The sequence below is a fragment of the Arvicanthis niloticus genome, chromosome 22, assembly GCF_011762505.2.
Source record: "Arvicanthis niloticus isolate mArvNil1 chromosome 22, mArvNil1.pat.X, whole genome shotgun sequence".
In the NCBI taxonomy this organism is placed as follows: domain Eukaryota; kingdom Metazoa; phylum Chordata; class Mammalia; order Rodentia; family Muridae; genus Arvicanthis; species Arvicanthis niloticus.
Window position 1 is genome coordinate 17,853,126 of NC_133429.1, and position 412,452 is coordinate 18,265,577.

Sequence of the window (412,452 nt, forward strand, 5' to 3'; positions counted from 1 at the left end):
TTCCGAAATTTGGTAGAATTCTGTGATAAAATCTTTTGACCCTGAGCATTTCTTGGTTGGGAGATTTTAATGACTGCTTCTGTTTCACTAGGGGTTATATATAGGCCTATTTAAATTGTTTACCTGATCTTGATTTAACTTTAAGTTTTCTTTTTTACTTAAAAATTTTTTAAATGTTTATATGTGTGGGTGTTTTGCCTGCATAGATGCCTGTACAGCATATGTATGCAGCGCCCTTGGAGGTAAGAAGAGGGCGGCAGATCCCCTGTGACTGCAGTTATAAAAGTTGGTACTATGTGGGTACTAGCAAATAGATTTGGCTCCTGTGAATAAGTTGCCACTCCTCTTAACCAGTGAGCCACCTTTCCAGCTCTTGTTTTTTATATTTTATCTGACATTTATAGAGAACTTTTATATCTTTTTTTTTTTTTTTTTTTTTTTTTTTTTTTTAAAAAGAGACAGGGTTTCTCTGTGTAGCCCTGGCTGTCCTGGACTCACTCTGTAGACCAGGCTGGCCTCGAACTCAGAAATCCGTCTGCCTCTGCCTCCCAAGTGCTGGGATTAAAGGCATGTGCCACCACCGCCCGGCTGAGAACTTTTATATCTTATTAATGAAAACTCTTTGATCTGTTTGATATCATAGCTACCTTTTAGAATGTAATCAAAGCAATATACTAATCCCCTGGGAAAATATTATTGACTGTTGGAAAGATGGCTCAGTCAGTAAAGTCTTGCAAGCCAGGGCCTGAATATGAATTCTAGAACCCATGTTAAATAAACAAGCAAACAGACATTAGCCATAATGCTGCATGTTTGTAACCAGCTTTGTGGAGACAGAGACCAGCTTCCCTGGGTCTCTCTAGCCAGCCAGCCTAAACGTGAGCTCCAGGCCAGTGAGAGGCTCTTTCTCAACAAAAAGATGAGTGGTGTGATGTGTTAGGAATGAGGTTGTCCTTCAGCCTGCCTGTGCCCTCCCCCATGTGCACATACACACACAGGAGCACACACAGTGAAAGAAAAATACATATGGTTCAGCTACACACCCCACCCAACCCCACAGGCAGCCACTGTTCACCGTCTGCCATCTCCTGCCCTTTCCATGTCCCTGGGTAGCGAGGCACATGCTTCAGCAGAAACTCTGTCATCTACATTTTATTTTGCTATTTTTTTTTCCGACTTAGATGTCTTTGAGGGGTTTTGTTGGTTTTGTTTTGTTTTAGGGCAAATCTTGCCCCAGAGCCCAGACTGCTTAGAACTTACTGCATAGACCAGACTGGCCTCAACTTAAAGTTTGTGATCCTCCTGCCTCGTCCGCTCCAAAGCTGGGATTACTGGTACATCTCACCACACCTGGCAGAGTTTCCCTTTTACTATCATCTCAACTTTTCCTACTAATTTTAATACTTCTAGGATATTCTATAGTGGGCATTATTCTTTTTGCTAGTGATAGAAATTTGGGTTGTCTCTAGTCTCTGTTAGAAGCAGAGCTACAATGGACATCCTTATAACGGACAGTGACTTCTTGTGTATATGTGGTTTTTTTTTTAAATAGAGTAGAAATGGTGCCTGGGATCAGAGATATGTCAGACTTTACAGTTTCTTGGGTTTGGGGGTTAATATTCAGAGTCATTACTAGTAGAATACCGCTGATCTGGAACTCCGACATGTGCTGAGACATTAACCATTGATCCCAAAATGGTTCCAAGTTTAGATTTTTGCATTTGGGTTGTTCACCAATGTTTAAGGTCACAAGCTATAACTCAGTTTTCCAATTTCGGTAGAGTAACAGCCAGATTGCCTCTGGGTTAGCTGTCAGTCACTGTGAGTACTCACTTCCCTGGGTCCTCACCGAGGTCTGTATCATTGCTTCAAAACAGGAAATGTGGTTCTTACATATGTCACGTGTAGTAGTGTCATCTCTCCTTGAGATTTTCAGAATGCTTTCAGAAGTATTTTGATAGAGGTCTCTTATCACTGTGGTCAGACAATATAAATAAAGATACTTAATAACTAAATTAAACTGAATATTACTTTTTCCCACTCATTTATTTGTTTATAATAAGACAAACTAATAGCCTTTAAGTTGCTTGTCTATGAACATATTTTCCCATAGAACAGTTTTTTTTTTTTTACATACTTTTGTATTTAGTAACAAAATTTTAGGATAGAGTGATACTGTGCAGACCTTCTTTTTGAAGAATTGAAGGGATGTCAGTGTTAAGCCTGACTCCCGTATGTTTTGCTTCCTTTGGGCCATAGCTGTGCCCAGTGTTGGGAGCATGCTCTCCTCGGCTGGCATCACTGGGCCTGCTTCCCTCTGGCTACCTGCTGACTCTGTGAGCATAACTGTAGCCTAAGTGAAGGACTCTTCGGCATATAGGATTGCTTCTGACACTGAAATTTATTATGTCCCAGTGGTAGAGAAGGGAGAGGGGAAGAAAAACCACCTATGTACCAAGACAGTGACTTCATAAAGCAAACCAGATTGTTTCATGTTTGGCAGCCATTAGGTGAGAGTGTTTGGATGTCCCTTTGACAGAATTCATGATCTGCTCATCCCTCCTAAACACTACTGTAATAGCCCGTGACCTGAATGATTTCAATATTAAGGTTTTTCAGGTGAAGATATCAGATTCCTATTTGATGTGTTATATTTATATTCAAGTTTTTCAGAGAACTGATCATTTAGAACTTGAAGCCATGAGATAATTTACATAAATCCCTGTTCATGCTAGCTCACCATGCCTTCTCCTATGCCCGAGTACCTGAATGTGCACTACATTGGGGAGTCGGCCTCCAGACTGCTGTTCTTATCGATGCACTGGGCGCTCTCCATCCCTTCTTTCCAGGCACTAGGGTGAGTGTTTTGAAGTCCTTAAATATCAATGTGATTTTTTGTGGCACAGATGTATTGAAACAAGAAGTTTATTTGGGGAGGATTTGTATGCCAGTAGAGAAATGCTCCACCATTCTATTCCTGTGATAGCTAACTACTGTTTTCTCTGTTACTTCTGTTTGGAAGAGTAGCTGCGTTTTATCGTTTGAACAAATTAATAACCTGGGTAAGTGGAGAGGACCAACTGGCCAGTACTGGCAATGGCCATAACTCAGTGATAGGAGTGTCTGGGGGAATGGGGTGGAAAGAGGCTCAGGGGTTAAGAGCAGAAGACCCAGGTTCTATTCCCAGCACCCACCTGGTAGCCCACAGCATTCTTAATTCCAGTTTCAGGGATTCTGATGCCCTCTTTCTGACTCAGCTGCTGGCACCAGGCATGTACATGGTACATAGACATACATGATGGCAAAATACACATGCATACATTTTTTAAAAGAAAGGATGTACAAGTCAGGTATGTCTAGTCTCAGGGCCTTGGATAGTCAAGGATGGCTATAAATGCAACCTACCAGAAAATGATACAGCAGTATAGGATTTTTTGTGATGTATTTAATTTTATTTATTTATTACAATTCAATGATGTGATCTTGGTGTGAACTTTGTAGATGGCAGTAAACCTGTGCAGTGTCAAAGGCAGGGTACTCCTATTGGGTTTCCCCCATCCCCGACCCCCTGAATAACAACAACCTTGTCTTTGTATTGGTCACAGGCATGGCATCAGCAAGCTGTATTAGCCTGCATGGCTTCCTTTAAAATAAGAGGTGATTATTTTCCAATCATCTAGTTTCCTCCCAAAGAAAGAAACAAAACTGTCCAGTGACCATTATACAAATCACTCTGCCTACCACAGACCAGGCCTGTATTCTGTTTTGAAGCCACCAGATGAAATGGAAAGTGGTCTGCTCCAAGAAACCAAACCTTTACAAAAGTTTGCTAGCCCTTTGTTTAAAGTAACCGGCATGCGACAGTGAAAGTGCCAAGCCTATTATACTCAGAAGGTTTTCATTTCCCCACAGGATTCAGTCTGACTTTGTAACCACTCGATTTCTTTCCTACCATCGTCATGTTTTCCCACTTGACATATACACATAACTACCTTCCTATCATCTACAATACTTTGACTATAGCTAAGCAACACATGAGCCCTGATTCCCAAGGACATAACTGACACCATGATTTGGTTCCTAGACAATCAGCGATCTATAATTACACAGAACAAAGGCCTGGTTTTGAGTATGTAACCTTTGAATGAGTCTTCCCCATTGGTCTCAGAAAAATATTTGACTTTTTAAGTTATCTTCCAATATTTTTTTAAGAAAATAAAATATGGTACAAAAACATTAGCATGCTGATAGCTTATGATTTGTTAGGCATTAAATGCCATGGCCCAGCTGGTCACTGACACTTAGGCCAGGAAGGCAACATAGAGCTGCACCCCGCCTTCCTGGATAAACTGCGTGATTTCAGAAAAGAAAAGAATTGGGAGTCTAGTCTGAGCTCTTTCAATTAGTCACACCACCGTTGTTTTTAAGTACTTCTGTTGAATGTGCTTATCCCGTGGAAACAGCCAGGATGTTCAAGAAACCAAGAGTAAAGCTCGAGGTTTCTGCTTATAGAATAATTAATTTTCCAGTGGCAGCCACTCGTCTCTGTATTGGAAATCAGTTTTTATGCAGCAGCCACAGGACTCTTAATTAGGATAGCTGTGGAGCTAACAATCCAGCGGTTAGCTGCGACATAAACTCTCCCTTCCTATCTCTGCCTAGATAATCTTTAAATCCTTTTTATGAGTTGACTTAATCAGATAAGAGCTAGATGCTAATGGTGGGGAACTCTGTTGTGTGGAGATAAAAACTTTAAATCTGCCTGACGTCTGGCCTGGCTTTTTCTGACTGGATACAGAGGTCATCCACAGAGAGACTCAGCCAACATGTTTGCTCTGATGACCTAGCGAGCAGGGGATTGGTTAGGGTCCTCATTTGTATTTTGAAAGGCCTCTATATTTAGTAGGAGTGTTGGTTTTCTGTTTAGGATCTGTAGTTTTCATATGTAGGAAATTCATTCTGCATGATTGAGGTAAATGACTTCACAGATCCTCAGACGAAGAAGCTGGGGAAGAAGCTGGGGTTGGCTGGTGTAATTTTCCTAGTGTAGGCAACAGCAGGCCTGTCTACTCTGAGGATTTATTTTATTTTATTTTTTACATTTATTTGTGTGTGTGTGTGTGTGTGTGTGTGTGTGTGTGTGTATGCATCTCTCTCTTTCTCTCTCTCTCTCTCTCTGTGTGTGTGTGTGTGTGTCTGTGTGTGTGTGTGTCTGGCACTTGTATTACAAGGCACACTTGTGGAGATCAGAGGACAACTTGGGGGAAATCAATTCTCTCCTAGTTTGGGGGACTGAGTCACGATGTCAGCTCAGCAGTGAGCGCTTTTACCTGGCGAGTCATCTCACAGCCTCTTCTGCCCTGAGCTTTTTTCCAACAGGATCTAACCCAGGCTAACCTCAAACTCCTGTTAGTCCTCCTGTCCTCAGGCTCCCCGGTGCTGGGATTTCAGGCTTGTGCTACTTTGCCTGACTCTGCCTAGATTCTTAGAATCAAAAGTTCCAGGCCACCACCCTTTGCCACAGTAGACTTTGTCGAGTACATGAGCTTTCCTTTCATTGACACTATACCTGAAGTTAAAGCAGGTCTGCTTCTATTAACAATGCCACGTCTTCTGTAGCCTGGGGGTTTGGAGCCTGTCATTTTGTGGATTTATTGCATGCTCTTGATTCTTCTCTAAGGACCATGGATTCTGTCCAGGTTGGGTGGCGAATAGACTGGATGTTTTTATGTGGATGCCAAATGTTTGGGTCGGCCTCAGGTCCAGGTGACATGGCCACGGTAGTGCTTTTCTTGTGAATGATTGTGGGGCTTTAGTTAAATGCATCTTCTACCCATCTCTTTTGCTTCTCAGAAGAAAGAGACTTTCAGAACAGGTGCTAATGGTGACAGTGATAGTCACTGATTTCCCAACAGATGTAAATGGTGTATTTGTGTGTTGACTCCTGTGTGTCTAGACCAGGTTACCTGAGTTTCCCTATCTCCAAATTAGGAACAGAAACAACTGCTTAGGAGCAGGGCTGTGACTGAGATGCTGAGGCCATACTGGATGCTGTATCTGCTAGGCATAATGGCGTTTGACTCTGTTCTCCTAGGAACCTTCTTCTTACAGGAGGACTTGTTGCTTTCTTCTAATGTAATGGCCTTTTCCAAATCATTTAAACAACATAGTAGCAGGATTTGAGAGTACTTTTTCGTTGCTGACCATGATGGTAGTTAGCTTTTTAGGTTTGTTTTTCGGGGGGGGGGGGTATTTGTTTGTTTTTGATTCAGGGTCTTGCTATGATTCCAGGATAGCCTCGAACTCACTAGGTGGCTCAATTTGGCCTTGGACTCCCTATGTGGCTCAGGTTAACCTGGAACTCCCTATGTGGCTCAGGTTAGCCTGGAACTCCCTATGTGGCTCAGGTTAGCCTGGAACTCCCTATGTGGCTCAGGTTAGCCTGGAACTCCCTATGTGGCTCAGGTTAGCCTTGAACCCCTATGTGGTTCAGGTTGGCCTTGAATTTCTGCTCCTCTTTTGTGGGATTCCTAAGTGCTGGGATTGCAGTCACACATTCCTTCTCTAGCTGGAATTTTCTTTGGAATAAATAGATGGATATCCTCCTGTAATTGATTTCTACAGTTAACCCCTGACTTTCTCTCTGGCAATAAACTAACCCAGTGGCTTACTCTCAGTTCCCCCTTCTGCTCCTTGTTTCAATGTTTCTCCTCTGCACTGAATCCAGGCTGCTCTCTGGTCTTTCTCCACAAGGTCAGGGTGTTTCCAATACAAGGGGTAGCCCAGGCCAGCTCTGACTTTTTTCTTTCCTAGTTTCCTGTGTTCACCATATATCCTAGTGACTTTTCTATTGCTTTTGGGGGGTTATGTCTTATGTTTTCTGCAGGTTAGAATCCATGAGTCCATGACCATCATGACGGGCAGCACATCACACTGGTCAGGCAGGTGTGGTGCTGCAGCAACATCTGAGCGCTTATTCTTGACCTTCAAGCAAGAGGCACAGAAATACTGGGACTGGCTTGGGTCTTTGGACACTTCAGTGCCCACCCCTGGGACATACTTCCTTCAGCAGGGCCACACCTCTGAACACTTCCCGAACAGTTCTACCAATTGGGGACTTAGTATTTAACCGTATGAGCCTAGGGGGTCTGTTCTCATCCAAACCACTGCTCTACTTAACTACCTGGATTAGCTGTTTTCTTTTTATAATCAGAAGTTAAGATGAAAACTAGTTTGCTTTTGACTTTTCTTCATGCCCAAAGTGACCCTGAAGGATAGAACCATAAAGTGAAACCTCTCCAGAAATAACTAACTCAAGAGTTCAGTGTCCTGCCAGCCCTTTCCAGGCTATGATTATCATACATCCAAACACCAGCACATGTCGGCACATGTTGGTTTTGGTGTCACGTGACACTGTCAAGCTTCCTGCGTCACGTGTCTAATTTCCCACTGTTCCTAATGACTGCCTACTCTATTGGAGTATTTCAGCTTACATACACATCTCCACCATGGACACTGGGCTGTTGTCAGCTTCCTTATTCTGTCCAGGGCCACCAAGCGCATTTTGTCGATGTGTATTAGTATTTCCATAAAACAGGTTCTTCCCAGTGGAATGGCTGTGTTTTTGAAGTTGTGCATGTCTGCTCTGATGTTGTTAGAAGTTGTGTTCCAGGAAGCACTGACTGGAACAACTGATGCCTTTTCCCTTACTGTGCTTGGTTCTGGACATTATCATTTCTGACAACTGAACACAGTGTCTTCTTATTTTCCTTGATTTTAACTGGGATAGATTTCTCTTGATTATTTTCTGTGTAAACGTGTAAGAATACTGGTTGTCTTTGCATCTGAGATTTCCTCTCAAGTTTATTTCACAGGCAGTTTCTTCTGATGGCAGGCTATCCTTCCCAAACACGGAAGTAAAATTCTCACCCAAGTTATTCTCAGGAGGAAAAACTGCTTTGTAAACTCTTGGTTTTTTTTTTTTGTTGTTGTTGTTTTGTTTATTTGTTTGTTGGTTTGTTTGAGATAGCATCTCACATTGTAGTGCAGACTAGCCGGGAACTCACTATGCAGCCCAGGCTAACCACCTACTCAAACAATCCTCCTGCCTCAGCCTCCCACATGCTTTGTGCATACACATGCACCACCACATCTAACTTCTTTGAAAATGCTAGCTTTTGTGGCTTTTAGCATTATCTTTTACGTGCATGTGCCAAGTGCAATTTAGCATGCCATGAGCACAAGGTTGTAAGTTTCTTTTTTTTTTTCATTACATTTTAATTTACGTTATGTTTGGGAAATGGGGGTGAACATGGCAGAGCACACATGTGGAAGTCAGAGGGCAACACACAGTAGTAAGTTCTCTCGTGCTACTGTGTGGGTCCCGGGGACCGGCAGGTGTCCTGCTTGGTGACAGGCTTGTTTACCATTGGACCTGCTTTCCAGTGCCCTGTGGCATTTTCAAGAAGGAGACAACTTATGTACAGTCACCGGGGTGAACATGTTTCTTACCAGCATGTCCTTACTAATGTGAATCACTTTGGAGAAAGGAAAGAAATCTTACCATTTAATTATCTTATAATAAAATATTGGTTTTGTTTGAAGGTTTTTTTTCTTGTAAAAAGACCTGCACTTACAGACAGCTTCTCTGTCCTTTTAAAGTCCTTACTTCTGCCTGTTCTCTATATCCTTACAGATAAAACAAAATAAACATAAGAAAAAAAGCAGATTTTTTTTTCTATATGCTATATACTTAGAGCTGTTCGCTGTGATGCAGAAATGAATAAGAGAACTTTTCACCTTTGGGTAGTGTGGCAAACAGACCCCTAACACAACTAACTAGGAAATCTAGTAACATAAACTCTGACTGGATGGACAGGTAAGCCCCCAAAGGGGCCTGGAAAGGAGAGAGCCATGTCATAAGAGGGCGTTTCTTCAACGAAACAAGCTCTGAAGCCAGATATCATGGTGCACTAGGGAGGCTGAGGCAAGCGGACCGTGTATTCCAGACCATCACGGGGAAACTGTGCCTCAGACAAAAGTCAATCAATAAACACTTAACTGTACGTCCCGGGTCTGGGGATGTGGCTCGTGGCCCTGTGGTCAGTGTTTAATCCTCAGCAGCACAACAAAGAAATCTCCAGTCCAGCCCTCAAAGGAGTGGGTTTGTTAACTGGATAATGTAAGTAGAGAAAGAGCATTCAGAGAAGACAGGGCTGTGTTTAGAAATGCACCCAACACTACTGAACACTGAATACCATGTCCCCATCTCATTTCTCATTGCTCTGACAGAAGCCACCTAAGGAGGGAAGGCTTTCCTTTGGCTGAACAGTTTAAGCAATGATACTGTCCATCATGGTGGCACTGACAACAGACATTCACCGTCACACCACCGTTTCAAGCTTGCCGGCGTTCTCCCTAACTGCCACAGTAAATGTTCTCTAGTCTCTGGATTTTCCAGTAGTGTTTCATGTAGCCTAGGCTCACCTGAAACCACTATAATGTCCTTGAACCCCTGATCCTCCTGCCTCCACCTCTTGACTGCTGGGATTGCAAGCTTAATCCAACACTTTTGTTTTTTAATAGTTATCTCCTGGAACTGGAGAAATGACTAAGGGTTTAAAGGCATCTACTGCTCCTGCAGAGGGCCTGAGTCTAACATCCACAACAGGCTCTCGAGCTTGTATCAGCTCCAGAAGATCCAATGCTCTCTTCTGGCCTCTGAGGACACATGCATGCATGTGCATGCAAGCACGTGTGCACACACACATACACACACATGCAACACAACACACAGCAACATATACAGATAGTCACATACACATGCATGTACATTTTTAAAAGTTACCTCATGTCTCTCTTCAAAGTATTTAGTCTCATTGCCTTAGAGTCCTCTCCCTTGACCCTCCCTTTCACTTACATGTCTTCTTCATAGCAAATGGAATTTTAGTTGTCTGAAGTTAACTGTATGTATAAGATATACAAAGTTACACATTTATGAACCTTTCCCTCTCATAGGCAGACTTTATCCACCATGTCAACTCCCATTTCACCAGTGCCTGCATGTCATGGCCTGTTCATTTAACTTTTCTTTTTTCTTTTTTCTTTTGCAATGTATTCTTATTGGCAATTGATTCATAGAATCTGTGCATGTCTGTGGAGAGCAGTGGGTCATTTCTACATTTACACAATGTGCAATGACCACCTCAGGGTAACTGATAAGTTTGGTACATATCATTGTTTTGTGTTGGGGTAGTTGGCTATACTTGGCTTCCCGTAAGTCTTACTGTAGCTGTTCTTAGGACCTGGCTGAGGGTGAGCTAGCTGGGATTTAACTTTCCAGGATGTCTTCTGTCACCTGTACAAAGCCCAGGATTCTTGAGTGTGTGCCCACGGGTCTTTTAGCATAGTTGTAATTTGGTGATTTTTTAAGTACACTGTTCAGTGTGAAGTTTATATCTAATGTGTGCTTTTGTTTTTGTTTTTACCAGGCAAGAAAACAGCATATCACTGGTCAAAGCGTACTGGAATGAGCTCTTTACCCTCGGTCTTGCCCAGTGCTGGCAAGTGATGAATGTCGCAACTATATTAGCAACGTTTGTCAATTGCCTTCACAGTAGCCTTCAGCAAGGTAAAAGCACACCTTTATCTTTTATGTTTTCAGGGATATGAGGCGGCATGGCCAAAGTTAGATATCATGATGATTGTATTGATGTTTTTGACCTTTTTCTCTGGGTAATCTTAACATTTTGTTAAATGCATTATTCATTCAAAATATTTTTAAATTAGAAAGACAATATTAAGGCTAGTGTATTTAAGTCTGAAAGGCTCAGAAGTCAAGTTTTCATCACTAAATATATGTATAAAATATAATGCCTGAGGCTGGGTTCTCAATCAGTGTCTCCAGGAGAGAATACATTTGAATGTACCAAGGATTGCAAACTTGCTTCTAACGACCTACCTCCCAAGAATGAGTCTAACCTTAAAGGCATGAATCCCCCCCACAAGGCTTGCCTCTCAGAGTGCTGCTTTAGCAACCGGATTCTAACGTGTATGTTGGTGGGGACAAACCATCACATTGTTTATGTACATAAAAGTCCATTTAGATTTGCTTGTAGGTAGAAAATGATCAAATACTTCAGGGTGTGTTCTTCTCTTCCAATTCTTAAGCTATATTTTTTCCTAATGACCCTTAGAGTCACATGATGAGTTGATTTTTGAATCAGTTCCCTAGGACCTATTGTCTCATCTGAATAGAATGGGAACTTGTGGGCACAGTGGTACCAGGAAGAACTGGTCTAGGAAGGTGCAAAGTCAATGCCACCATGGGCTACAGAGCCAAACCTTTATGCAGACATGATCTCACTGTACACACCTGGCTGTCCTGGAGCATCATGGATGCCTCTTACCTCTGCCTCCTCAGCTCTTGCACTTAAGGCATGGTGGTACCTGCCACCGTGCCCCGCGGCAGAAAGCTGCTTTAAAAGAAAAGAGAACTGTAAAGTCTTACTTTTATTTTATTTTATTTTATTTCATTTCATTTCATTTTCTACATGCTTCATCCAAGCAAGTGGAGAATAAAGAGGGAAGAGGGAAGAAGAACTTAAAACTTAAACACTTAAAAACACTTTGAACATGGCTGAGTAATTAAAGTTCTGCTGCCTTCAAGCTCAGGAATAATTTATACATTTTTAGTCCCTGAGCACATTTCTACTTTTCACTGTTTTCATTTGTTTTGTAATTTTGGTTGTTATTAGTTTTTTTTTTTTTAAGACCATGTGTCAGTGTCTTCTTGAGAGTCCCTTGCCTTCAACACCCCACAACCTACCCCACGTGCTGGACAACACGAATGCACTAACTACTCATTACTCCATACCTTATCTTTCCTTTCTCCCTCCCTCCCTCCATTCCTCCCTCCCTCCCTCCCTCTCTCACTCACTCCCTTCCTCTTTCCCTCCCTCTTTCCCTTCTTCCCTCTCCTCCCTTCCTTTCTTCCTCCCTCTTCCCTCCTCCCTTCCTTTTCCCTTGTTCATACAAGGGACAGAATCTCACCTTGTAGTCCCCAGCTCAGTTAGAATTCATTGTGTAGCATAGGTGTATATTAAGCTATGCTCCTGCCTCAGCCTCCCAAAGTGCTGTGATTAGAGGTATGAACCACCATACCTGATGTTTTTTTCTTCATAGTATTTTAAAATCATCTGCTTCTTCATAAAGGGCTGAGATTCCTCATAAATCTCACCTATGAGAAAGCTCCCAGAAAGCAGACGCATGGCCCCTGCTGACCCCAGGTCCTGAGTCATTCTGCCCGATCACGTGTTCCACGCACACTTGGGAAAGCTGAGGGCTACAACACAGTCAGGATGTGTTTTACTCAGATCCCTGATAGAGCAGTTATATTTTTCTCAACTTCTCTTTGGTCTTAGCAATGTGTTTTGCTCCACTTTTGTTTTTATTATACTAGAATTTCTAATTTTTAAAATTGAAACTTATTTTTCCTCATTATTTTTTCAAATGGTATAATAAGCTTAAATAAAGTCCTGTTATAAACATTTGAGTCTTTTGTACTTTGGTTTTTTTGTTCGTTTGTTTGGTTTGGCTTAGTTTTGCTTTTTTGTTGTTATTGTTTGTTGTTGTTCTTTGGTTCTTTTGTGCCAGGGTCTCTTCTGGCCACAGACTCCATAAGTATCTAAGGATGACCTTGAACTGCTGATGGTCTCTCCCTCCCAAGTGTTGGGCTAAAGGTTCACACCGCCACACCAGGTCTTTTGCAGTGCTGGGCGTCAAGTTAGGCCTTCCTAAATGATAATAATCGCTCTACCAGTTGAGGGACATCCTTGGCCTTCTTTGAACTTGGGCTGTGGTTTTTGGTTTGTCCCCCCCCCCCCCCCCCCCCGACAGATGCCTCTGCATCTAAAGGGGCATCTCAGAAGGGAATGCTGGCTTCTGGCTTTCTATTTCCTTTTCCCTGAGGGAGCACTATCAGAAGGTAATCTTAGCTTGGGCCCTCGTTACAGAGATTCTGAATCTGAAGCCGCAGTCTATAAAGAGGTAGATTATATTCCATACTGACTACAAAGCGAGAAGGGAAGCGCGTGAGAAAGGTCAAGCGTTTTAGATGGCAATTGGAAGTGTGCGTTTGTGCTTTACAGATAAAATGTCACCAGAGAGGAGGAAGTCACTGATGGAGCACATCTTCAAGCTGCAGGAGTTCTGCAACAGCATGGTGAAACTGTGCATCGATGGGCACGAGTACGCCTACCTCAAGGCCATCGTCCTCTTCAGCCCGGGTACGGAAACACACCCTCACGTTTCCTTCCTCATCTATTCAGTCACGTTGGCACTTTTGAGATAGGGTCTTGGCCATGTAGCCCAGGCTGGACCTGCACTCTTAGCAGTCCTTCTGCCTCAGATAGCCAATACAGATTACAGAGATAGACCACCATGGCCAGCACTTGTGTGTCTCATTAATGTATTTGATGGTGTGGAAACACCAGAGCTCTCATGAACTGCAGGTAGGAATGTGAAATGGTGTGATTGCCAGGGACAAGAGCCCAGCACCTGCTGAAAACACTAACCATAAGGAGCCTAGGGAAATAGTGCAGTGGGTGAAGGACCTGCCTTGCAAGCATAGCCATGCTAGCACAAGGACTAGAGCTAGAAGAACTCCCAAGAACCAATGTAAAAAGCCAGGCACAGCAGCTTGTACCTGCATCCCAGCACTGGGGAGTAAGAGTAGGCAGATCCCTGAAGTTCATTGGCCATCCAATCTAGCCAATTTGACAAGCTCCATGAGAGACCCTGCCTCAAAATGTAAAGGCAGAGAGGAAAGTCATCTGACAGCCACCTCTGGCCTCCATGCACACATCTGTAATAACAAGGACATATGCCACACACATACCCCAAAAATTAAGCATATATTCAATTCCTATTGGCCTCAAAATACAAAATTATATATGTACATAAAAATCTGGATGTGAGTATTTGTATTGGCACCAGTCATAGCCAAAAAGTGCACACTAGGTAATTGTCCATCACAAAAGTGATTGAAACTGGGCTTGGTGGGAAATGCCTTTAAGTACTTGATATATAAAAGCAAGATGATCAAGATTCAAGGATAACCTTTTCTACATAGCAAATCTGAGGCCAGCTTTGGTTAAATGAAACCATGGCTCAAAACAACACCTAAGAAAATAAGACTGGTGGAATGGCTGAGCCATTCCAGTGAAGGTGCTTGCTGCCAAGCTTGGTAACATGAAGTCAAATCCCTGGGACCCACATGGTAAACGGACCTACTCTTGCAAGACTCTGGCCTCCAGAAATGCACTGTGGTTTGTGTGCCAGCATACACACACACACACACACACACACCACACTCATGCATTCATGCAAATACATAAACGTCATAAAAAGTTTTAAAAGACAGATGGGTGTATATATGTAATACATGCACACAATGGAATCATGTTAGTATAAAATAGGGTCAAGTTTTGATATAAGCTACAGCAGGATGAAAGCATGCTAAGTGAAAGACACTACTCAGACAGGCACACATAATAATCCCATATAGGCAAACGTGAGGAAGAGTGCAAATTAATCATTCGTAGAGTCAGGGAGTGGGGAGCTGGGGACCGATTGCTACTGGTTGGCAGGTTGCTTTAGACTCACAAAAATGTCCCACAGTCACATTGTGATGAGTATAAAACTCTGAAGATGCTAAAATCATCTAATTTTGTGTTTTAAATCTGATGCTAAGGATATCAGACATCTGCACAGAAAATCAGTAGAGCACATAGACCTGTAGTTTCTGAGTTCTTAGGTCCGTCTCGTTAAGCAGTATTAAAGACAGAATGTAAGGCCGTTGTTGCTGTGTCCAGGGCTTGTTACATTCTCAGGATCGTATGGAAGCTGCAAACGTGGGAAGATGGGCCTCTCACTTTCCTTCCAGCATCTGGTTTTCAGATATTAAAGGGGCCTCGAACTCCTGTTTGTGACAGGAGAAGTCCCCAGTCCTTGAGGGTCTGTGCCTCCACTCTATACACATTCTGTTCCTGTGTCCTAATAAAACTGTCCGAGCCAACCTGCTTCTTCCTCTCAGTGGTTCGAGTAAGATAATTAGACCTTGTGCACTGTTGAGTGTTTCACACGAGCCCAGGGCTGGGACTCAGTGACAGTGCAGGCCAAGTACTTCACAGGAGCTAATAATCTGTGTGTCCATTTTCACTCGTTTTGTTTGTTCTGTTTGTGGCACTGGGGATCCAGCATACGACCTTATACAGGACAGGCGATAGCTCTACCAGTGCGACACACTCAACCCACGCGTATCTCCATTTTAGCACTACCAGTTTTCCAGTTTTATTTTTCTTTGGGTAAAACTGAAAAGTTAAGCTATAAATTGATGGTATTACTTTAAATGTTTCTATTTTGCGAAATACGACTATCAAAAATGTTTGTAGATTATGTCATGTTCCTTCATGTGATTTGCCGATAGAGATATAAAAGTGTTTATAATTCATAATTTCATAAGTACTTTTAAAGCTGGTCATATCTGGGTGGCTCCTTGATAAACACAACCTGCAAATATTTCATGGATTATGGGTGCTTTTAAATTTAGCCTTTTTGGTTATTTTATGTTGTTGAAAGCAAAATGGTTTAAAAAAAAACTAAACAAAAACCATTACACTGCTTTTGAGAAGAAAAATATTAGTAGCACTCAGTGGTCTGGTTTTTATTAGATGTTACAATAGTTACTACTGGCTACAACACACTGTTGGTGTATTCAGCAAGTATTTATGGAATAAAGGAACAAAACGTTGTATGTGGGACTTCTCTGTCAAATTTGATCCTCTATTCTCTGTCTCCCTGTCCTATGAATTATTAAAATAGCATTGAGAACTGGAATATCTATATTTCTTTATGTCTTAGATCACCCAGGCCTGGAGAATATGGAGCTAATTGAGAAATTTCAGGAAAAGGCTTATGTGGAATTCCAAGATTATATCACCAGGACATATCCAGATGACACATACAGGTACCCCCAAGCTGTGACATTTAATGCAATTCATTCAGGGGGTTTGTATTTGTTTTGAGGTAGGGTCTCAGGTAGCTTACACTGGCCTTGGACTTCCTTGAGCTCTATTATTTCACATGGTTGCTTTTCTTCCTGCTCTGTCTTTTTTGACTTTGCCTGTCTCCTTGTCCTTTCAGGCTGTCGAGATTACTTCTCAGACTACCGGCCTTGCGGCTGATGAACGCCACCATCACTGAGGAATTGTTCTTCAAAGGTCTCATTGGCAACGTACGAATCGACAGCGTCATCCCGCACATTTTAAAAATGGAGCCCGCAGATTACAACTCTCAAATAATTGGTCACAGCCTTTGAAAGCTGAGGTCACCCTGCTATGAACTAAGTTTACTGTTCCTTCTCGGGACACAAGAAACCAAATGGAACTGTTGCTTCCAGGGCGTCTGCAAATAGTATCTTTAAGAGTAACCAAAACTGAAAGTATTTTTCTTTTGGATTCCTTAAGAAGAATTTAAGTGACCAGGCAGGGGTCAGGAATTATACTACCCTGTCTGTCCTATAGGAATGAATAAAAAATGGTACTGGGCTGTTCTTGGTGAGGATGACACCTAAGACTATCTCCTCCTGACCATCTACACTAAGCTTTCTCTTTCTATTTTATGAAACAAATAAACTAGTCTTTCCCCCCCTGAATTGTGTTCTCTCCCTGTTTAATTCCATTGAGCTAGTACACTGTAATAATGAGATATCTAAGCAGAAACTTCTTACATCTTACTTATCCATAATCATTTTAGTTACCGGGTCAAAAGTTATTTTATGCTCAATTATATAATGACAATATTTGAGCTATAGGAAGTAAGAAATGAATATATATATATATATTTTTGGCTTTTATAAACATCAAGGTGCCCTTTAGCATATAACACTCTCGTTGCTGGCAATGGGACATAAGCCATTTGTAGTTTCTTTTTTAGTGTAGTAGATGATTAGTTATAAGCACTTTTATTCATTTTGGTAGAAAATTAGTCTTGAGAATAAGACGGGGATCCTGTTTTAAAATTTGGGGTTTACTGTGTTTTAAACATAGTACAGGCTGCCCCCAGGATGTGTTAGTATTTTAGACTGGATATTAAAATAGTTGCTTTTTTCATTCCACAAAAAACATCTATCCTCTTCTCAGATGGGGGTTCAGCTTCTCTACCCTGCCCTGGCCTTTAGCCATTTTTATTGGGTCCTTTAAAAAGACTCACCAAGTTTGTTAAGTAATGCAATTATCAAAGCCAATAGGGTCCCAACGTGAGTTAAATAATGCTAATTTGTGAAGGCAAAAGAATCTGCACTGATTCTTTTCACTGCAGAGTCGAGGAGAGCTGCTATAACGACCTCAAGTTTCATTATTTGCTACAACCAAAGCATTTTCGACTCCTCAGTCTTCCACGCCAATATGACAGGCCATCAATAGTTCTTTGTACTGATTTTATAATGGATTCCTTTAGTAAATCTATTCATCTCTTTGTTGATATTCTCCCCCATCTCTCCTCTTCCCTTTCTTCTCTCTCCCTCTCTCCCTCCCTCCTTCTTTTCCACATCTCTGTTTTGTTTTCTTGAGACAGGATCTTGCTACCCAGCCCAGACTGAACTCAAGTTTGCAGTAATCTTCCTGCCTCCAACTCCCCATTGCTGGGCTTATAGACATGCACCACACGCTGCTATTTATTTTTAAAACACAGAGATTTTATTGCAGCTAGAGTACATTCTTTATTATTAATAAAGAGTTTTGCTGAATTTTTCTATGGGGGTGGATTTTACTACTAATTGTAACAAAAAGTTTAAAAGTGTAGTCTTGCAAATGTTACCAACTTACTACGAGGGCTTTATTTCCTGTTTCATTTTGTCAACAGCTCTATTTATAATAAGCTGCTGGGGAATACTATATCGAGCATAAAATGCTCAAACGAAATATTTCAGTAAGGCATGTGTAACCTGCATCCTAACACATCTGTAGATGACGGTGTCATATCACAGTGTCAAAATGTTGGCCCCTTTGATACTTTTTATCATCTCAAGATAATAAGCCAAGGATTCACCAAAAAAAAAAAAAAAAGTGTCCTAATGGTTATTTCTTTGAGATATTTTTCCTGATGAAATTTGTAGTTACATTGGGAAGTCTTTTTGAAACTGTATTAAAATGTGACTTGCATTACAAATTTCTGAATCCTGTCAATGTATTTTATTTCAATGACGTATTTATTTGGCGTTTGGATGTCTTCCGCGTCATAGGGCATCCCAGTGGGAGAGCTTGGGCTTAGCTTGGCATTTACAAGGCCCTAGGTTCAGTCCCCAGCAGCAGAAGGAAGAAAATCATATAAGCATTTTAAATACAAAAGTAATGATAAGATGGCTTAGAGGGTCAGAGCCTTTTCTGTGAAAGCCCAGCTACCTGAGTTCAGTCTCTTTCCTTTGAGCTCCACACATGCACTATGGCACATACATGCCCCCCCTTACACACACACACACACACACACACACACACACACACGGACTTCAAGATTATATAAACAAAGTCGACCTGCATCTATAAGAATAAGTACATAAAGCATGCAGAATTGATCCAGTTTATTGTTACATATGTGTACCAATACTTTTATATGTATACATACATATAAAAACTAGTCATTAAGAAGCAAGAGATTCAAGTCTAGGTAATAGTCGGGGAGGTAGGCAGAAGGTACAAACAGGGAAGGATAGAGAAAGGGCTTCAAAACTATTGACAGTATGTCAAGAATCAATGGTTTTGCAGTTAGCCACCCCAGACCTACCAGTTGGAAGTATGCATTTTCACATGAATGTATAATACAGACAGAGGTTGTCAGAGACAACCTGTCTCCATTCAGTCAGAACAGGGTTCTTGCAGAAATCATGGATTTAAATCTTTGTAGTCACTAAGTGTTAGTGGCTCTTAGCTGGGACTTGCAGTGGGACAGAAGCCAGGGCATGCCCAGAGTCCCTCTGTTCTGCCTCTCACAGCCTACTAGCTGCATTCTAAGGGTAAGAGCTGGAGTTACCTTGGAGTCACTGTCAATTTATCTTCTTTCCTGCTATCAGACGTCTCCTGTGACTCTCCTTTATTCTAGTCATCAAAAAAGATTTGTGCTGTGAGGAATATGTAAAAAAAACACAAGACACTGGAACAAAATACAAATAACTTCATTGTTACAGCATCAATGATGCTTGAATTTATAGTACATAATCATCTTTCTAACACTATGTGGGGGGGGGGGCGGTATTGGACTACTGTGCACTGTTTGTGGGACAAAACCATGGTGCAAACATAGCAAAAAGCAATATGATTATCCTTTAAAACTTAGAATTTCCATATGAACCAGAAGTCCCACTTAAGTATATGTCCAAATGCTTAAGAAACTGGACCTCAATATTTGCACACCCATGTTCTCTGGCACGTTGTTCACAATAGCCAAGAGATGAAAACAATCAAAATTACCATGACAAAAGAGTGAATATAGAACATTTAATACATACACACATGTGATGTAATTTATTAGTCACCCAAAAAAAAAAAAAAAAAAACCAAACCAAAACAACAACAACAACAAAAAACCAATGATCCTAAGGCTGGGGCGACTGGGTAAAGTGCTTCTTGGATTTCCAGAAACCAGACAAGCCACACATGGTGGTGCGAGTGTGTGCTTGGGGCAGAAGGCAGGGATGGAGTTGCAGACAAGGAGATCCTGAGGTCTCACTGTCAGTCAGTCTAGACAAATTTTAGGTTCAGATTCAGTGAAAACTCTTATCTCCAGAAATAAAGTGGTGGAGCTGGGGAGATGGCTCAACAGTTAAGAACACTGTCTGGTTTTAAACACCAACTTGGTTGTTCACAACAGCCTGTAACTCCACCCCAGGGTTCTGCGGTCCTCCTCCGGTCTCTGAAGACACTGCATGCATGTATTGCATGTACATACATTCAGGTACTTACATATAAAAAAAATTAAAAATAAGGTTAAGAATATTGGCCACTCTTGCCAAGGACCTGAGTTTGATCCTAGCCTGACTTGCAAGCCTGAGAAGCTGAGTTACATCTCAGACCCCATGTACCAAATGCAGGTATGGTGGCACCTTTGTAGTCTCAGTGCCAGGGAAGTGGAGGCAGGCGTGAGGTTTGCAGTCTGGCCAGCCTTGTCTACTTGACACGTTCCTATTTTTAATCTTTGGTTTTATTAATCCTAGTTTTTTCTCTCTCTCTCTTTTTTTATGGTTAGGGGTTTGCTAGTTTTGTTTATTATTTTGTAAAGCACTACCTCTGTGATGGAGTCTATAGTGTCTATGCTTACACTTTGAATATTAACCTTGCTACCTACTATACAATAACAAATCCTTGAGGTATTTTACTTAATTGTATTCTTTGTGATTCCTCATTACCCATCTACCAACACACCGACGCTTAACAAATTCAGAATCATATGCACTCTGTATTAAATGTACAATACCGCTTGTGGGGTCAGTAATGCGTTTCTTAGCTTCTAGTGCTATAAGGAATTTTTGGAATGAGCGCCATCGTTGTCTGGAGGAAGAAACTTGTTTCTACAAGAGAAACTCTCATTTGGGGAAGCTTTGCTTGGTGTACTTCCCACCTCAGGGTCGCTTTCTGGGTACAGCCTCTGAAAACATTAAACAATCTCACCTTTAGGAAGATGCCAATCTTTGTGGACAGTAAAACCTAGAAAGACCTCCCTGCGCGAACTCCAGCTCTGCGCGTGCGCAGAGCGACTTCCGCGACCCGCTGGTGAGCAGGAACCTCCAAAAGACGGTTCCTTGCGTCCAGTCTTCCGCCCGGCGGGTTTTACCCGGAGCACGGAAAGGGCGGACCACGCAGCTGAGAATGGAGCTGGTGCAGGTACTGAAGCGCGGCTTGCAGCAGGTCACCGGCCACGGCGGCCTGCGGGGCCTCCTACGGGTTTTCTTCAGGTAGGAGGCCAGAACTAGACGCTGGGTCTCTGGGGACGGACCTCCGCTGGCTGCTTCCCTGGAAAGGGGCCCAGATTAGATCTCCTTGGAGGTCCACTTGTCAAGGACGACAAGTTCAGTCCCAGTGTTGAGTTCCTTGAACTGGCGTCTCTTGAGTCCAGTTCAGCCCCTAGTGACGGAGTTGTGACGCCAGGGGTAAGGTAGCTGGGCTGCTCCGGGCCTGAGTCCTGGGGTGTAATGAGGCTTAGGGTAGCAGCTCCTCTACCCCCGTGGTGACCTTGGGCAAGTTTTCCTTTGCACTGAGTACAGTAAGAAGTTGAAGGAGGCGATCGTGACAGTCCTGATTATCCCCATGCAGCAGCAGCAAATCCGGGGAACCACTTGGAGACTCGTAGTACACTGAATAATCCAGGGAACACGAATAATCATCCAGGGAACACGAAGATGATGGAGTACTTTGACTCCCTGAAGGTTTTACTAACTTAGTGTCTCTGGGTGCCTGGCTAATAGTAGATCCATGGACCGTGGCTTGAAGGTAGTGTTTTAAATGTAATCTAAGCATGTCTGTTGCGTTCGTCCCCCCACCCCACCCCCCTCCCACCTGCTTCTGGAACAACACAGGAGACTCCAGAGCTCTTTGCCGGAAAGTTGGTTCATGAGCATTGAGTGGCAAGAGCCTTCTGCTGAAGGCTAGAGGTGTACAAGCAGCCAGCATCCCCAGTAGCTCCTCGTTCTTGTAGTCGATGCAGCAGTCGGTGGTACTTTCTCTTTATTTCTGGTTTCATCTTGAACAGTGAATCATTCTGAGATGCCTTGTTTTGTTTTTTTTTCCCGTGTATTTAAAGGTCGAATGATATAAGGCTTGGTACATTGGTGGGAGAAGACAAATATGGAAACAAATACTATGAAGACAACAAGCAATTTTTTGGTGAGTGCAATATATATATATATATATATATATATATATATATATATATAATTGGATTGGGGTTGGGATTCTGAGTCTATTTTTGATAGCATGCATTAGCTGACACATAGTTACGTGGAAAGGAAAACTCAATGGGAAATTTAAAAGATGGGCAGTTGAGATGGCTCAGCCAGTTTGAGCGCCTGCCACCATGCACAGTGACCTGAAATACACCCTTGGATGACCCCATACCTCGTCTTTCAGGTGAAGAACCAAGCCCTCTATCTGTCAGTTCAGACTATTCCGTAGAGGTATGTAAGCCATATTTACGTTGGTGCCCCAGAAGGTTCCATTTTATTCTATAACTGTAACATTTTAAACACAAACAGTAGAACTTTTAGGCTTCGGTCAGATTTTAAGAAGTCTGAGCTGGGCATTGTAGCTCCTGTGGTCCCAGCACTCTGAAGGCAAGGGCAAGAGAATTGCCAAAGGTTTAAGGCTAGCCAGGACAGCTTGGGCTGCAGAGAAACTTTATCAAGCAAAAACCAAAAGACAGATTTTCATAGATGAAGCAGCCAAGGCTCAAAGACATGGCTTCTCCAAAGAGACTTGATCATATGACAGAAATGGCAACAGAGCCCCAAGGAGATATTCTTTCTACTCATTGTTTAGTTGTTAGGAATTAAAGTAACTTTCCTTCTCCTTCTTCTTTCTTCTGTTCTCACACTAACATATATTTATCTTTATTTTTGCTAATTATTAAAATGATACATAGAATGGTAAATATTAAAATTTGTCATATAAAGTTAAAAGTGAAAGCTGAGCTGAAAATATTAAGTAGTTCCTTGACTTTCCTTGTGTGCCCGAGGCCCCAGGGATAAAGAAGAAAAAGGTGAAAAGTGACTGTCGTGACTTTATTTCTTTTTTTCTAAAAGTTTTTAACCGCATGCATTTGCTTACGTATTTTTATGCGTGGGTGTTTGAGTGCTGGGGTGCACATGCGTCGGAGGACAACACGTGGAAGTCAGTTTTTTCCTTCTACAGCGTAGGATGCAGTGATTGAACTCAGGCCCTCACACTTAGCCACAAGCCCCTTTACCTGCTACCATCTCACTGGCCCCTGTAATTTTACTTGTATTTAATACTTCAACTTACACATGTTTTAAAGACTTGGATGGGGGCTGGAGAGATAGCTCTGTGATTAAGAGCTCTGGCTGCTCTTGCAGAGGCCTTGGGTTCAGTTCCCAGCACCCACATGGCAGCTCACAGCTCTCTGTAACGCCAGTTCCAGGGGAATCTGATGCTCTCTTCTGGCCTCCAAGGGCACCAGGCACACATGGGGTGCACATACATACATATGTGCAGGCAAAAACATAAAATTTTAAAAAATTAATCTTTAAATAAATACATAAATAGTCTAAAAACAGATTCCTAGAAATGGAGTTGCCAAGTGTGAACATGAACTTTCAACAGAAAACTATTTTATTTTTATAATATTGAAATAATTATTTTATTTTATGGGTATGACTGTTTGCCTGTGTGTATGTCTGTGTGCCACATGCAGGCCTAGTGTCCATGGAGGCATCAGATCTCCTTGAATTGAAATTGCAAATGGCTCGAAGCCATCGTTGGGTGCTAGAAACCGAACATAAATCTTCTGCAAGGGCTCTTAACTGCTGAGCCATTTCTGTAGCCCTGACTTTCAACATTATATAGGTATGTATGTGTATGTATATACACATACAAATCTATTATATATATATATATATATATATATATATATATATATATATGACAGAGAGAGAGAGAAAGAGAGAGAGAGAGAAAGAGAGAGAGAGAGATATTGATTGATTGCTAAGGACCAGCTCTGTCATAGTATAGTATAAATCTGTTGCCAAGCCCTAATCTATGAAACCTTTCCCGTGGTCCCTTCCATCAACCTTGACTGTCCCTTGCCTCGTTGGATTGCAGTTCATGTGTAGTTATCCATGCACCTCTTTTTTGTGATACATGTTTTCTGTGCCGCTCAGTGTGACCTTGAATTCAGCCATCCTGCCAATGGGCCTAATGGAAACTGTGGGCGCTTTGGGGAGTGTGTGTGTATATGTGTGTATATACTATGTTGGGTGTATGTAGTATATGGTGTGTATAGTGTGTGTGTGTGTGTGTGTATGTGTGTGTGTGCTACGTTGGGTGCATGTTTTTGTTTAATATGTGATGTGTATATGTAGTATGTGGTATGTGTAGTATGCACATGTATATACAATATTGAGTGTATGTGTGTAATATGTGATGTGTGTACGTGAGTGTACACAATGTTGAGTGTATATATGTAGTATGTTGGCTGTATGTATGGTGTGGGGGGTGTGTTTGTAGTATGTGGACTCTGTGTGTGTGTAATATGTAGACTGTGTGTGTAGTATGTGGACTGTGTGGATGTGTTTGTGTGTAGTATGTAAACTGTGTGTGTGTGGTATGTGTACTGTGTGGGTGTGTGTAGTATGTAGACTGTGTTTGTGTGTAGTATGTGGACTATGTGTGTCTAAGTGTGTGTATGTAGTATGTGGACTGTGTGGGTGTGTATGTGTGTGTGTATGTATGTGGACTGTGTGTGTATGTATGTGGACTGTGTGTGTATGTATGTGGACTGTGTGTGTATGTATGTGGACTGTGTGTGTATATGTGTGTGTGTATGTATGTGGACTGTGTGTGTGTATATGTGTGTGTGTATGTATGTGGACTGTGTGTGTGTATATGTGTGTGTGTATGTATGTGGACTGTGTGTGTATATGTGTGTGTGTATGTATGTGGACTGTGTGTGCATGTATGTGGACTGTGTGTGTATGTATGTGGACTGTGTGTGTAGTATGTGGACTGTGTGTGTATGTATGTGGACTGTGTGTGTATGTATGTGGACTGTGTGTGTATGTATGTGGACTGTGTGTGTAGTATGTGGACTGTGTGTGTATGTATGTGGACTGTGTGTGTATGTATGTGGACTGTGTGTGTATGTATGTGGACTGTGTGTGTAGTATGTGGACTGTGTGTGTATGTATGTGGACTGTGTGTGCATGTATGTGGACTGTGTGTGTATGTATGTGGACTGTGTGTGTAGTATGTGGACTGTGTGTGTATGTATGTGGACTGTGTGTGTAGTATGTGGACTGTGTGTGTATGTATGTGGACTGTGTGTGCATGTATGTGGACTGTGTGTGTATGTATGTGGACTGTGTGTGTAGTATGTGGACTGTGTGTGTATGTATGTGGACTGTGTGTGTAGTATGTGGACTGTGTGTGTATGTATGTGGACTGTGTGTGTATGTATGTGGACTGTGTGTGCATGTATGTGGACTGTGTGTGTATGTATGTGGACTGTGTGTGTAGTATGTGGACTGTGTGTGTATGTATGTGGACTGTGTGTGTATGTATGTGGACTGTGTGTGTATGTATGTGGACTGTGTGTGCATGTATGTGGACTGTGTGTGTATGTATGTGGACTGTGTGTGTATGTATGTGGACTGTGTGTGCATGTATGTGGACTGTGTGTGTATGTATGTGGACTGTGTGTGTAGTATGTGGACTGTGTGTGCATGTATGTGGACTGTGTGTGTATGTATGTGGACTGTGTGTGTAGTATGTGGACTGTGTGTGTATGTATGTGGACTGTGTGTGTAGTATGTGGACTGTGTGTGTAGTATGTGGACTGTGTGTGTATGTATGTGGACTGTGTGTGTATGTATGTGGACTGTGTGTGTAGTATGTGGACTGTGTGTGTATGTATGTGGACTGTGTGTGTAGTATGTGGACTGTGTGTGTATGTATGTGGACTGTGTGTGTATGTATGTGGACTGTGTGTGTATGTATGTGGACTGTGTGTGTAGTATGTGGACTGTGTGTGTAGTATGTGGACTGTGTGTGTATGTATGTGGACTGTGTGTGTAGTATGTGGACTGTGTGTGTATGTATGTGGACTGTGTGTGTATGTATGTGGACTGTGTGTGTATGTATGTGGACTGTGTGTGCATGTATGTGGACTGTGTGTGTAGTATGTGGACTGTGTGTGTATGTATGTGGACTGTGTGTATGTATGTGGACTGTGTGTGTATGTATGTGGACTGTGTGTGTACGTATGTGGACTGTGTGGGTGTTGTGTGTGTATGTGTGTGTGTAGTATGTGGACTGTGTGTGTATGTATGTGGACTGTGTGTGTATGTATGTGGACTGTGTGTGTATGTATGTGGACTGTGTGTACGTATGTGGACTGTGTGGGTGTTGTGTGTGTATGTGTGTGTGTAGTATGTGGACTGTGTGTGTAGTATGTGGACTGTGTGTGTATGTATGTGGACTGTGTGTGTATGTATGTGGACTGTGTGTATGTATGTGGACTGTGTGTGTATGTATGTGGACTGTGTGTGTATGTATGTGGACTGTGTGTGTATGTATGTGGACTGTGTGTGCATGTATGTGGACTGTGTGTGCATGTATGTGGACTGTGTGTGTATGTATGTGGACTGTGTGTGTATGTATGTGGACTGTGTGTGCATGTATGTGGACTGTGTGTGCATGTATGTGGACTGTGTGTGTAGTATGTGGACTGTGTGTGTATGTATGTGGACTGTGTGTGTATGTATGTGGACTGTGTGTGTATGTATGTGGACTGTGTGTGCATGTATGTGGACTGTGTGTGTATGTATGTGGACTGTGTGTGTAGTATGTGGACTGTGTGTGCATGTATGTGGACTGTGTGTGTATGTATGTGGACTGTGTGTGTAGTATGTGGACTGTGTGTGCATGTATGTGGACTGTGTGTGTATGTATGTGGACTGTGTGTGTAGTATGTGGACTGTGTGTGTATGTATGTGGACTGTGTGTGTAGTATGTGGACTGTGTGTGTAGTATGTGGACTGTGTGTGTATGTATGTGGACTGTGTGTGTATGTATGTGGACTGTGTGTGTATGTATGTGGACTGTGTGTGTATGTATGTGGACTGTGTGTATGTATGTGGACTGTGTGTGTATGTATGTGGACTGTGTGTGTATGTATGTGGACTGTGTGTGTATGTATGTGGACTGTGTGTGTATGTATGTGGACTGTGTGTATGTATGTGGACTGTGTGTGTATGTATGTGGACTGTGTGTGTATGTATGTGGACTGTGTGTGTATGTATGTGGACTGTGTGTGCATGTATGTGGACTGTGTGTGTATGTATGTGGACTGTGTGTGTATGTATGTGGACTGTGTGTATGTATGTGGACTGTGTGTGTATGTATGTGGACTGTGTGTGTATGTATGTGGACTGTGTGTGCATGTATGTGGACTGTGTGTGTATGTATGTGGACTGTGTGTGTATGTATGTGGACTGTGTGTGTATGTATGTGGACTGTGTGTATGTATGTGGACTGTGTGTACGTATGTGGACTGTGTGTGTGTATGTATGTGGACTGTGTGTGTATGTATGTGGACTGTGTGTGTATGTATGTGGACTGTGTGTGTATGTATGTGGACTGTGTGTATGTATGTGGACTGTGTGTGCATGTATGTGGACTGTGTGTGCATGTATGTGGACTGTGTGTGCATGTATGTGGACTGTGTGTGTATGTATGTGGACTGTGTGTGTATGTATGTGGACTGTGTGTATGTATGTGGACTGTGTGTGTATGTATGTGGACTGTGTGTGTATGTATGTGGACTGTGTGTGTATGTATGTGGACTGTGTGTGTATGTATGTGGACTGTGTGTGTATGTATGTGGACTGTGTGTATGTATGTGGACTGTGTGTGTATGTATGTGGACTGTGTGTGTATGTATGTGGACTGTGTGTGTATGTATGTGGACTGTGTGTGTATGTATGTGGACTGTGTGTGTATGTATGTGGACTGTGTGTGTATGTATGTGGACTGTGTGTACGTATGTGTGTCGTGGGGTGTGCATGTATGTGGACTATGTGGGTGTGTAGGCCGGAGGACAATCTTGGGTATAGTTCCTCAGGCCCTGTTCACCTTCACTTTTTTTCCTTCCACTGGCCTGAACTCACCAAGTAGGCCCAGCCAGTTTGCCCTAGGGATCCACCTGCCTCTGACTGAGTTGGTGTTACATGTACCTATATCATGCCCGTTGTTCATTTATTTATGTTCATTTAATGTGAGCTTTGGGAATCAAACTCATGTCCGTGTGCTTACAAGGTAAGCACTTTCTGGACTAGTTTTCTCCCCACCCTGGAAACAGTTTTGGAAACAGTAGCTAGCTCATCTCACAGAGAGCTCATAAATGGTAAGGAAGCCATACTGTTTGGTGCCGGGAACTGCCCTCTTACCTACCCACCACTTATAATCCCCAGCTGTTACATAAGATCCATACATTCCCAAAGGAGCGCAGTGTTCCTTTATGGATTTAATGTGTGCTGTTGTGAGTACATTTTTGCTCTGGTCCCTGGAAAACTTTCTTTTCTGGGATTCCCTGGGCAGACAGGACCAGGTGTGCCTCCCTCTGCTCATTCTGTGTCAGATGTTGGGAAGTAGCGAGGATTCTCCATGGTGAAAGGGCTGAGTACAACCCCCAGCTCCATCCCTGTTCTGGGATGGAGCTGGCTTCACAGTGCAGCGGGAAGTCATCCCTCGGACACGCTGTTATGTTAGAACAAAGTGATGCAGTCTTCCCGGTCTTATGTGCATATGCTTCAATACCTTATCTTCTCACTTCTCCCTCGCAGGCCGTCACCGATGGGTCATGTACACCACCGAAATGAATGGCAAGAACACGTTCTGGGATCTGGATGGAAGCATGGTGCCTCCTGAGTGGTAAGCTAAGTCAACACGGTGTTTGACAGGCAGTAGTCACTACACAATAGAAGAAAGGCATTTACTAGTGAGGAGAGTCTGCTTCTGGACAGTGGTCTTAAGTTACTCCACAGCTTCAGGGGCTTGAGACAGCAACCACTCTTTTTTCATATTCGGTGAGTCAGGGGCTCTAGGCAAAAGAAGACGGCTGTCTCTGCAACTGAGATGTTTGGGGCCTCAGAATTCTAGACTCGTCTGAAGATGCGTTCAGCTACCAGCCGGCAGCTAGTGCTAGACACCAGCTGGGACCACAGCTGAGGCTGTAGTCAGGCCTGCACGCCTGTGGTTCTTCAGGTGAGTGCTTGAGAAAAGACAAGCAGAAGCCATATGGCCCTGAGACCTGATCCTAGAAATCATGATCACTTCCATCTTCTGTGCAGTGAAATGATTAGAAAGTGGTGCCCCTGTTCAGCCTGAAGGCATGTTAAATGATGTGCGCACGCACACACGCGCACACTCATGCAGTATGTCGTGATGAAGTAATGTAGGGGAAGGCAGCGTGCTACCCCACCACCTGTGTGAGTGAAGGGAAGATACACAGAAGTCCGGCCCTGAATACCTCTACAGTTTGAATTCAGGCATGTCCGTCAGCTTCTTTAGGATTGGGTTTCTTCATCTATACGATGATAGCCCTAAAATTCCCTCAAGTCTCTAAACCTCAGGTTTCAAAATATACATGTTTTGAAACCAGAACAAAAGTTTAAATGCTGTCATAAAGTATTTTAGAGCCAAAGTACTAGTACTTCTTTTTTTATTTTATTTATTTATTTATTTATTTATTTGATTCTTGAAATAACAAATCTGAAAATCCTTTCCAGTTGGCCTAGAAATTTTCATTTAAGAAAATTTAAAAAATAAAAACACAGTAGAAATTGCTGGTGTGAGCTTGGAATCTTGCCTACTTAGGAGGTTGTGGCAGGAGAGAGCACCAGCCTGGGCAGGAGACTGGGGGATGGCTCACTGGCTGAGTGCTCACCCCTCGGGAGTGTTGAGAAACAAACCTCAATAAGACTCTAGAAATCAATGCAGAATATCAGTGGCTGTGATACTCGGTTTCAATTGAACCTGGCCACTGGCATAGTTTGTGGGGGGGGGGGGCGGTTCTGTTGAAGAGGAACTGGGGTTACTTCACAGTACACTCTTGAATTCTAAAGACCCCTGGAAACCAGGTTTGTGGTGTTAGTGGGTGAAATGCACGGTGAGACAGGGAGTGCTGGGGTCTACCATAAGCTGGACACACAGACTCCACTAGGAGAGTGGCAGCCCCACTCTGCTTTGCCCTTCGGCGAGAATCCCACCAAGGCTTTCCAGATAGTAGTTTTTCTAAAGGAGTATATTTATTTGTATTTATTGTGAGAGTTCTTGGTTTTCTGACATTAACTTTTTGTAGCAATTTAAGTATACCCAATCAAATGTTCGGCTGTGATGGCAATGATCTAGGTTCCACGGCCTAGTACAGTAGGCACACCTGGCCCCAAGCACTTGACAGTCTGGGTGATACAACTAAGACAATGAGTCTTCTTTTCTTTTTGAACAGGGCTTCATTCTGTAACCTAGGCTGGGCTGGAGCTCATGTAATCCACTCCTGGCTCAGCTTTCTAGGTGCTAAGATCTCAGATATGAGTTAACCTTTTATTCATACATCCAGCCATTTATTTTATCAAAATTAAATAGGCTACTTGATTGGGCATACAGTTTTCAAAAGTGCTGTTGGGAAACAGGCTTCCAACATCTTTTCCTCATAAGTAGTCTTTCCCCTGGGCCAGTACTTGAACTAACTGGGAGCACTAGTACTTTTGCAGGAAGTTCCTGGTTCTTAGTGGTAAGCAGCAATGGCTAGGAGGTGGTGCCTTCTGGCCTACTGGGATGCTTTAAGGGGAATAAGCCTTGGCTCTATTAAGGTCTGAGGAGCTCTGTAGGTCTTGAGCTGCAGGTTCTGGATAAAGCAGTTGGCTGTGTTGAAGGACCCTGAGTCCACAGCCTCAAGGTCAAGCATGGAGATGCTCTTCTATCACCAGACTGCGGTAGAGCTCAGCGGCAGAGCTTGCTTGCCCAGGACAGGCAAGGCCTGTGCTTAGTCCACAGTCACTGACTGAAGGAGTAGACACAAGTCTGTTAAAGCAGCAGAAGAGACTGCATGAGAGTTGTGTTGGAGGGTGACAGTTTCCTTACAAGTCCAGTTGGACCACAAGTTGGTCAGGGTGTCACAGAAGGTGGGCCATGCCTTTCCCATAGTCCTCTGCCATGTGGCCTCCAGTCTGGATTTATCCCCTTATTAATTATAACTTCTGCCAGTTCATTAAGGTATCTACCAGGTTCCTCCTAAAAAAGAAATTACTCATTTTCCCTCTGTAATCAATTAGAATTTTGTGAAGAATATATTGAACTTTGATATTCCATTTATATTTTTAATCTATTTATGTTAGTATCAATTCCTGGGGTGGGTTATAAGCAGTTTCTATAATTTGTTCTTTTATTGCTTAAGTTGGACTTGGTTTCCGTCTTGGGAGCCCATTTGGAATGCCTTTTGGATGCTTTTGAAATGAGCCATCCTTCTTAGTGCTCCCTTGCTTTATGATGCCAAGTGCTCCTTTTTCACCTCGTGGTTTCTGTCTCAGCTTTGCAGACAGTGATCTCTGTCAGGGAGATGGATTAGGGGATGCCGTCAAGCCTGATGCCCTGTCAGGGGCATGAGGTTCAGTCCAGGCAGAAGGAGGCTGAAGAGCCGTGAGATCAGACCTCCTTTTGCTGTAGTAGTTTTGCTAGAAGATAAACCCTGAGTGGGCCATGAAGCTTATGGGACAGTGATTGGAAAGCCATGGAAAGTCAGCCTAAAGGCTGGACATGAGTGTCATGAGGGGGTTGTATTCCTGAGACAGCCAGTTAGCTAACGGTAACCTCAAGGGGAAAGGTCTTGAAGGAAATTGAAAGTGGTACCTAGTAACTGAGAACCTTGGGAAAGCCAACCTGACTTAGGCTGGTACAGACAAAGCTTCAGGGGTCTCAGGATTAGAGCAAATCAGCCTTGGCATTCCTGTAAGACAAAGTGCATGACTCCTCGATCTTCCTGCAAAGGCAGAGAGACATGAGGAAGCCAGAGAGAAAATGCTCGAAGCCAGCAGGGGTCGGTTTCTGAAGTTTAAGGAAAGAAGGCAAGGTATTTCCGTGATGTAACAGTCACTTGTGACACAGCAGGTGTCACAGAGTAGAAGCTGCAGCATATTACCCAGCTGAGATCACTGGTGAAGCTGGCCATGGCAAGAGAGTCTCAGGGTAGATGAGCCAGCCTGATACTGGAAAAAGATTCCTCTACACGGGGGTTTCAGAGCTAGAAGTGAGTTGAGACATCAGTGCCTGTTTTCGGGGTTCAAAGGGGGACTCTCCTTGTCAAGGCTAATGCAGCTGATGGCTTCAGGTTAAAGTCAGTGCTCGGAGGAATTTGCTAAAACCTGTGGTCTGTGCGTGGGATGACAAAGCAGAGGCAGCAGCACGGCTGTGTACAACTGATTTATTTTTGTCTCTGTGGAGGCCAACTGCTCACAAGTAAAGATCCTTCCCAGTATTGCTACTGACTGACAACACTCACTGAATGCTCGGAGGGAGATGGATGAGGAAATTAGTGCTTACAGTCCCACTAACACACATCCCTCGTGTAAACCCTGGATCAAGGAGTAATCTGACTTTCAAGACATTATTTACACAATATATACAGTACTTATAGCTACTGTGTACAAGATTCCCCTGTTGGATGGGAGCAGTTAATTGAAAACCTAGGAAGGAGACTCCATTCAGAAAACTGCTGAGAGCAGTAATGGGTCATGGGAGGGCATAAATGATCAGCGTTGACTCCGGGCCTCGAGGGTTCAGGACCCCAGAGGGAGCGATGACTAAACGTGTGGTCAAAGGAGCAAGAGAGCTAGACCTAGAAGTCGAGCCAGAGACACTGCTGGGACTCTGTTGTAAAGTGTTCCTGCATACAGAGATGCTGATGAGGACAGAAAGAGGGAGGGGGATCTTTTGAGAGAGTGTTTTCGGTGATGATGCTGTGAACATTGCTGAGATAGTAGTGAAAGATTCAGGTTGTTGATAATGCAGTAGCATGGGTTAAGAGGGATGGGTCTTCTGAGGGTAAAATGCCATCAAACTGCCCCAGATGCTATGTGAAAATTCCTTACGGAGGATTCAACTGACGTGGCAAACTTTGGTGTCATTTTTAAATGTTCTTTTAAGAAAATGCCAGGAGCTAGAGAGATGGCCGAATGGCTAAAGTACTTGTGCGAGTCTGAGGAGCCGAGTTTCAATCCCCAGCACACACACAGAAAGAAAGCCCAGTGTGCTGTCTGCACCTGTAGTCCCAGCACTGGGGCAGTCAGGAAAGTGCCAGAGACTTGCTGGTTGGTCAGCGTAGCTCCAGGTTCAGTGAGACCCTGTCTCAAAAATTAAGATAGTGAGTTTAGGATAAAGGCCTTATATCAACTTCTGGTCTCCACATGTATTGCTTCATGGGCACATGTACCAGCGTGTATGTTCATGTGTGTATACACACAGACACAGGATAAGGAAGAGGAATTGCCAGGCTAGAGGTGTAGCTCTGTGGTAGAGTCCCTACAGAAGAGACAAGACTTCAACAGCAAAATGATTCAAGATGGCTAGTAACTTAGCAACAGAGTGTTGTAAATGAGTGTGTATGTAGTTTGGGGGCATAGTGCTGCAGATGGGCTAGACTAGATGCCCGCATCATGTAAGCTTAATCTTTTCATGCGTAAGACTGAAGACCAGAAGGCTTCCTGGGACTCACTGTCACTCTCCTTACTGTGCCATGGAACCCTTGTGGCTTTATGGTCCCCATCTTGTTTCCTGCCTAAAACCACATTTTAGTTACATTCACATCTCCCCAGTCTGTGAACATGAATTTTCTGACTAACCTTGCTGGGCTAGGTGCCAGCTTGGGCCCACCTTTTTTTAATTGTTTTTTTTTTTAAAGTTAACATATAGAACAGTGAATTTCACTTTAATATTCTCATACATATCTATAATAACAGTTTGGTCATATTTTTTCTCTGAGCTTGGCCTCACTTCATGGCTTTTGTATTCTGGTTTCTATGTAGATTCAAGGAAGAGGAAGAGGCATTAGGCTAATGCCTCAAGGAAGCTGCTGTGCACTGGTAGTTGTTTGGCAGGAGGTAATAGTAGACCAGCTTGCTAGTGATACAGGCTGCAATTTAGGGCTGTATTAGTTGTCAGTCACGGGGCACCAGTTATCAAGTAGCCTAACACAGCAAACAGTGGCTTGCACTTTTTGTTAACAATTGGGTGTTTCCCCTGAGTGCCTCTGCTCCAGGCCTTCCCAGAGCTATAGTGGAGGTGCCATCTAGAGCTGTAGTCAGTCTTTACCTGGGAGGCTACACTGCCACAGTGATAGGGGTCCTTTGGCACAGGGATAACTTAAGACTTAGCAGCTAGCTTCCCTGGAGCCAACAGTTTAGAGAGAAAGCAAGTCCTCTCTGGGTAGAAGCCAGACTTTCAGGAGTAAGCCAACTAGTCCCACCCTGTTCTAACAATGGGCATTGCACAAGGGGGCAGATCCAGAGAGGGGAGTCAAGAGGCCTGGGAGTAGGGAGCCAGCTAAACCCTCTTGTTCCTAAGTTGCTTTTTCACTCGCAACAGGAAACAGGACATATGTAAAACTTTTAAATTAAGAGGAAAAAGAAATGTTCCCTAAGGAGCTAGGCCCTAATGAGTTCTGCGTGGTGGTGCACATCTGTAGTTCTAGTGCTTCATAGACTGAGAGACGCATAGAGAGTTTGAGGCCAGCCTATCCCATATAGCAAGACTTTGTCTCAAACAACAAAAGCCTGTTCTGATCATTGGCTCATTTTAAAATTCAGATTACCCGCTTTTGTTGTTGTTGTTGTGTCTTTTATTTCAAGGTCTTTGATCTGGGTTACTGGAAGTAGAGTTACCAAGGTAGGAAAGACAGAAGAAGGCTTGGGTAGTCAGAAGTTCTCTTTTTTTAGGCACAGCTGTATCTGGAGAGTAATGGTTGAGAACACTCATTGGCAGTCAGGATAGAGTTTGTTGCTAGAGACAGGAATTCCCTGGGATTTTCATTCTAGCTAGTGTAATTTAAAAGAAGATGACCTTTGGCGACATGCCTTGCTCCCTGCTCTGGAGACCAGGTGAGAATATAGTCTGTATTGTTAGGAGTTGACCTCCGATTGGTAACCAGCTGCGATTGGTAAGCTGGTTAGGTATACTTGGGCTTGCCTAGTGCTGCTGCGGTTGGGCGTGGTCTGTTCTCTCTGAGGATGGGAGGTCTGGCGCTGCCGCTATGTCTGTAGAGATGTTGGCTGTTGAGGAGCAAGAAGCTTTTAATCAGGGGCCAGCTCCTGCACCTGCTGGATACAATGCTCGCTCGTCTCCCTTGAGGACATGTAGTCTGGAGAGTAAGGAAACACAGCTCCCGGATGGCTGGGTGAGCTGTCGGCTGCATGAATGACTGCAGAGCTGTGAGGAGCTGTGATGCTGCCCGGCTGGCAGGTGCTGGGTCTGCCCTCTGCTCTGCGTCAGCAGGTACCAGTGAGGCCTGTGACAATCTTACAGCTTGCTCAGCAGCTGCATAATGTCACCTGGGGACAGGTTTTCTTCCGAGGCATTGGTGAATTTTGTTAGAATCAGAGATCTTTAGTCATCTTGTCAGTTTCCCTTACTCTTCCCTAATCTTGTAGGAAGGCAAGTTCACCTTACGGAGCCTGTCTTTGCTTTGCTTCTTTTAGTCTGCCAGTAGCCAGTATGACCACTAGGTCCACCCGTGGACATGCAGAAGAGGGGTGTGTGTCTGTGTGTCTGTGTGTCTGTGTGTCTGTGTGTCTGTGTGTCTTTGTGGTGTATGTCTTGGGCACTAGGCTGCATGGCCTTGAAAGTAAAATGCTATTGTATGTAACCCTGCACGGCACTCTGCTCATAGACTCAACTGCTATTCCACCGAGGGCCTCACTGCGCGTCAGACACTGGAGCTGCAGTCCTGGGAGAAGTGACGCATACCCACCCTCCGGGAGTTTCCAGTCTCCTAATGACACATCCTGGCAGAGTCATACTATTCTACAATTCCTTAACTAAGATTAAAATTTCTTAATATTTGTATTAATTTGAATAATCTCAAAGTATTACTTAAGTAAATACTACATACTTTATACCACTTTTATTCTCCTCACCCATCATTCCCTATCTCGATAGTAATACACAAAGGTTTGTTTTTGTTGTGTGTGCTAGTTAGCTTGATAATAGAGTTGCTGACATAAAGACCAAGTAAATAATGAGAAGCTACGTAAAACTTGGCAGGGTCGGAATGTTACTGAGTGTGGAAAAGTGGAATGCTGGGTTATTTCATGCATGTAGAATAAAATCACTGTTTTCTCTTATATCAGTAGAAGTAGATTTACTGTTTGTGATTTGATGTGTTGGAACCCTGACTTGCTTAAAGAATGTAGTTTAATGGCTTGCTTGGATTTTTCTCTGCAGCATGTATGCCATGTCCCCACTTGGTGGCACCTTCTGATCATTTTTAGCCAACATGTCTTTTTCCTCAGTGCAGAGCACTTATATCTCCATGTATACTGAAATAGCTCTCTCCCTCCCTCCCTCCCTCCCTCCCTCCCTCCCTCCCTCCCTCCCTCCCTGCCTCCCTCCCTGCCTCCCTCCCTGCCTCCCTCCGTCTTGTTGGCCTGTGTTCTAGTTTTTTGTTTTTATTGTTTTTAAAGAACAAAGTCATGGAAAGGATTGTGTGGAGGGGGTGGTGTGGGCAGAGAAGAGTCAAGAGTGCCTCACTGGGTCATGGTGCTGAGGGAGCCTGTTCACAGACAGAGAAAGGATGCACTGGGTTGTGGTGGGCCATGCCTGGATGCTCAGGACTAGGAGCTGGGAGAAGAAGAATCAGGAGTTGAAGGCCGGCCTGAACTGCATACCACCAGCCTGGGCTGCATGGTACCTTGTACCAGGGTGACAGGGAGACAGGGATTGTAGAAGAGATAACGATAGTCAGACAGGTGGGGGGGGGGGTGCGTGCTGGGAGAAGGAGGTAGGTAGTGGTGGGTGGGGGTGGCTCAGTGTAGAGCATTTGTGTTCCTTGCACAAGGCCCAGAGTTCAATCTGGAGCTTCGAGAAGACACAAAACAAAACAAAGCCTGATTATGAGGTGTCACTGTTAGGGAAATGTTGACAGCCTAGAGGCACATGGTGCAATCCAAAATACACTCTGAATTCATTGGTTCTGAACCGCGCCCTTAGGATTTTCCTCCTCTGGTCCCTGGATATAGGTCAGCTTTTGTAGGAATGTGTTCTTTTTGAGAGACGGGGAGTCTGGTTGTGTTGCCCTGCTTGGTTCTGAACTGGCAGTCTCGAGATCCTCTTGCCTCAGCCTCCTGGGTAGCTGCTACCTCTGTTCCCTAAGAATCCCAGTGGAGAGACGAGATGGTAGTTTGCTGTCACATCTTCTGTAGAAGAGCGTTTATGATTAGAAATAATGAGATTTGTGTTTGTGACATATACTTGTAATTTGTGGTTTCCTTCCCCCAGTCACAGACATGTCCTGCATCTCAGCAACATTCTGCCTGTCAGTTGAGTGCTCCAGTAGCTGGGGGCTTTTGTACAATGGCAATTTGTATTTAAAATTAACATCCCATTTATTGCAGCTGTAAATCTTAAACTGTAGTTCTTCTTAAGCCTCGAGGCTTAGCTCATAAGCAGAATAACAAGATTAGTAAATTGAATACTTTCTGCATAAAAATAAAGAATAATCATTTTCTTTTGTTCCTTGATGAATGTTTGATAAACTCTAGTGGAAAGGATTAAATTCTTTTAAACAGTTATATCTATTTACAAATTTAGTTTATTACATTATTTTAAGCATTTTAGTTAGGTTACATCTATAAATTTAATATATTTAATTTTCCCCAATCCTTCAAATGCCCAGTGAATAAAGTATCAAGTCAGTGTTGTGATAACATAGGCAATTCTATTACTTAAGCCAGAAACTTAAGGGTCATCTCAATTCATCTTTCTCCAAGATCGGCCAGCTACATTTTCCTGCCTTGCTTCCCTTTAAACTGTTATTAATGTGTCACCCTCAGCATTAACTGTCCTATTTGTGTCACTGATAACATGTCCACCCACCCTTTTGTACCCCCTCCCCTGCTCTCTGTCTAAAATTGTGCTCATTATTATTTGTGTACAGTGGGGTGATGTGAGGTAGGGGATGGGTGTGTGTTACAATGAGTATATGGGGCCAGAGAACAAGTTTGTGAAGTTGGTTCTCTCCTTCCATCTTTGTGTGGATTCTGGGCTCCCACTCAGGTCTCAGGCTTTCTGTGAGGGCTTCACCAGCCAAGCCTGCTCTGCAGCCCCGCTGCTTCTCTCTGAACATGCCACACATCTGCTTGCCGCCAGAGACTCTTACTCAAATCCAAGCCACAGGTACTTCTTACTTGGCTTCTACAACAACAGCCAAAATGGTATGAGTTACCTCACTCAGAATGATTTGTTTTTCTAGTACAAAATTAAAAAAAGAAAGAAAGAAATCATGAATGAAATTCTCAGGTAAATGCTTAGCATTTATTGTATTTTTAATTTCTTGTCTGAGTCTTCAAATACCATCCTAAAAGGCTTCCTAGCACACAGTAGCTTATAGATAAATGTCTGTTGAATGAAGAGAGATATATTTTCTTTGACACAATCACTATTTTTAGATATAATGATCATTTATTTCAAATACTTAATGCAAAAACGACACTTCTTTGTGTGTTTTTTAAATTATTTTTATTTTACTTGTATAACTGACCTGCCTGCAGGTGTATAAGTGTACCTTCTAACTTGGAGGCTAGAAGAGGATGCCTTGTTCCCTGGAGTACTGGGAATGGGATGGGGTCCTCTGCAGCAGCAAGAGGCGCTCTTACCTGCTGAGCCATCTCTCCAGTGCTCCTCGGCCCCTATTCTTTTCTGAGACAGGGTTTCACCATGGAATTCTGGCTGGCCTGGAACTAACTCTACAGACCAGGACTGATAGAGATCACCTGCCACTGTCTCTGCTGCCCTGTCCTGGGATAAACCCATGTACCACTACACCTTGCTTAAAATAGATCCCTCTTAATGTTTGTTTTCAGACTATAATATCATACTAAAAGATTATGTTCTAAGAAACTATAGACTGAATGATTAGATTTTTTTCCTACCATTTTTTTTTAAATAGGTCTATTTTATAGCCGAGGCTGGCCACCCACTCACCATCTTCCTGTCCCAACCCCCCTAAATGCTGGAATGACAGGTGTGTACCACCAGCTCTGTTTTGATTTTGTTTTTGATACAAGGTTTCATGGAGCCCAGGCTGGCCTGAAGCTGGCTATGCAATCCAAAGTTGGCATTCGACTAGTAACCCTTCTGCCTGTAAGTCCCCATGCTGGGGTTACAGGAATCCAAACAGGATTCTTACACTATCAAAAAAAAGTTAATGGAATTTTCTATACTTGGGGTATAGAAAACAAGGAACTGTTCTTATTGCCAATGTCCAGAATTTTTAAAAAATCTTTATTGTATCCATAGGTTATCATGACTGTGACATATTCTGGATATATTACAAGTAGTAAATTATACAAATAGATACTTTCAACATTTCTGAGTGACCATTAGTGAAAGGCATTGCATTGTAGAAATGACCTAGGAAAGCATTCATTAAGGCAGACTGAGAGAAACTATCTTTCTACCACTAAAACATCTGTGTGCTTTGAAGGAAGTGATGCTGTTTCAAATGGCACCGTAAGTGAGATGAAATGAGACTGGAAGTCATTAGAATCTATTTATAATTTCAGAGTAATGACAGAAGACTTGGGGAGGATTTATAAACCATTTCCTGAATTGGCTTGATAAGCGGTATTTCTTTTTAATATACTTGGTTTTTCTTAAGTAATATGTTTGCTTCAGAAAATAACAAAGGAAATAAACAGCCTATTATCCCACCAGATGGAAACAGTAACTATTAACACTTTGCTAACATGTCATTCTGATCTCCTTTTCTATGTGCAGAGGTCCTTTGATTTCATTCTTTAACATATTTAAGTTTTGTTTTGTTTTGTTTTGGTTTGGTTTTTTTTTTTTTTTGGTTTTTTTTTTTTTTTTTGGTTTTTCAAGACAGGGTTTCTCCGTGTAGTCCTGGCTGTCCTGGAACTCACTCTGTAGACCAGGCTGGCCTCAAACTCAGAAATCCACCTGCCTCTGCCTCCCAAGTGCTGGGATTAAAGGCGTGCGCTACCACCGCCCGGCTTAAGTTTTTAATTTTACTCATTTTTATGTGCATTTGTGCATGCATGAGCTTATGTGCTCCAGATGCATGCAGGCACCTGTTGAGGGCAGAAGAGGGCATCAGATCCCCTGGAACTGGTGTTAAACCCACCACATGGGTGCTGGGAACCAAACCTGCTTCCTCTTCAAGAATAATGAGTGCTCTTAACCACTGACCCATAAATCCAGGTCCAAAATGTCATTTTTAGGAGTGTGTGTGGGTATCTGCTTGACAGCCCAATATATGGGTACCTATAGAAGCCAGACTAGAGCGTCAGATCCCCTGTGGTTGGAGTTACAGGTAGATGTGAGCTGCCTGTTGGGGGGAGGGGTGCTAGAGGAACTGAGTTTCCCTGTTTTGATAATCACTGTCTTTGCTCTGCATCCCTGGACAAACCATGTAAAGTCTGTGAACTGGACCTCTCGCTAATTAAAGTGGAGGTGTAATCTCCAATTAATCAATTATCCAGTGAATTAGTGGTTTTTTAAAAAATGTTTAGAACAATGCCCATAATTTGCAAATGCTATCTAAGGATTGTTTTAAAAATTAAACAACCTGCTTTTAAACCTTAAAAATGTGGCAAATGTTTTATCAGGTGATAGTCTGTACTGAAATTTATAGTGAGAGTTTACTCCAGTGGCTTCCTCATGCATACTTTAAGAACTCCCTTTTATTCTTGGCTTTGCTCTTCCCATTTCCTCACTACTATAAGGAAAGCTGTGATGGACACCCTCCTTGGACATAGGCGCTTGGCTCCAGTGTCCTTCTTTCTCTAAGGCAGAGCTCTACACGAAGGAGGACTACATAGAGCTTACATGGCCTATACAGCTTGGAAGAAGCTTTTGTATTTCTGTCAAAGTCCATGTGATTTACATGTCTTATGATTCCAGTGAATATTTTAAATAAACTGTACATTTACTGTTTTAGATGCTTATTATGTCTCTAAAATATTTGTGTTAGAAGATTAGTTACCTCTTGGTATTTCTAAGTACGTTGACTCTAAATGGAATTTTTAAATGTGTAATGGGAAATCTAATTTAATTTCCTTTTGTAAACAATCTCATCTGAGCAGTATGTCCGGACTCTTGCTTTCCCCAGTGATATGACAAGCCAGCCTTTCCTTTGGTTGACTTGCGCCTGCCGGGGCTGAAGCCTTCTGTCTGCTGTGCTCCTCTGCTAGTCTCTGTAATTGCTGTTTGTGACTTAACATTTGATATCTGCTAGTGACAGTCTTCCTGGCGGTTCCCAGCATCCACCGTTGTCTTGGGTAGACGTCCAGCTGATTTTAGAATGACATAATCAAACTCTGACAGAGAACTTACTGGGGATATAATTCAGGAGCATTCAAGAAGTAGTAATACCTAAATTATCAAGCTTGGAGTTGGCCATTTTGCAAAACCATGTTTGAGTTGTTTAAATTTGTATCAGCTTGTGTTGGTTATGGGTGGGGCAAGATTAAAACAATTATTATTTAATATCTTTGTTTCCAATTCTGTTGATACACTTCAGTATATTTGAGTATTGATTTTTCCCTAGTGTTATATCTTTTCATAAAAATTCTCTTTTTGTCTTTGTAACTTTTCTGCTTTCTACCACTGTCCTTATTTGTGATCTTAGGGACTCTGCCAAGACTTTTTAATGTCTAGGTGACACCAGTCTCCAATTTTGTAGACAGGGCTCAGAATGTGGGCATCTTTAAGTCATTCAGTAAGACCCTTAATTAAAATACTTTGCAAATAAAATATTTTGGTGTAGAAATCTAAAAGGTACCATTTCCCCCTTTTAGTTAACAATCATAACAAAAATAGGAGGGTTGCATTATTATCCTGGCAGGCTATAAACATTTTATTTCTTTGTATCTGTTGAAACAATTACTCTGGCTCTGTCTCTCTCTCTATCTCTCTCTCTCTGTCTCTCTCTCTTTCTCTCTCTGTGTGTGTGTGTGTGTGTGTGTGTACGCACGTGTGTGTGCGTACATGTTTTGGGTTTTGGTTTTTATGACAGGGTCACACTCTGTAGACCAGGCTGGCCTCAGAATCATAAAGCTCCATCTGCCTCTGCCTCTCTGCCTCTCTGCCTCTCTCTCTGCCTCTCTGCCTCTCTGCCTCTCTCTGCCTCTGCCTCTGCCTCTGCCTCTGCCTCTGCCCTCTGGCCTCTGGCCTCTGCCTCCTCTGCCTCCTCTGCCTCCTCTGCCTCTGCCTCTCTGCCTCTCTCTGTGTGCCTCTCTCTCTGCCTCTCTCTCTCTGCTTCTCTCTCTCTCTCTGCCTCTCTCGCTCTGCCTCTCTTTCTCTCTGCTTCTCTGCCTCTCTCTCTCTCTGCTTCTCTGCCTCTCTCTGTCTCTGCCTCTCTGCCTCTCTGCCTCTCTGCCTCTCCTCTGCCTCTCTGCCTCTCTGCCTCTCTGCCTCTCTGCCTCTCTGCCTCTCTGCCTCTCTGCCTCTCTGCCTCTCTGCCTCTCTGCCTCTCTGCCTCTCTGCCTCTCTGCCTCTCTGCCTCTCTGCCTCTCTGCCTCTCTCTGCCTCTCTGCCTCTCTGCCTCTCTGTCTCTCTGCCTCTACCTCTCTGCCTCTGCCTCTACTTCCCCAGTGCTGGAACTAAAGGTGTGTACCACACATCCAACTGATTGATGCTTGCCCATATCCTTGTAAGGATTTCAAATTTTATAAATTATAATAAAAATGATCTTTTTCTTGCATTTTCTGTGAACTCTTCAATTTCTCACTTAAGTAACCAAACAGGCATGTGCAAGCTTTAGACTGTGGCTTCTTAAATATCATTTTAACCTTCAGCAGTCTCAAAAGCAATTAATTGAAAAAGGTTTTCTTTATTACTTAGGCTGACTCGGTGAGGTGAAAGTCAACTCTTTCCACCGTGTCTTAAACTCACATAAAGCCCTTTGGGATGTAACAGGCTTGCTTTGACAGCTAATCTCTCTTCTTAGTAACTGTCAGAGCCTGTCTCACAACCGGCAGCCGCAAGGGTTTTCAAGTTTTGTTACTGGTCCTGGGTTGTTGGTCCCAGTCACTAGAGTAATCCTGTTGCCTTTAGTGCCTTGCTTCTCAAACTGAAGGTCGTGACCTCTTTTGGGGTTGGACAACCCTTTTACAGAGGTTTCCTAAGACCATCAGAAAACACAGATATTTATATTAAGATTCACAACAGTAGCAAGATTACAGTTATGAAGTAGCAAACAAAAATATGTTATGGTTGGGGGTCAGCACAACCTGAGGGGCTGTATTAAAGGGTCACAACAACAGGGAGGTTGAGAGCCACTGCTCCAGAGGATGTGTGGTAGATACCAATCCAAACAGGCTTCATATGTACACACATGTACACCTACACCTATATCTATCTCTCTATGTATTTGCTGGTTTTGGCCAGCTGCTCATCTGAGCCTATCAGTCACGGCAGGCAGCTGGTCCTCACTAGCAGTGTGCTCAGCTTTGGGTTTGCTCGTTGAAGTAAAGCCTTTTTCTCTTCTCCTCTTCGCCTCTTCTCCTCTTCTCCTCTTCTCCTCTTCTCCTCTTCTCCTCTTCTCCTCTTCTCCTCTTCTCTTCTCCTCTCCTCTCTTCTCCTCTTCTCCTCTTCTCCTCTTTTTCTCTGGAGCTGCAGTTCTAGTGCTGCAGCTCTTTCTCCTCTAGGGCCTCCAGGTCTTGAGGGAGCTGGTGTGATGGTTTCCCCCCCTTCTTCCCTCCCCATGTACGTTCTTCACTGGCTTGCTGCTGCTTTTCTGTCTTTCCAACTTGGAGTGCTTTCTTATTACTTGGCTCTTCCGTTTCCACTCCACTCCATGTTGAGCCAGGTTTTTAAACTGTGTGTGTGTGTGTGTGTGTGTGTGTGTGTGTGTGTGTATGTGTCTGTGTGTCTGTGTGTCTGTGTGTCTCTGTGTGTGTCTGTGTGTCTGTGTGTCTCTGTGTGTGTCTGTGTGTGTGTGTCTGTGTGTCTGTGTGTGTGTCTCTGTGTGTGTCTGTGTGTGTGTCTGTGTCTGTGTGTGTGTGTCTGTGTGTGTGTGTCTGTGTGTGTGTGTGACTGTGTGTGTGTGTGTGTGTGCTATGCTTGCTGAGGCTGCTCATGCTCTGAGGAGCCAGGCTCTCCTTCACCCTGTGGGTTCCAGGCATTGAACCCTGGCCGTTAGCTGTGGCGGTAAGCACCTTTGCCTGCTGACCTGTGTCTCTGCCCTGCTTGAAATTTAATTAGATATCCTTTGAAGCCAAAATACTTAGGAATTTCAAGCTATGGTTGTATGATCTGTTTGTCTGTTTATTTGAGACAGGGTTTTACTAATGTAGCTCAGACTAGTCTGGAATCTCCTCCTCCTCCTCCTCCTCCTCCTCCTGCCTCACTACTGTAGGGTAACCAACACACCACCATGCCCATGTTTAGCCTCCTGAGGAACTGGGAAGCTTTTTTTGTTGTTGTTGTTTTGTTTTTTTGTTTTGTTTTGTTTTGTTTTACAGTGTTGTTCTAACCCAGGCCTCATCCATGCCTGACTCTCCCTCTATTCCTAAGATATACCCTCTGCTCTGGAAATTGTATTCATATTCCATTAACATGTGAACACTTTCAGAACCCCTCTCATTTTACAATGCATTCTGAGTCTCAGTACCTTCAGTAATGATATACTGTATCTCTTGAGTATTGTCTAAGAAAATAAAGACAATGGTAAAACAATAAGGTGACTATACTCATTTTACTTTTTTAAAGGTAACAACTAGTTCTCGCTATCCAGTATAGCAAGAACTTAACTGGTTTTCCTGTGTGGCAGGACAGTTCATTCTAAGGGGAGAATGTAGAGGATTTTGAGCAACATTGTAACACTTACACAGTCGTGTTGTTATACCTGTGTTTTCATCAGCCTCATTTGAATAGTAAAGGTGTAGTTTGCTTAGGATAAAAGACAGGGTCTCATGTTGCCCAGGCTGGCCAGGACTCCTATGTTGCCCAGGCTATCCTGGACTCCTAAGCTCAAGCAGTCCTTCAACCTGTGGAGCAGCCAGGACTGCAGGTGTGTGACACTTTGCCCAGCTTATCACTGTCATTGTAGCCCACCCTCCCCACACACATATAGGGCTAGAGAACTAGGCACGTGTTCTTGCACCCAGCTAAGTGCCCAGTCCCATGCTTTAGTACTTTTAATATAAGTTGTTTTTTCTGTGGTGTTGAGCCTCCAGCTTGAATTGAAGACATGTGTAGAAGCTGTTTTCTCCACGTGACCTTCATGAATTCCAAACTGAGGCTTTGTGAGCCAGGGTAACCTGAGCATATTAAATATTCAGAGCAAGCCTTAAGTTCTCAAACTAACTTATACTATTCATAATTGGCTCTAGAGTAATGTCTTACATCCAGTCAGGATCGGTGTCACATGCACACTGTGTTGTAATTTGACAGCAGTTTTTTTGTGTATTTGTAATATGTAAAATAATGGTGTAACTGAAAAGCGATGATGCCTTAAGTTGGAGAGACTTAGTAGCGATGATGGCCAGAGCTGGCCCGTGCTGAGCGGCCGTCTGGGCAGGGATTCTAGTACTCTGTTGCAGTCTGACTTTGACCGTAACTCAGATTTCTCCTCTTCAGGCACCGCTGGCTTCACTGCATGACTGATGACCCTCCAACGACAAAACCACCGACTGCTCGTAAATTCATCTGGACAAACCATAAATTCAATGTGACGGCCACTCCAGAGCAATACGTTCCTTATTCCACCACTAGAAAGAAGATTCACGAGTGGGTCCCACCCTCGACACCTTACAAGTGACAGCAGTGAAGACTGTTCCTGCACTTCCAGGCTAGCACAGGACCGTCCTAGCCGCTGACTGTGAACTTGATTAAATTGCTTGACCTAGCACTGTCTTGTGTGTTTAAGCTGTCATTCATCCCTGCAAAGTAGAAGCTCACACGTGAGGAAGGGTGACTGACACAGGCCACTGGGAGGGGCTATCTGGAGTAAAGTTCTCAGTTCTAGGACATAGCCCCAGGGGCTTGTTTGTGTTTCCTGATCTTCCTCAACTTCCATGCCTGGTTGATAAGGGCAGGCTAATTTTAGTCTGAGCCAGAAGTTGGGAAGTTGCATAGAGAGACACAAACACTGAGTAACATCCTGGCTCAGAACTTCTGGTGTGGCTCTGTATGGAGGAGGTTATTGGAGATGTTTTATTTTCTTTCCCACCCTACACACTCTTTGGATTTTTGAGACAGGGTTTCTCTATGTAGCCCTGGATGTCTTGGAACTCACTTTGTAGACCAGGCTAGCCTTGAATTCAAGAGATCTACCTGCCTCTGCCTCCCAAGTGCTGGTATTAAAAGGTGTCCACTACCACCACCTTGCAAGATGTTCTATTTCCTGGGTAATAGTTTGTTTTAATCTGTGTATTCTCCACATTTCAATCTAATCCTTTTTAAAGACATGGACTCATATAGCCCAGGCTAGCCTCAAACTTAGCATTCTTGAGCTGAGGGTAACCTGGAACTCCAGATCTACCTGGGATTAGGGGCATGTATCATCACATCTGGTTTTGGGTTGCCTTTTAAAATCTAGAGATCTTGGCAACCACATGTATGAGATACTGATAGACTTTGACTGCCTTCACTGTGGTTCCATTTGAAGCCAAGGTCATGAACTTCTGAGCCAAAGAGATCAACCCACCAAGAACAGGTCTAAATCTTCCTCAGTTGGTGGAACAAACTGTTGGCTCCAAGCTTGTTCCCTAAGTATCCCTTATTTATCTGGATCAGGCTGGATGTGGAGCCTTTGGGAGGCAACTGTTCCTCAGTCTCTTAAGGCAGCTTTCTGTATGTTACCAACTGGCAGGGCCAAACAATTAAAGGTGGGCTGAGCTGGGCTGAGATTTCGTATGACGTGTTCATCTTCCATTGGCTCCCCCATCAGTAGCATTGGTTTTTCTGCTCCTAGAAGTAGATTGGCAAGAGGCAGTAAGTAATTATTAGTCCCTGGCTCGGGACCATGCTGCAATATTATATATGCATAGAAGGCTTGCCCGAGTCGCCATTTTTTCCAAGTGATGTACACTTGAAAGAACCCCTAATCCCAAGGATCCACGGATATGTGCTCCAAGTTAACTCTAGTTTAAGGGTAATTGACATTATGGCCCACTGGTCAGAATAAAGGATTATGGGGATTTACTGGAGATCCCATTTCATTGTGAGCCCCAGGACACTGACCTGTATATGCACATCCCTATTCCATGGTTTATATCCCCACTTCCTGAGTGTTCCTAGGGTCAGGGAGAATCATTCCAAACCTCTCCTGGTTTATGTGTGTCCCTAAGGGTTCATGTGTTGAGATTTTAATTCCCACTATGAGATACGAAGAGGGAAGAAATTTAATCTGACCATGATGCTTAGAGGTAGGACGTTTGGGGCAGGGGGTGACTGGGATTAGATAGGGACATCAGTGTAGAACTGTGTGATCTAGTCCTGGTGGCTTTATAAGAAGAAAGGAGACCTGAGTGCAGGCACACATGAGCTCCCTTGTCTGTCGCCTTCCTTGCACCATTTTGAAATGACTAGAAAAGTTATCACCAGATCCTGCCCCCTTGACCTTAAATTAGAACTGTGAGCCAAAATATTCATCTGGGAGTAGGGGGAGAGAGGGTCTCACTGTCCCCCTAGTTGACCTGCAACTTACTCTGTATACCAGGCTGGCCTTGAACTCAAGGCCACCCTGGTTCTGCCTCCCAAGTGCTGAGATTAAAGGCAAGCACAAGTATGCCCTGCTAAACATATTTCCTTTATAGGGAAGGTTGTAAGCATCAAGTATTTCATTCTAGTATCAGAATGGACTATTACTGTCTATCAAAATACTAAATAAAAAGGGAATTTATTTTTGGATAATTATAGAGATTAGCTCAACCATCAGAGGCTATAAAGATACAAATGTAATTCCTGATATCTCCTAATGTACAGTGTACTTCCTGTTTATCAATGAGAAAGATTTGCAGGTCTTAGAGCACGTCAGAGTCAGTAGCAAAACTAAATCTTGAAGTGACTAGCATTGCAGCTGTTATTTTGAAAATACCTTCTTTCTTGGAGCAAGTCTGATAAGTAACTTCTAGTCTAGCAACTTCACTTTGATCCATTTTGATTTGCACAGCCTATCAGCAGAGACAGGATTACCTTTATAAGTCTGTCGCAAGATTTATCCATGAAGACATGTAATGTTACACTGAATCATGAGATGGGACATTAGTTCACTACACTTATGCAAAGCAAGAAGCACCATACTTTAGATGCTCTGGTAAGATGCAAGTATGCCAGAGATTGGATTCCAAGTCTCATAGAAGCAAAGGCACTCAATACTGTAATCAATAAATAGTAAATACTGATAAAAACTCGAATAGAAACAATATAGAGACTTAGCAAAAATCACCAGGGTTGCAAGGGTCTAAGTACTGAGGTAGCACCTCTAGTGTGAAGGACAAATTGCTACACCCCATCTCTTCTACAACAAGACAGGCATGGTACTGCTGGCTGTGGTGGTACATTCCTGTAATATATGTAGTAGGAAGGCTGCAGCAGGAGAATTGAATTTGAAGCTAGCCTGGACTATGTAGTTTCAGGTTAGGCCAGCTTGGGTTACACCTAAGGTAAGACCCTGTTTTAAAAAGGAAAGCGGGAAAGAGAAGAAAGAAGAAAGAGAATGGAAAAGAAAGTGAGGAAAAGGGATGGAGGAGAGAACCTTGTGTTGTCCGATTTCTGAGACGGCATATAATAGACAGACTTCTTTATCAGTGGACCTGAGAAGCTGGCCATCCAAAGTCAGCCTCTAGGACAGTGGTTCTCAACCTTCCTGATACTGCAACCCTTTAATACAGTTCATCATGTAGAACATACAGTTCTAGAATTAGTGTGAGCAGTTCCCCTACTCTGTACCTTAAAATACCCTGTTCCTAGACAATGTTCCTACCAGTCTGCCTCTTTGCCATAGTGGAGCATTATTGTTCAATGATCTGACAATGAAAAGATGGTTGGTAGTGCACATCTTCAACCCCAGCACTCGGGAGGCAGAGGCAGGTGAATCTGAGTTTGAGGCCAGCCTGGTCCAGGACAGCCAGGGATACACAGAGAGACTCTGTCTTAAGAAGCCAAATTATAAGGAGAGGACAATGGGGAGGGGGAGGAGGAAGAGGAGGAGGAAGAAGAGAAGGAATACAGGAAAGGAAGGAAGGGAGGAGGGAGGGAAGGAAAGAAGGAAGGAAGGAAGGAAGGAAGGAAGGAAGGAAGGAAGGAAGGAAGGGAGGGAGGAAGGAAGGAAGAGGCCACCCTGGTTTGTAGGTGTTGACTGATATATACCGCCAGTTCCCGGGCACTGTTGTTTATCGTAGTCCCTGCCCAGGGATTTCTGGAAGGACAGAGGAGAGCAGATCTCAGAGTGGTGGGATTGTAAGTAGTGTTCTTTATCAGGTACTTCAGGTACTTAGACATGAAGGATACATGGCCAGAGGTCAAGATCTATAGTCAGTCACTGATAGGATGGTCAGAACTTGAAAAGAGCCATGTTCAAGACTGGTGTGGAAGATTTGGAAGGACTTTGAAAATAAACCTTGAAGGTCAGACCTAAGATGCTTAAAGATACAGAACAAAGCATCCAGGTGCTCCCTGAGGTCCCTTCTCCACCTGATCCTCATCTCATTCTTACGGGCTTAACTGCGAATACAACACAAATACACTGTTAAGCCAGCAGTCTCAGGGCGGTAGATTCATTTCATTTCATTGGACTTTTTCCTTTCTGTTGGAGTAGGTGGTTATCACGCCTTATCTAACACAGGCAATTATTCTGCCTTACCCAACATGCCTTAGCCAACACTAAGGTTTAAGGATGTTCTTCTCTAGATCAGAACAGATAGGATGAATATATATTATAAAATTTTTTATTAGGTTGGCTTACATCATAAAGGCTGAACAGTCCAACACCTAGGAACCGTAAATTGCTGTTGGAAGGAACTGTTGTGCGTGTCTTTCTTCCCGCTGGTCGGGAGCTCGGCGAGTCACAATTCCTGGCAGCTACTCAGTCCATGAGGCCAGATGCATCTGTCGTCTCCTGCTGAAGGCCTGGAAAACTGGAAGCCCCTGGTCTTCAGTCCACAATGGAAGGCTGAAGAAGTCAGTGTTAAGACAAGCAGGACGATGGTGGGAACAAAGGGACAGACACCTCAGCAAGAAGGGAAGGCAGGCAGGCAGGCGGGACACTTTCCGTCTGAGATCTGTGTGTATAGGTCACTGTCAGAGAGTGCCACCCACTCAGGGGGAGGGGCTTCTCTCCATGAATCCTTTCTGTCCTCACTGACCTGCCAAGTGGCTTGCCCCAGACCTAACCAAGTCAACAGTCAAGGTTAGCCATCACAACAAAGGACAGTGCCCTTGGCTAAAAAGTCACAGAAAAGAGGCACCAGACCCAGTCTGTAGAGACCCACACTTAGATTCACAAGGTGCCCCTGGTGACTTTCCAGAGCTCTTTCTTAGTCTTTCTTGTTTCTCCCTGTATTCTTGCTGTGTGTCACTCTTTCTGTTCCTCCAGAAGCCAACCGATTCTTGTCCTGGTCCTTTGCCCTTACTGTTCCTTCTAGAACCTGCAATGGTATATGGATATTGCATCACTTTCTCGTTTTTGTCATCAGTGACCTGCTTTATAAGCACCACCTCCTCAGCACGATATCCTGTGTCCATTTAGTCTAGCTTCCTCTATAACTTCCCATTTTAAAAAGATGCATTTGTGTTCTTATGTTTATGTCATATCACCTATAATTCTTTTTAGGGAGAAGTGTAAGCAAAATCTTAACATACCATCTGTGTCTCGAACACCCACTAAGTTGGGTTTCTATTGCTGTGATAAACGCCATGACCAAAAACAAGTTGGGGAGGAAAGGGTGTGTTCCATCTTACAGATTATATATTGTTCTTCATGAAGGGAAATCAAAGCAGGAATCTGGAGGCAGGAACTGAAGTAGAGGCCGTGGAGGATCCATGTTTACTGACTTGTTCTAATGGCTTGCCCAGCCTGCTTTCTCATAGCACCCAAGACTAACAGCCTAGTGGTGGCATCACCTTCAGTGATCTGGGTCCTTCCCCATCAATCATTAATCACGAAAATGTACCACAGGCTTGCCCACATGCTGATCTGGTGGGGGTGCTTTCTCAACTGGGAGTCCTCCTCCCGGAGAGCTGTAGTTTGTGTCAAGTTGACAAAAACAAAACCAACCAACGGCAAGAACACTCGCTGTCTACCTACTAAGACATGAAGTGTGTGCCCATAAGGAAATGAAGCCACATGGAGCAGATTCTGTCACTGAATGGGATGAGAAAACCACTAAAATAACAGTCATGAATAGCAAATCCTGAAATCTCAGCCAATGAAAGCCCTTCTAAGGAATCTATGAAAGCATGCATATAGTTCTAAGTAGAAAACTACAAAAAGGTTCTTTGAGCAATTTTTTTAGGAGAAAGAAAAGCAATGCCAATTATTATGGCACATTGCATTTCTGAACGGGCCAGTGGTTGCTTCAGGAGTGTGTAATGTCTGGTATGACAAGCTTGCAAAGATCTTCTGACCTTTCCCCTGCACTGCCATGTTCTTAGATACAGAGAAAGCCTGTTTGTGACACTGGCCTCTGGAATGACTTCAGAGCTCAGCTTGTATGAATGAAATTGTCCCTCCCTACATGTGCCTGGTGACAGTCAGCAGCTCTGCCCCAGGGTGGTAATGTCCATGGACACATACAGGATCTGTGGGCATGATGGAATTGCAGAAAACAACATTTGCTCTCTCTCTCTCTCTCTCTCTCTCTCTCACACACACACACACACACACACACAAAGAGAAAGAGAGAAAGGCCTGGGCCACTCTTGGACCTTTCACACACTGTATACTCAAAATGGCCTCCTGAACATGTTGTGGACATGTTAGTTCTGAGTCAACCCACCTACTAGATGTGTCCCATCAGGAATCTAGTTCCCGGATGTGGTTGTCATGCCTACCCTTGTATTAATCTCATCCTAAAACCATGACTTCTCTCTGGGACCACACCTCCCCTACTTTCAGCCCCATAGGTTAATGGATTTGACTACACTCTCTAACTCCACGAGCGTCACACCTCACACCCTACTGGCTTCAATACTGGGTCCAGAGCACCCCAGTGAAACCAAGTCTAGGACTTAAATTGGAAATGCAGAAACCAGATGTGGCACGCATGAGACTTCAACCCAGAGGGGATAGACCTGGTGTGACCAGTAAGTGGCCCGAGGAAAAGGAGAATTCGAAGGGGAAGAAGCTTAAAGAAGGAACAAGGGACATTCCTGAGTTCAGTGGCTGAGGCTATGCTCCCATCAGTGCCTGAAGACGTGTGCTTCAATGAGACTCTACAATATGTGACCCAGTGCATTTCTGCGACTTATATTTCCTTTGAATCGGGATTATTGTAGGTTTCCTGCATTTACAATGGAATGTCCTGGCTGGTATAAAATCCTCACAGCTGTCTCAGTTCTTTAGCAATCAAATCTGGTATTGGCATTTTCTATCCTTACTAGATAATCGCTCTGATTATGCAACTTCAGGTTAAACAACGTATGGTTGCGAATCAGTAGTGTTTTCCAGGCGTGTATTACTTTTTAAAAAAATATATTTATTTATTTTATGTATATGAGTACACTTGTAGCTGTCTTCAGACACAACAGAAGAGGGCGTTGGATTCCACTACAGATGGTTGTGAGCCACCATGTGGTTGCCGGGAATTGAACTCAGGACCTCTGGAAGAGCAATCAGTGCTCTTAACCACTGAGCCACACTGAGCCATGTCTCTAGCCCCAGGCACGTATTACTAAAAAAACAGATAAAGAGCTCTGCCTTGATGGCCGAGCTCACGTTGAAGTAGATGCATGTGTTCTGTGATGCCTCTGCGTGTGCACTTGAAGATACAGTCAGGGCTTCAGCGCCCCTGGGTGTGGTGGCTGTGTTCCGTAGCCACGGCTGCACAGGGTACCAGAGACTGGAAGATTTGCTTGCTTGTACCCCGTGCTTCAAACTTTGAGCTGCGATAAAACCGGAAACAGAGAGAAAGCAAAAAAGATAGACAGCCATTTAGTTGCCACTAAGCCAAGCCCCAACCCCACAGTTTTGGGGTGATTTATGATGCCCTTATCAAATCAATAGAAAGAAAATAGGGAAGGCTGTGTCCGGACTTGAAATTTAAATATTAGGTTACCATGAACAACCATTCTCACTTAGAAAAGCTCTCTTTGCCTAAAGTTAAGATTAATACATCTGTAAAACTAAGAGTTTCGCCGGGCAGTGGTGGCGCACACCTTTAATCCCAGCACTTGGGAGGCAGAGGCAGGTGGATTTCTGAGTTCGAAGCCAGCCTGGTCTACAGAGTGAGTTCCAGGCTACACAGAGAAACCCTGTCTCAAAAAACAAAACAAAACAAACAAACAAACAAGAGTTTCACCAAAGGAAGCCCATATTAGTTCTAGCTTGAGCTAGGCAGGAAAAACAAAAATGGAATAATTACCCAGCCATATAGGCACATCCCACACATATCAGTTAAGAAGGCAAATTCCGCAGAGCCAAGAACATGCCCAGCATAGTACGATTGACCATCAGAATCAGAGAAACTTGAGGGAGGGCTTGGAGAAACAGCTCGGTTGGTAAGATGCCTGCTGTACATCATGAAGACCTGCGGTTGGATCACCAGCACCCAGGTGGAAAGCCAGGTGTTGGAATACATGTCTGTACTCTTGGTACTGAGAAGAAGACCAGAAGACCCTAGGGATTTGCTGGCCCCAGAGACTAGTGAATTGGTGAGCCTCATGTTAGGTGAAAGGCTGTCTCAAAAATACAAGGTAGAAAGAAACTTGAGATCTTGGCCTCCGTATGCATATGCACACGTGTGTGCATACCTGTGCACACACAGAATCTGGGAAATATCTGTGTTACTTTTAAGGAAGGAAGGGCTTATTCTGATTCCTGGTGTAAGTGTAAAGTCTGTAGTGCTGGGGAAGAGGCGGACCCTCCTGGCTGCACCCAGGAACCAAAACCAGATGGGTACTGCTACTTGCTTACTCTTCTCATTAAGCCCAGGACCCCAGTCCTGAATGGCTATACTCCCATTGAGACTGGGCCTTTCCACCTCAGTTAAACCTCGCTGGAAATGCCCAGAGTTTTATCTTCTAGGTTAGTGGTTCTCAACCTGTATGTCACAGCCATCAGGAAGCATGTATTTCCCATAGTCCAAGGAACTGAGACGCCACTCGCTCCGTAGTAAAATTACAGTTACGAAGCAGCAATGAAACTAAATTTATGGTTGGGAGATCCTAAGAGCATCGGAAATATGTGTTTTCCGATGACTGTGGCCCACGGGTTGAGAACTGCTCTTCTAGGTGACTCTAAACTCCATCGAGTCGACAGTCACGATTAACTACCAGAATATTTATAGATAGCAAAATACACTCACATTGCAAGCCTAATTTTGCGTTAGAAAAAGGAAGGAAACAACCCACCCTGTTATCTCTGCAATCAAGCTGCAGAAAAGAAAACTCAGTAAAATTGTGGGTTCTTAGGATACATGAGTTGAAGAAGGACCGAGAGTGGATTGACTGTGAATAGGCAGGTTAGAAGAAAGTGTTCTGCAATTTCTCACGATGGTTGTACAGTATTGAAAACACATCCAAGACTACCGAATCGTGTACTTTAAAGTAAGTTGATGCTATCTGACTCTTATCTCTCTTTTCCAAAAATATAAGAAATTCAGTTTCTAATGGGTTGTCAACAGGAACTTTAGTTCAACGTTAAAGAAAAAATAAAAGACAATTAGACCACAGCAGATCTCCTGAGAACAGCTCTGTTCCGGTGGTTTTTGTATCTCTCTGCTTTGTATAGATCTAAGCCTTTTCCCTACAAATTCCATTGCCTAAAAGTAGGCTTGGTGTGGCTTCTGAGATGCCGAGTGTCAGAGGAGGTGGAAAGAGGAGGATGCTGGGGCCCACGAGTCCTGTATGTTAGAAAACCACTGAAAAGTTGCACAGCAGATAGAGGAGGGCTGGACCCAACCAGGATGTGCTGAGGTTGGACTTGGAGTCTCTTGTTTCCGGAGGTCGTCAGGAAGTCTTGGCTTTAAAGGAGCCCCATCTGGCCTGGTATGGTGGTGGTGACACTTGCCTGTAATCGTAGCACTAGGGAGGCTGAGGCAAGAAGATTATAAGTTCGAGGCTAGCTTGGGCTACATGTTGAGGCTGTCTCAAAACAAAATACAAAAACAGAAAAATGTAACCCTAAAGGTTAAATGTGATCTGGTTTAAATACTTGGCAACGCATGTAATCAAGTCTACGTAAGATTAGTAACTTGGTTTCTAAGTTCAGTAGCTCAAGAGTATTGTTAAGAACCATTCTCTCTGCCAGTCCTTTCTGTCACCCTCACAGACCTAAAACTGTGACTGTTTTTTGGTTTTGTTTTGTTTTGTTTTTATTTTGTTTTGTTTTGTTTTGCAGGCATCACATGTAGGTAACTTCTTCAATCAGAAAAGGGTACTGGGTATTGAGGGACGGAATCCTTGTCTCTCTTCTGAAAACACAGAACCATCTCTAAAAACTTCCATAGGACTTCCTCTTGGGTCTCCTGGACCTGAATTGTATCTCTTGCCTCTGTTTGAAACAATCACTTGGATTGTGAGACAATATGTTTGGCTTATTTATTAAGAGTTATCCCTAGAGGCTAGAGAAGGAATCCTCCTTGTCAAAAGATATAAAGAGTAAGAAAAATTAAGGTTCTGTGAGCAAAAGCTTGAGGGGTCACTCTGGGGAGGCTAGCAATGGATTTCATACAGAATCCTAACCCGGTCAACCGGCTATAGTGTGGCCATGACTAACGTCCTTCATCGGGTGGACGTGGCCTTGTCCGTTGGAAAGATAACTATCATACTGAGGCTTTGTCTGAATATATGAACCTCTTTTAACAAGTTTTTCCCCCCTTATTTCAAGTTACATACTTCACTGTGACTTCAGATGATCTTCACCCAGGTGGGACCTTACCAAAGAATCACTTAAAAAATAAGAGTTCTTTCCTGGGGAGGCAGCTCACTCACCCAGGCTGGCCTGATTTTTTTGTTTTTACTTGAGACTTGAGGTAGTCATTAGTCCTTGTCACACAGCTATGCTTGCCCCAGTTTCTGACTGTCTCTACACCCAGCCTCCACACTCCCTTAAATTAAAACCCGTAATGAATTTCCCACTGCTGACAAGGAGATGTGGCTTTGGGCCCCAGCCCCTGCTATACCTGGAGTTCAGTTGCTCCGTAACTTCTACTGGATAATGGCTGCCTTGGAGAACATTTTAAAATTAAGAAAGTTGGCTTGTGCCAGGCATGGTGGTAGCTCACAACTTTAATCCCTGCACTGAGGAAGGGAGAGGCGAGAGGATCTCTGTGAGTTCAAGGCCAGCCATTGTGAGTTTCAGGATAGCCAGGGATGCATAGTAAGACCCTGTCTCAGAAAAAAACAAAACAAAACAAAACAAAAAGAAGTTGGTTTGTTGTTTGGGCCTAGTGGCATACTCTCGTAATCACCGCACTTAGAAGTCAGGGGCAGGAGGATGACTGCATGTTTTCATCATCGAGAGAACAGAGACGTGGGCGTGGTGCAGGGAGGGAGGGAGGGAGAGCGGATTCCTGTCTTCCTTCCCCACCCTCTGTTTGCTCAGTGCAACCTGGATTTCTTCCTCAGCAGCCAGAGAAGGTGCCTTGGGCATTAGCATTCTGCACTGGCTACTTGGCGAACAATCAGAGCTGTCCAAATTTATGAGGAGAGTAACGGAAGTCATTTTCATTCTTGTGAGGTCTCATTATTAGCATCTCATTGAGCATTGTGTGGCTTTATAGAAGTAAATGTCATTTGTCATTAGATTAGAGGGATTTATTTGAAAGCGGTCCATGACCTTTAGTTCTTTACAGATGAAGTGGTTTTGTCTGGCTCCTGCTCCAGCTCTAAGCCTGGACTTCCAGCGTTTTGATTTAGAGCCTTATTTATGAGGTCGCCTTTGGCCCCTACTCACACTGTTGCTCTCACCGTGTCTCTTCAGCATCTTGACGGCAGGGTCAGCTCACGCTTGCGGGTTTCAACCTGTGGGTTGTTGCCTAGGCCACGGGACTTCTCACTGCATCTCAGTGGCCACTGCGCACGGCTCCCGGAGCTTGTATCCCTTGACGTGGGGTTCTTTTCAGTGGTTGCTAAGATACATCGTCAGAATCCGCTCACCCTTGAGAATCACAGCCAACTTGAGTTCTTCCTGACTTCTCAGTATTGAAAAAGCAGGGGCAATGTGAGCATCCTTTTCAGCTAGCCGAGCATCACTGGGACTGTGGCTAGAGACTGGGGAAGCAGGTGGGGGCTGTACAGCTCAAATGTCTTCTAGAGTCTTCCTGCCTCTTTTGATCTGAATAAAAATAGTTCAAATTGCCTCGCTCCCCTTCACTGGACTTGAAAGTTCAATAAAACATGTATTGTCTGATTAACCTTGATCTTGACATTCCTTTTAACTCTCTCTCCCATTTTCTTTCTCCCTCTCCCTCTTCTCCATTTTGCTTGGAGTAAAACCTACAACCCAAGAGCTACTTCCCCAGCCCCCAGGGCCCCAGTTCTGCCAAATTCCCTCCAACAGACTATGTAGTCATGCTGTGCTGTTTCTGTTCTACAACAGTCCATGCATACCACAGCTCCTTTCGTGATTTTCATATGACAAATTCCTCAGTGTCACAGACCATACCTGTAAGCCCACCGTTTGGAGGCAGAGGCTGGAGGATCAGCAGTTCAAGGTCATCCTCTGTAATATATCCAGTTGAAATCCAGCTTGGGCTACCTAACACCCTAGCTCAAAAAACAAAAAACAAAAAGTCAGCCACAGTAGATATTTGTGTACACGGCACACTTCAAAATGAAAACACGGAGTGACATAGGATCGTACGTATCAAGAAGAAACCACTAAGAACCTCAATATCAGTTGTCAGAACATGGTCCAAGAATGGAGTCATGCGAGGAGAATTCTGAGTGCTTGTGGAAAAACTCTAAGGAAACAAGAGTCTTGTGACCTCAGTTTCTTCAAAACTAGGGAATTTTATTTTTATTTATTTATTTATTTTTTTGGAATGTGCGTTTGTGCCCCTCCTGGGAGTAGCAGAAAGGAGTGAGCTTGCTTCAGATTATTCATTGCAACTGGCTATTATTATTTGTTTGTATACCTCTATGAAAAAACGTTTTTGCTCCGTGTGGCTTGCCCTTGCGATGGTACACTTTACTCATGTGACTCAAAGTCAAGTCTTGAGCATCAGCCAACTTTATTCAGAGCATCAGACAATTTATACTCTGACTCTTGACTTTGAGCATTATTGGCGCCACTCTCCCTTACGACTCCAGAGCAGTGAACAGCTTATTGTTGTGTTGGGGATCAAACCCGAGAAGGAGCTGTGCAAAGCAGCTGCCGGAGCCCTGATATTTATCCTTAAATGTCCTTCTCCATCGTGCGCCGATTGTTCGGGTCGCTCTTCCTTTTCCCCTGTTATTTCCTTCTCTGAGGAGAAGAACAGATAGAGGAAAATGAGTATTTGTTGTTTTAAGTTGCGTGTGTTTGTGGGGGGAGGGGTGGGCACATGAACCACAGTGAACATGGGGTGGTCAGATGACAATGTTGTGGAGTCAGTTCTCAACTTCACCTTTATATCTACTCCATGGACTGAAATTATGATTCTCAGGCTTGCACAGGGAGCCCCTATGTACTGAGCCATCTTGACAGCCTTCCTTGCCTGTTTTCTGAGACAAGGTCTCACTAGCAAGTGCAGGCTGACTGACCTCCAGTTCAAGATTCCCCTCCTTCAGTTTCCCAAGAGCTAGGTTTGCAGATGTGCACCGCCACGCCAGCTAAACCTCATTTTAAAATGCAGACCAACTCAGCTTGCATTGGCCTCTGAGTAAGTACTTCATTCTTGCTTTCTTGGTAAATAAGACCTTTGTCATTTCAATGCATAAGGCCCGGGTTACTAAGAGACGGGGATGTGGCTCATTTTGTCTCACAACATTTTTTTAAAGATTCATTTAAAAATATTTATTATTTAACTTTTATGGATACATGTGTGCTGCATGTATGTATGTGCACTGTGTACGTGCAGGAGCTGGCAGAAGTCAGAGGCAGGCATTGTATCCTCTGCACCTGGAGTTATAGGCAGTTGTGAGTTGCCGTGTAGGTGCTAGGATTTGAACCCCAGTCTTCTGCAAGAGAGAGAGAGAGAAAAAATCACTCTTAACCACTGAGCTGCCTCTCCAGCCCTCACACCAGCATGTGTGAGATCCCCTGTGTTCCAGCCTCTGTACTGAGCGCTTGAATGCACTACTTGATTTCCACACTCACTCCTTGATCAGGTGCTTTATCATCTATTCTGCAAAGCAGGAAATAGAAGCAATGAAAAATAAACAGATGGGACCAAGGACGCCCAGCTGGCTGGTCTAGAATTCAAGTTCAAGAGTGTTGTTCTAGAAACTGAAATTTAGTCAAGTGATTCAAACATGTTGACCTCATGGCCTGCATGAGAATATATATATATATATATATGTGTGTGTGTGTGTGTGTGTGTGTGTGTGATGTATATGTACATGTATATGATGTATATGTGTATATATATATATGAATGAAGTCATATTATTTTTTTCAATCTGTTACTGGCAGCTGAATACAACACTTAACTGGAATCTACCTATATTAGGCTGTGCACTATAGCAGAACCAGGGACTGGGGCAGGAGGTAGGGAGCATGTACCTTTTCTTTAGGGAAAAAGGGGTTGTCTCCATTGGGCTCTTGGCAACAATCCACTAGCGCTTAGAAAGCTTTGGGCAGCTCTTTTGAGTTATTTGAAGATATCCTGGTTTGTTTCGCTTTTTTTTTTTTTTTTTTTTTTTTTCACTTTGTGTCCCTCTGTGGCTGGCTGGAGAACAAAAGAAGAAGGGTTCTCTGGGACTTTGTCCCTGCAAAGGCAGGGTGACAAGGTGTCTTCTTCCCGATCTGGAAAAGAATCCCTGGCTTGGGAGCTTTTGATTCTAGACTCCGAGCCTCAGAGGGAGGGTGTTTTCAGACTAGGCTGGTGCAGCAGCGGCAGCGGGACTGCAGCCACTCCTGAGACCTGGGGAGAGGGGCGGCACTGGGGAGAGGGGCTGAAGTAGTGTGTCCCTCAGTGAGCCTCTGAGGTTAACAGTGAGACAAGCTGGGTGTCTCCTGCGGAGGTTGGAGGGCTCTATAGTGACGCTAGGGATTGGGGGAGGGATATTACCCCTTCTAGGGTCTAAACATCTCAAGATGCCTCTCCTGGGAGCAAAGAAACGCCTTCTAACCCTGAAGCACCAGAACACCCCCATGGCGATGGGGCTGACCACACTGGCCCGGAAAGACGGAAAGACAGAAAGAGGTGACCAAAGCAGTGGGTGATGTCCCAGTGAGAAGAGGGGAACGAGGCTGGCTGCCCTCCCTGAACCCCTTTCCCGCTCTGATTGCTGCTGCGTTATTTGGTCCCTCACTGCCCAGGTGCACAGGAACTGGTTCCCTCCTTCACCCCACAAAAGACATGCACCTGCTAATGGGAACAATTCCAACATTGCCGGAGTTTAATGGAAGTGTAATAAAAAAAAATTACCAGCAGCTCTAGTTTGGAAGTGAAAACTCTTGGCTTAAATTTTTTTTTTTTTTTTTTTTTTTTTTTGCTGCCTAAGCCATAAATGTACATGGTAAAGTTAGAACTTAGAAAATGAAAAGAGAAGGTTAAAGAAGAAGAGTATTTATGACCCTGCGGCCCACAGAACAGCATTGTAAATACCTCTAAATACATCTCTGCTTTTATTTCTAGACAAAACATAAATACTTTATTGTTCTTACAAAAGGGCGACTTTCCGACTCATTTTCTGACTTCTTTTTCTACTTAATAAAAAATACCGTAACTGTCGCACACTTTCCGTTTCCATCAATGAGACCATTAATTGGAAAATTTTAATCACAAAAATATATCATAATTTATTTAAACACTTACTTCACCATTAGACCAGGCTTTCAAACCAACTGTTATATTCTGACCTATGTGGTGGAAAATTCTACTTAAACCCCTGGCATAGATTAAAGACCAATAACCCAGGAGCATTTATTGAACAATTTTCATTGAAAGAATCTTACAGTTCTTTTCCACACAAAAGAACCGCTGCTACCGCCCGTGTTCTGTGTTATATAACTTGTTCCTAGTCAGGCCGCCCCACCATTATTAGTTATGCCTCTTCCTTCACCTGGGAGATTCTCCTGTGAGTGAACCAACGATCCGTCTTCCCAAGGCTCGCTCGAACCGTGGTGACACACTGAACGTTAACTTACCACTGGAGTTCACGAGAAAAGCAGCCAGAAAATAAATAAAGCAAAACCTGTAACAGAACATTAACTCCCTGCTGGTGTGTGTGCACATCCTTCCAAGAAGAGTAGGTAAAGTGTACAAATCAAGATCCATCTTCACAGAACATTTGTGAGTCGGTTCTCACTGTGCCTCATCCACACCTTCTCTTCTCGATACCTCCCCCCTTATTCCCGCCATGAGTCAGCTTCAAGAGAGACTTTTACTGTCTATCTTTTCCTTTGATTTGGTTTAGAGCATGTATTCCACAAATTCCTCCTTTCTCGAACATCTGGCTCATGCTCTTGGCTGTCCAGACTGCATTCGTCTTCCCTCACTACACTGCTGTCCTGTTTTCTTTGGGGGAACCCTCACCCCCTCACCCCCATTTCCAACCATGTAGACCTTGTAAAGGACTCCATCACCATCTCTTGGTTAGAACGTAACAACTCTTCTCCTAGATGCAGTGTTTGGTTGAAAGGTAGGCACAAGGCTTGAGGGAGTCAATTTGGAGATTGGTAGTCCAATAGGAATTCTGGGACGTGGACTCCTTCCTTTTCTCTTTGACACCAGGGTGAATATCTTCCTAACCCCAGGTTGACATCTTTAACAAAAGAAGATCTAGGTTCTGGGTGCAGAAACTAGAGATGAGACGACTCTGTGATCTTTAAGATGCTGGGTGGAGCTTAGCCTAAATCAATAAATATTTGGGGAAAATGTCATATATCCTTAATCCTTAACCAGCGGAGAAATGTAAATCACAACTCCACTGGAACAGTAAGTACTGGCAAGGGTCGGGTGGGAAGAAGAAACATTCAAATCCTACTGGTGGGAATCTAAATTGGAATCACCACTGTGACAGTCAATAAGGAGCCGCTAAAACCAGAGCAGGTAGGATTGAGCTATGCCACTCCTGGTGCATACTTGAAGGAACTTAAGTCAGCATACAACAAGACATCACATACCTGGGTTTATCGAGGACACTGTTCACAACAACAGCCGAGTTAGTCTAGGTGCCCTCAGTGGATGAACAGATGAAGAAATTGTAGCATATATTCACAACGGAGTTTCATTCGGTGTTATTGAAGGAATATCAATGACATTGGAGGTCCTACACAAAATATGCCAGACTCAGAGAGTCAGGATCGCACGCTGTCTGTCACATGTGGAATCCAGATTTAATGGAGACATGGACAAGAGGTAGGGAAAAGTGGGATCGATGCACAGTAGGTACATAAAGATGTCATGATGAAATTCACTACTTTTAGAAGCCTTTTTGGTTTGTTGTTTGTTTGTTTGTTTGTTTGTTTGTTTGTTTTCCGAGACAGGGTTTCTCTGTGGTCCTGGAACTCACTCTGTAGACCAGGCTGGCTGCAAATTCAGAAATCCGCCTGCCTCTGCCTCCCAAGTGCTGGGATTAAAGGTGTGCGTCACCACTGCCCGGCTTAGAAGTCTTTTTATATTCCTTTAGTTTTAATTTATTTTATTATAGTTTATGTGTATGATACATGTATATCTGCCACCTATGTGCAATGTCCAAGGAACCCAGAAGAAGGTATCAGATCCCTTGGAACAGGAATTACAGACAGTTTCAAGCTGCTGTGAGGATGCTGGGAATCGAACCTGGGTCCTCTGGAAGAGAGGCCAGTGCTCTTAACCACGGAGGCATCTCTTCAGCCTCACATTTATTTGTTTTGTGTGTGGATGTGTGCATGCTATGGCACATGTGTAAGTCAGAGAGAGGATAACTTTCCCTTCCATTGTGTGAGTTCTGCCGATTGATCCCAAGCTGTCATGCTTAGTGGTGAGCGCCTTTATCTACTGAGCCATCTTGCTGGGCCCCAAGCTCAGGATTTTATTTTATTAACATTCATTATTCCATTAACATCCACTAATTTATAAAAGAAGCAAATAAATGAAAAAAAAAATTAAACATTCTTTCTAAAGTCAATTGCCCATTTGTCCTTTAAAAATATGGAAATCAGTCATTTTATTTTCTATGTCAGTTTGGAACAAACTCATCTAATGTTTGTACCTGAATGGGACGATCTCATTTATGAGAAACTGTACCTTGGCATTCATGCAAAATTCATTCCAACATAAGTTTGATTCTTTTACTCCCTGGTACAAACCACGGATAGAAAGTAGTTTTTACCTTGGGGGACAACGGTAGGCAACAGGCAATAAGTCTGGTGATCTGTACAGGGAGCGCTCCAGAAACTGACTCCTTTCTCGGCAAAAATGTGTGAAGCGATTGCTTAATAATGTCTGTCGGGGCTGGGCAGTGGTGGCGCACGCCTTTAATCCCAGCACTTGGGAGGCAGAGGCAGGTGGATTTCTGAGTTCGAGGCCAGTCTGATCTACAGAGTGAGTTCCAGGACAGTCAAGGCTATACAGAGAAACCCTGTCTCGAAAAACCAAATAAATAAATAAATAAATAAATAAATAAATAAATAAATAAATAATGTCTGTCGGGCTATAGAGTGTCCAGTGCCTAGGTGTCCCAGGATTTTGTTACCGTCTGTTTAAGAGAAGGTCATCAGGCTTAATAGCAAGTGCCTTTCCCTCTGGGCCATTTCAGTGACCCAGCTGTCCGCCTCTTTCTGGAGGCAGGGTCCCAAGTGGTACAGGCTGGCCTTGAACCCTCTACGTAACCGTAACCTTGAGCTCCCAGGCCTCCAGTCCTCCTGGCCCCACCCACCAGGCATGAGCCTCCACGCTTGGCTCAGCTACCCTCTTCTCTCTCCTTTCGGTCTGTTCATGTGGACTTATTCCTATTTTCTACCTGCTTTATTCCTTTACAGTCATGCTAGTGAGATTTCAGAAGGGAGAAGGGATAAAAGCCCATGCTCAATCTCCTTTACTTAACCATCAGGAATCAAAGAAGCTTTGGTTTTAAAAAAAAAAAAAAAGGCTGCCAACATTGCCCCAGGTAACCTGTCTTTTACAAGCTCCCGAAACACAGCAACTTAAGCAGAAATTAAATCTGCAAATCTCAATAACTATTTTTAAGGAAATGTGAGCACTTAGAAACCCAATACGCTCCAGGGCAGAATGTCTTTGCTCTAAAAGAAACAATAAATTCCACCCTAGGAAAAAAAAAACCCCGATCTTTTCCGTGAGAACAGTCATGGTCCTGCAGTTTCACAGGTGAATCCAACTTGATGTGGGCTCCTACACCCCTCAGACCCGCATCTGCCTTATCTACCGTGAGGATCAAGGATCCTCATTGAACGTCCCACAAAGATCCCCCAGCTCTGTGTCAGAGGGTGCGTTCTGAGGGAATGCTGGATCCACCCAGCCCTAACCCTGGTATCTTTCTCCCTCTAGGCCGAGGTGAGGGAGGCTGTCGGCGTCATTGGCTGCTTTTGCAGTTATGTCTCCTGTTAGCAGCCACCACCATGACTACAACGCAGAAACAAAGAGAAATGAGGATGTAAGTCATTCTCTGAGAACAGCATGCAGGAAATGCCTTTGTGGTCGTCGCTGTCGTCGTCACTGTCGCCGTCATCCTGGACTTGTTTACCTTGATATGATACATCTTGACATCTCTGGGGTCAGGACAAATTGCTCTTTCAGATAATTTTCCTTAAATGTCCCCAGACGTAGGCTCCCAAAACCTTCTGCCATCACCTCCACACACAGCCGGCTCTCAAAGTAATGACGACGGCTGAGGAGGGCACAAGTCCCGTGGAAAGTAAAGCTTAGGAATGGGAGGATGGCAATTGCTTCCACAGGAAAAAGAACACGGAACTGTGGATATGAATCTAGTGTAAAACTTAGTGTTTACTTAAAATGGGAAAAGAACTTACAGCGAATTATAAACATTTCAAATTTGACAAATTCTACAAAAACTAGAAAGAAAAGTATCTCTTTAAAAAACGTTTTTATGTTGGGGATGTGTGTGTGCATGCCTCTGTGTGTGTGCATGTGTGTGTGTTGTGTGTCTGTGTGCGAGCTCGTGCGCACGCACGCACGCACGAATGCACTAATGCTATAGTGCATATGTGAAGGTCAGTGGACAACTTTGGGGGGCTGGTTCTCCCCCTCTACTATGTGGGTCCCAGAAACTAAACACAGTGGTGAGGGTTGGTGGCAAGTCTCTTTACCCACCAAGACAGCTCACCTGCCCACCAAAATATTTTTACTACTGACTTCTTAATGCACCTCTTTAATACGATCACCACTCTTTTAAATCTGCCTCATCAGCACCACCACCCCATCACTCATCCCTCACCCCCAACCCTTCACCCCCACCCTTCACCCCCCACTCCACCCTTCACCCCCACCCCTCACCCCCCCATCCTTTTCTCCCCACCCCCGCCACCACCAAGTGCAGAAGTTATAGGTGTGATGGCAGCTATAAAGTCATTTCCTCCAGAGGGATAGTTCAATCTTTCCTGTAGCCTGGCAGAAGTCTGTACGACTTTCAGCTTAGACTTAGAAAACTGAACATTTTCTAAATTGTCAACTTGAGGACATCTTTATGAAGCTGGCTTTCATAAATGAACTCGAAGATTTCAGACATATTTCAGGTTTACTTGCGTGGGAACTGACGTTAAATTTCTTTAGCTTGAAGGGCTTCACACTTTCTTGTTTGTTACTCATAGCCTCACTATGGTGGTGAATGATAATATCAGTTTTTCATTTTAGATTAAGAGGAAGCAGATAACCAGGAAATGGAAAAGCCTGTTCCCTTTCTCTTAATGAATTACTGCTTTGGGTATAGTTTCTTAAAGAAACACAACTGTTTGGGGAAGGGTTAGAATTTGCTTCCTGAATCTGGAATAGTTGCTATGGAGTTTTACTGCATATGCCCTTTTTTTCAGCAAGCCACAGCCCCCCCCCCCCCGCAACCCTACCCCCCACCACCACCACCTCATTACAAGCATCTCTCACACATCTGCATTCTCTGGGCTGCACCTCAAGCTTTATGCACAGCATGTGACACACAGGCTACCTCCTGAGTTTACAGTGGGCACTCCTAGTGCTCACAGAAGGTTAGGCTCCATGGGAAAGGCCATGGAAGTGGGCTCTAGATCACAGAAACAGGGAATTCTGGGTACTGAAAATATAGGCAAGAGCTGGGAGGTACACATTCTAGATGGTTCTTTTCCTTGGCAGTGTGGACTCCTTGTCCTGATAGGGGTACATCAGAAAGACGTGTTAGAGCTCAATCCTCAGAAATCCCAGGCTCAGTCTGGAGTTCCCACCATTCAAGTCCTAGCTTAGACTAATTTTTCTTTTATTCTAATCTTCAAAGTATTCCATCCAGTGTGAGGTGAGATGTCACGCAAATTGTACTAAAACATGGAGCTGTGTTGAAAACACTAACGGGGTCCTCCCATTGGAAAAGGTTTGAAGTTTAACCATCTTTATTTGTATAGTCAGTCCGCCTTTGTAGGAAGAAACACACCTCTGGAGATTGCAAGATTGAGGTACTACAGTCTAGAGACAGCTCTCAGATCTATTTGTTTTTTTGTTTATTTCTGAGACAGGATCTTACTACACAGGTAAGGACAACTTTAAACTCACTCAAGGTCCTCAGATTCTCTCCCCCCCTGAGTACTAGCATTGCATCAGATTTTAACCTTGTCTTTCCTTAGAGGCCTAGCTTTGAGGTGAGCCCTGTACTATTGTCTTCTGAGCCAGTTTTCCTTTTTCTCCTTTAATCTGTCCACACTGCAGGAATCCACCACCTGCAGGGGGACCTGGAGGCAGGGGAGTAGTGTGAGGGTAGGGCAACTGTTTCCTTTCTCTGCCTAATGCCTCTTCTTGGAGACTCTTTCTTTCTTTGGACAGCTGTGTGTGCTTCCTGGGTCCAGCCTTTCATTAAGGAACCTTGTCAGAGTTCTTGTAGCCACCTGCTTCTCCTTTTGTCCTTGCAGCTCAGCGGTTCTCAGTGAAAGGCATGTCTGCCTGCCCCCCTCTCCCCAACACACACACACACACACACACACACACACACTCAAGGGATCTTTAGCAATTTCTGAAGGCGTCTGCTTGCTACAACTTAGTTGGGCGAGGGCGACACAGTAGGCATCTAATGGATAAAGGTGAAACATATTTCGTCATATAGGACAATGCTGCTCCTCCCCCAGCAAAGAATCACCCCACCCAGAAAACGTTGAGAGTGCTCACTCTAAGAACCCTTGGAAGGCCACAGTGACATCTACAACTGTCAGTCTTCTGTTTGCCTCCTTGAACCGTCCAATACTTAGCTGTGTAACCAGCTACAGGAACTAAAATCCCCTTGTTTAAACACTTAAAAGTGTGTGTCCTGATTTCAGCATGATACAACTCATACATGCATGGAGACATCACATAACACTATAGAACTGTGTTCAATCCTTATAAACCAGTCCATTTTAAAAACAAGCACTTGAAGACTAGGGTTATAGCTCAGTGTTAAGTATTTGCCTAGCATGGTTGAGGACCTAGGCTCAATCCCCAGTACTACAAAATGATAGAACAGGACAGGACAGGACAGGACAGGACACTCAAAGGGGCTTCTGTTTTCCTGGTCAGATTGACACCCTCCCCAAAACACAGCTTCTTCTCCTCCCACCCCACCTCCCACTCTATAAAACTATTTTTCTTTCACCTCCATAAATTCTGGACATTTTTACCATGGCTGCATAACTTGTGTTCTTTTTCCTAGATAAAAATAAGGCTGAGGAGGAGATGGATCAGTGGACAGAGTGCTTGCTGCATAGCATGAGGACTGAGTTCTGCTCCTCAGCATCCATGTAAAAATCTGGGTGTGGCAGGACACGTTCTGTACCCCAGTGCTGTAGAGCCAGAGACAGGCAGATCCCCTGAGCCTCATGGCTACCAGTCTAGCTAAAATGGCAAGCATCAGGCTTAGTGAAGAGATCTTACCTCAAAAGTAAGATGGAGAAGTGATTGAAGAAGAAGACATCCCAATCTTGACTTCTGGCCTTGGCAAAAGCCTACAACATACACATACACATAACCCCTGCAGAGGAATTTTAATCCCTCTGGCAAAAATGCAGACACACCCTTAGTACACATCTTTAAATCCCAAACAATAAAGGTAAAGTTAGTCTGTAGAAGGAAGCAGCCTTGTTTGAAAGTGATGTCTAATTGAGGGGCAGGCAAAGTGATGAACTAGAGAAAGATTTGACAAATCAGAGATAGAATATGCCCAACTTTCAGGGATGTAGCTCAGGAAAGAGACACTATTGAAGAGCAAGCAGGGAGAGAGAGTCAGTGAGTTGAGAGTCAGTATAGTGAGTGCAGTGCAGTGGAATTGAGTTCATTCGTAAATTCATGCAGTTCAGTGTAGGTCAGCAGAGGCAGTTGAAGCCAGAGAATAAAAAGGAGCCAGAAGATTAGATCAAATTTCCAGAGGTAGTATGAGGCCAAGCAGAGCAATTCAGTCAGAAGCTGAGAGAAGTCAGATTGAAACAGTCAGCTTGGAGAGGAATTTGAGCCAGAACATCTGAGTTGAGCCAGCCAGAGATCAAAAAGAACTAGAAAGGGTGAACTTATTCAGCAGTAAGCCTATGAGAGATGATTACATCTGGCAAATAAAAGATACATTTATATCTCCCCACCCAGAAAGAGAGAGAGATGGAGAGAGAGAACATTCAAAGAAATCCAACCACTAAGATTATTCAAAATGCATTATTATAATAAAAACATCTTTTGGTTAGTTTAATACCACTGTACATATAAAATATAGATTAATTTAAATCAGATTAAAGTGAGATCTTTGGAGATTCTTCTGAATTTCTTGTTAGGCTTAATTTTGTAGAGCAACATCAAGTTTTTGTGCATTTTGTCATTCTTTTACATAAAAATAAGATTGAGGAAAAATTCTGGGGTACTAAAAAGAAAAGAAAATGTATTTTGTTGTTTTTTTTTTTTTCATGTTATGGGGCATATCAGCTTCTTGGATTTGCTCAAACAATGGCTGGGTGGATTAAAGAACAATTTATGTTTCCTTCCCAGGGTTTAAAAGTTCAAATCCAGGTGTTGGTAGGACTGTTTTCTCACTGAAGGCACCAGGTAATATGACTCCTATCCCCGGGTTGTAAATGTGTTAGAACAATCTCCTGTCTTGACTAAGTTTCTCTGTATCCAGACATCTTCCCTCTGGCATGTCTGTCTGCCGTCCATATTAGACTAGGAATGCTAACCTTTGGATTTAGGAGGGGAAAAAAAATCCAACTTTTGCACTCTACTCACTCAGTTTCTTTTAAAAAGACAAGTTCTTGGTATGGCCTCAGGCTCATGGCGATCCCTTGCCTCTGCCTTCCAAGTGCTGAGACTGAGGGTACATGCCAGCATGCCCAGCTTGGCCTCACTTTCACTTAATTACTTCAAGGGAATAAGTAAGCAGAAACCGGTGGGTGGGTGTGGGCAAATATGAGCAAAATATAATAATGGGTGTATGGAAACCTCATAGTGAAACCAGTGTTTTGTATGCTAACTAGAAAAGTCAATGAAAAAACAAAAAAGACCCCATTTCCTCCCAAAATCCAGAAGGCTGAAGCAGGGAGATCCCAAGTGTAAGTCCAGCTTAAGCTATGTAGTAAGACCCAGTCTTAATAATAATAATAATAATAATAATAATAATAATAATATTGATTATTATTAATGATGATGATAAACCTAAATACCAAATAAACAACAACATTAAAAAAATCATATTTCTAAATAAGGTCACCGTACAAACAAACAGGAGTTCAAACAAACTTCACTGCTGCTGTACTGGTACAGTTAAACTCACGACAAAGGCTACTAATATTTTGTACCCTTCAAGGTACATTTTTGAATGATGGGGATCTATAAGTACATTCAAAATCAGTAGAGATATTTTAACATTGCTTTTCCTGGTATGATAGTGAACATCCCATTACTGTCCCAAGCTACTTCTATAAGGAGAAGATTAATTTCGGGCTTAGAATTTTAGAGAGTTCCTGATTGGGAGACCTGCTGCTTTTAGGCTTATGGTAAGGGGACAAGCTTAGGTTGGGGGTCAGATTATGAATGGCATGCATGGGTGAGCAAAGCTGGTGAACCTTGAGCCCAACGAACAAAAGAAAATAGTAAAAATGGATAAGGACTTGCAACTTCCTTTGGAGACAAGCCCCCACAATCTAAAGGATTCCACAGCCCCCCACCTTCCAAAGGTTCCCCCACCTCCAGATGTCCCACTGTGGGACGAAGCAGTGGACCTTGGAGGACATTTAAGATACAACTGTAGCAAACAGTTGTGACTTCTGTTTGAAACAGAAGTATCCAGTGAATGTATCCAGTGAGTCCTTATCTAATATCCAGAATAGGCAAGGCATTACTCTGGGACCTAAAGATGAATGGATTCACAGCCTCAGCTGCCAACAGGCTCATCGCGGGTGAAATAAATCTGAGAGCAACGTTAATGAGCTTGAAATGTGTTACTCCAGGGAGGACGTTTGTGAGACCCTAGGAGGTAAAAACATGGAAGGCCTCCCCTAGAGATGTGAGGTCCAGCTCAGTTGCACCAGCCCCTTGAATGCTCCAGGGCATGTGAGGTCAGAACGGGTCTCAGACACAGCGACTGGGATGCAGGGATGAGGCACAGGATTCTAGTCACTGCTCCTGGTGAGCAGACAGCAGAATGAGGGCACTTAGAGGCCAATGGCCAATTGCAGATCAATACAACCCACTAAGGAGCTGGTGATGAGCCGTGGAGGTTTTTGATCAAAGGAACGTTTCCAGATTTGTCTTTTAAAGATCAGTCCGAGAGTATCACTGCCAAGGGTGATTTTTATTGTTTTCTTTGCTTCTACATTCAAAGGTCATTTCCCTGTTCTCTTACAGCTCTCAGCAGCTTTCATCAGAGCAGGCTGCTCCCTTCTTGAAATACTTTCCTCTTCCACCCTCTCCCCCTAGCTCCTGCCCTGGTTTCTTTCCTGATTTACAGCTTCTCTTCCTTTGTTGACCTTCTCACCAGCTCTCAAGACCCACGTAAGAAATCTGTGAGTCTGGGACCTTCCTCTTCCCACCCTGTCCACGAGATCTCATCTAGACCCCAATTTGTTCCCTTTCTTTAGACACTCACTTGAGTCCCAAACTTGCCCTCTTAATCTATTATTCTGCCCTGAGTCCCTAAAACATCTCAGATCCTCAACTTGTTAATTCTGTTTCTTCCTTGCTTTCTAACACTAATAAATGTTCCCATATTCAGCCCGAATCAAAGGTTTAACTTAACTCTTCCCTTTTCCTCCTCTCCCACGTACAACTCCATCTCGGGCTCTTCCTGGTCTCATGACCAACGCAGATCCTCAGGTCATCTGCAGTCCTTCTGACTTGGTCACCAGCACCACCTTAGAAGGCTCCTCAGTTGTCCATTAACTAGACAACTGCAATAGTCTACACACACACACACACACACACACACACACACACACACACACACGGCCTCAAGGAACCCCAGGCTGGCCTTGAATGTACTGTGTATCGGAGGATAACCTTGAACTTTTGACCTGCAGAGTACTGTGATTACAGGTGCATGCCATCCACCCAGTAAGAGTTTTAACCAGTTATATCAGTCACTGTGGAACTCAAACTTCTTCCTATGCTTTGCAAGGTCTTCTATGACCTGTTTCCTACTTATGCATGCGTTTTAGCCACTGATCTACCTCTGTTCCCTGAATATATCGTATCCTCCCCTCTTCTGCCTCCCAGACTTTACTCTTGCCATTCTTCTCACCCCCTACTAATAACATAGCAATGTCTTTCTTATCCTTCCATTCATACTTTCCCGGAGATGCCATCCCGAGCTTTCCTGTATAACGGAGGCCTCCATCTTCTTTACTCTGTGTGGTTGTTTGAATATGCTTGGCCCAGGGTATGGCACTATTAGGAGGTGTGGCCTTGTTGGAGTAGGTGTGGCCTTGCTGGAGTAGGTGTGGCTTTGTTGGAGGAGGTGTGTCACTGTGGGGGTGGGCTTTAAGACCCTCTTCCTAACTGCCTTCAGATGAAGACGTAGAACTCTCAGCTCCTCCCACACCATGCCTGCCTGGATGCAGCCATGTTCCTGCCTTGATGATAATGAACTGAATCTCTGAACCTGTAAGCCAGCTTCAATTAAATGTTGTCCTTGTAAGAGTTGCCTCAGTCATGGTGTCTGTTTCCAGCAATGCAAACCCTAATGGAGACACTGTATCTTACTACTTTATTTCCACCAGAGAATGGATCAGAACAAAGAATGTATGCTTGCTCACTTGTTTATGTTTCTTTCTCTCCGTACACCACTCACTCTTCCCAACTCTCAAGTTAGAAGCCGATGCAGTGATTGCTATAGAGCATGGCTCTTCCGGGAGAGCTCTCGACACACCCATAGCCCATCTGTCTTCAAGCTCTCGGCACTGTATCTCTTCATTCACATTATAACTTTTAATCTTCCTGATAGTCCTCTATGGTGGATTTATTATGGCCATGGTCTCAGTAAGGAAACTGGTTTTGAGGGTAAGATGACCTACCTACTTTCCCAAGACCACATGGACACTGGGAGCCATGGAGGAAGAAAGCTAACCATGATGGTTAATCTTGTTTTTCACTCTGGTGACAAGGCTGAGAAGTGCCTGGGATTAGTGCATACCTCTGGGTGTGTTGGTGGTAGTGTGTCCTGACAGGGTTACCTAAGGGAGAAAGGAGAAGGGAGAAAGCCAGGGGTGTGGCCATCCTCTTTCTCAACACTCTGGCCACCATGATGCTGTTACACTCTGCTTCCTGTCTGCCACCGTCACATTCAGTCTCATGTCAGGTCCGAACTACAGACTACAGATGAGCCCTTAGAAACCATAAGTCCAAGCCAGCCTTCCTCCAATGTATTACTTCAGTCAGGTCTTTGTCACAGTGAGCTCATGAATGGCCTCTCTGCACCATGCTCTAAGTCTGAAGCCTATGGCATGTAGAAGAGCCAGAAGGAACAGAAAAACTTATGGTTTAGTTTCGTCTCTTCTTTCATTTGACGTTCTTTGAAGAACAAGTCTCTGATCTGTGTCAAATAAACATACTGGCCTACCATGCTTTAGCACTGGTTTCACGTTTTATGGGTTTCGTTCCCCCCCCCCCCCCCCCAGTGTTGGGGATCAAGTCCAGGGATCTCTGAATGCTAGGCAAGTTCTATGGTTGAAACTACATACATCACCAGTCTTAGTGCTTTTATTTGGGGAAAACACCCAGACAATCAGATGGCTGCTTCCCCAGTCTGCTTGGTATAGGAAAAGGCATGTGGTCCGAATCAGGCCAGGTACACCATCTTTCCCCATCCCCCCACTTCTCTGTCTCTCTCTATCTCTGCCTGTTTCTCTGTCTCTCTCTCTCTGTCTCTGTCTCTGTCTCTGTCTCTCTCTCTCTCTCTCTCTCTCTCTCTCTCTCTCTCTCTCTGTTTCTCTCTCCTGGAGTATCACTTGAGCTCTGGAGACAAGAATTCCCCTTGGGATTCCCATTCTTTAGCACTGTAGTAGCCAGGAGCTGCAACAGGAGCTGCAAGCGGCCATCTTTAGTCACATAGAATCTTCAGGAAAGAAAAACTGAACAGATGACATCATGGATGGATGGAAAGAGACAGAAATGACCTGATAACACAGTTTCAACCCTAGATCCTAGCCGTTTACTTAGTCTGCTATTTGGTTACCATTTGCCTCCTCACTAAATGTCTGCCTTTGCTCCTCATGGCTTCCGAGGCTTAAGGTAGCGGCTGTCACGGTGCAGGTATAGTCACATGTGTGGGAATGAGGCTCCTGCTTCTGGCAGGACAGCTTCCAGCATAACGCTAATGTGCAAGAGAAATCATGTCTATCTATGGCTTTTGGAAGGAGCTGCCTGGATATTTGGAGATTGATTAAAACAGAAGGAAACTCAATCTTACTAGAGTCTTACTCAACTTGATACTGCATAGTGAGTCCTTAATTTTTTTTTTTTTTTTTTTTTTTTGGTTCCAATGAGTGTGGATTGAAACAAGGCAGGGATAATACATTCTGGTTGTGCTTTTCAAAAAAAAAATGTGGGTCACGTTGTAGGCACTATAATTTAATTTGATTCTAATATGTCTTTGAGTACCCCGTCAGATTATAACTTGATTCGCCACTCACTTGGTGGCTAAAAATAGAGAGAGATACAAGAGGTTCACATCACTTAGCAAGGAGCATTTTTTTCTCAAAGAACTGGACATAAATCAGAGAGAGCATGGCAGGCACTTCCACCCAAAGCCACAGGCTGGGTAAGTGAGGCACTAAGCAACTGTTTCCAAATGGAATGACTATTGACCTCTAATCATCGTCATTGAACAGAGGCAGCCTGAGACGGTCACGTGAGAGCCCTTGATAGTTGGCCCCCTAGTCGGCCTCTGCTAATCAGTCCCAGTTGAAGAGGCATGGGTGTGTGGTTGCCTGATTACTGGCAGTTTTATCTGGTTTCCAGGGGAGCGGTTGCAACCCTGTCATGGACTAAGAGGAAGGAAGGAAATATGAGGTTTCTCCTGAATATTTCTTGGGGGAAAAATATCTCTATCTTACACTGGGTTCCAGCTTCCCTTTGGGATAAAATAAAAGTTGCTTATGTGCTTGCGTCCCACACCTTTAGTGAGCTAAGTCCTCAATGAGCCTCAAAAGAGAGGCAGTAGGGAAATTAAGGCTATTACTTCTGATGGTGCTGCCTCAGAAGTAGAGAAGGCACTGACCTCTGATGCTTCAAATTCAGGAAGAAGGAATGAATGAAACACCGAGATGGTGGCCTACTGTGACCATAGGCAGAACAAGGCTGGGGATATGGATGGGGACAAAAATGAACATGGATGGAACGTGGAAATGTACACTGGGTGTGGCAATGTGGTGCTACCCACAGTGTTGGTCAGAACAGGTTGCTCTGACAGAGCAACGTGGGCCAGGTAACTTCTAAACAACAGACCCCAATTTCTCTCAGATCAGGATTCTGAAGTGTTAGGGTTCAGGGGAAGGCTGTTTGTTGGCTGGGTTTTTGTAACCTTCCAAAAGACATAGTGAGCTTCACAGAAACCTAGAAGCAGCCAGTTTGTCTCCATCATAGTAAAGAAAGCAGGGTGCTCCACACTCCACAAATGCCCAGGGCTCCCTGGCAACCCCATGACCTTAATTCAAGAGCTACAGCTCTGCCAAGGATGGTTTCCTGCAGGAACATGGTAGGACGTGCCAGGGCACACTCTGTCACCCAATACTTGGGCTCTAGCACATGTAACTACCTTTTCTCTTTCTGAATCCTACCCTATATATACACATATATACGTATACATACATATATATATGCATGCACACACACACATATAGAACATATATAATATATATGTGTGTTCTATATATAATATATATAGAACATATATATAATATACATATGTTCTCTATATATAGAACATATATATAGAACACACACATACACACACACACACACACACACACACACACATATATATATGTATATGGACAATTGATTTCCAGGATATCTGGCTCTTATACCCCTATTATTGGTGCAACAAAAAAGTTAGTTACTGTTGTCATCAGATTACGAAGCTCAAGTAGAGAACAGTGAAACAGCCAGTCCACTCAATGACACCACTTGCCAAGAACAGCACTAAATGGTGCATTTCCTTGACTGGATGGAGGGTTTGCTGCAGAATTTGGCCAGGGAATGTGATCTGAAAACGCCACCCCAAACCAGCCACCTGGGTCTGTTGAGGATCATTGAAAAAACACTCCTCCCCACATGTGTGCTGCATGCTACATCTGTCTGCAGGTGTGTGCACCTGTGCATGTGCCTGTGGCGGCCAGAGGAGGATGCTCTGGCCCTGCTCTAACACCTAGCCTTATTCCTTTGCACTAAGCTGGTAGCCAGCAAGCCCCAGCCATCCTCCTGTCTCTGCCAGTGTTACAGATGTCGCCATGCCTAAGTCTTTTATTTGGGAGTGGGACTAGAAGTCAGGTTCTCAAGCGTGTACAGCAAATGCAGTTACTCAGTGAGCCGTAGTTCCAGCCTCTGCTGAGGAAATCTTGTTCTCCATCTGTGGGAGTCTTCTTACCATTTAGAACTCTCTACACAACGCTGGTCTCGATAACTGGAAGTTCTTTTATTCTGTGCGGCGATTCCTAGTGCTCTCTTCTATCGTGCCCCCATATTGACTCCCAGGATTAAACAAGTCACCCTTCTTTGAAGAGAAATCACTCAATGTGGTTTAATGCCGTTTTTTTCCTTCCAGTCTTTTAATATTTTTCCTGACTTAAGGTTTTTATGAGTGGTGTGCATATATGTGCAACTGCCATCACGTGTGTGTGAGTCAGAGAACAACTCTCTGGAGTGGCTCCCTTCCTGTCACCCTTACATGGGTTCTGGGCATCAGTTCAGATGGGGGCAACAGGAGCCTTCACCTGCTGAGCCACAAATCCCCTGCTTCTCTGAGCCAGAGTCTTACCATGTAACTCAGGTTGGCCTTGAACTCAAGCTCCTCCCACCTCAGCCTCCTAGGCACTGAGATGACAAGTCTATGCTATCAAGTAATATGAACTCATCATATTTGTGTTGTTGTGCACAAGCTATGGAAAAATATTACAGATTTCCATTTGAATCCATGAGGAACACAGGTTTAAAGAGGGACAGCTAGTCCTCATGGGTGATTGAGACACCTACTCGATGGTTTGTATGTGCTTGGCCCAGAGAGTGACACTATTAGGAGATGTGGCCTTGTTGGAATAGGTGTGTTACTGTGGGTCTGGGCTTTAAGACCGTCATCCTAGCTGCCTGGAAGTGAGTCTTCCACCAGCAGCCTTCAGATGAAGATGTAGAACTCTCAGCTCCTCCTCCTGCACCATGCCTGCCTGGATGCTGCCCTGCTCCCACCTAGATGATAATGGAATGAACCTCTGAACCTATAAGCAAGCCCCATTAAAATACTGTCCTTTGTAAGAGTTGCCTTGGTCATGGTGCCTGATCACAGCAGTAAAACCTAACCAAGACACCCCCAAAGCCTGTAAAGTGGATTTGTTTTATGTGTTAGGATGTGAGTTGACAGAAACCAAATTTACCTTTTGTCTTCAATCATGTTTCCTAGAAGCCAGACCTGAGGCCTTGATCCAATGACTGACCATGAAGAAACTTCACTCTTTGCTTATGGAGGTGGTAACTGGTGATGCCCTGTCACTGAGGCCTTGGATACTGGGATGCTCGGCCCAGTATAGGAGGGGCCTATTACACAGCTGTGGTTTGTCACTGAAGACAGCTGGCGAAGGCCCAGCTGTCTATTGTCTGGCAGGTGCACCCATCTGCCCGTTGCAGCTGATTCTAAGATTTGCCCTCAGCCACTCGAGATGCCCATCCAAGACCTGCCCTTACCTCCAGCCGTAACCAGCAGCGGATGACTGAGGCAGGTGAGTTCCAGGCCCTCTTTGTGTTCTCAGGCTCTAGCTGAAGCTCCTTGGAGTCAGAGACCCTGCCCTAACTGAGCTGTTTGGGAGTTGTGGGGGCAGGGGAATACCTGCGCTTATCATCTTGGGATTGGTTTCTAGGGAACAGCAGCCCAGACCTCGAGTGGACCTCGTTTCTTAGACCCAACATTCTAACATAACAAGAACATCTATGGACTCTGTAGACAGCGTTAACTCAAGGCTAACATTTGTATTTCAGAGGGGTTAACTTAACAAGTGTGAAAGTGTCGATTGCCAGCCACTTTTGGAGATTTTTACCTTTAAATGTTGAAAGTGCAGTAGTCAGAATTAGAAGAGATAATAACAATAATGTTTAAGGCCAAAATTTGGATCTCATCTTTATAACAACCACCATCAACACCATCATCTGTCTAGGATTATGCGTGTTCTCTAATCCTTTTTTCTCATCTTACTGAGAAGGGAAACAATATGCCGAGCTCTTGAATTTGTTCATGTACCTTTTGCTAAAACGATACCCACCCTCTCCAAGTCTCACCATTAAATACCATCTGGCCTGTTACCGAGTGACTCCTTTAGTCTCAAGGCCGAATCAAATCTTTCCACAGTGACATCAGTGTATCAGCTGGCGCCCAACGCCAGCTGTGAGAGAACACTCCCTTCAGCCCAGGCTACTCTCCCAAGGCACCACTGCGTGGATTCCACTCCTCCTTTCCCTTCCCAAGCCTGGAGCTTTTAGGATCCCATGGGGTCTCTGGTTCAAGTGAAGAAACCCACTTGTATAACATGAAGCAGGTTTCATGGTCGCGGCCCTAAAGCAGCTCAGCCACCCATGGCGTACAGGGCTGTAAGCACGCATGCGTGGGCTCAGCAATTTGCATTCGCTTCATCGATCTGCCCAGCAGTGACCCTTTCCTGGACTCTGAAGTCTGTCACGCTCCATCGGCTTATCATGACTGAGCACAACACACACAAGGCTCTTGTGTTTGGAAATGAACCAGAGCCACCGCTGGGCATCACGTGGGGTTCCTTCCTCTGTTCAGCGCATCCCTGAAAGATGGTTCAATGGTGTCTTACTTGCCTGCTTGATTCAGATTCCTGAGAGCTCAAGAGAACTGTTGGAAAAGTTTAAAGCAGTGCCCTGGAGGGTCGTAAGGTGGGGTGGGAGGCTGATAGAGGGTTGGTTAGGAGGGAGGAAGGCTTTTGATGCTGTTAGGCTTTCTGTTCATTCTCCACCCTTGTGCACAGAAGACCAGGGGAGAGCGGGACACTGGGCTGCCAGGGGAGATATGGCGTTGGACCTATCACACTTCTGTTGATTTGGTAGTTGCTTTCACAATCTTTTATCATTGGGAGACTCTTTCAGGTAGATTCAGATTAGGTAGCCCCCACCCGAAAAGCATAACTTGAAGTACCTTTGCATTTCCCTGGCAACTTGGCTACCAAAGCTTGTAACACCAAACATGGCATATTCAGGTAGTGACTTCAACCGTAAGTCCCTCTCACAGGTGTCTGTCCTGGTGCTGGCCTCTTAAGGGGCAGTGGGTGTTACGGCACCGTTGTGGTCCGTGATGTCTTGTTTTTATAGATGTGCAAACTCACGATTGGGGAAGTAAAATAACCTGCCCAAGATCACACAGCCAAGTAATTCCATAGCTAGGACTCAAACCCACACACAGGACAGGAGATCAGACTTCATAGCAACTAGGAAAGGGGGATTTAAAGGAATGTGAATTGCTATCCTGCTTACCCATCTAAGGCATGCTTATTTAAGTTGTCTAGGTCATTCTCTTAGAGTGAAAGGAATTTATTTTTTCTGAGCAATCTTTTTTTTTTTTCTGAGCAATCTTTTTCCAAAAAATAAAAAATAAATTTATTATCGGCTTCTATACTCCAATAATCCAGCCTGGTTGAAACAGGGATTGTTTTAGCAGAATTACTTGAGAGTTTCATCAGTTTTCCCAAAAGTCTTTCCCAGGCTTTGTTACCCAAATAGCCTCCTTTAGGAGTGTCTGTGCAATCAGTTTAATTGTATTTACATTGTAGACTCACGTGGTTAGCACACATTGGCTCTGGCAAAATGAGCCACACGCTAGCATCTCGAGGAGAGCCGTCACTGATTTGATAATATCAGTGACATTTTCATCTTAAGATGACCTTTGCTTCCCCAAGCAGCCTGGCAACAGCAAGGACTGGGATGATGAAAGTTGAGCTAATGAGGCCCATCTAGCAGTTGACAGACATGAGCCATCTTGTCTCCCTTGGGTGCCACACAGCTTAGCTGACTCAATGAGGCTATTGAATTCATTATAGGGGCAGATAGACTCTAAGATGGCCCCCAACGACTCCTGTGTGCCTCTTGGTATTCATGTCCTTGTGTGACACTCTCTTAGTGTGGCTGGGGACCTGTGACTTGCCTGAGGTCAGCTGCCATGTCAGGTGTGATGCAGTGGAGAGCCCCTGTGGTCGGAGCTGAAGGTGATCTCTAACCGACAAGCAGCAAACTCCAACCCACAGAGCTGAATTCTGCCAAAGTCCTATGCCACAATAACTGGATCCTTCCCTGGTTTTGTCTTGAATTGACACTACGCTCCTGGTCCCGGGCTATCTGTAGCTCTCAGATGCCATCTAGAATAGAGAGCCTATTACTTGTGGCCCACAAAACTGAGATTTAAAAAAAAAAAAAAGTTGTGTGAAGCTACTACATGGGTAGTGATTTGGGACCTAGCACTGGGTAACTAAGACAGTGGTTATATTGTACAAGACAACCACCCCAGTGCTTTTCAGTGGAATCCCAAAGGTGGTGGGATACAATGGTGAACAGGAATGGAAAAAACCCCCACAGATTCAATACAATTCTTAATAAAGTGTCAGCAGTTGAGGAAGTAACAGAAGGGTGGGTTCTGGGACCATCGCTGTAATGGTCCCACTCTGAGTAAGCTCTACCCAGTCCCATTTCCCATGAACTCTCACGTGAGGGACATCCAGAACCACTATAAACTAGAGATGGTAATAATCCAGGAAAATCCCCTCAGAATGGCAGCCAAGGCTGTTCTGTCGGTGATTGTATGCGCCCTTGAGTGTTAGATCCCTGGAGTTGCCTGACACCCCCGATCTTTCACTATTCCGCCTCTTGAGAGAGAAGAGTCATTTTTCCCAGTCAGTTCCCTGAAAGGTCTGGTGGACTGTCAGTTTGGACTGTTCACAATTCATTAATCTTCAGCATCTTTGTCTGCCTCTAATTTTCAGCATCATTAGCCCTGTGCCTGCCCGAGATGGTGAGAGTGCTTTAGGGATGTCACAGAAGCATCCTTACTCGATGACGGTGCTTTGCAGCGAGAAACGAAATCCTTAAGCCTGTCTTTAAGAAGAGAGAGAGAGAGAGAGAGAGAGAGAGAGAGAGAGAGAGAGAGAACTAAAAAGTTTTTCCATGGAGCTATGTGGACTTGCTGACTACATAACTTTATAATTCTCCCTCCCCTCAGTCTCCCAGGCCCTCACTTTCAACCGGTACGTCTCCCATTATGCCTGTAGGTGATAATTTTGCATTTTGCCACTGGCCACCAGAGACTGATGACAGCACATTTTATGCTGAACTGAAAAGTGCAATTTGATTTGCGTGACTACCAACCCTTGAAGCTTCATGTGGGTTCTGCAGAGGACAACCTTCCTCCCTCCATGGATGAAGCAACCAGCAGGTCCCAGGCTTCTTGTTCTCCTCTGCTTGGCTTTGCCTCTACCTGGTGGATGCCATTTTTTTTCTTCACTGCTGGGCAAAAGTAGGGTAGAGAGGAGAGGGAAAGAACATAGGTGAGCTATGGTTTGATCTGCTCTCCTCACACATGATTAAAGCTAGCAACCCCTGGAGTCTGCAGGATGGCACAAGCTAACTCTGTTTCATACCTTTACAATCGAGGTGCCCCACAGGTCCCTGTCTCGTGGTTTCTTTGACTCAAGTGGGTGACACTCAATTCAGTTTGCCCCTTTCAACTCTGTCCTCAGCCCTGAGGGATCCAGCTGTGCATGTCCCACCTTGATCTCAGCTTTCTTTATATTGATCTCCTTTGTCCCATGTCTCAGCAAGTCCCAAGAGTGCTCACTGATCCCAGGACAGCATCCCTGCTGGGCCCTTAATCTCCAAAGCTCAAAGCCAGCTCTTTTTGACTTGGCAGATTTTCTCAGTGGAGTTGACTTTAGCCCACAGATGGCATCTACCATCCTGCTCCCTGGTCAGCACTCTCTCACCCCAGCTCCCAGTGGAGGGGACTCCTCCCACAGCTCTCCAGGGTCTCCACAGGATTAGGCTAAGGAGATGGCATTCCCACCCCTCATCTAGAATAGCAAGAACTAGCATCAGAGAATACACATCTTCAAAACACTCATCAGCCCTCAGCTTCAAATTCTGACCCCTTCATTCCATGGTCTCAAGGAGAGTCCCAGGAGGTGTGGGTCAGGTTCTTTTCCATCAATGTAAGTTAGAATGGGAAGGAAAGGTCTCTTGGAACTGAGGCAGAACGCTGTCTTCCTAGCTTCTATACAACAATTGTTTTACTGACTGACTCATTTGTGACTCACCGTTATATTTTACCTTCATCCATAGCTTAAATCCAAACATAGGGCTAGCTTCCAATTCTTAGCATCTTGGAATCCCTTTAGAAGAATCTACTACATGTAGGTTTTTTTCAGTAGTACTTTATTAGATGATATTAATTTGAATTCCTGGGAAGGAATGGCCAAGGATGCCAAAATTGAGATGTTTCATAGCCCAAAGCCAAACATGCAGGAGAGATGCCCCAGCACATTGATAATGTCTCAGATACCCTAAGGCTGTAGTAGAACAAACCCAGTTGTGGTCGCCTGATGATATTCCATAGCCACAGGCCCAGAAATGGCTGCTAGCCTGACCACACATCAGCTCCTACAGAAAACCAAATGCCTCTCTGTGTCCATTTTTTGCCAGGAGAACTGTGCCTGTAGTCCTCTATGGCTTGCTTAGGTTTAGAGCCTATTGGTAAATAGTCAAATGTCTATATGTTAGCAGCAAAGACTCTTGGGAAATGTACCCTCATTTCTACCTATGGAAGAGATAATGTGCTGTGTAGAAATAAAAAAAAATTGAAGCAGACACACACACACACACACACACACACACACACATGCACACACGTAATTAAACCCAACTGTAACCTCATGTTTTTTAACCTGTTCACTTTGTTCCCTGAAATAATGACTCTGAGACTTCTTATATATGAATAAATGCTAGGCTGATAGTTTTTCATGTTCCCCGACTAGTTCATAACTTAATCATCCTGTTATTCTATTCTAAGTTCTGCCATATGCCTGGCTACTTGAGCCTCAGTTTCGTGCACTGTCTTTCTACAGAGTTTGGGGTGAGTTTCTTTTGTACCTAACTCTATTCCCAGAAACCCTCTCTGTCCTGGAACTTCCACCTCCCTGTTTCCTGCCTAAGTTAATAGGCCAACAGCACTTAATTGACAGGTGATGCTTCCATACAGTTCAAGAGATTCTTTCTATGTTTCCCTCTTTTAGTCTAATAGAAGGCTCTTTCTCTTACAATAATGAACTATATTCAATAATAACCATTATGAAAACTATTAGGTGACATTTCACTTAGAATGTCCAGTCCATGTATATATTTGGCAACTTAAGAGAAATGACTCTATCATCTATTCTATCTAGGTGAGTTTAGAGTTCTGTACGAAAATAGTTTTCTATCATAACTTGTGCTACCAACCTAGAAACATCTTCTTATACCTAAAAACATTTTCTTAAATCTTAGACAACGTAGGCTTTTATTGTGACCAATAACTATCTGGTCTTCAACCCCATCAGAGACTTGAAAAGGAATAAATACTACCTGACCGTGTGGGAAGTGCAGAGCAAGCAGCTTCCACAACTGTTGAAGTGACAGAGAAAGCTGGCTGCTGGACAGTCCCCTCAAATTTCTCTGAGTTGTAGTACCATCATCTTAAGCCCTGTGGCTCAGAATATCTGACAGACTTTTTTGTGTGTGAAGCAGAAGTTATGAAGGACTGCTTACCTTGTCTTGGCAAAGCTCAGCAGTTGACTTCTCTGCATTCCGTTTGTCCATTTTGGACAGCATATTGTCAGCAGTTGAAGCAATGGCAGCTTTTTGCCCAATGGCAGCCTGCCATATTTGAAGCAAACTCCATAAGGATATTCTTCAATAGTCATCATCTTCTTTGAAGTAGAAAGGGGTGCTTCCTGGAGCTAACATGTCTCATAGTAAAAAAAAAAAGCCTTAAAATAATAAAGCATCTTAAAATTCTGGAGGCCTCTGAGGTTTTTGAAGACCATCTATCAATCTAGTGTATCTGAATTGGCAAGCATTTCTTGTTACCAGCTATTTACTATCTGTTCAACCTAGGAAACATATTTTTGTAATTAATGAAGCTAGTATCTAACATGACCATGAGTTTAACTGATTAATTATTAACTTGTATTATTTAATTATCCTAAACCATGTCTCAGCAAGTCCCAAGAGTGCTCACTGATCCCAGGACAGCATCCCTGCTGGGCTCTTCATCTCCAAAGCTCAAAGCCAGCTTTCAAAACTATTAAGTTTGTAATAGCAGCTTTCAAAAGGACTAGAACTTAATGTTGCATTTTTAAAAAATAACATAGGTATAATTCTTTAAAAGGAGTTGATACATAGTATGTTGTAACCAAATATAACCTTAATTTTATATCAATATACAAAGATCTATACCAATGTAAGATTTTTGGCTAGTAGTAGCTCTAATAGTTTAAGAGTAAATCAACCCTTTACTCCTATTATTCCTATATGCCCCCTTTTTTCAGCCCTTCTTCCCCATACTCCCAACACTAAATAGGAGAGAAAGAAGGATAGAGGAAAGAAGAAGAAAGAGAAAAGAAATCCCTGAATCTAACCTCCGCCATTTTGTTTCATCCATGCCCAAGACTACAACAATTTGTAAGCTCCCCTTAAATGATAACAAATATCCATCATCCATTGAATGGCTGGAAAACATCTACCTTACCTCTTGCTTACTGCTGTCTTGAGGCATCATTTTCCCTTTTGGGGCTCCCCCCAAAATTTGGATATTGCTTAGTCTTAAGGACTAACTGTAGCATTTGCTGTCCAGTTTCTGCCTGCAGAGAAAGATCAGGGCTTAACTGAAGTCCTGACTGCAACAGTCTGTGATTGGTCGGGACCAATGGGGCTGAGCAGCCTTTTTTGAAACTATCATAGAAGCAGGTTTTGATGAAAGAGCTATTAAGGCAGTCTGAGGTTGGATCAAGCAGGATGCAGGAATAAAATGTCTCAGTATCTCAGCATCCTGCTCTGCATCCTCAAGGTGAATCTTGTGAGGGCTGCTTTTCTGGTTGTTTTTCTCTGTGAACATATAAACTTTCAAAGGTTATTTCCACATTTCTGACTAAATAAATGTAGTTGTTATACATTTCTGCATTAATGTAAATATGGAATGTGCAGTGTGCACAGTTCTGTTAAAGGGGATTCTCTGCTCTCTGTTCAAGCAGGTAAGGCATCGTCTTTCTTTATAAGTTAGTTTGGATTGTATAACCAAACTGTAGTTTAATTTCCTATCTATGCCATTTGAAAGGATGCTATGATAAGAGTTGAGGACTCTGTAGCCAATAAGATTTATTGGCTGTGCACAGCTGAAGTTCTGTCTAGAGACATTTCCATGTTTCAGCCAGTCTCAGAGCTGTTCCCATGTGTATGGGGGGAATCATCAATACAAGTTACCTGCTTTGTTGGTCTTTATAATACACACACACACACACACACACACACACACACACACACACACACATATATATATATATATATATATATATATATATATATATATATATATAGTTTGTTTGTTTGTTTGTTTGTTTGTTTGTAGCCAAGATCTTCAGTGGGTCTTTTCCTGTGGAATCTGATTTTTATCAATTTGGAAGGAATCCATAGCTTTTCTTTTCCTGTTGAAACAAGAGTATATTCTCTTTCTCTTTCTCTTTCTCTTTCTCTTTCTCTTTCTCTTTCTCTTTCTCTCTCTCTCTCTCTCTTTCTCTTTCTCTAGACATTTCCTGTCTTGCATTCTAAGATCATTATGTATATGTGTGTATATATATGTATGTATATATATGTATGTATACATATATATATATATATATACACATATACATAATGATCTTAGAATGCAATATACATAATGATCTTAGAGTGCATATACATAATGATTATGTATATGTGATATACACATACAAATATACATAATGATATATGAATATATGTATATATATGTATATATATATGCTGATCTAAATCATCAAACTATTGTTGTGAGATTTCATATCCCCCTTCTATTCAATGAGCATTTCCTTTAAAGTATGATCCAATCTCTTCATAAATGTTTGACATGTAGGATTGTAAGATATATCTGTAACATGTTTTGTGCCATGTCTAAAAAAACCTGTTGTATTCTAATGGATACACATGCTGAAGTATTATCAACTTCATAAGGCATCTCTAAGAAAGTTGCCATCTCTAATAAACGTGCAATCTTAGAATCATGCTTCCCCCCCCCCCCCGCCCTGGAATTCTGAATATCTATCAATAGTCTGATGTATCAATACATGTACAAATCTTAATTTTCTAAACTCTATAAAATGAAACACATACTCTACTGTATGACGTTGTTCTAAGGTAACAGCAAACATAGTGTGTGCTCTTAATTCAGTATATTACACTTCTATGGGTTGATATTCTAATTCCTTAAGCCTTTGTGAATATTCTCATCTTGGCTCCCTTTCTTGTTATTGTAGCTTCCAGACCCTCTAGTTTCTGTTCTGTTGCTTGTAACCCAGCATTCTGTCTTACAGTCCTCTCATTATCTAAGTGTTTTATTCTGATCATTCTTGAAGAGGATATATACAACTACAATCACTATTGAACATATAATTACTTGCATGCTGATAATCGGAAAAAAGTGTATAGGGTCCAGGTGCCCTCTGTCATTGTGTTTTTCTTCATTTTTTAATTGTAGAAAATATTTCGTTTTCAACCTTTAGCTCTCTCCTTAAGAACTTCACTTCCTTATTTTCAAACTAAGTATTTCTTCCTGTGATTATTTGCCCAGTTTCTTTTCTTTCTTCAGGATCTAAGCACATTTTTAAAATAGATTTATTTTATATGTGTGAGTACACTGTTGCTGCATCAGATCTCATTATAGATGGTTGTGAGTCCCCATGTGGTTGCTGGCAATTGAACTCAGAACCTCTGGGATGGTTGTGAGTTACTATGTGGTTGCTGGCAATTGAATTGAAAACTCAGGACCTCCAGAACCGCTGAGCCATTTCTGCAGCCCCCCCACCCCCGGGCACATTTTTAAGCATATCGTACCTGTTCAGAGGCTTTTCTCAGTCTGGCCTGGCTTCTGTTGCCTGGCGCCATTCTGTGCTGGGCAGGCCAAGCCTTAACGGCCCAAACCTCCCGCCATGAACACAGGACAGAAAGGGGTGGTCGGCATGCTGTGGGCCTTTTGCCAGTTTCTCACCAGCCCAGGCCACAGTGGCTAGCCCAGGAAACTGTGGTCTCTGCCAGCTCTGAGTGTCTGGACTTGCCAGAGAGATGATGTGCAGCTCTGGCACTGGCCCCCTGAGCTCGCGGCTCATAGTCCCCGTTCAAGTATCTGATGGCCCGCTGGCTGCCAGACTTGCTGTAAAGAGAGGGTCTAAATGGGCTGCATCAGGCCTCTCTGGTTTCCCATCCCTACCCTTCCCTGGCTCCTGTGGCCACCCAGACTTTAGCTGCTCCGCTCACAGAGCAGCCTGCTGGCTACCACAGAGCAGAGTGCTAAACTGTCCTTCCCAGTGGCTTTTCAGGCTCTAAGCCTGGATTCTGTGTCTGACGTTCAGTGCGCCATCTGTAGTAAAACCCATCTGCAACCGCATGTTTTTCCATCCATCCACTTTGTTCCCCGAAACAACGACTCTGAGACTTCTTATATATGAATAACTGTCGGGGCAATAGTCTTCCTTGTTCCCCGACTAGCTCATAACTTAATCATGCCGTTATTTTATTCTAAGTTCGGCCACATCCCTGTTTTCCTCCAGAGTTCAGGGATGAATCCCTTTTGCGTCTGACTCTATTGCCAGAAATCCTGTGTTCTGGAACGTCCGCCTTCCTGTTTCCTACTTGCGCTAATAGGCCAACAGCATTTTATTGACACGTGATGCTTCCACACAGTATAAGAGATTCTCTCTACAATAAATAAATAACCATTCTAGAATGTGAATGAAGATGCGTCTATCTTGATAAACTGTGTTGACTATAAAGTAAAACTCCCTGTTTTGTGTATCTTTTAAATTGTGTACCCTTAACATATGTTAAGAGGAATTTAAGTTTAATTTTTAAAGGCACTTCCTTTCTGCCGTTTTTTCCCCCTTACTTTTATTCTCCCTTCAGTTGCTCAGGTCTCCCAGGATCTTGTGTCATCAGTGTTCTTTAATACCAGAAATCGATTTGACTGAATCCTTGATAGTATCTGGTCACATTTAGTCCTTGTGGAATAAAAGTAAGTTAATAATTCAACCCTTGGGGTAATGATTGGTACATACTGGGCATTCAGTACCCCTCCTGTCAGTTATTGTCTATTTGATCGGTTATTTTCCTTGTTGTGAGAAAGTCACAACTTAAAGAAGAGAGGGTTTACATTGGCTGGGGGTGCGGTGGGGGGCTAAAGAGAGATAGATAAAGTCCATCACAGTAAGAAGGCCGGCGGCAAGAGGGTGAGGTAGCAGGCCATACTGCATCCATCCACAGCCAGAAATCGAGTGGCTGGACTACAGAACATAGGCTTGCCCCCAGTGACCCACTTCCTGTAGGCTCCAGCTCCTAAAGCTTCTACAGCCTTCCAAACTAGCAGTGCCAGCAGGGGACACAAGCCTATGAGGACATTTCACACATAGGACAGCTGTTTGGGTTGTTAAAGACCTCAGTGAGTGATAGTGTCTTTGAGGGGACCATGGTTCCACCTTCTGTCTTGCCACCGGGGTGTGTGAACTCCACTTGGGCAGATGAAACGCAGAAGGCTAGGCTTCATTTACCTTTCTTGCCATCTCCACTGGGCAACGGGCTTTCGAGAAGCACATGGAATGAGAGAATACAGCCTCGGATGGGGGCCTCAGCCCGTGTGAAAAAGGCCAAAGCTGAGGTTCCCTGACTCCTGAACATCCAGACACTGCTGGAAATTGAGAGGAGATGTCAGGAATGGAGAGGGCCTGCAGGCCTGGAAGGACAGCCTGGGGCTGGGGGGGTGGGGGTGGGGAGACACCCTGGCCTAGTATAGCACTTAGAGGTCAACTCTAGGCTCTGTAGAGGAAGGGTTCGCTCCCCATGCTTTGTCTTGCTGAGAGAGAGAGAGAGAGAGAGAGAGAGAGAGAGAGAGAGAGAGAGAGAGAGAGAGAGACCTGGTTTGTCCATACTTTTTATTCACTCTTAATCTTGGAAAATGGGTGTATACCACTTCATCAGGGTAGACCGAAGATTAAATATCTCTGTTGCAGGAAGGAATGTCCAGGAAGGGAAGCTTATTGGCTAAACCCTCAGGGCCCACCCATCTAAGTACCTCATTTGCATGGAGAACTCTGTTTTTTGTTATGTGACCACTAGTCTCGTTCTTTATGTAGGGAGCTGTGGTCACATGTTCCAGGCTAGGAATCTGGTCAGGGATAGAGAAACTCCTACCATCCTCAGGTGGGTGCTGGGATTTCCAATCCTACCGAACCTTACCAAGTTTCCTGGCAGAGTCCACTGCCCCACAGGGGGACTTCCAGTTAGACTTTCCTCCTGGGGGAGGGGATTACATATTTGTGAAGGTCACGTATAAAGGAGGGAGAGTCGATCCTCAAAGAGCCCAAAGATGCATGAACCAGTTGCAGAGAGGAGTCAGTAGGGACTGGGATGCCTATAGTGCCTGGTCATCAGTTGTAGGCTCTCTGGTTATGTTCCCCAAACCCCTGCCCTGCTACTCACTGAGAGACCATACGTCTCCAGGCTCCAGTGTGCAAGTATTACATGATGACATGTGTCACTGTCATCTGATGACTGTATCTAGCTCATAGCCTTGGACTATGTTCCGTATTGCATAGCAAGTTTGGTTTCTGATTTACTTTACTCAAAAGCACTTGTTAGGAAAACACCTTCCCTCAATCCTCTCCCAGCGAATCGGCCATCTCGTATATCGTGTCTCCGGGCTGTCATAAGAATAAACATGGTTAAGATGTTTTAAAGGAAGATGTTGATAACTAGTCAGCCTCATGATCTTATTAGTGATAAGAATGGAAGTGAAGCTTGAGAAGCCTGGAGGTGGGGTAAGTGTCAGGCTGAATTTAGTCCCGTGTTTCCTTTAAAGAGGAAGCATGTCTTTGGCTAAGGCTTGCATCCATTCCATGGGTGTTTGCTTTGTTGTATATTCAGTTGGCTTAATCCTGACCAGGCCGTGGGAAATGTGACATTTCACAATTGGGTCAAGCGATCCGTGTAAAAATGAGCAAGTAAAGTGAGCTTATGGAAATCTCCCTCTTCTCTCCCAGAGTGGCCCAAGTTAAATCGGTAAGCTTAGTGCTCTCAGTCCTATGTTGGTTATGTGACTTTCAGTCATGTGGCCCTGGCACACTGGCTTCCTGCTGTCCCATTCTATTTCTGAATGTAAATAACAAATCTTAAATACTAAATTGTAAATATTGCTTCATGTGTGTGTTTGTAGTGTGTGTGTGCGCGCGCACGCATGTATCTGTTCATCTGTCTATCTGTGGTGTGTGTGGTGTGTCTGTCTGGTGCATGCATGTGTGTAGTGTGTATGAGGTGTGTGTGTGTATGTGTATGCATGTGTCTGTCTTCTGTGGTGCATTTATGTGTGTGTTGTGTATGCCTGCCTGTCTGCCTGTGGTGTGTCTGTGATGTGTGTGTATCTGTATGTGTTATGGTCTTTCTGTGTGTGGGGGTGGGTGTATGTGTTGTGTATGTGGTATGTGTGTCTGTTTGTCTCTCTGTCATGTGTGTCTGTGGTGTGTGTATGGTGTGTGCATGTGTGCTGTCTATATGGTATGTGTGACTGTTTTGTGTGTCTGCGGTGTGTGTTTCTGTTTGTGGGTATGTGTGTGTGTGTGGTTTATGTTTGTGGTATGTATGTCTGTGGTATGTGTGTTTATCTTTAAAAATGTGTGTGGTGTATAATATGTGGTATAAGTATCTGTTAGTGTTGTATGTGGTGTGTGTATTTATTGTGTATGTGTGTATATGTGTCTGGGTCAGTATGCATGTAGGTCAGAGGACAACCTCTGGTATTTCTCAGTCCCCTTTTACATTTTGCTTGAGACAGGGTCTCTCACTGACCTGGAGAGACCCTTTTTGCCAAGTAGGCTAGGCTAGCTGGCCAGAAAGTGCTTTACAGCTGGAGCAACTCCCTATAGGCTGCTTTTTCTCCATAAAATTTCATAAATATCTTGTGAGCTATAGAGATTTTGAAAAATGAAATTTCCACATGTAAAAGATTTTTAAAACTTTTCTAGGTTACTTTATTATTTCACCATTTCAAGTAAATATAATACTGCAAACCTGATTTTCTCAGGTTTGCCTGGTCTATACATTGGAATGGGGGCACGTTCCTGGTAATAACCCACATTTTGCTGCCTCTGTCCTAGACTATCAAGTTTCATTGGTAATGCTCAGAGGGCAGATTGCAAGCATGTCTGTCCACTGCAGTTACTGGAGAATGGGGTTTCTCCCAATGCTCTGAGCGAGTTGCCCAATAGGCCACTGGAGGATACATATTTCCACTACCCAGGCTGCCCATGTCCCTGGGGACAGCCTTCAGTGCTGTCCCAAGAACTCTGTCTTTGAATGAACTTCAGCCAACCTGCCCTTGAGACACCAGAGTAGTTTTGTGCTTCTTTGAACCAAAAGCTGGGCAAAGCTGGGCCCCATCCCTCAAAGGAGAGAGAAGACTCTGCTGTGTGTCACTTTGTCACAAGGGCACACAGAGACTGTGCATCTTCAAGAGGGAGCTTATGTCAAGGAGGGACTCCATGGTCTGCAGCTGCTCTCCTCAGAACTGAGTTATAAATGCTGTGTCAAGCACCTCCCCAGGCCTGTCTTCCTCTTCCCAGTGAAGAAGCGCTTCTTCTCTCTCATGCAAATCATTTATGGAAATCGACGCGTTTCCTCTCAGTTCATCAGTGCATTTGTTGGAACCCTTTTGGTTATGAATAACACACAGCAGCTTGAGCCAACAGAGGCAAGTAAAGGACTCAATTGTGAACCGAGCAGAGCAAGCCTTGGCTGAAAGAAACCAGCCTGCTGCAGCTGGGGCTCGTGTAGAACCTAACAGAGGTGGCTCAAAGGCGGCCATGACTCCTCTTCTCCTACACTGATGAGCTGTCTCTGACCTCCCATCTGGCGTTGGAATGCGGAGGGGAACACACTGAACTGGCTATCTATGAGTTGCTGTGAGGAGATTGTAAGGATCGGGCTGGGGAAGAAGCTGGATGCCAAATTGGAGAGATTGATGATGGCGGTCAGATCAAGATGCTGTGTTACAGACAAGAACATTAGCCTGAGTGTAGTGAGCGTCGGAGTCGCCGATAGGTGGAAAGTAGTGCAAACACATCAGTACGGATTGAATATTTTTTAACTGATATATTTGGGACCAGCCATGTTTTGGCTTTCTGAAGCCTCAGTTGGCCTAGAATTCACTCTGTAGACCAGGCTGGCCTCAGTCTCACAGAGGTCTGCCTGACTCTGCCTTCCGAGTTTTGGGATTAAAGACATGTAGCCCCGCTCCAGGTGGCTTTCTGATGTTTTAAAGATTTTCAAGTATCTGCATATGTATAATGAATTTTCCTGGGGATAGAAAAGGACATAGGGAGTTCATATGGTATATGAAATTCACATAGTATGTACACCTTACAAATCCATTTGTACGTACCTTTATATAGTTAAAAATTCAATTATACTGATTAATTCGTGTGTGTGTGTGTGTGTGTGTGTGTGTGTGTGTGTGTAGGTGGGTGGTAGGTGCACCCATACCACATCATGCATATAGGAGTCAGAGGACAACTTGAGGGGAGTCTGTTCTTTCTTTCCAGCATGAATGTCTCAGAGATGCTACAGAGGAGATCTGACTTCATGGCAAGCTGAGCCATCTCTCTGGTTCACCTTTAGTTTAGTTTAGCTAATGTTTAGTGCCCCTGCATTTTGATTACAACTTGTCATATGAGGTCAGAAACAGAATTTTCCACTTTTGGCATCATGTTGGTATTTGAAAAGTTTAGTTTTGGAACATCTTGGACTGTGGGCATTTGAATTTGAGATGTTCAACTTGTAATGTAATTCTGATATTTTTGCTGGTAGCTTTCAGAGAACAGACAGGTGTGAGGGAGAAGGACCAGAGGCAGGTAGAGAAGCTGGAGGATTTTTGTAAAAACATTTGGCAACAGTGAGAGGTTTCAGAATGTACAACCATCAAAAATGGATTCAAAACCTGCTGTGTGATGAATCTGAGCTGTTTCTGGGAGAGCTCATCTGTGGGGCATTGCATGACTTTACATGCATGCCATGGTATGGGTGCACCTACTACACACACACACACACACACACACACACACACACACACGAATTAATCAGTGTAATTGAATTTATAATTGTATAAAGATATATGAAATTCTATCTGTAAGATGTATATATCCAGTACGTACACCATGTGACATTATACCACACAAGGCCATCCAACACCGCCTGGAACACCTCAGCTCTGACTGAAAGCTGTAGTGTGCTATGAGTTACAGTGTTTATTATATACACAGCCTTCTGCTCCTGTAGAAGTATGGTGGCTGATCTATGGAAAACAAAGGCTTAATATGTCCCTACCGTCCTTAGCACAAATCAAATCAGTATCTATTTGGACTTACTATATTAGAATATTTAACTTTAAAAATTGTCCTTTGAGTTGCTGACATAAAAACTTGAAAGTTTAAAAAAAAATTTCATAAAAACTTTAAGTGGATCTTGGCTTCAGGTTAGGACAGGATTATCAGCAGTAACATTTATGAACTGCTGAATTAAGAATATTTATGTAATTGTACTACATGTTTATATAAAGCTGTAAACAGTCTCAGCATTGACAATTATACAGTGAAACAATTAATCAACCCTGACACTATGTCCTGAAGTATCAACTATTCATCTAAGACTTAATCTTTTGTTTTGTTTTATTATGTTTTTCAAGGCAGGGTTTCTCTGTCTAACCTTGGCTGTCTTGGAACTCACTCTGTACAATAGGCTGGTCTCAAATTCAGAGATCTGCCTGCACCTGTCTCCTGAGCTCTAGGATCAAAGACATGTGCCACTACCACACAGACTTAATTCTTTATTATAAAAGTAAAAAAAGCACATTTTAGTAGTTTTAATTGTCAACTTGCTACAATTTAGAATCTGGTAGACAGGTCCCTGGCTATATTGTGGGGATTTTCTTAATTTTATTAATTGAGGTAGGAAGACCTGCCCACTACGGGTAGCATAATTCCCTAGGCAGGAACTTGTGGACCATATGAGTAAGGAAATCAAGCTGAACACTAGCATGCATGTAGTCACTGATTTTCTGACTGCAGATATGTGACAGGTTGATTCAAGCTTCTGCTGCTGTGACTTCCCTACCAGGATGAGCTATAACATGAAGCTGTGATCTAAATAAGTACTTTGTCTTTTAAGGTGCTTACACGGTACACTTTATTTGCTTTGTGTGCATGGGTATTTGTGGATCTTCATGTGCCACAGTGCACATGTAGAGGTCGGAGGAGAACCTGTAAAGTAAGTGTGTTCTCTCCTATCATACAGGCCTCATGTCAGTAGGCTTAGCAGCCCACTGCCCCCTTAAGGTGCTTTCATCAGGGTGTTAGAATATTTTATCACAGAACAGGAAACAAAACTAAGACACACTTCTGTCTATTAGTATGCAAATTTGCTTTAAGTTTTAATGGTTTGTTAAATTATAGCTATACCAAAAATTGTTTCTGCAATGAGTTGATTTATTTTAAGTAAATGTTGGGTTTGCATACCTGTTTTATATACTGAATACTCAGGGCTCTATAAAAATTCCTCATCAGAAAAGGGCTATGAGTGGAAAAGGCTTAAGAAGTTCTCATCTATATATAGCTTCTGAAAGACTCAAAAGCAGGGAAGGACTGAAGAGCAATTTAAGAGGCAGAATCCATAGGCCTTCATCATTGATTGGCTACAAAGAGAGGGATACAAACTCAAAATGACCACTAGGCTATTGGCCTTAGGATCTAGGTAAGTGTCATCCTGATAGAGGCAAAGATCCCCTAAAAGGAGCAGATCTCCATTTCAGGAAGAGGACATAGTCCCGTTGCCACCATGGGACCCACCTGATCACACACAGTAAACTAAGCCAGCTCTGTGCTGGTTGGTTTGGGGATTGTCTTAGTAAATGTATTTTTTAAAAATTATTATGCTATGGCTAGGTATGGCCCTGATAGACTCATGTGTTTAAACAAGCCTATGGTAGCCAGGGAGTGGAATGTAGTGGTTTGAATATGCTTGGCCCAGGGAGTGGCATTATTAGGAGGTGTAACCTTGTTGGAGTAGGTGTGTGACTATGGGCCTGGGCTTTAATACCCTCATCCTCGATGCCTAGAAGCCAGTACTCTGCTAGCAGCCTTTAGATGAAGGTATAAAACTCTCAGCTCCTCCTGCTCCATGCCTGCCTGGATGTTGCTATGCTCCTGCCTTAAAGATAATGGACTGAACCTCTGAACCTGTAAGCCAACCCCCACTAAATGTTGTCCTTATAAGAGTTGCCTTGGTCATGGTGTCTGCTCACAGCAGTAAAATGCTAAGACTGGGATGCTTAAAAGATCCTTGAGTGGAGATATCAGGAAATTAAGAATATTTAGTTCAGTCTCCCGGGAAAGCTGAAGCTTGACTTTTGTAGTAGATCTGGGATTGAACAGCATGCTGGTTTGCTTCCATGGTAATACCGGCCAATACTACCCAGGAACAGCTTGGAGTAAGAATGGTGGACACAGGATGGTAGCCTGGAGAGTGAGGAGCTAACAGGAGAGGGGGAGGGGGTGGGAGAGGAGACAGAGAGACATCCACAATCATCATGGAGAAGATCCATGGGAAGACTGGAAGTGTCTGCTCGTTCAGTTATCCACAGACATTTTTTTGAGCAGTTATTACAATCAGCATACTGTCACTGTTAAGAACTTAGGCTCTGAAGTTGGGAGCTATAGCTCAGTGGCAGAGGGCTAGCATGTGGAGGCGTTACATTCTATCCCCAGCATCATATACATACATACAAAGAACAACAACAACAACCGTAGCAACAACATCCCTAGCATCACACACACACAATACAACAACAACAACAACAGACAAGTCATGCTCTGGAGTTGGGCTGCCTGAGGTTTTAAATCATTGCTTCAGAATTCACTTCTCGAATGACCTCGGACTGTCATTTGTTTCTCTGGGCTTCTATTTTCTCTTTGTAAAATGGTATCAGTTCTGTTGTGAGCGTGGTAACCGAGTTAGGCGGTACCTGACACTTAGCGCTTACAGAACAAATGCTATCACGTATCAGCCGCGCATCTGGGCTTCAGCCTTACAGCTACAAGTGAGACAGACCAAGGCCATGCTCCTGATGGAACTCACATCCTGTTTGGGAGGAAGAGGAGGGTACAAACGGTAAGCAGTGACAGAGAACATGCATGGGCTGCCATGCTGGGATGACTTCTCAGGGAGATGGGGACCAGGTCACTGGCATTTACACTGGAGCCTTTATGTAGAGTTAAGTTATTGGGACAGAGTGTTCTAAGTGAAAGATAAACAGATGCAGTGACCCAAAGATAGGGAAGAACTTAAGGTGCCCAAGGAGAAGAAACCACACATCTATTTAACCCAGACGCACTCTGTCACCTGGTCTTTCTAGCACACATGTAATAAACCTGTAGCCAGACAGAAGGTCCTACAACTCTTGAGACTGTTGTATTTACCGTGCTCTAGATGTAAAATGTGGCTCATGTGTTCATGTGTTTAAACACAAGCCCCCCCAGCTAGGGATGATAGTTTTGAAGCTGGTGGAGCCTATGGAAGATGAGGCCTAACTAGATGTCGTGGGTTTGCTCAGGGTAGGCTATTAGCCTGGTCCTGCTTCTGAACCAGCCGACCTCTACTTTCCGATCAGTCCCACAGAGCAACACGCTGCTGCAAACTTCCACTGCTCCGAGACTACCTGCCACCATGCCTTCCCCACACATGACCGGCCGATTCCCTGAGACCATGTTACTCTCCACACAACTGTTTATTTGAATCACTTTCCACACAGTAGTTTATTTAATCCTTGAAGCCACTATGCCTGTGTGACAGACTCGGAAGCTGCGAATGAGTGGCCAAAGGGTCTTTTGTCTCTTGTAGATTGAGATGTCCATTTTTTTTTTTTTTTGGTTTGTCTGTTTGTTTGGGTTGTGTAGCCAGCATTACTACAAATTGATAACCGCTGATGACCTCTGATAGATTCCCACATGCTTCAGCGGTTACTGCGTTCTCTAGTCTTCCAGCCCCTGGCAAGCACTGCTCTACTTTCTGGCTCTAAAACTGCCCACTCAGGAGTCAGAGCACCCCTCCTGCCTGTGAGTCGGCCGCAGCTGCTTTGCCTGTCCAGAGAACAGTGGTGACCCACACACTGTGGGCCTCATTATAATAAGTGAATAGAATTTTTTTTCCAGATGACTTCTACACTTTTAAAGTAAAGGTGGAGCTTCTATAAGGCAATGAATTAGACAAAGCAATTTCTTAGAAATCACTCTGGTTCTTAAGAGTCTACAAATGAGAAATTAGCGACGTTTCAAAAAAATTACCACTGGTAAGAGAGGCTCGCAGGGAATTATGGGAGAGGGAGGAAACTCAGGCGGGAGTGAATGTGTGACCTTAGAATGACAGGCATTTAGTCACATTACTCAGTCACTTGTCCTCTGCCGTGGCATTGCCACGAACTGTGGCCTGGCCCTTTCAGGGAGGCAAAAGCAATTACAGAGTTTGTTTCCACGTGAGAGGAAGCTGTGCACGCTCAGTAGAGTAGAAATAGAAATACTCTCATACAGCTGAAAAATTTAAAAATTCAATTAAAACATCCTCAGTAGGTTTAAAAATAATATAATAGTTACTTTTATAACTTTTAGAAATGATGAAGGTATTAAATATTAAAATTTCTCTAAACCGCCTACATGACTCTTGTTTTTAATTCAGTCTTTCCTTCTCCCTGGGTACACAGGCACACATACACGCACACAATTTTTTGATTGTCTTTGCAGCTTTAATTTATGGCCTGGGCATGACTTCTAATCATTGACTTGTTCTAGTTTAACTTGAGTTGGGACTGGCAGATGCCTCAGTGGTGGGGGAGAGCACTTTTTGTGCAAGCGTAAAGACTTGAGTTTGAATCTCTAGTACCCACATAAAAGCTTGGCATTGCCTCAAGTTCTTGTGGTTTTGGCATTGGAGGACAGAAACAAGCGGATCCAGGGAGCTGGTGAACCAGTCTAGCCAAAATGGTAAGCTTTAAGTTCAGTGACAGATCCTGACTCAAAGGAATAATAGGGAAAAAACTCAATATTTTGCACATATGCACACATGTACCATATACCCATACCACACATACACAATTAACAATTATTTTAGTTGCATGTGAAAGCATAGTGTAACATGTTTGACAAATAAAAAGGAGCTTACATAATGCAAATACATACTTAAAAGGTGAAGTAGAAGCTCGTGCTGGTGGAATGTTCCAGAATACTAAAGATACCTGTCTTAGTTAGGGTTTTACTGCTGTGAAGAGAAACCATGACCAAGACAACTGTTGTAAAGATGGCATTTAATTGGGGCCAGCTTACAGGTTCAGAGATTCAGTCCATTATCAAGACAGGAACATGGCAGCATCTAGGCAGGCATGGTGCAGGAGGAGCTGAGAGTTCTACATCTTCATCTGAAGGCTGCTAGCAGAATACTGGCTTCCAGGCAGCTAGGATGAGGGTATTAAAGCCCAGGCCCATAGTCACACACCTACTCCAACAAGGTTACACCTTTTAATAGTGCCACTCCCTGGGTCAAGCATATTCAAACCACCACACTCTACTCCCTGGCTCCCATAGGCTTGTTTAAACACATGAGTCTATGGGGGTCATACCTAAACATAGCATAATAAAAAATACATTTAGTCCATCTTCAGAAGTTCCCACAGTCTATAGCAGTCTCAACAATGTTAAAAGTCCAAAGTTCAAAATCTCTTCTGAGATTCATCCAATCAGTTAACTGTAATCCCCAAAACAAGACAGGAAACCAGCTGGGCAAACTCCAAACTCTGCATCTCCTTGTCTGATGTCAAAGTGGTCTTCAGATCTCCAACTTCTTTTTCATCTTTATTGACAGCAACACTTCTTTCTCCTGGGCTGGTTTCACTCCATTAGCAGCTCTCCTCAGCAGATAGCCCACGGCTCTGGCGTCTCAAACATCTTGGGGTCTCCAAGGCAACTTCAACATCAGTTTATTGTTCCAGTGTCTGGGATCCACACATGATCTTCTGGGCTTCTCCAAAGGGCTGGTATCACTTCTCCGTCTGCCCTCTGCAGCACTCCAGGCTTTGGTTGAGTCCACTCTGCTGCTGCCACTGTTCTTGGTGGTCATCCCATGATACAGGCATCTCCAATATACTGTGGTCTTCCACTGCAACCAGGCTTCATCAATAGCTTCTCATAGGCTCTCTTCATGGTGCCAAGCCTCAACTCCTTTGCATGACCCCTTCAATCCTGGGCGGTCAACAGCAACTGAGGCCACACCTTCACCAATAGCCTTCCATGGCCTCTCACAGTGCCGAGCCTCAGCTGCTTTCCTTCATGCCTTCAAAACCAGCTAGCCTAACATCAGTTGTCCCATTAGTCCCTTCTATTCTTGACTCTATAAAGTCAGAGCCACGTGGCTGAAGCTGCTGAGTTCTGCTGCTTGCTGGGGCTGGAACACGGGCCCCTTGTTCTATTACATCATCACCAGCTTTCTGTTCTCCAACTCCCTCACTGCCTAAGCTTGGCTGTCCTGGAACTTGCTCTGTAGATTGACCTTGAACTGAGAGATCTGCATGGCTCTGTCTTCTGGATGCTGGGATTAAAGGTGTGTGCCGTCATGCCTGGACTTAAGCTTTTCTTCACCTAGAACTTGCTCTGTCCTAGGCTGGGCTTGAACTCAGAGATCTGCTTGCCTTTGCCTCCTGGGATTAAAGGTTTGTACTACAGTGCCTTGACCTAAATTTAGCTGAGTGGGATCTTGCCCCAAGGTTACCACTTCCTTAATTCAATTTAATATCCATGAAGACAGGATTCAGCTCCGTTTCACTTCCTGTTGCCCTTTTAATGCTCAAACCATATATATATATATAATGTATGTATGTATGTATGTATGTGTATGTGTCTATGTGTGTATGTATATATATTTCTTTTCCAAGCTTGCTATGCTTGTTCAAAATGCACCTCATGAAACTTTACCAGAAAACAAAATTTGTGTTGTGCTTATTTTGAGACTTCTTTTGTCAATACAATTAATATAAATGTCTTTACCTGAGCCTCAGGTATCAGACAAGGGCAAACAGCAGCCACATTCTTCACCAAATTACCACAAAAATAGTCTCTAGGCCACATAATGAAATTCTTTTCCACTGAAACCTCTTGGGCAAGGTCTGCACAGTTCAAATCACTCTCAGTAACAAAGTCTTTCATATTTATACTAGGATGGCCCATTGAGCCCCACTTAAAACATTCCACTGCTTTCCAAATCCAAAGTCCCCAAATCCAGATTCTTCCAAACAAAAGCATGGTCAGACTGATCATGGCAATACCCCAGTCCCTAGTACCAATTTCTGTCTTAGGGTTTTACTGCTGTGAGCAGACACCATGACCAAGACAACTCTTATAAAGGATAAGATTTAATTGGGGCTGGCTTCAGGTTCAGTAGTTCAGTTTTTATCAAGGTGAGAGTGAGGCGGCATCCAGATAGGAGCTGAGAGTTCCACATCTTGTTCTGAAGGCTGCTAGCAGAATACTGGGTTCCAGGCAGCGAGGATGAGGGTATTAAAAGCCCATGCCCACAATGACACACCTACTCCAACAAGGCCACACCTCCTAACAGTGCTACTCTCTGGGCCAAGCAAATGTAAACCATGGCAATACCATTGCTGATTTGTGTGTCAGAAAGGAGAGATAAGTAGGGGAACTGTGTCATAGATAAATAGATAGATGGATGGATGGATAGATAGATAGATAGATAGATGAATATAGATGATATATAGACATAGATATAGATGATATAGATATAGACATAGATATAGATGATATAGATTATATAGATGATATAGATATAAATATAGATATAGATACAGATACAGATATCCTGGAACTTGGACTCCACTGAGGGACTCCAGCCTGGCGACAGTTTTTTTTTGTGTTTTTTGTTTGTTTGTTTGTTTTGCTAATAGTCATGCTAGAGAAAAGTTGTAGTTCATCATTTGATGCACAGCTTTCTTTGTCTGTCCCTGTATTCTCTGTATGTACCTGTATCCTTTGTATGTACCTGCATTCTTTGTTTATATGTACCTGAATCCTCTGGAGATACTCAGATTCTTTCAGCAAAAGATGCATATATATCATCTGTCCTGGTTTCTGACACCTGGGATGAATGTTCCATGTTCATTCCAGGGATCTAGAGCCTTCACTTTGATTTTAGGAGTTGCTAAAACTTCACTTTAATATTAGGAGTTGCTGTAGATACTGGAGGATTGGACAGTGCCTCCCAACTGAGACTTTCTTCTAATAGGCTTGTTAATTAATGGAGAAAAGGATTCTGCACACAGAGAGACTGCGCACAGTTGTCCCTCAGTATTTATGGGGTGGGGAGTGGCTCCAGGACCTCACTATGGATATTGTGATAGTCATTCTTAATTACCAACTTGATTAGCTCCAGAATCACCTGGACGATAGGCCCATGGTTAAACCTGTAGGAGATTATCTTGACTTGGTTAAATAAGGTGAGAAGACCTGTCCACTGTGGATGGCACCACTCCCTGGGCTAGGATCTTTACTGCATAAAGGGAGAAGGTGAGCATAGGCACTCATCACTTTCTTCTTCCTAACGAGGTCTGTGATGTGACCAGTTGCTTCAAACTCCTGCTACCTTGACATCCTCACCATGATGGTCTGCACCTTTGGACTGTGAGCCAAAATAAACCTTCCCTCAAATTGCTTTGGTCTCGGCATTTTATCACAGTTGCGGGAAAGTAACTAAAGCAACTACTAAAATTCACAGGTGTGTAAGACTCTTAAAGCACTGCAGTATTTGCATGTATGTAACCTTTGCAATCATATTTACTTATTACTTACTGATTCTTGGGATCAAAACCAAGACCTTGTGTATGCTAGGCAGACATGCTGTCACTGAGTTAAGTCTTTGGTCTATTTTTTTTTTCTTCAAGAAATGGTTTCACTATGTAGCCTATTCTGTCCTTGAACTTAAGTTCCTTCAAGAAAGTTGGGATTGCAGTCATGTGTCACCGTTACCAGCCTCTGGATTGCAGTCATGTGTCACCGTTACCAGCCTCTGGACTTTGAATCACTTCTACATTACTTATAATGGAATGGCAAGTGTCTGATGAGTGCTGTGCTGATGGTAATTGAAGTAGGGCACGATTTCCTATGTATGTGCGTCCACCCCCACAGTTACCCGGCAACAGCCAAATATACTCCTCCCCACAGTTACCCAGCAACAGCCAGGTAGACCTGGCCCACTATAAAAGGGGCTGCTTGCCCCCTCCTCTCTTTCTTGAACATCAGCTCTCTTGCCTTCTTGCTCCCCCTTTGTCCCCTCACCCCTTTCCCCTTCCCTTCCCCCTCTCTCCACATACTCATGGTTGGCCTCTACTACTTCTCTACTCTCTCTCTCTCTGTCTCTCTCTGTCTCTCTGTCTCTCTCTCTGCCTCTTTCTGCCTCTACTACCCTCTTAACTTCCCTCCCCACGCCCTGAATAAACTTTATTCTATACTATACTGTCCTGTGGCTGGTCCCTCAGGGGGAAGGGATGCCTCAGCATGGGCCCGCTGAGACATCCCCTTTCCCCATACCTCACCACACACCCATAGAACATATTCTATGTATCTTTATCTTTTTATAAACACATCAATATATGTGTGTGAGAGAGAACATGTGTATGCAGGTGTGTGTATGAGAGAGAAAGAGAATGTGTGTGTGTATGCAGGTGTGTGTGTGAGTGTGTGTGTTTCTGTGTGTGTGTTTCTGTGTGTGTATGTATGTGAGTGTGTGTGAGAGAGAGAATGTGTGTGTGTGTGTGAGTGTGTGTGTTTCTGTGTGTGTGAGAGAGAATGTGTGTGTATGTATGTGTGAGTGTGTGAGAGAGAGAATGTGTGTGTGTGTGTGTGTGTGTGTGTGTATGCATCTGTGCATGTATGTGATGGAGGTCAGGGGTCAGCCAAGAGTATTATTCCTTCGGAAACATCAACCTTGTATTTTGAGAGAAGGTCTCTCACTGGGACCAGATGATGGCTGATTAGGCTAAGATGGCAGTCAATGAGTTTCAGGGATAATTTTCTGTCTCTACCTTCTCAGTGCTGGGATGATAAGTGTTCGGTACCATGCCCAGCTTTTTATGTGAGTGCTGGGAATCAAACCCATGTTCTCACAGTTACACAGCAAGCTCTTCACCAACCCAACTCTCCAATCCCCATTTAGGGAATACTTTTAAAAAGTCATTATGGGTTTTACAGCAACACATTTATTTTTTTTTCTTAGTATTTTCAAACCGTAGCTGGTTAAGTTTGCAGTTGGTTGAATCTGATGCAGAGGGATGACTGGCCTTGGTGTGGTCTGAAGGTCCACAGTGGATGTTCCAAAGGAACAGACTGTAACCACCTCCCCTCACAATGGTGGTTTACACACAGTTGAAGGCATCATCTGGGCTTTGAAAGCTTCCTGCTGAGTGAGTCCAATCTGAAGGTCTTCTCTTCTCAGTGTGTGCCTGTCAGCACATGCCCTGAGGCGACAAGAGAGCACAGTAAATACTGGGTGGGCTGCAGCTGGCCTTTTGAACTCATTTGGAGTGGCCATCAGGGTGAAGAGATTTGTATCTTCCCCACTCAAACAAGATTTTTTTCATCTCTGGCTGGCTGGTTTAGAGGCTTGGAAATAATGTTCCCAGGCATGTTTCTATGGCCAGCAAACTGAGCCAGGACTCACAGAGAGTCTTACCCGTGGCTTTACCAAATCAGATACCAGCCATCCAGGGGAAGATCTGCTTAGGGTCACCATGGGTGTCATGCTTAGGCCAGCGAGGTATGTAGAGCAGCCTGGGTTTATGCTGGGGAAGCAGAAGCAGCCAACAGCATAGAGTTTCTGTGCAGTCAGCACAAGGATTTTCAGAATGTCACTGAACACTTATTTCTACTCTCCTGCTATGCCTCCATGCCTTTGCGGAACACTTATTATGCATCTACTGTGTATATATGTATTGCAGGCATAGAGAATACAGCAGTCAATGAAGCAGCCAATACCTCTGTCCATGTAGTCGTCCCTAGATGCAAACTATAAACAAATGGATAGTTCGCATTAAACTCTGAAAAATGGTAAGTGCTGTGGAAAAAAAAATGTCAGGCAGGTTTTGAGAGAGGGAATGCCCAGCTGAGGATGGCATATTGATGTTTTACATAGGCGGTTCGGCATGAGATATGAGCTGAGGGTAAGGACGCTGGGGTCATTGTTAAGGTTTGATCGGTTGGTTGCTATGTATTGGAATGTTAAATACTGGCCCCAGTTGCTTCTCATTCACCAATGTGCACCTCATGTATAACCTTGCTCCTTTATTTAAAACTGTTGGTTAAATAAAGATGCCTACAGCCTGTAGCTGCGCAGAAGAGAGGTAGGTGGAGCTTTGGTTCCCAGGTAGAGACCACAAAGAGAGACAGGTGGGTGGATTGTAAGAACAAGGCCATGTGGTACTGCCAGTTGGAGTAGGAGCCATCCAGGCAGAGCATGTGTGTGGGGTGGGGGGTGGTTACTGACAGGGAAGTAGATAAACTAGCACAGAGGGTTGATATCCGCCCAGCTCTAGTGCTATTAAAGCTAATTATAAATATAAAGATGTTGTGTCTTTTATTTGGGAACTAAATGATCAAAGGTAGGGTTTAAGAAACTTAAATAATTTTTACAAAAACATTTTGGCACCCAACATGGGGAACCAACTGTAAAAGACTTATCTTTAATATAAATGTAAGCAGTGAATTAATCAGGCAGATGTGTTTCTTTACCTTCTGCTAGCCCTCAATAACTCCACAGAGAAACTGAGATTTATTAAGAAGTGAGCGCCACAGCTGAGCAGTTAGACGATCCATCTTTATTTTCGGTGCTAGCCTGGCTACCTCTCAGCCCCATGATACCTACATATTATTACTGATCTGGCTCTTTGGACTTTAAGTGTGTTTCCCTGATCTCTCTCTGGACCCCCTTCCTCATGGCTCCAATTCCTCCATCCTCCCAAACAATCTGAATCTCCCTTTCTCCTTCCATTGGCTGGCAGATGTCCCTCCTTATTCTCTATTCTGCTCAGCCATTGGGTGATCAGCACTTATTGACTAGACAGAGAATAAATGGTAAGAACTGTTTACACAAACTTGAGACAGGGCATTCTTGGAATAAGCATTACAATGACAGGTCTGAAACCGGATAGGAAGGCAGAGAAATCTGCATTTGAATGTCTCAAGGGTGAACTTTACACAGTGCACAAAAACATTATTTGCCTACAGGTCATGAGGGAGCCACAATGACTACAGTTGAAAGAAGAGCAAGTTGGGAGGCCTTGAAATGGGTACATTTGTATGAGAGGTCTGGTATAGAGGCCAGTGGCTGCGGCAAGTGTTTCTGGGAGGTGAGGAGTGGCCAGGCGGGAGGGAGTGGGTGGGTATCACGGGCCATTGTGAGACTCAGACTCCTCTCTGAGATGACCGGCTTTGGAGAAGACTAAACAGACGATTAATGTCATTAATGTCAAGTCAGTTCTCTGACTGCTGTGTGCAGACTAGGCTGTGGCAGGGCCCAGATCAGAAGTGGTGTTACTTGGAAGCTACTACAGGGGTCCAGATGAGAGAAGGAGGCTGTGGAGGTGTCAGAATGGAAGACAGAACCAATATGATGAGCTGTCAGGCTGCCTCTCAGAAGAGGTCTGGGGAAGGAAAGAAAGGCAACTCAATGACTTTGGATTGGCTCACTCAAAAGAATGGATTGTCACACACTGAACTAGGGGTCCTGAGAGATGAAGCGGGTTCTTTGGTTAAAGTCCCATTTGTAGTTTGCTAAGCCTGAGGATGCTGGGTGGGAGAATTTTGAGCATCAAGGTAAAAGGTGTCTGAGACATAAATTTGAGAATCGTTCGTGTATAAGTGATCTTAAAGAGAGAATGGTTTGTGGTGTGTGTGTGTGTGTGTGTGTGTGTGTGTGTGTGTGTGTAAATACATATAGAGAAAACTAAAGGCAAAGTTCTGAGACTGGGGAGTTAAGAAGACCATAAAGACCATGACTGGGGCTTTACATCGCCTGGGGAATTTCCTGGAAAGAATACAAGAGAATAAGATCCTCAGCTGGCTGTCAGATGTTAGTGGGAGATGTGTAACTCATCCAGGCCCATCCTTACCATGAGTGAACCAGTGGAAACCTGTCTTGAGGCTACTGCCCCTGCACTACTCGATGTCATAAAATCAGTGGGGGCAGAGGGAATATCCCTACTACTCCACAGAGCCACTACCAGGACTTCTGTGTGCTTAGCTCCCCCCCACCCCCGTCTTAACCTTGAGTGACTGAGGGAATCACATTTTCATCCTGAGAATGAAATTTGAATCCCATTTTTGCTTTATCCCAGACATGGCTTTGAGGAAGTCCCAGACATGGTTTTGAGGAAGTCTCCTCCAAGAGTCTAAACCCCAACTTCCTCACATCCACATATGTCACAGGCTTGGTTTGACGACTGAATAGCATATGCGTGGAGAGGCAATCACTGAGCCTGGAGCGCAAAACGTAACAATAGTTTGCACTGTGTGGCAGATGCAGTTACATGTATGTTTTATGCATTCATGTACTTATCCCAACAACCCTCTGAAGCAGGTATGGCTTCTTTCCTCTCTAGATAAGGTTAGGTAATCTGGCTGGAAGCTCAGAGACCAGCTGCAGGAATTAATCACTTAACTGTTCTGCAAGACCATTGCTTCTGGATGCTTAAAATGTTTTTTTTCCCCCTTCTACATACACATTATTTAATTAGACTCTCCAGCTTGGGAGTCACAATGTTTCACTTTCCCTTGTCACCGAGTTGCATTCATTATTTGACCGCAGGACAACTTTTGTTCTCTTTCTATTCAGATGGGCAGTTCCACTCAGTGGCAAATAACGAAAAATCCAAATGTACTGGAATACAACTGATAAAAGCCATTGGCAGCCTTCTGTAATGGAAGCCTGGGCATGCAGCTCAGGATCTGAGCTGGGCCACAATTAAAAGTTTCTTCTAGAGGAGCCAGGAACTGACCAGAAGGGAAAATTATGATTTGGGAAAGCCAGGAAAGTCAGGACAGAATTAAGGATTGTGATTTGGGATGCTAAAAGTCCCTTTATCCTCATGCGTGCGTGCATGTGTAATTGAAGGTGAGGTGTGGATGCACACATGCAGGATATGTGTGCTCCTGTGCACTGGAATAAATAACATGGCCCTGTGGTGTTTGGCACAAAGGGATGGGCTGGGATTAATTTTCTGGTTTCTGAATCTTCAAATCATTGAGCTGATCAGCACAGAGAAGGAAGGCAGTCTCCAAGGAGAAAAATAAAACCACGCTCCTCATGAAACAGACCTGCCATATTTAGCCAATAAAAACACAGGACACCTAGTGAAATCTGAATTTTTAGATAAATAGCAAATAATGTTTTAGTATACACAGGTTCCACATGGAATTCAGGACATCCTTTACGCCCCACCCCTCACCATATCAATTCAGATTTTACTGATCATGCTGTGTTCAACTGACAAACTCACTACAGAAAGAATGGATTTACCTGCTGGTTTTAAAGCAATTTAAAACTTACGAACCACATTTGGATTGAAAAAGACCTTATTTCCTGTGGGGCTTGTTTTTTCTTCTCTCTCTCTCTCTCTCTCTCTCTCTCTCTCTCTCTCTCTCTCTCTCTCTCTCTCTCTCCCTCTTTCTCTTTCTTTCTTTCCCCAGAAAGCCCCATAGTCACTAGAGACTGCCATTTGTGAAACGGAGCGGTGGTCATAAGCAGTTCTCTGCTGTCTCCTGCAGACTTCCTATCTGTGGAGTTGTGTACAGTGGCACAGGCCCCTTCAGAGCACTGTGCTCACTCTTCAGTAGAAAAACTAATTAAGAATGTTTTCAAAGGCTTGCTTATATCGGGCTTTAGTAGCCAGCGGGTATCCTGGAGTGTTCAATTACTTCTCTCTCTACCCTGCACAGTGATAGAATCCTCCCTAACACACAGGCAGCCAAGAAGCCTCTGGACTTCTCTATAGGCTCATAGGAAAGCATAGGAGAAAGTGTCCCATAGGCCCCAGTGGGAGCTAACCCACAGCCAGCCAGAAGAAATGCCATCCTCATCCTTGCCATTGGAATGGGGGTGATGCTGGGGCCTTCAAGTGACATCCTGTGTTCATAATGTGTCACCCTAGTTGTTGGGTAGAGCCACTGCCCTTCTGGGTCTGTGACAAGGCTGAGTACTGGTGCCTGTGCCACAGAGCCATTGTTAGGGTGTCATCAGTAAAAGCAGGTTCTCGAAAGTGCTTGATCAATGTTAGTCATTACTGTTGCCCAGGACTCTTACTCCAAACAAGTACAGTTGTGACTTTTATAAGTAACCTTTTCTGATGGTGGCTGGATTGCACATTCACAGAACTGCATGTAAACAGAAAACCAGAATAAAAAAAGTAAACAGAAATTTGCCCGTCTTTTCTCACCTCTTATTCTGTGTCAGTAAGGACTACCTGGAAGGCTTTTAGAAGCACAGATCTCTGGCCCCCAATCCCATCAAATAAATCAGAACATCCAGAAGTAGATCTAACATATCTACACTTTTTTTTTTAAAGGAAGCATTTGTTGGGGGCTGGAGAGATGGCTCAATGGTTAAGAGCACAGACTACTCTTTCAGAGGTCCTGAGTTCAATTCCCAGCAACCACTAAGACTATTTGTCTTAGTCACTGGTCTATTGCTGTGAAGAGATACCATGATCAAGGCAACTCTTAAAAAAAAAAAGCATTTAATTGGGGGCTTGCTTACAGTTTTAGAGATTTAGGTCTTTATCTTCGTAGCAGGAAGCATGGCGGCACACAGGCAGACATGATGCTGAGAGTTCTACATCCTGATTCACAGGAAGCAGGAAGAGACAGTGCTATTAGGCCTGTCAAGGGTCTTTTGAAACCTTGAAGCCCACCCCCAGTGACACACTTCCTTCAGCAAGGTCACACCCCCTAATGGTTATAATCTTTTCAAATAGTTCTACTCCCTGGTGACTAAACATTCAAGTATATGAGCCTATGGGAGCAGTTTTTATTCAAACCGCTACAGCATTCCGGAACATTCTGTGCAAAACCATGTTGTATGTTTGGTTTGCTACCTGTTTTGGGCAAGCTGCAGGCACTTGGATCATTTTTCTTTTCTTTTCTTTTCTTTTCTTTTCTTTTCTTTTCTTTTCTTTTCTTTTCTTTTCTTTTAGACAGAGATAGACAGGACTTCTCTGTGTAGCCCTGGCTATCCTGGAACTTGCTTTGTAGACCAGGCTAGCCTTGACCTCACAGAGATCCACGTGCCTCTGCTTCCCAAGAGCTGGGACTAAAGGCATGCCTCCATCACCAGGCTGGATCGTCATTCTCCTACAATTTAGATTTTCTTACAAGGCTCCAGCTATGGCAGCTTTTCACCCAGCAGCCCTCTGACAACATGAATCCAAGTAACGGATGTCACCACACCTACCCTCTTGTGCCTCTCCAGTCTGCCCCATTGACAAAGAGAGGCCCCTGTCACCGTTGTGTGACTCCTCTCCCTTCTGACTTCAGGGCTCTATTTGAGTGAGGGCCATGTGTACTAGCTGTCACTCTTTGGTTCTCTTGCTAATGTTAGAAATCCCCCCCCCCACACCGCCCTGCAGTGGACAGGCCAGTGGGGGTTTGTACATTTTCTTCCCTGAAATATTAATTTGACATATAACACTATTTTTCATTTAGTGTTCAGCTGACCGTGATGGTTATTTCAGCTCCAAACAATCTTCAAGGACTCTAGGGGGAAATGTCCTTGGCTGTCCAACTGACATTTTAGGAAAATAAAATGAAAGTGAAAGGCTATAAAAACCCCTCAGAGGTGGCTGTCTCCAGTTCCTGAGTAATGAGAATGGATATGGAGTGAACAAGGACCTTAAACTAATTAGGAAACCAACACGGAGGGCTCTGTGTGCACGCGCATGCGCATGTGCGCACACGTGCACGTGTTCGTGGGGGTGGAGAGGAAACACAGTAGAGCAAAGGCCTGGGCTCCGTCCCCATAAACAAGATATATTGCCTATAATTCCATCACTTAGGAGGTAGAGGCAGGAGGATCAGAAGTTCAAGTTGAGTTCAAGACAACCTAGGCTACAGGAGATGCTGTGTAAAAACAAACAAACAAACAAACAAAAACAACAACAAAAAGAACCCAAAGAGACAACCCCCCACTACTGTCAACGAACTTGAGTAAACAAAGAACAGGGTTTCAAGAAGCTCCACCCACCGTGCCCCGCTGGGTTGACACTCCATCCAACCACATAGTGCAAGCTCAAGGAAGTTATTGGAAAAACCTTTTTAAGACCCTTGTGGAATAGGCATTTCTCAAATTCCTTCTTGGGACATATGTTTTTGGGACTAACAAGCAGAAGTGGGGAATGTCAGGTTACTCCCTCCCCCCTCCCGTGGAGTGGGTGGGCGGGTCTGGACCCTTAAAGTATTTGTGTAGGTGTCCCAGCCGAGCTGGCCAAAGGGATGGTAACAAGGGCTGCCGGCTGCTTGGCATTTGCTGTACCCTGAGGACAGAGGAGCGCTGCCAAGGAACCCCGGCTGCTTCATGAATGAACAGATGATTCACTGAGCAGATTTTAATGAAGGTAGCTTCTAATTGCCGAGGAACGGCATGCCAGACCCTCTAACGTTGATTGAGGAAGCATGGGAGGACAGCCTCTCCGTTCTTGGGAGAGTAAATATTTGAATTGGTGCTGGCAGAATGGCTTTCTGTAGAGGAGGAAAGGGGATGGAGGTAATTGGTTAGACAAAGCCCATGGAATTAGGATGTGCTGGTCTGAAGTCCCTTCACCGTGGGGCTTGGGAAGATGAGTCTTAAATATGTGGACATCTCATTGCAGTAGGAATAATTCGGATTCTGTACCATCATTCGAATCTCAGTATTCGTGGAATACACACATGCACAAATCCCTATGTAAGTGGTGTATTGACATAGAATCTATGTATTTCCCCCTATACATTATTATTGTTGTTGTTGCTATTGCGTGTAATAATTGTGTTTATGTGTGTAAGTTTGTGTATGTAAGCTTAAGTTCAAGTGCACACAAGTAAGTATAGAGCCCAGCTTTGGGTGTTAAGGTTCAGGTGTCCTTTCCATTAATAGTTTTTGACAGAGTCTTCCACCCGCTTGGAACACAGCAAGTTGGCCAGACTGGCTAGCCTCAGGGATTTGCCTGTCTCCAGCTCTTGGGATTACAAGGGCTTGCCACCACTCCAGGCTTTCTCTTCTTCTCCCATGAGTTTTGGGGACCGAACTGCGTTCTTTGTGCTTACGCTGGAAGTATTTAACCAACTGAGCCGTCTCTGATCCCCAATGCTAGTATTGTTATTATAACACTGTATACAGCTTTGGTTGACCTGTATCTCTACACCTGTGGTTTTCAACCTTCTGAATGCTGCAACCCTTTAATACAGTTCCTCATGTTACGGTGACACCCCCCCCCCCAACCATAACATTATTTTCTTGCTCTTACTTCATATCTGTAATTCTGCTATTGTTATGAGCTGCAGTGTAAATATTTGATATGTGACCCTTGTGATAAGGTCCTTTGACCTCCAAATGGGCTACAATCCGCAGGTTGAGAGTCCCTACTGTACATGGACCAGGCTGGTTTGCAGCCATCCTCCTGTTTTAGTCTCTGTGGTGCTGGAGTTATAGGTGTGAATTACCACATCAACCCTCCCCTATACTTTAAGTTGATTAGAGCACCTAACGGCAACGCAAAAGCCATGCGAGTAGTTGACATATTGTATTGCTTAAGAGCTAACAGCAAGAGAGGGTTTTCCCATACTTAGTGCACATGCAGCCCAGCCCACCTGAGTGCTTTCGATGCAAAGTTGGTTGACTCTTGACTGTGGAAACTGAGGCCATGGGGACCATCTCTGCTCACACAGATGTTCGAGTCCTCCCACGTAACTTAACTCATTGTTTACTATCTAGAAATCCTAAAGTTTTTTCCTTTGTGTAATGGGCAAGGTGTCCACTTGATGGAAGGAGACTAAAGCTTTATCATATGAGTCTATACTTATAGGGCTGGTATGGCCAGGAGAGAGCAACTAATGCAGTTAGATTGACACATCTAGGACCTCTGGCCAGAATTATTCTTCTCCTTCTCCTTCTCCTTCTCCTTCTCCTTCTCCTTCTCCTTCTCCTTCTCCTTCTCCTTCTCCTTCTCCTTCTCCTTCTCCTTCTCCTTCTCCTTCTCCTTCTCCTTCTCCTTCTCCTTCTCCTTCCTCCTCTTTCTCTTTCTCTTCCTCTTCTTCTTCTGAGCTACATATACATAAATGTTTATTACTACACTATTCATAGTAGCTAAGGAATGGATCCGTGTGAGTTTTTAAAAGAACATTTTATCGGCATATATTAATGATATATGTGTTTCATTGTGGCATTTTCAGACATATATCTTCACCATATTTATCCCTCAGTGCTCTCTCTTGTCTGCTTCCTACACCAGCTAGTGCCCTTCCTTTTTCAGACCATTCCCCCTCTGCTTTCAGTTTATCATCTGTCTATCTATCTATCTATCTATCTATCTATCTATCTATCTATCTACCTACCTACCTATCTTGGTGACCTCTGAGTTTCATGGGACTGCTTTTGAGAACACAGGTGAGAGGTTATTATCGGGAGCATGGGCACCCTAAGTGGCTCCATTACTGAAGACAAGGTCTCTTCCTCACCCAGCAACCATTAGTATCTTATAGATCCTCAGGCAGAGGAGGGGCCTCGTGAGTCTCTCCCCTTCCCACAGCACCTCAGGTGGTGATGTGAGCCTGCAGGCTGCTGGCCGTCAGCCTGAAGACAGCTTTCTACAGCTTTACTGCGGGCTTTGCTTCTGCAACATTCCTGGGCCCTGGGGGAAGTTGATATTGATGTCTTGTGTAGGGCTTGACTGTCATGCTCAGCACTGGGACACACACACCACCCCCTATTGTAAACGAGAGCTTGACTCACCAAAGCCAGCAGCACCAGTCTATGAAGACAGGGTTTTTTTTTTCAATATATATTTTTTAATATTTTGAGATTACAATAGAATTACACCATTTTCTTTTTCCCTTTTCTCCATCCGAACTCTCCCATATATCCCTTCCTCTTGCTCATTTTCAAATTTGTGGCCTCTTTTTAAATTGTTGTTATTGTTGTTGTTGGGTGTGTGTGTGCACTCTCATGTGCCTCAGTACATAAATACAATCTGCTCTGTCCATATGATGTTATTTGTATGATGCTTCCAGTGATACCAAGAGTTCGTATACTCTCCCCTGGGGTAGGCATTTCTTCACTTTCAGCATTTCTTAGCTGCCTGTAGTTCTTTGTCTAGGATTGAGGCCTCGTAACTCCCTCCAGACCGCAGTTCACATTAGCACATCCACTGGTATCAGCCTTGCTCAGGTCATGTATAGGCAGCCATGTTGATGAGACTTCATAGGTGTGAGTGCTACCATTTTCTCACTTCTCATCAGGGAAACTCGTCTTTGCAACAGATGGAGACATTACAGAAAACTACACTGATCAATGTGCAGAGTGCTTTCATGCAGAGAGTTTTTGTGGCTATGTTCCTTTCCTTGAGTCAGACAGGTGCCTTCTTCTCTTTGGGACTGTCCCTTAGATCTTGGTATGTCTTTTGATAATAGATAATAGGCCAACGTCTTGGTCTATTAATTCCTTCTGTTTTTCATGAGGTATCTTTTTGTGGATAACATTTTTCTCTATGGCTATTTTGAATACCGTTCTTTTTTCTGTTGTATTTTATTTTCAACATAATGCCTATAATGTGAATGTAGTTCTTCATATCTTGCTCAGAATTTACCATGTTACCTGTATATGAAGATTTATATCTTTCATCCTTCTAGGACATTCCCAGCTTGGTTGTCTGTCATCTAAAAGTTTCTGCCAGTCTGGACTTGGTGACTGGCCTTCCTTGTATCAGCCTGTCCCTTCTAGTTCCTATAATTTGGTCATTTGATCTAGATACCTATCAAACTCACTTGCACTTTTGTGATGAGGATACTTTACAGGAGGTGGGGTTCAGTCACAGAAGCACATGGTGTCTATCTCTGTGGTGGTGGCAGCTCCTGGTGCTCACTGCTGCAATGTGCATCACTGGGGTTAGCCAGGAGGTGATACTTAACATTGTACCTTTTCCCTTTTGCAGTTGGAATTCCTGAGTTTACTGGAAACACTGGGTCTGGGTCACATGGTAAGGAATATATATATATATATATATATATATATATATATATATAATATATTTTATATATATACTATATATACACTCACATATATGTATATACACACATATGTACATATATACATATATATGTACATGCATATATATACATATATATGTACGTATATACACATATATACGTACATATATATACATATATGTGTGTATATGTGTGTGTATGTATATATATGTATATATATGTGTGTATATATATACATATATGTATATATGTGTGTGTGTGTATGTGTGTGTATATATATATATATATATATATATATATATATATATAATTTTCCTTAAATTACTATCCAAGGAAGTCACAGCGCACAACACCACTGTACCTTCCTATTTTCAACTCTAAGAAATGTTCCCTAGAGAATGTCATCTAGAATTTTTCCTGATGCCCTAGGTATGCATGAAGCCTTAGTGTGTCATTTATCTCTATAGGAACAGAGAGGCTCTTCCCCAGGCTGGAACAGTTGACTTGGGATCTTATTGTAACTGAGCTTCTGTCTCCTTTATAACTCTGGTCTCCATCCCTCAGAAGCTGGCAGCATACTCTTGAGAAGCAATCAAGGACAGAGCAGAAGGCTAAAGGAGTATCCAAGGAAACGGGCGGGGGCAGGGTGACATCCTAGGTGGCAAAGCCCTTCCTACCACAATGGAACAAAAGGCCAGCATAGCCAGCTCTAACTACCAGCACATCCAGACGTGTCCAAGCCCAGTTGTCATTTACGCCCAGCACTGCCTCACCATCTTCTTCCTTGCCCTTTAAATGTCACGTTAGATAAACCAGGATGTTGTGCTGTGCTATGCAAGGCTCCCAGAAAGGAATGGAGAGGCTCCTTCCCAGGCTGGAGCAGTCGCCTTGGGATCTGGTCACATGGGACCTTGGACAGGGTTTACTTACAGTCAAGAGCAGACCCTGCCAACCATGCTCAGATCCTGAGGCAGCAACTCTGCTTAGCAGGGATTGTGCTTGCGTGGTCTTCAGTTCGAATGGAGACGTAGCAGGAGGGGAAGCTTCTCAGTAGAAGCCCTCGGCACCAAAGTTCTCTTTGGAATTGTGACGGTTCCACAGTCCTGTCCTCCGAGGACAGAGAAGCTGGCATGGCTGAAAGGCTCTACCAGCGAGTGAGGATCAGAAACTTTGCAAACCTGTTGATGAAGACACTCAGTGTTAATTCCAGGAAGATTTTATTTCTGAATTCTAAACTGAATATTGCCATTGTTGGTGTTAGTTCAGAGCAGCTTGGAGAGTACAGTTAATGTGCCATATGGATAAACGTTTTTTTTTTTTTTTTTTTTTTTGAGAACTTCTAGTATACATAGCTTATGATGATTGTGTTAGTAATAGAAAAATAATAAAAGGGGGGCTAAGATGAGGGGAAGGAGGGAAGCGGGCCTGGTGTAAGTTATAGGCCCCTCCCCAGCTACATAATTTAACATCTCCATCCTTATGGACTCATTTAATTTTAATCCCCCTTAGCATCCTATCCCAGTACAGTCACGTGCAAGAGGGGTTAGCATCAACAGATGAATCTAGGGAACAGGGAAACATTTAATAGCATTCTGAGGTCTCAACACTGGTCAATACCATTCACTTGTGTTTGACAGAAATGTCAGTGTCTAGTAAATACTTCATGGTTGAACACAATCACCTAGAGATATTTGACATTCTAGGTCAGTGGGCTTCAAAAGACAAGAGCCTGTGTCTAGATTCTGAGCACTGGGGGAGCAGAGCCTTGGTATAGAGTGTAGAGCCCAAGTCGTCCGCCACCTAAGAAATTGTAGTCCTTCCCGAGGACCTAACAAGATGAGCAGTTATGGGACCAATACCCTACTCCGTGTGGTCTGTGAGAAGCTCTCAGCGAGGGGAGGGATCCTCCTGACTGTTAAGTCTAGAACTCCAGGAGGAGGTGAATTCCCTGCCATGCATCTCTGTCTGGTACTACCTCTGCCATTTGACAAAATGGGAAAAAAAAGTCCGTGTTTTTTTTTTTCCTCTTTGTTTTGAAAATGGAGTCTTGCTATGCAGCCCAGGTTTGCCCTGAATTTCCAATATCCCTGTTTCAGCCTCCCCAGTGCTGGGATTTGTGCCACCACCATACCTGACTTGACGTTTTTAATACAATAAATCATAATCACTGTATATGGGCACCCAAGATGGATGAATTGTTTTTCTAAATCTCCCCATTTTATAGCAGGTTTTACAGCGCTGATCTGGGTGTACCTCTTTTTTCTCTTTTCTGGGCTTTATCATCCAGGTCCAGTTATAATTCACTGCTGAGCTCAAGCCTCTGTCTAGTTTTTTGTTTTTGTTTTTTTCCTCCCCCTTAAGTTCTTTTTAAAATTTATTCACTTTTTATATGTCAATACACTGTCACTCCTTTCAGACACAGCAGTAAAGGGCATTGGATCCCATTACAGATGGTTGTGAGCCACCATGTGGTTGCTGGGAATTGAACTCAGGACCTCTGGAAGAGCAGTCAGTGTTCTTAACTGCTGAGCCATCTCTCCAGCCCCACCCCCTTAAGTTATTTTAAGAAAAGGAACAAATGACTTCCCTAGAAGGATGCACTTTGTCCTGTGCTGCAGTGGCTTGCTGAAGAGGTGAGGCCAGAACTCCACACGTCTTTAGTTAGTTTCTCTTAGCCTGAGAAGGTTGTGGGATATATGAAATTGCGTTTGGCCACAATGCCTGCCCAGTGTCCATGCTCCAGAAAAATAACTATTATCACTGTCCTTTCATTTGCAAGTTGTTCTGGAACTCAAATGCTAGGCTCTAAACTCAAGAGCCATCAACGACCAGTAATTTAAGGTCTGTAGCTACCTATGTGGAATAACCAACCGGAAATAGAAGAGAAAATGATGAAGTTAAGGTATGTGTGCTCTGCTAAAAGGATGTTGAATATATTATATTATAATTAAAAGAAAAGAAGGGAGATAAAGGAGAGCAGAGGCAGGAAGAAAAAAAGGGAGGGACTGGAAAGAGGAAGAGAAGAAAGGATGAAAGAGAATTACATTGTATGTATCAACTAGATGCCATCAGATTGTGTTACATTGTGTATATGAACTAGATACCACCCGATTGTGTTACATTGTATCAACTAGATGCCATCAGATTGCAGCCTTTCTCTGATTTAAACATAACTGTGTTTGAAGCAGCTAACTGAGTACCACTGGGAATCAATGTTAGCATCATGGGAGACCTTTCAAATTTCTAACCAAAGAGAGGCCAGGTCCCTCTAAGCACTCAAGAGAAAGCATTGATCTATCCCATCACCTCGTGAATGGGACGGTTAGTCATTTTGAATGATTTATTAACAGTGAAAGTGTAAGAGCAGCTGTGCCTCCATATTTTGTGGTTGCTTTGCCACTTGTTTGCCACTTGTCAGGGTTTCTATTGCTGCAATGAGACACCATGACCAAAAAGCAAGTTGGGAAGGAAAGGGTTTATTTGGCGTACACTTCCCTGTTGGTGTTCATCACTAGGGGCAGGAACCTGACAGCAGGAGCCTATGCAGAAGCCATGGGTGGATGCTGCTTACTGGCTTGCTCCCCATGGCTTGCTCAGCCTGCTTTCTTTTAGAACCCAGGACCATGTGCCCAGGGATGATACCACACACAGTGGCTTGGCACCTCCCCCATTGATCACTAATTGAGAAAATGTCTTACAGCTGGGTCTCATGGAGGCATTTCCTCAACTGAGGCTCCTTCCTCTCCAATGGCTTGAGCTTGTTTGTCAAGTTGACACAAAACCCAGCCAGTAAGCCAAAGATACTGAATTTTGAGATAGGCAACTTTAGCTAATTGAACTCTATGGTATTGATTTTAAAGTTAAGAACATGAGTTTCTTTGTTGGAGAATCTTTAGTCTTCACAGGTCTTGCAGGTCTGTGCCATGGGGCTCGGATGAGACTCATTAATAATATTTGTAATCTCCAAACATTTATGTGTGTTCTTCAGATGGCCAGTGTTTAGGCATTTTTTCTTTTTATTTCTTCTTCTCTCATACAGTACATCTCAACTGCAACCTCTCCTCCCTCCTCTTTCCATGTTCCCTCCCTTCCAGGCCTCCCCTCTTCTCCACATCCACTGTTCTTCCACAGGCCTCCCAGGGATAGCCACCATAACAAGATGCAATAAGACTAGGCACAAACCCTCATATCAAGTCTGGATCAGGCAACCCAGTAGGAGGAAAAGGGTCCTAAGAGCAGACAAAAGAGTCAGGGACACTCCCACCCCACTGTTAGGAGCCCCACAAATATGCCCCAAACTAAACAACCAGAGCACGTATGCAGGGGACCTAGCTCAGACCCATGCAGGCTCCATGATTGCCACTTGAGTCTCTGTGAGCCCCTGCTTAGTCAATTCTGTGGCCCATGTTCTGTGGTGTCCTTGACCCCTCTGGCTCCTACAGTCCTCCCCCCACCTCTTCCACAGGGTTCCCTGAGCCCCGACTAACGTTTTACTATGGGTCTCTACATCTGTTCTCATCAGCTGTCTTGAAGAAGCCTCTCTGGTGGCGATAGGGCTGGACAGTGATCTATGAGTATAGCAGAATGTCATTAGGAATCATAAGCAAAAGCCCGGTGAGATGGTGACGTGGTGTGCATGGTTTGAGAAGGATGATAAAGAACTCACATCTTTGTCCCCAAATCTCTCTCCCCTGGCACCTGAAAATACCATATTACTCAGGCTCTCGTGGGAAGGACATTGAACACTCTGCTGAAAGAAAAGTTCCCAGAAGATCTCAGACGACATACTACATTTGTCTGTCATCTCTCAGAAACACCTTTCCAATTACTTTACCAAATCCCAGGGATCTTGCTTCAAAAGAAGGAGCATGAAGAAATGCACTCTCTCTCTCTGTCTCTCTGTCTCTCTGTCTCTCTGTTTATGTGTGTGTGTTGGTATGTATGTGTGTGTGTGTATGTATGTATGCATGTGTGTATATGTTTGTATGCATGTATATCTGTATGTGTGTGTATGTTTGTATGCATGTGTGTGTTTGTATGTGTATGCATGTGCACATAGTTAATGTGGAGGTCAGAAGTCAATATCCATTACCTTCCCCCATAGCTCTCCAGTTTATTTTTGGAGATGGAATTCCTTACTAAATCTGGAGCCAATTTGGCTAGACAGGCTGACCATAAGTGCCCAAGATTCTTTGTCTTCACCTCTCCAGCGCTGAGATTTCCGGTGTGCCAGCATACCTGGCTTTTTATGTGGGTGCTGGGGATCTGAACTCGGATGCCCATGCTTGCAAGGCAAGCACTTTACTGACTGAGCTAGCCCCTCTATCACCAGAAGAAGTAATTATTGATGGAGATAAGCTAAGGGAGACACATATATGAAGCCACACATGCATTTCTTCATTATGCCAACATTTATTGAGCACCTATTATATGCCACCACTTGGAAACAAGCTTATAGTCTAGTGGAGAAGAATGTAAAAAAAGCACAGAGAACTCTGGCAAAACACCGATGAAGCACCGTGGACCACACTCAGGGTCATGCCATCCTTAGAGAGGGTGGCCTGGGAGGGAGGGAAGTTGAAAGAACTGCTTCCTGGAAGAAGTGATGGGACTGACTCCTGAACCAGTCTTTACAGGAACCCGTCTTGTACTCTCCAAGGCTCCATCCTCTGATTTTTCCTGTTTGATCAATTACTTGGATACATATATCACAGGTACATCTACCATAGGCATAGGCACAAAGAGAGACGGGGATTACTTTGGATAGTGGCAGAAGGAGGGCTCTGGAAGCTCTTTACAAAGTTCTGGGGAGATGGCTCAGTGGGTAAGAGTGTTTGTTACACAAGAATAAGGGCCTGAGTTCAGATCCCCAGTGCCCACATGAAAGCAGGGTATAAGCTGTGCATGCTTCCAACCCCAGGAAAGCCGGTGGAGATCCTGGGAGCTCGATGGTCAGACAGCCTGGCCAAAATAAGAACTTTAAGGTTGGTGAGAAGCCCTGTCTCAGGATAATAAGGAAACAGAAGCATGGTAGGGAAGATGCCTGGTATCTCCCCTGGCTTCTGCATGCACACGCATGTGCATCGCTACATACACACATATACATGTATACATATGCACATAAACTTGTGCACCCCACATGCATGCATACACATATACATACATATACACACACTTGTGTGTACCCTCACTTACACATATACACATACACACACATATACAATGCACCCCCATATATGCACATACACATGCAATTCCACATACATACACATGTACCCCACATACACATACACACATACACATATACATACATATACACATACATACACACACAAACACACACACAAGAGAAAGGGTAGAGGAATGTGCACAACCCAACACAATAAAGCCGAATACAGATCCATGAAAGGCCTCCTGCTTTTTAAAAAATAAACAAACGAACACAGCAAAACCCCAATCATACCCAAAAAAGCCGGAGAGGGAGTGAAAGATGAAAAACAATTTTTTAATATTTTTTAGCTCAGCTGTTAGGAAACTACGGCTCATGAAGCGAATTCAGCCAGCGGCCTGTACTTTGTAAACATTTCTTTCATCTTGTCTAAGGCTACCTTCATGCTTTGTCAGCCAAGCCTAGCAGTTGCAACCTAGTCCATGTATACTTTGAAGCCCAAAGGCCTTCTGTGACAGTGTTTGTTCCCTACCTCCAGTCCACTGCAATCTCAGCAGGAGACAAGAGCTGTGACGTGCACATTTCAAGGGCCAGGTCTCTATTAACACAACACAAACACAGATGCCAAAAATCATTTGTGAATCGGTGAATGACTCAATGAGTGAATCAGTGAATGAATGGAGAACCAGAAACAGGAAGGAATGCCTCCTCTTGGCCTTTAAGACCCACAGCAGACCAGAGTCCTAGGCTCAGTTCTTGGGATATAGTTAGGCAAGAAACCTGGCCACTGGGCTGTGTGGGGGAGCGGCACAAGGGGTCCTGGGATGAGGAGAGAGATAAGGATGTTTAGTCCAAGCCAGCAGACTTCCATGCACATCAGGGTCACAATTCTGCTGCTGAGTCATATGTGGCAGGCTTTCTTTCACATGCCCATCTCCAAGGATAGGCAGTATTTCGGTGCCTGGTTTGCACATGAAGAATCTGAGGCATAGGAAGATTCAATTGCTCAAAATCACAGCCAGTGAATGCCAAAGCTGGGACTCGGTCCATGCAGTCGGCCCCTGGAGCCTACACGCTTAATTGTATATCATTCATTGTCGTCCATGATTTGAAGTGAGTCACCCTGACTCCAACAGATGAAGCAGCAGGCAGAGGGAAGAGAAAAACAGACTCGGGCGCCCTGCCAAAAAGATCTTTTCCACCGTCCAGAGATGGAGTGGCCGGTTTAGGATGGGAGTTAGAAACCTTGACTAATGTGTGTTCAAGTAGGATCTAAAACACTTGGCCAAGGTTTCAGAGAGAGAATATTCCAGAATGGGCAAGGACAGACGCTCTCTAAGATCTCTTCCATCTCTTGATTCTGTCATGGTCTGAGATTTACAGGGGGCTTCCTAGGGTGGCCTTATGGCCATTAGAGAGGAGATGTGGGGAGGGAAAGGAGAGAGAAAATACAGTTCCCAAGGAGACTGCAAGGATGAATTCCTCCTGCTAGCACCCCTGAAAGTTTCCATTACTTTACAATTATTTAATCAAGTTAGGAATCTACCTGTGCATCAGCCCATTGATGAAGGCAGAACCCATGGCGGGCATCCAGTCAACTTTCAGTGACTGGAGGAGCCAGCCAGGGACCAAGACTTTTAACATATAAGTTATCAGGTGGATACATACCCAAACCACAACTGAGGGCTGGGTAATTTCAAAAGTCTCCTTTCCTTTCCCTCCACCTTTTCCACCATGATTTTTTTTTAATGTATCCCCTTGCTGTGCTGGAAATCACTTTATTACTAGAAGTTAATGGCAGTGGTTGTCGATATAATATTCTCATTTTGTCAGATGACAATTTATGGGGCCCGACTCTCTTGCTTCAAAGAACCAGGCTCTGAGGTAAGAGGTTCCCTGATGTCCCATAAACTCCTACAGACTAATCAAGCTGCGTGCCTGTGTTCTTCACACACTCCTACCTGAGGGGATAAACAATAATGTACCGCTCAAAATATATGGCTCCTTCCTGTTTAGGCATCAAGCAGCAAGAATCCCTGAATTTCTGTACTTTCTATAGAAGCAAAGTTGAGCTATAGACTAATGTGGTTTTTTTTTTTTTTCAGTGCTGAGGACTGGATCTGGGGCCTTGTGCATGCCAGGCAGGTGCTTGGCCACTCATGGGTATCCCCAGCTATTCTGTTTATGTCTTGGGTTGCTGAAGATCCAAGCCAGAGCCTCCTGCACGGTAGACAAGCACCCTACCAATGGAGCCCCAGGTACACCAACCATTTCTGCATATGAATTTCCCCGGTAGATATTAATTTGTTAATAGTAAAGACTAAAACCAGCACACAGTGGGGTTCTTAATACACATTTGTTCAATATATAGGATCAATCAGGATTTATTGATTTTGAGGGAAGAGGGGGTGTCAAGATAATTTATTTCTTTTCTTTTTTTGTTCTAATAGTGACTTGTCCTGTTTGATATTTTTCTTGTCAGTAACCAGACAAATAGAACTCTTAGCATCTCTTTAAATGCATTACTCTCCTGAGAGGGAAAATAACTTCATAAGAAAAACTTATTATTTAGCCAAACATTATGTTCCCAGCCTGCTTTAAATCTGGATCTATCCTCCCTCCACAGACAAACAAAGAGTTGCCAATCCAGTGAGAGCAGGAACTGTTAAATGGTCGATTCGCTCCCTAGATGAGGGTACAGGCTTTTGTGTCTAAGGAGACCACTTATTCATTGTGTACAAGGACAGAGTGTTCCCTGTCTGGCTTGTTTACTGTGCGTTTTAATGAGCTGCCAGGCCTCTCATGGAAGCCGCCGCTCCAAAGGTGGAGAGAGATACCGGAGTTTGTCTCAGGGGTGGCTTAAGAGCTGTTTCTAATTCTATACTTTCCCTCCACCCGATTTATGCCCAAGGATTGAGTTCCTAATGCAAAAATGATAAAACTCTTAGAGGGTAAGTGGCCCCAGGGACAGGGCAGGTGGCGTCTAGCTCCTCAAGGGCAAGGACTTTGCCTTCTTGGTGGTGCGCTTCTGGCACTAAGTGATGTCTCACACACAGGAGGGACAAGGGATGAGGATGACTTCTTCATAAGGCACACACCCTTGTCACCATGTCTCCGGATTGCACGTATCATTAAGCCTTGTGAGGGTCTATTTTGTGGTAATTTTCAAATTATCTGTCTGAAACTATAGCAGAGACACTAACCATTCAGCCTGCCAGCCATCGAGTGGAGCAGGATGGACCCTGAAGAATGTCTATGTGGTGGGTGTTGACTGTTTAATTCCTTTTTCATGTGGTGTGCACGGGGATAGGGAGAGGATGTTTCCAGGAGATGTGGCAGGAAATTTGAATACGGATGGTTTACAAGCTGGAACAGAAGTGTTTAAGTAATCAAGTAGTAGCTGCCAGCTAGGGTGTCGATTTAGTTATTGAAGCCATCAGACACCATGTAGCCGAATGCAGCCAGAGTTCACCCACCAAGCAGGAATATCATTGTTTTTTTCCCCCACAGATAACTATGACCACTGTGAAAATGTTAAATAGAGTAAGTGGGGAAGATGTTTCCTACAGTATAGTTAAAAAAATGTCTCTGATAGAGCATCCAGATGCTAACCCCAAAGCCATGAACACCTTAAGCACAGAGCAGAGGACAAGGCATCCCAGGAGCTCCCAATTCTCAAAGACTGGGGAGTATCAGTGACTGTGTGGGAGCATGCAGAGGGAGGGGCTGCCTGAGAACACGGGGGTCCTCCGTAGTCCACAGGTACTCCACCAAGAATCCACTCAGAGGCAGTCTGGGTACAGAAGCTATCTCTAAAAGACGAATGGACGAGGTCTGTAGGGAGAGAGAAAGAAAAGAAATTAAAGACACTGAAGCAGTCAAGTCCTGCTATCATCAGCTGCCTAGGGTCCTCTTGTTCTATTTGTGTAGAATTCTGATAGGCAAGAAGTGGTTCTTCCAGGTCGGCAGTTGTCCGGCTCAAGTGCCAAGGCTTATGGACGGGGTTCACAGGCTCAGAGGCTTATAGAGCCAAGCCCTGAGAACTAGAGGCTTATGGCTAAGGCTTTAGAAGCTGGAGATTTATAGCTCTGGGAGCTTAGGGTAGAGGCTTATTTCTCTGGCTCTGATCACCAGCTGCCTGGCGCTTGGCAGCTTACATAATCCTTGGCCCTCAGCAACAACTTGAAGCAACATCACTCAGTGCCATATAATATTATAGATCCCAAACTTTGGATGTCGGGACCATTGGTCCCTAGCAACAGCTAGAATGACAGGTCTTGGGGCTTAAGGATGCCTTAAGGCCTGGAAGCTCCGTGGAGGTCTTTCAGTGACCCAGTCTCTTAAGTTTGGCTCTCATAGATTTCTGCTTCCTCCAGTTCTGGCTCTGCATCTTCTCCTGCCTTTACCTTCTGCCCTCTGCTATCTCCCTCTGCTTCCCACTGCTACTGCCACTGCTATTCGGAGACTACTTTTATTGACAGGGAGGTTGCAATAACAGCAGGCAGGACACAGAAGGATCTCCTCATTGACTTGAAAAATATAGGAAACAATGCAATTGTATAGCCAGAAGGGATGTGACATGCAAATGTGGGATTGTAATTTCTGCCAATCAGAGAAAAGCACACAAAAAGAAACCAATCACGAGCCTCCAACAGGAACCAATGATAAACCTGGTGTAGGAACAGCACCCTATCTGTCAATTGCAAGCTCTTCACTGAGACACTAGAGAGCACCCTTCCTTGTTTGGTCCTTGTAGAAAATTAAGTGCAGGTGTCAGAAGCACTCTGTGAAGCAGATGTAGGCAGGGTCATCCTGAGGTCACCAAGACTTGTTTGTCAGGGCTTTGGTTTCAGGTGCCAGGTACTGGAGCAGACTAGAGCAGTCCTTACTGGAACAGACCTTCTGAGGTTGATGCTGCAGTTTCAGCAGCCAATCTTGGTAGCCAAGGTCACTTTTCTGGAGTAGAACTTCCTCAAGGCACCCAAGAAGCTTGCCAAGGAGTTGGGCTTCCGTAATGACAGTCTAGCCAGTTGTCAAAAGAGGGGCTGCCTAGTTGTGGGCAAGAGGAAAGAAGAGAAGGCCACAGTGTACGTGGTAGAAAGCAAGAAGGCCAGGCGGTCTCAGAAAGCAAGTTGCCTTATTTGAAAAGCCACGCCAACATCAGAAAAAGAAGCTTCCATGAAGGTAGGAAAGTTACCATAGATGATGCATCTTTCTGAAACTTCAGAAAGATGAATTTTCCATAAACTAATAACAAGTATCAAGATCAAGTCCTACAGTTATTTTAAAGGGAACAAACAGAACAGAATAGCATCTGTGGAGACAATGAAATCACACCAAAAATATGCGGACAGAACCGATCAACAATATGAGAGGATGACCCTTTGTATCTTTTTGCTTTGCATATATGTTTCTTAATTATGTCCATCACCCATTATCGTCTCTCATGAGCCAAGCTCAAGCACATGAATCTATGGGTGCCAAACCTATTCAAAGCACCACATAAACAATTGTTAATGTTCAAGAATTAGGGTTGTGCTGGCTAGATTTATGTCAGCTTGACACAAGCTAGAGTCATCTGAGAGGAGGGGACCTCAGTTGAGAAAATATCTCCATGAGATTAGGCTGTAGGCAAGCCGCTAGAGCATTTTCTTAATTAGTGATCAATGGGGGAGAGTCCAGCCCATGGTGGATGGGGCCATCTTGAGCCAGTTGGTGGTCTTGGGTTCTACCAGAAAGCAGGTCAAGCAAGCCATGAGGAGCAGGCCAGTAAGCAGCACCCCTCCACGGCCTCAGCATCAGCTCCAGCCTTCAGGTTCTCGCCCTGCTTGAGTTCCTGTCCTGACTTCCTTCAATGATGAACTACAATGTGGAAGTGTAAGCCAAATGAACCTTTTCCTCCCCAACTTGCTTTTGGTCATGGTGTTTCATCGTACCAATAGAAACCCTGACTATAATGACAAGGGTTATGGTTCCCAGGAACCATTCCAGAAGGTTCTTTCTACTAGAGAACAGGTTTCAGACGAGAGGAGCTGGATATGTGATGTAAAAGTACAGAAGCTGGGGCTGGCGGGATTACTCAGCAGATAAGAACACTTGCCGCTCTTCCAGAGAGCTCAGATTTGGTTCCCAGTGCCTCCCACATCAGGCATCTCACAATTGCCTGTCACTCCAGCTCCAGGGAGATATAAGACCTTTGGCCCCCACAGACACTGCACTCATGCACACATACCCATATGCAGATGCCCACATACACATAATTATACAAAAGAACACAACTAAACATTTTACAATACAGATATTTTTGAAGCCTAACTGAGTGTTAAAATGAAGAGTGTCATAGGTGATGGCTAAAGAATCCATAAGTTAAGTCTGGAGCCGGTAAAAAAAAAAAAATGACAGACCAAAATAGGAAAGGTACATACAAAAATGCTCTTAAATATTCTCAGATATAACACCTGGGAGTAGTATTATCAGTCTGCCAAGACAGCTAGCTGTGAGATAAAGCAAATGAATAATTGCAGTATATTCTAATTCTGCCAACACACTAACCCATGTTATTTAGAATGAAAATTTTTATTTGTTAGAAAAAAGATGTAGCTATAGTTTAGAAGAGGTAAAATGTGAGCAAATATACATTGGAGTTCAAATCATTAATGTAACATATATTAAACAAGACTACTTATGTATTATGTACATCATGATTCAAGATATGGCTGAAAATACACATGAAGTCTCTATATGAAAAAATAGATAGTCTTTTTTTATAACTCACATATTTTCATAACAGTGAAAATTCCCATAAGTCCAATACTCATAGCCGCTGTGATATGCTGAATTTCCACACAGTACAATACGGCCAGTCACTGGTATTGAGAGGTCTGTGTGAGCTGGTGGCTATAGGTCCAACAGGGATCCCAGGATGAGAGGCTGTTCATGGTTGTTAGCTGTGGTCTCGTTACCTTGAAAGGCTTAGCAAAGGCTGTGCCTTAACCGTGCTGTGTGTGGCTGCTGCCCTGATTCCTGAGCACTGTCTAGCTGATGTTGAAGGGCTTGCTTTGAAATGCCATCCATCCATGCTACTATTTTTGTGTCTTACTAGTTCAAAACTGTACTCCCTAAGGGAAAAGACGTGTAATCTGAGAGGCTGGAGAGTTGGCTCAGTTGGCAAAGTGCCTCCCCCACAAGCCCGAGGACCAGGGTTTGGATCCCCAGCATCCGTGTAAAAGCTTGGCTCAGCAGCATCTGCAACTCCAGAGCTGGCATCAAAGGAGAGAGAAACGGAGACAAGCTCCAGGTTCAGTGGGATGCTCTCTAAGAAAAATAAGGTGAACAGCAACTGAAGTGGATGTCTGCCATTAACCTCTGGTGTCTACATCGAGGCAAATACACATGCATGCACACACACAAACATGTACACATGCACGCACACACACAAACATGTACACATGCACGCACACACACAAACATGTACACATGCACGCACACACACAAACATGTACACATGCATGCACACACACACAGGTAATCTGTAAATATTTCTTTCTCACTAGAGAATTTTGAAATATTCTTCCTTGGGATAAAAAAAAATGCATCACCCCTTCGAAGAATTTTGGGAACGTAAAGAAAAGGAATCCAGAAGCTTTATCAAAGTTCCCACTTGAACAGAAAGCATATAAATGCTGGACCACAACTCGGTGGCCTCCCTTCTGAACAGCGCTGCTGACTGTGGCTGTACAAGGCCAACTGCCTAAAGACAGAGGCTGTCCTGTGTTTATTGTCTGGCTCACTAGCATCTTTGGTCCTTTCTTATTTAGTGTCTTCCTGCTGTTTCTTGGATCAAAGTGTCCCTCAAGGGCCCATATGCTGAAGGCTAGCTCCCTACCCTGTGGTGCTATTGAGAGGTGGTGGAACCTTCAGAAGGTGGGACCTAGTGAAAATGTGCCCTTGATGGAGACAATGGCACCCCAGATACTTTGTGGCTTTGTTTCCCAGCGGTGATGAATGAGATGGCCTGTTACTCAGTTATCCATCACCATGGAACAAACCCAAGACAAACAACCTAAAGGGAGGAATTATTTTGTCTCAGCATCTGCCCACAGTCCTTGGTCTCATTCCTTCTAGGTAAGTTCAGAGGTAGATCATTGCAGTGGTGGGAAAATGTGATAGAGACTGTTCATCACATGGGGACAGACAGAGGAAGAAAACAGAAGACAAGATAAACCTCCAGCTATTTTCTCTCCCAAGTCAGGCCCCATCTCCAGTGTTTATATTACCTTTCAATAATGGTATCATATTAAGAACCATCAATAGACCAATCTGTTCATGAGACCAGAGTCCTCCTGGTCAATCACTTCATAGAAGCTGATCAGCTGGCAAACAAGACCCAAGTACATGGTACGCAGAGGTGGGTCATAGCCGAGCCATAATAAGGCTTCCTCTACCACGTGCCCCTGCATGATGTAATGCAGTGGTTCTCAGCCTTCCTAATGCTGTGGCCCTTAATACAGTCCCTCATGCTGTGATGACCCCCAGCAATAAAATTACTTCCGTTGCTACTTTATAACTGTAATTTAGCTACTGTTAGGAATCATAATGTAAACATCTGATATGCAGGATATCTGATATGCAATCCCAGAAGGGGGTCATAACCCACAAGTTGATGTATGGGCTACCACAGGCTACTAAATAATGAAGTCAAGAACCATGGACCAAACGCTCTGCAACTGTTAGCCAAAGTAAACATTATTATCTTATAAGTTGACTGTCTCAGGTATTCTGTCACAGCAATGGGGAATTATCAACTTACCTTTATGAAATCTTTTTTATTTCATCACTTAATTCTGATTGCTTGGATATTAGAACATGTCCAAGGAGGACGTGTTGTCTTACTTTCCCAATTTTTCCTCTGCCTATGACTGGCTGTAGTGATTTGGGGTCATTCCTCTTATCTTAGCTCTATAGACACTGTTTCATCATCCTCTGGCACCGAGGTTACTAGAACATGTTTATAACAAGCTTGATTTGATTCCTGCTCCATCTACCCCAAGAAGATCTGACTCCCTTGCACAGATTGTCAGAATAAAAAAATCTTTCCATCAAATCTAGTAACAAAGCCAGGCAACATCTTAATGTTCATTCGAAGTCTGTGTGATGGTTTCTCTTCATTGTCAACTAGACTGCCACTTAGAGTCACCTAGGAGACATAGCTCTGCACATGTCTGTGGGGACAATTCTAGACACATTTGTCTGGCAAGTGAAGGTTCAGATGGGATGTGGGCGGCAGCATCCTATGGGGTGGGATGTCAGACAGCTGAAAGTGAGCAGAGCTCCAACATTTCTCTCTCCATGACTCCTGACTATGGATTCAATTTGACCCACGGCCTCAGGCTCCTCCCCACGGCCTCAGGCTCCTCCCCACAGCCTCAGGCTCCTCCCCACGGCCTCAGGCTCCTTCCATCACGACGGGAGTGGCTCCTACCCGCATTCCTAACTTGATGGACCATATCTTTTTTTATGAAACTGTAACCCAAAATCAATGCTTCCAAAATCTTCCCTTCATTTGCTTCCAACAGGTATTTTGTCACAACGACAAAAGTAACTAGACAGCCTGTTTCTCTTGGTATATAGATAAATCTCTGTGGGTTTAGTTCTTTCGTTTTAGGAAAATGTATCATGTGCCTGAATACATATTTTATTACATTTATTGGATCCTCTACACCAATTAAAGATACCAATTACCCGTTCGTTTGATTATCTCTTGCTTCTCTCTTACTACATCGTATTATCTTCTTCCTAATTGCCCGGCTCCTTCTGTGTCTTCTCTTTGTATGCGCCATAATTACCTCAAAGCTTTTTATCCCTGCCATTAATTCAATTCCAGTCATGTCTTCCCTGTCATTTGGCGTTTTTAATTTAAGGATTAGATCTATCGGTGTTGTTTCGGCTTTCGATTCGTGTCCTCAGCTGCAAGCTCTCCCTTTTACTTCTGCCATTTTACGGAGGCAGTTTTGATGTCTTTACCCTGCAGAGTGCTCCGTGAGGACTTCCTGTTTCTTTAGGGTCATGCTTCCTTGCAGACCAGTTTCTTCACAGCTCCTGAGCTCTCTTCTCCCTCCCCCCTCCCCCCACTGACCTTTTAACCATACTGTGTTCACATTGGTCACCGTGTAAGTCCTTTCAGAGGTCAGCTCCAGTTGGAGGTTTTGCACAGTTAATGCTGTTTGGCGACGTCACCTTACCCTCTTCCCATCTTACTTAGAGTAAGTTTATTGCCCTTTCAGCTATGGTTTTAGCTCAATTAACCATAGATTTGAAAAAGGAGTCTTAGTCCGCCATCTTTACCCTGAAACTTTAGGATGACTTTCTAGAGTGTGCATCTTATCGTACCCTGCCCTTTGATGGTTTTTGAACCATCTTTAGAAAACAGGTCTAAAATTCTATTTTTTAAAAGTCCCACATCCTTCCTAAGTTTCGGGCGTCTCCTTATTCTCTACCTCATTTACTAAGCCATAACAGGAGTGTGTGGCTGAGCCTAGATCTGACCTCAGAACCCTCCCCTCCAGAGGCCGGCAGGCAGTGTAGGGGCCATTGGGGCTGTAGTTAAACACACCTATTTATTTATTTGTTTGTTTTTAGATATTTTATTCATTTACATTTCAAATGTTTTCCCCTTTCTAGGTCTCCCCTTTAAGAGCCCCCATCCCATCCCCCTCCCCCTGCCTCTACGAGGGTGCTCCCCACCCACCCACTTACCCACCCACAAACACACCTTTTTAAATGTAATTCCAGCATTTTCCTCTCTGGGAAGCTTAGTTAGAGCGCTTCCCCCCCTCTCTTCCCTCATGTACTTTGGCTTTTCCTCTCTTGTGCTTTTCTGTCAAAGTATTTATCATACTGAGCTGTAATTGCCTTTTACAGTGCAGGGTAATGGATTTTGGAGCCAGTCTACCTAGGTTTGGAACTTATCTCCTTCATTGCTGTCTGTATGACTTTGGATGATATCATGCAACCTTTCTGTCCCCTGATGGGAATTCTCAGTTAACATATGCAAATCTCTGTTGAGTCCGTGCTCAGTAAAGGTTACGTATTGTTTATTAAAGGGCATTCTAAATGACTGCAATAAGGGCCCCATAGGATAATAGTTCCAAATGGACAATTCGGGAGCTATCCATGGTGCTAAACCCTGCTTCCCACCGCTGGACATTGTTCCCACATCCGGTCACATGCTTAGTTCCATGTAGAGCCAATCGATGCTTGTAACTTTCCAGAGGTGGTAAGGAACATGAAAACTGTTTCGCCCTTCCCATAGCCACCATCTTGGTTACCTCATGAGTGCCATTCTGTGTGACTAAGTTTAGCCTCCTGACTTGTCCGCCTATCTTTGGATCATTTACTCTCCTGCAATCACATTACCATCCTCCAGGTCCTTGTATCAGGGTATATCTCTACTTACAATTCATAAGAGGACCTCAGAAAGGGCAGAGAGAACTTCAATGGTCACGTGAGGGGTTGGTTAAATGGTAACTGTCATTGTGGTGTGTACAGTAAGCAGCCAATAAAGGAAGCATAGAAGAAGCCCATTGGCTGAGAGATTATAGTAAGGTTTGAACATCTTCCATTCATTTGCTGAACATGTATGGAGGGCACAGCTTTTGCAATACTTTCTAGAGGAACTATTATTAGTATATTAGTATATAAAATTACATTAGTATAATTCTTTCTTTAAAGAAGCTCAGAGCCAGCAGGAAAGACAGCCATTAAACAGATTGCACAAAGCATGCATTTCAGAGACTAGGATGAAATATGTGTTTGGTTACTTTAATTTTACTGCAATAAAATACCCCAGCAAAAGCACCTTAAGGGAGAAAGGGTCTATCTTGGCTCACGGCTTGATCACACAATCTGGGGAAGGTGATGGCGTGAGGTGTTCGGTTATGTGAGGAAACACAGTGATAAGTGTTAGGGCTCAGCTTGCTTGCTTCTCTTTATTCAACCCTGGACCCCAGCCCACGAAATGGTGCCACCCACATTTAGGGCAAGGCTTTTTAGCTCAGCTAACCTAATTAGACACCCCCTCACAGCTAGGCTTGTATCCTAGGGAAGTCTAGATCCTGTGAAGTTCACAATCAGTATGAAAATAAATAGAGATAGCATTTGGGAGGCATATATGTAAATTCTCTTTTTAAAATATCTGCGAAGGGCTGAGCATTGGCACAGAAGCTTAGTGGAGAACCCAGCTTCTCTGATGCAAATTCCACCAGATCCGATTCCTTATCACCCCTCCATTGCTTCTTCAACCCCCTCTTCCCAAAAAGGCCAGATCCAGACTGTTGCTCAGAGGAGTTGAGCAAACACTTTGAAAGGGCAAGAGGAAGAGAAAAGGCACAGCAACCATGCAGATCTTCAACAGCATTGCACTGCCTTGAGGATCTCTGAGTGGCTGCAACGCTATGAGAAAGAAAGCAGAGGGGACTACACACTGTCCCCTTCCCCACGAGTATTTCTAGGCTCACATAGGCCAGATTCCCTCTCCTGTTATCTGTCCCAGCTTCTAAGATGTCTGGTCTCTGTGTCACCTCCATCCCCAGCTATTGCTCACTCCTTAGGCAGACTATTCTTCACTCCTCCAATTCTAAGCACATAATCTTCTCCAGCAACATACTCATCTTTCCCAAGAAGCCTTTTTTTAGATTACCCCATATTACGTTAATACGATTACTCGACGATCAGCTTTACCAACAGAGAGACATAAGTCTGAGATACACTAATTGTCCATCTCTCGTTGGTTAATCTTTGGGGCTCTGGAGTCAGATTCGATTTCAGATCTGTCCGAGTTCCATGTGGCTGAGCACGGCTGAGAATGATCCTCAACAAAATATCATAAGGTTACCACAGAGATCGAGCTTTTTGCAACGTGCCTTGTGCAGTTCCTGAGTGGGAACTTTGTGGGTAACAGTGCTGCACCTCGGGGTCAGCAAGTTGGACACATCTGGTAGATATGTGTCTGTGTCCGTTATTACCCATAAAACACTGTCACTTATTAGCTATGTCATCTCTGTAAAGCTGATCAATCTTGTTTGCCTAATATGGCACGTGACCTGTAAGGAGGAGATATTGACAACTCTCGTGTAGGGTTTAGGGACGATGATGACATAGACACATAAAACAACTCATTAGTATCTAGGATATACAAAGAATATCTAAGATACTCTTCATGTTAGATATTTACTGGAAATATATTTTATCTATCTCAAGGAAATGTGGATTGATTCACCCAATGTATGAACTTTCTTCATAGCATTAATAGATATCTTACGAATGGCAAGGGTTGAAAAGGATTTCATGTTGTGCTTAGGCTTGTTTGAATTTCAATCCTCCTGCCTCAGTCTCCCAAATGCTGAGATTATAGACTTTTACCCCAACGTGCTGCTTTATGAGTGACTCACTGTTTGAAAAACATGGTAGAAAGAAACAGTATTTCATTACTAGTGGGTTCCAAAATGAAGGACAATAGCTGGAATGAAATTATGCTCATATTGGCTAATTTCTTTGTAAAGTATCTTGATGTTTAATTATTTGTATGCATGCGTGTGTGTGTGTGTGTGTGTGTGTGTGTGTGTGTGTGTACATGTACATGTGAGTGCCAGTGCCTCTGGAAGCCAGAGAAGAGCACAGAATCCCCTTATCTGGGGTTCCAAGAGGTTGTAGGCTTTCCAGTATTAGTGCTGAAGATGAGCTCAGGTTCTCGGCAAAGAAGAGCAGTGTTCTTGACCACTGGGTCACCCCTCCAGCCCTGTGTATCGGCCAATTTCTTATCTACAAACAGCAGAACAATTGGCTTATCTTTTGCTCTCTATGTAAGAGTGTAAACCGGTTGTGGTCTGGTCAATTTTGTATCAGATCCCTTTCCACACTAATAACCAGTGAAAGGAGTTAGGCTGGCCTTCCCAAGCTAGTGTACGTCTTAGGGCGTTGAAAACAGAGGTTTATGGCCTCTGCCTGAAGAGGGAGAGAAAAGACCGTTGCTGTTTGTATCCACAGGCAGTGTTATATAATTAAGAGAAGTGAGCAAAAAGTAAAACATATTGTTCTCTAGTATTAGATGGTTTTCAGGGAAACAAACACTATGTGTGAGTTTAGAAAGGAAACGGGGTGGGACAGCTTGAGACAGAGATGATGTTATCATCAGAACATCCAAGACTGTGAACACAGGACTCACAGGCTCCACACTGCCTCTGCAAAGTGAAATGCTGACTCAATCTATTATATGTGTGTGTGTGTATATATATATATATATATATATATATATATATATATATATGTGTGTGTGTGTGTGTGTGTGTGTGTGTGTGTGTCTACATGTATATGTAATACATATACATATATATGCCTCAAGTGAAGTGCTGACTCTATTTATGTTTATATCTATATCTATATCTATATCTATATCTATATCTATATCTATATCTATATCATCTATATCATCTATATCTATATCATCAATCTATATACTATTGCACTTTGCTCATATTTATTTACTCTTCCACCAACTGGTATATTTTCTCCCCTAAACAGAGCCTCAAACTGTACTACAGAGCCATAGTAGCAAGCATCATGATGCTGTCACACAAAGCTGTGTGCCCCAATGGAATTGAGGGAGGACCTAGACATAAACACAGAGTTACAGTCACCTATTTACAAACGTTTCACAATCACACACTTGACCAACGTCGGCTTCTAACAACAGAGCCAGGGGAACTGGATGTTTATCCTGCAAACAATCATTTCAAACGGACCAGAGACCCTGTAACTGCTTAAAAGAGTTGTCTCCTTTGAACATTGGTTCCCAGTCGGTGGTTTAGGAGGCAAGGCCTTGCTGGAGGAAGTATGTCACTGACAGTTTGAAGATTCCAGCCACTTTCAGTTCACTCTCTCTGCTTTGTGTTTATGGGTGCAAGATGTGAGCCCCCAGCTTCTGCTCCAGCCACCGTGCCTGCCTCCTGCTGCGTCAGACCCACCATCATGGGCTCCAGCTATCTGGAACCACTTGCCCAAATAAAGTGTTTCTCTATAGGTTGGCTTGTCCACAGTGCTTTATCACAGCCATAGAGAAGGAACATATAGATTTCTATGTGAGACTCGAGGCCTGGAAACTGCTAGAGGAGAACACAGGGAAAACGTTTGAAGACACAGGTACAAGCAAGAGCATTCTACAGAGGACTCTGGTCTCAAGAACTCACAAATAGGGCTCTAGAAAACTGATAATTTCTCCGCACAACAAAGGAAACCATCACTAAAGTGGCAACCCATAAAAGTGTTAGTGTGTGTGTGGGGGGGGGACAAGCCTTGTCAGCTATACATCAGATTAGTACCTAGAATGCATAAAGAACTTCAAAAAAATTCAACATCAAAAATCATCCAATCAATGAGTAGATCCACAAACTCGGTAGACATTTCTCCAAAGAAACACAGATGAACAATAAAAATTGGGGAAAAAAAAAAAAAAGCATTCAAGATCATTAGCTGTCAGGAAAGGGCTCGTTTAAACTGATTTGAGGTTCTGTCTTGCCCCAGTCTGAATGGTCAATGTTGGCAAGTGTTGGTGAAGACACCAGGGAAAGGAACTCGTCTTCAGTGACTGCTGGGACATGAGCATGGCAGGTACCGTGGAAATCAGTGTGGAGGCATCCCCAAAATTCACAGTAAGACAAAGGTATGATCTGACTAGGCCACTCTCGGGACACACTGTAAGGGCTCCATGTCAACATACTACAAGGACATTTGCAGATTCATGTTCACTGCTGCACAGCTTATAGTCGAGAAGAAACAGAACAAGCCCAGATGCCCAACAACACACGGAAAGACAAAGAGAATGAAGTACAGATGCACTGTGGGCTTTTACTTAGCCAGGAAGAAAAATGAACTGGGTGTGGTGGTGTACACCTTTAATCCCAGCACTGGGAGGCAGAGGCAGGGGAATCTTTATCTGTGAGTGCAAGGCCAGCCTGGTCTACATAATGATTCCCAGGTCAGCCAGGGCTACAATGAGAGCCTGTCTCAAAGTAAAGTAAAATAAGACAAAACAAAGAAATCAGGGAAATGAATGTAGGTAGAAATCATGATGTCAAACTAAACTAAAAAAAAAATATTCAGAAAGATAAATACCACATTTTTCTCTCACATGTGGTCTCTGGATATAAGTGTGTGTGTGAGTGTGTGCATGTGTATATGTACATGTGTGTGTGTGTGTGCGTGTGCACATCACAAAAGTAGAAAAGAGACTGTGAGAGAGGAGAACAAGACTTACAGGAAGGAGGAGACCTGGAGAGGATAATGGTCCACATGTGGTGGCAAACCAGACATGGGGAACTATTTAATCTGGAGGAAGAGAACCTGAAAAATGAGAGAAGAGCAGATAGGAAAGGAAGGCAAATAAAAACAAAGTCCATCGACATTTATGTACGGTGCCACAAGGAAACCCATGACCTTGTATGCAAACTTAAAACATTTAAACAATCATTCACGTAACGAATGCTTGAAGACTGCCAAAATGATTATTTGGCTAAAAATTATTACCTCCTTCACACTAGGAGTCTTATCTGTTGAGCAAGAAATACTATGAATTGGATTAAAGATCAGATTCATAAAGCACTGGTCATTATTTGGGGAGAGAAGGGTGCTAGTGCCATAGGAAGCAGTCAAGGCAGGATCAGACAAGAGACTCACTGAATGCTGCTCTTGCATTCAGGGGACCACGGCCAAGCCAGTTCCCAGTAGCCACATGGGATGGCTCACCCACCTGTGCTGAACCACAAGGACCGCACACAGACAAGTGCAAGCTAAAATCTTTTTTAAAAAGAGACTAGAATAACTTACAACCCAATGACATTACTACTTTATTTCCAGGTTACGATTGCACGATGCTAACCATGAAGTTATCACACAGCAAGTCTACTTGGTCCAAGTTTTTATATAGTAGATGAAGAGACCAAATTACAGAGGTGAGAGCGGCTGACCTGACCAAGTCAAGAGTTTGAATATTACTTCAGAATGGCGCCCTTTTCGTGAAGCAGAGCACAGAACGAGATAGGGGCTGGGAGCAAATGGGCAGACTCTGTTGAAATCCTAGCTGTGCCATCAGCAGGCTGCGTGACTTGGGGTAAATTATCTACCTTCTCAGAGCGTAAAGCCATAAAATCATAGTTAATGGGGTCGTGGATTGCAAGCGATAACAGAGAAAGCACATGGCTCATAAGTAAGTACACTTACTAAAATTGTTATTATTTCCCCAAAGGCAAAAACATCAAAGAACAATATGATGAAATTCAGATCAAGGGGGAAAAAAAACCACCCACTGTCGGCAAATCATAAAATGAAGGGAAAAGGGAAGCAGCAGGCTTCATTAATTTCCTTTCTCCAGACATCAGTCCGTCCTCTCTTATCTTTCTTGATAAATACCAGAGAGAGATCCAGACAAAATGGTTTTACTCATTAGATCATTAGGGTACTTAGTCTGTGTGATATTATGGTCTCTGTGCTGCTGACAGTCTATGGGTTTCAGAAAATTACAACGGCACTTCTTTGACGGCAGTGATAAGTGATGATCTCTCAGAATACGCTGCATTTATTTATCAGAGATGTTTACCCACCAGAGCCTTTGCGTTCTTGCCGCTCTCCCCCACCCACCTCCCCGTTTACCTGTCAAGGCTGGCTCTGGGAACTCACGCTTCTTTGCAAGTCTTTCAAAGAGTCTTTGGCAAACAAGGCGTATTGGTTCGCTATGGAATTCGAGCAACCTTGAATTCTGCACTGTTTTCTTTACTTTGCTCGCAGTCAAAGCAGTAGAAAAGCCAAGGACCCATCTTGCCCTGGATCTTGCAGACTGGCATCCTGTGTTTTCCTTGCTCACAGGTGTGCAGTGTATTCAGGGTAGGGGAGCTATGCCCTTTCTCCCCTCGCACCCTAAATTTGCATTTTGAGGATGGCCTTGGGGTGGTTTGGAGAAGTTGGGGTGGGGATGGGAGGGTGTGTGTTGGGAGATAGTTTGGCAAGCAGGGGCTTTGCAGGCCTGGAGGTTGGGACTGCCCTCTGCTGAGCAGCTTTGCTAGGAAGGGACCACACTGAGTATTTTCCACGCGATGGTCATTCCTCCAGTCCTGACTTGACCCCGCGTTTCCTATTCAACTTTTAGCTCCCCACCCCCACCCCAAAGAACTCCCAAAACAAGGAACCTCTAGAGTAGGAACTGGCAGGAGCGTGCCTTTGGCGTGGGAAGAGAAAACCAAGGTACTTTGGAGGTGGCGCATCACCGCCTCCGCTCCCCTCCCGTCACTCCCTCGCACACTCAGCTCCCGCACCCGCCCCGCGCGTAGCTGGAACTTTCTCCCGCTGGGTTCCCGGAGCCTCGCGGCACTGGGGACCGGTTCCTGCCGGGATCGCGGGAGAACTCTAGGCTGAGGCGAGAAGCAAGAAGAGAACAGTGAGCCCGGTTTGAAACCGGTTTGAAACGCAGTCCCGGCCACCACAACCACTGTCGCCCGCGCAGCCGGGCGAGCCCCGCCCGTCCCGATCCCGGCCGCGGCGTACACGAGACGACTGAGTCCCCTCTGCGCCCCGCCCGGCCCGCCCGGCCAGCAGCATGCGGAGAGTGAGTGTGCCCCTCTGGTGCGAGCGCGGGAAGGGTGGGAATGGCCGCGGCGAGGTGGCCCCGTGGCCCGCGACACCTTTGGCCACGTCTCCGCTTTGGGGCCTGGGTGCGCGCAGCCCTACGAGCCAAGGAAACTTTGCAGGCGTCAGTTGGGCTCCCTCGGTGACCGCCCAAAGAAGGCAGATGGGGACAGTAAGCCCCGAGTCCGGGTCCGGGAGCCTCAGGGAGGACACGGTACGGGCGGGGCGATGGTCCCCTCCAGTCGTTCCCCCACACCGCCGAGGTGCGGGACTGGGGTCTTACTTAGCCCAGCTAGCTGCCTGCGAAGTTCCCGAGGCGGCCCGGTGCCGCAGCCTCCTAGGCAGCAGATGTGAGGGGCTCTGGAGCTCTCCCTGCCCATCTCCAGCAGGGGCTCTTCGTGCAAAGAAGAAAATGGACAAGCTTAGCCACAGGGGGCATCCCCTGGCAGCCCCAGAGAGCAGGAGGGTCCCAGGACAACCACGACTAACCTGTCTGGGGGTGCTAATATACACAAGGGTGTGGGTTACCAGCCCCAGTGTGCGTCTGATTGTGACTTGGGGTGGAGGCCGCTTCATTCAGATGGGAGAATCTCCGCATTTCTAGTGTAGACATGTAGGGATTGGGAGAAAGCTAAAGAAATCTCCCAGAGGACCTAACCTAAGAAGAAACTAGTGAGCTTTATAACTGAAGACGCAAAGCTGTGAAATTGCAAAACAGAGTGAGCCTCTTTCCCACCAGGACCTTTGCTTTTCTTTGGGTTGGAGTTTGGGGTTGGTTTATATGTAAGGTATGTATTCAGCTATTGGTTTGGTCGTCTGGGGGTGGGAATTTCCATGATTTCTGCCTCTCAGCTGATGGAATGTTTCAAAGAGAACTCTACTGGCTTTTTGTTATTTTTTTTAGTTTTACTGTTTAGTTTTTTTGTTTGTTTGTTGTTTTTTTCAGTGGTGCTGGAATTAAGTCGTGTGTGTGTGTGTGTGTGTGTGTGTGTGTGTGTGTGTGTGTGTGTGCGCGCGCGCGCGCGCGCGTGTGTCTGTCCGTCTGTCTGTGTTAGGGAGTAGAATATTTGGAGGTCACATAGAGTGAATACAACCAGTCCTAGTTGCCTCTGAAAATCTGTGGGTGAGCTGACATGGAAATTTACCTGTCTTTACCTTTGGATCAGCTCCAGAGCTGCTCAGGTGTTTCTGGGGCAAACAGGATCCCAGCCAGGCTGGCATACCCGGCATTGGTGTGGAGCAACTGGCCTTAGTGGCATTTACTTGCTTGAACTCCAAATTCAGAGATCAGTAACTTTTTACTGTCAACCACCACAGTAACTAAGGAGTGCTCCAGCTGGGATAAATTGCAGATAAGCAGGGTCTTTAAGAGGTGACATCAACAGCTGGAGATGGGAGGAGTTGCCCAGAGTACATTAAACTGAACTGCCCACTCCCTGTCCTGGAATGCAAGAGATGGATGTTGGCTGGCAATGCCATTCCCTGGGCTCTACTTCCCTTTACATCAACCTGTGGGACTGGAAGCCTTTTAATACCTCCCCCATTGTAAGAGACACACATTTAAGCACCTGCAAAAGTACAGGCCGGTTCTAAGCTCTAAAAGCCCAGTGGGGAGCATGATAGCCAAGAGTTCTGTTTCTGGGGAGAGAAAGGGTGGGGAGAGGGAAAGAGAAAGAGAAAGAGAAAGAGAGAGAGAGGACTCAATTGGGATGAAAAAACGAAAAGAACTACTTTTGTTTCATGTTCTTGCATGAAGGTGAAGGTACCTAGGGAATGTCAGATGGAGACGTTTCAAAGATGCCCATTCACTGGGTTTCTCTAAGTGTAAGTCTGGTCTGAATGGTTTCATCTCTCTACTTTAAACAGGGTGAAACTGAATAATCAGGACGTTGGTATTAAGAAGTAAGACTTTTGAGAAGTGATGAAGTATGGAGACAGAACCCTTACAAATGGTTTCTGTATTCCAAAGATTCCAGGCAATAGCTGTCCCCTTTAATCATGTGTGAGAATGTGTATGTGAGAATGGGGCAGGGGAGCCTGTGAACCAGCATCTGAGCCTTTGTCAGACACTGAATCTGCCAGGGAATGTGATCTTGGAATTCATTTGCTTTCAGAACTGTGAGAAATACATTTCTGTTGTTTATAAACTAGCCAGGCTGTGGTATTTTGTTGTAGCAACGTGAATGGACCAGGACCAGAGGCTGCTCAAGTGCATGTTATGTTGCCAGTCACAAACACCTCTAAAACTGCATGGCCAAGTCTTCACTAGCCTCTTCCCATGGCGCTAGTGCTTTGTTACTTTTGAATCCCAAGTTTCCTTCCTTTCTTTCTTTCTTTCTTTCTTTCTTTCTTTCTTTCTTTCTTTCTTTCTTTCTTTCTTTCTTTCTTTTCCTTCTTCCTTTCTTTCTTTCTTTCTTTCTTTCTTTCTTTCTTTCTTTCTTTCTTTCTTTCTTTCCTTTTCTGTGCAAGGCCAGGAGTTTGAAAGCAAAGACTGCTTTAAGTTTTTATTTGTTAGAAGGACTTAGACACCAGATGTAGAAAAGACATTATATCGGCACTACTCTTGAATGAATGCTTTCTTTGTTCCAGGTGTCTCCTTCCATAACAACCTTTTAAGTTAAAAATTAATAGACAATACATTTGCATGGCACAAATGCAAACAATATAAAAAGGTTTACAATAAAAACGATGCCTGCTATTACGGTGTCCAACCAGTGGATTCCCTCCCAGTGTAACCAATGTAAAACCCACTTCTTATGTCCTCTCAGGAATAATCTATGTTCATACAAACACTTATATATTATTCTTTTTTATACACAAATGGAAGCATGTAAGTACGCTCCTTTTGCAGCTTGCTTTTTTCCTACTCTCTACAGGTTCAGTATTTATAGCTCTTTTTATAGTTGCATACATGATGTCTTTGCATGGCTATAAAGCCGTAGAATTGTTTCTGATGTTGTCGTGACGTCTCAGTGAATAGTCTTACTTATAACTCTTTCTGCATGCATGTATGATTATGTAGGATTTATGTATGATTAATTTCTGGTTAAATGAAATAAATACTTGTATTTTTATAGGCAAAACCAAAACAAAACAGGAAAGACATTTTGATCACTGATTACCTGGGTTGAATCTTTATGCTCCTTATAAGCTGTGCAAGGACCCTTCCTCTTTGTCTTTGTTGCCTCCTTTGCAAAATATGGAGAATAATAGTATCTACCCAGGAGGAATGTATGAGTGAGTTTAGTTTGTGTTGCATAATAAGTCACCCCCAAAAGTCAGTATTTTCAAGTAATAACCGTTTTGCTTAGCTCACTTCTGTGGGTTGGTTCAACTCAATGGCTCTATTCATCCAGGCTTGCCCAGTGACCTCATTGGGGTCTGTTATGTTTCTCTGAACAGTCCATTGGTCAGCTGAAAGGTGGACAGTCTAGGGTGGTCTTTTATGTCTGGTGATTGACAGGTGAGTTGGCCTTTGGGAACGTCATCTGAGGGGCAGGTGACCTGTCAGGCTTCAGGAGATGAGCTCAGACTTCTTCGGAAGGTAGCGTCAAGGTGCCATGGCTCAGCTTATGGCGTATGTGTCTCCCAGGGGCAGCACAGCCCCTTTCAAACCTCTGCTTGTGTCCATTGGCTATGGAACAAAGCAAGTCACAAGGCTACACTCAGAGTCTGTGGTGGGGAACCTTTAAGGACCAGGACACAGTGACAGAGTCTCATCACTACCACTAATTTCAATGTAATCTTTTCATAAAATATATTTGATCATATTCTTTTCCCTCCCCCAATTCCTCTGAAATCGTCCCCACCTCTGTCTCCACCCAACTTCATGTTTTCTCCCTCCTCCTGCCTCTCTAAAACAAAGACAAAAGCAAAAAAAAAATGAAAATCAAAGCAAACAATAAGACAAACAAACAAACAAAACAAATGAAACAAAACTCCTACCAAAACAAATACGCTGATGAGACCATTTTGGCTCATCATCACCATTTTTACAAACAACTTACCACAGAGTTGGTAAGTGAATATTTGCACAGTACCTGTTAGGATACTTGGTGCACTTTTCGTGCTATGTAAGGCTGTTTTAATTAAACAGACAACACAGTATTACCAAATGGGCTCTGTAGAGACTGAACTAATGTTTCACCGATGTAGCTGTGGCTGTCTCTCTTTTTCTCTCTAGGCGCTGTATCTAGGTCTTTTAAATCCATGGAGAGACAGAAGTTTTTATTCCCGTTTTATAAATTGCAAAATTCAAGGCTTAGGCAGTTTGAGCTGAGAGTCCAGAGCCGGGCAAGGCTTTGATTCTGACAGTCTGATTCCAGAGCACCATGTCCTAGACAGCCTCTTTCCTTGTGTCCATCATTTCTGCTTCATATTTGGATCCGAGGGGTTTGTCAGACTTTTGAAGTCTTTAGCAGTGATCTTGATTTCTCTCTGGCCTACTGAATTCAAAGTGAAGTGTTCACAAAGACTGTGAGTCCTTTCAGGGCAGTCGGGCACTGCCATAGGGACACCCGTCTCTTGGCATCTTTTAACTTGAGAAGCTTGAAGCCTGACCTTGTTTTGTTTACACTTTTTTCCTTTGTATTTGCCACGTTTTTGTTTGTTTTTTTTTTTTTGTTGTTTTTTTGTTTTTGTTTGTTTTTTGTTTTTTGTTTTTTTTTTAAATTTCAGTTTCTCCTTTACAGTCCAGGAATTCCAGTCCCCCAAAGGGAAAGATTCGAAGAGAGGTTATTTCTCAGTGGCTCAGAACTTGATTTTGGGGCACAACTACCTGGGTTCAATCCAGTGTGCTAGCTTTCGCTGACCTGTTAATTCACAACTAAGGGTTTTCTGACTTGCGTGGTCAGCTGTGATAAAGACTGAGTTTTTAATACTACTTGGCAAATTCCCTCTGTTTCTCTCATCTCTGTTTTGCTTCATGTCCCTTTCCCCCCAGACCTATTTCTACGTCCCTAGATACACCGAGTCATAGGCTTACAGCAGGATTCTTAAACCAAGCACACAACAGGTAATCGATTAATCACTTAGTTCTCGCAAGAAAACTATGACCGAGGTGTTTATTCTGTTCTCATTTTCGGGCAAGGAAGCTAGCTACTGAATGGCTAAGTAGTTTGCCTAGCACGATACAGCTAATAAACAATGTAACTGGGATTTTAAAGGAAGCGTCTTGGCACCTAAGCATGTGCCCTTAATGTTTATGCTACAAGAAAAAAAAAGTACACTAGATGCTTGGTGACTGAAATCAAGTCTCCTGCTCCAGGGAAGCCGCCGGGGAGCTCGTAGGCAGCCTCCATCCTTGGCAGCAGCTGAGTACAACCAGCTGTGATTTCAACCGAAAGTCACAGCACACAGAAAATATAAAGCTTCAGTCTTTTTGCCAAAAGCCTTTCCATTTTCATCACTGCAATCCTAGCATGATTTCGGCTGCAGTGCCTCCCTCCCGTGCAACTGAGGGGAGACACTACTGGAAAATATATGGGGTATTTTTTTACATTTGAAAAAAAAAAAAAAAAGCAAAACAAAACCCAACAATCTGGCTAGCTAGCTTTGAGGCTTGTCACCTCTTGCTTCTGTCAACGGACTACCCTGGTGGCTGTGACACTATTTGTCAGAGCAGCAGGTTGTAAAAAATACAAATACTGATAAAACATGACTTTCTGAATTTAAAATTTAAATTTAAATTTAAAATGACTTTCTGAATTTAAAATTGTGTGTGTGTTCAAGTTGAAGGAATGGTGCTCACACATGCATGCGTGTGTGTGCGTGTGCGTGCGTGCATGTGTGTGTGTGTGCATGTATTTCATAGGTGTTGTTCCACACAGGCCAGACTTAATGAGATAACACTCATCACACATGCAGAGTTCAGACATGTTCTCTTGTAACATCCATGTGGTCATTCATGAAGTTCCTCCAGAATGAGGCTGACTTAGCTGAGACTTGAAGGATACAGTGGACGGTCAGAGAAGGAGGAGGAAAGCCATATGCAGGCAGTGCGCATAGCCTGTGCGGAAATGGGAAAGAGGCAGGATTCGGATTGGTCAAAAGGATAGGTTGGGTATGCAGAGGGTAAGAATTGAGACTGCTAGCATCTTTTATTGTTTTACACCCCCTTCCTCTTTTTCCTTCTTTTCCTCCTCCTCTTTCTCCTCTTCCTTTTCCTTCTTCTCTTCCTTTTCTTCTTCCTCCTTCTCTTTCTTCTCCCTTTCCTCATCTTTTTCCTTCTCTTCTTCCTTTTCCTCTTCCTCCTCATCTTCCTTTTCCTTCTCTTCCTCCTCCTCCTCCTCCTTTTTCTTTTCCAATACTCTTTCCTCTTGCTGGTACACATCTTCCCAGGTCCAGAGGCTCATTTGGTTTATGATAGTGGAGTGTGTGTCTCTATCATGTCTTCTTAGACTACTGTTGGCCAACACTTGAACCCCCCATCTTTCCCTTGCCTTAGTTATTACCACTCCCGTGTAAGTCTCCTTCTTCCTTCTCTGATCTAGCAACGAACTATAAGTTTCCAGTTTCACCACAAGTGCTTGCTTCTTTCCTTTTTCTTCCCATTCACACACCCAATAATGAACATATTAGAATAAATAGTTCCACGAGGATCCTTTTACCCTCTGAAACAATCAATACTTACCAAAGGTGTGTTTCACAGTTATCAGCTACCGTATTATCAGAGTGGACTAACTGCTGAATTGAGACTGTTGCTTCAGACAGTGCATAAGACACAGGAGTGAACTGCAGATGGACCCTGGTGCCCAGGACACCAGTCTAACAGAAGAGCACAACACAACTCTACTACAGCCTGGTCTCTCCTGAACAGTGTGCACACCTCCCCTAAAAGAAGAACAACAACCTTACAAGAACAGCTACACTGCCAACAACAGCACCAAAATCTTATAAACAATGGAACTCCAGATGGGCAGGCTGCAGCACGAAAACACAAATCACATGACAACCCAAGGAAGGTAACATGTCTTCTCCAAAAATTACCAATCTCTTCTTACTGTCACCTAGTGAAAATGACTTACATGAAATTCCAGATGCAGATTGCAAAAGAATGAATGAAAACATGTTCAAACAACTCAAACAGGACACATATATTTCCCAAGGAACACAAACTGCTGTATGGAATAAGAAGACAATTCATGATATGAAATTAGAATTCAATAAAGATATAGAAATACAGAGGGAAACCAAAACTAAGATTATGGCAAAAATGTAAAACACAGTAGGGCAAATAAAAACCTCAGTGGAATGCCTCAAGACAGAACATCAGGATTTAAGGACAAAAATAGAATGATTGGGTCAATCAGTCAAAGTGGATGACATTTTTTTTAATGTAACGATGGAACATGCAAAAACTCTGTGATATCATAAAAAAGGACATAGGAAATGGAGAGGCATAGAAAACATGTTTAATAAAGTTATAGAAAAAATTTCAATCTAGGAAAGAGAAAAGTACCCAGACATAACATCAGACCGACAGAGCCAGGGAAGAAACGTCTCACATCATATTACAGGGAAAATATGCCACAGTGAAGCAGAGCAGAGAAAGTCTGTTGAAAGCTGAGCGAGAGAAGGGTCAGGTCACACATGAAGGCAGGCTCATCAGAATAACTTCTGGCTTTTTCAATCAAAGTCTTAGAAGCAAGAATAGTTTAGAATGAGATATTTCAAATCCTGAAAGATCACCACTGTCAACCCAGACTCATATAGCTGCAGAAATAGTCCATCATAATTGAAGGCAGAAGAAAAACTTTTCATGATAAAAACCGGCTAGGGGAGTATATGGCCACAAGCTAAGTCGGCAGGGAATACTGGAGGGAAAACCCTGGACTGAAGAGAAAGCTAAATATACTTAAGAGACCACAGGAGTTACATGAAGCTAGACCATTCATTAAACAAAGAAGAAGAAGAAAGCAGCAAAATTATAGGAATCAATGCACAGTTTTTAATGGTCTCACTTCACCCAAAAGACACAAATTAACATATTTAGCTGTAAAGCAAAATCTTTTTTCGAAGAAACACATCTCACCATCCAGGTTAGACATTATCCTATGGCAAAAGAACGGAAAAGGTATTTTACGTAAGTGGAATCACAAAACAATCAGTTTTCTATTCTAATATCTGACAAAATAGACCTCAAATTAAGTCTAGTCAAAAGAGTTAAAGAGGGTCACTTCAAACTGACTATCCAATAAGACAATCCATCAAAGGTAATTGCAGTTCTAAACACATATGCAGCAAACCCAGGCCCATTTAATTGCACTTAAAATAGTACTAGATTGAGCCAGGCACAGTGGCACACAACTTTAATCCCAGCACATGATAGGCAGAAGCAGGTGGATCTCCATGAGTTCAAGGCCAGCCTGGTCTACACAGTGAGATCCAGGACAGACAGAAATACAGAGTGGGACTCTGTCTTAACATAACCCCAAACCAAAAATAAATAAAATGGTACTAGATTTAAAGTCGCAGATCAACCCAACACAGGCATAGTGATTTCAGTACTCAATTCTCACCAGCAAACAGACCAACTGGGCAAAAAGTAAAGTATGAGAATCAGGTGCCTGAAAAGTGGCTCTCAGCGATAAAGGCTGCTTGTTCTTGTAGAGGGCGGAGATTTGATTCCTAGTATCCACATGGTGGCTCATATTCATCCATGACCCCATTCCAGGGATCTGATGCCATCCTCTGACTTCTCTGGGGACCAGGCATGCATATGGTGCACAAACATACATTCAGGAAGTAAAGTAAAATAAATAAATCTAAAAATATTGAAATAAAACTTATTAGGGTTAAATGATACAATGTTTCAAATGGCTCCAACAAACCTCTATAAAAACATAAAACATCAAAGAATGCCCATTCTTCTCAGTAGCTCAAGAGACCTTCTCCAAATTACATATTGGGACACAAAGCAAGTCTCAATGGACACCGAAACGAATCAGGGAAACAATCCCATTCACACTGGCTTAAAATAAAAGAGCTTGGAATAAACTAAACAAGGAAGTGAAAGACACATACAATGAAAATGCTAGGATACTAAGGACAGAACATTTAAGAGACTCCAGAAGATGGAAAGACAACCCCATCCTCGTGGATTGTTAGGCGTAATACTGGAAAGATGGTCATCCTATCAAATGCAATCCTTATAAAAACCCTGTTGGCTTATATTTTTCAAAAGCTACTTTTAAAAAGGGTTCTTACATGCTTTAACCTCTCTTCTAGCCCACCACCCACCAGAGGTAGTGGAAAGGAAAGGTTAATAGGGCAAAGGAGGATGTGGACCTGTTTAGAAATAGTTCTTTGGAGTGAATCCAATCTGTGTTGTCAGGATATCAGCAGCTCAGTTCACATGATCATCAGCGGCAGCTCGATCCACTCCAAATACCATTCACAAGTCAGCAACTGCAATTTGATCCAGAAGAAACCTCGAGGCTCTGCCGATCAGCCAGAGTCTGCAGAAGCAGCAAGAAGCCACTGGAACACCACCACAAGCATTTCTCTCTATAAAGTCATGACAACGACCAGCAAAGAATGGCAAGGCGAACCAATACCATACAGCATCGTCAGCAAAGACCCACATCAGCAAAGCCCAATGATGACCAGCAAAGAATGGTAAGGCATACCAGTACCACACAGCATAGTCCACTGCCTGTTGGGTTATATTTACACTCTTTCCAAACATTACATGTTCTCTCAAGTGTCTGCTCTCATCACATGTCCTTTTTCTAAGCTGCTTCCAGAAAAACAACACATGTCTGTTCTCAACAAAACATCCTCTCACATGTCTGCTTCAGCAAAAAACGTCCTCTCCAAAGACAGTTTCCAGAAAAACATCACATAACACACCCAAAATCTCCAAAGAAGCCAGAAATTTTCACTTCAAAACCCCTACACAATTTCTCACATAAATTGAAAGAACAGTCTTAAAATTCATGTGGATGTACACAAGACCCCAGAGAGTACAATGCAATTCTAAACAATAAACATGCTGTGAGAGATAGCACCCTGTCTGATTTCAAGTTACGCTACAGAGCAATCGTAATAAAAACAGCCTGGCACTGGCTCAGGCTCAAATCCAGACACATGGATCAGAGGAATAGAATTGAAGTTGTAGATGTAAGTCCATGCACCTTCAGCTCACCCTCTATTTGACAAAGGTAACAAAATGGAGAGACGATAATGTCTTCCACAAGTGGTGATGGGAAAAGTAGGTGTCAAATGGAACTCGGTCATTTTCTCTCACCCTTTATATAAACTGCCTAATGAATCAAAGAGCTCATAGCTGGAGCTGGAACTTCTACGGGAAAGGAACAGGAGTACACTTTAAGACATAAACTCGGGTCAGGGCTTTCTGAATAGACCCAGGACACACAGGAAACGAGACCAACAACCAACAACAGAACATCTAGAAACTAAAAAGCTTCTGTCGGACAAGGGAAACAGTCAACTGAGGGCACAGCTACAGAATGGAAGGAAATCTTTGTCAATTACACATCGGACAGAGAACTCTTGTGTAGAATGCATGAAAACCTTTTAAAAAATTAAACTTTAAGAAGGCAAGCAACCCAATTAGGAACCAACTATGAAAGTGGACAGAGAGTCTTCAAAAGGAGAAAAGCAGGGCTAAGAAATGGTTTTAGAAGTGTCTGTACCCTTAGTCATCAAGAAAATGCAAATTAAAACTACTTTGAGATTTTCTTTACCCACAGTTGGAATGGCTGAGATCAAGAGAACAAACAGCATATGCAAGGATGTGAGAAAGGGGGAACACTTATTCTCCGTGGGAGCTCAGAGTAGTGCAGCCACTACAGAAATCGGCGTGGAGCTCCTCAGTACGCTAAAGATAGAATTATCACATCACCCACTTGTTCTGCTCCTGGGCATATATATACTCCATGTAGTGTGGAGATGGCGGCACATCCATGTTCTCTGCTGCCTCAGGGCATGGAAGCAGTCTAGACAACCCTTAGCTGATGAACGCATCGTGAAAATGTGACACCAATACACCATGGAGCATTAGCCGACTGTGGAGGAAAATTAAATTTGCAGAAAAATGGATGGATCTGAGGGAAATAATGCCGAGGGAATTTACCCAAGCCCAGAAAGACAAATGGCATGCACTCCTCTCACCTGTGGGTCCTGGCTTTTACTCTCCAGACTTGTCTGTTTACTGAGAATACCTATAGAAGTCTGAAACTAGACGGAGACCATGGGGAGGAGATCTTAAAGGGGTTGGGGGGATAGTAGAACACTAGTGGAATGAGGGGGAATAATCTGGGGGGAGGCCTAAATAGGGAGGTAAATGGGAGGGTGAGTCAGAGGGGGAGGAGAAGATGGATAATTAACACTGAGTGTGATTGAAAAAATATGGAAGCCAATTTTATAAGAATACAAAAGATATAATAGCAAAGGGTTTGAATGGGGAGGTAGCCCCCCCCCCCATGCCCAGGAACCCTAGTTTATTAAATAAAATAATCCCAGTTCTGGTTGTAGAATATTGTAATTTTTTTCTTCTGGGGGGATCCCAGAGACCCACACCCCCAAACAGTACGGACTGTTGCTATTGCTCTTGGTTGCCCATCAGAATTTTATGCTAAGACAAAACTGCCACAAAGATACCACGACTTTGACCTTGGGATGTGGAGAGGTCGAGCTGGTATTGAACTAGCAGCTTCCTCCTTGGTGCTGACTTTCCATAGTACTAGGAAGTGCCGAGCGGGATGCTGAGGGAGAAAAGGGATCTTACCCTGATGTGAAAGCCTGCTAGCTACAAATGACCAGCCTAAAAGATACATCCGTCAGAGCAACAGTGGCACCGAGGTTGTGCAGGTAAGTAGCTCCTTTCCGGTTGGATTTTAAGGCCCATTCCATAGGAGAGACTCATGCCTGGGTCTACAAACCTGCCCAAAGCTTGTGACTGAAAAGATCATAGGCCTGGAAGAGAACATACTATACTAAATCTTTATGTTTATACCCATACATTAGTTCCCATGTCCATCGGAGAAACTGCTTTTCATGTGGATTGTGGGTAATGCAGAGACCTAGTCAAAGTATAAGTGGTGGTAAGAGCTGAGCTTTAAATGGAACATCTATAACACACATACATACACACACATGCACACACACACATGAATGTGCACACATACAAACACAAGCACTTGCATGCCCATGTGTGTGCACACACACATACATGTACACAAATACATGCATACACAAACACACATGAATGCACACACGAATGCACACACACACACACACACACACACACACACACACACCAAGGCTCAAAAAATATGACAGGACAGAAAGCCTTTAAGAGCCAGAAGTCGGGGAGACTGCTGTGAAATTGTCTTGTGGATGGGACAGGGCCGTCGTACTCATAGCTAACAGCAGCCCTGCTTAGATGCACAGGATGAGACCCCGCCCTTAGCTATGGAGCTATTGGCAACTGACGGTTCCTGGGGAAAGCAGAGTCATTTTTCTTCAAGGATGTCTCCTGGTAGGTTGTTGATGTTTCCGTGGATGGCCCTATACCTGTGTACATATGGGCATTAATCGGATTTAGTGGGTTAAAAGAAGACATGAAGTTGGAACAGATATGTGTTCAGGAGTTGGAGTATAGAGTGGGTATGATCAAAATACCCTGTACATATGCATGGAATTCTCAAAGAATAGATCTACTCTGACAATACTAAGACCAACTGAAGTAGTTTTTTAAAATATGACGAAGGATGTATGCCTGAACGTGGACAGATCTCTAGTGAGGCACAAAAGGACACAGACTACAATTTTGTTTATGTCAAGTTTCAGGGTAGAAAACACTAACATATAGCTATAGAAATAAAACATAGCCATAGGGGGTTGGCTAGGAAGAAGAATGCGGGAGATCTGCAGGATGGCGGTAATGGATTATTTCTTGCTAAGTGTGGCTTCTGTGGTTGGTATTCTGGTCAACACGTATAAGCATTGACCATATAGTTGAGATCTGTGCGTGTCACTGTGTAAACTATGTTTCAATCGAAGAATCTAAAAGAAGGAACTAATACACACAGAGATCTCTGAGTACCTTCTACCAGAGGTAGCCCCTACCCTGAATTTACCATGTCTATGCACTCAAGGCCTTTAATGATATATGTGTTATATATGATATATATGATATACATATATGTACATATATATATATATCTGCAATGATAACCATGTACTACCATACCTGCCTAGCTACAATTTTTTTAATTAAAATGTTTAAACACACTTCATGAAGAATTAATGATATATTGTGATATCAACTCATTTAAGTACATAGTTCACTGAATCCAAACCAGATTTGTAAGCACTATTATTTTCCATTGTCTTTAAACTTTATATGCACCAACCATATACATTACATATGCAAAATATTACGACACCTTGAATGTGTGCGCAGGCACGTATCCTTTTGTAATTTGAATTACTTTGTGTAATATCATATATGGAAGAGTCATCCCGTTGATGCCAGCAGCCGGCCATGCGTTTCCAGAGCTAAGTCTAAGTCTGTCCATTAGCACTCTGAGTTGAGGGAATTTCAAAAGCTGCTGCTGTGCGTTCACACCCCCACCTGTGTGTTAACGGTGAGGCATTCGGGGTGGAGGTGTTAGGATAACCATGTGGTCAGGGCTACAAAATGCCATGAGACTTGCCAGAAGTGTCAGTGGCCTGCGTTTTGCTAGTACTTAATACCGTCAGCCTTGAATGTTTCTCGAAAGTGCGAGAGGTAAGAAATGTTTCCTCCTCATGGTGAATTTGTTACTCCGATTTCTAGTCTGAGTTATATTTGAGTATAGTTCTTGGCCACTTGAGGTTTTCTGTATTTTTTTTTTTTTTGGCTGATTTCAGATATTTACATAATGATTCATAGCAGTAGCAAAATTACAGCTATGAAGTAGCAAGGAAAATAATCTTATGACTGGGGGTCAGCACAACATGAGGAACTGCATTAAAGGGTTGCAGCATTAGGAAGGTTGAGGACCACTGCCCTGAGCTACTTGAGGCTGACAATGCATTGGTATGGCTTGTGCTTTTTCTCATAAGGAATCTTCCCACACCCTCAGACTGAAGATACTCACCTCTATGTATCCCAGAGAAAGTTTAGTTTTTCAAAGTTATTTATTGCTATTAGTATTATGGCACGTGTGTGTGTGTGAGCGGTGGCTATTTTGAGTGTGGCCATTCCATGCCATGGTGAACATGTGGCGGTCCAAGGACAACTTTGGGGAGTCAGCTCTCTTTCCCCCTGTGGGTTCCGGAGATCAAACTCAGGGTGGCAGGCCCGTGTGGCAAGTGCTTTCATGTGCTAAGCTATTTCACTGTCTTGAGAAGCTTAAAATTCGCCTTTCATCTTTAGGTCGTTAATCCTCTTGGAATTGAGGTTGACATATGAAATGAGATGGTTATGACCAGGTATCAAACTTGAGCCAGTGTGTGATGCCACCCTTCTTATAGAGTGTATTTCTGTACATGGCTAGATCTGTGGACTCTTTATTCGGATTTCAACAGTGACGTTACAGTAAGTCTTGGTATTGGATTGGCAAGTGTATTCCGTCTTTCTCCTGAGAGAGTTAAATGATGTATCTGGTCCCTAGAGCAATGGTAAGTAGGCCCTTGGTAGGAACTCAGTAAATATCTCATGAAGGGATTTCATTTGGGGCCAGCTGCTTAGACAGGTCAGCAGCTCCATGGGGGATGGGCTGGGACTTTACTGGGTGAGAAGAACATTTAGAAGCATTCTCTCTCTCTCTCTCTCTCTCTCTCTCTCTCTCTCTCTCTCTCTCTCTCTCTCTCTCTCTTGCTCCTGCTTTTCAGCAGTCTGTTGCTTCTTGTCTCTTCTTGGCCAAAACAGAGTCTTGACTGACTCCTCAGTCAGCCTCACATCTGCTACGCAGTGTGGACAGGAGCTGGCAAGCACGGGTAAGTGAGCTGGGTGGTTGCTAACTGCAGTTATTCAGAAGCCAGCCACAGGCTGTGGAGAGTTCTGTGCAGTCTTTTGGAATCTGGCCAGTATCTGGGCCCTTAAGCCTTGGTGATAGGCAGGGGCTAGTCTAAATTTAGCTTTATTCATTTTCCATGCTTTTGAACATCCTTATTTCATAAATCAGTGTTGCATTAAAATAGAGAAGCTCAGTCCTTGTATGTTTTGTCACTACTGATAAAGGAACCTCCATTGACTTCATGTTTGAAATGTGCAATGCATGGTGTTAATACATGTACATATGTTTTTCATATACCTAAAGATATTTCATTGACTTTTCAAAATCAGCTTTCTCTCTCATTTGGGAAGATGAAATCTGTTCAAACTCATTCATCTAACAGTCTTGAAAGGTTGGGTGGAGTTAGGGCTGGGACTGCCAAAACAGATGACCCCCGCAGCTCCTAACATTCAGAATTCAGCGAGGAGCAGTTACCCTTGTAGGGTGGTGATGGCACTGGGTGAAGCACACTGAGCATATGGCCTAGAGAGAAAACGGTGATACAGGGCAAGGGGAAGATTTAAAAAGCTGATTAACCCAGGGCTTCACACCTCCTAGGTGAGTGCTTTACCACCAAGCTACATCCCCAGCCTTAGGAAGATGAATTTAAAGAGGACGTTAGCCCTGAGATATCCCTGGAGTCCCATTTCTTCTCTCAAGCTTAACCCAGCCTTCTTGACTTTCCCCTGTCCTGATCCGGTAGCATGCCATCTTGCTTCTTATAATTGATATTTGTAAATTACTGTTCATTCTGTACAGTCCCGTTGTTCTTTATTTATGGGTGGTTTCTTGTCCACACCTTCCTCCCTTCACTCCACTTCGGGGGTGGTGCTGGGGATTAAATCCAGGGGCTCATCCACAGGCAGGCTGTCTCCCTCAGAGCTATGAGCGCAGCCACTTTTACTTTACAGAGTCTCACTGAGTTCTCCGGGCTAGTCTCGAATTCACTACCTTGAGCATTTCTTTGAAAGATTTTTATTCATATATACATATGTTTTTATTATGTTTATGTGTGTGGGCTGAGAATAAGTCACATGTGTGCAGGTGCCCTTGGAAACCAGAAGAAGATATTGGATCCCCAGAGCTGCAGTTATAGGCAGTTGCCAGCTGCCCGGTGTGGGTGCTGGGAACTGTACTCAGGTCCTTTGGAAGAGCTACAAACGCTGCTAACCAACCACTCAGCTATCTCCCCAGTCCCTCTTTGAAGATGTGAACTCTTTGCCCTTTTCTCCTGAGTAGCTGGGACTTTCAGCCATGTATTCCTGGCTAAATAAAATTTTTATTTAAAAAACAAAACAAAACAAGTAAACACTTTTACTGAGAAACGATCTTGTGTTATTGACTCATTTTAAGTACACGGTTCACTGAATCTGGATCAAATTCTAAGTTGTGGTATTTATTTAGTTTTCTCAGGTAGAGCCTAAGCTCAGAAAAAAAAAAAAAAAAATTGATCCACACAAATGCCACTGGCCTCCAGCAGAGGTAGCACATAGACGACTGTGTGGTGTAATGGCCTGGTCAAATGTATTCAAGTTTCTGGGGCGTGGGGAGGGGGAATAAGCCTACAGTGTCCCTCAGTTTGGGGGCACTTTGTTTAGTCCCTTGACATCTAAAGACTGGTTCTGCAACTAGAAATTTCCATCCAAGAAGGGTTAAGTAAACACACTAGGAAAGAGGGAGGTGCACAGTTTGAAATGTGAGTAAACTCTGTTGAGCCAGTAGTCAGTGCTTGTGATCCAGGCGCACATTAGCAGGAGGCTCTGCAGTTAGCAATATGCCATGCTGGCCACTTTCGTGGTAACTCGGGCGCTGATCCGTTGGCTTTTTCAGGGTATTTACAAACAGGAGTTTCCTGTGGGAGAAGGTATTATTTCCATCTCCAAGCAAGCTGTGATGTGAAAGAATCCAGCGGGCAGTTGGGAAGAGAGAGAGGCTCCCCCTCTTTCCCCTCCAAATTACAGGGCTGGAAATGTCCTCGCAATTGAATTAGCCGACTGGTGCAACAATAGAAAATTCTTTATAATTTGTGTTGCCTTTAGAGATGCCAGAAACTAGGCTTCTGGTGATGGCTTGGAACTGCCTGGACGCGGACAGGCCGCCCTCCCGCCACTCTGTTGTGAAGTACACTGTATTCACTGCTTTTGTGATTTTTTTTTTTTTTTTTTTTGAATATTGGTGTTGGGAAAATGGCAACAGAGCTAGTGATATTTGTTGACAGGATAAAACTATCCATTTCTTAATGAGAGGGAGGCTTAGACAGGGCTGTGCTGAGGGCCCCGCTGCATTAGTATGCTTGGCTGCCTCTTTTTCCCCAACTATCGTTCTAAAAATGAAACTGGATATGCAAAAGCCCTTTCCAACCCATGCTCGGGGCAAGAAAACCCCAGAATAGTCCCAATTCACTGGGGCCTCCGGGCAGAGACACCACTGTACAGATCATGATCAAAGACAACACAGCTGAGATGATCCTAAGCTGAGTTTTTTTTTTTTAATCATTATTTCATATTCATCAAATGAAGGCTAGAGTAGGATTGGTTTCTAGGAAGTCATCTAACAGCCCCACCCCCATCCTATCACCTTAAACCATAGTTGGCAATCCTTTCAAATTTTTTTTTCTTAAAGATTTGACTTTTATTTCACATGTGTTTTACCTGTGTTTCTGAATGTGGACCACACCCATGGCACTGCTCACAAAGGACAGGAGAGGGCGCTAGATGCTCGCATCGGAGTTACTGCCAGCTACACGAGCTGCCCATGGGTGCTGAGAACTGAACCCATGTCCTCTAAAAGAACAGCCACCACTCTTAACTATTGAGCTGTCTCTCCAGCCCCCTAAACTTTTTTTTTTATAGGAACACACAGTAAAAATTTGGATCTTAAAAGGCTGTATGGTCTCTCATTGGAACTATGGAACTGTGTTTATATAATTTGAAAGCCGCCATGGGTTACAAAGCAATGAATCCAATCTGAGGCTGCACTAGGATGAGCGACTCCATGGCTTGTTTCTATAGAATTACCCTATGCACACTGAAATGTGCATGCCACAGACTATTCACATGTCACACGCATTATTCTGATGTTTCATTTAGAAAAGTAAGTAACATTTATAGACTAAAATGGGTCATGGGGTGTATTTGGTCTGTGGATCATAATTCACGGCCCCTGCATTAGAAAACCTCTTGCTTCAGGAAGAGCTCTGATTTGTCCTCTAGTCGGTGAGTTATCCCTTCTCTGCTGCAGCACTTCCTCATATTTAGTGAGTGATGCACAACCTCATGAGGCAAACCCAGAAACCCACCCAAACTAAAAGATACTCCAGTCTCCTGCCTGTCATGCCGTGCATGAGACACACACACACACACACACACACACACACACACACACGCATGCACGCGCGAACACACTCACACACATGCACGCACACACACACACGCGCACACACTCACACACATGCACGCACACACACACATGCGCGCACACACACATGCGCGCACGCATGCACGTACACACACACACACACGCACACATACACACACACATGCGCGCGCACACACACCCGCACATACATGCACACGCGCACACGCACACTCACGCACGCACGTGTGTGTGTGTGTGTGTGTGTGTGTGTGTGCGCGCACACACACTGTCTGATGCACACCACACCATTTCTGACTACAAAGGATGCTATTCTTATCCTTTGGAATCCTAGTAAACAGTTATGTTTGCCCGAAATCTAGGCTTACACACCAAATAAAGGAATTAAAATCAGAAGAACACAATAGGGATTAGATGCAAGGGCAGGGATATTTGTTTCCCATTCTTTAGATAATTCCTTACTACACGCTATAAAATGAGATTTATGTATGGAAGCCTTGTGCCCTACAAATTTATTAAAGCTACTTTTGAATGTTTTTTTTTTTTTAATTCCTTAGTGCACATATAGTGAACAGGCTGGTTGGCATACGTAGGGTCATATGCAACAATTATTCAGGCATACTATAGGTATTGACAAGTTTATGAATGTTCTGTGAGATAAATGCCAGTACCAAATTAGAGGCTCAGAGAACGAGGATGGCAAAAGAACAGCAGTGTGACATCTGAGCTGAGCTCAGACACAGCTTGCACCTCTTCCTTCTGTGAATGTGATGACTGACAACAGTTGACTTGTTTGTCACCATCGAAAGAAGTAGCTCATGTGAAGGCTCTCTCTGAAGTGCCCTAAAAGCCACTGCTGTGGTTTGCCAAGTCTGAACTCAGTATCTTGTTCATAATTCCCAGACCTGGTTGGATGTTAGGATCAGCTGTGGGAGTAGGCAGGGATCTGGGCAAATATAGGCTCAAACCTACCCCTGACCCACAGAAGCAGGAAGATTCTGGAGGATTTCTCTGACGGGCTTTATCCCTAAATTTCACTCCACTGGTCTTCATCAACAAGAAGGCCATTGGAAGCCAGAGGGTCAGGAAGTACCTGGAGGTAAGGAGAGATGGTACCGCATCACCCTAAAGCCTGTGAAGCTGTGTTCATCTCTCCTTTATTAAAGTGCTGTTTGTGAAGTGAGCCTGGGAGGCTGTATATCATGAGCGTGCAACAGATTGACAGCATCCCTTTCAGTTTGGCTACTCCAAACTCATCACTGAAAATGTCTTTTCAAGTTATTTCTGGAGCTAACGCAATCATAGTGTTGGCACGTGCAGATCACAAACACTGGAAGAATCCCGGTGCTGCTAAAGAGATGAATTCCTCAGGTTTTTTTTTTTTTTTTTTTTTTTTTTTTTTCATTTCCATTGACGCTCATTTACATGAGGGTAATTGTAGATTTCAAGCGAGTGCATCTGCCTCCACATGGGCAGCCCAGATTGTTTTTGACAGTAGACTTCAGTAGTATGTACAACCGCACAAATGTGCTTCTGTGGTTCTCAACCCTTCCTCTTCCTGATGCGTGAGAGACACAACTAAACGTTCCTCTGTGTGCAGAATCTCACCACAAATACTGTCCTCGTTCTTTCCCAGGGGCCTTGTTAGAATTTTAAATAAACCATAGTTTCGTGGTCCTCATCTCAAAAGTTCGCAGGCTTCTAGCAGGACAATTAGGAAATAAGTCATTGGAAATAATTATTGGAGTGAATATCAATTTATTTTAATTAAATCGTATTTCCAAATTATATCCATTATAAAAGCAGAGGCGGCCCCTCCCCAGCCTAGCCCCGCCCCCACTGTGGATAAAGAGATCTGTGTGTCTGTCTGGTCCTTTGCCTCATTGCTGCATTCATTACTTTTGCAGAGTACTCCTTTGAGGTAAGTTCTGCTCAGTATCCACTGAGAGTCTCTCTCTCTCTCTCTGTGTTGATGATTTTCTAGAGATAAATTTCTAGGGAAGCCCCGCATATCTTTGATTTTCTGTTCCCCATTGTTCCTCAAAGGCAGCAATGAGAACTGGGGCTTTTTCTGTTTGTTTTTTTTCTTCCCATTCAAGTACTGACCAGGTCTCACGCTGCTTAGCTTCTGCGATGAGACCCGGTCAAGCGTGTTGGGTGTTGCAACTATAAATAACTTTCATTTGGGTTTCTGTTGACCTTCTCCCAGATATGGAGGCTGTGCATCTGAAATCACCTCTGCCTGCTCTGTATCTCCAGGACTGCTTGGCACATCTCTTCCATCTTTCCCTTCTACTGCCTGCTTTCTATTTTTAGACTTTTGTTGTTTCAAACCAGGATCTGTGGGTCCTGAAGAGACTCTCCGTCGATGTTCTTAGGAACTGGAGTGCTCATTGTAAAATTTACAGTTTTGGTTTTCACGTTCAGGATAATTTAACAACATGGGTCAGTGTGTGTTTGGCCCCAAAGGTTTGGAAACAACAGAATGTAGTGGTGTGTACCTGTAGCTCAGCCACTCCGGAGGCTGAGCCATGGGGATTGTGAGTTCAAAGCCAGCATAGGCAACATAGCAAGACTCTGTCTCCAAAGTAAAATAAAGTAAACAGAATGCAGGTTTGGAACTAGTGTCACATATTTTATCCTCCATGTGTATTGTGTGGGTCTTTGTTAGCTCTGAGTCCATTGAACCCTTTTCAGGGATCTGAAAATATCACTGAACATTTCAGGGAGTCCCTAAGTTATGTGCTACACATTGCCAGGGTGACTGGGGGTTTTAGTCTTGTTAATAAAAAAATTTTAACAGGAGACTCACTGGGAATCTCAAGGACAATTTTATTAGAGTCAGAGAAAAACACTGGAGCAAGCAGGCTGAACATCTCCGTCTCGGCAGCTGTAAGAGGAAGGAGCTGGAGAAGAGACAGACAGAAAGCTATACTGCTAAGAAAGCAGGCAGGCTCAGTAATGAGGGTCTGAACGCTGACACATGGCAGACCAGCAGTGCCATAATGAAAGGGGACAGGAATTTCAGAGGAAGGGTGAGAAAGCCCAGTGTCCGGGAGACCATGCCAAGACATTGGGGAAAGAGATGGAGGAAAAGAACAAGGTCTGCCTTTCAGGGTAACTCCAGCAGAGCTATGTTTCAGTGCCTCCACAAACAACTTCGCCACCGGAAGGGTAAGTGTATTATATCATTCAGGGGATAATTATTCCACCCCTCTCCTCAGAATGTGCTTTAAGTGACTCAGATTTCCTGAGTGGGGAGGGTAGACTCTTGGATAGGCAATATATAGGCCTAGCTGGATTAACTCTTTAAGTAAGGAGACAAGAGTGTACAGTGTTCTAATCTTTGGAGTAGATCAGAATGTTGTAACTCCACCCAAGCCAGAGGTAGATCCCTTTAGGGAGAGCTCCAACCTCCATTTCCTCTGGGGCTGTTTATCTCCTGGCTAGCTTTCTAACCATACCTTTGCCAAGAGCTACCCTAGTAGCCCAGGTGTGCATTGTACTTTTCTGAATGGAGCTTTCTCAGTGGACTGTGAAATGTTGGAAGATTGGGACCATGACTGGCTTTACTGTCCTGAAAGCTAGCATTGATATATATATATATATATATATATATATATATATATATATATATATATTTTCATGACATATCTAAATATATATATATATACATGTATGTAGACACACATATATACCATATATTGCATTTATATAATATATGATATATTAATTTATTTATTATATATATCGACACACATATATGTCAATATATATAAGTCAGTATACATTGTTATATGCAGATTTTTATGGCTGTAATCATTATGTATAAAGACTTATCACCCCTAGCTGAGAATCCTAAACTTAAAATGCTCCTAAGGGCTGGAGAGATGGCTCAGTGGCTAAGAGCAATGGCTGCTCTCCCAGAGGACCTAGGTTTAATTCCCAACACCCACATGGCAGCTCACAACTGTCTGTAATTCTTGGGAACCTGGTGCCTTTATAGTCATACTTGCAGCCAAAACACCGATGCACATGAAATATAAATAAATAAATAAATAAATAAATAAATCTTTAAAATACTCCCAAATCTCAAACTTCTTGAAAGTATAGAACTACTTTCAGGCTGTGTATATGAAGCACAGTTAACTTTGTATTTCTGAAACTTGGAAATGCAGAGGGAGGTGTCTGTGAATATGATGGGACTTTCTCAACTGGTGAGCTTATTGACTCTGGGGACTGGGGTCCTGCAAAGTCAGCAGCCACCAGGCCATCTCAGCTTCTATGGCTCTGTATCTTGTAAACTTGAAGAGTAAACTTCACAGAGACCAGAGGGGGGTAATTTCTGAAAAGAGCTTTATTTTGTGGTGGGAACGTAAGAGAAAGGAAGCGAGCGGAGCTCCTGCATTAAAGAAGGCTAAGAGACAAAGCACCACCACGAGGAAGTCGGATGAGGCACCTAAAAAATGGTTTAACTCAAATTCCAACATGGTGTCCTAAACTGAAGGCAGCAGCCGTTGGAGAATCTGTCTTGAGTCTTTCAATCAGTCATAAAATAAACGTTCTGGTTTCAAAAGCAAACAAAAAAGAAGAGAAGAGGAAGAGGAAGGAGAAGGAGGAAGAGGAAGAGGAGGAAGAGGAGGAGAACCAGTAAAAAACAAGGCATCTAAACATTTTTACTATTTGTGGCCTCAGGCCAGAACAGAAGTGCAGGTAGAACCTGGATGTGTCTAGCTTCTGGTGAAGACAGAATTGGTTGTCAAGGTCAAATGCAGATCTAATCTTTCAAAGTCTCCACTCTAAACTGGCCTGACCATCTTTTCTTTCTGTTCTCAATACTTAAGTGTGGGTCCCATCTCTGATATATTTCTTTGTGGGTTTGTGGATATTTCCGAACCCCCAAATTCCTGAAATCTAAAATGCTTCTGGTGCCAAGCATTTTGGATAAGGGGTATTAACCCTATATCATGCCTTTGTTCATCATTTCCAGGAATGGCTGTAGGTATTTGGATGTTTATGTACATAAACATTAGTTGTGTTGATACATGACATTTGGCTTTGCTCATCCCTTCTTTGTAGATGTTTGGGGTCATTGTCATTTGTTGACTTTCTTGAGTAGCATAGCTTAAAATGTCTTTGAACAAAATTAGTTTCATCTTGGGTTTTCAATGGAGAATTTGTTAATAAAATTACTAGGTTAAATGGTTCTATTCTTTTGTTTTAAGCCTTTTGTTTTAAGAATATATCAGATAAGGAGACTATACGAATCTTTTAAAGATACATTTTCCCCTCTTCAATTAAATTTTCTTTGATTTGATGGCAAGAACACATGGTAATTACTGTTCTTCTGCATCCACCCATCACTGCAGCCACCATATCACTGAATCCACCCCACCACTGCATCCACCCATCTCTGCATCCACCCTATCACTGCATTCACACCATCACTGCATCCACCCTTCACTGCATCCACCCTATCACTGCATTCACACCATCACTGCATCCAACCATCACTGCATCCACACATCACTACATCCAACCATCACTGCATCCACCCTATCACTGCATTCACACCATCACAGCATCCACCCATCACTGCATCCACCCATCACTGCATCCACCTATCACTGCATCCACCCATCATCACTGCATCAACTCCATCACTGCATCCACCCATCACTGCATTCACACCATCACTGCATCCACCCATCACTACATCCACCCATCACTGCATCCACCCATCACTACATCCACTCCATCATTGCTTACCTGGGCCACTCCTGTCTTCACATCATCATCCAGTCAGTAACACTTGAAGCACATATTATTTCAGCCAAGGTATGCTTTCAGCCTATAGATCTAATTGTGTGCTGCTCAGAACACAGCAAGGAGCTTTCTATTGCCTTCCAGATAAAGCCAAGCTCCACTGTCACTGCACATCGCGCCCCTCAGGGCATGGCGTCTGTCTCCTTTTCTAAGCTGCCCTCAATGCTCATCCTAAAGTGCTGTTTTCAGCTGCAAACACACATGCTGTTCTCTCAGTCTGACCTTGTCTGCCTTGTACACATCCTTCCGGACTCTTAGTCCTGCAGGCCTCCCTCCTCCACCCTCACTCCCTGCCTGCTCCACCCACATTCTCTCAGCATCTTTCCCACTTACCTGCAAAGCTTTTGTCAGTGGTGAAGCTCTTTGTTATTTTCCCTCTCCTTATTTAGATTACCAGCCCATAACGAAGGGAGATTCTGATGGCTATCTGAATGAATAGAAGTATTTTGGTTTACTCATTCATAAGCAGACGACTTGTAGCTAGGTCTACTTACTGTAAATAGAGACCACACCTATGTTGTTTATGATAATTCTCAATTGTCTAGCATATCAAGGTGTTACGATTCTCTTTTCCTTATCATTCTCTGTTGGGCATCAGTGAGAATTTCATTAACTAGGCTGTAAAGTCTAGACTGTGAGCTGTTGAGTTCATTCATATTCCTGGGTCTTAACACTAATACCTGACACTCACTAAGTGCCCACTAACCACTTGTTGAGTGAATGAAACACCGAGGAAAGACTGAGGACCAGTGTGTGTCATGCTTATCTCCTTGATGACAATGCTTTAGAAATACCAACCGTAGACTAGGAAGCTGATTGTGTAGTATAATGGTGTGAGATGTGATGGTCTTTCTGTCCTGTCACAGGGAGGCCATTGTCCTCAGGAAGATGAGTCTTCCCACTTGTCTGCAGAACCAACTTTAAATCAGCATCTTGTTGGGTGTGTACTAGTTACTTCATGTATTGTTGGAACAAGGTCTATGTCAGAAGCAACTGAAGGAATAAAAGGGTTTCTTTTGGCTCACAGATTACAGATTACAAGACATCCTGGAGGGGAGACAATGGAGCCAGGAGCTCAAGGCAGATGAACACGTTGTCTTAAGAGTGCAATGAAAGTTCACGTACAAAATCCTGACTGTGCCTTTCAGGGCTCCACTCACAGAGTGTGCTGCCCACAATCAAGGCGGATTTCCACCCCTCAGTATAATCTAGGGAACTCCTCATAGACATGCCCAGAGGCTAGTCTTCTAGGTGATTCTACCAAGATGATAGCAACCGTCAGAAGGTTTGAAAAATCACATTGCATCTACATGGACACCTTGATTTAGAGAGATAAAATACCATGTAGATCTTGCCACCAAGTTCCCTTTGAGGGAAGTGTGGTGTTGGTATAGAGATCCAATCTCCCTTTGTCAATGATGGATTTCCTGGGAATACACATTACTTTTCCAGTTTTTGTTATCCCAGGGAAAACATGAACGTTTTGACTATGGCCTACTACAAGGAACAAAGTTGGCCGAGTATGGATGCATTTGGATTACTGACTTTAAAGTCTAGAAGTTAATAGAAGTGGAATAATTAATAGAAGGAACTCTGTGTTGAAAGGGGGCAATGGTGGGAAACAGAGGTAGGCTTAAAAGCAACGGCCTGGCAAGGCGGTTTTGTTCATTAAGAAAGGTGTTATCAATTCCCAGGCTTAGGACGGCCATTGAAGCCCTGCTGTGTGGAGCTCCAGTCTTAATTGAAAATTAGAGCGATTGAACCACTTCTGTATGTATTAATGCTAACACTGATGCTGCAGTCTCCAGGACATTCTCTTTATGAGACTGGAGGGAGTGCGCAGAGCCTGCAGCCCAGGGCATCGTTTAGTTTTTATAGCAGGTCTAGTCGGGAAGAACCATGTCCCCGAGGCACAGATCAGGGCCTGAGCATCTGAGCCGTGAGGCTGAGGGGCTTGTACCTGAGTAGGTTATGCCTAAGTAGCATTTGGAGCAAGTAAAGTTGGCCGCTATACCCAGGATGTGGGTGGGTGAGCCACTCAGCAAGGGAACCGTGTGGTATACAGAAAAGAACTGAAAGAGCGAAGGCTTGGGTCTGTCATGTCCTTTTAGCTCCATATTCGAGGCTGTTGAGAATTTCTTGGCTCTGTGTCAGGGGACACAGAGATGAAGTCTTAGGTACCTGTGGTGATTTTAATGAGAAATGTCCCTCATAGGCTCATGCATTTGAACACTTAGTCCCCCCAACCCCCATCAGAGATGCTGTTTGGGGAGGTCATGAGACTTTTGGGAAGGAGAGCCTTGCTGAAGGAAGGATGTATGTCCTGGGAGGCAGGCTGTGGGGTTTTATAGCCTCAGCTCACTTCCTGCTCTCCTGCTCTGCTTTCTGAGTGGGATGAAGAGGTGAGGAGCCAGCTTCTTCCTCCTGATGCCCTGCCTTCTCTGCCTGTTGTTGTGCCTTCCCTGTTATGACAGACTCAGTCTCTCTAGAAGCACAAGCCAACACAAACCCTTTCTTATCTAAGTTGCCATGTCAAGGTATTTTTTTTTTTAATCACAGCAACAGAGAAGTAGCTAAGACAGTTCCGAGCTTTCCATGAGTCCTGGTGACCAAACCCTGGTTCACAAGCGCACGCACGAGAGCACACACACACACACACACACACACACACACACACACACACACACACAGAGAGAGAGAGAGAGAGAGAGAGAGAGAGAGAGAGAGAGAGCAAGAGGTTTCCCCACCAAGACGGTCTCTTGAGTCCCTTGAGTCCTCTGTTTTGTTCTGGTTTTGTCCCTGACACCCAAGTGATGAAAACACATGTTTTGAATGAGAAGCAAACAGATCAGATTAAGCCCCAGGAGCTGTGAGGCAGGAAAGGGAGGGAGAGGTAGGCCTAGTTCTAGCCATTTGTTTTGGGAATGCAGAGAAGTGTGACCACTCTGGAAGGGTCTTAGTGAGAAGTGTGATCACTCTGGAAGGGACCCAAGGCTAGGAGGCATTGTTCTGGTTCCTGGTCTGCTATGGCCATCAGAATAGAGAATCAGGGTCGTGTTATCTGGATACAGGGTTTGGGTTGTTTAGAAAACGGTGAGGGTGGCTCCCAACACGGCTTTGATGCGGACTTCTTCCTAGGTCTGAAGCAAAATCAGCAGAAGGAAACGATTACGTGGCTAGCTCTGTACGGTGCTAAATGTATTCAATTTAACAGACTCTCCTGATTCCTAATATTGGGTCCTCTCTGCTTTTTATGTTCCATCCTTTTATTAGATAATAATAAACAAGTGGTGGTTGGATTGCTTTTATTTTTTTAATGACTTCAGTTGGCAAAATTTTAAAAAGATGGAGCTGTTGTTGTAATCCTTTAAATTTTTTTTTGAATTTTTAATGGTAGATTTAAAAAAAAAAATCTGCCCATAACTCTCAGACAAAATAACCTTCAAAATTCTATCCAGTTCTAACAGTTGGGGGTTTTAGCCTTTTCTTTTCACTTGTGACTGTGAGGTGAGAAATTCAAGTGTCAGTTTATATTTGGGTCCTGGAACAAGCTGTATTTTTACCCAGAGAAATCATGGTACCTCTACATAAGCGTTACAGATACCTCGTTCCCTTCAGCCTGAGCAAAGCCTGAAGCATCGCTTTGTATCTTAAGTTGGACAAAGCTGAGACGAGAAGTGGGAGATGGGTGCCCACGGTCACACATTCCTGCTGGGGAGATTCTCTGGCTCAGTGTGGCCACCATTGAACCTCCCCTTGTTATCTGTCACCTAACCTGAAATGAGGATGTCCTGTGTATCCAGAGCCTCGAATACATTAGGCCAGTAATCTACTACTGAGCTACACCCCAGGCCCAGCCTTCTTTTGTTTCTTTAAACAGCTCCCTAGAAATTTAAAAAAAAAAAAAAACAAAACAAAAAAACAAAACAAAACAAAAAACAAAAAAAAACAAAACAAAAAACAAAACAAAAAAACAAAAAACAAAAAAAACAAAAAAAACAAAAAACAAAAAACACCATGGACTAAATTTAGCCTGTGGATTATAATGATAAATAGTTGAGCATGGCCCAGGTCTCTGGAAGGTGCTTTGGGCTGAAGATGTTAATGGTACGAATGCAGTTGCCCCGTTAGACCAATTCTGCTTTCAGGAATTTTTTGTTGTTGTTTTGGTTTTTCGAGACAGGGTTTCTCTGTGTAGTCCTGGCTGTCCTGATACTCACTCTGTAGACCAGGCTGGCCTCGAACTCAGAAATCTGCCTGCCTCTGCCTCCCAAGTGCTGGGATTAAAGGCGTGCACCACTACTGCCAGGCTCAGGAATTTATTATAAGCAGATATGCTTATAATTTATTTAAAATAGCAACATATTAAAAGCTATCTGGATACTCACCTGTAGGAACTGATCAAATAATAGATTATCCACAAACAGTATGACTTAGCCTTTTAAAACTTCCACACAGCTGCCGGCGTAGACCATTCAGAGGCAGAAAAACAGGCGAGGGTTGCTGGTTCAGTGGCTAAGTGCCTGCCAAGCACGTGCGAAGTTCTGGCTTTGACACCAGAAATATAAAAAAGTGTGAATCTAGGGAGGTGCAAAGAAATTTTTTTTAGCATAGTAGTATTTACTATTTTTAAAAGACTAGCATGTTTGTGTGTGTGTGTATGCACATACACCTACACATGCATAGTATGTATGTATGTGTGTATGTATGTATGTATGTATGTATGTATAGGATTCACTTGTGCCTGTGTAAGTATAGGTTGTCTGGCAATGGTGAGTGTCACTGAGGAGTCTGGCTGAGGGGCTGAGCGGGTGACGGGACATTGCTTTTTTTACTTTATATCATTTTGTAGCTTATGAATCTGGTACCACACACATGTATCATCCATTCAGAATTAAACTGAAAAAAATTTAAAGAGCTAAAATGAGTGAGATTATGCTAATCCCTAGCGTGAGAAAATTGACTCAATTGCTTGAAATAGACCTGAATAATTTTTCAATCACAAGTGAGGCTGCCCTGCCCTAAGAAATGTACATAGCTGTTTCTCTTCGTGGGGTGTTTTGACAGAATAACATTTCTCTGTCAGCCTTTGATCATCCTCTGTGGTGGAACCCCCCTCTCCAGGGGCTCTGAGTTTCAAGTTTTGTTGCTGCTACTGTTCTGATTTTCAGACAGCCGAACTGCAAGTTAACCTGACCAATGGACAAACATGAAAGTTCTGAGGGGGGATGTGGGGGGCTGTGCTGCTGCTGACGGCTACTCTGTGCAGTCCCTTTATTTTTTCTGTTTCTTGCCCACTAAACGCAGAGATAATGTGGAATGTGTTCCCCAGTGGTCACTCCCTGCTGATCACAGGCCCCTGTGGTCTGCTGTGATGTTTCCACGGGGGGGGGGGGGGGAGGTTTTAAGCATCTCACTGAGAAGTTCTTGGTCCCTATTCTGACTAGAAAGCCCAGTCACTTCCGTGGATCGCCGATAATTTAAGTGTCTGGCTTAGGGTCTGAGGAGAGTGGGGGCCCTGTACAGCAGTTGAAAGGACCCTGAGACCACTCATGGCTTAAGGCCTGCCTCTTCTATTAACTATTCTTTGTTGGCCAATGATATAACAAAATACCCCAGGCTGCACACTTTATAAAGAGATGGTTATGATTGTTTAAGAAGCTTGAAAGACCGAACAACACAGCACCAGCCCTGGAGACGCTTCCACCTCCAGGTCCTCGCTGCGGAGGGCAGATGGTACCATGGTTCAAGTGCTCATGGAAGAGATCCTGAGACCAGTAACCAAAGAGAGGCTAAAGTTAGGCTTTCTCTTTTAATAACAATCTTCTAATAAGAACTACCTTGTTTCTAAAAGTAGAGACACTATGACTTGGTTTTCTTGCTGTAGGCACCCACCTCTAAGAGGTCCCACCACTTCTGAGGTCACCACACTGGGCACGAACCTTCACCGGAACCCCCAGAGATAAGCCACATCCCAGCCATAGCAAAATTCCAGCCATAGCAAAGAGAAAGGCTGGGAAGGCAAAAATGGCTGGGCAAAGATTTGTAGAGAACGAAGCCAGGTTGACGCCATCTTCTGAGACCCGGTGGGGACTTCTCTGTCTCGACGGTGGCTTGTGTCCCTGCAGTGAGTCCAGAATTAGCCACTCGGTTTCTCTCTGCTAGATGCCAAAAGTAGGAAATGTGGGTCCTCGCTTGGGTCAGAGAATAGTCTCAGACTCAGAAGGCAGATAGATCACTGGCTCTGTGGGACTTCTCTGACCCTTGACCTCTGTGGGGGCCTTGGTTCCTTTTCCTCTTTGGCCTTTCAGTTTTCTGAGACATGCTTTCTTCATCAGAGCCAGCAGGAGATAAGAGGCAGCTGACTAGTTTTCTCCAGAATCCTGCACTTCTTTCCTTCTTTCTAGGCATGTGATTTCTAGTATTTGAACGGGAACTGCTGAAACCATCACTAACCCTCTTTCTGTTTTGAAATGTGTTCCTCTGTGTCAAAGATACTTCCCGGCCTGATACTTCCAAGCATCTTCGTTCACAATTATCTGGTGGCTTGAAGCTCCTCCCAACTGACTCCAGGGCTTCCTCCCAAACAAGATGCTTCCCTGTGGCTGGCTAACTCAGGCCCTGCTTCTGGGGGCTACTCTCTTCCCTACTGTTACTCCTCTGTAGTAGTCCCTTAGCCACTTGAAACCAGGCTGACGTCAGATTTCTCGTTGACAAACACACTTCAGAACCTTTATTCCACTTGTCTATGTAAATGTGGGGAACAAAGAAAAATAACAGAGAAGTCGGTGCTGGTCGGTTATAGATCCACTGTCTAGAAAATTACTTGATATTGTATGCATTTTCTTCTACTTTCTTCCTGAGGTGTGCAATATGTGTATGTAAGATCCTTTGATGCAGGTAGCATCATGCATGTTTAATACTTATGATGTATTCCTTCTTGGACGTTTCTTCTTCTCTAACCACTGTTAATACGACCCTTGGCAGGCCTCAAAACTCCATGACGTTAAATAATACTCTGCTATTTAATGGACAACCCCTCTTGGCCTAATTCGGTTTCTCTTCGGCTCTAATTTTAAAAACCCAACCCAAACCAACCTAGGTGAGAAAAGAGTTTATTTGGGTTACAGATTATAGTCCATCATCAAAGAAGCCAGGGCAGGAAGCTGGAGGCAAAGACCTTGGAGGCACGTTGCTTATGGCTTGCACTTCATGGCTTGCTCGGCTTGCTTTCTTACACATCTCAGGACATCTGCCCAGAGCAGGCAGCTCCCACAATGGGCTAGACCCTCCCACATCCATCAACAATCAAGAAAAACACTCTACAGACTTGCCTATTGGCCAGTCTGATGGAGGCCTTTTATTTATTTTTTTTTCCAAAACAAACAAACAAACAAACAAACAAAACCAAATTTATTCAGCAGACATTTAAATTATGAATCCTATAAATCAGGACCACCACAATTTCAGACACTCTGTTGCGAAGTGGACATCAATAGTCACATCTGGAGGATGAACCAGCCATTGAATCTTTAAAAAAAAAAAAAAAAAAAAAAAAAAAAAAGGTTTAGCTACCTTAAAGTCTGGGGTTGGCACCTCAGGAAGGGTGCCCTCGGGTTTCACAAGGGGAAAAGCATTTTCTCCTCCCAGAATCACATTTTAAAAAACACTTTCACTCACCAAGAACTGGCAGGTGAGGAAGATGGAGGGGTCACCTCCAACTTTGCAGAGGGCCAAAAGAGCAGAAAGTGTGCTCACTGCTTTCACCCCACACCACACACATCACAAACACAATGGCCGCAGGGAGGCCAGGAGGTTACTTATGGCCATTTCTGAGAAAGCTGGTGCTAAGGCCAAGAGTAGCCTATCAGGAGGAGGAGTTCTGGAAAAGAAAAGCACAGAAAACGCAAAATAACTCCCTACACAGCACCGTTGGCCTGCGTGTCCTCGGGAGACTCCAAGCGGTGCAAAGAGACACTCTGGTCTGTGCATGGATCCAGAAAAAAACACTGGGGTTAACGCTCCCAAGAATCCCACAACACCCGACTCAACCAACCTGACCTTGAGTCCAAGTTGACAAGGTCAAGTCATTTGCATTTCCCCACTTAAGCTCAGCTCTCCCCACCTTTGAGAATTCACCAACTAGGTCCCATCGCCCATCTTCACAATCACAAATTAAGCAGAAGGTAACGTCGATGGAGGCCTTTTAAAATCAAGGCTCCATCCATCTTTCTGATGACCTTAGCTCGTCAGCAACCCCCTTCCTATTGGGTCACAGAATCCCCAGTCTTTCAGTGCTATCCCTTTCCTGGTTAATGTTGGTGATGGATTCCGTGGGAGCCCTCTTTGCTGGTGTGCTTCATCCTGAAAACATTCTACAAGACCGGTGATGTTATCAGCCCCTTTTATGGATGAGAAAACTGAGGCTGGGGATCCTTTCCTGGTGACAACCTGGTAAAGGGCAGAGCTTGGATTTGAGCCTTGGTGTCAGCTCAGAGAACAGCAGATTATTTCTGCATGGTGCTTTCCCATGACCCTTTCCTGTTGAGTAGGGGATTTCTCATCCATGCATAGGGTGGCTTGCATCCCCAGAACAACGGTGCTTTCCAATTCTTGTGATAAAGCTGGATATGCTAGTCCTGGAGTGACTGCTTTTCCTATTGGTGACCTTTGGTGAGTAATGCCACCACCTGGGCCTCTGCTGATCTTCTCTTCTTGGCTCTAAAGTTCTGTGACTTTGCTGAACAGCACTGGGGACAAGCCAGAGTGAAAGGCCTGTTGTTTTTTGGTTGGTTTCCAGGGGTGTTTACACTTGGCTCAACAGATCACATTGGCTTGGACGTTGCTTTTCCCCTTGTGCTATTCAGGCAGGGCTTGGGGTGCCCCAGGGAAACCCCTACAGCTGTGGTACCATCTTCTTAAATGTCAAGGTAGAGTTTTCCTCAGAACAGATAAGTCCCTTGAATTCCCTTGAATTCTGAAGTTATGCGTTTTGTGGCTCAGCAGCACATATGGGAACTGCATGCATGTCCCACCCTGATGCAGGCACTTGGGCCTCCTGCCAAGCATGATGGATTGCTAGAAGGATGTACTGGGGTGGAGGGTCCTTTTGCTGCAGTGTAGTGGGTAGGCAAGTGGTGGGCCACCCAGGTCAAAGGTGACCATGTTTTTCCTGGCGTCATTGATGAACACATGGTCTGCCTTGCTTCACAGCCACCTTATCCCAGGCCATGTCCCTGAACGGCCACCCAGATAAAGGAGAGAACCAGAAGATGTGTGCCTTTCAGAATAGATTCTACTTTGTGTCATTTCTCCTCCCTTTTCACAAAAAAGAAGAGGGTATTTTGAACTTGGTTGGGTTTCAGCTGTTCCCAGGAAGCAGCCAAAGTGTTCTGCAGGCCTTTGTTGGGCTCTGAGGTAAGGATGCTCGGCAGCAGGGCCTGGTAGCTGTGGTACGGTGCCAGCTCTTCCTGCAGATGGCCTTATTTTTTCTCCTGTTTCCCTGTTCGCCAGGCCTCTCCAAGATGCTGGCTGGCGTGTTTATCTTGGTCCAGTCCTCTTAGAAACAAATAACAGTGTATCTATTTAAAACTTCTTGCCAGTGTGGATTTTGAATGTATCTTGCTTTAGCCAGGGCGTAGCCCAGCTTTCTTTCCATCCAGAGAAATGATCTGGAGACCTGATTTCAAAGCGTTAGTCTCTAAGATGATCTTAAATGAAGGTTTGAAAGACACTTGGCTGAGAGGGTAGTGAGTTGAATGGGGTACAGCAATAATGAAACACTAACTGGCTATGAAGAATGTCCCTGTATCAACCCCCGGAGGGACCTAGGGTCATCTTGATGGTGTTGGTGATGGGTTGGCAATAAAATAATAACATCAGCATTTGTAGAGTAATGACTACCTGCCAGATGGTCTGCAAGCTTAAATAGCTCTGTCGTGTGTAATAACATGTTCAAGGCCAGCTAATCAGCAGAGACCTGGGTATTCGACAAAGGTAGAGTTAACAGTCTCCAAGATCTTTAGAGAAATGGGACTACTCAAAGCTTTAAATTGGGAAAAACAGAAGTGGATTTTTGTTTTTGTTTGTTTGTTTTTAAGACATTGTCTTTGTTGCTCAGGTTAGCCTGGAATGTACCATGTAACCTAAACTGGTCTCAAACTCATGATCTTTCTGCCTCAACAAGTAAATACTGGGATTAGAGGCATTGCCACCACATCCAGCTCTGAAGAGACTGTATTTGATAAATAAAGTAGAAGATAGCTTTAAAATATGAAAAAGGTTGTTTTTCCTCTCTGTACTGTTGTACTGTCATCGTGAAACCCCAAGGTCTGCTCAGTGAACCCACCCCACTGTTTTCATTAAAGAACTTTATGGATGTGTAATTTACCTGTTGTGGATGGCACTGGTATTTTGTATTCTGATGTTAATTCCGTTCTCCTGGGAGGGCCTGTAGACAAGGAATGAGTCACATACTCAAGGACTTCTTGTGAACCATTCCCTAGTGAATAAAGTAGCCAGTCACTGGGCGAGTAGGACTTCCAGCTTGGATGGAGAAAGAGGAGAAGAAAGACGGGGGTTAGAGGCTGTTTGGAACAGGTTGAGCACATGGACAAGATGTAGTGGTAAAGTTTCCCGGTGCCATGGCGTATCCAGAGGATTAGATTTAATAGGCTTACAAGATTAGGTTTTAGTGGTTGTGCCTAGAGATGGAGTTACCATTGTTCATAAACTCTGTGTGGTGTTTTTCTTCTCACCGAGACCTAGTTCGAGAGAGAAAGGCCGTGGGGGTTTGAAGCACGGGCATGGCGTGGTAGTGATCTGCCAATGGGAACGTAGCCAGCTGGGTGGTGAGATATTGAAGCTCTGGAGCTCTGGTCAGTGCTGGCCATAGTGCGGGAACATGGCGGCACCAGAGGCCCATCCATTCTAATATCTCCCGCTGCATTTACCCATCAAAAATCATTCCTTATAAAGTCAGGGATTCGTTTTTGTAGTGAATTTTTAGAATTGTGCATCTGTGTGCTCCGTGTCTGGACATAGCTAGCTAGCACTGCAGAAAATTGCCTAGTGCCAACTTTCAGGCAGTAAGCTCCCACCATGGCCCAGGGTCTACCAAGAAGGTTCTGCAGGGTTCACGGTCTGTCTGTTTCATTGCTGTACAGAGACACTATGACCACAACAACTCTTATAAAGGAAAAACATTTCATTGAGGCCGGCTTACAGTTTCAGAGGTTTGGACCATTATCATCATGGTGGGAAGCATGGCAGCATCCAGCCAGGCACGGTGCTGGAGAAGGAGCTGAGAGTTCTATATCTTGATCCAAAGGCAGCAGAAGAGGACTGTCTTTCATGCTTGCCCAATATGGGCATAGCTTGAGCTTGTATATAAGACCACAAAGTCCACCTTCACAGTGACACACTTCCTCCAACAAGGCCACACCTACTCCATAAGGACACACCTCCTAACAGTGCCACTCCCTATGGGCCAGGTGTTCTAACACATGAGTCTATGGGGGCCAAAACCTATTCAAACCAAGAAATGCGCTGGGAGAGGCTTCAACCCCAAGGCCTCTTTCTACCAGCCTGGTGACCCACAGTTATGCTCAGAATTATACACTTACCTGCAGTCGCTGATGGATGGAGCCTAAATCTTGGAAGAGCATGTCTACGCCCTCCATGGGCTCCCAGGCATTCCCAGATAAAGAGAGCTTTAACAGTCAAGCCCGTGGGCCAATTTTTGAGATGCAGTAAGGTTTAGAGTCTATTTCACATAAATATTATTTTATTTAGGGAGCCTGTAATTACATTTTCACCCTTTGGTGATATGGCATGGCTAGAGCACCCTAAGTCTTGTCTTTGACTGGTGCCTCCTGTTCTGTCAAGAGGTTCATATTTAACTTGGATTCTAGGTGTAGCACTAGCCTGGACATCTCCTCAGGTTATGTCATTTTGTGCTCATCTCCATTCTACATGTCAGATACAGTTTGACAAGTGGTGTTGCTGGGCCTGCCAGCCTCTTCCATGTGGACAAGAACTATCTGGCTGACAATGACTTAGCACTTGCCTTGTGCCGTGGATACTTGCCGAAGTCTTCAGTTGACCAAAATACGGTCTCTCTTCTGACTCCTACAGATTTTAGTCAAAGAATCCCTCTGTTATCTATCCTACAGAATTCCTGTCTTAACGTACCAGGCTTTATATTCAGTATGATAATCAAATGATAAAGTTAACAGCTCGCATCCTTTGAAAGTTTGCTATTTTTATCTTACTGGGTTTTCCCCAAGGTTTGTTCTCAGTATCGTTCTGAATCTTGCTTCTTCCCTTTCCTCTCCCTTTCTGCCCATGAAGAAAGAAATCTGCATATTTAGTCCTTACCCACACCATGTCCAGGTCTCTGTACCCAAATGTAGTTTGATTTTGGCTAGTCCATAATGATACAGGCGTGTAGGAGACAGGCCTAGCTGGGGATGGGTAGTATTAAGACTACCCGGATTTCTTTCTCTTTAAAGCAGGGGGGTGGGGTGGGGTGGTGGTGGGGTGGAGGGTATGTGGATGTATGTGCATATGTATGGTGTGTATGTGTGTGTGTGTGTATGTGTGTTGATGTGTGCCTCTATTTGGTCATGTGTGGTATATGTGTGTATTATGTGTGCATGTATGTGGTATGTGTGTATGGTTATCTGTGTTGATGTATACATATATGTGGTCATGTGTGTGAATGTGTATGAATGTGTGTGTGTGTGTGCCTGGTTTCCATGTACATTCTGGAGGTCAGAACTCACATCCTACATGGACTTTACCTACTAAGTCATCTTCTTACTAAGTCATCTTCTTAGTCCCTAGATTCCACCCACCCCCAAGCTGAGAACTGAACCTAGGACCTCACACATGTCAGGCAAGCGCTCCACCACCGGGCTCTAGCCCTAGTCCCAGATTTCTTCTGATCTCCTCCCTGCCCCTCTGGTCCAGAACAATGTAGGTCGTTATTGTACATTTCTGAGGGTTTGTGGGACATGCCAGATTTTCTAGGCCATTGCCCAGTATGCCTCCATAGTGAAGGCTCAGAGCCACATAGATCCATCAGGGAGAAGTGACAACGCCTTAAACAAAATAGGTGGGGAAAAGATGGAAATAAATTTTTCATTTAAAAAAAAAAAACACAACGGTAGAGCTTGCTGTGGTGGTATGCACCTTTCTTTAATCTCAGCATTTGGGAAGCAGAGGCAGGCAGATCTTTGTATGTTTGAAGCCAGCTTGGTCTCCATAGTGAGTTCCAGGCCAGCCAGGGCAACATACTGAGACCCTGTTAAAAAAACAAACAAACAAACAAACAAACAAAAAAACCCTGCATCAATCACCTAATCCTGACATTTCCTCCAAGACAAGTAGTAGATGAACAAGCACAAGCAAATCAGAGGAGCCTGACTAGAGATTAGAGAAGTGCAAACTGAAGCACATGAGCAGATAAAATAAGGATGGAAGCTGACAGGGGAGGGATGGGGAGAGTTTGGAGTCCCCGTGTAGCCGCTGGGGAGTCAATTAGTACAAGCACTGTGGAAAAGAGCTTGGTACTTCCTCAAAATGCTAAACTTAAAACTTAAAAATCGCCACCCATCCCCACACTCTGTCAGTGACGGAGCCACGAGAAATGAGCCTATACCGTGGCAGTCGGCAGCGTTTCATTGTGGAAACTATAGGAGTTTTAAAATATAGAGACAAGTCCCCTGTTAGCTGTGTGATTTGCAAATAGCTCATCTTAGTCTGTGCGTGACGGTTCCACTTGGTTGGCGGTACCTTTGCTCGCGACCTTTCTCGACATTGTGTGATGCCTGTATCAGCGACCTTTCTCGTTGCTATGACCAAGTAGCTGACAGGAAGCTGCATGAGGGGAGGGGGAGACTGCTCTGGCTTGTGGATCAAAGGAAACACCGTGGCTAGGAAGAGGTGGTTATGTAAGACTGTCTGCTCACATGCTCGCAGATAAGGAGGCATAAGAGAATTTACCCACGTGGTGCCCAGCTGGGTTTTGGCTTCCCATTTTGTATTCTGTCCAGGAACTCAGCCCACAGGAGAAGCTTACCTGCATTCAAGGTGGGTCTTACCCTCCTCAGTAAATCCCCAAAGATGTAGCTCTCTAATCCATGCCTTACGTGGTCCTTAGTCCAGTGAGGTTGACTGTCGAAATCAACCATTATAGCACCCTTTGCGCCAAAGTTTTTAATTTTGTTGAAATCCAATTCACCTATTTTTTCCCTGTTATATCTTGGGTTTTGGTTCTGTATGTGTGTGCTAAAATTATTAGTTTTTTTTATTATTATTATTCTGAGCTAGTTATTTACTGTAATATACAAGAGGCGCTAGCTGTGAGTGATTGTGTAATTAAAATCTTTGTTACTGAAGAGTCATAAGATTACATAATTCTGAGGTTCGGGGTATTGATGACTTCCCTTAGTTACTTTAGAATCCCCTCCCCCACCTGCACTAAAAAAGATACTAAAACAAGCCTGTTGGTTGACTCTGGAAGGAATTTTTCTTCTTTTTTTTTCCCCCTAAAATCTAAGCTGTGTCCTGTTTGGGCTTTAAAGATAGATCTGAGTTTCGCTTACATCTTTGTTCCACTTACTCTGTGGCTTTTTTTTTTTTTTTCTTCTAAGCTTTTAAAACCCAGGGAACTCAGCTGCCAAGCTGCAAGAACGGACAACACACCTCTTGGAGATCTGTTGCTGAGATGGCGTATGTAGCTCTGGGCACAAGTAGCCATTACTCTGTGTGTCCATGAACTTATCTCGGGTTCTCCCTAGGGTTAGACAGGAATGATGCTCGCCTTGTGCTGCCTCGGGGTGTGTGCAAAGACGACAGAGCAAGTAGTGTTTCCATTTAGATGATGGGGAACTCCTTCATCTATCTGGGTAGACATCCCGCAGAATCCAGAGGGAGCTCTTGTGGTGCTGGCAGCCCCCGGATTACACAAAGAGCAGACGAGGTGCCCAGAGCGAGGGGGCCATGGCTCCAGTGTTTGGAAACCACTGGCGCTCATGCTGTAAACTCATTGCCCCTGGCCCCAGCCTTTGACAGTTGTTACAGTTATCCCCATGACTCAGCTGAGTCACATTTGCAGACAACCTCTGTTGCTGTTACAGCCCCGAGTGCACCTCAAGTTTGAGACCTTTAGCTCCTGAAGCTACTAGTGTTGCACATGCTAAGAATGTTGGTTCTCCTGGCCCTTAAACCTTGGCACTCCAGGTATTTATTTATTTATTTATTTATTTATTTATTTATTTATTTATTTAAACAGAGTGCTACCTCTCTTTGTCATTTCTGCCCCGAGCCCGATTTTTCAGCTGTCTTCTCACTGTCACTGAGACTATAGGTGGTGGCTTTGTGGCTGCCATGGCTACAGTGCTGTTTCTGCCAGCTCTTTGGGTTAGTGGCTTAGGCAAGACCACCTAGAGAAATCTCTTATAGGGGGGCAGCATGGTGGATAATGGCCATTTCTACCTGCAGTTCCAGGGGCTCCTATGCCCTCCTCTTGCTTCTGTGGGCATTGCATTCACATGGCACCCCCACATACAGGTAAACAAAACACTCATACACATGAAAAAATCTTTAAAACAACAACAACAACAAAAGGTTTGTATTTGTATTGGTCATGCAGGGTTTTGTGTGCACCAATCACAGGCCTTTCTGCAGGGCTTGTGAGGAACTACTCTTCCTCTGTTTGGGGTAACAAAAGGCTGCAGGGTCACATAGAGTTCACCCAGTCTTGTCTTCCTCTGGGTGCCGCTTTCTAAGGTCAACTAACATGTCTGGAGTGGTCATGGTGGGGGTATGTTGTCAGCTAGGGATGTAGAGGTGTTTCAGTTGCTGGAGTTTCTTCAGTGGGATTATAAAGTGTCCATTAATATCTGGGCTGCCAGGAGCGTGCAGCCAGTTACTAGGAGAGAGACTGCCCAACTGACAGCCCTACACTCAAGGATACCAGGAAGGGCTTGTCAAGTGGCTCACTCTTGTCACTTGTAATTCTCACAGACCGCAATAAAAGTGTGTTTGCAGTTAGCACTTTCAAAAGCTCAATAAAGAACTAACACTTCTTTTTGTTGTTTGTTGGGGCTTTACTAAACCCAGGCTGGTCTAGAACTTACTGTACAGCCCAGGCCAGTCTGAGACTGCTTCTGCCCCTGCCCCTGCCCCTGCCCCTGCCCCTGCCCCTGCCCCTGCCCCTGCCCCTGCCCCTGCCCCTGCCCCTGCCCCTGCCCCTGCCCCTGCCCCTGCCCCTGCCCCTGCCCCTGCCCCTGCCCCTGCCCCTGCCCCTGCCCCTGCCCCTGCCCCTGCCCCTGCCTCCTCTGCCTCCTCTGCCTCCTCTGCCTCCTCTGCCTCCTCTGCCTCCTCTGCCTCTCCCCTGTGTGCTGAGATTACAGGCAGAAGTCTCCATACCCAGTAGAGTTAATAATAGTGCTTAATATTAACTAGCAGTGATTAACAGCATTAAGTCCTGCCCCACTGCTCTGAGGAGAGTCCCTGTAATCTGTTTTTAACACCGAATTCTTATCCTTTGAAGATTAACTCCTCCCAGATTGACCCTTCAACTTCCCATAACCTCCTAACTTGTACCTTTTTTTTTTTTTTTTTTTTTTAAATCACTCACTGAGTCAATTTGTAGGACCCATATACTCTGGAGTACAAAGCTATCCACTGGAGTGCAGTTGACCTAACAGGGGTCACACCCTTGAGGAAGACCAGTACCCACTTCCCAGCATTCACTGTCCATCAGAGACCAATAGCTCTTTACTTAGGGGCAGGGCCTTTTCATTCCCTTCCTCCATGTTAGGATGTTGATTGTCTTGTCTTTGATCTATTTTCCTAGACTTGATTCCCCCCCTTGCTTCCTTTGGTAAAGAAAATAATTATTTTTCAAATCATCAGGGAAACCTTTCTTAGTCCCCAGACATCTCTGTTTTTGTGGAATTCTCGGAGAAGGGACGGAATGTCTGGGCAAGGAGCCCTAGCGTGGTTGTGTGAGCTTGCAACCATGGAGTAAACAAAACTAGAGAAGGCTCTAAGAAGGCCTGGAAGGGGCCCTGGCGCTTGTATGTGAGTAGATGTTGCGTCTTTTCTTGTGGAGTACACTGCATTACCAGGAATCTTGGGGACCAGCAGTCGTCAAGGTGCCCACTGGGGAATTGCTGAGCCGAAAGATTAGTGATCTGAGAAACAGGAAAAGCCCCATGGTGGGGTGGTGTGAATGAAGCAATTTTGCAAAAACTTCTGCTTTTTGTTTCTCGGTGATTATTTTTAACTGAAGCAGTAGCATCTGAAGCTCCCACAGACTCATGAGCTCTTAGCACACGAAAGTAGCCTAGATCTTACAGACCTAGAACCACACCATCTGGCCCGAAGAGAAGGTAAACATTGCTCTCTGGTTTTCGTTGGTTTGTTTCATTCTTAAGGGAGATGTTTAACAAGGCTGTCGGCTTAGTTCTTTCTGGCACACACTTTAGGGTTTGGTAGATATCTATTTTTGTTTTAAAGAGACATTCCAGTAAACAATTGCAGGCAGTACTGTGTTATCCATGGCTTCTAGAAGGTATCTCAGGTCTGAGGGCAAGTTTCTCTGTCCAGGAGCTGGGTTGTATGTGCATCTTACGCCTATGACTACTTCGACGGGTGCTATTACCAAGTGAGTGTTTATTTAATTTGATAGACTTCAGTGTTAGCTAGGACCGTGACTGATAATAGAAAGTACTGATAATTAACGTTTCTTAAGAGGCCACCGTGAGCTGGGCACTATTGTAAGTATGGTAGCTGTGCTAACCATGCGACCCCCTCAGAAGCGCATTGAGTTTGTTAGCTGTGCTTTTACTCCTATTTTTTAAGCGGGGGGGGGGGGGGGGTGTGTGTGTGTGTGTGTGTGAAATAGATCAGACCTTCCATCATCATGAGGGCAAGCATTAACTGTTAGGCCAGCATTCCTAGCAGGGCACAACAAAGCAAGCTTTGTGGAATACATTAGACTTGAGATTGGACTCCTCAGTGGTGTGTGATATATAGTTGGTTTTCAGTTATTCTTGATCATGTATGTGTGTATGTGTTTGTGTGTGTGTATGTGTGTATATATATACACACATATATGTATATATACATATATATATGTATATATACATATATATATGTATATATGTATATATATGGTTTCTTAAATATTCAGTTTGAAAAAGAGTTAGATAAGGAATCACTGGTCTCCCAAACTGGCCTCAACCTCTTGAGTGCCAAGAAGTTTGAAAGTTTTAGACATCAGTAGATATTGTAAAAATGAAGTCCACTTGTGTATCAAATCAACGATTGATTCTTAGGCAGTTTGTGGGGTTGTTGGCTGGGAGGCAAAGGCGATGGAGCCCTGGTCCCCTGCGCTCTCAAAGGGATGTCACCAAAGAAGAAGGGGAAACGCATTTCCAACAGTTAACATTTCTGAAGTCGTGACACAGAAAAGAGTTTCTCGAATCCTATTTTAAAAGTCTGATGGCTGCAATAGGAGATGCCATGCTTTTCTGGTTGACTAGGTTTGTTGTCTGGTATTGATGAATTCACTCAGAGCTCTCAGGTATAGGCTATGGGGTACAGTTGCTCCAGGATGTGGGCTTCTCACTGGCTACTGGGTGAAAGGTGCCCACAGGCCCCTTTGATCACCTTAAATGCCTTCAGGGCAGGCTCAGGGATGAGATACATCTTGTAATGCAAGTAAAGAGAGGGACCCCCCCTCCACACACACTCTCTCTCTCTCTCTCTCTCTCTCTCCAAAGATAGTCATCTTGTGATAAAATAGGAGACAGGCTGGTAACACATTAGGTCTTGATAGGACTCCTTCAACATGGAAGATTTGGATTGTTCTTGGTACATGGTAAGAATCCAACCAAGGGCATGGAAGATGGTTTGCTCATGGTAGGCCCTAACCATTATGCTTCCTTGGATAGATCAGCTTTAGAGGCAGACAGACAGAGAAAGAGTAGCCATGAGGCTATCTCTCTGGGAGAGATACATAGGCGAGTTTTAAGCTGGTGGACAGAGCTCCGGAACCTTAGAGAACTTGGAACTAGTAGCTCATCTGGGTCCTGGAACTACCTCTTCCTCTAGCTAATGCACTATCCATATTTGTGTGTGTGTGTGTGTGTGTGTAAGTCTGTATGTGTGGCAGTGGTGGGGTTCTAAGGATCAAACTCAGAACCTTATGGCCTCATGCTTGCTACCACTGAGTCAAACCTCCACCTGGGTGTGTGTGCTATTTCATAGCTAATGAAGTCCTGTAGATGAAGTCATTGGTCAAAAGGAATGTTGGGAGATTCCATTTTTTTGGAGAAATATATCTTGGCTGCTCCCGGTTTGGATGGTGTTCTGAGTCTGTCACACCCCTAACTCAGGTCAGTCTCATCAGAGCCCTGCGAGGTATGTACTCCTGCCCGCACCAGACAGCAGAAACCAAAGCACAGAGACACGACTGACTTGTTTTAACCAAGACTAAACTCCGGATGTCTGGTTGGGAGGGCAGAGTGGCTTGCCTTCTGCCTTGGACAGCAATTTAGCTAAGTCATCCCGGGAAGAGAGAGAACTTAAAAATTGTCTAGACACACAGAGTGGATTGAACACAGAAGCAAACGTGTTACTTCAAAACTGTGTTTAAAATCGTTGTAGCGGTAGAGTGGTTACCCCTGGGTGTTATCAGGAGCCCTTGAGCTGGTTTTAGCTTCCATGACTCTGGCCTGGGGAGAAGGCGGTGGTGAAAAACAACTTAGGGGTCTAAGATCACTTGCTCTTGCCTCCCCCTCCCCCACACTTCAGTGCACCACCACACAGCCCGTGCTAATGTTCTGGGTTTTGTGTGTCTCTCTGTGTGTTTGTGTGTCCAAGTACACATGTGTGAGTATGCTTGCATGCATATGTGTACACTGCATGTCAGAGGGCAACTTCAATGCTGTTTCTTAGGTGCTGTCCACTTTATCTTTCGGAAAGATTTATCTTTATTTTATGTGTATGTGTGTTTTATTGCATGTATGTATGGGCCCTGTGTGTTTACAGTGCTTGAGGAAGCCAGAAGAAGATATTGGGTCCTCTGAAACTAGTTACAGACAACCACGAGCAGCCAAACAAGTCTGGATCCTCTACAAGGGCATGACTGAGCCGTCTCTCCTGTCCCCTTTTTACTTTTGAGCCAGGATGTCTTGTTGGCCTGAAGCTTGTCAGATAGGCTAGACTGTCTAGCCAGCAAGCTCCAGGGATGAAGATGATGATGATGATGGTGGTGGTGGTGGTGGTGATTTATTACAAGAATGGTACCAAGCCTGGCTTTTTACGTGGGGGGGTGGTGGTGTTATGTTCCAATACTGTTACTCTGTATCAATAGCAATGACAGAAAGACAAACTCTCTGATTCTGGTTTAGAAGAGAGAGTTTTCACAAACAATTGCATTATTATTTTGATGGAGGGTCTTTTTTTTTTTAATCACTAAATTACTAGTTAAACTGTCTTTGTCCTACATAAGAAATGGGTTAATTAGATTGTAAAATTCAAAACTTTTATGTGTTTTTATTGCTGTAGACATCAATAGGACTTTGCTTGTGCCTCAGAGTATCTTTAGATGATAATAATAATAATATTAAAAGCTAATATTAGGGTTTTCGTAAGCACTGGAGCTATTCTGAATGCTTTACTTTTATGCCTTATAAACTCTCATGCCTTTGATAGCCAAAGTACTGAGAAATACTGGTAAGCAAAGGAGGGGCTATCCATGAGAGAAAAGGAAAGAAAAACTTCCCTGCCTTCTTTTTCTTATTCTTTTGTGTCTGTCTGAAATGTTCCCTTCAGTATCCTGGTTCCCTGGGGAAGGGTCTAGTTGTTGTTGTTGTCGTTGTTGTTATTCAGTCAAGCTAGGATAAAGCTGATGCCATTTGAGGTTTGTCTGGGTTTTGGATTTCCCACAATGAAAGCATATTTCTTACACAATTTGTCCTAACAATAGCATCTTAGAAAGAAAACATTTAAGACTTCTAAGAAAAAACTTTAAAAAACTCATTAGATTAACATCGTCAGTGGTTTCCACATCTGTACCACACATTCACAATCATTTCTCCTCCTTTACATGGCTACAACACAGGCTAGAAGCTTCATAGACGTCATGCTCGTTAATATAGATGCGGTTTGGGTTTCCGGTTGCGGTGGTGGTGGTGGTTCTTCTTCTTCTTCTTCTTCTTCTTCTTCTTCTTCTTCTTCTTCTTCTTCTTCTTCTTCTTCTTCTTCTTCTTCTTCTTCTTCTTCTTCTTCTTCTTCTTCTTCTTCTTCTTCCCATGTAGTTGCAGCTGACCTGGACTCACCCTGTAGACCAAGCTGGCCTCAAACTCACAGAGATCCCCCTGCCCCTGCTTCCCAAGCTCTGGATTGAAGGTATTTGCCATCTAACATGCCTGGCTTTCCTTTTATTAAAAGATCGGTTTTTCCCAGATATGGAATTCTTGCTTAACATTTTTAAAAATTCCCTTTCAGGATTTAATGTCATCTCCTTTCTCAGGTATTACCTCTGTGGTTTCTACAAGAAGTCAGCTATTACTCTTATTGTGGATTCTTTGTACATAAATAGTCACTTCTCTTTTGATTTCAAATTTTTCTGGTTTGGATTTTTCCTCCTTGGAGTTCAGGTAGAGGGTTTTTTGTTTGTTTGTTTGTTTGTTTTTTGTTTTGTTTTGTTTTGTTTTGCCCTGGCTGTCCTAGAGCTCACTCTGTAGACAAGGCTGGCTCAGAGATCTGCCTGCCTCTGCCTCTGCCTCTTGAGTGTTAGGAATAAAGGCATTCAGCTTTTTCTTCTTCTTGTTATATACATTCTTACATATCACATTTAGGTACGTTTTTGGCATTTATGTCTTCAAATCTCCCTTCTGCCTCTTGTCGGGTTCCTCTTGCCTACACTGGTTTTGTTACTTTTCTCTACTCCTTTGTCTCTCTGCTTCTTAAATTGGATCGCTTTAACAGTCTCGTCCAGCCTGCAAGCTCTGTCTCCTGCCTGTGCAGATCTGCTTCCGTTTTAGTTTTTGTGCTTAGCAGGAATTTCTGTTGGATCCATCAATAGTCTTGTTATGTTTAGATGCCATGTTTCAGGTTTGCTTCAGTTTTCTGTAGTTCCCTTTAGCTGACCAGTCTCCTTTCCATGACCCCTGGTGGAGCCTGGAAACACAGATCCTGATGGGCTGTATAATTTACTATCCGTTCTGACGTAGCACTCATCATATGCACTGCAATACCAAGAGTCAGACTGCAAGCTGAGGTAGCTGAAGAGCTAGTGGACAGCCCGTGTAGACAGCGTAGATACTTTGCACAAAGGGTTGGATGACTTGTGCCTTAGGCAGGATGGGGCAGGTGAGGAAAGATTCCAATGTTCTGTTCAGAATTTCTATTCAGATATGCCATTCACAATTATAAACTGACTACTTATTTTTGGTACTCCACATTTACTATTTCCAGATAGCATTTGACTACAGGTAACTGAAATTGTACTTTAAGAGAAACTTCAGGTAAGGAAGCCACTGTATCAATTTAACATCTGGCCAATGGTTATACTTACTGGGTTGTTTCATAAATAAATGATTTCTGGAAAATTCTTTTTTTTTCCTCAATGAGTGACCATATCTCCTTATAGCATGAGTCAGCATTTTATAAAAATTGAAAACATGACATTCTGAATACTCTTATGTGGTGACCCTGGAAATCTTACTTTCCCGCTATTTGGAGATTTGTTGGTTTATTGTTGTTGTTGTTATTAGGGGCTGATGTGTATTGTGACCTAGCTAACTGATATCTGTCACTGTGTGTTCTTGTTTTTTGTGGTCACTGAAGTTTCTGTTCTGTTATCTCTGTGGTTGGCCAGTGACCTTCTTAAATGTCTGTCTCCGAAGAAGGGAAAATGTGGGGGATTTATTTCTTAAAATTTCCCTGTAGATGTTAGGGGAAACTCAACAGAGTCCAAACCAAAGTAGGCATCTGGGTCAGTCAATCAGGAGGCACTGTCAAAATGCATGACAAAATTTTGGAAGGAAGGGTCCTGCTGCTACCCTGGCACCTGCCAGCATTCTAGGTGCATGGTGGTCCCAGTGTCCAGGCAGATCTCTGAGAGTATGAAGCCAGCCTGGTCTACATAGTAAGCTCCAAGACAACCAAGGCTATGTAGGAAGACCCTGGAGAGAGAGTGAGAAAGAGAGAGAGACAGAGACACACAGAGAGACAGAGACACACAGAGAGACAGAGACACAGAGAGAAAGAGGAGGAAGAAGAGAAAAAGGGAGGGAGAGAGGGAGGAAGGAAGGAAGGGAGGGAGGGAGGGAGGAAGGAAGGAAGGAAGGAAGGAAGGAAGGAAGGAAGGAAAAGGGTCTAGTTTCACTTTTTCCCCATCTGAACATCCAGTTTTCCTCTCCTGTTTTTCGTAGATATACCTGTCCCCTGTTATGTTGGACCCTTTTATGTACACGTGGGAATGATTTTCTGGTTCTCTATTTTCTTTGTTTTGGTTCCTTTATGTTTCCTTTATCTTTATTCCTTTTTTGTACTCTTCGTTTGTTTGGTTTGTTTGGTTTGTTTGGTTTGTTTGGTTTGTTTGGTTTGTTTGGTTTGTTTGGTTTGTATGGTTGGTTTTGAGATATGACCTACGGAGCCCAGGCTGGCTTCACACTCCAGTGCATCGTGCTTCAGCCTCCTGAGTTCTAGGACTGCTGTTCGTACCATGTGCTGTGCTATTTCAATTCCTGTACCATTGTAGTATAATGTGAAGGCAGGAAGTGTGGTTTCTCCAGTTGTTCCTGCTCAAGACTGTTGTGTCAGCAGCTTTTCCTGTTGCAGTGACCCAGCGCCTGGCAAAAGGCTCTTAAGAAAGGGTTTATCTCGGTTCATAATTCATGGGTACAGTCTACAATGGTGGGGGACATTGTGGTGGCAAGAACTTGAGACGTCTGGTCACACGGCGTTTGTAGCCAGGGAGTAGGGAGCAATGAGTGCTTGTGCCTGGCTCCCTTTCTTCTCTGTATTGGATCTGAGGTGCAATGGTCCCGCCCATATTCAGGGTGACCTCAGTTAAAGGGTTCTTGAGGGGTGTCTTTTGTGATTCTATGTGCTTCAAAACCTTGTTCTGTTCTGTCTATGTCATTGGCATTTTGATATGCATTATATTGAGTCTGTGGGTAGTGCAAACACATCTAGTCTTCCAGCTCAGGAACGCAGACTATTTACTGGTGTGCTCTTTAATGCTCTTCACGAAGGCCCAGCAGATTTCGCTTACAGATTTAAAAACATCTATGCTTAAAGGAGTCCAGTTTGCTTTTCCCAGCCCGAATGGCAGTGATGGGCACTGAAGTAGTAGCCAGTGTTCTCTTCCTTTCTGGTTACCTTTTGAAGTCCCTTTCTTCCAGGCCCTTAGAGGAGAGAAGAGCCAGCTAAAGTGGAAAGCTGACAGAAATGCTGGACCTACTGCAACAGGAACCAGAACAAGGGGCCAGAGAAGGGAGGACAGGGTGCTTTTAGCGCTGCTGTAGCAGTCTGGATTTCGAGAAACTTTGTTTCACTGGGTGGGGTTAAGTCTTATCCAAGCTCTAGGATCCAAACAAAGGGCGGTATCTTAGTTAGGGTTTTACTGCTGTGAAGAGACACCATGACTAAGGCAACTCTTATAAAGGACAACATTTAATTGGGGCTGGCTCATAGCTTCAGAGGTTCAATCCATTAACATCAAGGCAAGAGCTTGGCAGCATCCAGGCAGGCACGGTGCAGGAGGAGCTGAGAGTTCTGCATCTTCATCTGAAGGCTGCTAGCAAAATACTGGCTTCCAGGCAGCTAGAATGAGAGTCTTAAAGCCCACACCCACAATGCCATGCCTACTCCAACAGGGCCACACCTTCTAATAGTGCCACTCCCTGGGCCTGGCATATACAAACCATCACAGGCATCAATTCAGATGCCCCACTTTTGGCTTTCCTCTGGCATGTCTGCTCATGGTGTCCACTCCCTTCCCTCCTGCTTGTGCCTGAGTCCCTCATGAACATCAGTAGCCCCACTCACACCACTGGGGGTCATCTTAGTACTGTCTTCAGAAACCTCTGACAGTAACCTTACTCAAGACAGCTCACTTTTCCCTAGCCTCTTACCCAGATCTGAGACACTCCTTACATTATGTTGATGAATAGGCCAACATTCACATAACACATGTATTTTCTCATATACTCAACTTCCTAGGAACCGCTACAGGGCAGACACTGCTCTTGGCTTTGGAAACAAGTGGCCAAGACAAAGTTTGAGTTGTTATGATGGGTTTGTATTCGCGTTTACAGAGATAGATCAAAGTAGGTACACAGGGTAATTTTAGGTAGTAGTGACTATCTGGGGAATGAACACTAAATGTCCTGGTTATGGTTTCTTATGGTCAATTTGACACAACCAAGAGTCAGCGGGGAGAAGGGCTGTTGGGGTTTCTATTTGAGTTCCAGCTCTGGCTTCCCTCGGGGATGAATTGTGATCTGGGAGTGAAGATAAAATAAACAGTGTCTTTCCCAGGTTATTTTAAGTAGTCAGTAAGGTAGTGACCATGGATGGCTTTGGGTTGATGCTCAGTGAAGGCTTTTCTGTGACCTAAGGGTTGGATTGTGTGGAATATGCCAAGTGTTGTCCTCTAAAAGTACAGATGTTAAGGTTCCAGCCCCAAATACCTGTGTGTGTGTGTGTGTGTGTGTGTGTGTGTGTGTGTGTGAGAGAGAGAGAGAGAGAGAGAGAGAGAGAGAGAGAGAGAGCGAGCTTGTGTATACCATGCATAAGCAGGTGTGGGTCCAGGCCAGAGGGTGTCCAATTTACTGGAACTGGAGCCCCCAGATCGTTCTGAGCCACCCAGTGTAAGTCCTGGGACTGAAACGGGGTCCTCTTCAAGATACCAAGTCATCTTGCTGGTGACTCTCTCACCCACTTGTGAGTAACTCAGCAGGATGCTCACGAGCAGTGAGTGGTGGGACTCTGACTTAGGCTCAGCTCATGAAAGCTAATGTCTCAGTTGTTTATGGCTCGATTTGAGCGATCTCACAAAAACTTACATTACAGGCGTATTGGTACTCAGCTTGCTGCTGTAGTGAATGGGTAGAGAGTTGAAGGGGTGGGACTCTCTGGGGGACCTTCCAGCCACTGTGGTATATATACCCTTGGAAAGGGAAATGGGACTCTGCGTCTTTGTCTTCTTTTTCCTGTGGTTTCCTGGCCACCATGAGGTATGCTGCTCTGTTCCAGTGTGTGTTCTCTGCCATCAATGCCTTTTTTTTCACACAGCCCTCAAAGCAGCAGTGCCAGGGGCCCATAAACTGAGGTCTCAGAAACCCTGAGTCAAAACAACCTTTGCTTTGTGTAAGTTGACTACGTTGGGTAATTTGCTATAATAACATTCTTGGCTACTGTCTTTTGTGGAGACGAGATCACAGCAGGTAAGAGAAAGATTGCAATGTCGGAAAAACCAAAACAAAATAAAAAGAGGAGCCAGAGAGTGCAACCTGCTAGAGAACAACAGATAGTACTGCCTATTGACATGCAAAGACAGGGTCCTATTGCCATGGAAATCCTGAAAATAAATTAGTTTCCCAACTTGAGAAGTGTATATAATCCATGTGTTAAAATATAAAGGTTCTATATATTAAAATAACTTGCTGAGTCTAGTTTGTAAGCTATTTTGGAAGATATCCAGTGTCCTCTTTGTTCTCTGGCAGCATGCAGTCTAAACACAGCACAAATTACACTTAATCTTAAGTCAAAAATGACCGCTGCTTTAAGATAAGAGGGAAAGACACCAGTGTATGAGACAGATGGTATGCCATCTCCTCTGATTGCTACTGACAGTGTGTGCCGTGGGGTGCCTAGCTATGTTTGTATGCCTGGAGATTGAATCATTTTTTTTTCCTACAAAGAGATGCCTACTCTGTTCCAAACACTTCACTGTGTGTTGTAGATGCTTCAGTGGACGTGACTGAAAGCCCTTTGTAAACCTGCCTGTGGTTTATATCCTAACCTGGGAATATGAGCAATAAAGAACTTTATAAATCTGGTAGATGAGTGATATTTTGTGAAGCAAAGTGAAGCCAAGGCAATGAAGGTGTTTTGAGAGGCCGGCTATAAAGGTCTCACCGGAAGTAATGTTTGGACAATTGTTGAAAAGAGGGACTGAGTGAGCCCAGGGATAGGTTTGTGGAGAGCATGTGCCAAGCTACAGGAACATTGTGTGCATATGTGAAACTGGCTGTAGGCATGTGGCCTAGGGGACAGCGATTGGCCTTAAACTCTTATTCTAGTGGGAATTAAAATTCCTCTTGGCCTTGAACATCTAAGGAAGACCAAGTGCCCACTAACTGAAACGGCTTTCCCGTGCACGCACGGCTGATGTTAGTCATGTTGGTGGGAGCATGGAGGCTTACTGTAGGCCACAGGTTGTCTGTCCATTGACCACCCCGGGCATCAATGCTGAGCTGGCAGCTAAGTGTCTGGTTCTGGCTTGGAGACATGCAGTGTAATCTAAGAGAGTCCGTGTGAGGTAGAGAGGAGACCCAAGCCTCCATGCTTGGCACTCTAGGAGTTGGAGAATATAGAGTGATGGCGTAATGGAAACTGAGAGAACAGCCCCAGCTGTGGAAGACGATGAGGATGAGGATGAGAGTGATGTCTCAGGATTCAGGTGTGTCAGGGGGAGAGTGCTAACCCAGTGCATTACTGCTAACCCAGCCATGGGGGATGACCCAGAGTTGACCCCGGATTCATCAGCGCCCACTAGAGGTCATAAGTACAAATGCATTGGAAGGTGGCTGGCAGCTAATACAGTCTGTGGGTTTGTTCGTTAGTTTGTTTTCCCTCTGTAAAGTACACATCATGAACCCTGGTGCACCCTGTGGCTTAGATTCACGCTCTTCTGATTTTCCTGTTCTGGGGAAGTGCCTCTGAGCATCAGTTTCAGAGCTATGAGATGGTCTAGGGCAGTGTGGCATCTCAAAGGAGCACAGGTGAGATGACACACACAGGCTTGTTCATGAGAGACCCCGGAGAGCAATGCCAGGATCTGGAGTGCCGGCCCGCGTACTGAAAGTCATAAAAGATCATTCTGGGTGTAGAGTGTTCCTTCCTGGTCTTCTCCCTCATACACTTGCAGAACACGCCTTGTCGTTCGTCAGGGCTAGGCTTTGCGTCTCCACGCTACCATGTACTAGCCCTCTGACTTTGAGGGGTCCCATCTATCTCAGCAAACATCTATTTGCAAAGCAGGGACAATAATGGCCCCAGGGAGCTGTGACAAACTGCTGCTTGCCAGTAAAACCCTTTGCGTCCCAGGGCATAACAGATACTCCATATAGGAAGCCTCTTACGGTTATTACAACGTGGGGACCTGGGTTTCCAGGGTGTCGTCTTTAGTAGAGCTGTCTTTAAAAAAGATTTTTAATCTGTGCCATTGCTTGGGGTTTCTTTATGTAACAGATTGAATAGAGTTATCCCCACAAACCTATTAAGAATTTTCTTAAAGAAGTTACCAAGTATCTTTTTTCCCCCTGCTGGTTTTTGCTACTGGGAGAAAAATGCCAACAAAACAACTTGAAACAGTGCATTGCACGCTCAGGACAAATTCATAATTTGTTCCCCTTTATCAGCACGGAGAAAACAAAACTGTCAGTTTCCAATTCTCCAGCTTGCCATTACTCATGCGAGAAGAGAGCAGTCAGGACGTGCCCTGTATACGGAAGAAACCCGAGAACCTTCTACCTGTGGGCTTAGTCTACAGATGCCTGTAAGATGTGGAAGGGTTACTCTGGGTAACTGCAGTCTATTTATGGTTACTGTTAAGAATGATCAAATGCTTCCAATGGGCTGGAGAGAAAGCTCAGTAGGCAAAGCACCGGCTGCACCATCCTGAGAACTTCAGGTTTAGATCTCAGCACACCAGCAGGGCTCCACAGAACCTGCCTATAACCCCAGTGCTAGCTCAGGAGCAGGATGGGGAGACAGACTGATCGTAGGGGGTTGATGCCCAGCCAGTCTAGCTAAAGCTAACCTTCAGTCTCGGTGAGAGACCTTGTCTCAAAAAAAAAAAAAAAAAAAAAAAGGTGGCATGGTCAGAGTTCAGTGCTTATTGCTCTTCCAGGGGATGTGAATTTGGTTCCTGGCACTAAGAGTAAGTAGGTCAAAAGCATCTGTAACTCCAGCTCCAGGGAATCTGATGCCCTCTTCTGGCTTCAACAGGTTCCTTGCCTAAAGATGTGGTACACTCAGACGGGAACATACACATAAATAAACATAACAAGGAATCTTTAAGAATATAAAGTAAAGAAATGGTTGAAGGCATCCTAACATCAAATTCTGCCCTACACACACACACACACACACACACACACACACACACACACACGAACGCACGCACAATACTTTCAAAGTAGCGGTTGGTATCAATGAAGTGGTTTTAGGCTAGCTCTTTTCTAATCAGTATGAGGATGGAAACCACTGACCCACATGAACCTGAGGCAGTAAGAGTAGCAAGGTGCTTCTTAGTTCTAATCCTGCCTGGGAAGAGCACTGAGCCTCCCCGTCCCTGTCCCTTCTCCTCCGCTTTTCCGTCTACCACCTCATATTGTGGGAACATGGGTGTACGTGTTGGAACAGAGCCCAAGAAAGGAGAAGACAGAGAGTATAACGAGAAAGTGAGCTATAGAAAAACTCTCAAAACTGTTACAGTTGTATTTCATCCAAAACTTAGGCTCATTCCACAGTGCCTTAGCGTGTCATTTTTTAAGATGGAACCTGATGTAGAGAAGAGAGAAGACGAATGTGTTTAAAGAGTAGTGAATGACGGTATCACTTCCTGTGCACGCTGTGAACCCGGGGAGTTTCACATATATGTTCCAAACTCTGTGACAACCACGGGCCATTTCCACTTTGCAAAATTATAGTGAAAAATGTTGCCCTCTTATCCCAGACTGTTGGGTTTTATTGATTGTCTTTCCTCTTGAGCTTTCTCCTGAGTATCCACTGGTATTGTGTGTGTCGCCACCTCGTCTCTCGTTTTTAATATGAACGCCATACTTCAAAGAGAGTTCCAATCCCTTTCTTTCTCCTTCCACTCCGTGCTCATTCTTGTCACCACACCAGCACTGACTGATCTACCCCAGTGGTTTTAGAGCATTCTGTTGTACGGATGTACATATTTTAATTTTCCAGACTTCTAGCTTGTTTTAACAAGGTGACATTACATTCTCACACAACAGAGTTCTCTTAATGAGAACCACACAAAATAATATCTGTGGCTGCCCTCCTAAGGCTGGCACGTGATAGACTCCCAGTAAATATTAGCAGAGTGGACGAATCTGTCTTCTGTGCGATGTGTTGGCCGTTCATTTTGCATGTTGTCTTCCTTTATAGATATTAGAAAAAATAAAATCCAGCACCGAGAATGGTCACATCGTCTAAACTAATGGACTCTGTGTTAATGAGATTCATGTCATTTCATCTGTATCCCTAGCACCTAATTTGCATAATAAGATATTTAATGTCCCCGGTGAGGGCAACACAGTTAGCTGTGTTTTAGAAGGCTGATGTTCACCAGCACCAATGGGGATGGTAGCCCTGTATAGACCAGAAGGCTGGCACATTTCAATCATTCTGGTGGGTGTTTAATTTGAGTGAATAGCAGAGGCCTTAGCTTAATCTGTTGGGAATCTGGAGTGGTTCAGGGCTGTTCTCAGAGCTCTGACTTGGGGACCTAAGACCTATACTTTGGTTAAAGGGATCTTCCGAGTCCTTGGCAGGAACCCTCCATTTTTTTTTTTTTTTTTGCTGCAGTCACGCCTTGGTTCATTGGGCAAACAGTCTTCTTCATGGTCCTTGACAGTATAGATGTCTTGAGAAATGACTTCCTTTTCGTGGTCGTGAATTGTCACAGCTTCTCTGAGTGTCTCTGGTTTTCATGAATTCCTGCAAGCTGCCAGCAAGGCACTTACCTGTGAGGCTCATGTGTAGAGGGTCAAAGAGGGGAATGTTTTGTTCCCTAACAAAAAAACCAGGACCATGTGCTGAAAGAGGTTGACTTGGCCTTTCTGTACAAAATGGCGTAGCATGGTGTTTCCTGAGGGTGGGGCGCTTTGAAATAGGCCGTCCATAGTTAGTTATGAAGCATCCGTAAGTTCCTAAGTGTTGCAGGCTCTGTTGGCTTTTCTCTCCATGGGCCCTCTGATCCCTCCCATTATCAAAGTCTGAAAATAGTCAAGCCGTCCCCTTTCCATGCTAGCCCGTGGGGAAGAGACTGGAGTGACCTCATGCTTCAGTGAGATTCACTCAACAGGTCTGCTCATGTCTCCTTGGTTACCTGATTATAAAGATGGGTCAAGTGTAGTATTTTCCAGGGACATTAATATTCCTGGCTAGAAAAAAAATCAGTTTCTGTCGCCAAGAAAGAAGGAAGGAGAGTGAATGGAAATGAAGAGATTTTTCTCATTCCCCTGCTCCCTTCTTTAGGCAAGGCACTGATTCATGAAGACACATAACTTGCCCAAAGTCCCTGATGAAAGACAAGGGTGGGGACAGAGTCCTGTCTCACAGGCCTTTCCTACCAGGCTCCTGCCCTGAATCCAGGGCACTGGCCTTGAAACCCTGTCTTTCTTGTGTGAAGCACTTTCTTCAAATTAGCAGGAACTGCTCATGCCTTTGGGAAAGCCGGCCGAGGAAGATTTATTTTTTACTTATTAGTCTTGTGTCCACCAGCATTTTCTTGATTTATTTTTTTCTTTATATCCCGCCACTTTATGAATTCGATATTACACATCTTTTTTAGTCTACTTAGTGGACCTATCGATCTTTTTTTTGTGGACGTACTGAAGATTGCTCCTGGGCATTGAGATGTTGGTAAAGAATAATTATTAAGCTGGCTGGTAAGAATCAAAGCGACGGCACTTGAGCCCAGGACAGAGGAGCTGGAGGAAGTCTAGATTTGCTTCTAGAAAATGCTATTTGTTAGGAATATTTCCCACGGAGATCTAGTATTTGTCTAAATTTAAATGTGCTCATGAATGCATGAGGGTGTATGTGGAAACTAAAGTCTTCTATAACAGCTTCGAGTAGTAAAGCTATATAACTCCACCTTCCTATCTTTTACCAAGTAGGAGGAGCTAATGATTGAAGGCGAATTATGTAGCTGGGACATTGACTCAGCCAATGAAGTTATATTACCCAGCAAGCCTTGGAAACCTGAGTTCTGAAGGCTTATAAAACCTGGGTGGGCAGCCTGTTTGCAATCCCGGCACCCAGGAGGCAGAGTCACGGAATCCTGGGAACAAGCCAGCTAGCCGGACTAGCCAAATCAGTGAGCTGAGGGCCAGTGAGAGGCACTGAAGAGAGAGTGAGCAATCATGGAAAACACGCCTTCAACCTCAGGCCTTCACAAGCATGTACACCTGCATGCACATGTATACCTGCACACATGTGAGTGTGCATACCTACATGCATGCCACACACATGTTCATATTCAAAGCAGTACTCTGGTGGGATATGTTCACGTGTTGTAAGCACAGATGAGAGGGGCATCTAACCTAGCATTTGGAAGTAAGGGGAGGCTTCTGGGGAAATATTCAGGCTGAGCTCTGGAAATGGTAGGCCTTAGCCCCACAATGGTTTCTCCAGGCAGAAGAAGCAGAGGGTGTTAAGAATGGGGACTCTGTCACAGATGCAGAGGTCAGTGATATCCTGCTCAGTAAGGGACAGGAGCAGTGGGTGCTGACTGTCCAGTTGTGCCTAGGTCACAAGGAGTTATATCAGCCACACAGAGGCTCTGTCTCTACCTTTCTTTTAGACAGGACAAATTTGGGGTCCAAAAGTTTTGGGGTGGGTTGGTGTCTCTATCCTTCCACTGGGAGTTCTGCCTGGTTACTGGAGGTGGCCTCTTTGAGTTCCATGACCCTACTGTTAGGCATCTCCGCTAAGGTCAACTCGCGTTGACTCCTGGGAGCATCCCCTATCTCAGATCTCTGGGACTTCCTAAAGATTCTCTCCTATCCTCATACCCACAGCGATTTGAGGTTGTTAATTTAAAAAAATTTTGTCCTAGGAAAAGTCATTACCTTAGCGTCTCTGTAGCGAATGAACAGACACAGAGCATTAAGTGTGGGACGGAGAAGCCAGTTAGGAAGCCATAGGGCATCAGAGTAAAGACGCTGCCGTTAATGACTTGGACCAAGAGAGTCAAGTGTCGAAGAGAGGGTCTGTGTCTGTAACCTTGAAGAGCTCACTAGAGGTCAGGGAAGCGTGATCAAGGAAGTGGGTGCTTGTTCACGCACCAATTGTCTGAGAGTCAGCACGGGGACCTCTACAGGAGCCACCCATTGTTGGCCAGCAAGGCAGTATGCTGGGTTTCTAAGCTGTGATCTCCCGGCTACCCTTCTCCTGCCGTTCTGACCTCTGGAGCCTCCACAGGTCAAGAAGAATCCCTTTCCTATGTCAGATACTCCAAGGCAGCTGTTCCATCATCAGCTTGTCTTCCCTTGTCTTCCTTAAGGCTCACGCGCCTGTGCCTCTGGCCTTTCCCCATGGGGCTTAATTTTGAAGTACTTTGCCAGCCCGTCAGTCACCTTTCTTCAGACACACACTGCATTGCTCGATGCCCTTTTGAAAATGGGATGGATCGCAGCTGGCTGTCACCTTGACAACAGGGATGAAGGCCCCAGGAGAAAAGAAAATCCATGTTTCATATTTAGAGTAACCACTAGGAAAGTAATACACATAGAAGAACATTTAAAAATACAGATATAAGAAAGGTTTATACCTGGCTATTAGGTTGCTATTTTAAATTTTGATTAGGTTTCTATTAAATGGATACTGAGAGGTATGTTGTTCTGGTGCTTCACTTTTTCACTTCAATAAAATTTCTCGCCGACATTGCTTTCCTTAACTATTTTTGGATGTAATATGTAATGTATTTATTTATTTATTTTCTTGGTTTGTAGGTTTCATAAATAATGTATGGTTGTATACACTTAACATCACACCAGTCTTTCTTGCCATCTCTTAAGCACAGATTCCTGGTTTGTAATTACTGGGTACAGACATTTTTTCCCTGGCTTTGGACACACGTGGATGATTGTCTTCCCGGCAAAGCTTACCTGTTCCTCCCCACTCTCCCTGAAATGGATCAGTGGCTTTGGCCATTTCAACCTTCCCTGACCCCACCCAGGTGCAGACAGGGAAGGCCATCAATTGAATCAGCCCCTGGTCTCGAGTGCTTGCCCGATTGCCTGTGTAACAAGCACTGGCTCAGTTGTTTCCCGTATTTCTACCTAGTGCTTCACATATGAATCCTATACCTCATGTGCCTGGGCAGAAAATGATCAGGCTCCTGGTGAAGTGGCTTGCTAGAGGCCACACAGTCTGAGTGAAGATGGTTTTGGTATAAGCAACGGAAGGGTGACTGGAGATGGTTTTAAGTCTATACAAGTGCAAAAAACCTTTCCCTTCAGTTGGAACATATCTTACCAAAAGCTGCACACGTCACTGGCGATGTCACTTGGTCAATTGTCCCACCTTCTCCACAAGCACCACCCAGCTCAATGAATAGACTTTTGTCAACCTCCCAAGCAAAGCTGTAGGCCTTTGGCGATTTGTGTGCCCGCCTCCTCCCCGGGAGTGAAACTGTTCATTCCTAACACTTGCTGTCATGCTTGCCTGGGTTTGAACCTCACTAAATAAAGTGTAGTGTGAATATTTGCTTATTAGCTTTTTCGTTTCCCCCAGCAGTTTGAGTCCGAGACTTACAGCGTGTCACGGTGGTCCGTACACTGCCCCCGTTGTAGAACATTCATATTGCATGACTAGACCGCAGCCAGCATTTTGCTGTTGGCAGGCATTTCTGTCATTTCTGGTTCGGGGCGACTATGAATAGTGCAGTTGGGAACAGTCTTGTATGACAAAAATAGACACACATGCGCTTCGGGGTCAGGGATAGTGTTATGCAATTGCTTCTCCGTGTCTGAGACATTTCCTTAAAAACAAAAGCTGTTCGGTGTGAGACAGCAAGAGAGCGTGCACTCCTGTCTGTTTACTTGTGCGCATGCACTCTCCTGGAGGGACAGGGACGGGCAGCCGATGGCACACCTCCTGGAGAATATATGGCTGCCGCCTCTTGGAGGCATACTTGCTCCAGAAAATGGGACATTAACTCTGCTGCTGGCAGCAGAACACAGGAGTGGCTGTGGGAGGAAGAGTGTTTCTGTGATTTAATTATGAATCTCAGGGAAGCATATTATGATCCTCTCCAACCTGCTGCGCCGGGTGGCAGGACGCCACAGGCACGTCTATTAGGTGTTCCAAATGTGCCAGAGAGAAAAGGGCGAGGGACCCTGTGACAACCTCTGTGTATCTCTACACAGAGCGTCCTCACCAGAGATTTGGGTTCTGAATCAAGTCATTCCCCTAAGTCATTAACAGCTATGGTTGGGAGATCACAAGGGCATAAGCCAAAGTTGAGGCGAGGGAGTCACCTGTCCTACCGGGGTCAGCTTCATTCATACCTGCTCTGGTTTCATTGTTAACAGCACTTTGTTTGTCTGGTAGAGATGTCCCAATTCATTAATAAATGTTATGGTCGTCAACTTAGATACAATGATTAAGGTTCTGTTGCTTATACGCACTGTGACCTTGGACAAGCCACTGAAGCCCTCGAACTTCACCTCACAGACTGCATGCAACTCGGGGTTGTAAAGATGAAACGAGGGTGGTAGACCTTCAGCCCCTGCACAGAAAAAGGACCCAACTGTTTATATCTCCCTGCTGTTGCTTGAAGCTAGATTTTCCGTAAGGCATGAAGATGAAGTGTGATTGCTGAGAACCACAGGGGCTGTCTGTCATCTTCCCATCAAAAGGGTTTGTTTTCCTTCGTTCCCGGGTACTAGGCGGAGTTAATTGGTCAGGCTTTCTCTGAGGACTACCACATGGATGCAGAAACTGGTAGCATTCGGATGTGAAACTACCATCAACCTGCACTGTAGGGGGTGGTTAGGAAATCCTGAGACAGTACCCCGAATCAATGGAGTGACCATACAATCGGGTCTTACGTTGTTGCTCTATGTAAAAGTCAGAAGTATTCAAGACAACCTTTAACTCGAGGTTGTCTCAGTTTGGCCCAAAATAAGATTGGTGTACACCCATCCCTGAGTAAGGGGTCACTTTGGGGAAAAGGCAAAGATCCAGAGAGAGTAGCAAGGTAAACTGAGTAGTCTTCTAAATGGAATACCACCCTGCAGCCTGAGGTGAAGATACTGGAAAACTTCTTGTGTGTATACATGGATGCCTCTCTAGTCAGACAATAGATGGGAAAATCAAGTTGCAGGAGAATGACTACTGTAGACTTCACTTACACAGAATTGAAACTTTTATTATTTTTTAAATTACTATGTGTGTGTGTGTGTGTTTGTGCACGCGCGCGTGCGTGCCCAAAGAAGGCAAAAAAGAGTGTTAAACCCTCTGGGGCTGGAGGTACAGGTAAGTCATAAGCCATCTGATGTAGGCATTTGTTGGGAACTGAACTTGGGTCCTCTGGAAGAGCAGCAAGCACTCTTAACTGCTGAGCCATCTAGCTAGTGCCACAAATACTCATTTTATTTTTAATTATTTGTGTGTATACGTGTTTCCGCATGTATATGTGTGGGGATGTGCAAGTGTGTGCAGGTGCCTGTTGTGGCCACTAGAGGGCATATGATCTCCTGGAACTGGAATTTACAGGCAGTTATGAGCCCAGGTACTGGGAACCAAAGTCAGGTCCCCTTCAAGAACAGTGTCCTGCCCCACATTTACATAGAATTTAGTAAAGCCAACCTAAAAGATTTCTTCTTTAGGGATGTGCACATGGGGAAAAGGTGTAAAGAAAAAGAAAGAAGAGGTTAATTCAGAATTCTTGGGCAGTGGGAAAGACTGGAGGTGTGGGAAGAAGCATGGCCCGAGTCTGTCTGTCTGTCTGTCTGTCTGTCTGTCTGTCTGTCTCTCTCTCTCTCTCTCTCTCTCTCTCTCTCTCTCTCTCTCTCTCTGTCTCTCTGTCTCTCTCTCTGTCTCTCTCTCTCTGTCTCTCTGTCTCTCTCTCTCTCTCTCTCTGTCTCTCTGATCTCGGGATGAGGATTTGTTTTTTTTTTTTTTTTTCTTTTTATTTATGATGGACACCCCTTGGATTCTTTTGAAGATTTAACTAGAAAAATATACAGAAAATATTACATCGTATCCAACTGTATACTTATTATGCACGCGTGCTTTGGAGGTGACTCATTGTTCACTAAGCTGTAGCCAGACTTTCCAGCGCTTTGAGGTGAAGTTCCAGGGGAGGTGATTTTCTGCCTGGCAGTTTTAACTCTTTAATATGCTGGCTCTGACAAGTGGCTGCCTGGTTCTCTGTCCGCTGTGGGAACTGATGATGCTCTGGCAAGCAGGCCGGGCGTTCACTGAGCGAACATTTTTCTAATACCTCAGTATACAGCCTGTCTTGTTTCTCCAATGCTGTGAGGAACGTCCCAGTGTCACCTGCATTTCACAGTTAAGGAAAACGGAGACCTGCTGTTAAGACATCCGGGTTAACAGAGTCTGAGTACAGATTCTCACATCCCAAGCTTCATCACATTGCCATTGTCAGGGGCCGGTTCCCTGAAATGCTGCCTTCAGCTTGCCCTGCAGTGGTAGAGGCAAAGGCTTGGCCCTTCCAGTCTTACAGAAGGCAGCTTCCTTTTTCTCAGGCTCCACCTTCTTCAATAGCCTGCACGCTCCTGTGGTGCAGTCACCGTGACACTTGTGGTCCCCACTGACCCTGCAGGACTCTTCAGGCCCTGGGCACAGTTGCTCAGGGACTGACTGTCTGTTTTCTACGAGGTTGGTTTGAGTCTAGCTTTCTGGGTGTCTTTGACCTGACTGGTGGCTGTGAAGGAGCAGAGCTGAACAGTTCCTGGTCATATGTGGATACCACTTGTGTTGAAGTCAACCTGAGTATGTTTAGCAGAGGGAAAAAGTACACGTGTGTGTAGAGCAAACGAGAAAAGAGCATTGTAGACGGCGTCCCTGTGTCCCAGCAGGAAGACCTACTGCAGGCAGTGAGCAGCCTCCAGGTATAACACAGCTTTGGGAGGTTGTCACCTCCCCAAGGTCCCGTCTCTTACTGTCTCTAGTGATGGTACTTCCAAGGCAGGTGGACATTTTACCAAGTCCAACATTCTCTGTCCTTGCTGATGAAGCCAGGCAGGCATCTCTTAAACTCAGGGAGGCTGATCTTTGCTCTAGCCCTAGGGGCAGACACATGAGTGACTGAATGTTCCCAAAATAGGAGGGGAAGTCTGCTGGGGGATGCTGGGAGGAGATTTTCATCCTTCTGTGAGAGGAAACAGAGGGAGGACTCTCAGTCTATGCTGCTTCCTGCTTGAAGTGCAGTGGGACTCGCATGCAGTGTTTGGCTGCTGTCACCATTCCACGATGGTGAGGGTATTCTATAATGGTGAGGCACGGGACAGAAAGAATTGGTGATGCTGGTCCACCCACATCTTACCATCCTTGACCAGCCTCCAGAACCCTAGCATCTCTGAAACAGTCATTCGATATGTTCATGTTCTGGAAAGAAGAGAGAGTCCTATTTACAGACTCCTAAGCAAGCCATAGACCGTTAGCTACATTTTCTGTTATTTGCAACTGTAACAACAAAAAGACTAGGGAACTCTAATGCCCTGGTCTGGCCTCTGCAGGTGTCTACACTCACCAGCACCTAGCTCCAGACACATACATGTGATTAAAAAAAAAAAAAAAAAGGTCTTTAAAACCGCAGAACTAAGTAGATGTGGTGCAGCAGATGTCTGTCTTGCCTGCGGTTGAACATTACCCCTGGGCTTTCCTGAGGCAGCTCAGATGTGTGGGTGATGGGAAAGAGGACCGAAGGCTGTGGCCTGACTCTTTCTTCAAGATACTGTACCATTTCAGAAGGCCTTACAAGGAAAGGTGGAGTGCCTTCAATAGGGAGTAGCAGAGGTAGAAGGAAGTTAGCAGGGTCACCTTACAGTTTGAGTTTGTTCAGGTTCTGACTTACTGTCTTGCAGCCAGCTTGGTTATTGTGGTTCCAACATATTGAATAGATTTAAGACACATAGCTTAAGAACACTATCAGTGCTTATACCTTTGAAACCTTTGAGGACCATGCCTTTGAACTGGAGCCCAGGGAATAGGGCTTTTTGACACACCAACATTTCTGTAGAAAGTTATTATAATGAGGCGAACATCTCTGTTCTCAGCCCCCCCCCCCCGTTGCCTTCCGATCCAGTCCCCCTCATTAAGCAACGCTTGCACTTAGTGTGCTGGAAGTTGGAGAAATGAGTACATTACCATCAAAGCATGTGGGGCCAGTGATTTGCATAATCGCTGCCACCAGGACAGCTCCTCAGGCTTGGCATCTGTCACCCTCACCCTCCGGTAGCCTTGTTTTGGATTCTGCTCATGCAGAGTCCCAGTTACTGGATTCCATAGTTTGTAAGCTCTGGTGAGGGCTGTCCAGTCACTGCCGTTGCTTCTACCTCACGGCAGTGTTTGTGTTAAGCACCCTGATGATGATTCTACGTGTTCCAGAATAACAAGGGGGAAGGGACAGCGTTCCCGGTTGGTGCTTCTAACCCAGTGGCCTCTACTGGCTGTCCCCTTGGCTGGGTGACTGCTGCAGCTGCTCTTGTTTAGCCCCAGCACTCTGGAGCACCAGAGAGGTGAAGGGAAAACTTGTTTCATATCTGCTGAGATTCCCCTCAGGCAGGTGAGGAGCGAGCTGGAGTGAGAAGATAGAAGATAGTGATAAGAGTCTGATGTCACATCTGTGGACCATTGAGCAAGAGCAAAGCCACCAGAGGCAAAGCTATGAATGTTGACCTATAGCTATGGAACGGCAGTGTCCTTCAGAACTGATGTGGGCTGCAGGAGTGGCAAGCCCCGAGTCTTGGCTGGGACAGGAACCCACAGTGGGGACATGGGTCTGGAGAAGTGAGCAGCTGGCAGAGGGATACAAACCAAAAGGGGGGCACTGTTGACCACTGAAATCTGTTGCCGAAGAGCCACTTGGTAAGACACCTGAGCAGTCCAACACCATATCGTGGAGGAAGAGGGCAGCCCGAGCTGCACCTTGACTGTGCCTGGCACATGGCAAGAGCTTAATATTTATCAAAAGAAGTCAACTAAGTATATCAGCAAGCGCAGGAGTCCTCCCTGTGTGCTAAAGGAAGGAGGAATTTCCTCAAGAACCTTCTAGTGTTTTTCAGGGTTTGCAATTATTTGCATGCTCGCTCCATTGTTATCAAAACATGAAACAGTGGTAGAGAAGGAAACTGTTTTTGTAGCGCGAAGACTACAAGTTGAATGTCCTTTAAATACAACTGGAGAGGGGTACCAGGAGCATTCTCCTTTGCACTGTACCTTGTGAAATGGTTACTGCAGGAGAAAGATCATGTCTTTGCAGAGGCAACTGCTTTCCAGTCCCAAGGGACCGTGCACGGGCTGGCTGGAAGTCTCCGTGATGGAGAATTAGGAGAATGTCCTTTTATTCCCAATGAGTGGGAAACACTAGGCAGCCCTGTCTAGCCACAGGCTCTGTGTCAGGGTGACAGGCTGTTCAATCTTTGAGGCCAGGTGTCTCCTGGAGGCACTGTAGCGTTGTGGGGACTGCACAGCTGAATCAGGTGGTGTTTCTTCTGCAATGACCATGGTTTTTTCCCCAGTATGGTCTTGAATACTAGATTAGTCCCATCGAAAGCCATGTGTGCTGCAGAGCTTTGGGCAATGGCTGGTTCGGATGAACTTGCTTTGGGGGAGCTGGACCAGATGTGATTCAAGGTGCTGGTATGGCTGCGAGTGACAAAACTACTTTCCCCCACTCCTCAAGCAGAACTCAAAGTGACTTTTAAAATGCATAACGCCAATGCTAAGGAATAGGTTTATAATAATGGTACTAAGTTCTAGAAATTAAACATCTGGACCAAGGAAAGGAGAAGAGAGACAAAATAGCTCCAATGAAGCCTTCAGAATGGTTTTATGCAGAACCTCCTGGAAGCCATAGTAAAAGGAGAAAGATGGGTGTACCAGTTTCTTGGTGTCTTAATGAGGGTTTTACTGCTGTGAACAAACACCATGACCAAGGCAACTCTTATAAAGGACAACATTTAATTGTGGCTGGCTTACAGGTACAGAGGTTCAGCCTATTATCATGATGGCAGAAAGCATGGCAGTGTCCAGGCAGGCCTGGTAGAGGGGCAGCTGAGAGTTCTACATCTTCATCTGAAGGCTGCTAGTGGAAGACTGGCTTCCAGGCAGCTTCAATGAGGGTCTTAAAGCCCATACCCACAGTGACACACCTACTCCAACAAGGCCACATCTTCTAATGGTGCCACTCTCTGGGCTGAGCATGTACAAACCATCACACTTGGAGAAAGGAACACTTCTGAAAGTGAACACTGTCTTCACTCTGAGATATTCTGGAGGTGATGGTTCAGTTCAAGTCTTTCACTTTGCTAATTAGCTCTCCTCTTTCCTTAACTATTCTGGCTGCTCCTTCGTTTCATGGTCCCCACGCTGCCAGAAAGCTCCTTATTCATGCTATTAGGAGATACAGAGAAGGAAAAGGATGCCATCTTAGTCATGGTTAAAGTCATTCATGGCATGGCACCATGACTTAAGTTCTTGCTATCTGATGTTTGAAACAAAATCTGCATTCCCTGAGACGGCAGAATAGAGAATTATTCGTGGTTTTTAAGTCCTCATGGCTGTGTAAATTCTATGTAGCCATCGGGACCCTTGGGATGAGAGTCCCAGCCAGGAGATCGATGTTAGATCATGACTTGACTTTACAAAGCTTGTCATCCCAAGCCTGGGAGAGCTTCAGAATCATCCAGGGAGCTTTGCAAAATCCCATATTACCAGGCCTGTTCCTGTCTGCTTGGTCCCCTCCTGCACTTTCCAGAGCCTGTACCACCGTGGCTGGATTAGAGCCTCAGATGGTGGGTTGGTTTGTAATGGCTGATACTTGGAGATCAACCTTTCTATTTGTAACCAGTGAGGCTCGGGGCCAGCTGTCCATCCACCTGCAGAGAGACCCTACAGCCCCTGGTCAGTGCTGACACTTACCGTCAGCTGCCCTTGTGTAGTTAGTCAAAAGCTTGAGGATGGTCTCTCGAATAGGACAGAGACTACTAAGTGGATTATAAACAGTCCAGGCCTGGTCAGTAAAGCCAGATAGCACCTTAGGAGAGGGTAGCTGCCCTCTCAGGAACGGTGAGAGAGGAATAATGCAGCCTGGATGGTCAGAGGGAAGCCCACCCTCTAGGCCTGCTTGGTTTTGGCCTGTTCTGCCTTCCAGGCTTCCTCCATAATAGCAATAACACCATCAAGGTGGTGCAAGTGAGCTTTACAGCCGGGTGAAAAGCTTTAGCAGTTCTCATTGGTGTGAATAAAATAGGCCCAGTGACAGAGACATACAACCTGGCAAGTGATGGCTCAGGCCTGACAACCTTTGAATTCAACCCAGACAGCATCAAATCTTACTTCTGAATATTTACTCCCTCCCCCCATGAAATGCTGTATCATGATAAAAAGCCTCAGTTCTCATTGGTTATTTGATCAACTTCTGCTTGGTACTGGCTTCATGGAAGAATAGTCACTGAGGTGTCCTTTCTGGCAGGAGGAGGCCTTTCTGCACAGACCATGTGACCCTTGGGGGACAAGTGGTCCCTTGGGAGCTGAATGACCCATTATGAAATGGCTGATTGGTTAGACTTGGGACATGGGTGTCAGGGTCCATGACTGAAGGCGGAATGGGGAACTTTAAACTTCCTGGACCAGTGCTTGAGTGTTTGGCCCTCTGTTGGCTGTTTGTTGACTTTCATAGATAAAAGAAATGCATTTTATTATGTTTAACTTATTATTCTGGCTATCACAGCCAAATATAATCCTTATATGTTTGTATCAAAGGGACGACATCAGCAATTTATATGTCTAAAACAGTATCATTTCACTGGACATGAATATTTCATAATTAAGATGAAGGCTGACTGATCCTAAAGCGTCCCTGGGTTCTTAGAGTCTTACCGTGTTTCTCAGCTTTCATAACAGCTGCGTTTATCAAGTGCTCTGTGTATGTTCACCTCATTGGATTCCAACTGCTACCTCATCCTACAGGTGGGAAAACTGAGTCCGAAAAAGACACAAGTGGGGAGATGGGGCCCTGGCTGTTTCTCCCAGGCTTACTCGGGTAGTCCAGCTGTCTCCTCTGTCTCAGGAGTGTCAGCCTTTTCTTTGGCTTCTACTGACTTCTGTACGCCCTGAGTCTTCTCTCCTCAAGCATGACACCTTCCTTGGTTCCTTTATATCATCCTATAATTTTTTGAACAGTATCTTGTGTATCCTCTGTGACATCATATCTTTTCCACACCCCTCCCACACTCCCTGTAGTAGACACCAAAGTCCTTGGAAGAGAAAGTTTTATTCTTGTATTTTTGACCTCTAGAGACAGATGTATAACGTCTTTAGAGTGTTGTGTCCCCAGAGCCTGTATGGGGCCTGGTTCATAGTAGGTGCTCACTATCTATTTTGAGCTACTGACTGAACTGTAAACAATGTTCCTGCTACCCTGTTTTTGAAGCAAAGTCATTAAATATTTAGACAGAAAGGCATAGAGGATAGTACCCAACCAAGATGTGGGTGCAGGCTTCTTGAGAGAGTCGCGCTTAGGGGTATTCAAAGAAGCTCGCTCTCTGTCTCTCTGTTTCTCTGTCTCTCTCTCTCTCTGTCTCTCTCTGTCTCTCTCTGTCTCTCTCTCTCTCTGTTCATTCATCTGTGTGTGTGTTCATTCACAATGTTATGCGTCACGTATATAATATACTTTGACCATTCCCCCTTCCCCATTAGCCTCCTCCTATCCTTGTTGAACCATTTTCTCCTAACAAGTCATCTCCCTTTCTAGTCTCATTCGTGTCCTGTGTATGTGTGACCCACTGTGTTTAATTAGGGTGGCTTGCATGACCAGACTGTGGGATGAGTTACTTGAGCAAAGCCAACTTCCCAGTGACTACACCAATGAGGGACACGCCCTCCCCCAAACTGCCCCCAGCAACCACTGACTGCCACTAGCTCTGGGCCCTGGGGAATGCTGACAGCCCCGACCTTGCACAGGTCTTATGCAGCCAGCTGCTGCTGCTGTGAGTTCATGGGGTCTGTGGCCATGTTATGTCTGGAAGACAGTGTTTCACTCTCCTTCCCATCCTCCTGATCTTACTTTTTTTTTTTCTCTCCCTCTTCCATGATGTCCCTTGACCCTTGAGGGAGGTGATGGAGATACCCCTTTAGGGCTGGGAGAGTTCTTCGCGTCACACTGACATTTTAGGATGTTTGATGTTTTGTCTTCATGGCAGCCCACTCCTACACTCTTGAAATTCCTTCTAGCATTTGTTCTTGTCCTGGTATCTCATGTGCCAGATGTGTGCACAGTTTCCCCAGCCTTGGTTTGGTAGATCTGTATTTTTCTCTTGAGACATACATGGAATTTCTTTTTTTGCTCTCAGCAGGGTGGCTTGGCTTGCTAATGATTTCACAGTGTGAATAGACTTGTAACTATTAAGCCATGGTGATCTTTTGCATGCAGCTCCGGGGCAGGTGGGGGCGGGGGTAAGGGGAGATAGTTGTAAGTCATCATATGCATGGATTCATTGAGAAAAAAAAAAACGAGACTCTGGGTCTAAAAGTGCATAATCTCCCTCTGTATTTAACAAGGGAATAAGAGGTCGCGAATTTGCAGAGTTGAGAGACAGGCTGCTGTGTGGAGGGGCGAAGCGATTGGGTGAAAAGCTCAGGCCTAGAGCATCCCCAGAGGTGGTCAGAATGTCTGCATTACTGGGGCAGAGCCCCACTCAAACGCTCAAACTCAGGTTAGGTTGACTCCTCCTGGGATGGAAATGTCCACATCTTGAAATCCCTCTAGGGTGCAGAGTCCTTAAGTCCCCGGCACCAAGCACAGCACCTTACCCAGACAGACCCTCTACATCAGTATTGGTCACGGAAGGAATGCTTGCTCACACTTTGCCACACCCCTCCCCCACCCGCTCCACAGCTGCCTATGCTCATATTCAAACATTTAATTTTTTAACATTCGTCTCGTCGTATTTATTTGCACGGAAGTTGATGGGAAGCAGCAAACTGGTAAACCAGAACTCAAGGACAGACTCTAATGGCCCCTTGTCTTTCTGTTTTTGTTTATGCTTTTTTATATTTTTTTTTAAAACTATTTTGAGGGTATGGTGCTGGGACCTTAGTTACATTCACAGCGTTGTGCAAAGTCAAGCCCTTATAATCCATCTGCGTTCACCTCAAACTGAAATCCCTAACCTGTTAGAAACTCCCTGTTCCTGCTCCCTCTGGGTCCCAGGAACCCATTGCTCCTTTTCCTGAGTCTGAGCAGGTTAGGTACCCGACTGTAACTGAACAGCTATGGTATGTGTCCTTTCCTCTTGTTTCACTTAGCGCAATGTCCTTAGGATTCATGCATGTTGATGTGTGCCTTAACTTCTCCATCCTTTTTAAGACTAACAATGCTGTGTCCATACCCACCACATTCTGTCTTGGACAGTGTGCTTGAGGCTTTTGGAGTAAATGTAACATCTCCTAAGTTCCCCCTCCCTGTGGGATGTGGACCAAGCAGTGCTTTTATGGTCATCAGCATCCTCAAATTTTAAAACCATGTCTTAGGGCCAAAAAAAGTGGAAATTCAACTCTTAAACAGGAGTAAATATTTGGAAATCATATATATGGATTTGTGACTTGTATCCAGAATATAAAAGGACTCTTACAACTAACCACTCAACAGAAAGTTCACCCAGTTTAAAATGGGCAAGAGACCTCAGAATAAGACACACAGATAACCAGCACAGATAATCGGGGGTTGGGGGGGGGGGAAATCTCCTTATTTGTAGTCATTGTCAGTATGCAAATCAGATCCACACTTCACAAGCATGAGGATGGGTGGTTGAGTTGGCAGAGTAACAAGTGTTGAGGGAAGAGGCCTTCACACAATACAGTGTGGAGGAGAGATGACACACAGCTACGGTAGACAGCTCAGGCCTCCCCTCAAAATGCTAACCACGAAGTTCCGTCCTTGTCTTATATACCAAAGAGAAAGAAGACACGGCTGCACAAAAAGCCTGCTCACTAGTGTCCATAGCAACATTACTAATGGCTAGAAAAAATGGAAACAATTGAGATTTCCTTTGACCAGTAACAAAATCCACAATGTGTGGTCTGTATGAATAATGGAAATATATCTAAACAAAACAAAATGGGGATTTACTGATGCCTCTTCTAACATGACCCCAAAGTTATGCTAATCACAAAAGGCCAATATTATATGATTCTGTTCCTATGGAATGCCCAGAATGGGCCAATCAAGAGACAGAAGGTAGACCAGTAATTACCATGGAGACATAGGGGGAGGGCCATATGGTAAAACTAGGAGTGACCACTAATGTAGGGATTGCTTGGGATGGTAAAAAAAAAAAGTTCTAAAATTAGATTATGTGAGAAAACAATGAATTATATTTTAAGTAAGTGAAACTGATGGTTTGTAAATTACAGCCCAATACAGCGGCTTGAAAAAACATTTGGCAGCCATTTCCTAGCATTCCACGGGGTGACAGTGTCATGGAGGCAGAGCTTTTACCCAGTATCAAGTAGAGTTCTGAGAAGAAATTAGGGGATTTCTTACAGATACTATAGGAGGAAAAGGGAAATTAGAATGTGTTGTTTCCCGTGTGTAAGAACTGAAGTGTGACAATCCATGTTAATTTCCTAAAAGTACACCATGTCTTTCTTTCATGGGTGACAGATTGGTGGGACGGATTAATTAATGGACAGAGTTAATACAATTGCCCAACCGCAGAGGAAGGACTTTAACAGCCTTAAGGACGCTTTGGTCTGTTTCCTCCTTGGGCTCTCCTCTCTGTGTGGGTGATGTCATGAGCACCCAGGTTGTGTTTGGGTACCCGTCTAGAGTCATCACCTTTTTACATAGAAGTCCCTTCTTCCTTAGGTGTTAGGCCCCTGATGCTCACCTGACCTTGGAAAACCAACAGTCTCTCTTCTGATTGTCCAGTAAGTCCATCTCTGTAGGGAGCCGACAGAAGGTGGCTATCATCCTTGCAGCCATCTTGAGCCATATACCCTGACAAGAGACTTGTTTACAGCAGCCTACAACAGCTGAGCACACTCTGATAACATCTTGTTTTAGATACCCAGGATCTTCCCTTGGGTGTGTGAGACTTAAAGGTGTGATTTAGAGACAAGACTTAAGGGTGTGACTTCAAGGCGTGACTTAGAAGTGAGACATATAAAAGGCGAGAGGCAGACAGAAGAAAGCAACTAGGAACTAGACACTTAGGACTTGACTTGAGACTTAGAAGAGAAACTTGGAGCTGGGAAAGAGACTAGCAACTAGGAACTAGGATTAGGACTTGAGACTTGGTGCTAGGAACTAGGGACTGGGAACTAGGGACTTGGAGAGAAGAAGAGACTGAAGGATAAACGGGATTGAATCACACTCTGTCTGGTCTCCATTCTTTGCGTTCGTCCTCTCTCTCTCTCTTGCTGAACCCCAACCCGTGGACTAGAGCAGCTTGGGGCAGTGCAGACTCTAACAATTTAGCCCCCAAGGCTTTTGGCAGTGCGGTTCTAGGCCAAGTAGGTGCACAGGACCTATCACTGGGTTCTGACAGGATCGTTCACTGGGTTCTGCATGAATGACGGATCACACAGAAGCCAGAAAGAAATGGCTTCTCTATGGCAGTGCTTTTCCTCAGCTGATGTCTGCTAAAGTAATGTCCCAGAGCCAGCATCCTATTATCCTGCTGGGGGACACACAATGGCCTCCCATTTGATTGACTATGACCCAGGCTTACAGGCATGCAAGCCAAGCATGGCATTAAACCACACGGATTAACGTTCAAAAATGGATGTAATGTTTGGCTTTTCTTCCTTAGAGTCTGTGAATAATATTTGTGGTTCCAAATCCTTGAGAAGGCACCTCTGGAATGTGAGCTCTAGATGTCTTGGTTTTTCTTGGCAGGGCTGATGAAAGCCATCAGTCATGTCAGAGGGTTAGGCCACCAGGAAGACAAATCGATTCCAGAGCCGTGCACAGACTTGGATCAGTTGGTTTTAAAAAAATTTACTTCTTCCTAATTCTAATAGTAATTCTGCCTATTTATGAAGTGCAGAGTGACATTTCAATAGCTTCATACTGTGTGCAGTGATGGGATGGGGCAATTTGCATAGCTGTCACCCCAAACCTGTATCACTCTGTATCTTTCTGTGCTTCTCTACCCCATACCCTTCACGGGTTCTCTTAATCACTATTCTCTACCTTTAAATACCTATATACTATATACATATAGATAACATATTTTAATGAATATAATTTATTATACAATTATATATAAATATATTGTGTGTATTTCTAGACATCATTATAATATATAAGTATATATTATATATAATATGTAAATATTTTATGCATATATTTGCATATAACTTTTTCCCCCTTCCCTTCTCATTCTTGCTCTGGTCCCACTCACTCCGCCCCCACGCGCTCCTGGCCCCCACTTGCTTGCCCCCACCCAAAGTAAACTGTAGCTGTCTTCAGACACCCATATGAGAGCATCAGATCTCATTATGGATGGTTGTGAGCCACCATGTGGTTGCTGGGATTTGAACTTATGACCTCCTGAAGAGCAGTCAGTGCTCTTCACCGCTGAGCCATCTCACCAGCCCTGTATATATCATTGTAATATATGATACAAGTACGCTTTTAGCTTCCAGATATCATTGAGAATGCACTGTGTTTGTCTTTCTGTGCCCACCTTATACATTTAACCTACCAGCCTCTAGTTATATGCTATTGAGATTGACGGACAGGATTTTATTTTTCATGGCTAGATGGTTTTTCACCCATCAAGGTGAAAATCCCACGTATTTTCCTTGTCCACTCCTCTGCTGATGGACTACTTGGGTTGATCTCGTGTCTTGGCAGTTGCAGGCAGCACTGCAATAAAAGTGGGGACACAACCAGATTTTCAAACCAAAGGGCTCGGTCATCTCCACCTCACTGTGTAATAGAATCTGCTCTCTCTTCACCACAGAGAGTGTCAAGCACTTCTTAAGTTTCTGTGTGTTTCCCACTGAACTCTGGGTAGCACGGGCATTTGTGACAACGTGGATAGCAAAAGCTTAGTCACCATATCAGGAAGCTTGAGTTCAGAAGGGCATGTGAGGAGGGGATGTGAATATTGCTTCTCAAGACTGTGTCCAATGTCATGGGGGCAAGAAGCCCATGGCTTTACTGTGTGACGTTTAGCCTCTCAGGCACAGCACCGGTGGTTCATGTCCTCTGCTTCTGAGTGTCCCTCTTCTTCATGGAGGAGGCACCTGAAAGGCAGGAGGGAGACAGGCTTTGAAGACTGGGCAGGCTTTGACTTCGTATGGGCCTTAGCTGTGAGCATCCTGTTCTAAGGGACACTTGGCTACTCTGCAGAAGGGACTGATGTTGTCATAAACATGGGTGTTCCATTATTTCCACGTTCTGTTTCTTTTCAGAATGACAAAACCCACAGTATCTCACTTAATAAAAAATAAATAAATCAGGGGGCCTCTAGCAGCAAGAAACATATAAGTGGCCACTGGACACTCAGAACCTCAGTTGACCCTCTCTCTTAAGTAGAAATCGTGCCTGCTCAACTCTCAGAGTTCCTCTGAGGATTAGATGTGGACATAGCACGCATCTGTAAATCTGTGTCTCTTCCGCTGCACACTAATGACTCTGGCTCAGGCTTAGCACAGGGCTGAGCATCATGTGGGATCACATACTTGGTTAACGGTGGGGCCAAAGTCAATAGCATGTACCTGCCACCAGCTTCAACCCTCCCACCCACCAAACCACTGCCCTACTTATGGCTGATGGCACACACTGTGGTTCATTTCCTCTTTGTCTCTGACCTCTCTGGCCCCTCCAGTGTTGGTATCTCCTCGGCTGTCTCCTGCTGAGACTGTTCCCCTTCTTCTCCGTCCAGGATTCTCTTTCTCATTTCTGTTCCCTAACTTCAGCAAGGACTCAGTGGCCAGCGTTGTCTTCTGTAGTTTCCCACTTGGAACACCTGCTTATCGTCCATGCCCATGAAGCTTTTCCTCTCATGGGATTAAGTCCTCCAGGTTTAGCATGGGGCTGGCATATACAATGACTGACATTTCACTCTTAGGAGCTGAGCTATAAATTACACAAGCCAGTAAACCTGGACCTTGTCATCCTTGCAAGCGGATTGCCTCCCAACAGGAAGACTGATATAGCTGTTTACAACAAAAATGCACCACAGAAAGTTTCACTCTGTTGCATAGAGCAGGTCCTTTCCATACATTATGTCTTTTCTTAAACATAATATCCAAAGGAGACTAAATATGGCTCTTCACCTGTGATAGGAAAGGGATCGAAGACAGTGACAGACCACCTGTACCAAAGTCACTCATCATGAGGTCAAAGCAGGCTCCCTTTTGTCCTCGAAACCCGTATTTTGTCCTGGTGACTGATGGAGGGGAAGGAATGGAAGGGAAGCCTGAAGACCAGCAGGAAATGCCCTTCAAGATGGGCGGTCTGAAAGAGCCAACGGTGAGTGAACAAGGTGCATCGTGAAGCAGCAATTGCGTCCAGCGTGGGAAATAGTCACAACAAGCAACCTGAGCAACAGTGTAAATGACAGCCTCCGATGATGACTTGCCTGCCTTCTGCTAGCAATCGAAAGAAGGAAAAGGAACCTCACTCTCAGCTTCATCGGAAAAGCAAAGCAAAATAAAACAAAACTTCAAAATGACTGTCTTAGTCAGGGTTTCCATTGCTGTGAAGAGACGCCATGACCAAGGCAACTCTTATAAAGGACAACATTTCATTGGAGCTGCCTTACAGTTCAGAGGTTTAGTCCATTATCATCATGGCGGGAAGCATGGCAGCATCCATGCAGACATGGTGTTGGAGGAGCCGCATCTTGGAGGAGTTCTACATCTGATACAAAAGGAAGCCAGAAGGAGACTGTGCCACACTGGGTGGAACTTGAGCATAGGAAACCTCAAAACCTGCCCCCACGGTGACACACTTCCTTCAACAAGGCCACACCTACTCCAACAAGGCCACATCTCCCAATAGAGCCACCTCCCATGAGCCAAGCATATTCAAACTACCACAATGACAGAATGTATTGAGCAGTTTGAGCAACACAGAGGCCACCATGGCATCTTGGGATCAGATCAGGACTGAATCTCCGCTGTACACCTTCTTGAGCTGTAGGGCCACGAGCAGCTTTCCTATCTCTGTGCCTCAGCTTCTCCATTTGTTGTCCGTGAGTGGATCTGCCCCTCAGGGAAGTTGTGAACTTGAAATGTGATGTGCTAGAGACTCAGAACATGCTAAGAGCTCAGTAAATAGCAGGAGTTATTGTTACTGAGGTTGAGGAAAGAAAACCTCACTCAGAATCTCAGAGGTTCCCAGTCCTTGGCAGGAGCCAGAAGTCGATGGCCCAAGCACTGACTTCTCATCACACAGCAGTATGATGAGCATCTGAGAGTTTCCTAACTCCACAGAGGGTCAGGGCTGGGCTGTCACTCACTGGTGGAGAATCTTCCTAGCATGAACAAGACCTTGGGCTGATAGACCCTTACACACAATACAGGCTTTTGTCTTCAGAGAGTACATCTAAGGTCCATGTGTGATGCTCCTAAGGAAGGCAGGCCTTATTCTACAATATCGGAAAATAATTATTTGTTATTAGTTTCTGTGTGTATGCGCGCATGCCGTGGTTCTGAGTTGAACTGAGGTCCCCAGGCCTGCATGGCAAACACCTTCACCTACCAATCCATCTCACTGGCCTAGAAAGGTTTTCTTTGACTAAGAGAATGGGCTGCCGACCCTAAGAGGGTTTGTTATTTAAAGTAAATAGCAAGGTACTCTGTTCTTGCAAGGATATAAAATAAATTGATTTCCAGGGCAGGTTTTCAACTAAGTGCTAAGCCCCCCTCACACTGCTCTCTGTTCAGTCCCAGAGAGGTATGAATAGCTCATGAAAGCTTTATGTTTGCCCACTGCCAGCTTAATAAAGTTGGGCTTGGCAGGTTTTTGAAGAGCACTCAGGTTATTAACTGGCTAAGGTGTGAGTCTAACGGCACCTCCTTAGCCGGCAAAACATTTGAGAACATCCAAGATATCCCTGTGGGATTCGGAGGATGCCCGAGGTCCAGAGGCAGTAGCTTGTTTTCCTCCTAGCTGGGAATGAGATGAGAGGGAAGGTGGCCACCCATGCTCTAGCTATGGAATATGGGAAGTCACAGCTGTTGTCTCATCTGGACTTCCTTCGTCTTTTCTGTGTTTTGTTTGATATCGGGGGTTTTGCTATGTAGCTCCAAATGGCCTGGAACTCACTATGCATTAGACTCATAGAAATCCTCCTGCCTCAGGACCACACGTGCTAGAATGACAGTAATGCCCAGCTACCCTCAGCTACTGTAGCTCCTCTTTATGTCCTTCTCACACTCACCTGTCTTCTTCCTAAAGGCTGTACAATCATAGCCTACTGGTTACGGGCTCACTTTGTTCTGTGGCTTGGGACATGAGGCTTAGGAGAGGAAACACCACAGGCTTCTCAACGTCCCCTACACTGTGACCCTTTACTGTGCTTCCTCATGCTGTGGTGACATATAATGAAAATTATTTTCATTGCTACTTCATAGCTGTAATTTTGCTACGGTTACAAAGAACCCTACTGTAAATATCTGTGTTTTCCAACAGTCTTAGGAGACTCTTGCAAAAGGGTCGTTCAACTCCCGAAGGGCTCATGACCCACATGTTGAGAACCAATGCTCCAGATGGTCCTTACCAGCCTTTGGCAATTTCCCTGTAGTTCCTTTACTCGGAATTCCTGGGAGGTCTCTAGTGGTACCCATGTGCTTGTTTCTGGGATTTGGAGGGGCATTTGCAGATATGTAGTCACTGTAATAAAAAGCATGGTCTTGGAAACACGGGACTGTGGGACCAGGGAAGTCATCACCATCCTCCTTCCCAAGATGTGCCCCATCTAGAAATGCTGGTAGGATTTAGGTAGGAGTGACTTCTTCATGTCTTGGCGGTGCAGAGTGATTGGCATGCCCAGCAGTGTGGACAGCTAATGTTAGCTGCATCTAAGGGATTAGAGCCTCAGTTCCTACTTTTGGAGAGTGGACTGTGCTTTGGAAATGAGGCACCTAGGAGCCGACACTTGAGCTGCAGCCAAGCTTGAACTCAGCCTGAGTTCAGACCTAGATCCCCTAAACCAGAGTAGTAAGGTAAGCAGCCCCCAAATCTCCAGCCATGGAGGCTTTGAGATACAACTGTTTCTTGTTTCAGATCAGTGTTTGTGGATTGTCGTGTTAGGTGACAGATCACCATAGACAGAAACTCATTTTAAAGTGACGTTTGGGGCAATGGTCATTACATGCTAATTTCCACCCCGTTCATCCAGACTGCCCTCTGTACATTTAGAAAGTTACTAGCTAGCTGAAGTTCTTGAAATGCTGTGAGCCTTAGCTTCTTCCTCTGTAAAGTAGGTATAATAGCAGATCACCGGGTTCATATGGATACCTTGTCCACAGTAGGGCGCTCCATAAATGAGTAACTCAATATCATTAATATAGTATCAACCTAACCAGGTATAGCATCACACACCTTTAATTCCAGCTATTGGGAAGGCAGAGGCAGGCAGATCTCTGTAAGTTCATGGCCAGTCTGGTCTATAGAGTGAGTTCCAGGACAGCCAGGGCCACAGAGTGAGAACCTGTCTCAAAAAATGCATTACATATACACATATACATCATATACATCATATACATACACATATACATCATATACATATACATCATATACATATACATCATATACATATACATCATATACATCATATACATACACATATACATCATATACATATAATACATCTTATACATCATATACATATACATTGTATTTTCTGAGACAGGGTCCTACTATATATGTACATGTATGTATACTTATATGTATACACACATACAGATACACACACACACACACACACACACACACACACACATTTTCAGCCTTCCTGGTTCTTGCTTTCTCTCCCTATCCTCCATCTCTTTCTTTTCTTGCTTCCTCAGACACCTATCACACAAGCATAGGGCTCTCCTGCCCTCACCTCACTGTACAGAGACGGATTGCCTCAAGATCTTCTGCACTGATAATAAGCTCCAAAGAAGAGGAGGATCTTCCAGTCTTCGTTTCCATAACACCTGACACCAAATAATGAGAGAATGAACTCCTTCTGGGGTATTTGCACATAAGCCGTTGTTGTTGTGTAATGAATGCCAGTAAATGATTGACTCTTGTCTGCAGCCACACGGGTGACATTCAAAAGCCAAAGATTATGGCAGGGTCTGCTTACTTCGGCCTCTGCCTGCCTGTCACAGAAAACTGGCAATGGTAGATAATTGTTCTCGCTTGTACGTTTTCCTCATACATAGGAACCACTTAAAAGTCAGAACCCCTTCCAATAGTTGGAATATAGGTGACAATTTGAGATTCGTTAAATTTAAATTATGATTCACGTTGTTTCCCAGAACACAAACCCTCAGAAGTCATTAAGTGGTTTTTTTTTTTTTTTTTCTGTAGTGTTGCAAGCACAGCAGAAAGACAGGGAATGAGATTGTCTGAGTTATGTCCAAATCTAAATTTCAGGATTTATGAGCTGTGTATCTGCCCAGCTGTGGCCCCAGCTGTTTCTTCCTTGTGTGTCCATTTGTTCTACCCCATAGGGTGACAATGAAGACTAACAGAGAATACACACACACACACACACACACACACACACACACACACACACACTGGCGTCCAAGAATCTCGGCCTCCATTCTGTCTTCGCTGTCTGCCAGATGGATAATAGGTGTCCATCATCTGTCAAGAGACAATGCTCCCAGGACCACACCCACAAACAAGGAGTTGTCTCATCCCTGAGGGATTTCAGAGGGCTGACACTGGTGAGCCGAGAACAAGCCTCTCTCCCGCATGACGTCACTGGAGTTAAACTCTGAGCACCACCAATTCTGGGTCAGCTCCCTCTGGTGATTGCATCTTTCCAGTTGGCAGGTCCAGGTGCCTCAGATCGGTCCAGCGTGCTGTTGACTCTCGGTTTTGCTTTGCCAAGGGAAATCTGAGGACTTGTTATTCTGCTGTTAAAACATTAATTAGTTGCACTTGCAGCAGCAAACATCATGTAAGCCCAAATTAGTACTTTTAATACCTGCTCTGCTGATGCTGAGTGGGACGGAAGCCAAATCTGGTCGGACATGCACTTAGGCCTCCTCACCAAACAGCAAGTGGATGTTGAGTTTATCGGCATCTCACTAGGCAGAAGGCACTGTCTCCACAGCAGGAGCATCAACTGGACCAGAGAGCCTAGAAACTGGAAGAGCAAAGCTTGCACATGTAGCTCAAGGCCTTTCCTTGTTCTTCTTGGTAAAAATCACCTGGTCCCTCTGCCACATGGCACAGTAAGCTCCATTGCACTGCAAAGGCAGAAGATGGTTCTGCAGAGATGTATGCTCCAACAGAAGAGATACATCGCTAAGAGGAAGTTACAACACAGAATTACAGATCTTTAAAAGGTACAAGCATCCAATACTTGCAAAGGAAGAACAGGATATACATTCTTAAACACGAGTGTGAGTGAGTATTGATCGATGCTCTTGCTCTACAGAGCATTGTGCAGGAGTTACAAGAACTCCAATTTGTTTGAATTTGCAGAACAAAGCCACTTATAGGACTCCATCTGGATGATGTAATAATGACAATATGTGTAAACACAGCAGATTGTTATCCTTCCATAATAGCCAAAGAAAAATGAAATATCTTTTAACAAGAGACCAGTTACTGACACCCTTGTTTGGCTATGCGATGGCATACCATAGCGAGCCTTGAATTGATGTGTTTCGGAAGAGGTAACGATGCCTGTATGATATGCATGCCACCTGGTTGGATAAAAAGCGTGGGTCACAAATCAATAAAAATAGAATAGTTCCAATTTTGTATGATAAACATTTCCATAAAAGCAATTTGGCAGCTGCTGTCTCTAGATTATTTTCATCTTCAGTTTGTATCATTTGTAAATTTCCAACTTTTCTACAAAGACTTTGCTATCTTTGCAGTTCCAAAAAGCTATGAACAAGAGAAGTCAGTACACTCGGATAAGGACCTTGCCCAGGTGTTTGGGGAAACTGAGGCCAGAGCTTGGGGAGAAACATGTTGCACCAGGGTCTATGCTGAGGGCTGGGCAGAGGAAGGAGCTTCTGTCCACCACAAATGAGGGGCCTATTGCCATGGAACTGATGCTGTGTAGCAAGGAAGGACAAACAGAACTGAAAGTAGGAACATTTGCTATGGAGACCTTAAATCAGGGTGTTTGATTGGTGAACAGCTGGGTTGAAACTGGGTTTCATTGGTGAACAGCCAGGGATGCTGTCTGCAGAGTTCACAGCTCTGGAAACAACATGTGGGAAGAGCGGGCGCATGCAAAGGCTCAAAGGTAGGAATAAGCCTGGAGATTTGTTTTGTTCTGTTGGAGGCAGAGTCTTGTCACATAACCCAGGCTAGCCCCAACATCATGGCAGTCCTCCTGTATGGTGGCATTGGACATGTCCGTCACCATGCGAGGCTGACCTTAGCTTTTCAAAGGATAAATCGAAGAGCTCAGAGCTTCACAGACCTAGCAGAATGGGTCAGTTTGGTCAGATTAGAGCGGCTGGCAGGAGCAGATTGCAAAGGGCTAATACTGTGTCATTTTACCGAGACGGGAACAATTGAAGAGCGGCTGGATCTCTTTGCTGTTACTAATCTGAGCTACACAACCCAAGGCAGCGGTAAACAAGGGGCTGAGCCTTGACTGGTGTGGAAAACTGGAACTCTTGGTAAGCTTTGCTCAGTAAGGTCACAAAGGTCCCTGTGAGTCCCCATGGAGTATCCATAGCCGCTCAGGATAGCCAGGCGGGTGGCGGTGTCCTCTAATTCAGAATAACTTCCCTTGGTCTACTTTTGCCAGCACACTCTGAACTCTGGGAGATTGACTTGTCTGAGGCTATGAACAGTTTCCCTCAGTCTTTAGTTTCCAGAAGTCAGCCCGCAGGGAGGTCAACAGGAGACGACACAGTGGGTGGCATGATACTGATGAAGTTTCCTCAGCCTCCTGCGCCACAGAACCTCTGGTTCTCAGCCCCCCTGATGGCAACTCCCGAGGGAGGCAGGCTTCTACCCACTGCTTTATGCTCTAGTGCTGGATATTATGAGTCCTAAGGTTCTGTGCCTCTCTTGAGGTGTCCCTGCCTCCCCACACCTTCCTAAATAAACTCTTTATTAATCTCGCCTCTGATTTGCAATTCAGGTTTACCATCCATGTCAAGCAGGAGCTCTGACTGAAAATCCGCCATTTTTCCTAGTGGTTTAGGATGTTCTAACCACTGAACAGGAGACCAGGGACTGGTCCTCCAGGAGCTGCTGTGCCAGAGCCCACAGGTCCAAGTGGTATTGATGAGGGTTTGGGTAGAAGACTTTCCAGGAAGGCCTCAAGAACTCTGGCTCTAAACAAGGTCTGGGGAAGTTGATGCATTTGAAGACACCAACGTAGCTGTTCTTGGGGTCTAAATATGTGCCACAAGCTCCCTCGGACCTTGAAAGGTACCTACTAGATCTTAAACTAGAGGAGGTAAAGCTTTTGCATGTGCTTTGGAACCAGGGGACATGCTAGACAGTGGTAAAACATTACAGCATCAGGGTGTGGACTGCAGGGGTGGGGAGTTCTAGGTTCAAATCCTACCTCAGCCACTGTGCTGGCTGGTTTTATGTCAATTTGACACAAGCTGGAGAAGAGGAAACCTCAATTGAGAAAATGCCTTCATAAGATCAGGCTGTAGGTAGGCCTTCAGGACATTTTCTTAATTGATGATTGATGCAGGAAGGCCCAGCCCATTGTGGGCGGGGCCACCCCAGGGCTCCTGGTCCTGGGTTCTATAAGAAAGCAGGTTGAGCAAGCCATGAGGAGCAAGTTAGTAAACAGCATTCCTCCATGGTCTCTACATCAGCTCCTGCCTCCAGAAGCTGTCCTGTTTGAGTTACAGACCTAATGTCCTTTAATAATGATGAAGAGATGATGACGTGTAAGGCTTGCTCCCCAGATTGCTTCAGTCATGGTGTTGGCAATAGTATCCCTAACTAGGACAACCACCTTCATCAAGCTACTTCCCAGCCCAATGTCTCCATCCTCTAATAAAATGATAACTTTTGTAATATCATCTCTCCCGTGGTGTATTATAAACTGATACAATGTGTCAGTATAATGTATGGTGTCTGAAACAGTGAGAGATAATTATTGATACTGAAACACCAAAAGGATTAGAGGGTACAATAAGGATTTGTCATCAAAATTTCGGGCATGATAATAGTTACATGATTATGGTTTTTTAAAATGAGCCCTTATGTCTTCAAGATACATAGTTACCCACTTGTGGATTTGCTTCAGAATTCCCCTGTGGGGAGGGAGGTAACAGCTAAGAATATAATCATGAGCCAGTAATTATTAAAACTGGATAATAGTTACATGGGGATTTGTTTTCAGTATTCTCTTTGTGGTGTTTGACTTTTTCATAAAACAGAGTTTGAAGTTCCCACACTGGGAAATGTCTGGTAGGAGCCGAGGCCACAGTAAACACCTCGCCAGTCACCTTGTTTCTAGAGAAGCTAGTGGGCTCATAGGCCTTCCCTCCGTGGTGGCCACTGTGCCACCTTGATGACTGTGAAGCCCTGCCTCTTTCCTGGTGGCCAGTACCCAGAGCCACCTGCTCTTGGGGAGTGGTGGGTGTTCTGTCGTCATGGCAACAGGGTCCTCTACTTAATGGCTTTGAGAATAACTTTCTCAGATCAAGTCACTTATGGAGATAAATTCACTGAACATCATAGTTTGCTCTCACAGGCTAAGCTTGGGGCCTTTGAGGGCATTAGTGTCTTTGGGGGGAAATCAAGGGTAGAGTGAAGGAATGAAAGAAAGGAAGGAAGGAAGGAAGGAAGGAAGGGAGGGAGGGAGAGGGGGAGGAAGGAAAGAACAAGAAGGAGGAGGAAGAGGAGCAGGAAAAAGAGGAGGAGGAGGAGGAAGAAGAGGAAGAGGAGGAGGAGGAAGAAGAAGAGGATGAGGGAGAAGAGGAAGAGGAAGAGGAGGAAGAAGATGAAGAAGAAGAGGAGGAGGATGAAGAGGGGAGGAAGATGAGGAGGAGGAGGAGAGAAGGAAGGAAGGATAGATATTTGCTGGAAAAACAGAGACCGCACGTGCTTGCTTTCTCACAAGCCCAGTGACTTTGATATTGTTGTCTAGCTTCTCTGGACTTCAGTTTCTGAGTATATGGAGTAAGAGATGTGATCAAGTTTCTATGATTCTTTCTCAACCCAACATAAAGTTTTAATAACTTTCTGAATAAATGTTTTCACATTCACTGGAGAAAACCAGGACCATGAAGAAAAAGCAGAGACAATGTAAATTGCCCTAGTTCTGGCTCCAAGAAGTTAAATATCTCCCAGGTTTATTTTCAAGAGCCAAATTCATGCATAATTTGTTGAACACTGAATTTATAGGTTGTTTGTTTATTTGGTTGGTTTTTTGAGACAGGGTTTCTCTGTGTAGTTCTGGCTGTCCTGGAACTCACTTTGTAGACCAGGCTGGCCTCAAACTCAGAAATTCGCCTGCCTCTGCCTCCCAAGTGCTGGGATTAAAGGCGTGCGCCACCACTGCCCAGCGAATTTATAGGTTGTTATGTCAGCCAGGGACGATATAACAGGTGAACAAGCCTGGCCCCTGCCTTGTATACCTGTCCATCTAACAGCACAGATGATGCCCTACAGGTTTACGTGGTAGGTGCATTCCACGGGAGGCTGACACTTCTCATCTACCAGGAAGATCTGCTGTTTTGCTGCCATTTGGGGGCTGTCCTGCTTAGATGTGAAGAATTTTTCTGAATGTTATTTCTTATGGCAAAGCACAAAGAGGCTTTAGGAAGCTGTGTTAGTTACATTTCAGTTGCTATAACAGATTAGCATGACAAAGGCAACGTGCAGAAGAAATCATTTATGTTAGCTTATGGTTCCAGAGTGTTCAGGTCTATGATGGTGGGGACAACAAGGTAGCAGCCAGGCATGGACGGTTGGAGCAGCTAACAGGGCTTACATCTTGAATCTCAGATATAAAGCAGAGAGAGCAAACTCCAAGTAGGGGAAGCTTTGCTTTTTTTTTTTTTTTTTTCCTTTTTTTTTTTTTTTAAACTCTGAAAGCCCACCCTTGGTGAGATACTTCCCCTAACAAAGCCACATCTCCTAAACTGTCCCAAACAGTGTCGCCAACCTGGGATCAAGTGTTCAAATGCCCTAAACCATAGGAGATATTTCTCACTCAAACCACCACAGAAACTAAGAAAGAAAGGAACATAAAATCTCCGCCATGTTCGGTTTCTTTGACCGCCCATCTCAGACACATCAGCTGTGACTGCTCGGAGCTGCTTCTCTGCTTGTCCATCTACTGTCTTCAGGTCACCTCTGCCAGAAGCATTGTAAACAATATGGCAGCTACAGAGGAGGAAGGCTGGGGGAGGAGAAAACATTTGGGGGGAACTGGAAGGGGCAAGCTAACACCCTTTCCTGTTACCATTGCAACGAGAGAGCTGTAAGAAACACTAGCAATATTCCTGGTGAACTCCTGATCTCTTCCAAGGAGACAGGGAGGCAAAGACACACACGTTTCCAAAGGCCACTTCCTTCCCATTCGTCACATAGAGAGAGGCACTTACGTTACTCATAGAAACCCCCATCCTGTGGAGCCTCCTTCACTCACCCCACTTCCGGAGACTTGAGTTCAGCCTCACAGAGCTTTCCCAACACACAGGGCATCCTGCAACCTCACCTCCTACATGGGAATCTGAGCCTGTAGCCGAAAGACTCCTGAGCAGGTTTCTTACATCTGACAGAGATAATGATGTTCCCATGTCTTTTCCAAACGAATGCAAGATTGGTTTCCATAGCTAATACTATTATTTTTCCTACCTGTATGAACTGGGATTCCTTAGCCTGCCTTGTAGCTGAATCTTTTGGAAAAAGTCCCAAGCCGACCCTTGCAAAGGGAGTTTGCTGTCCAAGTACAGGAAACAGACGCTCAAGAAGAAATAAATATTATTGGTGGCGTAGATTTGTGGTTTCCTAGCTCTCGAAGAACTCAGGCCTGAACAAACAGAAGTTACCTGGGCGTTGTCCAGAGAGACAGACGTGGAGAAACAGGAGGAAACTAATAAGCAAGCAACCCAGACTCCAAGTTCAGATTAGACGAAGAGAAAGTAATTCTGTTCCTTAACAGAACGGGGCACCAGAGGGTCTTCTTTCCTTCAAAGAGGGGTGCGTACCCAGGTCCAGTGCACAGGACTGCCGCTTGATCTCTCTGCAGTTACTTAAGGGCAGTCTTGTACTGGAGAGACAGACCGCTCTCTCTGCATGATAGCAAGGGATTGAACTGATACTGTGTGTGAAAATGAACAAAAGATGGATTTCTCTTTAAGAGAAACACTTCTAAGAGCCAATGCAAAGGAATATGTGTGGAAAGACAGTCTGTTTCTCCCTCGCCTCTGACTCAGTCACCAGGTAGCTATGTTTCAGCATCTTGGAGGCACCAAGCCCTTCCACACTCTGTAGCCAACTCTGCTTGGAGCACTCTGTGGAACCCTGCCTGAGTCCTGACTTCCCCTTTGACCTTTGAACCCAATTAGTACACTTCGTTCAGGTCACAGCCTGATTGTCTTTCCTGAACCCCTCTCTAAAAGGAAGTTTCTACTTGTAAGTGACCATAACCCTCCCCTCTGTGCTTTCCTTTATAGCATGTACCAAATGTGTACATACACATGTTCATCTGTGTGGATAGACACATGTATTTATGAGCATACATATACTTTATGTGTGTGTGTACATACAAAGACAGAGCACAATCAAAATTTGTGTGACTTTATTTCTCTGTGTCTCAGCACTAAGCATAGAGTCCATTGCTTCATTCTGGTTTTCTGTGTGGTACCAGATACAGTAGGCACCAATTAGTCTGCTAAATCCTATGGCTTCCGCTACTACAGTGTCTTTGAATGTGTTTCCCTGAATCTGTGATCCACCAGAAATGGTTGCAGATGGGCCCGCCTTCATATCTTGATAATATTGTACCACCTTGTATGGAAGGAGTTGATTTCCCATTTACTTTTAATTCTTCTGACTTTGTCAAAGAGAAAAGCTTGTTTTGGGTAAATGTTGACAGTCTAAAATGAGAGATAGATGATGAATGTGTGGATAGGTAGGTAGATAGATAGATAGATAGATAGATAGATAGATAGATAATGATATAGGTGGATACAGATAGAGGATAGAAATATAAGAAAGGAGGGAGGGAAGGAGGAAGGAAACACAGAGAGGGAGGGAGTGGAGGGGAAGAGGGAGGAGAGGGTGAGCGACAGGGAGGGGAGTCAGGGGGAGGGGAAGAGATTGGTTGGTTTTCAGCAAGCAACACTAGAGAAAGCATTCATTGTAATATGATTTTGATTTTCATGTGTTTCATATCCTTTATTCATGGCAAGAAATACTGATGCTTTCCCTCAGGGAAGTGAGCCCAGCCTTCAATTTAAAATAAAACCAAACAGCTGGGCTTGGTGGCGCACACCTTTGATCCTAACACTCAAGAGACAGAAGCAGGTAAATCTCTGCATTCAAGGCCAGCCTGGTCTACAGAGTGAGTTCCAGAATAGCCAGGGCTAGACAGAGAAACTCTGTCTTTAAAGAACAAGCAAACAAATGAATGACTACAAAATCTGGTAAGTTTACCTGATAAAATATTGAGATAATATTTGTACTACAGGAGTTTCTTGAAAGGTCTACAACTTGGAATCCCTTGGTTCCGGGCGGAAACCAGGGGCAACTTCCTCTGGTTTTCCTCTGCGCTCACTGCATTTCTAGAACCAGATTTCTTGGCTAAGGGTTTCTGGGATCCCATTTCTGAGCTGGTGCAAGCCTGTGGCAAAGTTAGGAAAGCAGACAAGGACTTGTAAGCTAAACTTACTCAAGTCACCCTGAAAACATGTCTCTTTTGATGTTAAAATAGCCTTTTTCAAAATATCGAATGGATCACAAGTATGCCTTTGGTGGCTCTGTTGTTCCCCCCATTTCATTTTGTGTCCAGGGTGACTTGGAGGGGCATAGCTCCCCTGGGTGGGCCCCAACAGTCTGGGGACATGCGTGGTCATCTTTAACAGGGAATTTAATACATCCCAGTAAAATTGTGCTTACCTTTATAAATAATAAAGGAAGCAGAGGAGTCTCTCTCTCTCTCTCTTTCTCTCTCTCTTTCTCTCTCTTTCTCTCTCTCTCTCTCTGTGTTATATGTGTGTTGTATGAATGTCTGTCTCTGTGTGTGCATTAGTTTGTGCATATGTCTGTGTGTTCATGAGTGTGGAGGGGAAGGGGTGTCTTAAGGCCCCTAATACAAATGTGTGTGTTATGGAAGATAGCCTTTCTACTATAAAAAAAAAAAAAAAAATAGGGAATTGTCTTGCTTCATTTCAAACATGGACCACAAGAACCATATTTTTAATGAAAGACAGCATCTAGTTCATTAATAGGTTTGGCCAGTGTTGTGTAAGGGGCAAACAGGTGGGAGGTGTTCCTGCAGCAAATTCTTCCCCTGGAGACAGACCTGGGATGGAAGGATCTGAGGTTATGGCACCTAGAAGACAGACAAGTATCTGGAGGCTCCGGCTCCTGGTCTTCTGAGGAGAAAGGCAAGCAGGAGTTTACAGAGGAGAGACAGGTTGTCATCTGTGGAAATTTTCAAATATCCGGTGCTGCTTTCCAACCTGAGCATGGGAGAAGCCAGGGCCTGAAACCTAGTTATAACTGCTGCTTTTTCTGTGTCCATGCTGAGCTTGCATTTGTATGAAACTTAGGGCTCTGTGGGAAACTCAGGCGATAGTGACAATGCTGGGCTTTATAGCCTGATCCTTTTGTCAGCTCCAGCCACCGCCTAACAAAAAGCGTGGGAAGAACAGACCCTTACATGACATGAGCTCACATGTATCCAAGCAGCTAGTCCTGTTGATCTTCCAATCTTAACTACACAACAAATGTTAACACCTTTCATGCAGGAAAATCTGCGATGGGTACCATGGGGCAGCTGTGGAAAATGCTAGACATCGTGGAGGGGGGCGGGGACTGTGTGACCGGGATGTGTTCCTGCCTTTTCACACATGCAGTTCATCAGTGGCACGTTAAGCTAAAATGGAAGATAAAATGGAAGAACGTAATATCCTTGAGGACCAAACAGAGGGACATGTTTAACTGTGGGTAGAGAAATTAAGGACAGCCTCATTAAAGGGCATTTGACCAAGACCCAAGAAGGTGACACACTGTGGAGAAGATGCTGATCATCTGTCAGGACAGAGAAACCATGACTCAGAAGAACTCATTCTGTTCTTGTGGATGACCTACCTGACTGGAGCTTCTAGCACCAAGTCGGGCTGATCACAGTGGACTGTGACTCCAGCTCCAGGGGGCCCAACACGTAATTGAAATAAAATGTGCAGGTGCTGTTGTTCTAGAAATGGCTCCAATGGTTGAGACCTCTTCCAGAAAACCTGGGTTCAACTCCTAGCACACACAAGATGGCTCACACCCATCTAGAAACTCCGTCTCAGGAGACGTAGCATCCACGTCTGGCCTCGTGGGCACCAGGCATGAGGTGCACATATATACCTGCAGGCAAAACAGCTATGCTCATAAAATAAAAAATTTTACAAATAAAATATAACTTTTAAAGAAAGTGTGAATAAAAAGGTGGAAAAATGTTTGGTCAGTGGTGGTCGCTGGGAAGGACTCCCTTAGCTGTCATAACATAATTGGTGACGCATGGGTAAGGGATTTCACTACAGTGTGCAAGGAGCACTTTACCATCATGGCAACAGATGTTACTGAAGGCAGCGTGGGATGACCACAGAGTGACAGTGACGGAAAAGGTACAGGTGGGCAATGCTAAGACTTTGGACCATATATGGAGTCAGATCTTTATATCTAAAAATATTTTTAAATTGCATTATGTGTGAGTGCATGCATGTGTGCATGTGTGTGTGTGTGTGTGTGAGAGAGAGAGAGACAGACAGAGAGAGAAAGACAGAGAGACAGAGAGACACAGAGAGACAGAGAGACAGAGAGAGGGGGAGGGAGGGAGGGGGGATAGTTTATAATTTTCGGGAGTTGATTCTCTCCTTCCATCCTGAGGGACAAAAGGAGCAAAGTCAGCTGTGGTTGCATTTCAGCAGCAGCTCATAATAAATGTGTTTGTAAAAGGTGTTTAGAGGAGACACAGTCCTTAAAGTATCTGACAGACGAGCATTATTATATGTGGCAGGGAATGTGATTTTTCCCTAGCATTTAGACTAAGGCAGCAAACCTAATTTTGCTTCTTGAAGGTGGAATGGTTTTTTTCTCAAACATTATAAAGAAGCCTTCTACAGTTAAGATTTTTCTCCATGGAAAAAAAAAAAAATCCCTAAATCCAGGCAGAAACAGCTGGAAATCTGAGAGCAGAGCTTCAAGTCTTCCTCAGCCCTCAGCATCACCGCCTGCTGTGGGCGTCCACCTTAAATCGCCATGGCTGTTCTCCGGATTAGCCAGCAGGTGGCAACAGTGCTGTCTGTACGCCGGTTGTTTCCTGTTCGGTTTTACTCTTGAAGCCACACACAACAGGCAGGCATACTCATTATAGGACCATTATAGGAAGAGCTAGGAAAGAGAGGTGAGCAAGAGGGAGCGGAGGGAGGGGCACCATCTGCAAGAGAATCACTACTGTGGTACAGTCCGCCTTTGTTGCACGCTGGCCGGAAACCAGTCCCACAGTTCACAATGAACAAGTCGTTTTCAGCAGCTCTCAGGCACCTTGAGTGATCACAGAGCTTCAGAGATGAGCATCAGTAAGAAAGCAGACCCCACGGAAGCAGCGGTTCGAACCCTTCCTAACGCCGCGACCCTTTTATACAGTCCCTCATGCTGTGGTGACATCCGATCATAAAATTACTTTCATTGCTACTTCATAACTGTAATTTTGCTACTGTTATAAATTGGAATGTAAATATCGGTGTTTTCCGAAGGTCTCAGGCAATCCCTGAGAAAGGGGTTCGTTCAAATCCCCCCCCCCCAAGAGGTCACAACCCACAGGCTGAGAACCACTGCACGACAGGGACAAACACACAAATGAAGAGGTGCTTGGCCTGGGTTGTAGAAAGTAGCTCAGTTCCCACGCTCAGACAACAATCCAGCAGGAGGCTCTCCCCGGGGGTGGCATTTTTAATTTATATTTGTTATGTATGCATACTGCTTAATGGAAGTGGAATCACTCGACACATTGGTATATATGGATTTCATCACCTTTTCCCATTAATAACATGTAACAAATATGTCTGTGAGTCAGTGTAGCTCCACGTCTCAGTGAGTACTTAGTAGTGCGTTGTAGAGTGTAACGACCATGTGGATTTTACAACTTTGCAACTATAATAGGCATCCTTACAAAGATTATCTTTGCACATGGTTTTGTGTACGTTTGCTTTGTTGGGATACATTCCTGGAAGTGAGACTGTAGAATCATAGCGTACACTCATTTTTAAAAGCCTCTCAAACGGGATTTCAGATTCCTTTCTGAAAGAATGTAGCAGTCTGCCCTCCCACCAGCATCTGCTCCCTTATGCGCTCTCCCACACAGAAAAGAATTTTGTAAGTGTTGCCTATCCAGTAGGGGGGGAAAAAGGAGGCTTGAGTTAATCTTTCTGATGAAGTTAGTGGGGTGTTGTTGTTATTGTGGTTTTTAATATGGTCGTTGCTACTTTGCACTTATCCTTTAATTACTTCAGATGTGGTGGTGCAGGCAAATTAATCACCATATGCCTATTTTTCTATTCCTTCCCAGAAACCCTCACGTTACTTATTTTTTAGTTAGGAAAATGCAAACCCCCCACTCACGGCAGTTCAGACCGTCACGTTTCCTCCTAACAGCCCCAGCCCAAAGGTGGGGGCAGTGGTCGAAGCCTGTCACTCCTGGTGTCCCTTCCAGGGTTGAGGGCACTGTTGGAAGAGGTGAGACACTCCAGCTGCCGGGCTATTTGATGATTGTGGGAGTCTTGGGTCCTCAGCGTTTAAACCTGCCATGGTGATGTTCATATAAAACAATGTGAAATGTGACTTTAGAATCTTGAGTTCATTTGATAGATTCGGACAGCCAACGGTATAATTGAAGCAGCAGAGGGGCACTTTCTCTAGTTTTCTTGTCTAGCACTGATTAGTTTAACGAGGAAATCACTCTCTTCAGTTCCTAGGCTGATGTGTTTTGAGGAAGACCCACGGGGAGTCTCATCCCCTCTCCCTCCACCCCATCCACAGTTCAGAATTGAAATATGGATCCCCCCACCAGGAGAGCAGTTCTCCGAGAATTTTTCTGAGTTGCTCTGATGTCTAAAAAGAAGACAAACTTCCAGTGAGGGTGACCCCCAGTCTCACATCAGCCTGTTGCCTGATGCTTCTAAAAAGGAAAAACCTCCCAGTGAGATCTGTTTGGAGCTGGGACCCGAAATGGAAATTCATGAAAAGCTAAAAATCGCACTAAACTCGCACTAAAATACCAACCAATGACCATCATTAACCACCAGTCCTAGAGAAGGACTGGCCTTTAAAGGGAGGCAGAGTAAGAGCCACTAAGAAAAGCCAGTGCAGGAGATGCTGGGGTAGAGAGGCAGGCTTTCTCTGAAATTGACCCTGGATGCGGATGGGGCCTTCTCCATGGTGCTATTGGCCACGGTAATTGTGTAATTTGTAGAAATGGGAACTTGAATGACTTCCTCTGATGTGTGTATCCAGGTGGTCTGCTCAGGGGATGTTTCTCTCTTCCTCTGCTTTCTGGCCACACTGACAGGAGGGCAGAAATTTTTAGGGAAAGACTGGCTTTTCCAGGCCTGGGTCTCTGCAGTGTCTCCTCAAAGCATTCTTGGATGCCTGCCTTCAAGTAGGAACTGCTCCTGAATGTTGACTGTTTAGTCTCCTTAACTTGACGGTTAGTAGACAGTTTTACTGATTTACATCACCGGGGGCTCTGTAAAGATTGTGTACTAGCTTACACCCCCCGTTATTAAGCCACCATTGCAGAGGTGTGCAGCCCCTGCCTAAGTGTCACTTTCTCAGAAAGGCAGTGGGGGTACCCATCCCTTCTCCTTATCAAAATACTCAGATACCCCAAGTCTTCTTTCCAGCCAAGTTCTCTTGACTTTTTTGAGTCTGGACACTCGAAGGATCATTTAAATTATTGTTGTTGTTGTTGTTGTTATTATTATTATTATTATTATTATTATTATTATTATTATTATTATTATTTTGGGTTTTTTGAGACAGGGTTTCTCTGTGTAAGACTAGCTGTCCTGGAACTCACTCTGTAGACCAGGCTGGCCTCGAACTCAGAAATCCACCTGCCTCTGCCTCCCAAGCCCTGGGATTAAAGGCGTGTGCCACCACTGCCTGGCTTATTTGAATTATTATTAAATCATTTGTCTACCATTGCAACTTGAGACTTTTCCTTTTATGTTTGTTGCTGCCTGATTTTAGAAGACCCATGTGTTTAGTATGTAGACTCTATGTCTACTATGTAGACATACATATGTCTACTATGTGGTCTCTATGTAGACTCTACGTTTATTATAGAAACTCTATAGGAATGCTGAACATGAAGGAAGTGACTTAGTAAGACCCTCTCTGGGCCCCTGAGCAGACCTCTTGTGAGCACTCAGATGTGTGGCACCATAGCACCTCTCTGTTCCCTCCCACCACAGGGAAGGAACCTGTTTTGAGCTCTGTGTCTTAGCACCTAAGTACCTGGCATATGGTATGTACTGAGTAAATAGTTGTCACTTGAATAGGTGGGAAGTTAGGCCCTCAGAAAACATGGTGGGTTGCCCACTCACCTGAAATAGACCCTGCTGTAGCCTGTGGGTGTCTTTTTCACTTAATCTTGTCAGAGGGGTGGCTTTCAGGGCCTCTCCATGGTGTGAGGCCCTCATCCGCCACACTCAAGTGGCAGAGATTCACCATCTTTTAGACTGCTTGGTCTCACAGCTGTTAGGATCTATATGGCTTCTATATAGCAAACAAAACAAGTGCAGGGGCTTGGGGAAGCCATTAACTGAGGCAGCCCAGTCTGCTCTGTGTGTTCATCATCCACTACTGGATGCTCCCTCCACTGGGTGCTCCTGAAGTCAGTATCCCTGCATTTGCTGAGCCAGGCAATCTGGTGAAATGAGAGGAAAAGCCAGGCCCTGATCACAGGCCTGAATGTCACAGCAGCAACAGAAATAGCTGCCATCTCCTGAGTGCCTACGGCATGCTGGAGGTTTTACATGCATGCCATTTAATCCTCATCAAAACCCTGTGAGGAAATTATTGTCTTTCTCCAGGGTCCAGATGACTCCCCAGGATGACCAGCTACAAAACAGCGTTGCTTGACTTCAGATGCAGATTTTCCTGGTTATAAACCATGCAAGTTCCTTTTCTCCCTGTACCTCTCCACAGCCTTCATACTTTGGAACAGGAGAATTGGATCTTTTCGGAAAAGCTTGGAGTTCTTTCTCTTGTTCAAGGAAAGACAACTGGAACCCTCAAGAAGCCATCTCATCTGCAGGAAAATTCTTCTCCATGTCTAAAATTGTATCAGCATGGAGAAGACAGGGACCAGGCAGTACAGGGCATGTCTGCATTTCTCTGCATGAGCGAAACGCCTGTTGCTTTGGGTTTAGATGGATGTAGAGAGAGACTCAAATAGAACTCAATGTCTAAGTCAGTTATAAACTAGATCCAGATTATAAAGGTTGGCTGGTCTGTGCATCCTGTGAGTGTATGCAAAAAGTGTCCTGAAGCCAGCTTTCTCTCTGGAGACCTAGGCTATCTTGTGAGATGTTAACCCTATTCCATACAGCCAAACATTTCTCTCGTTTCTATTGACCTATAGAAAAGGAGAAAGGTGGCCAATGTCACTCAAAAATCTGAGGAAATTCTGCTGGTATTATATTGTGCCTGAAATTTCCAATGGACACTGGGGATGTAAGAAGACAGGTTACCGTGTCTTTAGTAAGACGTGCTAATGCATACTAGATCTCTGTCTTTCTTGTCTTTGTGGGGTGTGTGTGTGTGAGAGAGAGAGAGAGAGAGAGAGAGAGAGAGAGAGAGAGAGCACACAGGAAGGGAGGAGAAAGAGAGAGAGAGAGAGAGAGAGAGAGAGAGAGAGAGAGAGAGAGAGAGAGAGAGAGAAAGGTTGATTTACCTTGTGGAGTGTTGTGACATTTACTTTATGGATCACCAATAATGTGCTTGAAAGAGAATCAATCCTCTTGTCCTTCGGTTAAAGCAAAATGAACTTAGTTTCCATGAGGGGCCTGCCTCCTGAACATTTAGGAGGAGCTTGGCACCGTTCCTTAGCCCCTTGACAACTTTGTTTTAAGTTGAATAGTGTCAGAGGTGGAGAATTCCCTTGCCTCTCCCAGACCCTGACCTCTTCCAGTTTCTGCATCTGTGTTTGGTGGCTTTCTCCTGTCTTTGGTGGCTCTGGAGGGCGGCTCATTTCAGTCATTGTGTAGAGACCACCACAGCTCAAACTGGCTCCTTCTCTGGACACACCGCAATCCCCCCGCCCCCCCCCCCCCCCCAGCCTTTGTTTGGGAGCTTTCACCATGGAAACAACTTTGGCTAGTCTCCTCCACTCCCGGTGGCCTTGGGCTTTGCCCACACAGTACGACCGTGAGCATGCTGGCTGGCTTTCGGTTTGCTGTGCACATGTTTATTGCTTATTTGGTTTGTGGCCTGATTCCAAGATTTGTTTCTGCAGGGGTATTTTTCCACATCCATATCATCTCCCACTCCGCTCAGTGAAACACATCCTGCACAGCCCCACGGTTACGCACCCCTGTTTCCACATCGGTCGTTGCTGGTGGCTGAGGTCTGGCAGTCTCGCTCAGCTTTTCTCGGCTCCGGATTTATCAGAATGCAGTATTTATACCATGCGCATCTCGCTTGGACCAAGAGTCTTCAATCAGCCGTGTGACTTAAGTTGCCAAGGAAACAATGTCTAGTGGGACCTTGAAGATTTACAACCTGTTTCCAGGCCGCAAGGATTCCTCCAGAATTCTTGCTGACACAGTTTACTCCCGTAAACTCTCAGCCCTGTGGGGGATATAAATCTCTGCCTGTCTCTGCACAATTCATTTTTCCTAGATACAAGGTCTAGAACAGGAGTTGAGGGAAGGTAGGCTGCAGGGGGGGTCATGAGCTGCAGGGGATGGGATGCTCTGTCTTACAATTTTCCACCTCTTCTCACAGGAATGTCTCCAAGCAGGATAGCCTTGGGCAAACTGTGGGAATGTTCCCGAGTCTCTGGAAAACAAGAATGATACAATATCTTTCCCCATTGATTTCCACAGGACGGAATGAAAGAAAGCATAGAAGCTGCCTAACAAAATGGACGTAGTCATTCACACGATAGCTGCTGCTATTTGTATGGGTCCATTAACCTGAAAGGATTATGATGAGGTGCACTGCCCTTTGTTACTTAGAATCAAGGGACACATAATAATTCCCAACATTTTATAGCTTTTTACGCCGCACCAAGAATCTTCATTAAGCTACTAGGATAGTCAGGTTTTCATGGCTATGATAAAACACCTGAGCAAGGTGCTGGGGAGAAGGATCAGTCGGGAAAGCATGCTGAGTAAGCATGAAGACCTGAGTTCAGATCCCCAGGGTCCACATAAAATGTCAGGCGTGGCTGTGTGTATGTACCTGTAACTCCATTGTGGGAGGTTTGGGGCATGTGGATCCCTGAATCACAATGAGCAGCGGCTTAGCCAAACTGATGAGTTTCAGGGTCAGCGAGCCATTGTGTCTATAGACTGACAGACAGACAGGTGGGTGGGTGGATAGGTAGGTAGGTAGGTAGATAGATAGGTAGATAGATAGATAGATGGATAGATAGATAGATAGATACCAATTAAGGAAAGATACCCAGTGTCTGTCTGTGGCCTCCATGTGCACATGCACATACATAAACCTATATGTACACACACACACACACACACAAGTTCATACACCATACATGTGCATACATGTGTCTGAGCACACCATCTTAAAGGTTTATCTTGCTTTATCTTTCCTGAGGCCTCAGTGCATTTTGGTCGGGATAGTGTTAGCACGTCCCAGCAGAGGGGAAGCAGAAAGGAAGAGAGTGCCCGTACTAGCAGGCTTGACCTTCTTGTCCCTTATTTGGTACAGATCCCCTGCCTATGGGATGATGTCACCTACACTCAGAATGTGTCTCCCTGCCTTAATCAATGCTCTCTGGAAACACCCCCACAGAGATACATTGTACTAATGTAGGCACTGCTCAACCCAACCAAACTGACAAGATTAAATATCACAGCCACTTCATGCGATATGCAGTAATAGGTGGATAGGCATTACTATTGTCCCCTTTTACAGGCACAGAAACTGGAGCTCTAGAGAGACTAAGCTCATTAGGATCAGAAAAAAAAATGGGACCAGCTCTCAGTGGGATGGACCATCAATCCTAAGAAAAGCAAACACTGTGCACCTTGAGACTGCAGGCTGCTGGGGACAAGTGACAGTTCCATGTACACCGAAGGTAGGAGTCAGTCAAGCAGGCAAGTGGACTCCAGGGGCATTGCAATGGCGAGGCAGGAGGACCTTCTGATGCATAGAGGCAGAGGGAGCTCAGGGGCAGGTACCTCATGGCAAAAGAAAAGCATGAAGCTGAGGCAAGAGGGCCGATCTGGTTAGCACCTTAAAAAGGGATGAGCGTACAAACGAAATGGGAAGAAAAGAAGAAAAAGTGACTTGGGACCCATTAGGCCACCTCCAGTTCACACAGCCATTTAAAATAATATTGAAAGAGATCACCAGTGGGATGAAGTCTGCAAGCAAAGACAGGGCTGTATAAAGTCGCTGTCGGCCATGACTGCGGCTGGGGAAAGGAACTCACAAAGGACCAGAGTGAAGAGAAAAGAACGAGTTGTTACGGTAACAGATCTCAAGGCTTGTTCTCATGTGTTATTTGGTGCATTTTGCTTCAGTCCAAGGTTGTTCATGGTACACTGCCTGAGTGGTCAAGATGGCAGCATTCTGGAAGTTTCCAGCCCCCTTCCTTCCAATTCGTTAATGCATTAGTTTATTTCTGGCTGCCTCTTCCAGGCACTGTGCTTCAGCAAGTACCAGTTGCATGTGTGTGTTTATCACGAGCTGGGCTCAGGGTGCCTGACAACCCCTACCTCCTCCCAGCTCCCAGAGTTCTGGCTTCTGTGGGTACCAGGCACACATGTGGTGCACAGACAGAAAGAGACATGCAGGCAAAGCTCCTGTGCACATGGAAGGGGGAGGGGGAGAGGTCTGAGATTTGCTCTGCAGTATATTGATATAATACAGAAAGCATGGGTAAGAGGAGATAAGGATGACAGACAAACGGCATTCCATTCCCTTTGCTTCATTTCTTTAAATTATCTTAACAGGTTTTTATATTTTGTTGCGATTGTTTGTTGAGACAGGCTATCATGTGAGCGAAGCTAGGCTTTCACTCACTGTGTAGATAAAGCTGTTCCCACACTGAATACTCAAGACCATAGCATATATTAGTAAGTACTCTGGAGAAAGCTACAGGGAGACCATGGAGGTCTGGAAAGTTGGTGACTGGAGAAGGCTTCTCTGGAAAGTCCTGTTGGAGCAGCCATGAAGGACCAGCAAGATCCCCAACAGGCACTGAGGGGGATGGCTTCCAGTCAGGGGGCTCTAGGGACAGGGTATACCTTGGTTAGACGCAAGGCCAGCACTTAGAGGGGGTCATGGGGCTCTGCCTTAGGCGGCTTTTTTTCTTTCCTCTCTTTTTTCTCTCTATCCCTTTAAAATTCTTCCCAGAGATCAGCTTGTCTCTCTGGGGTCCATTTTTCCATTCGTTTGGGTTTTAGCCGTTCTCTAAGCTTGCACGGGTATTCTGTGTGGATTTTTGTTTGAGGGACCTTCTGTGAAACCAGGCTAGGCTGCAGGGCTACAGAAACATGTGTGGGTTAGAGACGACTGCCTTGCCAGGCAATCGTTGTTTGGAAAGGAGTGAGAATATCAAAGTCGGCTGTCCGTCTCGCAAAAGTCACACGCTGACTCATCTGTCACAAGTCGAGCCAGCGACTAGTTGTAAAAGGAACCAAAGAAACAGAAACAAGAAATAAATTCTAATGAAGTTTTTTTAACGGAAAAAAAAAAAAAAAAGCCATTCCCTGTATGAGTATTGCAGCTACTGGTCTTAACAGTATTTAAGCCCTTTAGTTAAGAAATTCTATCTGCAGTGGTTTATCCTAAGAAAATGATCATGGATATATACAAATTTTTGTGTATGAAAAAAAAAAAAACAACTCCATCCATTGTTAAAAGAATTCAATAGAAAAAGTCATATAAACAACAAGTTGATTACGCGAGTTTCGGTAAGTCCCTTGTAGAGTGCTATCAACGTAGACATTAAAAGGGTGTCATGAAGGAGTAGATGTGGTGGTGTGAAAAGCTGTTTATGTTCTATTTTGTGTCAGCAAAGACTTGGCTGTAACTAATAGAAGTGTTTCACAGTCGCTAAAGTAGGTAGGGATGGATGGTTCTCACGTAACAGGACTGAGTCAGTTGTATCAAGACCAATATCTCGGCTGTTCCTGCAAGCACTCCAAATGCTTAGCACATTATGCTTGAAAAGAGCCGTTCTGGCTTCAACCATCCATTCCTCTGCTGGGACACAGGCAGAACAGGGCTACAAGGGCTGCTGACGTTTCTTTTCTATCCTGTCGTCCAAAAGAAAGAATGCCACATGCAACCTCCGTATGCAAAAGACACTAATATAAAGTGTTTAGTAAGCTTTGCAAATGAGATGAGACGGGGTATGAGCCTTAGATTAAGGCAGGAGAGAGATCTTGAGAACAGGGGAAGAGGAAGGCGGGCCCTCACACAAAACTCCAGTTGAAGCGTCTGCCAGCAAAGGTGTAAGAATTCAGCACAATTACCAACTGCTCAAAGTCTGTCTCTTCCCGAGTGTAAGCCAGCTGATGTCTAAAGATCTCATCTGAAACCCCAGTTGAGGGAAAGGGCATGGTCATTTTAAACTTCTTGTGTACGCTCTGGTGGCTCCTGGTTTTCTCTTGTCAGAATACAATTGAAGGCTGTCTCCTTCTACTTCATGCTTGGTGTTCCCTGACAGGTGCTATGTAGGTGTACTTTCTGGCTACTTTATTGGGTTCTTAGATCTACCACCCTTCTCCACCCCAATCCCTTCCAACCTCTAGGTAGGTGAGAAAGAAGGTTAGAGGGGCAAGGGGGTGTTGTCTCTTAGACTGCTTCCTGTTGATTAGGGGCCTCGAGATCCTTGGGGCAAGTCTAGCCTTCATCCTCAGGATATCCAATTTCTTTTTGTCTCTTTGCTCATGACTACTTGACAAACTGCAGCAACAGGAACCAGCAGTAGCAGGGGGTGGGAAGGGCAGCAGCCTCCTTAGGCCCTTCTGGGGCTCTCGAATTTATACCCTCTCAAGAGTTCCCAGAATTCCAATAACTATCTGCAGCTGGCAAATACCACACCCCTCCTAGAGCACGAGACAAATCACAGTCATCGGCTGTGGACAATCTGAAGCGACTCATATCCCACACCTGGGATCAAAACAAAACCATAATCATATAACATAACTGGGTTTTAAAAAAAGAAACCAAAATTCTCACTACAGTGCTAAATGTTGTTCCCGTGTAAATGGCTAACACCTGGGGTTGTACATATTCATGGAAGAGTCAGTCACTTATTAATCAGTTATTGGTCTCCAGAACAACCTCATTTATCTTACTTCTCAAAAGAGGAAAAAAGGGAAACCAGAAGGGTTTCTTAGCAACCTTTTGAGATGTAACTTGAGAGTCACCAGTGTTCTGTACTGAACAGTTAATTCCAACGCTCTTAAAGGGCCCATACCTGAGCTTAGATGTGTCTTATTCTCTGTAACTTTCTCTTAGAGAAGTGCATATCCATGGTCTCAGGTGTTTTCCCTCCTTCTGAACACTGCTCCACCTTAATATGCTTAGTAAAATCTCCAATGCTGCTTCAAACCGACTAGGCCTAAAATCCCTTCCTGTGTTAAAGCCATGACTCGCAGCTGGGCTTGAGTCGAGGTCCCTAACTAATGAGGTGGGACTCCTAGAGGAATTGAGGGCGACAGGGTGGAGCTGTGTCTCTGACCCTCGCTGCTGACAGGATCGCATCAGCCAAACCACCAGGGTCTGGACCCCACTGTGAGTAGCTTTCACAGTAACATTCTAGGCACTGCTCTCTCTGGATGCAGGAAACCAAACATTTAGCACCTGTCAGGGACAACGCCATGGTGTGGAAGGAGGGGAAGTTAGGACGTGACAGCCCAGAGAACCTAAAGGTCCTTGTTCAATGTGACAGGGTCCCCACAGAAATCAGTGTTATTTTAAAGAGTCCATGACTTTTTTTTTAATTAGAAAGGAATACTCCAAATTTTTATTTTGGAAGGATTCATTTTCTTTTTTCTTTTTCTCTTTGTATTTTTAATGTCTTATATAGTACAAATTCAAATGATTCCCTAATGTTCTACCAGACACACTTAAAGTCCTTCAGGGTGAGGTTATAAATGAGAATATTTCTCCTTTTCATTTTTTTTAAAAAAAGACTTATTTTGTAATGAGCAGATATCAGTTTTTATATAAAACAGCGAGAACTCATTTGACATTTACATCAAGGGATACAGAAAGTAAAAATCTTGCTCGCCTCTTCATCATTTGTGCACACTATACGAAGATCAGAGGACAGAGCAGCAAGGAATGCATCCCAAGCCCCTCCTCCCTGGAGGCGGAGCTTGCCAAGCTCTGCTGACGCTGCATCAACATGCTGCAAGTATGATGTGTATACGCCATACTTTAAAAAAGAAAATGGCAGTGCTTTCTGTGGGGACCCTGTCGAGTTAAACATGGACTTAATGTTCTCTGGCTGTCACGTCCTAACTTCTTCCACACTATGTTGTCCCCGATAGGTGCTTAATGCTGTGTCTTCAATTCAATTATTAATACTTGAGGTTGTACATATTTGTGGAAGATTCACTCATTCATTTATTCATTCATTCATGAATCCATTATTGAAGAAGGATTCATTGCCAGAACTCCATCAGGGATGCAGAGATGAACAAGCCCTTGGCTCAAGTTAACATTCTTCGGAGCCCAGTGCGTAAGCAGTTACAACCCAGATCCTTGGCACCATGACAGCAGGCTTAGAAAACAAGGGTCACTCACCTGGCTTCATGTGTGTGTGGGGGGGGACCACCTCTGTGGAGGGTCCTACTAGAAAGTCATTTGTGGGGGGGACGGACATCTACAAAGGAAGTAGTGCCAAGTTAAAGCAGGGTGAGGAAAATGGGGCGTTTCCCAGGTGAGGGAAGGCAGTTTCAACCCTTCTCAAAACCAGGCTGAGAGCTGCAGTTTTAGTGCCTTTCCTGGTAAAGAGGTGTCAGTAAATAGAATTGGGAAAACTTAATAGGCTCGTACATACTCCAGAACAGTTTGTTTCCCTGTGTACAACATTGCTAAACCACACCCCCCCCACCCCTCCTTCTAGAGCCTTGGACTTTACAATCTTCTGACATTGATTTATGCAACAGAAGTGAATTCACACCTTTTAAATTAATTTTTAATTTTGTGGGTTTTTTTTTTTTTTTTTTTTTTTTGGAATGTTGTGTGTGTTCTCTTGTTTGTATGTGTACAAGTTTTTTTTAGGTACGCAAGCATGCCTTCCTCTATTTGCTCCACTGTTTTTTGTTTTGTTTTTTTTTTTTCTGAGACAGGTTCTCTCTCACTGAATCTGGATCTGTAGAGTGAAAAATTATAAAGATCATTTAATAAAATATATACAGGCTTTTTCTTTACCCCTAGACCTGAGTAAAAGAATGCAGGTTCCAGGAAGCAGAACTGAATGTAAGATTTCAGGCCTTCACTGCCCCGGGATACTTTCCCTGAGCCAGAGGACACTTGCTAGATTAACATTCCTCAAGCCTCAGGGAAGAAAACCCACCTGTGGGTGGGGAAGGCCCAAAGCAGGAAGACACATTTCTGACTGCTAAAAAAAAATGCAAGTCATCTAGGTGGGGCTGGGAAGCTAGTAGCCACGATTACAGGGAAAGTGACAGGGCAACAACTGAGAAATAGTTGGGCAAAGTGACAGGGCAACAACTGAGAAATAGTTGAACAAGTGACATGGCAAGACCACATTTTTGTGAGGAATGGGTGTGTAGAGTGCTTTCCACATGATCCTGAATCACTTAGGTTTGGGCTCCTCTGGAATGTTCCCCTATTTTTATGTTATGTATCCTTGACAACCCCTCTCCCTGCTTCCCACTCTCCTGGGTTGTGGTTTCCCCTGTTTAAAAAGCCCCTCAGCTTGCTGGTCTTTTGTCAAACTCTACTCCTTCGTGAGTGTGCAGTTTGACCTTTGGCTGCCGACTCTCCTCCCTAATAAACCTCTGCTGATTGCATCCAGGTACGGTGTCTTGCGAGTTTGTGGGTGGCCGTGACTTCCCGAGACTTGTGTAAAGGTCTCTTGAGTTTGGGGGTCTTCAGATCTATCTAGCTGTTTGCCTTAGACTGGCTAGCGTGCTCCCAGAGGTAGTCTGTCTCTCCTCTCCTGAGCCGAGATACCTTTTCCCATGGTGCTGGGGTCTGAACACAGATCCTCAGTCAGCACATTTAGTGCTTTAACCACTGAGCAATCTCCGTCTCCAGCAGGCTCCCTCCACCTAAATTTAAAAATATCATTAGGCATCATGTTAGTGAGACTTTCTGGGCGTAGCTTTTGACAGTCCTAGGAGACACAATCAGTCACACAGCAAATTCCCTGGTCCTCGGGCTCTAAAAAGTTTCTGCCCCTCTTCCTTTCCTCCGTGATCCCTGAGCCTTAGGTGAGGGAGTTGTTTTGTAGATGTATCCGTTGGGGTTGTACTGCCTGAACCTGAGCTGATCTTGGTCAACAATAGACACGCTAATGTGGACAAGGAAAGCACAGAAGCTTTCAACCCTACACAAAGACAGCTAAGGAAGGCGGAGAGCAGGAGAAGTGATCTTTCTCAGGGAAGAGCACACCAACTGGCTATCCAACAACAATGGTCAGCCCTAAAAGCATGTATACAAAGTAACATTATACAGACCGAGCAGATTGTAATTACATATTTAGGAGGATGTATGTATATACATGTGCATATGTATATCATATATGTATACATATATGATGTACATATATGTAGCAACAATGAATAAAAAAGTGACTATGAATTTGAAAGAACACGAAGGTATGTGGGGGAGTTTGCAAGTAGGAAAGGAAGGGAGAAATTATGTAATTGCATTGTAATCTAAAAAAAATAAGATAATTTAAACTATATCATTTGGGAGCTAAAGAGGCAATATGGTGGTGTCTAAGAGCACTTACTGCTTTTGCAGAGGACCTGGGTTCCCAGCACCCACAGGGCAGCTCACAACTACCCCCTAGATCTGGGGGATGCAATGCCCTGTAGACTCTGCGGGCAGCTGCATACATGTGGTCCACATAAAAACCGATGGAGGTGCACATACAATATGCATACATAAAAACAAAATGAATAAATTAAAAAAATCATCAACCTTTCTTCTCTTCAGTATTTTACTACATTTTAGAGCAGATTTTAAGCCTAGAATTAGATTTAAGTCTGGAGTGTTTTCTTTGATTCAATAAAGAAGGCATGATGTAGGGAAAGGAGACACAATGGCTCAGGGTGTGGCTCAGTTGTAGAGTGGTAGTCCGGCATGCAAGATGCCCGACCATCAATCCCCAGCATGGTATAAATGACTGTGGTGATGCCTGCCTGTAATCTTAGCACGAGGGAGGCAGAGGTAGAAAGACCAGGGGTTCAGGGTAATTCTTTGACATAGTGAGTTCAAGGCCAGCCTTGGATGTGTAGAGGGTCCTGTCTCAAAAAGAAAGTAAAAAGACATGAACCTGGTGTGGTGGTGCACACCTGTAGCTCCCAATTACTCAATGGGCTGAGAGGGGAGTAGTGTTTGTTCCAGGCCACTAGAGACTATCTGAAAAGAAAAAAAGTGATTAGAGATGTACCTCAGTGGACGAATATTTACCTAGAATGTACGAGATTCTAGGTCTGATCCCCAACACCGGAGCTGGGGTTGGGGAGTGGCAGGGGATAAGAAAGTAAATTGGCTTCAAAAATGATAAACATAGAAATTCTATATTTTGGTAATCTCGGGGATGTAAAAATCCTGTTCTTGAGATTGCAGAATATACTTGGCTACTGGAAGGTAACTGAAACCCAGTATAAAGACAGTATGTATCAGGGTTAAAATGGACTCCAAGAAGAATTTGGAATAATAATGGTTACAGCTCTTAAATCTGTTTCCCCAGAGCAAGCCAGACCCCTCACTCTGGGAACATTTAGTTGAGCCATTAGCATCCTGTACGCAACAGAGGCAGGGGTACCAGAGATGTCTCGTCCCTCGTGTCGGACTCTGTGGACCTGCAGCCTCCCAGCCTTCAGAGTTTCTGGCAGGGCTGACTCCTGCTGCTCACACTCAGAGCTTCTCAAACCTCCACCCTTGCAGCCCATGCATTGCCTTCCAGGGAAGATCCTCAGAGCTTCGGCTGGACTCCTCCCTTCACCTCTGTAGGAGCCTTCTCCTGGTGGGCAGGGCAGAGCACAACTGGATTTAATTCCTAGCACATCGCTGAAGAAATTTTGCTGAAGGAAAAAGCCAGGTTCAGAACTAAGTGTTTTAGTTAGGAGAGATGACAGAGGTTCTGGTTAGTCAACAAAATGATGGACTGGGTATGAGGACTATCTTGTACCTCACTGGTACAAATTATTATCACTGGCATAATTATGCTCTAAATGTATTTTGAGAGAAAAGTGTTATTTTAACAGGAAGGGTGCTATGTAGGAGGAGCTAAGGTGGGAGGAGTACTGAGAGGAAGAGAAGGAGTAAGGAGAGGAGGAGAAGAAGGATAGGAGAAGCTAGGTGATGAGAGAGAGAAAGAGGGGGGAAACAGGGAGGCAGATGTCCACGTGTCTCCACCAGTCAAAGATAGTTGATATATCTAGGTTGGGTATTGGGTTACACCTCTGATTGAGCATTACCAAACTTATAAAGCTTTTGATTAACATTTTTTAAAAAGTGTATAAATGCAAAAAAGGAAAAGGGGACATGGGATAGGGGTTTCCTAAGGGGGGGGGGGGGAATGGGGAAAGGGGATGCCATCTGAAATATAAATAAAATATCCAATAAAAAATGTTAAAAAAAAAAAAAAAAAGAAATTTTGCTGAACATTTCTGAGCCTCAGCATGGTCATCTGTAAAATTAAGACCATGGATGCTGTCTTAGTTAGGGTTTTCCTGCTGTGAACAGACACCCTGACTAAGGCATCTCTTATAAAAGACAGCATTTAATTGGGGCTGGCTCACAGGTTCAGAGGTTCAGAGTCCATTATCATCAAGGCAGAAACATGGCAGCATCCAGGCAGGTGGGGTGCAGGAGGAGCTAAGAGTTCTACATCTTTGTCTGAAGGCCTTCCAGAGAGGACTAGCTTCTAGGCAGCTAGGATGAGAGTCTTAAAGGCCACACCCACAGTGACACACTTCCTCCAGAAAGGCCACTTCCTGGGTCAAGCATATTCAAACCACCACAGATGCCCATGACCTATGAGTTTCCTGCTTGAAATGGGGTAACATGCCACAGTGTATAGTCTCATAACACATGGTAGCTGTTTTAAGACTTGTGTACATCTTTTGCCCGAGATAAAACTGGATTAGCCTTCATGATTAGCCCTGATCTACGTGCCCTCCTTCCCACCTCTGTCACGTCCTACCCAGTCCCCTGGCTCGGCTTCCACACACTAGGCCACTTATCTACTCCTTGTTTCTTCATACCACACCTTTGTTTAGCCAGCTCCGTGCTAATTAAGACTCATCTCCGGAAAAGAAACTGGAGCAAAAGCATGCATTCGGAACAGCCTGGAATCTTTCTGATGAAATCTGAGAGCTCAAAACACTAATTTATGATGTTTTTCTCAGTCTGGGTTTCTCTGCTGTGAAGAGACATCATGACCAAGGAAACTCTTATAAAAGAAAACATTAGGGCTGGCTTACAGGTTTAGAGGTTAAATCCATTATCATCATGGTGAGAAGCATGGAAACATGCAGGCAGACTTGGTGCTGGAGGAGCCGAGAGTTCTACTTCTTGATCTGCTGGCGGCAGAAGGGGACTGTCACACTGGCCAGACTTGAAACTCTGTGTGTGTGTGTGTGTGTGTGTGTGTGTGTGTGTGTGTGCCTGTTATATGACCTCAAAGTCCCACCTTCACAGTGACACACTTCCTCTAACAAGGCCACACTTCCTCCCATAAGGCCACACCTTCTAATAGGGCCACATCCCATGGGCCAAGCATATTCAAGCCACCACAGATGTTAAAACCCAGAAATTGAGGGAAGGCAAGCTATCGATAAGAAAGGGGCACAAGGGAATTTTCCAGTCATGTTTTATTTTATTATTTTTTTTCATGCCTATGGGTGTTTTGCTTGTATGGAAGTCTGTGTATCACATATGTGTAGTGGTCATGGAGACCAGAAGAAGGCATTGGGTCTTCAGGGACTGCAGTTTACAGATGGTTATGAGCTGCCATTCAGGTGAGAGAATAGAACCTGGGTCCTCTGGAAGAAGAACCAGTGTTCATAAAAGCTGAGCCATCTCTCCAGATCCCTGATCTTGATTTTAGAGGTAGGACAGAGGTGTGGGTAGTTGTTTGCTTGCTCAACATCTGTGCATTTTGTTGGACAATAGTAATGCCTTAAAAACAAAAAGATCGCAGACATCATCTCCTCCAGGAAAATGCCTGCCTGGGCTGGATTTTAGCGACCCTCTAGGGTCTCCACCTCTTCACATGTCTCTCTGTCCTTGCTCTCAGTACATAGCGCCATTGATGCCTTCTCTTTATGTACTCTGTGCCCCCAGTGGTCTGTGAGTTCCTGTAACAGACTAATGACCTGCTATCTATGTGAATGAAAGAAGGTTGTTTAACCTTAGCCTGTCTGCACCAGCCATGAACAGGGAACTATTAGTATCTACACAGAGCTGCTGGGATAATGAAAAGAACAGGTCTGCATAAGGGACTCAGAGCACAGTAGGTGTTCAATAAAAGTTAGTCCTATAATGGGAACAAAAAGTTTACTCACATTGACAAAGCAAGTGAAGTCACTCTTCACCTGAGCCCCTCTTCTGTCCTAAGCAGGATGGCCGAAAAAAACCAAAATTTATTCCAGTCTGATAACTCTGTCCCACCCAGCATCCGATATAGGCTCGCCACGCAACACGTACATCCTTTGTTCCCATCAACATCCGCCGAGATAATTCAGAGTGTGTTGATTAGTTTAAAGCACATTAAAGTGCGTACTATTCTCAAGAGAACAAATGTCATAGGATCCCACTGTATAAAGTACCTGGAACAATAACAGTGGTAGAAAGAAAAATAAAACAGTGGCTGCCATGGCCTGGAGAGAGATGGGTGTGGTTTGATGGATGTGGAGCCTGTTTGGGTTGAAGACTAAGCTTGAGATAAATAGCGTTGAGCAAGGCGCAACAGTGTGAATGTACGCAGTGCCTCGGAAGTATACGCTTAAAAATGGCTACAATGCTAAAGTTAATTTTTTAAATTTAATTTATTTTATGTGTATGGGTATTTTTGCTTGCACATATATTTGTACACCATGTGCTGTGTGAGGAGGCCAGAATGGGGTGTTTGATCCCCTAGAACTGGAGTTATTGAAGGCTGAGAGCTGCTGTGTTGGTGCCGGGAACTGAACCCCGGGCCCTCTGAAAGAGCATCCAGTATTCTTAACCGCCAAGCCATCTCCCCAGAACCTAAAGTGTTCAACTTCAGATTATGCATATGTCAAGTTTAATTCTTTAAAAAGTTCTGCTCTTCTCACTCCAGTGAGTCACCACTCTAAGCTAAACTATCAGCACACCCCCTACCGTGGACCCCACCCCAACTCCGAGCAGCTTCCTCCTGGGTCTCCTGGGCTCCTCCCTCCTCTTCCCCTGGATTCTCTGCCAGAGCCCTGTAAACTGGGGAAACAGCATTGAGCTCCTGGCCGACCCAGGCTTTGTGCCAGGCGTAAGAAGTACAAAGAAACACAGTTGCAAATGTCTGGTGAGAGATGCAGGCCAATCAACAGACCGTTTCCACACAGAGTGGGAGGGGCCATGGTGGGGTGGCTGGGGAGGTGCGCGGCAGGGCAAGGAGGCGTTCTGACTGTAGAGAGGGTGCGACACACAAGAGTTAACCTGCTGAGTAGGGGCAGAAGCCAGACTGCCCCCATTTCCCTGGTACTCCCTTTACTTTTTTTTTTTTTTTAATGTTTGCTGGCTCCCTTCCTTCAGCTAGAGAGCACTCTTTCCCTTCTCCATGAAAGCAGCCCAGTCCTTAAAGTGCCAGCTCTGATGCCACCTGCCTTATGGAAAAGGCGCTTCAACCCAGCCAAAATTAATCTCCCCTTCTCCTGAGCTCCCACGGCCTCCTGTTATATCTTCATTTAGCACATTCTTCATCCTGTCAGGTAATACAGCCTTTCATAGCTCTCGCCCCCCTGTTAGATATATTTTGGGAATTTAGATTTCTAAGTAAGACACACCGAGTAGAAGCAGCCATAGCATAAAAGAATCAGTCATCAGCGTGGATGCCTTCCCAGCCTCTCTGCTCCACTTTCCAATCCACATGGCAGGGTATGTTACCCACTGTCTCTGGTGCTTCAACAGAATGACCGATAAAAAAAAAAAAAATCAGTTGAGGAAAAGCTTATCCACGCTTCTAGTTTTAGAACCTTCCCTACATGGTCATTTGGTTCTGTGGTTTGGGGGCCTCTGGAGCCGAGGAAGATCAGGCCAGGAGCATGATTGTGTGAAAATGCTCACCATTTGATGGCCAGGAGCAACAAAGAGAAGAAGCTGGAGGCCAGACATTTCCTCCAAAGCCCCCACCTCTTGCAGGCTGGAGGCGACGACTTTATTGCATGAGATCTGAACTGTAATATGAGGGACAAGTGACATGCTATGACTCACAGGTCGGCCTCACCTCTGTTTCAGAAGCTCAAGCCCAAGGTGGCCTCTATCCTTACGGTCCCAACCACTCCTTGGTCAGCAATGGCAAGGGTCACATGAGCAGAGTTCTGAGACATCAAAGACCTCAGCATTCAGTCCTTATACTGCTCCTGGCTGCGCTTTCCACTATGCTCTCCTACCCAACTTGTGTTACTTACCGTTATGTGGTTATTACCAAATCCCTGACATAAACTGCCCAAGTTTGCTTTGAAGCATGGCTGCAGAGACTTCCGTCTATAGTGCTTGGATCTGTTGATTCCAGGCTAGCGGTGCAGTGGTAATGTGGGCAGAGAGGGCTTTGGACTCACCTCAGACAGGGACTACTGGATCATGAGGAAGATATCAGGGGATGAGATGTAGCCGTCAAAGGGGACTTCCTTTCTCCAGCTGGGTCCTACCTGCTGGTCCAGACCCTGTCTGTTATAGCACCACTTGCCGAGGGAACAAGTGTTTGATAAAGACCAACCACCTGTGGGAGACATTTCTTACTAAACTGTGATAGCGCCTCCTTTTGTGACTTGCTTCCTGCTTCTCCAGCTACTTCCTTTTCTTCATGGGTGCTGCTGTCTGCACCATTCCTGACTCTGGGGGTTCTCCCGGGGTTTCCACTCAGGCGTCTTTTTACTTTGTGCATTTTCATTGGATGGTCTCAGTAAAGCCTGTGACTTCAGGTGCTAGTGCATTCAGAATAGTTACTGCTCAGACCCGATGCCTGACCCATTGTCTGGTGATCACCCCCAGGAACTGTCCCCTGGTGCACGAGGTCACGTGTCTCTCAGCCCTCCTGACCCTCTTACGTTTCTGCTTCAGTGGGCAGCACCATGAACCACCCGTCAGATCTGGGAATCACTTTAACTCCTTGCGCCTTACCCCTTGGATCCAATCTGTCATTAAACCCTTTTGCTAAAGACTCAAATCTGCCTTCTGCCGTGGCTCTAATTCAGGCCTGCTTCATTTCTTACCAGTGGTGCTGGCCCTGCGCCACCTTGTAGTGTGCTTTCCCAGGGTGCAGCCCTGTGATGTCTCTAAATAAAAGATCTGGTTTATGGCAGCCTCGAGTTTGTTCTCCCTCGGTGGCTTCTCATTGCTGTTGGAAAGAAAGTCTTGCACACACTTTGATATATGATCCACAGACTGCTCTCCTGCCCATCTATGTAATTTTATATTAGACCTTCATGAACCATTTATAGTTCCTAAATGTACCCTGCTCTCAGAGAGATCCAAACTGTAATATGGGGACTCTTACTCATTTTGTCTTCTTTAAAAAATAATAATAATATCCTGCAATGCCCATGCTGGAACCAGATGGACTCAGGCAGATCCCTGAATCCCAGATCACTGGCCAGCTGGCCTAGCCAAATCCATGAGCTTCAGATTTGTTGAAAAATCCTGTCTCAAAAGTAAAGGCAGGGAGCTGGAGAGCTAGCTCAGTGGTTAGAACCCACCACTCTGACAGAGGCCAGCTTTGGTTCCCAGCTCCCACTCTTGGAAACCTTATATCATCTTCTTTTGGGTACCTGCATACATTCGCGCGCGCGCGCACACACACACACACACACATGTACACACAGAGGCACGATGCATGCACGTGTGCACACACACACACACGCATAGTCTTTTAAAAAGTAAGTGAACATGGAGAGTAATTGAAGAAATTATATGACATTGACCTCTACACACGTGCACATCACACATGTGCACATAAAATCACACATACATTTATATACCTATGTATATGTTAGTTTTATATCAACCTAGCAGACACTATATTCATCTGAGAGGAGGGATTCTCAATTTAAAAAAAGCAAACCCTGCCTTTATAAGATTGGGCCATAGGCAAACCCTTAGGACCCAGTTCACTGTGGTTTGGGCCACCCTTGGGCTGGTGGTCCTGGGTTCCATAAGAAAGCAGGCTGAGCAAGCCGTGAAGAGCAAGCCAGTAACCAGCCCTCCTCCATGACCTCTGCCAGGTCCTGCCTCCAGGTTCCTGCTCAGTTTGAGTTCCTGCCTTGGCTTCCCTCAATGGACTGTGGCATGTAAGCCAAGTTGCTTTTGGTCATACATAGTATACATAGACATGTATGCTATGTCATGGTATCTCAACATAGCAATAGTAACCATAACTGGAACAACCCACATGAACATGTGTATCTACCACATAACACAATACATGACAAGTGTGTATATGTATACACAAATGTATGTATGTATGTATGTATATCACAAAGTTGCACTGTTTACAAGAGAAGGCTTAACGGAGGACCAAAGAAGCAGGAAGGTGCTGATGATGTAATTGAACACACTCTAAAGTCAGTCAATCACAAGCCTATCTGTGTTCCATACAGAAATCTCCTGCCTCTTGGGTGGAGCTAGAAACAGCTGAGCTGTCTACACAGTGGGCAGGTCCTAAATCAACTTACCCATCTTTCACTGATCTTTGCCAAGCTGTCTGAAATGGGGCATACTTACCTGTAAGGCTGGAGAAGGACATGTGGGTACCATGAGGATTCAGCTGGTGGAAGAGAAGGTGGAGAGTGTGTGCTGGAATAACCAGCAGCCTCGGCGGCCATCCTGCTTTGGCATCCCAAGGCAATTCACGTTTCATGGATCAGCAACAAACTGGTTGCTTCCTGGTACCCACACACACTGCTAATTATGGAGGATGCTCAGTCTCTATGGTGACGTTGGTTGCCTAAGGTTCAGACTTTCAAGTACAACCTCCTGTCCTGGACACTCTGTTGGGAATGTTTGGTTGCATCACAGAAAAGTCCAAGAACAGTGGCTGAAGCAGGCAGGGGAGTGTTTCTCTAACATGATAGCAGATCTGGAGGTTAGGCTAGTTCAGAGCCTCATCATTGCCACTCAACAGCTGGCTTTCGTTGTCATGGTGATACCAGGTGGCTTAAGTCCCAGTCATCTGGGTCTGTGTTGAAAGGGATGGGAAGGGCTTTTCTCATCAACTGTATCGTCTTTTATTAAGAAGTAACAAACCAGACGTTTACTTGTTTTTTTTTTTCCCCCTCACCAGAACCATCGTACACAGCCATCTGTGACTTCAAGGGGACCGAGAAGAGTATATTGAACAAGGCATATTAGCGTCCTGAAAAAAAATCGGGATGATGTTAATGAGAAAAGAAGGAATGAAGGTTAGTGAACCCCACCCTCAGGGCTCCTCCATATTCCCACCAGATGACACCGAGTACATGCCCTGTTTACCGCTACGAAAATCCCCCTAGCACTGCTCTTTCAAATGCACCCCTGCTCTCCTGCAAAGTGCTTTGTGCCAAGCGCAGCTCTCATTGGATAACCATGACTCTGAGCAGTGGGGCAAGGTATTGGTGGGATTGTATTCTGGAAAACCAGCCTCTCCTATTAGTTTTTCTACTCTTGAACAATTTAATCAGACGCTTATAATGTGTATGCAGATCGGGCTAATCTTCTGCTAATCACAATCACGAGGCTGGGTGGCCGTGTTCGATGTGTGAGCCTGTGTCAGAGCGACTGGCCTGTATACATGGAGACCCTGTTCCTATCTTTAATGGTCATATTGGCAATTCTTCTCCATAGTTCAGTTTTATGATACAAATTTGTTGGGATTAAATTCAGGCAGTTCATGTAGAATTAATTTCGTTCCACTTCTGTTCCGATCACTAATTGGTTGAAGCCCAGTGCACACTTCTCTCTCTGCCACTCTCATGGTCCTTGGTTGGTAACAATTGCGGTTTCGATTGTGCTCTCCATTGCAATTATATGTACCTGGAGGATGTCAATCCTGTCTGTCTCAACTAGTATCTGTTTACTAAGGGCCTGGCACATAGTAGGCACACAATAAGCACTGGCTAATTTCTTTTATTTGCTGCATCAGCTTTTATTAATAATCTGGGAAAATGGTAACCACTAATTAATGTAAAAATAAATGAAATTAATGTGCACATACGTGTGTGTGCACGTGTGTGTGTGTGTTTGTACTGCAGAGTTACAGCAGCTAACAGGAATACCAGTTGTCAAATATAAATCTGGGTACTATAAGAGAGAGAAAAAATATATATTACATATATGTATTCAAATGACTCTTGCAACACTCCATGTGTGTCAGCTGCAGAGTGTCCCAGCAGACCACTGTTCACACGTCCTAGTATGTTTTATATAAAGAGGAAACTCCTACAAATTAGCCCTACTGGGTGTGTTTAAACATGGAGGCTCTGTGTGGCTGTTCTGTAATCGTGCCTGGACCACATTCACATTTTACAGATCAGGGACCCTGGTCTGTACAGTTCCTGGTCCCAACTCCCCAGGGGATTGTTGTGGCCATGGTTTCGGCCTGAACCTGGCCCTCTCCTGCCTATCTGTCCCTGGGAAGTGGTCTACACCTCTGTGTTCTGTCTGTAAGCACTGAGGGTGTAGAGAAGCAATGCTGAAAAGGGGCATAGAGACAGGCAGTTCTAGAGGAAGTGACCAGGCAGATGTGCGTCCAGCTGTGTCCACCCTCCCGTCTCTGGGTAGCCCGTGCATGTTTACATTTTATCTGTTCGGTAACCTGCTTTACGCTCTATGTCTCTTCTCCATGTGCTCATTGGGCACTCTAGGATATAACTGTGATGCATTGTGGGATTGTTTTGAGGACTGAGATTTCTCACATTAAATATAGTACACAAGTATGAATGGATGTGTCAGACCGAGGACATGCACTGTGATCTGCATGGTCTACTGTAAACGGAGAACCATGCCTGGATCAGTGTGTTCATGAAGTGTCCATTGTCACAAATCTACAGTTTACTTTTCTGCAGTTCTAAAACCCCAAAGCTCTTGAAAACCCACATTTCTTCTTCACTTAGGTAGGTTCCAAACAGCTCTGAGTTAAAGGGCTTGCAGAATCTGACCTGAGGGGTGCAAGACGGTTTCCAGGACTTATTTAGTCCCTAGGTGCAAACATTCATAAATTTTTGTGAAAAAAAATGTCAGTGTGGTGGGTCATATGCCCACCCCCCCAGCCCCTCAGCAATATATACTATTGCCTCTTTCAAACGAAGAATTCTGAAATCTGATGTATCTGAGTCCAAGGTTTCCGATGAAGGTTTGGGGGCCCGGTGTGTGTGTGTGTGTCCAGTACCCACCTCACTCATAGCGCTGTTCCATAGCACTGTTCCTGAGTGCCTTATCTCGATAAATGCACTATAGTCTGCCTTGACAGCACTTTCTGAGCACTGAGGGGACTATAACATTGGTCCCGTGTGGCAGACCTAGGTCTCCTGGGTCCTAGGGACTGCACAGGAGAGCCTCGTTGCCGCATCAGAAAGGCAGAAAGAAGGATGTCCATTAAAAAGCAGATTGGAGGTGATTTGGGCCACTTGGCCCTGCCCAATAAAAACGGCTTTTGTTCTGTTGTGCTGGCCATCCGGTTGCTCTCCAGGGTGACTGGAAAAGAAATCAGACCTGGGAAAATAAACTAGAGCTCTGATCAGTAGAGCGACTGTTGCTACCGCAGGCCAGCAGAATAGTCTGTGAACCTCTGTGTACACACCGGCCTAGAAATAGAGCCAGTGTTGGTTGATTCTGGGAGGAAATAGAATTGTTCTCTCCTTAGTTGAACTTCCTGGAATTCCTGTGTTGTCTAGAACTGCCCCCCCCTCCCCCCCCGCCCCAAATAATCACATGTCTGTTTAAGAAGACTCAGGAAGGGTGGCAACCTGTTCTTTCCTCTCTCCCCCTACATGTGTGATCGTGCGCATATATGTGTGTTTGTGTGTGTATGTATGTGTGCATATAAGTGTGTTTGTATGTGTGTATATATGTATGTGTGTGTATGTGTGTTTGTGTGTGTGTGTCTGCTCCCTCCCTTGGCTGCATTGCATGCTTTGATTTTCATTTTCCTTTCCCATTTGATTTTCTCTGCAAATCTGGCAGTTGGCAGATACTTATCTATCATTTTCCTGTTTTCAGCCAGAGACAGAGAGAGAGAGAGACAGAGAGAGAGAGAGACAGAGAGAGAGAGAGAGAGAGAGAGAGAGAGAGAGAGAGAGAGAGAGAAATTTCAGGAAAGCCTGAGATTTGTGTTTTACATTTTGTGTAGGATGTTCTTGTGCTTTGGAGACAGGGACAGCCCTTGGGAATCCTTTTCTCTTGGTTCATAATTCTGTCACATTTCGAGCTCTCCTCTCTGCTGCTGGGTAGGTGGAAAGATAAACACTGCCCGACAGCTCGGAATCCCCACGAGGCCCCACAGTGAGATGCAGTTTACTGAAGCTTAGTGATAAGAAGCAGATTAGTCCTTCGAGATAAGAAGGGATCAGAATTTTCCAGAACTGCAGAAAAGGCTTCCATGTGAGCAAGTGCCTTCACCAGGACTGTGCCCCTGCAAATGAGGTGGTTGGTGAGGTTAACTGAACTTCTTCTTGGGAGGGTTGCCTAGAGACCTCCAGACTGGCTCTTATCTGGGTGAAGTCATTGCAGGCAAGTAAGCAAAGACAGAGCACGTGATTCATCTCTCAGGGGAGACACACATAAACAGACAAGACAGACAGACACACACACACTATTGAAATACTATTGTAATCCTCTCAAATATTTGCCTTCATTTTCTGGGACAAACTAAATTATAATTTTAAAATGTGTCCCTTTTTTGTGTGTGTTGAGAAAAACCTATTCAGTGCATCCTCCACAGAGGGAAGGCACACTACACAGAACATCTGACTGTGAGCATACTGGTGAGCCTGGAAGAATGGGAAAAAGCTAGTTGGGTGCTCCTGACCCGTTTTGGAGCCTCTTTGAGGCTGACCCACACACCAGTACTATTCCTTACTTTGGGATCCCTGGCCTTGTGGTAGGAATCCAGGAGACCCATTTCTTGGGGTGTGTCTTCACATGTATAGTTCCAGGGAAAGGATCCAAAGCATTTGCGAGGGGCTCATACACGCAGCAATGACAGGAACAAGACTTCTGTGAGACACAGACAGCCACAGCTGCCTAACAGCTTAATACCCTTTGATGAGATGTCTGAAGACTTATTAAAGGATGGCTGGCATGTGGAGAAAAAGGCCCTTGGGTTTTTTTTATGGTGACCTCAAGAGGCTCAACCTTGACCTCTGTCAGTCTCGACAAGCCCCGCACATACACAGCTCTAGTGTCCCCCGAGCCCCACTTCTGTAGTCCTGAATGCTTTTAATTACAGAAGAAATCAACCTGTGGAAAGGGGATTTCCATTAAAGGGGGTGGAGGATGCTAGGCGGTGCTGGCAGAATCAGGCTTTTGAATTGGGTTAATTAACACACATTGGCTTTTCAAGGTTGTCTCCAGATGGCATTATTATTGAAACATAGTATCAGTGTTACCAATAGACACCAAGAGCGTTGTACTTTACTGACCAAGAGAACACATACTTCACCTCCTACAATGAGAACCCAACTGTCATAGGACTGTCTTTGCCTCCACCTGGAAAACAGAAAGAGCATGGTATGGTGGTGCCACCTGGTCCTACCCCCTAGGGAATGCCACTTTCTGTGGGGAATGCCTGATGTGTCCCTTGGAGACTTGAATTGGCCACTGAACACCATATTTATATGGAGCTCTGACTACCTGCTTGTCTTTCCCAGATGGGTTGCTGGCCTGCTCCTGGCCCTTTTCTCTGTACCCAGACCCTTCCTACCCCATTCCTACTTACAGCTTGATACTTCTGTCTCAGTAATGACAATTCTTAGGGATGTTAACTCATGAATGGCACAAGAGCCATTAAGTGTAACTTTAATTTTCTTCTTCTTCTTCTTCTTCTTCTTCTTCTTCTTCTTCTTCTTCTTCTTTTCTTCTCCTTCTCCTCCTTCTCCTTCTTCCTCTTTCCCCTTTCCTCCTCCCCTTCCCCTCCCCCTCCCCCTCCTGTTCCTTCTCTTCCTCTTCTTCTTTCTTCCTCTAACTTTCTTTAAATTCCTCATGTGGTATTCTTCCTGAGAGGGCATGAGAAGCTCTCCCTTCCTACATGGTGTATTGAATAAGGTCTTAACTTTCTGTGTTTCTGATGAATGATCTAAATGACTTGTAGAAATGTGATTAGAACAGGTGCACACCTGTTTCTCATCTTGACTCCAGCCCTTTGGAACTGTATGGCAGATGTGGTTTGAATAGGCTTAGCCACAGGAAGTGATACTATTAGGAGTGTGGCCTTGGTGGGGGAACTGTGTCACTGTCGGGGTGGGATTTGAGACCCTCCTACTAGCCACATGGGAGCCAGTCTTCTGTCAGTCTTGGATCAAGATGTAGAACTCTCAGTTCCTCCAGCTCCATGCCTGTCTGGCTGCTGCCATACTTCCTGCCACGATGATAATGGACTAAACCTCTGAACCTGTAAGCCAGCCTCAATTAAATGTCCATTATAAGAGTTCTCTTGGTCATGATGTCTCTTCACAGTGGAAACTATAACTAAGACAGTGGAGATAGAGCAGGTTTCTTTGTCAAGGATCAGTGAACTTTGTCTAGAGTGGGTGTGTCCCACTATGCTCACCAAAACACCCGAGGTGTTCAACATAAAAAAGATGTCTACAACTCATGGCTTTATAAGTTTCAGCCCACTGCTGGGCAGGCTTGCTGGAGTTGGTAATATACAAGGAATGTCATGGCAGAGATACCTGGGTCAATTAGCTGCTCCCTTCCAGAGATCTAGGGAGAAAATAGGAAGAGGTGAGGGCAGGGTCCCAGCATTCTGCTCAAGGACATGCCTTATATGACCAAAAATACAGCTAGCTTGGATTCTACTTCTTAAAAAAAGAATTCTTCACCTCCTAATAGTGCCAGGGGCTGGCACAAACCTTTAACACAGGCCTTGAGGAGACACTTATCCAACCCCTAGCAGTAGGTGAGACATACGTGCTTTAGACTCTGTGGACATGCAGTCTCAGATGTAGCTGTTCACCCTAGCAGCTTCGGTAAAAAGCAGCCCCACACAGTATGTAAATGAGTGGGGTAGAAAGGCACAGGAATAAAATTTCATTATAGGCACTGAAATTTGAATTTCTTGTAATTTTCACATGCTGCAAAAATGTTCCTCTCTTTCAATCATTCAGCAATTTTTTAAAAAAAAATTATTTTTAGATTACAGATCGTAGGAAAACCCAAATCCAGGCGGTTGGCTGGGTTTGGCCAATTTTTGGTACCCTACAACCTCAAAACACACGGTGTCAAGTCTGAGCTGTCAGGACAGCAAGCTGCCCATCAGTGTTTGCTTCTTGGAAAATGATAGACATGGACTCAGAAAGGCCAGCAGCTAACTTCCTGTGTCTTGCTAGAGGCATTGGTTACACATGTATACATTCATCAGATGGTGGGAGGTTTAGTTACAATTCTAACAACTTGTTGAATACATCACGAAAGGCTGTAGGATCCCACACTGCAAAACAAACCCCAGACCTCCCTGTCACACAGCAGATAACAAGCCTTTGTTTCTCTCTTATGTCTCCCAGTCAAGGGGAGAGGTTCTTTTGGGTCCAAGGCTGAGCGGCCTCACTCTTCTCTAGACAGACACACACACCAGCGAAGTGAACAGCATATGTATATTTCAGTCCTTGCTATGCTGCTAAAATACAGCCTGGCTGTTGGAGGCTGCATACCCCAATTTAGGAAAATGTGTCTATAGTGAGGGGGAGAATACATATATAAGGGGAGGCCCTTATATATGCAACCTGCCAAATTTCAATCTTTAAATGGGCGGCAGATGCCACTGGATAGCAGGACATTCACATAAGCGACATTAGGATAAGGTGATTAGGATAGGTCTCCAGTTTAAAGCATGTCTCTGGCAGCTCAGAAAGGAGTGTCTTCCACTATCCATGCAGAAATGCTGACACATGTGGCAGGGCTTCCTCTGCCCTCTCCCTAACATGGGTGCTCTTACAGCTGGGTCTCCCTGGGTGACCTCGCCCTGTCCTGTTGCTGTAGAAAGGGCTGTAGGTTTTCCCTGTCACATCCTCCCTTAAATATTTTGTAAATTCTCCTGGCTGCCATGGAATAGGTTTGAGATCCAATTAGGATTTCTGAGAACCCTTGTGAAAGCCTAGACAATGGTCTCTTGGTATCCAGCCTCCATAGTCCTCTGTGTGAAGTAGCCCTCTGGCCTCATCATTTCCTATTCCTCTGTTTTGTGTGTGTGTGTGTGTGTGTGTGTGATGTGTGTGTGTGTGATGTGTGTGTGTGTGTGATGTGTGTGTGTGATGTGTGTGTGTGTGATGTGTGTGTGTGATGTGTGTGTGTGTGATGTGTGTGTGTGGTGTGTGTGATGTGTGTGTGTGATGTATGTGTGGTGTGTGTGTGTGTGATGTGTATGTGTGTGATGTGTGTGGGGGGTGTATGTGGGATGTTTGTATATGTGTGTGTGTGTGCACATATGTGTGGTTACAGACACCTAGAATTGGAGTGGAAAGGAGACCTACTTTTTCCTAGATGTCTTTACATGTTGGACTAGCTTACCATGAGTGTATGTCTTTATTTTTTTTGAGATAAAGTAATTATAAAGAGAGCTAGCAGAAGAACTGAGGCAGGGCTCCATAATTCACTGGACATGAGGTAGAAGACAAGTCAGATGCCTAAAGATAAAGCCCAGGTTACAGGGACATGGTCACCGTTGGGAAGTTCAGTAACACATTGGTTAGTGATACATTGAACTTCATTTCTAGATCTTGAGTTACATGTGTCTCCTGGAGCTTGGGGTGGGGGTGGGGGGCCCTTCCACCTATTAACCCCACAGTCTCTGAAGAGTAGGGTGATACTTTCTTACGAACTATTAGTTGTGTCCAGGGTAACGAGTTAAAACTGGGGGAGTGGGTTCTTTAGTAGATTTAACACTAAGATTCTGATATCATTAATCCTCACGGCTACACATAGCTGTTCTATAAACTTGAGGAAATTAGGTTATTTCAACTACAGTTCTCTGTGGGAATAGTGCCCACCCCATAGCAAGACCTTGAAGACTAAAGTGCATGTGTTACCTAAAGCTCTTACAATAGTGTCTAGCTCACGGGCTGCCCTAGGTAAGGTAGGATGTTTTTGTTAATTAAGTGTTAATTAACTGGAGGGTGTTATGTTAAGTGAAATAAACCAAACACAGAATAACACTTCAAGTTCTCACAGGTGAACACTGTAACGGTTACACAGAACAAGGCATAGGAGACTCGGAAGGGTAGACGGAGGTGGGCTGGATTTTAGTACCAAAATACAGGTAGGTAGAGTAAGCTCTTGTGATTTACAGCACCATGCCCAGAGCTGTCAATCAACCTCTGCATACTTCATAAAAAGATCACAGAGAGGAATCCAAAGGTTGCCCACATGTTCAAAGCAATAATAAATCTACAACAAGAAAATGTCCATTTACTCTGACCTGATCATTATACATTGTGTATAGATGTTGAATCATTGCACATAAACATGCACAATTATGTGTCTGTTTTTAAAAGTATACCTAAGAGCTGGAGAGATGGCTCAGTGGGTAAAGAGCTCGCCATACAGTTGTGTCTCCTGGTTTTGGATCCCAGCACCCACATAAAAAGCCAAGCATAATAGCGCACACCCTTAACCTTAGGACTGGACTGGGGACAGGGGCAGGGTAGGGTGGGGTGGAGATAAGCAGATCCCTGAAGTCCCTGGCCAGCCAGCCCAGCTACTTGGTGAGCTCTAGGTTCAGTGAGAGACTTGATTTCAAAAACTATGGTGACAGCAATAGTAGACGACTTTTAATATCAGCGGTGTGACCCCCCACCCCCCATACAGATACACAGAGACACATATACTATCTTAGTTAAGGTTTTATGGCTGTGAAGAGACACCATGACCACAAAAATTCTTATAAAAGAAAACATGTAATTGGGGCTGGCTTACAGTTCAGAGGTTTAGGCCATTCTTCTCATCTCGGGAAGCATGGTGGCACTGTGCAGGCAGACGTGGTGCTGGAGAAGGAACTAAGAGTTCTGCATCTGGATTGGCAGGTGGCAGGAAGAGACAGTGAGCCACTAGGTATGTCTTGAATGTCTGAGACCTTAAATCCCTACTCCCTAGTGACACACATCCTCTAACAAGGCCACACCACTGATAGTGCCACTCCCCGTGGACCTATGAGAATCATTTTTATTCAAACCACATATATCCTCCCATGTGTATGGAAACAGGCACCTGTACACACACACACAAACACACACATACAGAGAGAGAGAGAGAGAGAGAGAGAGAGAGAGAGAGAGAGAGAACAGTTGCTTTCTTTGCTTGAAACATCCAACATAAAGGTCTGCTTGTTAGAAGCCTTATCCCACTGAAAGTCATATTGAGTTTAGAAACAGCCATAATTAATGCCTGTAAGTCTTCATACATAGTAATTACGTGATCCATAATTTTCTCAGTTCTATCCCCTTATTCCACCTCTGTCCCTCCCTCAATATTTTGTAGGCTTTATAGTTGTTTTAATGCATTTCTTCTTGCTTAATGTTATCCTGAGAACCAGTACAGGATAAAAATATTGATGAGTTTTAAAGACCATTTACATAAGAATATGGATTATAGAAGCAAATGGGTTGTGAGGGTGTGTGCCTTGGGGAAAATCAGAAGCGTTCGCTAGGCGGTTTATTCCTCCAACAAATGCTGAATAATCATAGGTGGTTATTCTTCCGGCAATTCTGTCCGCAGGATGGATTGGATTCTGTCCCTGAGTTCACTTACTGATGGGGACAACATCAGGTGACACTAAGACTTAAAGTAGGACCTTGGTACCCACAGACATGGACCAGCCGTGTAAGCTATGGAGAAAAGCTGTTTTAAGAACCATAGATGAAGGCCTGGATGGGCAAGTAGTCCGGGACACATGGAAACAGACCATGAGGCTGTTTCTCAGGCAGCATGGTGGTTCTCAACCTTCCTGATGCTGTGACCCTTTAATATAGTTCTGCATGTTGTGGTGACCCCCAACCATAAAATTATCTTATTGCCACTTCATAACTGTAATTGTCCTACTGTTATGAACCACAATGTAAATCTCTGTGTTTTCTGATGGTCTTAGGCAGCCCCTGTGAAAGGGTCATCTGACTCCTGAAGGGGTTATGACTCACAGGTCAAGAGGCTCAGAATCCTTGGCCATAACAGGAGGAGGTCAGTGAAGGGAGAGATGGGGGGCACTCTGCAAGGCTGGGCTGAGCTGGCCCTACATATGCTAGTTAAGTCACAGTAAGGAAGTGCTTTGGGTTTTTGTGTGGGGTCAGTGTGATTATGGATTGCCTTGGAACCCCCACCCCACTCCATGTCCCCAGGACCCGTGAGGATATTGCCTCACTCAGTGAAAGGCTAATGTGTGAGCTGAAGCACAAAGGTGATCCAGGTGAGGCCACTGTCACCTCAGGTGGCCTGTAAGAGGACCAGAGTAAGAGGCGAGGAGTAGCCATGAGTCCAAAGGTACAGACAGCCTCCAGAGGCCAGAAGGGTAAGAAACTGTATTTTCCCTGCAAGCCTCCAGAACAGAGGTTCTCCACCTGTGGGTCACAACCCCGTTGGTGGTGGAACAACCTTTTCACAGGAGTTGCCTAAGACCATCGAAAACACAGGTATTTACATTACAACTCATACAGTAGCAAAAGGTAGCAATGAAAACCATTTTGTGGTTGTGGATCACCACAGCATGAGGAACTGTATGAAAAGGTTGCTTCCTCAGGAAGGTCGAGGACCACTGGCATAGAAGATGTATCAGCCCAGAAAACACTTTGATTTCAGATCTCTGGTCTCCAGAAATATAAAAGGATAAATTTATGATGTTTTCAGCTGCTAAATTGTGGTGGTTTTTTTTTTTTTTTTTTTTTTTTAACAGTAGGAAAGAGATTCTGGTATTTAATTCTAAAATGCAGTTGGGGGTGTGAGGGCGGAAGATGGTCTTTCAAGCTTGAGGACCTGAGTTCAAATCCCCAGCACCCACATAGCAAGCCGAGTGTGGTAGTGTGTCTCTAAAAGCCCAGGGCTTAAGGGGGCAGACAGGCAGACACCTGGAACCTCTGGAAAGGCAGTGCAAGTCGAAGGGGAGAGTTCGTGCACGCGCGCACGCGCGCACACACACACACACACACTTTAAAAATGCAGTGGGAAGCTAGTCGAAGGTTATAAACAGGGGAGCGAGGAGATCGGGTTGTTTGTAAAAGACAGGGCTATTGGTGGGTTGCTATGAGGATACAGAAAACAAAACAGAAAAACAAACAAACAAACAAAACCAACCAGGGAGATGCCAGATGCCGTCGAGTGGACATGTATGGGAGAAGACTGGGAAAGAAAAAGATCTGGGAGGAAATTTACAGTTTCTGATTGAAATGTATTAGCAGCACTTCAGATGCCTACTGACTCCCGAAGTCGATGATTATGCCCATGCCCGCACAGGTCTGGGGAAAGGGATGTTCCGCGGATCTCCCCTCCCTAGGCAGCGTTCACCCCTCTCTCTGTAGTCATTAGCCTTCCATAGTCACGGCCAAACCGCCCTGAGAGCAGCTTTCAGAGCGGAACTATTTACTCTGCTTCACCCTTTCAGAGTTCTCAGCCTGTGGATGGCCAGCACCATTATCCGGGGTCTCAAGTGAGGCTGAAACGTCAGGGAGGAGGCAGAGCGTGGAGCGAGGGGCTGCTTGCCTTGTGCAGACAGGAAGCAGGAGAACTAGAAAAGGTCGAGGACCAGGCATAACATTCAAAGACCTATTTCATCCAACAACGAGGCTCCATCTTTTCAACTTCCTAGAGCCTCAAAAAATGTCACTGCCAGCTGAAAAACAACACGTAACCCTATGGGGGACATTTCATATCAAATCGTAGCAAATGTAGCGCTCGCTCAGGGGCCCCCATCACTGACAAACGGCCTGGCCAGCTACACTTGACCCGTGAGACCCTTCATGTTTACCTTTGCCCTGGGCTTATTACTCGTCACCTCCTCAGTAGGGACTGCATGAATTAAAAGTCTAAACCAGGCCCTGTGTGTTTGATGACTGACGAGAGCGAGAGAAAACGATGGAGATTAATTTGTGCCCCAAACGTGTTCAGTTATTTAGCGCTTTTTTTCAGAGAGCTAAATGGATTCCGTGAATTTTAATTGATGTTTAACTTTTAATTGTGTTCATGTAGGGTGGCCAGTTGGAACTGCGCCTAATAAGACTGATGAGGCTACGCGCATTTGCATGCAGCAAGTCTTTCCAGGGCAGCCAGGGAAAGGCTCCAAGCATGAGGAGGAAAAGCTGCAGGGAGCGGAAAAGGCAAAACACATTAATTTAGGGGGGAAACGAAAAATTATCAATTTTGCTTTCTATTCATATTAAATAAGTATAGATTTGCTATTAATTTTCTCTCACTGGTATTTCTTATTTAATTTTTTTTTTTTTTTGAGCAAAAGAAAGGGGAAGGGAAATTTTAGGAGGCACTGACTTGTTTACAGTGGGGCTAATTCTGATCTGAGGGAGTCTGTGGCTCAGGTTGCTGAGGTGCATTGGTACTCGTTGAAGTAGGGACGCTGGTGCAGTAATTAAGACGCATTTTGGTTAACTCCTTGCCTTAAGGAACATGTGTTGGTTTTTATCTAAGTAGTGTAACAGGCTCCATGCACAGTGTATAAGCTTCTGACCTCTCTATGGTTCTCAAGTCTCTGCTCTCCTGTGTTTCATGGCTCCCCCTATAGGTCAAAGCAAGGCGGCCACGGCGGTTCGAGCTCTCACACCCAGAATTGATAACATCCAGAGGAACAGAGAAGGGTTATCCCTTGTATCTGTCATAAAGAGATCCTGTTTCCTGGGAGCCCTCCCAGAGACTTGGCCCACACATGCCATATACCGGGACTAGGTCACACACCATCCACTGGGATTGGGTCACATGCCATTCCCCAGGATTAGATTACACACTATCCACTGGAATTGGGTCATATGTCATCCTATGGAATTGCATCACATGCCACCCACTGAGATAGGGTCACATGGCATCCTCTGGAACTGGGTGACATAGCGTTCCCAGGGACTGGGTCACAGGCCTATTTGCCACCCATTTGAGGACATGCACTTACCATGATTGGCACAGACCATGATTTTGCAAACTGCAGCTAAACACCCGTTTGTATAAAGTGCTTTTGACGCAATCGGCACCATCATTGAATCGAGGTTACTATTGTCCTGAGTTAGCAGAGCTGAAACACTGAGGCAGAGACATGGCCTGACCCGTAAAGCCTGTACTCACTGTCTGCCCTCTAACAAAGTCAGCTCCTGGCTCGGAGCAGTCAGCCACCTCAGTCCCCACAGTGGAATAGAATGTGATCTTGTCCATCAGCTAGTCTGCTCCGAAAACAATAGTATTTCAATCCATCCAAATAGCTGGAAATGCTATCATATTTAATACTCAAAGGAAATATGTCCTATGAACACCTAATTGAGAGAAAACTATCTCTGCTATAAATTTAGAAGGAAACAATAAAATCTCTCCACCTATTTGTTAAACTATATTGCAAAGAAATGAGAATCTAACATAGAAAACCTAAGAACATGGAAGCGTTTTTTTAGTCTAGGGGAAAAAATAACAGTAGTATGTTTGAAAAGTAGTATTTGCTGTTTGAGGAACTGCTCAAGAGGCCAACAAAGAGTTGAGCAGAGGTGTAGCCTTTCAACTTACACCCCACCTGCCCCCTGGCTCATGGTAATCGATGTCAAAGCCAAACATGGAAGAACAAACCAGGTTAATTCCTTTGCTCTTTGGTTTTCTGTTCATCTGTTATGTTCTTCCATTTTGTTCTGTTTTATTTAGAAAGGGTCCTCCTATATAGCCCAGGCTTCCCTCATCCCCCTGCCTCCATGTCTTGGATTACAGGTCTATACCGCTGTGCCAAGCTAATATTGAAGTGAAGAGGCAACTGAAGTGGTCCTTGTAGAGTCAGACTTGACTTGACTGAGGGCACAGTTGGAACAGTGTGGTAAGGCCTGGCCTGGCATGGTGGTTCACATCCTTAATCCTAGCACTCAGGAGATAAAGTCAGGCAGGTCTCTCTTGAGTCTGGGACTAGCCTGGTCTACAAAGTGAGTCCCAGGGCAGCCAGGGCTACATTGGGAGACAGTGTGTGTGTGTGTGTGTGTGTGTGTGTGTGTGTGTGTGTGTGTATGAGGAAACTGAGTGAGATGGGTAGATTGTACCAGTGTCAGCATCGGGATGCAGTTCTGGAAACTGCCGGAGAAAAATGGGTAATGATCACAGGAGAACATTCTGCATCCCTTCTTAGAACCAATTACAAAGCTGCAATTGTCTCAGTAAAATTTTCGGTAACAACAAGAGACACTGGAGCCTGGGATAGGTGAGAAGGTACTGGGAAATCTCTGCCTGCTCACATCCCAGGTGACCACCTAGCAGTGCTTAGGAGTTCAGAGATGCTGCGGAGACTGGGAACCGTGCTGGAAAGGGGAACACCATTCACCTCTTTCAGTGTCTTTGGCATTGCGTTTGCGGTTTGAGACAGATTCTCAGCTCAGCGTAGCAATTGGGAAAGCATGAGTTGAGCTGTAGGAGCCGGTCTGCATCCTCAGAGAATGTTCCTTATGGCAGCCTGGCTCGGGAAGCGACACACCTCCTGAATCTGAATTTTCACTGAGGACTTGCAAAACCCCTTATTTCCAATTTTGTTGGAGGCAGCCGGATGAATGGCGTTTCCTAATGAATGACACTTCTGTTGGTTTGAGGCCAAACTGAATGATATCAATAGTGGGAAATATTATCAGTGACTTGGATGAGACGTGCCGATGAAGTCTCAGATGTTGTAGAAGTCTCAGAAAGGTACCTCACTGAGACACATGACAATGGGTGGTGCTCGTGCCTATGATCCCAGTACCCATAAGGCAGAGAGGCAGGAAAATTGCTGTTAGTTCAAGGTAGTCTGGGCTATATAGTGAGTTCGAGGCCATCCTGAGATATAAAGTAAGACTCTGTCTGGGAAAAAATAGAAGAATAAAAACCTCCGACAGCTTGGTCTCAGGTTTTGTGGAAACTCTTGGATGACGGACAAACTAACAAAGCTAAGCTCCACAGCGGCAATTATGCAGGTTTAAAAGAGTCCTCATTAGGCACAGTGAGATCCAAACAGCTTTGTAAAAGTTCGTGGAGAAAGCAATTCCACTGATGCTGTAACAGGCTCACAGAGAGCTGGGAGTAACCATTGGACCATCTGTGGAGAGCTGGAGAAAGTTAGGCTGGAGAAGAACAGGGCTTCACGGGGTTCTTGGGAGGATCAAGTGTGGTTTGCTGAGTGCCGAGCACGTCCCCTGGACTGTGTGGTCGGAACTCCACTGCCAGTGATGAACTGACCGTTTACAGCCACAGAGAGGTTGTAGGACGTATTTCACCTTCAGAAGGAGCTTCTTACGGCAATCTCTTGGAACCTGGACTTTGACAGTAAATGAATCGCTTCACAAATTTAAAAGAAAATAATAACATTTTAAAAAATGTACCCCCGTCACTGAGTCAGAACCTCTGCGGTTTTTAAAGCTCTCCAGATGATTCTGATGTGTTGCCAGCATCAAGCACTGTCTAACTGCCTCGTAAGTCCTGGATTCCCCTGGACTGGAGACAGCTGAGAGTAGCTGTAGGAGAGACTGGTAGCTACTTATGAGCTTGGGATGAGCCAAGAGAGGGGACGGCCATGCTAGCTCACAAACACCATCGCTAACACTGGGCATCTGCTTCTGGACAAGAACTATATCAAGTGGGCAATCGCTAGCTATGTCGAGCCCAGAGCCAATACTGGCTTACCTGTAGCAATGCCTTCTATGCAGGAAGGCTTTGGAAGAGAGGAGACATCTCCCCAGGACTTTGGACTGAACCAAAGAGCAGCAGTGTTACCAGCCAACAATGTCCAAACATTTCTATGTGCTAGAGGAGGTCACAGGCCTGGGACAACTGCCATGAATTATCAGTCTAGGGACAAGAGAATGTCAAAATGGCACAATCAAACTCCTGCAGTAGAACAAAGCATCAAGAGATGCAATTTACTTACTTTTTATTTTATTATGCATATCAATATTTTTCCTACATGTGTGTCTGTGCACTACATGTGTGCTTAGTGCTTGCAGAGGTCAGAAGAGGGCATCAGATTTCCAGGTACCAGAGTTTCAGACATTTGTGAGCCTCCATGGGGGAAGGGAATTGGGAATTGAAGCCGGGTCCTCTGGAAGAGCAGCTGGTGCTCTTAACCATTGAGACCATCTCTCCAGCCCTAGAGATGAGTCTGCATAAACATTCTTTAAAACTGAAAGGGAGAAACAAGGCTGACAGTAGGGTGTGTTTATCAAACTCAGTTGAAAAACACAATGAACTGAACTACTGGTAGACATCCCTGTGTCAAGGGCATGTTGGTTTGGTTTGGTTTGGTTTGGTTTGGTTTGGTTTGGTTTGGTTTGGTTTGGGGATACAGTCTTAGTCTTGCTTCAGATCCTTCTGTGTCTCTTTCCCCAGTTCTGGGTTACAGGTGTGTTCCATCACTTGAGCCTTTTGTCCCCAAAAGCACACTCAGTGAAAGCTAAGCATGGTCAGCAGGAGCAGAAACCACAATCTCCACAAAGCAGACCTGGGGATACTGAGCCCAGAGCAGAACAGAAACCATCTTAATATGCTTGAAACGCCAACCAGTAGAACAAACGTTTAGGCTTTATGATCAGTGGATGGTATCAAAGCCAGCCAGCTGTAAGTTGATTCTCTCCCTCTCCCTCTCTCCCTCTCCCTCTCCCTCTCTCCCTCTTCCTCTTCCCCTCCCCTCTTCCTCCTCTTCCTCCTCCTCCTCTTCTTCTTCCTCCTCCTCCTTTCTTTTTTTCTGACCTTATGAAACAGTCTCAGGATGTAGCCCCTGGCTGGCCTGGAACTCACTATGTAGAACAGGCTGGCCTCAAACTCACAGAGATCCACCTCCCTTTACCTCCCCAGTGCTGGAATTAAAGGTGTGCATCACCAAGCCCAGCTCCAGAGCTACCCTTAACTGCTGAGCCATCTCTACAGCTCCCAGACCTACTCTTCGTGCAAATTTAAAGTTCATGCTGCTAATTACGGCCCCAGCTCTGTGTCCTTCCCCACTAAAGAGTATCCCCCTCATCTCACTCTGTACTTTGACACGTCTTTGTTTCTAGCTACTCTGCGGCAGACCCCAGTAGCCACCATTCTAGTCTCCACTTCTAGGAGTCTGACATATGGTGGTATGGTTCTTTGTTATGTTACAAGCGGGGGCAGGGGAGACAGGACAAATATTTGAACAACCGAGAGCTACTTGTTTGCATAGCCAGCCAGAAGAGTCAACCATTTGTACGAACGCAGACTACGGTTCTTAGTTTGATGCCTTCTTAGGTTTGGGTTCTTTTCCTTTAAGATCTTTTAAATCATTTTATACAGGACTCGATGAATGTTTGTAGCGCCTACCGAGTCTGAGGCATCGGCCTCTAATTGGACAGTTGAAAACATTCTCTCCCCTAAATTTATACACATTTGAAATGAATGGCAGTGTTTTATTTGAGCAGACATGGTGGGCATGGACTGTCATTGGTTACCTCCCTAGCACGATCCCCTGTACCCTTGTAACAGGTTCACTGCCATTGAAACACCTGTATTGAGGAGATGCTGACCGTATGTTGATTAGAAGAAACACTGAGTGCATCCACACAGTGGATGAATGAATCCCTCTTATGTCTGTAGCCAGAACACCTGAGCTGGACCTACCAGGAGAAGCTGGGATGCAGAAGTGTTTTCCTTCTCTGGTATGAGGAAGGCACTTGTGATCCTAGGGCCTGTAGGTCACGGTTGTTACCCACCCATGATCCCTAGAAAGCCTGATCGAGAAATGGAAAAAAGGAATGCTACCTCCTGTTGACAGGGCCACTTCCTGTATTGAACCTCGCCTGAAGGCTAGTACTGTTTACGCATTCACTAAATGTCTATCTTTCCTTGCTTGCTTTAGAACTGCTTTGACTTAGAACTGAGGATTCCTTTCTGTTGAGAATGGTGGTTATTTCTTAGTGGTTACGTGGTTCAGCTGATCCTTACTTAATTACACTTGCTAAGTAGTATGTGGTTTGGATTATATTCATAATAAAAAATAAAGAAAGTCTATATTCACAGAAGTACTGTGTCCACAGCTACCTGTCTAGGAAGGCAGATGTTTGTAACCAGGACTATACTAGGCCAAGATGCACGGCCAGGTGGACATTCTGCCTCAGATAGGGTCCTGAGATGACCCTGATGGCACTTGGCACTGCCAACGACATTATTGTCCTGCGGGAAATCCTCCAGCTCTGTGGACTTACTGTAAACAGTTTTATATATCGATACGCTCTTACCTAGCTGCCTTGGGGGGTGAGGGGGGTAGGAGACCTTTAGTGGGTGCTATGTCATTTACCACTGTTACTCTGCTGACCCTCAGCAACGTGGGTGAAGGACTGGATGTTCTGCTCTCAGCCATGGATGTTGCCTCCTTATGACTTAAAACACACATCTGCACTCAATGTTAAATTAAAAACGATGTAACATTTTAAGTGTAACAAACAAGTTGTAACATTTTAAGTGTAACAAACAAGTTATGAGAATGTAATAAGAAAGAAGGACCCATCAGCTGGTGGCTAATGAACCTAGCCCGAATCATGATTTAACAACCTGTAAAATAGAACCACGAAGTGAAACTGACCCTAGACTGAGTTAGTTTCTATAAGCAGAAAGGGCGACAACCCAGTATAGCAGGTAAACATACTCGAAGGTCAAACTCTGGAGTATATTTAGTAACAAATAGATTGGTCTCAGCTAACCACACCAGCTAAGTTTCAGCCAGTTATGAGCTATCGGCTGATCAGGCTATGCCCACAGGGCAGTGCCAGGTTCCTGGCAACGGAGCCTTTCTGGATCTCTTTCTGCTCTGTCTGTGTTTCCTCTCCCCCTTCCCCCCATCCTGTGGGGGCAGAGTTCCTTGGTCCGTTTTGGTTGTGGTTACTGCCCAACTTACAAGTCATTTTTTATTCATTCAAACTCACATTCAGTTTGTCTAAAGTGTTTGTGTGTGTGTGTGTGTGTGTGTGTGTGTGTGTGTGTGTGTGTGTGTGGTGTGTTTTATGGTAGTGGTATTATTTTCATGTTTTTAGGTTGTCCTCATATTTTTTTAAGTTGGTTGGGTTTTATTTTGGTTATTTGTTTGTTTTGTTTGTTTGTTTGTTTGTTTGTTTGAGACAGAGTTTCTCTGTGTAGCCCTGGCCATTCTGGAACTGGATCTAGACCAGGCTGGCCTTGAACTCACAGAAATCTGCCTGTATCTGCTTCCCAGTGCTGGGATCAAAGGCCTTGGTTTTTTCATCCTTTAGCAATACAGATCTGTATTAACTATCATTAACCTTGACTGTCAGCTTGGCCGGATTTAAAACCACCAGAGAAACAAACCACTGGGCACATCTGTGAAGAAGTTTCTAGATTAAGCTAGTGAGGTGAGAAGACCCACCGTAAATGGGGAGTGACTCCATGCCACCGGCTAGATTCTTTGACTGAATAAAAAGGAGAAAGGGGGCTGAGGTGACAGCATCCATCTCTCCCTGTGGAATGTGACCAGCTCCCCCCAGCTCCTGCCATAACTCCTCCACTGCGCTACACCATACCTTGGAACTGTTAGCCAGAAGCAAACCTTCCCTTCTTTAAGCTGCTTTTTGTTGGGCATTTTGTTGCAGCAATGAAAGAAGTAGCTAATGTGGGAAATTGGCAACAGTGATTTGATGCAAAGCCGTGGAGAAAGTGGGTGATTGCAAAGCGGAGATAAAACAGGTCTGACTGATGACTGATAAGCATAGGCAAGGGCTGTGGACTTTCCAACTCCAGAAGCAGTAAGAAACACTATCTGGAGCAAATGTAAATAAAAAGCAAAGATTTCCCCCTTGCTTTCCCTCAGAAGTTGTGATGAATATTTTGATAAATACTTCCAGAAGGAAAAAAAAAAACATGTATAAATTACAGAGAGAATTGGGCCAGCCAGCTAGAAGGCTTGGCTTAACTAAATGGGCTGACTGTTCACATTGCCTTTCTTTGTGGGAGTGGGGTGTTTTTTATACCATAGATTCTTTCCCATTGAATTTGATTTTGGAGCAATTGATGGATTTTCTTTTCTCCTCCCACAGAGATCAGAATCTCTTGCTCTTGTAATGGTATAGCATCCGTACTGCTTGGGCTCTTGGGCCAAGTGCCTACATTGGAAAACTGGCCCTTCTGATTTTCTGCCAGATGGTGAAGTCTAAGCCCTGGTATTTCCTGCTCTTCTGAACACAATTCTTCCTCAGTCTATGATCATCTTCCTCTCTGAAACCCCTATTCTTGGTCTTTTGTCTTTGTGTGTTTGGGGGGGATTGTGCACATACATGCATGTGTGTGCACACATGTATTCATTTATGTGTGTTCTATGCATCTTAATATCAAGACTAGGTGTCTCACTGAACCTGGAGCTATTGGCTAAACCGGCTGGTCAGCAAGATCCCTGCCATCCTCCTATCTCCACCTCCGGCACTTGAATTAAAGGAGTGTGCCATCGTGCCTAGGTGTTTATGTAGGTGCTAGGGATTGAACTCAGGTCTTCGTGCTTGCACGCCACACGATTTACTGCCTGAGCCATCTCCCTGGTGCCTCTCGGTCTGTTTCCTGTGCTATAACTGAGTATCACTGACTGGGTGATTTGTTCTTTCTTATGGTTCTGAAGGTTGAAGTGTCCAAAGTCAGGGGGCCACGTATGGTGAGACTTCTTGCTGGTGGGAACTCTGCAGTGCCCTGAAGCTATGGTGAGCCCAAGTAAGCAAGTCTCAATCACCCATGAATCCACCTGTGGATGAAGTCAGGGCCCTTGTGACCCAGTCTCCTCTTAGTGGCCCTGCCTCCTAATACTTCAAGTTGGGAATTAAGTTTCCACATGATGTTTTTGAAGAGACATTCAGACTGTATGGCCTCTTCCTTAGGATCTTACCCACAGAATGCAATTGTTTGACCTGCTGGAAACTCAGCATTGTCTGTTGCATGTTTAGGGGCCAAACATCGGTAAGAATAGAAAAGTCATTGAATTCCTACTGCTTTTTGTAATCTTTACATAAAGCCAATTTTTAGCCACTAAATTTACGTTAGTAAGAGAAAATCTGGGTGAGTTTTGTTAGTTTTGTTTTGTTTTAGATGGGGTGAATGAGTACCCCATTCCAAGGTGGCTGTACTGGCTGGCTTTGATAACAAGCTAGAGTCATCAGAGAAGAAGGAGCCTCAGTTGAGGAAATGCCTCCAAGAGATCCAGCTGTAAGGCATTTTCTCAATTAGTGATCAGTGGAGGAGGGCCCAGCCCATGGTGGGTGTTACCGTCCCTGGGCTGGTAGTCCTGGTTTCTATAAGAGAGGCTGAGCAAGTAAGGGAAAGCTAGCCAGGAAGCAACACCCCTCCATGGCTTCTGTGTCAGCTCCTGCCTCCAGGATAATTTCCTGTTCCAACTTAGTCAATAATAAACAGCGATATGGAAGTGTAAGCCAAATAAACCCTGTTCTCCCCAATAGAAACCCTAAGACAAGTTGGTACCAGTGTAGTGGGGTATTGTTGTGACCGACCTGATCGTGTTTTGGGGAGGATTGTGGAAGGACTTTGCAACTTGGTCGAGAAAAGCCATTGAGTCTTGAGATCTCTCAGGGATGTTCTGCAGGAGCTTGGACCATAACAGTGTTGAGAGTAGTGCAGAAGATGGAGGCCTGGCTTGTGAAATTTCAGAGGGAAGTTTAAAGACTCTACCAAAGCCATATCTATTTTGATTTACGATTCTGTGGTTCTGATTAGCTGGGGCTAAAGAATCAACCGTGATTAACCAAGATACCAGAACTACTAGAGTGAAACCTTTGCATTACTGAGACAGTTGATGCTGGTTAGCTGGAGCTAAGAAATTAGTGGTGATGAAGAAGAGACCAGTATCACTGAGGTGAAATCTTCTGGGAAGTGTTTTCTGAGAGCAGAGAAGCTGTGTTCCAGAGGCAGCCAAGGTTGTACCTGGTGTTGCAGGTGGACTTGGTAGTATGTAAGAGTCACCCAGGTGGTGCTGGTTTTGAAGGCATGAAGGGGTCATGGAGAGCAGCTGAGGCTTGGCACTGTGAGAGGTCAGGAAAGGCCATTGGTGAAGGTGCAGCCTCAGTTGCAGCTGATGGCCCAGGACTGAAGGTGTCATGCAGGGAAGTTGAGGCTTAGTACCATGTTGAGAGCCTATTGGTAAAAGTGCAGTCCAGCAACAGAAAACCCCAGTTTTTTGGAGACACCAGTACCATTCAATAGCCACTAAGAACAGCAGCAGCAGTGAAGAGAAGCCAGCCCGGGCCTAGGAGACAAGCTGTGTGTGCAGAGAACCAAACTGGAGAAATGACCCAATCTCTTTGGGGAAAGTCCAGAAAATCCTGAGTGGATCCTAGACATTGGATGGTTGAAGTTTGATTTAGCTTTGATTTGATTGCAACCGTGTCCTGATTTTTCCCTCTTGAAGAAAGCATTTTTGCTGGAGCACACAGTTAACGGACTTTGAATTGTAAAAGACTTTGGATTTTAAGAGATTGAATATTTGAAAGAGAATGAAATTGCAATGTAATGTGTTTGAATTTGTAAAGACTGTGGTACTTTTAAAGTTATTTAGATCTTGGGGATGAATAAGAAAGTGAGGGTTGAGGCTTAATAGTGATGTGTTTGTGTGTCGAGTTGACAAGGGGTCAGTTGTACTGACTGGATTTGACCCAAGCTAGAATTATCACAGAGAAAGGAACCTCCCTGAGATCCAGCTGTAAGGCATTTTCTCAATTAGTGTTCAAGGGAGGAGGGCCCATTGTGGGTGGTGCCATCCCTGAGCTGGTAGTCTTGGGTTCTATAAGAAAGCAGGCTGAGCAAGCCAGGAGAAGCAAGCCAGTAAGCAGCACCCCTCCATGGCCTCTGCATCAGCCCCTGCCTCCAGGCTCCTGCCCTGAGTGAGTTCCTGCCCTGACTTACTTCAACAATGAACAGCAATATGGAAGTGTAATGACTTCCCCAACTTGCTTTTTGGTCCTGGTATTTCATCACAGCAATAGAACCCCTAACTAAGATAGTGGCACTTTCTCTTTTCATGATGGGAAACTGACATAATCTAATTTCAATGAATCTTTCAATGGCCGTTACTGATCATTTTCCTCTTTATCCCCACGGGGAAAAAGAAAAGTAATCTACGTTTAGATCCTTTTAACCCTTAAGGAACACAATAAACACCAGACATCGGTCTTAGTTAGGTTTTGCATTGCTGTGGAAACACCATGACCAAGGCAACTCTTATAAGGACAACATTTAATTGGGGCTGGCTTACAGGTTCAGAGGTTCAGTCCATTATCATCAAGGTGGGAACATGGCAGCATCCAGGCAGGCATGATACAGGAGGAGCTGAGAGTTCTACATCTTCATCTGAAGGCTGCTAGAAGACTGGCTTGCAAGCAGCTAGGAGGAAGGTCTCTCGAAGCCCACCCCCACAATGACACGCTTCCTCCAACAAGGCCACTCCCTGGGCCAAGCATATTCAAACCACCACACCATAATCCCATGATTTATTTTCAAAATGTTTTTAAAAGTTGTCATTATTATTATTTCACCCTTGTACCTAATACTTTTGCTGCATCCGCCCTGCTCTTGGCTTTACGTCAGGGTGTACAGGATCCAGGAATGCAAGGAGATCAGTTTTCACAGTGTTGAGCTGGTGGAAATGGAAGCTGGGCATTGCAGAAGGATGGATTTATGGTTAGCAGAGTAAGCATTTGGTATCTGGGCATTCTTGGCATATAGATCTGTGACAATGGGGAACCACGTACTGATTAATTATCGTGTGTTGAGTGTCTGTCTGAAAGCTTTATCAATTATTCTGTTTGCTATTCTCAGTGAACTTATGGGATATACACTCATTTTCTTTTCTACATGGAGATCAAAGCACAGATAGGTTAAATTATTTGTCCAAAATCATATAGTTTGATGGTGGACCTAAACACAGGAAGTCAACTCTAAAATCTGTGTTCACGATGGAATTATTACTCAGGAATCTGCTGGCGTTTTGGTATCGTATCAGTGGCTTCCAATTGAAAGAAAACCATGGAGGGTTAATTAGCGTTCGATGTCAACTTCCCTGCCTGTGAAACATGCTTATGTTCCTAACCCAACGATATGATATTACAGCTTGTTACTTTGCTCCATGTAGGCTGCTGCTATGGCAAATATCTCAGCTGAGCTAATTTATAAGTACTAGAAATATGTCTCTTATAGTTCTAGAGACTGGAAGTTTTAAGATCAAGCTACTGGCTGATGGGGTCTTGCCCTTTCTTACGGCACCCTCATATGGCAGAGGTAGGATGATCTCCATGAACACAGATAATGGAAAGGCCGAAAAGCACAAGGCATCGTCCTGAAACCTGATGTACAGCGCCCTGATTGCCTTCACAGGGGTGGAGTCCTTGTGTGTAAATCACTCTCTCGGAGAATTGTCCTGTCAAGGATTAAATTTCAATATGCACTTAGGAGTGACCCAGGCAGTTAAACCAGGATAGAGTCAGACCACTCTCTAACCTTAAACTGGTCAAGGTTCACTCTATGTTAACTTTCTGGGATGAAATTCACCTTAGTGGGTCAACAGCCCTACAGAGGGAATCTCTCTCTGTCACTTGCAGTGTTCATGTATGATGACAGTCAAGCCACTGGGCTCTTGGATTAATTTTATCCACTGTGCAGTGTAATGTTGAGAGTTTGTTTCCTCCGTGTGCACGTGATACATGTACCTGCATGTGCATGCATACGCACTCTGCCTAAAAAGACAAACATTACAACCCTTTGGGAGTTTTCTCTAACCTGCATTCATTGGTTCTAAATTCTGTCAGCTGGGAGGCAAGTCTGAAGAACTACATGTTACTACAAGCTCAGCTGTGAAAGGTGCAGCTCCGACTCAACAGCCCTTTCTCCCTGTCATTTCTTCACTGCAGTACCAAAAGCTGCCATGGATGTCAACTGGATTAAGCTTTATGTTAACCACCCCTACATCCCACACCCCGCACCCCCACACCCCAAGCCCCACATCCCTCACCTGCCACAACACACCATTTCAAACTGTCTTAGGGTTTCTATTGCTGTGAAGAGATACCATGACCACAACAATTCTTATAAGGAAACATTTAATTGGGGCTGGCTTAAAGGTCAAAGGTTAAGTCCATTATCACCGTGGCAGAATGCCTGGCAGTGTGAAGGCAGAGATGATGCCAGAGAGGTGGCTGAGAGTTCTACATCCAGCTCAGCAGGTGGCAGGAAGAGACAGTGAGCCTTTAGGCAGAGCTTGAGTGTCTGAGACTTCAAAGCCCGCCCCCTAGGGACACTTCCTCCAACAAGGCCACACCCACTCCAGCAAGGCCACACCTCCTAATGGTGTCACTCCCTATGGAACCGATTTTTATTTAAACCCCTATTTTTTTTATTTAAACAAGCCATCCTCAAAATAACCCCCTTGAAGGTATTTATTTCTCTTTTTAAAGATGAAGAAAGGAGGGTCTTAAGAGCTTACATTTGGCCAGGGTCACATAGACAACAAATGGGACTTGAACTCAAGTCTGTCTTCCTTGGCACAGACAAAACAGTACATGAAGACCACAGAGTAGCCATGGACAAGAAAGATGTTTGATTTTTACAAGTAAATATTCTGGGTGTTGCTCAGAGGATGAGGACTTGTTTAGTATGCGGGATGACCTGAGTTTAAACTTCCAGCACTGTATCATCATCATCATCACCACCACCACCACCACCATCATCATCATCAAACAGCAGTAACTAGGGCTTTCTGTAACATTAGCTTTTGAGTCTTCGCTCTGTTTAATGTGAAAATATTAAATAACAACAACCTATGTCTTCACTTGTCTATAAAAAAATAATAAGAAGAATAGTACCTATTTAAGCCTGCATCCGCAGTGACATTATGTTTAAGTGGGATAGTAGAGAGGAAAGTGTTCCCTATGAAGTTCTTGGCTGGCACTTTCATTTGTCATCTACCTCCCAGTCCCCTGGATTTTTAAAATTCACCTTAGCTTTGGCCTAATGTGTTCCTTTACAAATGTTATAGTCCTAGGCTGGGCAGCTGACTCAATTGGCAAACCGCTTACCGTGCAAATATGTCAGCCTGAGCATTGGTCACCAGCACCCATGTAAATGGCCAGGCGGGCATCTCTAATTCCAGTGCTGGGGAGGAGACAGGGGGATTCCTGAGCTCAAAAATTAAGATCATGAGTGACTGAGGAAGACATGTAATGTAACTTCTGTCCTGCATACACATACACACACACACACACACATATGCATGCACGCACATACATATACACACATACACACTCACACACATGCATGCATGCATACACATACATACAAACACATACATGCCACATACACACACTCACACATGCACACACATACACATGCACACGCATACACCCCCACATGTATACATACACATGCACGTGCACACACACATGCATGCGTACACATACATACAAACACATACATACCACATACACATGCACACAAACACACACATATGCGCGCACACACACACACACACACACACACACACACACAAATGAGCCTGTCCCCCCTTCTCTGTTTATTTAATCAACTGAGTGCCTACACTGTAGCAAGCACTGGTATTGTTGCCAGACGTACAGCATTCAGCACTTGTTCATTCACGGCCACAGGCTGTCCAGGGCAATGCCTGCTACGACTGCTCTCGTTTTGCACTCACACCTGAGTAAATCGGATATGGTCCAGTTCTCTGTATGGCTGCCCAGACTGATTTGCTTAAAGAAATCTCTGGACAGATGGGTGCTGGCACCTGTGGTGGCTTTCGGTCACATTCTCTTGTGTAACAGACAAATCAGGAAGGTTTAGCATGAGGCAGGGCAAAGTCATTAAGACACAAGGGATCATCACTTGTGGGGGGTTGCTTTCCAGTCTGCCAAACTCAGAGGCCCTTAGCAAAGTCGTTTAAACTGGAACCACCATATAATTTATTTGTTTGTTTGTTTGTTTTGAGACAGGGTCTCACTATGTAGCTCTGATTGTCCTGGCACTCACTATAAAGACCAGGCTGACAACAAACTCAGAGATCCACCTCCCTCTGCCTCCCACACCCAGCCACCATCCATATACGTTTAAAAACCCTTCAAATGAAAAGAACCATACATGTCTCTCCAAGGACAATGAAGCTCATTTGAATATATTTAAATTGGAGAGCCCACAGATTTTTCATATTGAATTCTTCTAAGTATTGAAATGAATATGCTCCATCCGTTGGGCAGCTGCAGTGAATGAAGATGAAGACGGGGATTATTCATTTCAGCTAGTGCTTGCTAAGCATTGCCTAAGGTTAGCCCTCAGAGAGCTCAGGATACTTTCTATCTTTTTGTTAGGGTGGGTGGGCTAGTGAGAAGTTGGAGGCCTGAAGAGATACAATGTAAAGACTCTGGGTATTCCTTAGGGAACTTGTCAAAATCAGACCCCCGTCCTCTGGTAGAGAACAAGCTCCGAGGACTTCTCACCAGCCCCTGCTCACTGGCGCCCATCCCTCACGTACAAGTCAATTTCAGAAGGCTTGCTCATGATCCCTCATAGCCTGTTAGAGATAACTGGATGGGTAGCCAGGATGAGCTTCTAAGGTTGGGATCAAATGTCTTCTAAAAGATGCTGGGTTAACTTGCGTGAGTTGTAGCTTGTTGGAAACACCAAAGCTGTCATGCTCAGGGTGCACATTTTAAAGCAGTAAAATGATAGTGGACTGGAATAGCGGCCCACAAGCTTCCCTCAGCAGCAGCTGTCCCTGTGTGGGTGGTCTTGGCTGGGACTACATTAAGTCACCCTGAAGCATTCCTGTGTTTGCTGTTGCACCATCAGAGCACACAGTGGCTACTTCATCCCACCCGGATTCATGGCAGAGGTGACACTCGGATAATCGGATTGACAGAGATGAAGAACCATTTCATAGACTCATCCACACTCCTCCATCTGAACTGTGATTGAAGCATTAAATGCCCCTTGTCCTACATGCACTAGTTGGGGAAGGGGTTATAAGAAATCATCTGAAGTCGATTTTTAAGCAGGGCTCAGTGATTTGAAAACCCAACGGATCAGACCAGTGGCCCTGAAGATCTAGGCTACAGAAGAACTGATTGGATTAAGCAGGTCTCTTGTCTAATCCTTCCCTCTTCCCAGAAATAGCCAATATTAACTTCTATTTACCCCTATGATACATTGCTATGCACATGTATGAATGGGGACACCTTCTATGTAATTATCTTTATATTGACACATGTGACAATATACTTTATTATTCATTCCTTATAGTGCTAGAGTCTGCTTCCCTCCAGATGTGGGCGTGCTACCCTTATCTGTGCCCAGCTACCAGTGGCCAAGGCTGATGTGGTCCATCCCTACTCTCAAACCCTCCACTAACCTCTTAAAGCTCCTTGGTGCTTCTCACATGGAGATATATACTCTCTTGTAAAACTCATTGTGGCCACAGAAGAAAGCAGATTCTGTTTCATTAGATCTGAGGAAGAGGCTGGAAAATTTCATTTTCAACAAATTTTTAGAGGATGGTTCCAGGAGCTACACTTTGAAACAAAGGGATACAGCGTGGAGCCAGTGACATCTTCAGGCTCCTTCTAATGTAATCATTTTGAGATGTCGTAGCCAACACTGAAAGCTGGGCTGTCCATTCTAGCTTGTCTCCGTTGCACATACCGAAGAGAAACCATGTTTTTATGAACACATTTATTAGAAAAAAGTATAAAGCATCGGTTCATTTTAGAAACACGGTTCTGTTTCCTGCCTAGATAGCTTGGGAGAGAAGAAACCTGTGTTGAATTGTTTCAAAAGAACTGCACCATAGCCTGGAGGTGCATAGCGCTTGCCTAGTATGAGTGACAGCCTGAATTAAGTCCCTTTTACTGTATAAACCAAGTGTGGCAGCCAAGACCTACAATCCCAACACTCAAGATGTAGAGGCAGGAGGTTCAGGAGTTCGAGTTTATCCTCAGCTTAGTGAGGATAGTCAGTTTGAAGCCAGTTTGGGTTACAGAAGACCCTGTCTCGAAAACATTAAAAAAAATAAAATAAAAAACAAAAAGTAAAATCAAACCTTGGACCAATGTTGGCAAGAAAGTCACTTTCTCCTTGGGGGATTCTCAGCTTTCTGTTGCCTTTGTGAAAAATAACCCCACCCAGCACATTGCCGTTTCTATCCAGCTTAGAATGAGGAGCAAGTTTGCCCTCGGCAGACAGTAAACTTGACGTACTTGATTGGCCTTTCAGGCCTGGGTGGCTCAGCGGCAAAGCCTGGGGACAGTGTGCTATTTTCTTGAGAATAATAAAAATAAGTAAGTCTCTTTTGTGGTCTTTTGATTTTCCTTTGGTCTTCTTTTGAAGTGAATTCTTTTCTTAGTTGCTCTCAGAACTTATACCTCAATCTAGGACTAGTTTAAATAACATTAAAGATTTTTTTTTGCTCTCTCTCTCTCTCTCTCTCTCTCTCTCTCTCTCTCTCTCTCATTCAGCTCAGGCATTGAATGGGCTTCCTCCAACTCCAGGACCATTTATTGAATCAGAAAAATGATTTCTTTTGTGAAGCAATTTCATGGCTTGTTATGTCCAATATGTCTGTAAAATTGAAGGTTACATAGCCTTACCTGAGAGTCTGTCTTTTTTGCGAAGATGGAAAAATGAAAATTTTGATAAAAGACTCACTAAGCCTGTGCCATTTGTCCCTTTGGGGTCCTCATGCCTTGAGGGGTGTTGTCTAGGTATGATCAGGTATTTGTTTTTAAAGCCATGCAAGGAAACGTGTGGCTTCACACAACACTTGTTTCAATATGTCAATAGGCGTTAATGAATCATAAATGATTGCAAGTTCTGCTATTTTTAGGAGAAAATGACAAAAAAGACAGATTTCCTTTGGCATTTTCATGCATGCTCATGCTGTATCTTATACATGTGGCTTCTTACGGAAGGAAGGTCTCAAGAATCCTGTACAACTCCAGCTAAGCCGTTAAGCCAGTGTATTGTTAAGCTTAGAATGTATACTTTAGGCTTAATAATGTAAAAGGTAGTGTCTCCCCGGGGCTGTAAAGAGGGATTTGTGGTTAGGAATAGTATTTCTTTTGAAGAGAACCTGGGTTCACATCCCAGCACCCACAAGGTGGTCCACAATGATCCCTAAGTCTAGAACCAGGAGATCTGATGACCCTTTTTTGGCTTCTGTGGGTGGTCACTGCATTCATTTGATGCTCAAATAACCCATGTAGACAAAAACACCCACACACATAAAATAAACAAATCTAAAGAAATGAAAAGTCTAAATAGCATCTCTGTAAGAGTGGGTCCGTGTTTGCCTTTTAAGATTTAGGTAACTCAAGCCGTTGGAATTAGCTTAAAGTGCTTAGGAGACAGGATGCCGAGGCCCTCTCCTGGGTCTTTTCATACACCGTGGACACTGTGGCAGATGACCTTGGATGACACCCAAGCTGGCAAGTCATAGACAGACAAATTGCATCTTGACGTCAGAATGGATGAGGGAGGAGCATCTGTTGTAGCATCAGCCATTTTTCATCCATTAGCAACAGAAATATAGCTGCAGGCAGCAGGCTTGAAGGTTGCCATTTGGCCAAATGCTATTTTCCCAACAATTCTTTATTGAATGCTTGCTGTGCTCCAGGGCACGATGGTGAGTTTTGAGCGTGTAATGAATCTAGTGTCCTGAGCTCTGACTTTCATGGAGGTAACGTAAGCAAGCCATTTAATGTCTTTCGGCTTTACTTGAAAAAGGAAGCTCATTCTTAACCTCCTAGGATTGCCGTTATAATCTGACTTACTGAAAAAAGTCTAAGATGTTAGATCTGGATTTCTTTAGGTCAGCGTGGTCACATGGCCTTGAATTTTCTAAAAATCAGCCCTTCTGCTTATGGTCTGCCTTTGTTCACTTGCCCTCAAGTAACACCCCCCCCCCTTTATGCTTTGTCTTATTGTGACCTTGGCATTGTCTTCTCTAAAAAAGACCCCATTTTCCTGATTGCTCAACAATGCTGGCTTCTCTCCCACTTTACACAGTCCTCCTTAAGGGAGACTCTGAAGAAGAAATGATGGAGTCCTTTGATTGGAACCTGGAAGGAGAAGAATGACTGCAGATAAAAGATACCGGCAGGGGAAGCAAAAGTAATTTTCTGCATTAACTACACAAGACAAATCAGATACTCCAGTCAACAACACAGAATACAGTTATCCTGGGACATCTCTGTCATTTCCTAGCGTCAGAAATAAACAGACAGCAGTTTTGGAGCTGGGCGAGTGGCCAGCCTTGTCGTTGGTGGGTGGGAATGAGGAAGGATCATGCTTGAATAAGAACGCTGGCTAGAAGCAGCATTCTCTGCAGCACGAAGGAGCAGCTGAGACTTGAAAAGACTCAGGCTGAGCTGGAGCTGTCCGTGCCTGTGGAAGAGAGACCCCAATCTACTTTAAAGACTCCCAACTCTTCACGCTCTCCCAGATTCTCTTTTGGTTTTGCTTTATAGCTCATCATATCAATTCTATGTCTGATCCTATTAGCTGAGGATTCCCTAACCCCCGTCCCCAACCCCCACCCCCAACCCCGAACCCCAACCCCCGCCCCCACCCCCTGCCTTGCTCTCTTCCTAATGTCCAGGGAAATCTGTTTCTTTGACTCTACTGTTCTCTGTCTCTACCTCATCATCTCTCTGTCTCCAAGCCCTTCGTTGTACACATGTGTCTACATCACTCAGAGAGTGAAGAAGGACCTCAAGTCTTGTCCTTTAAGTGACAGAAGTTCTTGTCTCATTCTTTTTAAATTGTGCGATGTTGATAGAGCGAAAGACACTAGGGGCTACCGCTTTTCCCTGTCTTGTAAGAAAAAAAGGACTGTATAATTAGAAGTAGCCAGAGTGCAGAGTGTAGGAAATGCTTTCTGTGAAGGGCCAGGTAAGAAATACAGTACTCAAAGCTTTGAGGGCCATGTAGTTTGTCACAACTCCCGAGCTTGACTGCATTTCACAGAAGCAGCTACAGGCAAGAAGAAAGCACAGAAGGGCTTACAGACTTCATGAACACTGAAATGTTGACGTCATCAGACTCTACACGGCATGAACTATTTCTTTGTCTCCTTCAGCTGTTTAAAACTATGAAAAACATGCTTAGCTTGCAGCCCTATACAATAGGTGTGGTGGGGGCCTAGAGAGATCTCAATGGCCAAGAGCACTTGCTGCTCTTCTGGCAGATCCAAGTTCGGTTCTCAGCACGCACATCAGATGCTTCAGAGCAGTCTCTAACTCGTGATCCATATTGGGTGCTGTATTCTGTCTTCTGAGGGTCTCTGTACCTTACTCCCCCACACACAAATAAATAAATATACATATATATGTATATATATATGTATACATACATATATATACGTGTATATATACATATATACACATGTATACATATATATATATAAATACATATATATGGATATAAACACACACACATAAAAATAAAATCTACAGAATAAGGTAGCTGGTGTTTTGGATTGCTGCTGTAGGCCTCGGTCCTTTCTGAGCCCTGGCCCAGAAGGAACTTGGAAGTAGAAGAGAGAAGCCGTTCGTTCTGATTGCAGCTTTACTGCTTCTTAACTTTGGCATCATCTTAATTCCCAATCTCATTTTCCCCCATCCGAGGTGGTCAAGGTTCATGTCGGCTCTACTGTCCTGATAGGAAAGCAAACAGTAGAACTTTGTTCTGGGTCCCTCACACCGAGCTCTGAAAACCCTTGGAATTTCCTGAGTGATAAGGTGATAAGGTGGCAGGAATACATGTGTTACCCATAATAAGCCCCTGTCAGCCTAAGCTTATGCTAAGGAGGGAACTGTGGACCCCTACATAACTATGGGATGGGTCTGGTTGCCGGAGGAACCTGGAGTGTGTTGGAGGAAGACTAAAGATTAAGGTAACCACCAATATCCAAGGGTGCAATCAAGCATATTTATGTCATGAAACCACCATTAAAAACCCTAAACCATAGGGTTTTCAGAACTTCCAGACTGATGAATGCATCTGTGAGGGCGACTCTATAGCAATGGAGGTCTCTTCGCCTGATGGGTCACTTGAAGCCTGTAAGAAAGAGACAAGCAGTACTTTCCAGAGTGAAGCATTCTACAACTTATCAAACCTGGGGTGTGGGGGGCTGGGAACCTCTCAATTTATAGCCAGCCAGTCAGAATTGTTGCGGGTCTAGTAGTTGGGGTCAGTGTCTGTAGTGGGAGCAGTTTATGGACCTAATCCCTTAACCTGAGGGTCTGTACTGAATGAGTGAGTAGTTCAGATGAGAAGGGAGTGGCTCAGTCAGTTGAGTGCTTTCCTAGCATGCATGAAGTCCTGGTTCAGTCCCCAGTACTGCATAAATCACTTATGGAATAACGTACCACTTGACAGAAGCCGGAGGATCAGAAGTTCAGGGTTGTTTTCAGCTACATAGAAAATTTGAAGACAGCCTGAGATAGAGACCTCAATCTTAAAAAAAGAAAAGAAGAAAAAAAGACTTGGTATCTCGAGTGTCAGGGGAGTGGGTTAGTGTGAGGAAAGCCCCACACATGTAGAAGTATTAACACAGTTCCAAGTCATGTTCATATGATTTACCTTTGTATGTGTGAAGCTTCACATCTGTGGTTGTTCTCACTGAACAACGAAATGTCAGCTGAAATGAGAAAATTATCAGACCACAGGTCACCTGGCCAGTATTCCCCCAAACCGCCAAGCCCAAGCAAGGAAGTCTTAAAAATGGCCACAGCAACATTGGAGTAAGGAGAATATGGAAGTTTCATATAATGCGGTGTCCTGAAGATGGGGTGCTGAGTGAAAGAGGGGGCTATGAGTGAGGAATGGTGGCCTCTGGCTCAAGTGTGGAGTGAAGTTCATGGTAATGCAGCAGTGTTGGCACCTCACTGGGGACAGACGCCTCACTGGGGACAGACATGCCACAGTGCTAGCACTGGCCTGGGATCTCAGATCAAGAACAGAGTCTAGGTTGTAAACCTAGAACTATGTATAATTGAAAATTATTATTACAATTATTATTATTAAATTATTATATGTACAACTATATAATTGAAAATTTATATTTAAAAGAACTAAAAACAAAACCTATAAGACTTAGCAGCTGATCAGATCTGGTGCACGAGGGAGGAGGCTATGGTCATCTTTAGCCTCAATCCCTAGGATGGTAACCAAACCAGTGGACAGAAATAACAACTCTAATAAGCTTGAGATAGGACGTGATGAAATTGGAGTGCCAGAGAAGCGTCTATAAATAATGGGGTGTATCACTCTACCACTAAGGTCATAAATGCCCAGAAAGGCTTTCTGGATTTCAGATACTTTATTTAAAATGATTGCCAGAGGCTTAGAAAAATGGCTTAGCAATTACGAGCACTTGCTGCTCTTCCAAAATACCTGAATTCAGTTCTCTGCACCTAGGAATGTAACACCTTCTTCTAGCCTCTGCAGGTGCCCATATACACAGCACACACATGCACAAGCACACACACACACACAGAGACACACAGGCATACACATAAATTTTTAAAATAAAAATAAACCTTTAAAAAATAAACATAAGTACAATGTTCCTAAGGTTTGCAGCATTTGACACTTAAATTCTAGTGTAAGAACAAGAGACTATCCAGCTCAAATAAACAAAAGGGTTATTGAATTTTGCATGACTATCTAGCCTCCTGCCCATGAACATATATGTCTTTGGGGTATGCTTACCCTCTTGTCATAGGGACATTGCGTGCAGGGCTACAAGCTCTCTTCATTTGCAGAAAGCTTTAGAGTCATGCTGCCAAGCGGGACATCATGTATTTGGCCTCAGCCATGGCCAGTTCTTTCTCTTCAGCCAGAAGCCCTAACTGTGTTGACCCAAATCACACTGGAGAGCCGGATTTGTTTACTTCAGTCAAGAGCAAGAGCTTTGTTTGAGTTCTCTCTTTCTCCCACACATGTTTCAAATCCAGAATTGCTGAAGAGCACACAGTCCACTATTGAGAGACTGGAGTGTCTGCTGTGCCATACAACATACATACATACATATATACAACATACATATATACATACAACATACATACATACCAGGGTATATCAGGAGCAAGCAGCTAGTGAAACAAGAAATCCAGATGATGAAAAATATATGAGAAAAAAAAATCAGCTTCCCAGATAATCTAGGCTGGATAACTAAGCCCATGGAAATGTGGTGGTAACAATAGTAAATACAGAATCCTGTGCTGGCAGGTCAGAGGACCAGCATGTGCTCAGAGGGCAGCTCCTACCACTCATCTCAAGCTTTAAGACATATTTTTATTTACCTTTTGCTCCAGTTACCTCACTTCTAGGATTTTTTCAAAGAGTGAACTATCTGGGAAGGGGAAATAGTAAGGACGGTATCTGTATAGCGCCATGGGGCTGGTGCATGCAGAGAAGCCTTCATCCTGAGACCCTGGGCAGCAAGCAGGTGGGCTACTTCACCTGTCACTCAGTGAAGGGAGGAGCCAGATGACAGAACACTCATGTCATAGGCCTCCTCAGTCCCTCCGTGTCATCAGCTGTACAACAACTCCCTCCCTGTGATCCACTGGGCCCCCGTGAGTCAGCTGCCCAGAGGACGGTTTCTATAAGAAATGAGAGGAAAAAGTAAAACCCAGCAAGAAGCCAATGGCTAGCTTCTGTAGTGATGTCACTATTGTGATAGAAAGATTTGTGATATTCATTTTCTGGAAAAAAAATATCCCAAGGCAAATTCATATACTCCTATGATCTAAATTGTGTGTTTGCATCTACACTTCTAGAGCATGTGTTGAAGTTTACCTATGCGCTGTAAATGCAAAAGAAAAAAATTTAAGTCTAGATCAATGTGCAGATATTTAGGACTACACTTGGGGTCTCACGAACTGCCCTGGTCTCACAACTGCTGCAGTGTGTAAACTCTAAAGCATGTCCCCATCACAGCCCACAGGCTTTTTCTCCACAGCAACCCTGGCTTTCCCCAATGGTTGTTTTGTTTTTCATTGCTGCTGTCACAGTTTGAGATGAAGCTGTGTTGTCCAGAAACGTCTCCAAGTCTTAGACCCAACCAGCCCCTCTGCTTCTGCCTCCCAAGTAGCTGGCATGCACCTCCAGGCCCAGATAATCCCAGCCTTCTTAAGCAACAGCCTAAGTTATAAAGAAGTTTTATTCTCTCATTGAAGAACATCTAGTGGTCTTAGCCAAAGATAATAAATAGTTGTCTTTTTTTTTTTTTTCAATCTGTTTTCTGCTCTAATAGTAAAAATACCCATGACTATGCTTAGGGGGAAAAAAAAAAACACTTTAGTTAACAATGCAGGATGAAAAACAAGATTTCATGGGGAAAAATGTTCACCTCTTTCTTCGTTAATTTACACCTCATCTGATGCCTGAACTTTTCAAACACATGTGAAGTTACCAAGCTCTTGGAAGAGAATTGCACCAATTATAAGAAAGGATTCACACACAAACGCAAGCCAAGTGTGCCATAGCTACCCCATTTCCACCCTAAAGACAGAGTGATGTGTTAAAGACAATGTATTCCTGGAGTGCTCTAAGATCCCTAAACTACACACTTGACCTTCAATGCATAAATAGAATGATTCAAAAGCATCTTTCCTCCAAGATCAACAGAAAACCACCGTGATCATCAGTGATTTGAATCTGGTGGGAGGCAGAGCCAGAGAAGGACCCTCAGTCATCCCCTGGGCCCACAAATCAATCAAACTACATGTATGGCTCCTGACAGACCAGCATTTCTCAACCTGTGGGTCATGACCCCTTGGAGGAGTCAAATGTAAGACCATCAGAAGACACAGATATTTAATTTACATTGCCATTCATAACAGCAAAATCACAGTTATGAAGTAGCAACCAAAATAATTTTATGGTTGAGGGTGGGTCACCACAACGTGACCATGTGTATTAAAGGGTGGCAGCATTAGGAAGGTTGAGGACCACTGTGATCAATTGCTGAGCTTGAGGGGTGGAAGAAGGGAGAAAAGTTGATCCGTCTCTGCGTTGGGCCTGGCACTAAGCTTAAATGCTTTTTGTGTTCTCGTGCCTGGAAACTGCAAACACAATATGCAGACATTATTAGTTCATCTAAATGTCTCTGAATGAAGCCATCTTGTCCCAGATGTTGCTTTTATCATCTTCATCTCCAGCACAGCCATCTCGAACGCCATCAGGCACCCAGTTACTTGCTGATGGTCCCAGACTCCTTCTCTTGCGTCTGTTGAGTATTCTGTTAGCTATGCCTTAGAGCATCCACATGGCCGCAGTGAGGGAGGAGTAGGGTTAGCTAAAGGGGTCTGTCGGAACCTGCACTTCATAGACTTGTGAGAGTGCTGTACTTTCTTAGGCTGTCCCATTCCAAAATGGATTGGAAGTGCCGCATTTATCGGCTAGTACACGTTACGAGACTTTTCCTGGAAGTAGGAAATATTAGGAACCTCATCCAGAAGGAGGAAGATCAGGAACCCCTTAAGTTACTCCCCAGTGATTTAAACAGGGGATACATGAACCATATGTACCTGGCATTGTGGCTAGAGGCTTCCCGTAGTCCTTCCCAGCATCCGGAAGCTGTCCTCATGTGTCTTGCTGACCTTTAAAATACTGTTCCTTCCAGAAACTTGCATCCCATTGAGCCCATACCCACTGTCCCTTGAGTTCGCTGTCCATACAACACCAACCTCTCTTATGACATCTCTGTTCATCCTTTCATCTCTCTGTCCCTCCACACTGCGCCCAACACCATGCACTATTCGTCACAATATGTGCGCTGCGAACAGTTTGTAGTGTTCCAGAGAGTGGCTTGTAGCCTCCAGCTGGTTCTCTGCCCCGTATTATCATGATGGCTAGTTTTGCATCAACTTGATACAAGCTAGAATCATCTGAATAAAAGAGGCCTCAGCTGACAAAATGGTTCCCTAAGATTGGGCTGTAGGCAAGCCTATAGGGCATTTTGTTTGTTTGTTTGTTTGTTTTAAGTAGTGATTGATGGGGGAGGTCTCAGTACATTGTGGGTGGGGCAACCCTTGGGCTGATGATCCTGGGGTCTATAAGAAAGCAAGTTGAGCAAGCCAGTAAGCAGCACCTCTTCCTGGCCTTTGCATCAGCCCCTGTCTCCACTATCCTGCCCTGTTTGAGTTCCTGTCCTGACTTCCTTCAGTGATGAACAGTGATGTAGAAAATGACAAGAAATCAACCCTTTCTTCCCCAAGTTGCTTTGCTCATGGTGTTTCATCACAGTCATCTTGATCCTCAGTAGATCAGTCACCAACCCACACACCAACCTTTATGGCTGCATGTCAGCTACTGTCAAGAACACAAAGCCTCCTGTCTTCTGTTTGCCCAAATGCCAGCACACCCGACTGGCTCCCAATCCCATGGATGTGCTGTTTCATGGTCTGGATGTTGGTGGTCAAATGACTCCCTCCAGTTTGTAAAATGTTAAGAGTGGCCACAGTTATTTTGCAGTTTTTATTTCTCTGCATATGTTATATACATTTTGAAAAGTTTTTTTTTTTTTATTTAATTGATATGTTTTTACATTTTATGTTCATTGGCATTTTGCCTGCATGTATGTCAGGGAGGATGTCAGAAACCCTGGAACTGGAGTTCCAGGCAAGTATGAGCTGCTATGTGGATGCTGGGAATTGAACCCAGATCCTCTAAGAGCAGCTGGTGCTCTTAACTGCTGAGCCATCTCCCCAGTCCCTTAAAAAGGTTTTAAAACTACTTGGAAACCAGAGTCTTGACTTACCCAGAAAACCCCTGTGCTGCGGACATTATTATTTCTTTCTTCTGTTTTATAGATGAACACATGGGGTATTTGTAGATCAAGATGTGTGTGTGGTGGTGGGGGGGAGTTTGTTCACAATGGCACAGCTGGTACAGGGCAGAGCTAGGAATCTCAGCAGGTGGCCTGTGCAATAGGACATTCTTTCGCTTCCTCCCAGGAGAGGTGGTATAGGTGCAGCACTTTGGTTCTCTTCTTAGCATCTCTGTGACCACTGTGATACCCACACTCTGATCATCAGACACCCAAGCACTATGGCAGCTGAAAAAGAGACATGAATTCCCTTGAACCTGGGAAAGCCTTAATGATTCAGATAACTGGTAACACACAGAAGGAGAAGGTCACTGCTTACCTTTGAGGTCAAACTATCTCCACTCCTCTTTGTTTTGGTAAGCCTTTTGGCAGTGTGTTTGGTTAAACCCAGGGCTTATGCAACTAGGCAAGTGCTAGACCACGGAGCCATACCCCAGCCCAACGTTTTAGCACTGACTTTTAGAACCCAGTTGTTATTGCTATAGGAAGCCCAAGAAGCTGCACAGACAGCCCCACATGGGTCAGGGATCAGAACAATGGTTCAGGAGTGTGGGTCCTCCAGCCTCGGCCAAGAGACTCCAGTTAATATCACAGACAGCGCTGCCCAATATGCAGCTTTTATGAGAGAAATAGATGGCATTGATAAGTTCATTTGAGGGTGACATGTTATTGAAGCACCCGCCAGCCTTGCTCAGACAGTGTAAGTTACACTCATATTTGGGGTCCAAATGCTTGCGTCTTCTTTAAGATTAGCATTAGTACAGAACATCTCCTCTTGGAGATACTCAAATCTTAAATGATCCCCGATAATCAGCCCATAATTTGGGGTGGGGAGTGGCTGGCCAAAGCAATTTTCTCTTTTCATTAATAGAAATTCCAGAGACTAACCATATAAGTAGCAAATTTATTGACATTTGAAATCTAATTAAAAAAAAAACATTTGTTTGTAGAATGTTAACCATATACCATCAAAAGAAAATTATAGGAGCTAAATCAATGTAAGATCGGTTTTTTAAGAATCTTTAAGTTGGGACTGAAGAGATGGCTCAACATTTACTACTCTATTTTTATATTTAAAACGTTTTTATACAAGATATTTTGATCATTTTTCCACCAGTGTTATGTTTTTTTCTCTTTCTCAAAACAAAATAATAATAATAATACAATAGACTTTGCCCCCCAAAATGCCAAAACTAAACAAAAAGCTCTCAGAAAAACATGGACTTGGCTTTGTTCTGTTTGGCCTGCCCTGGAATGTAGTTGAGATACCCAGTGTCTTAGTCAGGGTTGTCATTGTTATGGTGAAATGCCGAGACCAAAGAGCAACTTGGGGAGGGGAGGGTTTCTTTGGCTTACACTTCCACATTGTTGTTCATCAGCAAGGAAGTCAGGACAGAATTCACACAGGGCAGGAAGCAGGAGCTGATGCAGAGGCCGTGGAGGGGCGCTGCTTACTGCCTTGCTTCCCATGGCTTGCTCAGCTTGCTTTCTTGTAGAACCCAGGCACCACCCATACCGGGGCTAGGCTCTTCCCCCTTGATCACTAAGAAAATGCCTTACAGCTGGATCTTTTGGAGGCATTTTCTCAATCGAGGTTCCTTCCTTTCAGATAACTCTAGTCTGTGTGTCAAGTTGACATAAGACTAGCCAGCACACCCAGTAAAATTCCACTGGAGGAAACGGATTTTTCCTTTCCCTGCAGGTGTCAGTGCAGGAACTTCTGAGTTAGGGGTGGGACCCTGTGATTGTTTCATCCTCTCCTCACTGGGACCCTGGGCCAGCTTGAATCTGTGCATGTCTTTAAAGACTACTTCCTACTCTGATGGAGGTCCTGGGTTTGGGTTCCCAGAACACACCTGATGACTTACAATTGCCATACCAAGGGATCTGTTATCCTCTTCTGGCCTTCGAGGGGCTTCTGTATGCATGTGGAATGAAAACAGACAAGAAAACACGTACGCACGTGCGTGCGCGCGCGCACGCGCGCGCACACACACACACACACACACACACTCGCGTGCGCGCGCGCACGCGCATACACATGCATTTTTAATTTACAAAATAATCTTTACATCTGGAAAACTCGGTATGAGAAGTATAGTCTAAAGTTAGTCCCTCCCGTTAGCTGAAAGAGCAGGGGACTACCGTGGAACACTCATGCTTGGGGTTCCTCATTTACACATTTGCTTAGCAAATATTTTCCAGTCTGGCCAGTACAATTGCACAGGGTGTGCTTCACCAGCCAAGCTGGAGAGTAGGGGGTGATTTGTTTACTGCAAAAGGATGCTCCAGTTTCTTGTGAGGCCTTCCCCACATGCAAACCCCCTGCTCAGTGTTCCTAGCAAAACAAGTGATGGGAGGAAGAAGGCCTTGGGTCTGTGGCTATGATGAATACCTAGGAGAAACCTCACAGGGCAATGGCTGGCAGTGAGGTATTTATCAGAAAGCTGCTGGCTCTGTGCAAACTTAGAGAAAGAGGGACACCATGACCACGGTTGTAGTCTTTGATGCCATTTCCCCCATGTGGATATTGAAACCTAGTCCTCACTGTGAGGATCTTAGGAGGTGGGACCTTTGACGAATTAGTCATGTGGGCTCCAGCTTCATGAATGTAGATGTCTGGTAAAGCTTGGTGATTGCTCCCAGCACATGACAACACACCGAGAAGATGCCATCAGAGAACTTGGGCTCTGATCACCCACTGACTCTGCCAGTGCCTTGATCTTAGACTTCTACAGACTGAGAAGTCGGTGCTGTAGCTGAGCAGTTATGGAGGCTCCTGTCATAGAGTCCCTAGTGACCTCAGACCACCAGAATGGACAGCTGAATTTAAAAAAAGAGAACCAGGTTGACAAACAGGAGGTATTGTATCAACCAGTTTTAGGTGTAGACGTCCAGGTAGAGATGACTCTCTGGAAAAAAAAGCTGACGATCTCTCTGTTGGATCCAGGCGTCCGACTCAAGTCTATAGTTCCAGCCTGGAAGAAGCAGCCACAGATGCGCAGGAAATGGGCTCAGCAAGATTATGTGCTAACAAGTTTTTCCTTACGAACATTGAAAATTCAGTTTTACATTATCTTCCTCCTCCTCCCCTTCCTCCTCCCCCTCCTCCTCCCTCCACCACCTCCTCCTCCTTCTCCTCCCCTCCCCCTCCTCCTCCCTCTCCTTCTCTCCCCCTCCTCCTCCCTCCACCACCTCCTCCTCCCTCCCCTCCTCTTCCTCCTCTTCCTCCTCCTCCCCCTCTTCCTCCCTCTCCTCCCCTCCCCTCCTCCTCCCTCCACCACCTCCCCCTCTCCTTCTCCTCCTCTTCCTCCTCCTCCTTTCTGAGACAGGAAATGGCCTGTAGCCCAGGCTGACCTCAAACTTATGTCCTCTTGCCTCAGCCTCCGCAATCCTGGAATTACAGACATAAGCCACCACACCGGTTGGGAATTCACATAATTTTCACCTGACAAAATAGTTTTTTCCACCACTTAAAATCATAAAACCATTTATACAACTGCAGGTGCAGGGCGGGTTCGGCCCTTGCAGCTTGCTGGGAGAAGCAGAAATTGGATTGGTATGCGGAACATTGTCCTCCAGGCATGATATGGCCATGGGCGTCCCAGCAGCTGTTGACTACTTCCTGAAGAACTGCAGAAGATCAGGCCCACTAATATTCTGTCCAGGTTGGGGTGGGGGTTGGGGGGAGGATGGTGGCTCTCACAAAGGCCCACCTCTTCCTGGGTATTTAGGCAGATAATGGTTGCCCGGAGAAAAACATTTTCTTTAGCAATGTAGCCACCAAGTTGACGAGTAACCCCTCATCTTGTAAGTAACCCTAATTCTTTGGGTCACCAACCGGACTTGGGTGGTAGCATGTCTTTGGTCTGACTTTGGTGCCTTTGGTGCCCTGTCTGAGATGAATATTTGCTCATGTCTCCAGCTCACATGAAGACAGAGGAGATGGCTTGCGTTTGCTTTTTTCCTTTCTTACTTTCTTTTGTACTTTGGGAGCTTTTGAGAGCATACAGAGCTCTTACCATAAAAATAAAGATATTTCCAATTTCATGACAAAGGCTTCAGTAGAAAAGGGTAAAAACAGAGGAACACTGGGGGTCCTATTCCAACTCACCTGGACTTTCTGACTTAATTCAGGATTAATTCCCCCCCCCCCCCCCCGTTTGTTCTCTCTGTAAAGCAAAGACTTATCCACAAAAACCCATAAACAGCTAAAGGCAGATGCCATTAGTAACTATAAGTCATTCCCTCCTGTGTATTAAAGCAGGCAACTTAGACTATCAGCCTGAGAAGGCAGTGCGCTTAGACGAAGACACTTGCAAGCCATTCCGTTTTACCTGCTGCGACACGGTGAATTCTGACTGCTCGCTTCTCACCTCGTGGTGTTACACTTTTCTGGTTTCATCTCAAGGTGATTTGTGTTACTTAAGTCCTTCCTGTTGTCTGTCTTCATTCTCTATAGTTTCTCTGAAGGCAGAGGACTTGCACACAGCAGCTCCCATTCGTTCTACAAATACTGCATGCTTTCTACTTAGCAGATACCGCCTGGGCTCTGGGGATACTGGAGTGGACGGAGCAAAATCCTGACAGATGGATCATATACATTCTTTGTTGAATATGACTTTGTCCTGTTCTCTGAATGAATGTTTTCTTTCAGGAATAGAAAGTTAGTTTTTTTCCCTGACTGGTAGTGTGTCCAGGCAACATGATTGATTGTTAGTGTGTGCTCAGGATAGTGTTTGGACACTTTCCGAGCATCAGCTCGAAAGAAGATCCACATCTGTCACTCCTCTGGGAGGGGAGTGTGACCGTGGGTTACATCTGTCATCTGTGCAGATTGGAAATTGGGACACAGAGGACACATCCAAGGGTCAATGAGACGTAGCAGCGGTGGAATACATGCAGACTTTGTATGTCAGGGGCTAGGGCTGACGCTGGCTCAGTTGGAAAAATGCTTGCCCAGCAGGCTTGCAGCTGGGATTGGCACCAGGCAAATCGTAAGCCAGGTGTGGTGGTGAACGCCTATATTCCTGGCACTCAGGAGGTAGAGACAGCAGAACCTAAGTCCAAGGTTGTCTTCAGCTCCACAGTGAGCTCATGGCAGCCTGGGACGTACCAGAGCCTTTCTCCAGGAGAAGGAACCGAAAGAAGGAAGAGGCAGGTTGTGTGTATCAAGGTTCAAGTTAACTTTCCCTCTGGCTCCTCTTTTGTCACAGAGCTCATCAGTGGTTCGGTTTTATCATCTGCAAAATGGGCACGATGGCACCAATTCTAGAGAACTGTGTCATAACTGTCTTTATTAAGAGCTGAGTTTTGTTGACCATGTCCTGTCTTTACAAGGATTTTACTTAATTTTCCTAACAATAATTTCTCGGCTTTTTGCCTAAAATTAGGTGTAATTCCATAGACATCATCGTTAGCCAGAGATATCTCATTTTTACTATGAAGAACCACACATCTAGTTAAAGCTGATCGACAATGGGATGGTGGCATTTGTTGTATGATATACAGAATGCCTGTGGGTAGGAAAAACCCTTTTAATTTGACCACAGCTGGAGTGGCTGTAATTACTGCACCTGGTATGTCTATAGCCCACACAGACCTTTGTAAAGCCTGGCTTTTGTTTTTCTTCTTTCTTTTACATTTTATTGATTCTTTGTGAATTTCATATGTGCACCTTAGTCACCTACTCATCTCTTTGTCCCCTCACATCTGCCCTTCCCTCTTGCAACTACACACACACACACCACAGCAAAGCATAGAAAACATCTCATCGGGGAAGCTGCACTGTGTCACAGCGTGTCCCACGGTCTATGCCTCTGTCCACACATCGTAACTTGTAAATGTTCATTGTAATGAGTCATTGGTCTGATCTGAGGTCTCTGAGCCTGGTCCACTTCTAAAAACATTATTAGCAATTATTTTAACCTTGGTTGTACTTTTCCATTGGGTGTTGAAGAGCATGAAAATGGCAGAAACAAATCACTTTCTTTATATGGTGAAGGCCAGTTGAGGGTCTGGTCTTCAGGGATCAATTGGGCTTGGATTGGAATGAACCTCGATCCTAGTCTTTATTTTTTATTTTATTTTTACAGTTGCTCCCTTTTTCCTTTTTAATTATGTGTATATGGGGGTAGGGTGTGTGCATATGAACACAGCTAGTCTTAAGAGGCCAGAGGCATTGGATCCCTTAGAAGCAGAGTTACAGGTGGTTGTGAGTCACATGACTTGGATGCTGGGACCTGAATCCAACTTTTCTGCAAGAGCAGCATGTCCCCCTTCCCCAGACCTCCCCCAGGTTCCCCGAGGCACCTCTCTGTCCCCTATTGCTCCATCTTGAGAATACATCAGGACTGTGCTTGACTGTGGCTTCCCTGGAAGGTGTAGGTAACATATTCCTCCATGTTGGCTGTCCTCTTTAATGTCCTCTTTAACTGGGCAGTTTTGATTAATATAACCAAAGAGTTATAAGCCAATTTGATGCCATAATGTAGGTCCCATGATTAGTTGACTCATCCCACTTTACAGACAAGAAAACTGAGTCTTTGACAGCAGCACAGCACAGCATAATACACTAGATGTAACAATCCCTGCACTAGGCCTGACACACCGTAGCTGCTCGCTCTGTCCCTTTGCCTCTCTGCACATCCCACCCACTCACCCTTTGCAGTGTTGTAGCAGGATGGATAAAATTGTCACTTCTCTGAGTGATTTGTTATAGGTCCATAAAGACAAGCCCGTTCATTCCTTTTTCTTCCTTCAGGCTTTTCGGACTCGATGTGTGCCCGCCCCTCATACTTCTGGTAATATCCTTCTTTTCATGTGTTATGAGTATTCTGGCTCGGGTCCTCGATAGGACTACACGGCAATAGCAAATAGACGATATAACCAAATTAGATCATTTGAAGAGAATTGATAAAGGAACTTTGGTTGATGCCAGCCCAAAACCTGGAGTGAATACCCACACCTGGGAACCAAAAAGTGGTGTGGATGGGGCTCCCTTGATCATGAATCAGAGAATACATCCGGTCCACAGTGAGCTGGAACACAGGAAAAACAAATTACCCCAGCCTCACTTTCTGTCCCCTCATTCCTCCTGCTATTCCCGGGAGAGAGTCCAGCTCGATGACCCTGGATGCAGTCTCTGTGTGCCAGTCTCCCAGAGACAGCACAGCAGATCTAGGAGACCAGGTAGGATGCACTCAGCGAATGCCAGGGCGATAGTGAGATGCTGACACGTTCTGTTCCTTGTATGTCTCCATATCTGTGCAGATTCACACACATTGTTGGCTCCAGCTGTTTAACAGATGGTCACTTCTACCAGGTAGACGGTTACAAATTACTTTTTGTAATGTGCATTTGGAAGAAGTCTCTGGCAACAGTATAGTTGGATAACAAAGAATTGGAGTTGGTACACCTCCATTTTATATAGTGTAGCCTGTAGCTTCTACTACCCTGCTTTAAGCTCCATGTGAACCATGCTACCAGCCACCACCCTAGTTCCCTTGGATCCTTGGATGAAACACACACACAGAGAGAGAGAGAGAGAGAGAGAGAGAGAGAGAGAGAGAGAGAGAGAGAGAGAGAGAGAGAGAGTAATTCCTGGCTCATTGAGCATCAAAAGTATCAGTGATGAGTGACTTTTAACTTAGATGTGAGACACAAGTGTCCACATCTGTACGTTGCTGACTCTGGAGTATGTGGAGGACTGTCCCAGCTTAGAGGTTCATCTTCGAGATGAATAATTTGACTTGAAAGGCCATTAAGGCTGTTTTGGCATTTTTCTATGCCAACAGTCTCAGAATAAAGCCAGATAATGATAAGGATTTCTGCCAAGAATCAACCACTCAAATCAAGTGTGTAAGTTTCTTCTTGTATTATGAAAGTCAGTGCATGCAGCTGAAACCTAGAACAATCTGCTGAAATAAAACATGAACATGTGGCCCACGAGATGCCTCGATGAGTAGAGGCATTTGCAGCCAAGCCTGATGACCTGATCCCCAGCCCTTACCTGGTAGAAGGAATGAACTATTTCCCACAATTGTCCTCTGATTTCCATTTGCCCATCATGGCATGCATCACCCCTATACATAGAATATTTTTTTTAAAGTGAGCACATGAAGACTGGTCTAGAGGCACAGTCTTATGATTCTCATTAGGACTGAGAAAGCCGAGGTAGGACAATCACAAACTTAAGACTACCTTAGGTTACACGGTGAAACCCAATCTCAAAAGAATTAAAAAAACAAAACAGGTAAAGTTCCTGTTACCACAGATGTGCCAAGTACTTTACAGTTTAGCCTGTGCATGTTGGACAATAGTTTAAAGTTCATTCTAGGCCTCTGGGCCAGCTGAAATTCTCACACAGCGTCTGTGGGAATTTAAATTGGTGCAGCCGTTTTGAAAAACTCACTCCATTGAAGTTAAATTAAATATATCTCTACCCATCATTAAGAATTCTACTACATATGGAGTCTTCTTACCAAAAATGCTTAGGAAATTATTAGATTTTTTTTCTAAGATTTTGGAATATTTTTGTATACATATTGAAATATCTTCAGATGAGACCCAAGTTTAAACATAAAATTAATTTGTATCTCATTGGTATCTTACACACATAGCCTGGAATTTTGGGTATTGACTGTGACACCTCCCACAGGTGTGGAAGTTCCATTTGGAATGTAATGTTGGAATTAGAAAATGGTGGCTTTTGGGATTTGTGGATCACAGATGCTTAATTCTAAGTATATATGCTGATGTCCACAAGAAACATGTGAATCTACTGCCCCCAAAACATGCATAACAGTATTTATCCTTATCCCCACTTCCCTAAACAAATAACCCAAAATGGACATCAGCGGGGGAAATGGGTAAAATAAAACATGGTACTTTCCAGCAGTGAAGCACTCCCCAGCAGTAAAAATAATAAACTAATTATAAGGTAATGAGCTAATGCCACATGCAGAAATACAGACGAATTTCAGAGATATTGTGTTGGATCTAAGAACCAGACACTGGAGAGTATAGAGAAAACACAGCATTCAGAAGAGGGAAAAGTAGTTAAAAGTTATAGAAGGATGTGAGAACAGTATCCCTCATGCCAGACTGAGGGAGATCGTTGTGGAAGATTCATAGTAAACACCCAAGGTTCTGACATTTTCTCTGTTCTGCTACGGATTACTATTACAAACATATGCCCAAGTGAAAACTCATCACACTGTATATCTTAGGCTACTCCATTTCTTATATATTTGAAAAAAAAAAATGCCTCCTAAAAAGCTCATTCATTATTATTATCTAACTCCAACAAGAGTGATAATGCCAGGAAAACACAGAAAGTTTTATTTTATTGTATAGCCACGCCTATGTCACCTTTCTGGAGGCTTTGGCAGTGAGTGTGTGTGTGTGTGTGTGTGTGTGTGTGTGTGTGTGCATTCTTTCAATGAAGTTATCTGGAAGCCACCTGGAGATCTTCCAAAATTTATAGTGTCACATGGAAATGCCACTGCACGATAGTCAGTTGTCACGGATCAGTGATTAAACTGGGGACTCTAACTCCCAAAGATTATATAAAATCTGATCTGATCAGTAGGCACAGCTGTTCTCTGAGAAACACATTTTTTTAAAAAATTATCATTTTTTTGTTTCTTCTTTTGGCCAAAAGAAAAATCAACTCCGTAACCTTGATAGATTTCTTTTTCAGAACAGTTTGCATAAGAGATCTTGCACTGCCGTTTGTAAGTGGTTTTTAATTCAAGAGAGCCAAGAGTGCTTTTTCATTGGGAAAAAAAAAAAGAAAATGAGGAGCTTTCTTCTTTCACGGCCGCCTTATACCAAGCTGTTCTTTCCAACCTTCTCAGAGCCTCAGTTTCTACATATATAAAAGGGACTATGTGGGCTTAGAAGAGTTAAAACTTTCCTCTTTATTTGAGGGAAAGTCTTGGGGTAGCCTGTCTTTCTAGCCCATTCATCGTCCATTGTGTGAATGTTTACTGACCATCTGTCCTGAGCTGAGCACGTAGGTAGGTGCTGGGACACAGTGAGACAAACAGAAAGTGGCTCCCAACTCCTTCACTCATGGGGATTATAACTGCTGGGGGTGTCTTCACAGGGTCACTTCTGCTGCTCCAGCAAATACGTTTTAGCCTTAACCCTTCCCCCCCCCCCCCCGCCCCCATTGCTTATTAGGTAGCGCCAGAAGTGACAGTCTTCCTGGCCTTCCACACAAGGAAGTCCTCCTCCTCCCTAACCTTTGGTGGCCTTCCAGATAGGTCAGCAGTTACACAGTCCATAAGGAACTGGAATCTTCTTTCCAGGAATCGCCTTAAAATGGATTTATTGTTGCAGAGTCTTGGCTTGGAGTCTTGTGGGAAAGGTCTCATAAACAAATAGCAGGTTATCTGAGGCTTGCCCCTGTAATTTACCAGCAACTTTTCACGTGACAAAAACACGTGAGAAAGACCAGGGAAACACGCCAGTCACTCTTGGCATGAACCAGAGTCCTTTGCAAGGAGGATGACTCTGTTGTAGATTCCAGACTTTTCGGATTCTTGAGATGGCAAAGACCACCTAAAGAGAAGACAGAACCGTGAGTGGAGAGTGAACACACACAGAGGGGAAGTCCTCCTTGTGTTAAAAACAAAAAAGCCATCAGTCTGCAGTGATAAGTGGAGGAAGGATGCTCCTTCTTGGTCCTTGCTTCTCTGACAAAAGGCAAAGTTTCAAAATTAAAAAGAAAACTTGGAAGCACGTGTGCGCGGGGGGGGGGGGGGGGGGGACCGGGGGGTGTTGGGGGAAGGGGGCGCTGACGTAGCAAACGCTGGTTCCCCCTGGTTCCACTGGACAGTGAGGGCCATCAACAAATAGGATAAAGTTTGGGGGTGGATGAAACGGGGTTAAGCAAGCAAATCCTGAATTCCTGTTTGAAGGCAGAGGCAGCTTGACCCAGGTCTTTCCTTCTACCTTACGCATTCATTCATCAGAAGAGCATTTGCTGAGCACACTCATGCGCATGCGTCTTACATGGCGCTAGGCTCTGGCCACTGGAGAGAGCTAAGAGACAGGAAGGAGGCACTGTGGAGTCCCACCACCTAAGATCACAGGAAGCCATAGGGAGGTCCCTCTGCCTCCAGAGTTCATGGCCTCCTGTTGTTTTGGAATCTCTGCCCTGTTGTGGCTTTGGTTTTTGGCTTTGGTTTTCCTTTGTATCTTAGCTAACATCTTTATCCTCTCGTGGACTGCCACTTCTTTGATCTCGAGAACCTGCTTTGGGCCAAAATGTCCTTCTGATCTAGAAAACCGTATTGTATTCTCGTGCACTCAGAGGAGATGCCTATGCCTTCCGTTCCTGGCGGTTCCCATTCTCTCCTTTAGTCTGTGTGGGCTCCCGTTCAAAGTCTGACTCATTCTCTCTTGTGCCAAGTCCTCATTCTGAAATCTCCCCCGAAGATCTCCCTGTGGCAGACGCGCAGGCCTTCTTCCAAACCAAACGTAGTGTAAGCCAGGATAAAAGGCAGGAAGGACACTCGGAGAATTGCTAACAGCACCCAGGTTCTTGGCTTTCCTTGTTCTGAAGTCAAAGTGGACTTGAAAGCCAAAAGACATTCTTTATAGCGGAACACGGTAAAATGAAGGCCCATGGGTTTGAGTAAGAGTCTCTAATGCAGCGGCCAAAAACTTGCGTCCTGCAGATAACTGCAGAAAACTGCAGATGACATAGCCTTGTGTCTTTCTTTACTTTGTATCATTCACTCAGCTGACACTTTTCAAGCACCTACTATGTGCAACTCACTGCAGTGCTAAAAAATGAAGCTCTTTCCACTGAGCTTAGTGAGATACGGTAATCCCAACACTTGGGAGGTGGGAGGCAGGAGGATCAGGAGTTCGAGGCCATCCTTGGCTACATAGGGAATTCAAGACTGGGCTTGACTGTGTAAGTCTAAAAACTCCTGATCTGGTAAAGCTGCTATCCTGGTGAGGGAAGCAGTCAATGAGTCCCCAAGTAAGTACAGTATAATTTAGTTAGACCATGGTAAGTGCTAAGAGGTAAAGGTAAGCAGGGAGTTAGGACAGTATCAGGGTGGGGTTTCAGCCTTACCTAAGGAGGTTAAAAAAAACCTCTAACCAAAGGGGAGGTTTTAGTAAGGGCACGGTGGGGCAGGAGATGAACATTCAGATGTGTGTTGAAGAGACCATTCCAGACCATAGCATGTACAGGCCTTGAGGCAGGAGCATGAATGTCTGACCAAAGTTCCAGGAAAAAGCACATACCTGTGTGCCTGGAGCACAAAGGGGGCACATAGTAGGTCCAATCTGACTTGGGGCTTTTACTATTCCTAAGTGAGATGGGAGCTACTCAGAGGTCTGACCAGAAGGATTTTATTATCTTATTTAGTTCAAGTTTTTCTAGACAAGCTTTCTCTGTGTAACAACCCTGGCTATCCCAGAGCTGGCTTTGTAGACCAGGCTGGCCTTGAACTCACAGAGATCTGCCTGCTTCTGCTTCCTGAGGGTTGGGACTAAAAATATGCATCACCACATCCTATAAGAAGAGGGATTTTAAAGAAAGGTTATTTTTCTGTTGCTGTGATAAAATACCCTGATTGACATCACTTGAGGGAAGAAAGGGTTTATTTTGATGTATAGTTTCACCAGAGTGCAGATAGCATGGTAGCAGGAACAGGTGGATCACATTTTCATCCACAGGCAGGAACCAGAGAGAGAGAGAGAGAGAGAGAGAGTACAGGAAGTGGGGGCAAGGCTATAAACCTCAGTGACACCCTTCCTCCAGCGAGGCTCCACCTCCTTAAGGTTCCATAATGTTCCTCACCAGCACCACCTACTGGGCATCAAGAGTTCGATCCACCAGCCTGTGGGGCACATTTCTCATTTAAACTTCCACAAATGAGGAAGATCACAGCATGTTTACATGCTGTTAGAAATGATTCCTAGGCAGAATAAAATACCACGATGCAAGAAAGCAGTGACAGAGCTGCAGGTGTGGTGTCCTGGAGCAATGAGGAGGACCTGGACAGGAAGGCATGACAGGAAAGGAGAAAGATCAGCATCACACTGTGTCCACAGAGCAGGAGGGAAGACGGCAACACAAGCAGATAAGCATATGTGCTGGATACCCACCAAATGTCTCCAAGTGTTTCAATTATTATTTTCAGAAAAGTAGGGGGAAAGAATCATGAGCCAAGGGTAAAGATAGATAGAAAGAAGTCTTGGACATTTGAGGAGAAAGTAGTTTGTGCCTTGTCTGGACCTTAGATATTTCCCAAAGGCCCATCTGTTGAAGGCTTAACCCCCAGTCCACGGTGCCAATGAGGGGTGGCTGAACCTTTATGGACTGTGACTTTGCAGGAGGAAGTTAGATCACTGGGAGTGTGCCCTCAAAGGGGATTGTGGGATCCCTGTCTCTTTCTTTACTTTTACATGTTAGCCATGGAATGAATGGACCTCTGTACCACATTATCCCCGCCATGATGCCCTGTGCTGCCCAGGTACAAAGCTGTGCAACCATTTGGTTGTGAACTGAGACCATGAGTCAGAGTAAGCCTTTCTTCTTTACGGGTTCATTATCACCGAATTTGCTACAGCAACACAAAGCTAACTAGCCCAAATAGGAATTAACCACACAGGAGTGTGGGGCGCCGAGAAACCCTGGGATGTGGCATGATTGCGGTTGGCACTCCTGGCTTCTGGTCCTGAATTTAGAAGGAGCCACATGGGTGCCAGTGTTCTCCCTAGTGTGCTAAGCTACATAGATGCAACAGAGAGTAAGCTGAGAGTTGGATAATCACTTAATCTAGAAGGTTCTATTGGTTGCACATTGGAAAAGGAAGGGAGGCAGGGAGCTGAAGGTCCCTTATAAATGAGTGATGGTAAACTAAGAAGCAGAGGGTGTTGGTAATGACGCAAAACATGATTACTGTGAGGTTAGTGTGTTCCAGGCTTGCCTGGTGTGCAGGCTGATTTTGTGTGTCAACTTGACACAAGCTAGAGTTGTCAGAGAGGAAGGAGCCCCAGTTGAGGAAATATGCCCATGAGATCCAGCTGTAAGGCATTTTCTCAATTAGTGATCAGCGGGGGAGAACCCAGCCCATTGTGGGTGGTGCCATCCCTGGGCTGGTGAAAGCCACGTGAAGCAGGCCAGTAAGCAGCACCCCTCCATGGCCTCTGCATCAGCTCCTGGCTTCAGGTTCCTGTCCTGCTTGAGTTCCTGTCCTGACTTCCTCCAGTGATGGACTATGATCTGGAAGTGTAAGCCAAATTGACCCTTTCCTCCTCCACTTGCTTTTTAGGTCAGGGTGGTTTTCGTCAGCAATAGAAACACTAATTAAGACACCCAGATTAGGAAGAAACTAAGGACGGGTAGAAATCTGGCAAGCAATGTTCAGGAGGCTTGAACTCTATGATGGATACAGTGTGGTTGTGGATAATGACATAGTTTGATTGTGGAGGAAGCTGAGTTAGGACAGAAAAGAAGACAAGAATAAGAGGGTAGTCAAGCAACTTAGAAGCAGGGCTATTGGGAGGCTCCTCTGTGGGTTTTAAGATATGAGGTACACTACCAAAGGTAACAGAGAGTCGGGTGCTAAAATCATCAAAGGATAAAGATAGAATGATAGGTGTGTAGGTGAATGTGTGTGGGGGAGAGTGTGTGAATGTATATGTGTGTGAGTGTGTATGTGTGTGAGTGTGTGGGTATGTGAGTGTGTGTGTGTGTGTGGCTGAGTGTGTGAGTGTGTGTGGCTGAGTGTGTGTAGGTGAGTGTGTGTAGGTGACTGCGTGAGTATGTATATGGGTGAGAGTGTGTGTGAGTGTGTATGTGTGTGAGTGTGTGGGTATGTGAGTGTGTGTGGGTATGTGTAGGTGAGTGTAGGTGTGTAAGGGGTGAGTGTGTGAGTATGTATATGTGTGAGAGTGTGTGTGAGTGTGTATGTGTGTGAATGTGTGGGTGTGTGAGTGTGTGGGGGTGAGTGTGTGTGAGTGTGTGGGTGAGGGTGAGTGTGTGGGGGCATGAGTGTGTGTATGAGTGTGTGTGGGTGAGTGTGTGTGAGTGTGTATGAGTGAGTGTGTGTGTAGGTCTGTGTGTAGGTGTATGAGTGGGTGGGGTCTCTGGAAAATGCAACAAGGAAGACTAAGTAGCCAGTAGTCTTACTTGATGCCCACAGTGCTTCAAAGTCAGTGGGTCTGAGAGACCTAGAAAGCCTTTGAGAACGAGGAGCACAAGGCCAACTGAGGACAAAGCAGAGATGAAGCAGATGAAGCAGTGGCTCCAGGGAAAGCCCGGCTTCGGTTACAATAAGAAAATAAAGAAAATGCCCTTGAGTTTCAGAATAGAAAGGACTTCTGTTGATGACGAGCATAGGACCCAGTGGCAGATGAAACAGGTTTGGAACCTTGGTTTGTTTAGAACCATCCAGAAGTGGGACCTGACAATGACATCCATTCCCCATGAAGATTCTGGCAATGACCAACCTTGACAGCCACCAAGGTCATGATAGGGTGTGTGCTTTGTGAGAGAAAGGGCAACTGGGAAGGGGTCTTTCAAGGGCTTCTTAGAACATTGTCCCTTTGCAATCACAATTATACACACCAAACACTGTGCCAACAGGAAAGAAGGGGACATCAGTGCCCTTGGTCTTTCTAGCGAGGTGTTAGATTAAGCACAGTGTATCCTGTCTTTGGCATTTTCCTCTTACAATGGATCCAATGACCTCAGTACCAATTTGTGTCCTCTTAATTAGACCTCGGGTACATTTTGTATAGGGTTTGAATTCCTTGAGTTCGCTAAGGAAAAAACACATTAAAAACAATGACCACAAATAACTTGTCGGCTAATGACTTTTCCCTGAATGTTTTCGTGTTTTCACAGGATATCCCACACTAAAGCCTTGAATGCATCTCAGTCCAGTGTATCCGCTATAGACTGGATTAGGGTTTTCTGGCCAGATCCAAACTTCTCAGGCTCTTCCAGGATATGTCTTTTCAAAAAATTTTCCAGAGTCTTTGAAGAAAGCTCTTATGTGTCTTTATGTTCCTGCTATGGTGCCTGATGCCCCAGTGGCTGTTAGAAGTTAAGTTATTCTGTGTCTCCCTTTGGGGCTTTTTTTTTTTTTTTAATCTATTTTCACTAGATAAAAAGAAGAGGAATTCTACCCCCATCATCTACCTTATCCCCAGCAGAACATCATAATTCAGCTTTCTGATCCTGTAAGTTAGGAGTTTTTCTCAAATGGTTTTAAGAATTCATCAGTCTAGCTGGGGCAAGATGATACACACACATAATCCCAGCACTCAGGAGAGAGAGAGGGATGAGAAAATTTTGAGTTGAAAGCCAGTCTGTTCAATAAAGTAAGATCATACCTCACCAACAAAAAAGAAACTCATTGGTTGGTTATCGACTAAACCAACTAAACCACAGGGAGTCTGGTTCTGGATGTTGGTGTTGGGTTTGTTTTTGTTTTAATTCACTATCATACCTTGCTTTTGGAAAGGTGTATTGATGATGGACCAGGTTATAGATCCAGCGTTTATCTAAATAGACAACCACTGGTTTGAGCATATGCGTGTTATCAATTCTTAGATGGGTGGATGTGTGATTGGTAGTTCGAAGATTGTCTTGACCATCAATCATTGTAAGATACTGATGTAGGTTTTGAGCATGAACTACTATGGGGGAACAATACCTTCTTAGAGCAAGCGGCACAGCGGCTGGATTACATCCTTGAGCATGTCTAAAGATGAATGCCTGCCTCCCTGGTCTTGGGCAATTTTCAACCTCATTGGTCTCCTCTTTCACCATTGGAAGTATGAGAGGTTGTACCGAAACCAAAGGGTTATTATTCCAAGTATGATGGGGCCTCAGGGTTTTAAGTCCTACCTCATTTCCTCTTCCACTGCACCACGCTGAGCTGTAAGCCTCTTAGAAATTAGGCTGCAACATTAAATGTCCTTCCAAATTAGCAGGGACTTCAGAAGCAGATCAGCTCGAGCTATCCACCTCACCCTCCCCTGTGCCTTGTGAGCCTTGTCTGAAGGCTTTTGGATCAATCACCCTGCTAAGGCTGCCCTGCCTGTAAACTGCTGAAGATGCTAAGAGCCACTGAGATGCACAGTCTGGCTGGCTGGATGTGTGGTATGCGTGCTGAGCATTTATAAAGTGAGACTGGAATTCTTCTGTTTGCAGAAGATAAAGGCCGCTTGAGCAAGCAAGAGAGGCGAGCTAGTTGCCCACACCACTGCAAACTCCCAAACCAAATGGCCAGAAATGATTGGGTCTCACACAAAGACATTAAGCCCGTAGGTGTGGTCTCCTCAGCTCCTGTTTCTTTGTGATGACTTCCGCCCAGCCCAGGAAGACTTGATCCTCACGTGACCTCTGGTGGTGTCCAGCCTGCATATTCACCAGGTTATCGCCACTTTCGGAAAGCAGCTTTCCACATAGTTCCAGCAGACGCCTACGACTGAGTGTTACTGGCTTAGTCACGGGGCTGGCAATAGTAGCAAACGCTCATGTAATGCTTCCTGTGTGCATCCCGCTTCTTAAACACCAGGCTGGTAGGGATCAGTATAAACGGCTTCTAAAACATGACACCTTCACACTTTATATATATTTTAAGCTGAAAGAACCTGAAGAACTAGAAGCAACAGGAAAGTCAGAATGACCTTTCCTCTACTCTTCTTTCCTGAAGCAGGTCTGAGCAGTCTATTGCAAAAGATAAGGTTAGACCTACCAGAATCCAGACAAACAGGCCTTGTGTCATTATTCCCCCTGGGGTTAGCTCAGAGCCTTTGCCTTTTGTCCCATTCCCACGGAGTTACCCACATTTCAACAAACTCCTTTTAAAAAGCCACTCAGATCTGGTTGTTTCTTCCTTGGGGAAGCTCTTGTGTGCTGTGTAACTCACATTCAATATTACACACTTTCATTAATCTGTCTTGTATTACAGGAGTTCCAGCTAATGCACCAAAAAAATTAAAAAAAAAAAAAAAAAAAAAAAAAAAAAAGAAGAAGTTCTTTTTACCAAAGCCATACAGAGAGGAAGAAATTGAGGAACCCAGAGAGAGGTTGAGTAACTTGCCCAGGGGTCACACAGCAGTAACTGAGCTGGGATTTAAAACTTAGGTAGTTTGGTTAGTTTATGGTCTTGGCCTTAAATGCTATGCTGATGCTGCCGTTTCTGGAATCTCGGGAAAGGACGGCTCAGACTAGCCATTACTGGAGCAGATTCAGAATCTGTAGCTATAGTCTTTCCTGAATTCTGTGTTGCAGACCCTCAAGGGCAAACTTTATATGTGAGGGAAAGGTGTCATATGTTTATACAACACTAATATAAAGTATATGCCCAATTGTGTGTGTGTGTGTGTGTGTGTGTGTGTGTGTGTATCTCACCTCAAATATTAATGACTCCTAGAAGCGGGTTTGTGGCCTCCTTTGGCTTCAGACAGTGCAGCTATTTCTGCGAACAGCAGATCACTCTGACCATAATCCTTTGGAAAAGAAGCCTCCGGAATTGCCGAGAACACTAAGAATCAGGGTTCTGGGTCCTAGAGTTGGCAGCATCGTCTTCAGATGCTGGCCTGTCTTAGAGAAAGTCATGCCAAGCCAACGGTGAAAAAGGATGATGGAGTAAGAAACAAATGTTTCCTCAGCACCTGAAGGTGTAAAAGGAGGCTTCAAAATTACCTCTAGAGTAAAGTCCTAACAGGTAAACAGAATATACCCATTGCTGTGGAGCCCATGGGTTGAACCGAACATGCTTTTTTTTAATAAGGAAGAGGCAGGCTTGGGAAGTAAAGGGGGTTTGGTGGTTTTCTGATGTTGGAAACAAACCTACATGAATAAATACTTCTAAGCTAACAGCTACTGATGGTGGTTTTCTTCTCCCTAAATATGGTTTACAGAGTACAAGCATCAGGATGACCCGATCACTCCATAATGTTCTCTCTTTTTCTTTGCCTCTTCACCCGCCCTTTGGCTTTTGGACACAGGTTCTTGCTGTGTAGCTCTGGCTGTCCTGGAATTCACAGTGTAGACAGACTTGACCCTGCCTCTCTAGTGCTGGGCTCAAAGGCATAGGCTACCACATCCGTGTCATTGATAGATTTTGACCCCATGTGCCAAGCCCTAGCACTGGTATCTGATGTCACAGAAGCTGTTCATCCTTCATTTCACTAAAGTTTGAAAATCACCATTGTAGCAGCTGCTAAACATGGTCTAGGATCTTAAATGACAAAGGACCTTCAGGGTATTAACGTGACTCAAAGGCAGCATCCGTGAAGGCAACTTCTGTCCCGGGATGCTCTGTGTATTTCTGTCAGCTCTCACTTCCCTTGTACTTGCTCCTGCATCCTCGTCCTCGAGGTGTGAGTGGCGGCTCTTGTTTGTTCCTCTGTTGCTGTGGTATTGAAAAACTACTGACCCAAACCAGCTTGGGGAAGAAAGGGCTTATTTAGCTTACACTTCCCAATCACAAAGGGAAGTCAGGGGGAAACTCAAGGCAACCACCCAGAGGCAGGAATGGAAAGAGAGAAGGTGGTTTCCTGGCTTGTTCTTCATGGATGACTTAATTTGCTTTTACACAGACCCCAGGACCACCTGCAGATGGCTGGTGCCTCCCATGATGGCTTGAGCCCTCCTACATCAATCACTCCTGAAGAAAATGCCCCCATAAACTTTCCCATCGGCCCAGCTGATGGAGGCAGTTTCTCCAATAAGGTTCCATTTCCCCAAATACTTTTTGCTTTCATGTCAAGTTGACAAAACAAACCAAAAAAACCTAGCCAGCACAGTGCCTATGTACACGTTGACTCCAAAGAGCAGAAGGAAGAGCACTATCTCCTATGCTTCCCTAAGGAGCTGTGCACGTGGAAAACTTACTCCCAAGAGCTATAAGCTCTGACTAATGCTGATTGGACTCACTAATCGGCATGAGTTAACTTTTACCCAGTGTTCTTTTCTAATGCATTCTACTGGCGTGATCTATTCTGGCCTCACAGTCACCTTAGGAATGCCTGAGTTCTGATAGGATCTCAATTTCACACAAGGAGATTGAGGTACATTGCTATGCAACTTGTCCCAGGTTACAAAAGTGGAGTAGAGTTGAGGCTCAGGTAGACCAGGTGGACTCTTTCACATTCCAGCCTGTATGTCTTAGCCTTCACACCGTGTCGCGGGCTCCCAGTGAGAATTCATTCTCCACAAGATTGAAATTGGAAAATCCAAAATTCACTCACTGGGGCAACCTAAGTTCACTGTGGACTTGCAAAGAGAGCCCAGGACTTGTCCTCCCTGTGAGACCTAGAAGCTGTTCAGAGTTAGACTTTTATAGCTCAGGTACTGGCTACCTAAATTCAGAAACAGAGGTGTTTATATTTTAGGGGCTCATTTCATGGGGTTACAAACTTGCACTACCTCTCCGGGCTTTGTTCTTAGATCTGTGATGCTGTTAGGGCAAGTTAATTGCCGCTCTTGACCTGCCTTGAAAGCCCTTTTGCTGGGTGAAGCAGAGAGAAAGAGCCTGCCTAGAAGAACCAGCCACAGCGAGCGCCCTGTCTGTAAATGCACAGAACCATACCAAGGCACTGTTGCTCAAATTCAGGCAACCAATTCAGGCCAGTTTGTGAACCAGTTTAATAGAATATTAAAGGATATGTGTACTCAGAAATCCACGGAGCAGATAGGACACATGCCTAATCCTTGCCATATAAGGCAACACCACCTGGCCCAAACTCACGTCCTGTACCTGCTTTTTCCTGGCTTCAGTTTTCCCAGCATGGAGGTGCCACAAGGAAGGAGCCAGGTGAGGACCATCCCAGTAATCCAGTAGTCACACTCAGGTTTGGGCACAGACACCCACTAAAGCAACTTAGAAGTGTCTGCTTCCCCCTTCCACCCCAATCCCATTTGTGATTCTTTTCCCAACGTGGGTGACTTGTTGACAAGAATACACTGCAGTTTCATAGGCCTTACAAGACTGGTTTGGGTGTGACTGGGGAAGCCCAGGACCCTAAATCCAGGATTAAGTAGGGGACCAGAGGAGGATGAGAGCCAGTTTCCTCCAGAGAGATAACAAGAGGGTGCCCCAATGATGTATGCTGATCAGGTGATTCCCCTCCCCCTGCCCCTACTTAGAGATAGGATTGGTTCACTCCCACTAAGAGGCCCTCAGAGCCCAGAATGTTATGGATGGGAACCTCCTGATTCATTTGGTCTCTGTGACACTTAAGCCGTCACCTCCACCCCCGTTCAGCATTTTCCATGTTTATAATGAACAGCGATAGCCAAAGGACAAGAAGAGGCTTTTAAATTGAAAGGGGCTTAAAAGACCAAGTCTTTCTGGTTGTCTCCTAACTTCATCTCTCTAGCTAAAGAAAACCAGGTTTGTGTCTCCATGCCCAGTGTACAGTTAGGGAACCAGCACAGGGTGCACTTGGGTGCACTGATCACAGCCATGTGTGTTCTTGCCTCAATGGGGTCCAACATAGAAGGTATAGAGAGGAGAGTCTTGAAGCTGGGCTGGCCTTGGGAGTAGAATAGTGGTATCAATCTGGCTAGAGAAGACATGGATCAGAAACTCCTGTGGGGCAGGTCTTGGGTGTAGAATTGGTTCAATGCCAGATCCAGCACAAATTGAAAGGCTATCCCAATTTGAGTATTTTTCAGAGGGCAGATGTGGCCCCATGCTTAGGCCTGGATTAACCTGGTTTTCAGTAAATCTGCTTCAACTGCACCCATCGTGGTCATGAAAATTAAATATGTAGGTCTTGTAAACATATGATTTCTTTTAGACAAAAGTTTTCTGGGTAACCTAGACTGCCTGTGAATTCTTGGTCCTGCTTTAAACCCCTTTCTGCTGGAATTACAAGCACATACACGTATATGGCTTGGCACTGTTAGGCAAGGGTTGAATTCTTTTTCTTATCTTAAATCAATCATGAAGTATTGGTGTGGCTAAACGTTCCAGGCTGTGTCGATATCATGAATGCCTTTCAATGCCACCTTCAGTCACAGCACATACTTGACACACCTCGTATAAACCACTTCAATTTGTTTGGTATCATCTGATTCTTTCCAGAGCCATGAAAGAGATGAGTGTTACCCATAAGGGATGCTGACACAAAGACAGGTAAACCATACAAGGCGACAAAGCCAAGCATCTGCCAGGCCATGGGCTTCTGTGAGTGGGCCTCTTGACTACACCACTCTTTATAACCCAGACTGACCTGAAACTCATAATTCTTCTGCCTCAGCCTCCCCAGTGCTGGCTTTTGACTCACTTTGTAAAGCCTAGATTTCTCAGGTTTCACACAAATAGGTCAACTTTTCTTTCTGTCGTGTTGACCCAATTATGCTCCTTTCTGTAGATTTAGCCATCTTCCAGGATGTCAAAAGCAAATCCTATATACAACCAAGGCCTTAAGAACAAAAGTTCTCAGCAAAATCCAGATTTCTTTGGAGGGTGCGGGGGTGTGTGGTGGGGGAGAAGCAAGGAAAATGAATACCTTCTCTGTGGCAAGTGCTCGTCTCAGGCAAACACACTTAAAGGGTTGGTTTTACAAATCCAGATCATTTTGGTTGTTGCATAAAATAAAACCTTTATTAGGCACCTCCCTTGTTCCTCTTTAGATATGACACCCCCAACTTCTTTCTCTCACTATTCCTCTTGCCCAGCAGCTGTGGAAAGTGCAGACATCTCCTCACCCCATCTCTTGCTTTTCCATCTTCTCCCCTCTGGGAGTTTGTAGTATGGTCACCCAGGGTCCCCATGAGAATACTAACTGGGCAAAACGTTTTTTAGAGATTTATTCTCATTTCTTAGAAGTGTGTGTGTGTGGCCGTGTGGGGGAGGGCATGCACTTTAGTGCAGGGTGCATGTGAGTACACTTGCCTATGGAAGCCAGAAGTGTCAGATCTTTGGGATCTGCAGTTACAGGTGACTGAGTTACCTGGTATGGGTGCTGGGAATGAGATTCAGGTCCTGTGTAGCTGAAGAATGCATGTTGAATAACCAGTGCGTCACCACTGAAACCGCATCAGTGGTTTCTTGGACACACTTTACTCTTTCTCCCTTTAGCAAGATTTAGTATATGTTGAAGTCTTGGGAAGTTTCTGTACAGAGTGGGATTAATGCCTTCCTCATGTGAGGGTAGGGAGGTCTCAACGAGACGGTTTGTGGGAGGCAGGAAGCACAGTGCTTGCTACGGTGACAGGTGGGGAAAACGCTGGCCCCACTTTTACAAACACACTATGCCTTTGGCTCTTTGTACAATATTCTACTTCTCCACTTCCTTTGCTGTATCACAGACTATTCAGATGCAGAGGAGGACACTGGGAGAGGGGACTAGAGGAGACTGAAGGAGAACAACGTGTATATAAATGGAAATGTCACAACGAAATCCGTTACTTTGCATATGGACCTACAAGAATTAATTTTTAAAACGAGTCTTAAAAAAATATGGGCTGGAGAGATGGTTCATCGGTTAAGAGCACTGACCGCTCTTCCAAAGTCCTGAGTTCAATTCCCAGCAACCACATGGTGGCTCACAACTATCTATAATGAGATTGATGCCGTCTTCTGGTGTGTCTGAAGACAGCTACAGTGTACTCATATACATGAAATAAATAAATATTTTTTTGAAAATTAAAAAAATAAAAAAGAAAGAAAAATGTTTTTTTTTTTTTTTAAAAAAAAGTTCATCCCACAAGTATATTAGCATATTTCATGCCAGAAAATGTTCTTGGCTCCAAGAATATAAAAATCAGCACAATTGGAATTAACATGTGGCTTCATTTATGGATGTAAAATTTTGATAATTGCTGTATAGATCTCAGATGATGGTATACACAGCAGGGCCCTTTACCCAAAGAAATTTGTTCCAGGGCATATACTGAATGCCTGTCACCACAAATAGTACTGAACTCCGTGTGTACACTGGCTCTGCCTATACTTATGTACCTATGGGGAAGTTAGGTTTATAAATTAGGGATAGTACGAGATTAATAGCAATTACCATAATAATAGAATTATAACAAAACATTGGTAAAATCACCAACACGTTGAGAAGATTATTGAATAAAATAAATGTCACTTAATAAAAACATAGTCTATTGTTGACTCAGTTACTAAGTAACCAGCAGGCAATTACCATATATAGAGAGAACACAATGACCAGAGAAACTGGTTGTCTGTTTGGCTGACAGGGCAGATGGTGCAAAGATTTTTATCACATTAAGAATGTCACACAATTTAAAACTTACAAACTGTCTATTCCACATCTCATGAGCTACATCCCCTACTCCTCCTGACCACCACAGCCTTACTTATCCCTCCACTTCCCGCTAGACATGCATGTGTGTTGATGTGGCCGCACATGCGCATGCTCCTCCACACGTGCGCATGCTCCTCCAGGCCCCTGTGGCTCCATTGGGGCCCACCTTTCAGTGGACAGCACCAATCCCGTGTCTGTTTTAAGACCTCATCACCTTGGGCTCACCAGTTGTCTCTGTCCCTCTGTCGAAAGCATGTCCTGGGTGCTTCCTCCTGCCTGAGCCCCCCTCACTTCCCCGTCTAGCCCAGAGCTAGCCCAGAGCTAGCCCAGAGCTAGCCCAGAGCTAGCCCAGAGCTAGCCCCTGCCTGAGCAGCAGCCTCTCTGCCTTCCCTGCTACAGCTTGGGTTTCCAATGATCTGCACAAAGGAGAGCTGTGTAGGACCAGCGGAAGGAAAGTCTAAAGATGTGCTTTGCTCCCCAGTCAGGCAGTACTGCCTGGGGTGGGGGTGGGGGCAGCAGGGCGGGGAGGAGAGAGAGAGGAGAGAGAGAGAGGAGAGAGAGAGAGAGAGAGAGAGAGAGAGAGAGAGAGAGAGAGAGACTGACTTGAGAGCATCTGAATGGTATGCTTTTGGATTGTAGAGCCGGAGTGGAGAAATAACCAAAGACAGCTGGCATCGTGCCAGCATTAGCAGCCAGAGAACTATTTCCCAGAATAAAGAACACCTCACCCTTCCCACAGTACAAATCCCAGCATCCCTCGGTCACAGAAAGCCTGCCTCTGTCTGGCTCAGGAGAGTAGTTTTCTGTGGGCATCCTGCTGCTCAGAGCATCACGGATTACAATACACACAGGAGCTTCATCGGTTGGAAAGGAAGAAGACTGGGTGTGGAACATATGTACACCCGATCTTTTATTTCTACCAGAGAGAAAACTAACAGGTTATCTACTTCGACCCAGAGGGCAGCCAGAGTGACCTAAAACAATTATAACTAATGGTGACAGTCGGAGCATTTGGTTTAGGGACTCTCAATGAAGTCTAGTGGCCTTGGTGGTGGTCACACTCTGTAGACACCCTCACCTGGCCTGGCTGCTGTGCTCTCTGGTGCTCTTTCTCTCATCCTCAGCCCCTTAGCCTTTCTAGCTACACAAGGCTTACCTCATCTTCTCAGACATGTGCCCCTTATACCCTCTTCATTCTCTGCCCCTTCCACACTAACTTATAAACTGTGTCTCATCATCACACGGCTCTATGTGGTTTTCGTTGTTGTTGCTGTAACAAAATGCCTGGTACTAGTGTAGAGTGAAAAATTATAAAGGCCATTTTATGAAATATGTGTAGATTTTTTTCGCCTTACAGAACTCGGAACTGAAAATAAGATTTCAGGCCTTCACATTCCAGGTGAAGGACACTTGCTGGATTACATTCCCCAAGCCTTGCCCAAGGCAGGAAGGCATTCCTGACTACAGATAAAGATGCTATCATTTGGGCTAGATTCTCTGAAATGTTCCACTGTTCTTGGTTACCCCTCCCTTGGTCTTCCCAGTGCTATGTTCAAAATTTGTAAAACAACCAATCATGTGTAAGTGCGCGAAAATGCAACCATTCATGTGTAAGCGCGCGAAAATGCCTTCCTCCCCCCACCCCATGCTATAAAAGACCCTTTAACCCACCACACGGGGCCAAAAACCCTGCTCTTGGAGCTAAAGAGCTTGTTGTTTTTGACCGCCGGCTCCTCCCCTAATAAACCTCTGCTGATTGCATCCAGGTATGGTTTCTTGTGATTTTTGGGTGGTCTCGATCCGGAGGCTTGAGGAAGGGTCTCCCGAGTATGGGGGTCTTCACTAGATAGTATGTAATGAAAAGAAAGTTGGGGCTGGGGAGACGGCTAAGCAATTGTGAGTCCTTGCTGCTAACCAGAGTTAGGTTCTCGAACCCACATGGCAGCTTGCAACTGTAATGCCAATCCCAGGGGATCTGATCCTCCGTTATGATCTTCATGGGTACCAGCTACACATGTAATGCACACAAGTACATTTAGGCAAAACATTGTACACTCAAAGTAAAATTTTACAAGCTGAGAAACTTTTTAAGAAGGAAAGAAATGTATCTGGGTGGTGAGAGCGGTGGGTATTAGAAAGTCTAAACCAAGCCCGGTGGTGGTGGCACACGCCTTTAATCCCAGCACTTGGGAGGCAGAGGCAGGCGGATTTCTGAGTTCGAGGCCAGCCTGGTCTACAGAGTGAGTTCCAGGACAGCCAGGAGAGAAACCCTGTCTCGGAAAAAAAAAGAAAGTCTAAACCACGTCAGCACCGGCCTCTGACAGCGGCATCTGTGTAGTGTAGTGATAGCGCAGATGGGAAGAGAAGAATTAGAGCCTGGGCAGGGTTTGACTCATTCGTTTGTAAGAACCTGATCTCATGGGATTTAGCTACTAGCAGTAATCCCTTCCCAGGGGTGGTCATGACCCAGCCACCTCCTTCTAGGCCTCTCATCTTAACCTGTCAATACCATCACTGGAGACCAGGCTTCTAGCACACGAGCCTGAAGGACACAGCTCACACCTAAACCACAGCACTGAGGAATCCCTCCCAACTCCTAAACCTAGTGGGCTGTCCCTATCTTATGCTCTATCTTTGTCTCCCTGAGTTCAGTTTACACTGTACTTGTTTGGTGGGTGATCCCGGCTGATGCTAGCGCAGTCTCATTCTGACTACAGCCAGACGACAGGAAGCCCTCACTCAGCTAAGGTTGGCCGCTTTGCTTGAGGCTTGACATCAATACCAGGTGTTTCATAAGTGCATACTTCACGAAGATCGGATCTGCTGCTCTCATTGACTGGTTGACCCGTTTTATGATAAGCAGGGAAACAGAGAGTAGTTGTCTGAATCCAACCACTGAAAAAACATGAGACTTCTTAAAAGGGTTGGTGAAATAAGAGGGTGGGAGAGAGAACATGATCATGTGACCATATGTTGGGCTTGTTGGTGGCCTTCATCTTCTTTAATTGTGTTTAGTAAACTACTGACTCCATAAGCCATTAGGTATATTGAAAACAGACTTTCTCACAGCACAGCTATGTGTACTAAGCTCTTTCTGAATCAGGCCGGTGAAGAGAGCATGACTAGAAACCCAAAAGTCTAAATTTTCATGTCCACTCCCTCCTGAGATTGCCATCTGAAGCTACAGAGATATCCTATGAAGTTGGATGAGGTGGTCCCAGGATATCTTAGGCCTTGTATAATAATGTCTACAAAGAGAAGGACTAGTTTGCAGTTTCCACTGGAGTAGGGTGTGCTCGACCTTTGCCAAGTTTCTTCCTCTTGGAACGTGTGGCTCCTTCGCTTCAGGAAATGTGTGTTTCTACGGGGGTACAGAAGGGATCTTCTAAGCTGCTGAAGGAAGCCGGTCTGACTTACTGAATAGACCCTTGGCACCTGAGCAAGGTTATCTGAGATCACAAAAGAATAACACGAGGCGCTGCCAGCTTCTGCATTGCCAAGCGAGAGCAAGGTTTTTGTGGCTGGCTTTTGTCAGGCTTTTTAAAAAGAAGAAAAGAAAAGAGGAAATAAAAAAGCAAGCAATACCACTGCCTAATTATGGACACAATGACATAAAGACAAAAGAAGCTCACTGCTTTTCCAGCTCCCATTCTGGTGAGGGTGACCCAAGCCTGACTTAGATTTTCTCACCGATTCAAAAGAAAATTGAGTATTATTAAGGGGAAAACAGCTTTAATCTCAGACTCTGAAATTGCTCATTAAATGTGAGTGGAGCACAGAGTCCCCTGATGAGTGTGTCACCTGATGCCTTTTGAAAACTATTGTTGTACATGCAGTCTGCTAGCTGCTTGGAATAGCAGTGATACCGGCCCTTTAAGACACTTCTGCCTCAGTGGTAATAGGTCCGACCCTTGCCCAATCCCCCCATGCAGTTGAGACTCCGCAGATGGAGGCTTGAGGATTACACTTTGGGTCAGGGTATCTGGAATATTAGGTCTCATTAGTTCAGTGGTCCATTGTCTTTAATAGCCATAGATGAGTGAGTTTCCCAACTGTCTCAGACAGACTGTATCCTCTACCTGCCAAAGAGAACAGCTTCTAATTAGTAGGACCACAGAAATCAGGAAACGGTGCTCAGTTTGACCAAGTGTTTCTCAACTAAGATGCCAAGTTCTATGAAATGATGACAAGACTCTGAGAACCTATCTTAGTATGCTTGATGTGTTTTTAACATGTGTGCCGTGCGTTTTGTAGGCATTCCTATTGGGTAATCACGGGGAGCATTATCCAATAGAGAGCCTTGCTTGCTAATGTCAGATGGTCCAGACTTTGAATCCATCACCAGCTGATTCTTCTACCTTTTGGGGTCTCCATGAACACTATAGTGGGAAGTAAACTATACTCAGGACATTTTTTTCCAGGTAAGGTAGGTTGGAAAGTAGATGTTATATTTTCACTTAAATAATTGCATTCGGGAGGAAAGAGTCAGAAGCTCGTGGAATGCCCAGCACCAGTCAGGTCGGGTGGTCAGGATTTCATTTGCTCACACCCAATCACATATTCATCCACACGTTCTTAATTAAATGTCAGTCATGCTACCAAAACAGAAACCAGAAGCAACTCAGTTTGAATAGTAGGAAATAAAGCAAGGGTTTTCAAGAGGCCACTGAATCTAAGTGTCTTGGTTAGGGTTCTCTAGAGTCACAGAACTTACAGACTGCTTCTATAGACTAAAGGAAATTAGCAGAATGACTTACAGTCTGCAGTCCAGCTAACCCAACAATGGGCAGCTGTGAATGGGAAGTCCAAGAATCTAGTAGTTGTTCAGGCTGGGTGTTTGAGCTAGCCTTCTGTATAAGCTAGGATCCTGAAGAATATGCTGGCAAGTAAGTGTAAGCAGATAAAGAAGAGTGAGTCTTCCTTCTTCCAATGTCCTTATGTAGGCCTTAGGCAGAAAGATTGGCCCAGGTTAAAGATGTGTACCACCATACCTGAATGTGGAATTTGCTTTATCCCAGGCTGGCCTTGAACTCAGAGATCTGCTTGCCTCAGTCTCCTGAGATTAAAGGTAGGTACCATCTTGCCTGAGCCTAAGCTTTTCATGGCCACTTTGCCTCAAGAGCCAGATCACAAGCCTTTGTCTTCCAGCCTTAAGATGGGGATCCCCGGAGTACGCTTCATTTAGGATTGTACTTCATTCCAGATACAGTCAGACTGACAACTGCAAGTAGTCAGCACACTAAGTTTGTGCAATGCCGTTATAAATATCACTTTTGAGCGTAATTTATATAACTTGGTTCTAGTCACTCTCTTAGAAAGTAGAGTGGAAAGAGAGAAGGGTTGGTCTGTGGCCTCTGGTAGATTCTAGTCTAAATCAGTTGCTCAGTTTTTGTTTTTTGTTTTTTGTTTGTTGTTTGTTTGTTTGTTTTTTAAGGCAAGTTCTGGGGCAGTTAAGAGCATTTCTTGGTCTTGCAAAAGACCCAAGCTTGGTTCCCAGCACCAATCTGGTGGTTTACAACAATCCATAGCTCTAGCTCCAGGGATTCTAAGCCCCTCCCCCCTTTGACCTTTAGGGGCACCAATCGAGCACACAACACACAGACAGACAGACACATACAATAAAATGAACAAATTTTTAAAAAATGTTTAAATGGACAAGATTGCTAACCCTGCTCAGTTTCCTCCCCAGTAATGGCAAGAAGGCTTGGTGCAAGTTTGTGTTTGTGAAAGCACGTAGCTTAGCCTGGCTGCCTAGTAATAATGTCCACCAAACCAGCATTGTCTCCTCTCTCTTATCCTACCTCCTTCACAAGTTCTGCCACTTGATTTTGAATACCTGGCCCTGGGTCTCTCCAAGTTAAAAAAAAAAAAAAAAGTCACACTGTCCATATCACTCATTCTAGGAAGTTCTACAATTCTAGGCTTTAAAAAGTATAAGTAGATAGCAAGCTGGAAAGATGGCTCAACAGTTAAGACAGATTCCTGCTCTTCCAGAGGTTCCCAGTTTGGTTGGTAGCATCTCCATAAGGTGGCTCACAACTGCCTTTAGCTCTAACTCTAAGAGATTCAACACATTCTTCTGGTTCCCTCAGGTACTGGCACACATAGGGCAATCACACACACACACACACACACACACACACACACACACACACAAATAAAAAATAATAAAGCTAAATCTTAAAAGAGGTCTAAGTAAATAAATTATTCCAACTTGGAAAAGGATATCAGTAACGAACATATAATTATATTTGATGTGTAAATTGACAACGTGCACCAGCCATAAGCTGAGCCTGTTTCTCGTGCTATCAATAAATTATTCTGAGAACAAGTTAATTAGAAAAATCCAGAAAGCATTACAATTCCTTGCATTTGTCTTAAAAGAGCAATAAAATTCAGTACCCTGCAGTTTTGAAACGAGTACATGGAAGGATGTAAATATTTATTGGAATGAGAGTGGAGCAGAGAGACACTCTGCTTTGTCTGCTAGTGGGCGGTGACATGTCTATGGATCATTGTTTGCACGAAGCATTTAATAATCCCATCTGTTGGAAATGCATTTTTTGGAGGTACTTTGAAACTGCTATAAACTACCTACGAATTGGCAGGAAAGCCATCCTGGAGAGATGCAAGACTCTGGAGCAGAGCGAGAAGTTCAATATAGATCAATATGTAATTACAAAATTCCATCTTTGGCCGCGGCTCCTTAAATATATTTATTTAGGTGCGATGCAGACCTGTGGCTCCCGAGTCTTGGGTTGTTGAGTTCTCTGCTAACTCGAGATTCAAATCTTGGGAGAAGAGGGGAGGACACCATTTATTTGGCCTGAAAATCTATGGGAAGTGTGAGAATGTTACCGGCCTGGCGGTTGGTGCTGTGTTGTCTCCTGTGATTCTGTACTCCCTCCTCCTCTATGAGATTATTTTTCACTTAAAAAAAAAAAAAAGACATAAAAACTTGGTATTCCTGGTATTTCTGTTTTCTTCTCTCTTTCAAGCTCCCGTCTCTCCTTCCCAGCAGTATGCTGTAATGTTCATTTTCGTACATCCCAGATGAGAGAGTATTTTCCTGCATATACTTCATCCTTTAGCAATCTGCTCACTGGCTTCCCCTGTCCCCCGCCTCTCTGCTCCTCCACACACAGTCTCTCTTCCTGTCCACTCTTCATGAATGTTCGATGTAGGGGGAGGGCGCAATGAAAATTGTAGCTCATATCTAGGGGTTCAATTGGAGCTGTCAGAGAGATTTAATGGATCATTGCCTCTCCTGCTATCTCTTTTGGGTGAGATTCTTTATGTAACTGTCTTTATGTAAAATTAGATGAAGAGGTTTGGGGTGAGGAGGGAAGGCCTAATCAGAATGAACCATTTTCAGCTTAAAAAATCAGGGCTTTATTTTCCCCAGGGACTGTCGCGTTTTCAGTGGCTTTAGAGCCCTACCCTTTCACCTCCTGGCTGCCTCTGCTTCCCATCTCACAGTGTGGCTGTTATTCTGGGTTGTATCACCCTAATAATATTCCCACTTGGAGAGCCTAGCCACAAGGACCTTTTTTTGTTTGTTTGTTTTTTGTTTTTGTTTTTCGAGACAGGGTTTCTCTGTGTAGCCCTGGCTGTCCTGGAACTCACTCTGTAGACCAGGCTGGCCTCGAACTCAGAAATCTTCCTGCCTCTGCCTCCCAAGTGCTGGGATTAAAGGTGTGCGCCACCACCACCCGGCGCCACAAGGACCTTAAATGTGACATTTTGGGGTGAGGGTCCCTGCAGATATAATGAACGTAAAGTAAGTCAGTTAATCTAATCATATCTGATTCTGCCATGACGGCTGTTCTTCGAAGACGGGGAAATCAAACACCAGGGTGCTGTGTGGATGGAGGAACAGCCATGTAAGGACAGCTTCTGCTGTGTAAGCCTCCCAGGCTGGAGCCCACAGCAGTCTAGCAGAGAGGTCTGTGTCATGAGACTACGGTAGGACCAGTCAGGAGAACTCGAGGCAGAGACTCTAGGAGACAGGGTGAAACCACACCCATACAGAAAGTAAATTGACAGAGGTGGGACCTGAAACCTGTGTGCTTACACACTTCTGATCTTTTCCTAACAAAAGAAGAAACAGTGTCCTGGGCATGGCATGCCAAAAAGTACCATGCTGTAAGGCATCCCAAGATTGCTTTCACCATGCCTAGGATGCACAATGCTCTGAATGAGTGGCATAGGGAGTTAGGCTAAAGGTTGGGAATGAGTGGAGAGAGTACTGAGCTCAGCTCAGTTGCCCAGATGTCCTTGTGAAGAATGGCTTGCATGGTACTTGGACTCAGTCAGTCACTAACTGTTCCGCACGCCTCTTGTGTCCCCTTTGCCGGCGAAAAAGGACACTGAGGCAGTGATCAGGTAGTTACTACAAACGAGGCTTTACTTCTTGTATAAGCAGAAGCAGAAAGACTGCGGAAGGGCCAAAGACAGGAAGAGGCACAACTTAAATACACCCTAGAGTGACGTGTTCACTTCTGATTGGCTGTTCACTCATCACCCCATATTACACCCCGGGATGGGCAGTGACTTTTGGCGCGCTTTTGCCTTTTTGCACCTGCGCAGTTAGTTGTTTACTTGTGGAGGACACGATGCCCGCGCCATCTTGGAATGGCGCATATATCACCGCTAACAGCGGCTTCCTACAACTAACAATTTCAGCTTCTTGAAGTTAGCTACAAGATAGATAGATAGATAGATAGATAGATAGATAGATAGATAGATAGATAGATAGTTTTGAAGTCCTTGGTGCAGTTGTTGAATCTGTTCATGTGTATTTGGTGTCTTCTGTCTCAGTTCTAAGCCTTTGACCTTTATAAAGCCACAGATGGCTTTGTCTCTATTCAATGTACTGTAAAACAAAACAATTTATAGATTCAATTGTATAACCACCTTTCAGTCAAGTTCTTAAAAACATAGCTTCTGTTTCCTTTTATTTCTGTTGACTTAGTCTTATTTACGTCTATTATTGGGTAGGAAGGAAGAGTATCATGTATGACTATGTATTATATAATCTAGTTGGAATTACAGTGGATTCTCAACAATACTAGAAAGCTGGACGAGTGCCTCTCAGAGACGAGAAGGTTGCACCCTGGGATTTGATTTTTGTCTTCAGTGGTCTACTGTGCTCTCCAAGTTTCTTCATTAATTACTAATAATTTTCCTCCTCCATTGATTGTCATGTGCTTCCAGATTAGCACGAGTCTCCTCTGCGCTCACTCTTTATTGGTCGCCATCTCTGTTCCTGGTCTTGTGAACTTTATTATTGTTGCTGATAAGACATCCAGCCATCTGATAAGGACAGAGCAGCCCGCCAGCTCCTATTCGTTCTCCCTGAGTTGTCTTTTTCTTCCACTGAAGTTTAAAATAAGCTTGTCAGCTTTTAGGAGAAGCCTTTCTGACAGAGTTCTATTTTATCTATTGACTGATTAGGGGATGCTGCCATCTGTTTTATGATGCTTCTTTCCCTCCCTGAGCACAGAACACCTCAATATTAGTTTTAGGCTTTCTTTTATAGAAAAAAAAATATGAATGTTTAAAACACATCCGTATATACAATATTCAAATCCTCAAACATTTAGAGAAGGATTTCCGTCACAAGGAGCCTGCTGGGAATGGAAGGGTTTTAAACTGTGTGGGTCCTCTAGCTCAAAAAAAAATCATAATCTAACAGAAGGAAATGTGATAGATATGTACACTGTTTAATATGAACTAAGCCATGGAAAACACTTTTATATATAATGTGGTTTCTGGGAAGTGTCTTAGTTTCTTTTCTATTCCTATAATAAAACACCTGACAAATGGAACTCAAGGGATGAAAGGTTTGTTGAGCTTACAGTTCTAGGTTATAATTCATGATGGCAGGGAAGTCACAAGGACAGGAATATACATCCACAGTCAAGAGTAGAGAGCAATGAAGGCATGCATATTAATGCCCAACTTACTCTCTCTACATTTATATAGTCTGGGATCCCTACGCAGGGGATGGTGCCACCCACAGTGGGCAGAGCTTCCCATTTCATTTAATGTAATCAAGTTGATCTCCCATAGACAATCCCAGAGGTCTGTTTCCCAGGTGATTATCACTAACTCTCATAGAAAGTGATATTAATTTTGGCATGAATCACTTGAGGTAAAGAACTATGGGTATAGTTTTTATATATAGATCTAAGTATTAGTTTTAATACATGTATGATCTATTATATTTGTTTTATATTTTATAGGAGGTAGAGAGAATACCGATCGGTTGTGTTTTCATGTTTCAATAGGTAAGACAGAGTGGAATTTGCTGTTTATATTGTCTTGTAGTCATATAAAAACAAAACTATTCCAAACAAAAAATTTCAAATGTTCCAGAACCTGAAATTTTTTGAATACTACATGGCAAGTATAAAAGTTTACACCTGACCTTACATGACAGAGCACAGTCAAAGTACAGACATATTAGAAACATTGTTCAAAGTCAACCTTCAGGCTATGTGGTAAATTTCACATTTAGACTTGAAAGCCATCTCATTATATTTGTGCAAACATTCCAAAATTAAAAAAAAAATCCACAATCTTCAGGTTGTGAGCATTTTGGATAGGGAATATTTAACCCGCACTAATGATATTTTACATTCTTTGTTGATGCTGACCTTCAGTGGATAAACTAAGTAAAGTTCAGTGGATAAACTCAGCCCTTGCTCACAGTAGGCACATCTCACATACTCTGTGGTCTCCTGGGACTCTCTTACTCTGCCGGGCATTGGAGCTTTGGGCAATAATCAGTTATGTAATTAATCTTATTATCTAAATGACAGAAATGCTCATACAAAATACTTTGCATAAATGTTCCTGAACTTAGATTTGGTGGATTATATAGATTCTGATTGGTAATCTGTATTGTAAGCAGCTGTATCTAAAACAGTCTGATTCCTTTGGATTGCAGAGAGTATGATTCCCTTTACAGACAGATCAAATGGGAACAGTGAGGGATGAGGAAAGTCTTATCTCGCTGGAACATGCCTAGAAAATAGTTCTGTAATCACGAGTGTCAAGAGGCTTCAGAGAAATTCATAGACTTCTGCTTCTTGGTGGGAAGTAGAAATTCAAAATCACACTGTATAAGCCAAGCAGCATCTTCTTGGGTTTTTCTTTTATTTTTCTCCTTTATTACCTCCAAGGGTCATTTTGGGGAACTGAAGAGAGTATTGTTGTTGCTTTTAACTCTAGCTACATTTTACATTTCTGATCGTTTCTAACAATTATGCCCCGTGTGTGTTTGTGTTCACACGTGTGATCCAGTACGTTTGCCTATGAGAACCTTAAATCTTGTGTGTGATTTAGCATTTCTCTCCTTTTATAAAAGCCATCGCTGTTATGGGGTCAGGCCAGAAGGAACTCAATGGCCTGTCAGAAATATGAACCAGGCATATATGAGCCACAGCCAATCTATGAAGAAGCAGTGAGAAATTACAGAGCCATAGAAAACCCTTCAAAACTTGCCAGCAGGGCAGAAAGCATTTGGAAATACTTGCAGAGAAGTATTAGTGTCCACTTTTAGTGTCACAGGAGAGGTGACTTCTCAGTTTGCAAAAACTTGAAATGCTAACCCAAAAATCTGAAAGTGCTTAGAAATGGCCAAAAAGACATAGAGACATAGCCTTCAGATGAAGGCTAACATCAGAGTGACATCAGTTTGGTTGCTTAAAGCCCTATTCAGATTTCTCTTCCCCCAAAGGAAGAACAGAAAGCAAAAATTTAGCATACTTAAATATTCCCCATGGGGTTTTTATGAGTAGTGAGTATTTACTAAACACCTTGGGAGAAGCTTGGTCAAGTGGAATGAGGCAGAGACAAGTCACGTTCATGCAGATCTAATGGCCCATTGTGTGGCCTGCAACCATGTTGTTTCCAGACTGCTGGAGCTCTTTCCCCGTGCAAGCTCCCATCAGCTCCAGCACAGACTTGATCTCGTGGTGTGAAAGCCGAGGCTTGTAAATGTGGAGTGAGTCATCCAAGGGTATAAACCTTAGGGAGCCTTGGAGTCACCGTGACCTGCAACCTGTATACTACCTTTGTCGTTGTCCTTGGCTGGACACCTCTGGTCAAACCCGCCCAGAGACCCTGGTTGCCTCTCAGCAAGGAAGGAAAATAATAGTACCTATCTGCCTCATAGGCTGTGGCTGCTGGGAACAGCCCTGTGTGTTTGTATCCTATTGATGTAAGCCTTCTAAGATAACACCAGGGAGTGCAGCTGCCGGGTGTGAGACTGCATAGTGTCCTGGTCATCTACTGCACTAACAGTCCTAATGCTGTTTGGATTTTATTAGTCTGGCAGGACTATCCTGACTTGTCATAACAAAGTCATAGTATCATCATATCAATGTTTCTTTATGTAACTGCTTAAGCATAATCTGCACTGGCCTTACTCTATTTTATATGACTACACCATAATTTATATAAGCATTCCTTATTTCTCCATAAATACTAAATCTTGGAATCACCTCCAACCTTTCAGAATGATAAAAAAAACTGACGGATGGACTTGGGTATGATTTTTTTTTTTCCGTATTGTCTTATTCTGGGACAAATTCCCAGGAGCGGAATCGCTCGATAAAAATGCACAGAGAAAAGAAACTTTTTGTATGTGGGAGTCATGGCTTGTGAGGGGCTGATCAGAGTTAGGAAGAGAGACGTGTGCCTTCCTCATTTCTGTCAGCTTGTAAGCTCTGCAACGGCAGCAACAGCTAGGGCAGAAGGGAAGGGCCAGACCTGGACAGGATCCAGATCCAAGGACTCTTATTTTCTTCCTTGTCCCGCTGACAACTCTGATGGAGTTCAGCATGGACAAGAACCCTCCCTTCCCTGGAAGACTTGCCCAGGTCTCAGCATAAATCCTTGAACTCTCACCAGAAGGGGCAAAAGATGTCGCATGAAGACAGGTACGGGGCTGGCTTCATCTCTTACAGACTTTACTGACTTCTTATTTTCCCTAAGTGATTCAGGAGCATCATCTCACCTTCATCATCAGTGTGAGAAGGGAGGGTTGTCACCTTCCGCTTACAGTTACTGGGACCAAAGCTTCAGAAATAGTAAGTAGTGAGACCAAGGTTGGGATCCAGACCCTTTATCTCCGGTCACCAATCCCACTTCCTGGAAAGATCAGTCATACCAAATACAGATGCTTGAGTGGTGTAAGGGACCAATGTAAGGGATTCAGGGAAGACAGGGATGAGCAAAAAGCGAGGTGGACGAGGAGGGCTCTGTGTAAAACATCTCTTCATACTTATTTAGCTATTTCCGCTCCTACCACCCTCATCTTGCAACTGGAGCTGATTGAGCACAAAGCGAAGTATTCCCTAGCATGGTATTCCTGGTGCACAGCTAAGTCACCCTTCAGATTCAGTATGGGATTTACGAGAAAAGGCTTCTCCCGGGCAGAGAATGTAGTTAACCAGATATCTCCAGAGAGTTGCTTTCTCTGTGGCTGTGGGAAGCGGGAAGCTGGCATCTCGACCACAGCTACACACCTAACTGAATGGAACATTCTGTGCCCGGTGCAAAGGAAAAACATTTTTAATCTGTTTTTGTAACATTGTCATGAACTTCTAGGAAAGGGCAGCAGGAGATAGCCAAGAGCCAGACGTCGTAACCAGACAGCTGAACTCTCTGCTTCTAAATGTCAGGGTCAAGAGGTGAGAAATAGGAGTGCTCACTTTGTAATAACCTGTGTGTGTGCATGATATACAACACAAGCTCAGACCAAGGCCATAACCCCAAAGCAGTGAGGTACCACGAGATAAGAGAATAGTCTATTCACCCTTGCAATGTAAAATCTTACTAAACAATTGGACTTGTAAGGTCCTTGAATCAAATCTATGAAGTTTAATATATGCTTACCTCCAAACCAGGACTTAATTTTCAAATAATTATATGACAAAACCTTATTGGGTTATTGCCTTCTGCCAGGTCCTGTGCATAGCACTGGTGATTTGGGGACACTGCCTCTGGCTGTCAATGTGTCCACAGTTGACCTAGGTTGTGACACAGTATACAATGTGGCCAGACACAGATGTTCCCAGTTACATTAATAAGCACCACACACAACCTCTCCTCACCATGTAAGAAGAACATGTACATGCAGACAACAGCTCCAGAAAAGCGGCCATATATCAAAGGCGCCCCCTTGCTGGGTTGATTCCCTTCTTTCCCATATCTGGCGTTTTTGCTGGACCAAAGGGACATCACAGTTGCATCTTTTAGTTCAACTTTTTATCGTGAGGTTACTGTAGATTCAGATACGGTTGTAAATAATGATATTGAAAGACCACAGGTATCCTTCATCTACCTTGCCCCTCTAGTAGTATCTCGTAAAACTGTTGTATGAACAAAATACAGTAGTAACATTTAGTGCACTGTTCTGTCTGTTTAGATTTTCCAAATCTCACTTACACAGTAGTACTCTACTTATAATGGGGATTATATACTCCTCAACCTTATGGTAAGTAGAAAATATAAGTCAAAGCTCTGTTATTATCAGACACTGCAGTGTATTATGAAGTATGGTTATAATGTGACAGTGTGGCTGACGCGGCGGTGCGGCTCTCTGCCTCTGCCCAGCATAGCAAGAAAGTGTTAAGCTGCAAACTGCTAGCCCAGGAAAAGATTACAATTCAAAGCACACAGGGGCTAACAAGATGGCTCATTGGATAAAGGCCCGTGCCGCCAAGCTTGACAACCTGCATTTGAGCCCCAGAATCCACATGGTGGAAAGAGAGAAACGACTCTCTGCCCTCCACACACACAATTATGGCATATGCTTCCTTCACACAAAATGAACAAAGGAATGTTTTTAAAAATTCAAGGCACTGTTTCTACTGAATGCACATTGCTTTTGTGTCCTTGTAGAGTGGAAACATTGTAAGTTAAGCGATCATAAATCGGGACCACCTATATATACATGTCTGAGTGTGTGCAACCTAGTTCTTGGTTATTTAATTGCCTACATAATTCTTCCTACTACCGCTCCTAAGATACAAAATGATTCCATCACCATGCGAGATGTGTCCCTTCAGTCACCATACCCATCACCTGCCACAGCCATCCTTTCAGGTCCCGGCCACTGGTAACTACTTATCTTCATATCTATAATTTTAGCACTTCAAAGATGCTGTGTAAGAGAACCCATGGTGTACGTAACCTCTGGGATTGGCTTTTTTCATGACACATTTTCTTGGAGCCCTATCCACACTGTTACATAGAAGTAGTTTGTTCTCCTTTATTGTGCTCCATGACATGGATGTTCCATGCTGTGTGCTCCATGCCATGTATGTTCCATGTTGTGTGCTCCATGACATGGATGTTCCATGACATGGATGTTCCATGACATGGATGTTCCACATAGTGTGTTCCATGACATGGATGTTCCACGACATGGATGTTCCACATAGTGTGTTCCATGACATGGATGTTCCATATTGTATGTGATCCATGACATGGATGTTCCATATCGCGTGCTCTATGACATGTATGTTCCATGTTGTGTGCTCTATGACATGGATGTTACATGTTGTGTGTCCTATGTCATGGATGTTATATGTTGTGTGCTCCATGACATGGATGTTTATTTGTCTGGGCTGCTTCTGGTTTTTGATGTTGTCAATAAACCTGCTATAAACATTTGTGGATCAGTATCATCATAAACATGTTTTCTTCTCTCTGGGATAAAAGCCCAGGAGTGAAATTGCTGGGTCAGATGGCTTTGCACAGTTTTAGTTTTGTAAAAGCTACCAAACTACTATGGCTGGTGGTATAAACCTGTAGACCTACTAAAGATTCCTGTAATCCTACTAGGGATTCTGAGGCAAGGAGGCTTGTAAGTGGAGAATCGTAAATTCAAGGTCAGTCTGGGCAATTTGATAGGAACTTGTTTCAAAAACAAATTTGGAAAGAGGGCTGGAGACATACTTTGATGGTAGAGCAGTTGCCTAGTGTGAGACCCTCTGTTCCACCTTCAGTACCACAAACAACCAGGAAATGAGCAGACAAAACAACTGGCAGACTGCTGTTCAAAGAGGCCAGGCCACTTCCTGTTTCCATCAGTGACGTATGAGTTACCTGGTTTCTCCAAATCTGCACAAGCACTTCCTTCTAATTGTTCTTACTTTAGTCATCTGGTCAGTGCATAGTGACATCTCCTTGTGGTTTGATTTGCATTGCCCTTAGAACTGATGATGTCAGACCTGATAGCCTATGTCCACTTTCCATTCATGTAGCCTCTTCAGCGAAACCTCTTTTGTATGTTTCACCTGTTCTTAATTGGATTGTTAATTTTTTATGGTTTAGTCTTGATAATTCTTTTTAAATTGCCAACTCTTCTTAGATCCAGCTTTATTATTAATATCATCGTTATTTTGAGCTGCCTTGTATACCATTCTTACACATGTCAAAATGCATACTAAGCATGCATGCTACACACACACATACAGGCAACATATACCTGCACACACACTACACACAAATACACACCATTCACAAACAGGCATACATACACACAAACATGCATTCTACATACACGTACACAGACACACCGACACAAACACATATGCACATGCATACACACACACACACACAAACACATATGCACATACACACATGCTACTACTCTGGGGAATTCTTTAACTTTTAAAAATTTTTTAGACATTTATTTTACTTTAATTTTTTGAGTGTCTTGCCTGTATATTTGTATATGCATCATAAGATATCAGATCCACTAAAACAAAAGGTTGTGACCCACTAGGTGGGTGCTAGGAATTAAACTCAGGTCCTCTGGAAGAGCAATAAGTCCTCTTAACCAGTGAGCCATCTCCAGTCCCTATTTAAAACAAACAAACAAAACCAAAAACAACTCTCTTTTGTTTTGTTCTGTTTTGTTTTTTGAGACAGGGTCTTGCTATATAATCCTGGCTATCCTAGAACTCACATAGATAGATGGTTCTGTCTCTGCCTCCCAAGTGCTGGGATTAAAGACATGCACCACCATGCTCAGCTCTCTAGGGAATTCATAATGCAGTCTAGATACACATCCTTGTTAGATACATGGTTATGCTAATATTTTCTGCCTTTTCATCTTAACAAGCTCTTCCACAAAAGCAACAGTTTTAAACTTTGATGAGGCAAAAATTCATTTTTGTTCTTGTTAATATAACCTCAGATCTACACAGAGGCAAAGAGTTGGGACGGAGCTCCAGTACCTCTGAAGGCTGCCTGCAGCATCTTTGATAATCATTGCTCTTGGGAATCTGTAACATGAAATCATTGTATTTGCTTTAAAAGGCACTGGGACTATTGGGAGGCAAGGCTACTGGCCTAGTGAGTCAATTTGAGTCTTCCCGAATTGTTGTGTGTTGTTTGCTTTTGTTTAGCAACATATTGCAAAGTGGAAGTTTTGAGCTCCCGTGCCAGATCATTGTTGACTCTAAGTAAACAATTGTAATCGTTTCCGTAATAGTCACATGGATTAAGCTATATCAGAAACTAAAAGGATGCTCACTTGCCATTGGCAATAAACTGAGTAGTTAAAATCAGAGGTAGCAATTTTGCTTGCAATAGGCCAAGCAGCTTATGGGCCCTGTCTTCGTTAGGGTATCTATTGCTTTGAAGAGATTCCATGACCGTGGTAAGTCTCATAAAGGAAGACATTTAACTGGGGCTGGCTTACCGTTTGGACTTTTAGTCCACTTATTATCATGGTGGTGTGCAGACAGACTTAGTGCTGAAGAAGGATCTGAGAGTTCTACACTTGCATCCACGGGCAGCAGACCTGTAAGCCATATTGGGCGTAGTTTGAGCATAAGAGATTTGCAAGCTCACACACCGACAGTGACCCACTTCCTCCAACAAGGCCACACCTCCTAATAGTGCCACGCCCTATGGTCCTATAGGGGCCATTTTCTCCCAAACCACCACAGGCCCCAATCTAAACATCTTCATTTTTTTTTTTCTAACAGATATATATCTGAGCACAATGTATTTACCTTGAACCATTTGAGTAAATTTTAAGAATATGAAGTATTCTTTCATTTGCTCTCTCTAGCTCTAAACCTTAAGGAGGAAAAGCTCTGGTTTTAGTTCTAGAAATCTCTTCTTCCCCAAAGGGAATACTTTCTGTATAATTTAATTAAAATGGAAGATAGAAGGGGAGTAATGCTTTCCTTCATACACCATGAACTCACTATGCAGAGGAGGCTGGCCTCAGACTCACTGTGTAGAGGAGTGCCACCCTCCTCTGTCTCCTAAGTCCTGGGGTTAAAGGTGTGTACCATAATGTCTGCTATTGCCTTTGCAAGTTTAATCTTGAAAGAATGTGTGTGTAAAAGTTAGGTTTACATTGCTTGTATGCTCCTCAATAATTTTCCTGGAATAACTTTGTTTTCCTAAAGAAATAGTTTCCCTGTACTTTAATTTTTTTGTGTGTTCTTAATCTCTTCATTGAATGCAGTGTTTGTGAAATTCTAAACTGATTTTTTTTAAAGCTGGGGTTTAGTCTGTAATGCCTGTTCTCTCCTTAGTATTTCTTCTCCTAGACAGAAGCATGTTTTAACGCTATTAGCATGTTTTTAATGCTGCTAGCATGCGTTTTAAATGCTGTTGAATATTTGATGTTTATGCTTGGGGAAACCTGCTTTTTATGATTTGAGATAAAATGATCTCCAATTTTCCTTTGAAAGGTTGAAGTTATAGGTTTGTTCTCTTTGTCTTTAAAAGATAATTTTACAGTGTGTGTGTGTGTGTGTGTGTGTGTGTGTGTGTGTGTGTGTGTATTATGCCTGAGTGTGCACACTTGCGGGTGCCAAGCTATATGTATAGAGACCAGAGGACCACTTTCGAGAATCCGTCCACCGCATGGGTTCCAGGCATTGAATTCAGGCCACCAAGCTTACTCCTAAGCTTTTACCCTCCAAGACTCTTGCTTTTAAATCCTACCTGGTATTGATTTTTGCATATGAGCGAATCTGTCTTCTCTTATTTGAAAAAGGCAAATTATGCCACAAATTTCTTAAAACTTCTTCATAAACTTCTGTCTTCCTCTGAATAAAACTCAAAGTTCAGAAAATGGCCTAAAAGGCCCTGTCTGGTCTCATCCTCTGAGACAGCCCCTCCCACCTCATCCTCGATGTGCCTGCTGCAAAACTCCTGACTTTCTCATCTTTGTGAAGTTCCTAGACTCCTACATGTCTTAGCGTTTCACTGCTGTGAAGAGACACACTGACCATGGCTTCTAAAAAGTATAGTAAAACCAATTTAAACTTATTCTCGTCTAGCTTACAAATGAAGAGACTCAGACAATGGGTTATTTTATTTGGCTTTGACAATTACTAAGGGGTCACCCCTAATCTACTTCACTAACTGCTGGCCTGGCTACTTCCCCAGCAGTGGACCCCAAATACTTACTATCTCTCCTGGCCACGTGCTTATGGTCCATCTCCTCTCAGGGTGGCTTCCTCCTCCTGAGTCCTTCTCTCCCTCTCTGCAATCCCTTCCCAGGTAACTCAAAACCCCCACCTACCTCTAATCCCTCCAGTAATGGATCGCAGCCATTTTTATTTAACCAATAGTTTTAAATTAAGGAACAAGGTTTGCACAACGAAAGCTTCAGGTACAGAATTTAGCATTGCAATACATAGCAACAGACCAAAGTTCAATAAAAAAGTATTTAATTGATGGTGGCTTACAGTTTCAGAGGTTTACTTTATTGTCATCATGGTGGGAAGCATGGCAGCCTGAAGGCAGACATGGTTCTACATCCAGATCCATATATAGCAGGAAAGGAGAGAGTCTAGGTTTGGAATGGGCTTTTGAAACCTCAAATCCCACTCCCAGTAACTCACTTCCAACAAGGCCACATTCCAAAACCTTTCAAATAGTGTCACTCCCTGGTGACCAGGCATTCAAATTGATGAGTCTATGGGCCATTGTCATTCAAATTATCACCATACATTACTGTCTTTCTCACTCCCTAAGTCTCTGCTCAGATATTGCCCTATCACAGATGGTTCGCTGGAGATCATAACTGAAATCACACATACAAGTGTGTGTGTGTGTGTGTGTGATTTTCCCTCTTAAATGGTTTAGATTAGGTTTCTGATTCTTTTTAAGTTTTAATAATTTACTCTACTTTTGGTGTAGTTAATATGTGACCACATTTAAGATGCATACATAGTAAAAAAAAAAAAAAAAAAAAAAAAAAAAACCCAAAAACCCTCCCCATCTCCCCATCTGCCCTGTAGCTGCCCAGTCCTTTCCTGACTTCAGCTGCTTGCTCACTTATTTCTGTAGTTTTTTTTTTATCTTGTCAGAAATGTGCCATGTATATATTAGGACAAGCATATATCTATACTTATGTATATGTATGTACATATGTATATATTTATATCTCTTTATATAGATATGATACACATTACACTCTCAATAAATGGTAGAACACCCTATATTGTCTGGCAGCCTGCTTTTCTTAACTATACATGCTAGAAATGATTCCATAGTAAGAGGGCCATCACATCTGCTGTACTTGCCCAGTACTCAACTGAGTGGACATGCTTGGTTCCTGGTCTCCTTGTAAACGACACATAGGTCAGGTCACCCTCAGTTCGCAATGGCCTCCTAGCCAGAGTTCCTTATCGCTCATCAGTGCCTCTCACCGGACTATCAGATGGACCTCTTAGAGTTCCATTCTGATCTTGTCAACTCCTGGGTCAGGAAGCCCAGCAGCTTGTCAAACACCCACAGAACAAAGCTGAACTTCTTAACGTTGAAAGTACAGTCCCCCACCCCCACACCCCCACTCTCCATTCTTCTACTTTATCCCTTTGTGCCTGAAGACACCCACTAAACAGACCTAAAAAACCTTGAGGTTTTTTGGTTTTGTTTTTTCCCCAAATGCAAAGACCTGTTTTCTCTCAGCCACCTAGGGGATAAACAGCTCCTCCCCTCCCTGTAGGCAGATCACAATGCACTCTGGGACTGTTAGGATCAGTGATTTAAAACCTGCCAATCCGGTCACAGAGGCACGTCCGACCTAACCGGACCTTATGTAGTGAATTTGGGGTTAGGCAACCGATACCTCATCGATTACCAATCAGTACTTTTTCCTCTCAGATTCCAGATCCCTTGTGGGCAGGGAGCACTCTCTGAGACTAGAGAACGCTAAAGTGAAAAGATGTCCGGGTTTCAAAGTAGCTTACAACACAGTGAGTCACACAAGCACAATTAAGATGCACAACACAGTGGGAGGTGCCGCTCAGTGGAATTCTAGGTGGGAAAATGCCCCTCCGTCCTGGAATCCTTAGCTCACTGTCCAGGTCCAGGATAGCTGTCCAGCAAGTAAGTGTGCCTGTTGAGTGAAATCTGTATATTTCATTCACATCTATATGCAGCCCTTAAGACACCCAGCAACCTCCTGTGCTCAAACCCGTCTTTTGATCACACTCAAGTGGGTCCATAACCTGTGCGGGCGTCACTCATCTGAGCCGGGGGAGGCGTGGGAGCGCGTGGGCCCCGGTTGCAGGCAGGGAGGGCAGCTGAGCCCGGCACCTGGAGCCGGTCTAGGCGCCGCGCGGGGCGCAGGGGCGGGGAGCGGGGGGAAGGGGCGGAGACTGTCGCCCGCCTCCCCACCCCGGCGGCGGCGCAGGGCCGCGGGGTGTCGGCAGCAGCTGCAGCCGCCCGCGCCACCCCCTCGGCCTCGGCTCCGGGGCGAGGGTGAGCGGAGCACGGCGGGCATCTGCCACCCGGCACCGAGTGGAGCAGCCGCGGCCCCGGAGGACTCAAAGTTGTCAGTCGAAGCGCAGACATGCCGGGCAGCGACACGGCGCTCACGGTGGATCGGACCTACTCGGATCCCGGCCGGCACCATCGCTGCAAGAGCCGGGTGAGGAGGGCGCGCGCAGGGCGGCGCGGGGGTGCGAGTCTGCGTGGGGAGGGCGCGGGCCGGGTCGGCTCCGAGGCACAGCACCGCGGAACCCATCGCCGGCCTCTCCCCGCTAGGAAGGTCCGGGGAAAAAACCTGCGGCCCGGGGACGCGGAGCCACCGCTGGAATCGGAGGCTACCCAGCCCTATTCCACGACGGTGTCTCCCGGCTCTCCTCCCCGCCAGAGAGCGCACGCTGCCTGCTGCCCCCCCCCCCGGGGGGGGGACTCCCTGGGTCTGGCTCCCAGCGCAGCCACCTGCCGAGCTCCGCATTGCTTTTGCGTCCCCAGCCTCACAGCGGAGTGCCCAGCACCGTGCGCCCCGGACGCGCTGCCTAGATCAAAAGTCGATCTCGGCACGGACGCTCCGGAGTTGGGAGCCGTGCAGAGAGGGGTGCCTTCGCCACGGTTTGCGGCGTTAATTTACTGTTGCTGATTTTGGCTGTGAGCGAAAATAGCTCTTCTGAGCAAGCTGTGGAGACCAGCCGTGGAGGGCTTCACTATAAAGACGGAGGCCACAGTTCCAGCTCTGCCCCCCACCCCACCCCCAGGAACAACTTCCCTTCTGGGCAGCTAAAGTGTCCAGCAAGGATGTGAGCTCCCCCCCCACCCCCCCATCCCTTCTCCCCTTGGCCGATTAAAGTGCCATTTGAAACAGTACCTCCTCCACTCTGGCAGGCAACACCTGGAGTTGTTCTCTGAGCCTCCCAACTTCTGGCTTGTCCGAGGAACTGGGGATTCGATGTCAGCTTCCTTGTATAAAGTCCACGGGCATAGTTTCTATCCCTTCACATCTAAAATCAAGTTACAGGCGTGTGCAGGGGTCCCTTATACAGAATGTGAGTGTGCAGTCACAATTTGAAATAGTAATCGATTTTTCCCAGAAGTGGCATGTTTACCTCATTTCTCTTTTCACTTTAGCGCCTCTTAATCAATTTAGGAAAAATGATTTTTAAAAAAAAACCCACAGATTTAATGTGTTTGGTGGAATCGCTCCTGCATCGACTGACTCTCGGTTTCTTTAGAAGTTTCATAACAGTGCACCAGGAAAGTATTCCAAAACTCCATAAGAAAAACATTTAGAGTTTTGGTTACCTGCAGTCAGAAGTTTGTTTGGGAGGGTAACTACTCTCGAACGCAGCTGAGGAAGGAAAGGTCTTTTTCCCAAGGCATTTGTAAGGGGGTGGGGGTGGGGATAAACTTAATAGTGCAATTCACAGGTGAGATTGTAATGTTAGGATAATTTATGAGTCTGGGTTGTCACAACTCAATGATCTCTGTAAGCAAGCAGGGTTGGTAACTCTTGCGGGGGTGGGGGGTGGGGCTAATGAGCTTTCCAAAATTCAAGAGTTGTTGCCTGTCCGGTGGAGGTGGAAACTGGCGCTCACACACTCAGTTGGGAAACGGAAAGATTAGCTGAACTGCAGAAGTTAGGTCTTCCCCACACCTGTCTCTCTAAAGTAACCAAGACATCCTGTCAAGGGGATTTTTTTTTTTTCCTTTAAAATCCTGCTCGTCATGTTTTACTTGTTACATTATCAGTAGGGAGATAATGGATTTGCAAGTAAACAGCCCAGTAAAACTGAGTTAGGTGCTGGATGTACTGATTAACTCTGTGATTAGTGCACTGGGCAGATGAAACCTAGTGAGAAGTGGAAGATGAGAGAAGAGGGCTGAAGTTGGGCAGGCCCAGATCACAGTTCAAGGCCCTCGGAGAGATTCCAGTTTAGCTTTCTGGACTGTCGCTTTTAGGTTTGGGTTTTTTTTTTTTTTTTTTTTTTTTTTTTTTTTTTTTGTTTTTTTGTTTTTGTTTTTTTGTTATTGTGCTAGGGTTGTTTTTGAAACAAGGTCTCCTTGTGTAGCCCAAGCTGGCCTCCAATCCATGATCCTCTTGTCTTAGCCTTCTGAATGCTGGAATTACAGTCACAATGCTGGAATTACGGCCACAACTGGCATTGCTTTTAGGTTTGCTTGTTTGTTTTTGTTTTCTTGTTTGTTTTATTTTGTTTGTAGTCTGCTTTCCTGTGGAGACATCCAGGCATCAGGAGAGCTCACTGAAGAACTTTTCTCTAGTGGGGCTGGTGGCATTTTGCATCCTTCCTTGAGGCTGCAGTAAGTCCGCTGTAATGAAGGCACAGCGTATGTAATTTTGCTGTGGCCAAAAGCAGCGCCCCATTAGGTGATCTGGCTACTCCATTGTGGGACTCGATTGGACGTAGCTATACAAAAGGCATTTTCTCATTACACCTAGAAAAGTATGCTGTGCAAAAGGAAAACACCAAGTGGCATAAGGGCTTAAAGTCCTTCCTGTTACTCTTTCACTGGAAACAAAGTAGAGTTTTAAAAGAATCCCTGCCTCTGGCAAACTAACTTTCTTTTAAAATGCGGATAATTACTGGGGTGGATGTAGAGGTGACTAACCTTTAAGGAATCATAGTTCTCTCCCCCCACCCCTCAAAAAACCCCACCTTGTTGATTAACAATGGTCACTTAAAAGATTCCCCTTGAGGTAACAGGGAAAACACACATCAATTTTGCTGGATGTATTTAAGCCTTTGAGACTGGATGGTAATGAGACAGGGGACCACTTTAATATTGCAGAGATCTATTTTTTACAGCCAGGTAGCCTAACCTAGATTCTCCTCCCCTCCCTCCTTCCCTCCCCCTTAGCGAAAACTGTAATGTAACAAATGACATTCTTTGGCTGTCATGAAGCTGAAAAGCCAGAGCCATTCAGTTTTAAACTTCATCTTTGTAAAACTAAAAAAAAAAAAAAAAAAAAAAAAAAAAAAAAAAAAAAAAAAGGATGCTTGCTATCTTGACACACATAACATCTTTCTACTTTAAAAGAAAGAGCATACATAATTACAGCCTGTGTTGTTTTTTTCTTTATGCCCTAGATAGTCAGAGCCTATCACCAAAGCCTATATTAAGAATATAGGCAGTCTATCTTCTGCACCCTAACTGGTTTTTGTTAATTATGTGAGTCCACTTTTTGTTTTTGTTTTAATTTTGCTAGTTGCTTGTCACTTTAAATGTTCCCTTTAGCCACTCGTGTGCAGCTGTGAATTGTTGTTGAATATTATAGAATGTGTAAATATTCTTTGGGGGTTTCTACCCCACCTTAGATCATCTAGTTCCCCCCTCCCCCAAAAGACACAAAACCTTTATACTTATAATAAGCCTTAAAGCACTAGAGAGCTGGGCAGATGTCAGCCCTCTATGCTATTTTAATACTTCCCTGTCAGTCACCTCCAGATATCTGCCCTGAGATATCACCTTTCATGTTCTGCTGGAGCCACTCCCACTCCAACAGGCTGGTCCTCATGATGAGGTCCATCATGAGCTCATGATTCACCTACCCCATGGTGGCTTCTCCCCACCCCCACCCTGTATCCTTTCTTTTTCTCTTGATCCCTGCTTGAGACCCCAAGCCCAGAACCCTCGCTCCGCCCACTCTACTGCCCAGCCTAGGCTGTAAACATCTTTATTAACCAATCACGGAGAACTGACAACCAAAGTGTGTGGATCTGCTCGACTTGGGGTACAGAATTCAGCATTTCAATACAAGCTGACCTAGACTAACTTCCTACAAACTATTGGGGTTCCACAGACAGAGACATAGCTCCCAACTGGGTGATCACAAGGACAAGGCCTCAAATGACTCTTCTGAGACTCTAGCTCCCACTGGAAATGGTGGGTGTCTTAGTTAGGGTTTTACCTTTGTAAACAGACACCATGACCAATTCAAGTCTTATAAAGGACAATATTTAATTGGGGCTGGCCTAGAGGTTCAGAGTTTTAGTCCACTATCATCAAGGTGGGAACATGGCAGCATCCAGGCAGGCATGGTGCAGGCAGAGCTGAGAGTTCTACATCTTCACCTGAAGGCTGCTAACAGAATACTGACTTCCAGGCAGCTAGGATGAGGGTCTTAAAGCCCACACCTGCAGTGACACACCTACTCCAACAAGGTCTTGCCCACTCCAACAGGGCCACACCTTCTAATAGTGCCACTCCCTGGGCTGAGCATATACTAACCATCACAGTAGGGGACACCAATAGAACAGGTAGTGTCAGTCCATTCCTCACATTGTGAATCTGCATCTTAAATAGGAAGTTTTTTGTTTTGTCTTTTAACTGACAGTTGAGTCATTCAGATGTTACTGCTTTCATCTGTATGTGAAGGGTATTTTTTTTCTTACTGTTAGAATGCCACGCCCCCTTGGTGTGACTCTCCTGCTGTCCCCCTTTTACACTGTCAACCACTGGACCTTCTTTGACATCTCTGCAGTTGGTCCTTAAACCAGTTAGGGCTTTGACTATTTTATCAAGCATCCAAAGGAGAACCAGACTGTTTTTCCCACGGACTCACCTTCATCAGGCTTGCTTGCCTGCTCTAGTGTGGATTGCTCTGTCACTTAGACCCTCTAATCATTCCTTGCCTTAGCTTCTTCTATGCAGTAGGGACAGTATAAGGAATGGATGCTGGTAAGGCCTATGAAACCTGAGGTGCTTAATAAGAACCCAATAGGTGGTGAACTTATTTTGTTTATTTATTTATATATTTATACACTGTTATCAGGAGGCTCCATGAGCCTGAAAATTAAAAGACACCTCATTTTGTGACAAACCCACTGAGCATCTTCTGTGCACCAGCTCCGGTTCTGGGCATCAGGAAGAGCTCCATAGTAAGTTAACAGCCCGGTCTTCCTGGTAGCTTGGTACTTGGTGAGTGTATCTTACTTAGACTGTGGCCCACAGGGATGTAGAATTCCCTTTCACAGAAAGAATTGGTCACAATAAATACAAAAGCATCTGCCACCTGAAGTAGAACCTGCGTGGAGCCTGGGGGCCACACCTGTCACATGTTTTGAAGTGCTGTGCCCAGTGGGTGCTGAATGATGTCCAGAGGCTGTCAGGAAGAGGGAGGTGTTATGGTCCCCCCAGAGCAACTAGCTGAGCAACAGTGAGTTGATTGCTTGCTCGATCATTCCCTGGCAGGAAGTAGGACAGATAGAACCTGACTCTTCTTGTAGGTGCCACTGACCCAGAGAGGTGGCACGATGAGTAGTGTGTAAGGACTGGTTTAATCAGTATTTTGTTTCATTCTAGAGTTAAGCAAAGAGTCTCACTATAGCGAGTCTCTTAAGTCAATTTGTTTACATTAGGAGGGGTAGGTTGATGGTGAGTATGTTTTTTTTTTTCCATGCTTTGCCGCAGGCTCGCTGGCTCTCCCTTCAGAAACAAATGACTTGCCAGCCACCAGCAGCAGCTCACACATGCCTGTCACATCCGCTTCAGAGCAGCAAGACAGCTGCCACCAAGATGAATCTCGAAATATTGTTTTCCTTTAGACATTTCCTGAATTCCAGGAGCTCAAAACCCAGAGTCCCAGATGAAAATTCCCCGCATCTCTGGGAGAATCGGCAGTGGTTCTAGCCTGACTGTTTCCTAATTGCGTTTTTTGTGTGTGTTTTCGGTGGAGGGGGTGGTGAGAGAAAAAGACGAAGGAGCTATGAATCACTGAACAGTGTGAATCAGAATTAGGACTTTTCATTCCTTCTAAAAGGAACATCAGTTTACATGCTTTGTGCATCTTCTAGCCAGCGCAGATGATGTGGAGGGGGTGCGAGCTGAGGGGAAACGGTGGGCTTGTTCAGCATCCTTCTTCAATGAGGCAAAAAGAACATGTGTGGAAAGGATGAAAGGACAGTAGCCGGCACACACCAACCACATCATGCACATCAGGACAAGGGAGTGCTTCAGTTTCAAGCTTCCTTTAGTCTTCTAAGTGGAGCTTTCTCGGTCTTAACCACTTCCCTAAGTGGAGCTTTCTCGGTCTTAACCACTTCCCTGGTGGTCCCTGGGGTGAATTCTGATGTCTTGATAATCTGAATGGACATGTTAAGAAGCTCTGTCTTGATAAACCACTTGACTGCTCTGGAAGAGACGTGTACGGCTCTCTCAAAGCTCCTCCTCCCTTGTGAGTCCTAGACTCTTACCACGTGCTCCTTTCTAGCCTGTGGTCCCACGTCCTATATTCCAAGTAAAGATTTTGAATGAATGATACGGAATGATGACGTGTGGACATTTTATAATGCCCAGGGTAAGGACTCTGTTTAGGAGTATGGAGAAGTTTTAAAGGGTATTAAGTAAGGTCATAGTTTAAGATAATTAGAGCAGGGTTGGAGAGATTTCTCAGAGCTTATATGAGTTCTGGATGCTAGTCCAGAGGACCCTCGTCTGAATCCCAGTATCCTTGTGGTAGCTCACAACTATCTGTAACTCTTATACCAGGGGAATCTGACACCCTCTCCTGGCTTCCAAGGGCAACACACACACACACACACACACGCACACGCACACGCACACGCACACGCACACATACACACACACACACACACACACACACACACGCTACACAAAGATAACACACTGGCAAGGCACCCCTAGTAAATAAATAATGTTTTTAAATTAGGGACCTATCTCTTAGCATGATATTGGGTCTTCAGAGGGTGGGCCACTGACAAGCATGGTAAAGGTGTTTGTTCCTGTGAGCATTGTGTCCAGAAGGTACCTGCAAATCTGTTTCTTGGCTAAGATGAACGCTCACTCTCTGTGTCCCACATGTGGTCACCAGGCAATCTTCTGGGAAGTCCCTCGAAACAAGCCTCTCGTGTTTCCCTCACCACACTTTGAGGAAGCACACTAGAGTGGTTCAGGCTGCTGGTTCTAGAGTCTCCACCTTGATTGAACCCCCATAGTGTACCTGTGGGCATGGGACCCCAGTTACCTTTCTACAGAAGCTGTCAGTCAGGATGCTTCCACTGGAGAACCTTTACACACCTTAGATGATGTGACACGCATCAGCAGCGTTCAGCCAACTCCTGACGGATGATCAGTGACCCCTAAGGTGGAAGTACTGCTGACTGCCCACTTCAGGGGCTGCCTTTGTGTGGAAGCCTGGGGGTGGGGGTGGCTTTCCAGCCCTTTGCACTCTCTGCAGAGAGCAGAACTTTTTAGTGTTGGCTTCTGGACATGCTGGGCATTCAACGAGGGCCCTCGCATGCCTCAGCTCTAAAGACGCTTGAGGAGCATAAAGGAGAGAGATTCAGATGAACTGGGAAAACAATCACCCAGGGGCCACACCAGGACCTTTATGAGGTTCTTTACTTTGATGGACAGACAGCCCATACTCCTCATATGGTGCAGGGTTGGGAGTTCAAACCCCAAGGCTTACCATGTTAGACCTTGAAATATATATATATATATATATATATATATATATATATATGTGTGTGTGTGTGTGTGTGTGTGTGTGTGTGTGTGTGTTTGTGTATGTGTATGTGTGTATATATATGTATACATCATATACATATGTATATACATATATACATACATACTTATACACACATATACACACACACACATATACATATATACACACACCTTAACATATAGTAAATTCTGCCATTGACCCACACAGCCCTGAACCCTGGAAGAGAATTTGGACATTAGCTCCAGACCATTCCATTAACAGAAGTGGAAAGTTATGTCACTCAAATTATAACCAGTAAAATTGTATAACTAATACAGACTGATTGGGACTCATTATTTTCTATTGTCTTAATGGGGAATCCCTTTAAAAATAATTGCTTTAAAAAATGTATATATGTATACTTAAAACAAACACATGTCAAATGTGTATCTTAAATCAAGTATACATTTTAACACATACTGTCTATTCTGCTGGGGCTTGAACTCAGACCCTAACAAGTTAATTGCTAAGTTTGTAGGAAGGCTATCTAAATTAAACTAGGGAGACGGTCTTAGTTGCGGTTTCTATTCCTGAACAAACATCATGACCAAGAAGCAAGTTGGGGAGGAAAGGGTTTATTCAGCTTACACTTCCACATTGCTGTTCATCACCAAAGGAAGTCAGGACTGGAACTCAAGCAGGTCAGGAAGCAGGAGCTGATGCAGAGGCCATGGAGGGATGTTACTTACAGGGGCTTCCTTCCCCTGGCTTGCTCAGCTTGCTTTCTTATAGATCCCAGGACTTCCAAGCCCAGGGATGGTACCACCCACAATGGACTGTGCCTTCCCCCCTTGATCACTAATTGAGAAAATGCCTTACAACTGGATCTCATGGAGGCATTTCCTCAAGGGAGGCTCCTTTCTCTGTAATAACTCCAGCATGTGTCAAGTTGACACACAAAACCAGCCAGTGCAGAGAATGAACATAAAATTGCTTTGGGTGGAGGTGCTTGGGAGGTAGTTCACTGGGTTAGCATGCTTGCTATGATAACAAAGGGACCTGGATTTAATTCAGGTTAATAACTTGTGTAAAAGCTGGGCATGGCTTAGGATACCTGTAGCTCTAGAGTTACAGGGCAGAGACAGTCAGGTCCTAGGAACTCACTTGCCAGCCAGCCCAGCTGTTAGGAAACAGCAGGCTTCACATTCAGTGAGAGAGCTTGTCTTAAAAAAAAAAAAAGTGGAGGGCTGATGAGGTGGTTTGGTGAGTAAAGGTGACTGCTGCCAAACCTGATGTCCTGAGTTCAATCCCTGACACCCACATGGTGAAAGGAGAGAAATGACTCCTACAAGTGGTCTTCTGATCCTCATATATTGATTGCTGTGGCACACACATGCCCTCCCCCAAATAAATGCAAATTAAGTGTAATTTCAAAATCAAAGAAACAACATAAGGTGCCGAATGATAAGGAAAGACACCTGACATATACTATGTCTGTTCTTTGTAAATGCACACCCTCACACCCCGACACATGCATGAGTATATACCCTGCCAAGGCACACCCCCACATGCCCACACATGCATGAGTATATACCCTGCCAAGGCACACCCCCACATGCCCACACATGCGTGAGCATATACCCTGCCACAAACACACACAGTCCTTTTCAGTGAAGAATTCATTGAATGGACTTAGAAAAGCGTGGGGGCTTTTCTAGGGAACAGCCATGTATTTGAGTGATTTAGTGTTAGACCAGTATCCTTCTGAGTTTATTCGACATTTTTTTTTTTGTAGAGGAGGAGGAAGAGAAGCCGCAGCAAATGTACAAAACCACACGGCTGCGCTGGACTCTTGCCACTTCAGAACATCTTTCTCAAGCGCGCCCCTCCTTCCCTCTTCAGCATCTTTGTGTTCTCAATATAAAGTTTAGTGAAGTGAGCTCATCCTCGTCTTGGCCTTTTGCCAGCTGGGACAGGAAGCGGGGAATGATACACAGATGCACACGCCGCCGCCGTTTGGTGCATCGAGCTTTCTGCAGGCATGCAGCTTGAGATCCCTCCCACCTGGCTACCGTCGCCTCTGAAGCATCTGGTTCTGTGAGCCTCCCATCCCGAGAATCTTCTAGCACCTCCTGTGCTGGGCACCCCCTGTTGTCAGTGTCCAGATTGAAGATCCATTTACCTGGGATGCTTTAGGTCAAAAGTGGTCCAGAGTTTGGATTATCTTCGGATTCTGGAATGTTTGTGTATGCATCACAAAATACCTTGAAGGCTTTGGCACCCAACTCTAAACTCAAACAATTTAGGTTTCATATACACCCGTGTATACATAGCCTAAAGATCCTTTTTTGTTATATTTACATGCCTGTGTTATGTGGCCCATCACATAAAGTTCAGGCTTGGCATTTTCTACGTGTTGTATCATGCAACCACCACGTCTTTCAAAACCAACATGTCAGAATGTTTTGAGCTTTTGATTAAGACCATTTGACCCGCATATAACATTTTTTTTTATAGCCAAGTCTTAAACTCAGCTGAAAACCTTCCTCTGGTTCTTGGCTAGGGATTGCATTGTGTGTTCCACCACGGGGTGTGGGGAAGGGGGGAATGACAGAACATCGAATGGCCTGCTGAGAGATGGCACACACAGTGTCAGGCCCTAGTGACTCTCTAAAGGAGAATCTGCATGACTTTTGCCATGTGCACTGACTTGATCCTAACCTAAGTGAAACATGGCTTCTTCTTAGTTTCAGACATTTATGCTATGCCTTACTGTGGAGTATTAGACATTTCTACCTAGACCTAGATGTACCTCCAAGTCTATATGTCAGATGTAGTTCTCACTCCCTGTCATTCCCAGTATTTTGCCACACAGCCGAGCCCCAAGCCACAGTCCTGGCACGCTTCCTCAGTCACTCCCGTCCCCGCAACATCAGAGGCACACTTCTTAAGCACACAGCTACTCCTTTGTCTGTGACAGCACCCTCCTGGCATGTTTCCAACTTTGAGGAACAAACCAATGGTTGAGAACACGGTCTTGAATGTCCCCTCTACCTACCAGCTGTGTGAACCACCACCGGAAATGGCATTAGAAAACTCTAACAGGTACCGCGTCGTTGATTTAGTCACTCACCATCTACCACAGAGTTTCCCAGACTTTGGCCATTCCCACGCCACCCACACATGGCTTGATGCCACCTGCACTATTATTTACTTAGTATTTCTAAATCAGTTCACTCTTTAAAACTTTAATTTATTTAAAAAAAAAAAGAAAAGAAAAGAAAAGAAAAGAAAACCATCACCATGACTGTGCTAGCTGTGTGCTGTCTGAATTTGAGGCCTGCAGTCCCAGAGTAAGTGGTGAGCAAGTGGTGGTGGTGGTGGGGGGATTTCATGGGGAGTCTTTGCCCTTCCTTTCTCCCAGACTGGACCGGCTGGATTGGGTTGAGGCTTGAAAAGAGAATCCTCCTAACCCCACTCCTATTATTCAATGCTTTTGCCATGGGCCATCTGTAGGAATTCAGAACCATTAAGGAAAGTACGAATGTCAGTGCAGCTGGTCCCATATCCCATCCTGAAGTACTTAGTGGGTCTACTGGCCTTGAAGATGCTCAGAAGCACATTTTCCCAACTTTGCCCAGTAAGAAACTCAAATCCAGATTTCAGCGGAACTGAGTAAGATATTAGAGTCCTCTTTTATTTATTTTTTCCGGTTTGTCCCCACCCCCATGGCCTTTTTTGATTGTGTGTTTTTCACATATATTTGTTTGTATTGTGCACAGAGACCATCAATAGTTCAATAAGGTTTTGGGTTTCTTTTTTGTTTGTTTGTTTTGTTTTGTTTTGCTTGACAGTGGTAGGAAAGCATACTCAAATAACTGGTCTGGTTTCTCTTTCAGTACAATGTCCAGTAGACCACACAAGCTGTTTAGTTTTTAGCAAGGGCTTTGTGAGATCAGTTTCCCTCACCATAGGCTGCCGTGGATGTCAAGAGCATGTCCAAGGTGGCCAAGGCTGAGCCATGAGGTTTGGTACATTCAGTGCATTTTCTTCTTATGTTGTTTTTACCTTACACTGGGGTTTCCTGCAGGGAACCCAGTACAGTGTAGCTGGTGGATTACCTCTGTGGATGTGGGGTAAAGTGTCAACATCCTAAGTTTGGTTTCTATGGCAGGCAAATCGCTTTCATACTTTCTGGAAGTTGAGAAACCATACATCGAACCATCATAATTCAGAAACTTCTACATGTGTGTTTTCTGTAACGCACCTCAAATTCTTTGTGTACCAAGCCAGGTATAGATTAATTACTTAGCCCGACACAAATGCTGTTTGGGATGAACAGATGTCCACTGTGGTAGGTGGATGGCAGCCTCCCTGGTGGGAATCCTTGAAGGAGGTTGGGAATGAGTTGTGCCCACTCCAGGCTGTGTGTATCTACACTCTGCTCTCTTTAGGCTAACAGTGACCTGAGAGAAACTGAGACAGGCAGTGGAAGACCTTCTGCTAAGGAGCAGAACTCCTAGAAGATAAAGAATGAGGATGGTCAAAGAACATACCCAGATTGTGGGGTAAAAGGGAAATTCTAAGTTGTGTGGGGTTATTTTGAAGTGAGAGTGAACATAATTATTCTGTGTGTGTTGACTTGGAATTCGAGGAAGCTGAGTGATGATGCCTGGGGCCATGTTGTCCAAAATCATGCCCTAACTAAAAGTTGCACTGTAGCACCTAAAATGGTTAACCTAAGTGTTTGTGTTGGGGGACGGGGGGAAGAAGTCCCTCTGTCTGCCTTGTAAATCTATTGTGATCATCATGAAGGCCGAACTTGCATTCAGATAGTCATCGATGTACTATTTTAATCTCACTAATTGGAACAAGTTGCCCTCTGTTTGAGGATGAATCACTGGCTGGCATGGATCTCCATTTATCTGACAGGATGAGGCCCATTCAGTAAGAGCTGGTGATTGTTTTGGCATCGGACAAAGGGCTTGTGAGCCCAGTGGAGAAAGTAACAAGGGACTCTGTGGCGACAGAGGAAATGTAACAGTCACATGCATTTCAGGGTTTGAACATGAAACAAGCACTATTGAGGACCTTGGCTCACTGTCACATGGCCAGGTGCTGGGGTGAGGCGCTTACATGTGTTCTAGATGAAAAGTGTGCCTCTGTTGACTCTCCCTGATGAGACACCATGCTTCAGGAAGACCATGTGTGTTCTAGTGTTCTCATGAGCTCATCTTCAGGAATAGGGAAGGGGCATGCTCTGGGTGACTCATCTTACTGTAGACGCTCGGGCAGAAACACCTTAAGACGCTTCTAATGAAAGGAGAGATAACCTGAGATTCTGAACTTCTCCAGCTTTATCTTTACAGTAAGTATGTGTGTTAGGTGCTTCATCACCATGATAAAGCACCTGTTATTAGCAATGTAACTGAAGGAAAGACTGATTTTGCTTAGTTTAAGTTTGAGACTGTAATCTTTGGTTCCCTTGATTCTGGGTTTATGTTGAGGTAGGACTTCATGGCAGTGGGAATGGGTGGCGAAGAGTACTCACTTAATGGTGGACAAAAAATAAACAGGAGAAGGGACTAGGGACCAGTGACAACCTCCAAGAACATGTGCCCAGTGACTTAATTCCTCTTAACTAGACTATTTCTCCTAAAGCAGTGGTTCTCAACCTGTGAGTCTAGACCCCTTTGTGGGTATTGAATGATCCTGCTTTTGTTAGGGTTTTATTACAGTAAAGAGACACTATGACCAAAGCAACTCTTATAAAGGCCAACATTTAATTGGTGTAGTAGTATTTGATTAATCTGATCAATATCCTGGCGGCAGCAGTGTGAGTTCCTTGCTATTGCCCCAATGTTGTGGATTCTCAAATAAAAGACACACACACACACACACACACACACACACACACACACACACAGAGAGAGAGAGAGAGAGAGAGAGAGAGAGAGAGAGAGAGAGAGAGAGCCTTATATTTAATATGCCCTAAGCAGTTCAATGGTGGGGCCACTCCCAAACCTCCATGCGGATAGCATACTCTCCCCCCTGATATTCCTGAATTATTAATTACTAAAACCTATATTCCATCCTGGCTGCCCCAGCCCACAACCATCCTGGGCCATGATTCCTCACTCTTACATGTTGGCTCTCTTTCTGTCCTACACAGCTGATCTTTCTGCTTCCCCATCATGGCAATTCTTAGGGCATATTAAATATGAGGTTCTCTCTCTCTCTCTCTCTCTCTCTCTCTCTCTCTCTGTCTTTTATTCAAGAATCCACAAAATTGGGGTGGTAGCAAGGAACTTGGACAGCTGCCGCTGGGAGAATAGAGGAGATTAATCAAATACCACTGCAGATGGCGCCCCCTATTAGGCACCAATTGTTGCTGGAAGTTTCCAACTCCAATAAACCCATATAAAAGACACACAATCCAGTTATTATAATTATACGCTATGTGCCTAGACTGGGCAGATCTTAACACTATACTAATTTATAACTAACAGCTATAAGACCCTTTGCTACTTATAGTTTTTCCTGGCTATGTGGTTCTGCTTCCTCCTCTTTCCTTCCTCTTCCTCTTCTTCCTCCTCTTCTGTCCTCTCTCCTCCTTTCTCATTCTCCTGTCTCCACCTGCCCCCACTCTCTAAGACCCCCCATCCCACCTTTCCCCTCTATCGCCCAATTGCAGGCTCTAGCCTTTATTTGACCAGTTAGAATGGGGAGAAGGTTCTCATGAGATCACCTGAGTACGGGATCCCCTCCTCCTCAGGGCAGCCCCTCCTGAGGAAGCAGATTAACATCAGAATATAAACAGCATCAGGGCAACCCACAACAAGTTGGGCCTTGCTTATAGTTTCAGAGGTTCATAGTGGAAAGCACAGCAGCATGCAGGCAGATGTGGTACTGGAGAAGGAGCTGAGAGTTCTATACCTTGATCTGCAGGAACCAAAGAGGAGACTAGACTCCACAGTGGTCATAGCTTGAGCTTAGGAGACCTCAAACCCATCCCCACAGTGACACACCTCCTCCAACAAGGCAACACCTTCTAATAGCGCCACTCCCCATGGACCAAGCATTTAAATACATGCGTCTATGGGGCCATACGTATTCAAACCACCACAGACCCTTACCCAAGGGTTGCCTAAGACCACTGGGAAACACAGATGTTTACATTGGGATTCGTAACAGCAGCAAAGTTATAGTTGCAAAGTAGCAACAAAAAATATTTTTATGGTTGGCAGATACTACATGAGAAACTGCATTAAAGAGTCACAGCAATAGGGAGGTTGAGGACCACTTTCCTAAAGATTCCATAGTGTTCTCAAATAGTCCCACTAGCTAGGATGCCAAGCATTTACTTAATGATGAGGGAGCTTTGGCTATTCAAACTGTGATACTGTATGTTCACAGTGTCTTGTCAGTGTATGAGCACAGAGTCCCAGCTGCTTAACCTGGTACCCAGAGTCTCTCAAATAACATCAGTCCTTCAGTCAGCCTGGCACTTGACCCGATTCCTTTCACAGAGGACTACCAGTTCCTCCATGCTTGTGGACACCCATCCTGTACTCTCTAGGGATGTGGTGTGTCCTCTTCACCTGGGCTTGGAGCCTTGGTACATGGATGAGACTTTGTAAATGTTGAATGAGTCAGTACAAATTATGTGCTGGGGAATGGCAAGATGGACCTAGCCATTGGACCAGCCTTGGCTTGGAGAGGGGTTCTGAGGAAGGGGTGTCCGGGAGCGGTGAAACAAACAGCTCGAAGTCAAATTGTGGGTCCAAGCTGATGGCCTGAGTTCTGCTTGAAACAGCTTTCTAGATTGTGCGCTTCTCTCTCTCTCTCTCTCTCTCTCTCTCTCTCTCTCTCTCTTTCTCTGTGTGTGTGTGTGTGTGTGTGTGCGTGTGCGTGCGTGTGTGTGTGTTTGTGTGTGTGTATGTATGTACAGCAAACAGACCAACACAAGCAACCATTTATAGACCCACCAAGGATACATTACTGAGCCAAGGCTCACATCCTTGAACACAAAAGTTTTCTCAGGGTTTTGGTTCCTATTGACATGCTAGATGAAACTGGTAGCTTCTTTTAACTTTTTTTCCTCTTGCAAATAATGCAGGTTGTATACTTGAAAGTTTTAAACTTTATACAATGTTTGATTTTACAAGAAACTGCTAGGGGCAGTAGTGACATCCCCTTGTATCCTCTAAGCCACTTTCTCCAGATGGTTAAGTCTCAGAACTAGAAACACAAACAGGTTGATTGTTTTCATAGACTCAGAGCAAGAATTTGTCTATGTATGAGCCCCCTGTTTATCTGTTCTGGTCACATACACACTCAACTTCAGAACAGATTTGCAGAAGCCTTCTATCTATTAGAGAAGTTGCTGTGTGCATGCGGTTCCCCAGTCTTGTCATTCCTGACTCTATGAATTTTGTCTTACCATGTAACAACTGTACATGGGCATCTTCAAAACAAAGTCTGCTCATTGTTTCATGGTTTCCCTGGCCCAAAGTCTGGGTGCACCACAACTACATCCCCTGAGAGTTTCATCAGCCTAAAATCAGTTTCAGCCAGGATAGAAGTCTCAAGGAAGACTGCACCAGTCCTTTTGCAAGCTCTCTGGTTACTCACAAAATTATGCTTCTTGCAGCTCTAGGACAGAGGGCCACAGAGGCTGTCCACCGTTCCCTGCCCCGTGGTCCTTTCACAATCTGGCAGCTTGCTTCTTCAAGACCTACAGTCTCCAGTCTGTTTTCTCTCTTACCTCTAGATCCTTTTTTGTGAGCTCACCTGATGAGGCCCAGTCCAACATGTACTACATTTTGATTAAAGTCAACTGATTAGGAGCCTTAATTGTGTGTGGAGAACCCCTTCCCTTTTGCCATAGAAGATACCCTAGTCATGGAGTAAGGGTCCCCGTCTTGCTCTCAAGTCTTGCTGGTATCCAGGGTGGGGAGGATCATATCTTGGCGACTTGTAGGGGTGATATTTAGAAAACGGCGCCTGGTCCAGCTTGTTCCCAGGCAGCTGACATGTTCCCGCTGCTCTTTGGCTCTGATGAGGGCTCCAGCTAGCTAGATGCACAGGCCCTGGCACCCACAAGACACCAGTGTGGGGATGGCTTTGCCAATCCACTATACTATATCCACAAAGCTCAGCTGAACCCCAGACAATATCTGCCATCCTCACAGTACCTGGTAGAAATAAGACTCTTAAAGCTTAATGATTATCTAAAGGATTTATATATTTAGAAATGTTCAGTCAACAAGATGCCCTCACAATTAGAGTTGTTACCCAATATCTAACCTTTTGTGGTTCTCCATGGCTGAGAGCTTCCTTCTCCTCCCCTTCCTTTCTTTCTCCCCCACTTCCTCTTTGTCTTCCCTCCCCTTCTTCTTTGTCTCCCCTCCCCTTCCTCTATTTCTCTCCTAGCTCCACCTCCTCTTCTACTGCCTAATCACCAAGCTCCACTGTGACTACAATGTAGCAGAATAAGTATCTTGCTACAGCGACTGTCTTAGAATTCTACTAATCATACTGATTTATGTTCTGCAAGGGTGGCAGGAGCATAGCTAGAGCTAGCATATAGAGACCACATAGTAACGTATATAGGACATACATAGAAAACACTGGGTAGTAGCAGCAGACCTTGCCATGCAGACATTTGGAAGTGCTTAGGCTTGGAGGTGTCTTTGCTCTCCACAAGCCCAGCATGCCTGTGTTCTCCCAATGTGTTTTATGATTTTCATTTTTCTGCATTTGGATTTTGGAACTAGGTAGAATTTTGTCTTGGCTGCTCTCCATATGTTCCAACGCTTTTTTTTTTTTTTTTTTTTTTTTTTTTTGCATAGTTACCTGTTTTTAAAAATATACTGCTCCCCATATGGGCTGAACTTTATTATTTTATCTTTTTTTTTTTTTTTTCTTTGAGTTTTAAAACCAATGAACTCAGCCGGTTGTAATTCTCATACCTTTATTCTGGATCTTCATCCCCCCTCTCCCAGAAGTCTCCTGCCCCATGGAGTTGAAATGTGCCTTTTGAGAACTCTAGTTCATGCGTTTAGAAATTTCTGGGCAGGCAAAATTCCAGTATTATGGCCAAAAGAGGGGGTTGGGGATAGTAAAAATAAGTGTGCTTGTGAATACAGATGGCTCAGTGGGTTAGAAGTTCTTGCAGTGCATGTCTGGGGACCTGAATCTAATCCTTGAAACCCAGAAGGGGGGAAGAAACAAAGCCTGACCTCTGACCTACAAACGCACAAGTAACAAAACAAAAATGGCTTCTCACTAAGCTTCTGCTATGGTAAAGTACTTGACAGGGTCAGGTATAGTAGCACATTCCTGTAATCCCAGCACTGGAGATTCAGAGGCAGGAGAATTGCTGCCAATTTGCCAACCTGGTCCATATAACAAGTTTTAGTCCAACCAGGCAGCATGGTTAAGACCCTGTCTCCCAACAGTAAAGCAAACCTGACAGAAACTGTTTAAAGGAGTAAGACTCTAATCTTGGCTCACGGTTTGAGAGAATACAATCTTTCGAGGCTGGGAAGGCATAGCAGCAGGAACAGCTTGGTCCATGGCAGGAACATGGGGCAGCAGCTTGATCCAGTCATAAACCAGGAAGCAGAGAGCTTGGGTTAGAAGTGCAGCTAGCCATGTCTCAGCCCTGCCCCCCAGTGATCCATCCACTTCCCACTAGGTCCCACTTAACAGGTTCCACGGTCTCACAAAACAGCACCTCCAGCTGGTGAACAAGTGTTCAAACGTGATCCTGTGAGGTCATTTCACATTCAAACTGCCAGAAGTTCGTTTAGTCCTTGGAGACATTACAAGATTTCAGATCTGGAGATGATAACACTGTTTCTTACGTTGCTCTTGTTTTCTGTCCCCCCTGCACCTGGCCAAGTATAACTGAATCCTTAGAGGTTTTTCCATGCACCTATGATGAGCTTTGAGACATCTGCCTGCCTTTATCTCTGTGTCGGCTACACAGACAGGTTGAAATTGTTGTCTGTACCCAGAAACTAACATTTACATTTCATAACCCGACCCAGGAGCATATTGAGGGTGGGGGGAGTGTGTTTATTGTACATGCTTTCATTTGGAAAAGGTGCTGGGTTTGCCAAAGCTCCCTCACAAGCAAATCACCATATAGTATTTGATATATAAAGCTGACCAAAGCTTTCCTTATGTGCTGGGCAGGTAGGGGGTCACTGAAGCTTGTTAAGCTCCAGGGCACCAAAATTACAGCAAGTAATCCTTCCTTCCTTCCTTCCTTCCTTCCTTCCTTCCTTCCTTCCTTCCTTCCTTCCTTCCTTCCTTCTTTCCTTCCTTCCCTTGCTTCCAGGAACAGCTGAGACACTTTCTCATTCCCTGCCATCCTCTAGCACCTACAAATGCTCTGCTGTCTGGGTGGGTGGAGGCACCTAATCCTCCTGTTGAGAAATTTGACCAGCTCTGTGAGATAGAAAACAAATGAAAATAGACATGTGTGCTCGTGGCTTTCTTTAACTTGCACATTTTAAAATAATTCATGTGTTTGGGATGATTTTGACAACAACAGGGTGGTAAATAATAAGACAGTTGAAAGATGAAGCGACTGCTTCTGAATACAAAAACGATTTTGTTTTCTCATACTTGGGCATTTCAGAAATCTCAGACATTTTGTCAGTAGATGCTCCTCTTAAGTAATTGCTTCTTAGTTTATTTACACAACAGCCTAAGATAAGGACTCTAATTTCTTTTTTTCTTTAAAGGACAGCAAACTTATTAAACTCTCACCGGATTTTAATTTTCTGGTGTTTATGATTGCTTTGCTTGTTGAATTTAATTTAAGGTTGAAGTCAATACCCTGTGGATATAAATGCAGTGACATCAGATTCTAGAATTCTAAGGTGATGAAATGGCCTGTCAGAAACAGCAGCTATTGCACAGAGGGAGGAGAATGGTTGGAATCTGCTGAGGAGAATATCAAATTGTTAACCCAATGGTTTCCATTAAATAGTAAGTTGACAGAATTATTCCTGGTAACTAAATCCTTCAGATTAGGAAGAGGGGAGGGTCATTTGGAAAAAAAGTAAGATCCCTATGTCCCTAAGTTCCGGTTGAATCTCTACCAATCTCTTTCCTTGTTTGCATCAGATTCTGGTTACTAACTGCCCCAGGTGCAGCTGTGTGTGTGTGTGTGTGTGTGTGTGTGTGTGTGTGTGTGTGTGTGTGTATGTCCTGTTCTCTACTTACTCTCAGGTCTCAGTCCCTCAGGTTGTTCTGTATTGCCCTCAGGCATGTCCTTACCCCTTGGATGGACTCATAAACAACGGATTGTGTTTGTATTGTACTATTGGTCGTAGAAATAGTATCTCTTGAAACTTGCTCTTTTCAACATTGTGGAGTGTGTGTGTGTGTGTGTGTGTGTGTGTGTGTGTGTGCGCGTGCGCCCTCCCCCTCTTTAAACTGCTGTGCATTTCTTCTGTATACAACGGAGAAGGGAACAGAGAGTGTGCACAGCAGTTCTGATAATGAACAACAGCAGTTGGTTCTGAGGCGTCTATCCGTAGGGGAGAGCACCTCTGGAGAATATACCTCAGAGGAGGAGGGCTAGGCCAGAAGAAAAGAACATTTTCAGCCTTACCGTCCATTCTTGAGAACTTTTTATAATTATATTTATTTATTGGAGGGACATTGTGTGACAGTCGAAGGACAACACTTCTTCTATCCTGTGGACCCCAGGGATCGAACTCAGATCGTCAGGCTTGGCCACAAGCTTTTTTACTCCTAGAGCCATCCCACCAGCCAACCGCCCACTCTTCAGTAGCTTTCCCAACCACTTGTACTTAAGTGGTGATTTTTATACAGTTTTTTTATATCTTTAACAGGAATGTTTTATATTTGTAGGTTGTATGCCTAGGTCTTGCATAGTATTTATTTCAAATATATATGTTTTAATCTTGCCTAAAAGCAAATACAGTTATCCTGAGTGTGCCAAGAGGCAGTTTTCAGATCTCATCAAGACTTCAGCTTCTCTCCCCCGTTAATGTGTATAAAAGTTGATGTCAATATCGTTGAGACATAATTCATGTAATAGAATGTCCTCTTTCTGAGTGTTTATGTAATATATATATATATATATATATATATATATATATATATATATATTCTACATATAAAGGCAGAGTCTTGTCCTCTTGTCAACCAGTTAGGATATACCGTATTTCCCACACTTCCAAAAGCACCCTTTTTCATAGACTTCTGGCAGCCCCTGATCTGACTTTTGACCTTAACGCTCAGACTTTCTAGAATGCAGTGATACAGTCGCTCCACCCTACCCCCATCCCTCCTCCACCGTGGTGTTGCTTTTTATTTAATTTAGCTTTCTGCTTTTGTAATTCCTCCTTGTAATACTACTGGCCACCAGGATCTCAGGAGGGCCTTCCACCTCACTGCCCAGTCTCGGCCTCCCGCCTGCTGGGTTTCTCTACACAGCGCCCCCCTCCTGTCTCTTGATGAGTGTGAGTGTTAGCAGTATCTTTTTCAGAGTACCCCGGTAAGTGTGGACAGACATGAGGAGTGGTGAGTGGCTCTGGTATGTGTTGAGTTTTTCTCAACACTATGAAGAGATGTGTATGGGGGTGGGGCGGGGATCAGTTCATAATCCTGTTCATTAGGCATTTTGTTACTTCAGAATAAAACAAAGCACACACTATCGTTGTGTACATTGTGATTGTGTACATTGTGATTGTGAGAGAAGAGCCGTATTCTGTCTTAACCTAGTCTCCTGATCTGCTACTGTGTTCTAGCCCAGCAGCTCAGCAGTGCAGTTGGAAGTTGGAGGCCGTGATAGCAACAGGACTCTGTGATAACCATAGGACTTCCCTCCTGAGATCCTGAGAGCGCTGCAACCCTCCCCTCTCCCACACCCCCACTCGTGCTCTTTACATCATCTTCCCACTATTTGTCTACATTTTCCCTTCTTTTAAGGGCACCTTCATACTGGGTTGGGACCCAGCCTGGCTTATACTTTTAAAGGCCTTTTCTTGATATAGTGAAATTTGGACGTGCTGGGGATTAGGACTTCATGTGATGTTTGTTTTGTTTGTTGTTGAGACAGGATCTCACTGTGTAGCCCTGGCTGGCCTGGAACTTGCTTTGCAGACCAGGCTAGCCTGGAGCTTACAGAGGTCCACCTGCCTCTGCCTCCTGAGTACTTCCCTAGGAAGATATAACAAAGGCCCAAGAAGTCAACAAAACACCCAGACTTCCACTACCCAGCAGTCACTGGGGCTTACAACTGGGTTTCTGGGTCACTGCTCTTGAGATGTGTAGGGAGATCTGCCTATTGTTTGGAAGCACTTGGGATTACCAAATTAGGCTCCAGTTGCAACCTTTCCACTCAACAGTATGGTCTTGGCCAGGACATTTAACCTGTTTGACCTTCAGGTCTTCATCCATGGCATGGGTATCATTTTATCTACTTGGTACTGCTGTCAGAATTGCCTTCACCACAGGAAGCCTTTACCGACATCAGTGTAAAAATATTTACTGACATGTCAAGAGGTCTTGCTCACAGATTGACTGAAAAATGTTGGCAAAATGTCTCTACGAGAGATCACTTTTGTTTATAAAACAGCACCCTGCATATAGGAAATTCTTAGTGAAGCTGACTTAGACAAGTGTTCTATGCCAGCACTGCAGTACAGTGTATATACTTTCTTAATGGAATTTTGAGCAAAGTGTATTAAAGGATGTCTCCCTGGACCTTCATGTACATTTAGAGGAGCAGAAGAAATCACATCTGTAATGCTATAGCTGCCTGGTTAATACCTCACACCCTCCTGGTGTGGGTCAGTGCTCGTGATTGGCAACCCCAGGTGGAAGTTCTCAGTTAGAGGCAACCCAGGCTCATCCCCAAGGTGGAACTCTATGATTCTCCTCTGGCCCTCTTCTCAGACATAGTGGCACTACCACCATCATCATCATCATACATATGTTTATGGGTGTTTGGCCTACCTGTATATCTGTTCACCACATGTGTGATGAATACCAGCAGAGGACAGCAGTGGACATCAGATCCCTTGGAACTAGTGTGAGCCACCATGGGTGCTGAGAATCAAACCCCAGATCCTCTGGAAGAGCATCCAGGACCCATCTCTTCATCCCAGACAGGGTGGTTTTGGGAGCAGTGTCCAGTCCAATCTTAGTAAAAATATCAAGAGAGGTGACAGTGGCCTTGAGCTCCCTTCATTGTCCTAAGTATTCCACTCTGTACCCAGCCTTGTATGACGCCTGAGAGCCTCCGTCATGGAGCCGGGACAACAGTCTGTGGGTTAATACTGGTGCTGAAGGTGGCAAAGACTGTTCTCTAGGGAGCTTTGGTTTTATGTGATGTCCTCTGGGAAGAACTGACCCTAGTCCATGCTGAGAGGCTGTGGGTCAGAGGAGGGCTGCCCACTGTTCAGACTCACCTTCCCTCCACTCTAGCTCAGCTCTCTATGCAGGGGTCTCTTGGGTTTTGTAGGACATTTCTGGGGTGGAGAACAAATGGGACCAGTTTTCCAAGGATCGGGTTGCCTCTGATTAGTATGTGTTCTGTATATGCGCACATCTGTATTTTTTTTGCAGCCTCATGCAAAGGAAATGCTAAGTCCTGGGTGTTTCGAGTCCTTTGACTTGACTTGGAAGAAGGATGCTGTGGCAAGGGAGGAGTGAAGATGTTAATTGTCATGGCAACCAGCAGGTTTTTATAGTGGAACACTGCCTTGGTAACCCAAATCCGTCACCTTTTTGCTAACTACTGAAAACAGACTGACGAAAACTCAAGAAATTATCATACCATCTCTCAGTGAGATTTTATGTGCTCTTTGGAACAGTCTTAGAGTCACCTCGGTCCCTTCCTAGAGTTTCAGAATCGAAAGGCACACGTATTTACATAGCCGGAAGTTTTCTAAAGTTAGGTGCTTATGACGTGGCCATTATTACGATGCTGTCCCGTTCCATCCCCAGTCTGATCTGTAGAGGACTTAGGATGGGGATCAGAGGCAGGGAGACATCCTGTGTTCTGTGACACAGTCTCCTCCCTGGAAAGGTGTTCCATTTCCCACTTTGTAACGTTTGCTTGTTTGTTTGTTTGTTTGTTTGTGGTCTGACATCATATGGTCTTGTTTCTCCACCATCCATGAGGCTGAGATGCCTGGAATACCTCAGGCCTTGTGCAAGCAAGTTCATAACCACTGTTAGCTGCCTCAGAGCTGCTAAAACATGGGACCCGGTTAGGTCCTCTGGGAGCCCTGTCGAGGTTTGTAGGGATGTGCTTACTGTAAGAAAACTTTGTGCAAACAGGTAGAGGTTAGCTAAGGGAACCAGAGACCTCTCATCACGCAGGGAAGGTGCTTCTGTCGATAGACACTTGGAACAGAGAAATTGAAACTTCTGAGGTTGAGAAAGGCAGGTTGAATGAGGATAACAAGGAAAGGTAAATGGTATTAAAGTATATATATGAAATGGTAAAATATACTAATCTGTATAATTATTATACAGTACTTGAAAGATAATAACCCCCATAGACTCATATTTGCATACTTGGTTCCCCGTTGGTGGAACTGTTTGGGAAGGATTAGTGGGCGTGGCCTTGTCAGAGGAGACGTGACACTGGGGGATGGGACTTTGAGGTTTCACAAGCCCACGCCATTTCCAATTCTCTCTCTGCCTAGTGCTTGTGGATCAAGATGTAAGCGCTTAGCTACTGCCCCAGTGCCATGCCTGCCTGCGTGCTTCCCACCATGATGGTCATAGATTCTAACCTTCTGGAGCTATGAGCCCCCAATAAACTCTTCTGTAAGTTGCTTTGGTCATGGTGTCTCTTCACAGCAACAGAAAAGTAATTAAGCCATGCAGTAATGGCTTTAAATCTACAAAGAAAGGAGAGAGATGAAAGAGATTACCAGACTGTTCTTGGCCCATGGAATTCCCTCCCCAAATCCATGCCTGGAGCTTGCTTGTTCTGGGACTGTTGACTTCAGTAGGGGAGATGGGAGTGTGTCCTTGGCAGCGATGTTGAGATCGGTGGTAGCCGTGTGTCCCCAGCCTGGGGCATAGAAAGGGATCTTCCATGGTACTGATTTGAAGGGTGAACTCCTTTGAGCCCCTTAAGCTGACTTCTTCCAGTTCCCCACTACCTGCTTTCCCCTCCCCCACATCTAGCCCCTCCCCCACCCCAAGCTCAAACTCTTTCACATAGTTCATGAATGGATTGTCAGCCCTGGAATCCCATTCAACACAATGATTTCCCAATTATGCGTCAGTCCCCTGTGATATTCTGAGTTGACCAAAGACCCTTCCGTAGTCCGGTGTTTGTCCCCACAGGTAAAATCCATGTGCATTCAATGGTAGTAATGTGACATTAAAAAATAAAACAGAAGTTGGGTGCAGGGGCCGAAGTGAGGACAGAGAGGAGCAATTTAAAATAGAAGACTCAAGGGAAGCTTTTCTGAGAAAAGACCTGTAGTAGTGCTATGCAGGTACAGTATCCCTAGATAGGGAACACCAAGCACAGATGCTCTGAGACAGGAGCTTGCTGTGTCCCAGGTACACCAGGAGACACCTTAGCTCGAGCCAGGTGGGCAGTGAGTTGAGCAGAAGATACAAAGGACTGGAGAGAAGTCATGGGGAAGCCAGATCATGATTCAGTGTTTTGCAAGCACATCCTTGGTTGCTGGGTTGTTGAGAGGTTGTAGGTGGACCAGGGAGACCAGACTGGTGGGGGGAGTGGTTATTGTGGCTTAGACTAGAGCAATAGCTGAGGAGGTGGTGAGTGTTCAGTTCTAAATCCAGCCTAGGTTAGAGCCCTCTGTCTGTGTGCAGGAGCTCTGCATAGTGGAGTGAGGAGACAGTGTGGGGCAGGGGTTTAGTAGACTCTGGCCCAGTTTTTAGGTCCTGGTGCCTCTTACGACTTTGTGAAATCATCTTAGCCCATTTATACAGCAGACTCCTCACGCAAGAGGACCAGTTCTTCATAAAGATGTAGGAGGCTTGTGTGAGCTGACATGCTCAAAGGGCCTTCTCTGATGCCCTCTCTCAACTCACAGCTGGCTTGGGCGCCCCTCCATCCAGCCTGTGCCAATCTTCGCACCCTTTTATCTTGTGACTTATTTTGCTCAACTGCAAGGCAGGAGGGGTTGCTCTCTCCGGTGCAAAATAGCTGTGTGGTGCATCAAAAATGGGCGGAAGCGAGAAAAAAAGGGAAGCTCACATGAAGGATTTCATGTGCAGATATTAGTATAATATTTGAGTTCTCACCTTCCAACAAGCCAGCAAGGTTTGTCTTCTCGGAGTTCAGTGTTTGAGTACATCAAATGGTTAGTTAAGGCCTTGGCTACGGTTTTTATTTAAATAAGTCTAATTAGGGAAAGCCTGTACTCTTATTTCCATATTTTTAAATTTTATCTTCTCTCCGCTTTTGGCTTGTAGAGATTATTTGTTCAAAGATGCTAATTGGGTTGTGTTGGCTAAGTCTGCTTTAAGAATGAGTCTGAATCTCTTCTTGTTGTTAAAGCATCTTTCACTAGCTCTCTAAGGAAAATTTCCCTCAATCTTTTTGTAATGACATTTTCAAACAAATTAAATATGACAGTAGTCATTTGTGGGGCATTTCACAGACCTTTGCCCCACAGTCATTTAAACCACAATTGATATTACCTGTCACCCAGGTCAATGCTCACAAAGGTAGTGACCACTCTACAGCAGTTCTAAGCTTATTTTGTTTTATTTTTAAAGATTTATCTTTACTTATATGTATGTATGCGATTCTGCTTGTGAATGCAGTACCCACAGAGGTCAGAAGAGGGCATCAGATCCTTAGACCAACAGTTACTGGCAGTTGTAAGAGCCAAATGTGGGTGCTGGGAATCAAACCCAGGTCCTCTGGAAGATTGGCAAATACTCTTAACTGCTGAGCCTTCTCTCCAGCCCCTTCTGCTGAGTTTAAAGGCTTCCTTTACCCACTGGTTGACAGAAAGGCTCAACCCCAGCATAGCTTTCCTCTGTGAAAAAAATCTCTGCCTGTGACACCATTGTTCACTGTGAAACAATTTGACCTTTGTGGGAGCTGCTGGGTTCTTTACAGTTAAAGCTGGTTTTATAGGTTGAGTGTTCCCCAGAACATCTGCTGACATCCAGACCTCTAGACTCACACTGGGACCTGGTTTGGAGGCAAAGTCTTTATAGAGTAGCCAAGTTAAAATAAGGTTTGTAGAGCAGAGTGGAATCCAGTATTGCCGGTGTCCTTATTAAAAGGGTAATTTGGACATAGTGTCAGACATCACCTGGGGACTATGGTGCAGAGACCAGGCCATGGAGTCAGAGGGTTTGGGCCGTGGAATGGATGCCTCAGTCAGCCACCAAGAGAGACATGGGACAATCAGTCTCTGGGATCTTCAAAGGCACTCAACCCTTTCTACTCTCTGATCTTGGTCCAGCCTCCAGAGCTGTGAGGAAAGGAATTTCTGTTGATTTAAATCACCGAGTTTATGAAACTTTATTACAGTGGATCCAGAAAATGGATATGGTCAACTATAGTGATTCCTTGTATTAATTTTTTTTTTACCATTGTGTGTGCATGATTTGTGTATTGCGGAGGTGTTTGTGCCATACCACACTTGAGGAGGAGGTCAGAGGACAACTTTGTACACTCAGTTCTTTTTCCATCTCTATGTGGATTCCAGGGATCAAACTAGGTAACATGTATAAAGGCTGTGTTGCAAGCACCTTTACTTGCTGTCTTAGGGTTTCATTGCTGTGAGGAGATACCATGACCAAGGCATCTCTTATAAAAGCAAACATGTACCTGGGGCTGGCTTACAGTTTCAGAGGTTCAGTCATGATTATCATCATGGTGGGAAAGCATGGCAGCATGCAGGCAGACATGGTGCTGGAGGAACTGAGAGTTCTCTACATCTTGATCTGAAGACAGACAGGAAGAGACCCAAATTCCATACTAGGGAGAGCTTAAGCATAGGAGGCCTCAAAGCACACCCCCACAGTGACACATTTCCTCCACAAGGCCACACCTACTTAAACAAGGCCACACCTCCTGATAGTGGCATTCCCTATGGGCCAACATTCAAACACATGTGTCTGTGGGGGTTAAACCTACTCAAACCACCGCACTCCCTAAGCTGTCTCACTGAACCATTGTTTTCCTTATTGACATGAACTAAAGGCTTACCAGGATAGGTAGAAATGTCAATGTCCCTGATAGCCTGGGCAGTTCTAGGTTAGCAGCTGACCCTCTGTGGCTCCTCCATTATTATTTGCCATCTAAGAAAATGCAACATTTTAATTTGACTGTAGCAAACTCATGGGAACCCAGGCATATGTCCATGGCTGACTCCAGTTTGCAATAATAGAAATAAATAACAGAAACTTTTAAAAAAGCAGCTTAGGGCTGGTGAGATGGTTTGCTAGGTAAAGGTGCTTGCTGCCAAGCCTGATGACCTGAGTTCGATTCCCAGAACCCAGAAGTGGAAGGAGAGAACTTGACTCTTGCAAATTGTCCTGGGACTTCCACATAAGTGCCGTGGAGAGCATACCACATACACACATACATGTGCACACATATATGCACACACACACACACACACAAACCAACAAATGTAAAAAAAAAATTTAAGATAAATAATCTTGGATTCATTTTGAGAGAGGAAGAGGAAAGAGATGGATGGGTGGATGGATGGATGGATGGATGGATGGATGGATGGATGGATGGAGCTCTGATTTTGGATCTGAGTTCAAGTCCAGGTTTTTTGCTACTCCAAGAGGCAAAGCAGCTCACTTAGGGTTAGGTGACCTTACAAGTTGGGTTATTCATGTGGGACAACTAGGGGTAGACTTGCTAGGTCTCACGATGATGATGATTCTGTGTTAACCCTTTCAGGACCTGCCAGGGTTTTCCAGAGTCGTTGAATGTGAGCATTCCCGCCAGTGTATGCGGGTTGTAGTTGTCCCATTTCCTCCCCACCACTCCCTGTCTCTTTCTGTCTGCTGAGTAGTATCTCCTGACAATTTTGTGCTGAGTTAAAACTTTTCTTTCCATGAAAGTTGTCACTATACACATTACTAGGTAAAATATCCTTAACTTAATTAACAGTCTAGTACAGGTGCGCATCCTGTGTCAGCCTAGACTAACGGACAGGACACTCAGTCATGATTCTTCCGTGAGGTAGCTGCTGTTTCGTGGGTATGATCATAGAATGGGAACATTTACCACCATAGCCAGCTGGAAGCCAAAACAGAATCCATGCCCTCTTTTGAGACAAGCTGCCCAACGCTGCGAATTCCCTCACAGAGAACAAGTGGTTGAACACATGCTCGGCACCCAGAGCCAGAAGAGAAGTAAGGCAGAATGAATGAACAGCCCTAGCTTTGGGAGTCGGGCACAGTTGCCACTTGGCAGCTTGAGCAAGCAACTCAAGGCTGTCGGAACCTTGTACCTCGGTGGTAGTAACCCAGTCACAGGGTGAGATGCGAGATGTCCGGCTCAGTGCAAGCACTCAACTGACGCCATCTTCCTTTCCTTATACGGCTCTGCCGTTGGTATCAAGATTTTTTTTTTCCCTCTGATTCAGTCCAGCTTCAGATATGACAGAACACAGGACTGATTGTATTGTTCAGATATCTTCTCTTCGCAGAGAAATAATGAGCTCTTGGCAAAAACTTAGTGCTGGTAGAAGTAGATTGCAATTTGGTAGCTGCTGACTGACACATGTTTGTTAAACAGCTACTCAGTCTTGAGCATGCTCACCTAGAAGCGGGGGAAACGGGGAGAATCCTGAAGAAGAGTTTTATCCTCTTTGCCAGGTATTTGTTTGGAAAAAAAAAAAAAGTCTTTGGAAAGTCCCAGCTTAATATTTTTGTTAATAAAATATTGACAAGCTTTGGCTTAAGCGTTCAAACTGCCCTAGATGAAACTTAAGTGTTAGTAGACACAAAAGTGTCAGAACCTTTCCAAAGCCTCTTTGCCTTGATTTTTGGTTTTTTGGTCTTTTGTATTTTTGTTGTTGCATTGTTTTTAAGAAAAATGCTAGTCTTTTGGTCACTGAGTCTTTTTTTTTTTTTTTCCCCAAGCCCTGCAGGGAAGTCATAGTAACAGGCTTCATGTCTGATTGGGCTCCATGGCAACAAAGGGTTGTGACTTTATTAAAAGAGAGCGGAGCATGCCAAGAAAGATAAAAATCAGAACATGGGAGATGTCCGAAAAGATGCATGCGTTCTGAGGACCGTGTGCTCTGGAATGGTTGGTTTGCTGTCATCAGTCTCCTTTAGCGATGTGGGGCCCACAGTGATGCTGCTGTGCTCGGAGGGGTCACAGGGGTCAGGGCTCTCTCTTTAAAAACATATTTGCATATTTGCTTTTCATCCATCCATTCATCTTATTTTTAATATCTTTGATGTGTTAGGAAAAATCCAAACAGCGACGTGAAGAACCTAGGCAGGAAAGGATTCTGGTTTTAAAGGTAGAAAAGGAACATACGGCACCATTTTTGGAACTCATTACAGCTGTAAACTGTGCGAACGTGTGGGAGGGCCAATTAGAGGCAATTATAACCAGATCGAGCTCTCCCTGAGTCAAAGCATGCTCCATGCTTTCCAAGCTAGGTCTTGGGGGGTGGGGATGAGCGGGGTGGTTCTCCTCCTTGTTCCTCAGAATTGCTGATTCCAGGCTACAGGCGGAGTCTGTAACAGGCAAAGCCATCCTTTCTCTCCAGACCACCACCACAGGGAGCTGTTTGGCTCACAGTGCTAACACTAGCTGAGGAAAGATGAGGCTGAATCAGCCTCACCCAGATGAACTTTGTGATGATGCTGTTGCTTGCTTTCTCAAGGATAATCAGTCACTCCTTTCCCCTCATTCTGATACTGAAAGTGAAAGAAACTGGAGGGGCGGGTCAAATCAGACAGGCCACCCTGTTCGTCATCTTCTAAGCTGTAGGCACGTTCTGACCTGCATCCGGAACTTGGGACTTTGTTAGTCAGGTACCTCCAGCTGCCTCACAGTGAATCAGAAATTTCACAGATACTCAGACTGCGATGATTAAACATAGCAGGCAGTATTGGTCTGTGAGCAAAGAATTAGCTCACCATGTCCACCGACACCCCCCCCCCCCCGGCCATAGTTAGTCAGTCCTTGGGGAAATTATGTAGCTCAGTCAGCCCTGGTTCCTTACTTCAGAGTGAGCTTGACCTGAATGGATGCTCCCCAGACTTCCCTGTGTATAATAGCTTGAGCTCCAGCTTTGGACATGGAACCTCCTAGAAATTCTGATTCACTGTCTGGGGTGGGGCAAGGAGAGTTAGAGGCCCCAGGTGATCTTATGAGTGGCTGTTCTGGAAATACCACTCACCTGGCTCACCGATGTCAAACTAGTTGGAATAAAAACTGGAGGGAGACGGGATGCTGTTGGGTATAGATTCCCAACCACCAGGATCAGGCAATGGTGGCCAGGCTCAAAAACAGGGCCTCACTCTCCCGGCTCCCTTCTGGTCTCAAACACAGCTGTCCTCCATGCTTGACTCCCCATGTCTCTGAGGAACCAGAAGAGGCCGAGCTGATGAGAAGCCAGTTGGGTTTGTTCATTCCTAGTGGTCACATTTCGGTGCAGCGCAGCTCTGAACACTTACGCTTACCTTCCCAGAGCTCCTGGCTCTCTGCAGTGTTGTCCCCTTAGATAGAAAAGTGTTCACTAAGCAGTTACTTACAGTGTGCACAAGGCAGTAGCAGCGACATCAGAATTACCCAGGGAGGTTGCTTGATAAGAGTGGATCCGAGCCCTAAAAATTCCGTATGTCCCACCCAGAGCTCTGGTTGTCGTTTTTTTTAACATAGAAGGTTTTACAAGGAGTCATTCTTTTTGAGATTTAAAACTAAAGCTATAAGAAACCAGCCCCACCCAGCCCTCCTGAGTACAACTAACTTCAAGTTCAGACAGGCACTTTTAGCCTAAAGGAGATGATCACATGGTGTCACTTAGATCATGGGCGTGCACACAACCCCGGAGCCAGGGCTTAGAGAGTAGCCGGCTGGATCGCCAGAGAACCTGAGTTTACTGGTTAAATCATTAACTGCTAAAGCAAACAGGCTTCAATGTGTGTCTCCTCTGCGCTCTCTGCTTGTGCCTAGGCTTTGTGTTCCCTGCTGAACAAAGGTTAAATGACATCATTAAGTGAGGTTCTCAGTGTATTATCTGGACAGGCCTGAACTGTGAGGGCTCATCTTTTTCCTAACAAGCTGAGAGATGGCTCACAGATTAAGAGCGCCTGTTGCTCTTCCAGAGGACCCGGTTCAGTTCCCAACCCCTACATGGTGACCCATCCAGTTCCAGAGGATCCAATGCCTTCTCCTGGCAGCCATGGGCAATGCATGTAAGTGATGTGCAGACACATATGCAGGCAAAAACACCCATATGTGTAAAATAAAAATAAAATAAAGCTAAAAGCCTTTTTAAGTGTAAGAATAAATTCCATAGTGCCAAAGGTCTTTAGGTGAAAACTGGACTCTCCGTTCTGCCTTATCTCTCCCAGACCCGGGATATTGAGTTATATTCAATATATATATGTGTGTGTGTGTGTGTGTGTTAATCATACTCTCTGCCCAAATGCATTCAGCTGTTCTTTTTCCTTTTTTTTTTTAAGAGTTATTTATTTCATGTATGTGAGTACACTGTCACTGTCTTCAGACACACGAGAAGAGGGCATCAGATCCCATTACAGATGGTTGTGAGCCACTATGTGGCTTCTGGGAATTGAACTCAGCACCTCTGGAAGAGCAGTCAGTGCTCTTAACCACTGAGCCATCTCTCCAGCCCCATCCAGCTGGTCTTTAACCACTTCTCCATTGACATGGGTACTATTCAACCTCTTCCAAGGATGTCACTGTTCAAGTTTTTCCCAGGACTTTGTGGCTCTTTATTTCTTTCTCCTGTATTTGTTTGAATTTATAATGCTATATTTTAAATCTCTGTACTTTTTTTTTCCTGTAACCTCACATGGATTTAAACATTTGGGGGGAGGGGATCGGTGCTAAAGATCTAACCCAGGGTTTTGTACCATGTTAGAAAAGCACTGAGCTACCAATTACAGCTTTGGCACCCTCCCCCACCCACTCGCCCCCCCCCCCCAACTGCCCACACAGATAGATAAATTGCTAAAGTAAAAGTGTTTAGGCCAAGGGTGGGTACAAATCATTATCCTCCCAAAGCTGGTGCCGGTTTGCTTGGAGCATCTCCTACCTGCTGACTGCTTCCCCTGAGCTTGGCTGCTGTCACAGCCGGCAAATGGCTGCCTGTGCCTGTCTGTGTACACAGAACCTGAGGCTCCATCAAAAGAGACCCCTGGCTAAAAAAGAATGAAGTGAGCTGTTGGTAAGAAAAAATAAAACGTACAGGATGCCTATAGTGTTCTGAGGGAGAAGAGGAGAGAGAGAACCCAGCAGCAGGTAGCTAACTGAATTTGCAGAGGGCTTGGGGTCACGGGGGTCATAGATCCTGAGCCTCCTTTTTTTTTTTTGTGGAACTGAGTTTGTGTGGACTCCTTGTGGACAGTACGGCTTTACGGTTTTATCGTTCAGATATGATTGGCTTTCATCCTGATAAACTTGACTTTAAAGTGCCCTGCATTGAAAACTGGGCTTAACGCATCTGACCTGCATGGAGCAACACAGTCCACTGCAGAGACGCACTCTGGCTCACTTACTTACTCTGAGGACTTGACTGAGGGAGAGCTACCCCTCTGCCATCACCTGCCATCCCGAGGGCATTTCAAACCCCGTGTTACCAGCCCAGGAAAAGATTTGAAACCTGAGACACGGTCTCTACTGGGCATACATTACTTTCATACTATCATAAAATTTAAGAAGTTTTAAGTGGACCCTCCTGAGTCAGGTCCGGAGCCATCTATAGTTTAAAACTGTTCATCTGAAGAATTTAAAACAAGCAGACGAGCCCAACCCCCTCCAAGAAAGCATGCATTTCTTATAGAGCGTTCTATTGACTTGACATTTCGTTTGAGGTGAGACCCATTTGGCAGCATTTATTATTTAACACTTTTCAGACCCTGATTTAAACGGAGAGGGAGAGACTATACGATATTAGCTTCATTAGGTAAACATCTTCCTAAACAGTACAGTGCAGTTATACATAGACTCGGTTTGATTATGCTGACAAAATTCTCTCTTGTTTTCTAAACCTCATTGTCCTTTTCTTCCCACCCCCAAACAGTTAAATCAATACCTCTGAAACCACCCAGCAATTTTGGCATCTTGGCATCCGAAATTTAACCTCAAGAGCAGGAAACTCCCGGTTCCTCGGACCATCCTGTCCTGAGCTTTTCGTACAACTTTGTGGCGATTCAAATATTTGAGAATCCGTGCAGACAAGGAAGGTCAGAAGGGATTTAAAGTCCGGTGACTGACAGCAAGAAAGCCAGTGATCTGCTTGTGTGAGTTTAGAACTCAAATTATAAAACGGAGCGCTATATAATCTCGAAAGGGCAGGAGGAAAATATGAAACATCTCCTGTCTGCGGTGATATTACGGCCTTTTCAGAGCTTGTTAAATCTCGAGAGAAATTTCCTTAGCTAAAAGCAGAGTCTCAAAAAGGTTAATTTACTTGCCCGGGGTCACGCAATTACTAAGAGGCAGAGCTGAGGCTTCAGCAGGTCTGCCAGACCCTTGAAACCCATGCCCGTCCTTAAGAGTACAGGGTTCCTCAGGCTTGCGTCCAGAGCACCCGCCATGACGCCTGTGCTTAAGTGTCCAGGGACTCTTGCATTTATCATGTCTGAAGCTGAATGCTCTTGCGTCCTTTCTACTGTGTGGATGGGACTGTCCTGCCTCTGCCTCTCTAATGTGTACTCTTCCGATTCTGACTGAGCTACCTGGAGCTAGGGTACTAACCTCTAACTTTCACTACCTTTGGCTTCTGATTTGCTATGCTAATATAGCCTCTGGCTTCTGATTTGCTATGCTAATGTGGCCTCTGGCCTCTGATTTGCTATGCTAATATGGCCTCTGGCCTCTGATTTGCTGTGTTAATGTGGCCTCTGGCCTCTGATTTGCTGTGTTAATGTGGCCTTGAATCCTCTTTCCATCCTGATCCCTCCGGTTCTAGGCTGCCAGGAGCTTGGCAGGTGAACTCAGCTTGATTTAAGTGGGCCATTCAGGGTCTGATCCCTAGGACTTGATGGACCCTAGGGCCTGGTACTTCCATTCTTCTACCATCTCTGTTTCTTGTACCACATTTCTCAAAACTTGCATTTCTCTATGTGCTAACCCGGAGCAGCTTTGGACAAACAAACCTGTCTTTCTGCTTTAGGAGAAAAAAAAAAAAAAAAAAGCCATCCCCTCCCCTTGGCAGCTCTTCCTTGGTGCTCCCTTAGTACCAAGTCCTTTCAGTTATCAGTGACTGTCATTGTTTCTTCTTCTGTGGCCATTAGACAAGAAGGGGACTATGCCCCTCTGCCTCTCCAGCTGTGCCTGACACTCCAGGCGCCCAGAGCATCTGTCCTGGAAAAGAATCAACAGAGGAAAGAGTCTCCTGACCTTGCACGTGGCCTGCACACCACTTCCACTTCCCTCCCTGTTCACTGAGTGCCTGCTTTGCAGCTGGTTGTGTGTGGATGTCTGTGTACACGTGTGTGTGTGTATGTGCATGAGGTATTGCATGTGTGCGTGTGTGTATGCACGAGTGCATTTGTGTGCATGTGTGTGCATATGTGTGTACGTATGTTGCTTCTGTGTGTGTGTGTGTATGCATTTGTGTGGGGGTGGGTGGGGGTGGGGGTGGGGGTGCGCGTGTGCGCCTCCCATTCCACTGCTTTGCGATTGCCCTGCCATCCTGTATTTGTCCGGTTGAGCCCTTTTCTTTGTGGATACTCAAGAGCACCAACCAGGCTAAATGTGAGTTGTCCTGCACTCCTAGGGTTACAGGATAGCAGCTTCTGCCCTCGTGGGCCTCCCTGCAGAGACAGGGAGGCTATGGCTTGGCCATCAGCACAAAGGACCCATTTGTACAGTAGGGTGCTGAATACATCGTATTATTGCTGACAGTTGTTCTGGGCACAGTACAGGGCGTGGAGTTTCCCCCGAGACCAACACAGGAATATCCAGAGATAGTATGCGTTGCTCTCCAAAGTCCAGTGTGAGTCATCCCCATGTTGGAACTGGGAAGAGTGTCAGCCTGCCTGTGTGTGCAGTCGGCCACGGCAGGCAGACAGGTGCGAGAGCCTTGCTGGTTTTGTTGCTCCCGGTTTATCCTGTGGCGTTTGGTAAGTCTCTTTATAGCCCCCTTCAGCTTCAGCCAGAGCATGGGAATATGTATCATCAGGCCTTTTGTAATTAATAACCTGCAAGACGCTCGAAAGAAATACAAATTAGTTTTGTCTTTACTCGTTGTCGCTGTGATTTCGCAAATCCCTCCCTAATTTCCCAAGTGGATTTCTAAATATTTGAATTCCAGAATTCCTAGTGGGTTGCCAAATTCTTCCACTGTTCATTCTTTGTAGAAGCGCAACCCCAGTAAAAGTAGTTAAAGAAAGTGACCAACGCCAGGCAGGGCAGAGTGTTTTAACAAGACCAGTTCTCCCCCTACCCAACCCTGGCCCCCCTTGCCTGTGGGTCTAACAAGCCCTGAGCTGGCATCTAACTTCCTACGTTAACATTCCATTTTCCCCCAGTGGTCATCCTTCCTGCCGCTTGCCCTGGAAATCCTAGCTTCTACATAAGTGCCTTTGTGACACCTTAAGCCACCACAAACAACAAGGGTGTGGTGGATGCTGCCCTGAGGGTGGGGAGAGAAAACAGACCGAGGGAGTGCTGTGTGCTTTCAATTCGGGTTCCTCTACCCATCCTGGGACTTGTGGGTGGGACATGGTGGTCTCAGCAGAGATGAAGAATCTTGTACCTGTGCATCCTATCCTGGAGCTGATGATGTCACAGGAAACCAGTATTCGTGTGGCTATGTGTGTGTGCACATGTATTGTGGAAGACTTTTAAATAGTGATCTCTCTTTCATTCCTTAAATAAGCATCTATCTATCTATCTATCTATCTATCTATCTATCTATCTAGTTTTTGAAGACAAGGTCTCTCTGTCGTAGCCCAGGCTGACTTTGAACTCAGAGCCTGTCTCTGCCTCCAGAGTGCTGTGGTTAAAGGCATGTGCCACCACCACCCAACACATTTAACTGAGGTCTTTTTTTTTTTTTTTTTTTTTTCCAAGCTGGTTCTTCATCAAAGGTTTGTCTAGAATGCCTTTAAAGAAGGGTGTGGTTTTGGAAGCTATTCTCTGGTTTTCAGAAACCACAATAACTGGTTGTGAGAGGGAGTGTGACCAGTTACATTTATCAACCCTTAAATCTTAGATGTTAACTTTCTGTTAAGAAGAAAAAACGGGAGTGTCTAATTATTCCAGCAAGCAACAAAGTATCCCATAGCCTCAGCATTGTGACCGTAGTTAACAGAGCGTGGCATGCACGGGGTCAGTTGGAATGTAAGAGAAAGTGCTCCCCAGATCATGCCGCTTGTAAAACAGTTTCAGCTGCCACCCCAGCCCTTCCTGCCAGGCTGTTCACAAGGATAGAGTAGTCTGTCAAGCCATTGATTGGAGAACAGGCCGTTCTGGAGATCCTCTGTCCATGTTGGCACCCCTTCCACCTAGACAACCCCTTCCACTTTCTCTAGCCAGTGTGGGGGTTGGTGGTTTAGTTATCCTATCAGGGGGGTTAAGCCTTCACCATGGCCAGGGACTTTCTCTTGACTGTATCCTTCACTTTCCCGGATGTAACCTGGTAAGGACAATGATGGATCGGAAAGATAGGACCCAAAGCAGGAGTGGCCTAGGGGCCCTTTAAATCCAGGTCATAATTTGAATTTTAATAATTTACAAAGGTTAAATTATGCTGGAGAGAATCATATTAAGTGAGTTGAGCCCATCTTAGAAGGCTGCTACTATGGTTCTTCCTTCCTGGTAGTTACTAGGTTTTATATAGATATATAAAACCATGTATGAATGTGTGTATGTATGTGTGTATGTATGTATGTATGGCACAGAAGTAGAAGCCAAACCAGGAATAAAGTAGGAGGTGTCGGGGACCATGCTCAGCAAGTGATACATACCATACATGTATGAAAATGCCTTACGTCACACAATGGCAGATATATTGAAAACAGTTTTTACTTGTCATTTTTTTTTTTTTAATGTTAAGGGGTGAGTCTGGTGGCACACCTTTAATTCCTGCACTCAGAGGCAGTAACAGGCGGATCTCCGTGGGTTCAAGACCAGCCTGGTTTACAAAGCGAGCTCTAGACCCTCTAGGCCTACAGAACGAAGACCCTGTCTCATAAACTTCTTTAAAATAAGATGGTAGGGACAGAGCATTAGGATTGGAAAAGATGCCGTTTGTTCTCTTTCTTCAAGCACATGTAGCTTACTACTTTATTCCGTAGTTTGTACTTTTAAAATAACCGTAAAATATTAAATAGTATGCAGAAGAGAGAGCTCGCTAAGAAAAGCGAAAGCGGAATGCCTAAGGGCCAGTGCCAGTTATCAGATATGACCTATGACCTCTTCCCCTGATGGGGTATCCTTTCACAGCCCTCTCAACCCTAAGATGCCAGCTCTGTCGTAAGATTTATGTTAATCATTATCTCAGGTTATCTCATTGTGTTTTTACCACCCAAGTGTTTATCCTCAGGGGACCTGGCATCTGACCTCTACGGAGCTTCATTCTGAATATGACCTCATTTGTGTGTGTGTTGGGGGGGGGGGTTGTTTACTTGTTTGGTTTGGGTTTTTTTTTTTTGTTGTTTTTTTTTTTTTTTTTTTTTTTTTTTGGATTTTACTAGGTAGCTGTGATGGCTAAGGTCTCACTATATAGCCTAGGCTAGCTCGAATGATGATGTTCCAGTCTCAGCTTAGCAAGTACCTGGGTGTGTGTTCCTTAACCTACTTCATCTCACGCTCAATCAGCAAAGCGTGAGTCCAGGTCATCCCGCTGTACAAATGCATCTGTACGGACTTATATGTGATGGACATCCTCTGTGCCCAAGGCCTTTGGATTATGTACGGGTTTCTTGGTTTTGTTGTGGTTTGCTCTGTGACCGATGCTATTGTGAACGTGGTTAATGTGCTCTTCTGTCTGAGCAGTGGGGTTTCTGGGTCTCTCTAAGAAGGCATGAGTGTGTTCAAGTGCCAGATTTTAATATTTTAGGAATCAGTTATATGTAAACATTTCCAGTTTATCTTAATCTGATTCTAGCATTGCTTCATTTCAGAGACCTAGCGCTACCAGAATGTATTTTAACGAACAAAAACAAAGTTCTCTTCTGTTTTGGCTTCTGAGAATGTGGCCTCCACCTTCAGGATATAGCTTGATTGCTTTTTTTTTTTTTTTTTTTTTTTGTAGTTATTGTTACAGAAACCATTTTTGAAAGTCCAGGTGAAACATTAAAGACTAGGACTTGAAACCAAACAGCTTAGCCTCTCAAGAGTCGCAGGAGCTCTATGGAACCAGCCTCCCTCTAGCCATCCCAGGATGTGTGACACTACCATGCGGCACGCCGCCGCCAGGGATGACCTGAGGGAACAGGTTCTGAGAAATCCTTCACCAGGTGATGTTACCGTTGTGCAAACGTCGTGAAGAACACTTACACAAACCTAGGCAGTCCAGCCTACTACATGGCTAGGCTGCTGGGTACGGCTTGTTGCTCCCCCACAGGAACCCACATATGTAGCACCGTGCTAAACACTGTGAGCAGTTGTAACATAGCTGTGTGTGTGTGTGTGTGTGTGTGTGTGTGTGTTTCTAAACATGGAAAAAACACAATAAAAAGAACAATTTTTTTTTTTTAACTTTAATGGTACACCCATATAGGGCACTTACCATGAGTGGAGCTTCCAGGACTGGAAGCTGCCCTGCAGGAGTCAGTCAGTGAGTGGCTGGTGAGGAATGGTAAAGGCCTGGGGCATGATGCCCAGTCCTACAGATGTGATTTTGTAAGAATCAAACTCTTAGGCACCACTAAATTTACGTACAAAAACATTTTTCGCCAGGCGGTGGCGCACACCTTTAATCCCAGCACTTGGGAGGCAGAGGCAGGCGGATTTCTGAGTTCGAGGCCAGCCTGGTCTACAGAGTGAGTCCAGGACAGCCAGAGCTACACAGAGAAACCCTGTCTCGAAAAAAAACAAAAAAACAAAAACAAAAACAAAAAAAACCCCACATTTTTCTTCAGTAGTAAACCGATTTTAATGTCACTTTATTTTCTAAAATTTTTAAGTTCTTCAACTTTGTGACAAAAAAAAAAAAAAAAAAAAAAAAAACTTAAAAGAGACACCGTCTAGCTAGACCCGTGGTTCTCAGCCTTCCTAATGCTTTGACCCTTTAATCCAGTTCCTCATGCTGTGCTGGCCCCAACCATAAAATTACTTTTGTTGCTACTTCATAACTGTAATTTTGCTACTTTCATGAATCATAATGTAAATACCTGGTATGTATGCATAGGTAAACCCTGTGAAATGGGTCATTCGCCTCCCCTCCCCCCCACACAAAGGGGGTCACGACCCAAGGTTGAGAACGGCTGAGCTATACAAAAAAATCTGTACTCTGTAAGCTTTCTTCTGTTTTAAAATGTTTTTTGTTTGTTTAACTCTTTTACTTTTTGTTTAAAAAACAAAAGAAAAAGACCAAACCCCAAACCAAAACACCCGAGATTCAAACATCCACCTTAAAACCTGGGTCTTCCCTTAATGGAGATTATCCACACTGCTGGCTTCTCCCCAGGGTCCTGTCCCACTGGACAAGTCTTCAGAAGTCAGGCACATGGACCCATCATATGGTGACAGTGGTGCCTTCTAGATGATGGGGTGACCTGCTTGGTGCTGTTTTACAGTTAACTGTTTCATTTTTAATGATCTGGGAGGAGAATAAAGTCAAATAATAATGGGAAACACTGTGAGTCCATAAACCAGGAGCACAGGCCTGTTTTCAAGTGACTCTATGTGTCACACTTTTCTATGGCTGCTAATAAAGTAGGCTTGTTTACACTGGTCTCACCCAGACACTTGAGTAATGTTTTCTGCTATATGAACATAGCTATGATGTCATCAGGTGAGAGGTTTTTTTTTTTTTTTCCCAGCTTCATTATAGTCTTAGGACTCATGCATTCAGTCAGCCCATTGGCATGGCAGACAGAAGAATCATTGTGCTGTGTGTGTATGTGCACACGTACATGTGCTTGTGCTTGTGTTAGTGCGTGTGTGTGTATGCGTGTGTACATGTACACATGTGTGCACGTGTGCGTGTGTGTGTGTGTGTGTGTGTGTACATGTACATACAGCATTGAGTTGCTCCAGTGGATATTCCCAGTGAGGAGTCTCTATTGGAAACATCACTGTCCACACAGTTCAGATTCAAAGCTGTGAGCATCTGGGAAAGTAGCCTTTAGCAGAAGTGTTTTCCAGTGGCTTTGGTACCTTGAGAAAGTAGTATTTCATGAAGAGCTTAAAGGAGAAGTGTAATATTAGTATACTGTATTCGATGGGAGGGGGGTTGTTACTTGAAATTTTATATTCTGATTTGGCAATTCCAGCTGAGTGTCAACAGACACATGGTTTCCATTCCTTGGGGACTGGATTTTAAAACCTCTTTTTAGTGGAGTTAATTTTCTAAAGAAAATCATCAAGTAGAGAGATCATGAAATCAGCATGTAACCACAGAAGTCCTACTATTAGGGACAATTGGTTTGTTCCGTTGAGTAAGACAGCCTTCAGATGAGTCAGGGAAGGGCCTTGCCTGCAGCAGTGGTGTGTCACAGGTTAGTCTGTTAGTCTCACTTGGGAGGGGCCTCGTTTTTAAATAGAAAGCTGAATGACAACAAAGGGCAGTCGGGGAAACAAAGTGTTTCATCTCTAGATTCCCCGATTCCACTTCCCCCTGGGCAGCTACCACCTAAAATTTTTAGGATATCCTTCTAGAAAATTCCATGTGCATACAGTCACACAGTACCCCTGTATACCCCATCAGTTACCGTTCCACCCTCTGAAGCACAGATGGGCAGACGCCATAGGCATAACTCAGCATCTTGCTTTTCCCTATTAAGTTTGCCTTGGACAGCTTCCATGGTAGCCCATCAGCTCCAGTTCCATTCTAGTGGCTGGATTGTTTTCTATAAGTTTTATTTGTCTGTTTCTCCCTCCCCACCTGCCCCCCCCCACACACACACACATACACACCTCAATGGTTCACTCTTGATGGTTGTCTGTGCTGGAGGTAAAGGCAGACTATGGTATTAGAAGCAACAGTAAGGAACTGGAGAATCTTGGGGCTGTTTTGAGAACTATATGGTCTATATAGCTGGGCTGGGTTGGCACACACCTGTAATCCCAGCTGTTTGGGAAGCTGAAGCAGGAAGACTACAAATTCAAGGCCAGCCTAGGCTTCAGAGTGAGTTTGAGACCAGCCTAGGCTTCAGAGTGAGTTCAAGACCAGCCTGGACAATTTGATCTCAAAATAAAAAGTAAAGCCGGGCAGTGCTGGTACACTGCTTTGATCCCAGCACTCAGGACAGGCGGATCACTGAGTTCAAGTCCAGCCTGGTCTATAGATCCAGAACAGCCAGAGATACACAGAGAAACCTTGTCTCAACAAACCAAAATAAAATAAATGAAAAGTAAGAGAAAAAGGAGTGGGGATGGGTATAGGTCATTGGTGGAATGCTTGCTTACATGTACAAGGCTCTGCATTCAAAAAGGGAGAGGGTGGATGGATAGAATGCTTTCTTCCTTTTCCCCATGGTGGCCATTATTGTGGAGGAGAGTGTGACATGCACCTGAGGAATGGAAATGTATTTACCACCTAGTGGCTAAAGCTTTGCACATTCCAATTACCTTATCTCCTAGATCTAGTGCAGATATTCCCTATGGGCCAGTAAACTATTTGCTGCCACCTCATTAACAGACTTTTCTTGTGATGCCTTTGGACATGGGAGATTCCCTGACGTGAAGCTTAGCATTGCATAGGTGTGTTTGCAAACCTTCCTGCACTGAGCCGACCCTAAGGGAAGGCACACAAATCTTGTGCAGGGCTCTCAACAAAGGTGGAGGCAGAGATGGATGTGATCCAGGCATGAGCACTTGGCCTGGACAAGGTTCACTGGGTCAGAGTGTTTGCTCTGGGAAATAGGGAGAAAGTACAGAATGTGTACAGAGACAGGGCTGGGTCCAGGCCTGGAGGCCTTTAAAGTCCAACTTCAGGAAGTTAAACTTCATCCTGTAGATGGTGTGTGACCATTAAAAGGAGGAACCTGGAGACACATGAGTAAAGACCATGGCAGTGACCCAGCTGTGCAGTTTAAAAGAATTGAGCCAACGAAAAGAAGGGTGAGCTGATAGATGGTAAAGGAACAAGAACATGGTAGGCGTGGTGGTCAAGGGAAAGAGATTAGCCCTAAAGACTGTAGGGACTGTCAGTTGCATTGCATGACATTCAGAGGTGCCAGATCTTGAGATATCCTTATCTGGATTGGGGCAAGAACAGTTGGAAAGATTTATTGAAACTGTTGAGGAAAGATGTCAGATAGATGGAAACTTGATGATTGTACCCGGATCAGCTTGTCATTAGGTTCCTGCCTAATTACACGGTCACTTTCCCTCTGTTTATGCATATTGTTAGTCCCTTTGAAGGATGTGCCCTGGAATGTAAAATAAACATACCCTGGTCTCCGGTTGCATACAACCAAACACTTGGAGTCAGTCCCGTGATGGGAGGTACGTCCTCACTGATTGTCGGGTTCATGTTTATCCAGGATGAGAAGCAATCAAGCAAGAGGGTTGAGATACTTACAGGGATATTCACAATGGCCCTAATAATAAAACAAGTGTGAGGTCACATATGGTAGTGGAGGCCATCAGAGCCACGGAAACATACAGACCAGAGAGACTTTAGCTCATCCATTTCAGGCTGAAATCCTGGGCTGCACAAGGTTTCATAATGTTCCTGATCGATGAATAGCAACCAGATGGTCCTCTAACATTTTGAAATGCTGAATAAGGTAGGTGGACTGAGCTGAATTAATGAAGCATACCATATTGTAGATAGCATTACATTGTTCAAAGCGTCAGCTTTCCCAAGGCCAAAGAAATCGGGGGAGGGGCCACCATTCATATATCTTAAGGAACTGGTATGAATAAAGTCTATTGAGAAAGCCTGCTTGCCCCTTCCGGCATACATTCAATAGGTTTTCAATAATATAATAATTGAATAATTCAATAGTATAATAATTGATAATTCAGAATACAGGCAGTTATGTAATAAGCTCAAAGCAGGTGCCCCCTGTGAGTTCTTAGTCTGGAGGAGTTAGGGCTCCAAGATGATTCGATCGACTGTCCCGATCAAAGGAAAACTGTCTCTGGCATTAAAACTCCCAAGCTGCCTTCTGCCCCCACTGCCATAGGTTGTTCTTGGTTTGTTGGTTTTCCTAGTTGTTATGATAAAAATACCATGACAAGAACTAGTCATAGGTGAGGGAACTCAACTCACCAAGGTGCAGGCATCCCGGGACAGGCAGGAAGCAGAGAGCGATGAATCCAGTACCCAGCTAGCTTCCTCCTTTGTACACAGTCAACTCCACATTTAGAGTGGGTCTTTCCATGTCAGTTAACCTACTTAAGATTAACCCTTCAAAGGCAGGCCTGGAGACTAGCCTGGTCTCTCCAGGTGTGCCTGTGGCCTGCCTCCTAGGTGATTCCAGACCCTGGCTAGTTGACAGTCAACACTAGCCATTACGTCTCCCCTCAAATATACCTCCCCTTTATTAATCTAATCTGGGTTTTTCAGACAGAACATTTGTTGTAGTTCCCAGTGAGCAGAGGAGACAGGAGACGGTGCTGCTTTGCTGCTATTCAGTGGCTTAGGGCGGTGGGGTATGCAGTCCCCTAGTAAACGACCTGTTCCCTTCAGAAGCTTCTTTAACTCCTGCCTTCTCTTTTGGTCTGAAAGCAGTGCCTTTATAATCCATCAATGCCCCTGATGGAAAGAACCAACACTAGTGATAATAATTTGAATTTGTCTAGTATTGATAAAGGTCTCCAGGGGAGAAGTAGGTGGAAATGCCCTAAAATACCAGTCAGGCATTTTTGAAGAAGAGTGATTGTTTATCATGTGACAGATAATATTTTCTTAGAGAGGAACCTAGTTAGCATTAGCTTCATGTGTGAGTGGTGTGTGAATGTGTGTGTGTGTGTGTGTGTGTGTGTATGTGTGTGTGTGTATTGTGTGAGTGTTTGTATATGAGTGTGTGTTTTAATAGTAGGTCTAGTTGCATCATGCCTGACTCTCAGGCACAAACCGACTTATGGAGTAACATATAGACTAAATAAGATACGTTCACTCATGTGCAATCTTCTGGGACTTCACAACACATGAGCCAAATAAGAAACCCCGAAAATACAGTCTAGTCATGGCTCTAGAACTTTGCATGCAAAGTAAGAGTGTAGACTGCCAGAGCCTAGCATGATAGTGCATCTATAGTCTCAGCAAATGGGAGACTGATGCAAATTCACAAGTTTGAGGCCAGCCTGGGCAATATAGGTGACTTGTCTGTCTGTCTGCCTTTCTCTCTCTCTCTTTCTCTCTCTCATATGTGTGTATGTGTATATGTATTTTTTAAAAAGAAGCTGTATTTTATGAGAGTTTTTTATTTTTGACATTCTGCCTTCTTCATTTCTTAACATTTTCTGCGTTCAGTGTAAAGTGTAGCATGGTCTTTGGCATCTTCCTGTAGGCTGTCTGTGTTCCTTAATCAATGGTCTCCTTTTAGACATTCTTGCTGTGCATACTTCTTTGACCAGGCTGATGGTGCATCCCAATACTCAAAAGACAGAGGCAGGATGATCTCTGTGAGTTCATGGCTAGCCTAATCTACATGGTTGAGTTCCAGGATAGCCAGGGCTATGTAGAGAGACCCTGCCTCAAAAAGACTGAAACCAAAACATAAGAATACAAATATGTCACAACCTTTTCGCCTCATCTTTCATTCATACCCATAGAGTGGTCTGGTTAGCCAACTCAGTTTCAGATATCTTAAGTAATTTTTAATATTCTAAACGTTGCACTTTGTAGTAGACCTTGCATATGTATTGTTCTCATAGGTAGGCTACTCTAGCTGGCTTTATTTTCTTCCTTTTAGTTTGGAAAACAAATAAACAAACCTCAAGCTTATGGCCATCCTCCTGCCTCAGCCTCCAAAGTGTTAGGATAACAGTTATGAAAGGCCGAGTGCATCTTGGTAGATTTTCAAGGCTTCTCTGGGGGTCTATATCAAGTGTCTCCTTCCCAGAAACCTCACAGAATCATCCGGCTTGCTTACAGCTTTCTCTTTGTTCCATTCTCCGTAACACTCACCACATTCCTCCCACACACACGTAATTCTTGTACCTCTCCACCCAGTGGACACTCCCAGGGCTCAGCTTATCACAGTCCGCTTTCCGACTCCAGTGCTTGTAGCTTACCGCCTGGCTAACAAAGCAGATGGGGAGGGGAGGACGTTTTTTAAAATAGAAAATCTGATTTGGGGTAGGCCGGTTCGTAAGCTAACTTAATAAATTCTGTCAGCTATCATGGATAGCCTGTGGCCTATGTAAGTACACCCTAATTGTGTACTCTGTACACTTTCAAGATAAATCCAGCCTCTCTGAGAAACACTGACTCTCTAAGTGACCATTCTGTGAGGAAGCAAGACATCAGCCCAGGGCACCAACGTGGTATTTAGGGTTTGCTGGTTTTCGGAATTTGAAATTAAGCATTTCCATGTCTGAATCTGATCCCACTCTCTTACCTCCCCGGTATTAGCACCTTGCTGTAGACCTTTCCAATTTCCGTTTCTTTTTGTTTACATTTTATATTCTAATAACACCCCACACACACACACACACAGGTTTAGCATCGTGGACATGCTGAAGACTACAATGCAGTGTGCATTGACAGGCTAATTAAAGTTGGTACTGCAAAATGATGATTTTTTTTTTTTGACAGCTCTTGCATTTTTGTGCTCCAAGATTGTTTTGCTTCTTAACCTATTTTTTCGAGATATCATTTACAGACATGTGCATATATATAATTATTAATATTATTATATATTATGTAACTATATAATATTATATAATTATATATCATACAATATTATACAATATTGTATATTGTATATTGTATATTTTATATATATATATATATATATATATATATATATATATATATATATATATATATAATGTGTAGTTGGATGCTTCTAATCCTGCATGAATAGCTGACATCAGCATTGTCAGTGGTCTGGTGTTCCCTCACACCCCCTTCTGGTAACTCACTCTTCATGGGTAACCATGGTCTCCAAGTCATACAGCATGAATGGTGTGTGTGTGTGTTTGTGTGTGGGTGTGTGTGTTTGTGTGGTGTATGTGTGTGCGTTTTAACTATTACATGCAGGACCTTTCTCTACAGCAATGGTTCTCAACCTTCCTAATGCTGTGACCCCTTAACATAGTTCCCATGTTGTGGCGGGCCCCAGCCATAAAATCATGTCATTGCTACTTCCTCACTGTAATTTTGCTACTGTTATGAATATGCAATGTAAATATCTGATATGCAGGTGTTCTTAGGCGACCCCTGTGAAGGAGTTGTTCCACCCCCACCCAGGTTGGGAACTACTGTTCTATGATGTTAGGTATTAACACTCGTTTGTTCTTGGTCTCGGTTCCATTGAAACTACTAGCTGCATACATTTTGTTTTGGCAAGACCGATACTCCAGAAGGACACATACTCAACTTGCGAATAATAATTCAGTGTATTTCACTTACAATTCTACCTCAGTCACGAGACTGCTGTGCGTGATTGCTGTGAGCCCTTAGAGGCTGGGGAGTTTAGCCACCCAGGTCCCTCACACGAGGGTCCTAAGGTCTGAAGTTAACTTCAACACAGACCACTGATCCACCAAGGTCAGGTGTCTCCTTCCTGAGATTCACCACATTGTGTCACAATTCAAATGATATCCTGTGGACCGTATTTATTGCTTTGCTCATGGCAGTGACAGAAGCAACTTGAGGGAAGAGAGCTTCAGTCGACTTATGGTTTGAGAGGGTGTTCAGGCCATTGTGGCAAGAACGCATGGCAGCTGGGACCGCTTTGCAGCGGGCAGTGTGTGAGGCAGCTGCTCCTTATGTCTTATAGATCAGGAAGCAAGAAGTTAGGGGAGCGGGAAGCAGGGCCAGGCTGTAACCCTCAGAGGCTCCTCATTTCACATACACCAGGAAAACCCCCTCTCCCTCGCTCCCCAAATAATGCCACCATCTCAGGACAAGCCATTCAGCTCCTGTGCCTTTGAGGTACATTCCAGCCCCAAACCATAACCATAGCCCCAGTCAACAAAAACACAATACTGGCAAGACTTAAAAATGTTGACTCTTACTTGGCAAGAATTTCAGTTTTCTAGAGGCTTCGGTGTCTCACCTGGAACGCTCCCCTCTTGGTGTCAGTTAAATGAAGTCTATCTGATTGTGTCCAAGGAACTTATTAATTAAAACCAGACATTACAGAAGAAGGAGGGGAAATGGCTTACCAAATGCTGTGTTTTTACAGCAGTTTTAGTTTCAAGGTAGTATCTTGTGTGGTCCTTCATAAGCCCTGATTTAAAGAAGAAAAGAAACAAAAAGAAAAGAGAAACCCACAGAATTATTCTTAGGGCGAGAAGTCTTAGGGTAAATTCTGTTTCTGCAATATCTACATGTAGAAACAAATCCTTAATATACGTATCTAATTCTTTCATACATACTTTGTAAGACTTGTCTTATTCTTAAGTCATGTACCATTAATCCCAGCACTTAGGAAGCAGGGGAGATCTCTGTGACCTTGTTTCAGAACTTATAATTTGTTTCCATGCACCGGTGGTGACAGCATGTTAAAGTAAGAGTTCGTTCTCACCCAGGTACCATAAGCAGCCTGAGGGTCTTAAACCTTCCTGCCAAGGTGGCCGTGAGTCACGTGAAAGAGTTTCATAGAGAGGGCTCTGAGGGGGAGACATTGGTGGACTTACTGCAAGGATAAAGTCAGTCTTTTGCTGACCTGATGGTCAGGGAGTAACCACAGAAGGTTTTTCAGAGTGTTAGAGTCTCTTTAGATATAGTTAGCAAACAGAAAAAGAAAAAATGAGGAAGAAAGAAAGAGAGAGGGAAAAAAGCAAAGCTTGTCTTTTCCCAATTATAAAACACTTTCGAGCAGGATTAAAACCATCAGTTGTTCATGAAATTCACTAGCGGAATAACAAGTAGTTGTTTATATATTCATATGAAAAGACAGAGGTTGCATTATATCACAGCACACACAACACAGACTCAGCTACCTAACCCCGGTTCAACAGTGCCAAATTTCCTACTTGTTGTGTGTTTGTGTGCATGTGTATTTGTGTATGTGCCTGTGTGTTTGTATGTATGTGTATTTACGTATGTTTCTGTGCATATGTATTTGTGTGTATGTGTATTTGTGTGAGTGTGTGCATATGTACTTGTGTGTGTGTGTGTATTTGTGTGTTTGTGTGTGTATATTTTGTGTGTGTGTTTGTGTGTGAATGTGTATTTGTGTGTGTATGTGTGTGTTGGCAGCTGTGTTTGTGTATGTATGAGTGTGTGTGTGTGTTGGCAACCGTGGCATCCTCATTGTCCCTCTTGGCCTACCTTCCTAGAGCATACTGGCTTTAGTAAGCAGTAGCCAACATTTTCAGCCCTTACTCTGTACAAGACCAGTTGAAGCATTCACAATGACCCCACAGCCACTCTATGGAACAGATATAGCTGGCCTCATTTTATACATAGGAGATTAAGGCATAGAAAGAAATAACTCATACAGAGTAGCTCAGCCTTGCAGAAATGCAACTTGAATCAAGCTGGCTTGATTCATGCCCCAGGCTCTAACTTAGGCCCCACCTGGTCACTGACCGCTCCTTAGGACACATGGCTGTGGAATCCCAGGAAATCTGAGCTGCCTGGTTGTTGCTTGCAAGTGCTATTTGTTGGCCCTGGAAGGCTGCTCCCTCTGTTTTGGAAATACAGTCAACCCAAATATAGGCCTGGATTTTTAAGACGGGTCATGATATGCTGTTTCTCTTTAAAGCCACGATTCACAGTGTCTTTTATTTCTTTGCGGAGCCTTTCCTCCCAGATGATAAAGTGTTTCTAGACCACTCGCCTCCCTCAGAAACAAGCATCTCTGCTGTCTTTAATCTGCAGAGACAGTGCAAGCAGGAAGCCTGCACTCATCTGCAGCTGATAGCGGGGCGTTTACTGCCTGTGGAAGTTCATATCTGAACTCAGCCGGAGGAGGGAGTTAGTGTCTGCCGCTAAGAGTCATTATCAGTGGCCAAAGCAAAAGAAGCCTGCATTTTTTTTTTTCATTATACAAGATATCTTGGGATTTAAGCTAGTTTTCCTTGTTAATATCAGATTGAAAACAGCTCCAGTAATTACCTCGTGGCACCAAGGACTAGCTTAAGTAAAGCATTCAGTGTTGATGTATGTGCTTCGCCAACAGCCCAGCATAGGCTCTGCTGTCAGTGACGGGCAGGAGGGCCCTGGAGCCAGATAGAGCTGGCCTGCGACCTCAGTTCTGCCTCTCGGTCAGCTTGACAACTCCACACAAGCCACGTCATCCTTCCCACCCAGAAAATAGGAGTCTGAGTCGCAGTCTCAGGTTCTTGGGGTCAGATCTGAAACAATGTATATGAAGCATTTTAAAAGTTACTTTGTTCTTAGAAGAACTAATGACTTTCCTTTTTGTCTTCCTTTCATTTAAAAAAAAATTAGTAATTTTGAACTCTCTGAGATCCTGTCCTTTTCTCCCTTTCAAAGGAGTCATTGCCATGTTGGATTTAGGAGGGTGAAAGGATGTCAGAGATACAGACATACATGAATGGATGGATGGACAGACAAACAAATAATCTGATAATTTAAGGGGTGGAGAGTTTGGCAGGATGTCAAGCAGGGAACCCCACTTACCACCAACCCTGATGACCTGAGCTCAAGCCTTTGGATCCACACAGTTGGAGGAAAGAACAGATTGCCACGAGCTACCCTCTAACATGCACCGCACTCGGGCACACGTGCTCACTGAACAGACAAACAGCAATCAGCCGTCTTGCTCTTTTGATCTCTAAGCTTCACACAGTAGGCAGTCACTCTCCCACTGAACTTCTTCACCCTTAGCCACAGGATGCCTGGATTTTTTTTTTTTTTTTTTAGGTCATATTCAATTTCGTTGTGCTAAGGAACAAGAAAGTACGCGTGGCCGTGTTTCCCATTGACATAGAATTTATTGTCTTAGAGGACACAGTGTATATTTCTATGTAATGATAATACATAGAACTCAACCCCAAATACTTGGGTCATTCATCTGTATCATTTCTTTGTGGTGGTGATTGCATTCAAAATTCTCTCCTAGTTATCTTCACTGTAGGATTCTGTGCTGTTTGCTGGTATTAGAACACCCCAACTAGTTCCTCCTCCCTGCCTGTAACCCCGTACCTGCCCACAGTCTCTCCCCATTCCCTCTCCCCCTTGCCTCTTTTGTCTACTTTTACAAACTCAAATTTTAAAAAATCCCATATATAAGCAAGCCCTCGCGCCTGTTTTCCCGTGCCTAGCTTACTTCACACAATATTATTACTAATGTCTCCATCCATGTTGACACCATATTTGACCGTCTTACTGGTTCATTAGATGAGTTTAAAGTTTTCAAGACTGCTTCCTTATCACAAAGAATAGATTGGGAAGCCGGGCGGTGGTGGTGCACGCCTTTAATCCCAGCACTTGGGAGGCAGAGGCAGGCGGATTTCTGAGTTTGAGGCCAGCCTAGTCTACAGAGTGAGTTCCAGGATAGCCAGGACTACACAGAGAAACCCTGTCTCGAAAAAAGACAAACAAACAAACAAAAAGAATAGATTGGGTCAAAACATATAGGTGTGTTCCTTATAGAGGGCACCTGAGTTCTCAGCATTAATTCTAATTAATAATTCAGGGAAATGTCATGTAGGAAGGGAGTGGGGTCCTGCCTGCATATTTTGTGTGTTGTGGCTCTTAATAGCATTTAGGGGAGCTAGAGAGATGCCTCTGAAATGGCGAGCACAGACTGCTCTTGAAGGGACATGAGTTGGGTTCTCAGCAGCTCACAATTGTCTATCAGGCCACTTCCGGGGAATCTGATGCCCCTGGCTTCCTTGGGCCCTTGCACGCACATTTACATACCTACACACAGACACACATACGTTCACAGAATTAAAATTAAATCTTAAAAATTTATTTTAAAAAATGTCACTAGGTAGTTGACCACCTATATGCTGTTTGGAGCAGAGGAGAGCCGCTGGGTTCCTTGCCATCTGAGCTTAGAGCACGAGCTGTTCTCCAGTCTAGCTTGAAAGCCAGGTTGTCTCCACAGCCATGCCACAGCCCTCACTCACAGGTTCTTCTTGATGTCACTGCAAACAGCTGAACAAGTGTAAACAAGAGGACCAACTGGCTGCCCCACTTGGCTGTTTGTCAGCCACTGATTTGTTCAGCAAACACAGAGGTCCTATTGAGGAAACGGTGGGCAGACAGGTGGCTCATTAGATGATCCTTCTCCAGGGAGGCTTCCAAATGTTGAGAGAGCAAATGTTACACAAATACCCGCGGTAAGGTTCGCAGCAGAATCAACATTGTAACAAAGGGTGTGATTAGTTCCAGCTGGTCACAAGTGTGGGCGAGGCTCCTTGCAAGAGTCCATGATAGACGCGGGCACTGAAAAGTGAGTTGGTGAGGTGTGAGAGGCCATGCTAGGCCAGGGAGCCAACATGGAAACAGGAAAGTGTATGGCATATTCGGGGCAGGGTGCTCATCCGATACACGGAATGAAATGAAGGTTAAAAGCTAGACCTTGGTAAAGATCTCAGCTCTGTCTTGGAGCTGAAACCACAATGATCTGATGCCCCCCATGTTCAGATCCATATAGAAGAGGTGGTGACGGCTACTTATGGAGCCATAAGGATGGAATAGCTTTGGGTCCCACCCACCCCCAGCCTTGTTGTGGCAATTGTATGTGACTGTGCTCTGGATCTCACTCGACGGATGGCTGTGCCGTGGGGTATGTCTGAGGTCTGAAGACCTTGTATAGATCTTGAGGTCCTCGGTGCTGAAGGACTGAGGGTAGCACAGATCGATCGCAAAAGCTCTCATCTTGTGTGCTTGGGGCTAAAGGGGGCTGTGAGTAACTGCTGCAGGAGAAAGGGACAGGACATCTGTCCTAACAGAAGGCAAAACTTCTACCCCAGGATGGGCCTTGTCACTCTTGCTCTTTGGCTAAGGGATGTAAAGACTGTTTTCCCAAACCTTCTATAGCTGCTTCCCTGGCTCTTCCTGGGGGTGTCTCCCTAGGAGTGGAGCATGGTTTTCCCACTTTCCCCTGATCACTGGTCTTCCCTCCTGCCAGCCACAATCTAGTGAACATGCACAGCACGGAAGGAAAGACCCCCAGACACCCCTGAAAGGCCTTAAGTCACAGCCCCAGGGCCTCTCATTTATTCAATCCCTTCAGTCCAAGTCAGGGATTGAAAGCTTCAGTCCTCACTTGCTCTGTGTTTAGTGCCCAGTGTGGCCTTCAGCTTCCTCTTGTAGGAACTGACTGTCCATCACCTTCTGAGAGGAACTGTGAGCCCTTCTCTCAGGAAGGCACTGAGTGCCGGAGCCTGGGGAGGTGAGGACCAGATACTAGGTACTCAGTTCCCTTCCCAGGTCTGCTTGAGTTCAAGGTATGTGGATGTCTGAAGACTTCCTACAAACACTCTTTGTGGGTGTTGCCTGTGGGCCTCTGCAGGTTCCTCCACAGGTCCAGGCTGTTCCTCACTGGAAGTGCTCTGGTTTGCCTCACCACCGCTCTCCCTGCTTACCCTCCTAGGGGCAGCCATTTTCCTCACTTCGACACCGTTTGCCTATATGTTTAGCACACAGTAAATCTTTACCAGGTCAGATGAATTTCATCAGGGATTAGTTTGTGTGAATTCAAATTTTGGAAACGTGTATCTTCCAGTGCATGTAATTCAAAGTAGATTAGCAGTGCTGGCGGGTGGAGGCTTAATGAGAAGAGAATTATTTGTAATTACGGTATCAAGTGTTTGTAAGTGCTTGAGGATGCTTGAAGAATTTGCTTTGAGAGCCTTAAACGCCGCCTTACACATCTCCACAGTATTAGTCAAAGCTGTGAACCCTCCAGTTGCAGTTCGGAATGACCTTAACTCCAGAGTGACCAGTCCTTCCTTCCAGGCAGAGAGACAGTGCAACTTTTGACACTCCAGAGGGCCCCCTTCCAGGGATTTTAAGGGAGGGAACAGGGTGCCCTCAGGAAATGTTTTAGTGACAGTGTGGTGCAGAGCTGGTGTTGTTTACTCTGTTGTCAGACGGGGACAGTCAGAAGAAGTGTTCCAATTTGTCTAAGTAAATTGAAAAACTATCATGGGATAAAGGTACTTCCCTAATAAAATGTCCTTTAGAGTGAGGATCCTCAAGATTATTTGTTTGGAGCATGTGGAGAGGGACTGGCCATCTTCCAGAGAGTATGGGTACCAGGTCTGAGCTGGTTTCCATGTGAATGCCGCCACGTCTCTAGAAACAGATGATGAGAGGCTTGCCAGGGCTGCTGTTATTTTGGTGGTGGTGGTGTCTGGTGATGATGCTGTAGTCGTGGTGTGATGTAGTAGTGGTCATGGACCTGTAGTGGAGATGTCGTACAGGTGGTATGGTACGGTATGGTGGTGGTGTCCTGGTGCTGATGCTGTGGTGGTAGTAAGGATGCAAGTGCTGCTGGTAGTGGTAGCAATGGGGGCTGTTATGGGTATTAGTGCACTGGCTCCATCAGCAATAAAAACAAGTGCCTGGCGTTTGCCTTGATGCAGTGGTTTGGTTATCTAAGTTAAGTCCCCTCAGTTCCATGCTCAGGGCCTCATTAAACAGTTTCCAAGTGTGTGTCGAGCCAGAAGGAAAATGACCTACTACAGTACATACTACTACGGGGAGGGGAGGGAAAACCCAGACCCCCCACAGACACAGACACCCTCCACAGAAGCCCTCTGTCCCTCAGCAGGATTATCCCTCAGCACAGGAGAGGAGGAAACTTGACCTCTCTTCAGGCCTGCACTGGGTGCCCTTCCCAGACCCCAGGCACTCCCAAATCTTTTTTTTTTTTTTTCTCGCTCTATCTCTTGCTTGCTTTCTTTCCCTTCTGCCCCACTCTCTACTCTTGGTGACTATAAATGTTTGAGTATCGTTGCCATAAAAGCGATAAACTTTCTGTCCTTGTAAAAAGCTGCCCTAAACCACTGCTCATATTTTACAGTGTGGATCCACCTGAGATGGGGACTTGCCAGAAAGCAACGCCAGGGCTCTGCTGGCCCCTAAACTGGAAGCGATAGGTTCGGACATGGTGATGAAAGAGATTTTTCTGACAGGAGACTCCGCCAAGCCCAGAGCCCATACAAGCCCAGGCGGCCATGTTAATTTAAGGGCACTGCAGAGTAAATTCTTCCACAGTCAGCCTTGAGTGTTTCATAAATCCAAGTTGAGATCCAGTTAAACTATGTTATTATCTCTGGCCTTCAAGAGACATATATTTTCTTTGTAAGCCTCAGTGTTCTCGTAAAAGAGGGCTAGTGTGAAAGATGCTCGGACACTTAAAGGCTTCATCTTTGAGCCTAACTCACACAGACTCGTTAGGCAAGCAGGCTCTAGAGGCGCAAAGCTTGCGTGTCCAGCCCGCCTCTTCCTTTATTAGCTGTGTGTCCTGTTCTTCACTCAACATCTCTGTGCTTAATTTCCTCGTTTGCAACATGATTATCAACACAAGAATCCACCTCAGAGAGTGCTTTGCAGATAAGCTCCTACATGTGTCAGCAAGGTGTCATTGTCTTTTTGGCTTAAAGAAGGAGACCCTTCCCTGTCCCCAAGAGTCACTGGTGCGTGGTGTATGTAGCAGGTCACTGATGGTGTCTCTCTGGGAGAAGTGTGAGGGACTGTGCACAACTCAACAGTATTCCAATGGTGTAGGCTTCGGCACTGCCTGGGTCCCCTGGCTACCTTGAGTTGCTATTGTAAACAAGAAATAGTCCTTTAAAAAAACAGAAAGAAATGGAGGGGGGTGGGACTAGGATTTTGATATTGTTACCATAGCAAAGCCTTGTCCATTATGACTGGCACACTGTGGGAATAGCCCTGACCCTAGACCTGGAGACACAGAATTCAGCTGAGTAACAATAAAATCAGTAAGGGTGAGGGGATACCTGACCACAAGCCCCTCTCCCACCCCCACTCCTCCCATTGGCCACAAGCCCCTCCCCCTGACCACAAGCCCTTCCTACCATTACAAGCCCCTCCTCCACTCCTCCCCCAGTCACAAGCCCCGCCCCCAACTAAAAGCCCCTCCTCCATCCCCACCCCTCCCCCTGGCCACAAGCCCTTTCTCCACCACAAGCCCCTCCCCCTGGCCACAAGCCCTTCCCACCATTACAAGCTCCACTCCCAACCCCACTCTTCCCCCAAACTCTTGGGTTCTGACCATGCTGCCTGTGCGTCCTGAGTGTGAATCTACACCTTTAGGTTCCCTGAAATACCCTTTGTAGTGGACTGGCTGCCTGTGGGAAGGACCTGCCCCTTTCCTTGTATGTCCCAATACAGGCTACCTTTCTGTGAACAAAGGTCTATTGTGTTTGGCCTTGGGACTAACGAGCAGTTAACTGTCTGTTCTGAAATCTCTGGTTCTCTGCAGGTTCTAAGCCTCACGCCATGTTCCTTAGGGATATCTTAGCCCATTGTCCATTGCTATAAGGGAATGCTGGCCAACTTACAAAGAGATGTATTTGGTTCACGATAATGGAGGGAATCAAAAAAGGTCCAAGTGGCAATGGCACCAGCATCCTACGGGTGAGCCCCTCCACCAGTGAGTACCAGAACATGGTGGAGGAGCAGAAAGGGAACTGTCATGTGCAGAAGGGGCCAAGAATGTAGCGTGGCCTCTCCTTTAACAATTTATTCTCGCCGGGCGGTGGTGGCAAACGCCTTTAATCCCAACACTTGGGAGGCAGAGGCAGGGGGATTTCTGAGTTCAAGGCCAGCCTGGTCTACAGAGTGTGTTCCAGGACAGCCAGGGCTACACAGAGAAACCCTGTCTTGAAAAAACAAAACAAAACAAAACAAAACAACTTATTCTCAAGAAAACGTACCCCTGTGAGGCCAGCATGGCTGTGACAGTGTCCATGACAGCAGAACCATGGTCAATGGCTCTGCCACCTCAGCACTGGTACATGTGCCTCTGATGAACAAGTGACATGTCAATCATAGAGGGTGCTCAGGAGCCCCCTCTCCTTCCGGTTTTGTCACCTGGGGTTTCAGATAGTCCTTGAACATCTTGTTCTCTTCCTGTAGGAACCGGGGGTGGGGTGGGGGTGGGGGAAATGAGTAGCAGCAAGCCCAAGCCGTGTACTCTGAGCTCACTGGGAAGGACCACGTTGTGCCAGACTTCAGGGTGGGTGTGAGTTACCTTGGGGCGCCGTGCAGGAGGCCCGATTCGATGCAGAGATGACTCAGGGTCGGGTTTTGACGTCTGTCCAGGGCTTAGCCTTTTCCTCAGCCTTTGTTCTAGAACACTGAGGTGACAGTGGAAACGTCCCTGCTGCCGGAAGAAAACACAATTAGCAGCGGTATTTCGCTCGGATGCTGGGGGTCTACCTTTTATCCAAGTAATAAGAGCCAGGTCGTTGTGGGAGGACTGGAAAAGTCAGCTATCATTTTTAAAAACAACAACTCTTCCTGCCAAAACAATGTTACATTGGCTATATTTTTCTAAATAGGATAATACAAAAGAAGCTTAATAAGAATGAACCCTTATAACCCCATGTTGTAAAAATAGCCGTTGTTAGTACAATGGTGCTCGTTTTTCTTTCACATTTTACATAAAGATATGTTTTTAAACGAAATTAGGAGGATGACAGGAAACACCAGTTGAAGCCATTCTGGGTGCCAGGGTTCTGTAGCTCTTTGTTATCCATTTTCTCTTTACAGTGGAGAATCTCACGAGTGTGCATGTGTGTCTGTATGTGTCTGTGTCTTTGTGTGTGTGTTTGTATGTATGTGTGTGTTTATGTATGTCTATGTGTGTTTGTGTGTATGTGTGTCTGTGTGTCTGTTTGTGTCTGTATCTGTGTGTGTATATGTCTGTTTGTGTCTGTATCTGTGTGTGTGTGTCTCTGTGTGTCTGTATCTGTGTGTGTGTGTGTGTGTGTGTGTGTGTGTATACACCAGAGGAGAACCTTGGGTGTCCTGTTCATTTATTCTTCTCCTAATCCCCTTTGGACAGGGTCTTTCACTAAACCTGAAGCAAGACTGGAACCCAGTGAGCCCCAGCAATCCTCTTGTTTCCACACTCACCGTGGCACTGGGGTCATAGGTGCCATACCCCACCTTTTATCTGGGTGCTAGAGCTTTGAACTCATGTCCTCACACATGAACAGCAACCTTTCTTACTGTCAAATCAACTCCCCAGCCCTTCTTTAGAGTCTTTATGTCCGTTTGCAGAGAAGCCTGAGGCTGGGATAGTCTACAGGAATAGTGATGACAAGGACCAGGGTGAAGTCTGCCTTCAGAGCCCTCAGTCTGGACTGTGCATCAGCAACTTCACGTTTGTAGTGTGCTTGTCTCCTCAAATTATACAATATTCACTCTGTTTCCTATCCCCCTGTTCTACAGATTGAGTGATAGAATCCCTCAAATCTGACTCAGTTTACCCAGAAACATGTAGTTCATACCGTGCTGGAGCAAGCCCACATCTCCTCATGCACACAGTCCATCTACATGCTGACTGCAGGTGCTCTGGGAACCTCTGACCTCCTCCCACAGCCTAATTCTGAAAGCAGGTTGCACCATCCAGGGGCGGGCGCCAATTCCATGATAAACAAAGCAGGGAGAGGGCTCAGCTCTGTTCTTCACACATACTCTTTGTCTCACTTGACAGCCAGGGGATCTGCAGTCATTGAGCAATGTATGCCTGGCCCTTGCTTATCTGTGCAATGATCAGGCTTCTTATAAAAGTCCAAAATGTGCGCCCCCAACAATTCTGTTGCTCTTCAAACACGGTTATCTTCAAACAAGGTAGTAAGACCGACTGACTTGAGTTTTAAGTGCTCACTGTTCCTTTCCCCAGCCTAGAGTCTTGAGGACAAGCCAAGCATTGTTAGAACTTTAAAGTAAGGCAAAAGTCAGGTGGCCTCCTGGGAGTAAACACGTCTCTGTATATAAGGCTGCCTGGGACCTGCAGTCTTTAAGAGAGCCAGGCTCTCGGCATTGGGACTACCTGGGTGGCTGACCAGCTCAGGGGTGGGGAGACCCGAAGAAAGACAAGCAGTGACTTCCTGATAAGTTTTGCCAGGTAAACCATGATACCTTTCTCTTCAGACATAGGAGAATTCTAAAACAAAATAATGTCAATTGAGGGGTGTGTGTGTGTGTGTGTGTGTGTGTGTGTGATCATTTGAGTACTCATGAAAAAAAAAATACTAGAATGTTGTGAAACTAAGCCAAACTAATGGACACTCTTTGGATTCCCCTGGAGGAAAGAGTAATGTAGCTGTGATTGACAGGGTCCAGGGGTGCTTCTCCTCTGCTTTAAGCTCAATGTAGTTACACAACATGTTCAGACTGTAAGTATTCATCATGTTTTATACTTACTTACATACTGAGATCTTTCCTGAGTGTAAGCTCTACTTCACTTAAAGATTGAAGGTCCTTATTTGTGTTTGTGTATATTGTCAGACAGTGATACTCAGGTTTCTTCTTAGTGGAGTCTGTTTGGAACAACATGGGAACCAGGAAACAACTCTGTCTAGAATTGACAGGGCCAGAAGATGAGGCTACATTGTTTGTTTGTTTCTTTGTTTGTTTGTTTTCTAATTCTGTTAATCAGTATGCTGAATGACTTCAGGGCAGACTCCTTGAAATAAAGAATGATGTCACTTTGGTTGACCAGTTGTGGACAACCCTTTGTGAATAACGGAAGTGCTGGCCGAGGCTGGGTACAACTGTGATATCACCTCTCCCATGTCCCTGTCCCGCAGAGGACTCATAGTGAAAGTGCACGGGTGAGCAATTAAGAGCAGGAGCAAGCAGGACCACATGATACCAGGGCAGTAAGAAGGCTCGAAGGAAGAAGCAGCTTCTGCCGGCACTGAGAAGGCTTGGGGGAAGGAGTGGCTCTCAGAGGCACGGTAGGATTTTGATAAGAAGTAGATGTGCTGGGAGCACTGTGAGAAAGTCCAGAGGATGCTCACATTCTCCACTCACTGCTGACCAGCTCACTTAGGCTAAGTGGCAATCCCTCAACTGCAGCCGAGGTGAGGGGTGGGGGGAGGGTCTCGCCGTGGTAGTGTGATTTCAGGTGGGAGGCCTCGGGAACTTAGTCAAGTTCCTTGGAAAGATGATCAACTCCAGCAAAACATGGTTTCCAGCCTCCCTGGCTTATACAGCCACCGTGAATTACCCTGTCTGTCTCAAATCAGCATTTTCTAGGTTTGCTGTATTTCTTTTCATTGTTCTCATTTGGACCCATTGCTGTTCCTGTTCGGTAACAAACCATGGGTACATAGCTTCTGTGCGCTCTCTGTGATCACCCTCCTGGACAGCTAAAGATCTCTGTGTACCTGACACTCCTCCTTCCTGACCAAGCACAGTCATGGCCCCTCTGTCGTCCTTGCTGTCCAGTCTCACAGTGACCTGGTGTTAATTTCCTTTCAGCCTGATTTGCGTGATCCTTCATGATAATCTTCCCCCAGATAAAGCAGCAAGAACGAGTCTGATTCATGGCAACTGTGTGTGGGAAGAGGGGGTCAAGAGTGAACACTAAACCTACACACGTTTTGCAAGAGGCTTCACTAGTCAACTTTTGCCTACTGTAGGACTCCCTTCTTCCTGATAAGGCGCTAGGCAGGATTTAGGATGGTGGCAAAGACTTCATACTTGTGTTGAAAGTGATCTCTATTGAGTCTGGGTCACTCAAACCCTGTGAGGTCTGTCTGTTTAATCCCTTACTGACCTTTTTGCTGCCAGATCCCGGATCCTTTACAAGATGGGAAGAGGTAACTTCTGCCAGACATTACTTTGTCTCCTGTTGGGTAATGGCATTATTCTTATCAAGGGGATGTTAACTTGACAGCTGAGATGTTCCAGATTAGCTATTATAATTGGAATTGGGTTCAGACTCTACCATGGCTCATTTTTCATCCTCTGGGGACAGTACCAGAATAACAGGGTGAGAGGAGACTTGGCATCAAACTCTGGCTCCACGGCACTCAGTTGCTACATGTGTGTGTCTTTAGCATGTTTCTTGCTTGGCTTGGTAATAAGGATCAAACACGATAATCACTGCAAACTTGATGCGTGGGTGGGTTTTGACCCTCCCTTTTAGAGCACAAACTTCTAGCCCTGACCAGGATGCTGGATGAGTGTTCTTTATATATATATATATTTTTTTAACCTGGACAGCTGATAAATGTGAAAGCAGGTGTGGCTGACTTTGTATTATCAGAGCAGTTCTCAACCTGTAGGTCACAACCCCTCTGGGAACGCCTATCAGATACTTAACACTACGATTCATAACAGTAGCAAAATTACAGGTATTGAGTATCAACAAAATAACTTTATGGTTGGGAGTCGGCACAATGTGAGGAACTGTAATGAACGGCCGAAACATTTGGACTATATTATCATCTTCTGTTCACGTATTTTAATCACTGTGCTTATAGTTTGGAATTATTTATTTTCATATAGAGATACCGGTGCATTATTCAATTATCAAAGTTAATCATGCACCATACAGTTCTGTCACATCTGCTTAATGGTTCTATTAGAAAAATAATTTTCTTGATGGATGTGTCTGCTAAATACCCTCTCCCTCTTTTTTTTTTTTTTTTTTTTTTTTTTTTTTTTTTTCTTTTTTCTTGTTAAATGACTGAGTTCTGAATTAGGGACCTTGCCTGTTGTGAGGCACACAGTGAGGGTCATGGCAAGCTTCCCAAGTCACACAGGAAACCAGAACTGACTGGCTTCCTCATTCTGATCTGCATTTTCTCCCCTGGCAACTAACAGTTACCGCCTACAGACAGCAGATTGGATATGCTGGAGATGTGATCTCGCATCACACAGAGATAGGATGGAATTGGGCTGTCCCACCTTCTTCAGCTTGGAAGGATAGCGTAGAGTATTCATCCGGTGGCACAAGCCGTTGGAAAATCTAGGAGTTAACAGATGTGCCACATGTACACAGACAGTTCCCTCACACTGAACGTCTCATTTACTTCAGGTGTCAATTTGGTTCTTCTTCTCTTTCAGGTGGAACGCCATGACATGAATACCCTCAGTCTACCCCTGAACATTCGCCGAGGGGGGTCAGACACCAACCTCAACTTCGACGTCCCAGATGGCATCCTGGATTTCCACAAGGTCAAACTCAACGCAGACAGCCTGAAACAAAAAATCTTAAAGGTGACGGAGCAGATAAAAATCGAGCAGACGTCCCGAGACGGGAACGTTGCCGAGTATCTGAAATTGGTCAGCAGTGCGGACAAGCAGCAGGCTGGGCGCATCAAGCAGGTCTTTGAGAAGAAGAACCAGAAGTCAGCCCACTCCATCGCCCAGCTGCAGAAGAAGTTGGAGCAGTATCACAGAAAGCTCAGGGAAATTGAACAGAATGGAGCCACCAGAAGCTCAAAGGACATTTCTAAAGACAGCGTGAAGGAAATACACCACTCTCTGAAGGACGCCCACGTGAAAGCTCGAACTGCTCCCCACTGCCTGGAGAGCAGTAAGTCGAGCATGCCAGGGGTATCCCTCACGCCCCCCGTGTTTGTCTTCAATAAGTCCAGAGAGTTTGCCAACTTGATCCGGAATAAGTTTGGCAGTGCAGACAACATCGCTCACTTGAAGAATTCCCTAGAAGAGTTCAGGCCCGAAGCCAGCCCCAGGGCTTACGGTGGAAGCGCTACCATCGTGAACAAGCCCAAGTACGGCAGCGATGACGAATGTTCTAGTGGTACATCTGGCTCAGCTGACAGCAATGGGAACCAGTCCTTTGGGACTGGTGGGGCCAGCACCATGGACAGCCAGGGGAAGCTTGCCATGATCATAGAGGAGCTGAGGGAGATCAAGGTTACTCAAACCCAGCTGGCAGAGGACATCGAGGCACTGAAGGTGCAGTTTAAGAGAGAATATGGCTTTATCTCTCAGACTCTGCAAGAGGAGAGATACAGGTACGTACATGGAACTCTCCCTCTGGGATTCCTTTAGAAGCAAGAAGCAGAAGCCGTCTGCTTCCAAGAGAAGTGCTGATGTATGTGTTTGCAATAGCTACTGATGAGGATGCAGAGACAGTTAAAGATTGATAATTCTTCCCATCCTTCATAATCCTAAATTCCATAATTTCTGGCTTATAGCTGACAATTAGAGGAAGGCATTATATGCATGGGTCTCTTAAAATATCGTTATCCAAGCCGTGACTCACATGCCTAGTAAGAAATTGATTCAGCAGACGTCTGTGATGGCCTTATTACACTAATTTAGAGACCTTTTTTCCTCCATCATAGCAGACAAGTGGACCTAATTCATTGGACAATAAGACAATGAGGTAGACTTTCATGTGGTATGTCAGTTTGAAATATATGTATTTTGTTTATTAAGCTTTAAAAAAAAAAAAAAGCACATGGACTGGAGGAATGACTCTGTGGATAAAGTGCTTGCCATGTAAGAATGAAGCCTTCAATCCAGGTACCCAACACCCATGCAAATGTTGGACATAACAGCACAGGTCTGTAACCTCAGCACTTGGGGCAATAGAGACAGGCTAGATCCTAGGCTAGACCTTGCTAGACAGATCCTCGGTTGGATCTTGCTGACCAGTCAGCCTAGTCAGGTTCAGTGAGAGACCCAAAACACCTGGCATCAACCTCTAGCCTCTACACACACCCACATGCCCACATGTGACACACACACACAAACACATACACACACACACACACAAGCATTTTATTATAAATGAGTGGTTCTCAAATACCATCTTGAGATTAAAAGTTTTGTAGCCTGGCATTTATGTGTTTATAGTTTTTTTAAGAAAAAGTATAGATGACCAAATATAAGATTGTTTGCCCCATTTTGCTCATATCCTCCCAAATGATTTCCATCAAAATGGGTTAACTTCTAAGAGTATAAAGTAGATTGTAAATGTTTATTGCAGACTATAACATTTAAATTGTAAGTTTAACTTACACTTGATGTACAATTTTACCTCATAGCTCTTTCTCGTTTTTTACAAAAGTTTTTTGTGATGCCAAGATTTGAACCAAGGGCTTCATGCATCCTAGGCCTGTGCTGTACCACAGAGACATAGTGCCAGCCTTGACCTGTGCCTTCCCCTATCGCATGCAGCTTTGACTTCAGCACATTCATCTTACAAGAATTGTTTTTCTCTTTTTAAAAAAACATTTTTTAATTTATTATTCTCTTATATGTTTCATCCTGACTGCAGTTTCCCCTCCTTCCCCTCCTCGAGTCCCTCCACACACACCCCACCCCAAATCCACCCCTCTTCACCTCCCCTCAGAAAAGAGCAGGCCTTCCAGGGACACCCAGCAAACATAGTGTAACCAGTTACAATAAACCAGGCACATACCATCACATGGAGGCTGAGCGAGGCAACCCAGTAGGAGGAAAAGGGTCTCACAAGTAGGCAAAAGACTCAGGGATAGACCCAGCTCCCACTCTTAGGAGTCCCACAGGAACACCAAGCCACACAACTGTAACATAGATGCAGAGGACCCAGGCTAGACCTATGCAGGCTCCCTGATCTCTGTGAGCCCATTTAAGTCCCTGTCAGCTGATTGTGTGGGCTGTGAAGAATTGTCATGGCGTCATGACAATATGTTGACCTTAACTTCATCCAGATCATATGAGATACGGTATGTTTTGGATTCATGTCTTATCCTGAATCATAAATACTCCCTTGTGTGAGCCTTGGACTGCCTTTGTTCTCCTGTGTCTGCATTTTGTGATCCCCGTGACATAGCCCTCAGGGTCATTCCTTAACAGGTTAAAAGGCTTACTTAGAACAATGATAACGTTTGGCACTCATGAAGCTGAATCTGAAGATAATCATTAAATCCAAATTAAGCCTTTTCACCTATCAGATGACCTACGTAAATATCTATAACTGGCGTGGGTCAGTCGTTTCAGGCTGAGACAGCATCCTTAGATACTGCAGCCTCTTTACGTTACTCAGAACAAAGTTTCAAATGGGACACAAATTCTCATCTCTGACAGTGGGTGTGGGAAAGGAAGTGTCTTTCTCTCGATTTTGGGTTTTTGGATATGCTTTCCCCTAAGTCATTTATAACTCGTAATGAGCTTAATCTTAACCTGTTTCTTAAAAAGATATATTTATTTGTATTTTATGGGTATAAGCATTTTGCCTGACTGGATGTCTGTTCACCATGTGTGTGGAGAGCCCATAAGACCAGAAGAGGGTAACAGATTCCCTAGAACTGGAGTTTACAGGCAATTGTTAGCCAACCATGTAGGTGCTGGGGTTTGAACCCAGGTCCTCTGGAAGATCATCCAGTGCTTTTAGCCACTGAGCCATCTCTCCAGCCCTGAGGTTAATTTTTTTATTAGCACTTAATAGTCTAAGAGCTGAAACAGCATGTCTGGGTGTTTGCTGCGAGGCCTTCAGGAGTGGAAGCTAATCATAAAAACTTCATTTTTTTCCTCGTGGGTTGTGCAACCCTGAGCCCCCAGTTACTATTGGGCAGAAAAAGGGAGAGGCCACTATAGATGTGGCCAGTCCTGGCTTGTCCTTGCTGTACAGCTGTCTCCTAGCTAGAAGCAACTGCATCCCTGACAAAGTCTATCTGTCATCATGGCAGCCATTCCAGGTGCTGGTTTGGCATGGGTAGAAACAAAACAAAACAAAACAAAAAACCAGGTTTGATCTTGGTAAAGCCTCCAAGTTGAGGACATACAGTTAAGACTGCAGATCCAGGTCCCTTCTAGAATTGGGATTCAGAGGTAACCAAAATCGAGTTCCCCACAAACAGACCTACTCTTTCAGAAAAACAGTCTTCCAAGAGATGAAAGCAAGCCAAGGGCCCCAAGACAAAAAAAAAAAAAAAAAAAAGGACATCATTCTAGAACATGCCGTTGGGACACCTGTGCCACGTGCTCACAATGGCCCCTGTCTTTGTTAAGGTATGAGCGACTTGAAGACCAGCTCCATGACCTGACAGAGCTGCATCAGCATGAGACAGCCAACCTGAAGCAGGAGCTAGCCAGTGCAGAGGAGAAGGTGGCCTACCAGGCCTATGAGCGCTCAAGGGACATCCAGGTATGGGCCCCCTCCTGGCCAGACCCCGGTGTAGGATTTTTCCAGGCTTTGATTCATTAAACAGTCTAACCTGGTGCATTTCCCCAAGCTCTCCATCATGAGGGGCAAGATGTTCGTTCTCTCTACATAAATATCGCTCACCCACCTCCTGGCCCCACTGGCTTGTATTGCTCATGTTATTGGAAAACATCCTGCCTAACTAGTGGTTTCACTACTATCCTAATTCCAACAACTCCAAAATATTAAGAAATGTCACGTGTTAGGCAACCTGCCTTCAGGAAGCTTCTTGCAGAGGCTGGAGTAGTCTAACAGTGTAGCAGATGGCCCTAGCAAAGACCCTACAGAAGCCCAGAAATCCAGTCCAGCCATGCCCCACTGACTGGGATAGGAGCAGGAAGTGGGGATGGCAGTCAGACATTCCATGGTAGACTTTGGATTGGAGCCTATTATTTACTAACTATCTGGCTCTAAGCAAGCTTTGAGTCTGCTCATCGGTAAAGCGATTGCTTCGTGTTTGTGAGATTGTCCAGCATCTGACTGCCGGCCCCTAGTAAAGCACTGTACTTGGTACTTACCCAATAGCCCTTTGCAGTTGTCCTTATTGTTGGCCCCCATCTCTCAGATCTGGAGACAGAGGTACAAAGAGGTAAAGTGACCTGAACAAGGCCTTGCAAATTGTCCCTTAGGAATGACTAAGAAGGCTGAACTGAAGGGGAAAGGCAAGGCCCAGAAGGTTGGCAAGAAGGGATGAGTAGCTCCACGTAACAGTTACCAGTTACGTCATTACATCACAAACAAAAGCCAGGGGCAGGACTTCCTCCCGAGGTCCCCAGGCTGCTATGGAACAGGCCTAGGCTTCTTAGTCATCTTTTTAAAGAAATCATAACAATAACCAAAAAACGGTAATACTCATCTCCCCTTTTCAGATCTTCTCTGTAGTCGGTGGGTATTTTCTGAGTTTAAGGAAGGCCATCCACGCTCTGAACCCCACTTTACAAGGGAGTATCCTAATGCATAAAAGATGGGACTTCCTCCCTAGTGTGCATGCTGCAGTCCGGCTGCATGCCTTTTATTTTGCGCTGGTGGCTGGGTTTGCTGATACCAGAGGTCTGCTTGGCCAGTTCTGGGAAGCAGGGCTTTAGAGCTGATGGGAAACATCGTCCCCAGAGAGCAGAGGACACTGGGGAACTACTCTCTGTTCTCTGGGTGAGGAGCCTCAGAGTCCTCACTGACTGACCTAGCGGACATAACTCTCATCTGTTATATGATTCTATTTAAAACATTTTTATTACATTTACGTGTGTGTGTGTGTGTGTGTGTGTGTGTGTGTGTACGCGCACGCGTGTGCATGCATGTCGCAGTACACACATGATGATTGGAGAACAGCTTGCAGGAGTCAGTCCCCTCTTTATACCTTGTGGGTCCCAGGAATCAAAATTCAGTTCTTCAAACTTGGCAGCAAGTGCTTTACTTTACACACTGAGCCATCCCATCTGCCCCCTAGGCCGTCCTATTTTGGAACAGGTCTTGGATATCACTGGGTGGTGTCTAAACATGCCATTTCCTCATGTAGGGGATGGTTTGGATTAACGTTGTTCTCAGTTCTTTAAGAAACATATTCTGGAAGTGAGGAGGAGGTCAGATCAAGGGAGGGGCCCCACAAAGGGAACTTTAACTTCTGAGGAGTTCATTTCCACATTTTTCAGCGGCATCTCTAGTCAGAGCTATAAAGGGCGGCTCCATAAACGACAAAGGTCACGGAGGTTCAAAGCCGGCTCTACTACTCTGTCTCTGTGTGAACCTGGCCAAGTCAGTGCGCTGCGCCTCTGATTCCTCATCTTCAAAAAGTCAAGAAGATCAAATAGAATCAGATATTTATTATACCAGAGTCTTCGCCAGACCCGTAATAAACAGCCAAGAAGTCCATGCTGGGGTTCCTTTTATCTTATTGTTAGGTATCAACATACCTCGAGGCTTTTAGCATTGATCTCTCCAGTCTCTCTGCTCCCTGTGTCTGTGGTTCTTGTAAGTGAGCTTCCAATCAGATAGGCTGGGATGCTGCAGGTAACGAGGGCCCACAGACCCACAGAGGTTTTGCTATTAAGTGATTGACCCCCTACGCCCTTTAAAATCCTGAATATCCAGTTTAAACTACTAAAGGTAACTCCTCCCTCTATTTTCATATAAAACAAGTTAAATACTCGACCAAAGAAATCCTAATTATCATGGGGCTTAGTCTCGCAGTACCAGGGGCTAACTGCTTTACAATTTATTACCTGATTTTGGGGGGATTTTTCTTTGAGTAAGACATTGTTAGCAGTTCTAAGGTGAACTCTAAGATTAGCCTGAGGAAATGTGGACTTCTCTACCCTAAAACTGAGTGAAAGGGCCAAACGTGATGGTCCTTTGTCTTGATCTGTCACCCTTTTCACGCCATATCTAAAATGGAAAGGAAAAAAAAAAAAAAAATCCCGGGCCCTGCAGCTGAAAGCAAGCCCGCCCTTCTGCACTCGCCTGTTAGTGCCGACAGCCAGCAGTACTCAAATGTGAAGATCTGAGAAAGTTTTATTCTTTGGTCGGCAGCCTAGTGTAATGAAAGTTGCTATAGTAACAGAGAACCCTGTTCTTTAGCCCAGCGAGTATATTCAGAGGGAGAAAAGCAAATCAATGTTGGAGCCATTACACTCGCTTAAAGCCTGGAAAGGTGACCGCACGCAGCTGCACAAGTACACTGGCAAATGATTGCCACAACAGACTGGTGGAGGAGCAGGCACACCGCACTGCCTCCCGGGAGGCGTGGGCTTTGCTCTGGAAACTGACATTCCTGTGAGTGGCACCCAGGCTCTTCAGCCACCTGCTGCATGCAGCACTGCTCCATTCTGAAGTGGACAGTGAGGGAAGGGTGAGGCTAGTCCCTGGCTGTCCGCAACTTAAGGGCCTCTCAGCTGTGCAGGAAGGCTGGCTAGAGACAAGCTGGGTCAGGGAGGGCTTCCTTCAAGAAATGTCCATGAGGATGAGACCTCAGACATGTGTCAGATCCACAGGTGAGGGGAAGGGGTGCTTAAGTGTTTCCAGCAGTGTGTACTGCATGGACAGAGTCCCCCATGCATTTTCAGAACCTGGAAAGGGTCAGTTTGGCCAGAGCACTGGACGAAAGTAGGAGATGGTTGCACATAGGCCAAGCAAGATTCCAAAAGGTCTTTATGAAACAGGATGTCAGAGATGTATATCTTTCAAGGGTCACATGGATTATGGAACACATGGTGTGAAATTCATGTCAAATCATGGCAAGCAAGAGGTCCCGGCAACACTGAGTGGGGACTGTAAGAGAGGGAATGGAGTAAGATGGACAGTGCGTGCTGGGCTGCATTGGCAGAGCCAGCTGATGGTTGGGCAGGAGACATGTCGAAGAACGCTTCGGGAGTCTCCTAAGAGGCCTAATGGTGTTCTAAGAAAAGGAGTTGGGGGAGTGGGGACACAGGGTCACTGTGTGCAGCAACCATGAATGTACTTGTGACTAAGCTGCACGGGGGTGTTTCCCAAAAGCTCTGTAGATGTGAGAGAGTCAACCCCAGAAAAAATAGCCAAGCTAGAGATCTACTCCAAGTTATCCATAGGATGCCATCTTGGGAAGTGAAGCATCAGGTTGCGCTGGGTCCGGAGAGACAGCCTGGGCTGCTGACTTAAGGAACAGATTCACCAGGCAGATGGAGGCAGAGTGGCCTGCTGTTGGTGCAAAGATGCTATGGTTTTCCCTTAGCATCTGCATCCTCCCTACTGTCATTACACAGACACAAGCTCCCCGGGTGGAGTGGCAGTAGGAAAGAACAGATAACCACAGATGAGGGTGGAACAGCCTACATCCCAGCTCCGCCCCTTTTCAGTCCCCTCCTGACAGCGCCAACAGACACCAGTATTCCATGTCACCTTATCTCAAGTATAAATTGAGGAGAAAAAAAAAAAAAGAAAGAAAGAAAGAAACTTTATGGCCAGGTGTGATGCTATTTGATTGTAATCCCAAATCTCAGCACTTTGGAAGGTTGAGGCAGGAGGATTGGAAGTTTAATGCCAGATTGGGCTACTTCACAAGAGACCTTGTCATCAAAAAGCAAACAAAACCAATAAACAAACAAAAGTAGAGCACTGTAACTCCTCCCGTAGGGCATTTTGTGGTCGAATACATGTGTGTGCCCTACCCATGACAGACAGGGTAAAACGAATCTTGGGACTCCTGTCTTATACCTTCATCTCTCACTGTTGGTTTAGGGATTTGAAACTACCGAGGCAGTAGATGTTCTGAGCTGGAGCTCAAGGTATGTCTGGGCATGCGCTCCCACGAGACCTGTGATTCCAGCGACGTCTGACCCTTGCTGTCCTCTTGCCCACAGGAAGCCTTGGAGTCTTGCCAGACACGCATCTCTAAGCTGGAGCTCCATCAGCAAGAACAGCAGACCCTGCAGACAGATGCCGTGAACGCCAAGGTCCTGCTGGGGAAGTGCATCAATGTGGTTCTGGCCTTCATGACTGTCATCCTGGTGTGCGTGTCCACCCTGGCCAAGTTCGTCTCGCCCATGATGAAGAGTCGTTCCCACATCCTTGGCACCTTCTTTGCTGTGACTCTTCTCGCAATATTCTGTAAAAACTGGGACCATATCTTGTGTGCCATAGAAAGGATAATCATCCCGAGATGAGCCACCGGTTCCTGCCTTCACATGCTCTCAAGTTCTTATTTTGAAGAAAACTCTGTGCATACACTACCAAAATTTCTGAACGGACGGCTGTGCCAAAGACGGCGAGAAGGACCAGAGCTATGTGGTGTAAATAAATAGAGTCTCTTAACCCAGTAGCAGTTGCCAACACTGTCCCTGTACGTGGTTAACGTGAAACTGTCCCAGAGTCCTCCTCACACGTCTCACTGCCTTAATCAGAGCAGATCTCCAGCCCACCTATCGAGCTCGGTATGGTAAAGTCCTGTTGACTGGGCACCATGGTTGCTAACAGCTGTGTTCTGAGTTCCCCTGCCCAGCATGAATATGGCAGGATTCAGGGAAGTGAACAAACACAGGTACTGGCAGGGTTGAGCTCCTGGGGGCCTATAGAAGCTCAGTGAGTCTCTCTGTGATCAGTCCCACTTGTCCACAGGTAGCTCTGTGTCCTACTATGTACCCAGTGTTCACAGTGGTCAATATCATATGTCCTCATAACATGGAAATCTCGTCTACCTGCTTATCCAGCGGAAGTGTGCCCGACCGGTAGCACTGCACTTTACAAGGTAGACAACTAGGGTTTACAGCCAGGCTTTCCTCTTCCTATGCCCAGGGCACCACACAGCTGATTTCATCTTGAGTGGTTAGCAGTGCTCTGCCCTCGGAGCGTGCGGCTGGGCCATTGTCAAACTGTAGCTTTGACAACTCAGGGTCCTGCAAGCCTCCCTGGGGAAGCCTGTGCTCTGGCAATTGTTAACTGTGATAAATGCCCTTAGAGGACGGGGATGCACTTTATGTGACTCGCTTTACTCACAGGTCTGTGTGGATCAGACTGCAAAGCTTGTTCAGGAAATGAAAATGAATGACGCTCGTGTGGCCCCGGTTTTCTTCTTCTCAGAGACGGCAAACTCAAACTTTATAAAGCTTCTGTGTGCCGAGGCAGGACACTGGAGGCCTAAGAGGGATGTGAGCTTTTAGGTCTAATCAAATGGCGGCTAGATGAGTGGGAACCCTTTACCCAGATGAGACCAGGAGGGTCCACTTAGGGGACATGAAAGGCACCAGGAATAAAATGAAGTCCCGTGCTGGAGCTGAGTTGCTGCTGCCTGCCTCTTGGGTACATAGATTAGCTCTGAGGTCACAAGATAAACCCACTGACAGCAGAAAGCGTGCAAGAGCCGCTTGCTGTGTTTTGTTTGATGGCTGCCATTTACTGACAAACCTGGTTTTCTGTGTACACCACCAAGAGGAGAGAGATTTTATTGGATGCTGTCAGCCAGCCAGTCAGGACTCTGGTCCTCCCACCCCAAGACCTGTTGAAGGTATAAAGATCCTCTTAAAGTCTTTCTTCCAGAAGAATCTCTCAGATTTACCTATCCTCACTTGCCAATGGATGTCCTTAGGGACATTCCCTGGGGGTTGGGGGTGGCAGCGCGTAGCAGTTTTGTACAAGTCCAGGTTATATGAGAGGGACCCAAACAGCTCCAACCTTTGCCCCTCCCCGACTCCCAACTTCGAAGTTAATAACTCATGATTTTGGTAAATTCACAAAGTATTTAACCATCACCCCTAACCAATTTCCAGAGCCATGCTTTTCAAAAAATAGAAAATATAACTTTATGAAATAAAAAGGATTTTGAAATCAGGGGTAGGGGAGTTCCCAGCTCCCCTCCTATCCATGACTTTGTCCCCACACAGGAGACAGAAGTTTCTAGTCCAAGAAAGGGTGGAAGAGAGAACCATGTTCTTTCTTTATTTTTGTATTTTAATTGTCTGCTCCCTTACCTGTAGGCACCAGACTCCATCTGCCTACAAGCTGGGCTCTGCTAGCCTCCCGTTCCGGTTTGTGACTATTTCCAAGTGGCACCTAGAGTGTGCCAGGGCCTGGGATGCCCATGAATGCTGCTACCAGGTTTCAGAATGAGTTTGAACTCAGCCTTAGAGGCTTAGCTAGGGCTCTGGGAGAACCCAGGAAGAGGTTCTGTTCTCACGCCAGCACCTACCCCACTCCTGCACAGTCTAACAGGACCGCTCTTGATTGACACTTGTCAGCCCTGCAATCTGTGTTTCTTCTTCCTGGTGAGAAAGTCCAAAACAGCACACTCCACACCCTTCAGACTGAGCTTCGGACAGAATCTGTTAGAAACCGGCACCATTGTGAACTGATGGGGATTGGGGGGGGGGGGGGAGGCAACCAAATCATCATGGATTCCTTCCAAAGAACTTAGATTCCCATCCGATTGCCATTAAATGTCAAATCACCTTCTTTGCCTGGGTATGTGCAGCTCATTCGGTCTTACGGAAAGTTTGTGAAGCTTTTTATTTTTATTTTTAAATAAGATTGTATCGTTCAAAGAGACTTTGATTCCACAGTTCTTTATTCTCTCAAGGGCTATCACCCCTCTTTTGCTCTCTTGAACATATGACTTACACACTGAAGAAATGAATTGTATAAATATACAATTAGAGAGAGTGATACAGCTGTGAAGTACCCTGGAATTGGAATCGGTCTGTAACTGAGTCCGCCCATCTTGTTTTGCACTTGGGAGTAAACGTCTCGTGTATTCCTCCCGTTGAGAACCAGTCGTAGACGAGTGAGCATGCTCTCTGATCGCCTTGGAACACTGGCGAAGGATTCTAGATGCTGGACTCTGCCCATCTCTGGTGACATCATCATGATCAATCATCAGAAGAGGGATTACGGAGGACAGAACTTTAAAATACTAAGAATAGTAAATATTTAATAATTTAAAAAAAATAATAAAAGTAAGCAGCCACTCAGAGTGAAGCAAGCGGTGACCTCAAGTGCTCTCTCGCTGATTTTGGACTGTGAAGGCAGGATTCCCCATCTCAAGCTCCTGGCTTGTGGCTTAGTAGTTTTCAGGTGTTCTTGTGTTGTCCGTTGGCGTTCATTCACGTTAATACTTTGTTACTCTTGACTTTATTTAAGCATCGCCTTCAGTGAGTTCTGACTGACCGGCCACTTCTCTAACACAGGGTGGAGGCGAGGGGGAGGAAGCTCATTTCTCCCCCTCCCCTCCCAACAACTAGTTACTTTGGTTCTTTTAAATACCAAATTACTTCTCTATTGAATGGCAATGTATTGTGGCGATGTCGTTATTGTTTTGTTCTGATGTTGAATCCAGACCTAATTGTCTGGGTTTGGAAAAACACACATACTCATTGATAAGAACATGTGTGATTAAACAACCTATTTTGCATGTTTTCTTACTTCTGACCGTGGGCTGGGGTATGAAGATGGGCTTATTTGGAGAGGTGGTTCAAAGTTAGCAGGTAACTTTTAAGGGGGTCTAAAAAAGACAAATCACAGAAAACAATTAGATTGGCCTGTTTGTATCAAAAATAAAGAGCTTTAAAAATGTGTCATTAATGGGAGCTGGGTAACTTGTTAGAAATAAAGCCAAAATATAATTTTCTGCCATGGATACAATTCTCTGCTTAAAGAGTCTGGAAGTGATGTGTAATACCTTGGGTGTCTGAGGGTGGTTTACATGTTGCCATTCTCGTATATTTAAAGCATGTCTCCTGTGTTTGTCCTAAAAGAAACATTTCAACTAAATGTGCTATATGTTTCGGATGTGCTGGGGCAATAGCAGCAATTCTGACTGTAATGTCAGGAATGCTGGTTGTAACTTCTGTTGCAGAATTCCCATCTCATGGGATGCTACATAGTTTTGTATCTGCCTAAAATTGTAATTTCTTTGTAGCTCTTCCCCCATGGCAGTGTCATCAATGAATTCAAAGCAGGTGCCATTATTTTTTAAACAATTGATGTTTGCTTTGGTGTTAAATAAAAAAAACTAGATTTCTTAAATTTTTATACTTGTCAGAACCCATCTCTATAATGTGTGTGCGTGTGTGTGTGTGTGTGTGTGTGTGTGTGTGTGTGCGCGCGTGCATGTGTTTACATGCATAAGTGTGTGCACACGTGTGTAAAGTAAGATTAATAGACTTAAAAGCAGCTTTAGATTGAAAGCGAAGCTGAGAAAGATGTATCAAGATCTCTTTTGAATATCCTGCCCCTACATGCACACCCTCGCTCCTCATTACCAACATACCCCACTAAGGTGGTACCTTTTATTTTTAATGTGTATAAGTGTTTTGCCTGCATATGTATGAGTACCATATATGTGCTTGGTGAATATAGAGGTTTAAAAAAAAGTTATCTGATTCCCTGGAACTGGGATTACAGATGGTCATAAGCCACCCTGTGGGTGCTGGGAATCAAACCCAGGTCCTCTGCAAGAGCAACAAGTGCACTGACCACTGAACCATCTCTAAC

General features: G+C 44.5%; 3 protein-coding genes across 10 annotated transcripts in view; all 3 read left to right on the forward strand.

Moving 5' to 3' along the window:
• Nr2c1 (nuclear receptor subfamily 2 group C member 1) overlaps positions 1-18,228 on the forward strand; it is a 54,786-nt gene extending 36,558 nt beyond the window's left edge. For all 3 annotated transcript variants that reach the window (XM_076920027.1, XM_076920025.1, XM_076920026.1), the window contains 5 exons: positions 2,736-2,857; positions 10,491-10,630; positions 13,149-13,286; positions 15,922-16,027; positions 16,204-18,228. In XM_076920027.1, the coding sequence (XP_076776142.1) occupies positions 2,736-2,857; positions 10,491-10,630; positions 13,149-13,286; positions 15,922-16,027; positions 16,204-16,378 (681 nt within the window). In that variant the 3' untranslated portion in view covers positions 16,379-18,228. The remainder of the gene's footprint in view (positions 1-2,735; positions 2,858-10,490; positions 10,631-13,148; positions 13,287-15,921; positions 16,028-16,203) is intronic.
• A 2,595-nt stretch (positions 18,229-20,823) lies between these two features.
• Ndufa12 (NADH:ubiquinone oxidoreductase subunit A12) lies at positions 20,824-45,918 on the forward strand. Its single transcript, XM_076920028.1, has 4 exons — positions 20,824-21,004; positions 21,850-21,932; positions 28,622-28,709; positions 45,648-45,918. The coding sequence occupies exons 1-4, from the start codon at positions 20,919-20,921 to the stop codon at positions 45,826-45,828; spliced, it is 438 nt and encodes a 145-aa protein (XP_076776143.1). The 5' UTR covers positions 20,824-20,918; the 3' UTR covers positions 45,829-45,918.
• A 93,452-nt stretch (positions 45,919-139,370) lies between these two features.
• On the forward strand, positions 139,371-411,988 carry Tmcc3 (transmembrane and coiled-coil domain family 3). 6 transcript variants are annotated; one of them, XM_076920032.1, is made up of 5 exons: positions 139,371-139,670; positions 252,465-252,582; positions 399,405-400,321; positions 403,308-403,443; positions 407,832-411,988. In XM_076920032.1, exons 2-5 carry the CDS (start codon positions 252,553-252,555, stop codon positions 408,132-408,134), a joined length of 1,386 nt encoding a protein of 461 aa, XP_076776147.1. In that variant the 5' UTR covers positions 139,371-139,670; positions 252,465-252,552; the 3' UTR covers positions 408,135-411,988. The 6 variants fall into 6 exon arrangements, with proteins under 6 accessions (XP_076776147.1, XP_076776146.1, XP_076776145.1 ...); XM_076920031.1 differs by lacking the exon at positions 139,371-139,670 and adding an exon at positions 181,233-181,307; XM_076920030.1 differs by lacking the exons at positions 139,371-139,670; positions 252,465-252,582 and adding an exon at positions 337,374-337,626.
• The last annotated feature ends 464 nt before the right edge of the window (positions 411,989-412,452 follow it).

Excerpts from the sequence above, each read along its gene's own strand:
- Ndufa12 (XM_076920028.1), top strand. The coding sequence starts at position 20,919 with ATGGAGCTGGTGCAGGTACTGAAGCGCGGCTTGCAGCAGGTCACCGGC. Across the intron at positions 21,933-28,621 it reads AGACAACAAGCAATTTTTTG|GCCGTCACCGATGGGTCATG; the intron begins GTGAGTGCAATA and ends TCTCCCTCGCAG. Across the intron at positions 28,710-45,647 it reads AGCATGGTGCCTCCTGAGTG|GCACCGCTGGCTTCACTGCA; the intron begins GTAAGCTAAGTC and ends TCTCCTCTTCAG.
- Tmcc3 (XM_076920029.1), top strand. The coding sequence starts at position 373,126 with ATGTTGGAACTGGGAAGAGTGTCAGCCTGCCTGTGTGTGCAGTCGGCC. Across the intron at positions 373,240-399,404 it reads GGTTTATCCTGTGGCGTTTG|GTGGAACGCCATGACATGAA; the intron begins GTAAGTCTCTTT and ends CTTCTCTTTCAG. Across the intron at positions 400,322-403,307 it reads CTGCAAGAGGAGAGATACAG|GTATGAGCGACTTGAAGACC; the intron begins GTACGTACATGG and ends GTCTTTGTTAAG.